Here is a 462,130-nt window from a genome sequence, read left to right on the forward strand (position 1 = left end):
TACCTTACCTTAAAAACCTGAAAAGATTGTAATGAACTTGACTGGGTAGGAAGATCAGACGTAAGTGGGCGACAACGACCTAGAAGGCGACCTGTGCGACTGAAGAATTAGATGGTAGTTAGCTTAAAAAACCTAAAACTTGACTGGGTAGGAAGATCAGACGATCAACCTAGAGGGCAGAGCTATTCCACAAACCTAAAAAAAATTGGCGAAATTGACCGTGTTGGTCCGCCCGCAAGGATTGAAGCTCCATCAAAGTGCTCAGTCGACACATTCTTGCACGCCTCTGTGCCAGCCAGGCTCGGGAATTTGGGGGGAGGGTCCTTTGAGCGCTTTGATCCCTCACGCTTCATTACTACAAAATTAACGTGTCTATTCCGATGCGTGGGTACAAGGAATTCGCGACGGCCTAACGAATAACAACCAGAACGCGTGCTAAAATTGAAAAATAAAAAAAACCTCTCGACCGCGCGCGTGGAGCCGTAAGTCTCCGGACCCGAGTGCCGCGATCAAGGGGGGGGGGGCTGAGGGATCACAATCCCGATTATTGCCGCTTCTACCTCATATCGTGAATGAGGCGCGGCTCCTGAGGTTCCCGCCCTTCCTTGACATCCTCAGGTCACTTTGTTTTTTAGAGGATGTCCCTTAAGGTTTTGCGGGATAAAGGAGGAAGAGAGAGGGAGGAAGTCCTTAAATCAATCAAAAATTATTCAAAATTCATGATATATTACTTACTCTACCAGAAAAAAAAACAAAGATTTAAAAAAAAAGAAAAATTGTAAATAATAATATAAAATAATGGAAAGAAAAAAATTAATTAAAATCAAAGAAAGTAGAAAAATAAAAAAATAATAGAAGAAAAATGAACTCCAAGCAAAAGAAAAATTAAAAACTTACACATGCAATCACTCCGAGCTCGGCGTGATGTGTAGCTATGTTAATGATGATTCTGCGCTAAAAAGAAAATATTCAGAATATTACAATGTAAATTTTAAAACAAAATTTACAATTTACTATTTCATTTGCTCTTTTTCTATCAAATAAAAAAACCTTTTCGAGTTCGGTTGCTTCTACATATGCTACGCGCGGGGATTTTCAAGATCGGGCTGCGAAAATGACACTTTTGATTTGCATTGTGATATCACCGGAACAATTGTAATTCCAGAATGTCAACGGTATTCATGCGAATGATACCAGTATTTGTATTGAACCAATCACTTGAGTCGTTCCAGGTTTACGTGGCCCGACCGGTGGGATAACACTCCATCGGCGCCTTTAACACCATCCGCAACTTCCTCTGCTCCAACCTGCTCTCCTGCCTCTGCCGCTGTCGCAAAAAGATCCCCTTCAGAGTCCTCTGCCTCAATCCCAAACTTCTCCTCTAAATCCAACACTCCTATCCACACAACGCGCGTCTTCCGACCCAGAATCGCTTCCCTCGCCGCTACGTTACCTTCAACACTGTTCAGTTCATGTTGCAGCAAGATGCGCATGCGCCTGCAGATGCGGCAAATCATTCGCCTCTGTCAAGATTAATTCGCCCGAATGCATTCAATAATGTGCAATCTGCGGCGGACCTTAGAGTAATTGCACATTATGAAATGCATTATTTGAGCAAATTAATTCAAAAAGGGGCGAATGAGATTCCGCTCCCGTCGCGAAGCCGCGGTCACTACAAGATTGAGAAACAATGCAGCTGCACTGAAGTGGCCCGTCGACACGCACTTGAACATCTCTGTGGTAGCCATGTTTGGGAATGGGTGGAGGGGCTGCAGGTGTGTGTGGACATTTCAGAATTTCTCATGTCATTACCAAAGATTTCACATGTAATTTAACGGATACGTGGGAGCGCCAAGGAATATAAAATAGGATATCACGTAAAAATTAGAGCGTAATGGAAGCAAAACTAAAAAGGAAAAATCAAAACAACTTGGAAAACCGGAACCTAGGCGCTTCAAGTATGAAAGGCTTTGTGTATTTCTTTTATTAAAACATTTGAGTGGGCATTTGTCCATTGATACTTAGCAAATAATGTACATGCATATATTAGGTGAAGATATCCCCTTTCAAGTGATACTGACATTCAAAGCCTTGAATTTGCACAGAAGCGACAACTTTAACCTGTTAGAACTTTGTTAGTAATAGTGCGATATTCACCCAATTGGTGAGCGTGGTGAGCTCATGCTCTATGTTATAGCCTATACTGCTGCAAACTTTCATGATTCTAAGATGAACTTAAGGCGAGTTCTGTAGTCAATTACTAAAAGTTATAGTAAAAAACTATTATTAACTTTACTTGAACAAATATCGCTATGCAGGGTATTTCGGAGCCTAGGCGGCATATAGTGGAAGCTTCTTGGCTTCATATTTTGGGTAGTTTCTGAGAATGGCTCCTTCAAAGAAATGCTCATTTTCGGCGCCCCGCTCTAAGACCGACTTTGGGGAGGACTAATCGAGACCTTTTATTTGATGCTGTAACTGTTTCCGAGCAAAATGCGTGCGACAGAAAGACAGTAAACCAATTTTAATAAGGTTTTGTTTTATACAAGATTTTAAAAAGCAAGTCCGAAATCCGGAAGGTGCATGGTTCAGGCATGAAAGGTTTTGCATTTGCTGAACCTCTGCAAACTACTCATAACAACTTCAAACGCTTGGCATACAGAATTTGATATTATTTAGCAAGGGTGCAGAAATTCACTTGAAACATATACGAAAAGGCATATGGAACATAAGTTATTTCTTATATGGGACTTTTGTACTACATGGCAACTATTCCCGTTAGTAGTAGTAGCGTACAGTAAATTTGTACAAATTGTTACTAATGAGAAGATTTTCACGAAACTTTCGAGTATTATGCATATGCGGATTCCATTGCCATTCACGACTTAGTGGAGCACAGTGCGTCAACCACACCTACGCGCTATTATGTACGATTCGCTTAATTACACTTTAACTCTTCCAGAATCTTCAAAGACACCTGAACTTCTCCTGTACCGTGCCAACCGCCTTTGGACCACGGGTGACTGGCCTATGCGCCGACTAAATTCTTTCTTTTCAAGTCCAGAGCGACTTGGCCAAGGTCCCTGACACGGTGAGAGAGTGTGGTAAGCAGGTGTCACCTGCGTATTCGAGTTGTTAGAGAAAAGGTGGCTAGTCCATTGAACTTCGCAACGCCCTCCGGACAAACCGTCCCCGGTAAGAAGAGGAAAGAATATCGGTGCCAAGATACAATCCTGGTAGACTCCGCTTTCGATCTCAAAATCAAGATTTTACCTTGATGCGCCATGTGGCTTTTACGTTACCACATCATATGTCCCTCTAATAGTTCCCCGGAAATTCCCCTTTTGCGTAGATATAGATTCCAGATACGCTCCCTATTGACGCTATCGAAAGATCTCAAATAAAGAACAGGTGAAGTTAAGATCTAAACTCCGGTCACCGTTCTTTAATGATCCATAACGTAGCAATGTGGTCAATGCAGGAGGATTCAGAACGGAAACTAGACTGCTCCTTGTCTGTTATGCATTCGAAATATCCTTTGATGCGTTCCAAGATTATTTTCGTTGTTATCTTATACAGATATCCCTCGAATTGCCACACTCAAGACAAGTGCCCTCCTTTGCAATCTTAACGATTCTCTGGAAAAGGTTTCGGATTCCCAAAATTTCCGTACGGGTGGAGGTGGCCGATCTGCAATAACTGCAGGTACAGCTATAAATAACTCTGCATGGAGACTGGCAAACTTTACTCCGTTTGAGTGCAATAATGGCCTAGATGATTTTTCCGTTTGGGGTAGCAGCTCGTATCCGCATGTTACGGTGACTAGCCACTGTATTTACAAGAGGAGGAACCCCACCGGATGCGATCGGATTGAGAATCGTGACGACGTGTTCCTTTCACCTTTTCAGCTACTCGTCATCGTGGGTGAGAAGTTGACCTTTAACGTTCTTCATAGAATCACTCAAAAGTATGCGACCACATGCAGGTTCTTCCGTGATTCGGTACATATTTCCGAAATAATTGTGATCTACAGAAGCTTTTGCTTTCCTCACCAGCGCAACAACAAATTCCCTTTTGTCATAGCGCACATCCCGGCAGTTTGCACGGTATCGGAGCTCGAATGCAATACGCTGGTCAAAACTTGCAGCGATTGATAGGCGTTCAAGCTTCCTCCTGGACATACCAACGAACTGCCAAATATAGGAGAAAAGAAAATTTTTGATAATGGCCCAATGCTCATCGATATTATCAGGTGAATTACTCAGTGTATCTGCCGTCCGACCAGCAAGATAGCTTTCTCACTCGACAGCTGGGTTAAACAAATAGTCAATGTTGAACTTATGGGGTCGCAGTTTCCCAACCCTGCGAGAAGAAATAGGGATCCCTTTCGATGTCATCTCCTTTGTTACACACATCTAGGAGATAACACCTAAATCTACTGCTGATCGCAAATTGGTCGATTCAATTGCTCTTGCGATGTCGGGCAGTTAAGTCCTCGAGGGTTTAACGTGAGTACCTGTCTTGCGACTTGATCCCACGGTTTTCTTAAGACACGCGTTGATTTTGTAGCCACAATCAGAGCCCCGCTGAGACAAGCAACAACGGTACCAGTCTATACCAAGTGCTTGGCTTAGCATTCATACTGGTGGATGCAAGACATACCTCAATCTCCACCGAAGTAAGGAGTACGGCACCCGTGTTGAAACGCAACACCACGCCTAGGCCCGAAGGTCTCTTCTCGCTTGAGCATAACCACAACCCCCATGAAATTCCCACTAGGGGGCCTACCGCAAATAATCGAGCTGTACTCGCATACAACGGGAGTTCACCCGAAGTATGAGAGTCCAGGAGCTATCCCGGTTCCCCTGGTACCATGGTAAGGTTTCGTGACCAATTTGCCACTTCAGTTGAGTCCCCGTGCAGATTCGGGTCTGATCGCCCTGATTAGGCCTTTGGAGCATTCACCTACTGCATCACGGCCAGCCAAAGTGAGTACAGGTCTACCGGTGCCACCACCGGTCGATGGAGGTTCTCCTCGGCCACTTGGTTTTAGTTAGGCCGACAGGGTTGTCGCCGCCAGGCGAGGAAGCCGCCACCTCGGAGCACCTGCGATGTCGGGCAGTTGAAACCCAATTGACCTTGTGGCAGACTGTGGTGCTCGAACGATGGCAATGCGGTGGATACTGCAAAAATCCACGAACCTCCCGCCATTATCGTTACGATCGAGAAGATCGTGTTTCCCCAGCACATATCCGAGCAAGTTGTTGCCAGAATCCATTGGCATTCAGATCAACCATCACGATCGCAATGTCATCTTCAGGAAGCCTTCCCTGAACTGCGTGCAATTGGTCGTAGAGAGTATCCTTCTCAAATATATCGGAAGTCATTGGACAATTGTGATGCTCCTTAACCTGGAAATTTTGCAGTTAGAAGTCTGTCAGAAGCCGGCTCCCAGGTCAAGCCAACGCGCTTTGCGGTAGCCGTCAGAAGAAAACATATTGCTGCAAAAGAGAGACGAGTACTCTAGAAAGTACCACCATTTTACTTCCCTTAGTCCCATGTGCAGCTTAACATATATCATTGGAATTATCGCTCGAGCTAGAGAAAGTGAGCTTTCTGGGGAGCTTCGCTACCGTTGTCGAGGAGCACGCGCACATTTCAAAAACCAATCATAGTCCGTTTCAGATAGTCAAAGGTCTTCGGCGTCAGCCCTTATCGGAGGCATTGTTGCCGTTTCCGTAGGAATAAAGTTTAATCATTTTCAGGTTGTCAGCCCACAAATTTCTATCCATTCTAATCGCTTTTTAAGACAAGCATGGAGGACTTTGAGTGTAATCACCGGCGGTATTATGTATGATACCATTCTGTAGAGCAACGCAAAATTTGGTTTCTCTAGCAGGTGATGTTTCCGGTTAATTTCAAAAATATAATATATTCAGTTTATGTGACCAGATGTCGAAAAGGAATGTATTTTGAAAAGTACATTTCATATACATAGCTTCATCATAGTTATTTTTTTTCGGAATTTCGTTATGAGTAGTTTCTGAAAATGAGTAGAGTTTCACAAAAAAAATATACTTTTTGATTCCATACTACCTTATTTTTGAGACGAATATCAAAACTGAAATCTGCCCGCGAAAGTACTAATTGAAACCTTTCATAATGCCTCACATGGGTGCCCTGGCGAAAAAGAAATGTACACCCAATTCTCATATGTCTACCAAATTTCGTTTCGAAAAAGTGCATGACAAGAAATAAATGCCGTCCCGATCACGCGTGAAGCCATACAACTCGAGGCCCGACTGTAGCGATCAAGAGGGAAGATTCAAGATGGACACATCCCCTTTGGATGTCTGTCTTGACTTATATTTTCAGGAAGAGCGGGTTTTGAGATACCCACACTTCCTTGGCGTATTCAGGCCACAACAAATCTAAAACCGGAAGGTCTGCGCTTCAAGTATGAAAGGTTTAGTGCACATCTTGTGTAAGAATATTTAAGTGCAGAACTGTTTAATTTTTACGTTGTCGATAATGTATTTTGTTACTCAGTGCTTTAGGTTGCAGTGAATCTACACAAAATAAACAAGTTTGAGCCATTCGATAACACATAGTAGTCATTAAACTCCCTAGTATCACGCTGTATATCACAGCCTATAATACTACAAAATTTTACCATTCTAGGATAAATTTCAGGGAGGTTTCCTGTCAGTTTCCCTCAAATATATTAATCTACTGTTGTTAGCTTTATTTCGCCTGATCTCTATATGGCGGTAATCCGAATATCTCAGCTGTCGTACGGACGTGTATTGTGACTTGACGCGACGAGCGCAATGCTGACTACATTGCCTCCTACAGTGTACTGTTTCCTGCACGACTATAATCGAAGAAAATACAGGAAGCGAAAGAAGTGTGCCCGACAACTAGCAGAAAACAATGGCTGCCATAGGAATACAAGCAACGCCAAGATAATTTTTCACAAAAAGCTACTTGGCAAGACTATCAGTAGAACGTCTTCGTGGAACGTCTTCAAAGCGACAAAGCAACAAAGATCCAATGATCAATCAATCAATCGATACCACAGTGAAAATAGGAGAACCTACCCTAGAACAACATATTAGAAAGCTTGGTAGAAATCCTACTATTGTTAATAAAGCTGTAGAAGGTCAAAGTTGCCTGTTTCTCTTAAATTTACATAGAACTGCAGTACCACAATATCACAATTAAGTGAGTAGTCTGGCTTATGCACTACGAGCTAGGTACAAAATAATACCACTTATTTCATATTCGGAAGATTCGCTGATCACACCCTCTTACTAAATTTCATGATAATCGATTAAGCCGTTTCCTAGAAAACTGGGACTGAAGTACAGTCAGACAAAAATGGAGGGTTTACCAGGTTGGATATCCCGACTGAATACGTAAACCCGAGAAATAATGTGCATCACGTCAGAACAAATCAGGTATGGAACTTAGAGTTCAATATAACAAAGTCGGTGGGGCACTTGATAAGGATTGTTCAACACTGCCAAAAGAAACGATAGAACAATTCAAACAACCCCAACTTCGCTGCTCCACACACAAATCTGGTTGAGACCCGTTCTGGGACGATTCTATCACGGCCAAGACTAAATTCAGAAAAATGTTTCAAGGAATTCCTTGATGACCCAAATCTTTATCAACCGACTTAAAAACAGTGCAATTTAGAGAAGGATTGGCCATTGTTGGGATCAATGAATCCGAGAGCCAAAGAGATCCAAGCCCAAGTTGGACTCTTGTCGAATCTGTTGTAGAAAGGACCAAAGTGATGCAGGGAGGAAAATTCAAAAAGCAGACCGCTAAGAAGCATTGGTAACGTGCTAATATTCCCGGTAGAGTCGGGGTGGATCCTGTGATGAAGAAGCTTAGCGACAATTTTACACAGATGAAAAAGGTAAGTGGCAATATTACGCAAACAGAGCAACACAAAAGGAAAGACTGCTATTCAAACGATCCAGGAATAAGAATCAGCACGTCGATCCGCAAAAGAACACCGAGATATTACTCCATTAGCAAGCCACCGTCCGCGTAAGTCGACTTGTGGCTGCGATAGAATACAAAGATCTTGATGAGTTCACTAGAAGGGGGGAAGTTTGCACAGCTCTCACGAACCATACAACCAGAGGACGTGCGGGATGCTGCTGAGCACAGATAGCGGAAAATCATCTGACGAAAGACCGCGACAGGAATCCGCACTGTCTTTTATGCAGAAGTCAAGGATCGCGATTACAATCATTTAATGGGTAACACCAGTTAGTCAGCCCTCAGGCTTGATACACATTACATAATGGGAGTCATCTAACTGAACTTAAACAACTGTCGGGCTGAATATGGAAAGGGAGTTGACCTCACTATTGTGAACAATACAAGAATCTTCATCAAAGCATTTAGAAAAAGTCGGCCTGCAGAGGTCGAGAAAGGAAATCCGCGCCCGGGGTGAAACTTACATGAAAAAATTGAACCTGAGATGAAAATTATACAAGTCTGAGTTGAAAATTATGTGAGAGATAAAACCCGGGTGAAATCCCCCTATCTTCCCCTCCCTCTAGGCAGGCCTACAGACAGTACAACCTGGCGTACACAACTATATTTTATCCTGTATCCCACGTTCATATTTCGCAAGTCAAGTATCTACATTGGCAGCTCAGCAAAAGGGATAAACAAAGTGACCAGCAAGCGATAAGTGACCAAGAGGAGACTAAAAAGAAATTACTTGATGAGCATACATTTTTCGAAGTCTCGCTATGGAATACTGAGTTGACTGGAATCGCTACAGATAAGGCGTCGCAGCTGGCTACATTAATTATGGAATGCAAAACAATGAAGTCTATGGCGAAAAAAACACCCCAGAGTATGAACAAGGACTCCTCGAATAAAAATCATAATAATCGTTGGCGCACCAATCCAATTGGATCAGGGCCTTGGAGTGTGTTAGAACACTTCATCCAAGACCGTAACGGTACACTACAGTACACTGTATGAGGCAATGTGGTCAGCATTGCGCTCGCCAGAGATTTTTACCCTGATTTGACTCAGGTACTCATTCACAAATCAGTCGGGTGGTATTCAACATCAAATCACGATGCAAGTCCCACTGCAACCAGCGGGATTGGAACCGCGATCTTCCGTACGACAGCCTTGTGCTCTAATCACTCCGGACACCGTTGATGTTGAATGAAGGGTATCCCCGATAATCTCCCACGTCCGACCTGTTTGCCATATGGGTAATTAACTGTATGAAAACCATTGACTTTACGGATGATATTCAGGTAGCAGTCATAGGAAAAAAATTTCGACCAGACCGAGCTTTATCTAAACTTTGCTATAAAGGTAGCTAAATGAAAATGCCGCCCTATCACTTACGGAACATTAAGCAGAAGTATTACTGATCTGAGGAAGAAAAAAAGGAGAAAGCAATAAAAGCAAATTCATTCATTCATTTCAAGGATTACAAAAAAAGAATGCTGCAATAGCCTTTAAATATTTTGGATCAATGATCAATGAAAAGCTTAAACAAGTCGGAAATTGGAAGCTTCAATTATGGAAGGTTTTGTTGATCTTTTATGTAAGAATATTTGGGTACACGATGATTCTATTTATACAGAGCTCTTACTGTATTATTTAAGCAATGAATATACCCGATATTTAATTCGATGTAGTGCTAACATTTTAAATTTTCGTGATTTGACGCGAAAGAGGCAATTTCGGCGTACTACTACTGTTAATAATTCTAGGCCTCCCACCAAACTTTTCAGAATGCTGCTTCATATTAAAACCTTTATCACTGCGGTTCAGTTCGGTTTTAAAAGTATAATAATGTAATATTATTAACTTTATTTTAACATACATCGCCCATGAGACCAGATTTTTCAGTTGAGAAGTTTGGATGAGTAACTGACCCCTTTCAGGATTCTGCACACTTCCCCCTTTGCAATCAATAACAAAACTAACATTTGCTTCGAAAGTCACTAATCGAGACCATTTGATAACCCGTGGTTATATTCAGTGAAAAAAATTTGCACCGCCTCCTTAAGTTTAACGTAGAACAATGTAATTTTCCTACCATTTTTCTTGTCAATAACCGTAAACCGATGTTTATAATATTTTGTCTTCAATAAAATCTTAAAAAAGAGAATTAAATTGGATTTCTACACCGCATCTACCCTAATGAATATTGATAAAGCCTATATCTCTTTATCTTAGGTGTAATTAGCTACGTGATACTCTGTGCCCCAGCGTGGTTACCAATCTTTGGGAGGGAGGATAATTTGACGACCACTAAACTTCGTTTGTGTTTCGTAACTACTGTCGACTTCTGAAGTCCATTGCAGACTGTCATGCAACAGTGGAAAATATTTTTTTGTGCGTAGTTAAAAGTGTCTTTCTCTGTGCCATGGGTGAAGTTGACGGTCATGGCCGAAAAGAACATCAAAAGGCCAGGCTGACTGCGGAGACATGGAATCGGATCAACAAACATAAGGAGAGCTAAAAACTCAGTTGATCGTTAGAGCTGTGATACCGTGACAAAGTATGAGAAGTGGCGTGGAAGAATTTACTGAGCGAGGCGCTTCAAAATTGACACCTTAATAGCCAGACAAATTCTTTCTCCTTTTATAATTAGGATGGGAAGTGAGTTCTTTTCAAAAATGTTAGGAGGAACCATGTTCAAGAAAAATGCGACATCGCCATCGACATCAAGAGTAGAATTTCACCCTCATTAAGTTTCTTGTTTTTCGTGGGAACTATTACCACGCAATCAAACCCTAACAGCCTCACACTGCTGCACTCACTGAGAGATAAATTGTGAAGTTAAGTTGGCAGCAGTTGGTGCAACCCGCATACTCCCCTGAGTTTGTGAGTTTGTGCCCTTAGAGTTTTACTTTTTCCGCTCCTTGGACAATTATTTGAAAAGAAAGGAAGGATCCTAAAAGAGACATTATGTATACAGCAGAACTCGTTGTTTGAACCTATACAACAGGAAACCCCGAAAAATATGCATAATGATGCCGTGAAACATTTCTATTTCATACCGGTTTTATTATGAGTCAAAACTGTAAGTGTGTAATAAGACTAACATCCCGCAATCCAAATTTTTCATGGCTAGGTGGAGATCCTTATAGCAATTCAGGCTGGAAAACTAGAGAATGCAATCAGAAATATTTCTCGATTTATGTTGTAGTTGGATGATATTTGATTTGAATGTTGCGATAGACGTTCTAAGGCTCTAGGAAGTTTAGTAAGGTTATTAGTAGGCTGAGGTCAAAGTGGAGACTAGGAGGCAATGGACCGCGCCTTTAGAGTTTCGGGCCATGTGAAAGTTTTTAAAAAGACTTTATTTAGGGATCCGATATTTCATTTCCCTGTGACCAGGTACCCAGAGTAGTTCCACAGTATTGAATTTAGAAATGGAGTCCAAACGGATTCTCGTATTCTTGAATGATTTTTGTACTAATCAAAAGATTTCTCAGCGTCCTCACTACAGCGTGACTATCGCTGCAAATTACGATGCGGCTGCCCATCGCTCGTTAATCACACAGGTTACCGCCATTAGGATCGCATAAATTTTTAGCCTGAAAAACCGTTGCATATTGTCCCAAAGGAAAAGCCCACTTTTCTACACTATGTTGAGCGTTATCGTCGTAACTTATGAAGAGTTCTAGACCACTTGATTCTTACACTACCAGATCCCTTAGTTTCTCCATCGGTGAAAGCCTCGTAGAGTCAGTAGTCAGAGGCAACCATTATGTTTTTCCTGCCGCCATTGATCTGGAATTGTAAGATGACCGTAACTAGGTCTTGGGAGCAGAACTATCTCAGCATAATTGCCTTTAACCATTTTGACATCAGAAGACAAGCTCTTTCATTGTGAAAGATCCTACCCCTTTATCTAATCCAATGCCACAGATTTTATTCAATATAACAAAGGGCTCTTGCGCCAGGAAAATATAAGAGCAGTCCTGCAGTTTTGTCAGCCTCGCTGCCAGCAAATAGGAGGAGCCATTGGCATGCTGCAAATTAATTTGATCAACCTTTATATTTTTGGACATAAGTTTAGTCTGATATGTAATGTGAAAAAATGTTTTATTTTTTCGTGAATTGATACATTTAGAGGTATAGTAGTGCCCACGTCTTCATCCATAGAAAGTCTCGCCTCTTCACGTGGAGTATTCTTCTGTTTTTCACTTTCTCCGGTTTGCGGTGTTCTGTTTGCGATCACAAGCCAGTCTCGTTCAGATCTTTGGTTTCCTCTCCTTCCGCTTTTTCTGAAAAAGGTGTAGTCTCATCAGCGCATTCCAAGTGAAGGCGAAAACCTTGATTGTTAAATCTTGGCTTGGTTCCATGCTCCAACATTTTTTTCGACAGACTCTTTCGGATGGAGTGTGGATTAGGCAAGTGTCGAATCCAAGCCATCTGCGAAGGTCATCACGGGCCGCGTGCCGGACATAGCATTGGTGGCCTTCACATCCAAGCACATTGAATGTATTCCCTATCTCTGCGCTGGCGTATGCATTCGGAATATTTCCATGGACGAAAACCGATTTGGAAAACATCCAGCGGCGGATACGGACTACTATGTCCAAATTCCGAATGCATCATCCAAACTCTGGAGCGGATGAACCTGCCTCGTGACATCGGAGGTACAGGTGTAGTTGACGTGGCGGCACAACACCATCGCCATGTCGCTTCGTTGCGTGTTTGTTTTTACAGCAAAGAGCAAGAGAGTCATGCGGCTGTTTGTAAGGCAGACTGTGGGCTGACTCCACTTAACTTGATGGAGCGATATTTCAATTCTCCGTGTGAGGGGGTGTGGTGAAGTCAGGTATTGTACCTAAATACCTGACGGCTTCCCTTGATGTCCTTGATGGGTCCGGGTACCAGCGCTGCGATTGTGAAAAAACTTTAAAGATAATACTAAAGATGGTGATCAGTATTTATTTCAAATAAGGAATGAAACTCCTTTCTCCAAAATAATACAAACTAGGTTCTAGTCCCTCACTATAATATAACCAAATATATGATGTGACCGGATAGCTGCGTGGTTAGAGCACCACGGTCACGCTGCTCGCAGGGCAGAGGTGAGGCAGCGTCTGATGAGTTGCCTCTTTCTGGACGAAACCGTTAGTCCCTATTTTTTATTGCTTGGGTGCCATGCCCCAAACGAGAGATCCGTGGACCAAAAAAACGTGAGAGTAAGCTGCTCTCCATTTGGTCCGGTTCAACATCGAGTGGATGTGGACTTAGGATCCCTCACTATCCTAAACAAAAAAACTTCATTGTCATTCTATAGTTAGGTATTTTTGATACCGTCTAGAAAGAATATCAATCTTTCAGTGTGGGCAACTTTCAGATTTCCCCGAACATTCTGGAGATCCGCCGGCATCTTCACGTGACGGTGAGCAGGTGTGAATCCTAGGTAGGCCTACAAGAATGCTTATGACCTCAATGATACATACACAAGCCAGTCTTTGAAAGTTTTATGAGTCCTTGATTTTTATACCGAATTTGGTTCTGACTGCCCAGATTACCACTCCATAGGCAATAATTGGGTTGATTACTGTAGTATATAACCTACAGTGGGTGTCAAATGCTAATTGGGATCTTGGAACGGTGTGTGTTGATCTGATAGACAGTTGGTGCCTCAGGCATGGACTTTCAGTTAGTCCAAATGAAACCATAATGGTATTGCTCACAAAAAGGGGAAAGGTGGATGGACTTTGCCTCCCAAAGATGAAGGGTACAGCCCTTCAACTCTCCAGAGAAGTGAAATATCTGGGAGTCACTCTAGATAAAAAGCTTCTTTAGAACAAACATGTAAACGTGAAGTTGAAACGAGCTTTCACAGCTTATGGGCTGACGTTGTTATCATTAGGCCGATTTTCGCTAATACATCCGTAGTGTGGTGGGTTAAAGTTTGACAAAAAGGTTTTCACCGTAAACTAGCCGCACTGCAAAGAACTGTGTGGGTATTACCTGGTGCCATGAGCACGACATTTGATGCAGCTGTAAATCCATTACTCAATTTGCAGCCCATGGATCTATTTATTCAAAGCACTGCACTGAGAGCAGCTCATAGACTAATTCGATTAGATCTCGGACATCGGAACGGATGTGGGAGGCACAGAGCATTTAATGAGTTGCTGCGAGTACTGAACTCAGTTCTTATAATGCCTTCCGATTCTCGAGTCCATCTGTTTACATCTGTTTGGTAGAAGATATGAATTTATCCTGAAAGGTAGAGAGAACTGGGAAGTCTATACCGATGGCTCAAAAACAGAAGAGGGTTCTGGTGCCGGAGTCTACCCCTTGAATAACAACGAGAAGTGGGCTTTTCCTTTGGGGCAATATACAACAACAATTTTACACTTTATGCGATCCTAAGGGAGGCAACCTGGGTGAATGACGGGTGGCTGAAGGGCAGGCGCATCGTAACTTGTAACGATAGTCACGCTACATTGGGGCAGGCAGCTTGGAAGTCATTTGATTTGTTCAAAAATTGTTCAGGAATGAGAGAAACCGTTTGAACTCTATTTCTAAATTCAATACTGTGGAACTACTCTAGTTACCTGGTCACTGTGGCATAGACAGAAATGAAATATCGGATGCCTTAGCAAAAGAAGGTTCAATTTCCCCCATGACGGAACCGGAACCAACAATTTTAATACCAGCAGCATTGTCTCCTGTAATGAGGAAGCGGAATCCGCGGAGCAATTCTTGTATGAATGCCTGACCTATGGATGCATCAGACATCAGATCTTCGGTACCGATGTTCTTCAGTTGCGATGGGTAGCATCACATCCACTAATGGAAACCCTGCCATATGTTAACGAATCGAGATATTCTGTTAGATGGGGGTGTCGAGTGCAATGCGCCACCATAGCCTGAGTGCTCAGAAGCTATAGCTCCTCCCTCACACAAACCGACACACACACATATAACCTACGTATTATTTGTAGGATGGCCTCTCTGCTATGGACTTTCTGACGTGCATCTTAAAGAGTAGCTTCTGATCTTGCATAATTCTTAAGTAATAATAACACTTGTCGTAGGCTAATGATTCTTAGATAGTCAGGCTTACACTGCCTATGGAATGGTATTCCCGCGGTCTTAGCTGAATTGGTGCTCTGCTCGACCGTCCTGTACCAATTGCTATCAATATTCAGCCCAGCTAGTTTATATCTTATATGGTGTTCTCATATTTATCCGTATCGATTAGTATTATACAGATCATCAGCGAAACACAGGACCCGTATTCCAGTATTAGTTAGCTTCAGAGTTCATCTATTACGATACTTCAACCTGGTTAAGAAGCTTCATTGCCTCCATCGGTGCGGCTTTAGAAAGGTAAATGGTATGCCTCGTGTATATCTTCCTTAGCGCATGTCGATAGCTCTGCCCCTTCCATTGTTCTAAGCAATTCCGCTGTTCCATGTGTCGAACAGTTTCCCAGTATCAGACCTAGTCGAACGCATATACGCATCAATTGCCAAACGAGAAAGTTTTCGATTATTTCCTGCTTCAAACTCCTGAATATTTGTTTCCAAAATAACCTAAGCAGAGTTAACACAGATTATCCTTCCTTCTACCTTTGCGGCAAACTATCCGGGGTTGCCTCTCTTTTAGGTTCGGGCTTGGATTTTTTGGGAACATTCTCATCTTGGGGGCTGATGTGTAGTGCTCTATTTCCGATTTGACTGTTGACGAACTTTAATCGAGAACAACAGAGTTTGCTGCCTGATTTCCCAAGCGATTCTTGGATGTTGTCACGTAAATTTCCCTCCGCGCGATCCATCATCTTGTTTGATTGTTGTTGTTATTACCGTGCACTTGCAGTTTGCAGTACTCATTTGAACCCATCGTGCAATAACCCCCTGTAGCAGGGTAGGGTTAGGCTTGCTCACTGAGATAGTTGGGCACCATCGAATGCAGTGAGTCAACTGCAAACTATCTATTAGGCATGCTCGGGAGGTATTTTTCAACTTGTCAGTCAACATTTGCAGCGTTCTGTTGATAACAAGGCCACCTAGTCCAGGTCTGGCGGCATTGTTTTAATTATAGTTATCTACTTGGTTTTCACTTAATTTTTAAGAGAGAGCTTCTACTACTTCTAATTTGATGCATGGTGACGCCTAAACTGTACAGATTGAAAGAATGACGGACCAACCGTCTAGATTAATAGGTTTTCAGCGCCATCGACACGACTGTAGGACCTTATCTAGGACTCAAAATACAACCTATTTAATATCGTAGCAAAAAACATTACTACAATTAATTTACTGTGTTTCAGAAATCTTCTAAGGGTACTTAAGTTTATTCTAGAAATACGTGAACGAAGCATCCGCAAAGCGACTATCTCAACCACAGGCTGTTCCGAACCAACGTTCTCTCTCTGTGCTAGTATATGGAAGTGGCACATGAAAAGTGACCACCACTGTTATTCACAAGTGCCAAACCTCCGTCAACAAAAGTCTGCTTGGTGGCACGGCCTAGATTATATAAAGAAGTTTCCACGAACATATTGCATCTTTTTGTACAAGTGAATAAGAATTTGTCTCGAAAAAAATTCTATCTACTCAGTGTATGTCATTTACTTCGATAGAATGTGGACCTCGTATGTTATATATAAAGCTCGTTAAAATAAAGCGCCTCTGAATGCTGACGACCCTCCGTAAAAATCAATTGTTGTCCATGTCAAGCTCACAGCGGAACCATATACATTTCCATACCCGCCTGCTGACTTAAGAAATGAATCCAGGAAATATTAGCACATTGGAGTTTTCTTGAAGTGAAGGGGTGTACTGAAGGGAGGTGTAAGTCATTCCCTCATGTTAAAGGGCATTGTAAAGCTGAACTTCATGCTTGCCTTCTATAGCGACTGAGTACCCTTCGTCAGTTCCCTAATTTTCAACTCCTTAAATGTGCCAAAAAATTAAGTAAATCAGTAATCCTATCTCAAAGGACCCCAAAAGTTACCTATTAACAACGTTCCCGCGAAATATTTGTAAATATCAAGGAGCGCCAAACACGAATAAACGAATAGATGCGAATCGTCAAGGACGAACGAATAACTTTTCATCGCAACCCTCTGCCGCGCTAACACGTTATTTTTCATCGTTCAACGAGAAATCCAGTGCCCGAGAATGAAGCAGGATGCATTAAGACTTCATAAATAATTTACAGGTTGTACTTTATCATTTTTCGTCCTTTCACGAGAGAGATAGCTCACTCGTTAGTCGCTGCTTCCATCCATACATCCACCGGCCGTGTTGTACTCGGTGCGCTGCTTATGGGTACCCGTAATAACCAAGCAAAGTCACGATTCAGGACTAGGTAAATAGTCGTTCAGGATGAAAGGATGAACTGAACTGAATGCTGGAGATTAGCTTGGTTTTATGTGAATGATAAACCGATTAAAGGCAAAGAAGAAGCAACAGGCTGGGAGGAAGGAGTTTTAAGTGGAAACTTTTTGCCGGAATTTTTTGTTGGCCGGACAAAGTTTGAACTTTGTATATTTACTTCGATTTCCAAGTTAAATTAATGCCTACTTAAGAAGTTTAGTTAATGTTCCGAGTGAGAATTACAGAGCTGGGGAACTGCCTCGAAGTGCAAATTTAATACAGCTCAACTGGAAGTATACATATACTTTATGTAATGCTTCCCTACCGATTTATATTCATATACATACAGATATGGAATTATGAGATATAGGCATAGCAAAGTAAATAATGTCTAATCAAATCATCCTGCGTTATCCATTGCGTGCAAAAGTGAGCCCCCTATCCCTCCTTAATTTCATCAAAATATATATTTCAGATCGGAGGTAATCCACCCTTTCTCTCTACCCTATGTCGAGTCTGTCTGTATGACAAAGACAACAAAAAAAAAAACAACTCAACTTCCAACAAAGAAATAACTTCCATTATTGCCAACATCAAACGGTTTACCTCGATAGAAGGCTGCGAAGATCTAGATGTCATGCAAACCTGGAGACTAGTTTTCGCCGATCCTACCCGCAGCTCGTTTCCTGTTACTGGAGTACTATGCACTCGTTGAGCTGGACCGCCTATTGCTTTCCGCTGTTATCGCAATCAAGAAACAAAGGAGCAACAATCTCTTGAGACAATCTTTGCAACCTTTCCATTTATGCCCTATAGGCTCCACTCCAAGGGTTGATATTAGCATGATTGCACAACTGTTTGAAGCAGTTCTTTTTATTTTTCCGAATGGCCTGTTTTAAGCGGCCATGATGTTATCTGTCACCTCTCAATAGTCGCTACTGAGCTTTTTCCTAAGGTTCCAGTAAAACCTCCTTGTGGGGAAATGTGTTGTTCGCCAGCTTGCGATTTCGTTGTTCCTTCAGTAGTTGAGTTGCCTACTGGACAGCAGTCGCCTCTGGGTATAGCCGCACCAGGATATGTCGTGTTTGAGCACCACGGAGAACACGTCGGTTCGCGGTCCACCCGGCATTCTGCTAGTGCTCTTTTCTGAACTCGGTTCGCCTTTCATTGCCATACGGATTGCCCGATGTTCACTGTGAATGTAGTGCTTCCTGACTTGGCAAGCAATTCTATTTGCTAAAGCGGCGCTCACGTATATCCGGTCCGCAATAGACCCAAGTCGCAGGATGATCCATTACTTACTGGAAGGTTTATTCTCCGCCTACCCATAATGCCGTCTCACCCTTCTGGTCTTTAATCTAAAGGCCATCACCGTGATTTCGATATTGTTCATTAATTATAGTCACATTGATATTTTTCTCGCAGATACTATACTATAGTCCTTATTACTGCAAATTTATATGACTCTAGGAGAAATCTAAGGGAGATTCTATTTCAGAAAATCATAGTAACATACTATTATTAATTTATTTGAGTAGTTACCAGTATGGAGTGTATTTTGGGGCCTGGGCACTGTTTAGGACAGCTTCATGACTATTTTTCAGATTTTTCGGTTAGGGGATTTCTGTCAAATAGTAGAACGTTTCTGACAGACATACGGAAAGGCAGAAACTTAGAAAGATGCCAAGTTAATTAGAAAAAGCTTTGGAAGGACAGACCTTGATAGGGGGTAGGAGAGCAACCTAATAAAGCAAGCACCTTTACGGAAGGGGCTTTCCATGGGGCCAAATGCATCACTAGAGCATATGACGCGTCCATACCTTGGAGATGCATATTCCCCAGTAAGGCACAAATACTGGTGGAATTGTGAACTGGCGAGCTTTCAAGCAGCCTGCCACCGAACCGGAAGAGCGGTAGGTAGAATCGATTAGGACAAAAAGAGCGCGCATATAAGGAACTGACCATCCAACGGAGCAAGAGGGAATACCTTAATAAGCTCTGTTCGGAAGCGGGCGAAAATTTGTGGCAGCACGTCTATAGAATTGTTATGGGGCGATTCAAGGCTGTTAATCCCGGCCAACATCTGCCTTACTATCTTTCTAAAAATAACCCAAGGGCTATTATTATATACCCCAATAAGAGGAGGGTACCGATACTTCCAGCGACCTCTGAATATGGCGGCAATACCGCTAGTTACCAGAGGCGGGCTACTTGAGATCTGCAGTAGAATATGAGATAATAAGCATAAACTGGCTATGAAATCGAAACCGGGCAAGTTCGCTGAGGTATTCGAGAAATGCATTTAAATTAGTATTCCGGCTTATCTCGCCACTATTGTTAACTTCTATTTACAAGAACAGAGGCTCTAGTATGATACTAATGGTGCACCCCAGGAATACGTAGTTTCCGCAGGTGTCTTACAGGACTGTACTGGACCTACTGGTGAGAAATATAATGTACAACGATGTTCTTAATCTTCCGAAGGAACCTACTCTGGGTTACGCCGACGATATAGCGCTGGTTGTGGTCACAAAGTATATCATGGATACTAGGTTATACTTACGCAAAGTAATCAGTGTCGTTGAAGGTTGGCTAGTGAGTAACCGTGTTACGCTCCCAAAAGAAAAAACGAAACCGGCCCTCTTCACAAAGCGCGGTCAAAGAAATTATCGTTGGCGCTACAATCCATATTGGATCAGGACCTTGAAGTACATTAGAGCACTTCATTCAAGACCATAACGGTCTACTACATTACCAGATAGAAGGCAATGTGGTTAGAATTGCACTCTGCCCGAGATTATTACCCTGATTTGACTCAGGTACTCATTCACACCTGGGTCGACTGGTATCCGATATCCAGTCATGATAACAAATCCCTCTTCCTCCAGTGAAATTTGAACCGCGACCTTCAACTACGACAGTCCAGTGTTCTAACTACTTAAGATATCCGGACACTAAAAAAGGTCCTAAAATAAATTATGTTCATATTCAAATTCGGAATCACAAAGCATCCACCGCAAGTATGATGATGCTGAACATAGGAACACCTCTGCATGCTTCTAGGAAACTTATAGCTAGAGTGATCAGCTCGAATTTGCTCTACACAGCTCAAGTTTCGGTAAAGGCAATGCTGATCTCAACAAACGATCATAAACTGAGTCTAATCTACCGAGGGACAACCCCAAGGGTGGGCTCTGCCTTCAGAACTGCTTTAGATGATTCTGCGTTCGTCATCGCTGGAACGTTGCCGATTGATATCATGGCAGATGAGATGATGAACATATATAACGTCAGGACCATCTCTCCTTTACCACAGGCGAAAAACGCCGAAAAAGGGAGATCTGTAAATAGATGGCAAAAGTAAAGTGTTGGGGACGCTTGGAAAAAGGCCGGTCGACACACAGGCTCATCCTTGCCATCAAGGAGTGGTTTGAGAGATGATATCAATTGTGATCTTACCCAGTTTCTCACGGCCCATGGAGGATATCCCCAGCACCTGCACAGGTTTTTTTTTTGGAGTAGGATAGGTGAATGCATTTATGCACACGGTGTTGGACTCCCGATTCGGTACGTCGTCGGACTACCAACTAAACACCTCCCCTTCGTCAGAGAGCTAGCCTGGAACCGTTTGTCACATTACTTTGGGCTAGTCCCCGAACTCTCCCGCCTTGGCGACCCTTCAAATCAGGGAATTCCTTTCACCAACGGGAGGGGAGAGGAGGAAGGGAACTGTCAGTTCAAGGAACCCCCTGCCATCCGGCTCCTCCACCGGTCGAGTTCTACCTTCTTAGCAACGAGAAGGGCCCGAACGTAATGGGCAACACGGTTCCACCTGTCAGCAGTCCTCAGCATCTCTTCGACAATGTTGTCTGGAGAGAGATCCCCTGTGTTTAAATAGAGCTGCTGACGAACCCCATCCCCCCTTCTACAAGAAAAAAAAGTGTGGTGGGCGTCGTCCACAACTCCATTGCAAAACACACAATCCGGAGAACGCGCCTTTCCAATCTTGTGCAGGTAAGACTGAAAACCTCCATCATCATCATCAACGGCGCAACAACCGGTATCCGGTCTAGGCCTGCCTTAATAAGGAACTCCAGACATCCCGGTTTTGCGCCGAGGTCCACCAATTCGATATCCCTAAAAGCTGTCTGGCGTCCTGGCCCACGCCATCGCTCCATCTTAGGCAGGGTCTGCCTCGTCTTCTTTTCCTACCATAGATATCGCCCTTATAGACTTTCCGGGTGGGATCATCTTCATCCATACGGATTAAGTGACCCGCCCACCGTAACCTATTGAGCCGGATTTTATCCACAACCGTACGGTCATGGTATCGCTCATAGATTTCGTCATTGTGTAGGCTACGGAATCGTCCATCCTCATGTAGGGGGCCAAAAATTCTTCGGAGGATTCTTCTCTCGAACGCGGCCAAGAGTTCGCAATTTTTCTTGCTAAGAACCCAAGTTTCCGAGGAATACATGAGGACTGGCAAGATCATAGTCTTGTACAGTAAGAGCTTTGACCCTATGGTGAGACGTTTCGAGCGGAACAGTCTTTGTAAGCTGAAGTAGGCTCTGTTGGCTGACAACAACCGTGCGCGGATTTCATCATCGTAGTTGTTATCGGTTGTGATTTTCGACCCTAGATAGGAGAAATTGTCAACGGTCTCAAAGTTGTATTCCCCTATCCTTATTCTTGTTCGTGTTTGTGTTTGACCAGTGCGGTTTGATGTTGTTGGTTGATTCGTCTTCGGTGCTGACGTTGCCACCATGTATTTTGTCTTGCCTTCATTGATGTGCAGCCCAAGATCTCGCGCCGCCTGCTCGATCTGGATGAAGGCAGTTTGAACGTCTCGGGTGGTTCTTCCCATGATGTCGATATCGTCAGCATAGGCCAGTAGTTGGGTGGACTTGAAGAGGATCGTACCTCTTGCATTCACCTCAGCATCACGGATCACCTTCTCGAGGGCCAGGTTAAAGAGGACGCATGATAGCGCATCCCCTTGTCGTAGACCGTTGTTGATGTCGAATGGTCTTGAGAGTGATCCTGCTGCTTTTATCTGGCCTCGCACATTGGTCAGGGTCAGCCTAGTCAGTCTTATTAATTTCGTCGGGATACCGAATTCTCCCATGCCCACTTAAAAATTGGGTAAGGAAATAGTCAGTCTCACCATGCTTCCGATTCAGCCACGCACCTAAGTTGCCGATGAGCCGCGCAGTCCATCTGCCTCTAGTTTCATTTTGCCAAGAGTGCTGCCACTCGTCTAGAGTGTGTTGCCGTTCTTCGCGAGCAACCACCTCCCTTGGCTCATCTCCCTTGCGCTTGTATATGGCCTGACGCTCCCTAGCAAGAAGGGCAACGGGGATAACTCCCGCGATCATCATCACGGTCGGTTCATGGACAGTGCGGTACGCAGACGCCACCCGCAAAGCCCCCGTCTCTGCACTTGCGCGAGGCGTTTACAACATACCTCCTTATTAAGAGCGCCAGCCCATACCTCTGCGCCGTAGAGCAGGACAGACTGCGTTGAGCTCATCAGGAGACGTCGCCTACCAGACGTAGGACCCCCAATGTTTGCAATTAGCCTACTTAACGCCGAAACTCCAGCCGCAGCCTTGTTCGCTGCTGCTTGGATTTGCTCAGAAAAGCTCATCTTTGAGTCAAGAGTCAACCCGAGGTACTTTCCCGCTGATTTTGACTCGAACATCGACTCGCCGAACGATATGGGACGCAGGGTCGGAATTCTCTTTTTAGTCAGGATGACTACTTCGGTTTTTTCCAGTGCAAGGTTGAAACCATGAGTAGTCATCCATCCGCTTACCCGTCGCATCAATATGCCGAGTTTGCTTTGCGCCTGTTCGACAGTGCGTCCAGCAACAAGCGCTGCGACATCATCTGCGTAGCCGACCAGGCGCGACTCCTCTGGTATGTCGAGTTTAAGCAGACTGTCATAGGTAGCGTTCCAGAGGTCCGGCCCTAGGATGGATCCTTGTGCTACCTCCATCCACCTTTGACCCTCTAGTGATTCATAGAGCAATGAGCGGTTCCTCAGATAGTCCCCCCAAAATCCGTAAGAGATAGTTCGGATAGTGCTCACTGACAATTTGCAGATGTGTGCCCATAATCCAAACATCTGTAACATTTGGTTGGGGCGGCCCGAATTCGTATCCTACACACTACCCAACCAATTCTTATTTTCCCGCTGTTTAGAAGCTTCCTCGCGTATTGCTCGGCAACTTCCACCACAGCTAGTTTTTGGCCTCGGAAGTTCGCGTAGGTGATACCAATCCGGAAATTGGTTACCTCCGGGCATTCGCGTTTGATGGCCTCTTCTACCTCGTTCCTTTCCGTGAGACAGTCAAGGTCTCGGATTTCCAAAGCACACGTGCGTTCCAGGCTGGAAACCAAAGCTTTTTTTCCTAGAAGCCCCTTGACTGCTTCACAGAACGTGACTTTATTTATAGTCTTCGGGCCTAGTTCGACTAATACTCCATCACCCTTCGTTTTACGTATGGAAGACACTTCCGCTCCGTTGTCTTCGGGTTTGATTTTGTAACGGATTTCGCTGAGGACTTCCGCAAAAGTGTTGCCTTCCGCCGGCTTAATAAACAAAGCTGGCGGTCTAGTCCTCCTTCGTCTCCCACCTTTTCTTTTGATACTCCGTCCTTCGTGTCCGCCTTAGTTTTAGGTAGAGGGTTTTCTAATGGCGCGACGTGTTGTTGTCTTTTGATCCTCTTCGCCTTCTTCTTTTCAGCCCTGGAGAGTACCTGAGTGAAGTCCCCTTCATATGTCCCTTCCTCCTTTCGTTTTTTACCAAGTTCGCTCTGCAATGAGCTGTCAGCGATCCCTTTAGTACTCGTGGTGTTCTCCTCGGGAAGCGCGGTTGTTTCTGCTTCCTGCGGATTTTGTCTTACTTTCCATGCTCGTCTATAGTATGAAATCCTGTCCAGGAGCTCTTCCAGTTCCATTAGCCCGTTTTTCACCCCTTTGCCGACGTTTTTCTGGAGGAACGTCGCAGATCGCATGTGCTTCACAACTGCCGTGCATTTCTTAATAAGTCTTTCCTCTTCAGCTTGCGCCAGAGTCATCGACAGTCCTCCCACTCGGCTTATATTCGAAACCATTTCATTAGTTTCGGCAGTTTCCACTGCGCCTCTTTCCCCAATTATAGCACTGTGCGGTATGGTCTGGGTTCCTATCTGTGTTGCAGGTGCCGCATCACTTTCCCAGTCTTTCTCTCCGTCTGCGCGTCCCGATGTCTCATCAGGTATTTCAACCCTTGTTACGTCCTTCACTGGGCGCTGGTGCAAACGGCGCATTTTCGTGCTGCGAATAAACGCAGCCAGCTCACTCTCCATTTCCACTATCTCCTCGTTTCGCTCGTTTTTATTCTCCCCTTGAGTCGTTTACTAGCGCATCGTGTGGAAAGGAGCGGGCCGCAATAGTCAGGAACGGGTATACCCTCGGGGACACAGCCCCTACCCCAGTTCCCTGAGGCCTGACCTACGGTTATCTGATCCCGGAATTCACGGACGGATCAGCGCTCGCTCGGGGCAACGCGGTCTACTAAAACCGGTTCAATGCACACTACCCGACCAGGGTCCCGGAGGGGGCTGGCTCCTGATACACGCCACAACTACCACCTTGGCAGAACTAGGCTCACATCACCCCATCGACGTCGACTGGGAGTTGTCGACGGCTCCGGGGGCTCCCAGTGTGTCCTGGCGTGTATCGGTCATTAGCAGTTCGCTCTTCAGCGAGAAACTTTCTCGAGGCTACTACCTAGGACGCAAGTATTATGCCAGCTAGGGGGTCAGAACTACTTGCTCGGGCACCTCGGGGACGCCACTCCCCGTATCGTAAACGACCCGTGAAGGATCGTTGACGATCCCTGAAGGGATTTAAACTAGACACCATTGTCCAAGCTGCGATGAGATCCCAGAGGATCCGGAGCACGTATTCTTCTGCTGTCAGGAGGAACCTAGAAGAAAAGAGAATTCCTTGTACCAGAAAATCTGGTGCGGAGAATACTAGCATGTCAGAAGGATTCATGATGCAATCAAATTCATAATTGGATCCATCCGGGGGAAACTGAGAAGTAACATGGAGGCGAAAAAACGCAGTAAGGTACGCCGCGAATGGAAGAAAGGAAACTAAGCTAGAATGAGCTAACTACGCTCCGTGATCTAATACCTTGTTTTGGTTCCACGGGGCAGGAGGGGCAGTCGGAGTAGTTTTAGTGGGTAAAATCCGCTGATGTGTGTCTTTTGAAGATTTTCAACTACTCAAAGAAAAAGTAGACAGGCAGATATGAAGTGTGCCTTCAATACTGCAAAATGGAGCATAATAATTGCGGCTTTAATCAAATTAGACGCTCCCAAATACCTGGTGCTGTGGTCCGGATGATGAACCTAAGAAGTATAGATCCATCTGCGAAATGCCAAAAGGATTGGGCCTCGGTATTCTCCTGTGGGTTATAATGTATGACGGAGCTGCCTAAAGGAGTGACAACTCCTGATGTCGTTTGCGAACATCGGAGTGAGAAGAAACAGATTTTTTAAATCAGATCTTGTCTAGAAGACACTGGCCTGGCGATCGCAAAGCAAGCAAACGTGTAGGCAAAGTGTTTTGGATGGGATGTGTCCATTCACTAGCTCTTGCCGCCGATCGGATGGAGTGTCAGTTTTTTGGCAAAGATCAAAGGATGTGTGCATGTGTGTATGAGATGAATGAGCGGTGTGAAATGTAGTGTATGAACGAACCTTGCCAACTTGGAGCGAATTTCACCGACGTGGAATGCTCATTGAGTTACAGCTCACATTGGCCGTTTCTGGGAGTTTGGAGTTTCCCAACAGAAAAAAATATCTTTACTTCCCGGCGTTAAAAACAATACTGTTACTTTACTTATTTTACGTAGACACATATCACTGGATTGCCCAGCACTAGACAAAAACCCCGCAAATAGCTTAGATCAATCAACTGGTACAATTCGAGGCATATTTACAACGGACGATCTGTTCTGTTCTGTTCAAAATCTGTTTCACACAAAACTTTAAAAATGTATATGCGCGTGTATTTCCACTAAACTTCCTATAGAGGAATTTGTCAGATTCCATTAAGATAAATTACCATTACTCCTAGATGAATCTTTAAGGAAGTTTCGATTCTCGCTGGGCTGCGACAAATGACAAACGTGTTGAGCTGGCTTAATACTAGTCACATACTTGCAAGCAAGTTGTCAGGTAGGTTGTTGGCTACAGGAAGATTGCACGTTCGTTGGTAAGTTGCGGTTGCAGCTTGACTACATGTCCGTGGATAAGTTGTGATTGGCCGAACAGGTTAAGTAATCGCAACTTGCCTATACACGTGCAATCTCGCGTCAACCAACAACTTGCTTAACAATTTGGTTGCACGGCTGTCGCTAGTATAACGCACTTGCACACGATGACAATGTTGATAAGCAAAATCAAGGTAAATGTTTATTGAAGGTTTTGAGTTCGCGGCAAATAGCAAGCGTAAAAGTAACGTCCACCCGTGCATGTCCCAACATATTCTTCCAATGTCTTTCTGCTTTTTAACGGACTTTTATATGAATTGCGAATGATGTCGCGTTGTTTTCGAACCACCAGCTTCCGCAGTGAGTCATCCCACTTTATGCCAAACACTTTAAGCGTTATAGATCTTTCATGATGTGGTGGACTGCGTTCACCGAGAATGCTACTTTGATTTCTCGATTTCCGGAAATTTTGGCTTATTTTACGAAATAACAGCAGGCAGCGTAACGTTATCAGTTCAACATTTCGTTTATTTCGTCATTCAGCAAAATATCAAAACTGGGAACGGCTGCGGAAATTACTAAAGTACTAACCAAGACCTTTCATTTGATACCCCACATGACTATATTTGGCAAAAAAAAAATGACACCCCGCTTTTGTATGTATGGAGACTCCCGTTAAATATGACGTAGAAGGATGTAACTTACTGTATTACAACCAAATTTGACGTTAGTCGCTATAGCCGTCCCCGAGATAAATGCGTGTAACGGACAGACAGACAAGCGGACAGACGGACAGTAAACCAATTTTAATAAGGTTTTGTTTTACACAACATCTTAAAAAGGAATTGTGGTACTGATGAACTTCAAAAACGACTAAAACTACTAAAGGTACTAAACCTTGGGTACTAAAAAGACAACAGTGGCGGTGTAAAAGCAAATGAAATCTAGGATGCTTGGGCAAAAGGGGGTTAGTTTCCCTTAAGCCGGGATCGGAACCGGCAATTAGAGTGCGAGGAGCATTGGCTAAGTTTGCTTTCAAAACCTGGGAACTGAGTTCCGATCATCGCAAGTGACAGAGCATTAATGTTGCTACACATACTATCCTTTTCTGTCAGAATCTAACAAAGATACTAGAAAGTTTATCCTGTCGAAAAGCAGGAAGACATTCAGAAGTATTATGGGCACTCTGACTGACCATAATTCACTGCCTGCGGATATGTTCAGAATTAGAATTGCACAAGCTCATTCGTATCCATCCTATGTGGAAGCGGAATCCACTGAGCATTTTCGATGTCAATGCCGACATTCAATGATGGGCTCCAGTTTCAGCGGGTAACATTACATTCACTAGCTGAAATTCAGCGACACATAAACGTGCGTGGGATATTCCGTTAGGTGGGGAACACGTGTACACTAGGGTCAGAGTACTCAGAACCTAGCCTCTCCTCCAAAATTATATACGGAGAGAAAATACCATCCTAATCAGGATTTCCCAAACAAAAAAAAGAGTCTTTGAACTCATCTTGGAAGGGCTAGCCAACGTGCTGTACCTGCCGTTCAATATTGAGGAATCAACGTAGCACACAGGATCCAGGTAAAAAAAACTAGCCCGCCTGCCTCCTATTGTAGTCAGTGAATGAATCACTTCAGCAATAACATCACCCTCAAGGATGAAATATGCTAGTAATTAATACCACCACACTACGATTGTAAAAGCGAACATCAGCTGAAGTCAGCACTCATTTCCTTGGTAGCTGATAGGTTCCTCCCAATCACCTTTCAAAGTGCTACATAAACACTTAAAAAATGAAGTGAATGAGAAAGTTTCTCATGAGAACTTCTGGTCTATTTTTAACGAATTGTCCACTAAACATGAATTAATTTTCATTTAGGCAAACACTAACTAACTTGATTAAAAAGAGGAAATGTAATTAGGACAAAGAGTAATATAGGTTTAAAGGCAAAACGAAGATTGGTACCCACGAGGGCGCATAAAACCTAGGAAACGCCTGCTGAATCAACACCAACAGCTCTACTATCAAACTCTATCTCTACCTCCATATGGTGGTCACTGGGAGTTCTTTTTAATGAAAAATTAGGGACAGAGAAGGATGAAGGCGAGTCTCACGCGCCCAAAAATGGGACAAATTGTATCAACTCAAGGTTGGGTGTTAGGTAGGGCTGACAAGTGTATACGGAAAACCGAAGTTACGAAGCCATTAAAAGTTGCTCGAACTGATTTTATAACGATGGACCCGGCACGCACTAACGATTTGCGCATTTTTTCATGGAACTTATTATCCTCGTACTGAATAGCTGTACTGAACAGGGATCGGTTCCCTGAAGAAGAACCGATACACCATACATCCAGTAAATCATATGCTCGGAGCAAGTTTTTTATACAGCCAAAAATGAAATCTGCTGTTATTGGCTTTGCAAATAAAGGCGGAAGGCTATACACCCTGCGTTTACGAGGCAAATTTCCAAATATAAGCCTCATTAACATTCGTGCAAACAAGGCTGCAGGATTCCTTCTGCGGGGCAGGAGAGTGGACCCTCGAAGCCTGTCCCAAGTCAAGTACGGACGGAACCCTTATTAAGGGCTATGATAACCCCAGTCCGTTATCAATCGATCTTCACAACCACCTCTTGTTTTTCTTCAGCCTTCGTCCCGTTCACAAGCGTGAACGTTATTATTGATACGACCACAAATATACTTGGCCCCAGTCGCAAAACAAGTCGGTACGACTGATTCGGAGATGAATGGTTAGTTGGCAACGGAATGGAAGAATGCTGCATAGCGGGCAATGCTGCACTCTCAGAGAATACAGAAAAACAGACGGGAAAGAAGCCCGGGAGCATCAAGTGCGGATAAAGCCATATACACGAAGATAGAAATCTGATTGTCGACGGTGTGGGCATTATGGAGCGATGGACCAGAATATCTACGAATTGGCGGTCCCGCCAAATGCTTGATCCAGGTCGAGCAGGCGGCCATCGGCGGGATATCTTAGATTTCACATTAATGAAGGCAAGACGGAGTACACGGTGGCAACGTCAGTACCAAAAACGAAAAAACGAGCCACATCCAATGGCACTGACAAAATAAGAACAATCAAAATAGAAGACTACAACTTTGAGAGCATTGGTTATTTTCCTCTCTAGGATCAAAAATTACAACCGAAAACAGTTGACATGAAATCCGCGTACGGCTTTTTCGGCAGTGAACAGAGCCTATTTCAGCCAACAAAAGCTGTTCCTTTCGAAGCGTCTCACTATAGGGTCAAATCTCTTACTGTACGAGACCGTCTGGCCAGTCCTCATGTATTCCTCGGACACTTGGGTTCTTAGGAAGCAAAATTGCGAATTCTTGGCCGTGTTCAAGAAAAGAATCCTCCGAGTAATCCTCCCTGGACGATGGACGATCGCATAGCTTCTATAACGACGAAATTCAAGAACGGTGCCACGAGCGTCTCGTTGTAGATGAAATTCAACTCAATGATGATGATCTAGCCCGGAGAGTCTATAAGGGTAAAATCGAGATGTCCGGAGTTCCTTACGCAGTAGGCCTATACAGTGTACCGGTTGTTGGGCCGCTGATGGTGATGAATTAGGATAAATGGTTTGGCAATATGTAGTATACAGAAAGCCTCTGAAATAGATATACTGCAGATGCGAATAAGTGTCTCCCGCAATGCATGCATCTACGTAATAATAAGCCTTGTAGCAAGAAACCTACTGGTTTTTTCAACAAAAACCGAACTACAACAGATTGGATAAACTGAGACAATTGACAACTAACTGACTACATTATTTCTTATCGCTTCGTTAGGTTGAATAAAGCCAATTTCACTGAAACACTGAAAAGGGGGGCCTTTATATACATTGGAATAGACAATGGCCTCGTTTTCCGAGATAACCACTACTTTACTAATGCTCTTTAGTGCGTTTTTTTTAGTTTTAGTTTTTAAAATCATTTTTATTTTTAAGAAATAGGTAACAATAGTATATAGATTGGAAAAATGAACAATAAAAAAACAATCTTTTAAAATAACAAAAATAACTTAAATCTAATGGCCACTGTGGGCTCTCAAAGTTTTCGAATAACAATTTACAGGCAGAGAAGAGAAACAGTAAGAAATAAAAATCTAATTTTACAATAAGTTGTCCGGAAATGGTCAAAAACCCGACAGAATTCACTTGGCCTTAGTGACAAATAAAGAAATATAAAAGTAATAATAGTAATAAATGTTTTATTGCTTCAAAAGATACTTTTAACTTAAATTATTGTGCTTAAAACTATCATAATTATATATTTTATATAATATATTTTTTTTTTATTTTTTTTACAATAACACTCATAGTTAGAAAAGGTAATAATAACAGTTGTAATATTCACAAAGAAACAAAGAATAATAACGTATGTATAAGTTACAACTGGAGGCAAAATCAGCACCCGTTCAGTATGTACTTATTTAAAAAGCCCCACCAAGAAACAAATGGCAGAACTGAGGACGACCACCGCTAACCGGCATCCCGCAGCCACCAGTACCAGGATTTCTCTTTTTCATCCCGCTTAATATCAATTGCTCTCCAGTATCTCCAGTCGAATCCCGGAGCCCCCACTGTCAAATTCGGGGGGTATTCTAGATAGCACACCCGTAAGTGAGCACCGGTCTAACCAAAGTAAGATAGCAAATAATCTTAACCTTCCGGCTAAGATGTGGAGCATAAAAGAGTCTTCGAAGAGACATGAATGCCTTGCGAGCGCTTTCTAGCGCGACTTTAACGTGCTCGTTAAATTGGAGACGCTCGTCAAGACGCACACCCAGGTATCTAACGCACTTCTTATGAGGAATGCGCTCAGAACTATCCTCGATTGCGACAATGTAGAAATCTCTCCAATTCCTTTTCAAGTGCCTACTGGCATACGCCAAGGAATTTCAAAACAGAATCGTTTCACACTTTTGCGCATTGATTTTCATCCGCGAACTGTTCGTGAAGAACTTAATATCATTGAACATCTTCTGAAGTTCAACTTGCACCTCAGTTACCTTCTTGTGCGCCGTGTAGACTATCAGATCGTCAGCAAAGACAACCAACGACCTTTTAGGAGATTTATTAAAATCGAAAGAATTGTGCAATTCGCCGGCAAATACCGCAAAAAGTGTAGGCGCAGTCACTGTCCCTTGCTGTAATCCATTCAGAACATGAAATTCTCTGCTAGTAGTGAGATTTCCGTCCGTAAGGACAAAGCACTTGTCATATAGCATACTACACATCATCGCTACGTGGTGGCTGGGAAACTCACTCTTCAGGAGTCTGAAAATCAGTCCATCCTACCAGACGGTATCAAAGGCTTTCTCCATGTATATAAGGCAAGCGCCTACGCACTCACCATTGTTAATCCGCCAGCAAATATCAGACGTTACCTTCGTTATTGCATGTATTGTCGAATGTCCAGATCGAAATCCGAATTGCGCGTTCGGCAATAATTCCTTCTTCTTGATATGCCCGTTCAAGGCTTTCAATACCAAAACCTCAAACACCTTGCTGATGTTAAGCAACAAACTGATTGGGCGGTAGCTTTGAAGGCTGAATGAATCCTTCCCTCTCTTTAAAATCGGGAATACTCGGGCTTTCTTCCATTGTCCTGGAAAGAAGGAATTGTTCAATAAATTATTGAATAAAATGCAATAATTACGAATGGCAATGTCTGGTAAATGCCTGAGGACCACGTTGGGAATGCCATCCATACCGGATGATCTCTTATTGTTTACTCTTCTGAATATGGAAGTTAACTCTACACATGAGACAAGGTAATCAAGCAGATTATCACTCGGTATGAGATTAGCCTGCAACCTGCAACGCAGAGCTAAACTGGAGAATTGTGGTGCCGTTCAGGCTATATTTGAAATTGTGGACATTTTGTTCTACAATTTCCGAAAGTCGCGTTGGTTCTAAGTCCGTTCTGGGCCGATGCACCGATTCAAAGTGCTCCCCTATAAGTTCGAGTTTCAGAGAATCATCCATCACGATGTAATTGGAAGTTCACTTCATTCACGTAATGTTGACGGATAAGATCCTGCGCGATCTTTAGAAGTGATTTGAACTCAACCAATATGGGATGATGTCCCCATATCTCCGATAGAGTTTATTGACGCGAGTGAGCAGAAGGCTTTTCACTTTTTTCAGCCGTTTTATGGCTGCAGTTTCATATCCTTCCATATTATTGCGAGGTTTAATCTTAAGGACGACTTGTTTAATTGTTTCCAGCGTCAAGTTCTCCAGCTTAAGAAGATACTGAAGTATTTCCTCGTTGTTTAAGTTCCTGTCACCTGGTGCAATTGTACTATTTTTTTCCCCATCAAGCGGTGGGCATTCCTCTCGATGTCCCCGAATAAACCTCTCTTGGAATCTCTTCCAATTTGTTTGTTTAAAGTTCAGCCTGTGGACGCCACTGTCCATCGGCAGAAGGCGAACTCTTCGTCCATCAAACAGAACTTCAATAAGAATAGCGTTATGGTCGCTATCGTAAGGAAGAGTCTGTAGTTTCCGTTGAGGATTCCTAAAATTAAAGTTCAAGCGCGCGTCAGCAATGCACAAATTCAGATAGGAATTTGCCCTGGGCCAGATTGGACTCTCTGACCCATATAATTCGCATTTATACTCTATCTGGTATTACTCTATCCAAGATTTGAGGAATACCCCTCTGGGATTGTTTGTGGTGTTTAGCCACGAGGTATGCTCAGCATTCAAGTCGCCAGCTATAATATAGTAATTATGCAGCCTATTCAGTTTTTCCAAAACGGATCTCCTCGTACTAAACCCTAACACTGAGAGGAACTTGACCTCAGTTCCCGTCTCGCAAAGCATTTTGAGCACCTCATCGGGCTCTTCCTCCGTATCCAAGCCTTTCAGAATGAAGGTTTGCACCTTCTCTTCCTTTGAAGTGTAGGTGAAGTGAGGAGCCTTCACTCGCTCTAGGACCTCCGTGCTTTTTTGTAATCTGCAATTTTGTTACATTTGACTTGGACTCTCCCAGCACTCGCCTTTTTAATAACAAAATTCGAGATCCCCGCGCTCCCATTAAGTAGAGTGGCTAAATCTCTACCACCTAATTCATAAACATTTCGGGTGCTAATTGTATCCCCAGTTGGACCATTTTTTAAATTTTCACTCGTACTTATATTATTTTTTACATTATTTAACATTTTTTCTTGAATTTCCTTTTCCTTCTTTAATTTTTTGGAAACATAGAGCAAAAACTCACCCAATTTTCCATCTTCACTACTACAACTTGCCTGGTTAGCACCCTCTTATGGGCCATTTCCATCGCCACCGTTGTCGCTGACTCTCGTATCGTCAGCTTTACTGTTCTTTATGTGCTCCATATGGAGAGATTCGCTGCCGACAACTTGTTCGCCCTCAAGGCAGCCCGGTTCCTCCATGACTGCAAAAGTAGTCGAAGAAAGCTTCACTTTTTTTCTGGCTACCTTTGGAGACGGCGGGCCCGCCTCCCCAGCCATTAGCTGCTCCGTAAGCTTTCCATTTTTTTGATCAATATTGTCATTTGATTTTTCAAATCTTCGAATGTCTTTGCCAGTTCGCCATTTCTTCTTTCAAGATTGGCTATCCTCACTTTGGCTATTTTCAAGCCTGGATCCTCCTCGTTGCGGACTCCACGACCGATCCGAGTGCCTTATAGTGGGGGACCGGTCTGGTCCGCCACCCGCCGACGGCTCGCCGCTCATTCCCGCCAAGCCGAAAAAACGATTTTTTTCTCAAAACTTTTTAAGGAAAAAGTAACTTAGATAACAAATCAAAAGTAAATTAGTTTCAATTAAGTTTTAAATTATATATTATTAATGAAGTAATATAAATATCTTTTTATATTCTTGATAAAAGTTAATTTAATTTCAATTTTAAATTATTTTTATTAATAATATCAATTTGTAGACACGTCCGTTCTCTACAAATGTCCCTCTTTAATGCATCTTCCCTTCCCTATTTCCACAAAACATATGACTTTATTCCCCAAACTTAGATATTATCTTATATATTATATTTTCTTTATACGGGCTGCCATGGTTTCTCGGAATTAATTTGCAGAATTTTGGATTTATGGTTGGTCGCTCATCCTTGATAATGGCGAATTCGCAACTGCAAGTAGTACAGTAGTTCATATGATTTACTGCCTGACAACAGTTTTATTGGCCATATCTTAATCAAATTTAGAACTTTTTCATATTATTCAATCAGTAGTAGTAGATATCAATCGATATCTATGACAATCACCAGGTAAGAGAATTTAGTTTTTTGTCGATTATGTATCCTTCTCACCGTGGTGTCCTTGGATATCGAGACTAGTTTTATGGGGCCCGAATGGGATAGTCTTCCTTATGAGTATTTGCATGCTGAGCGAAATACAGTCCCAACAGTCAAATCAGTGAAACTGCAAATCATAAATTTTGCCGAACCAATGTACACACTATTACTGTCGTACACACAAAAAAGATTATCTATAATATCACATTCTAAATTTGTCCCTTCAAAGTTTCTCAAGTGTACATTATTCCTCGTATAAATAAGTGCACACATGCATGTTTTGGAAAGTTTAAAACTCTGCTCTATGTATGTGTATACGCGTCTTTTGATACTTTTGCAAACTATCATAGTTGGATGATTGTATCTTGTACATTTCTTAACCTCCTTTGAAAAAGAAAACTTACCGAACACTTGGCCAAATTGACATCAACATTTTTATGGTCGAAGAAAGTTTCGGTTTGTTCTTGTTTTCCTCTTTTCCTGCCGAAAAACAAACAAGCAGGAGCTCCAAAATTCGTAAAAACATTTGTGAAAGTTTTATGAGAAAAGTGGTTGAACTGTCGTCCAAGTTAAGGAAAATGGAAGTAACAATTTCGATACTTTCTTGTTTCGCTTTACTCCTTTTTCCATAGCGTCAAACAATTTTCTGTGTAGGAGTGAAAGAAATAAGCAATCTGATATCATTGTTGGTGAATATATTCAGGAATAAAATAATCCTTATCAGCGTTAGTGACGATATAATAAAAGCGTTCCTCGAGAGGGGGAGTGGTTTGATGCAAGCAAGTTGTAGAATCCATTATGCGATGAAGAAAAGACAAATCATTTGCTTGAAGTACACTTCCCAGGCAGCATCCAAAATCTAATCTCGTGGTCAACAGGTGCATACAGCCCTCAACCGAGAGACTGGAATCTGGCATGCAAAGTAGTATCACTGGAGCGAGTGAAATGGGCATTTAACTCGTTCAATAGATACAAGTCTGCAGGTCCGGATGGCATCATCCCTGCGCTAGTAATAGAAGGAATGGATGCCCTGGGTCTACACATTCGGAATATATATCGTGCATGCCTTGCGCACGCTTATATTCCAATTAAATGGTGGGATGTTAAGGTGTGGTTCATTCCCAAACCAGGAAAACCCACTTACACAGACGGACGCAAAAAGCTTTCGACCGATCAGCCTAACGTCCTTTCTGCTAAAAGGACTAGAAAGACTAGTAGATCGGTTCATAAGGGCCACTTCACAATAGACAACACGCCTACCAGAAATGCAAATCCACGGAGACAACACTCCATGAACTTACGGCAAAAATTGAAAAGTCGATGTCTGAAAAAGAATACGCCTTAGGCGCATTCATGGACATCGAAGGTGCCTTCAATTATGCCTCATTCGCGGCAATTTGTGATACGGCGAGACAGCATGGAATCGAACCGCTGCTAATCAGTTGGATCCTTCACATGCTAGAGTGGAGAAAAATCCACATAGCGGTCGGCCGGAAGTCTATTGAAGCGGGATGTCTCAGGCGCCTTCCACAGGGAGGGTTTCTCTCTCCGCTATTATGGCTCTTGGTAATGGATACCCTGTTGTGGCTCCTGGAGGAAGAAAGTCTTCGCGCATGCATTTGTGGACGACCTAGCCGTAATAATTACCGGCAAGTTTGCGGACACAGTATGTGACCGCTTGAATGCAACTCTGCATGTAATCCGCAGCTGGTGCCTCCGCAATGGACTCACGGTGAACGCTAGGAAGACTGGACTAGTTATGTTCACTAGGAACGTCAGGTGGGGCAGATATACGCTACCCACCTTAGCAGGGGCGGAAATCCAGCTGGCACAAACAGTCAAGTACTTAGGAGTACATTTCGACTCCAAGTTAACGTGGAAGCATCATATCCAGGAACAATATCAGAAATCCTGCAGATTGCTCTGGTACTGTAGGAATGTGATAGGTAAGACCTGGGAACTTTCACCTAAACGGATATACTGGATGTATACATCCATAATTAAACCCATTTTGATGTATGCATGCATCGTCTGGTGGCCAAGACTGAACTCTGCTAATAGCAGGAAGCTGCTAACGCAGATTCAGAGACTAGGTTGCCTAAGTATTACTGGAGCAATGAGTACTACGCAGACTGCGGCACTTGAAGCTATCCTAAACTTACCCCCAATTCACTTGGAGGTGAAACAGAAAGCAACCAACGACGCATGTAAGCTCGATATCATTGGGACGTGGAAAGGCGGCCAACCAAACGGTCATGCGTCTATCTGGAAGTTCCTTGAAAAATATCCGGTAGCCCTGATGCCGACCGATCATATGGTTTCCAGATTCGTCTTTGAAAAGACATACACTGTCGTAATCACCGAAAGAGAAGAATGATCGACAAGTGGCCATGAGTCTTTTCAGATTACAGACCTAATAATTTTCACCGACGGGTCGGTCATGGAGGATGGATCGGGCGCAGGGGTGTTTTCGGAGAATCCGATTATAGAACTGGCCCGACTCTCTCGGAAAAATGGCGTTGGCAGCAGAAGAATGTCTGCGACAGAAATGGAGGGGTCGCACCATTCGAATCTGTTCCGACAGTCGGGCGGCATTATCAGCACTAAATAGCAACAACATATCAAGCCAGTTGGTGTGGAGTTGTCATCAGGTGCTGCTGAAACTTGGCCGACTGAACGAAACATTCCGGATGTGGGTGCCGGGGCACTCTAACATCGCCGGAAATGAGGAGGCTGACAGACTGGCTCGCCGAAGGTATGGATCCACAATGGTGGGGCCAGAACCAGCTCTTGGAATCTGACCATCTACTGTCAAGTCTACTCTGAAGGGTGAAATTGCAAAGATTCACGCAACTGAGTGGAGAAATTTGGACTCTTGCCAGTAAGCGAAAATTGTGATGAAGCCTAGGGCCACTAGAGCGGCATTTTTGTTGTCCCTTAAGAAGTGGGACATGAAAACCCTAGTAGGGCTTTTGACGGGACACTGTCCGTTAAACTACCATATGGAAATGATTGGGGTAGTGGTTTCGGCTATGTGCAGCCAATGTGAGGAGGAGGAGGAGGCGGCCCTGCACTTTTTATGCAGCTGCCCGGCATCCTCAGATCTCAGACGAAGACACCTTGGCAAGGTTTTCTTCAATGAAGAATCTGCACACTCTCTAACTCTGGAGAATGTTCTAAGATTCGCTAAAGCATGCGAACACCATAGGCGGGAAGCCATTGAATAGGCAACTTACAGGGATAGTACAATGGGCCTAACAATGGCCTGAGTACTCGGAGCTGCGGCTCCCCCCAGTTAACTAAACTAAACTAAACTAAGAATCCATTATAAACTATTCCGCGTAAAGCTCTATTCATACTTGAAGTTTTATTCATACTGTGGAGCACCTAACGTGTCCAGCACATCACAGACGACAGTATTCATACTATCCAACAGCATTGTGCCAGACACAAAAGAATTATTCCATACATTTTCTATGAGTGCATTTATACTATCCAGCAGCAGACGTTCTGTATCCACCAGTCTGACACGCGTCTGATCCATCAGACAAGGCATCGGTAGAAGCCAAGAAGACTCTCGGCCCGTTTCGCACATCACAGTGTGACTTTCTGGATGAATGAAAGCATACTTTTGTGCCTGACACACTTTATGGTGGTAAGTATGAACAGAGCTTAAGACAAAACTACCGTAATGATGAAGATTTGATAAAAATGAGACTCGACGAAAAGTGGAAAATTGTCAAAAGTTATGCTGAGAAATACGGAATTTCCAACGTAATACCTGTATCTGCAACTAAAATGTTGATAATAATATTTCCCACATATCGTGTACATGACCGGAAGACAATCCGCTCAAAATAAAAGTAGTTTAAAAACGCTTGACAACAAAACAAGCCAAGCAAAATTTTTTTTTTTTTTGTTTAAAGAGTTGGACATTTTCAAAAAACTATACCTAGACTTGACGTTAGAGTGTGGGATTCTGCAGCATTCTTTCCATATTGGAGTTTCGCTTTTATTAGGAAAATATCGTGCGGTCAACCCTATAATAGCGGCTGGCTTCGCAAAGGAACTGGCTGTTTCTCTGTAGCTTATATCATTAGGCAGGTTATCCTTTATGTTAGTAAGGTATTTGGCTTGACTCGCCTCAGTCGTCTCATTCTATTAGAGATATCAGTGATATCAGTGAATTTTCCGACTTCGTTATTTTCTTGTGAGCGTGATCGGTGTCCATGCTTAACTACTTCCTCTTTCACTACTGACTTCACTAACCAACTGTATTTTCAAATCCCCATATATATCCTCATTACGAATAAACCAGGGAGCGTCCACTATGCTTCTAAGCATTTTATTTGGGACGCTTGTACAACCCTCAACTTTGATTGTTTGGCATATGGGCCTTAGGATCTGCTTGTAAATTGGCAACTTGTTCCTACCCAACAGCCAGTACATCTGTCTGTATTTAGCATTTAACTCATCCTTTCTTCTTAGAACGTACTTTCCCAGCTGAGTTTAGCATTGAGTCCCATACCAAGATATTTTACTTCACTCGAATGTGGCACGTCTTGTCTGTTTATGAGGAGTTTAACTGAATTCTCTTTCAATTCTCGTTCATAACCAGGAGGCACATCAGTTTTACACGGCGTATTGTGTGCTATGTATTTAGAGACTGGAAGGCAATTTTTAGATGCAGCACTCCCTTATCGTGTACAGAACTAACCCATTTCCCATTTTTCTGTTTAATAGGCGGGATTTGTTGCCTTTCTAGCTCTTTCGCAGCCTTCCATAGTGAGTACTGTCAGATTTGAGACATATTTGTCGAAGTGCTCGTTTTGAAGGTTTGAAAAACAAAACCTTATTAAAATCGGTTTACTGTCTGTCTGAATGGTACATTTTTTTCACCAAATATAGTCATGTGAGGTATCAAATGAAAGGTCACTTAGGTGAGAAGTGCGGGTGGTGATCTTCTACGGACCCATTCTTAGGAACTACAGACTAGACCACTTTAGAATGTTCTAAGCGACACAAAGGAATATGGTTTAATTTCATCTGGAATATAGTTTCATTTCATCTTCAACTTACTGGCAGATCGACCGCCGCAAAATTGATTTCGGAAATATTGAGGTGAACCATGTTACTAACATCCGATCCCTCTCCTGTTATCATGCACATGTTCGAAGGAAACCAACCGCAAGCTCTAACGAACAAATCTACAAGCTGGCTGAAATATCGGAAATATTTAATTTCTCACTTAGCCAATGGAACCCCTTTGAATACGAAGTGCGACATTAATACAAAAACAAACCAAAGGGCAGCCAACCGAAACAAGGCTTATGCGCGTATTCTAGAATTGAATTGAACGTTCTCAAAGGTTAAGAGCCGAATTAGCAACGAGGCAGCAAAAGGTCTGAACGAAAAAAAAAATATCTCAGAGGTTTAACTTCGACAGCGGATACCGATTATTCTCTTTGAAAACCTTGTAGAAATCCAAAGACCGAAAAAGCATACACCACCCTTGCGCTTAGGAAAAGCTGACTGTGAAGTGTTCCTAAAAAACTTGTTGCACTTACGACTCAATTAGAATATCAGTGAGGAGATCCTAACAAAGGGATGCTTTTCTGAAATGTTCCGCTGAGGATCGGAGGACAGTTCTTGGAGTTAGTCCAGTTTTTGATGTACAAGAGACCGCGTCAGTTATAAATACGCCTCGAATTGCCTCAGTTATTCTATAGTTAATTGTCCATAATGTGCATAATTAAGTGTCAAGTAAACGTTTCCGTTGAAGTTATAGAACTTTTTTTGGTGCTACGCTGCAATGATACAGATCCTCGAAAATAGCGTGCGTAATTCGAAAGGATATTGTAAATTACGTGCGCGGATTCTGATTATGGGGCTTTAGAAGTCCCGCCTCTCAGTCTAAGAGATGAAGTTTTAGTATCCAAGCAGACATCTACGTAAGTCAATTACATAACATCATGATTATCATCAACGGCGCAACAACCGGTTTCCGGTCTAGGCCTCCCTTAAGATGGAACTCCAGACATCCCGGTTTTGCGCTGAAGTCCACCAATTCGATATCCCTAAAAGCGGTCTGGTGTTCTGACCTACGCCATCGCTCCATCTCAGGCAAGGTCTGCCTCGTCTTCTTTTTCTACCATAGATATTGCCCTTATAGACTTTGCGGGCTGGATCATCCTCATCTATACGGATTAAGTGACCCACCCACCGTAACCTATTGATCCGGATTTTATCCGCAACTTGACGGTCATGGTATCACTCGTAGATTTCGTCGTTATGTAGGCTACAGAATCGTCCATCCTTATGTAGGGGACCAAAAATTCTTCAGAGGATTCTTCTCTCGAACGCGGCAAGAGTTTGCAATTTTTCTTGGTAAGAACCCAAGTCTCCGAGGAATACATGAGCACTGGCAAGATCATTGTCTTACACAGTAAGAGCTTTGACCCTATGGTGAAACGTTTCGAGCGGAACAGTTTTTGTAAGCTGAAATGGGGTCTGTTGGCTGCCAACAACCGTGCGCGGATTTCATCATCGTAGCTGTTATCGGTTGTGATTCTCGACCCTACATAACATTATTAATTTAAATAGATGGGGGGGGGGATGGTTGAGGGTAGTAGATTTAGGAATGATGGGTCCATGAAAACAAAAAGTTGTTTTCCAACCCTCGCACTCCCCTCTTTTGCACCATTTCATTCATATATTCAGTAACAAAAATTGTACACCCCTCTTTTGCAGAATGGGGACCCCCTTCAACTCAATGTAGAACGATGTCAGTCATTGCATGCAAGGAGATATACAGTTTCTACCTTCCTACCAAATTTCGTATCAATAGGGGTAATCATTTTTGAATAAAAAGAGTGTATGACAGACAGACTGTCTGTTTGTTCAGACAGGAAACCAATTTCAGTAAGAATGTTGTTTTACACAAAACCTTCAAAATCAACTAGCTTGAAATATGACTTTGGAAAGAATTAAGTTTCTGTCGAGCAAATAAGTGTTCTAATTTTATTCTAAATTAACATCGTAGGGAGTGGAAAACAAACGAAGCTGACAACATATTTTGATTTTTCTACACAATCAAAGGGTGAATGATATAGTCAATTGAGATTGAGATATAATACGATCAAGCTGGTAATAATATCTATGCAGCTATGCAATTTCTACCAACACAACGCATTCCGATGTGGATAAATTTCATCGTGTCAGTAACTGAATGCGAGTACTAAGACTTTTTTTAAGAAAAAAAAAAATTGTTTATCTACGGCTGTTTTTCAGGACATTTTTTACGGTTTTGTGTTAAACAAAACCTTATTAGAATCGAGTCGATGTCTGTCAGTTTGTCTTTCTGCCTGTCACACCAGATTTATTTTTCTCAGAATATGGCCATGTGGGACATCAGCTGAAAGGGCTCAATTAGTACTTTTCGAAGCTGGTCCCACATTTGATATTGGGTGAAAGGTAGGGGAGTGAAGGCTCAAAATATGACCCTCAAAAAGTGAAACTATCCAACCGATAAATCTGAAAAAAATCACAGTGGTGTATCTAAATAAAATCTAGACCTCAAAACACATCCTGTTCCGATATCTGTACAAACAAAGGGAATAATAGTATACAAGCATATTGTAGAAATTTAGCGGGAAACCGGTTCATGTTAGAACTACAAAATTTGGCACTTGCATAAAGGATAACATAAGGCATAACTTTTTAATCTTTGTTTGTTTAGGGCTCACACTATCTGTATCTACGTCTGCAATATGTACGTCTTTCTTGTAGTTTAAAAAAATATGAAAGAATATTTTGGGTTTTTAACCATATAATAATCGTTGGCGCAGCAATCCATTTTGTATCAGGGCCTTGAAATGTGTTAGAGTACTTCATTCAAGACCGTAATGACACACTACAGGATTACAGTACCCTGTAGGAGGCAATGTGGTAAGCATTGCGCCCGTCCGAGATTATTACCCTGATTTGACTCAGGTACTCATTCACAGCTGAGTCGACTGGTATCCGACGTCAAATCACGATACAAATCCCACTGCCCCCAGCGAGATTTGAACCGCGACCTTCCGTACGACAGCCTTGTGCTCTAATCACTCAGCTATCCCGACACCGTTGATGTTGAAGGAAAAGTATCCCCGATAACTTCCCGCGTCCGACCTGTTTGACATATGGATAATTAACGGTATAAAAACCATTGACTTTACAGATGATATTCGAGTAGCAGTCATAGGAAAAAAATATCGACCAGACCGAGCTTTGCCTAAACTTTGTTATAAGGGAAGCTCAATCCTAATTGAAAAATGCCGCCCTATCACTTACGGAACATTAAGCAGAAGTATTACTGATCAGGAAGAAAAAAAGGAGGAAGCAAGGCAAATTCATTTCAAAGGGTGACAAAACAATAATACTGCAATAGCCTTTAAATATTTGGATCACTCAGCTATCTGGGCACCACCATACCATATACGAATGGGAAAATGTGCGTAGAAAGTTCCTCACATAAGATGTACACAAAAACTGTATATCCGAAGCAATAGCTTCCGGTATTCAGACTTGTTTTTAAATTGTTTCGAATTTATTTATTCATTTATTTTTTTTTCTTGCTTTCAGTTACTAAAAAAATGTGCATGATTGTTCATTGGATTAAGTTTTCTTGAATATATAAGATATTAGTATGAATAATTCTCCTGTAATTTGAAGACTTCCTTCTTCTCTTTTCCTCCTTGGTTCGTAAAACTCTCAAAAAGGGACATCCCCCATAATAATGAAGAGAGGATGCGAAGGAAGGGTGGGAAACTCAGAGGGCGGTGGGAAACTCACTATACATCTGAGGCAGGGGGATCAATGATCGAGGATTGCGAGTTTAAGGGGGGCCCCCATAAATGTGAATGGAGGGTGCAATTTTTTTTTTCATAAAATGTGACGATATTGGGTATCAATTGAAAGGGCTCAAATAGTACTTTTCGAAACTGCTTCAATATTTGACATTGGATGAAACATAGGAGAGTGAGGGCTCAAAATATGACCTACAAAAAGTGTAACAGGTCTGGTTCTCAGAACCTATCGAACCGAAAAATCTGAAAAAATCACAGTGGTGCATCTCTACGAAATCTAGGCCTCAAAACACATCCGGTTCCGATATCTGCACAAATAAAGTTAATAACAGTATAGTTCCACATTTAAGAAATTTACCCAGCAACGCCTCTTATGTCCATCCCAGAAGTAGGCATGGGTATAATGGATAATATAATGCACAATTTGGTCAAGTTTGAAGAAAATCTAATCATTATTAACAAAGTTGTAGGGGGTGAAACTTTACCATTTTTTTGTGAATTTCACGCACTCTACAACCTGCATTACGCCATCATCACTTGTCAATTTATACCATAATGAAATGTTTTAATTTTTTTGTCATTTGTATATGAATACCAATTACTCCACAAAGCCATGTGTATAAGAAGGTATATATGTTAGAATATGCGTGCTAATGAAGTTTGCGGGTAGGGTCTAATTCAGATGGATGTTTTTGTACATTAGAACAACCGTATTTATTATACTATTACTATTTATTACTATATATGTACATATGTATGCTTTTGTGCAAAAAGTAAATCCGAAATATGGGTACGATCAACTTATATACGTGCATATATATGTACAGTATTCGGAAATGTTTGTTTAGGGTGAGAATAATATCTACGGCTATAATATGTACGTATATTTTGTAGTTTGGAAAAGAGTGAATATGTTGGATTTGTAGCCATATACGGATAGAAAAATATGCGTTGAAGTTTTTTACATAAGATGAACACAAAACCTTGTTTATTTCCAGGTTTAACTCGCGTGTGTTCACTTCGTTAGGATAACCATATTAAGTATTTTTCAGCATCCGGTCCGGACCCACGCAAATGACGCGTGAGGGATCGAAGCGCTCCAAGGACCCCCACCCGCCACATTCTCAAGCCTGGCTAGCACCGAGATGTGCAAGCACATGTCAACGGAGCATTTCGATGGAGCTGCAAAATTTGCGGGCGGACTTGTACGGTCAAGTTCGCCATTTTTTTGGTTCTTGGGATAGCTCTTTCCTTTTTGTCATCTCCGACCACTCAAGGTGGTCTTTTGACCATCACAATTTCATTTTAGTCATTACTATGTCATTAAAAATTAAAGAACACGTTTCGGTCATAATTAATACGTTCTACTGATTACACTTAATACATATTAACCCACTATTTTTTATCTCATTTCTCATTATATAAATAACTTGTAGGATTGGATAAGTTTGTAATTACCATTTTCTAAAAACAAGAAGGAAATTTTCCTAGGTTGATAAAAAAATTGTAATCAAGTATACCTTACAAGAAGACTGGGGACCACATGCACTCTAAAAAAATTCATGTATTACATTAGACACTGGAATACTTCATATTATAATATAATAGTAAAAGTACGCTATGCTGTATTTTGGAAATTTAAACTCTAAATGTAGTAATAAAATACGCTCAAATGGGCGCAAAATCAATCGCTCCACTTGACCACAGTAGTGACGATTTCATTCGCGAGGCCATGTCAGAAACAACGAATGACTTAATGTGAGAAGAATACTTCATAATTACATTTTATTCCGATGTGATTTTACATGGAAAGTTTTGCAAAATAACGCGGCAATACTGTACACACTGAAACTGTAGTAACTTCACAAAACTTGCTGTGTAAAATTACGGCGATTATGATTTATTACTGAATTACACTAAGTTTTCTGTAATATCACTCAAAAAATAATCATTGCACAGTAAAACACTAATTTTGCTTTCGATTGTCACAAAAATTGGTGAGGGTATATGATCTGCTCTCCCTTTACATACAGCAAGTGGCGCCATTTTATGTTAAGTTTATGGGGGGTCTCCCAATACATGTGAATGGAAGGTGCAAATTTTTTTTCACAGAATGTGGTCATGTGGGATATTACGAAAGGGCTTAATTAGTACTTTTCGAAACTGGTTCCATATTTGATATTATGTGAAACGTAGGGGAGTGAGGGCTCAAAGTATGACCGACAAAAAGTGTTACAGGTGTCGTTCTCAGAATCTATTCAACCGGAAAATCTGAAAGAAATCACAGTGGTGCATCTCTACGAAATCTAGACCTCAAAATACATCCGGTGCCAATATCTATACAAATAAAGTTAACAATAGAATATATCCACATTTAAGAAATTTACCCAGCAACCCCCTTATGTCCATCCCAGAAGTACAAAATTCGACATGGGTGTAAGGAACAATATAATGCAGAATTTGCTCAAGCTTGCAGAAAATCCAATTATTATTAACAAAGTTGTAGGGGGTGAAACTGCCATTTTTTTGTGAATTTCGTACATTCTATAACCTGTATGACGTAATCATCACATATCAATTGGTCATACCACAACGAAATAAGTTCGGCCGCTACTTTGTTCTTTTATTTTGAAATGAAGGACTCAATAACTTGTAATGTATGTAAGTGTATGTGGATACAACTCCACCGAGACAGTACGCAGGTCATAGATTTCAGCTGCTTTTCAAAATGAATTCAACACAATTAAATGGTCACCAATACCCAGCCGTGAATTCGTTATAAGAAAAATTAAATTAAACTTCCGAATATCTCCACTGTCATAATTCACGAGGATAATTTCTTCGATGACACTTTAATTCACTAAATGAGCAAAGAACCAACGAGCAGAACTCAATTGAATCGCAGTGGATTCACCCCAATTTTTCTCTCCAGCTAATTATACCACAGAAAAAAAGCGGTTACACCCTTAGCGAGCCTTCGGATAATTATTTAAGGAAAACATAACGAATTGTTTGTTGCACTTGAACCTCATCCTCGCTGGCGTGATTAAAACTTGAAAAAATCTTCTTGACGACTTAATAAGACAAGGGGTGTAAATTATGGGAGTAATTTACGTCACATCAAGACGATTTTACGTTTATTAATCGGACCGTCTGGAAAGTAAAATGAAAAATTGTAACTATAAGATTGGAACACCCGGACAGTGGCCCCACATTTATTCATGGAAAATATGATGGCGAAGCTGAACACTCTCGTAAACGTTGGTGGAAAGTTGATCTAGGAACCGAATAGTATCTAGATTTGTTCGACTGATATGTGGGTACTTGCTTGGATTCTCATATGGAATGCTGTCAAGTAGAAAAATGGCGTGGATTATCCATTCAAATGATATGTATCTGCAATATGGCCACAGTCTCGAGGAAAAAAGTGTATCTGCTTTTATTATAGTATCCCGATTCAAAATTTATTAGGGCCATTAATGTACGCGTCGTTTAAATTATCTTTTTCGTCAATAATGAAGCAATATTTGATAATCTAAATAAATCAAAAGTGCTGCTGCGCTATCATTATCGATTGATTGAGGATTCGTCATTCATCAATAACAATAAATAAAACTACTATAGAATCCAGTGCAGCTGTTTATAGTGTTCGCTTTACGAGCACACTTTCCAAAATTTATTGCTCTAGGACCAATTTTAAGACAATTTTTTCGTAAATTTCTAGAATATCCTTTTTATTCCTCTCCTTCTGTGACATCAGTGTTGGTTCTGTGAACATGAAGCCGGAAAACTAATGGCTACGATGTCGCAATGGAGAAGGAGACGGGAGTATTGACACCTCAACCAATATCTCTTCCGCTTCGAACCTCAATGAAGTGAGCTCTTTACATTACCATCTTCCGGCCATTCTAATTTGTAGTGTCCCTGTCTTTGCGGCAGGTGCAGTATTTCATTCACCTTTTCCAAAGACAATCTAAAAGGGGAATACATCTTCTAATACGTAATAGTCTCCCCTTTTCTCCCATGTGAACGCCCTTTACCTTTCTCAATATACTTCTCTCAATTTCCTTTTTTTCTTTCTCAACATTCATTTAGATTTACCATTTAAAATTTTAAAAAGCAATAATTTCACTTTATTTATGAAAACCTACCACCTGCTACATGCATGAAAATTAGCGAAATCGGGACCGGCTAATCAATTGACAGTAGAACAGCTGCAGCGGGGAGTTGATTAGAGGCCGCTGTAGAGGTGAATGATGTTGAACTTGTTCGCATAAGATTCTCGAACTTGGGCAAAAATTGAGTTCGCCGCATGTATAAAATAAAATATTCGAACCTGGTTTTCCTCATCTAATTTTGACCAACTGGGGACGAAATTAAATGCGTAAGTCTCAAAAGTTCAATTAAACTCTTGCAGTCTTCTGATTATAAGGTTGAAATCGTGCCCACTTCCGTTTCCTGTACTGAGTTGGAATTTGATTTGCTTCAAATGTCTGGATGAACACTTAGTGAAAGTGGTTCGATTTTGTTGCTGGCTCCAGGACAACCTGCGATTTTAGAGTGCTGCTATTCTTCTTCGCCGTGTGAGGCTGGGAGGAAAATCTGCTGAGCACACTCCTTTCTAGGGGAATACAAATATGCAGGAAATTGGTCAGCGTGGGAGTTTCAGACGGGTAAGAAGCTAGAGTGCACACCAATAAGTGAAGACATAGCCAATAATCGAAATTTTAACAGATATCCTCAATTTGACGTTTTCCTTTGAGACTTTCTTGGATGCGTGCCTTTTGATGTTTACAGCGCTCGCGAGCCTCGCGGAGTGTTCTGTTTGAGGTTTGCGTATAACCGAGATATGGCAGTTTTTGATTGCCTTGTGCGTTGTGACTTCAAAACATTTAGACAAAATGCCAAATCGCAAACATCGTTCGGCGATCGTGCACGTTTAACGCTGATAATCCTTCGTCCTTCCTATAGCCGAATATGCCTATTAAACTGCAATGGCCAACTTTTTGAATGGGTCATCTACAATAGAATTTTACTACACCAAGAAGGGAAGGGTGGCCTCTCAGATAAGCAATTCGAATTTCGAAAGACAATATCTACTGTCAATGCGATCAGTACGGTGACAAAAATTGCCGAGGCAGAACCAGAGGCCAATAAATCTTGCGCGATACTTACTCTCGGCGTGAAGAATGCCTTCTACTGCAAAATGGAGCGGGGGGCGCTGTCAAATACCTGCTACGCATAGTCATCAAATTCCTCCGAGAGAGGCTATTATGTTACAATTCGGACGACGGACCTAAGACATATATCCCCGGTGGATAATAGCATATGATGGAATTTTAAAGTTGCAACTGCCAAAAAGGGCGACAATCATTGGCTTCGCAGACGAAATCGGAGTGACTATCGTAGCACAAGATATTGAGATGATCGATATCCTTACACACGAGGCAATTTTTGAAATAAGGTCTTGACTAGAAGACACTGGGCTGACACTCGCAAGAGCATAAAACCGAAGTAGTTTTGATCACTAAGCAAAGAGAACAAACGTCGATAAAAGTCAGAATTGGCGAACACATCTTTTATTCGTAACCAACGATTAGATACCTGGAAGTCATGGTTGGTCAAAGATTAGAATGCAAGCCCCTTTTTGGAAATTTAGCAACAAAGGCTTCCGGGGTTGCTACATTGTTGGCAAGAATGTTGCCAAACATAGATGGTCCTAGACACAGCCGTCGACACTTTATCTTGAGAAATGTCAGCTCCGTCTTGCTTTATGCAACTCCGGTCTGGGCATCGGCATCGCCAAAAGCAAATAGAAGAAAAATTGCATTACCATATCCATTGATTGCATTGCGAAAATCGTACACTTAGCGTACAATGTCAGACGAAGCAGCATATGCGATAGTAAGAATGATCCCGATCGACACCTTGGCGAACGAGGGTCAACACCTCTATGACATATCATATGCAATCGGCGAGTCCTATACCTATGGTCGGCAATTAGCACGAAGTGAAAAGGGTTCGGAATGGCAAAAGATATGAGATGATTCAACTAAAGAACGCTAGACTCATGGTATTACTCCAGATGTCCCAAAATGGATTAAACGAAGGCACGGTGAAGTTAGCTACGGCCTGACTCAATTCTTAAGCGGGCACGTAGAGTTCCGTGCATACCTTTATCGCTTCGGGGGTTACGACTCCCCATATTGCCCATCAAGCGAGATGAGTCCGGAAGATGCGGAGCATGTTGTTTTTAACTGCACGAGGTTCGTTGCACTCAGGGCGGAGGCGGAAATTGGCGCAGGGGCGCGACTGAGACCCGAGAATATCGTAAATTAGTTGTTATCCTCTGAAAAACCTTGGAGAGAGATGGAAAAATTAATAAAGGCAATCCACAATCTGCTAAAGAACGCGGAGCTTCGGAGAAAAGTAGTGAATAACGGCACACCACGTAATACCGAAATAGCTGTCCCGCGGGGTAAGCGAAAGAGAAGGAGATGGTTTTGTTGAGCAAAAGTCTCACATACCCGTATGGCAGAAGCCAGCAATAGGTTTTGAACCTTTCCACGTTCCAACGCCAAAAAAGACAGACATACAGACGGACAGAGAGACATTGAATCGATTTTAATAAGATTTAGTTTCACACAAAAGTTTAAACATGTCAGGAAACCGGAAGATGGAAGCTTCAAGCATGAAAGGTTTTGTGCATTTCTTTTATAAAAATATTTGAATGTGCATTCGTCCTAAGAGTACGTAGCACGTAAAATATGCATATCCTAACCACACAGCCTCGGACAGGATGGCCTTTAAAACGACGATTTGCGCATTTTCTCATTGAACGTACGCTCTCTGTACAGAACGAATGCTGTTCAATAGCTAGCCGATACAATGTCATAATATAAGGCTGATGTAACAACGTTGCAAGTGATGCGCTGGACAGGGATCGGTTTCCTGGAGAAGAACCACTACACAATATACATTAGAGCGGCCATCCAGTAAACCATGTGCTCGGAGTAGGTTTCTTAATCAGCCAAAAAATGAAACCTGCTTTTATTGGCTTTGAAAGTAGATATAAGCGAAAGGCACTCTGCGCTTCCGAGACAAATTTAGAAATATAAGCCTCATAAACGTTCACGCCCCCTACAGAGGAGACTGCAGAGTCGGAGAAGGATACCTTCTATGAGGCAGTAGAACGAACCCTCGAAGCCTGTCCCAAGTATGATATCAAAATCATACTTGGAGATTTCAACAGTCAAGTAGGGACGGAGCCCGTATTCAGGCGATACGTCGGCTCCCATAGCTTACATAGGAATACCAATGAAAACGGACTGCGAATTATTCAGTTAGTAGTATCGCACGAAATAATTGTTAGAAGTATCTGGTTTGCACGGAAAGCAGCCCACAAACTTACGTGGGCCTCTCCAGACGGGACTGCTTTCAACCGAATTGACCACGTGCTGATCAAACGCCGCAACTCACATCCCTGTTGAATGTAAGAGCATATAAGGGGGCCAATATAGACTCGGATCACTATCTCGTTGGCATAGTGCTCCCAGCTCGAATTACTCGAATTAAACACCACATAAAATCCTCTCCGACAATCAGGTGAGAATAAATACTGAAGCCATTGATGAACTGTTCAACAACCAAAGTATCGGCGAGCTGGAGGTCCCACAAACTGAATACGACGGACAAATACTGCCACCACGAAGCATAGAGAAATAGGCCATGCATTCCCCGGCTACAAAACCATAAGGAGCCGATGGAATTACAAACAAACTGGTTAATACAGAAGCGACCAACTATGCCAAGTGGTTCATCAAGGCCTAGATTTCATCTAAGCGCACTTTCCTGATTTTTTCGGATTCTTGGGTTGGGTAGTATCCGAAAATGAGTCCTGTTTCACAATTCACGTGAAAACTAATATCAGAAGTACTAATCGAGACCTTTCATTTGATACGCGACATGACTATATTCGATGAAAAAAATGTTTACATTCCCCTTTTGCATGTATAGGGAGCCCCTCTTTAAACTGGACGTACATTTATGTTACTCATCGTATGCGTGGGATTTTATGGTTCCCATATGTCTACCAAATTTCGTTCGGATCACTTTAGCCGCTTTAGAGAAAACTGCGTGTGACAGACAGACAGACAGTGAATCAATTTTGTTTTATACAAAACCTTAAAAAAGAAGATTCGCAAAATGATTGGACACCCGCAACGGGACGGCAGCGCCAGTAGCATGCGGTACTGTTCCGGAAAGTGGTACAGAGGAAACCGCTGAAACTAAACAGATGGTTTCGAATATTAGCCGAGTGGGAGCGTAATCGCCAGTCGTTGCGAAGGACGAAGAGGAGGATTTGTCAGAAAATGTATGGCAGTTGTGAAGCGCATGCGGTCAGCAACATTTCTGTAAAAAAACGTCAGTAGCGGAAGGAAATAGACTAATGGAACTGGAGGATCTTGCGTTCATCCTTCCACTGGTGGACAATGGAAGCGACAAAAGAAAAACAGAATCAACCGCGCTCCACACTGAGAACACCGTAAGCGCAGAAAGGTTCGCAGATGGCCCGTTGTAGAACAAACCCGGGAAAAAGCGACGGAAGGAAAGCGAATCTGAACGAGATTTCACCCAGGTGGTGTACAGGGTTTAAAAAAAGAAGAGAGACACAAAAGGCAACAACACCCACCACTTTCGGAAAATCCTGTGCCTAAAGTTAAAACGGTCAGGAGCACCCAAAAAAAACATGGAGGGAGGAAGGAGCACTAGACCGTTAGGTCTGCTTATTAAGCCAGCGGAAGGCAAGACCTTTGCGAAATCCATTAAACGATCAAACAAGATAGCGGGCAGAAGTTTCTTCGATTTGGAAAACAAAGAGTGGTGAGGTCCCCGCTGAAAAAGGTCTGAAGACAAGAAACAAACGTACATTCTGTGAAACGGTCTAGCGAAGAACCCATTTGCTCCCGACAAATAAGAAAATTTGACTGCCTCACAGAAACGAACGAAGTGGAAGAGGCCATTAAGCGCGAATGTCCGGAAGTAACTAATGGCCAGAGCGATATCACTGCGAATTCTCGAAGTTAAAAATTTGCTGTGATGGAACTTACCGAGCAATACGCTAGAAAACTTCTTAACAGGAGGTGGGTTAGAAGTATACAGGATACGAATGCTGACTGTCCTTCACCAATCCTTCGAATGCTTATATTATGGGCAACACGTCTGGAACTTACCGGGGACCTGACAGCGGGGGAGTTGAATCCTGTTTAGGAATCCTGGCGCGTTTGATGAGAACGTCGCATATACTGTGCGCTCGGGGCGATGACCAATCAGAGGAGAATTAAAAAGATCTCGGTCCGGGACGAAACCTCCTTAGGGTTCTTTCGCAAAGCCGAGGAGATGGATTCGGTGTTTAAGGGTAATAGTTTCCAGCGCTTATCTAGCACCGAATGGGATGATGCCGAACTTTCGACGCTGTCTTAGACACGGATCCTGGTTGAAAGAGACTTCAATGCCAGGGCGCATGAATTGGCCGTGCCTAACTCAAACGTAGGAGTAAAACCAATTCTCGAAATAGCGGCAAGGACAGGAGTCATAGTTTTAAACACTGGATTCACGCCAACGTTCCGGCTTTTAGACTGTGTAGGATTCATTCCTGAGGTCGGAATCATGGGTGTCATTGATGGAACGGTGGCGAGTTCTGGAATACTTTTTGGCAATCGGCTGTCAATACATTACGTTCGAAGTGTTTGACGATACCTCCCGGTGTGCACCACCCGAGTGCTCCTCCTGTACTTTAAAGGTCGCCAAGGATGGATGGATGGACACCGATGGATTTGTCGAAGCTTTCCGAACAGGTGAAGCCGCGCTACATGGTAATATTGGGGGTGGTGGCACTGCAGCTGACACTATCGTAAACTCAGTTCTGAACCTGATAAACTCGCGGAGTTTCCATGTTCGGTGGGGCATCGATACATGGCAAACCTTCTATGTATTGCTGAACGCCTAAACGACCGGAAAAAGTAATGTAGCATAATGACATATCCAAAAGGCGAATCCACAATACGATAAAGAGAAACAAGACTCACTGCTGGCAGGGCGCAGTTGACTATGTGAAAGGGTACCCATGGTGACTCGCTTATAAACTTTTAACCCGAAACCCTTTCTTCACTTAAGGAAAATCAACCGAATTGTACAGGCACGGAAGACGCGAAGACTGGCCGTTTTTTTCTAAAAACGAGTTGAAAGAAACAGTCCTCTCTTTAAAAAGCAAAAAGGACCCGATGGTATTCAAACTGGTGTTCCAACATCGGCCAAACCTACTACTGCTTAAAGGAAGACATTTTCACTTCCCACTGGAAAATACCGAGGCTTGTGCTAATCAGCAAAGGGAAATGCGACCCTGAATAGTCATCTGCATACCGCCCACTTTGCATGCTTAACACGGCCGAAAAAGTACTCAAAAACTCATTAGGAGTATGCTCGGTGAAGCGATACGTGCTGCCGGAAAGTTATCCGCAAGATAGTTGAAGCCCAGAAGAAACGACAGTATAATGCGAGCCGTGCGGGTTCAGGCAGAGGCACACAGCCGCCGAGCGCGACGCTCCTCTGTCGAACAGACACAAAGCACGATGTAACGGGTAAGTGGATTGATAACTGTCCCGGTTTCAGCCTTTTGCTGGAAAAAATCGAAGTAGTCATCCTGAATAAAAAGAGAATCCTGACCCTGGGTTCTATGTTGGTCAGCGAATCGATAATCGAGTCAAAACCAATGGATAAATACCTATGACTGGCGCTCCACTCAAGAATACGCTTTTTCGAGCAAATCAAAATAGCAGCGGACAAGGCTGCAACTGAAGTTTCGATCTAAAGTCGGCTAATAACAAACATTGGGAGTTCTATATCTGTCAAGCGACGTATGTTCTGTTCCACGGAGCCAAGATATGAGCTGATGCTCTTGGCAAGGAAGCATACCGTAAGCTCCTTGCAAAAGTACAGAGATGGGTTGGCTTTGCGAGTGGCGTCTGACTATGGCACTGTCTCTGATCCAGCTGTGATGGTAATTGCGTGAGTGATCCCCGTTGCTTTTCTTGCTAAAGAGCGTAAAGTCATATACAAGCGCAAGGGAGAAAAGCCAAAGGAAGTGGTTGCTCATGAAGACCGACATCGTGCACTAAATGAGTAGTAATTCTCTTTGCAAAATGAGATAGGAGGCAAGTGGACTGCCCAGCTCATTGGCAACTTAGGTCCGTGGCTGAATCGAAAGGATAATGAGACTGATTATTTCCTTACCCAGCACGGGTACGGAAGTTTTCAATCTTATGGTACCTGCACAAGATTAGGAAGATTATGACTAAGTGTTTTGCAATGGGGTTGTGGATGATGCCAATCACATCTTCTTTTCTTGTGGAAAGTAGAATGGGATTCGCTAACAACTTCATTTTAATGCGGGGGAGCTCTCTCCAGATATGGATTCGTTGAACTAATAGTTACCTTCTTCCTCTCACCTCCGGTTGGTGAAAGCAATTTCCAGCCTTCAAGGTGGCAGAACGGGAGGGTTTGCCCGAAGTAATGTGACCGTTGCAGGCTAGTTCGTGATGTTTTGTTACTAATTCGTGGCGTACCGTTGAAGGAGTCCAACTCCTTGTGCGTAGAGGCATTCATCTACCCTACCCCCCTCTCCTGCAGTGGACAGCAGGTGTAGAACCAATGGACGAAAGAAAGAAATTATTAGGCGCCTATTTAAAAACAATGAAAAGAAAAACGGCCATCGCGAATTTCCTATATGAAATGCTCGTATATGTATTATAGTTCTGTCCTCATGGTTAACAAAAGGTAACTGATGGATAGTATTTTGACCGCATGGCATGGATGATTGCAATGGAACGGGATGGTTTCTCGAAATTGTAGCACACAATTATCTACCAGCAGCTATGATGCCTAACTATCGTTAATACACTCTGCCCCGCAAGAGGTCTTTACGATCCAAATGACAAAGTTTCGTGAGCTCAAATTTCACCAAAATGCTACAGCACTAGTTAGAAGGACGCATTTTTCTAAACAGGAGTGTACAAGTTGCGGTCTTTGCTATTCTTAAGTTCGTTGTCCAGTTCAAAGTATTCCTGAGATGGAGAACGAGGCAAATTCTAGTAAGCCACAGCACATATTTCAAACTGCCCGGCGACGACCGTGAAAGCTAACCCTTCTGTTAAAACACTGTACTGACCGAGCCAATGCCGGACGAAGGCTCCATGAAATTACAGAAAGTGGTCTTGTTGAGGTTAACCACCAGCAGTTACTTATTCTTGTGATATTGTCGACGATTTATTACTGGCGATGATGAACACACGAAGGATACATTGCGAGGATACAAGGTTGTTTGGCCGGTATACACCTTCATGCAAGCAGTAACAACACATGCTCGAAACATACACGCTAGCGATGGCCACTCTCCTCTGGCTATCCGGTCCACGATTATTTATTCAACAGTTTCCTGTGTATAATAAAATCACCTCCACCAGAGGTTTCAGCCGAACTTTCATCATAGCTCTGAGAATATTCTATATAGCTAGCCATCCAGCCAGCAGTTTCAGAGGAAGTCCTGCGTCCCTCCCCGCGCTTCATTCTTTCACGCTTTTCCTATCCTGTCTCAATTTGTACTTCACCCATGTGAATGAGATTCAATATCGGATTCCTCCAAAAAAATATTTAGGCTGCGAAATGAATTCTTCGTGTGGCCACCATGGACCATATCACCGCACCGGAAAGCAAGAACGAGAATTCGTCGCGAATGCAACGAGGGGATGAATTTAATTTCGCTCGTTTTTTTCCTTCGCCAACGGAGCACGGCAAATGGTATGCTTCGCTCCTTTAAGTGTAAATTATGCCCTGTTAGGTGCAATAAAAATAAACCGTCGAGAATTGCAAGATTACAATTGGAACAAGTAAAATGGAAAAAATGGCTCGTCTCGAATAATTTCATTGAAATTATCCTACCCATTCTGTCGGTTGAGTTAACTGCCGTCTAAACGACTTCATTTTTCCGATGGGGGTTGAGTTAGGGGTGGTAGCTGAACAAGTTTATGGTGTGATTCTCGGTCCATATGCCTTTGTTACAATGTAGCGAAGCGAATTTCGTTGATAATATCATCTTCTTTATTGAATCGCGGATCCTAGCTACTCTTTTGTGTTGTGTAAAAGCGCGATTTCTTTAAGTTGAAAGTGAGGCACAAAGTTATAAACTGATATGCAAGCTAGGCTATCTAGACCAAACACAAAAGAAACACATTTTGATTGCAACAGAGTCCCCACCATTCCTATGCCGGTCAAATAAAAGGTTACTCGTAACCTGGCACCCACTATAGTTACACCTACATGTTGGCATATACAACTGAAATCCAGCGTTAAACTTAAACTTATTACTCAGGAAAAAACTACGGGCACCCTCCAAAGTCTTACTGGATTGATTTTTGTTACCTTCTTCATTTCGTTCCGAATGTTCTTCATTTTGTATCTTTCGCATCCTCATTGCCGTCAAAAAACGGCGAAATCGAAATCTTTTGAATCCCTTCGGGTGAGGATAATAAAACGAAGGAGAGGAAGCATATACATAAGAGCTAAATCGTAATAAAGCACGAAACAACTTTTCCACAACTCGAAAGTTGTAAATGCCAAATTTGCGTTTACTGTTTCCTTGAGTTTAATCAATTATTGATCAGCGAAAGAATCCGGAGTGAGTTTTTGTGTTGCTTAAATTCTCTTTTCTACCGTGGTGGCTTTACATTACGCCAACACGAACTTCCAATAAAATTCAAATCCACGGTATCGCCTTTCATTTAGATATTCTCAGCTGGATTTTCTCTTTGAAGGGGGCAGAGGTCTTATGAAAGATGAATCACGTTTATTTCAATACAAATAAAAGTTGTCTAGCTGGCGTCTGATCTCCTGAAAATTAAAATATAAATGCACCCTCATTCTAGGGAGCCACGAGGGGCTTTCCTCATTATAAAATTTCGAAAGTGCTTATGGTACCCGACCCAATTATTGGACAACTGCTGTGTGACCGCGAAAGGCTTTCCCACTCAAATAAGGACTTTCCGCCCCGTCGAAGAAGTATCGGGAATGTACCAACTACGATACCCTTTTCAACTCTGTAACGATTCCTTCTTATTCCGATCGTTCTAGTCAGACGCATTTGGCGTTAATTAGCGTTAATTATGTTGCCAGAAGTAATTTTAAGTCAACTTTATTTGTATTTCAATTTTTCCAATTTAGCTTATACACATTTGACAGATTCTACCTTGCTTCAAGTGGCTGAGGTATGGTTGTCATTCATATATGGATTCAATGCCAGTCATATTTAGTTCTCAGAGTCTAAAAATCATCATCAGATGGGATATCCGGTTACTTTCCCATACCATGAAGATTTTTGAAAGCATTCTTGACAACTGTATTGACGAAATCGTTGAAATAATGTGAATCAAGCCGGATTTGTCAAGAACTGTGGAACTACTGACGCAATACACGTTGCACGGTTACTTATGGAGAAACACCGTGAGAAGCATCGCCTTCTTTACATTGCATTTTTGAATCTGAAGGAAGCATTTGATCGTGTACCACATGAACTCATCTGGTATGGTCTACGACAACACTTAGTGAAAGAAGAACTCGCGCGGTGGGTTCAATTGCTCTACACGATTCGAAACGTAAAGTTTGAAGTTTGTGACGGGTGTATCGAAATCCTGTCGTGTTTCCGTTGGTGTTTATTTATTTATTTATTTATTTAACGGACAACAAACAGAGTAAACTCCAATTACTTATTTTCCTCAGGAGGAGGAGAAGGAAAGAAGCGTCTTCTCACCACTCCTCTTTCTTCTTGTTATGGACACTGTCACGGGATATCCAACTTCCAGCTTTATGCAGATGATGTTTTCCTGGCGTCCAATAGCAAAAATTATCTCGAACAACTTGTCCAAAAATGGAATGATCGTCTCATGCAACATGGTTTCCGATTCAATCTGAATAAAACTGAATTTTTGACGACCGATCCCCATGAAACAGGCACAATCTCTGTCATCGGCATTGACCTGCCCAGAACTGAGTGATTTAAATATCTCGGGTCAATGCTATCAGCAGAGAACTGCGTTATGAAATTGCTTCACGCATTTACGCAATCTGGTCGAATCGGCATTCCAAAACTGGTCGACGAACGTCTCAAATCTAAAATTTACCGCAATGTCGTCCCTCCTGTCGCTCTCTCTAGTTCTGAGTGTTGGTTGACTATAAAAGACAGCGAACGGCACCTTGCGGGAATGGAGACGAAGATGTTGCGTTAAACTAGTGGCGTGACACATTTTGATTACATCCGAAATGAAGATATCCGCGATCGATATGGGGTTTTACCGATCGTGGAAAAACTGCGAGAGGGACATCTTCGATGGTATGGTCACGTAATTCACGCCAACGAAAATTCACTTGTCAATTTTCGTGTAAACATTTTCTTTTTTTTTTGCAACTAGGCTAGGTGAATGCGTTTACGCACAGAGTGTTGGACTCCCGCAACAGCACGCTGTCGGACTACTAACTAAACACCTTCCTGTCATCAGAGAACTAGCCTGGAACCGTTTGACACATTTCTTCGGGCTAGCCTTGCCGCTCTCCCGGCTTTGGGAGCCTCCAAGTCAAGGAAGGAAGGATTAGGAGGGGAGGAAGGGAGGTGTTAGTTCAAAGAAACCCTTACCGTCCGATCCCGCCGCCGGTCCAGTTCAATCTTCTCCGCAATAAGAAGAGCCCGAACATAATGCGGAATACGATTCCAGCTGCCAGCGCATTTCAGCATCTCTCTGACAATGTTGTCTGGAGAGAGCTCCCCTATGTCTGCTGCTGACAAAAGCCGTCCCCCTTCTCGCAAAGGGAAAAATTATGTTCAGCGTCGCCCGCAACTCCACTGCAGAACACACAATCAGGAGATCGCGCCTTCCCGATCCTGTGCAGGTAAGACTGAAAACCTCCATACCCACTTAGAAGTTGGGTAAGGAAGAATTCAGTCTCACCGTGCGTTCTATACAACCACGGGTCTAATTTGTCGATGAGCCGCGCTGTTCATCTACCCCTTGGCTCATTTTATCAAGAAAGTTACTACTCTGTAAGGGTGCGTTGACGTTCTTCACGGGCAACCACCTCTCTTAAGTTTTCGCCCTTACGGTGGTAGATAGCTTTGCGCTCCTTGGCAAGGAGGGCAAGGGGAACCACTTCCGCGATCACCATCGCCGCTGGTTCGGAGACGGTGCGTTAAGCAGACGCCAATTGCAAAGCTCCTCACCTCTTCACTTGAGCAAGGCGTTTGTGATGTACCTCCTTGTCAAGGGCATCAGCCCATACCTCCGCACCATAGAGCAGAACCGACTGCGTTGCTCCTATAAGGAGACGTCTCCTAGTTAATATAGAGCCCCCGATATTCGCCATTAGCCGACTCAAGGCCGCGACTCCACCTGCAGCCCTGTCCGCTGCTGCTTTGGTTTGCTCGAAGAAGTTCATCAAAGCTGATTTTAACTTTACAGTCAACTCGCCGATCGATATGAGACGCAGGGTGGGGTTCTCCTTCTGGTCAAGATGACTACTTCGGTTTTTCCATCGCAAGGCTGAAACCGTGAGCAGTCATCCATCCGCATACCCGTCGCATCAATATGCCAAATCTGTTTTTCGCCTATTCAACAGGCGCAGACAACAAAGTCGTCTTCATAAACTGCCTTCCGGATAAGTCCCCGGCAGCGCGGATGGCTTCAGCGAGTCTACTCCTGAGGAGCTCCTCGAGCACTTTTCCGGCCGTGTCAAGCATAGACAGCGGTCGGTATGCAGACGGGAGCTCCGGGTCTCCTTTACCCTTACTGATCAACGCGAGTCTGGCCACTTTCCAGCGACAAGAAAAAATGCCCTCCTTCAAGCAAGCGTTGAACACTTCAAGTAGCAATTCTGGCCGTTGGTGGAACACCAGTTTGTAAACTTCTGCGTCTTCTTGTTTTTCATAGGGAGAACCGCTTTATCGAACTCTCTCATTGTGAAAAGGGGGCAATCCTCGACACTTTCCACGCTATTTACATACATTACAGGGTGTCTGGGGAACAATGCGTCACAATCCTCGACGCTTTCCGCGCCGGTGGTTGTACCACCCGTATTGAGTGTCTGTCTGGGAACAATGCCCGCACAATGCAGTCCATCTGGTCGGTACTTAGTATGCAGGGCCTCCGCAGAGCCTTAATTTTCCGGGTGACAAGCTTATAGCCAAGTCCCCACGGGTTCTCATTCACCTCGTTAACAAGGTTCTACCAGTCGCAGGCTTTGCTTTTATTTATTGCGCTGTGAGTCTCCTTTTTGCTGATATATACTGTGCCTTTATGGACGAACTTCCCGATGTTCACCCTAACGAAATTTCACAGGCAGGGGGAGCGTCGCGTTGGTGCTCGCCGACAAGTAGCGTCAACCAATTCGAACGCGATGTACTGGTGATCACTTGCCGAGAAGTCTTTTAGGACTCGCCACCCGTCTACCGATAATGCCAGAGATTCCGACGCAAAAGTGGTTTGAAGAATGCTTCCTTCACAGCCTGGGCGTCGAAACTTTGGCGTGGATCCGGTGTTTAAAACTACGAGCCCGGTTCTCGCCGCCACTTCCATAATCCGTTTCCCTTTGGAGTCTGACTTAGGCATGCCCCATTCAAGAACCTTGGCATTAAAATCACCGACTACCAGGATTCGTCACTCCATGCTCGAAACGGCGTCCTCCAAAATATCAAGCTGGGGCCGAAAGCCCGGCATCGTCTCGTTCGGCGTCAGGTAAACACTGAAAAACGTTATTCCTAAACACCGGATCCAGACGTTCCCCCGGCCTTCCTCAAGAACACGAAGTCGAACGTCGTCTCGAACCCAGAAGGCGGCGGTGCCCGATAAGTTGAGATGCCATGAGGACGGGTCCTTGTTTCGGTATTGCTCGCTAATCAGCACTAGATCAGCATTTACTTCCGCAGCGAACTGTGCTAGCAACTGGTGGGTGGTTACACTCCGGTGCATGTTAATTGGGTCTGAACATTGAAGTCGATGGTAAACGACGAAAAGACCGACTGAAACCACGGTGGCTTGATACGCTTGATGGGGATTTAAAAGCCTCGCGATTGCATCCAGATCAGGCATTTGATAGAGCCAAATGGCGAAGTCGATCAGGACGAGCCAACCCCGCTTGTAAACGGGACAAAGCCGGAAAAAAGAAGAAGAGATGGGATATCAGGTAAATCATGGTCATTAGATTCAAGCGTAGAAATAGTTTCTCTCACCAAAGGTTCCGACGTTTCCCTTCTATTTGGTCTCATACCTGCCATTATTGGATCAGATTTGAAGAGTAACATGTAAATAAGATAAGATGGTAGACTTTTTAGCCCTTAACTGGAGTCGTGTGGTCCAAATGGACCTCACGGTACCCATTTCTGCTCCAATTTCATCCAAGTAATCTTATTACGTTGTTAATCGAAATTAACAATTTATGATTTTTAGTTGTTTAAAATGAATATGTTTACCTTTTAGTTTTAATAACAATATTTTTATTTGTGGTTATTACTTTTTAACTTTTTTTTTATTTATTGGAAGTACATCTTCACTCTGTGAATGGCAAGCCGAATCTCTATTCGATTATTTATACAATTTTTTAAAATGTCAAATCAGCTGAGAAGGTCTACTTCACAACTATTACTCCATGTTAAGTAGTCATACTCTTTCGAATCGGCCTTGTGGCAGTTTGCGCATTCCCTCAGTGCGCCCGGCATCGCTCCACCACAACGTCACGTGCTGCGATGGTTGCCGAACGAATGGCCAAATGGGCCCACACCAGTTATATATTTAGTTGTCATTTGAATTTATGAATATTACTTTTGTTTTTTCTCATTAATTTCAAACAAAAATTTCACGAAATCTAAATGCCCATACCTATGAAATGCAATCAATATGACAATATTAATATATATTTAGATTTGCTGTCACCAAAATTGATAGACCAGTAGCTTATTCCAAACTACAATTTTATTTTATTATGTATATATATATTTCGGGAGCAACTTACTGCCTTCATCAGTACAAAGCACCATTTGTTCACGAAAAACACGGTGATTTTTTCTGATTTTAAAGAAAGAATAAAAAACTCTTTAGAGCACATAAAATATTTCCAAACCTTTATCTTCTTGTTCTTCAGTCTTTGTCCCGTTCACAAGCGGGGTCGGTTCGTCATGATCGGCTCCGCCATTTGGCTCTATCGAATCCCTGATCTGGGTGCAATCTCGAGGGTTTCAAATCCCCATCAAGCGTATCAAGCCACCGTTGTTTAGGTCTGCCTTTTGGTCGTTTACCATCGACTTCGATGTTTAGACCAATCTTGGCAAGTGCATTCTCGTTGGCACGCATTGCGTGACCATACCAACGAAGACGCCTCTCTCGCAACTTTTCCACTATCTGTGTAACCCCATAACGATCGCAGATATCCTCATTTCGGATGTGATCTAAACGTGTGACGCCACTAATTTCGAAACATTTATAGCAGTAAAAATCTAAGTGTGGGCGTTATGGAAAGACCTGACCGCGAAAGGGGGCATTAATATTTATCTAATCTACCAAAAACAATATCAACAATGTCCAAAATGTTGTAAATATATTTGAAAACTCATTTACTAAAGACAGTAATGTGTTCTAAATGTCGAATATAAGTAGTTGTAGGAATATTCGAAGGAACTAGCTTTGTTTTCGCTAATATTTTGAAGTTACGTTTAGTTTGTTATTTTTAAGATTTTGTGTAATATGGCCATGCGGGGTATCAAATAAATGATTAGTACTTTCCGAAAATGATCTTATTTCTGATATTGGATGAGAGATACAGGGCTCCAAATGTGTGTCCCAAAAAGTGGGGCAAGTCTCGTTCTCAGAATTCATCCAAACAAAAAATGTGAAAAAATCACAGTGGTGCATCTCTACGAAATCTAGGTCTCGAAATACATCCGGTTCCGATATCTGGACAAATAAAGTTAAGAATAATATATTTCCATATTACCCGGCAACCCCCCGTAAGTTCATCCTCGAAGTGCAAAGTCTGCCATTTGTGTAAAGCATACCATATAAGGTATAATTTGGTCAAGTTTGAAGAAAATGCAACCAATATTAATAAAGTTATAGAGGATGAAACTTTGTCATTTGTTGTGAATTTGGTGCATTCTATACCATATCAATTCGTCATAGTCACATGAATGGGGGTCGCAAAGAAAAATGTTGTTTTAGTTTTTTAGTCATTTATATATCAATATTAATTACTCCAGCCATACATATGTGTGTATGTGGGTATAGGTACATACGTGCTAATGAAGTTTGCGGGTAGTGTCTAATTCAGATAGATATAGTTGTACATTAGACCAGCGGTGTTCAATAAACGTACTATATATGTACATATACTATATGCTTTTGTGCACGAAGTTTATCTGAAATATGGGTACCATCAATTTATATGCGTACATTTGTATGTACAGTATTCAGTAATAGGCAGTTTATTTGTAAGGGTGAGGATAATATCTATAGCTGTAATATGTAGGTATGACTTGTAGTTTGGAAAAATATGAAGGAGTATGTTGGATTTGTAGCTATATGCGGATGGAAAAATGTGCGTAGAAGTTTCTCATATAAGATCAACAGAAAACCTTTATAGCCGAAGCGTGAGCTTCCTGTATTCTAACTTGTTTTTATTGTTCATTGATCTCAGAAAAGATTGCTTAAGTTCAGAGCATGGTTTATTTTTCATATTTTTTCAACTATCTGAAGCATACACTTAAAAAAGATCCAAAATTGAAGATTGTAAGTAATAAGTAAATGTGTGATGAAAAATCTATGATAAAGTTAACAAGAATTTGATTTATATTTAGAAAAGGGTTTTTTTCAAATTATGCATATTTTTCCCATAATTTTTCTATATGTATATGTCAATACTATTTATTATATTTGATTTTTCCCAACTGGGGTCATTTTGGATTCGACACCAGTTAAGGCTAGTCACCGTAACATGCGGATACGGACAGGTCATCCAAGCAAAAGAGAAATAATTTCAGCCATCAAATGGAGTAAAGTCGCTGGGTTTGGCGGTCTCCTCGCATAGTTATTTATCGCTGCGCTTGAAGTTACTATAAATCTGTTGCTTCCGCTTGCACGGAAATCTTGGGAATCCGAGATCTTTCTCAGAGAATATGGCAATTAGAGGGATATTTGCGTGCTCCCTACCGTCGCAAAGATAATAGCTTAAAAAAATTCTAGAACGGATCAAAGAGTATCTCGAAAGCTTCATCGACAGGGAGCAGGCCGGTTTTCTCTCCGGATTTTCCTCTCCCAAATTACCAGTCCGATCAGTGAACAAGTGGCCAAAATAGCGTGAATAGGGAGTGTATCTGGAGTGCTCTACATAGGAGAGGTATTTCGGAGAATTTAATAGCGGTTATCGGTACAATGATGGTGCAAAGTGTCACGTGTTGCACCGAGGTAAACTCTCACAAATTTTTGAGGTTCAATGCGGAGTCCGCCAGGGTTGCATACTGTCATCGATATTATTTCTTCTTGTTATTGACGACATGCTTCATGCTGCCTTGTCCGGGGGACGTGGCGAAATTCAATGGACTATGACATTTTTCTTCAAACACCTCGACTAAGCAAATGCCATCTATTGGCTCTCTCATCGGGCCATAGACCTTGGCCAAATGGCTCTGGATTTGAAATGAGAAGCAAGTAGAGGGGTACTGAAGATAAACACCAGCAAAATCAAGTTTCTGAGTCTGACGGGTCGTCGCGCTCTTCCTATCTGCATTTATGGGTAGAGCATCGAAGGCGTAAATCAATTTGTATATCTAGGAAGTCTGTCTAGTGTTTTCTTCCAACCAACGGTGGCACCGAACTAGATATTGCACGACGCATTGCCAGCGCTAGATCCGCTTTCACCGTCCTGTTTAAAATCTAGAAATGCAGTTATTTCAACAATAAGTTCTAATTGAGCCTGTTCTGTGCTAGTTTTCTTCCTAGGTTCCCATATGAGAGTAGCGCATGGAAAGTGAACTCCACTGTTACCCAAAATCTCCAAGGTTTAGTCAGTACCTGTCTGCGTCGCATCATCCGAGTACACTGGCTTGACACAATCTCACGTATGCGATGTGGTAGGAAGGCGAAAGTGGCAGTGCATAGGTTACACATTAAGGAGGGGCGACAATTTCATTGCTGGCTACGCCATGCAATAGAATTCACTCCGCCAAGGTGGCTGGCGAGTGGGACCCTCCAGAGGCACTTGGTGTAGAACGAATTGTAATTGTTCCATTTTTCTTCTCCCGCTTGGATCGGGAAACATTATCTGCGCTTGTCCTCCAGACGGGCTTGTAAGTTTTGGTACACCAGACGTTCCGTCTGAACATAGTTCGTACTTTTTTTTCAGATATTTCTTCTTAAATTTGTGAATTTAACCATCTTTTCTTGATTTCCGATTTATATCGACATATATCTCTCTTTATTTTGACTGTATCCTCGTTTGAAAACGGTCCGGGGTTTAGGAGGTATTCCTCTAATTAGCTCAGTTTCTCATTAATGTTTGAAGCTTCTGATTCTTTCATTTAATTTAGTAATTGTTTACGATTCATTACTCGACAGTCGGATGGGCCTTGTACAAGTACAAGATATCGGATTTAATAGTTATTTTCTGCATTGGTTAAAATTAATTATTTTCAAAAAGCCAGACAAAGCGGAGTCTACCCTTCTTGTGTCTGTAAAAGCAGAACATATGCTATTAAAAAAAATAGAATGAATACCACTATAGAAGAAACACATTTGAAAAAAATATTTAGGGAAAATTTTATCTGAAAAATCACTCTTTAAAAATCGAATAAGGAAAAATGCCGGCAGTGCATGGCAAATGGAAATTTTAGAAATATAATATAAATATTTTTTAAAAAAATGTCCCTACGCAGAGATCGTTTAAAGTTGTGATATGCACGTTAGCAATAGTCAAGTTACACTGCCCGTAAAACCTAAATATTTGAAGGATGAAAAGAAATAATGCCTGGAAATAATCCATCTGGGGAGTTGGCTCCCTGAAAATAACAGTTATTTCAATTATGGGCAGTTTTTAAGAAATAGGGTTTTCGCCGGCTAGATCGATGAAATACCCCTATATATATGCGACGGTTCAAATGCGGAGAGAAAGCTATAACTTCACATAGATTCGGTGCAGTGTTAATAAATTTGATGATGATATTCAAGCAAGCTCTTACTCCTCAATATATGTAGATATAAATACTACGCCCTGTAAAGAAATTTTATGGCACGAAAAAACCATATCCAACACTGCAAATTGGAACAGAAATGAGTCGAGATATATATGGATCTTTAGAACTGAGTACTCCTCCAGCCGTGCGATGTTCCCCCTATATACTGGGACCTTAATATCTCTGATGACACATGTATAGAATATATTCTATATATGGCGAGCACAATGGTCGACATAGTTGAACATCAACTTATCAATCTAGTTACCCCTAGTTGGTTTCAAGTTGTCTTGGCTGTTTGTGTTTGTATTTACGCTACCCCACTGATGTAGGCTTATCGCTTCATAGCACTGAAGCCTGAAACTGTGTGGATCCCCTATTCACCACAAAGGAGTGGACAGGAAAAATACAAAAAAGAACCATCATCATCATCATCAACGGCGCAAGAACCAGTATCCAGTCTAGGCCTGCCTTAATAAGGAACTCCAGACATCCCGGTTTCGCGCCGAGGTCCACCAATTCGATATCCCTAAAAGCTGTCTCGTCTTCCTTTCCCCATAAATATAGCCCTTATAGACTCTCCGGGTGAGATCATCCTCATCCATACGGATTAAGTGACCCGCCCACCGTAACCTATTGAGCCGGATTTGATCCACAACTTGACAGTCATGGTATCGCTCATAGATTTCGTCGTTATATAGGCTACGGAATCGTCCATCCTCATGTAGGGGGCCAAAAATTCTTCGGGGGATTCTTCTCTCGAACGCCACGAAGAGTTCGCAATTCTTCTTGCTAAGAACCCAAGTCTCCGAGTAATACATGAGGACTGGCAAGATCATTGTCTTGTACAGTACGAGCTTTGACCTTATGGTAAGACGTTTCGAGCGAAACAGTTTTTGTAAGGTGAAATAGGCTCTGTTGGCTGACAACAACCGTGCGCGGATTTCATCATCGTAGCTGTTATCGGTTGTGATTTTCGACTCTAGATAGGAGAAATTATCAATGGTCTCAAAGTTGTATTCTCCTATCCTTATTCTTCCCGTTTGACCAGTGCGTTTCGATGTTGCTGATTGGTTGGTTTTCGGTGCTAACGTTGCCACCATATACTTTGTCTTGCCTTCATTGATGTGCAGCCCAAGATCTCGCGCCGATTGCCGCCTGCTCGATCTGGATTAAGGCAGTTTGTACGTCTCGGGTAGTTCTTCACACGATATCGATATCGTCAGCATAGGACAGTAGTTGGGTGAATTTAAAGAGGATCGTACCTCTTGCATTTACCTCAGCATCACGGATCACTTTCTCCGGGGCAAGTTAAAGAGGGCGCATGATAGGGCATCCCCTTGTCGTAGACCGTTGTTGATGTCGAATGGTCTTGAGAGTGATCCTGCTGCTTTTATCTGGCCTCGCACATTGTTCAAGGTCAGCCTAGTCAGTCTTATCAGTTTCGTTGGGTTACCGAATTCTCTCCTGGCCGTGTACAGTTTTACCCTGGCCATGGTATCAGAGGCGGCTTTAAAGTTGATGGATAGATGGTGCAGCTGTTGTCCATATTCCAATAGTTTTTCTATCATTTGCCGCAGAGAGAAAATCTGATCTTTTGCTCATTTGCCTGGAGTGAAGCCTCTTTGGTATTGGCCAATGATGTTCTGAGCGTATGGGGCTATCCGGCTTAGCAAGATAGGGGAGAATATCTTATAGATGGTATTCTGCAAAGCGATAACTCTATAATTGCTGCACTGTGTGATATCTCCCTTTTTATGTATGAGACAGATAATGCCTCATTTCCAATCGTCAGGCATTGATTCGCTGTCCCATACGTTGGACATCAGTTGATGAACCACTTGGTGTAACTGCCGATGAATTGCACGGACTGTTTCTCCTATACTTGGTGGTGGCAGTATTTGTCCGTCGTCTTCAATTGGCGGGACCTATAAGGCTTCATCCTGCTGACTTGTTGGCTTGTTGGGTCTGAATAGAATAGAAAATATTGACCTTCCAAAAATTTATTTATTTATGTGTTAGAATTTCCCTCAATGTTATCTACTATATTATCGTTTACACTCATATCAAATTTGGATTTGAATTTGGATTGGAATAAATTTCTAATAACATAATATACAATTCTAATTATATAGTTATAGTGATTATTTGAACAGATATCGGAATAGGAATTTGAAGTCCAGATAAAAGCAGATCACTGCAATTTTTTAGACTGGAGATCAGAAAGGTTCTGAGAACGAGGCCTGTTACACTATATTACACTACTGTGTGGTGCATAGCGCCTCAACCACCCCCACACTGCATCGTTATTGGCTGTTAGTAATGCCTCCATGCTTAAACTTTTCCTTCACTCTCTTATGACACGCAGTTCTAGAGCAACCCACTCGTCGGTCATTCTGCCATTTTTGACCTCTGATAAACGCGTCCATAGGTATCAAACAAGTGTGCCAACCTAGTTCTTCGTTGTTTATTCTCTCAAACCACAATGCGTGGCATTTTCAGATTAGAACAAAACAGCGGAAGCAGATTGAGCGTTCTTTATGCGTTGAGCCGCATCAATTTCAGTGCTGCTATCGCTATCGAACCTATGCTTTCTAAATATTGTATAAACATTGATCGTTCTCGTTCTTCTCCCCATTAATGTAAATTTGTATTGACAAAATGAAATTTGACGATATTCGAGGAAGACCAAGAGGGTAAACCTATCCTGAAACCCAAAAAGAACCCAACCCAGGGATAGTTACCGAAATTGACCGGGCAGGTCCGTCCACTTTATCGAGGTGTGCCATCGACAAGCGCTTGCTTGCATCTTTGCTAGTTAGGCTCAATAATAAGTTCGGTCTCTCAGGTGTCATTTAACAAAACTTCTCGTACCTTTAACTGATAACTCCATCTATAGATGTTACGGAGGACTCTGTTAAAGATGGCTTTATTGTTCACTCTCACCTGATTGACAGAGCGGTTCGAGGTGGTATTGTTCTTCGAGTTCGGTGCACCGTACCAAGATAGTGGTCCTAGTCTATATTGGCCCACCTATATGTTCAGACATTCATGTAGGCTTAGAGGTAGCGGCGTTCGATTAGCACGTAGTAAATTTTATTGCAAGTAGTCCCACGTATGGCGCTCGCATGCTTATTGACCACCTTCTGCGCAAACTAGGTGCTTCCGACAAATATTTCATGCAACACTGCTAGTTGGATAGTCCACAGTCCGTTGTCATTGGTAGTTTTGTGTAAGCTATGGAAGCCAGCGTATAGCATGTATCCGGGCTTCGTCCCTACTTGGCTGTTAAAACCTCCAAGTATGATTTTAATATCACACCTGGGACAGGCTTCGAGGATTCAATCCACTGCCTCGTAGAAGGTATCCTTTTCCGACTCTTCAGTCTGTTATGCAGGAGCATGGACGTTCATGAGGATCATATTTCGAAATTTGCCTCGCAAACGCAGAGTACATAGCCGTTCACTTAAATTTTCAAATTGACTGGGAAACCTACTCCAACCACATAGTTCGCTGGATAATATATGGTGTACTGGCTCTCCTCCAGGAGACCGGTCCCTGTCCCATGCATCTCTTGCACCGCTGTTACATCAGCCCTATATTTGGACAGGGTACCGGCTAGCTTGGAAGTTCTTTCCTGTACAGCAAGCACTCGTTCCATGACAAAGTGTGAACATCGTTAGTCCAAATAGTTAAGTTGCCCCGTTGTGTTGTCAGTTTGGTGTTCCGTGTTTGGTTGTCAGTCTTACCCAGCCCCCAAACAGGAAGAACAGTTCGTACAAATTGTACCGGTTTCAGGCGTCCTTTTCCGTCTGCAATTTGTCATAGGATAAGGTACAATCTACATACATTTACATATGTATGTGTATCTGCCTAGATAAATTCATGCTGGTATAAAAATGACTTATTATAAGAAGCTTAAAAGCTTAAAAAATGCTCCCTGTTGTCCAAATGAGCCGACTTTGTATGGGGATGACGTCATATATGTGAGAGTGATTGCAATCAGTTCATAGAAAATTCAAAACTTTAACCCTCTATAACCTTATTAATAATAGTTGAATTTCCTTCAATTATTATTCTGTTAAGGGAAAGTCGCACCACGTCCTTGAAGAACTATTGTGCCCCTTTTACTGGTTATAGTGTACCTGTTGATCATAGTATCTCAAGCAGGCCTGTAACCGTTAGGAACTTTAGTATGTTCCCCACTTCCAGAAGTTTCAGCTTTGCATCTGATATTAAGTGTTCTCCCAGATGTATCGACCTACTTTGCACAAGTGCCGGACACTGTCCCAGGACGTGCATAGAGGTTTCGTCCTCCTCCTCACAGAACCTGCAGGAGGTGTCCGTAGATAACCCTAGCTTCCCTAGGTCATAGTTCAGCCGAGGTTTAAGCAATCCTTTGTACGCATGGGTTCGTATCCCCAATAAGCACCCTGGACTGCTCCATCCCTGGTAGGCCCGCCCAATATAGTTCCCTCAACCGTTTCTCTTCGTTTCTTAGATGCATAGCCATGAAACCGTTTCCGATTCCACAGAAGGGTTCTGGCCCGTGTAAAGGCATCCCTGCTCCCTTCTTGGCAAGTTCATCCGCTGCCTCGTTGCCTTCCAATCCAGCATGGCCTGGAACCCAAAGTATCCAGACCTTGTTGGACGAGCCGAGTGTATTCAGTCTCTCAAGGCATTCCCATACCAGTTTAGAGTTCACCTGGTTGGACCTAAGTGCCTTGATCGCTGCTTGGCTATCGGTGATAATAGCTATGTTCTGCCCCCTGTAGTTCCTTTGCAGATTAAAGGAGGCACATTTGTCTATGGCGTAAATTTCCGCCTGGAATATGCTAGTGTACCTGCCCATTGGCTCAAAGTACATTTTCCTTGGACCAATGACACCGGCACCCGCTCCCTCTGCTGTGAGGGATCCGTCAGTGTACCAAGTAATCAGTTGCTGGTTTAAGCCGTATGTCGCAGCCATGATCTCCCAGTTTGCCTTGTTACTCCAACGTGTTTCAAACTTCTTATCGAAGTGAAACCTCGTTGTCATGTTATCCCTCGGTATCAGTAATTCGGGATACCGCCTAGAAAGGATATCAATCTTCCTTCGATTTAGGCAGCTCCCCGCCTCACTCATATTCCCGGCCATCCTGAATATTGATCTCCTTGCCTGCATCTGTATGTGCAGACGGAGAGGGGTTAATCCCAGAAGGACCTCCAGGGATGCCGTTGGGCATGTCCTCATTACCCCACTGATACACACGCAAGCCAGCCTTTGGAGCTTATGTAATTCCCTGGCTTGTGTGCTGAGTTGGGTTCTTTCTGCCCAAATTACCGCTCCATAGGTAATCATTGGCCTTACTATTGCAGTATATATCCAAAGTAGTATCTTCGGGCTGCAACCCCATTTTTTTCCTGCTATGGATCTGCAAGTCATCAGAGCCCTCGTGGCTTTTCGACAAGTATTTCCGACATGTGTCTTACAGAGTAATTTTTGGTCTAGCGTGATTCCCAAATATTTGACCTCTGTTTCTCGTTTCACCTCCATATCATGTAATGTTATGGCTTTCAGGTGATCCAGCTTACGCCTCCTAGTGAATGGTACTATGGTGGTTTTGGTTGGGTTGATCCGCAGTCCCACCTTCCTGCACCAGGCACTAGTAACCCTTAATCCAGTTTGGATTCTATCACATAGGGTATGTTCATAATTGCCCCTATAGATTAGAACAATGTCGTCCGCGTAGCCCTGGACTTGTATTCCAGTATTAGTTAACACGTCCAGGAGTTCATCCACTACCATACTCCACATCAGCGGCGATAGTACTCCACCCTGTGGACAGCCTTGAGTGGTGTTCATGATAATAGAATTTGTACCTTTTTGTACCTCTATTTGTCTGCTTTCTAGCATTTTGCCCATCCAGAGTGCCAGGGTGTTTCCCACTCCTTTGCGGCTCAGGGCATCCTGTATCTCTGTGTGCGATGTGTTGTCGAATGCTCCTTCGATATCCAAAAACGCGCACAGTGCAATTTCTTTTGTTTCTATGGCGTCCCGTAGTACCTCTGTCAGCTGATACAGAGCAGTTTCAGTTGACCGTCCTGCCCGGTAAGCGTGTTGACAGTGATGTAGGGGATTACGCTTTAGAACTTTAGTTTTAATATAGTTGTCTATGACCTTCTCCACCGTTTTGAGTATGAACGATGTTAGGCAGATTGGTCTGAAAGATTTAGGGTGAAAAAGATCCTTTTTACCCGCTTTCGGAATAAAGACCACTTTTGCCCGTCTCCATGCCCTTGGTATGTAACCCAGTGCTATGCTCCCCCTTACCACCCTCAGAAGAGACTCTAAGATAATTCTTAGGCCTCTCTGGATAAGTGCTGGGAAAATGCCATCTACTCCGGGAGATTTCATTGGTTTAAAGGTTCCCACTGCCCATCTTAGCCTAGCTTCTGAGCATACCTCTTTTGCTAGTTTCCAGCTCTCTTTCCTTCCCCTTTTATTCGTTGTTGGGGTGTCAGGCAGACTGTTGTCGCCTGCCGCCGAGGGGTAGGACCCCGTGAAATGAGTTCTGGGAAGCAGCTGTACCCTGTCCCTCCTCATTCTCGGTGAATGTCCCATCCTTCTTTTTCAAGCAGACAGAGGATATTCCCCCGTCTTTGGCTACAGCCTTGTACAGCCTGGTTGCTTCTGTGATCTGTTCAATCCCTTCACAGAATTCCCTAAAGCTGTTCCGTTTCGCTTCCCTGATCGCGTTGCTATACGCAGTCAATGCATTTTTATACTCCCGCCAGTCCCGGTTTGTTTTGCCCAGTTAAAGAGTTTTCGTACCTCTGTTCTCATTCTGGCTAGGTTCTTGTTCCACCATGGTACATCCCTTGATGACTTGACTGTCTTGGCCGGACAGCTGACCTCATATGCGTCAATGACGATTGTGTTGAGGTTTTTCACCACCGTTTCTAATTCCAGTTCGCTCCTGATGTCACCGCCCCCTTGAAGGTGGGCAATGTTGTTGCTCAGGTGCGTTGTGTAGGATTCCCAATCCGTTCTCTTGGGATTCCTTATTATTCTTTTTATTTCGGAGTTACCCTCAATGTCGAATCTGATTATCCTGTGATCAGACATTGAGGGTTCATCGGACACCCTCCAATTCTTGACCATTCCGTTGATTAGGGTATTTCCTAGAGTTATATCTAGTACCTCTTGTCTGGTGCTGGTCACAAATGTTGGAGTGTTCCCTACGTTGTACATTTCTAACTTATTACTAAGAATAAATTCGAGAAGGTACTCACCTCTACGATTAGTGTCGCTGCTTCCCCACACTTCGTGGTGGGCGTTGGAATCGCAGCCGAGAAGAAGTGGTAACGCCCTCTCCTCGCAATACTCCGTCAGCTTTGCGACTTGTTCCGGTGGAGCCCGGCTGTCGTCTCCTGGGAAGTATCCCGATGCTACAACTGCCTCTCGAGTGCTCCTCCCGGCTTCCAATGAGACTTGGATAGCCACAAGGTCCCCGGTTAAGAACTCTGAAAGGCATATGTATTTTAAATTACGTTTGAGAATTATGCAAGCTCTTGGTTTTTCACAAGAGGAGTCCCAAATTACCTGCATGTCTCCTCCTTGCAGACCGCGAATCTGCCCCCGGTACACCCAGGGCTCCTGAGCCAGCACTATTCCAATGTTCTCCTTGGAATTTGCCCTTGCAATCACTGCAGATGCAGCTCTCGCATGGTGGAGGTTTATCTGGGCTATCCTAGTGCTGGCCATTGGTTCCGTTATTGTTTGGAGCTCTTCTCCACTGTCGGAGTGTCACCCTCCTCCTCCGACATGGCGCTTTCCTGCGCGTCGCTGTCCACCCCGAGCCCTAGGAGTCCTAGGTCTAGGTCGTCCAGCTTCTGCTCTTCACTGGGCAGCAGGTCTATTTCCCTGGTTGATCCAATTCTTTCCGCCTCTATGGCTTCCGCGACTTCTTCAGGGACCTCGGTATGTTTTCCACTCGGTGTCTCCTCCGAGGTATCTTTCCTCGGCTTTTCCCTGTACACATGCACGGGTATGTTGCCAAATCGGTAGTTGATATGACAACTCCGACGTTTAATTGCCTCCAGGGATCGGTCATCTACCCCGATCGTGAGGAGTTTACCTTTTCCCTCCACCTTGCTTCTAAAGACTCTCCATAGTCGAGTATGGAGATCTTCATTCTGAGCAATTAGGAGTCTCATAAGGTCTTCTGTTTCTATTGCCGCGGCCTTTGGCAGAAAAACTGTCACCATGTGGGCTCCTGGTATATCATCCCCAGCACATGTTGACAGTTCTACCCCTTCCCAGCCTGGCAATCTAGGAATTATGGTTCTAACCCATTCTGCGGCGCCTTCCATCGCGCAGTCCACCAGTATAAGGCCTGATCGAAAGCGTATCCCGGTGAACACCAGTTTCGACGTCCAACCCTTGATCATCTGCTTGACGACAAGTTCCTCAATGATTTTCTGTTCCTCCCGAGTGAGTATTTGCTCGGGAAACCTTTTGGGCAGTATGGTCAGTCGAATGCCCTTGACCGACCTAGCATAGCTAATGCCGGGTTTCCTGGGTCCTGCCTTCACCCCTGACCTGCCCGGGTTTTCTCCTCCGGTGGGTTCAGATCTGGATTTTTTGGGAGCATTCCCTTCATGCGGGCTGATCTTTGCTGCTCCCCGCTTTCTCAGCTCCGGTAGAGATGGCTTAGGTCTGTCCTGAGCCTTCTTAAGGGCCTCTTCTGGTTTCAGGCCTTCCTTCAGATAGAGCAGGTACCATTTCACCCCGGCGCCACTGAGACCTGTCTCCTTCCTGACGTCTGTTCTATTTATCTCAGACGTGCTTTTGCTGGTCCCTGCTCTTTGAGCAGTGGTGTTCGTTGGCTGTAGTCCACGCAGTATACCAATGTTCACCTTGGATCCACTGCTTGACGTCCCAACTTCTCCCTTCTTGGGTGTAGTCACCTGGCTCTCAGTAATTCGGAGACGTGCCTCCGCCTGATTAACCAGTTTTGGTGCGATACGGGGCCCCGCTTTATTGGTTTTTGTTTTCTTTTCTAGTTTTGTACTCATTTGATTCCCACGAGTATGGGGATTAAGAGGTCCGCCGTGCCATAGCCCATAGGGTAAGGTCTAACTTACTCACTCAGGCGACCAGGTATCAGTGAGGCTCCGTTCGAATACAGTCAGTTACCCCCGACTGCAAACTATTCAATGGGCACGGTTCGTATAACACCCTGGATTGGCGGAGGTGTTTTTCGACTCCCCAGTCCAGATCCGTGGCGTTTTGTTAATAGTAGGGTCACCTCGTACAGGGTGTGGCTATTACCACTCACTAACGGTCTTGGTAGACGAGAGGCTTGGCCCCTCAAAAGGCACACACCATCCCAGAGGAGAGACAACTCATCCTTAGAGAGAGATAGGTTCGCCTCAGGGAGCTATGTTCCGCATCAGTCTATCCTGCAGCGCACTGTTTGACTTTCCTTCAAACTTCCCAATTTGCTTTGCTTCATACAAAACCTGACCTCACGAAATCCACCAAGCTAATCCTCGACATGTTTCACATACTTTACATACTTTTTTTTAATTTTTTTAGTACTAAATTGTTCGCAATTCAATCAAATTTGTACGTCATATTAATCACATTTCGAATAACTTTTGAGAAGTTTTGAAAAGTTTAAGCTAAAATTAAAAGAGCTATGTGACCATATTCCGCTGAAGGTCGAAACTGGAGTTCCCCAACTGCGGGAAGTGTAGCGACTTAAATCTTTATTTGAAACCAAAAAACTTTTAATTTTACACCACTGACTCTTTTTCCAAGAATATGAACCTTAACATCATCATCAACGGCGTAACAACCGGTATCCGGTCTAGGCCTGCCTTAATAAGGAACTCTAGACATCCCGGTTTTGCGCCGAGGTCCACCAATTCGATATCCCTAAAAGCTGTCTGGCGTCCTGGCCTACGCCATCGCTCCATCTTAGGCAGGGTCTGCCTCGTCTTCCTTTTCTACCATAGATATTGCCCTTATAGACTTTCCGGGTGGGATCATCCTCATCCATACGGATTAAGTGACCCGCTCACCGTAACCTATTGAGCCGGATTTTATCCACAACCGGACGGTCATGGTATCGCTCATAGATTTCGCCATTGTGTAGGCTACGGAATCGTCCATCCTCATGTAGGGGGCCAAAAATTCTTCGGAGGATTCTTCTCTCGAACGCGGCCAAGAGTTCGACATTCTTCTTGCTAAGAACCCAAGTCTCTGAGGAATACATGAGGACTGGCAAGATCATAGTCTTGTACAGTAAGAGCTTTGACCCTATGGTGAGACGTTTCGAGCGGAACAGTCTTTGTAAGCTGAAATAGGTTCTGTTGGCTGACAACAACCGTGCGCGGATTTCATCATCGTAGTTGTTATCGGTTGTGATTTTCGACCCTAGATAGGAGAAATTGTCAACGGTCTCAAAGTTGTATTCTCCTATCCTTATTCTTCTTCGTGTTTGTGTTTGACCAGTGCGGTTTGATGTTGTTGGTTGATTCGTCTTCGGTGCTGACGTTGCCACCATATATTTTGTCTTGCCATCATTGATATGCAGCCCAAGATCTCGCCCCAATGGCCGCCTGCTCGATCTGGATGAAGGCAGTTTGTACGTCTCGGGTGGTTCTTCCCATGATGTCGATATCGTCAGCATAGGCCAGTAGTTGGGTGGATTTGAAGAGGATCGTACCTCTTGCATTCACCTCAGCATCACGGATCACTTTCTCGAGAGCCAGGTTAAAGAGGACGCATGATAGCGCATCCCCTTGTCGTAGACCATTGTTGATGTCGAATGGTCTTGAGAGTGATCCTGCTGCTTTTATCTGGCGTCGCACATTGTTCAGGGTCAGCCTAGTCAGTCTTATTAATTTCGTCGGGATACCGAATTCTCTCATGGCCGTGTACAGTTTTACCCTGGCTATGCTATCATAGGCGGCTTTAAAGTCGATGAACAGATGGTGCAACTGTTGTCCATATTCCAACAGTTTTTCCATCGCCTGCCGCAGAGAGAAAATCTGATCTGTCGCTGATTTGCCTGGAGTGAAGCCTCTTTGGTATGGGCCAATGATGTTCTGGGCGTATGGGGCTATCCGGCCTAGCAAGATAGTGGAGAATATCTTATAGGTGGTACTCAGCAACGTGATACCTCTATAATTGCTGCACTGTGTGATATCTCCCTTTTTATGTATGAGACAGATAATGCCTCGTTGCCAATCGTCAGGCATTGATTCGCTGTCCCATACCTTGAGCACAAGTTGATGAACCACTTGGTGTAACTGGTCGCCTCCATATTTAACCAATTCGGCTGTAATTCCATCGGCTCCTGGCGACTTATGATTTTTTAGCCGATGAATTGCACGGACTGTTTCTCCTAAACTTGGTGATGGCAGTATTTGTCCGTCGTCTTCAGTTGGCGGGACCTCCAACTCGCCGATGTTCTGGTTGTTCAGTAGCTCATCAAAGTACTCAACCCATCGCTCTAATATGCCCATTCTGTCGGAAATCAGATTTCCCTCTTTGTCTCGGCAGGATGAGCATGGAGGTGTATAAGGCTTCATCCTGTTGACTTGTTGGTAAAACTTCCGCGCCTGGTGCGGTTGCTCCCTGTACTTTTCTAGTTCACAGACTTGTTGGTTCTCCCAGGCTTCCTTTTTCCGTCTGTGAAGTCGCTTCTCCGCTCGACGGATTTCGTGATAAGTCTCTGCGCGTGCCCGCGTTCTTTGAGAATGCAACATTACTCGGTATGCGGCATTCTTCCGTTCCGTTGCTAGCTTACATTCATCGTCAAACCAGCCGTTCCGACTCCTTTTACGGCTGGGGCCAAGTATATTTGTGGCCATATCCATGATAACGTTCTTCAGGTGGTTGTGAAGATCATTTGTTGATGCTTCATCTCCAGGTCCTCTGTTGAGTCCGCAGTCCGTTATCATTTGTGTTTTCGTGTAAGCTATGGGAGCCAACGTATCGCCTGAATACGGGCTCCTTCCCTACTTGGCTGTTAAAATCCCCAAGTATGATTTTGATATCATATCTGGGACAGGCTTCGAGGGTTCGTTCTACTGCCTCGTAGAAGGTATCCTTCTCCGACTCTGTAGGGGCGTGAACGTTTATGAGGCTTATATTTCTACTCCTACTCCGAGCACATGGTTTACTGGATGACCGCTATAATATATGGTGTAGTGGCTCTTCTCCAGGAAACCGGTCCCTGTCCATCGCATCTCTTGCAACGCTGTTATATCAGCCCTATATTGGGACAGGGTATCGGCTAGCTGCTCATCAGCTTCATCTCTGTACAGGGAGCGCACGTTCCATGAGAAAATACGCAAATGGTTTTTCCTTTGTCGTTGCCGGGTCCGTCGTTTTAAAATCTGTCCTGTCCGAGGCTCCTGTTGTGGCTTCGTAACGAGTTGTTTTCCGTGTAGGGTTGCCAGCCCTACCCAACCCCCAACCTGGAGGGCCAGTTGGTACAATTTGTCTCGTTTTTAGGCGCGGGAGACTCGCCTTCATCCTCCTCCGTCTGCAGCTTTTCGTCAAGAAAGAGCTCCCAGCGGTCATCACGTGGAGATGGAGATAGGGTTTGGTAGTAGAGCTGTTGGTGTTGGTTCAGCAGGCATTTCCCAGGTTTTATACTCCATCGTGGGTACCAATCCACGTGGATTCTGAAAACTTCTTAATGTGGTTTCTCCCTTAAGTGGTTTGCGCAGTTGATAATCTTAGGCAGTGTATGAAATTGGTACTTATCTCTTTCTATGGTCTATGGCATATGGTCGTTCTGAGAAAAAAAAAATGCTCCCCCTTTCGCATATATGGGACCGAATGAATATCGGGCCCAGATGCTACCCTCGGTGTCTACTCCCTCTGTAGACCTCTAAACTTCTACTCAAAGAATTTTCTTTTCCTTTCACTTTTGCATCTTATCGTTTTTTTCATTTTGGTAAAAAGTAACAGAAATAATTTGGTGGGTTGTCTGTTTTTCTTATCTTAATACTCCACTGGAAATGATGACACATGAGGTAACCTTTGAAGATTTGCATGTGCTAAATAGATACCACAGAAGGGTTCCCGAACGGCCTGGGGCAAGTCCTCTTTAATTGTTCTAGATGCATGTATTATACAGAAAATCAGGAAGGACATTGGGTAACCAAGAAAATCTTATCAATAGAGGAAATGCTTATATACCATAAAAGTGGAATGCTGTTAATCACATGTGTGCTGAAAGAAACGGAAGAGGGTAGAAAAGCGTGGTTGCAAGCACAATCCATGGTCAAGAGAAGAGGTAGCTAGAGTAGAGTCTACCCTATGACCTTATACTTTATGGTAGTTCCAAGGAATACCAGGCAGGAGCTTGAACGTGGTGTTGTTAGACAAAACATCCACACACTGATAACATACCTATGTACGAGCGCCTTTTGAAGTTTTCCGCCTTTAGAAAAAGAGACGGACAGGCAGCAAACAGATCGTAGTAACGTTGTGTTTCACACAAAATCTGAGAGAGTCTTTATCTTTACCACTAATGAAACTGGTTATAAACTGGCAAACTACACATTTTTAAGATTTTGTTTGCAAAACCAAACCTTATTAAAATCGGTCCAATGTCTGTCTGTCTGTCTGTCACAAGCAGTTTTCTCATAAATGGCTATACCGATTAACATTAGAAATTCGGTCAGAAGGTGGGAACTGTGGACCCCCAGACATTCAGTGAGTGACATCGTTCTGCGTTGAGATTTAGGGGGGGTCCCCATACATGTAAAAGGGGGGTGTAAAATTTTTTTTCACAAAATGTATTCATGTGGGATATCACATGAAAGGTCTCGATTAGTACTTTTCCAAGCCAGCCTTAGTTTTGAGATTTATTAGAAACGCGGGGAGTGGGAGGGGTCGAAAGTGATGATTTCTTGAACGGTCCCATTCCCAGAAAGGAGCCGATGGAATTACAGCCGAGTTGGTTAAATATGGAGGCGACCAGTGACACCAAGTGGTTCATCAACTTGTGCTCAAGGTATGGGACAGCGAATCAATGCCTGACGATTGGCAACAAGGCATTATCTGTCTCATACATAAAAAGGGAGATATCACACAGGGCAGCAATTATGGAGGTATCACGTTGCTGAGTACCATCTATAAGATATTCTCCACTATCTTGCTAGGCCGGATAGCCCCATACGCCCAGAACATCATTGGCCCATTCCAAAAAGGCCGCCTATGATAGCATAGCCAGGGTAAAACTGTACACGGCCATGAGAGAATTCGGTATCCCGACGAAATTAATAAGACTGACTAGGCTGACTCTGAACAATGTGCGAGGCCAGATAAAAGCAGCAGGATCACTCTCAAGACCATTCGACATCAACAACGGTCTACGACAAGGGGATGTCCTATCAAGCGTCCTCTTTAACCTGGCCCTCGAGAAAGTGATCCGTGATGCTGAGGTAAATGCAAGAGGTACGATCCTCTTCAAGTCCACCCAACTACTGGCCCATGCTGACGATAGCGATATCATGTGAAGAACCACCCGAGACGTACAAACTGCCTTCATCCAGATCGAGCAGGCGGCCATTGGGGCGAGATCTTGGGCTGCACATCAATGAAGGCAAAATAAATATATGGTGGCAACGTCAGCACCGAAGACGAATCAACCAACAACATCAAACCGCACTGGTCAAATACGAAGAAGAATAAGGATAGGAGAATACAACTTTGAGACCGTTGACAATGTCTCCTATCTAGGGTCGAAAATCACAACCGATAACAACTACGATGATGAAATCCGCGCCGGTGGTTGTCAGCCAACAGAGCCTATTTCAGCTTACAAGGACTGTTCCGCTCGAAACGTATCACCATAAGGTCAAAGCTCTTACTGTACAAAACTATCATATAAACCGGGATGTCTGGAGTTCCTTATTAAGGCAGGCCTAGACCGGATACGGTTGTTGCGCCGTTGATGATGATGATTCCCAGAAAGTAGCCAACCGAAAAATCTGAAAAAAATAATGCAGCTGCCTCTATATGGTGTCTAGGCCTCAAAATACTCTCCATATCGATATCCGTTAAGTTAATAATAGTATATTACCATATTTTGGGGTGAGTAAAACCGCCCTTAGGTGTACCCCAGAGTTATAAAAGTTGATAATCGTATAAAATATAATATGAAGCATTATCCCTAAGTTTAATCAAAATAATGCTATTAGTAACAAAGTTACAGTAGCTCAAAGTAGACTTTACCGTGTAAATTTACTGCAAATGAATATCAATATCACACTAAAGTGGGTAGTCAGACATGCTAAATGCATATACATAACGGGCTACGCACAAATAGGATAGTTCTACTCTTAAATAGACTCACAGAAGAAGTAAACAAAACCTTTCATAAATGAAGCGCCCAGCTTCCGGTTTCCCGACTTGTTAATTGTTTTGGTATCTGAAAAATAGACATCCAAATCACCAAAGAAATTGAATCAACCAAACATAGTGGAAAGTATATCGACAAAATTGTTGGAGCGTCAACTAAATTAGCTTAAATGCTAGTTCGATATATTAAACCAAAATAAGAATAAAGTTTACGGATGGCTCTTACTCCACACACACGGTAGTGAACAAAGTGCAACCAAACATCCTTAACATACTTATATACAATTACCTTTTCTTTACAAACACAAGGTCACAACTTCTTTTATCATTGAATTCTGATAACGGTTTTATGTAAAATATTTAACCTTCTAAAGATCCCATTCAACGTCTTATCATAACAAGATTGAAGAGAGCCGACGTCCCACGGGGTAATAGAATCAATAGAATCCTAATTCCTGTCCGTTCGTATATCACCGATTTATTGAATTGCATTGTTCCTCTCATGAAAAACGGAAAGCGCAAGGAAACAAACCCTTGGTAAGTCGATGATTGGTGTATTTGGTATTACGTCTGTTTCTTGACCGGATCATATATGACATCGACAACGTTCGACACAGTTGAAACAAGCTCAATGGCTTATCCGGGGACTTCCATTCGGAAACTTCCCCAATACTGTAAACTCCCAATAGCACACTAGTTGTATTAAGGCAATAGATCCTGGCACACAAGTTGTCCACTTGCATAATACACACGTGAACATTTCGAAATCTGCTTAAATGGACTAGAAAAGCGGATTTGCTGTTTGCATCGGCTATTCCTGCCTCCTCCGGACTCATGTCCGGTAGGGGCCAGGGTGCCCCTTTGTAAAACGCGGTAACGTTATTACCTGTTGTTGTCTCACCCGCTCTATGTCCTTCGATGGGCGCTTATAAATTTTAAATGCGGTTTACAAATTGTCTCCATTACATTCGGTTAATGTAAAATTAGTTTGTTCGAGTAACAGTTGGAGTAGTTGTCGTTTTTGGGCGAGAGGTTGCACTGAGATTGGTACCGGGATGCGAACGTGAGGCCTCCTGACAATACGTCTTTTGTTATGTATAGTCTCATACCTGGTATTGGAACAGGCTAATTACGAGGATCCTAAACATAGACTCGCGGGCGTGAATTTTTTCCCATAATCCTTTTTCAATATATTTTTCTTTCTTTAGAAAATAGAAGTAGTCGCTCATCAAATCTTAGCAAACGGGGATGAACAATACTCTAAACAGCAATAATTCTATTCAAATTAGCCAAAACCTTTTTAATAGCTGCCTTTTAAGGTAATGTCACCTTTCTCGCCTTCACTGCCTCCCTTAACTTGCGCTGAGTACGTCCCACCGTTTCGATAACTGCCAGTTCTCCTGGCGTACAAACATATTTCCACTTAGGCTTTCTGATGCTACTGTTCCTCCTAATGTGCCCTCCAGACTCTCCCTTTCCTCTGCGAATACCATCGTAGCTGGGACAGTTGCGTGAGCTGTCCAGTTTAAACCTACAGATATATTTACAGTATCCGCCATGTCCCGTGGGAAACTGCACCTTAATACTGGAAATTAATTTGTGGGTCCATCGAATCTTTTTCACATGGTTCCGTTGTTCCCGCTTCACGATTCCTCACTTTCCGCGTTTTTAACGTGTTGAACAGACAGAAAATCAGCTCCATTATAGATGCACGTCGTCGTCGGCCAAAATGTCAATCGATAACATTCCGCCCACCGCGTAAGCCACTTCGTCTGAGATGGTTCTAAAACTATGGCACACTCTTAAGGCGGTCTTTCTATTATTCTATCTTTTGAGCATTGCATGTGGTAGGTATGCAATGCAGTTGCCCACACTAACACTGTGTAGAACAGTATAGAGCTAACCAGTCTAGCTATAAGCAGCCTTCGGGTGTATCGCGGGCCCCCAACATTGGGTATCATCCTTGCCAGGGCCATGCCAACATTGGGTACCTTAGTACAAACATGTTGTAGGTGCTGCTGGTCATCTATCGCTTCCTCATTCGACTATATCTACCTCTGCGCAAAATTTTTTTAAGCTTCGCTGTATAGCTAACTTCAGGTTTTTTCGAGCTTCATAGTAAGCACGCTGCTTCACCTCCTGGTCAATCCTAAACATTGCTGTCTTAGCCTCTCGTCTGCCCCGATTACACGCCGGAGGAAGCTGGTGAAGGACTAACAAAAGTTAGATCCACAACCGAATCGGACCCGCCTTTCCGGTAAATATTAACCTGACCCAAAAAAGTGAAGCGATGGCGGCTTTACGGTTTCTTACCAGGGCAGAGGCAAATCGTCAGACGCTCCCTCACCTTGAGTGTTGTTGAGTGCTCCTTTATATAATTTGTAGAACCTGACCGTTGTTAACCAGTCTAATATCTAATTGCGCGGAAGTCTCCAAGAGACTGCCCTCTTGCATTTGTCAGTGAACCTCCCCATGCAATAAAATCAGCGGCGAAAACGTTTCGTCTCTGCCCTAATGCGTTTAACACCAATCTGTCTTTGTTTTCGAATTCAGTCAACGTCAGACTTGAAGGAGCATAGTATAAACGTACAGATCGTCTATTTTTGCCCGTACGAACCCACTTGTGGGCTACGGTTAACATTCCTGTATGGCTTGGTCTCCGCATGCCCATAAAGCCCCACCATCTTTAGGATCGGCTACCCACTCATTATTGTTAAGGTTCCTATAGGGTTCCCTTATTATAGCCATTTGGACCTCTGATTCGTGGGTGGTCTACGAGACCAGGTCTTTGGCGACACTACAATGATAGAGATTGATTTGGATCAACCTAATTTTTCCACTGCATTTAAACTCGAGACAGATACTTGTAAAAAAGACACTTGAAGCATCTTTTCAACGAGATTTGCTCTCTAAAGCGACAGACTACGTATCCAATACGGACTTTCCCCACATCTAGCAGCTTGTGTGATGCTTCGGCTGGTAGGTCGCCGCCTGTGTGCTTTCATACGTCTTTCTAAGGCTTAAAATGGATCCTTCCTGCAAATTGTGCAACTTGAGCTGCTCCTTCAAGGCAGTGCAGATTGCCGCCTTAGAAGTGATTTCATCTAGGTCCCTGCACTGTATACCGATCTCATGCTTTTGACCATGCATGGTGGCCCTTTCTCCAAGTAAAAGTTTGACTTGACTGTGGATGTTTTCGGCTTCAGCTCCGACATGAGATCACCCGTTTCGTTCCTTCGGGTCCCTTTTCCATTTCCCCTACGTTTTTGAGATCAGAGTACCCGTGCTTGAAATGGTGATCGTCTCGGAGCGGATCCGCATTCCCTTCTTCTTCTTTTTTACCTTCCCAACCTTAGCGGTCCAACCTTAGTCCGTTAAATTAGACATTGCTTCTCTTCGCGACACTAGTGTTTTAAACATTATTCTCCTGCCAATCGAGGTTTTAGACCTCTTCCTCAAAGCAGGTGATACGATTTTTTTTGGAAACCCGCGCCCAGGAAGGATGTTCGTCTTCCTTTTCTCGAATCTTCTTTTTTTCTCTGCCTATCCACAAGTATACAGTTGGGTGTCACTTGCGTTGACCGCGTTGCCGTCGAAGGAGTAGTGTTAGGGCTCGCCTTCGAGTCTTTCGCTTCCCGCGATTTGTTATAAGGAACCCTGACGACTCTCATCAGATGCTTGATTTCTTGAAACACATTTATCTTCGATGAATTCCGACAATTCAACAATTTTCAGCCCCCACCAAAATAAAGGGTGACTCATCCAGATCGGACTTCTGTCCCAGAACCTCCACTCTTTTCAACACATTTTACGACATTGACGGGGTTCCTTGGGTCCAGAACTTTTCCCGCCTTGGGTATTGGAAATCGTATAATCGCTTCTCCTAGGGAGTGTGACTCTCAATCTTGAGATACCTCTCCCCCTGCCGTTGCTGTCACGACTGTTTTTAACGCCCATCGTTCACCCTTAACACATCCTTCCGCGCTTTTGTTATTGGTGTTCTAGGGAGAGATGTGCTCGGTTTAAAAACCTCCTTGTCTAAGCTGCCTGTAGCATTTGTTGCCACGGTGGCCAAGCTTTTCACCACCGAGGCACTGCAGTCGAGGCATATCGACGACCGGGAGCCTGCTTGCCTACTCCCAAAAGCCGTCGGTACTGGACTTTTGAGCCCCTGCACCGTATGTTTGTACACCTTTTTTCGTTCAAATTGATTCATTATTCTGGGAGGCCTTTCCATAACCATTTTTATCCACAGGTGAGCGTCTTCTTCCCACCTAACCGAAGTAGGCATAAAAATGCCGATGCACGCAGACCTCTAAATACATATAAATGCATATTAATACGCATCGTACGAAGGGACCTGCCAGATGGGAAATCTGGCAACTAGTCACAGGTCCGTCTGTCTGCCCGTTTGTCACACAAGATGTACTTCGAAACGGCTGAAGCTATATTCACGAAATTTGGTGGCAAAGTGTGGTCTGCGACTTGCATCGAGTTACATTATTTTGTGCTGGGTTTAAGGAGAGCGAAAGAAGAGCAACATTTTTTTCACAGAATATGGTGATGTGAGGTATCAAATAAAAGGGCCCAATTAGTGCTTTTCGAAAATGTTCTTATTTTTGACATTCGGTGAAATATAAAGGAAAAAGAACTCGAAATGTGTACCCCAAAAAGTGAAATAAATCTCGTTCATAGAACCTATACTACCGAAAAATCTGAAAAAATAATGCTATATCTGCTCAAATAAAGTAAATTTTAGCATATTATTATATTTTAGAAATTTACCGGAAAACCCCCCTTAATTCCGTTCTAGAAGTAAAAAGAATGGCATCAGAATGTATAAGTGATTTCAGATATAATTCTGAAAAGTTTGAAGCCAATCCAACTATTATTAACAAAGTTATAGAAGATCAAAGTTTTGTATCTCACGTGAATTTATTGCATTCTAAGATATCTATATGATGAACTCATATGAACGGCGGAGTTTGAGTTAGGAGTCATATCACTATTTTGAATTTTTAGCTGTATACAAGTGGAGAAAACGTGCATAGAAAGCTTCTCACACATGACGAAAACAAAACCTTTACAGCCGAAGCGTCCAGCTTCCAATATTCCAACTTATTATTGGATTTTGTCCTTAGGGCCAAGGTCCAGACCGGAGCTACATAGGGCAAAATCGAGCTAACCACTCGCGAGATAACGAGCGTCACCTGGCGAGGAGCCGTCACCTTGGCAACATTTTCGCCAAAAATACACTCGCACTCCAGATGCTTTTGTTGCTAAATTCTTAAGGTGTAGATTGAAGTTTACTCAATCGACAATCATGGCTCCTAGATATTTGGGCGCTGGTGGCGAATGTACGGTTTACTAATCACTAATGATTTTAAGGGGCCATCTAACCTCTTAAATTATCGCTTTTGTAACAACTCCGATCTCTTTCACGTCTTGTCTTGTCTTGTGCTACGACTCCAATGTAATCTGTAAAGCCAGTAAAGCCAGCCGCATGAATCCTTATGAAACCCCACAAGATGATACGTTTAAAGTCCACCGTCGAAAACGTACAAAAAAGCCTCTCCAAAGGAAATTTTATAACAATGCGCGCAAGGGAATACCTAATGTGCCTAAAGCCTTAATTATTTTACTCCATTTCGTAGAATGAAAGGCATTCTTTACGGGAGAGTATCCACCGAAAAAGGTTTATTGATCTGTGCGATTTTCGTTACGGCACCTATCGTACTCACCACTTCACTTTTCTGCAACCGGCATACACCTACTGTAGATGACTCGTTCAAATAGTTTGCCGCTGTAATTTAGTGAGCATATAGGGTCATAGAGAGTTCAGAGGCTAATCTGCTTTGGGGTCAACATTGGCTTCTTCTACTTATGCTTTGCGAGGAAACCTCTTCTTTCAAACATTCCGTAAATGTTTCAATGGACCAATCCTTGGTAGTCTTGACGGCGCCTAACAGAGCTTTATTCGGGGTCTCGTGTAAACCTGGGATTTTATTTTCGCTAATCCTTTTCGCTGGTCCAAGAGCTACTTTCGGTTCAGATTTCGGAATTAATTGGATTTCAATATCCTTCAAGGAAGGATATAACCAACCTTGGACTGGGTGTCAACAATGTAAAATTGCTATACCTACCTGGAGTACTCGAACAATAGCAAATAGTTTGGAGAGCTTTTTTAAGACTTAAAGAAAAAGAGAAGAGAGTGAAATGAGATGATGGAGGAACAAAAGCAATAAATATGCTCTGTACATGTGCTGGTGGTTCGCCAGTAGATGCTTATAACCGTTGTACATAGGACGATTTGCCTGATTTAGATGGTCAAGGTTATTTTAGAGTGTATTTGACTTTAAGGGGGTCATCTCGTGTGAAGGCTTTCTTTAGAAATTGTTTGTGAAAAACTGGAGAAGAATGCAAATACGAATTTTTTACCATATTTTATTAATATCTTGAGCGTGTATAGTAATGTTTCCACCCCGATCACATAGTTCGTTATTGAAATACAGAGCAATTTATACACCCATCTCCAAAAATAGGTGTTTTTCTGCTGCCACGCACAGACGTACTACAAACTAGGATTATTGAAAAATATTAAAAGTTAAATTTTTGGCGCCGTATTAAACTTTTTTACGAATTTTGGAGTTTTCACGGCTTCTTTAAGGAATAAAAAAAGCTGCTGAATGAATCGCAATTATCATAGTTTGCGGACTGTAGAAATATGTTCTGAATAAGTCGTGAAAATTTCAAAGTCGATTTTCAACACGCAGTTTCAAGAAAAACGCATTTAAAAAGTAGAATGCGATTTTTAGCCATAAAACCTTAACTGACCATTAATCTGCTATACCTAGTCCATAAACCTTAGGTTTCTTCTAGCGAAATCATTCGAACGTCGTTCGGTCCGACAGATACGAGCTTTATCACGGCGATCGAAATAAACCTAGTACGTTACCATGTCTATTAGCAAGTTGGGAAACCGGTAGCTAGACGCTTCAAATATAAAAGGTTTTGTGTTTCCCTATCTGAAAAACAATTTGCCTAGGAGAGCACTGTATTGATAAAAGTCAACCTTACAAGCTTTACGACGAAATTATCCTACAACAAATATAAACAAGTCGGAAGCTGGCGCTTCAGGTATAAGGGTTTTGTGTTCATCTTATGTGAGAAACTTTCTACGCACATTTTTCCATTCGTATATGGCTAAAAACCCAAAACATACATATTACAGCCGTAGATATTATGCTCACCCTAAGTAAATAAATACTATTGCCCAGAATACTATACTTATAGATGCATGTATATATTGATCGTACACATAGTTCCTATTTACTTCGTGCATAAAAGTATACATATGCATATTTAAAGTATATATATTGAATACCGCTGGTTTAATGTACAAATATATCTATCTGAATCAGGTACTACCCCAAAGCTTCATTAGCATATACATAAATACATTGATATGCCCGGAGTAATTGATATTGATATATAAATGATAAGAAAACTAAAACGAAATGTTTCCCTGTGACCTCCCATTCATGTAAGCTCACTTTGTTTTGATTTTGACAAATTGATACTTTACAATGACGTCATGCACGTTTTAGAATGCACGAAATTCACACAAAATGTAATAATTTTACCTTCTATAACTTTGTTAATAATAGTTGGATTTTATTCAAACTTCCCAAAATTATATTATCCCTTATGCAAGTGCCATCTTGTAGTTCTAGCATGAACTTAAGGGGGTTTCTAAAATATGCTAATATACTCTTATTAAGTTTATTTATGCAGATATCCGAACGGGATGTATTTTGAAACCTAGATTTCGTTTAGATATACCATTGCGATTTTTTTCAGATTTTTCGGTTCGATAAGTCCTGAGAACGAGACCTGTTTTGTTTCACGCAAAAGCTTAAAAAGGCTGGGGAGAAGTAGATTCTTCATGAATGGAATTTTAATCCTTCACTCAAATGGATAGGATGAAATGCTATAACTAGAATGACCTTAAAGAGGGTTTTTCAGTCAATTTCTAAAAGTTAGTAATGTACGATTATTAAGTTTATTTGTGCAGATATTGGAATGAGACATCTTTTGAGGCTTAGATATCATATAAGTGCTTTACAAAAAAACCTTAAAAAGGCCTGGAGACAAGTAGATTCTTCATACAATCATATCTTACGCGAATGTCAATTTTTCTCGTTAATTCTGATAAACCAAAGAACAAACAGCAAATCGCAATGATCATACGAAAACAATAAAGAAGACTGCACCTTTGTAGACCGTTGAAAATTTCTCCTATCTAGGGTCGAAAATCACAACTGATAACAGCTATGACGAGAGTCTATTTCAGCTTACAAAAACTGTTTCGCTCGAAACGTCTCACCATAGGGTCAAAGATCTTACTGTACAAGACAATGATCTTCCCAATCCTTATATATTCATCGGAGACCTGGGTTCTTAGGAAAAAAATTGCGAACTTTTGGCCGCGTTCGAGAGAAAAATTCTGCGAAGAATTTTCGACTACCGACATGAGGATGCACGATTCCGTAGCCTACATAATGACGAAATTTATGAACGACACTACGACCCTCTGGTTGTGGATAAAATCCAGCTCAACAGGTTGCGGTGGGCGAGTCACCTAATCCGTATGGATGAGGATGACAGACCGTGCCTGACGTAGGTCAGGACGTCACACAGCTAAGTGTATCGACTTGGTGGACCTCGGTGCAAAACCGAGGTGTCTGGAGTTCCTTATTAAAGCAGGCTGTTGGTTGTAAGGCATGCTGTCCGTTGTTGCGCCGTTGATGATGATGAATAAAGTATAAATACATAACATGTACTAGCCATAACTCTAAGAACACTCTGATGAGCGGCTTGCTCAAGAATTGGAGGCGGCCTGATAAGCCTTCTATGTCGTATCACAGATTGGACATTGAGGTAAACTCGAAGATAGATAGAATAGTAAGGAATCCGAGACTGAACCCCTACACAAGACACATGAGTGACAGCATGTCATGAAGGTGAGCTAGAAACAATGATTAAAAACTTCAACAGAGACATTATTGACGCAGATGAGAGCAGCTGTCCAGCTAAAACAGTCAACTCATCAAGTGGCGTACCCCGGTAGAATAGGAACCTAGTCAGAATAATAAATTTGGTGCGAAAACTATTCAACCATGCGAAACATACCGGAGACTGGTATAGGCACAAAAGAGCACTGACGAGGTATAGCAATGCCATCATTGAAGCAAAACGAAATAGCTTCAGGAAATTCTGTGAAGGAATAGAACAAACTAGAGAAGCACCAAAATCAAAGCAGAGCCAAAGACAATGTACTATACATTTACCGAAAACGAGAGGGAAAAGGTAGGCACATCTGCTTCTCAAAATTCAATTCCCGGGGTCCAATGGCGGAGGACAATAGCTTTCTGCCTTTCACCTCAACAATAGACTGAAGGAATAATGAAATGAATTGGAAACTAGGAAAAGTAAGATGGACAATGGGAACCTTTAAACCACTGAAATCACGAGAGTAGAATCTTCATGTATCAAATGACGGATGCATTACGGAATACCGTAGAAACAAAGGAAATAGCGCTGTGTTCGTTTAGTTAAGCCCAATGATTACCTATGGGGCAGACAGAATTACACAAACTTCAAAGACTAGCTTGCGTGTGTATTCGCAAGGCAATGAGAACTTGCCCAAACACATCCCCAGAGGCCCTTCTGGGATTGACTCCTCTCCATCTGCACATACATATGCAGGCAAAGATAGCGGTCTTCAGAATGTTCAGGAGTACTAGTGAGCCGGGGAGCTGTCCAAATCGAAGCAAAATTCATATTCTTTCTAGCGGCATTCCGAATTACTGATAGCAACCGATAACATGACAACACGGTTTCACTTTGATAAAAAATTTGAAACACGTTGGAGCAATAGGGCAAACTGGGAGAGCGTGGAGACCAGCACCTGATTACTTAGTGCACTGGCGGATCCTTGACGGCAGGGACGGCAGGTACCAGGGACTTTGGCCCATGGAAAACGCACTTTGAACCAATGGGCAAGCACACCAGCATATTTCAGACGGAAATATACAACTTAGACAGAGGTTCCTCGTTCAATCTCGGAGAGAAATATAGTGCGCTGAACATTGCTATTCTCACAGACAGCCAAGCGGCTACTAAGAAAATAAGGTCCTAATAGATAAATGCCAAACTGCTATAGAAACGCCTTAAGAAACTGAACACGATCGGCTCGATCAATGAGATCTGGATACTCTGGGAGCCAGCCCACATTGGGCTAGGCAATGATGCAGCGGACGAGCGGGTCAGGAAAAACGTGTGTACAATTTACGGGCCAGAACTACTAGTACATGTCCACGACATTGAAAAAATGAAGAGGAACTTTACTGGGCGAACTTACCAGGAATGGAACGGTCCAGGGTGCTCATTAAGGGTACGAACCGAAGCGCTCGAAAGATTTTTTAAACGTTAACCAGAAGAACATCTTGATCATAGTGGGAATGCTCACTGGTCACTGCAGGCTAAACTATCACCAGGAGAAGCTAGGGATATCTACGGACTAAATACTATAACCTTTTAGGACGCGGTGGGGCTTCCCTTGGGTGTTGTGCTATTTGCAAAACTATTAATTACACTCCTTGATAGGATATGACTATCCATCTTAATTGAGAATCCTGAAAAATCAACTTTCTTTACACAAAACCCTGGACCTTGAAGTTGTGTGAAAACTGAAAAAATGACAAACTTCGCAACTCTTGTTTGCCGCCCCTGCTTGAGTTCACACATGATGAGTGGTGGGCATCATGAGTACATGCATATTATCCTGGAAGCGGGTGGACTACACAATTGAACGGTGTTTAGTGGTGGTGACGAGGTGGGGGCGTGCCAAAGTTCGCCTAAGCCTCGACTTCTATTAAATACTAATTTATATTCACGCACAAATAACTTGTTTTGTAATTACAACATTTCGGGGCTTAACGTGAATTATAGCTGCACTAATGTCTGATTTTAGATTAGCTGAGAGTTACGGCTTAGCAGTGTTGTCATAAGTGATTCGGGCATGTATGTACCCTCCTGTGTGTACCCACATATGTGTGTACGGTGGCCATTCGCTGTGCCATTAAATCGTCTGTTGGCACATTGCGCCACAGCCTCTAGTCCTGCTCCTGCAGAGCATTAGCTAACTTCTAAAGTGCCAAATTTATATTTAATGATGTTTATGGCTATGCTAATTTGTGTTTTCGTCTTTATTAAACTCCTGCCTCTGCTCCGAGATCACGCACTCTCCTATTGTGATACTAATGCGGAAGGACGAAAGTGGGTGGTGGGCGTCTAATATTATTGTCACATCAACAATCGAGAGCTTTGCGATGAGTGGCTGCTGACTACATAAATGTCCTTCCCCGGAACAATAGCAGCAAAGTTTCGAATAGGTCATATTTGAAATTGTTATTTTATTAAATGGCTGTTTGCCTAAGCCCGTATTCTGATTGTATTCGGATGGAATTGCTACTACTATTGGGGATTGTGTTTCGTTTTTGTTCGAGTGAGATTTACATTATCTGCTTGCATAGCAGATGCGACTGTGGACAATAGAAAATAGCATCCTGTTACACAGTTTACTAATCTGTAAGCCTCTATTCTTTTGTATTCTGATGTAGAATAAATTCGAGATACATTCAATCCTATTTAGTTTGAATTTTACAGCATGCACTTGGCACTAAAGTACTTTGCGCTCCGAAAGTATTGCGAGATGGAACCTTACATGCGTTGCATTTTATATTAAATAATAATACGTATATTTGCGTGAATAAATCCCAGCATTCCAGTTTTGTATAGAGTGATTAGGTGTATCTTGGCGGTCGTGCCTAAAATCCATTTTACAACTTCGTTATCTAATGGATAGAAATAGTTCTTCGCTTTGGCCTGCAAAAGGCTCCACTCTAAGTCAATCAAAATTGTGTTGATTTTTAGAGAGTTGGATCTGTTTGCATATAGCTGCGGTGGGCATCAGTTAAGTGTGGGTTGAGTCGATGACCACTACTTTTCTAGATAGAACCGCAAGTTCCTAGCATAAATGTGTCTCTTTTCGTATTTTATTTCCCCATAATTTGTAGTTCACTGGATTTGTAGTTCAATGGATTAAGATGTGGATTACCAGAATCCCACTAGACCTTCACTGAGGCAGGTTGGCGACCTCGTTGGACACTTGGTACTAGTTTTGAAGCCACTTTTTGACGATCGAGCATAAACTCTTCATTTTGCTTATTAAATAACTCCTCTACGGTAAATATTTTTGATCGTCAGAAAAAGGGGATCGTTTGATAGTGGTCTGCGTGCTCTTGCGAGTCATTGAATTTTTCGATATTCCCATTTCCGGGAGCATGACTTTTGTTTACGCTTCGGGTTGCGTCAGATCTGAACATCGACCGCTTTTACAGCCTGCTGTTTCCTTACAGTATGTGGTCTTCCCAATCTTCGATGTTTTTCACATCAACAGTATCCTCAAATGATGGAAGGAGGTAGGAACCGATTTGCAGATTATAAATGTGGGTAATGAACCCACTTTCTTCAACGTGGTCAGGCGAGAGGTCATCGACATCACGGTGGAATCTCCTGACATCGCGGCTCTGATCGGAGAGTGGAGAGTATCAAACGATATCACACTCTCGGATCACAGACGCATTGATTTCGTTATGGGCATGGATCCACCTCCACCCACTCCATTTCGGAATCCGAGGAAGACAGATTGGGTAATGTATCAAACAGAATTGAGCGCCCGATTGACGATCCCTGGGAAGCGCATCAAATCCATTCCTGGAATTGAGAAGACAACCCAGATAATCACAACTAGCATGAGAGAAGCTTTCGAAGAAAGCTGTCCACTCAAGATGCCAAAGAAGGGTAAAACACCATGGTGGAACTCGGATTTGGCAAAACAGAGGAGAACGACAAGGATGCTCCTTAATCATGGTCTGAAGGGTGAATCAAGCACTAGCTGGAATCGCTATAAAGAGGCACAGAAGGCTCTAAAGAAGAGCATAAGATCGGCTAAACGATCATCTTGGAGACGCTTTTGCGAAGAGACTAACTCTCTTGAGGCAATCTCAAAGCTGAAGCGGATTCTGGTCAAAGAACGTAACCAGAAACTGGGTTATTTACGTTTACAGAATGGGAAGTACACAGAAAGCGATGAAGAAAAGGCAAATCATTTGCTTCAAGTACACTTCCCAGGCAGCATCCAAAATCTAATCTCGGGGCCAACAGGTGCATACAGCCCTCAACCGAGAGGCTGGAATCTGGCATGCAAAGTAGTATCACTGGAGCGTGTGAAATGGGCATTTAACTCGTTCCATAGATACAAGTCTCCAGGTCCGGATGGCATCAACCCTGCGCTAGTAATAGAAGGAATGAATGCCCTGGGTCTACACATTCGGAATATATATCGCGCATGCCTAGCACACGCTTATATTCCAATTAAATGGCGGGATGTGAAGGTGTTGTTCATTCCCAAACCAGGAAAACTCACTTACACAGACGCAAAAAGCTTTCGACCGATCAGCCTAACGTCCTTTCTGCTAAAAGGACTAGAAAGATTAGTAGATCGGTTCATAAGGGATACACACATTCCTTAATGGCCACTTCACCATAGGCCTACCAGAAACGCAAATCCACGGAGACAGCACTCCATGAACTTACGGCAAAAATTGAAAAGGCGATGTCCGATAAAGAATACGCCTTAGGCGCATTCATGGACATCGCAGGTGCCTTCAATTATGCCTCATTTGCAGCAATTTGTGATGCGGCAAGACAGCATGGAATCGAACCGCTGCCAATCAGTTGGATATTTCACATGCTAGAGTGGAGAAAAATCCACATATCGGTCGGCCAGAAGTCTATTGAAGCAGGCTGTCTCAGGGGCTGCCCACAGGGAGGGGTTCTCTCTCCACTGTAATGGCTCTTGGTGATGCGACCTGCTGTGGCTCCTCGAGGACAAAAAAGTCTTCGCGCAAGCATTTGCGGACGACCTAGCCGTAATAATTACCGGCAAGTTTGCGGACACAGTATGTGACCGCTTGAATGCAACTCTGCATGTAATCCACAGCTGGTGCCTCTGCAATGGACTCACGGTGAACGCTAGGAAAACTGGACTAGTTATGTTCACTAGGAACGTCAGATGGGGCAGCTATACCTACCCTTAGCAGGAGCGGAAATCGAGCTGGCACAAACAGTCAAGTACTTAGGAGTACATTTCGACTCCAAGTTAATGTGGAAGCATCATATCCAGGAACAATATCAGGAATCCTGCAGATTGCTCTGGTGCTGTAGGAATGCGATAGGAAAGACCTGGGGACTTTCACCTAAACGGATATACTGGATGTATACATCCATAGTAAAACTCATTTTGACGTATGCATGCATCGTCTGGTGGTCAAGACTGAACTTTGCTAACAGCAGGAAGCTGCTAACGCAGATTCAGAGACTTGATTGCCTAAGTATTACTGAAGCAATGAGTACTACGCCGACTGCGGCACTTGAAACTATCCTAAATTTACCCCCCATTCACTTGGAGGTGAAACGGAAAGCGGCCAACCACGCATTTAGGCTCGACATCACTGCGGCGTGGAAAAGCGGCCAATCCAACGGGCATGCGTCTATCTGGAAATTCCTTGAAAAACATCCGATAGCCCTGATGCCGACCGAGATTCGTCTTTACACTTACAGTCTTTACACTGTCGTAATCACCGAAAGAGAAGAATGGTCGACAAGTGGCCATGAGTCTTTTCAGATTACAGACTTAATAATCTTCACCGACGGGTCAGTCATGGAGGATGGATCGGGTGGAGGGGTGTTCTCGGAGAATACGATTATAGAACTGGCCCGACCCCTCGGGAAAATGACGACCATATTCCAGGCGGAGATATATGCTATTTCATTGGCAGCAGAAGAATGTCTGCGACAAAAATGGAGGGGTCGCACCATTCGAATTTGTTTCGACAGTCGGGCGGCATTATCAGCGCTAAATGGCAACAACATATCAAGCCAGTTGGTGTGGAGTTGTCATCAGGTGCTGCTGAAACTTGGCCGACTGGACGAAACATTTCTGATGTGGGTGCCGAGGCACTCTAACATCGCCGGTAATGAGGAGGCTGACAGACTGGCTCGCCGAAGGTCTGGATCCACAATGGTGGGCCAAAACCAGCTCTTGGAATCCGACCATCTACTGTCAAGTCTACTCTGAAGGGTGAAATTGCAAGGATTCACGCAACCGAGTGGAGAAATTTGGACTCTTGCCGGCAAGCGAAAATCCTTGTGAAGGAGCCTAGGGCCACTAGAACGGCATTTTTGTTGTTCCTTAAGAAATGGTATATGAAAACCCTAGTAGAGCTTTTGACGGGACACTGCTCCTTAAACTACCATATGGAAAAGATCGGGGTAGTGGTTTCGGCTATATGCAGCCAATGTGAGGAGGAGGAGGAGACGGCCTTGCACTTTTTATGCAGCTGCCCGGCATCCTCACATCTCAGACGAAGACACCTTGGCAAGGTTTTCTTCAATGAAGAATCTGCACACTCTCTGCCTCTTGAAAGTGTTCTCAGATTCGCTAAAGCCTGCGAACACCGTAGGCGGGAAGCCATTGAATAGGCAACTTACGGGGATAGTACAATGGGCCTAATAATGGCCTGAGTGCTCGGAACTGCGGCTCCCCCCAGTTAACAAAACTAAACTAACTAAAAATCCTCAAATGACTTTATAGTACGATACACCAACATTTGGTTTATACCGAGTTTTCTTTAATGCTTTTAATACGGCACTTTTTCCCATCCCGCGCTTATGTAACGCTATTACCATGATTTTATTTTCTTTATCGGTCCATTCATTGCCAAACAAAAGAAACCGGAAAAACAATGCACTAGCGCAAATATTAGTAGACCAAACTAACGACAGTAACCTAACTGTCAAAATCTGACAGCTATAAAAATTTAAAAAATTCAGAAGTATTTAAAATTCTAACAATATTTATGAGAATACTTGTATATGGTTTCATGCAATTTATAAGGATTGTCGAAATGGTTGTGAGCCATCGCAGCGTCTCCGGAAGTAGGTGAAGAAAATACAAGCATAATCGACACACCTCGCAGTTAGTAATAAAATGCACATCTATCAAATAAAGAGAAAAAAAATAATATTTGATGACCAGTGAGAGTCATCTGACTTGGTGATTCGGGCTCGGTAATGGAGAGTACGGCTTTAAAGCCGCTAATCGTCGGGCGGTTCGACGTCTAGATGCCACGTAGATTTCATCAGAATCTCTGGACACCATTTGAGCAGATTTGCATATGCAGAGGATGAAATGGACCACTATATCTTCCGCTCATACTATAACGGCAGGTACAACAGCATACCACCCCTTGTTACAGCAAAGATTGCTCGAATATTTCCCGCAAAAGGCATACTTGACTTGTGCAAAGGGCTTCAGGCCAGTACTCGCAGCGACATAATCTCAGCTAGGAATTCTATCTCCAATCAATGATGAGATTGCGTCTCAGTTGTGTTAATTTATTGCTACTGAAACTACAATCATTTGTGTATTGTTGTGCAGATACAGCTGTTAGGCTGCGCGGTCAGAAGATTCGTGTTTGTATTATTTTTTAACTGATCGAAGAGATCCATCATCGAAAAATCATCTGGAATGTCGGCGTGAATTACTAAGGCTGGACATTCCTAGACTGACTCAAATCAGCATTGACAATGCCAACAGACGGGTGAAAAAGTCCAGAGGGTTTAACGAAACAATGACACCCCCAATGAAACACCTACAGTTAATATTCTGGACACACTCAACCAGAAATTGTTTATCTTTTACAGTTGGTTGCAACGGTATGGCATGGCATTCATTATAGAATGCAATGTACGCGTTGAACTAGCAGTGCTTTTTCAGATCCCTGAACAAATCCCATCAAGGCATGCAGATCGTGCGATATTTGAGTAATGGAAGCACAGGCATATCGGAATGGGATTTGGGGGGTTAGCGGGCCGACGTGCTGAGTGGGTTACTGCCAAAGACACCCGTCATGCTACTCTCTTAGGTATGAATTTTGTGGATGTTACCGAAGAAAAGGTTCGACGAGCCATAAACAGCTGAAATAATTCGAAGAACCCTGGTCTGGATTGGGTACCGAATTTTTGGTATAAAAAGTTTACCAGTATACAGCACACAGCATAAATCAGGTCATAAGTCGGTCTGAGGAACTTCAACCTTTCCCCACTGCGGAAATTACCTACCTTGCCCTTAAAACGGACGCGGTGCAGGACCCCGAAGACACAAGACCGATTACTTCTTTACTAACCTTTTGCAAGTTCATAACGTCGGTCAATGCACACCTCGAGACCAACCACACTCTGTCCGAGGAGCAGAAGGACCACCGAATTGGATCGGGGACTTTTGACAGCGTCCCGCGTACTTGGTTAATCGATGTCACACGGCCGTATCCCATTGATCTCAAGCTAGTAAAGTTTTGGGTGGCAGACATAGCAAAGTAGTATACCGTTTTGTCGGTGCACTCATTCGAGGGTACTAATATGTCAGAGCCCATCTGTATCTTTCAGGGGGATTCATTGGGTCAATTTTGGTTTTGAATGACACCCAATCGCCTTTCATGATTACTAAATTATGCTAGCGAGCATGGTTACGCAATTGAATATGTCCTACGTACTAACTGCGGGCTGATGCATTTAATATCATTTAGATGTCATCAAGTACTATGTTGTTACCGATTATTATTTTAGAAGCTTCCCGTGCATAGTGGATATGTTCAACCGTGATATTCAACTAAAATTTGATTTAGGCAAACGCCGAATTCGCTTGTAACGCTGTAAGAAACCTACGCTCAAGTTAATTATTTGAAAGATGTCATGCTGTCCGGATAGCTGAGTGGTTAGAGCACAAGGCTGTCGTACGGAAAGTCGCGGTTCAAATCTCACTGGGGGGATTTGTATCGTGATTTGATCGAGTCGACTTAGCAGGCAAATCAGGGTAATAATCTCCGGCGAGCGCAATGTTGACTAGATTGCCTCCTACAGGCTACTCCAATTGTGTAGCGTACCTTTGGGGTCTCGAATGAAGTACTCGACACACTTCAAGCGCCAACGATTATTATTATTTTCCGTGTTGTCACGATCTCGGCAGATGTTGGATTTTACCTAATACTAGCACTTAGTAGTAGCATTTAGGATCAGACAATCCTACCTGTCCAAAAGATAAAAGGGCGGTGGTGTTCGTGGCGGTAATAGGTTTGTGGGGGAATCCGTCGAGAACTCCCCGCAACATCGAACATGTATGCAGAATGGTATATTTCTGCATAGTTTGAACCAGACTGTCTGAGAGTCCCAAGACATCAAGAGAAGCCGTGAAGGATTTAGGTACAATACCTATAGCTATAGACAACAAATTTCTTTGATTTCCCGAGCCAATGGCTCATAGTTCACCTTCTTCTCCACATATTTCCATTCAATGTTGCTATTATGGAGGATAGCAGCATTAATAATATACGCGGAGCGATCCGTTTTGTCAACTAACAGCACGTTAGGCTTCTTGTGTGGTATGTATCGATTAGTTAGAGCTTTCCGGTCCCAATACATGCTGTCAGCACAACACCAAGTACTGCTTGCGGCTCAAATCAGTAAACCGGACATGTTCCCGTGATCAGCCCATGCTTGTATGCAAGGTTTTGATGAATCACCTTACATACAGCATTATGCCTGGTGGTGCCATTACAGTACAGCCAAAAATGAAATGGCCCAACGTCTCTATCGCCCAAACACATATTCTGCATTGGTCGTTCTCTACCCGCTCTTTTATTATGAGCTTTTTATAAGCTCGAGTGCCGACCACGCTATCCTGAATGGCACACATGAATCCTTCCGTCTCAGCAAAGAGCTCCCCAGCACACAACATCTGTTCGACGAATGCAAATCGACAAATAGCTGCCAAAGACAATTCACGTGTTTACCGTGCATTGCCTTCCACTTCCCTTCATCGATCCGTTCTTGATGCGACTTCAAATTTCGAGGTACTTGTAGAAATCTGTCTCGCTTGAATTTGGACGTCATCAATGTTTTGTCCGACATGCAACTCGTGGTGACCTTTACCAATGGTTTGGATTCGACACTTGTCTAGTCCAAATTGCATTCGAACGCCACGGCTAAACATGTCTACTATTCGTAACAGACTTCTAAGGTGGGCACCAGTACGCGCATAGAATTTTATGTCATCTAACCACATCAAGTGCGTCACACTTAGCCCGTAGACTGTACTTTATTGCGGAACCATGTCCTTTAGCATCATTCAGTAGCCATGAAAGTAGGTTCAGTGCCTTACAGAACCAAAGAGGACTCCATGAATCCCCCTGGAAAATGCCCCTTCGTATGCGGATGGACTCTGAGGTGTTGGCACCCACAGATGAATGCACTGTCAAGGTGGTATGCCAGCTTCCATGATTGTTGTCGAAAAGTTTATTAGTTTGGGATCAATGCGATACAGATGTAGGACCAGTCACATGTGCGGGACGCTATCAAAAGCCTTGGCGTAATCAACATTGCAACTTAACAGATTTCTTTCCCACCAAGTATCTCCCGATTGCTTTTTCGGCCATATTGGGGTGGAGGTTTGACGCGAAGCGTATCATCGGTGTGTTGGATAATTTAATGGAACGTCAACCGTGAAAACATTGTATAAGGTAAGTTTGATGTGGATCTTTGCGATACTTCTGGTGTCACCGGCAAAATTAATTTGCCACGTTGACAAAGAACATCTTATCATCGAAGAATCGAAACTGGGAAGTTGTTTTCGATTAGTTCGTGTATACATATATGAGTCCGTTTACCTATATGAACTCAAAGGCCTTTTCTAGATCGAATGCACAGTTGGGTTATTGTACACGTTAAGTCCAGAAACTACAATGTCAGAAAGGTAGCTTACTGTATGTTGCGTTACGTGTTTGTAACGTGCGATTACAATGCTGAACAAGTTCAATTCTACCAAAAAGTTTTCCCAGGCTGGAAAGCAGGAAAACGGACCTGAAATTGTTTGGTTTGGAAGAGATGCCTTTCTTTCGGATCACAACGATTTCTGCTACTTTCCAGGTAGGTGGAAAATACTCGAGTTGATGAAGTTATTCAAAACTGCTAGTAGAAATTTTAGGGAGACTATGGGTAAATTTTTAATGACGGAATTAGCAATCTTTCAGGTCCTGCTGTTTTTTTTCACTATTTAGGTTGTTGGCTTTGAGTTGTTCACGACTCAGAGAAACGTTGCGAATTCATTGATCTATCTGCAGTATTCGCAGCTGAAAAAGTGACTACCCAATGAGAGTGTCTGGAGAGGAAGTTTCTAATTGTCGTTCCAACAATCGTAGTTTACGCCGGATCACTTCCAATTTTCTAACGCCACTGCAGGCAGACTCTCCTCATAGTAAGAACGAAGTTTCGGGACGTGTGGCTACCCGTCAGTCTGTTTATATGCTCAAACATATTAGGCCCGGGTTTTATGTCTGCTAATTTTCATTCCAACGAAACGGAAGAATGCTACATACCGGGAAATGTTGAACTCTCAAAGGAGATGGGCTTGCGTAGAGACCTATCAAGAAATCCGTCGAGTGGAGAAGCAACTTCGCAGACAGAAAAAGGAAACCTGCGAGAGCCAACAAGCCTATGAACTCGCCCCAGACATGGAATTTTTATCAACAAGTCAGCAGCATAATGCCTTATACACCTCAATGTTCATCCTGCCTAGACAAAGAGGGAAGTCTGATTTCCGTCAGAATAAGCATATTGGAGTTACAGGTTAAGTATTTTGATAAACTGCTCAACAAGCAAAACATCGGCAAGTTGGAGGTCCCGCCAACTGAAGACGACGGACAAATGCTGTCACCACCAAACATGGAGGAAACAGTCCGTACAATTCATCGGCTTAAAAACCATAAATCCGCAGGAGCCGATGGAATTACAGCCGAACTAGTTCATCAACTAATGCTACAGGTGTGGGACAGCCAATCAATGCCTGACGACTGGCAACGAGGCATTATTTGTCCCATACATGAAAAGGGGTGTATAACGCAGTGCAGCAATTATAGAGGTGTCACATTGCTGAGTAACATCTATAAGTTATTCTCCGCTATCTTGCTAGGCCGGATAGCCCCATACGCAGGAACATTATTGGCCCATACCAAAGAGGCTTCACTCCAGGCAAATCGGCAACATATCAGATTTTATCTTTGCGGATGGAATATAGCCATCAGTTATACGTATGATAGTATAGCCATGAGAGAATTCGGTATCCCGACAAAATAAAAGATAAAACCAGCACTCTCGTCACTACTCAACATCGACAATGGTCTAAGATACGGGGATGCCCCCTATTATGCATGCTCTTATTCCTGGGAAAAGTGATCCGCGATATTGATGTTAATTCGAGAAGTACCACCATCGTTAAGCCCACCCAACTACTGACCTATACTGACGATATTGACATTGTGTTAAGAACAACCCGAGATGTGCAATCCACCTTGATCCGGCTAGAGCAGGCGGCGATCGGCGCGAAATCTTGGGTTTCACATTTATGAAGGCAAGACGGGACAATGTCAGCAACAAAAACGAAAGAACCAACAACATCAAATCGCATCAAATGGTAAAATGTGTCTATAAGAGCAATATCTATGGTAGAAAAAGAAGGCGAAGCAGACAGCCTCAGATGGAGAAATGGCGTAGAAGAACGCCAGACAGCTTTTAGGGATATCGAATTGGTGGACCTCAGTGCAAAACCAGGATGTCTGGAGTTCCTTACTAAGGCATGCCTAGACCGGGTACCGGTTATTGTGACGTTGACGATGATGAATTTCCATTCCATTTCTATTCCATTTGTGAAATAATTGTAGTCAAGCAAGCAATGTTTTATATTCTGCATTGACTTTATTTCCATAGTTCGTTTGGGATTCTTGCGCCATATTTATCTGATTTTCATGTGTATTATGTGGGGTAGATAATTATATTAGAATTCATCAACTTTTATTGACTTGCGTGTAGCAACGTCGATGACGTCAATAATCACAATTATACTGCTTTACGGTTTCTTACCAGGGCAGAGGCAAATCGTCAGACGCTGCCTCACCTCTGCCCTGGGAGCAGCGTGACCGTAGCGGCTCGCAGATGTTGAGTACTCCTTTATTTAATTCCTAGAACACGACATGGCTACGAATTATATTGAGCGCAAACCCGCTTTATTGACCAGAGCTTGGCCAGAGCTGAAACTCTCTCTCTCTCTCAAAACGAACACAATTATTGCTTTATCTGAAAAGTTGCGGGTTTTGACGGGTTTTTTCAAGCTGAGATTATGCGCTAAGTGTGACTTAACTTTGTCGTAGTCTATATGAGCGCTGGATCTGATAGCCGCATTTACAATTGAGAAGACGAGGATAGTTGGAGTTCAATTGCAAAATGGTCGAACATCTCTGATGATGTTTTAAATGGTTTCACCTGAAAACTTTGTTTGATTTCATCAGATAACAGAAAGTAGTCGAGGCTAGACTCACTGCGCAATCTTGTCAGAATATCTGGCGACGCCATCTCAATATTGCCGATCGAAAAGGCGACATGGGTCCATTTCAGCAGAGTGTTTCCCATTTATATTAACTGCTTTGTCGCCCCTAAAGGGTGCCTCGAGTTGAAATCGCCACCGAGAAGTAGTAAAGTTTACATCACGCCTGCTTTAAAGGTAGGACTCCCAAATATAATAGAAATCTGCCCTCAGAGTGCCGATTAACAATTAGAGAGTGCCACCTTGGGCGCGTGAGATCAGGGAAACGGCGTTAAACCTGGCAACTTAATTCCATTATTTAAGGATGTGTTTATTTGCAGTGAATTGAGGTTGCTCGTTGCTAAGAGCAGAAGCGAGACCTTCAACTAATTCTCGGAAGCCACTGGTTTGCTGCGAGGCGTTCACTTGAATCGCTACTTCTGGGAGAGATTTCCTAGCAGTTTGGGTATATGATACGCTTGGGCTGGTCAAACATCCTGGAAGTTCAGCCATAATATGCTTCACTGAAGATATCTCAGTTGCTTTCCGGGTTTTGGCAGCTTCCCGTCTGGCGCCCATTTCTTTATAAGCTGGACATCCACGATACCTTACCGCAGTTGCAGCAATGCGAAACCTCCGCCCACACGGATGGCTGTTCGTGCATTTAACGCATCTGTGCACTATAAAGACTTTAGTAAGCTCTTAGGAATGCCCAAAATTGCCTATAAAACCCCCAGATTAAGATTTTATATGGAACGAGCGATTCTCCCTAGGGAGGGCCTTATCTTTGCTGGTCACAAAATTCGCAACCAAGCGAGTTTTCAGATATGGATGCTCTGAACTGAATTCGTACACAATTTCTTTAGGATTAATTTCCCTGTGCAGGCGACCTGATGGTGGCGCTAAACCCTTGCTCTTTGATGAGCGACTTGTCTTCCTGTGGGCAAGTGGACTGTGGAGGGGTTTCTATCGCCGTGTTTTTTTTACGATCGCCTTAAGACCGTTGTCCCTTAACGATTTTAGTAGCTCTGGGATATTTATATTACATGTAGTAATTTGAGGAACTGTCGCCTTTTTAAACTTTAAAGCATCGACACTTGGCATTTGGTGAGCACTTATATTTTTGGAACCCACGTGTTGTGTTTTGCTCCTTTTTCCGCAAACAGATGAAATTGCAGGATCTTCTTATTGCTCCTCCTCAACGACCTCAAGGCCTATCTTCTTTGCTTTACGTGCCTGTTTCACTGCGCGGTATGACGAAGTCGCTACTGTTCTGGCTTGCGCAGTGGGAGGAAGTCAGCTGATACTTATGTTGGCTGCAGTGTCCTGTTCTTCGTTCAAAGCGGGAAGTACTGTCCTCAGCACGGATTGCATGGAGTTCACAGTGTCCCTAACTTTGCCGAACGTTTTCATTAGCAGCTCGATTTGAGTCTGCTAATTCTCGTTTCACCGCATCTCGGCGAGCCCGCTGGTCTCCGCAAGCATTTGTTCCTGCGCTTCGAAGTTATTGTTAATTTCGTCAAAAATGGCATTGGTAGGTTCGACCCCATGTGAACCTCAAACGTCGTTAATACCGTGGGCGTCGTTGCTGGTTTTGCGGTGTTTACGGCCGCTTTCCGACGTACTTATTACCTGAATTGCTAATATCTAAACTTAATTTTGAAAGCTTGTCGGGGAGTCCCTAACAGTTGAATATTCTGCTCATCTAAGCTGTTAGTTAATAGCAGCGGAACTTTCCCTTGGTGGAGACAGGTTCGTGACAGTCCACTTTCTTCGAAAAAATCATCTGTTGTCACTAAAACTAATCTAACTCTGTACGAGCTCCTACATTTGATCTAGCGAAGCTATGCAAGAAACTATGCTTGCTTGTCCTGGTGTTGGAAAACTAAGAAGCTCGACCCCAACGCCGGAGAGCAGGTATAAAATCTCTCAATCTGACAGAGAGAGAGAAAGAACAGAGAATCCTCCCATTCTGCAAGTTAACACAACACACATTCTTAAAATCCCCTATCCTTTGCCTGTTCAATACTCCTTGTAAGGTCTATTGCAAATAATAGAATTTAGATAGTTAGAATAAGCTAGAATAAGATAAATTTGCCTGCTCGTACTTTAGGTGGAACTGCAGCTTGAATGTAAACTTTCGTTTCTTTTCTTTTTCAATGCCATACTGCTATCGATTACTGAAAAAGTATCATGAACAGCATTATAATATAGCTGAAAGCTGGATCAGTCATCGTACCCCAATGATTGGGTTTCAGCGTCCTCACTTTATTTTTGAAAAAACTATTCCTTCCTTTCCATTTCCCCAATCATTTATTGCCTACAATATTGATATTTTAATGATAAGTTGCATAAGGGCAGCAATCAGGCAAGAAATACGCTCATAGCATACGTTAATACTTTAATTACCCAATATGCTCTAGATAAAAAGGTTAAATTAATATTGAAATAATTGTTATATCATTAGTACCCCTCGACGAATAATTAACCCTTAAAGTGTTACAGGGAGCGGTAATGCGCTTGAATAATCTATCACTCCTTCCCGCCCCTAGTTGATTTCTCGAATCGTTCAGAAATGCAAATTAGTGAAATCAATCTAAAGGCACAAAATACGCCTAGAAATCAGCAAACATTGTTTCTAAATTAACCTCAATGCCTGCATTATTCACTCTAATGACCCATTTCCAAAAGAATCTCTGCCAAAGATTTGAAACAATAAAATGGCCAAGTCAATGTGTCCAATGAAATGTCAACGTCTATCACTCTATATTATATTATTTTTGCTAATCGTAGAGCTCATACGTATCGGCACATCTTGCCATTAGCAACATAAAGCGGCATACGCCAAGTGAGAGAAACAATGGAGATCCGAGCTGGAAAAAAAGGTAAACCACCCTACAACTGCCAAACGGACATTGCTATCGATTCGCTATTGAATATTTCATGGGCTATAGAGAACTTTTGACCAGTGCCCAAAAACATTTACAGCAAGTGACGCAGCCCCTGTCAGTCTCGACGACGGCAACGACGACGACTAGGACATCGACAAGGACGACATCGACAACAGCACAGCGATAGAAAATTATTGACAGAAATTAGAGACGCAAAAGCTCTTTCGAAAACAGAAAATGCTATCAGCCATCGGCAGGCATCATCTACAACAACAACCAGAGGGACAAGAGTAGCATCCGCTGTAACAAAATTCTATGTCAACGGACAGAGGACAACGACAGTCGTGGAAACGCCAGGACGTTAAACGAAATGGGGTGAGAAGAACTTCAAAGTCCATCCATACTTTCATCATAAGATCCGCACTTGATGACTTGCGATGGTCACATTGGTATATGACAGCCAGTTGAAAATATTCTAAAGTCTTAATTTCCTTGAGGTAGTAGGCGATATACCTCACTCATCCTCACCCTCCATTTCAATCAATTTATGCAATAATAGTAGATTATGTAAGGCACGGCAGCCATCAACAATTCATTTTGATAGGAAATTTTCTACATATTTGCAACGACTTCTTCCCTTTTGAATACTAATTAAGGCGGAATTCGGAAGGGCGGTGCTCCAAAGGTTTACATACATTCATACTTTATATTCGCATTTATTTATATGTCCAGTAATTCACAGCTAGCAAAAGCCTCTCTAGTCTATTGGCGTAGATACCTTCTTCTACACATATATGACGACTTCACTCCATTCATCTAAAAAAATTAATTTTGAAACGTTTATTAAAAACGGTTACCAACATCAATTTAGGCGTTTCATGCATGTACGGTTCAGTTTGTTTTCGGTTGCAACCTAAAACAAACCGAACTGAATGAAACCCATTATCACATAAACGGTTCCACTCGGCAACGCATTTCACCCAAATAAAACCAAACCAAACAACTTTTCACAATTCATTAAAATCCACTCGCTGTGAAGCCAAAACCTAAAGTGAACCGAGAGTATTTTGAGGCCTGGACACCATATAGAGGCAGCTTCATGATTTTTTTTTCAGATTTTTCGGGTACATTAAAGAAATCATCACTTTCCACACCTCCCACTCCCCACCTTTCTAGTAAATCTCAAAACTAAGACTCGCTTCGAAAAGTGCCAATCGAGACCTTTCATTTGATATCCCACATGACAATATTCGGTGAAAAAAGTTTTTACACCGCCCTTTTACATGTATGGGGACCCCCCCTAAATTTCAATGTAGAAGGATATCACTCACTGCATGTCTGAGCGTTCACAGTTCCCACCTTCTCACCAAATTTAATGTCAATCGGTACAGTCGCTTCTGAGAAAAGTGCGTGTGACAGACAGACAGACAAACATCGCGGCAAAAACTCCAAAATATTTATTAAATATAACCTTTGATTACTTCCGACAGCGGAAGCTACTTTTTGATAAGGACGAAGGGTCGAAAATGTATGTAATAACAGTAGGATTTCCGCAGGGGTCTGTTCTGGGCCCTTCGCTATGGAACTTACTGTATAATAGCGTTTTACGGCTTTCAGTGGCTAAACACGCCGTTGTCGTCGGATTTGCAGATGACGTTGGAGAGGTCATAACATCCAATCACCCCGAAGAAGTACAGATATATGCGAACGAGACTATACAGACGATCAAGCCTTGGCTTAAAGGCAACAGGCTGGAGCTTGCCGAACACAAGAAGCATTTGGTGCTCTTTACAAAGTGGCGGAAACAGAAAACTGTTGAAATTTGCATCGGGGCGCATGTTGTTAGCTCTCAGCCATCGCTGAAATACCTGGGAGTAATATTCGACTACAAGCTGAGCTTTAAACCCCACCTTAAACTTACTGGGCAGAAAGCGGCGACGGCAAGGATGCTTCCAAATGTAGGCGGCTCGAAGCACAGCCGACGATTACTCTTACCGCGAATCATCAACTCTGTACTTTTATACGCGGCACCAGTATGGGCGTCGACGATAGAAATCGGAGAAAACCGTAGACAGCTTCAAGGTACATATCAATTAAGCGCTGTAACATGTTGCCCCTACCGAACAAGATCTTATGAGGCAGCATGCGTGATAGCGGGGATGATCCCGGTAGATATTCTAACCAATGAGGAAAGTCGTCTGTACGAAAATCAGGAAGCAAGCCTAAACAAGCAAAGTGAGCGTTTGCGGTCACTGGCTGCACGGCAAGCAGCATGGGACCAGGTGGAAAATGGCCGGTGGACACACAGGCTTATTCCAGACAGAAGCATGTGGACTATGCGGAACCACGGTGAGACGAGTTACAATCTGACTCAGTTCTTAACCGGACACGGTGGATATAGGAGTTATCATTGTAGGTTTAGTCTAGATGAATCGCCCGATTGTCCTACGTGTGAAGGTACAGCCGAAAATGTAAAACACGTTTTCTTCGCTTGCCCCAGATTTAAAAGCTTAAGGAGAAAGCTTGAAACAGAGCTAAATACCCGTTTAACGGTGGAAAATCTGATAAGGTACATGGTGCAATCAAATAAATGATGAAAATGATCATTTTTGTAAGGGGGCCATTCTCAGAAACTACCCAACCGAAAAATCTGAGAAAAATCAGGATGCTGCCACTATATGGTGCCTAGGCTCCGAAATACCTTTCGTACAGATATCTGTTCAAATCTGTTCAAATAATATTATATTCATCATCATCATCATCAACGCAACAACCGGTATCCAGTCTAGGCCTGCCTTAATAAGGAACTCCACACATTCCGGTTTTGCGCCGAGGTCCACCAATTCGATATCCCTAAAAGCTGTCTGGCATCCTGACCTACGCCATCGCTCCATCTTAGGCAGGGTCTGCCTCGTCTTCTTTTTCTACCATAGATATTGCCCTTATAGATTTTCCGGGTGGGATCATCCTCATTCATACGGATTAAGTGACCCGCCCACCGTAACCTATTGAGCCGGATTTTATCCACAACCGGACGGTCATGGTATTTTTTTGTAATTGGCTGGAAACCCACCCCCCTTCCTCATCGTAGCACCATCGTAATGTAGAGCATGATCTTACCAAGTTTGGTGGAAATCGCACTATTACTAACAAAGTTATAATACGTCAAAGTTGTTGCTTCTTTGCAAATTCAAGACTATGAATGTCAATATCACCCGAAAGTGGATACTCTCACATAATATATGCATATATTACGTACTAGGAAATACACAAAACCTTTCGTACCTGAAGCGTCCAGCTTCCGGTTTTCCGAGTTGTTCTTCCAAGTTCTATTAAAAATTGAAAGGCAGAACCATAATTTGAAGAAGTCTAATAAAATTGATCAGAATTTCTTACATTAATCAAATTTGTTTTTATCATTTTGGTACAGAAAAAAGCAAAACTCAATTCATCACATTTAAATCCAGAATATCTTGAAATTTCAATACTTGTTTTGTGGTTTGATGGATTTTCTTGTTTTAAAGGCCGACAGTTACCGCTGTGTCCCAATGACCTTGAAATCGTTCATCAAGCTTTTTTACATCCAGGGGCATCACTCTGTACATCACTGGACGCACCAAGGTTAGTTGGAAAGAAAGAAAAACGGGAATAATGAAAGTGAAGTTTTTCAGTGGTTCCCTAAGAACCGTTTTAGAACTGCTTTCAGCGACAACCGGACGTCAAATTCCCTGTCAATAAGCATTTAGTAAAAATTTAGGTCTATCATCAATGTGCGTACTTGTGGTCCCATTAATATTCCTTCTTTGAGTTTTGGGTCACTTAACTTTTCTTAATGAAAAACTGCATACGGAGAAAGATGAAGGCGAATCTCCCGCGCCTAAAAACGGGACAAGTTGTACTAACTGGTCCTCCAGGTTGGGGGGTAGGGCTGAAAACAGAAAACCGATGTTACGAAGCCAAAGAAGGAGCATTGGACAGGACGGACTTTAAAATGACGAACCCGACAACGAAAACGGAATAACAATTTATGCATTTTCTCATGGAACGTCCGCTCCCTGGACAGACCGAATGCTGCTCAGCAGCTACCCGATTCCCTGTCCGAATATAAGGCTGGTGTAACAGCGCTGCAAGACATGTGCTGGGCAGGCCATCCAGTAAACCATGAGTTCGGAGTGGATTTCTTAGTCAGTCAAAAAATGAAACCTGCTATTATCGGCTTTGCAAATATAAGCGAAAGACTATGTACTTTGCGTTTGCGAGGCAAGTTTAGAAATATAAGCCTAATAAACGTTCAAGCTCCTACAGAGGAGACTGTAAAATCGGAGAAGGATACCGTCTATGAGGCAGTTGAGCAGACCCTCGAAGCTTGTTCCAAGTATGATATCAAAATCATACTCGGAGATCTCAACAGTCAAGTAGGCACGTAGCCCGTATTCCGGCGATACGTTGGCTCCCATAGCTTACATAGGGATACCAATGATAATGGACTGCGGATTGAGCAGTATCGCACAAAATGATTGTTGGAAGCACCTGGTTTGCGCGAAAGCGGTCCACAAACATACCTCAGCCTCTTCAGATGGTACCATACCAAATTGACCAAGCGCTGATTGAGCGCCCCTAAATGAATTTTAGAATGTTAGAACATATCAGGAGGCCAATATAGACTCAGATCACTATCTCGTTTGCTTAGTGCTCCCGGCTCGAATTACGACACCACTTACAATCCCCTCTGACAACCAGTTGAGAATGAATACTGAGCCATTCACAACACAGCCCTTCGTAACATGAGGCATTATCTGTCCCATCCAAAAAAGGGGATATCACGCAATGCAGCAATTATAGAGGTATCACGTTGCTAGGTACCCATTCAGTCACTGGCTCATACCAAAGAGGCTTCACTCCAGGCAAATCAGCAACAGATCAGATTTTCTCTTTGCGGCAAGCGATGGAAAAACTGTTGGGATATGGCTGACCCTGACCAATATACGAAGCCAGATAAAAGCAGCAGGATCACTCTCGAGATCTTTTAGCATCAACGACGATCACGACAATCACGACAATCACAAGGGGATGCCCTATCTTGCATCCTCTTCAACCTGGGCCTGGAGAAAATAATTCGTGCCGCAGAAGTAAATGCGAGAGGTACGATTCTCTTCGAGTACACTCAACTAGTGGCCTACGCTGACGATATTGATATTATGAGAAGAACAACCCGAGATGTACAGTCTACCTTCATCCAGATCGAGCAGGCGGCGCGAAATTTCGGGCTGCACATTAATTAATGCAAGACCACTTATATGGTGGCAACGTCACCATCAAAAAACAACCAATCAAACCGCACTGGTCAAAAGAAAACAATAAAGATAGGAGCCTAAAACTTTTAGACTGTTGAAAATTTCTCCTATCTAGGGTCGAAAAGCACAACCGATAACAGCTGTGACGATGGAACTAGCGCACGGTTGTTGGCAGCCAACAAAACTTATTTCAGCTAACAAAATCTGTTCCGCTCGAAACGAAGGGTCAAAGCTCTTGCTGTACAACAATGTGATCTTGCCAGTCCTTATGTATTCCTCAGAGACCTGGGTTCTTAGTAAGAAAGCGAACTCTTGGCCACGTTCGAGGGAAGAATCCTCCGAAAAATTTTTGGTCCCCTACATGAGGATGGATGATTCCGTAGCCTTCATAACAACGAAATCTATGAGCGATACAATGACCGTCTGGTTGTGAGTAAAATCCGGCTCAATAGGTTACGGTGGGCGGGTCACTTAATCCGTATGGATGAGGATGATCCAGCCCGGAAAGTCTATAAGGGCAATATCTAAGGTAGAAAAAGAAGACGAGGCAGACCCTGCCTGAGATGGGCAATGGCATAGGTTAGGATACCAGACAGCTTTTAGGGATATCGAATTTATGGACTTCGGCGGGGTGTCTGGAGTTTCTTATTAAGGCCGGCCTAGAATCGGTTGTTGCGCCATTGATGATGATGATGAAAATCGTGTAACGCAGTGTAATCGGGCAAACGTTTCTGAAACGGGATTTCAATATTTTGAAGTATTTCCTTGTGCTTTTGTCACTGCTTTTAAGCGTCGGAGTATGGAGTGCATGCGATTTGCACCAAATTTTGGAGAAATGTTATCTCACTAACAGCCCCCTTAAAATTCTCTACATTTTCTTCTAATTCCAATTCTTCCCAAACGTGTTCAATAAGGATCTAATTTGGTGACTGCGAAGGTGTTTTCAGAAATTTCAGACAGCTATAGAAGAAAATTTCCAACCGCTTCGGCACAAACATCATCTTCCAAATCGTTTTGGACCATATCTTTCAATTCATTTGTCATTAACAAATAGTTTTATTAACTTCTTTCAGAACATGCCGCTCATCATGGTGGTCGAGTTTTTTTCCCCTGACAAGTCCTAATCTTATTTTGAATTTGAAATTTTTTTTATAACGTTTTATAACGTCTAAACAGTGAACAAACAATTTTCTGATGGTTCGGACAGTTTTAAACCCCCCCCTCCCCCTCCATATAGCTTTATTATTAGGTGACTTATTTGTTTTGGCACCGACAGCCATTGTTTCCACATTCTTTTCCTTTCGAAGAAAACTTGACTAATGCATCTAATTCCAAGAAGAAAGTAATGTTATATAGCGAAATTCTACACTTGAATATTCTTACATAAGAAACGAATAAAACCTTCCATGCCTGAAGCACCTAGCTTCCGGTTTCCGACTTATTCCGACTTATTACCATATTGATAAAACCTATGACGATGACACGATATGACGTGGGCGCATTCGGTCCTAAACGCCTTCAATTATGTTCAACCTAAACACCGTTTCACACTTGTCGCCAGCGGTCTCCACTGAACCAAGAATGAACTAAACTAAATAGCAATATGTTAGTGAAACAAACCTACATAATATATATTGTGGGGTACTTGTGAAAGTTTTCTTTAAGACGAAACATTTAAAAATAGCGGATGCACCGATGTTCCAAGAGGCTTTTTTTGACACAATAACTCGATAACGGTTAATCAGAAACCAGAAGTTAAAAAAATCATTAGTATATCTGTTATCTAGTCGCTAAGCTTTTAAAACAAGTCGGTGGTGCTCCGGGTATAAAGGTTTTTTATTCATCTTATGTGAGAAACTTTCCACACGCATTTTTCTATTGGTATATGGTTAAAACCCAAAATATTCCTTCATATTTTTTCAAACAGCAAAAAATACGTACTTATTACAGACGTAGATATTATGCTTACCCTAAACAAACAAACATTGCCTATTACCGAATACTGCATTCTATATGCACGTATATAAATTGGTCGTACACCTATTTTCGATTTAATGCAGATTGTTTAATGTACAAATATATCTATCTGAATAAGACACTACCCCAAAGCTTCATTTACATATATGTCCATATAAACACACACATATGTCTGTCTGAAGTAATTAATATTGATGTATAATTGATTAAAAAACAAAACTAAAACGAAATGCTTCCCCGCGGCCTCCCATTTGTGTGCAATGACGGATTGATATGTTATGATGACGTCATACACGTTTTAGAATGCATGGAATTCACACAAAAGTTCCACCTTTTATAACTTTGTTAATAGTAGTTGGATTTCCTTCAAATTTCCCCCTTATGCAAGTTACTGGCTAAATTTTTAAATTATGCTAATATACTGTTCCTAACTTCATTTGTGCAGATATCGGAACGGGATGTATTTCAAGACCCAGATTTTGTTTAGATACACCACTGTGATTTTTTTCAGATTTTTCGGCTGAATAGGTTCTGAGAACGAAACCTGTTACACTTTTTGAGGGTCATATTTTGAGCCCTCACTCCCCTACGTCTCACTCGATATGAGGTCAGTTTCGAAAAGTACTAATTAAGTCCTTTCCTTTGATACCCCAAATGGCCATATTCCGTGAAAAAAAAAATTTGCACCCTCCATTCACATGTATGGGGAGCCTCCCTTAAACTTTACATAAAATAGCACCACTTACTGTATGTAAAGGGAACAGCAGACCACATACTATCACCAAGTTTCGTGACAATCGGTCTAACCGTTTCTGAATAAATCGAGTGTGGCCGACAGACAGACATCGACTCGATTCTAATAAGGTTTTGTTTCACACATAATGTTAAAAATGGCGAAGGTTTTGACAAAATGTTTAATTTTCCCAGGCGTGCAATTTTCGATTTCTTTACTTAACAAAATTGAAAGGAAGTAAAAACCAGTTCAGCGACTAGCTATTGTCATAATAAATAAGTGTAGGTTCAAAAAAACGGGATTCTAAGATAATCGCCTTCAGTTTGTGGCGTTCGTTTTAAAAAATAACTTATTAATTACATCATTATCATTTATTATTATATTATTTTTTTCTGACATTTTGCCGTCAACTCATAGCACTCTGCTCTCCACTCCTATGGCGAGCTCTAAACTGAGTGAAGAGCGCCGGTGGCGTCATCTGACCGCTCGCATTCACAACATTCGAAATAAATTTCGAATGCCGCGAATCCTGCCGCGCCACAGTGCCATGAGTTGGCGGCAGAATGTCAGAAAAAAATAATTGCTGGACTTCTACCATCAAGTTTGGAAGTTTTTCCAATATAATATAAATTAAAACTTCATTTTTTTATTTGTGAATTCCACTGAGAAATTACCACTAGAAGCTGTGAAAATTTTAATTAAGAAAAATGTAACTGATCATAATAAATTATGTTTTAATATAATAATCAAATAACACAGTTGCGACTAGAAGCAATATGTACGGCGATGAATCTACACAGCTGGAACAGCGCACTATAGCTATAAATTCGGATCTAATACTTCGATCGTTATGAAATTTGGTAATATTATTTTTACTTAAGGAAAATAAAACAAAAATTTTTTCAATTTTCCCGGCCGTCATAACTGTCTATTGTAATAATCGAGCACTCACTCAAGCTTTCAACCTCCGAATTCTTTCGGTAAAGATCGATTCACATGAAATTTGAGGTGGAAGTAGAGCGTAACATGTAGTAAGAAACAAAGGTTATATATCGCCGATAACAAGCGCACATTGGTCCAGTATAACTTCTGTTACTGTTGCTGCTATCGCCTACTCCCAAACTAAATTTCATGTGAATCGGTCTTGTCCGAAAAATTTCGAGGTCATATCCGATTATATATATTATATTATAAAGTCTAGATACACATGGTACGATCCAACATATTTTTTTTTTAGATTTTTCGGTTGAGCAGCTTCTGAGAATGGGTCCTTAAAGTAATTGGCCCTTTTCAGGTCCCCTATCTCCTCGACTTTGCAACCAATATAGAGGCTAATACCTGCTTCGGAAAGTACCATTCTAGACATTTGATTTTAAACCTAATATGGTCATATTCGGTTTAGAAAAATTTTACAAGACTCGTTTAGGTGTATGGGACCTCCCAGTGTAACGTGCAACATTGTAATTAACCGCGTGTGCAGGGGTTCACAGTTTCGCCTCTAATCGAATTTCGAGCCGGTAGCCCTAACTGTTTCGGAGACAGACAGTAAATCAATTTTAATCAAGTTTTGTTTTGAACAAAACCTTAAAAATGGGAATGAAAAAAATAAAGGCTCGAATACGCACATGTAGCCGAAAAACTCTGGACCCGCTTTGGTATCCTCAGGGTATTCTATTGGAAAATGCCCGCAATTAACGTTAGCTCTGCAGGGTTAGAGAGGAGCAAGGGGAGAAGGAATCCTCAAACCAAAAAGATTTAGGTTGAATTCACAGTCTATATTCAAATATAATAATATAATAAATATATACAAAAAACAAAAATAATAAAAATTAAAACTCTGTCGTATGTAGTCAGTTGCGATGGTATGGCAAAAATCACTCTTGGCGTATTCGGAATACAACGTACGCGAGGAGTCTGTGGATTTTTTTCAAATCACTCAATGAATCCCAACAAGAGCGTCCAGACAGTTTTCGATGACGGAAATAAAAGAATATCGTGGTGGACTTTGGGGGTTACCCGCCCGGTGGATCACCACTGAAAGCACCCGCCATAAACTACGTCTGGCATGAATTTTGCGAATGTTACCGAAGAGACATAATCGACTCGGTAGTTGTAGAACGGACAACCAGAGGCCAAGGAATTCTCATTAGTTGCTATACAGATTAGGCCTTTAACAGTGCCCCGCACACCTGGCTTATCGATGCCCTACGTCTATATCGCATTGATCCCATACTAACAGAATTCTTAGCGGCAATCATGAAAAGGTGCAATATCACCATATCAGTGCTTTCATCTCTGGGTATCAACACCTCAGAGTCTATTCGTATACGAAAGGGCATCCTCCAGGGGAATTTGTTGAGTCTCCGTTCGTTTTGCATGGCAATGAACCCTCTTTCATGGCTGCTGAATTATTCTGGAGAGCATGGTTTTGCAATCAAATATGCTAAATGCGAACTGACACACTCGATGTACTTAGACGATATCAAGTTGTATGCTGGTACTGATGACCACCTTAGAAGTCTGTTGCGAATAGTAAACATGTTTAGCCGTCATATTCGGATGGAATTCGGATTGGACAAGTATCGAATTTAAGCCATTTGCAAAGGTCATCACGAGCCATATACCGGACATAGCATTAGTGACCTCCAGATTATAAAAACTGCGACCGAGGCAGATTTCTACAAGTACCTAGGAATTGTGCAAAGAACCCATGCTCGAATTGGAAATCTAAAGGATGCTCTGCTGAAATCGCATCTCTTGGAGAAAAATAAAATAAGCACATTGAATGTATTCGCTACCACTTGACTGGCTTATAGATTCGGAATATTGCCCTGGACGAAAACCGATCTGGAAAACGTCCAGCGGCGGATAAGGACTACTATGTCCAAATTCCGAATGCATCATCCAAACTCTGCCGTGGAGCGGATGAAACTGCCTAATGAGATTGGGGGTAGAGGTGTGGTTGACTTGGCGGCACAACATCACCGCCAAGTCGACTCGTTACGCGCTTATTTTTACAGCAAAGGGGAGGCTGTCTATAAGGCAAACTACGGGGTACTCCACTTAACTTGAAGGATCGATCTTTCATTCCACTGAGTGGGGTGAAGTCAGACCAAGAGCGAATAGATGGATGGAAGTCGTAGGCAATGCACAGTAGAAATATCCGGTCCAGCATTAAGTTAATGCGGACTTAGGACCCCATCATTCTCAAAATAAAAAAACATTTTCAGCTCTGGCCAAGCTCTGGTCAATAAGGCGGATTTGCGCTCAATATAATTCGTAGTCATGTGGTGTTCTATACGAATTATATAAAGGAGCACTCAACACTGCGAGCCGCTACGGTCACGCTGCTCCCAGGGCAGCGGTGAAGCAGTGTCCGACGATTTGCCTCTGCCCTGGTAAGAAACCGTAAAGCCGTCATCGCTTGACATTTTTGAAGTTTGTGTGCAAGCCCTAAGCGAGGGGTCCGTGGACCAGGAAAGAGGGAGTAAGTTGCTTCCCATTTGGTCCGGTCCAGCATTAAGTTGATGCGGACTTAGGACCCCATCATTCTCAAAAAAAAAAAAAATGCACGGTAAACTCGTCTTTGCTAGACATTTGTCGATTTGCATTTGTCGAACAGCTGTGTGGCTGTGTGCTGGTGAGCGTTCTGTTGAGAGGGAGGATTTATATGTGTCATTCCTGAAGGCGTGGTGCCACCCGAGCTTCCAGAAAGCTCATCAAAACCTTGCATACAAGCATGGGCTGTTAACGGGAGCACATCCCATTTACTGATATGTGACATAGGCAGTCCTTGATAGTTGTGCTTACACCACGTACTGGGACTTCTACCTGATCAGCACATCCCACACAACAAGCCTGACGTGCTTTCAGTTGACAAAACCGGTGGCTCCCCTTATATTATTGGTGTTGCTATCCCCCATAATAGCAACATTGAACGGAAATACGTGGAGAAGAAGGTGAACTGTGAGCTACTGGCTCGAGAAATCAAAGAAATTTCGCGTCTCGAGAAAGTAGTGGTAGCTACAGGTATTGTACCTAAATCCCTCATGGCTTCTCTTGATGTCCTGGGACTTTCACACAGTCTAGTTCCATGCAGAAATACACCACACTGTATACGTGCTCGATGTTACGGGGAGTTTCCGACGGGCACCTATACCAAAATAAATAATAAACTTACCTTACCTTAAATCCCTTACCCAAAGCTTCAGGATTGATTTACAGATCGTTCGTAACAAAAATTCTTATTTTCTAAATATTCCATAAATGTTACTACATTTCCTTCTTCATAAAATAGGGTAAAAAATAACACACTTCAAGCAGCGCACGCACATAATCAAAATGGGCAATATCACCTCGCAATTTATACTAACTAGACCGTTGTTCTTTTTAAAGTTTTGTGTAAACATAAAACTTTATTAAAATCGATTCAATGTCTGTCTGTAAGTCTACCTGTCTGTCACCCCTCATTTACTCGAAAACACCTAAACCAATTGTCACGAAATTTGGGAAAAGTGTGGTCGGTCTGTGAATCCATTTACATATAGCCTGTGGCGCCATTTTGTGTTGAGTTTGGTGGGAGGGGGAGGGGCCCCCATACATGTGAAAGGAGATATAATTTTTTTTTCACCAAATGCGGTCATGTCAGGAAAGGGCTCGATTAATTCTTTTCGAAAATGATCTTGCTCTGATATTGGGTGAAGCATGGAGGAGTGAGGGTTCAAAATGTGTGGCCGAAAAAGTGAAGCAGGTCTCGTTCTCAGAACCTATCCAACCGAAAAATCTACGGAATCTAGGCCTCAAAATACATCCAGTTCCGATATCTGCACAAATAAAGTTAATAGTAGTATATTTCCATGTTTTAGAAATTTACCCGGCAACCACCCTTATGTTCATCCTTATGTTCATTCAAATACAAAATTTGGCATTGGCGTAAAGGATGACATAAGGTACAATTTGGTCAAGTTTGAATAAAATTCAACTATTATTAACAAAATTAGAGAGGTGGAGCTTTGCCATATTTTGTGAGTTTCGTGCATTCTAGAGCGTGTATGACGTCATCATCAATGGAGTCGCAAAGAAATATTTTGTTTTAGTTTTTTAGTCCTTTGCATAGCAATATCAATTAATTCAGTGAAGTAACGAAGTTTACTGGTAGTGTCTAATTCTATTAGATATATTTGTACGTACATTAAACCAGCGATATCCAATCTACGTACTATATATATAGATATACACGCTTTTGTACCCGAAGTAAATCAGAAATATGGGTACGACCAATATACGTACGTGCATGCATATCTACAGTATTCGGTAATAGGTAGTTTATTTGTTTAGGATGAGGATAATATCTATGTGTGTTTCAAAAAATATGAAGGAATATGTTGAATTTCTAGCTATAGACGGATGGGAAAATGTACATAGAAGATTCTCACGTCACAAGATGAACACAAAACCTTTATACCTGGAGCGCAAGCTTCCGGTATTCCGACTTGTTTAGTATTTAGAGGAAGTAGTTGAAAGCAAATGTCTTCCCGCAATTATACAGAAAGTCTCCTCCTTGAATTCTTGACACTTTATGGATCACAGAGTCATAAGGAACGCACATGTTAATCCGCGATACCCCGAAGCAGTCGCAATTCTTCCGTCGTTCACAATGAACTGAAACTTGATCAAATCTAACGGATGCAAAGTGAGTGCTACCCCGCCAAAAATCCCAGCGACAAGGTATTTCACGTGGGACCATACATGGATCCCGTTGACCCTGGTGTTTGCGGAAGGTGACCTTTGGATCTTTCTTTAATTACCCTCAGGTTCGAAAACAAAACAGCCTCCTCAGATCCAAAATCCATCAGATCGTATAAAAGTTGCTCACGACCGTCACCCCTCTCTTCATCATCGGATGAATTTCCGACCAACACCTCGGATTTCAGCTTGCAATATTAGGAAATGGTTATTAGGTACAGATGATTTTTTTCAAATGAAAATAGATGTTAGAGTTGAGGAGAAAGCTACACTATACTTTTTTAATAAATGAAATTAATCATTTTAAATGTCAAATGTTGAATATAACATAAATGGATATTGGGATGCGGGTTTCGAGATTGAGAGGAGTACATTGGCAAAGCTAAAAGGTGTTAAAATGTGAGAAAACGAAGGAATATTGCATATCATTAAATGCATTCTCCTGTCAGATTGTCCCTGGACAAGGCGCATATGTCGCAAATCCATGGACCACATGTTAAACATTTGTTTCTCAATTTCGGTCATTTCATGGAAAATTTTCTTTAGTTGATTTCTGTGGAAATTTATTCTAACTTGAAAGTGTTTATTTTTCTTTTTTCCTTTAGCCTTTGTCCGTGCACAACCGGGGTCGGCTCGTAACTTGAGAGTATTTATTGAATCATTAAAATGGGAAGTGATTTCAATTTGTTTATTAAAGTTTCTTATTGTATTTTCAGCATTTTTGCTAATTTGTTCTATGTGGGCTGATATATCCTATCTGTCCGCATCGTCTTTCGTTCCGAATAACTACCTTTGTAGGCTACCAACAATATTAAGTAGGAATTAAAACTCAATACCATCTCCACCGCTAGTAGTGTTTTTTTTATTTGGAATATATCGATATTTCGGGAACAACTTGTTCCCTCCTTCAATGTATACACCGGTGTGTAAGTTTTGATAATATGCAGTATTGTTCTCATGTAAGTGTCATGTATTACTTCCATCTGGCCCATACTAATTATGGTTTAACCGTTCTTAGTTTTGATTCGACTCAGGGTAAATAACGCTTGTGTTTGTGGTATTATTGGCAGCAGTAGTATCAGCGTGGGAAACAGGTTGTTTATTTTCTTACATATGTCCTTATAGTTAATGCTGGGAGAGAAATGCTCCTTCAGAAACTATCGAGCTGTTTCCCAGGTTGCAGGTTTGTTCTTCTTTTCTTCTAAGAAGCTCCATCGCTCTGCCCACGAATTTCGCGTTGTATATTACTTGTCACTATTGGGTCTCTTTCTCCGCGTCCACTGCCTTCAAGTGAGTACCAACTAAGGCAATGAATGGGATTAGGCCTTAGGGTTATATTTTCCGTCCCCAAACGAGAATAACTTTTAAAGAAACCCTTTCCTATTGTATTAACCAAAAATTTAAAATTTGTTAACAACTTTCAGGTTTCAACTATGCTTAAAGCTCCCTCCCCGTTGTGTAAGATCATACCGAACTGCGCCAGTAAGATTAACAAGTTTCCTTAAAAAAAGGAAATTTGTTAGAATTTAATCAATGTTGTTCACATCACAACTAACTTATAACTAAACTAATATAAGCTAACAATATGCTGCTTAAAATTGGCTTAGTGTCTGTCTATCTGCCTGTCCTTATTTGGAATTTTTTAACGGAGTTGGGGAGAGAGGACATCTCCCCCCCTCCCAGCTTTGAGAAACCATACTGTTTAAAAGAAAGTTGACCTTTGCAATCCTTTAATGTAATTAGAAAGCGGCTACCATTCTCTTTCTTCTATATATCCTCAGAGTTGAAAATTCTAACTTGCCTATGATGGTGTAAAAAAAATACTTTAAGATGTGTGACCGACACGAGTTTCCGTTGGGTCTGAACCTCCAATTTCCCCCTCCATAAACTTCAGGTAGAAAATTCAACCTTCACTAATATTATAATTTACTCTCCAGCTGAAAAATATTGCGCAGCGAACCACAACGCATTGCGCAAGCGTTTCCGCTGCGCAGAAGATTTCAAATATGTTTGAAACTCGTCGAACATTTGGACAAGGCATCAAACACGCCATTGATAAATTATTGTGAAATAGCATGCGTAATTCGCTTGACAGTGCATGGGCCCTATTAAGATATGTAACCTACTCGTATATAACCCCTGAAGGCGCAAAACCACATTAGAAATTTCGGGAATTGTTTGGAATCATTTGAGCCAAACATGACGAAATTACGCTGAACGTCGTAACTAGAGCTCTCCAACTGCGGGATGTGTAGCGAAACACGTTTAAAAAAGAACCCTTTCAGATATGAAAGCATTTTTCACCTTTAATTACAAACAAAATAGCGTTATAACGAATACAAATGGACTGTTACAAGGGCTGACGCCAAGTTGATATAAATAAGCTATTTCCTTAGTACTGCAAGATTCCTTAAGAACATAAAGCGACTATCTTCTGGCGATTTGAGGCTGAACCTCAACCCGAACCCGATAATCGCTCAGTTCCACCTCATAAAATCTATGGCAGCATGGATTTCGCTTTACAATTTCTGCAGCATGTTCAAGGATAGCTAGGTTAACCATCTATGCAATAAAATCAATTCGGAAAACCTCCTAATGTTTCCCCGGTTTCCCCCATAAGGAAGCTTTTTCATTTAGCTTCCAAAATTTAACAATAATATAGCTCTTTATAAGAAACTACCAAAATGAGGTGTTTTTGAAAGCTACAGTGCATTTCCATTTAATTATATGGACACCAAGAAAAGTTTGATATTTTTTCTTTTGAACTGTAAAATAAAATAAACTTTGAAGCATAAGTATAAAAACGTAATTAATTTATTAAGCTCGGCAATTTTAAATTCTCCATTTGTTTCCATTAGTTGTTTGAATGGCAGAAGACCATCATTTAGGACTTTAAAATATTGTTGTTGGTTCCTGTTGCCTTCCACAAAGTGCAGGGGTCTTTTGTTCGCTACCACTCCCCAAACCGTCATAGTTACTTGAACGCAGGAGGGGTGGTACCATCGTCGTCGAACGGAAACAAACTTTCAAAGTGAATTCATCACTAAACAGGAGCTAAAAAACCAAAATTATGCACAGCAAGTTTTTGTGGTAACAAATACTTTGAAATTACTTTTCATTCAAGTCCTACATTTTCCCAGTCAGCTGCAGTGAATTTTTTGTATAACTTTGCGAAATTCGAATGGATTTTTTTTTTGGAATTTCTTAGAAGTCGCCTTGCGGCTCTCCAATAACTTCCGGACCACAATCAGTTTTGCGTTTGTGCTTACAGTTCGACCATCGACTTGATTGGTCGCTCTTTCCTCCGTAGATATCTTCAGCGTATTTAGAAACAGTACTCCCACTTACCCCGTCTATTCGGGTAATTCCTTGGTAATTATGGCGTCTACTACGAATGAGAACAAGAATGGCTTCTTTTTTCCTGCTGGAATATCTGCTTTCTTGTTCATACTGTCAATTACACGATATTACCACAACTTGTAGAAAAAGCACTTTTTTTACGCCGCTACCTTTAAGGCTATTAAAATCTATTAATTTTATAATTGATCTTAATGATGTCAAACGTTTTACAGTACCAATGTGTGATAATGCTACAAGCCACGGTACGCAACGATGCTGTTGCATTCCTATTCAGCAAAACATTACGGTACTTCTTCTAGTGTCAGAAGAAGTGGATGAATAATAAGAAGCTAATGCGTGTCTGGATAGCTGAGTGGTTAGAGCACAAGGCTGTCGTACGGAAGGTCGCGGTTCAAATCTCACTGATGGCAGTGGGATTTGTATCGTGATTTGACGTTGGATACCAGCCGACTCAGCTGTGAATATGAGTACCTGAGTCAAATCAGGGTAATAATCCCGGGCGAGCGCAATGCTGGCCACATTGCCTCCTACAGTCTACTGTGGTGTACCGTTACGGTCTTGAATGAAGTGCTCTAACACACTTCAAGGCTCTGATCCAATATGGATTGTTGCACCAACGGTTATTATTAATGCGTATTAAAGAAAATATATATCATAAAGCTACACACTAAATTTAATAGTTGCATTGAAATCAGCGGTGTTCATAATTCGCTGGCACTGGACTTTATATGATATAGGGGTGGCATTATGATTTATGACAATTTTTCAATTTTCAGGCTAATCTCTGGAAATGAGTTCAATTACTTGAAATTGTTCTACACAAAACCTTATTAAAACTGGTTTAATGCCACACTATGCCGGTCTATATCTGCAAAATTTTTTGGGACGAATTGAAGGGAAGGCCTCAGAAGTGAGATTACAGTGACTTATAAGGTTTTAGGATGACCAAGAGGCCACTGTAGTTGATCGAAGACGACCACGAGGTGAAACTATCCCAAATACCCAAGAAATAATGAAATTGCCGGAAGGATTCGTCCGCAAATACTGCAGGTACATTGAAGTGTCCTGTCGACACAATTATACGTATAGACGTAAATGTCTATACTTCATCCTTAAAAATAGAAAGAAAAGTCGATTTAAATTATCAACAATTCGGGGAACCAGAAGCTGGACACTTCAAGTATGAAAAATTTTGGGTTTTTATTAAGTAGGGAATTTTCAATGTACGTTTAACCATTCGTACATTCCTAAAAATTTAAAATATTGCTTTATTTATACACTACAGGCAAAGCTGGTGAATGACAACGATCCTTGTTTTTTTCCGGACCAAGTCAACTCAGACCTCCTAGTTAGTAGCCCTGGATAACCAACAGTAAGCCTAGTGGTGAAATAACCTGAGCGTTGATACCTGAATTTATTATATAAAAATCAATAAAAACAAATCCTGGTTTTCTCACATAACTTGGTGGATATAGAGTGCTAAAAGTTTGAAATAAGAAAAATAAAGTGTTTGTTATACACTCTGCCAACGGAGAAGGCTACTAGTAGTGAAAAGGGGGTGACACTGCGGAAGGTAAAAGTGCTGGTGGCCAAAAAGGAGAGACGCCATCGAATTCAAGGTCGGGAAAGGGGCCACAAGCAAAAATGCATGACACCCCTTTGTCGGGAAAAAAATGAAAAGTTCCCAATCCTAAGGAAATGCAAGTCATCTGACCAGAGATAATGGACAGGCTTATGAAGAAGGGGAGGGTAAACCTGCGGAAAATGAAGGTTACTACCATTGTACTATCGTCGTCATCAAAAACAGGACAATAGAGATGGAAAAACTTCTGAAACTTATTACACACAAGCGAAACTCATCAAAACAGCAAAAGTGAAGCTGGGTAAAAAACGCATCGCTGGGACAGCCCCTAGCTACAAAAAACGCCGCGCCCTCAACCCGCCAGATGGGAAACAAATAATTGATGAAATGATACGAGAGGAAACAGGGTGAATTTGCCGGCAAGGATGCAGCAAGAAGAATTTTGCGGGCCGATAACCGAATGAAACAACCAGATTCGAAAAAACGCGAAAATTCAACAACAAGAACGAAGTTAAAGAATGACGGCAGTGACTCCACTGTAGCCAAGTCGATGCCAACTAAGGCGACAATATCAGCGACAAAGAAAAAGAGAAGGGCAAACCACGGCCAGGATCCAATCTCATCAAGCCGAACGAAAGACGATCTATCACGGAAGTTGTTCGAGAAATCTGCAACAACGCCAATCATAAGACACGGAGATAGACGTTAAATCTATCCGGCGGACTCGAACCGGCGATATACTTGTTGCGCTTGAGTCGAAGACTCAAAAAAAGGGTACATTCTACGAGACAGTCCAGAGCATTCTAGGCATGAAAGCAATTGTTTCCAGCCTAGAATCCATGCGAACCCTTCAAATAAAGGATCGATTTTATTTCACGAATATTGGAGAGCTGGAAGAAACGATAAAAAGGGATTACCCAGACGTGAGGAACCTCAAGTTAGAAGTTACATTTGTTACCTCCAGAGGAAACGAAAAAAAGATGAGTTGACTTGTTGCTCCTCAGCAAACAGTACTGAGATAGAAGCTCACCATCGTTGTATGCTGTATAGCTGGCACTGCCACCATTTGGTTGGGAGATAGTTGAACTTGCGAGAGTGGTCCATAGTCGAAAAGATGGCTTCGTTTGGGTTCGCTGTGCGGAAATGACTTTATTAATCTGCATTTACCTCCCATCGAACGAATCTATGTTCACTTTTCGGAATAGGCTCGGTATCTTGGGTTGGTTATCACCGCAGCTTGCAATGCATCGGCGCCCAAGTCTATTAAGGATCTGATCCGATCGCTCAACGTACCAAAGACCAAGATGGGGTGACCCATAGAGCCGCAGAATATAAAAAACTCTTCCTCGAAATCTACAGACAGAAAGCAAGCTGCTGACAGGAGCTAACCAACGATGTTAACATTAAGCCATGTGCTTTGGGTATAAGGTGGTTACAAAAAAAATCGGTGCACATCGATCGCTCTGTTCCATGAAAACAATGAAAATAGAAGAAATCGTACAGACACGTTCCTGCCGACCCCATTGGAGCTGATGCTGTTGACCAGAGATGGAATTCTGAGGAATGATCACTCTTCATTCTCAACTAGAAGAGGCAGTCCTGAAGGAAAAAAAGCACCATGACCGGGTATTATGTCCAGCAAAGTGCTGATACTTGTATCCATGTGTAAACCACACTGGCTTCCCAACGCACTTCAATGCGTGTTTGACAGCAGGTGTTTTTTCCTCTCGCTGGAAGCTTGCGGATAAGCAAGGATAAAGGCGACCCCCAAGGCGCCGTCACAATGCCGTCCTCCCAGCTCATCAAGCCAAGATTGACTAACGTCATGCTGCGGGACACTACTCACCAAAACGATATGCTTTTGAATGGGGCGATCCACAATTGATGCGTTTGAAAAAGTGGATGGTAAAAATAGCTGACGTACAAAGTGGTGCCATGGTCTATGAAACCCAGAAAAGACAACGCAAACAGAAGGCCACATCGGGAGCGGCTCAAGGATTTATCCTTGTTCCAAACCTGTAGGACGCCTAATAAAGCCTCCTACGATTCGATAATAAATAAATCGCATTTGGTCAGATACGCGGATGAGATTGCAGCACTGGTTATCACTCGCAGGGTTGAACAGGCTCAGCATTAATTGGGCGGGTTAATGTGGCGGGTTAGCAGATGAATGGCTGAGCATGAATTCTCCTTATCCCTAAAGAAAACCGAGATGCTCTTACCGAACAAGGAGAGTTTCCTCACACGTTAAATTACTTCGGCATCATGATAGACACAAAAATGAGCTTCTTCGAGCAGATTTGCAAGATCGCAGACAAGGCTGCGGCTAGAATGTTTGCGATTTGCCGGCTTATATCCAATGGTGGACGGCCCTTGTCCAATAAGAGTCGTTTGTTGATGAGTGTGGTTCCCTTCCTTTTTGTAAGATTTCGAAGTATGAACTGATTCTCTCAGTAAGGAGATGTACCACAAGCTGTTGGCGCAAGTACAAAAGCTAGGGACTTTGCGAGTTGCATTCGCCTATCGTACCATCTAATACCCTGCAGTAATAGGAGTACCAGGAGTTATTCTGATCGCGCCCCAAGCGGCTGACAGGAGGTTTATATACCTTAAAAAGTTCGAGGATAATAAAGATGCAGTCGCTTATGCAGAGAATTTTTGTGGCCAAGACAGCTTCATGATTTTTGTTTCAGATTTTTCAGTTGGGTAGCTTCAGAGATTGGGTTCACTATAAAAACATCACATCACATCAAATTTACAAACAAAACCTTAAAAATCGGTTCTGAGAACCTCCTAGTGTGGTTTCCCCCCTTAAATTCATCCTAGGAGCACCAAATTGTAAATTGCAGTAACGCATAGAATTGTACTGGGCATAATACTGGAAAGTTTTATGAAAAACTGGCAATTAGGGTCAAAGTTATAGCAGTCGCAATTTATCAATTTCGCGCACTGCTAATTGATGCTATGTCATTATTAACGAGAAGAATCAAAATATGAATAAAATTCCAAAGTTCCATATATGAAGAAACCACTTTTCCTCATTCCGTTTTAAGGTTATGCTGAAACTGTGAACATGTGGTGAATTATGTTACATTGCACGTTGAACAAGGGTCGGAATTGTCCCCATACATGTATAAGATGGGTACAACACTTTTTTTTCACCGAATTTAGCCACGGAGGTCTCAATTAGTATTTTCTTAAGCAGAAATTTGTTTTGACTTACGAAGGGGAGGAGTACAGTGGTCCGAAAGGGTCAATTACTTCGAGGACTCGTTCTCAGAAACTATGCAACCGAAAAATTTCACTTTTCTCGGACTGTGTGGGAGCTGTGAACCCCCAGGCATGCGGTAAATTACATTCTTCTACGTTGCCAAATACCTAAAAGAGGGAAGCAATTTTTTTCTCCGAAGATAGCCATGAGGCGTGTCAAATGAAAAGCTTCAATTAGTCCCTCTCGAGCCAAATATTAGTTTTTCTTCATTCATTTCAAAGGGGAGTTGTGGAGGTCGGAAAGGGGGCAATTACTTCAATTACCCGTTCTTGGAAATTGCCCAAACAAAAAATCTGAAAAAAATAATGGTGGTCCCTGCACATGGTACCTAGGTCTCAAAATACTCTGCGTTGCGGTATTTGCCCAACTAAAGTTAATAATAATATAGATTTTTATTTCGAAAGTTTACTGCGAACTCCCCTTAAGTCCATCCCTGATCCGTGTAATATAGTTTTTAATATGGGGGATCTTCCTCGAAAGTTTTGTGGAAATCTTACTATTATAAAGGTTATGTAGGTCCAAATTGCCTCCTCTCGTCAAATGCCTACCTCCTGGCAGATAAAATATAAGCAAGACATTGAACACTAAGAGTTATGTATATATAAATGGGACCATCACGCACTCAACTGTTCTAATATAAAAGATCAATGGTCTCTGCCTTATTTTATGTTGCATTTTTGGACATTTATAAGTACTGTGTTAACATTTCATGAAGATCCGAATAGTACTTTTATAATTATAACGATTTTTATAAGTCGCTCCGCGACCGCATACATTAATCGAGAACACATTCGGCGCTCCTCCCCCTGGTGAGCAATTTAACTTCTATAACCACAACAACAATCGTGGGCGTGACAATTGGATTTGATTGATCAGTGCCTTGAAGTATGTTAGAGCACTTCATTTAAGACCATAATTTTACACTGTAGGAGGCAATGTGATCAGCATTGCACTCGCCCGAGATTATTAACATGATTTGACTCAGGTGCTCACTCATAGCTGAGTCGACTGGTATCCGACGTCAAATCACGCTACGATAGCCGAGCGCTTTAACCACTTGAGCCTTTTCGTGTTTATCAAAACAACATTCATCGTTATCATCATCAACGGCGCAACAACCGGTATCCGGTCTAGGCCTACCTTAATAAGGAACTCCAGATATTCCGGTTTTACGCCGAGGTTTACCAATTCGATATCCCTAAAAGCTTTCTGGCGTCCTGACCTACGCCATCGCTCCATCTTAGGCAGGGTCTGCCTCATCTTCTTTTTCTACCATAGATATTGCCCTTATAGACTTTCCGGGTGGGATCATTCTCATCCATACGGATTAAGTGATCCGCCCACCGTAACCTATTGAGCCGGATTTTATCCACAACCGGACGGTCATGGTATCGCTCATAGATTTCGTCATTGTGTAGGCTACGGAATCGTCCATCCTCATGTAGGGGGCCAAAAATTCTTCGGAGGATTCTTCTCTCGAACGCCGCCAAGAGTTCGCAATTTTTCTTGCCAAGTTTCCGATGAATACATGAGGACTGGCAAGATCATAGTCTTGTACAGTAAGAGTTTTGACCTTATGGTGAGACGTTTCGAGCGGAACAGTTTTTGTAAGCTGAAATAGGCTCTGTTGGCTGACAACAACCGTGCGCGGATTTCATCATCGTAGTTGTTATCGGTTGTGATTTTCGACCCTAGATAGGAGAAATTGTCAACGGTCTCAAAGTTGTATTCTCCTATCCTTATTCTTCTTTGTGTTTGACCAGTGCGGTTTGATGTTGTTGGTTGATTCGTCTTCGGTGCTGACTTTGCCAGCACATATTTTGTCTTGCCTTCATTGATGTGCAGCCCAAGATCTCACGCCGCCTGCTCGATCTGGATGAAGGCAGTTTCTACGTCTCGGGTGGTTCTTACCATGATGTCGATATCGTCAGCATAGGCCAGTAGTTGGGTGGACTTGAAGAGGATCGTACCTCTTGCATTTACCTCAGCATCGCGGACCACTTTCTCAAAGGCCAGGTTAAAGATGATGCATGATAGGGGGATGCCCTTGTCGTAGACCGTTGTTGATGTCGAATGGTCTTGAGAGTGATCTTGCTACTTTTATCTAGCCTCGCACATTGGTCAGGGTCAGCCTAGTCAGTCTTATTAATTTCGTCGAATTATACCGAATTCCCTCATGGCCGTGTACAGTTTTACCCTTGCTATGCTATCATAGGCGGCTTTAAAGTCGATGAAGATATGGTGCAACTGATGGCCATATTCCATTCCATTCCATCCAGTGCCATTCAATGTTGTTCGTTCTTTGGTTTTTGGCGCTGACATTGTCACCATTCTCTTCGTCTTGTCTTCATTAATTCTTATTAAATTCGTCGGGCTGCTTAATTCTCTCATGGCTATGTTGTCATTGGGGGTTTTGAAGTCGATGAAAGTTGGTGCAAATGATGTCTATATTCCAACAGTTTTTCGATCGCTTGCCGCAGAGAGAAAATCTGATATGTTGTTGATTTGCCTGGAGTGAAGCCTTTTTGGTATGGGCCAATGATGTTTTGGGCGTATGGGGCTATCCGGCCTAGCAAGATAGCGGTGAATGTCTTATAGATGGTACTCAGCAACGTAATACCTCAATAATTGCTGCACTGTGCGATATCTCCCTTTTTATGTATGAGACAGATAATCCCTCGTTTCCAATCGTCAGGCATTGATTCGCTGTCCCATACCTTGAGCACAAGTTGATGAACAAATAACATTCGTCGCAATAAAATGTGTAAACAACGCGCTTCGGGTAAAACGGTTTTGTGTTCAACTTCAACAACAAACTTCAACGCACATTTTTCTATCCTGAGCTACAAATCTAACATAATCCTTCATATTTTTCCAAACTACAAAACATACGTACATATTTCAGCCATAGATATTATCCTCACCCTAAACAAACAAAGTGCCTATTTCCAAATACTGTACATATATATGCACGTATATAAATTGATCGTACCCATATTTCCGATTTACTTCGTGCACGAAAGCATACATATCTACATATATAGTACGTATATTCAATACGGCTGATGTAAATACAAAATATATATCTAAATTAGACATTAACCACAAGCATCATTAGCACGCATATACAATATACCTACATACACACATGTCTGTTTGGAGTAATTGATATTCATATACAAATGAAAAAAAACTAAAACAAAATAATTCTTTACGACCCTATTCATACGAACTCCCTTCGGTGTAGTATTGACGAATTGATATGTGATGATGACGTCATACACGTTGTAGAATGTTTCACCCCCTATAACTTTGTTAACAATAGTTGGATTTTCTTCAAACTTGATCAAGTTATGCATTATGTTATCCCTTATCCCCATACTGTCCTTCTAGGATGGACATAAGGGGGTTACAGGGTAAATTTCTAAAATGTGGAAATATGCTATTATTAACTTCATTTGTGGAGATATCGGAATGTATTTTGAAGTCAAGATTTCGTAGAGATGCACCACTGTGATCTGTTTTAGATTTTTCGGTTGGATAAGTTCTGAGAAGAGCCTAGACCTGTTACACTTTTAGGAGGTCATATTTTGAGCCCACACTCCCATACGTTTCACCCGATATTGAATATGGAACCAATTTCGAAAAGTACTTAGCCCTTTCATTTGATAACCCACATGGCCACATTTTCTGAAAAAATTCACATGTATGGGGAGCCCAATCCTCAAAATTAACACAAAATGGCACCACTTGCTATCTGCAAAGGGATCACACGCTCTCACCAATTTTCGTGACAATCGGTCTAGCCGTTTCCGAATAAATCGGATGTGACAGACAGACAGGCAAACGGGCAAACAGACATCGACTCGATTCTAATAAGGTTTCGTTTCACACAAAACCTTAAAAAATGATTGTGGTCGCTCCTACCACTTTACTTATTTACTGATCATAAGGTTGTTTTGATTTTTTGATTTCACACCATTTTCTCAGAGATTTCATAAGGCAAGTGGGCTACCTTTGTTTTGAAGCATTTTTGGCCAAATTATAATCAATTATTAACAGCGTAAAATGAATACAGCAAAATCTTTATATTTCAAGAATGCACTAATGTAACCCAAAAGAAATGAAATCATTATTTACAATATCTTTCACTGAAAGAAAATCGCAAAGATAAGCTTGCATTTGGGTCCAAAGAATGGTAAAACCCTTGAACTTAAGTTTGGATTTATTAGAAAGGAAATGATTCAGTGCTATGTTCTTTTAACTTCTAATTTCTCAAAATACCAACTACTGTCTTGTAACATTGCAACTAGCTACTTTATTGGTGAAGACTCTTTTACCTCACAAAGTAATTTCAGAATACGCATTTAGTTAATGATATGAAGCATAATTTAGTAATTAGACTCTATCCAAGGCAATGTGCAACGCTCTATATTTAACTTAACTTCAACATTTGAAAATGTACGGAGAAGTTGTGCTTTGTAATACTCTCTTACACACACACACCCGGTATATACGGATGGCATCAAAGTAATTTCTTTACTTTTACCTTGCCGATTGTAAAATTTCAGCAATTGTTACCTGACAATTTAGGGTATCACCTGTCGTCGATTCGATAAAATGTTCCCTTCTGCAGGAAGATACAGATAGCAGAAAGGTAGGCGGCAGTTGAGGCGAGTTGGAATCGATTCCACCGTATCTTTGCTATCTTTTCACTCTGACTTTTAGTTTGCGCTTCACAATAGCATCTCCTACATCTAACGTTCACCCCAAAGACGCTAGTAATATACAATACATGCCAGACTACGCCAACCATTGAAAGTCCCGGAGTCCTGACAGCGTTTCCTTTTATTTCGACAATTTCTTCTACACTCGCCTCAATACTTATGTACGTGGGATATATAGATAGACTGATAGGTACGAGTAGGTTTAGGTTTGCTCCCGTGCTTTGCTTTGCTCGTTTCTCCATTTCTAAGTCACCCGAAACAAAACAGATAAATTATTCAAGCTCGTCCATTTTTCATGACTTTTTATATTTAGAGTATTCCTCTCCATTGCCATTCATTTCATTGCCTTTTCCGTTGTTGATGCCGCTGCTGTTGTTCTTACTGCTGCTACGGATATTTTTTTCTATTGCCCGAATGCCGGGTAAGCATCGTTTCTCGCTTCAACTGAGAATCCTTAGCTCCTTAGAACAGTTTACGTGGCAAGGACACAATCATACTGCAGACTTATACCAACTAGATATTTACTACTAAGCACACGTACCGGGATCGTGTATACCCCACCAGCATCAGGCATTCTCCGGTCTGCAGTCCTAGAGGAGACAGGATTTGGATTTCGACAGCTTCCTGAAGTCAATTTTCACTGCTACAGCTCAATGAGATTTAGCAATGCAAACTATAGCCTGCTAAGGCATCAACAGATCCTCTCAAACAGAATTGCAGTTTCCAAAGTTGTTCTCCATTATGACCCCGGGATTCGAGTCTTACTAGCTTTCCAGCTACATATATGTAGTAATGAGAAAAAAACTCCGATTTTGAGAGACCATGTCCATCTCAAATATGAACATCACTCTACCCTACATCCGTCAGGAAGCAGCGGGCATAGTTTCTAGGCCTCCAGCATTTGAATTCCAGTCCGTGAAACGGCTACAAAATATATCCCCAATGGGGTGAGTACACTCTTTAGGTTTATCGCTTCGATCTGGATTTTTCGTTTTATTTTTATTTATTTTTTTTACAGCACAGGAAAAACACGAGTTCCAGGCTCAGTTGTCCTTCACTTTTGTACACTTCTCAAATTTGCATACAGAGAGTACTAAATTTGGTTTCTTAATGCTCCGGTGTCGACGTAAATGTGTAGCTCAAAAGCACCAACTCCGCGCCGTGGGTTTGCTCGTGTCCTTTAGATAGATGTAAGTATACACGTAAGGATGGAACCAGAGAATAGTAAGAGAATTTATTCCACATGTTATTCCCTGCAACTGTTATTTCCGTTTTTTTTATGAACACAACAAGCGAGAGACGTGACATTGTTCTCTAAAAGGATGGCTAAACTACGGCACTACAAAACGGAAAGCTCGGGGCGTATGTATCAAAATAATTCGAAACAGCTTCAAACCACTTTTGCTCGACACGTTTATTCGGGACGAGTATAAAATGGAACGTGACGAACAATATAATAATTTACTTTTCCGGGAGGAAAATGAGAGGATTTCAAATCAGACTAGCGAGAAAGCTTCGCTATGAACTATGAGGCAACGAACCGTAACCAATAGCCTAACATTCCCCAATTTCCATAATCATGACCGATATGGCATTTTCTTAATGGTCAAAAAGTAATGTACCCACTGGTGCTCCAAAGGAAAGTTCGCCTGGCAGTTCCACATTCATCGATCATATTCGAAAAAATACTGTCGAAGACGACCAAACTTTGGGTTTAAGGTAATCGCACAGTGTGACAATTTTTAAAAATCCTCTTCTTCGTTTACATATTTCGAAATTCAAAAGTACGACATGTTGCAAATGTACTGTTAAAACCGCAGATTGAAATTCAAAATATTTCTACAGAAGAGCACAAAGAAGCAGTACTTATTGAAATGTAAATCAGCCAACAGCAGCTACTTCAATCGCCCCTTCCACATAAGATCCTCGATCCTATATTGTTATAGTCAGTTGCCTAAGGTCTAGGTATTATGTAAAAATATATACTATTAGAAAATAAGAAATCGACACAGTGTCATCATCATCGCAACAACCGGTATCCGGTCTAGGTCTGCCTTAATAAGGAACTCTGTAATGATATGAGTGGAAATAGGAGATCAAGTCGATCCCTTGAGTGGCCGATAACGACCTAGAGGGCAGAGCTATCCCAAAAAGCTAAACAATTTGGCAAAATTTGACCGTGAAGGTCCGCCCACAAAGATTGCAGCTCTATCAAAGCTCTCGGTCGACACGTTCTTGCACGCCTCTGTGCTAGCCAGGCTCGGGAATGTGGGGGGGTCCTTTGAGCGCTTTGATCCCTCACGCTTCATTACTTAAAACAACGTGTCTTTACCGGTGCATGGGTCCGCACCGGATTTTAAAATCGATTTTACGTAGGAATTCGCGACGGCCTATCGAATAAAACCAGAACGCGAGCTAAATTGGAAAATAAAAAAAAACGGCTCGACCGCGCGCGTGGAGCCGTTTGTCTCCGGACCCGAGTGCCGCGATCAAGTAGGGGAAAATCCACGACGGATCACGAGGATGTCCCTTTTAATAGGAATTCCGCGGGAGTAAGGAGGAACTAAGGGGAGGAAGTCCTCAAACCACTTCAAATTATTCCATCGTTATTTACTTATTCAGCTTCAATACATAGTAAGACAAAAATTGAAATAAAAATAACTAAAATGTAACACTCAAAAGGAAAGAATCAAATAAAATAAAATAAAAATCATAAAATAATAATTATAAAAAGAAATAGAAGAAGAAAAGAAAATAAACGAATAACTTACTTTGATGTCACTCCGAGCTCGGATTGATGCTTCTATAATAGTATCTATATTTTTTTCATAAAATTCAAAATTAATGATAACACATTATATAGTCCTTAGAAAAAAAACTAGCGTTAATTCACTTTTTATGTGTTTTTTTCTTTTTTTTCTTTTTTTTTTTTGTTTATACACGGCGCGGGAATTCCGATACTTTACTTCGGCAGCTAAATATTAACTTACTCATCCGACACTTCAATTATCTGTCTTTTTTAATTGTTTTTCTCCTCCTTGCCCTAATTCACTATGCATTTAACATTTGTCAACGATTGAACTACTTTTAACGATTTGAGCTTATCACGAAATCTTTGTTTACAATGCCCTTGCGTTAGGGCTTAGCACGATACGGTTTTCGATTTCTTTGGATTCAATTATTTTACTTTGCTCGCGAAAAATCTTCCACTACACCTCCAAAACCAATCTCCACTGTTATCAAAATTCCTTTCCTCCTCCTAGATTCTCTCGCCCAAGAAAAACTCGCTGCTTCTTTTTCCTCCGTCTTCCACTCAACCTCCAAAACCAATCTCTCCTTTTTCCAAAATTCAATTCCGTTCTCCCCCTCGATTCTTTAGCCAAAACCGTTCCACCCAGCAACATTCTCGCTGTGCTTTGTTCGTGCACCGCTTCTATTCCCGCTACATAGCCTTTCTCACTCGGCAATGTTGCGGCAACATGCGCATGCGCCTGCAGATGCGGCAAATCATTCCCCTCCTGTCAAGATCAATTCGCTCGAATACATTGAATAATGTGCAATCTGCGGCGAACTTTAAGGCAATTGCACACTATTAAATGCATTGTTTAAGCAAATTAATTAAGAAAGAGCCGAATGAAATTCCGCTCCCGTCGCGCAGCCGCGGTCACTACAACTCTAGACATCCCGGTTTTGTGCCAAGGTCCACCAATTCGGTATCCCTAAAAGCGGTCTGGCGTTCTGACCTACGCCATTGCTCCATCTCAGGCAGGGTCTGCCTCGTCTTCTTTATACTGACGGTCATGATATCGCTCATAGATTTCGTCGTTATGTAGGCTACGGAATCGTCCATCCTCATGTAGGGAGTCAAAAATTCTTCGGAGGATTTTTCTCTCGAATGCGGCCAAGAGTTCACAATTTTTCTTGCTAAGAACCCAAGTTTCCGAGGAATACATGAGGACTAGCAAAATCATTGCCTTGTGCAGTAACAGCTTTCACCCTATGGTAAGACGTTTCGAGTGGAACAGTTTCTGTAAGCTGAAATAAGCTCTGTTGGCTGCCAACAACTGTCCGCGAATTTCATCGTCGTAGCTGTTATCGGTTGTGATTTTCGACCCTTGATAGGATCATTATCAGTTGTAGTCTTCTATATTTATTCTTCCTGTTTGACCAGTGCGGTTTGATGTTGTTGATTAGTTGGTTTTCGGGGCTGAAGTTGCCACCATATATTACCGCCGCCTGCTCGATCTGGATGAAGGTACTTTGTACGTCTCGGGTCGTTCTTCCCATGATGTCGATATCGTCAGCATAGGCCAATAGTTGGGTGGACTTAAAGAGGATCGTGCCTCTCACATTTACATCTGTATCGCGAATCACTTTCTCCAGAGCCAGGTTAAAGATGACGCATGATAAGGCATCCCCTTGTCGTAGACCGTTGTTGATGTCGAATGGCATTGAGAGTGATCCTGCTGCTTTTATCTGGCCTCGCAAATTAGTCAGGGTCAGCCTAGTCAGTCTTATTAATTTCATCGGGATACCGAATTCTCTCATGGCCGTGTACAGTTTTATCCTGGCTATGTTATCATAGGTGGCTATAAAGTCGATGAATAGATGGTGCAACTGTTGTCCATATTCCAACAGTTTTTCCATCGCTTGCCGCACAGAGAAAATCTGATCTGTTGCTGATTTGCCTGGAGTGAAGCCTCTTTGGTATGGGCCAATGATGTTCTGAGCGTATGGGGCTATCCGGCCTAGCAAGATAGCGGAGAAAATCTTATAAATGGTACTCAGCAACGTGGTATCTCCATAATTAAAAATAAAACTAGGTAGCTTGCTCCTACTACAATATATTAGTAGGAGCAAGCTACCTAGTTTTATTTTTATTTAGAAGACTACAAGCATCGGAACGATAACTATCTCTATAATTGCTAAACTGTATGTACGAGACAGATAATTCCTCGTTGCCAGTCGTCAGGCATTGATTCGCTGTCCCATACCTTGAGCACAAGTTGGTCGCCTCCAGATTTAACCAATTCGGCTGTAATTACATCGGCTCCTGGCAACTTATGATTTTTAAGTCGATGAATTGCACGGACTTTCTCTTCAAGACTTGGTGGTGGCAGTATTTGTCCGTCCGTTGTTCAGTAATTCATCAAAGTACTCAACCCATCGCTCCAATATGCCCATTCTGTCGGAAATCAGATTTCCCTCTTTGTCTCGGCAGGATGAGCATCGAGGTGTGTAAGGCTTCATCTTGCTAACTTGTTAGTAAAACTTCCGCGCCTGGTGCGATTGTTCCCTGTACTTTTCTAGTTCACAGACTTGTTGGTTCTCCCAGGCGTCCTTTTTCCATCTGTGAAGTCGCTTCTCCGCTCGACGGAGTTCATGATAAGTCTCTGCGCGTGCCCGCGTTCTTTGAGAATGCAACATTATTCGGTATGCGGCTTTCTTCCGTTCCGTTGCTAGTGTACAGTCATCGTCAAACCAGCCGTTCCGACTTTTTCTGCAGCTGGGGCTAAGTATGTTTGTGGCCGTATCCATGGTAACGTTCTTCAGGTGGTTGTGAAGATCATCTGTTGATGCTTCATCTCCAGGTCCTCTGTTGACTGCGGTTATTGCGGCATCCATTTCCCTCTTATAGGTGTCACGGGAAATTCTGGGTGATGTTATGATTCGAGCTCGGAGCACCATGCCAACGAGATAGTGACTCGAGTCATTATTGGCCCCCTTATATGTTCTGACATTCATCAAGGCTGAGAGGTGGCGGCGTTCGATCAACACGTGGTCAATTTGGTTGAAAGTGGTCCCGTCTGGAGAGGCCCACGTATGTTTGTGGACCGCTTTCCGCGCAAACCAGGTACTTCCAACAACCATTTTGGGTTCTGATTGTGGTCACAAAATCAATCCGTGCCTGAAGAGGGCCGTAGGATTAAATCTCAAGACAGGTACCTACGTTAAACATCGAGGACTTCCACCATATTGTTGGTGCACAGCGTAATAAATAGTGCACTTGTAATGTTCCTTAAACTGAGCCCGGGATCTTGCAGTCAGAAGTCTGTTAGAAACCGGCTCCCAGGTGAAGAGAACGTGCCTTACTGTAGCCGTCAGAAGCAGCCCGACATCAGATTCGTGTCTGTTAACTCTCAGCTTTCCTGAGCACAAAAACATATTGTCATTAGTGTAGCAAGAGGGAGAGGACTACTTTCCAGAGTCTCATCATCTTACTTCGCTTAGACCCACAATGTCCAACTAATATCGTTGGAATTATCGCTCGAGTCGGAGAAAGCCAGCATTCAGCGGGACCCTCGCTGTCGTTATTTAGGAGTGTACGCACATTTCAGCCGATCAATCGTAGTTGGTTTTCGATAGCTAAAGGTTGTGAGGTTGACGTCTCGGTAGCAATAATGTTTAAAAATTTGCACATATCGCCTCATTTGAGGAGCAGAGAAGACTTTGAGTGTATACTTAAGCCCCATCACCGAGGGCTGTGATATTCAAGCCTCAAAACGCATTTCATTCCGTAGACTAGACCACGGAGTAGTACATTATATAGACTACTGTGCGGTCCAAGCATCAGAAAGTTAACTCAGGAATACCATCCATACCGATATCTACTCAAATAATAAAAATCTTTTGGAAATTGAGCGAAATACACAAAACCTTTCGTGCCTGAAGTGCCGAACCTTTTGGTAGGTTAGGGCCCATTGCATCCGTTTCTTCTTGTTTTATGGCTTTAACAGAGGTTTTCAAATATAAATGTGGCAATTGTCTTTTGATTGTAGTCATCTAAACAAATTTCGACCGAGATTTATTACATTCAGCGCGAATTTTTCAAGCTAGTAGGAGCCTAATCCAATCCAACAAAACTAAATTTACCGTCACTAAAAATGGTAAATCTTGGCCTCCAGGAGCGCGGATGATCTTGATTACAACCAGTTTCCTCGAATCGTATAATAAATGTTGCCATGAACACAAGCTTTCGATAGTTGGTACCACCCAAGAAGCCTCTGCTTTTTCGATTTGTTAATTGTTGTTCCCTTCATCAAACATAAGAAACGAAACGCATCCGTCAGGCCAACCAGGATTGGCATTAGTCAGCTCCAAAGGCAAAAGTATATCTCGCTGCTGAATATGACTAACAATCTGTTCAGTTCTTCCCACACGCAAGATCTCCGCATATAAGACCTTATGCTATGCTAGTTATCTCAGAAACATCAACCAAATTTTTCGCCCTTTATCTGGAACCCAAAATTGCTAAAAATCGGGAACCTGCCCTCAGAAGAAAGATAAAACAAGTCGGGAAACCGGAAGCTGGGCGCTTCAGGTATGAAAGGTTTTGTTTGCTTCTTCCGTGAGTATATTTGAGTGTAGAACTATTCCATTTGTACATAGCCCGTTATGTATATGTATTTAGCATGTTTGACTACCCACTTTAGTGTGATATTGCAGTAAATTTACACGGTAAAGTCAACTTTGAGCTACTTACTAATAGTATGATTATGATCAAACTTGGGAATAATATGGCTCATATTATATTTTATACTACTACTAACTTTTATGGGATAAACTTAAGGAGGGTTTTACTCAATTTCCCCAAAAATATGGTAATATACTATTGACAATATACTATTTGAGGCCTGGGCACCATATAGAGGCAGCTGCATGCATTTTTTTAAATTTTTCGGTTGGGTAATTTCTGAGAATGGGACCCGTTAAAGAAATCACCACTTTCCATCCCTCCCATTCCCCGCCTTTCTAACAAATCTCAAAACTAGGCTTCGAAAAGTACTAATCGAGACCTTTCATTTGATACCCCGCATGACTATATTTGGTGAAAAAATTGCCGTTCGTGCATGAAAGAGGGTATCTTTCCTGCACCGTGGAAGCGGCTAAGGCTGGCAAAACGGCAGGGGAATCGTCCTCCTATAGACCCATACGTCTTCTAGATACTATGGGGAAAATGTTGGAGCGGGTTATTTATAATAGACTACTCCCAGTCGTCGAGAGCCAAGGTGGCCTTTCAGATAGGCAGTATGGGTTCCGTAAAGCCAGGTCAACCATTGATGCCATCAAAATGGTTACTGGCTTGGCCGAAAATGCAAATCACGGAAGGGGTTGTACCAGCAAATATTGTGTGGTGGTCACCCTGGATGTGAGGAATACATTCAACTCGGCCAATTGGAACCTTATACGAAAGTCTCTGGCGACGATTGGTGTTGCCACCAACCTCGCCGCTTTATAGATAGCTATTTGCATGAGCGAACACTCTGTTATAATACTGATGATGGACCCAACGAGTACGTTATCTCCGCAGGTGTCCCAAAGGGCTCTGTAAAGGGCCCACTACTGTGGAACATCAGGTATAAGGATGTGCTTAACCTTCCGGTTCCGAAGGAGGCCACGGTGGTGGTCGCAAAGCATCTCGAGGATGCTGAGTTGTACTCAAGCGAAGCAATCAGTGTTGTTTGGGCTTGGTTAGAAAGGGCTGGACTGGCACTCGCTGAGGAAAAGATGGAAGCGGTCCTCATCACTAAGCGCCGAAAGAGAAATTACGCCTGCATTAGAATCGGGAATCGCGTCATCACTTCCAAACCGGCCATCAAATACTTAGGGGCCTTCAGGACCATCTCAGACGACGCAGCGTTCGTCATCTCGGGAATGATGCCGATTGACATTCTGGCAACCGAAATGATGAACATTTATAACACCAGGTCCATCTTTCCTTTATTGCAGGTGAAAAAAGCCGAAAGAGAGAAATCCATAAACAGATGGCAACAGCGATGAGACCAGTCAGAAAAGGGTCGCTGGACTTACAGGTTGATCCCTTCCATCAGGGAGTGGCTGGAGAGAAAGCATGGGGAGATCAATTATAATCTCACTCAGTTTCTCACCGGCCATCGAGGATACCATCAATACCTGTACAGGTTTAAATTGAATACCTCACCCAATTATCCAAACTGCGACAGAGTCCCAGAGGACCAGGCGCACGTATTCTTCCAATGTCCCAGATTCATGGAAGAAAGGAGGAACTTGGAGGCAACTCTAGGTGAAGTGGTATCACCGGAAAATTTTGTTCGGAGAATGATAGCTTGCCAGGAAGACTGGGATGCGATCAATTCCATGATCGCAGTAATCCAGGACAAACTGCGAAAAGAAGAAGAAGTGAGGAAGGAGCAGTTACGAACCCCGCAGGAAAACCGAAGGCTAAAGAAAGCTAGCTCCGCCCCGTGATGTAATACCTAAAGTTGGTTCAACGGGGTAGGGGGGCGAATTGGGGGTTATTTTAGTGGGTAAAAATCCCACACTCTGGTGTGCCCAGGCCAGAGTCCTTTGAAGATTTCCACCTCCTAAAAGACAGACAGACGGACAGACAGACAATGAACCGATTTTAATAAAAACCTTAAAAACAGATTGGAAACTTATCAAAATTTGCGAAGAACCATAATTGGTTTCCACCCTCTCAAATTTAGATGTTATAAAGCGGACCTTAATGGTTCACACTCTACTAAGGAAGTAACAAAATAAAAACCAAATTAATTTATCCAAACTATACCAACTAATCAATTCTTAATAATATATTGCAAAAGGTTCGCGTCAATCAAACCTACACGCCATTTTTTGTCACACCGGCAATATGCTTCGGCTCCCCAAAGACTCTCTCAGAGGCTTGCACCACTCCTCCGCTGTTGTGCGTCAGATGGCCCTTTGGCGGTTTGCCCCTTCCCCATCAAGTACTGGTGGATTCCATTGCTCGGGAGAAAATGCAACATAATTGTTACCCTTCCTGACCTATCATCGCAGATCTTGTGATCCACACGTCAACGGGTATCTATTCCATACGCAGACATAGTTCTTTGTTTAATTAAGGTTTTGTGTAAACACAAAACCTTATTAAAATCGGTTTACTGTCTGTCTGTCTGTCTGTCTGTCTGTCTTTTTTTTTTTTTTTTTTTTTTTTTTGAGGAGGTGGAAATCTTCAAAAGACACTGGTCTGGACACACCAGCGTGTGGGATTTTTACCCACTAAAACCACCCCCGACTCCCTCCCTGCCCCGCGGAACCACCATAAGGTATTACATCACGGGGCGGAGTCAGCTCACTCTAGCTTAATCCCATTTCTTCTATACGCGGCGCACGTGACCGCGTTTTTCTCCTTTCCTCTGCCTTTCGCAATTTATCTTGAATTGATGCGATCATGGAGTTGACTGCATCCCAATTCTCTTGATGTGCTAGCATTTTCGGCACCAGATTTTCTGGTACCAGCACCTCTCCTAGAGTCTCCTCTAGGTTCCTCCTTTCTTCCACAAATCTCGGACAGTGGAAGAATACATGCTCCGGGTCCTCTGGGACTCCATCGCAATTTGGACAGTCGGGTGAGGTCTCCAATTTAAACCTGTGAAGGTATTGGAAATATCCTCCATGTCCCGTGAGAAACTGGGTGAGATTATAATTAACCTCACCGTGTCGTCTCTCCAACCACTCCTTGATGGCAGGAATGACCCTGTGAGTCCACCGACCCTTTCCCGAGCGTTCCCACCGCTCTTGCCATCTATTTATGGATCTCTCCCTCTCAGCCTTTTTCGTCTGCAATAAGGGAGAGATTGGCTTCGCATGGTATATATTCGCCATCTCATCTGCCAAGATGTCAATGGGCATCATTCCAGAGATGACGAATGCTGCATCATCTGAGACAGTCCTGAAGGCAGAGCATACCCTCAGAGCTGTCCTCCTGTAGACTGCATTCAGTTTGCTAGTATTAACTGACATCCGCAACGCCTCGCTCCAAACTGGGATCGTATAGAGCATGATTGAGGTCACCACCCTGGCTATAAGCAACCTAGAGGTATGCCGTGGCCCTCCCACGTTCGGCATCATCCTGGCCAGGGCCATACTGGCAGTGGATGATTTATCACAAACATACTGTACGTGTTGCTTATAGCTGAGCTTCCTGTCTATCACCACCCCCAAGTATTTGATGGCCGGCTTGGAAGTGTCTGTCTGTCTGTCCGTCTGTCTGTCTGTCTGTCTGCCTGTCTGTCCGTCATACGCATTTTTCTCGGAGATGGTTGTAGCGATTGACACTAAATTTGGTAGAGAGGTGGGAACTGTGAACGCTCACGCATACAGTGAGTTACATCCTTTTACGACGAATTTTAGAGGGGTTCCCCATACATGCAAAAGGGGAGTGTAAATTTTTTTTTCATCAAATATAATCATGTGGGGTATCAAATTAAAGGTCTCGGTTAGTACTTTTCGAAGCTGGCCTTAGTTTTGACATTTGTCGGAAAGGTGGGGAGTGCGGGAGGTTGAAAGTGATCATTCCTTTAAGGGGGCCATCCTCAGAAACTATCAAACCGAAAAATCTGAAAAAAATCAGTAGGCTGCCACTATATGGTGCCTGGGCTCCGAAATACCTTCCATAGTAATATCTGTACAAATAAAGTTAATAATGGTATATTACTATAATTTTTAGTAATTGACTGCAAAACCCCCCTTAAGTTCATGCTAGCACAACGAAATTTCACAACAGTATAGAGTATAATATAGATCATGATCCTACCAAGTTTGGTGGAAATCGTACTTTTACTAACAAAGTTATAACACGTCAAAGTTGTGGCTTCTTCGCAAATTCAAGGCTATGAATGTCAATATCATCCGAAAGTGGATATTCTCACATAATATATGCATATATCACCTGCTACGTACTAAGAAATACACAAAACCTTTCGTACCTGAAGCGTCCAGCTTCCGGTTTTCCGACTTGTTTTTTGATACAGAATAGAAACCAGCACTCAAATGGTGTTTGTGAAAGATCATACCGTTTTTTAACCCCTACAGGTCCTCCAGCTTTCCTCTGTTACTTCGCTCTACTGCTCCCTCTGATAATAGCTATTTTCTGGAATGCCCTTTTACGTGAAGCATTTCAAATAGGGTCCCTATTCCCGTTGTCAAAAGCATTCTCGAAAAAGATACAACGATCTTAACGTTAGTGCCGTCGTGTTGATGAGGTGGATCAGGTACTCTTTGATGTGGAATATTTCGGTTTTTACCACGTGAATACCTCAGCAATTGTCGCACTCAAAGCAATCACCCTTCGTTAGAATTTTTCGAAAATAGCGCATTATCACCTGTGTAGGCAATTGTAAATTTTAACACTGCGTAATAAATGAACTTCATGTAAAGGGGTTCTGGGGAGACTACCCAAAATGGAATGATCTACAGCATCTTATTTGCCAAGCCTGAAGAAAAAGTTTCAAGCACAAACGTGTGGACAGGGTGTTTAGCGTGGTTGCTACTGCTTGTTGGCGATCTGGCGCGTCTACATACTTGCCAAGCATCAACAAACAACCGTAACGTAAACGTGGGGACAGGATGTTGCTTGGTATGTCTCCGTTGGCTAGCACTAGCCGCCGTACCAATGGAGTGTCGGTTTTTTGGCAAAAATCAAAGGGTACGTGCGTGTGGCTGGGAGATGAATGAGCGGTGTGAAATTCAATATGTGAACGAACGTTGTCGACTTGTAACAAACTTCGCCGGCGTGGAATGTTCATTCTACACTGCAGTTGCAGCCCACATAGCACGTTTCTGGGAGTTTGGAGTTTCCCTGCAGAAAAAATTTTTACTGCGCAGAATTAAAAAAAATACTTTGCTTACTTGCTTTAAAAATGAAACTTATGTTTATGTTGTAATATACTTGTAAAATATAATATTTCCATTTACCCGATGAAGTCTATATTTATTACACCGCACTCTTATACTTAAACCTTTTATTCGTTTCACTGCCCTTGAGTAAGAGTCTTAGATCAATTAAAAATTTTCCAATTTTCCATGCGTAAAAACGGAAATAAAAGAATAAAAATGTATATGCGCGTGCACTTCCATCAAGCTTCCTATAGGGGAATTTAGAAGCATGATTCGCTTAAAAACTCCATTAAGTTCAGCTCTGCTTTTGGTTCCCGTTGGGTTGCGACAAGTGACAAACATGTTGAGCCGGCTTAATAGAAGCCGCAGACGTGCAGCAAATTGTCAAGTAGGTTGTTGGTTGCTTATCTGTGGATTGCACATGATGACGATGTTGATACGCAAAATTAAGGTAAATATTTGTTGAAGTTTTGGAGTTTGCGGCAAATAGTAAGTGTCTGGACGCGGCATTAATATTAGGTTTGGAAATCAATGCGTCATTGTCCAAAAATTTGCGAGTTTGTGTGTGCGACTGTTTTGTCCAATGCTACTAGCTACTTATTAATTAAATAAGCACGTGCATCAGGGTACACTGGTTTATTATATTTTTCACCGAACGAACATTCAGTTCATGGATACGGCTCAATTCAAAGGACCCATCCCCCTCAACCCTGTTAAGTATTTCCAACTAATTCGTTCAAATTTTCCACCCCATCCCTCTCAACCCTGTTAAGTATTTCCAACTAATTCGTGCAAATTTTCCGATCCCGGAGTTAATTTTCTTTATTTTGCACCCCCGATAATTGGTAATTCCGATATTTCATATCAAAATGTCAGTCCCTTGACCACCGGGATTCTGGAGTACATGGCTAAAACGAAAATACCCAGCTTTCAGCGAAACCCCAACCTAGACATGTGCCGTAAGAATACAGAGTGCCGCCACTGAAATCTGGCTGAAATTAACGTTCATCCCTCGTCAAAGATTTATTCACCAAGAAGGAGAAAAATGCAAGCAAGGAAATTAATACGGAAAAAACTGACTGCAAGTCCGCCATGGACAGCCCCAAGTCAGTTTGAAAGAAGGAGAATAACTGATCACTACAGTCTAAATGGCTGTGTAACCCCCTGATGTCTTAGGAAGTAGGCCGTGGTCACTAATGATACTTTTTATTACGATGAAAAGTCGGTGCGCCCCTAACGTCGACTGAAAAGGATAGAGATTTGCGGCTTTCTACAGGTTTCACCGTTACCCTATCATCAAAACTAGCACGTTATTTGAACACAGAGCCCGTCGTAAGGTCAGCTGGGTCTGAATTAACCGGCAACGTACATCTTATCAGATCGATAACATCGCGATCAATAGCAAATTTAGGAGTTGTTAAGTGTATGTGCAAAATAAGAAAAGCGCTGAAGTCGGCCTCGAGGGAGACCATGATTGACGGTTGTCTGCCTTTGCCTGCGTATCTTCGCAAAGGGATGGGGAGCTTCAATCTCTGAAACTCAATACAGTTCACACGGAAATCAGCTGTGGTTTGACAGTGGAGAGATTATCTTGCTGTTCAGATAGCAGACATCTTAAATAGCTTGCCGAAGAATATTGATGTGCACTTAGCGTCCATTAAAAGTGCTCTTCCTTCTGATGCAAATGTGATTATTTTCCACATTCTGAAGGAGATCTGATGTCTGCCGGAACATGGAAGCTAATTGTGGAGTGTAGTGAACTACGCTTGAGCTCGTATGACACGGAAAATCTTGGGAAGTAAAGAGTAGTGCGCTCCTTGTCAAAAGGGAATTTATTATTGCGATAGCCAGAGAAGTGGGAGGTGCCGCAAATAATTATGGTTTCGCTATCGTATACCACAGTACGAAAGAACTTAGAGATGGTCACAAGTCTCTCGATTAGCTTGACGGTCTCACCGTAGAACTGTTCCTCGCAGCTCAGGGTGTATCTGAACAGCAGCTTCGTCCACTTATGTGTAGATCCTGGGAATCTGAGAACTTTCGCAAAGCTGCAAAAGCTCCAATCCTTCGTTAACACTTGTCTTCGCCGTGTCATCAGTGTTCCCTAGCCTGGGTCGACTTATAGGCCAGTTACTGGTAAGTGGGTTAATTAAAGGGCATTAGTAGTAGAAGATACCTGACACTTTAAGAAAAGGTGCATTGCTAACCACGCCATGCAATGGCACCGAGTTTCCCAGAACGTCGGCCACACAATTGGGCTCCCTAAAATGACATGTTGCAGAACAGCAGAGAAAGAGTGTACGCTTCCCGGCACCGGCTCGACACCGCCCTCCCGTTAGTGAATACCCTGCACATGTTGAATAGTTTTAAAAACTATATTAAATGAGCAAACTTCTCAAGTCACTAGCCAATTTAGCTAGTAATTTTTTTACGGTCTGAGAGTTTGAACTTCAGGGAAGAACACAGATTTGCTATTAAAGGTTTCGAATTTTTAATTAAATGTTGCTATTTGTTTAATGAAGTGGCTAACTGGTATAGAAAAACTGGAATCAGAATCTAAGAATATAAATTTCGTTGGTGACCTTCGAAAATCCGAATCAAGAGGATGATTTTAACGAATTCCATTGGATTGCCAATATCTCGAAAACCATCCACTTTTTGCAAAAGTCATTTAATGTTTTTCTGGATGCTTCTGAGTTGCTCTAGCAGCCCTACAAGTATTACCGTTGACTTTTTGGAGACCCTTTATATACCCACAGTGTTCGCCGTGACACGGACCGAAACGACGAGATTGTGGTGGTCGTTGGAATGGTTCTCATACTGATCGACAATGCGTCACTTCGACAGACAATTATATTTTTTCTTGATAACGTGTTTCTAATTGATTTGTATATAACATGATGATCAAATTATAGAAATACATCAATATTTATCTTCCATATGACCACAGAAATATCTCATCGTCATTGGTCCACATTAGGCGTATACGCAAACAAAATAACATAAATACAAAAAAGTTACCGCGTCGTATCAGGCTGTGTAGATAATAATATTATTCAATGTTCATACTCATTTTGCAGTTAGTTTATCACCGTTTTCTTATATACATATATAAATCACAACTAATCAGGGTTTTGTATTTTCATATTTTCCTAAAAATAGATGCCTCAAGAGAAAATCGCGCTCTTCCTATTCCCTTTGAACTGATTCACCTAAATGCATATGTCTCTAATGACACACCATTACTTTCCATGCTCGAAAAATTTTGATATATAGTCAGATCAAACTACTATCATAAAAGAGATAAGGAGGAATCTGTACACTTTGCAGGAGCTCCTGCATTTGCTTTTTGCTCCCGCGTTGTCCCTTGGCATCAAGTTCAGGAATCTTTTGTTCCGCCAGAATAGGAAAAGCACACAAAGAATGCTTTTCGTTAGATAAGATGATTGGATGCACCTGGACTCAATGTCATTTGAGTTAATAAACATTTCAATGGCGATGAAGAATTAATATAATAATAGTAATTTGAATTCATTGTTGGTTCTTCAAATTGCATTCTTTTAAGAGAATGGTAAGGTAATAAAGGTCCTTAAAACAAACCAACTAATTTTTGAATATAAACGCAATTAACACTACTATGCGGTATTCAGAAGGTCTCCGGACAAAGTCAAGCAAATTTGATATGAAATACATAAATTCGTACTTCCAAAAATTTACTTAAAGTTATTTTTTGACATGGGATGGAAAATGTAAAATTGGGCAACAAAATATATTAAAAAAACGCATTACCTTCCCCCTCCATGGATAAAATAACTACTTTCAAAATAGGTTTGTGAGCTTTTTTAACATTTTCTACTTTCAATTGAGGGCGTGTGGACCCTAAAAAAACCGGGTAGTCCCGGCCTTATTCTCTATCTTCCAAAGCAAGTTGGAAAATCCGAAGCTGGACGTTTCGGGTATGAAAGGCATTGTGTTTTCTTATGTGAGGAATTTTCATGTATGTAACATAGTATGTACATTATTGAAGACATATTCATTATTAAAGATCTTTAAGCTCGTCTTAAATAAACACAAGAAAGTGCTAGTTGTATCCTTTCATTTGAATCCCACATTAATACATTCTGATAAAAAAAATAAACACTTTTTGCATTTATGAAAAACCTCATTAAAGTTTACCTAATTTCATGCCACTCAGTGCATGTAAAGAGATTTACAGAACGCATTCTAACCAAATTTTGTGACAATAGATTCACCTGTTTGCGAGTAAATTTCATGTATGTAACATAGTATGTACATTATTGAAGACATATTCATTATTAAAGATCTTTAAGCTCGTCTTAAATAAACACAAGAAAGTGCTAGTTGTATCCTTTCATTTGAATCCCACATTAATACATTCTGATAAAAAAAATAAACACTTTTTGCATTTATGAAAAACCTCATTAAAGTTTACCTAATTTCATGCCACTCAGTGCATGTAAAGAGATTTACAGAACGCATTCTAACCAAATTTTGTGACAATAGATTCACCTGTTTGCGAGTAAATTAGACAGGCAGACAAACGGGCAGATTGGAATTGAATTAATGTTGATAAAACCTTAGAACCTTCTAAACATAAGAATTCTAATTAAAATTTTATTTATGAATTAAAGGAGTCCTGAATCCGCATCCACTTAATGGCCGACTGCACCAGTTGGAAAAAAACTTTTTCCAACTGTTTGTGGTCCAGGGACCCCGCAGTCATGGGTTAGTTTACAATTTTCACAAGTAGATGACTGGCGGTTTCCGATTTAAATCTCGGATTTACGTAAGGAAGCAAATACCAGCTTGTAGCCACTTGGACAACGCTGCTCCCATCGTAGAGGAAAGGCAGCGTCTGATGAGTTGCCTCTACGCTGGACGACACCACAAGCAATCTATTCTAGTCAAGGTTTGATATCTTGCCTTCTTTCGATGACACCGAATTAAAAATTTAATAGTTATACAAATCACTTTTGAAGCGTTATTACCAAAAGATTATCTGCTAGATGCAACCAATTGTCAACGAATAATGATAATTTTGCCCTGAAATATCATCCGTAATACAAATCTCCTCTTGATTTCCTTGTTAAGCACATTTCTAATCAAGCAAACACCTCGTGCCACTGCCGCAACCAAGCCTGATAGAAAATAATTTTCCGGACCACAAGAACCATCACCGGGAGTACCTCGGAGGAAAAAGCAATTGTTGTAATAAAAACAGGGTAAAACTATATTTTCAATTTTGTTACCAATGAGTTTCTAATTAAGAAATGACGGAATTTTAACCACCGAATTTTCCTTAGCTAGTTAGTTTAGTTAACTGAGGGGAGCCGCAGCTCCGAGCACTCAGGCCATTGTTAGGCTCATTGTACTATCCCCGTAAATTGCCTATTCAATGGATTCCCGCCTACGGTGTTCGCAGGCTTTAGCGAATCTTAGAACATTCTCCAGAGTCAGAGAATGTACAGATTCTTCATTGAAGAAAACCTTGCCAAGCTGCATAAAAAGTGCGGGGCCGTCTCCTCCTCCTCCTCACATTGGCTGCACACAGCCGAAACCACTACCCCAATCTTTTCCATATGGTAGTTTAAGGGGCAGTGCCCCGCCAAAAGCCCTACTAGGGTTTTCATGTCCCATTTCTTAAGGGACAACAAAAATGCCGCTCTAGTGGCCCTAGGCTTCTTCACAAGGATTTTCGCTTGCCGGCAAGAGTCCAATTTTTTTCATTCGGTTGCGTGAATCCTTGCAATTTCGCTCTTCAGAGTAGACTTGACACTAGATGGTCGGATTCCAAGAGCTGGTTCTGGCCCCACCATTGTGGATCCAGACCCTCGGGGAGCCAGTCTGTCAGCCCCCTCATTACCGGCGATGTTAGAGTGCCCCGGCACCCACATCAGGAATGTTTCTTTCAGTCAGTCAAGTTTCAGCAGCACCTGATGACAACTCCATACCAACTGGCTTGATATGTTGTTGCCATTTAGTGCTGATAATACCCCCCGACTGTCGGAACAGATTCGAATGGTGAGACCCCTCCATTTTTGTCGCCAATGAAATGGCATATATCTCCGCCTGGAATCTGGTCATCATTTTTCCGAGGGGTCGGGCCAGTTCTATAATCGGATTCTCCGAGAACACCCCTGCGCCCAATCCGTCCTCCATGACTGACCCATCAGTGAAGATTATTAGGTCTGTAATCTGAAAAGACTCATGGCCACTTGTCGACCATTCTTCTCTTTCGGTGATTACGACAGTGCATGTCTTTTCAAAGACGAATCTGGAAACCATATGATCGATCGGCATTAGGGCTACCGGATGTTTTTCAAGGAAATTCCAGATAGACGCATGACCGTTTGGTTGGCCGCCTTTCCACGCCGCAGTGATATCGAGCCTATATGCGTCGTTGGCCGCTTTCCGTTTCACCTCCAAGTGAATGGGGGGTAAATTTATATCCATATATCCGTTTAGGTGAAAGTCCCCAGGTCTTGCCTATCTCATTCCTACAGCACCAGAGCAATCTGCAGGATTTCTGATATTGTTCCTGGATATGATGCTTCCACGTTAACTTGGATTTGAAATGTACTCCTAAGTACTTGACTGTTTGTGCCAGCTGGATTTCCGCTCGCGGTGGGTAGCTATAGCTGTCCCACCTGACGTTCCTAGTGAACATAACTAGTCCAGTCTTCCTAGCGTTCCCCGTGAGCTCATTGCGGGGGCACCAGCTGTGGATTACATGCAGAGTTGCATTCAAGTGGTCACATACTGTGTCCGCAAACTTGCTGGTAATTATTACGGCTAGGTCGTCCGCAAATTCCCTTTACCAACAAAGACTTTTCCCTGAAGAACCAGAACCAAAGGACCAAGGCCTCGGTCGTACAACGAGCTTATAGCTAGCCGTTTTCTAAATTTTCAGATTTTGCATTGGAAAGTCTCTCAGGATGCCGGACGAAGCTGCGGACCAATTCCGCCAACTATCCCAATTACACTAATTTCATTAAAGTTATGACGAGAGTTATAGCCAAAGTCAACGCATCTGCCTGCCACCTCGCATAAATCCATAGCATCGTATTCTCTAATAAGCAATCGCAGCAACTAACTTTATCAAGCCCAAAGCGGCCAGACTTAACAAAAACAAACCTTTACCTTCAACAAATGCTCTGCTCTGCCTCCATCCTTTCCGTCCTCTCTAATTAATCATCGCCTGCTGAACATCCTCATCCCCCACAAATTAGAAGTGGGCTCACAATTCTATTCTTAAAAAAATGAAAATCCTCATTTTTTTGTAAATTTAACATTCAATGGAATCTCAAGTAGACTTACATTAAATATAGTAACTATTAATATACGGATGGTGGGATACAGCGCATCAACCACGGCTGCTCATCATCACCATAGTCCGCTGAAATGCACTGCAAAATATGGGTGACGAAATTCCTCGATGGAGCACGTGATATTTTTCACTATCATATATCGCTCTGATAATAGCTCCTGCATAGAGCACTCCATATGAATTCCCTGTTCCAACTATCGAAAGCGACCTCTAAATCTATGAAGTACAGCTCAAGCGAAAATCTAAACTCCGCGCACTGTTCCAAAATGATCCGTATTGTTTTGATATGGTAAAATTCAGAGCGCAAAACAGCCTGCTCTCTGTCGATCAAGCAGGTCTTCAACCTTGCGAGAAACCTGGATACAACACAAACAAACAAACGACGGCCTTATCTGAGCGCAGCCGCGAGTCTTTCAAATCACTATCCAGCCTATCACGCCACCGTTGATTTGGCTGGCCTTTTGGTCGTTTACCATCGACTTCGATATTCAGACGAATCTTGACGAGTGAATTAGCGTGAGTCACGTGGCTATACCATCGAAGACGCCTCTCTCGAAATTTTTCCACAATCGGCGCAACCCCATATCGGTCGCGAGTATCCTCGTTTTGGATGTGATCAGCGGAACATCTTCGCCTCCATTACTGTAAGACGCCATTCATTGTCTTTTATAGTCGGCTAGCACTCAAGACCGACGACGACATTGCAGTAAATTTTAGATTTGAGGCGTTCGTTGATATATCGATCACAAAGAACACCAGTTGTGAAATGCCACTTCATCCAAATTGAGCTAATGCTAAAACAATTACATAACACAGTTCTCAATCGGCTGATAACATTGACCCAAGATATTTAAATAGCTCTGTTCTAGGCAGGTCACTGCCACTGTGATAGCGCTTGTTTCATTAGGATCGGTCGTCAAAAATTCAGTTTCATTCAGATTTAATCCGAGGCGATGATGTGACAACTGGCTTGAGATTATTTTTGCTATTAAACGCGCAGCCCTTTTCCCCAATGGCACCTGTTGCCGCTGCCTTTTCACAGTGAAGAAGTGATTATTGCGATCAAAATGGTAAGCTTCTGGTGAACAATTTAATGTTCAACTACTTTAATAGCATTACGGAAATCCAAGTTGGCGATGCCAATACCATATTCAGTGTGTGGGCTACCAAAATAGAGAAGTTTATAACCAATTTTACTAGATTCGCGTTCCATGTCGCAATTTTTGGCACGACATCATCGGGCTTCTTGTAAAGTGCGGACGCAGATACCAATGCGCCCTAGCATTTCTCCGCGGCTTCGGACTCAACATGATCATTTTGTTTCTAACGCCATTGGAGCCAGTAGAGGAAAAGTATGATTTAACATAGTGGAGTTACTACAACTATACTTTATTTACCTCTTTCCCTGATCTCAGCATTTTATTTTTGTTTTACTGAAGATAGTACAAAGTAGGTTGTCTTAAACCCTGCCCCTTTACCTTCCTACCTTAATAATATGGCATGGATAACGTTTCCATCATCATCATCATCAACGGCGCAACAACCGGTATCCGGTCTAGGCCTACCTTAATAAGGAACTCCAGACATCCCGGTTTTGCGCCGAGGTCCACCAATTCGATATCCCTGAAAGCTGTCTGGCGTCCTGACCTACGCCATCGCTCCATCTTAGGCAGGGTCTGACTCGTCTTCTTTTTCTACCATAGATATTGCCCTTATAGTATTTCCGGGTGGGATCATCTTCATCCATACGGATTAAGTGACCCGCCCACCGTAACCTATTGAGCCGGATTTTATCCACAACCGGACAGTCATGGTATCGCTCATAGATTTCGTCATTGTGTAAGCTACGGAATCGTCCATCCTCATGTCGGGGGCCAAAAATTCTTCTGAGGATTCTTCTCTCGACCGCGGCCAAGAGTTCGCATTTTTTCTTGCTAAGAACCTAAGTTTCTGAGGAATACATGAGGACTGGCAAGATCATAGTCTTGTACAGTAAGAGTTTTGACCATGTGGTGAGACGTTTCGAGCGGAACAGTCTTTGCAAGTTGAAATAGGCTCTATTGGCTGATTTCCTCCTCGTAACTGTTATCGGTTGTGATTTTCGACCCTAGATAGGAGAAATTGTCAACGGTCTCAAAGTTGTATTCTCCTATCCTTATTCTTCCTGTCTGACCAGTGCGGTTTAATGTTGTTGGTTGATTCGTCTTCGGTGCAGATGTTGCCACCATATATTTTGTCTTGCCCTCATTCATGTGCCGCCCAAGATCTCGCACCGATTGCCGCCTGCTCGATCTGGATGAAGGCAGTTTTTACGTCTCGGGTGGTTCTTCACATGATGTCGATATCGTCAGCATAGGCCAGTAGTTGGGTGGATTTGAAGAGGATCGTACCTCTTGCATTTACCTCAGCATCACGGATCACTTTCTCGAGGGCCAGGTTAAAGAGGACGCATGATAGGGCATCCCCTTGTCGTAGACCGTTGCTGATGTTGAATGGTCTTGAGAGTGATCCTGCTGCCTTTATCTGGCCTCGCACATTGGTCAGTGTGAGCCTAGTCAGTCTTATTAATTTCGTCGGGATACCGAATTTTCTCATGGCCGTGTACAGTTTTACTCTGGCTATGCTGTCATAGGCGGCTTTAAAGTCGATGAAAAGATGGTGCAACTGTTGTCCATATTCCAACAGTTTTTCCATCGCTTGCCGCAGAGAGAAAATCTGATCTGTTGCTAATTTGCCTGGAGTGAAGCCTCTTTGGTATGGGCCAATGATGCTCTGAGCATATGGGGCTATCCGGCCTAGCAAGATAGTGGAGAATATCTTATAGATGGTACTCAGCAATGTGATACCTCTATAATTGCTACACTGTGTGATATCTCCCTTTTTATGTATGAGACAGATAATGCCTCGTTGCCAATCGTCAGGCGTTAATTCGCTGTCCCATACCTTGAGCACAAGTTGATGAACCACTTGGTGTAACTGGTAGCCTCCATATTTAACCAATTCGGCTGTAATTCCATCGGCTCCTGGCGACTTATGATTTTTTAGCCGATGAATTGCCCGGATTGTTTCTCCTAAACTGGATGGTGGCAGTATTTGTCCGTCGTCTTCAGTTGGCGGGACCTCCAACTCGCCAATGTTCTGGTTGTTCAATAGCTCATCAAAGTACTGAACCCATCGCACCAATATGCCCATTCTGTCGGAAATCAGATTTCCCTCTTTGTCTCGGCAGGATGAGCATCGAGGTGTAAAACTTCCGCGCCTGGTACGGTTACTCCCTATACTTTTCTAGTTCACAGACTTATTGGTTCTCCCTGGCTTCCTTTTGCCGTTCCGTTGCTAGCTTACATTCATCGTTAAAGCAGCCGTTCCGACTCTTTTTGCGGCTGGGGTCAAGTATGCTTGTGGCCGTACCCATGATAACGTTCTTCAGGTGATTGTGAAGATCATTTGTTGATGCTTCATCTCCAGGTCCTCTGTTGATTGCGGCATCCATTTCCCTTTTATAGGTGGCGCGGAGGACTGTGTTGTGGATGGCTTCAATGTTCACTCTCACCTGATTGACAGAGGGGATTCTAGGTGGTATTGTTATTCGAGCTCGGAGCACCATGCCAACGAGATAGTGATCCGAGTCTATATTGACCCCCCTATATGTTCTGACATTCATCAAGGCTGAGGCGGCGTTCGATCAACACGTGGTCAATTTGGTTGAAAGTCGTCCCGTCTGAAGAGGCCCACGTATGTTTGTGGACCACTTTCCGCGCAAACCAGGTACTTCCAACAACCATTTCGTGTGACCCCGCTAATTGAAAGGTTCGCAGTCCGTTATCATTGGTATTCTGGTGTAAGCTATAGGAGCCAGAGTATCCCCAGAATACGGGCTCCTTCCCTACTTAAACTTAACTTAAAATCCCCAAGTATGATTTTAATATAATATCTGGGACAGGCTTCGAGTGTTCATTCTACTGACTCGTAGAAGGTATCCTTCTCCGACTCTGCAGTCTCCTCTGTAGGGGCGTGAACGTTAATGAGGCTTATATTCTATAACTTGCCTCGCAAGCGCAGAGTGCATAGCCGTTCGCTTATGTTTTCAAAGCCGATAAAAGCAGGTTTCATTTTTTGGCTGACTAAGAAACCTACTCCGAGCACATGGTTTACTGGATGGCCACTATAATATATGTTGTAGCGGCTCTTCACCAGGAAACTGGTCCCTGTCCATCGCATCTCTTGTAACGCTGTTATATAAGCCCTATATTGGGACAGGGTATCGGCTAGCTGCTCATCAGCTTTATCTCTGTACAGGGAGCGCACGTTCCATGAGAAAATGCGCAAATCGTTAATCCGTTGTCGTTGCCGGGTTCGTCGTTGTAAAGTCCATCCTGTCCCAGGCTCCTTTCGTGGCTTCGTAACATCGGTTTTCCGTGTAGGGTTGTCAGCCCTACCCAACCCCCAACCTACAGGACCAGTTGGTACAGTTTGTCCCGTTTTTAGGCGCGGGAGACTCGCCTTCATCCTTCTCCGTCTGCAGCTTTTCGTTACGAAAGAGCTCCCAGCGATCACCACGTGGAGATGGAGATAAGGTTTGGTAGTAGAGCTGTTGGTGTTGGTTCAGCAGGTATTTCCCAGGTTTTATGCTCCATCGTCGGTACCAATCCACGTTTCGCCCTGGGACCTATACTACCCTTTGACCACCACAACGTTTCCGTAGCAATTGAAAATCCAAAATTTGCGTCCCCACTTCACAACGGAGTTACTATCTCAATAGGGGAAAGATGCAATAAATTAATAACGGCGCTTGTCGCTCCTTCTTTCCCAAACGGGCTGGGACGGTCTTTAGCGCAGTTATCCATATCCACATGTATAACAGCTATAGTGGATCAGATTAAAATCTCGATGATGATCTTTGCAAATTCATTACGTTTCCCTGACTGACTTAAGGTAGTATCAATCCGAGTAATATAATACACTTCCCGGTAAAATCAGCATTAATTACGACCACTGCGAGTTCCGCTGTCGGTAACGCGAGGAACAATTAAAATACCCTTATTTTTGTCTGTAGAAAGATGCTCCCCCATTTGCTTATTACTTTTTTGAACGGATAGATGCGTGATTTATATAAGGTTGAATTATATTTCCCCATATTGCAGCCCGTTGGCTTATAGCGTATCTTAGCGTCTATGTGAAAAGGCCCGGCTAGGAAGATAACCTACTAGATACACCTGATTGAACCCTTTTCAACCCGTCTTGTAGTATTAATTTGTTATCGACGGTATGTTGAAAAGTAGAAGGTTACCCGAATACTTTGCTAAAAACTTCTCTCTAGTTGGAATTCCTCACTGACTTTTGAGCCATTTGTGTTCAGAATATTCACGGTGCAGGCTTTATATATAAATTACATATAAATTGTAAGCAATTATTACCCCCAAAACGTTTTGTTTTTATTACCACCTGATGCAATTGTAATTCCTTCTCTCATATCGTATCACGTTGTCAAAGATATTTTCGGGTAGCATGAGTTTAATAATAATAATTGTTGGCGCAACAATCCATATTGGATCAGGGCCTTGAAGTGTGTTAGAGCACTTCATTCAAAACCGTAACGGTATACGGATTGCAGTACCCTGTAGGAGGTAATGTGGTCAACATTGCGCTCTCCCGAGCTTATTACCCTAATTTGACTCAGGTACTCATTCACAGCTGAGTCGACTGGTATCCGACATCAAATCACGATACAAATCCCACTGCGACCTTACATACGACAGCCTTGTGCTCAAACACATGAGTTTAGCTGCTACCTAACAAATACGTGAAAACTGAGAAAATTTCAAATAAAGGCTGTTTGTCGAATAAGTAAGAGGAAACAAATAAATAAGTTTTTAATCAGTAAAATGACTCCAGGGGTAACCGTAACTCCATTACCTCTTTCAAAACTGCCAAAGTTCAAGCAATTCAACCCTTATGACCCTCCCTACATATTAGGGTTACACTATCTCCAACTCTATTCATCAGCTAATTATCATAATTGTTCAGAAATCCTTTTTCAATTCCCCGCAGTCAGAGGCAGAAACGCGCAAACACATCGACACTGAATTAAAACAAGAAAATTAGGATGATTTCCGCGAAACTCCGAATTAACAAAGTACTGTTCAGGACTAGACGAAGCAGTGGGAAAGCAAGAGTGGCAAATAATCATAGACAAAGATGGAATAGAGGAGAGTGCTCTGCAAAAGCGTAACTACACTGGAAACTTTTATTCAACTTTGCAATTAAAAATTCTCACAAAATCCCTTGTTTTCGAGATTTCGATTATTTGAATAATTAATTAGCCATCATTGTTGTGTTCCTCCTCGGCAAAAACTTGCTGCTCTCTGTCTCGCTGACGTACTTCTGGTGTTCCACTTTTCTCATACTTGCACTTAAGACCACGTTTGCCATTGCCCTGAATTTCATTGCTGCTGCTCGTTGTTGCTCTTGTCCTTTTGAAGATGGTACTTACTACCACCATCGTCACTCATTCCACGTGGAAATATGGAAAGTTTCATCTAACTACCCTTAAAGGGTTCGCCACACAACACTGGAAGAGAGCGGTGAGAGAAATTTTGTGCGAACCAAAGTAAAGCGGGTAACGAAATACGATGAGCAATATAACAGCATGTACTTTATGATAAGCATTTTCAAAAATATAAAGCAGGTGGGATACAAGTAATAGCGAATAATACAGATGGCGGGAATGAGATTTGGTGGAAATGAAACGACATTGGCAGCACAAGCCAAGTCGAGTTGATAGGTTTGAGGGGTTGAACAAACTTGATGATGACACAGGTACGATAATTTCACCTTATTACAATACGATACGATGCCATACAATGCGATATTGTAAAATGATTCTAATCTTATTATTTAATATGTACCTTGTATCTTAAGAAGTCACAGACTTCTTATCCACCGATTTCAGAAATCAAGCCACGGCTGAGACATTGATTTTGGAGGCCTCACCAGATTCATGTTCCGCCGCGGAGAAATCTCTTCACTTCACTGGAAAGTCTGCGCTTGCAAGGAGAGGACAGCAACTCCCATAATGCGAGAAATGGAGACGCGGCAACGGCGTGGCATTATTGGCTAAATGTGACAGAAAGCGGAAGATGAACTCCGCCATGCTATGTAAATATCATGCTGTCCCCAAACCCAAGTAAACACGGAGGGATGAGGCAACGTATTTGATACAATTTTCATTAAAAGAATCGGTGATTGCAGAAAGTCAGAAAAACAGTAAAGATGGTTGCCCAGCTTTGTTGGAGGGGTCGAAGGAGCCTAATACAATCCGCCTGATTTTCCAAGTTGGATATTCGAGGCGACGGACCTATAACCCATCACCGTGTACAGAAACGGGATGAACACTCACGGGCAGAATTGACACCACGGAAACGACCGCGCATGCGCATTAATGGCTACTTGAATTCTGGAATGTTAGGTCATTAAACGAATCTGGTGTTGTCAGAAACCTACTTCAACAGGCTAGCGGGTACGAGGTCAGAGTTCTAACAGTCCCGGAAACGAATTGGAATGACTACGAGATAACCGATATGCGGTCACACACAATCTTCAAAACTGTCACTTTCATCCTGGATAAGAACTTTAATGTTTGACAATGAATGACAGGAACCGCTTGACAAGAAAAACGAAGCATACAGGCAACAGTTAGAACAAAACAAAAAGACGAAGAAAGAAAATTATGAAAATCTCCGACGAGCAGCTAATAAAATAGCAAGAGCAAAAGAATTGAAAATATCTTGACGAAAAATTGAAGAAAATTGACGATAAAATCACAAGCAACACGACAAGGATACAAAGTAGTGAAGAGACTCAGGCGTGGGTATTAATTCAAAACCATCCTTTGCAGAAACAAAAACGGAGCAATTAGGGGGACGAAAGTGAGTCAAGTGAGAGATGGACATCTTATTTCAAAGAACTCCTCAACCCCCAATTCAACCCCAATCACCAGAACTCAAAGGAATTATGATCGAACATACTGGAAATATTCAACCGCCAACATTAGAAGAAAGAGAGTCATCAACCAAATGCCAAAAAATGAACAAGGTGCCAAGCGTAGAAGACAACCTCGCTTAACTCATTAAATTAAGCGGTCTATGGGCCAGGAAAGCTATTTACAATTTAGCTCTCCCTATCCGGAACCAAAAACAGATCCCGCCCATTCAAAAAGTGAGAAATTGACAAGTGACAATTACAGAGGCATCTCACAATTTTGCACGTCCTATAAAAGTTTGGTCTTGTACGACCTGATTGTACGTCGATAAGATAATTTATGTTTATCAAACAAATTTTCGGACTGGAAGATCAATCATTAACGGACTATTTATGGTCCAACAGAGCTACAAAAATGCTGAGATTTAGATATCGATGTTCCTCATATATTTTTGGACTTCAATGGGGCATATGACTCTATTGACCGAAATGCTTGACTTGAAAATTCCAGCAAAACTGTTAAATCTCACCAGAATGACAATGTTCCACATAACAGCGCAGGTCAAAACAAGTAGATGGGCTGGCACCCCCACTCTTCAATCTGGCATTGGAACAGCTTTTATGGAAGTTGAAGCAATCTTTTACATTAGCAATGGTCATTTTTATAAACCGCTATAAAGCAACAAACGAATTTGGTCTTCAAATTAACGAAAACAGGTCGAAAATTATGAAGCAATCGAGAAAATGAGGCCCACTAGACAACATATAACAACCTAGAAAATGTAGACTTTATATATTATACTTACGTGTACAACTGACAAAAGATGGAAATGAAGTTGACGAAATAAAACACGGAATTCAGCTCGCAAAAAGAGCCTTCTACACTGCCCTGCCGATTTTAAAAGCCAACTGCATTCACAGGAAAGCTTCGATTATACAAAACGATAATACGACCTGTAGTATGTTATGGACGTGAAATATGGACCCTAACAAAAATTTCCGAAAAACTGATTAATACCTTCGAGGGGAGGGAGGGGAGAATAATAAGAGCTAAATACGAAGGCGACCAATGGTGAATCAGATACAACCACGAGTTGTACGAAATAATTGACGGTCCTACAATCTCCAAATTAATAAAACTTCAGAAGTTGCAATAGACTGGTCACGTTTAATGAATGGATGACACTCGGATTCCTAAAATGATATTCCAAAGGAGAGCAGAAGGACGAACATCGATGGGCAAGCCCCGGAAGCGATAGGCAAATTCTTTTACCGAAGACAGCGGACCACTCCTCGGCGGTTTATTCAGCACATTTAAGACTATACTTATGTCTACAAGCATAAAGTTTAGTGAAATTGCAAAATGGAGCACGCCAAATTCTTGCAGCATCGCCCTTACATATTTCTGGTACAAGAGCCATGGGTTGGATTTAACAGAACATGTGGTATTAGATCAGAAGAGGGGGCTAGGGCTCATACAATAAAATATCAGTATGCCTGAAATCCTATGTACTAACATCACATTTGTTACAAGCAATCATACGAATCAACCCTGTTCGCAGGACCTTGCAGTGGTCATTTTATAATACCAGGTTAGTCGTAAGAAAAAAAAACATCATAGTTGCCTAAACTATAATTCTCTGTATCTTATACCGGCCCAAGAACTAAGTAACAGCGTATTCGGAGTCCAGTGAACTCTTAATAGGGTGTGATGTGAAAGCTCCACATATTTGTTGGGAAAATAACATAATGAAATCCTCGGGGAGCGCACCTATTTGATTTCATCGCTTGAACTGGTATCATGACTGCGAACGTGGTGCATGCCCCTACGGCCTCCAGGCAACTGAAGACTGTGGAAATTGACTTAATTCTACTTCAAAAATGTTCGAGTTAATTTGAGAATGGCGGGTGCTAAAAGAGGTCTCATAATCAGACTACCGTTGCTTAGAGTTTAGTTTGACTAATACAGGCGAACAGACTCTAATACAAGAAAAGAAAACCGGACTGGGCAAAGTTTAGATAAAAATTTGGGAATAAAGTGGAACTCCCAATGCAACTAAAGACTTCTTTGACATACAAGCTCGAGCTTCGATCACAAAGTAGAGGCGATCTCATCAGACACTGCCTCAGCGCTTCTACCCCGCGAAGCAGCGTAACCGAAAACGGCAACAGGTGACATTTAGCTCTTTTTTTAAGGTTTTCTGTAAACACAAAACCTTATTAAAATCGGTTTACTGTCTGTCTGTCTGTCTGTCTTTTTTTTTTTGAGGAGGTGGAAATCTTCAAAAGACACTGGCCTGGACACGCCAGCGTGTGGGGTTTTTACCCACTAAAACCACCCCCGACTCCCTCCAAGCCCGGTGGAACCACCGTACGGTATTACATCACATGGCGGAGTCAGCTCATTTTAGCTTGGTCCCCTTTCGTCTCTACGCGGCGTACGTAACCGCGCTTTTCTGATCTCCTCTACCTTTCGCAGTTTGCTCTGGATAGATACGACCATGGAGTTGATCACATCCCAGTCTTCCTAACATGTTAGTATTCTTCGCACCAGATTCTCTGGTACAAGCACCTCTCCTAGATTCTCCTCTAGGTTCTTCCTTTCCTCCACAAACCTTGGACAGTGGAAGAATACATGCTCTGGTCCTCTGGCACTCCATCGCAGTTTGGACAGTCGGGTGAGGTATCCAGTTTAAACCTGAACAAGTACTGGCGATATCCTCCATGCCCCGTGAGAAACTGAGTAAGATAATAATTAATCTCACCGTGCCGTCTCTCCAACCACTCCTTGATGGCAGGGATGAGCCTGTGTGTCCACCGACCCTTTCCCGAGCGTTCCCAACGCTCTTGCCATCTATTTAACGACCTCTCCCTTTCGGCGTTCTTCGTCTGCGATAAAGGAGAAATAGACTTCGCATTATATATATCCGTCATCTCATCTGGCAAGATGTCAATGGGCATCATTCCAGAAATGACGAATGCTGCATCATCTGAGACAGTCCTGAATGCGAGCACACTCTTAGGGCTGTTCTTCTGTAGACTGAACTCAGTTTGTTACCGTTACATGTAACCTGCAGTGCCTTTCCCCAAACTGGAGCTGCATAGAGCAGGATCGAACTCACTATCCTAGCTATAAGCAACCTGGAAGCATGCCGTGGCCCTCCCACGTTCGGCATCATTCTTGCCAGGGCCACACTGGCTGTGGATGCTTTGTCATAGACATACTGCACGTGTGCCTTATAGCTAAGCTTCCCATCTTTCATCACTCCCAAGTATTTGATCGCAGGCTTAGAAGTGATGATATGATTCCTAATTTGAATACGGGCAAAATTTCTTTTACGGCGCTTGGTGATAAGGACCGCTTCCGTTTTTTCCTCCACAAGTGTCAGACCAGAATACTCAAGCCAACCCTTAACAGCACTGATCGCTTCGCATGAGTATAACTCAGCATCTTCGAGATGCTTTGCGACAACAACCAGTGCTATATCATCGGCGTAGCCCACCACTGTGGTTTCCTCCGGAAGGGGAAGATTAAGAACATCGTTGTACATGATGTTCCACAGCAGTGGGCCCAGTACGGAGCCCTGTGGGACACCCGCGGAGACAACGTACTCTTGGGGTCCGTCATCAGTGTCATACCAAAGCCTCCGTTCTTGTAAATAGCTGTTGATAATAGCTGCAAGATAAGCGGGAACACCAATCTTCGCCAGAGATTCCCGTATTAGGTTCCAATTGGCCGAATTGAATGCATTTCTCACATCCAGGGTCACCACTATGCAATATTTGCTAGTACTGCCCCTTCCGTGGATTGCATCTTCGGCCAAGCCAGTAACCATTTTGATGGCATCAATGGTTGATCTGGTTTTACGGAACCCATACTGCCGATCTGAAAGGCCGCCTTGGCTCTCAACAACCGGGAGTAATCTATTATAGAGTCTGTCTGTCTGTTTGTCTGTCTGTCTGTCCGTCACACGCATTTTTCTCGGAGACAATATGTAATTGGTTAGAAACCCCCCTTAAGTTCATCCTAGTACCATGAAATTTTGCAGTGATATAGGCTATAATATAGAGCATGATCTTACCAAATTTGGTGGAAATCGCACTATTACTAACAAAGTTATAATACCTCAAATTTGTTGCTTCTTTGAAAATTGAAGACTATGAATGTCAATATCACCCGAAAGTGGATACTCTCACATAATATATGGATATATTACGTGCTACGTACTAAGAAATACACAAAACCTTTCGTACCTGAAGCGTCCAGCTTCCGGTTTCCCGACTTATTATCTAATTCAAAACCCGAGAAACGTATGAATTATATCTCTCATTCGACTGGTTTGCACCTAGATTGATGATTGATTTCAGCTAATATAATAAAATTTTGTTTGGAAATGCGTTGTCCTGAGCCTGCCATCTACTTAATCGTGAGCCGCACTAGTTTGAAGAGTAACTTGCTTCTTCTATTTTGTACGGGGACTTTTTCTTGTGCCCAACACTTTCAAAAATAATGTATTTAACTTGGTCGGTTTCGATCGCAGAGTAGGGGCAAGGAGACAGCGTGTGTGGAGATCATCCGACTCTTCACTTTCTTGTAAATCTTACATTTTATAGGTGAGGGTGCAGACAACTTTGACCTATTATAATTTTGTTGATAATGATACGATTTCCAGCATCCTTAAAAAAAACGCGTAGCTTTTTCTTCCAATAAACAATTTTATATTGCTGCTGACTCTAAAACTACCTATTTCCAAACATAATCATCATTAACGTTCACGCCCCTACAGAGAAGACTGCAGAGTCGGAGAAAGATAACTTATGCGAGGCAGTGCATGAAACTCTTGAAGCCTGCCCCAAGTATGCTATTAACATCATATTTGGAGATTTTAACAGGTAAATAGGAACGGAATTCGATACACATGGGATACCATAGCACAAAAGTACCAATGACAACGGGCTGCGGAATATTCAACTGTGTCTGTGAAAGTACCAGTTATGTTGAAAAAAGGATCTACAAACAAACGTGGGTATCACTTTTAAACAAATTGACCACATGTCATTTGAACCCCGTCACTTATCAGCCTTGATGAATGTCAGAGGCCAATATATGTAGACTCCGATCACTATCTCATTGGCTGCTTGCTTTGGGAATTTTTACCACTTGTAACCTTCATAACCACATAAAAAAAACTTTATCGTTCGTACGGCCACACATATATCCGGGCTCAGTTACGAAAAAAATCGGAACGATGATAATTGAATGCTAGCTACGGAACGGAATAAGGACCGAGCAATGCAGCAATCTCAAAGAATGCGGGCACGCACAGAGACTCAACACCACCTCCGTGAAAGAGAAAAACTTTTTCATAGACAAAAAAAGTAGTCTGCCAACAGGTTTGTAAACTCGAAAATCACAAAGTGATGGAAGCATCGGATTTTACCAATAAATCAGAGGATGAAGCCAAGTGAACCTCGATACTCATCCCGCCGAGCTGAAGATCTGATCTCCGATCGTATGACATATTGTACAATTTATCGGCTTAAGAATCATCAAATCACCAGGTGCCGATGAAATTACAGCCGAGTAGCTTAAATATGGAGGCGACCAAATACACCAAGCAGCTCAGCAACTTGTGCTTGTTGAGTTTTGCGATAGTGAATCAATGCCTGATGATTGATAATGAGGCATCATCTGCCCCATACACCAAAAAGAAGATATCAAGTAATGCAGCCACTATATAAGTATTGTGTTGCTAAGTACCATATGTAAGATATTCTCCACTATCTTGCTAGGCCAGATAGCTCCATACGCCCAAAACATGATTAGCCCGTACAAAAGAGGCTTCACTCCAGTCAAATCAGGAGCAGATAACATTTTCTCGTTATGGCATTCGATTGAAAAGCTGTTGCAATATGGCCAGTAGTTGCACAATCTTTTCATTGAGTTCAAGGTCGTCAAGGTCGCATAATTAGAGTCAAACTTTACAAGGCCATGAGAGAATACCGTATTGCAACTAAATAAGTACGACTGATCAGGCTGACCCTGATCAATATTCGACGCCAGATAAAATCAGCAGGATCACTATCGAGACCATTCCCCATCAACAACGGTCTAAGACAAGGGGCTGATTTATCATGCATCCTCTTTAACATGATCTCCAAGGTCCAAGGTGATCCACTTCGTTAATGAAAATATCAAAGCCATTATCTCTTACAAGCCCAGTCAAGAGCCAGCCTAGTCTGACGATATTGCCGCAACGAGAGGAACAATTCAGAATGTATTAGGTGGGTAAAAATGATTGTTTGCATAGGCGAGAGGCGGCAACATCTTTATAACCGGTTTCACATATGTAGTGCATCCGAAAGGCTTATGCTATCTAACGCAGTTGACATTATTTCTTTATCGTGTCTAGAAGTGTTTTTGTACCGTGTTGAAAATGTTGTGCCTGTAAGACGTCATTTGCGGGAGTGTTGCTTTTTCTTGAAGATAAAGGCATCAGACTCACATCGACTGCTTGTAAAAGCATACGACGATCATGCTTCAGTTCGCATGTGCCAAAAGTGGTTTCAGCGGTTCAAAAATGACGATTTCAATGTAGAAGACAAAGACCAGCCACCAACATCCCAGCCAAAGAGAAACATCTACGCTAAGAGGACTTTACTGTGCATCTGGTGGGACCAGAAAGGGGTGATCCCCCACGAGGTCTTCAAACCTGATCAAATAGTGACGGCAGATCTTTACCGGTAGCAACTACTGAGTTCAAGAAACATGGCCAGAATGGAAGAACAGACACGACAAGGTAATTTTCCAACACGATAATGCAAGGCGGCATGTGGCAAAACTGATCTAGGAAACACTGCGAATACTCGGTTGGGAGGGGTTACCCCACTATATTCGCCAGACATCGCCCCATCAGATTACCATTGGCTTCGATCGATGGCTCACGGATTAACTAACCAGCGTTTCGAGTCTGCAGTAAGTATCGAAAAATGGGTATCTCACTGGATCGCCAGCGAAGATGGGGAGTTCTTCCGACACGGAATTCGAATGTTGCCAAAAAGATGGGCCAAGGTTATAGCAAAAGATGGAAAATATTATCAATAATAAATATTTTGTAGAATAAAAAAACAAATGCGTTTACTTCGAACAGAAGAAAACCAAGAATCAACACGCAGCACAAACTGCCTTCATGCAGATCTAGCAGGCGGCGCAAGATCTAGGGCTACATTAATGAAGGCAAATAGCATATGGTGACAAACGGTACCACGATCGTTTGGTTCTGGATTAAATCTGAATCAATATGCTGCAGTCGAATCACTTAATTCATATGGGTGAGAAGGTCCAGCCAGAAAAGTCTATAGAAGCAATATCTAAGTTAGAGAAGGAGGACGTGGCAGACCCTGCCTTGGAAAGAGCGATGGCATAAGCCAGAATGCCAGACAGCTTCTAGGGATATCAAACTGGGGGACCCCGAAGCAAAACCGGGATATTAAAGCCCCTTATTATGTCAGACCTAAGGCAGAAACCGGATGTTGTGCTGTTTATGATGATAACGCATGGCAGACAATCAACAGGTAAACAGACAGACAGAGAACCGATTTAAATAAAGTATCAGTTTCCACAAAACCTTGATGAAAAGCACAGACTTTTAATAGGCAAACAATTTTAAATAATATGTATTTACTACACATTCCATGCAATTTCCTTGAGAATGGATACAAACTAACTAAAATGCAATCATTGATGTAGCACCAAATTTTCCAAGATATTGGCCACGTTTATCTAGTAAATCTTATCATTTACAATGTTATCAGTAGTAAAAGATGCTAATCCAACAACATCAGCCTCGATACTTTCCTTCATTTGCCACCACCAAATAAATCAACCCTTGATGTAACGCAACCTATTGCTATTATGAGTAAAGTAGTTAACGAAAAAGGGTAATCAGAAATGGGGGAGTAGTCTCCCACCTAAAATGGGTCGCCCGCCTAGAATTTCTCTTCAACTTGGTGGCGATAAAGGGGTGAATGGCTTTAGCTCAATAGTACACGTACTCTAGGCGGTATGGCGAAGTCCTGGTGGGTAGTGACCGCCTTCTCTATGGAAGAGTAAGGGACTGTCGAGAACGATGTCGACAACGACGACGACAAAGCAATGGCGTTCGAATGGAGACAATGTAAGGCAACACATAATAGAAGAGTTTTGTTAAGCGATGGTGGAGTAATCATACGTTAATTCTCTTTATAATTAAGTATTAAATATGTATGCGCGCAATCATTATAAAGACAACACGTCTTCCGTTGCCTGTGCTCCGAGAACTGCTACTGCTGCTGCTTTACAACAACTCCTCATGCTTCCCAAAGCTCTTTGCAACTTATGTATAATATTAAACATGCACAACGAAAAATTTTAATTTAATACCCTTTGAAAGGACCTGAGTTATGGATCATATTATGGAGATGGAGATGGGAAACCCAAAATAAGGAGACTGAGAACCAGAAAGACCTTTGTGGCCGTTATTTCACCAGCAAAGTTTGACGTGACTGTCAGGATGATTTTGTTTAATTAGATCGACCGAATTAGCGGAATATAATGATTGTGTGGAGCAATTAATATGGTTTTCGTTTGTGATTAGACGCAACTTGGAGTTTTTGGTATAATGGAATTAACCCGGCACGTTCATCTTGAATCAAGCTAAGAGAGAGAAGCGAAATACAAACGGAAAGATAGTTGTGAAACCTGACAACAGGAGCAACGAAAGGGTGCTCCCTAGGAGGTATACTACTGCCGCTATGCGAACTGGGTCATTGGCGAGCGTTTAAAGGAGTTGATTACGCTGGGCAGTCCTTGGATCACCTTGAAAATCGTTTAAATATGTAGATTCAATATGGTAGAACTACACTGAGTACCTGGTCATTGTAGTATAGAGGAAAACGAAACGAAACGCACTGATGAAGGGAAGAAGTGGTTCCCGACATATCGGTAAGACCAATAAATAACACTATCGAATAGAAAAAGTAAGTTTTAATTATATCAAATAGTAATCGGAGTGTCAGTACCAATAGCAAAGGCTACTCCTCAAAACTGGGAATAAGCCTTAGATACTGCTAGATTACACCAGATTCCTGTCCGAGCCAAACAAACATGCTCCAAATTTTACGTGTCGAAAAACAAGAAAAATTGCAATATGGTGGCCATTCTGACTAACCACAATTGACTCGCTGAGCGTATATATAATATATTATGTTCAGAATAGAAATTCAACAAGATGATACGTCCCTATCCTGTAATGAGGAAGTGGAATCCACGGGGCATATTTATGTGAATACTCTGACTATGGACGCTGCAATGCAGAGTAGCATCACGTCCACTAGCGAAAGTTCTTCGTTAGATAAAGGTGCCTGAGATATTCTGTTTGAGGACAAAACGAGTACAATGAACCCCTATGGTCTGAGCGTTCGAAACATACGCCTCTTCCCCGCCTCACACTTAGTTCAGCAAGTTACATAAATAAAAAATCCACGAAATCCTTTTCTTTCCCATTTAACATTTTTATCGTCAATATAAAGTTTGGTATCGACCCATGGCATCATTTTGGTCGATTTTCTACTACAGTATCTTTCAAATTAATTACGACCTCGAATTTATAGTACTCACAAATGGGATCAATTTCCAGATTAAAGTGAACATCAAAACCCAAAAGTGAATTTTTACTAGTCGTAGTGTACACCTTAATTTCAGGTAAACCTTAGACTTGAGTACAGTAACAAATGAGGATGATCACTAAACCAACTAAATAAACAATCTTAACTTGCTTTTGGTCTTGAGATAACTGCACTTCTATATTTTAGGCAAGCAAGGCAATTCTGGCACTGTTAATGCGTCGGGCGACATCCAGTTCGGTGCCATAATCGGCTAAAGTAAGTAAGTAAACCTAGATATACAAACTGATCGACGCCTTCGATGCTCTACCCGTTAATGACCCATCAGACTGAAAATATTGGTTTTGTTAGTATCCATCCTCAGTCCAACTCTATTTGCCTCTCTTTTCGAATGGACCTTGACCAAAATCCGGTAAGAGGGCAAACTGACGTCATAACCATAGTCGAGGTGTTTGAGGGAAGATGTCATCGTCCATTGAACTCCTTCACGTCCTCCCCACACAGCAGCATGTGGAACTTCATCGATAACAGGAAGAAATAATATGGGTGACAAATGCAACTTTGACAAACTACCATTTAAATCTCAAAATTCTCGAAGATTTTACCTCATGCCATCAAATATCTCTCTGATAACAGCTATTAGTTTTTCCGGAATACCCCTCCTCCCTCTTCACGCTATCGAAAGCTTTCTCTTCTCCCTGTCCTATCTGCTAAAAAAAAGTTAAAAATAGTATATTACGATTTTTTCCGATAATTGCACGGAAGCTCCCTTCAATTAATTTTAAAATAATAAAACGTTGTACCAATATCGAACACACAATTCTGGTTCAAGTAAAAAAAATCCACAAGACTTTTCATACCAGCAGTGTCCGGCTTCCACTTTTAAGGTTTTGTGAAAAACAAAGCCTTATTAAAAGTGATTCAATGTCTTTCTGTCTGCTAGCCTGTCACAACCGCCTCCATTTTCCACTGAGTTCAAAAGCCCATGCCTCCTCATACATGAGAAAGGGGGGTGTAACATTGGGGTTTCACATCGATAAGTACATTGAAACTTAAAGGAGTAAGGGCTCAAAATGTAAACCGCCAAAAGTAAAAATGATCTCATCCTCAGAACCTATCTAACCGAAAAATCTCAAAAGAATCATAGTGGTTTATCTACACGAAATCTAAGCTTCAAATTACATACAATTCCGAAATCTGCTCAAATAAGTTTGTAATATCATGTTATCATATTTTACCTGGATACCCTCCTTAATTTCATTCTAGAAATACTAAATTTCACATTAATATAAACGAGAATAAAAGACATAATTCTGAACGAAGCAATTCCAACTATTGCTAGCAAAGTTATAAAAGGTCAAAATTTTGTATTATCCGTCTGTCTGTTACACGCACTTTTCTCAGAAGTAGTTACACCTATTGACACGAAATTCGGTAGGAAGCTTGGAACTGTCAACCGTAAATTAAATTCCTACACGTTGAACTAAAGGAGGCAGTGCACCAAATATTAATTATTTGGGGTATCAAATGGTAGGCCTCGATTAGTGCTTTGCGATGTGGGTATTAGCTTTGACATTGATTGCAAATAGGAGCAGTGCGGAGGTCACAAAAGGGTCAATTACTTCAAGGAGCCGTTCCCAGAAATTACCGAAAAATCCGACAAAACCGATATCTGCTCAAATAACGTTAATAGTATATTAATATATTTTGAAAATTTACTGCGAACCCACCTTAAGTTCAGCCTATATCTGTAAAATGTTCCAATTATAAAGGTTTTAATATGAAGCAACCTACTGGAGTTTCCTTGAAATATTACCGTTAAAGTTATAGTATGTAAAATTCGCCTCTTTAGCATCAAATTACTAATCCCTAAGAGATAAAATGCCAGTACCGCATCGAATTCAATACCGGGTATATATTTAACGTATGACATATGCACTACGAGCTATATATAAAGACAACCATCACCATCAACGGCGCAACAACCGGTCTTGGTTGGCCTTAATAAGGTACTCCTGACATCCCGGTTTGCGCCGAGGTCCACCAATTGGATATCCCTAAAAGCTGTCTGGCGTCCTGATCTACGTCATCGCTCCATCTTAGGCAGGGTCTGCCTCGTCTTCTTTTTCTACATTGATATTGCCCTTATAGACTTTCTGGGGTAACTAAACTGCCAGTTGTTTTAGTCTAAGCTAGACTAAAGCGGGGTAGTTGTTTAGGATATGCGGGATCCTAAGTCCACATCCACATGATGGTGGACCGGACCAAATGGGGAGCAACTTACTCCCATGTTTTTTGCAACCATTCAAAAATTACAAAAATCAAAAATGACTAACGATTTCGTCCAGGGCAGAGGCAACTCTTCTGAGGCTGACGACGAGCTCAATATAATTCGCAACCTTGTCATATTTTTGCGAAGGAGCCATTTTCGGGCACGCTGCTCCCAGGGCAGAGGTGAGGCAGCGTCTGAAAAGTTGCCTCTGCTCTGGACGAAACCGTTAGTCATTTTTCGTTTTTTAATTTTTAGTCATAAAGTAGTCACTCTCATTATTGCCATTTTTGTTCATTTTTTGAGTAGTAAAAAAATGTACCCACAGTAATTTTTTCAATTTATGCTTCATTTATCAAAAAAAGTGATCAAAATGATTAGTTAGTTCCATTGTGTTGTTAGAAAACAATTGCCCGAAAAGCTGCAGCTCCTTATCGTTACAAAAAATGTATGTTCTTTCCAACAGAAAGGATTGATTATGTTGGGGTACCTTTCGGAAAATTAGGGACGTCAATTATCAAGTGCCGGAAGTCAGGCGTGATAAATTTGATCCAAAGCCGAGGGTGTAACAACTGCAGTCAAGTACTGAAATTTATTATCGGAATCTACCTCATTCTCGCTAAAAATTGCCTGTTGATTTTTTTTTTGCAATAATCTGAAACTTTCGGCTCGGATGACGAAAAGTCGGCTGGCGGTCCTTCAATGACCTGCACAAACCGCTGACTTGAATTTCATCGAACATCTCTGGAAAATCGTTGACAAAAAGATTGGAAAACGTAATTTCGCAAAAACAACTGACCTATACACCGCCAATGAGTAAAAGTGGGCAAGACTTCAAATGACAGTTATTACTGCTAACAATATACGACAAATTACTGAATTTTTCATCCGCATACTTATAAATTTTTTTCACCGTTTTTAAAATTGTGTAAAACAAAACCTTACTAAAATCGGTTCAATGTCTATCTGTCCGAGATTTACTCCGAAACGGCTAGACCTATCGTCACGAACTTTGCTGAGAATAATAAGAATAAGGGGACTCCCCATACATGCGAAAGGGAGGAACAAAATTTTTTTCACAGAATTTTGATGGTAGCCATGTGGGATTTTTATTTGTATTTTTTTTTCTTTTACTCAATTTACAATTTAATTCATAAGAAAACATACAATGCCACCAAGTTTGAATCCTACTACTTCGTTTGAATTTACTGCATTCTAAAAACATCAGGAAATATCAGCACCACATTGAAGCCAGTAGTCTGAAACACACTATACCAGAGTCCTAAATGTATACAAGGCGAATGTATTCTTTCTGCCTGTAAACTATTGGAAAGTTTCTTTAAAACGCTTTCAGATGAAAACCACTTACTAAATTTATTAATTACCAATTAGGAGCTAATCCTGAACTGGACAACACCCCCTAAAATTATTAAATATCCAAACCACTGAAAATTAGCGGATTTCGTGAGATCACAATGGTTAAACGTTAAACGGGCAAGGTGAAAATTCCGAGATAAGAGATGTCTGCCTTTTTTACTTTTTTGGTTTTTCGGGTTTTGTGTAAAAAACAATTAAAATCGTCTGTCTATTCGTCCGTCTGTCTGTCACAGGCATTTTTCTCGAAAACAGTGACACCTATTGATATCAAATTTTGTGAGAAGGGGGGAATTGTAAACGCTCATGGATATGTTGTAGCTGCATCGTTCTATGTGGGTTTTAAAGGGGAAGAGGTCCCCATACACGCAAGAGGAAGGCAGACACTTTTGTTTCACTGAATATAGTCATGTTTGTATCATATGAAAGGTAATCGAGACTACTCAAAAGTATTCTTTGTTTGAACATTTAATTCACAAGTGGTCTCCTCTCAACAGTAGGAACTTTTTAACTTTTTAAGGTTTTGTTTATAATTATTACAATTATTATTAAATTATTAATTCATTCAATGTCTCTCTCTTTATCGGTCCGTCGGTCTGTCACACGCACCTTTCTCAGAAACAGCTATACCGATTGACACGAAATTTGATAGGGAGATGGAAACTATGAACGCCCAGACATGCAGTGAATAACATCGTTTTTCGTTGAAATTGCAAAAGAAGGGTGTAACATTTTTTTTCACCGGGTATAGTCATGTTGGGTATCAAATAAGAGGTCTTGATTAATACTTTTTATGTCGGTCTTAGTTTTTACATTTGTTAGAAAGGCAGGGAGTGGGAGAAGTCGAAAGTGATGATTCCTTCAACCAACTCATTTTCAGAAACTACTCACCCAAAAAATCTCAAAAAAATCATAAAGACGCCTCTATATGGTGTCCAGGCCTCAAAATACTCTTCATATCTATATTTGCTGAAACTAAGTTAATAATAATATCTATCTAGTCCATCCTCATGTAGGGGGCCAAAAATTCTTCGGAGGATTCTTCTCTCGAACGCGGCCAAGAGTTCGCAATTTTTCTTGCTAAAAACCCAAGTTTCCGAGGAACACATGAGGACAGGCAAGATCATAGTCTTGTACAGTAAGAGCTTTGACCCTATGGTGAGACATTTCGAGCGGAACAGTTTTTGTAAGCTGAAATAGGCTCTATTGGCTGACAGCAACCGTGCGCGGATTTCATCATCATAGCTGTTATCGCTTATGATTTTCGGTCCTAGATAGGAGAAATTATCAAAGGTCTCAAAGTTGTATTCTCCTATCTTTATTCTTCCCGTTTGACCAGTGCGGTTTGATGTTGTTGGCTGATTGGTTTTCGGTGCCACCATATATTTTGTTTTGCCTTCATTGATGTTCAACCCAAGATCTCGATTCTATACAAAATATGAACATAAGTATGAAGAATGAACAAAAAACATCTTAAAAATCTTTGAACATTTTTTACCGGCGTTGTGTGCATCACAAAGTAAAGTAAAAATATTCAGGCGAGCGATCAATTTAGATGCGTATGTATATATATATATATGTATGCATTAGTAATAGGAAATGTTTATTTGTTTAGGAAGTATACTACTACTATCATCAAAAGTAGACCAATTCATGTTTTCTTGCTTAGGCTTCAGGCGGTCAGTGCGTTCATGAATTCATCTGGTGTTCTAGATTTTTTTCGTGCATGTAACTTGCGTGCTTTTTTGAACATAACATGATTAAGTCAATGATATGTCCTTCTTTTTCCGTAACGGATTCTCAAGGAATATCGCCTTGTCACAGCATTCCGTTCAATACTCCTTCTTGAAATTTCTGGTCTACCCAACCTCTACTGACCTAACTCACTGGCCAGTTCAAAGTATTTCCAAAAATTAAGCCCATCATTTTTACATGTCATTCGAAAGCTAACATCATGGTACAACTTTTGTCAACTTTGCAGGTTTGTAGATTTTGAGTACCGTTATAATATTGTGAGAGAGGAAAACTGTGATTTTGTTGGGCACGACAAGCTTTTTGACACAATTTACGGAAAATGCTATAACTTTGTAATAGTAAAAGATAGATAGATAGAAACCAATGAAGCTATACATCATCAACATTTCTACCATCATCACTACTTGATGCTTTTCTTACTGCGGCTGATGGTTCTGATAAACATTATGGTTAGTCCGTACTAAAACTCAGAAGAACCCCCCTATTCATCGCTGCAACCACCATGTGAGACAATGATTTCATTAGGATGCGACCGCACAGATGCGAAATTCAGTTGCCTTACTCCGCATACCAGATGATAAGATTTAGGATTTGTTCAAAGTATTCCCTGCTTAAGATGACTTTAATAAGCTAGTAAAGTGCAAATCTTGAATTATTTTATGGTGCAAAAACGGCAACCGCCCTTCAAAGCTGGACTACTGTAACGGCTACGTCCTTTTGTCATCGAAAACAGACACGAATTGCATTCTGGAATATGGGTACGTTCCACGATCACGCTATCGAGTCCCCAGGGGTAGGTAAAGGAGTAAATATGGTAGGACCTTGAGAAGCGTTCTTGGTTACCCAAGCCCCTTAAAGTTAATAATAATAATAATCGTCGGCGCAACAATCCATGTTGGATCAGGGCCTTGAAGTGTGTTAGAGCACTTCATTCAAGACCGTAACGGTACACTAGGAGGCAATGTGGTCAGCATTGCGCTCGCCCGAGATTATTACCCTGATTTGACTCAGGTACTCATTCACAGCTGAGTCGACTGGTGTCTGACGTCAAATCACGATACAAATTCCACTGCCACCAGTGAGATTTCCACCGCGACCTTCCGTACGACAGCCTTGCGCTCTAACCACTCAGCTATCCGGACACACCTTAAAGTTACTTTCTTGAAATCGCGCTGCTGACAGCACTTAGATTTTTTTTTCGATTCTTAAGCGTGCGTACTGACGGTTTCCACAAATGCTATTTCCACGAGCCGGAGATACGGTTAATCTTTTGTCTAAGTCACTTCTTTCTTATTCTTTTGACTTCAAATGTTCGTTTACTTCTTCCGCTCATCATAGAACATGTTTCGAACAAAGATTCAAAGACAAGCAATTGGTACATATTTCGCTCTTGCATATTCAGACAGCTGTATTTGCACAAACAATGTTTTCAAAGAAAAAATCTAGGCACATATATTTAATCAATGCAAATTCTATCGGCTCCACATGTTCGCCGCTTGTCGCAAACTACGAACCTCCACAAATGTGCTGAACTGCAACTCGTCGGAACTGCAGCATGGCACGATGGCGAAGTTCGTTCTAAGTTGGCGAGGTTCCTCCACAAACTGCATACTGCTCCTTCATCTCGCGCACACACACGCAAACAGGAAGTTCGATACATACTTACTCACTGATCACACATTTCACTAAAAAGCACCCACGTGCGATCGCCGCCAGTGCACAAAAAGGTCAGATTACTCACAAACATGTGAATACATCGCAAGCGCTGGCGCAAATTTCCTTTAATTTGTGCCAAGAAAACCGACTTTTGATCGGATCGGCAACAAATGCATTCAACGCCAAACATCCTAGTTTATTGAGATTTGACAAGTGTGTAGACGTGTCAGATCGACTACAAGCGCTAACAAAGCCACAGAAACCAAGTCAAACAACGTTTGCGTTTCCGACTGTTTCTTAAGGTTTGGCAAGCATAAAATTAATAAGACTGACTAGGCGTATCCTGACCAATGTGCGAGGTCAGATAAAAGCAGCAGGATCACTCTCAAGATCATTCGACATCAACAACGGTCTACGACAAGGGGATGCCCTATCATGCGTCCTCTTTAACCTGGCCCCCGAGAAAGTGATCCGTGATGCTGAGGTAAATGCAAGAGGTACGATCCTCTTCAAATCCACCCAACTACTGTCCTATGCTGACAATATCGACATCATGGGAAGAACCACCCGGGACGTACAAACTGCCTTCATCCAGATCGAGAAGGCGCCAGAGATCTTGGGCTGCACATCAATGAAAGCAAGACAAAGTATATGGTGGCAACGTCAGCACCGAAGACGAATCAACCAACAACATCAAACCGCACTGGTCAAACAGGAAGAATAAAGATAGGAGAATACAACTGTTAGACCGTTGACAATTTCTCCTATCTAGGGTCGAGAATCACAACCGATAACAGCTATGATGATGAAATCCGCGCACGGTTGTTGTCAGCCACAGAGCCTATTTCAGCTTACAAAGACTGTTCCGCTCGAAACGTCTCACCATAGGGTCAAAGCTCTTACTATACAAGACTATGATCTTTCCTGCCCTCATGTATTCCTCGGAAACTTGGGTTCTTAGCAAGAAAAATTGCGAACTCTTGGCCGCGGTCGAGAGAAGAATCCTCCGAAGAATTGTTGGCCCCCTACATGAGGATGGACGATTCCGTAGCCTACACAATGACGAAATCTATGAGCGATACCATGACCGCCCGGTTGTGGATAAAATCCAGCTCAATAGGTTACGGTGGGCGGGTCATTTAATCCGTATGGATGAAGATGATCCCACCCGGAAAGTCTATACGGGCAATATCTATGGTAGAAAAAGAAGACGAGGCAGACCCTGCCTAAGATGGAGCGATGGTGTAGGCCAGGACGCCAGACAGCTTTTAGGGATATCGAATTGGTTGACCTCGGCACAAAACCGGGATGTCTGGAGTTCCTTATTAAAGCAGGCCTAGACCGGATACCGGTTATTGCGCCGTTGATGATAATGAAACATATCGATGAGCCTTTACAATTCCAATAATTTAACTCACAAAAAATGTTCCCAACACTAATTTTCAAATTTTTATTTGCTAGTTCCTTGGGTATGCAAAGCGAATTGTCCTAAACCACTTAAAATCGGTTATCATATGCGTCCTGTATTATGAATATAACTGTTCTCCGACATTCAATCGCCGCCACGGCGACATCAGCAGAAATTATTAGGCGATGCGCTGACCCATCACACGACCGAAGCTAAGTGCTTTTGTGATTTTTGATAACATCCTTTCTTAAGGTTTTCTTGAAAACAAAACATTATTAAAATGGGTTTGCTGTCTGTCCGTCTGTTTCTCAAAAACAGTTTTATCGATTGGCACCAAACTTGGTGGGAAGGCAGGAACTATTGACGCCCACGCATGCAGTAAGTTACATCATTCTGTATGAAATTAACGGGGGAGGTTCCTATATCTGGAAAAGAGAGGTGTAAAATGTTTTTCACCGAATATAGTCACGTGTGATATCAAATGAAAGGTCTCGATTAATAATTTCTAAATCAGGTCTGAATTTTGAAGCCAATTGCGAAAAGGGGGGGGCATAAAAGAGTGCCTTAAATTAAGGGGCCATTCTCAGAAATTACCCACCAGAAAAATCGGAAAACAGGCCGGGAAACCGGAAGCTTGATATAAAAGGTTTTGTGTTTCCCTATGTGAGGAGCATAACGTAGTTCCCCATCGGCTGACCGCATTGACCCGAGATATTTAAATCGCTCAGTTCTGGGCAGGTTACTGCCATTGCCAGAACTGAGCGATTTAAAATCTCGAGGGGCTGGTTACTGCCATTGCCAGAACTCAGCGATTTAAATATCTCGAGTCAATGCTATCAGCCAATGGAGAACTGCGTAATGAAATTTCTTCACGCATTAACGCAACCTGGATGAAATGGCATTCCACAACTGGTGTTTTTTATAATCGACGTATCAATGTACGTCTCAAGTCTAAAATTTACTGCAATGTCGTCCGTCTGCCGCTCTCTATAGTTCTGAGTGTTGGCAGACTATAAAAGGCAATGAACGGCGTCTTGCGGTAATGGAGACGAAGATGTTGCATTGCACTGGGGGCGGGACACGTTTTGATCACGTCTGAAATAAGAATATCCCCGATCGATATGGGTTTTGTACCGATCGTGGAAAAACTGCGAGAGACACGTTTTCGATGATGTGGTCACGTAATTCACGCTAACGAGAATGCACTTACCAATATTAGTCTGAACATCGAAGCCAATGGTAAGCCGGCCGAAACAACGGCGACTGTATCAACACTAGATGGGAATTTAAACGCCTCGCGATTACATACTAATCAGGCATTTGATAAAATACAATTGCGAAACCGATCGCGACGAGCCGACCCCGCTTGTGAACGGGACAAAGACTGAAGAAAAAGAAAAAGATGTGAGGAGCGACGAGTGCATGACAGCTCGTGTCACATAGCTAAAAATTCCATTGCCCTCTATTTTTTAGAAAGTAATTTAAATAAATCATTTGATGGAAACCTCTGTATTGATAATAGTTAACCTCATACGCTTCACACTCTGAATTTAATATTATTAGCAAATGCCAAGAATGTAACCTACATACATCAAATATAAATAAACAAGTCGGGAAACCGGAAGCTGGACGCTTCAGGTACGAAAGGTTTTGTGTATTTCTTAGTACGTGGCATGTAATATATGCATATATTACGTGAGAATATCCACTTTCGGATGATATTGACATTCACAGTCTTGAATTTGCAAAGAAGCGACAACTTTGACGTATTATAACTTTGTTAGTAATAGTGCGATTTCCACCAAACTTGGTAAGGTCATGCTCTATGTTATACTCTATATTGCTGCGAAATTTCGTGGTGCTAGCATGAACTTAAGGGGGGTTTTGAAGCGAATTACTGAAAATTATAGTAATATACTATTATTAACTTTATTTGTGCAGATATCAGTGTGGAAGGTATTTCGGAGCCCAGGTACCATATAGTGGCAGCCTCTTGATTTTTTTCAGATTTTTCGGTTGGGTGATTTCTGAGAATGGCCCCCGTAAAGGAATGGTCACTTTCAACCCCCCGCACTCCCCACCTTTCCAACAAATGTTAAAACTAGGACCAGCTTCGAAAAGTACTAACCGAGACCTTTAATTTGATACCCCACATGACTATATTTGATGAAAAAAAAATTTACACCCCCCTTTTGCATGTATGGGGACCCCCCCCTTAAATTCGTTGTAAAAGGATGTAATTCACAGTATGCGTGAGCGTTCACAGTTCCCACCTTTCCACCAAATTTGGTGCCAATCGCTGCAACCGTCTCCGAGAAAAATACGTGTGACGGACAGACAGACAGACAGACAGACAGACAGACAGACAGACAGACGGACAGACAGACAGACAGACAGACAGACAGACAGACAGACAGACAGTAAACCGATTTTAATAAGGTTTTGTGTTTACACAAAACCTTAAAAAGGCTGGGGAGAACTAGATTCTTCTTGAATGGAATTTTAATATTTCACTCGGATATCAATTATTCTCGTTAATTATGACGTCAGCATCTTATTTGTATGGATTAGGATACTATTAATTCGCACGAAATTGATAAGTTTGAACTGCGATAACTTTGACACTAATAGTTGGATTTTCATGAAATTTGGCATGTGTATCCACGAGGCTGCACTCTATGTCGCAAAATTTAGTACAGCTAGGATAAACTTAAGGGGAGTTTTTCAGTCAATTTCTAAAAGTTGATAATATATTATTAGTAAATTTATTTGAGCAGATGCCGGAATGGGATATCTCGCGAAGATTACATTTCACATAAGTGTTTTATACAAAATCTTAAAAAGGGCTACAGATAAGTAGATTCTTCATAAATGCGACTTTAAGATTTCATGCAAATGTCAATTATTCCCGTTAATTATGAGGTCTGCATCTTATTTGCATAGCTTTGGAAGCAGTTAATTCGCGCGAAATTGTTTAAGTTTGAACTGCTGCTATAACTTTGACGCTCATGGCCAGATTTATATGAAATTTGCTACGTATATACGAAATATGATATTACCCTATATGCTAGTGCAAAATTCAGAAGTTTATTTGAGCAGATATCGGAATAGGACATATTTTGAGGCCTAGATTTCATCTAAGCGCACCACCCTGATTTTTTTCGGATTTTTAGGTTGGGTGGTTTCTGAAAATGAGTCCTGTCTCACTTTAAGTGCGGACATTTTGACTCCTTACTCACGCACTTTGCAATTCATTCTTTCATTTGATACCCTACACGACTATATCCGGTGAAAAAAATGTTGAATCCCCCTTTGCATTTATGGAGAGCCCCCCTTTAAACTCCACCTAAATTTATGTCACTCGTTCCATTTATATCAGAACGTTCCATAGGATAGCATGGTGGAGGACTTGACTATGCCATTCGAGAAAACGAACAACGAAACTTAGACCGAAAAACAAACAGATTAAGACCACCAGTAAAAAGAAAGCGCGATGCTAACGGAAACCGTCAAAATGCTAAAAATAAAGTTGAGAGTAGCGCTGCCATCATTAAGTATCCAAGCGGCTGCAGTGCAACTGGTGACGGCAAGATCAACGGTGTCAACAACATCCCACCACTGATCAATACTGTCGTTACATGGGATCCATCCCCTTTTTATTTCTTTGCAGGGACTTTCTCGATTTGTGCGTCGCTAAGAATAGCGACGCCTAGGAGGGCGTACAGCCAACGAGTTGTTGGAGGAGATGAGGATCAACGATCCGATGGGGACTGACGAACCTTCCACGCAGGCAGATCATGCTGAGGGTAATGCAGATAAATGTGCAGTACTCGAAATGCGCCTCGACTAATCAGCTTGCCTTTCTCCTAGAGGAAGACATCGACATCGCACTAATACAGGAGCTTTAGGTCGGAGGCAACCGAATCATCAAAGCGCTCCAAAGCAAATATTTTAATTTATTCGACAGCATAGGAGACACTGATCAGGAAAGACCTAAAGAAGAGTCTGCACGCTTTTCTGTGTATATTTCCTCAGCTTACATGACTCATGACCGATCAGCTCCGCTAAAAGAACTACGACATTTGACGAGCAACATAGCAACAAAGAAGGCCAACCATGTTGTCAGGCTGCGACACAAATGCAAGGCATACGCTTTGGGGCCACTTGGAAATCAACGAGAGAAGTAAGCCATTCTTTGATTTTATTATTACTTCAAACCTATCGGTGTGTAACAAAGGCAGTACACCAACCTTCCATTTCTCCAGCTCGGAGAACGGTTACGATTGGGAGGAGGTATTTGATATCATCCTAATAACCGACAAAGGGACCCTTAAGGAGAGTGTCTGACCAGAGATCCTTCCCAGATCACAGTTGGATACTTTTCAGTCTAGATCTCGCCGCAGAGGTCTCAAAACCCTTCAGAGACCCGAGGAGGATCGACTGGAGAAAGTTTGGTCAAGTACAATAATTAAGAACAAACTCTATGGTGCGCAAATTGACAAAATTGATACGACAGACGAACTGCAAGCAGAGCAAGAAGACACAGCCACCGTGGTGAATGCAGATCTCTCCAGCCTCAGCAAGCTGACCAGGTAATCTTCAACATGTGCTACAGACATAGATATTGGCAGCCATACAAGGCAGTCTTGGTTGAACTATTGTCAGAACATCGAAAGCACTAGCGACCGCCACCAGATTCTACCCAAAGAACATAAAAGCCCATCCTTACTTAAAAAGTCGGACGGAATCATCTGATGAAACCTTGGAGCTGCTGGTTCAGGTGCACTTTCCCGCCAGCGAAGAAGACTTTGAGAGAGAGCCTTGCGTGGAGGGTTTGAGGCCACCCCTGCTGCGCGAGACTATCAAATGTGTAATTACCGAGGATAAAATCAGCTGTAAACAGCTTCTTCGCATATAAATCTCCGGGGCCAGATGGCATATTGCCGGTCATGCAACAGAAGCAGCATATAAAAATCAACACTAGCGAATAGGAAAAATAAGTTTTTATTATTTCAAATACCGGTTAACTTGTCAATTGTGATTCAACAGTTAAATCCTTCATCCCAAGAGCTAAACACCTAAACGAACAATGAAGTACTTAGAAATTAAATTTCATGAGTTGATGAGATTTAATCTTCATCTTAAGTCCACTATTAGCAAAGCTCGAAGTGCCGTTAGTAGTATATATTCTATTCTTCGCAAAAGATTAGGTCTATACACCGGAACGGATTTGCAAAGCCCTCCTAAGGCCCATTATTTGTTACGGAGCCCCTACGTGGATCAGTTGCCCAATGAAGCCATGGGAAAATGTGAGGCATTCCAAAGCCCAATCCTATGTCATTTTACGGGTCTGTCCTACAATTGGAGAACAAAAAAGTGCAGGTGTAGCACGGAAGAGAGCAGAAATAAACCCTTTTCGATAATTCGCCCTCAGTCTAGTAGAGAGAATGAAGAATCCCAAACATCCAAACCCACTTATAAGGCATCTATACCAACAGTGTAACACAAATCCAAAGGCGACATTTTGAAGGTCCTCCAAATTGTGAGCACCAACATCAAACCCGCCATTCTCTCCATACTCCCTGGTAGGAGTACACAGAGAATAAGCACTGTAAATTGTAACGTGCTATTGTAAATAGTAACATTAAGTTAGGTTAACTTGTAACTTATTTTTAGGTTGTTTTAATTGAGTAATGCAAAAGCAGTGCTTGTAACGCCAGCACAATTTTCTAAAACAATATTTGCCTTAAAAATAAAATTGTTGTGATCGATGTATAGCGTAAAATCATCATCATCAACCGCGCAACAACCGGTATCCGGTCTAGGTCTGCCTTAATAAGGAACTCCACACATCCCGGTTTTGCGCCGAGGTCCATCAATTCAATATCCCTAAAAGCTGTCTGGCGTCCTGACCTACGCCATCGCTCTATCTTAGGCAGGGTCTGCCTCGTCTTCTTTTTCTACCATAGATATTGCCCTTATAGATTTTCCGGGTGGGATCATCCTCATCCATACGGATTAAGTGACCCGCCCACCGTAACCTATTGAGCCGGATTTTATCCACAACCGGACGGTCATGGTATCGCTCATAGATTTCGTCATTGTGTAGGCTACGGAATAGTCCATCCTCATGTAGGGGGCCAAAAATTCTTCGGAGGATTCTTCTCTCGAACGCGGCCAAGAGTTCGCAATTTTTCTTGCTAAGAACCCAAGTTTCCGAGGAATACATGAGGACTGACAAGATCATAGTCTTGTACAGTAAGAGCTTTGACCCTATGGTGAGACGTTTCGAGCGGAACAGTCTTTGTAAGCTAACGTGAAATATAGACTTAAAATGTAAATTAAGGAAGAGGTCGAGGAGGTCACACAGTTGTAATAGCCGTTCCAATAAAGTTAAGCTTAATTCAGCTCAACATAAGTAACTATGTTAGAAGCAAAACACTATTAAAAATAAAATCAAATCCAAATCAAAGGTTGTATCGTTTAATATTGCAATTTTACTACACAGATGCAGTCTAAACAAAGTATAATAATAAAATGAAATGTGTGTGTACAAAGCTAACAGAGGACGAGGAACAATTTAAACTATATTGAAAGTCATGAAAATTATGTTCGCTATTTCCAGCGACTTGTAGTTCGTTGTGGAAAAATGGGCGTTCGCTATTTGGAACTGCTCGTTATTTGGGGGTTTGCCATTTCAAGAGTCTACTGAAGACTGACCGGAGGACAGTATTGCATTATTAGGGAGTGTCATTGTTAAGCTTGCAAGGAATCCCATACCAAATTGTGTAACGATTAATGATCATAATGACAGGACTATTCTCCTACTTCCAATAGGTATGAACAGAAAAAACGACAAAAACTTATGCACGTAGAAACAAACTAGTTTTTCCTTGTTTGTCATTTAAGCCGAACACCACCTACTAATCCACAATGTCAAGGCAATCAATTGTTGTAATTACTTTTGCATTCTTAATGTCACATCTACCGAACATGGGTATGCACTGCGGACCTAGAGGCGAACGTTCAAAACAATGACTCCTGAAATAGGCGAAATATAGATTCACCCACTACACCCCCAGAAAACTGCTGAAGTTTATTCATACCCATAAAATTATGATTATTATATTTGTTTTGTATTACAATAATGAGTGAAGCCCATTCCCTTCTTTTAAAAGAGTTCCAGCTTTCCTTAAGCTTGGATGCTTTCCACCATATTCCCTTTCCCATTCAACCCATTACAATGAACTTTCAATTCTCTCTGCGTTTCAGACGCTCTCTGTAGTTTAAGCATGTACTATATGAGAAACACTCAAGAAGCAATTCACCATTCAGCCTATAGCGTCTTGAACCACCCTCTTTTGTGCCAAAGACGCTTCCACATATGTGGGAATACCTTTCTTCCTCGCAACAATAATCGTATTACACATAGATATAAAAACAAATTGCCTTCTCTTCTCGAGCGCACACGGAATGAATTTCATGTGAGTTGGCCATTTTCCTTACTACTTTCTTGCTTTGCATCATTGCCTGGGTACACCTCAACCCCATCTTGCACTAGTTCAAACCCCCAGCGAACTGTTAAACCACCAAATGGGGTGTTATTGCTTTTTTCCTGGCGTCCGGAATCATATCCATGCATATGACCGTGGTGCCAGTGGTGATAATATTCCTGAAAATAGACTCTCCATGTGCTACTGAACGATACGATAGAAGATGAAAGTTAATTTATTTCAACCCTTTCGCCGGCCTTTTCCATTTTAATTTTGTTTAAATGGCACACAGTGTGACCCCTGCGTACTTGTCACGGTCATGTTACAGCCGCTTTACTTCAGAATCTCATTACGGGAATAATTACCTCCCATGTAATCTGCGGCCGAGAAATTTCGTTTTAAATGTGATTAGTTTGGGTTAAAGAAGCACAGATGGTACGGATTAAGGAGCAGAGTACCCGGGCTTGATTGGGAGCAATAAATCAAAATGCTTTCCCGTAACACTTAAGTGAGCCTTCTAACGGTAAAGGTCGCTGTATCTATTTTGTAGTCAGATTTATAGAGCTTAAACCACTTTTGGTACTCTGTAGTATCTACAAGCCTAGCGAACACAAAATACTGAAAACTCAATAAATTGGCTTTTAGAAATAAGACGGGCCATTAGGAAATTTCACTCTGCTCCACTGTCGCTGGTAGTAATATTGGACGAAAATATGGAACACAATTAACTGAAATGGATTTCACGTTCAGTATCAAATGCTCACGACGTTTCAAGGACGTTTATTATAATCAAGTAAATCAAACTATAATAAGCACAAATCGAAATCGGATATACAGGTAAGCCTGAAAAGAACAAGCAAAATGAAAGCTAACTAGCAACAACAGGATATGTGGTAAGCGCTTAAGGAACGATACCTACAATTGTGAAAAAACTGGGGAACCGGAAGTTCGGCGCTGCAAGTATGAAAGACTTTGTGGATACTTTATGTAAGAATATTTGGGTACTCGCTAGAGTCATTTCTACAGAGCTCGACAGACTATTCACCTATTTTATATATCGCGTCATTAAAGCTTTCAACCTTCGAATTCTTTCAGTCAACATCGATTGACATGACTTTTGAGGTGGGGTGGAGGGTGGCATAAGAAACAAAAGTTATATACCGCCGATGTGTGCCTCAAATAACACAAAATCCGAAATGGAAATGGAAATTGATCTAAAGCTCTTAAAGTACTTGAAAAGGCATTTAGAATGAGGTATGATAGAAGGCAGTGTGATAAATAACAACGGAGCCGTTATAGTACAGAAGAAGCTTCCAATTATAACGCACTTTAAACGATCGACGATCTCGTTCGGTGAGATAAAATCCACTCGCTTTGTTTCACCATTTACCTCTTGGTGGGACGTAGCGCGTCAACCATACCTACGCATCATCGTTAGCGATTACCTGAAATACCTTTCAGCTCCCCCACCATTTCGTGAAATCCCTGCACTCCTTCTCCACTGTTCTGGATCACGTGCCCTTGCGGCGACCCACTCGCCAGCCATCTTTGGAGAGTGGATTCCAATGTATTGAGTAGCTAGCAACGCAATGACCTATCCAATGCCACTTTCGCCTTCCGATCATAGTGCGTAAGAATACCAGGCCTGTGCGCCAAACAAGTTGTTCGTCTGTGGTAGTATGAGGCCAGCGTACTCCGATGCTACGACGGAGAGCTTTTGAATAACAGTGGAGTTCACTTTTCATATACTACTCCCATAGAGCAACACAGAAATAATATTAGCACAGAACAGTCTCAGCTTGGTGTTGAAATAACTGCATTTGCAAATTTAAGACAAGACAGCAAAGGCGGATGGAGCGCACACAAGAGCTGGGGATCTGGTGGCGTATGCATCAAGTGATCTCGAGCTCTTAATAGGTTGCGATGCGAATGCTCAACATATTTGTTGGGGCAGTAGAGGGGGGAAGCCATTTGCTTCCATCACTTCAGCTGGTCTTATGACTGCAAACGTAGGGTGCGCCCATACGTTCGTGGGACCGAGTAGAAGCGAAGTAATTGACCTAACAATCTGTACCTCAAAGTTGTTAGAGTTGATTACACACTGGCGAGTGCTAAACGAGGTCTCACTGTCAGATCACCGATATCTACAATTCAATCTGACTATTGCGGGCGTACAAAGATGCAACCCTAAGAAAACGGATTAGACAAAGTTCAATGAACTTCTTGGCAATAGCAATAGCGCTGGAAGATGAATTGAAAACTCTGAACTGCACACTTTTAGAGTGCTATGAAGAGGCTTGTCCTATTTCCCGAGGCCAAAGCAATAAAACGGTTCCTTGGTGGAACCGAGAACTGCAAAAACTCAGGAAATCAACCAGGCGACTTCTAAACCGTGCTTGCAAAAGTAACAAGAACGAAGACTGGTTAAATTTCAGGAACTCAGAGCGTGAATATAAGAGGCTCGTTAGGTGTTCGAAACGAAACTCCTTTAGAGCATACTGTGAGGAACTAGAAGGCGAAAGAGAGACTTCAAGGCTGTGTAGAGTCCTCAAAAGGGATGAGGCGGCCAATTTGGATTCTCTTAGAAAACCCGACGGTACTTTCAAGAGTTCCAGACTGGATTCAGTACAGACCCTCCTGGAAGTACACCACCCGGTAGAACGGGTGGGAGAAGTGGCAGGGGGAAAGTTGACGGTCCTTGCAACCCCTTCAACACGCAAGTGCTGCAAGGGGACCTGGAACACTGCAAAAGCGGTTGTTACCCATGAAAACGGGAGAGCTGCCATACTGTCCTTTGAACATTTCAAAGGACCTGGTATGGATGGCATCTACCCGGCGATGCTAAAGGAGGGTATGGAGCATTTAGAGCGACCTCTAAGAGATATTTTTCGAGGATCTCTTGCTCTGAGCTACGTGCCTTGCTCTTGGCAACATGTTAAGGTACTCTTCATACCGAAACCTGGGAAAGATGACTATTCTATTCCAAAGAGCTTCAGACAGATCAGATTTTGGAGTGGCTGGTGAAGCGTCACATTCGTGGAAACGCACTTAGGTCACACCCACTTAGTGAAAACTAACATGCTTACCAACGTGGAAAGTCCTGTGAGTCTGCTCTTCATTCTTTGGTCACAAAGATAGAGGATGCAACTTTGAATGGTGAATACGCAATGGAGGTGTTCGTGGACATTGAAGGGGCTTTTGACTTTGTGATGCCGCCAGAGCGCGTGGTGTTGATGATGCTTTAATTAAGTGGATCCATGCTATGCTAATGCAGAGATTGCTGTGCGCTGAGGTGGGTGTCGATCGCTGCCCGACTGCAGAAGCAACGAAGGGCTGCCCCCATGGAGGTGTGCTTTTGCCACTTCTGTGGAGTATACTTATGGACTCACTACTATGCGAACTGCAAAATTTACCAATACACGCTCAAGCTTATGCTGATGACGTGGCTGTGCTTGCTGTTGATCGGGATCTTGGAACGGTGTGTAGGAATATACAACGTGCCACTGATTTGATAGACAGTTGGTGCCTCAGACATGGTCTTTCAGTTAATCCAAAAAAACCACAATGGTTTTATTCACAAAAAGGAGAAACTGGATGGACTTTGCCTCCCTGAGATGAGGGGTACTACCCTTCAACTCTCCGAAGAAGTGAAATATCTGGGAGCCATTCTAGATGAAAAACCTCTTTGGAACAAACATGTAGAGATAAAGATGAAACGAGTTCTCACAGCTGTGCAGACGGACCCTTGCCTCGACATGGGGACTCAGGCCTCATGTGGTAATGTGGATATACGTTGCCATCATTAGGCCGATGTTCGTATATGCATCCGTATTGTGGTGGGTTAAGGTGAGACAAAAAGGTTTTCACCGTAAACTAGCCACACTGCAAAGAAGTGTGTGTCTGGGTATCACTGGTGCCATAAGCATGACATCCGGCGCAGCTCTGAATGCACTACTCGATTTGCAGCCCCTGGATATATTTATTCAAAGCACTGCAATGAGAGCAGCTCATAGGCTAATTCGACTAGATCTATGGGAAAATAACGGATGTGGGGGGCACAGAGAATTGGAAGAGTTACTGGCAGGACTAAATCCAGTTCTTACAATGCCTTCCGATTCTCGTGTCCTCATACATCTGTTTGGTAGAAGATATGAAGTTACCCTGAAGCGTAGGAAGGACTGGGAAGACCCGGAGGAATGCGAGGCGGGATATACAGAAGCCTTCTACCCCGATGGCTCAAAAACAGAAGAGTGTTCTGGAGCCGAAGTCTACCTCTCGAATAAAAACGAGAAGTGGGATTTTCCTTTGGGAGAATATGCAACGGTTTTTCAAGCCGAAGTTTATACGATCCTAAGGGCGGCAAACTGGGTGATTGACGAGAGGTTGAAGGGCCGGCGCATCGCAATCTGCAGTGACAGCCAAGCTGCATTGAGGGCATTGAGTAGTCCTTTGATCACCTCGAAAATCGTTCAGGAATACAGAAACCGTTTGAACTCTATTTCTAGATTCAATGCGGTGGAACTACTCTGGGTACCTGGTCACTGTGGCGTAGAGGGAAATGAAATCTCGGATGCTTTAGCGAAAGAGGGGTCAATCTCCCCTATGCCGGGACCGAAGCCAGCAATTGGAGTATCAGTAGCATCGGCCAAGTCTGTTTTCAAAAACTGGGAACAAGCTTCCCATAATGACAGGTGGCAGAGCCTAAATGCTGCTCGACACACCAAACTTTTCCTGCCAGAACTGAACATGCGTACCGCAAAGTTTATCCTGTCGAAAACAGGAGGACTTGCAGGTGTATTGTGGGCATTCTGACAGGCCATAATTTACTAGCTGAGCATATGTTCAGAATAGGAATTACTCAAGATGATCCTGTAATGAGGCAACGGAATCATCGGAGCATTTCCTATGTGAATGCCCCGCTTATGGACGCATCAGGCATCAGATCTTTGGGGCCGATGATCTCCAATTGCGACGGAAATCCTACGATACGTTAATGAATCCGGAATATTCCGTTAGACGGGGGTGGCGAGTACAATGGGCGAACACGGCCTGGGTGCTCAGAAGCTGTAGCTTCTCCCCCCCCCCCCCCCATATATACACACACGCCACCGTCAGAAGAAACCAGGCTTCCTAGATATACAAATTGATTGAAACTTGCGATATTGTGCCCATTAGAACAAGAAGAGTACAGAGACCAGTCAGGTCGAAAACCCTGGTTTTTTTGTGTCTATCTTCATTCCAACTCTACTTGACTCTCGTTTCAAATTCAGAATCACTTGGCCAAGGTCGATGACCCGGTGATAGAGGGCAAACACATATCATCAGCATAGTCGAAGTGTTTAAGGAAAGACGTCATCGTCCATTGAACTTCTCCACGTCCCCCGGGCAAGGCAGCGTTAAGAACGTCACCGATAACTAGAAGAAATAATATCGGTGGTAAGATACAACCTTGGCGGACTCCGCTTTATGCTTCAAAATTCTCTGAAATTTTGATTCAGTACAGTACGTTCCATTTTGAACCATCCCTCCGATAATAGCTTTTAGTTACTCCGAAACGCTCCTCCTACATAAAGCCCACCAGCTATACTCCATGTTCGTGCTCTCAAAACTTTTATCAAAATTGATGAAGAGCAGGTGAAGCGAAGATCTAAACTGTGGTGAATGTAGGGCGATCCAATCAATCTTTGAAGATGCTCTTTAATGCGTTCCAGATTATTTTATTATTATCTTTGCAATGCAGGGAGCACGCACATACCCCTCCAATTCTCAGAGTTAAACGGGTAACTTTCTTTATAATCTTAGCAATTATACCCTCTTTCAATTCTCTGGGAAACATCTCAGATTCCCAAGATTTTCGTACGAATGGAAGTAGCAAATCTGCAGTAACTTCAGGTCCAGCGACAAATAACTCTGCGAAGAGACGACTGTCAAGCCCAGCGGCTTTACTGCCGTTAAGTGCATTGATGACCGGAAAGTTTTCGCTTCTGCTTGGAAGAGGAGGAACCTCACCGAATGTGACACGGTAAAAACCGTGGTGAAGTGGTTTTTCCACCTCATCAGTTGCTCGTCAACGTGGATGAGACGTTGCTCGTCGGACCATCGAAACATTTGCGACCACATGCGTTCTGCGGAATCTTCCGCTTCCCTGACCAGCGCAATAGCAAATTCCCTTTTGTCACGGCGCACACTATGCTGGACTTCTCTGGATTTCGCTCAGTATCGAAGTTCCGACGCGTAACACCCACCATCACTCAGAATGGTCAATAGAGCCTTCAACTTCTTCCGTTCATCGACTCGCTTCCACGATTCCGAAATCAGCCACATCTTATGACGCCCTTTCATGAAGTGGAAGACGAGCTGATTAATAATTACAACAATAATCGTTGGGGCAACAATCCAATCCAAATACTGGCATACGGAAAAAACGTTATGAGCTCTGCCTTTTGGCACAACGAGAAGATATACGCCACAAAGGCAAAGTATAGATCAGCAAAATTTAAGCTCCACAGCGCGGTAAATAAAAGCAAAGCTCGCGGCTGGCAAAACCTACTCAACGAAGTAAATGAGGACCCCAACTTGGCTATAAACTTGCCACCCAGAACGCATTGTACGCGCATTATTCCCCAGACATTCTGCACGGGTTGATGTCAACAGCTTGGAAGCCGTTGGAGACAGCTTCCTTTCCACAATGAAAGAGCTCGAAAATGCAGTTCTAACCGTGAAAAATAAAAAGGTCCTTCCCGGTGGAAGTTTACAAACGGATGTTCCCCCAACAGGCAGGCTTGCTGCTGGAGCCATTCAACGCCTACCCGAAGAAGGGAATTTTTTCTCGTCGCTGAAAGGTGGCGAGGCTCACGTTACTCAGCAAAGAAAAAGGGGAATCTGAGCTGTCCTCTGCATACCAGCCACTCTGTATGCTTGACACGGGGAAAGTGCTGAAAAGCTCAACAGGAGAAGACTCGCTGGAGCGATCCGTGCTGCCGGGGACTTCTCTTATCTTCAAAGCAGTTCCGGTCCAGAGTAGGGAGATCCACGGTGAATGCTGTTATGGAGCCGATCTCGAAGGATAATCGTCATAATGCGTGATGTGAGAAATGGCTTGCGAATATTGAGGGATTATCTGAGAGATCGTTTTCTTCTCTATGAGGATGAAGATCAGACGGAAATTGCGCAAAGATCCATTATAGCGGCGGACCTTTGAAACGCTTCCTACGCACCTAGTCGATCATGCATAGGACATTGCGGCACTTGTTGTCGGACGCGCTGTTGAACTGGCACGAACAAAAATTGGCATATCGATGCGACGGGTAAGCAGATGAATGATTGTTCACAATTTCAGCTTTGCCCTGGAAAAAAATTGAAGTAGTCAACTTGACCAGAAAGAGAATCCCAACCGTGTGTCCCATATCAATCGGCGTTCTAACCGAGAACACTTTATTTCGCGCGGTAATTACTTTAACTCGCTTATGAAATTAAGTAGTAAAAATTATTAAAAAGAAAAAAATAGAATATTGTGCTTAGAAATAAAAGGTTTGTTGAAGTGGAGTCGCGAGTGTTTTCTTTAACTTAATCCAAGCCAACCAAGTAAGTATTATTCCTAACCTTTTAGCGTTTTCTGTTTCAGTAGTGTTTGATTACCCCATCGTTCCGAAGTTAAGTTTCGGCAACCCGGAACGAGAGCAACCACGGTCCTCTAATTAAACATCCAGGAGCTAGTGCGCGAGCTTGGCCAACGCCCAAGCAGGGTAGTTCACTGGAAGAGGCCGTTTAGGAGAACGCTGAAACACTTACATAACCGCAACTGATTTTTTTGACGAATTCACGGCGACCGTTTTTTGACACCTTTTTGTGAATTCACAAGATTGTCCCGCACGAGCTCATTATTTCTTCCGAATGTTATTTTAAAATAAAGGAAAACACAAAACGCTGTGAACATATTAACCAGCCCAATAGATGGGAGGAGCGTTGGGAACGCTCAAGAAAGAGTCGCTGATCCCGTCTATCAAGAAGTGGTTGGAAAGACGGCATAGAAAGATTAATTTTGCACGATGCATGAAGGATATCGCCAGTACCTCTACAGATTTAAATTGGATAATTAACTCAATAACCCAAACTACGATGGAGTCTCAAAGGACCTAGAATACGTATTTTTCTACTGCCTGAAAGTCATGGAGAAGGGGAGAAACCTTGAGGAAACTGTAGGTAAAGCGCTAATCTCAGATAATTTCTTTCTTTGACAATTTTCACTTCCTTAACTAACAAACAAGTCGAGAAACTGGAAGCTTGACGCTGCAGGTATAAAAGTTTTTGTGTTTCCCTATGTGAAAAGCATAATGCAATTCTCCGTTGAAATATTTGAATCGCTCAGTTCCGTCAGCGGCAGTAACCTACTCAGAACTGAGCGATTTAAATATCTCAGGTCAACGCTATCAACCAAAGGAGAACTGCGTAATGAAATTGCTTCATGCATTAGCCCAACCTGGATTAGTAGCGTTCCACAACTGGTGTTCTTTGTGATCGACGTATCAATGAACACCTCAAATCTAAAATTTACCGTAATGTCATCCGTCCTGTCGCTCTCTATGGTTCTGGGTGTTGGCCGACTATAAAAGGCAAAGAATGGAACGTTGGACTAGTAGCGTCACACGTTTTGATCACATCCGAAATAAGGATATCCGCGATCGATACGGAGTTGCACCCATCGCGGAAAAATTGCGAGAGAGGCGTCTTCGATGGTATGGTCATGCAATTCGCGCTAACGAGAATTCACTTGCCAAAATTGGTCTGAACATCGAAGTCGATGGTAAGCGACCAAAAGGCTAGCCAAACCAACGGTGGCTTGATGCGCTCGATGGGAATTTAAAAGCCTCGCGATTACATCCAGATCAGGCATTTGATAAAATAAATGTCACTTTAAGTGCGTACATATGAGCTCCTTACACGCGCACTTTCATTTGATACCCTACACTACTATATCCGGTGAAAACAAATTTTAAACCCTCCCTTTGCATGTATGGGGAGCCTTTTAAACTCCACCTAAACTTATGTCACTCGCTGGAAGCATAGAATGTCATAGTTCCTATCTGTCGACCAAATTTCGTTCAGATCGGTTTATACGTTTTGGAGAAAAGTGCGTGTGACAGACAGTGAATCGATTTTAATAAGGTTTAGTTTTACTCAAAACCTTAAAAAGACAAACATAGAGTGAACCGATTTTAAAAAGGTTTTCTTTTGCACAAAACCTGAAAATGGGGTGCATATATCATATTCAGGAATTATTTGTGTACATAGCTATATACCTGTATTCATCATCATCAACGGCGCAATAACCGATATCCGGTCTAGGCCTGCCTTAATAAGGAACTCCAGACATCCCGGTTTTGCCCCGAGGTCCACCAATTCGATATCCCTAAAAGCTGTCTGCCGTCCTGACCTACGCCATCGCACCATCTTAGGCAGGGTCTGCCTCGTCTTCTTTTTCTACCATAAATATTGCCCTTATAGACTTTTCGTAACCTATTGAGCCGGATTTTATCCACAACCGGACGGTCATGGTATCGCTCATTGATTTCGTCATTGTATAGGCTATGGAATCGTCCATCCTCATGTAGGGGGCCAAAAATTCTTCGGAGGATTCTTCTCTCGAACGCGGCCAAGAGTTCGCAATTCTTCTTGCTAAGAACCCAAGTCTCTGAGGAATACATGAAGACTGGCAAGATCATAGTCTTGTACAGTAAGAGCTTTGACCCTATGGTGAGACGTTTCGAGCAGAACAGTTTTTGTAAGCTGAAATAGGCTCTGTTCGCTGACAACCATGCGCGGATTTCATCATCGTAGCTGTTATCCGTTGTGATTTTCGACCCTAGATAGGAGAAATTGTCAAAGGTCTCAAAGTTGTATTCTCCTATCCTTATTCTTCTTCGTGTTTGACCAGTGCGGTTTGATGTTGTTAGTTGATTCGTCTTGGGTGCTGACGTTGCCACCATATATTCTGTCTTGCCCTCATTGATGTGCAGCCCAAGATCTCGCGCCAATCGCCGCCTGCTCGATCTGGATGAAGGCAGTTTGTACGTCTCGGGTGGTTCTTCCCATGATGTCGATATCGTCAGCATAGGCCAGTAGTTGGGTGGATTTGAAGAGGATCGTACCTCTTGCAATTACCTCAGCATCACGAATCACTTTCTCGGGGGCCAGGTTAAAGAGGACGCATGATAGCGCATCCCCTTGTCGTCGACCGTTGTTGATGTCGAATGGTCTTGAGAGTGATTTTGCTGCTTTTATCTGGCCCCGCACATTGGTCAGAGTCAGTCTAGTCAGTCTTATTAATTTCGTCGGGATACCGAATTCTCTCATGGCCGTGTACAGTTTTACCCTGGCTATGCTATTATAGGCGGCTTTAAAGTCAATGAATAGATGGTGCAACTGTTGTCCATATTCCAACAGTTTTTCCATCGCTTGCCGCACAGAGAAAATCTGATCTGTTGCTGATTTGCCTGCAGTGAAGTCTCTTTGGTATGGGCCAATGATGTTCTGGGCATATGGGGCTATCCGGCCTAGCAAGATAGCGGAGAATATCTTATAGATGGTACTCAGCAACGTGATGCCTCTATAATTGCTGCACTGTGTGATATCTCCCTTTTTATGTATAAGACAGATAATGCCTCGTTGCCAATCGTCAGGCATTGATTCGCTGTCCCATACCTTGAGCACAAGTTGATGAACCACTTGGTGTAACTGGTTGCCTCCATATTTAACCAATTTGGCTGTAATTCCATCGGCTCCTGGCGACTTATGATTTTTTAGCCGATGAATTGCACGGATTGTTTCCCCTAAACTTGGTGGTGGCAGTATTTGTCGTCGTCTTCAGTTGGCGGGACCTCCAACTCGTCGATGTTCTGGTTGTTCAGTAGCTCATCAAAGTGCTCAACCCAACGCTCTAATATGCCCATTCTGTCGGAAATCAGATTTCCCTCTTTGTCTCGGCAGGATGAGCATTGAGGTGTATAGCTTCATTCTGCTGACTTGTAGGTAGAACTTCCGCACCTGGTGCGGTTGCTCCCTGTTCTTTTCTAGTTCACAGACTTGTTGGTTTTCCCAGGCTTCCTTTTTCCGTCTGTGAAGTCGCTTCTCCGCTCGACGGAGTTCGTGATAAGTCTCTGCGCGTGCCCGCGTTCTTTGAGCATGCAACATTACTCGGTATGCGGCATTCTTCCGTTCCGTTGCTAGCTTACATTCATCGTCAAACCAGCCGTTCCGACTCCTTTTGCGGCTGGGGCCAAGTATATTTGTGGCCGTATCCATGATAACGTTCTTCAGGTGATTGTGAAGATCATTTGTTGATGCTTCATCTCCAGGTCCTCTGTTGACTGCGGCTATTGCGGCATCCATTTCCCTCTTATAGGTGCCGCGGAGGGTTGTGTTGTGGATGGCTGCAGTGTTCACTCTCACCTGATTGTCAGAGGGGATTCTAGGTGGTATTGTTATTCGAGCTCGGAGCACCATGCCAACGAGATAGTGATCCGAGTGATCTATATTAATAATAATAATAATCGTTGGCGCAACGTTTTAAAGTCCATCCTGTCCGAGGCTCCTTTCGTGGCTTCGTAACATCGGGTTTCCGTGTAGGGTTGTCAGCCCTACCCAACCCCCAACCTGGAGGACCAATTTGTACAGTTTGTCCCCCCTGTATTACTGGCCGAATATATGGTTGGCATTGATCCTCCATGTTTATTTTCAGTCCAACTCTGCTTGCCGTCTTCTGCAAATCCAAGGTCCATAACTAGGTAAAACAGCAAGCAGATATCATCCGTATAGGTAATGTTTTTGCTGAAAGGTGGTATAGTCGGTTGAAGCCGTCCAGATCCTCCATGCAGAGCGTATTCAATAAGGAGAAGTAAAAATGTCGGAAACAGAAGGCAAATCTAATAGATTTCGTTTTGGACCTCAAATTCCTCTGAGATTTTATCTCGACGCAACAGGTGACATTTTACATTGACATGTGTCGCTCTGATAATACTTATCAGTTTCACAGGTTGCTAAGCCACACATTTCTATCCCTTTTAGTCTTTAGCCTTTTACGATAAGCAAGGAATACTTTGAGTGTATTCTTGCACCCCGTGGTTTAATACAGATCAGATTTCTAAAGCCCCACATGGTTCGCATTATTTATTAACAATGGTTTGTTTCCCGTTCCCTCCTTTGTGGAGTATACACAGTCTACCATATTCGTTGTTATTGTTATTTCTTCCCAAATTTTTAATTTTCAATGAGGCTGTGCTTCAATTTCACTATTATCACACATAATGCTATGAAAGTAATGATGACGAACACAACATATCCATGACGACAAGAATTCGAAACCTAACCATCGGATTGAGTGGCTAACGCAGAATTCCCTCAATTCCATTAACAGTGGAAAATGGAAAACAACCGTAGGCAATTAAAAGGCATCGTTATTAAAATATTCCTATATTTACTGTTTATGCTTCACCGGCAGAACATCATCTTATAATATGTGGACAAATTAATCTTATATATAATAGTTTCCATAAATCGGCGGTCTATTGCCTTTTAAATCGAGTGACTAAGAAAGTGTTAACATACATATACAAAAGAATGTAGCATAGTGGGCTCATTTGAACAAAATTAAGCAAACAAACAGAAAATAAAACCTGAAAAAAGGGGGATTGAACCGATCTAATGCACTTAAATAGTCATTGGCGGTATCGCCACTTCACAATTATTGTACAAATTCATGCATGCATATTTCCTTTACTCTATGAAAGCAAAATATTCATTATTTCCTTCTTAGCTTGTTTCTTTTTTGCGTCCGGAATTCCCTTAAGCATAACAGTAACAAGCTCGCCGAAGATGGTATCCTCACAACGATCACTGCTTTTTTCTACAGAATTGGGGGCTAACATTTCTATTGGCTTCGAATCTTCTTTAAAATCTTCACAATCTTTAGCACTTGTCGTAATAGCTTCTGCTTCGTTTTCTTCCTTGATTTTAATAGTAGCTGACGATTCTAGTTTGGACATTTTCACTGGGGGTTGCTCCACGTCAACAGTTTCCTCCTCAATGTCTCCCTGATAAAGTTGTGATGACGGGCGCTTTTGTGTATGCTGCGGGTTATTCTCATTTTCGGGTTCTGTTGAATCGCATTCATCACCAAAGATCTCCGTGATAACAGTGTGCGTGGTTTGATCCACCGTTTGAGGTTCTTCGGACTCAGTTATTATTTCTTCAAACACATTTTCACTGTCTCCATCATCACTATAATCCTCCAACTCTTTCTTAGTGATTATAAATTCAGGTTCATTTGAAATTAGTTTTTTTCTATTTTGATGAGTTCTCACTTCTGGTGCTAAGAATAGCATTTCGTTGAAATATTTGAATTTCGGTTGTTTTGTGCCACTTAGCTTAAGGGCAGCATGGAAGCGTTCTTGAAGACTGCGCCATCGCGCCTCAATCCAATCACCTATCGAAAAAAATATATTTTTAATATTTGTCAACAGTTATATGATATTAATCGGTACTGTAAACACTACCAAGACTAAGTGATATTTTAATTAAATATTGAAAAAGAAAATTCTACAAACTTGGGTCTGCAGTTAGCGATCGTCCACCCGCTCCAACTCCACAACTGTAAAGGAAATAACGACTGCTTACAACTGGTTATATGCTACCAGTTAACCTACAATTATTTCTCTGATCTGTCATGGACAACCATACGAGCTATCTCTTGAAAATGCTGGGATATTACACACTGTGTTATTCAAACTGAAGGTAGATGCCACTTTCGATCAACAACTTACTTCGGGAGTAAGTATTTTTACGATGAAACCTAAGGAATGGTCGGAGGGAAATATCACTAACTCTCTCCCGTTTGTTTTTATAACTAATTGCGAACCTTAAACATCAAGTCTCTAACCAACCACCGATCGGAATATCCCCCCGTTTACATCTGCGGGGCATTACTATTATTATCACCACTTAGCCATTATCATCACTAATACCGTTAGGTAGTCGTGATAATCTTAACATATCACTGCTGGCGTTTTTGTTTTTCAAACCACTTAACACGATCACGCCAATAAGGTCAACCGCGGGTAACAGGGACACTGAAGAAGGCGTCCGATTGTACCAGCAATAACAATCCAGGATCAACAAGCCGGTGCCCTAGCATGTTAAAATTTCTCTCAACATCTTGATGAACCACCTTTCCATTTTTAGCACCATTGGAATAATTATCTTAAACTTTTGAACGCAAAAGACTGAAGCTGTCAAGCGTCGAAAGTTTCAAACCAATAGAAAGCCGATATAGCAGCTTGACTCTATTTAAAGACGGAAAAAATCAAACGTTGTGTCCCATGTGGTTATCATACCATCATCCAGGCACCAAGCTAATTCTCGCCGACTTGCACAAAAAGCACCTTCATGTTGCAACTTCCTCACTTCTGTCTGGACAAAGTTTCCGTTAGACTTGTTCTGTAGTAAAAAAATTTCTCCAGTAACCGTAAATGCATATTTTGAAACAATTTGACGCATCTAAAGAAAAGACGTCCGTAAAAATACTATGGTGCTGTATTTTGTATTGCTACCAAGGTGATTCAAATGGAACTCATAAGCGATCCTTCTTAGGGACAATCAAGCAGTCCACAATATGACAATTTTCATAAGGACCTTGAATCACTCATAAGAATTGGAATAAACTATTCAGGCTAGCGAGACCGAACACAAAATCATTTCAGATTGGAGTAAAAAGCCCATGGCGATCTCCACATTTTAGGGGAATTATGTTAAGCTGAAGTCAAAATGGCCAAACCCCTCATCATCATCAGCAGCGCAACAACCGATATCCGCTCTCGGCTTGCCTTGATAAAGAACTCCAGACATCCCGGTTTTGCGCCGAGATCTACCAATTCGATGTCCCTAAAAGCTGTCTGGCGTCCTGGCCTACGCCATCGCTCCATCTCATGCAGGGTCTGCCTCGTCTTCTTTGCCCTTATAGACTTTCCCCGCCGAATCAACCTCATCCATACGGATTAGGTGCCCGCCCACCGCAACCTGTTGAAACGGATTTTATCCACAACCTGACGGGTCATCGTATCGCTCACAGATTTCGTCGTTATGTAAGCTCTCGATCACGACCAAGAATTCGTTTCCTTGCTAAGAACCCAAGTCTCTGAGGAATATATGAGGACTGACAAGAAGATTGTCTTGTACAGTAAGAGCTTTGACCCTATAGTGAGACGTTTCGAGCTGAACAGCTATTGGAAGCTGAACTAGGCCCTGTTGACTGCCAACAACCGTGCGCAGATTTCATCACCGTAGCTGCTCTCAGTTGTAGTTTTCGAGATAGGAGAAATTATCAACGGTCTCAAAGTTGTAGTCTCCTATCTTTTTTCTTCTCGTTTGGCCAGTGCTAATTGATGTTGTTGGTTGGTTGGTTTTTGGTGCTGATATTTCATCTTACCTTTCATTGATATGCAGCCCAAGATCTCGCGCCGCCTGCTTGATCTGAATGAAAGCAGTTTGTACGTCTGTGGTTCTTGTCTTGTTGATGTCGATATCGTCAGCATAGGCCAGTAGTTGGGTGGACTTAAAGAGGATCGTGCCTCTCGCATTTACCTCAGCATCCAGTTGTTGATGACAAATGGTCTTGAGAGTGATTTTGCTGCTTTTATCTGGCCTCGCACATTGGTCACGGTCAGCCTAATCCGTCTTATCATTTTCGTCGGGATACCGAATTCTTTCATGGCCGTGTACAGTTTTACCCTGGCTATGCTATCATAGCGACGAAAAAATGATGCAACTGATGTCCATATTCCAAAAGTTTTTCCATCGCTTGCCGCAAAGACAAAATCTGATCTGTTGCTGATTTGCCTGGAGTGAAGGCTCTTTGGTATGATCCGATGATGTTCAGGGCGTACGGAGCTATCCGACCTAGCAAAATAGTGGAGAATATCTTATAGATGGGACTCAGCAACGTGATACCTCTATAATTACGGCACTGTGTGATATTTGTGATATGGGGCAGATAATGCCTCGTTGCCAGTCATTAGGCATTGATTCGCTGTCCCAGGCCTTGATGAACCGTTTGATGTAGTTGGTCGCCTCCATATTTAACCAATTCGGCTGTGATTTCATCGGCTCCCGGCAACTTATGATTGTTAAGACGATGAATTGCTCGGACTGTTTCTTTTATACCTGGTGGTGGCAGTATTTGTCCGTCGTCTTCAGTTGGCGGGACCTCCAACTCGCCGATGTTCTGGTTGTTCAGTAGCTCATCAAAGTACTCAACCTATCGCTCCAATATGCCCATTCTGTCGGAAATCAGATTTCCCTCTTTGTCTCGGCAGGATGAACATCGAGGTGTGTGAGGCTTCATCGTGCTGACTTGTTTTTAAAACTTCCGCACCTGGTGCGGTTGCTCCCTGTGCTTTTCGAGTTCACATGGTTGTTGTTTCTCCCAGGTTTCCTTTTTCCGTCTGTAAAGTCGCTTCTCCCCTCGACGGAGTTCGTGATAAGTCTGATATATGTTAGCTGCGGTTATTGCGGCATCCTTTCCCCCCTTATAGATTTCCCGAAAGACTGTGCTGTGGATGACTTCAGTGTTAACCCCCACATCAATGTGAAAGGAGATCCTAGGTGGTATTGTTATTCGAGCTGGGAGCCTCAGGGCAACAAAGTAGTGATGCGAGTCTATATTGGTCCCCCTATATGTTCTGACATTCATCAAGGCTGAGAGGTATTTCCCACTGCCATTCGAGGTATTTCCCACAGCCATTTCATGTGACACTACTAACTAAATAATCCGCACTCCGTTATCATTGGTATCCTTATGTAAGCCATGGGAGCCGACGTATCGTCTGAATACGGGCTCCGTCTCTACTTTGCTGTTAAAACCTCAAAGTATAATTTTGATACCATACCTGGGACATGCTTCGAGGGTTTGTTCTATTGCCTCATAGAAGGTATCCTTCTTCTACTCTGCAGTCTCCTCTGCAAGGGCGTGAACGTTGATGAGGCTTATATTTCTAAATTTGTTCGCAAGCGCAGAGTGCAAAGCCGTTCATTTACTAAGAAACCTACTTCGAGCACATGATTTACTGGATGGCCACTATAATATATGGTGAAGTGGCTCTTCCCCAGGAAACCGGTCCCTGTCCAACGCATCTCCTGCAAGGCTCTTATATCAGCCCTATGTTGGCACAAGGTAGCGGCTAGCTGCTTGGCATCTCCTTCTCTGTACAATTTACATTGCGCAAATCCATATTCCGTTTTCGTTATCGGGTTCGTTGTCGTGTTGTCAGTTCAGTCCGAGGCTCATTTTGTAACTTCACAACAAGTTGTTTTCCGTGTAGGGTTGTCAGCCCTACTCGACCCCCAACCTGGAGGATCAGTTGGTTCAATTTGTCCCATTTTTGGGCACTGGAGACTCGCCTTCATCCTTCTCCGTTTGTAGCTTTCCGTTAAGAAACAAGTGCCAGCAGTCAACACGTGGAGGTGGAGGTAGGGTTTGATAATAGAGTTGTTGGTGTTGGTTCAGCAAAGACCAAACACTGGCTACAAACAAAACGAAGGGATTAGGAGCTCAACGCTAGTCACAGCGATGTCAGCTCCTCCACCAGCTCATTGCTAAACCATTAACATCATTAACAAATTCCCACGCACGCGCAAACAAGATGGATTAGTTAGTGGTTCAGAAGACGTTTAAATTGAGCAGAAAATGACGCTACTTGCTGTATGTGGGGGTATTCATAGAGCACTCCTCACCAAATTTCATAGCAGTTGCCAGATATCCCATCAACCGCATAGCTTCACGCGGATGAGGGACTGCCCAGCGGATGCGTATTGATATACACTTGTACTTAGTATATTTGAAAGTGTTGGTGCATGAACATATTTACGAGCAGGTCGGGTAGGTGGAGGGAAGGCACTCACTCGTGAACAAAAATTACTATGGGAACGAGACCCAGAACAATCAACTATCATCGGAGATAAGAGAAGTTGGAAATTTATGATACAGGGGCTCAGAACCCCAGTACTGGGGGCTTTTGGGAGTGAGCAAACTGGTCGCCGGTCGTCGGTATCCCTTGACTGCAGTGCCTCGGCAGTGGACAGCAGCATCTAATGCTTCAAGCAGCTTAGGCAAAAAGGTGTTTAAGTACGTCGCTCAGTAGAACACTCATAACAGAAGTATGCGCTCAAGGGAGACCAGTGGGCGTCACAAGATAGAGTGACACCAATCACATCCTAGCGCAAAGAGTTACAGGAGGCTCCTCAGGATCGAGAGTCGGATCTATTTAGAAAAAGCCAAGAGCGCACATAAAGATGGAGCAAATCGAGTTTGGTGTGGTCAAAGGGTAGTATAGGTCCCAGGGCGAAACGTGGATTGGTACCCACGATGGAACATAAAACCTGGGAAACGCCTGCCGAACCAACACCAACAGCTCTACTACCAAACCCTATCTCCACCTCCACGTGGTGACCGCTGGGAGCTTTTTCTTAACGAAAAGCTGCAGACGAAGAAAGATGAAGGCGAGTCTTCCGCGCTTAAAAACGGGACAAATTGTACCAACTGGTCCTCCAGGTTTGGGGTTGGGTAGGGCTGACAACCCTACACGGAAAACAACGTGTTACGAAGCCACAACAGGAGCCTCGGACTGGCCGGATTACACAACGACGAACCCGGCAACGACAACGGAATAACGATTTACGCATTTTCTCATGGAACGTGCGCTCCCTGTACAGAGATGAAGCTGCTGAGCAGCTAACCGATACTCTGTTCCAATATAGGGCTGATGTAACAGCGTTACAGGAGATGCGTTGGACAGGGACCGGTTTCCTGGAGAAGAGCCGCTACAACATATATTATAGTGGCCATCCAGTAAACCATGTGCTCGGAGTAGGTTTCTTAGTCAGCCAAAAAATGAAACCTGCTTTTATCGGCTTTGAAAACATAAGCGAACGGCTATGCACTCTGCGCTTGCGAGGCAAGTTTAGAAACATAAGCCTCTAACGTTCACGCCCCTACAGAGGAGACTGCAGGGTCGGAGAGGGATACCTTCTACGAGGCAGTAGAACGAACCCTCGAAGCATGTCCCAGATATGATATCAAAATCATACTTGGGGATTTTAACAGCCAAGTAGGGAAGGAGCCCGTATTCAGGCGATACGCTGGCTCCCATAGCTTACACCAAAATGCAAATTATAACGGATTGCGGATTATTCACAAACATACGTGGGCCTCTCCAGACGGAACCACTTTCAACCAAATTGACCACGTGTTGATCACGTGTTGATGTCAGAACATATAGGGAGGCTAATATAGACTCGGACCACTATCTCATTAGCATGGTACGCCGAGCTCGAATAACCACACCACCCAGAATCCCCTCTGACAATCAGGTGAGAGTTAAGACTAAAGCCATCCACAACACAGCACTCCGCGACACCTATAAGAGGGAAATGGATGCCGCAATAACCGCAGTCAACAGAGGACCTGGAGATGAAGCATCAAGAAACGATCTTCACAACCACCTGAAGAACGTTATCATTGATACGGTCACAAACATACTTGGCCCCAGCCGCAAAAGGAGTCGGAACGGCTGGTTTGACGATGAATGTAAGCTAGCAACGGAACGCAAGAATGGCGCATACCGAGTAATGTTGCATTCTCAAAGAAGGCGGGCACGCGCAGAGACTTATCACGAACTCCGTCGAGCGGAGAAGCGACTTCACAGACGGAAAAAGGAAGCCTGGGAGAACCAACAAGCATGTGAACTCGAAAAGTACAGGGGGCAACCGCACCAGGTGCGGAAGTTTTACCAACAAGTCAGCACGATGAAGCCTTATACACCTCGATGCTCATCCTGGGCATATTGGAGCGATGGGTTGAGTACTTTGATGAACTACTGAACAACCAGAACATCGGCGATTTGGAGGTCACACCAACTGAAGACGACGGACAAATACTGCCACCACCAAGTATAGGGGAAACAGTCCGTGCAACTCATCGGCTTAAAAATCATAAGTCGCCAGGAGCTATTGGAATTACACCCGAACTGGTTAAATATGGAGGCGACCAATTGCATCAAATGGTTCACCAACTTATGCTCAAGGTGCGGGACAGCGAATGAGTGCCTGACGAGTGGCAAAGAGGCATTATCTGTCCCGTACATAAAAAGGGAGATATCACACAGTGCAGCAATTATAGAGGTATCACGTTGCTGAGTACCACCTATAAGATATTCTCCGCTATTTTGCTAGGCCGGATAGCCCGATACGCCCAGAACATCATTGGCCCATACTAAAGAGGCTTCACTCCAGACAAATCAGCAACAGATCAGATTTTCTCTCTGTGGCAAGCGATGGAAAACCTGTTGGAATATGGACAACATCTATTCATCAACGATAAAGCCGTCTATAATAGCATAGCCAAGGTAAAACTGTACACGGCCATGAGAGAATTCGGTATCCCGACGAAATTAATAAGACTGACTAGGCTGACCCTGACCAATGTGCGAGGTCAGATAAAAACAGCAAGATCACTCTCAAGACCATTCGGCATCAACAACGGTCTACGATAAGGGGATGCCCGATCATGCGTCCTCTTTAACCTGGCCCTCGAGAAAGTGATCCGTGAAGCTGAGGTAAATGCAAGAGGTACGATCCTTTTTAAGTCCACCCAACTACTGGCTTATGCTGACGATATCGACATCATGGTAAGAGCCACCCGAGACGTACAAACTGCCTACATTCAAATCGAGCAGGCGGCGCAAGATCTTCGGCTGCACATCAATGAAGGCAAGACAAAATATATCGTAGCAACGCTAGCACCGAAAACCAACCAACCAACAACATCAAACCGCACTGGTCAAACACGAAGAAGAATAAGGATAGGAGAATACAGCTTTGAGACCGTTGATAATTTCTCCTACCTAGGGTCGAAAATCCTAACCGATAACAGCTACGATGATGAAATCCGCGCACGGTTGTTGTCATCCAACAGAGCCTATTTCAGTTTACAAAAACTGTTCCGCTCGAAACGTCTCACCATAGGGTCAAAGCTCTTACTGTACAAGACAATGATCTTGCCAGTCCTTATGTATTCCTCGGAGACTTGGGTTCTTAGCAAGAAGAATTGCGAACTCTTGGCCGCGTTCGAGAGAAGAATCCTCCGAAGAATTTTTGGCCCCCGACATGAGGATGGACAATTCCGTAGCCTACACAATGACGAAATCTATGAGCATACCATGATCGTCCGGTTGTGGATAAAATCCGGCTCAATAGGTTACGGTGGGCGGGTCACTTAATCCGTATGGATGAGGATGATCCAGTCCGGAAAGTCTATATCTATGGTAGAAAAAGAAGACGAGGCAGACCCTGCCTAAGATGGGGGGATGGCGTAGGTCAGGACGCCAGACAGCTTTTAGGGATATCGAATTGGTGGACCTCGGCGCAAAACCGGGATGCACATGGTGCTTGCGATTTATATATTGGTGTGTCGGTATGTAAATGGCGTCTAGATGGTATTTTGCGCATGTTTCCCGATTCCATGCATCACATAAATGACACCAACACGATCAGAACGATGCATACAACTCTTCACGCACATGCGATTGAAGGACGTCGAGGGTGTGCAATGCTTTTCTTCCACCATAAGAATTCAAGCAATGCGCTGCGAGACGAATCTCCTGTAGGTAGTCTTCTTGGGAGAAGCACCAAGCAATCAAACATAGCTTGTTAGCCTTCAGAGTTCTGAACAACAAATCGCGGGAAGATGCAACATAATCGCAGGTAAGCCCTAAAATTACTCCTTCGACGTTAACGCAGGTGACACCTAACCGTATACTCCTAAATGGACGGGGAACAAGAGATCTCGGGAAAAGGAGAAGTTCCCCCTCCAAGAAACCAGCAGATGCAAAACAAAAAGGGGTGCCGCCACCTTGAAGAAACCTACGCCAAGGGCCATGTCCAACCCAAAGAGAAGATGAAGATCCGCCCCGATGGGATCAGCATCTCAAGCACTGGTACTTTATTGTAAGCATGAATGCTAAGAAAGTTAAAAGCAGAATCCGGAAGAACTAAAAGGGGCAGACGGCGACCACCCACCTACGAGAGCCTTAGAGAGCACATTTCTTTGAAGAGGTGCTTCAAGTGTCTCTTGTATGGACATCTGGCGAGGATATGCACTATCGGTCTGACCGACACAGACAGTGTCGTTACACCCGTACCAGATGACAATCATGGAGACGAAAAGAATTTTGTTATTCTGACCAGTTATTAAGTGAAAAAAAAACGGAGAAAGGTTAAAGTAAATTGAGCGAAATAAAACGTTAAGTTTGAAACGCATAAAAATATTCTAATTTCGCCACTGTACTACGCAAAAAGCTGCTGTCCGCACTATTAAGTGTATTTTTTTTAAATGAAAAGTTAATAATTGCTGTTTGATAATATTTAGTCTATTTAAAACAGGAAAGTTTCCTAAAATTAAACTTAAATACAGCTCCAACAGGCTACTTACTCCCCGTTCCAATCTTCTGAGAAATTTCCCTCCAAGCATGTTCTCTATCTTCATCGCTATTGCTTTTGGTAGTTGAATTTTTGCTCCATAATACGGGACGATTCCTCACGAGTGTTATCAGGTACAAATCACCATCCATTTCTCTGAAGCCGAGATCCTGTTTGTAAACAAAACTGATTTCTACGTCTGACACTATCAACTGACAACCTTTCTTCTATCCGCATCTGGAAGTAGAGATGCCTCAGCAACTTTCTGTTCAAATAGCGGAAGGAAATTCTAAGAAAATTTACGAGAAATTCCACATTTTCTGGAAAAGTATAATGGTAACGAGTATTTTATATTAAAAAGCGTCAGTGCATCAATTTATTCAGGAAAATAATCGAGAAAATCCAGGTAAGTGTTATTTATTTTTTATGGGAACCGCAGTAACCACACAACAATCCTGTTATTGCTCTGCAATCGCTCTGCGACAATTGTTTTGACGTTTTCTGACTTTACAGCACGTCAGTTTATATTGACGGTAGACGGGGTTTGGACGTTGGTGTGTTCGTTGCTCGCGCTTCAAATGTGTTTTTAGTGTGTTCGTCAATCTGATTTGCAAATAATCACGGCTAGAAAATGCTCACTAGACTGTTTTTAATTGTGTCCTTGTTCAGTTTGTGTTTCTACCTCTACGGTATATTGTACACGATCTTAAATGTCGAGCCGAACTCCTGCACCATGACGTACATGTTCAAATATCCGCAGTTTGTGGTAAATATTTCGAGAATTTGTCATTCCCGATAGAAAATAGATTCAGTTTCTATGCTTGTGCATCCCATTATCTCATAGAAATAATTTTATTCTGAACGGAAATCGAATTTGTGCCAGCAAAGCCGTCGCCATTTGCCGGTTCCCACAATTAAAATTTCAAAATCTCGATCTAATAAGGCAAGCATGGACATTATTAGTTCGAAGGACACGAGCAAGGATGTAAACGTTGGGGAGGCAATGAATAATTCACTGAAATGAGGCGATTGATTTAAGGTAGTAAGTCGCTCCTTCGGATTGAGTGGGAGGCGGCCGGAAGCAGACATTCGATCAATATCAACTTCTGCCCTCAAATTCTTCATAACTTCCAACTATTTTTTGAATATGTCATTATGAATTTATGACTGGAAAAATCAGCTTCCAACCTATCAGAAAAACTTAGTTATAAATACCTTGAATAACTACGCAACACGACAAGGTGGGTGATAACTTCTTATCTCAATGCAGTGGCGAATGAGCTCACTTGCCTATCTTGATTCAGTGCACATCCAAAGCGCGCGAAAATTTGGGCTAAGCTCGGTTTTTAAGATATAATATATCTTAGTGATCCTCCTAATTTCACAACATAGCCCACGAGAGCGCCAACCAGCTGGAATGACAGAGAAGGTAGCGGCGCAGCCTATTCCGCTTTTTTTCAACGACCAAGATTTATATGTGCGATTATTTGAAGCGTTTATGAATTATTAATGTTATTGGATCCTCCGAGTATATTCTCTATCGAGGATATAAGGCCTTTTGAGGCAGCAGGTTTCAGGGGTCTTTTTGAGTGTTAGGATGAGGGGACAGTTTCCACGTCTATTTGCTAGTATAGGTTACAAACTCACATAAGATTGTGGGTATTTTGTTTTATGTTTTTCAAGAGCTATGGTGCGCAGAATTAGATTGGACTGTAATTTTTGCAAAAGCTCCATGTTGGGTATTCCCGTCGATCCTTATAGCTCAGATATGCTCATGGCATTATCACTGCTTTGTATTCTATTTAAAGCATTTGGTGCTTGCTTAGTAACCTCGCTCGACCATGCCATTAGCTGCCGGATGATATGCTGTAGTTCTTTCCGGTCAGGTGCTGAGTTCTTGAAACCACCTCAATTCAAACTATTTTCCTTGATCTTTGATGAGCCGAAGTTGTGTGCCGAACCTGGAGATCCATGTGTCAAGAAATGCTCTGGAAACTGTGATGGCTTCTTGATCGGGGATTCGTGCTACTTCTGGCCAACGTGAGAAACGGTCTACCATGGTCAGGAAGTAGCGTTGCTCCATAATGCGTAATAAAGCATAACGATAAGATCCAGATGAACCCGCTAAAATCTAGATGATGGTGGCGCAAAAGTCCCGACTGGTGCAGTCACATGTTGAGTCACTTTTCATCGCTCTCAAATATTGCAACCACCCGACCAAATCCTACAATCGGGACAGATGGTCAAACATACCTCTGTGTTACATGTTTAACAGTGGCGTTTGTTTCTGCCACAGCCTATTTTAGCTTACAAAAATTGTTCCGCTCAAAACGTCTCACCATAGGGTCAAAGCTCTTACTGTACAAGACAATGATCTTGCCAGTCTTCATGTATTCCTCGGAGACTTGGGTTCTTAGCAAGAAGAATTGCGAACTCTTGGCCGCGTTCGAGAGAAGAATCCTCCGAAGAATTTTTGGCCCCCTACATGAGGATGGACGATTCCGTAGCCTACATAACGACGAAATCTATGAGCGATACTATGACCGTCCGGTTGCGGATAAAGTCCGGCTCAACCGGCTGCGGTGGGCGGGTCACTTAATCCGTATGAATGAGGATGATCCAGCCCGGGAAATCTATAAGGGCAATATCTCTGGTAGAAAAAGAAGACGAGGCAGACCTTGACTGAGATGGAGTGGTGGCGTAGGTCAAGACGCCAGGTAGCTTTTAGGGATATCGAATTGGTAGACCTCGACGCAATACCGAGGTGCCTGGAGTTGCGCCGTTGATGATGATGCTTATTCCTGGGTGGGATAAGTAGTATAAGCTGTTGAGCCAGGGTCTGATAGGTTACCTCTGCCCTGGACGAAACCGCAAATCATACATTTTGCAACATGAGTGCTTGTTCAAGGTGAAGGTTGTGAAGGTTCCGTGGGCCACAACCGAGAAAGCATGTTGCTTTCCAGCTGGTCCGGTCCGCCATTAAGTGGATGATACAGAAAATGGCCAAAGATGCGCCAGATTTCGGATGTGCAAGCTGCATAGGTTTTGGAAGCTTCAAAAGCTGTGGTAGATTCCCTGGTCCAGTTGATTGGTGAATTTCCTTTAATTTTGCCGTGAAGAATCTGCAAAAATTTAACTTACTCAAGAATGCTCTAACCTACTTCACGCTGGTTGGTTTCGAGTATGATCATTGGCAAGGGATGTATCCCCTCCTTTGAGACAAGGGTATACTAAGAAACTGACGTGCTGATTCAGAACTGCTCCATATTGTTTCAACCTTTGGAACAGTTCTTAATTGGCTGACATGCAAGGCATTATAAAGAACATTACTATACTCTTACATGCATTCATCACCTATTGTACATTTTACGATATGATATGATTGTGATAAACGCAACACAAATATTACGCTAGTGATAATAATATTTGGTAATATCGGCTGAAAATTGCAATATGTGATGTTGATGATATAGTATCAGATGTACAGCTTTGCACAATTTCTTAGTGTTTACTTGATGACTTAAAAATCGGCTAACTGCTTAATATCTCTAGCTCCTCCAGAAAATGTTAAGATTTCATTGGTGCTGTTCCTTACTTGTCAGGAACATATAAATTAACCTTATTCCTTCATGAACTTAAGAAGCCTACTTTCCATTTCAACCTTGGGACTTTATCATACATAATTTTTCCTTATCCACTAATTGTTCGACCATACAATCGTCTTCTCCTTTCTACTTCCTGCGGTTTTAATTAGATTACTTGCTCGGAAATTTCATGGAGTACATAAGATGCGTTCAAGTGCAATTTTATCCTTTGGTTGTGTGGACTGTTTAATAACGATTAGTCCTTGTTCATTATTTTATGTGTACATATATAAATAATAAATGACAAGCGAATTACGTTGTCAATTGACTATAATGAGTTGAAGACATGTACTTCATTCTTAGGCGAAAAATAAGTGATAACAATAATTTGTAAAAACACAAAATTGCTAATTCGTTCTATCGTAGTTGCTAATTATTTATCAGAAAAAAGTGGTATATATCAGGTGTACAAAATGGAACTAGAATTAGAAAAACAATTCCAAATTTAAATTTTTCATTATGTAGAAATAACTACATTGGCATAAGTTTACTCATCGTTCATTATCATTTTTGAAGCAGCATATGGGACATCTCCTTAGTAAGATAGCGAAGAATATCTTTGTACACGGGGGTGGAAAATCTTAGAAAGACACGTCCGTTGCTGGAATTGGCACCCACTAAAACTACCCCTAATCTGGAGTCAACGTTTAGATGTTAGTTCGCAGGTTGGGTTTGTCTGTTGGCACTCATACTTCTGCTCCTTTCTCTCTTACTTCAGTAACTCTTGCTGTCTTTTTACGATTGCAGGGTAAACCGTAAGCCAGTTCACCTTAGACCTCATCATCTGGTCAACTATATTGTCCGGGCTCACGTTCGTTCCCAGCACTTAGTTCAGATTCCCCCCTCCATTGTGGACCTTGAAACAGTGAAACATCACTGGATAATGTGGTAGTTGGTCTTCCCATGTTTCCGCTCAAACCACACCCTAATATTGGGAATGAGCCTGTGTATCAAGCGACCTTTCGTAGACTTGTAACATCTGTGTTGCCATTCGACTTTGACCGCATTCCTGCAAATCATCAAAGTCAACAGCCGGTAAACCGAATTCAACTGCTTCCGTCTCTGATAGTATTCCAGCGTCTCTACCCACACAGGTGACGTATCTGCTGAAGTAATACCTTTTGAAATGCATACTCCACGTATTCCCTAACACTCAGGTTGGTATCAATCATCAGTCAGGTATTTGATAGCCTGGTTTAAGACGACCGTATATCCACCGACTTTCACCTTCACAGTGTTCTTTTTTCTACGGTTCGTTATTAAGAACGTTTTCGTTTTCTCGTCCATCAAAATCAACCCGATTCTTTTTAGCTAGGACTTTATCGCTCTTACTGTTTCCTCCACATCCTCTGCGTGTTTTGATTTAACAACTGCAACAAGATCATTCGCAAAGCTTCTTCTGGGGCGAAAAGAAGAAGCACCACATTATACATGACATTCCACAAGAGACCCAGTATCGACCCCTGTGTTACCCCCACTGCGACGATACACTCTTTGGGGCCGTCATTCGTACCGTACCAGAGAATTACCGAGAGGTAATTTTCAACCCAACTCCTCAAATATCCGGGATTACCTATGTCAACTAACACCCCTTCAATTCGGTTCCAGTTGGTGGAGTTGCATGTGTTTTTGACATCCAAGCCAAAAACCAGTGAATCTTTTGCCAGATTCATCTTCACGTTTACTGCATTCACCGTAGAGTGGACACGCCCAAAACTATACTGGTGCTCCGACAAGCCATTGCTGCTTTCGACGATTGGTAGCAGTCTGTTGTAGATAATTCTATCCATCATCAGACAGGGCGGGTGATATCTCCTGGGGGCTTATTGGGTTTAGAAAGCGATACCTACCTTTACTTTTTTCACTGAGCAAGGAATTTTCCTTCTTTTATGCACACCTCGAAGGTGTTAGCGAAAAGGCCAGGCTAGTCTTCACTGCTAGCTTCCAAGCCCTGTTAGGGATGCCATCCACACCCGGGCCTTGTTGTCGCTGATCCTACATATTTCCCATAGCTTCTCCGCAATTACTGGAGGTATTATGCACTCATTGAAGTGGACCACCAGACAGATGGTACATCTATAATTGCTGCACTCAGCGATGTCTACTTTTTCACGTATGGACGAATTTAAATGCTGAACTTTTCTTCAAATGCTTGATCTTCGAAATATACGCAATGACACGTTGAAGCCTTCGGAGGAAATCACCGTGCTTAATACCTTAGACCCTAGAATAGTAGGCTATCTTGTGGTTGTGGTAATAGCCAATGCGATTCGTTTTCACATAATCTCACATCTTTCATTAGACAGAGTCATTTTTGGCCACTGTGATTCGTTGTGGTTGGCGTTGTGGTTAATTGAGAAAAAAATTGCCATATACTTCTGTAAAATGTACCGTAGCTATGGGATATTGGTTGGGATATTTCTTCTCCACATAAGACGCCATTTCAGTTGCAATGGAACAGCGTCGTTTTATTGTATATGGCAGTTTCATTAAAACTGGTGAGTCTGTTACAGCTCCGCAACGATTGTTTTATTTACAATTCAACGTCACCCAGCATGGAGTTGTTCCCAGTTGTAATACCACCCTCAGATGGGTGAAACACTTCAGATCAACAGGTGACATAATAATAAGTATACAGGGTCGAGACGCAGTGTAAAAAGACCAGAAAATGTTGCAAGAGTAAGAGAAACATTATTTAAAAAACCCAAGACGGTCAGCTAGACGTCCTGCTAGTGAGCTAACAATTAGTCGCGAGTCGGTTCAACTAATTTTACATATAGATAAAGTACTAAAATTCCATCCGTACAAAATGCTTATTGTGCAACAACTGGAAGCAACTAATTTTACTGTACGCGAAGAATTCGCTTACAAAATGCAAGTAATTCCTTCGACGCATGTTTCGTGGAAGGATTATCTCACAATCTGTTCCTTGGCCTCCCAGATCACCTGCCTTATCAGTATATGACTTTTCTCTGCGGGGGTAGCTCAAAAGCTGTGTCTATAGCCACAAACCGCAAGATTTAGATTAGTTAAAAATGCAATCGTTCAAGAAATTGCTGCCATCCCTGCAGAGACGCTGGTTTGTGTGATGGAGGATTTCGAGAAGAGACTTGAGTGGTGCCTCGTACATGACGAACATCACCTGGAGGATGTTATTTTTCATAAATAAGTCTCAAGTACATGGCAAGTAATGAGCTTTGATTTAATGTCAATAAACGTAAATCAATTTGGAAAAATTGGCTGAGTATTCTTTATTTAAAAACTCCATCTCCCGTGTGCCACCCTGTATAAAACAATAATGTAATCTATGGTATAAAAAGAAATAAACAATAAAATTACAAATAATTCTTATTCAATTTTGTTCACAGCGAATTCACTTCAAGGAAAATGACGACTTTCCAAAATACGGACTGTATGCTTACTCGGAAGGTGGTTTAACTGAGAAAGCGCGCGCTAAGGAATTCACTGGTGCTCCAGTTATATTCGTTCCTGGTAATAGCGGATCACACAAACAGGTTTGCCTTACACCGCTTTGTATGTGTAGAGAAATCGCTAATAAAAATTGTCCTTGCAGGCTCGATCTCTAGCATCTATTGCTCTGCAAAAGGGCTTGGACAATGGGTGGCGACAACATTTGGACTATTTCACAAGTATAATTATATTTGAAACATTATCAGCACAATTTCTATTTCACTCTGTATAATTCTCAGTTGACTACAATGAGGAATACTCAGCATTGTTTGGAGGCTACTTAGAAAACCAAAAAACTTTTTTAAAACATAGTATTAAAACGGTATTGAATCTGTACAAAAAGCTTGAACATCGACCAACACAAGTGGTTCTGGTTGGCCACTCTATGGGCGGTAAAATCTCGGAAACTCTGTTAGCTGATCCTGAATATACACCTTACATCAACACGATTATAAGCATAGCAGGGCCAGTAGATCAACCTGTCATAAATATTGATCCTTATATTGAAGCGTTTTATAGAAATACAGAGAATGCACTATCCAATTCAATGCGGATTAATGAAATAACCAATACCACAAATTACTGTGGCAAACAAATTTCTACATATGTTAACAGCAATAAAGAGAAGACAAAATTACCCCTGGATGACATTCTGTTTATTACAATCGGAGGAGGCAGTAGAGATTTCTTAGTGCAATCCGGGTTAACTTCTTCAAAATATAGCGACATTCATGCACTGGTATGCATTTTAGAAGTGAAAACAAATAGCGAAGCAGCAATAAATGAAAGTTTTCCACAGACTACTTCCATCCCGTTGGTGTGGCTTCCAGTGGATCATTTGTGTGCAGTTTGGTGTAAGGAGTTGATGCTCGTTATAAATCGTTTCCTTTACGATATTATATCGTACCAAAGGCATAAAAATGCCTACCGATCGGGCCAGAGTTTTGTGAAGGAGAAAGACATAAAACTGTCGAAAGCATCCTATCATTTCGTGGTAAGATTCTTCTCAAATGATCCTCAGAGTCTATCGAATGTTATACTGTGATTATTCCTAATTGTGCAGAAACCAACTCGCAATCAACAAAGAAATGAAATCAATATGATATCTAACGAACATAGCCTAGGCGACTGGGTCGAAGATTCGCGGCGAGTGTTTAATGTTGCTTTTAAAGATGGCTTGAAAGAGACGCGATATCAAATGATTCGATTACTGGACATACCACAACATCAGGTAAGCGATTATTGTCTTTTAAATGTGTATAAAATGTGTATAAATCTACAGCACAAGTAATAAGTGGCCGTTTAAGACGGTAAAACATCTACATCAAAACAGATAGTTCCCTGTTTACCATAATTTTGAAATCCAAAATTTGTAACCCTTTTTCTATTGATGCTCCCATAAGCTCCAAAACTTTTTTTTGTCGGGCCGGACCAAATGGAGAGCAACTTATCCCCTTTTCTTGATCCACGGACCCTTCTTGTCTAAAAATAAATGGGTGTTCTCATGTGAGAGCCAGTTTTCGAAGCGGTTTTTGGAATTTTACTGTATGTATTCAATATTGTTCGGGTTGTACAAAAAATAGTAATATTTCGTAAAAAAAAAAGTTTCTCAGTTTCGGCATTGCACTCTTACGAAGAGAGGCCTTCCGGGTGCATCGATGGTTCGCATGAAATGGTAAATACGTTTGATCTGAAACACAAGTAGACATTTTTTTTCAAGCTATGCTTTTGTGATTATCGTCCGACCATTTAAATAATGCTTATCAGAACAATTTTTAAAATGGTGGCCTTAAGGAAAAAAAATGTTTATTTAGCGGTTTTTATGATTTAAAAACAACATATTTAAAAAAAGTGGACTCAAATCTGCCTGCCGGTTCCTTAGAAATGGTCCGAACCAATTTGAAAAATGTGGTTTTGAGAAAAACTGGTTCAAAGTTTTAAGTTTCGTGGAAGGCCAGTAGAGAGCGCCATTAAACTTGGCTTAAAACTCGTTTTTCATTTCGGATCCGGCAAAATCCTCTTGGTATCTTATTTGTAAATACCCGATCTTCAAAAAAATGCAAAAAAATGTTTTTTTTTTAAATGTCACAGGCCTTAAGAGGTTTTATATATGGGCCTATACGTTTAATATAATTCGCACTCACATCGTGTCTTGCGATTTATATAAAGTAGCAGTTAATATACGCGAACCGTTTCGTTCACATTGTCCCCACGGCGGAGGTGAGACAGCGTCTGAGGAGTCGCCTCTCTCCTTGTACAAAACCGTAAACCATCTTCACCTCTCAATTTCCAAAACTATTGCTCAAAAATTGAAAATTTACACCATAAGGGGGTAAGTTTCTAAAACATGGTATCTTCTTTTTCTTCAGCATTTGTTCCGTTCACAAGCGGGGTCGGTTATTATTAACTTCGTTTAAGCAGGCATCGAAATGGCATGTATTTTGAGATCTTAGTTGCATGGCTCGAGCGAAATTGATAAGTTTAAACTACAGTAACCTTGATATTAATACTTGGATGTGCATTGTCACAAAACTTTCCAGTGTTATGCGCATTATTATCCGCTACACTGTTGCACTACGTAGAATGAACTTAAGAGTAGTTTTTCAGTACTATTATTAAGGCCTAAATTTCATATCCATTCCAGTTGTTTGGGTTGGAAGAGTTGGGTTGCGTCCTGTCTCACTTTACTCACTGACGTCAAAAGTAAAATCACATGAGTACATTAGGTAAAAAAAAAATTCTACATCCCCCTTTGCGTGTGTGAGAAGACCTCTTTTAAAATTCACGTAGTTCCCATGTGTCTATCAAGTTTCGTTTGAACAGGTGTCGCCGTCTTGGAAAAAGTGCGTGTGAAAGACAATGTATCGATATTAATAAGAGGTGTCTCCCTCTTCTCAGCAGCCTCGGCAATGCGAATTGTAAGGTATGCTGAGTTGTCTTGTATGCAATTAGGAAGCTTCTGGCACAAAAGCTTTCGCGATCGAGTTTGTTGAAGCCAAATCCTTCTTGACTTAGTATAGATAGTGATTTTTCGCCACATGAGGTCCGCGGCTGCTAAATAATGCGAGTAAATTGCATCCGAGACTGTATCCGCCGAAAGACTTCCAAAAGCAGAGCCCCGCCTGGTTAGTTTGTCAGCCCGCTCGTTCCCCTCTTTGTTCCTATCACCGGGCGCAGGAATTGGACCAGCATGTCCTTATCCATGCGGACTCCCTCTCTCCCCCTCAGATCAACTTGCCCTATCACATGTGACACACCAGCAGGCAAACAGATCCTCGTCAGTTGGATGAACCTACTCCTAGTCCGGCCCTACACACTGTTGGCCCGTCCGGAGACGGTTTCTGCGGCCACCGCGAGGAGGCTGTGTGAAAACTTGCCGAATCATATAACTTTAACCTGAAGTATAATCAGGTCAAGCCGCCTGCTTCGTGTGTTACGCTCGCTGATTCCTGCAGGATCAGAAAGCTTTGATTTTCCACGTTCCATATTGACTTCTTACATACAGTGGAAGGATTATCTGGTTGATCGCGGATTACTTAGATTTATAAGTATAAATCTTATAATCTTATATTCATATATACCTCAACCCGAAACCCCGCGAATCTTTCGATTGTACGGTCAAGGCCGGCTCCTCATTGGTAGATGGAAGGAGCACATTACTACAATAACATCCGGTGAAGTACCATCTCTCTTGGATGAAATTTTTAATCACCGCAACAAGCGAAGACTGTTCCTTTGTGGCATAAGGACGAATTTGCGGGGGACGTGTTGGCTAAAAGTCATGGCAGTGGATAAACGATACGTTAAGAAGGACGTCAGGTCCATTGCGACTTATTTCAAGATGGCCAATGGCTGGTCGTGCCAGAAACACATGACGCAGGTCTAAAGAAGAAGAGTGCTAACTTTTTGGAAAGTGCTGGAGGAAACTAAAATACTTTCCAGGAAAGTAGGCGTGGTTAATGCGCTCTGACCCAATGAGGGGCCATTCTGTATATAGGATAAAGTTGGAGGATAACAAATCGATTTGTGATTTTTTCAATTTATGTTCCTGTTCGGGAGAATATCTTCAACTGGACATGAACGAAATATGTGGATAATACTATAACTGCTCTTGAATTACATTGAAACTTTATCCTAAATCATTTGTTAATACTTTTCAGATACTAACAGTGGAAGCAGTTAACATTGAATCACATGATTGGGTTTATGGATGTGCTGCAATCGAAGTGGTGGGGAGTATGAGAGTCTGGTAAATTTTCTAAGCGTTAACGACACCTTTACTACCTATAACAATACTTTTATTTCTCTAGTTCAAAAGCAACATCCCTCACTCATTTAGCAAATCACTTACCATCTGCCAAGCATGAAAGATACTTCCTTTCCGTCGACCTACATAAGTTGAAGAGAGCTAATCCTAATTGGACACATGTGCTGTTGCGTATTGCACCCACTAGAAAACCAGTTAGTCATCATAAGATAATCTAAGTTCTATTGAAAATGATATGCCTTTTACAGATTTGGTTGAATGTTGACATCCACAGTCCTGGTGATCGGTTGTTGCAAATACAGATGCCCAAATGGTATTCGTATTCAAAAGTTTTATTAAAGAATGACACAATGCTAGGATCTTCATTTTTCCGTTTGGCCCTCACAGGTACAGCAAATAGCCAATTCACCTTTTAGAGCATATCCTGAGATATGAAAAACTAACTAAAGTATATCATTGTAGGCCTTGAAGAGGCACACCAAGCATTAGAGATAGAATTGAAACCTCGACGATGCACTTCAGACGAAGATCATGCTGTGGCGGAAGTATGTGTTCCGTGGACACGTGGTTGTGAAAGATTTCAATATATAACGTAATTGCCAGTCTTGAAAAATACAACTACCATTTTTATTCATCTTGTTTCTTCTGTTCAGATATAAGCAACATAAGTCAATAATGGTCAGTAGCACAATACCTAAACCATTAAAGTACAACACATCGGAGAACCCCATTTACATAAATCTTCATTTGGATCCATCGTGCCGATATTCTGTGAGGTATAAATAATGTTAATGGACACTCGTTTTACCAGGGCTCGATTAACTTTCCATAGCATATTGGACTATCAACATTTTTACTTTGTTCTAACGTTTCAGCTTAACTCGTGCTATAGAAAATGTGAACACGCTATGATAAAATAAAAGTCCCGAATCGTTCAACTGAAAGTACTTAGAAAATATGTAAATGCTCCTCATATATGTTTTTTCTTCTTTTCCAGCATGAAAAACTCGTTTGGAGGAACATTATCGCGGATTTTCCTACAATTCTCGCATTGGCTGCCTGCTCATTTAACCGCTATTCTATTTCTTGCTTTGCGATATCAAATATCGATTTCACCTCAAGGTTCAGCTTTTAAATGTGGCAAACTGCATTCTGCTCTTCTAAGTTGTTCTCCGTTTTTCATTATAACCGGTGAGTATATATTATTTACCTCTGTGCTTCTCCAGTTCATAAGACGTGGAGTTGCCTGATGTCATATGTTTTACTAATGCTATTGAAATGCATTTCCGGGACCAAGAAGTCAACAAAAATACACTCCTATAGGTCACAGTACCTACAGATATAGAAACTACCTAAAATTGGCATAAACTTGAAGGTTGTCAGCTTAAACACACCCAATTGTAAAAAAGTGTTATCCACATCACAGAGACTGAGCTCTGGGGTGAGACTATAGTTTAAAATTAAATTCTTCTTACGACCTTGCCGATAACCTCCAGTGCAACAAAAACGATCACGAAACTCAACATAGCCTTGGTGACTGCATCAATAATGACGAGAGATTTATCGATTTATTTTACCAATCGCCGTGCTAATTGCCCTAGGCTCGCAGATTGGCACAAGATAAACTTCAACAAAAACAATGGTTCCAACAAATAACGTTGAACTTTTTTTTTGGGAGTAGGGTAGGTGAATGCGTTTACGCACAAAGTGTTGGACTCCCCCAACAGAACGCTGGCGGACTACCAACTAAACACCTCCCTGTGATCAGAGAACTAGCCTGGAACCGTTTGACACATTACTTCGGGCTAGCCCTCCCACTTTCCCGGCTTTGGGAGCCTTCAAGTCAGGGAATTCCTTTCACCAACGGGAGGGGAGGGGAGGAAGGGAGTTGTTATTAGTTCAGGGAACCCCTTACCGTCCGATCCCACTGCCGGTCTAGTTCAATCTTCTTCGTAGTAAGAAGATCCCGAACATAATGCGCAATACGATTCCAGCTGCCAACGCTCTTCAGCATCTCTCTGACAATGTTGTCTGGAGAGAGCTCCCCTGTGTCTGCATAAAGCTGCTGGCGGAGGCCGTCCCACCTCTCGCAAGAGAAAAAGGTGTGTTCAGCGTCATTCGCCACTCTATTGCAGAACACACAATCAGGATATCGCGCCTTCCCAATCCTGTACAGGTAAGACTGAAAACATCCATGCCCACTTAAAAGTTGGGTAAGGAAGTAATCAATCTCACCGTGCTTTCTATTCAACCATGGGTCTAATTTGCCGATGAGCCGCGCAGTCCACTTGCCCCTTGGCTCATTTTGCCAAGAAAATTGCCACTCGGTAAGGGTGCGTTGACGTTCTTCACGGGCAACCACTTCTCTTAAGTTTTCGCCCCTACGGCAATAGATAGCTTTGCACTCCTTGGCGACGAGGATCACTCCCGCAATCACCATCATATCCGGTTCGGAGACGGTGCGATAAGCAGACGCCACTCGCAAAGTTCCCCGCCTCTGCACTTGAGCGAGGCGTTTACGATGCACCTCCTTGTCAAGGGCATCAGCCCATACCTCCGCACCATAGAGAAGGACGGACTGCGTTGCTCCCATGAGGAGACGTCTCCTAGTTGATATAAGGCCCCCGACATTCGCCATTAGCCGACTCAAGGCTGCGACTCCAGCTGCAGCCCTGTCCGCTGCTGCTTTGATTTGCTCGAAGAAGCTCATCTTCGAGTCGAGCATTGAACCAAGATATTTAATCTCTGGTTTTGACTCTATAGTCAACTCCCCGATCGATATGGGACGCAAGGTCGGGATTCTCCTTCTGGCCAGGATGACTACTTCGGTTTTTGAACTTTGAATTACAAAAAAGTGTTATCTTATATCGGAAAAACTTCCTTCTCTCTCTGCGCCCATGAAATTAGTTTGAATGGATTTCTAGTATTGCAGCATATGTAGATGGGAATCTGATCCGTTTGTCACTCCTCTTTATATTAATTTACATGCTTGAAATTGAAGTAAAACCGAAATATATTTGTATCATCATCAACTGCACAACAACCGGTATCCGGTCTAGGCCTGCCTTAATAAGGAACTCCAGACATCCCGATTTTGCGCGAGATCCACCAATTCGATATCGCTAAAAGCTGTCTGGCGTCCTGGCCTACGCCATCGCTCCATCTTCTTCTTTTTCTACCATAGATATTGCCCTTATAGACTTTCCGGGTGGGATCATCCTCCTCCATACGGATTAAGTGACCCGCCCACCGTAACCTATTGAGCCGGATTTGATCCACAACCGGACGGTCATGGTATCGCTCATAGATTTCGTCATTGTGTAGGCTACGAAATCGTCCATTCTCATGTAGGGGGCCAAAAATTCTTCGGAGGATTCTTCTCTCGAACGCGGCCAATAGTTCGCAATTCTTTTTGCTAAGAATCTAAGTCTCCGAAGAATACATGAGGACTGGCAAAATCATTGTCTTGTACAGTAGGAGCTTTAACCCTATGGTGAGACGTTTCGAGCGGAACAGTTTTTGTAAGCTGAAATTGGCTCTGTTGGCTGACAACAACCGTGCGCGGACTTCATCATCGTAGCTGTTATCGATTGTGATTTTCGATCCTCGATAGGAGAAATTGTCAACGGTCTCAAAGTTGTATTCTCCTATCCTTATTCCTCGTGTTTGACTAGTGCGGTTTGATGTCGTTGGTTGGTTGGTCTTCGTTGCTGACGTTGGCACCATATATTTTGTCTTGCCTTCAATGATGTGCAGCCCAAGATCTCGCGTACGTACGTCTCGGGTGGTTCTTCCCATGATGTCGATATCGTCAGCATAAGCCAGTAGTTTGGTGGACTTAAAGAGGATCGTACTTCTTGCATTTACATCAGCATCACGGATCACTTTCTCCAGGGCCAGGCTAAAGAGGACGCATGATAGGGCATCCCCTTGTCATAGACCGTTGTTGATGTCGAATGGTCTTGAGATTGATCCTGCTGCTTTTATCTGGCCTCGCCCATTGGTCAGGGTCAGCCTAGTCAGTCTTATTAATTTCGTCGGGATATCGAATTCTCTCATGGCCGTGTACAGTTTTACCCTGGCTATGCTATCATAGGCGGTTTTAAGGTCGATGAATATATGGTGGTACTGTTGCCCATATTCCAACAATTTTTCCATCGCTTGACGAAGAGAGAAAATCTGATCTAATTAAAGTAATAAAAACTGGACCCACACCAACGAAAAAGAAACAACAAGTTGCTATTACTTCAATTAATTAATCGTTGGAAACACCGCGTAATTTCACTCTAAAATCTGATCTGTTGCTGATTTGCCTGGAGTGAAGCCTCTTTGGTATGGGCCAGTGACTGAATGGGTACTCAGCAACGTGATACCTCTATAATTGCTGCACTGTGTGATATCTCCCTTTTTTTATAAATAAATATATGTGTATATTCCATTTTAAAGTTACATTAATTTTTCTCATTCCAGCTACGCGTATTTTTGCAAAATTTATACAAAGTGCCCGTGTTCTGCCGGAACCAGATGATTTTCATCAATCGATGTTAGTCTCGATAATTATACATGGCACAGCCTTGGCGCTTCTCACACTGTTAACAGGGGGAGTTTGGTTAGGCATTACAATTTGCGGAAGCGTTCTTCATAAGTTAATATTCAAGTAAGTATTGCTATTGTTTTTATGCACAAAGAAATGATATTACACAACAATTAAAAGTCCCCACTATGTAGTGTTCGGAGTTACCAGAAGTTATTATGCGAGGTGTCAGTACAGTGTTCCTTTCTGTTTTTAACAATTGTATCGGATACGGTTACGGATTCTTTTTGATTTCATCTTATATGGTTTGAATTAGGAGGTGGCTAGTTTGCCAAAGTTTTAAGTAAAAGGTTTGATTTGGATGATTCCTTTCCTTTATTGGCTAATAATTATTTAAAATATGTGTCCTTCCTAGATGTGTTATCTTCTGAAAATTTGTTCATTATGATTTGGGGTCTTAAACCTATTCTGTAATTATACTTTTTTCTAGTTTTTCCTGAAAGTTCAAAGTAAAGAAGTTGTTGCTCCTGTTTAGCCTTTTTTCCAGGGGAATTTTCGAAATGTGGCTTCCGTATGGGTCTAGTTTCCTAGCCTCATTAATTTCCTTCAATATATCGGCGTTATCCAATGACACATGCTGTCCTTGCTCTATTGCATCTTTGCCAACCGCGGATTTCATGTGTGCTACTCTTTCTTGCGGATTCGGCCTCTTTTATATTCTTCAACACCCGGGTGGTCTGCCCTATACAAATCATGTCGCAATCTAGGCAGGAAATCTTGTATAGGCCGCCTTTTTCGGTACACTCTTTTTTATCCTTAACAGATTATATCCGAGTGCTCAGTAAGTATCGCCTATTGGTTGAGGTAACCCGAAATCCACGTTTGTATAGTTGCCTTTCGATGTTCTGCGTCAGATCCGAATAGGTTAATGTTACCCATTGGCTCCTGAAGGAATGTCGAAAGTTACTGCTTTGAGGCCTGGCGTAGTTTCTTCTGGATCCGATTTACGACGGTGTTCCTGTTGTGCCGGTGTTTCTTGGCTGTGTCCAGGGTGTCTTTTTCTTCTCTCTTCTTTGAACGATGTTGTGGCCCTCCTGTAGATCAGCTTGTGGTGGAAATCGTGGTTTGAGGTGTATGTGATGGTTCGTTGTGTTTGAGTCGGTTTCACAGTGCTCCCGTTCCCGGTATATTTGTAAAGCCAGGAAGGGCATCTCCCTTTCCTTTTCGATCTCCATAGTGAATTCGATGTTTTTGTGCGCCCAGCTAAGTTTCTCGAGGATAGTTCCTCTTTCTTTTTGATGATTGCTGTCGATCTGATTCAGAATCTTAAGAGTGTGGCGACCTCCTCGAGCTCATTCTCTAGATTCTCCATAAATACCTCGCACAGCAGCGGTGAAAGGGGTTTGCCCATTGCTGATCCAGAGGTTGTTTTATGAAGCTCATTTCTGAATGTGAAATAGGACGCACTCATGCATGTAAAAGCCAGTTGTCTAGACAGTTTGACCTTCACTCTCCTTTCGGTTGAGCTTTAGCGTGTCATGATTAATTTTTCGAACAAATATAAGACTTCCTTCACCGGCTTGGAAACAGCGCTTTTACTTCGAAGGATACCGGTATCCCCTCGGTTTCTTTGAGTATGACTTCCCTGCTGTTTCCTACTGCCCGTTCTCCTATTTTTAGGCCTAACCTTTTGACTCCTTCCAGGAGCCACTTGGCAATATTTTAGGTCAGTGAATTCGTCGTTGCTATTATCTCTCTGAACCCGTTATCTTCTTAGTGTATTTCCGAGAAACTGAGTTCGGAGGCTTTCTTGATGATGGGTTTACATTCTGCCAGAGCCTTTTCCAATCTTTTAATGGAGCCTGGCAGAGAGTTCTTCCTGATGACATGAAACTTACCTTCTTCTGATTTTTTTTGTAGTAAGTTGTCATGTTTCTTTGTCCATGATGACCGCTATGTTTCCTTTGTCTGTAGAAAACGGGCTTCTCTTTCAATTCCTTAATGATTTTGTATTGATTAAACGACACTCTTTTCCTTGTCGCCATTTGTTTGATGGGGCCTAGTAGTCGCCGAATTTCTTCTCGAACGTCGGCCTTTTCCTATTATGTTGTATATTTAATTTCCCCTTCGATGTCCATTACAATGCCTTCATTGGGGAAGGTAGGTTCTCTTATGGCGAAGTTCAAGCCTTTAAGGAGTGGTGAAAGCTATTTCTGCGTGAAGGGCTCGTTGAATTGGTTGATCACGTATTTGGGTATAAAGTCTTCCTTCGGTTTCTCTATTGCCTGCCCTCCTAGCCCGTTTGTTTTGTGGTGAGCGCCTTTAGTTTCTTTTCTAATATGATCCTCTTTCTGGCCTTTTCGCAGATGTGGGCCCTGTTGATTTTTTCCCTTATATCGGTTTTATCGGCCTTTCTTCCATGGATGTTCTTGTTAATTTTCAAGTGGGCGTAATAAACGTGGAGTGTATTACATCCCAGTCTCGTGTAAAATGAATTAATAACTGAGTGAAATTATGCGGTGTTTCCAACGATTAATTATCTCGAATAATAAAAACTTGTTGTTTCTTTTTCGTTAATTTAATTTAATTTATCTATCCTGAAACGAGAAGAGGTTCATTTAGTTTTCTGTAAGAGGTTTTTAAACAATGGGGAATAGCAATTACCCAGATCTGAATTCAATCGGTTGTTTGCTAATGAACCAGCTTTTATAGGCATCCAGCTGGTTAATTCTCCTTACCTGTTTTAGAACCTTCAAATCCTCAACGCTTATTTTATGGCCGCAAGAAAATTGTCCGTTTTGACGTTTGATTAGTAAATCTATGAAAGCCAATTGATTATTAACTTCAATCTCATGAGTGAAGGTCCTTCCTGAAAATTTTTGTTTTTAACTGAATGCCTGCCTTAATATTCGTTCGGCAGATGTGGTTGCTGCAAAGTTTAATAGTAATAATAATATTTCTTCTTTTATGTATGTCGTCTTTTCGGCTTGCTTTATAGTGGGAAAAAAGACTAAATTTTGTTTTCTGCAACGGTATTTCGAGGACCAGTTGTCCTTCTGGTATATGAACAATAAAAAATTTTAGTTCACAGTCACACTGCATATTCTGCCTCTTTACCGGTTATATTATATCTATAAACTATAGTATGTCGTTTAAGCCTATAACCGACAGGAATTTTATTACGTCCCCTACTCCCAAGTGTTTGAACCTGGCATTAAGTATTCTCCCAGGTGCTTTTAACCTACAAGTGGTGGACACTGTCGCAGACCATGGGATTCTGTCACATAGGGTATCCTCATATTTGCCCCTACAAATTAAAATAATGTCATCATCGTAACCTTGGAGCTGTATTAAAATGTTTGTTAGCTCTTCTGGGGGTGTATCAACTACCATACTCCACATTAATAAACAACCTGGAGTAGTATTCATGAGGCTTCTATTTGCTTACTCTCTAACATTCTGCCTACCCAGAAAGCCAGGGTATTTCCCACTTCCTTGCAGATTATGGCATTTCGTATCTCTGCGTACGATGTGTTATCGAAAGCTCTGCGATGTCCAAAAACGCACATAGTGTTATTTTTTGTCCTATGGCATACCGTAATACACCCGTCAGCTGATACAGGGCAGTTTCGGTCGACCGTCCTGGTCGGTCAGCGGATTGACGTGGATGTAGGATATTGCGCATCAGAACGTTACTTCTAATATAGTTTTCTATAACCTTCTCCACCGTTTTGAGTACGAACAATGTCAGACAAATTGGTCTGAAAGATTTAGGATGCGAATGAATCTTTTTACCCGCTTTCGGAATGACCAATCTTGCCGGCGCAATTCTAACCGGATTGCCTCCTACAGGGTACTGTAATCCTGTAATTTACTGTTACGGTTTTGAATGAAGTGCTCTAACACACTTCAATGCCCTCATCCAATTGGATTATTGTGCCAACGATTATTATTATTAATCTAGCCCGCCTCAACGCTCTTGTTGTATATCCCAAGGCTATGCTGTCGTTTACCTCTCTTAGAAGAGACACTAAGATGATTTCTAGGCATTTCTGGAGCAGTGGTGGGAAAATGCCATCTACTCTGGGGGATTTCAGTGGTTTAAAAGTTTCCACTACCCATCTTACTCTAGCTTCCGAGCATACCTATCCATCGCTAGTTTTCAATTCAACTTTTTTAACTTTTGCCCACTACTGGAGTGTGAGGCAGAATCTATTGCCTTCCGCCGTGAAATAGGACCCCAGGAAATAAGCTCTGAGAATATCCTGTTCTCCCCATTCTCGGTAAATGTGCCAAATTCCTTCTTCAGAAAAACAGAGCAAATTGCTTTGTCTTTGACTATAGCTTTATAGAGCTTAAATGCTTCTGCATTTTGTTCTATTGCTTCACAGAATTTCCTAAAGCTGTTGTGCCGGAACGAAGAACTTGCGTTCATGACATTAAAAACCATTTTTGACAGCGTAAATTGTTTTTCGGTGTCAGTTGCAGTTCGAGCAGCGAAACAAGAAGAAGAAAGACTCCTCTCAATTTTATTGATGATTGACCCCAAGTGTAATTTAAAAGAAAGAAGGATGGCCGATGAATTTTGTGATAGGAATTTTCCGAGGAAAATTCGCCCGTAAATTTTTCCATCGTTTTTGAAGACGTTGCAGACGCACGTATTCGCGTGTGCGCGCAAACTGCCGTATTTTCTGGACCTTGGACTTGGTTAAGGCATACCATCAGATCCCTGTAGCTCCCGAGATCATTCGGAAGACGGTAATATGCACACGTTTGGGACTCTTCGAGTTCACTAGGATGATTCTTAGACTGTGCAACGCGGCGCAAACCTTTCAGAAATTCATCCACTCCGCGTTGCGAAACCTCAACTTCTGTTTAGTATATTTAGATGGTGTTCTGGTCGTGTTTTCCTCTGAGTCCGAGCATTTAGAACACCTCGAGTGCATTTTTGAACATATAGAACATATAGAAAAGTGCAAATTTCTACAATCGCAGGAGAGATTCCTCGGCTACTTTATTACCCCTGAAGGCATCCAATCGGACCCAGTCAAGGTACAAGCGATTTCAAGCTTCCCTCTTCCGAAAATTGTTAAGGATCTGAAAAGGTACTTGGTCATGTAAAGCTATTATCGTAGTTTCTTGCTTAAGGCCTCCAATCACCAATCGACCCTTAATACCTTCTTGTCTGGGCCAAAAAAAGACTCCTTTCTGATTGTATGGTTCCCAGAAGTTCTCCAGGCGTTTGAGACCACGAGGCAACAGCTGATGGATGCTACACTTCTGGCATTTCCTCGGCAGGATGTACCCCTATCCGTCTTCGTCAATGTCTCAGACATTCTCGTAGGTGCTGTTCTTCAATAAAAAGTGAATCTTCTTCGCCAAACTCGCTCAACGGAACTGCAGCACCTATGATCGTGAGTTACTCACCGCATACCTCACAATTAAATACTTCCGGTATTCTCTTGAAGGCAGACCGTTCACATTATTTACGGACCGTAAGTCATTCACTTTTGCTTTGAAACTAAAGCCCGACAACCAGACCCGTTCACTTTCGACATTCAAAACGTGTCTGGAAAAGATAACGTGGTTACTGACGTTTTGACTTGTAGTACAGAGGTCAAGATCTCCACCAGCGTCGATTTTCCAGCAATCGCCGAGGCAGAGAAGGACGGCGCAATTCTTCAAAGCTTGAGGACCAATTCCAAAACAAATTTAGGGAGTTTCCTGTTTCGGGTCAATATTCAATATATACTGCGAGACCTCAGACAGGGCGCCAGACATCACCGCACAACCTTGTACCGGGGCCCTCCGTCGCGAATGGATTCCACGCTTTGGTGTGCAGGCAATTATAATCACCGACCAGTTGGACAAACTCGTCGGTTTCAAACGCCATCGGACGACCGCGTTCCACTCACAGTCCAATGGGATGCTCGAAAGGTGGCACAGGACGCTGAAGGCGAGTCTTTTTGGTCGCTGGTCTTGCCACTGGTTCTACTTGCCCACCTGACAACCAATCGAGAAAAAATTGCTGCAGGTTCCGCGAAGCTGAGACTCCCCAGCGACCCTGTTCTCGACAATAGGTTAGAACACAACGCTATCGCTCTTTTGCGTCTGCTCAAGCACGCAATGCCAAAGCTGAAGCCACCACCCGCGAACCACGCGAAAATCGAATCCTGTACGCTCTATTTCGCTCCTGATGTCACCTGTAGATGAGCCACGAAGGAGGGAAGGATTTCCGGTCTATTAGGAGTAACTATCTCGCCCGAAGTCCTTACCCGGTTCCGTGGCTTTTCGCATTGAAAGGGCTTCTGAATTTTGTCCACAGTGTCAGTTATAAATCTGATGTCAAAAAATGAACAGAATGCCTACTACATTACGAAATTGTTCTACACATCAGCGCAACGTGGGTAAAGCAGTATTTCACAATTGGTGTTTTTAAGGTTTTGTGTAAACATGTAAATCGGTTTACTGTCTGTCTGTCTGTCCGTCACACGCATTTTTCTCGGAGACGGTTATAGCAATTGACACTAAATTTGGTAGAAAGTTGGGAACTGTGAACGCTCACGCATACAGTGAATTACATCCTTTTACGTCGAATTTAAGGGGGGGGTCCCCATACATGCAAAAGGGGGGTGTAACATTTTTTATCATCAAATATAGTCATATGGGGTATCAAATTAAAGGTCTCGATTAGTACTTTTCAAAGCCGATCTTAGTTTTGACATTCGTTGGAAGGGTGGGGAGCACGGGGGGTTGTAAGTGATCACTTCTTTAAGGGGGCCATTCTCAGAAACTACCAAACCGAAAAATCTGAAAAAAATCAGAAGGTTGCCACTATATGGTGCCTGGGCTCCGAAATACCTTCCATGCCGATATCTGTTTAAATAAAGTTAATAATAGTATATTACTACAATTTTTTGTAATTGGTTGGAAACCCCCCTTAAATTCATCCTAGTACCATGAAATTTTGCAGTGATATAGGCTATAATATGGAGCATGATCTTACCAAGTTTGGTGGAAATCCCACTATTACTAACAAAGTTATAATACCTCAAATTTGTTGCTTCTTTGAAAATTGAAGACTATGAATGTCAATATCACCCGAAAGTGGATACTCTCACATAATATATGGATATATTACGTGCTACGTACTAAGAAATACACAAAACCTTTCGTACCTGAAACATCCAGCTTCCGGTTTCCCGACTTGTTTTCTGATCGATACATCAACGAACATTTCAAATACAAAAACTACAGTATCGTTCGCCTTGTCATCTTCTATGGTTCTGAATTCTTGCTGATTATCAAAAACAGTCAACGCAGCTTTGTGGTACTGGAGACGAAGATTTTACGTTAATCAACAACGTAACACGCTATGATCACATCGGAAATGAGAACATTCGCAACCGATATGGGGTTGCACCACGTGTATTTCAGACAAGAATTCATAAGCTCATTCGTCCGAAACGACGATGCCTTGATACGCTAGATGGTGATTGTTGCCACGCTTATGATCGAGCAAAATGATGAGTTCGATTCAGGCTATTGGACGGTACAAAGGCTAAAGAAGAAGCAAAACAGGGAATATATGGAACAAAAAAAGTATTCAATAAGTCTCGTTAGATAAGTTATTGTCAGCTAAGTCATATCGAACATATTTATAAATACAGTTCAAAACCCGACACAGTACTGTAGGAGACAATATTGTCAGCATTGCGCTCGCCCATGATTATAACTGTGATTTGATTCGAGTACTCATTCAAGGCTGAGTCGTATCCGACATCCAATCACTATGTAAATCTGGCTAGCGCTTTAACCACTAAAACATGCCGACATATTCAAATTATAAGTCATCTTATATCTGTTATTCAATGAAATTAGTAGTTGTATGTTATCACACTTTGGAAAGTGAAAAGTCTAGGAAAATGGCCCTCCTGTACAGTAACAAAGAACTCAAAATATTTCAAATTACATCCAAGTTACACAACCTATTTTAATAAATTTTCCTGTATTGTTTTCCTCTTCTAGGACTGTTCAACTACCAATACCGCCAATATCCTCCGCCGTTGTTCCCATCATACAGAAAATACCCGTATCAGCAGTTGTCGTTTTAATTTCAATGATGTTCGCCGCTTGTGGTGGCTTAGGATTGATTTGCGCTTGTGTTGTTCATTTTATCCTGGTAAGTTATACAATTTTCTATTGCATCGTTGATTATCAACTCATTGCTTTCATCAGATGACAAAGAGGTACGAGGACTATTTAGAAGAGTTTGTGTTCAAAACTGCAAGAATGATCGCCGAAAAACTTTTCGGGAAGAAAAGTCATAACAACCCAGCAAGTGACGCAAATAATGAAACCCAACCATCTGATGAAAAAGTCGTAAGTGAACAAACTGAGAAGAACCAAGTAAAGTCGAAAGAAGATTCTGAAAATGATGAAAAAGAGAGGGACGATATTGGATTGGAAGCCGAATCTAATACTGATCAAAATTCCAAACAGGAACTAGAAGAATCGGAAAGTCAGCCACAGCAAGAAAACCAGAGTCAGCTTGCCGAGCAGAATACTTTATCGAGCGCCGATATCCAAAAGTTAGGATTGAGCAAGACCGATGAAGACATGTTAAACCGGATCGATCAGCTGAACGACGAGGAATTGGATAAACTTCTAAAGGAAACCATTGATAAACAGCGGGAAATGAATCGACAACGGCTTGAAGCAGATGCTGCCAAACGGAAGGAATATGACTCTATACATGAAGGTTTAAGTGGAATCAATTTCCATATGACATTATTTTTGTTGCTGATTTTATTAGCAATAATGAACTTCCCGGCGACTCTGTCATGGGCGAAGAATTATCAGTAAGTTTGTCATGTAATACTCACAATGAAATTTTGTTAACTGGGAATCGCTTCTTTGCTTTTGCAGTTATTCGCGCAAATTAGTACCTGACCCAAGTCTCATTCCTGGAACCATAGTTCTCGCTGCATTGGCTATTATATGGCAATTTAACACACCAAGGAATATGTAAGTTTTCCCGTAACGATCACCTCATATTTCCGTTTCTCAATTTTCTTAAAAAGAGCAAAGAATTTATAATGTTCTCTATTTCGTTGGCAGCTGTGCATATCGTTTCGTATCTGTTATACTGTACATCTTAGCCGCCATCTGCATAATTTATTGCCAAGACTCTGTTTATCGCTTGAATGCTGTTATAAGCACCGCATTTGTATTTATTGCCTTACATCAAATTTTCGCTCCAAAAATCAAAGAGGCCAACAGCGAAGATGATGGAGATGATGAGCTCAGAGTTAGGATTGAGAAGATGAAAGCTACTTTGACAGACTCCATAATCGCAGAAGAGGGGTAAACTAATTGTAATCAGAATTTATAATTTTAGAAAATTACACAAAAATTCTAGTCGTGTTAAATAAATGTCCCTAGAGTAAAGTTTATATATGTACTCGTATGTAAATTCATGTTAACTTAGTCAGGAATTAAGAAAAAAATAATTTAATAAGGTTAATTGTAAGTTTCGGAGAGCACTCAAAAATGTATGAAGAAATTTGTATTCCAAAATACAATTCAGTTTATGAGAAAACTCAATCTAGGTATATTATTTGTGTGACCAAATCCATATCGCGGCTCAGATCTCATTGTTGGCAGAGAGACTTGTCTCGTGACTGGAAGTCGGAAGCCAAACCCAATTCACAGCCGATCGCAATGGTGCTCACATTATCTCCTAGTGTACCGTTACAATCTTGAAACAAGTGTTCTAACACGCTTCGAGCTCAGATTCAATTGATTCAAATGTTGGGCGGAATAACTTCCACTTGATGTTCATGTTGAGAGAGCTGCAGACCTTGAACAAAACAGCGAATATTAGTAACGGAGGCAGACTTATTGTCATTAATACCTCCAATGACATTAAGTTCGCTACAGTTGTTCGACGCCCTGATACGTTCCCATTAATGCAATTGGGAACAGTATGATGATCGTTCAGAGTGAAATTGGTTTGGTTGATATTTATCTCAATCCGACTCTACCCTACTGAAAGATCAAGCAGATGTTATCAGCGTAGTACAAATCTTTAAGGAAATATAACATGGTCCATTTAATCCCTGCAAATCCTGCAACTGAGGCAACATGAAGGTTGTCACCAAAAACGGGAAGAAAAAGAATCAATTATAGAATACAACGCTTAGCGGGCCCCCGCTGTGGACTTCAAATTCCTCTGGAATTTTACCTCAATACAGCACGTGCGTTGTTATATACCGCTCTCATAATAGCTATTAATTTCTCAGGGAATGCCTACCCCCTTCCCGCTTAGAATACTTCAGGTACATGTTCCTCTAAATCGGTGAGGATCAGCGGAATACCTCTCAGCTCTCGGCTTCAGCTAAGAAAGCAAAATATTCCGTCATAAATTGCCAAACAAAATTTGCGTATGTGCATACAAATTAAAGGCATAAATATTGTGGGCAAAATCGATCTAACGCATATTTACCCATTTACACTTTACTCTGCATACGAAAGCATATACATATTCGTCCTCTTATTGAACAGTACCCGCAAATTTCATTAGCATCTGTCTATCTATGGTATGGGAGTTCTGCCTTCCTAACTGCCGTTTCGGTTACGGTACTACCTTTTCGGCGGTGAAACCCGGAGGCGTGGTTTCTCCAATTAGAGGCGGGCGTCACGACGAACGCCGCTTAATTCAACCATGCGTTAGTCAGCATGGACGAGAAATCCATCTTATTCGCCGTCGACGTGCTAAATGGGTACTCGTACGTCAGCTGAGGAGCAGCTTACCAGGCACCTGTCGGTAAGTGAGACAGCCAGGCTGAATCGCTTGTTTTAATGCTCGGCGTGCGCACACCCAACCACCTGTTTCAGGAAATGAAGCAGCTGGGTGGGAACAAGATCGATACGAAGCTCCCTAAAGTTTTTGTGGCTTCAGCGAATGCCGAAGGGCATGTGGCGCGGCAGGATTCGCAGCATTCGAAATTTATTTCGAATGTTGCGAGTGCGAGCAAATAGATGGCGCGGATCTATCCACTTTGCGTGGCACGCCAAGGGAGTGGAAGATCTCAAAAAAGTGTGCGATGAATGATTTTGTTTTAGGAGACCTGTCACAAATTATAGATATCAAGTTGGGAATTGAACAGAGAAGTCTTTTTGGAGTTCGTTGAATTAAAAAGTAATGTTAAGTGTACATTAATGAAAATAACATATGAATTGTTAATTTAAAATATCTTAAATATTTATAAGGATTGTTGAAATGAGAAGTGGTGTTAATTACTTAACGGTAAATAAATTATTAAAATAAAAAGTAATTGGATTACTTAATTGGTGACCCCGGAACTTCCTAACGCACAACCACCAGTTCAACTACCTCAAGTTCATCTAGCACTTCGACCACCTCAACTTCAACAACGCCAATTCCAAGAACCCCAACGACGCCTCCTAGTCCCAGCACAACAACCACGGTCAAGCCTCCTCCGAATTGCCGCCACTTCGATGGACCCTCGTTCATCGGAGGAATCGTCCTTACCATTGGCCTGCTAGCCATCTCCTTCGTGGCCTACAAATTCTACAAGACTCCAAAGACTACTTCAAACGGAAAGTGGATTACGTCCAAGAACAAATCGAGAAGATCGATATGCTCCAAATGCAGAAGTCTCAATTCCTCAATGCTGTGCACGAGGTGTCATATAATTGAAAAACTCAAGCACATCATCATCCCCATCAACAAACCTTCTCTACACAGTGTACTGCGCGACACACGTCGGACCATCACCAGAAGTGGATTTTCACGCGACTTCCCGTACGCACGCCCTCCTGCACAACACCTTTCACGCACCGGACTAGTCATCATTGCCACAACAATCAACAACAGCAACAAACGGACGTCCCCAGCACCGCCAACGCTGCAGCTACAGCCGACAAACAACGAGGAGTTATTCTTAAGAGAAGTTATTATTCATTTATATTTAAGTGAAATTATTGATTCAGTTTAAAAAAAAAAATAATAGTAATAAAAAAAAATTGAAATCGCTGCAAGAGACGGCGTGCAGGTGTTTAACATCGCGAGTCCTCCATTCTCATTGGCGGTGTTTTTGGTCTGCGCTGGATAGCGTCCGCTTCGTTTTTTTTTTCGTTTCGTGCGTGCATTTGTGGGTGCGGCCTGCCGTGTCGGTGTAAAGTTCACCGCGTTTCAGAATAAACTCACCGCGTTTGCATTTCAATCTCGTACTTTTCGTGAAACAAGATGTCTTTTGACAATAGGGACGCGGCGGGCCCATCGAACCCGCAAGTGACCGCCCTCGCCGTACGCGTTCCTCCGTTTTGGCGGCGGAACCCCGAACTGTGGTTCGTGCATTTGGAAGCACAATTCCAAATGTCCGGCATCACATCGGACGCGACCCGCTTCAACTACGCGGTGGTCGGCCTGGACGAAGAGTCCATACTTCTGGTGTCCGACGTGGTGAAGTCGACATCGTATGTGCAGCTCAAGAGCGAGTTGATCAGGCGCCTGTCGGCAAGCGAGTCGGCAAAATTAGACCACTTGCTGGCAGGTTTAACCTTAGGTGATCGAACTCCCAGCCAATTGCTTCGTGAAATGAGGCAATTGGGTGGGAGTAAGATCGGCGAAGACCTGATCAAGTCGCTCTGGCTGCGTCGGCTCCCGGAGGGCACCCAGGCGATCCTCGCTTGCGTCTCCGGTTCCTTGGAGGAACTGGCAGCGACGGCCGACCAGGTTCAGGAGGTGTACGTACGCCCAACCTTGGCGGCCGTTCAACCACCGTCGGATGAGGTGGGTGAATTGAGGCGCGAGATTGCTGCATTAACAGCCAGTATGGCCGAGATGAGGGCGACGTTGGACGCTCAGCGTTCGGGCGCCAGATCGCGAGCACGCTCGCGGTCTGCCATCCGAAAAGGGCGATCAGGTAGCAGGTCGTCAGGACAGTCCACGGACCCAGGGATTTGCTGGTACCACCGCAGATTCGGGGATAAAGCGACAAGATGTACGCTACCGTGTAGATTCTCTTCTACCGCAAAAAACTAGGTCCGCGGGGGGTTTTGGCGGCGGCCACCCAGAACGCAGCACCACGTCGCCTAACTATTTTTGACCCCCTCAGCAGGCGCAACTACCTCGTCGACACGGGTGCGGAGGTTTCGGTTCTTCCCGTACCCCAGCATCATCAACTTTTCCCTCAACCGCTCAAACTTGCGGCAGCAAATTCCTCCCGCATAAACACGTACGGGTATAGGCAAGTGGACGTGAGTCTTGGCTTGCGTAGGACGTTTTCGTGGCGTTTCATCCTAGCGGATGTCAGCTTCCCCATACTAGGCGCAGACTTCCTGTGTCACTATGGATTGCTGGTGGACTTGCAAAACAAGTCTCTTATAGATTCCACGACCAACCTTAATACGTCGGGACATATGGTATCTCACCCAGGCAATAATCTTTCCGTTCTTTTAGAAGACATTACCGACTCTCGTGTTCGGGCACTTCTCCAAAAGTTCAGCCAGATTACTACCAACTGTAGTCTCTCCAAACCAGTGAAGCACAATGTGCAGCACCACATTATCACTACTGGTTCCCCGATCTTCTCGAAGGTGCGTCCTCTACCATCTCAGAAACTGGCAATTGCACGGAAAGAGTTTGAACAACTCGTTCAACAGGGTATCTGCAGGCCCTCAAACAGCTGTTGGTCTTCCCCACTGCATATGGTCCCTAAGCCAAACGGCGAATGGCGCCCATGTGGGGATTACAGAAGACTAAATGCACAGACTGTTCCTGACCGATATCCAATTCCACTCATCCATGACTTTGCGCATCACCTCGCGAATTGCCGCATCTTTTCGACCTTGGACTTAACCAAGGCTTATCACCAAATTCCAGTAGCTCCTGAAGACATTCCAAAGACGGCAATATGCACACCCTTTGGACTCTTCGAGTTCACCCGAATGACTTTCGGATTGTGCAATGCGGCGCAAACCTTTCAAAGGTTCATTCACTCAGTCCTGCGAAACCTCGAATTCTGTTTCGTATATTTGGATGATGTTTTGGTCGCTTCTTCCACTGAGTCTGAGCACTTAGCCCATCTCGAGTGCATTTTTCAACGTCTCCTTGAGGCCGGTTTAGTCCTAAACGTTGAGAAATGCAAATTCCTTCAACAACAGGTGAGATTCCTCGGCCATTTCATTTCCCCTGAAGGAATACAGCCCGACCCAGACAAGGTGCAAGCAATCACAAGCTTCCCGCGTCCAAAGACAGTGAGGGAGTTGAGGAGGTTCTTGGGCATGCTGAACTTCTACCGTCGTTTCCTGCCCAAGGCCGCCCATCTCCAGTCCATTTTGAACGCGTACTTGTCTGGCCCCAAAACTAAGGACACACGAGAGATCGTGTGGTCTGAAGAGGCTATCTGCGCGTTTGACAAATCTCGTCAACAACTGGCTGACGCTACGCTCTTGGCATTCCCTCTGCAAGATGCACCCCTAGCCGTTTTTGTTGATGCCTCTGACAACGCAGTAGGTGCTGCCCTTCACCAAAAGGTGGACCAAGTTTGGCAGCCGTTGAGCTTCTTCTCGAAGCAGTTGAATCCCGCTCAACGGAACTACAGCACCTACGATCGCGAACTGCTCGCCGCATACCTGTCCATCAAATACTTCCGTTTCTCCCTAGAAGGCAGGCCGTTCACAGTGTTCACGGACCATAAGCCTCTCACGTTCGCTTTGAAACAGAAGCCCGACAAAGCGTCCCCTCGTCAGCTTCGACACCTGAGCTTCATAAGCCAGTTTACGTCGGACATCCAGCACGTGTCCGGGAAGGACAACATTGTTGCTGACGCTTTGTCTCGTGTCTCCGAAGTTAACATCCCCGCCTCACTCGATTTCTCGGCTATTGCCAAGGCGCAAGTGGATGACGCAGCATTTCAGAGCCTCAAGTCCAACCCCAAATACAAATTTCGGGAGTTGCCCATCTTCGGCTCAAACCTCTCGCTCTGCTGCGAAGACTCGGAAAAGGGACCTCGGCCATACATTCCGGCCACATTTCGCAAGGAAGTGTTCCACGCAGTTCACGACTTGGCGCACCCCGGCATCAGGACAACAAACCGGTTAGTCACCGGAAAATACTTCTGGCCCTCCATGAACAAGGATATTAATTCCTGGGCCAGAGAGTGCATCGCATGCCAAAAATGTAAGGTCTCCAGGCATGTTAGGAAAGAAGTGGGCTCATTCCCCCGCACTACCAAGCGTTTCCACACCATACACCTCGACATTATAGGGCCTTTGCGAGACTCGCACGGTTATAAGTATTGCCTCACAATCATCGACAGGTTCACGCGGTGGCCTGAGGCAATACCTCTGAAAGACATCACGGCGCAATCATGTGCTGAAGCCCTCTGTCGAGAGTGGATACCTCGCTTTGGCGTCCCTGCAGTGGTCATCACTGACCAGGGAATGCAATTTGAGTCCACCCTTTTCTCCGAGTTAGGCAAACTCCTTGGTTTTAAACGCCAGCGGACTACGGCATACCACCCACAATCCAATGGGATGTTGGAACGTTGGCACCGGACGCTGAAAGCCGCCATTATGGCACGCGACGACCCGTCCTGGACGCAAGTCTTGCCTCTCGTCCTACTCGGCCTTCGAACAACCCGCCGAGAGGAGTTTGCTGCCAGCCCCGCGGAGCTGGTTTACGGGGAGAACCCGAGACTCCCAAGCGATCCGGTCTTCGACAAGAGATCGGGTCTCACGGAGTCGGGGTTGGTGCGTCTGCTGAGAGACAATCTCCGACGCATCAAAGCGCCACCACCCACTCGACACTCATCCATACCTGCCTGTTCGCCCAAGGAGCTGGACACTTGCACGCACGTGCTGATCAGGACGGATGCCGTCCGGAAGCCGCTGCAGCCTCCATATGAGGGCCCGTACCGCGTTCTCGAGCGGGGAGAACATTTCTTCCAGCTCGAGATCAGTGGTCACAAAAAGGCGGTCTCTTTGTCCAGACTGAAACCCGCGTGCGCCCCGAAGCAACGTCGTGTCCGCTTTGTGGATTAACGGCGAACGAAGTTCGGGGATCAGTCGCTGAAACCCCTAGGTTTCATCTGGGGGCGGAGTGATGTGGCGCGGCAGGATTCGCAGCATTCGAAATTTATTTCGAATGTTGCGAGTGCGAGCAAATAGATGGCGCGGATCTATCCACTTTGCGTGGCACGCCAAGGGAGTGGAAGATCTCAAAAAAGTGTGCGATGAATGATTTTGTTTTAGGAGACCTGTCACAAATTATAGATATCAAGTTGGGAATTGAACAGAGAAGTCTTTTTGGAGTTCGTTGAATTAAAAAGTAATGTTAAGTGTACATTAATGAAAATAACATATGAATTGTTAATTTAAAATATCTTAAATATTTATAAGGATTGTTGAAATGAGAAGTGGTGTTAATTACTTAACGGTAAATAAATTATTAAAATAAAAAGTAATTGGATTACTTAAGGCACACCGGCTTTCCTAGAGTGCGAAGAGTTGGCCGCGACTGCGGATAAGATACACGATGTGCACGCGCTTCCCGTGGTCGCGAAGGTGTCTCGCTAATCTGTCGACGTGACAGAATTTCGGAGAAAATTGGCGGAGCTTATGAACAACGACGGTGGATGCTTTACGTTCGAGAGAACTTATTCAACGGCACACGCACACAATAATTTTTTCTACCCGATGTCATCGCTCACGGTATGGCAATTTAACGACCCATCTCCAAAAAAGGTGTTTTCTGGTATCATAGTACAGGACGCTCTGCTCATCTTAAAGAAAATAATAAACGGCGCTTTAATGTGTGGAGTATGTCACAGTTCGCGAAATAGAATTAAATTAAATAAAAATCTTTAAAAGGTAAATTTTTGGCAGCTTCTCAAACTTTTTTTTTGTAAATTTTGGGGCTTTTTTCACGGCTTTTTTAATGTATAAAAAATGACCCGGTAAATCGCAATTATCCTAGTTAATGAACCTTTGAAATATGTTTTGGATAAGTTGTGAAAATTTCTAAGAATTTCGTTGGATAGATTTTGGGCTATGATGGCACCTGATTTTCAACACCTAGTTTCGAGAAAAACGCATTTGAAAATTAAAATGTGATTATCAACAATAAAATTTTACCTTGACGGCTAAAAAATCGATTTCCCGGGCCCATCACACCGGATCTCTTACGATCAATTATTCTGTCGATATATTTTAATAGTCTTAAAGGTAAACGGCTTATAAAATTCTTCAAGTTGTAGCAAAATCGTGTAATTGACAGTATGTACAGAAAAGCCGATACAGTGCACGAAATTTGCTTAGCCCCAAAAAAGTAACGGTAAAACAAAATTTTCATTTATGTTACAATGTGTACTGCAGCATACATTTCTTAAGGTCAGTACAATAATAAAATTAAGAATATAAGGGTATCTCAACTTCAATGTGTGGATTCGATGCCACTTTTTTAGCGCGAAATTTGCTTAGCCGCAGTGCCGTCTTGGTGAGTTCCCTTAAATTATCAATATTTTGTAAATATTTTGGAAGAACTAATTCCTCAGGTTTATTTCAGGCTAATAATTTCAATTGAAAAAAAAACAGATTATTAAAATGGCAAGGGGAAACTTCTTAGAGGTAGTGAAAAAAGGAGGAAATGATGTTTTAAAAGTAACTGAACTTTCAAATTGTGAAATTTGTCGCCGAATTAATAGATCGGAAAAATTAATATGAAATTCTTTAAAATTAGAAAACAAATACAGCATTTCTACTTCAAATTTGCAGTAAACATGAAGATACGCGGCCGACAAATTAACATTTTCAAGGAAAGCTCCTAGAAATAGGCTAATGGCGTCACGAATTTTGTCAAAATACGAACTTTCAAATAGAAAGTACATTTTCTCACAAATCTGTCAGATTAGATTATGTAAACAAGTCGGGAAACCGGAAGCTGGGCGCTTCAGGTATGAAAGGTTTTGTTTGCTCACTCACTCACACAAGATGTGAGTATATTTGAGTGTAGAACTATCCCATTTTCACGTAGCTCGTTAAGAATATGCATTTAGCATATCAGATTTAGTATTTCGGGTTGTAAATTTACAGGTGAAAGATAACTTTGAACTACTATGACTTTGTTACTAATAGTATGATTTTAATCAAACTTGGAGATGATATGCTTCATATTATAGTTTATACTACTACCAACTTTTATAATTCTGAGATAAACTTAAGGGGGGTTTTACACAACTTTCCCAAAAATATGGTAATATACTATTATTAACTTAATTTGAACAGATATCGATATGGAGAGGATTTTACGGCCTGGGCACCATATAGAGGCAGCTTCATGATTTTTTTCAGATTTTTCGGTTGAGTAGTTCCTGAGAATGGGTCCGTTGAAGAAATCATCACTTTGCACCCCTGCCACTCCCCGCCTTTTTATCAAATCTCAAAACTAAGACCGGCTTCAAAAAGTACTAATCAAGACCTTTCATTTGATACTCCACATGACTCTATTTGATGAAAAAAAATTGTACACCCCCCTTACATGTATGGGGACCCCTCTAAATTTCAACGTAGGAGGATATCACTCACTACATGTCTGGGGGTCCACAGGTCCCACCTTCTTCGTGTCAATTGGTGTAGCCGTTTCTGAGAAAAGTGCCTGTGACAGACAGACAGACATCACATCCGAACATTTCAAGCGGATGTGTACTGAAGCTGATTCTGATCCATGGGTGGCGCCTACAGGTCCGTAATGTCATCACTGAAAGGCAAGCGCTCCCCACCGATTACCTGTCCGAAATTACTACAAAACATAGTGGACACTCTCTTCCCAGAGGATGTGAACTAGACAGATCTGCCTAGAGTCCATGTAAACGCCGATGAAATTGCTGTAGTGGTAGAAGAGGAAATTTTTGATGCAGCAAGGAAATTCGCTGAAAATAAGACCCCAGGGCTAGATGGAATCCCGAATATGAGCCTGAAAGTGGCAGCCAGATCAGCACCAGATATGTTTGCTAAAATTTTTACGGCATGCCTTAGAGAAGGAGAATTCCCCGAGCAATAGAAGCTGCAAAAGTTAATACTTATTCCGAAGCCAGGTAAACCAGTGGGAGAACCGGCTGCTCGCTGTTGCGGAAAAGGAACGAGGCCTATCCGACAAGCAATTCGGGTTTCGTAAAGGGAGATCAACCGTCGATGCAATCAACACGGTGACTGGCCTGCCTCGCGCTGCAATACAAGATGACAAATGCTGCGCAGTGGTGAACTCGATGTAAAAAATGCATTCAACACTGCAAAGTGGACGAAAATCGTAGAGGCTCTAACCAAACTACAGGCTCCGACGTACATTGTACGCACCATTGTTGCATTTTTTCTTGGAAGAAGACTATATTCCGACTCGGAGAATGAACAGAAATTATTCCCAATGACGTGCGGCGTACCACAGGGGTCTGTCTTAGGTCCCTTACTGTGGTTAATTATGTACAATGGAGTGCTGACACTACGCCTTCCTAACGGCGTGACAACTATTGGCTTTGCAGATGCTATCGGAGTAACAATAGTGACAAAACGCTTAGACGAGATCGAAATCTATGCAAATGAAGCGATATGGGAGATCAATTCCTGGTTGAAAAAGTCCGGTCTATCACTTGCTGAACACAAAACGGAACTAGTGCTAATCAGCAAAAGAAGGAAAGACACAACCGTGAAAATTAAAGTTGGTGAAAAAACAATTTACTCCCAAGAGTCGCTTAAATATTTGGGAGTAATGATTGGCAAAAGACTCAACTTTAAAAAACACATTGAGTGCGCTGCAACTAAAGCATCTTCCATCGCTGTAACGATCTCGAGAATACTACCAAATATTGGTGGGCCAAGACAAAGTCGACGTTGTCTTATTTCAAGGGTAGTTAGTTCCGTGCTACTCTACGCAGCTCCAGTTTGGGCAACCGTTCTGGAAAACAAATCAAACTGCGGAAAACTAGAAAAGGCGTATCGACTATCGACAGTGCTTATCGAACGACATCAGGAGAAGCAGCATATGTACTGGCAGGGACAATCCCCATAGACATCTTGGCGGATGAAGGTCGGCGTCTCTACGACAAAATGTATGCAATCGGAGAGTCTATTGTACTTCGACGGCAAATAGCACGGCGGGAATCCATCGTAAAATGGTAAAAGAGATGGAACGAGGCACAAACTGACCGTTGGACCTAACGTATCATTCCACACATTCGAAGATGGATTAAAAGGAGCCACGGGGAACTAAGCTACGAGCTAACACAGTTTTTAAGTGGAGGTTATCGGGCTTACCTATATCGATTTGGCACGACGAGTCACCATGCTGCCCAAAATGTGGTAACGTGGCTGAGAATGCGGAACATGTTGTAATTGAGTGCCCAAGGTTTACAGCACACCGAACTAGGCTGGAGGCGATCGCAGACAGGCGCTTAACACCTGGAAATATAGTGGACTTTATGTTGTAATCAACAGAGGCTTGGAATCAAGTGGTAATTGAGCTGAAAATGATTCATCAACGGCTAAGGCACGAAGAACTGCGAAGAAAACAAGAAAGGGAGCAAACAGTAATGCGCCGCAGTTAAGAAGTGATCCAGCCCCGCGATGCAATGCTTATAGCAGTCCCGTGGGGAGAGTGGAAGAAGAAGAAGGTGGTTTTAGTGAGCAGGAGCCTCACATAACTGCATGGCAGGAGCCAGCAGTAGGTTTTGAACCTTTCCAACTTCCAACGATAAAAAAAAGGCAGACAGACATTGAACCGATTTTAATAAGGTTTTGTTTTACAAACAAAACCTGAAAAATCATGTGGCTTGGATCATGTGACGAAAACAGCTCCTAGTGACGGGATCTTCGTGGAAATAGCTCTGCAAAATTGAACCGCAACTTCGTAGGTGCGTCTCGTTCAATACTGTTTTTTTTTCTACTGGAAAGCCGGAAGTTCAAGTTTTAATCCAATCCAAACCGAAAGTGACAATCGATGGAAAATGCTTCACTTATATATAATCGCAACTCAAAAAAAGAGGAGTCCGCGAGCTACAAAAGAGGGAGTAAGTTGCCCCCAAGTGGTTCGGTCCGTCACTAAGTGGGTGCGGACGTAGGACTCCCAGCATCCTCAACAAAAAATATTATTTATTAATGTATTTTTTTTAACTAAATTAAAAACTTGTATATTTACTTTATCAATGCATTTCTGTTTTACTTCACACTGATAAAAAACCGTGTGCGGTTAAGCACTGTATTCCAGCAGCAAAAAAGGAACCATTCTGGCTCTCGTTCCTAGTAAACGGAATAGTTCGAAATAGGCCCATTAGAAGGGGCAAGTGTGGTCATAGTTTCTACATATGCTAAAAATATCCATGAAGGAAGGAGTCATCAACCAGATCTACGGTCGAACTGTCAGGACAAATGCAAAACCGCACAGAGAATGGAAGCAAAGAAAAAAAAAAGAAAACTAATGGGTGTTTTTCGTCAATTAGAACATTGAAGCGTTGATGTGCTGAAACTGGTCCAAAATCATATCGTCCCACAAAACGCCAAAATTCATCATAAGTTTTAGATAAAAATAAGTATATTTTATTTGAAACCGCCCATTTTAATAAATTCGTTACCTTTGTATTGGTTTTAAAGCATAATTTATTTTATTTTAGTGTCAAAAGGTAATATATCAATATTTTCTTAGCGTTCATAATTCGACGGCATTGCACTGTAGTTATGGCTCGAACTAGAATTAACAAGATCGGTTAAAAAATAAAATGTTGGCAGTTTCTAAAAAAAATTACATAATTGCCTTCATTTTTTTGAAACCAGAACATCGAAAAAAGGAACTTAATCTCAACAATCCTCGAAAATCCTAGTTCGGGCATAATGATAAGAATTACGATGATTTTGAAGAAGTCTTGAAAAACGTGGCTTCGATATAAACGCGTTTAAAGTTTTAGAAAATGTTGCGACCATTCGGAATGTGAAACCTTGTTAAATTTGAATGCAGTTTTTTTTTTAAAGATAAGTCCAGAAAATAAGAGATTAAGGGAATAATAAGGAATAAGGGATTAAGCGAATCGAATAATAAACGGCCGGACAGTCTAAAACAGTATCCAAAAAAACGTGATGTCACAAAAATATGCGAATCTCGGCTTTTGAAATTGAAGAATGATTCTTGATCCTATATACAATCCTATCCTATATACAATTGATTGATCCTATATTCTATCAAATTAAAGTAAAAAAAATGTAAAAAATGCTGAGTGTGAAAAGTCCCCTTGCAATACGCAACCCAACCACTCGACTGTCTGCTTAACTCCGTTCACACAAAATCGCAAAAACAACAAGAAAATCTTATCCCAACATATGAGCCAGTTCACAGATCTGGAGTCAACATCAACATGCTGAAGCAACAACACTAATATCAATAAGTTACAATTTATTTGATTAGTTTACTTTATTGTTACAATGCATTCTTTACTTTAATCCAGTCAAAACAATTTATTAAATCTAGGTTCAATTGTTCGCTACTTTTCTTTCTTTACTAATATGTCCACTACACTTACGTAGGTGAATAGCAATATTTTAGTCTCTCACTTTTCCGTTATCTTCAAAATGAATTCATGCCAAAAATATTCCCTCTAACGCACCTTGTTCAACATAAAATCTGGGGTCACAATCTTTTAATTTCCATGTTTTGCTATGTTTGCACTTAATTACAAATACTTATTAAAATATTCTTTATTTTTCCTTATACTGTGTTTACACATTTAGAAACTCTTTGAAATTACCAAAAAAAAGTTTTGTTTTTAGGCATCTCACATTTCATAATTAATATATACATAGCTAACGATTAAAGTATATAGTTACGTTAAAGAATGTTGTTCAATATGTCCATTTATCCAGCACCACAACATCTCGTTGATGTAGCATTTTCTTCAGCAGGAGTATCTTCAGCGTCATCAACCATCAGTGCATTGGAACGGCGTATTGAATTACTTCGGTTCAGTGAGTTACTACGCGATTCCTTAACATCGTGGTTTGTTATCATCTGAAATTAATTAAAGCAATGACTATCAACGCCTGAATAAACACACGGCATATATTACCATCGTAGAAAGTTCTAAAAATAGCTCTTCAATTCCTTCATTCATCTTAGCTGACGTTTCGAAATGTTTCGCTCCTACACTCTGTGAATAACTAGAAAATAAAATATTCTTTTCTAAGCATAATTTTATTTTAGATTGTTTAATTGTGAATTATGTATAATCTGTTATATAAAAAATGGAAGTGGTTGATATATACATATATTAGTTTGTGGTCGATAGATTCTGAAACTTTTCAACCGATCACTATGAAAATTGGTACACGGGCATTTTTTAAAGGGGAAGGTTTATAGGCTATATACGTTGCTGTATATAGTCCCACCGTTCACCCGATCGCTATGAAAATTAGTGAATATGTGTATTTTTCCACGTAGTTGTAGCTCGCCACTAGATGGCGCTACGACAGATCAACCTCTACACCCTTTACACGATCGCCGTGAAAATCGGCAATCATGTGGTTTTCGTTGCTTGTTGGACTCGCCTCTTGATTGCGCTGCGACGGATCAACTTTCAACCAATCTTCATGGCAAATAATGACTGATTTGTTAGACGTGAAATTCTGAAAATATTGCAAAATACCACCCAAAATTTCGAATATTTGAAGATCAAGCAGGCATGCACAGCAATTAGCAGCCAGTAGAACTGCTGAAATATCTGAAGAACTTTCAGATCTGCGGCAATGCTTGAATAGCAAGACACACGACGTGTAGCTGAACGCTGACAATAGGTTCGACGAAGATTAAAAATCAATCCCAACAAAACAGCATTCAATTAAAATGAAGACTACGATTGCAAAATGCATCGAAATGTCCTCATTATTCTAAGACTATATTGGGTCAGTAAGAAATGCCTGGGCTGTGTTATTTCACTGCAAAGTCAATTTGCCACCAATGGCTGAGTTACAGAACTACTTCTAGCTAATATTGCTACTCAATAATCCAAACACATTTTACGGCTTATCCGGAAAGGCATTGTATGCTTTAAAATGGTATCGTTTGAAGCGACAAATATAGTAAAATTTGGTAATTTCATTCCCACACCATCATTACCATTATATTGGCTCACTTCTGTCAGAACCTGCAGAAAATCAGCAGTTTTTGCAAATATACAAGCAGAACAAGGTCTGCACGGTTCAGTTAGTAATTTAGAAGTATGATAACACGACGTAGATAAGTATTCACGAGAGCTTGGAAACTCCCAACCTGATATTGATGTTCAGATAGTTGCATTCCCAGATTTGGACAAAGTTGCAAAAATCTACAAACCGTTCATGGTTGTTGTTGCGGTTACCCAAACCATGCCTCCCCGTCACATACCAGGTGCTTTGCATTCAGATCATGATCTCAATTTCACTTTTAGAAGCCTTTCTTAAACTGCGTATAGTTGCAGGGATTGTCATCTGATATCATTTTGCTTTAATTGCGTGCCGCTTCTGCATCTGCTGCAGGGGAACAGAGTGTCCGCCCTCAAATTCAATTTGGGCTGCCTCCGCCATCCGAAAATTTTCCTAACACGCAAACGTGAAGAATATATATGGACACTGGCCGCCCTCGAAAGTACCTTTGCCTCTGTTGTAGACTGCAGGCGGCGTGAGCTCTATATCGAAAATCTCCGTTGATACAAACCGGAATCTCGAGGTCAATATCCTCCTATCGAGGAGGTTCGAATTAGGTGCCTTATTTTAAGGACCCATTGTCATTATGCCTCAATATACCAGCAAGTATATCACTATATTTCGTAAATTAACTGCAAACTCCCCTTAAGCCTATCCTAGAACCAAAAAAAATATTTATATGCAATGATATAATCCATAATACAGAAGACAATACTGAAAGAGTTGGTGGAAGTCCTATTGTAATTAACAAAGTTATAATATGTCAAAGTTGCTTCGTTTGTCGTCCAGAAACGCTATTCGTTGGTCCTAGCAATAATAAGAAACAACAATAAACTCGACTTTGACATATACAGAAAGAAAACTCACACACAGCGAACCATACCAAGAACATCGAAACACATATATGGGCAGAAAATGGCGGCTTACCACAGTATGATACATCAGTTGCTAGTGGCACCATTGACAGAAGAGCGCTTTAGAATGGAGATAACTTACATAAAAGACACAGCGGTGAAAAATGGATATAGTAGGGAGGAAATAGAATATTACGTAAAAAAACCACAAAATAGAATAAATAGGGACCAACTCACAACACTCTACAAACAACAAAAAAGAGATAACGCTCCTATCAGAGCGAGGATTACATTTTCATCGTTAACAAGCAAAATAAGGAATACGCTTTTAAAACACAACATCGAAATAGTAAGCACAAGCGCTAACAGACAACTGAGGACTAAGCTAGGTTGAACCAAAGACAAATTGAAAAAAGAAGAGATGAGTGGAATCTATAAGGTCAACTGTCCAGAATATGAAAAAGTATACATTGGTCAGACTAAAAGGCTAGTGACCACAAGATTCGAGGAACACATAAGAGAGTACAACAAACGAAAAAGCGACGACCCTCGAAACATTAAGTCAATGGTTGCAAGGCATATGGTGGAAGATGGACATACCCTAACGATGGACAATATGGATGTTATAAAGCGGGTGCGGAAACCCCACCTTTTAGATGCAGGAAAAAGCATATACATCATTAAAGAAGAGAGGCAGGTAATCTTAAATCACGACGAAGGAAACTGTGCAACGACCCTGGTAAAAAAGCTATGCAGCAGGCAATAAATAATAACAAGTCGGGAAACCGGAAGCTTGACGCTTCAGGTATATAAGGTTTTGTGTTTCCCTATGTGAGGAGCATAGCGTAGTTCTCCATTGGCTTATAACATTGACCCGAGTTATTGAAATCGTTCAGTTCTGGGCAGGTTACTGCCATTGGAAGAACTGAGCGATTTAATTATCTCGAAGGGCAGGTTACTGCCATTGCTAGAACTCAGCGATTTAAATATCTCGAGTCAACACTATCAGCCAATGGAGAACTGCGTAATGAAATTGTTTCACGCATTAATGCAACCTGGATGAAGTGGCATTCCCCAACTGGTGTTCTTTGTGGTCGACGTATCAGCGCACGTCCCAAATCTAAAATTTACTGCAATGTCGTCCGTCTGCCACTCTCTATAGTTCTGAGTGTTGGCCGACTATAAAGAACAATGAACGGCGTCTTGCGGTAATGGAGACGAAGATGTTGCATTGCACTGGTGGCGTGACACGTTTTGATTAAGTCTGAAATGAGAATATCCGCGATCGATATGGGTTTGCATCGATCGTGGAAAAACTACAAGAGAGGCGTTTTCGATGGTGTGGTCACGTAATTCACGCTAACGAGAATTCAACAACCAGTATTGATCAGAACATCGAAAGCAATGGTAAGCAACCAAAAAGCCGGCCAAAACAATGGTGGCTCGATACGCTGGATGGGAATTTAAAGGTCTCGCGATTACATCCTGATCAGGCATTTGATAAAATAAAATGACGAAACCGATCACCACGAGCCGACCCCGCTTGTGAAGGGAAAGCTGAAGAAAAAGAAAAAGATTTGAGGAGCGGTGAGTGCACGATAGCTCGGTGTCACATAGCTAAAAATTCCATTCCCCTCTATTTTCTAGAAAACGATTTAAATAAATCATTTGATGGAAAGCCCTGTGTTGATAATGGTCAACCTCATACGCTTCACGCCCTCAGGTTAATATTATTAGCGAATGAAAACAATTTAACCAACATCAAATATAAAAAAGGGCTAGGGAGAATTAGATTCTTCTTGAATGAAATTTTAATATTTCACTCGAATTTCAATTATTCTCGTTAATTATGACGTCAGCATCTTATTTGTATGGCTTAGAATGCTGTTAATTAGCACGAAATTGATAAGTTTGAACTGCTATAACTTTCCCACTAATAGTTGGATTTTCATGAAACCTGGCATGTGTATGCACAAGGCTGTCCTCTATGTCGGTGCAAAATTTAGTACACTTAGGATGAACTTAAGGGGAGTTTTTTAGTCAATTTCTAAAAGTTGATAATATACTATTAGTAAATTTTTTGAGCAGATACCGGAATGGGACATCTCTCGAAGATTAGATTTCACATAAGTGTTTTACAAAAAACCTTAAAAAGGGCTGCAGATAAATAGATTCTTCATAAATGCGACTTTAATATTCCACGCGAATGTCAATTATTCCGGGTAATTATGACGTCAGCATCTGATTTGCATGGCTTTGGAAGCAGTAAACTCGTGCGAAATTGCTAGGTTTGAACTGCTATAACTTTGGTGTTAATTGCCTGATTTCCATGAAATTTAACGCATATATACGAAAAATTGTCCCCTATGCTGGTACAATTCGGAAGTCCTAGGATGAATTTAAGGGGGTTTTTTCAGTCAATTTCTAAAAAGTAGTAATATACTACTAAGTTTATTTGAGCAGATATCGGAATGGGACATATTTTGAGGCCTAGATTTCATCTAGGCGCACCACCCTGATTTTTTTCGGATTTTTAGGTTGGGTAGTTTCCGAAAATGAGTCCTGTCTCACTTCAAGTGCGTACATTTTGACTCCTTACTCACGCACTTTGCAATTTATGCCAAAACTAATGTCAGTTTCGGAAAGTACAAATCGAGATCTTTCATTTGATACCCTACACAACTATATCCGGTGAAAAAATTTTTTGAATCCCCCCTTTGCATGCATGAGGAGCCCGCCTTTAAACTCCACCTAAATTTATGCCACTCGCTGTATGCGTGGGATTTCATAGTTCCCATCTGTCCATCAAATTTCGTTCGGATCGGTTTAGCCGTTTTGGAGAAAAATGCGTGTGACAGACAGACAGACAGACATTGAATCGATTTTAATAAGGTTTTGTTTTACACAAAACCTTAAAAAGTAGGAGAAAATATGGGTAGGATCAGAAAATTAATCATAACGTAATTAGTAGAACTAAAAAGTTACGATATAAATAGGGGTAATTTAAGATAGGTTAACTAATTATGTACTAGCACTGAGGAAGGAGGCATGTGGTCTCCGAAACAATTGTGTGTGGGGAAAAAATAAAAATATTTACAGGATAAGGAAAAACACCTAGTTCTTTTCTTAACTTATATACCAACTGTAAAAAAAAACATGGACATTAATTTCAACTTAGTGATGGCTTGATTGAATCAATGAACGGTGCAGGTATTCATTTTTGTGTGATTGATGATCTGTTATCGAAATATTCTGGATCGCTTAGGTATTCAGAATGAATTGATGATAAATGCCGGTATTAAATACGGTTAAAGGGTAGTATAGGTCACAGGGCGAAACGTGGATTGGTACCCACGATGGAGCATAAAAGCTGGGAAACGCCTGCTGAACCAACACCAAAAGCTCTACTACCAAACCCTATCTCCACCTCTACGTGGTGATCGCTGAGAGTTCTTTCTTTATGAAAAACTGCAGACGGAGAAGGATGACGGCGAGTCTCCCGCGCCTAAGAACGGGACAAAGTGTATCAACTGATCCTCCGGGTTGGGGGTTGGGTAGGGCTGACAACCCTACTCGGAAAACCGATGTTACGAAGCCACGAAAGGAGCCTCGGACAGGATGGATTTTACAACGACGGACGCGGCAACGACAACGAATTAACGATTTGCGCATTTTCTCGTGGAACGTGCGCTCCCTGTACAGACCGAATGCTGCTGAGCAGCTGGCCGATACCCTGTCCCAATATAAGGCTGATCTAACAGCGTCCCAAGAGATGCGATGGACAGGGACCGGTTTCCTGGAGAAGGGCCGCTACACCATATATTATAGCGGCCATCCAGTAAACCATATGCTCGGAGTAGGTTTCTTAGTCAGCCAAAAAATGAAACCTGCTGTTATCGGCTTTGAAAATATAAGCGAAAGGCTATGCACTCTGCGTTTACGAGGCAAATTTAGAAATATAAGCCTCATAAAAGTCCATCCCCCTACAGAGGAGACTGCAGAGTTGAAGAAGGATACCTTCTACGAGGCAGTTGAGCGGACGCTCAAAGGCTCTCCCAAGTATGAGATGAAAATCATACTTGGAGATTTCAACAGTCAAGTAGGGACGGAGCCCGTATTCAGGCGATACGTCGGCTCCCATAGCTTACATAGGGATATCAATGATAACGGACTGCGGATTATTCAGTTAGCAGTATTGCACGAAATGGTTGTTGGAAGTACCTGGTTTGCGCGAAAAGCGGTCCACAAACATACATAGGCCTCTCCAGACGGGACCACTTTTAACCAAATTAACAACGTGATGATTGAACGCCGCCACCTCTCAGCTTTGATGAATGTCAGAACATATATGGTGGCCAATATAGACTCGGATCACTATCTCGTTGGCATGGTGCGCCGAGCTCGAATTACGACACCACCTACAATCCCCTCTGACGATCAGGTGAGAGTGAATACTGAAGCCATCCACAACACAGCCTCCGCGACACCTATGAGAGGGGACCGGATGCCGCAATAACCGCAGTCAACAGAGATCCTGGAGATGAAGCATCAACAAATGATCTTCACAACCACCTGAAGAACGTTATCATTGATACGGCCACAAACATACTTGCTGGTTTAACGATGAACGTAAGCTAGCGACGGAACGGAAGAATGCCGCATACCGAGTAATGTTGCATTCTCAAAGAACGCGGGCACGCGCAGAGACTTATCACGAGCTCCGTCGAGCGGAGAAGTGACTTCACAGACGGAAAAAGGAAGCCTGGGAGAACCAACAAGTCTGTGAACTAGAAAAATACAGGGAACAATCGCACCAGGCGCGGAAGTTGTACCAACAATTCAGTAGGATGAAGCCTTATACACCTCGATGCTCATCCTGCCGAGACAAAGAGGGAAATCAGATTTCCGACCGAATGGGCTTATTGGAGCGATGAGTTGAGTACTTTGATGAGCTGCTGAACAACCAGAACATCGGCGAGTTGGGGGTCCTGCCCGAGACGACCAGTTACACCAAGTGGTTCATCAACTTGTACTCAAGATATGGAAAAGCGAATCAATGCCTGGCAACTGGCAAATAGGCATTATCTGCCTTATACATAAAAAGGGAGATATCACACAGTGCAGCAATTATAGAGGTATCACATTGCGGAGTACCATCTATAAGCTATCTTGCTAGGCCGGATAGCCCCATACGCCCAACCAACCAACCAACCAACAACATCAAACCGCACTGATCAAATGGGAAGAATAAAGATAAGAGAATACAACTTTGAGTTCGTTGATAATTTCTCCTATCTAGGGTCGAAAATCACAACCGATAACAGCTACGCTGATGAAATCCGCGCACGGTTGTTGGCCGCCAACAGAGCCTATTTCAGCTTACAAAAAATGTTCCGCTCGAAACGTCTCACCATAGGGCTCTCAAAGCTCTAACTGTACAAGACAATGATTTTGACAGTCCTCATGTATTCCTCGGAGACTTGGGTTCTTAGCAAGAAAAATTCTGAACTCTTGGCCGCATTCGAAAGAAGAACCCTCCGAAGAATTTTTGGCCCCCTACATGAAGATGGGCGATTCCGTAGCCTACTTAACGACGAAATCTGTGAGCGATACCATGACCGTCAAGTTGTGGATAAAATCCGGCTCAATAGGTTACGGTGGGTGGGTCACTTGTGTGTGTGTGTGTGTGTGTGTGTATGGTGGGGGAGAAGCTACAGCTTCTGAGCACTCAGGCCGTGTTGGCCCATTGTACTCGCCTCCCCCGTCTAATGGAATATTCCGGATTCGTTAACGTATCGCAGGATTTCCGTTAGTGGATGTGATGCTACCCGTCGCAATTGGAGGACATCGACACCAAAGATCTGATGCCTGATGCGTCCATAGGCGGGGCATTCACATAGTAAATGCTCCGTGGATTCCGCTTCCTCATTACAGGAGGAACACGTATCATCTTCGGTAATTCCTATTCTGAACATATGCCCAGCTAGTGAATTATGGCCTGTCAGAATGCCCACAATACACCTGCAAGTCCTCCTGCTTTTCGACAGGATAAACTTTACGGTACGTATGTTGGCTTCTGGCAGGAAAAGTTTGGTGTGTCGAGCAGCATTTAAGCTCTCCCACCTGTCGTTATGGGAAACTTGTTCCCAGTTTTTGAAAACAGATTTAGCCAATGCTACTGATACCCCAATTGCTGGCTCCGGTCCCGGCATAGGGGAGATTGACCCCTCTTTCGCTAAAGCGTCCGAGATTTCATTTCCCTCTATGCCACAGTGACCAGGTACCCAGAGTAGTTCCACCGTATTGAATCTAGACATAGAGTTCAAACGGTTTCTGCATTCCTGGACGATTTTCGAGGTGATCAAAGGACTGCTCAATACCCTCAGTGCAGCTTGACTGTCACTGCAGATTGCGATGCGCCTGCCCTTCAACCGCTCGTCAATCACCCAGTTTGCCACCCTTAGGATCGCATAAACTTCGGCTTGAAAAACCGTTGCATATTGTCCCAAAGGAAAAGCCCACTTCTCGTTTTTATTCGAGAGGTAGACTCCGGCGCAAAACCGGGATGTCTGGAGTTCCTTATTAAGGCAGGCCTAGACCGGATACCGGTTGTTGCGCCGTTGCGCCTCCGATACTGAACGAAATCCCGAGAAGTTCAGCATAGTGTACGACGTGACAAAAGCGAATTTGCAATTGTGCTGGTCAGGAAAGGGGCAGCGCACTGATTTCAGAAGTGTATACTGCATCCCGAAAGAGCTTGCATGTGGTCGCAAATCTTGCAATGGTCCTGTGAAGGACGTCAACGGTCGACCAGCAACTGAAGAGGTGGAAAGAACACTTCAGCACGGTTCTTAACCGAGGTGCTCTCTCTTGTGGACTAACCATTTAGTCATCGAAGCATGCCGATAACTGTTGCTACAAGCAGAAGAGAAATCATTTCGGCCACTCGAATGGAGTAAAGCCGTTGGTGGCCGCTTGACGGTCTCCCCGCGGACTTATTTATCGCTGTACTTGCAATTACTGCATATTTGCTCCTTTCACTCATATGGAAATCTTGGGAATCTGAGACCACTCCCAGAGAGTAGATGAAAGGGATTATCGTTAAGATTCCAAAGAAGGGGACCCGTTTTGAGTGTGGCAATTGGGAAAGTATCTGCGTGCTCCCTGCAGTCGCAAAGATAATGAAAACATCCGCGACCAATATTGAATTGCACCGATCGTAGAAAAATTGCGAGAAAGGCGTCTTCGATGATATGGTCACGTAGTTCGCGCTATCGAAAATTCACTCGATAAGATTGGTCTAAACGTAAAATCGACCAAAAGGCCGGCCGAAACAACAGTGGCTTGATACGCTGGATGGGAATTTAAAAGACTCACGATTGCATTCAAATCAGGCATTTGATAGAACCAAATGGCGAAACCGATCACTATCAAAGAACATCTCGAAAGCTTGACCAACAGAGAGCAGGCTGGTTTCCACTTTGGATCTCCCTGCATTGGCCACATCAAACCATCAAATTCGCTGCAAATGATCTTCATCGATTTCAAGAAAGCTTGCGATAGCGTGAACGAGGAGTGTATTTTGAGTGCTATATGCAGGAGAGGCATTCTGGAGAAACTAACTACATCGTCATATGATGAAACAAAATGTCACATATTGCGGCGAGGTAAAATCTCGGAGGATTTTGAGATCCTAAGTTGCTGCGGATGACGTGGAGGAATGTAATGGACGATGACATCTTTCCTCAAACAGCTCGTCGCCGCTGATTACATCTGTTTGCTCTCTCACGGGGTCATGGACCTTAGCCAAAAAGCTCCGGATTTGGAAAGAGAGGCAAGTACAGTTGGACTGAAGATAAACACTAACAAAACCAGTCTGACGGGTTATCGAGCTCTTCATATCTGCATTAATGGGCAGAGCATCGAAAGCGTCGATCAATTTGTATATCTAGGAAACGTGGTTTCTGCCGACGGTGGCACCGAACTAAATGTTCCCCGACCCACGCGCTAGATCCGCTTTCGCTGCTTTGTCTAAAATCTGAAAATGCAGTGATCTCAACATCAAGATCAAGTTTAGACTGTTCTGTGTTTTGTGTGTTGCTATATAGGAGTAGCACATAGAAAGTAACTCCCACTGTCACTTGAAGGCTCTAAGCTTTCGTCAACACCTGTCGTATCATCAGAGTACGTTGGCGTGACACTATTTCAAATGAAGAACTCGGTCGACTTACTCATACGCACTGTATTCGGAAGGCGGAAGGGTTGTGAATAGGTCGTCCATTAAGGAAGGGCGAAAATTCCATTACCAGAATCCACCCTCCCAAGATGGCCGACGAGTGGGCTGTCCTAAGAACACTTAGCACAAAACAGTGGGGAAGGACTTCGAGATGCTCGGGAAGTCGTAGTGGGAACTGAAGGGCATTTCAGATAACCGCGAACGATGGCGCGTAGGTGTGGTTAATGTGTAAATCCCACCAAGGGGTGAATAGCACTTGTAATGAAATAGGTGGAAATTTCTGAGTAATGAGGAAAACATCAGTTGTCCTAATTCAATGAACAGAGGTTGTAGATTTCCAACCTATCTGTCCGTCTACCTGGAGGACTTTTCTCAGAAACGGTTCCTCCTCCATTTGAAAATTAGTGGGAAGGTGGTAACTATCAACCCCCGCACATGCAGTTAGTAACATCATCGTTCTGCATTTCGTTTAAGGGACGTACAATTTTTTTCCACCGAATATAATCATGTGGGGTATCATATAAAAGCTTTCGATTATTGCTTTCCAAAGCAGGCCTGAATTCTGACATTTGTTGCAAAGGGGGAGTGCCGGGATTACAAAGCTGTCATTATACGGTGTCTAGACTCCAAACCACCTTCCACACCGACATTTGCTCAAATAAAGTTAATAACAGCATCCTAGAATTTGTTGGAAATCGCGACCATCAAAAAGATAAAAAGGCAAGCTTATCGCTGTTGAACAAATTTACTTCAATCTAAGGGTTTGGATGAATAGTATGACATAATATATGCATATAAATTAACAGCTAGGAGCAATTGGGACCAATGACCACTAAAAAAAATCTTTTACATATAAGAAACACACAAAACCTGAAGTGTCCAGTTTCTAGCTTCCTGGCTTGTTTTAATCTATTTTAATTGTAAACTATGTTATGTTATGTTTGTAAAAAAATGCTCAACTCTCATCTAAACTCTACAAAACAAATCATCGTGTAAATAGTAATATTTTTGTTAAGTGACATATGTGGAACAGAAGTATCAAAAATCCTGTCCGCCTTCTCAAACTAGCTGGAGCACGTTGGCACAATAACTTAATTAGTGTCGCGCCAAAAATGAAGAGGAACGATTGAGGGAACTATACTGGGCGGGCCTAGAAGGAGAATGGAGCAGTCTAGGGTGCTACAAACCCATGCGCACAAAGGACTGCTTAAACCTCACCAAAAACAACCTCCGAATCATAGTGGGAAATCTCACTGGTCACTGTCGGCTAAACTATCACCTAAGGAAGCTAGAGATGAAAAATGTAATTCTAAACACTTTGCGAATTTCAGTGTGTTTTTAAGAATGATTATAGCCGACGACCATCAGCGTCGACATTAACATCGGAGATTTATCAACATGACTCATTCCTAAGTAAGTCCTACTGCCCAAAATGAACGCATCGAAATATCCATGATTCACTTCTTCACACTATTGTAATTCTGACCAAAAAATAGAAGCTTTGTTTACTCTTCCTACCATAGAAAACTCACGCAGGTTGTTTTCGTTTACTTAATTTAGTTTTATCTTGACAATGAAAGCAATTATCTCCGCGACAGTGTTGATTCCCCACTGGGCCATTAAGGCAGAATCTTGGGCAATCTTATCTCAAGAACTGAATTTGCAAATGCTCACCTCTCCGCCTCATCGGCGGGTACGTGCCGATCTTTCTCCAAATCCGTCTTGTTTCCAACGATTGCGATTACAATATCGGAGCCGAGCATCTTTTTCAACTCCTTCACCCAATTCTTCACCTTCTGGAAGGAGTCCTCGTCGGTAATATCATAAACCAGAATAGCCCCATCTGACCCCCTGTAGTAAATCGGTCCCAATGCATGGAATCTGTGGAAGTGAACAAACAATGAACCAAATGTCTTATCAGAGAAACGCTTGAACTTCACCTTTCCTGGCCGGCGGTGTCCCAGATATTCAAGTGAACTCTTTGTCCGTTGAACGTGAGCTTTTTCGTCACAAACGACGCCTGCAAGCAAACAGAAAGGAACCGTAAGTACGCTGAGGTTAACACTCCATAATAGGCAGGAAGCCGGACAAGTTGCGAGGTATGCAGCACGCAGAAACCACACAACCGCAAGCTATGACATTGGCTCCATTCGAGCGAATCGATTGTCCGTAATGAACCCGAACCGCGCAACTGCCTTCCGGCTAAATTTCTTCACTGAACCCGCCGACCCATTCCTCCAGAGAAGCAGTTTTGTGAAAAATATCAATCGCTAACACACCTGAAGTGTCGTGAAATGTTTGGGGTTGAATTTATCTTCGACGTAACGCAGAACAATCGATGTTTTTCCAACGCAGCCTTCGCCCAGAAGCACCACTTTGAAATTAAACCCGTTCGCAGACACCAGCGACATTTTCTCGATTTTCACTAAATTCTCGTCTCGTCACTGACACTTTGTTACACGGAGAAGCATTGCAGGCAGCGGACTCAAATTAGATGAATGCCTTGCCGAGTCAGATCGCAGATATGTTTCCTCTATCTTTTCTTTTCGCTCCACAGACGTCAGGTGGACGTCGATGACAGTTTGTGGCATTTCGGAGTAAAATTCGGAGTTATTCCCATCAGCTGTATTTGTTGATGACGATTTGTTGCGCAATAATATAATGAGAGGGGAAATTTATGGCTCATTGGTGTATGGGAAAAAATAATTGCAACAAGTTGCAAGAATATTTTAACCGTCGAAGGCTAGTCGTAATATTACTTCAATGAAATAGAAAATGCTATTTGAGAAAAAAACTGTAAACATTGAAACAAAATTCCATATTCAGCGTGCGGTAAAAAAGGTAGTACGCTTGCAACTTTAAGATAATTTGGTAACCTAATGCGTGCATACCTGGCAAGATATCCTGCAATTAACACAATCACTTATATTTCCGGATAGCTGAATGGTTAGAGCACAAGGCTGTCGTACGGAAGGTCGCGATTCAAATCTCACTGGTGGCAGTAGGATTTGTATCGTGATTTGACATCGGATACCAGTCGACCAGCTGTGAATGAGTACCTGAGTCAAATCAGGGTAATAATCTCGGGCGAGCGTAATGCTGACTACATTGCCTCCTACAGTGTTCTGTAGTGTACCCTTACGGTCTTGAATGAAGTGCTCTAACACACTTCAAGGCCCTGATCCAATATGGATTGTTGCACCAACGATTATTATTATTATTTATTTTTTACATAAAAATAATTGGATAGTTTTATCTTTTGTAAAAAACACTTATTAAAATCGAATCAGCCTCTCTATTCATTTGTCTGACGGCTTGTCTCACGAAGGGCTAGAACTTCCACGCATGCATTGAGTGAAATTACTGCATATTGAATTTATGGGGAGGTAGGGTCTCCATATATGTATGTAAAATGAGGTCTAAAATTGTTTTTCACTTAACCTAGACATGTGGGATATAACAGAAGTTGTAAAAAGGAGTGCGTAAGTTAAAGTGGGTCACTTACTTTACATGGCATGTTGGCCTCAAAATCCTCTCCATCCTGACAGCTTCTTAAAGTTAATAACAGTATAATACTACATTTGGTAAACTAATTGCGATTGTTAATCTAAACTACAGAGACATAGATTTTAAATAGAAGACAGTACGAATCAAGCCCACTAGGCTAGACTGTTACCGGACAGGACTCTGCGATTTATAGCATAGGTTACCGAATTTTGCACCTCCATGCCGGACCGTAAGATCGAGAATTTTTAGCGCTTTATGTACATTTTGCGGGGCTAATCCCGCCGCAACTGGAACTACTTCGATCTCTTGTAGTTTCCAAGTCTGCTTCATATCGTCCGCCTAAGGGCCCGTAGTTCCGGATTTTTTCTTGGTGTTTTCCAACAGTGTTTTAGTTCAACGGTACGGCTACGTTGATAATAAAGCACGCTCGTTCTTCCTTGAGAAGCAGAACTAGATTATAATGTGATGCCACAGTAGTTTGGCCGGATCATTTTCCAAGATTCTCTGCGGAATATACTTATAATGAGTGAGTGATCACGAATTAAGCTCCTTTTCTCGCAATTCTCAATATTAACGGAGATATAAGCGTTTAAAGTTTTTCCCAAGATTTCTCCAAATTTCAGCAATTTTCCTGACACCCAGACCCCTCAACCTATATACCATTTTGAAACTCAAACCCTCCCCCAATAGTAATGATTATGAATTAAGCTCCTTTTCTCGAAATTCTCAATATTAACGGAAATATAAGCCTTTAAAGTTTCCCCAAGGTTCCTTCAAATTTCAGCAATTTTTCTGGCATCCAGACCCTCCAACCTATATACTATTTTGAAGCTCAGACCCTCCCCAGTGTGAGGATACCGATAGCTTCGTGCTCCAATTCTTCATCACTGTTATCAGGAGAAGAACCACATTCTGGGGTTGAATTTGTATAGTACAAGCATATTACTACAAGTGTAACCGCGAATGTGATATGGAGTCAAAGGCTCATTTATAATCGATGTAGGCTGTCGAGATATTTCGTTTTCCGGGGACAGCCTGCTTTACAGCTTCCGTATTTATTATAAGCTGTGTCTTGTGCCTCAGGAGCCTTTTGCACATCCTTTTTGCTCCTCAGCTATCAATTTATGAACGTCAAGATGTTTACTTGGCCCCAGCCGCAAAAGGAGTCGGAATGGCTGGTTTGACGATGAATGTAAGCTAGCAACGGAACGGAAGAATGCTGCATACCGCATCAATGCCTGACGACATTATCTGTCTCATATATAAATAGGGAGATATCATACAGTGCAGCAATTATAGAAGTATCACGTTGCTGAGTACCATCTATAAAATATTCTCCGCTACCGCTGCTAGGTCGGATAGCCCCATACGCCCAGAACATCATTGGCCCATACCAAAGAGGCACAAGAAAGAATGCGCAAAACCGTTAGTAAATAAAATTAACTCCAATTTTGGCTTCGTAAAAATTCATATAATTTCACAATCAATAAAGAAACCTTTTAAATATCAGTTGCACTGGAAATATAAAATGAAGGAGTTAGAGACACTTATCCGACATGTTAGAGTATCAACTAGGGCTAAAGACTGTTCGCATTATATCAAATTCCTTTCCAAATGAACAAATGAACCTTAGATTGATACTTTCAAATATGGCATTTTGAATTTTCGTAGTCGATACAATATCAAGAGTATTAAGAGTTGTAAATAATTAATCTGTACAGTTGAATATAAATTTGACAATTGTTTTAAATTATTATATAGTTTTTAAATAATAGCCTTCCTACACCTATCCGTTAAACAACATCCATAAAAACATTGAAAATCAGGATACAAAAATAATACTTTGTATATCTTTTCAGCTGGCAATTCAACATAACTCTTTTCATAAAACTAAAACCTGGAATGTTAGTTTGTTGTAGTTTTAAGCTTACGAGACAAGAAATTTCCACTAAGTGTGTGCTTTTGTGTTAGTACTTTTTTACATTCAAACAATGAAAAAAAATCGTTTTTGTTCATGATAAGGCACATTTAGACATTAAGTTCATATACATATACATATATATTAAAATTTGCAAAATAAATATATTTAGAAGTTGGTATTGTCTATGGTTCCGTCGTAAGGTCCCATTTCATCGCCATAGTCCAAATCATCGATGGGAATATCGTCTAGAATATCATCTTCTTCAGGGCAAGCAGAACATCGGCTTTCATTTATGCCGTAATTGATACATTTCGACCCGACACATTCGCAGCAGCCATCGTGGAACCACCTAGGATGCATTGAAAAAGTCAAACAGTTTAAGTTAAATATTCATATTTTAGCTTCTCATTCAAAACATTAAATTAAAATTTTACAGTAACTTAAAAAGAAGTGGGCTGGAGGCTTCCACAATCAAATCAAATTTCTCTGGGCAATTGAGGATATATTGCACGAGTCAAGATGAATTTGAGAAGCTTTGAAGCTACAATCGTTAAAGACTTTCTTGCAAACAAGGCACATGAAAATATAAAAACGACAATGATCTAATGTTTAGTTTAGTAATCGAAAAACTTGATAATAATATATACATAGATCCCAGATTCGACTAGTGAACCGGTATTAATGATGTATCTATTTCCTACCTTATTGGACGTAGGGAAATCTTCATTTTGCGTTTCATTTGATGAAATTCAAGGAAAGAGGACGCAAATTAATCGAACGATTTCGAATGAATTAGTTTGACCAGCGTAGTATCCCAACAAAAACTTCAAAAAGATTTCAAATGAAAGAGAATTCTGTGATGCCATTTTTCTGCGTAGATCATATGTATAAATTTCATCGCGTAAATTATCCATTTACCCTCCAGTTAGAAATAAGCTGTTATTATATATGGTTGCCATTTACCTATTGGTGGGGTATACCGTGTCAACCACAGCTACGCCACAACGTTCGCGGTTACCTGAAATACCCTTCAGCTGTCCCACGACTTCCCGAGACGCTCGCACTCTTCTTCTACTGCTCTGCGCTAAGTGCCTTCGGGGCCACCCAATCGTCGGTCACCTTGGGAGAGTGGATTCCACTGCGAGGCGTATGTTGCAATGCAATTGTCGCCCCTCAAAAATGTGCGATCGATCCACTGCTACTTCCGGTTACAGTGCGTATAAGTACCAGGCCTGGTATTGACGAAAGCTTGGAGCTTTTGGGTAACAGTGGCGTTTACTTTCCATATGCTACTTCCATATAGCAACACAGAGAGAACACTAGCACAAAACAGTCTCAACTTGATATTGGTGTTGAGTTAACTGCATTTCCAGATTTTAGACAGGGCGGTGGAAGCCGATGTAGTGTTGCTAATGCGTCGAGTAACATCCAGTTCCAGGTTGGAACTGGAGGCACAATCCGTATCCGTATGTTACGGTGACTAGCCATTTCATCTTCAACAGGAGGAACTTCATCTGATATGATACGATTACGAACTGTTATTCAGAAATTCAGAAATCGACCGTTGACGTCCTTCACAGGATCATCGAAAGATTTGCGAATACATGCACTCCTTCGTGATACTATACCGCATCACATTCCTGAAATCATTGCCGTCTGCGGCATCTTCTGCTTCGTTGAGCAGCGCGATAGCAAATTCTCTCTAGTCACAGCGTACACTACGTTGAACTTCTCGAAATTTTGTTCGGTATTGGAGTTTGAGCGCGTCACGCCCACTATCACTCGCAGCGATCAGTAGAGCCTTCAATCCCCCACCCTCCCCTCGAGACGTGCCCGATGAACTATGTAGCACCCGAGAAAAGAGCATTATGGCGGCCTGATGCTCATCGATATTCTCAGGCGGGTTACTCAGTATAGCCGCCGTCCGATCAACAAGATAATTCTTCCACTGGTCGCTAATTGGTCGACTTGACTGCTCGTACGGCGTCGGTCAGTTGAAACCCAACTGACCTTAGGACAGGCTCTGTGCTCGAGCAATGTGCCCCCAATGACAAGGCGATGGAGTTGTCCTCGAACCTCCCGCCATTACCGTTGCGGTCGCCAGGGCCATGTTTCTCCATTACATGTCCGAGCAAGAAATTGTCAGTTCCCACCATTCAGATCAAATATCACGAAAAAATGTCATATTTAGAAAGCCTCCCTTGAACTGCGTTTAATTGCTCATAGAAGGCATCCTTCTCCACTACATCGGAAGTCTCCGTTGGTGCGTAGTATTGTACAATTGCGGGAATCTTGCAGTTAGAAGCCTGTCATAAACCGGCTTCCAGGTCAGGAGACCACGCCTTGGGGTAACCGTCAGAAGCACCGACACCAGATTCACATCTGCTATCATTTAGCTTTCCAGAGTATAAAAGCACATTGCCGCAAGAGGGATAGGAGTATTCTCCAAAATCCCACTAACTTACTTCGCTTAGGCCCCGAACGTCCAGTTGCAATTCCGACTCAAGTTAGAGCAAGCGAGCATTGTGAAAACCATCGTCAAGAAGCGTGTAGATATTCCAGAAACTAATAATAGTCTGTTTTCGATAGCCAAAGGACGTTTGACGATTGCAGCATACACTCACTTAAACTTATTGATAAATACCTAGCGAAGGTGCCTGGAATTGTCTTTTTTCATATTCTATACATCTAACTGATAAGGAGAGAGTCAACACCCTAGAAGCGAACTAGGTTTATTGTTCTAACAGCGTGGTTATTATATTTATGTAACGAAACTGACAGATGAACTTAAAAATTCGTGCGAAATATTCCAATCTACTATCAAAGGGATTTCTTTGTGCGGATAAGGGACCGCTTGGCGAATGTTTAAAACACGTTTATTCGTAGGACCAGTAAATGAGAGGACGAAAAAAGTGGAACCATTTCAAAATCAGATAACTGTTGACATTCGTAATAGGAGTAATTTGCATACCATATAGGCATTATGGTAGCGTTACTTGGGCAGAAGATACGCAACGACGCGATGTGGCCAATTGGGAAAAAGGTATTTAAAGAAACAATGGCCCTTCCGGGAACCAGGTTTGTAAGAGTGGAAATCAACGGCAAACATATCTATAAATGTTCCTCCTACTAAAACAATAACGCAATGGAAGAGATATTGAGATTGCTAGACAACACAACCCTAGAAGAATTACCAGCAATTTCAACACGTGGTTTGTGGAGTGGGGAGCCATTTAACGAACACCATGTGGCGGAGCCTTTGCGCAGCTAAATATGATACTTGCCAGCGATGGAACGCATCCCCTAACGTGAATTAATGCCTCCCTTATGAAGGAAATGGTGGCACGTGAGAGGACACTACACACATACTGATCATCAGGCCATTAGTCTTTGACATTAGAAAAAAAGGAATTGGCAACAAAAGAGTTCCTAGTAGACAGTTGCGGCTTTTGAGAACGATACATTTTTGGTCGTTTTAGAGGAAGGTAAAGTGAACGGCGATGGAGAAGGTGAAACAGTTGTCCCAACTCGTAACTGAGTCGACGTTTCCTCTCGAAGAGGAAACCTGAAATTGAGACTTTAAAGCCTTCCTGCCTCCTAGCGCGGAGTCATAGGACAAAGATCACCAGGAGCTGAACGAATAATACCGAGATTTCGAAAGTAGTCTTCGAAGTTGCAAGCGAGAAAGTTACATGTGTAGGAAGTTCTACATTGAAACTCATTGCCTTTTTTCTACAACATTAATCAGCGCCGAAAATAATAAACTCCACTCTTACGCCCTTCTTCGCGGGATCCTGCTCGATTAGGCCGAGTCCCGCTTTTCACCCGCACTTTTTCCGATTGTTGGCGCGTCCGACGGGCACGCCGCACATTTGCTTAGTTGCTAGCGTATCCTGCTGACGCATGCATCGCTTGTCCTAAACAGGACTGTGAAGCGAGTATTGGTCGGCAACACATGATTTTTTTCGAAGCCAGCACGAACCCGTGGTATACGGGCTACAAAGCTGTTATGAAAAAAGTATATAAGCGAAAGTCACTCTAAATACCTAGTTACCGAGGAGGGAATTTCCTGGAGTCCCAACATATTGGTGACAACCAGGTTTAGGGATTGGATGCTACTCTGAATCAAACTTTCAGACTGGATGCTTAAGCTAAGTTGAATTATGGTTTTAAAAAATGTGACAAAAAGGTACTAAATAGTAATTTTATATGAACGTACTTAGTTTCAAGCAAAAAGAAAAAATGTTCAGCCCTGGTGTTGTTTTTTGTGTCATGTCCACTTTTGTGTCCACGGAATATTGTAAAATTGTTTTAGGAAAGAGTAAGTTAAAGAGCGCGCACCTAGGCACATATACTAGACGCAGACGATCCAATGAAAAGACCAAAACATTTATTTCCACGTAATGCAGATAACACGAGAAAGGAAATGAGCTTAACCGACCGTAACAAAATTATTCGCCTAGCAATCAAAATGAACCGATTCTAATTAAAAACCAACCAAATTGAACTTCAATTTTAATGCATCAAATTGGGAGGGTACTGAAACACATATGGAGAAATTTCGTCCCAGCTTCCTATGATGCCTTGTGGAAACAATTTTTTAGGAGATGTACCACATATGGACCTGGAGTTCAAGCAGATGCTGCACATGTTCAACCAGATTATGATTTACCGATTGGGGAGGCATATAGAGTCGACATTGGATATTATACCAGTCCCAATTTTAATGTTGGAAACGGAACTATGTATTTTATAATAATCGAAAACTGTACTACGTGTTAAAGTTGAGGGTTGAACACACACCACTGCCAGCTGAATTCATAAACTTCTTAGAAAGATAATGGATTTCTGACGATGATGTCTGGCAAATCCGTTTTTTCTTCGAAAAAGCAATAATAGAATAATATTCACCATAACATGCATCGATTTCCAGAGGAATTTCAACAGGGTCAACAGGAAATGTGTCTCGAATGCTTTCTTTGAATATACTAACAACAATTACCGGTGCAACATACAATGGCGAACAATGCCACGTGTTGCATCGAGGTAAAATCTCTGAGGAATTGGATGTCCAAAGCGGAGTCCGCTCCATCTTCTCGTTATCGGTGACGTCCTTTATGCTGCTTCTATCTTTTCTCAAGCACCTCCAATACCCTGATGGCACCTACAACAACGCTAAATTCGCGCCAAATTTCAGAAAAAGAAATAAACAAGTAGCTAGAGTATTTTTTTTAAAAGACGTCGGTTTTGTGACTAGCTACGCTATTTGACAGAGCCACTTTTTTGTACAACAAACTTTTTTTCATATAACAACAATGGGTGAATGCGCTGTCTCATAACTTTCTGAATATCAAAAAATCTGCCTGAGCGATATAAATGAAATGGTGCATAGGCAAATAATGGCAAGATTCTCAATGAAACCAAATTTGTATTCCTGCGCTATGAGAACCTATTTCCCAAACGCAATGTTTATAAACAAAATTGTTTGCTGTTGGTATGAAGAAGATAGGCGCCACAATGAAGAACAATTATCCTAATGAATAACGATCAATTTGCTTCAACGCCGCTTTAATTATTCATTGCAGATAGGCACAATGGGCTAATACCTCTTCCAAAAAAACTTAAAACGATACAGGGAACTAATAAAAATAATAGATTGGCATGAATAGTTTTCCCTTCATTGGTAAATAGAATTAATTACCTGCAACTACTAGCACCCATGCTTTGGCAATTTTGTCGGCATTTGTTCCAAGATAAGCACTGATTAATATAAACCACTGTACAATTGTAAGTCACGATGTCCTCTCGTTCTTTAAGTGCAACGTCCACATTTTGCTCATTTGAATCTGCATAGATGATTTAACGTTATGATTTATAATTATAGCAAAATCTTCGTACTTACGCAAATAATATTTAATATCTTTTTCTACTTTTGATCCCGTCAATAATGAATCAAAGTCCACTGGAAAAGTAAATGTAGTCCATTTGTCCTCATCAGCCTCACCTGCCAAAGCGTCAAATAAACCAGGAATGCCCTCGAATTCATCCAAATGTGATTTTTTCGGGGTTTTTGTGTCATTCGGTTTTGGGCACAAATCTTAAAAAAGTAAAAATATAATTGAAAAATACTAACATTGCTACAATATTTGCGGATTACCTAGACAGCTGCAACATTCGCTATAAAGATTACTCAAGCAACTGAAACAATCTTTGCAGCAAGTGCAGTTTTTCAAATCGCATTTACAGCTTTGAGTTAGGAGGCATTTCGAAACAATGGAGGCACAAACGTACTCGTTGCATGAATCGGCATATGAAGCAATCAGCAACACTCCGAAGGCCGACAGTGCCAGCACACATAAAAACTTCATACCGCCCATACCTGAAAAGGTAAAACGTAGTTTGTATTGTCTAGCTTAAGTGGCTCTTTGGCCATCTTAATTTCCAATGATTCATTTCTAAGGATAAGTTAATATATCTGTATGTATGCACTAATTGTAAATGGCCACTATGGGTGGATGTCCCTTTTCACAATATGCATGCAATTATCAAAGGATCAAATCAGATAACAATGACAATTAACGTCTACCCACTTTCGTTTTATCTTGTCAGGACCTAAACAGACGACATCCCACTGTGCTCACTTCCTCGTTTTCTATTTGGTTATTTCTTAACACCGACCCTTTGCTACAGATGAACACTTTTATGATACCGCAGATAGTAACATTTTTTTTCAATTAATTTTTTGTTTCTTGATGGTGGTCAAAGTCGGAGAGAATGAACTATGTCAACTTAAATATAACGCAATTAAGTACGTAAATTATAATACAAATTTCTACGCCGTTACTGTTTTTAATAATTTCAAGAAAGAGAATATGTAATGCATTCTAATTTCTATTCTAGACACAACGCGGACATGGGAAAATATTAAATTCTATCGTGTGGGTAGACATATAGAATTATAACTTTTATCTTTAATAAGTGATAATTCTAAGTAAGAATTGTGTTTCCCGGACCAGAAGTGGATGGGTTATATGGAGAAGGAAAAGAAAACCTCATTAAGATCAATAAATGTTTTTCGATAAACTGCAAATGTTGACTCGAGAAGTGCTTGAGAAAGCAGGAGGAACGAATCACTATAGTCTGAATGGCCAAGTACACAGGCGTCTTAGTGGGTAGTTGGAGCCTTGTTAATACATGTAGCACTGACGGAGGGAACAATTGGTTCCGGAAATGTCGGTATATGCAAATAAAATAAATAAATAAATTTGCTTAATTAGAACAGTTAATTACTAGCGAAAAACAAACACTACCTTATTATTTCAAATATCTTGCTAATGTTTCGCTATTAATCGATTGCATCTCTACCACACTGAGATAGTGACTTAAAGTATTCTCAGTTTGTCGCAAAAGAAGACAAATAATAATAATCGTAGGCGCAACAATCCAATTGGATCAGGGCCTTGAAGTGTGTTAGAGCACTTCATTCAAGATCGTAACAGTAAACTACAGGATTACAGTACCTTATAGGAGACAATGCGGTCAGTATTGCGCTCGACCGAGATTATTACCCTGATTTAACTCAGGCATTCATTCGCAGCTGAGTCGACTGGTATCCGATGTCAAATCATGATACAAATCCGATTGTACGGCAGCCTTGTGCTCTAACCACTCAGCTATCCAGAAAAGAAGACAAAAAGAGATAACAATAACAACTTTTCGTGTCAATAAAACGTTACTCATACCTCGGGCAACGGTATCGAGGGACCCCAGAATGATCGCTTTCCTTACAAGCTGAACATTCTGGTGTTAAGTGAGGTTAGATGGTGGGACTCATCGCTCTACCTCTTCTGGCGTTGTGCTATTGTACTCCGATCTGCCTGACAGAAGCAAACGTGAATGCGGTGCATGGTGCTCTCTCATTATTTGGTAGCGGGTTTCGGACATTCCGATCCATAATGAGGAACATTTCAATAGTAGTATTACGCACCCATGGAAACCTCCGTTAGAGAAGAGAAGGAGATTTCTTATGAGCAATTGAATACAGTCCAAGAGAAAGAATTGTGACGAATGAGTCGAACGCCAAGATAGGTTTTGACTCTGGTCCGGACATGCGATAAGGAAAAGCTTTTGCAACCGTAATTGTAACGGTGAGATGTTTATGGATTTCGATAGCTTTCATTGCCTTGTCATTAGTTGCACATTGTTCAAATGTAGGGTTTGTCAAAAGGCCGGTTGGATTTAAGCTGGCCGACACCGTAGGGGCAATCAGAGTTAGTACACTGCAATTAGCAGTTCTAGGAGTTGCTTCTAAAGAGGGGCGCTGGCATCAGCCTCAAAGCAATCATCATGAAACGGCCGTTTATCTTCGCAAACGACTTGTTGCTGCGCTGCTGCTCCAAACAGCCACGTGACGTCAATCCAATTGAAAGTACATATTTGGATTAGTGTTTCGGATATGGGGGATCCTAAGTCTACATCCACATGTTGGATCGGAACAAATGGATACGAAACCGATAGTCCTTGTTTTTGAATGCTTGGGTGCTATGTGCTAAACAAGGCGTCCAAACGAGGAGGGACCAAAAACGTGGGAGTAAGCGGCCCTCCATTTGGTCCGGTCCAACATCATGTGGATATGGACTTAGGATCCCTCATATCCCAAACAATAATCTAACTTTAACCTAGCTTAAGCTCAAGCTATTATCTTGGGTATAATTCGCACCCTTGTCGTGTTTTAGCGATTATATTAAGCAGCGTTTTCCACCTGTTGCCACTTTCAGTCACACTGCTCCCAGGAACGAGGTGAGGCAGCATCTGATGAGTTGCCTCTGGCCTGGGTGAAACCGTTAGTCCTTGTTTTTTTAGATATTTTTAATTATTTGAAGTACCACGTACGCGGAGTGCAGCTAAAGACCATTGAGAAATACTTCACATTTGAAACAAAATGCCCCAATAATTAGCTCCATGCCAACAGATGCAGAACACATACATAATAAGTATGGAAAAAGGGGCTAACAATTCATAAATGGGAAATAATTTCCTTTGTGCGTTTTTTTTGCCGCTGTTCCTGATACATAAATGACTAAAAAAAGGCAAAAAAGGGAAACTAAAATATTGCTATACATTCATATAGGTTCACTTTATATGATGATGATGTCACATTCACCTTAAGATATAATGAAATACAAAACTATGACTTTCTATAACTTCATTAATAAACAAAATTTCTAGAATTGTGCCTTACATTATCACTTAACATATGCTGATATCATGCTGTACTTCTAAGGATTACCTCCTTTCTTTCTAAGATACGGTAATATGCTCTTATTAATTTTGTTTGAGCATATATCTGAATGGAATGTATTTTGAGGTCTAGATCATTTCATGTAGATGCACCATTGTGAGTTTTTCCAATTTTTTTGGCTGGATAGGCTCTGAGAACGAGACTTCACTTTTTAGAGTACACATTCCGAGTCGTCACCCAGTATTAGAAATATCATATAATCATTCTCAAGAATTACTAATTGAGCCCTTTCATTTGATACCTCACATAGTCATGTTCTAGAGAAAAATAATTTTACACACGCTTTCGCAAGTACGGGGAGCTTCCTTAAACCAACGCAAAATGACGTCACTCGTTGCATGTAAAATATTTTGTAGACCACAGTATCTCATCAAATTTCGTGACCTTAAGTTTAGCCGTGTCCGAGTAAATCGGGTATGACAGACGGGCAGACAGACATTGAATAGATTTCAATAAGGTGTTGTTTCAGACAATGGTACTCAATTAAGTTTTCGGCCTTTTTCGGAGACTATTACATCTCTCCTTTAATTGTAAGATTTGAAAACTTTTTATGAGTTCATATTCACAGAAAGATACAATAATAAAATAAATTCGCGAAATCATCAACATCCGTTTTGTATATGCCTATAATGCTATAATCACTTGTTGAACTGTTTACTTTCCGACTTTTTTTACTTCCTAATTTTCTATTTACAAAAGCGTTTATGACTTCAGTTTCTTTGAAATTTAAAACCTCTTTATATAAAAATATGTAAAAAAATGCTTGGGGGCAATATCATTAAAATTGGTGTGGAGTTGAATCGGGCAAGTAATGGGAATACTTGAGCAGATTTCAAAGAAAAATTTGCTTAGCTATCATAATAAATATATTGGTAACATCGTTAAAATTACTGCCAACTAACCTGAATTTACACAAAACTATGAAATTACACTCACTACATTGCTCATAGAGGAATTTCAAACTCTCTACATTGTCCTCTTTGATCTAGAGAAGGCGTTTGACCGTGTTCTACGGGAAATCATCCGGCATGCATTGCGAAAATACATGGTGCCAAATTGAAATATTTGGCAGGATTAAATCACTCTATCATAATTCAAAGTGTAGAGTTCGTAGCGTGGCAGATACATCAAAGCCGCCCCACATATCTATCGGTGTTCATCAAGGAATGGCACTCTCTGCACTCCTCTTCGTCCTTATCATGAATACTATCACGTGAACATCCAACGTCTAGAGCCTTATAGTCATCTATATATGCAAATAGTGCTTTCCTAGCGGTTCATAACAAAGTTGGGCTATAGCAACTCATGTAAACATAGAATAATCACACTATGCAAACATTTTTGACGATCGTTTCATTATCCTTATATAATGGTTCAGAATGAACAGGCACTATTTGCTACTTGTTAACATCATGAACTGGTTGCATTTTTTTCCAATTTGTAAGGGTCTTACATGTTTGTGTTACTCTGTGAGTTGGCGATCAATAAAACACTTAATGGCTCTCATGCTTGTCATAAAAGGCGACTAAAAGGAATAAAAATTTGTGGGAAATTTCGAAACTGTACTGCTACTGAAACGACAACACCTCGGATAGAGACTCATGTGGAAGATCTTTGGCAGTTGAAAACGGACTGTGAGTGGTCCTCAGAGAGAATTCCAACGATATAAGCTTGATATTTTGGGCATAACTGAAATAAGATGGTGGGACTCTAGAGGGTATTTGCTTCTCTTTGCGGCAATGTACTTTTATATTCTGAAAAAACCGATAGGTAACACACGTGAATCCGATGTTGGATTGTCTATAATGGTCAGCGCAAGGCGTGTTCTCTCCACCTGGGAGCTCCTTTCTGGCAGACCTCGGACTCCAAGACTCCGATCCAGGTTAAGCAGCATCACAATTGTATACTGCTATGCGCCACGCTTCCTAAGGGTCACATTGTAATCGTAACGGGTGATCTGAATGCAGAGGGATACTATGACAACACCTCGCTCGGACATGTGGTGGAGAAGCACTGTCTTGGCGACCGTAACGATAATGGTGGGAGGTTTGCGGATTTTTGCCGGTTCCTCCGCCTCATCATTGGTGGTACATTGTTCGAACTCAAAGCTGGCCACAAAGTCAGCTGGGTTTCCACTGACTGACACCGTACCAGCCATTAGATTGACCACTTTGCGATTAGCAGTAAACTTAGGAGTTGTCGTCTGGATGTGCGTAACAAGAAAGGCGCTGACATCGGCCTGGAAGCGGATCGAGTGCTGCGAATGATGGGGGGCATGACGCACGACATCAACGGCGCAACAACCGGTATCCGATCTAGGCCTGCCTTAATAAGGAACTCCAGACATCCCGGTATTGCGCCGAGGTCCAGCAATTCGATATCACGAAAGACTTGCATGTAGTCACAAATATTTCGATAGTCTTGTGAACGAAGTTAAAATTAGTTGAAAAGGTGGAAGAAACACTTCAGAGGACAAATCGACTTGTTCATCAATGCCCTCAAACAAATTAAACCCGAGGAACAGAGTTATTTATCATTGCACCTGCAGTTTGTGCAGATCTGGTATTTCCACTCGTATCCGGAACCTTTCCCAAAGAGTGGAAAAAGGAGATAATCGTTGAGATTCACGAATAACGGCACCCATTTTGAATGTAACAATTGGAGAAGTATCTGTGTACTCTCTGCCGAAAGCTTGATCAACGGAGAGCAGATTGGTTTCTGCTTTGGATCCTCCTGCAATGACCACATCAACACCCTACGTATCATTTTGGAACAGTGCGCGGAGTTTAGATCTTCGCTTCGCCTGCTCTTTATTGATTTCGAAAAGCCTTTTGACAGCATCAATAGGGAGTGTATCTGGGGTGCTCTTCACCTATTCCTTGCAATACATGGAGAAGATTAGTGGACGATGACATGTTTCCTCAACCACATCGACTACACTGATGACATCTGTTTATTCTCTCACCGGGTCATGGACCTTAGCCAAATGGCTCTAAATTTGGAAAAAGAGGCAAGTAGAATTGGGTTGAAGGTAAACACCAACAAAACCAAACTTCTTAGCCTGATGGATCATCGCTCTCTCCTTGTCTGCATTAAAGGGCAGAGCACTGAAGGCATCGTTCAATCTCCACTGTTACTTCAAAGTCCAAAGCATTCGTCAACACTTATCTGCGTCATGACATCGGAGTTCTCTGGCTTAATATTATTTCAAACAAAGAATTGGTCGACGCACAGGCCTGTCACCCGTGGGCAATGTGATCGGAAGGCGGAAGTGGCTGTGGATAGGCCTCACATTAAGGAGGGGCGACAAATTTTATTTCTGGCTACAACATACAGTGGAACCCGCTCTCCCAAGATGACCGGCGAGTGCTCGCCACAAGAGATTCAAACACAATTTCGTGAACACATGGGAACTATGAAATCCCACGCATACAGTGAGTGACACAAATTTACGTGGAGTTTAAAAGGGGGCTCCACCTAAATACAAAGCGGGAAAGTAAATATTTTTTTCACCTAACGTACACGTGTAGAGTATCAATTAGTACTTTCAAGGTAGATTTTAGTTTGGACGTAATATACAAAATGTGTGAGTGAGGGTAAAAATCTGAAAACTTAGGATGGAGCACGACTTTTTTCGGAAACAACCCAATCCAAAAATCTAAAAATGTATAGAGCAGTGCACTTATATGAAATCTAGGCCTCAAAATATATACCATTCTGATATCTGCTCAAATAAACTTAATGATAGTTTACTACCAAATTGACCGGCAAGCCTCCTTAAGTACATACAGCAGCATGAAAATTAGTGTCGCGCATAACACTGGAAAGTTTTGTGGAAGTCCTGATATTAGTGTCAAATTTATAGCAGTTAAAACTTATTAATTTCGCGCGTAAAACAAACACGCATTTTTCTCTCAACATCAAACCACACTGGTCAAACGTGAAGAATAAAGATAGGAGACTACAAGCTTCAGACCGTTGGTAATTTCTCCTATCTAGAGTCGAAAATCACAACCGACAACAGCTATGAGGATGAAATCCGCGTACTGTTGTTGGCAGCCAACAGAGCCTATTTCAGCTTACAAAAACTGTTCCGCTCGAAACGTCTCAGCTAGGGTCAAAGTTCTCACCGTATAAGACAATGATCTTGTCAGTCCTTGTATTCCTCGGAGACTTGGGTCTTAGCAAGAAAATTATGAACTCTTGGCCACGTTCGAGAGAAGAATGCTCCGAAGAATTTTTGGCCCCCTACATGAGGATGGACGATTCCCTAGCCTACACAATGACGAAATCTATGAGCGATACCATGACTGCCAGATTGTGGATAAAATCCGGCTCAATAGTTTGCGATGGGCGGGTCACTTAATCCGTATGGATGGGGATGGTCCAGCCCGAAAAGTCTAAGAGGGCAATAACTATGGTAGAAAGCGAAGACGAGGCAGACCCTGCCTAAGATGGTGTAAGTCAGGACGCGAGACAGCTTTTAGGGATATCGAATTGGTGGACCGCGGCGCAAAACCGGGATGTGTGGAGTTCCTTATTAAGGCAGGCCTAGACCAGATACCGGTTGTTGCGCCGTTGAGGATGCTAATGATTTTTCTCAGAAGTGATTATACCAACATCGAATTCGGTGGGAAGGTGGGAACTGTGGATGACTACCCATACAGTAAGCTACATCGTTCTAATAGAATTTAAGAGGAGTCTCCACACCAAATATAGCCATGTAGCTCGTCTCAGTTCAGACATTTAATGCACAAGGGGATAGAGGGCGGGACTGAAAAGTGGTCATTTATTTCACGGACCCATTCTCAAAACCTCTCGACGTCTCGACCGAAAAATCTGAAAAAATCACGAAGCTGCCACCATACAGTGCCTAGACTCCGTAATAACCTTCATACCTATATCTGCTCAAATTCAAGTCCATCCTAGAATTATGAAATTTTGCGGCGATATAGACTATAATACAAGGCACGATCGTACAATGGATGGAATTCGCACTACTACTTACGAAGTAATAGTAGGTCAAAATTATCAATTCAATGCAAATTCTAAGACTTTGAATGTCAGTATCACGCTAAAGTAAACATTCTGACATAATATATGCATATACATTACATGCTCAGTAGAAATGGAACAAATGTTCACTCAAATATTTTTATAGAAGAAATACACAAAACTTTTCATACCTGAAGCGTGCAGCTTCCAGCTTCACGATTTGTTTTATTTGTTGTAGGTGAACTTCTTCACATTTGCTAATAATGGTGAACTCCTAGTGTGAAGCGTATGAGGTTGACTATTATCAATACAGGGCTTTCCAGACAAGTAATTTGTGTAAATGGCACATTAAAACTAGAGGGTTTTTGAATTTTTAACTGTGTACACGGAACTGCCAGGCACTCAACGTTCCTTACATAGGGAGGTAAACTTGTTCAAATATCGAAAAACAAACACTAGAAAAGCCAATAGAAAAATATCCGAAATCGATTCTTGTTGGAGTTAGGTAAGAAACTGATAAAACTAAACATTCTGCTAAGAGCAAATTATCCAATTTGTCTCAACCTTCTTGTAATCAGAACATTTGTAGCTGCTGAAGTATTTGGTGCGAGCAATAGAGCGGGCCAAAGCACCCCATTAACGCCAAGCACGAGATCCCGAAGAGGGGAAGATGCCTATATTTTCCCAGAAAAAAATATAGGGAAGTCAACATAGTCTGCTCTGAATGCAAACGTTTCATTTGTGAAACACAGGAAGACAAGCACAACCGTGACGTGTGCAAAGGATTGTGGCAGTAGTAACAAATGAATGTTGACTGTTCACTCCCTTGTTGATGATGGACATCCACACAGCATTACTGGTAAGGGGATACATAGCCCGACGTTCAACCACAGAACCCGGAAAACGTCAAAATGTATTGCTCCCTAAGGTAGAATTGTAAAAAAAACCAAACCAAACCAAAATACAAATATATGAATCTAATAACACTGTTGAATTAAATAAAAGATGTTTGTCATATTACTAAAAATATATATCTCCAGACACTTGCTTTCTTCTTCAGTGTCATACGTCTAGCAGTAGCAAGTTGTCCCCGAAATATTGGAATATAGTTACCAAAAAAAATACTCGCGAAAAAGAAAAAAAGTCGGTATAAAAGGTTTTGTGTTTCTCTGTGTTCTCCATTGGCTGATAGCATTGATTCGAGATATTTAAATCGCTCAGTTCTGTCAATGGCCGTGACTTGCCTAGAACCGAGCGATTTAAATATCCCGGGTCAATGCTATCAACCAATGGAGAACTGCATAATGAAATTGCTTCACGCATTAACGCAACCTGGATGAACTGGCATTCCACAACTGGTGTTCTCTGTGATCGACGTATCAGCGAACGTCTCAAATCTAAAATTTACCGCAATGTCGTCCGCCTGTCGCTCTCTACAGTTCTGCGCGTTGGCCAACTATAAAAGACAATGGATATCCGCGATCGATATGGGGTTGCACCGATTGTGGAAAAACTGGGAAAGAGGCGTTTTCGATGGAATGGTTACGTCATTCGCGCTAACGAGAATTCATTTGCCAATATTAGTTTGAACATCGAAAAAGTCAATGATAAGCCACCAAAATGCCGTCCGAAACGATGGTGGCTTGATACGCTGGATGGGGATTTAAAAGCCTCGCGAGTACATCCAATTCAGGCATTTGATAAAATAAAATGGAGAAACCAATCACGACGAACCGACCTCGCTTGTGAACGGGACAAAGGCTGAAGAAAAAAAAGATGTAAGGAGGGACGAATGCACAACAGCTCCGTGTCACATAACTAAAAATTTCATTGCCCTCTATTTTTTAGAAAGCGATTTAAATAAATCATTTGATGGAAAGCCCGGTATTGATAATAGTCAACCTCATACGCCTCACACTATGAGTTTAATATTATTAGCAAATGGGAAGAATTTAACCTACAACAGATGCAAACAAGTCGGGAAACCGGAAGCTCGGCGCTTCAGGCATAAAAGGTTTTTTTTGCTTCTTCTGTAAGCATATTTGAATGCAGAACTATCCCATTTGTATGTAGCCCGTTCTGTATATGCATTTAGCGTGTCAGGCCACTCACTTTAGTGTGATATTGATATTTAGTTGCAGTAAATTTACACGGTAAAGTCAACTTTGAGCTACTGTAACTTTGTTAGTAATAGTATGATTTTGATCAAACTTGGAGATAATATGCTTCATATTATATTTTATACTGCTACCGACTTTTATAACTCTCGAATAAAATATGGAAATATACTATTATTAACTTAATTTGACAAGATATCGATATGGAGAGTATTTTGAGGCCTGGACACCGTATAGAGGCAGCTTCGTGATTTTTTTCGGATTTTTCGGTTGTATAGTTTATGAGAATGGGCCCGTTAAAGAAATTATCACTTTCCACCCCTCCCACTCACCGGCTTTGCTAACAAATCTCAAAACTAATACGGATTCGAAAAGTACTAATCAAGACCAACATGACTATATTCGGTAAAAAAAAATTTTACACTTCCTTTACCTCAACGTAGAAAGATATCACTCACTGCATGTCTGGGCGTTCATAGTTCCCACCTTTTTACCAAATTTCGTTTCAACCAGTATAGCCGTTTCTGAGAAAAGTGCGTGTAACATACACACAGCCAGATAGACATTGAACCGATTTTAATAAGGTTTTGTTTTGCAGTGTCCGGATGGCTCAAGTGGTTAGAGCGCTGGGCTGTCGTAGCGGAAGGTAGCGGCTCAAACCTCACTGGTGGCGGTGGAATTTGTTATCATGACTGGATGTCGGATGCCAGTCGACTCAGTTGTGAATGAGTACCTGAGTCAAATCGTGAATGAGTACCTGAGTCAAATCGCTGACCACATTGCCTCCTACAGCGGATTGTAGTGTACCGTTACGATCTTGAATGAAGTGCTCCAACACACTTCAAGGCCCTGATCCAATATGGACTGTTGCGCCAACGATTATTATTATTATTATTTGTTTTGCAAACAAAACCTTAAAAAGGGGCTGGGAAGAAGTAGATTTTTCAGAAATGGAATTTTAATATTTCATTCGAATGTCAATTATTCTCGTTAATTATCACGTCAACATCTTATTTGTATGGCTTAGGATGTGGTAAATTCGCACGAAATGGATAAGTTTGAACTGCTATAACTTTGATACTAATAGTCGGATTTCCATTGGCATGTCTATGCATGAGACTGTCCTCTATGCAAAATTTAGTACTCCTAGGATGAACTTAAGGGGAGGTTTTTCAGTCAATTTCTAAAAGTTGGTAATATACTATTAGTAAGTTTATTTGAGCAGATACCGGAATGGGACATCTCTCGAGGCTTAGATTTCATATAAGTGTTTTACACAAAACCTTAAAAAGGGCTAGGTAAAAGTAGATTCTTCATAAATCCGACTTTAATATTTCACGCGAATGTCAATTATTCTCGCTAATTATGACGTCAGCATCTTATGGCTTATGGCTTTGGAAGTAGTAAATTCGCGCGAAATTGCTAAATTTGAACTGCTATAACTTTGGCGTTAATGGCCAGATTTCCATGAAATTTGGCACGTGTATACGAAATATTGTCCTCTATGCTGGATGGACATTCTAGGATGAATTTAAGGAGGACATATTTTGGGGCCTAAATTTCATCTAAGCGCACCACCCTGATTTTTTCGGATTGTTAGGTTGGGTAGTTTCCGAAAATGAGTCCTGTCTCACCTTAAGTGCGTACATTTTGACTCCTCACTCGCGCAGTTTGCAATTCACGACAAAACTAATACCAGTTACGGAAAGTACTAATCGAGACCTTTCATTTGATACCCTACACAACTATATCCGGTGAAAAAAATTTTGAATCCCTCCTTTGCATGTATGAGGAACCCCCCTTTAAACTCCGCCTAAATTTATACCACTCGTTGTATGCGTGGGATTTCATAGTTCCCATCTGTCCACCAAATTTTGTTTGGATCGGTTTAGTCGTTTTGGAGAAAAGTTCGTGTGACAGACAGACAGACAGACAATGTTAAAAACGCTTGCAGGGCAAATGTGAGTTGAATAGAGAACCTGCACTGAAGGATAACACGACTGGTATCTGCAAGTATCTCTTTGTTTTACACAAAACCTTAAAAACGTCTAATTATTTACATTAATTTAATCCCTAGAAGTATCGCGAGGATACACTTAGTTGGTCTCGATATGATCCCAGCTGGTAAATAACATTGTCGACAAGAGGCTGTTAACTGAAGGACTAACATCATCTCACCGGTGAATTCCTTGGTAAAGACTCTTCGAACTAAATTCATAACAATTTCAGGCCGGCAATTTGAATCGCGAATCGACCCTGCTTAGTTACTGTTTATATCCTCAATAAATATCGCTCTTCTGTGTTACTTTTAAGAGCCAGAGAATTCGAACTTACAGGGTTAATAAATCTCAGTAATTAGGACCACCCAAGCAGCACTTTTTGAGAATTTAAACATATAAAAGTGCGATTTCATCCTATAGATGTTCGCCAAATCTCCTGGAAGGTTACACGCTTTCTGCTTTTGTTCTTTTAATATTTTCTGTTGAAATTCGATATCACTAATTCTTTGACATTTCCAATATCCATTATTATGCAAAAGCTGCACGGTTGATAGATACAAAGAGAATAGCGCGATTAGCCGTCGGATGAGACGCTTCACCTGGACTTGCTTTGAACGAATGTGTCGTGTTTCTGGGCCGATTTACACAAAATCTAAGAATTTGAGAAACTTCCAGCTACGATTGGTTTCGAGTTCATTGAAATTAGGCACATTTCCCCGAGAGCACCGGCAACACAATAAAAAGATCGCAGCGGAAACCATCCCAGATCCTTTCCCTGGCGCCAGCCGTGCGTGTGGTCTGGCATTCCTCAACCTGCGTCTAGACACGACCGCAATGGCACTTAGCGTTAGAAGCGCACTTCCGGGACGTTCCTGGCGCTGGCGCTGGCGCACCGTCCAGCGCAAAAGCAAATATTCAAGGTGTTAACGCATGCGCACCGCGGAGCGCCCTTTTTATACGCTTCGCTCGGTTCAGATGCTATGCACTGCGCGTTTTGCAGATACTTAACAATTCTTTTCGCGCTTACCTACGACGCGAGTTCTCGCACTTCACTCTTCGATGGTTATTTTCCTGGCGGAAATTCCTCACTACGGCCCGACCGGATTATTTTCGCTCAGGCAATCGAAATTGGATCGGGAAGACGGAAAACTTGCTCGCACTCAGCCCAGAAAAATCTTCGGAGCAAACTAAGTATCTACGACTCGCATCAAACTGTCAGCGGACTGGAGACTTGTTTCTTGAAGAAGTCGAAGATACTCCAGTCGGAACAAACAAGATCCAAGAAAAGATAGAAACATCTTAGGTCGGATTATCTCACTCTTTCACGGAGGGAGGAAGTGTTGCCGGCGTGGACGTAGATGAGACTTTTAGAAACGAAATAAAATTTCGGCTAAGTTTTGAAAATTACCGAGTAAAATCGCCGCAAACGTTCTTTTAAATATTCCAGTTAATAGCAATGTACTGGGATTATAAACAAAATAGCAGAACGTAAATGCTTCGCAGTTTATTATTATTTCCAATTGGGTTTGGGTACGATTTTGGTCTAGTTTGTTACGTTTCGAATATATAGTGGAGGAAAAGATACTAGAGACGAGTTATATTACTCGCTGTAATATATTACAATAAAACAAGTCGGGAAACCGGAAGCTGGGCGCTTCAGGTATGAAAGGTTTTGTTTGCTTCTTGTGTGAGTATATTTCAGTGTAGAATTATCCCATTTGTATTTAGCCCGTTCTGTATATGCATTTAACATGACAGATTTAGTACTTCGGGTTGTAAATTTACACGGTAAAGACAACTTCGGGCTACTGTAACTTTGTTACTAATAGTATGATTTTGATCAAGCTTGGGGATAATATGGTTGATATTATATTTTATACTACTACCAACTTTTATAACTCTGGGATACACCTAAAGGGGGTTTTACTCAATTTTCCCAAAAATATGGTAATATACTATTATTAACTTAATTTGAACAGATATCGATATGGAGAGTATTTTGAGGCCTGGTCACCGTATAGAGGCAGCTTCATGATTTTTTTAAGATTTGTCGATTGGATAGTTTCTAAGAATGGGTCCGTTAAAGAAATCATCACTTTGCACCCTTCCCACTTCCCGCCATCTTAACAAATCTCAAAACTAAGACCGGCTTCGGAAAGTACTAATCGAGACCTTTCATTTGATACCCCATATGACTATACTTGGTGGAAAAAAATTTTACACCCCCCTTTTACATGTTTACTAACAAAACCTTAAAAATGGTTTTAAGTCTCTTTCGCAAGACTGGTCTATGAAACGCTCCAGTTCTTTTCGGTTACAAACACTTTATTTATACTATTACACTTGTTGTATAAATTCACTTAATCACTCTTAACTATTACTCTATATTTATAGTTTTTAAGACAAAAGATGCAAAATGCTGATAATGCATTTGGCAGATTTGATAATTATCTATATCTATATTAAATTCTGCTGGTTAGACAGCTTTGTTTATTGTTCTGATTGATTCGGATTGATGACTCATATTAAGTTTGAGATAAGGTGGTGAGCCATTCTATGATCTTAGTTTTTCAGTTGGAGGATGGTTACATTGGTATTATGCTTCAATGTCATTTTAAAGTTTTATGATTTTTAATGAATTATGACTATTCAATCTCTTTGTTGTATGCGCTTATATCGTTATAAGGAATGTTAATGGGTTTGATCTTGAGTTTGGGGTCAGTATTGATATTGGGTGTAACTGATGAAGAGATTTTACTTATTATTTACCATTTATTTATTTTATAATAGTATATTTGAAAGTAAAATTATTTAGCATGCCTCATAAGAGGGGGTTAGAAACAGGGGGGAATTCCTCTGAAGTTTTCTCGGGGTCCGGTATAGAAATTTCAATAACAAAGAATTCTAATTTTCACTGTGCACCCAGTTTCTCGCATAATTTTCAACCCGGGCTCGAATTTTCTCTCTATGGCACTTAGTTTACTAAATACATCAAAATAATATATAAAAATATGCAACTTAAATGTACAAGATGCGCGGTGGAAAAAAGGGGAAGTTACTTCCCGTGCATATTTACAAGTTTTTTTATTAGAATTTAGTCGCAATTCTTCCCCTGAAATCATGTCAGATTCGCCTCTATAGTATTTTATTTGCAGTTCTTCCAGCTAACCATTTCTTGAGGGTGGTACGGACCAGTACGACTTTTAACTACAGCACCGAGTTCTGTTTTCAAATGAGATGATGATTTAAATGGACTTCTTTTGGATACATACCCCAATGACAAGTCGAACCTTCTAGGCTGTTATAAAGAACAATCAAACAACATGTCCAAAAATGGAACGATCGCCTCGTGCAACACGATCTCAGATTAAATCTGAATAATACTAAATTTTTGTCAACCGATCCCCATGAAATAGGCACTATCACTATCAATGGCAGTCGCCCTCTATGGTTCTGAGTGTTGGCCAACTATAAAAAATAATGAATGGTGTCGCGCAACAACGACATCCGGCCATAGTTCTCGCTACAGAGTTTGTCATCGTTATTATATATTTTTCGCCAGACCAAATAGTGTTCATGAGCTCGTCAAGCTTGGTCGCAATCCCCACACTTCTTGTTTTTAGTAACTGCGCATGTAAATGCAAGTCGATGGTAAGCAACCAAAAGGCCGGCCGAAACAACAGTGACTTGATACGCTGGATGGGGATTTGAAGATCAGGCCCTTGATAAAATAAAATGGAGTTACCGATCACAACGAGCCGACCCGGATATGAACGGAACAAACACCAAAGAAAATGAAGAAAGAACATTTTTGATAATAGACTCCCCGCCTTATTTTAACGAATGACGGAAATCACTTCTATGGTGTTGTGCAAATTTCAACCAAATTGAAACAGACTGAAAAGTCCGCGCCATGTTGTGTGACGTCGCAACTCACACAACTTCAGTAGCCCGGCAGTTGGCAGTTACTCATAAAAATATAAAAATGTCAAATTAATTTCCCACGTGAAATGCCAAAGAGGACGATGAAATATTGTTTCGTGCCTTACTGCACAAATAACTCTGCGAAAATCTCGCAGGAAACTTTTTTGGCTGTTCCGAAAGGAGATTTTCGGAAGAAGTGGATTGCCATCGTCTGACGGAATCCAGTTTCTTTGGAGTCAGGTTTAAATTCTTTAACTCCAATCTTACGATTGCATTAGAATTTTGTGTCACTATTATTCAAATTCAAATCAAGTCACAAGAGAAGAGATACTGCAGAATTTTCAACGTGCCCAAGGTTCGAATCTCGCTCAGTGCAAATCCATTTTTTTGCGACCTGTGAGTCTTTCAGAAACGTATCTTTTATTGCTGTTCAGGTAGAAACGTCAGAATTGGCTATATAGCTTGTTACCGCTACGGTCAAAAAGTAACTTCACGGATTGTTCATTCACGCATCGATTCCCCACTTTCTTGTAAAAGTAAAACAACAAGCAAGCCGGGAAAGCTAAACACTTCAGGTATAAAAAGTTTTGTGTATTGCTTATATAAGCATGTTTAAGTGGGCATTTGTCCCATTTGTATCTAGCACGTAATGATTGTGCATTAAGTTTATCAGACTATTCACTTTAGTATGATACTGACATTCAAAGTTTTAGAATACTATAAATTTGCGCAAAAGTGACAGCTTTGTCCTATTATAACTCCATTTCGATCAAACTTGTCAGTATCGTGGTAGATAATATGCCCTTCATTGCTAAGTAATTCTAGGATAAACTAAAGGGGGGTTTCCAGTCAATTTCTAAAAAATATTCCTACAATAGGTATGGTAATATACTATTATTAACTTTATTTAGCAAGTACCATCACGGAGAGTATTTTGAGGCCCAGATACATGCGCATGGCCCACTATATTCACCATATTTTTCAGATAGCTGGGCTGGGTAGTTTCTGAGAACGGGTCATTGAAATAACTGACCCTACTCGACCCCTGCATTCCTCACCTCTGCAACCAATGTCAAAACTATATCGACTTCTTAAAGTATTCAACGGCCATTTCATTTGATTTCCATTCGACTATACTTAATACCCCCTTTTGTATGTATGAGGATTCCACTTTCGCCACTTTGCGTTTCCCTTTCACTTTGCTTTCGAGCAGCCTAGAATTTTTCTGACGTTCATACGCTCTTCTTGACCTGGCAATTGGCCTTTCTGGTCAACCGTATAATAAGTACAACTCGCTGTTGTATTTTATTCGCCATCCGTCGTGCACCCTTACTGGGCCTAAAATCCTCCTGAGAACTTGATGTTCGACATCAATGACTTTTTGCTTTCCATCCTACTTCATCGTTCACGTCTCGCTGCAGTAACAAATCAAATCGGCCGAATTAAATTTTTATATATTGTGAACTTTGTTTTCATGAATACATTTTTATTTTTTAAAATTAGTACTAACAGTTTTTTTTGGAAAGCGTGATACGCCTGCTGATTTTGTATATTTCGCTGTTGTCCTTTGTAAGGCCTGCAGTACAAAAAACTGCAATTACGTTTGATTGGCGTCTTTCTTTCGCTACTTCGTCGAGCTTCATTAAAGTCTCCTTGGTCTTTCCTTTCAATCGTGCCAAGATATATATATCATCCGAATATTTAACTATCTAGGTTGATTTGCACAGTAACGTAACATTTAGATCAACTGAAATCTTTCAGATTATATACTCCGTAGCAATGTTTGCTTTAATATAGACTTTGTCTCGAAGCATTTTGTTAGCTGGTTTTGTACCTTTATTTGGGCGCTAGAATTACTCATTGTCGTTGTAATGAGTTTAATCAGTTGTGGTGAAATTTGAAATTTGGACAATATTTTATACATTACCTAGCAATCGATACTGTCTTCTTCTTCACTGGGAAAATCTGATCAATTGTTGATTTTTCATGTTGAAATCCTGTTTTTCCTGTTCCATATTTTTGAGAAGAGTTCGAGCCCTCTTTTGATTCTTTATTTTTAACAGCATTTCATTGTATGTAAACAACAAATATATTCCTCTATAAGGAGAGGAGACTTTCACCTTTTTTTAAATAGAGCAAATTACACTTTTGCGCCAATTTTCCCGCATAGTTTCGTCACATCAAACAGCGTTTGCGAGCTCAATACTTTTTTAATTGTTCTTTGCTTCCAACAAAACTTTACCGTACGGTCCTGCAAAATTCACCAAATTACAATAATAATATAATAATCGCTAGCACAAATATTCAATTGGATCAGGACCTTGAAGCGTTTTACAGCATTTCAGGACTAGCCAATTGGCTAGCGTTTTTACGGTGGTAGAGGCGTTTCTTCGCACAGACTTTTATTTGAATATCGTCATTTCAAAGCCAAGTATCTCGGTTGATGAACCGCTTACCTGGCTAGGTGATCCTGAGAGTAGCATAAGACGCTTTATGGATCGTGTCTTTAACTTGGTTTCACGATTCTTCCACATTCGTAATGGTTGGTAATCACGTAAGTGAAATCATTTCTCTTTTCTTCTCACGAAATCATCACCATTTAATTCACGGCGAGCTAGTACGTTCCTCATACTGTTTTATCAGCTTGATTCGCAGGACAGCGATCAACGGCCGATGTTGGGGTCCCATGATAACTGTTGCCGTCTGGCCTTTTCACCCACATGACTATTAAGATCGCCTGCAATGTTGATATAGCCATCAGCAGGCACGTTCCAAGTCTTTGCATCGAGAAATTGCCAGAAGACATGTTTCTCTGCATCAGTGCATCAGGTCAACCTGTATGTGGTGCATATGTGGTGAAGACGTAAATAGTGCGATCAGTTGATATAATGGTGAGCTTCATCAACCGATAATTAAATCATTTGACTTATTTAATAGCATCACAGAAATCGTCAGAGATGGCAATGTTAAAGCTATATTGAGTGTATTGGCCACCAAAATAGAGAAGATACTTTTACCTCGTTCGTGAAATTTTTGTCTCCAGACCATCGGGTTTCTTGTAGGGTGCAGATATTAACGCCCCTTTTCCGAAGGGCTTTCCAGTGGGGGGTGCTAATATTTAGCGTGTCCTGACGCCGTCCATGCGACCAGGATTCGTCTTGCCGCGGCGACTGAGGTGAACGTCTAGTATTTTTCCTAAGCTGGACTGAGCACGAGCATTTGGTTTTTAACGATATTGGATGCATTTTCTTGGTCGGTCTGCCGCGGGAGCCGTTATTAAGAGAAATCAGGTAATATTTAGCATAGAGGAACAACTCAAACTATATTTTACTTATCTCTGTCCCTGATCTCATTTTTGTTTCACTGAGGATTGTACAAATACGTTGCCTCAAACCCTCGTCCTTTACCTTGGCTTGGGACCAGCATACAGCATGAATTCCGTAAATCAACTTTACTAAACCAAAAATAGTCACAACGCCTATCAAACAGAGAAAGAATAAAAAGTTAACTAGGCTTGTCAGAATCCATTGTTCCCTTCTGTTAACATTATTCAAAGATTCTTTGCTGAACGCCCACTTCTTCAGGCTGCTCAGATCACACCGATTTCTAAGAAGAATGGGAAGCTTCTCATTCAACAAGGCCACAAGCCTATCTCCATCCTTTCAAATTCGGCCAACATTTTCGAGTGGATCATCCAATCAATGATAGATGAGCACTTTGATAGAAACAATACTATCCTTACTGCTTACAGTTCGCTAACCGATCAGGTTGCCCGGCTGAGCATTCCCTACCTGGTTCTGAAAACCGACGTTCTGCCCGTCATCTCCACCCTCACCTACGCAAGCTAATTCTTAGCTTTCTAGAAGCGTAACAATGCAGAGCTCCAATTCAGCTGGGATTCCATAAAACTCCGCTACTACTTTTGCTCCCTTTTTACGGCGGGTATCCGGAGACCCGCCAACACAGCTAATCTAACCAACATCCTGGAATATGCCGGTCACCTCGTCGTTTACACCACTGCAAGGGATATACTACCTACAATAAGGTTGTCCCTAATTAAAAACAATCTTTTCGTTGGATTGAAAGAGATTGAACTTTTTTATTTTTACTGTTTTTAAACGTTGACATTCCATGCCGTTTCAATTGCCCCATGGAGTCAATCGAGTCAAATTTTCTATTTAAATTTCTTTTTCATATTTTAACTAATCCATTTTCTTCAATAGATATCAACTCATATCTACCTTTGAAATCTCATATTGAAAATTCAATAAAATATTAATAAATTAAACTTTTTCTTTCAATTGATTCCGATTACGTGAGTAAATTACAATTACATATATGGAAGAACCTAACGTAGATAGGCTCCTCATCTGATGGAGAGGCTGCTTCTCAAGGAAACGAAGATCCTATATGGGCATTTTCAAAAACGACCATGGTAAGAAGTAAATATCCGCATTGTGGGACTGAATGAATTGAAGACTATTGTCTGGGGATTGAGCTGAACGAGAAATTCCTGATTTCCGCAAATTTTCATTTCTTCATTCCCTATAGACATGATAACCGTCTTTTAAACAGAGAAGATGGGTTAGGCTCCTATGCCCAATAAGTCCTTCCACCCAAGCACAAGCGCCAACCGCATCCCTAACCCACCTTCCTATCCGCAATCCTCTCGACTGTTCACATAAATCAACAAGAACAAATAGAAGCTTTTAGCCTTGTTTCCTTTTGAGGAAATGTTTATTAATAAACATTTTGTTTTCGAAAAGCAAATATGGCTTCGTTTAATAATTGTAAATCTGTTTGCTTCTTTTTAATTAAGAATAACTTTACTGCTAATACTAATTTTCCGACAAATTCGATCCCATCTGTTTAATTTGCGATTCCATGGTTGGTGGCAATGAGACTGTGTAAATATATGAAGTTCAGCAGAGCCACCTGATACCTGTTACGGAAGAGATAACTGTATACTCTTTCTAAGATCCACCTAGATCCAAAATATGCATTCCAATAAGTTTATAAATTCCAATAGGTGACTTTCGGGGACACGCTACTATTGTGAATTCACATTAGGTTGCTTCAAAACCAGATTGACAATTGGAGTTGTCAACTGGCTAAGTAGAGCCGGCCGTCACGAGCAGCTGTTTTATGTCAAATGCCAACGTTCACGGAGTGACTATCCTGGCCTGCAGTTTGCATAATTTTCCCATAACATTAGTCAATTTATTTATAATTGGTGTTGTTTAATTCGTAGTAAATTTATTGCAAGTATTTCACTTTAAATGAGAGGAAAAAATAGAAAAGTACAATAATAGATACGAAGATGTTTCGAGCCCAGAAATATGGTGCGACTATGCGAAAATTCTTTCGGACATTTGTGCAGAATTCAGAAAAATTGCAACCAGCGACAGTGCTTGCGAGCTTCCCAAAGGCAGCAGCTTTGCATCTGAACAGAAGACAGGTATTGACAATTTCAAATGTTTATGGTTTGTTGCGTGATCGAATCTGCGAGGTTAGCGCTTCTGATAAGGAAACATCTAATGTTCATCGTAGACCTCTTCTACCAGAGATGTATCCTGGAATAAATATAGTATGCCTTGACTTGTATTATTTAACGTAACATCACTATCGTAAGTGGCTCCTTCAATTTGAGTTCCTACCTGGGCGTCGGTCGATGCTAACGTTCAAGCTTCGCGGTCACTTTGCTATTTAGTAAATTAAATTGGTAATTCCTTAACTAATTCTTAAACTCTAAACAGAATCAGCAAATCCTGATTCTCAAATCTCTGCAATGTCCTCAACTTCCCCATCGGAGTAGTCTGTGTTGAAAGATATTTGCCAGAATAAATGTCGCAGTTTCCTATTACTAAGTTTCCAAAATTACGGGCAGTGGAATCTAGAATTGAGTCATTTGGCAAACTTAGCATGTTCTTAATGAGAATACATCATCTTGTTTACCTCAATTGTATTCGTGTACGAAATGAAATTTCCCGAGTTGACTGGCAGTTAACTCTGTTTAGTTACCGCAGTTTGATTAAAATTGACTCGTCAAACAGGTCAATTCGAATGGTACACATGGTCTCATATTTCATCAACATCAAGGGCAAAACAGCTGTTGGTCGGTCTAGGCATACCTTAGTGAGGAATTTCAGACATTCCGATATCTCTAAAAGCTGTCTGGTGTCTTGGCCTATGCCATCGCTCCATCTCAGGGAGAGTCTGCTTCGTCTTCTTTTTCTACTATTGATATTGTCCTTATAGACTTTTCGGGCTGGATCATCTTCATCCATATGGATTAAGTGACCCGCCCACCGCAACCTATTGGGCCGGATTTTATCCACAACCTGACGGTCATGGTATCGCTCATAGATTTCGCCGTTGTGTAGGCTATGGAATCGTCCATCCTTATGCAGATGGCTCTTCGGAGGGCTCTTCTCCCGAACGCGATCAACATTTCGCAATTGTTCTTGCTAAGAACCCAAGTCTCCGAGGAATAGATGAGGGCTGGCAAGATCATTGTTTTGTACAGTAAGATTTGACCCTATAGTGAGACGTTTCGAGCGGAACAGTTTTTGTAAGCTGAAATAGGCTCTGTTAACAGCCAACAATCGTGCGCAGATTTCCTCGTCGTAGCGGTTATCAGTTGTGATTTTCGATCCTAGATAGGAGAAGTTATCAACGGTCTCAAAGCTGAAGTCTCCTATATTTATTATGCTCATTTGACTAATGCGATTTGATGTTGTTGGTTGGTTGGTTTTTGGTGCTGACGTTGCCACCGTGTATTTCGTCTTGCCTTCCTTGATGTGCAGCACAAGCCTTGCGCAGCCTGCTCGATCTGGATGAAGGCACTTTGTACGTCTCGGGTCGTACTTCCCATGATGTCGGTATCGTTAGCATAGGTCAGTAGTTGGGTGGACTTAAACAGGATGGTGCCTCTCGCATCTACCTTGCATCACGACCTAGCAGGATAGCGGAGAATATCTTATAGATGGTACTCAGCAACGTGATACCTCTATAATTGCTGCACTGCGTGATATCTGCATTTTTATGTATGGGGCAGATAATCCCGCGTTGCCAGTCATCAGGCATTGATTCGCCGTCCCACACCTTGAGCACAAGTTGATGGACCACTTGGTGTAATTGGTCGCCTCCATACTTGACCAATTCGGCTGTAATTTCATCGGCTTTTGGGGACTTATAATTTTCAAGCCGATAAATTGCACGGACTGTTTCTTCTATACTTGGTGGTGGCAGTATTTGTTTACCGCCTTCAGTTGACGGGACCCTCAATTCAACGATGTTCTGGTTACTGAGCAGTTCATCAAAATACTCAATCCATCTCTTCAATATACCCACTCTTTTAGTAATCAGATTTCCCTCTTTGTCTGGGCAGGATTAGCGTCGAGGTGCATAAAGCTTCATCCTGCTGGTCTTTTGATAAAACTTCCGCGGCTGGTTGGCGGTGGTTGTTCCCTGTACTTTTCGAGTTCACAGACCTGTTCATTTTCCCAGACTTCCTTTTTTCGTCTGTGAAGTTACTTCTCTGCTCGACGAAGTTCGTGATAAGCCTCCGCGCGTGTCCGCGTTCTTTGAGAATGCAACATTACTCGGTTTGCAGCATTTTTCCGTTCCGTTGCTAGCTAACATTCATCGTCAAACCAGAATGTTGTTTTGATTTTTTTGCGACTGGGGCCAAGTATGTTTGTAGCCGTATCAATGATAACGTTCTTCAAGTGGTTGTGAAGATCATTCGTTGATGGTTCATCTTCAGGACCTCTATTGATGGGGGTTATTGCGGCATCCATTTTCCCCTTATTTGTGTCACGGAGGGCTCTGCTGTGGGTGGCTTTAGTGTTAACTCTCACCTGATTATCAAAGAGGATTCTAAGTGGTGTTGTTATTCGAACCCAGACCACCATGCAAACGACAGTGATCCGAATCTATATTGGCCCCCATATATGTTTTGATATTTATCAAGGCTGAAAGGTGGTTGCGATCGATCAACACGTGGTCAATTTGATTGAAAGTGGCCCCGTTTGGAGAGGTCTACGTTTGTTTGTGGACCACTTTCCGCGCAAACTAGATACTTCCAACAACCATTTCGTGTGACACTGCTAATTGAATAATCCGCAGTCCGTTACCATTGAAAACGGCCAAATTAGCTTTTAAAATCCCCAAGTATGATTTTGGTTATTATACTTGGGACAGGCTTTGAGGGTCCACTCAACTGCCTCGTAGAAGGAATCCTTCTCCGACTCTGCAGTTTCCTCTGTAGGGGCGTGAACGGTAATCAGGCTTATATTTCTATATTTGCCTCGCAAGCGCCGAGTGCAGAGCCTTTCGTTTATGTTTTCAAAGCCAATAACAGCAGGTTTCATTTCTTGGCTAACTAATAAACCTACTCCGAGCACGTGGTTTACCGAAAGGTCATTCTAATATATGGTGAAGTGGCTCTTCTTCAGGAAATCGCAATTGTCTCCCCTCCTTAATGTGTAACCTATTCACTCCTACTTCCGCCTTTCGATCACATCGCGTACGGGTCTGTATGGCCTGTGCGCCGATTAAGTTTTTCGTTTGATATAGCATCAGACCCAAGACCCATCCCAACTTGAACTTTGTATTGAAATAACTGCAGTTCCAGATTTTTAACAAAGAAGCGAAAGCGAATCTAGCGTTTTTAACGCGTCGGGCAACATCCAGTTAGGTGCCAGGAGAGACCACGCCTCCTAGATATACAAAGTGATCAAGCCTTCAATACGGTGCCCATTAATGCAGATAGGGAGGGTACAATGACCTGTCAGACTGAGAACCTTTTTAAGTTTTTGTGTGAAACAAAACCTTATTAGAATCGAGTCGGTGTTTGTCCGTCCGTCTGTCTGTCACACCCGATTTATTCGGAAACGACTAGACCGATTGTCACGAAAATTGGTGAGAGTATGTAGTCTGCTGTTCCCTTTACATGCAGCAAGTCGCGCCATTTTGTGTTAAGTTTAAGGGGATACATACATATTTGATATCGGGTGAAACATAGGGGAGCGAGGGCTCAAAATATGACTATCAAAAAGTGTAACAGGTCTCGTTCTCAGAACCTACCTAATCGAAAAATCTGAAAAAAATCACAGCGTGCATCCTATGAAATCTAGGCCTCAAATACATCCGGTTCCGATATCTACACAAATAAAGTTGATAATAGTATATTTCCACACCCAACACACACATACAACCCCCATTATGTCCATCTCTGAAGTACAAAATTTGGTATGGGTGTAAAGGATAACATAATTGGTCAAGTTTGAAGAAAATCCAACTATTATTAACAAAGTTATAGGGGGTAAAACTTTGCCATTTTTTGTGAATTTCTTGCACTCTATGAGTTCATATGAATGGGGTCCCAAAGAATTATTTTGTTTTAGTTATTTAGTCATTTGTATGTGAATATCAATTACTCCAAACTGACATGTGTGTATGTAGGTATATAGTATATGTGCGCTAATGAAGTTTGCGAGTAGTATCTAATTTGTACATTAAACTAGCCGTATTTAATATAGGTACTATATATGTACGTATGTATGCTTTTGGGCATGAAGTAAATCGGAAATATGGGTACGAACAATTTATATACGTGCATATATATGTACAGCATTCCTGGCGGTAGTTGCAATTGCAAAGCATCCCGAGGACGTGGAGCTTTATGCAAATGAAGCCATTCATTCGGAGGCGGTCCTCATTACCAACCGTAGGAAGAACAACACGGTTACCATCCGGGTTGGTAATCGTAAGGTCGTTTCAAAATCGGTTTTCAAATACCTGGGGGTGATGATCGGTGCCAAGCTGAGTTTCAAGGGACACTTGGATTATGCCCGAGAGAAGGCAGCAAATGCCTAACGTGGGAGGGTCGAAGTATAGTCGCAGGCTACTCATCGCCGGAGTGGTGAGGTCGATCCTGCTATACGCGGACCCTGTCTGGGCGGGAGCGTTGAACCACGCTGTCAACCGGAGGAAAATAAGTTCGGCATACCGGCCAATTGCGCTAAGGGTGTACAGCGCATTTAGGACGGCGTCGACGGAGGCAGTGACGCAGGAATGATCCCTATAGATCTTCTAGCGAGCGAGGTACACTGGCTCTACGAAAAACGGAAGGCAAATCCAGCCGAGGTGAATGCGGATTTCCGAAAAGCCATCAGGAGAGAATTGTGTGGCAAGTGGCAACAACGGTGGGATAACTTCGACAAGGGCCGGTGGACCCATACATCGACCCCGTGTATCGAGAAATGGGTCAACCGAAAGCACGGAGAATTGAATTACCACCTGACACAGTTCCTTACGGGACACGGTGGCTATAGGAAGTACTTGCATCGCTTCGAGTTGGACGAGCCTCCCAACTGTCCTGAATGCGGTGCTACACCCGAGGACCCGGAGCACGTTATGTTCCATTGTCCCAGATTTCTGCAGCAGAGAAGGAGGTTGAACAGCATCTTAGGGGCGGACATCGAGCCCTCGAACCTGGTGGAAGAGATACTGAAGTCGGAGGAAAACTGGATGGCGGTAAATGAGGCAGTAGCCGTGGTGCAGACAAAACTCCTGGAGTTGGATCGAGCTCGGAAGCCGGCACGACGGAGACGCGACATAGACGAGCTGGTATAGCGAACCAGAGCCTCCCCCGCGAAGTAATACTTCACGGTGGTCCCGCGGGGAGGGGCGGAAGAGTGGAGGTGGTTTTAATGGGTGCGAATCCCACACACTGCTGCAACCTGGCGCAGAAGCGTCTTTCTAAGATTTCCACCTCCATCCAAAAAAAAAAAATGTGTACAGTATTCGGAAATAGGCAGTTTGTTTGTTCAGGGTGAGGATAATATCTATGGCTCTAATATGTACGTATGGCTTGTAGTTTGTAAAAATATGAAGAATTATGTTGGATTTGTAGCTATATATGGATAGAAAAATGTGCATTGAAGGTTCTTACATAAGATGGACACAAAACCTTTATACCTGAAGCGCGAGCTTCCGGTATTCCGACTTGTTTAAAGTTTCGTGAAGAATCAAACCTTATTCAAATCGGTTTACTGTCCATCCGACCGTCTGTCTGTCTGATTGTCACACCTTATATCTCAAAAACGGTAATGGTTGATACGAAATATGGTAGGACCTGTGAATCCCATTGTATGCAGTGAGTAACAGAGTTTCACTTTTTTCACCGAGTATAGACGGGGGGTATAGGGTATCAAATGAAAGGTCTCGATTAGTACTTTAGGCCGATATTAGCTTTGAGTGGTACTTCCGGTGTCCAGATAGCTCAAGTGGTTAGAGCGCTGGGCTGTCGTAGCGGAAGTTCGCGGTTCGAATCACTGGTAGCAGAGGGATTTATTATTGTGACTGGATGTCGGACACCAGTCGACTCAGCTGTGAATGAGTACCTGAGTCAAATCAGGGTAATAACCTCGGGCGAGCGCACTGAGGACTACATTGCCTCCTACAGTGTACTGTAGTGTACCGTTACGGTTTTGAATGAAGTGCTCTAACACACTTCAAGGCCCTGATCCAATTGGATTTTTGCGCCAACAATTATTATTATTATTAGTTTTGACACTAGTTGCAAAGGGAGGGAATGCGGGGGTCCGAAAATGACGCATTCTCGGAAACTAGCTAACCCAACTATCTGAAAAATATAGTGGTCCATGCACATTATATCTAGGCCTCGAAATACTCTCCATACCGATAAAGTTAATAATAGTATTGGGTTGGGGAAAAAGTAATGTCGTATTTTGTCAATAGATGGCGACACTTAAACATATCTTGTGTTGTACTTATCGCATCGGGGCATACTATACGGCGATTTGAAGACGACAATCTGTGCTACAAGTGTCTTTTTGATACTGTTGTGATCATACGTTTCAGTCTCAAGTTATAGCGCGTCAAAGGTGGAGTCCACCAAGCAAAAAAATCGTCATATTTTACTTTTTTACTACCTGAGAGGTGAAAATGCAACGAAGGCGGCCGAAAAAAATTGTGAAGTTTATGGGCCCGATACTGTAAAGATTTGCATAGCACATCGTTGGTTCGGTCGATTTCGTTCTGGTGTAGTGGATGTCGAAGATACATCCCGTACTGGTAGGCCAATCGTCGTATAAAACGATAAAATCGTCGAAATCATCCAAGTAGACCGGCATATGCGCATTCGCTCGATTGCCCAGGAACTGGGTATAGACCATAAAACTGTTTGGAACCATTTGCAGAAGATTGGATTCCAAAAAAAGCTGGATGTTTGAGTGCCACACGAGTTGACCCGAAAAAATCTCTTGGACCGAATCAACGCCTGCGATGCACTGCTGAAACGGAACGAATTCGACCCATTTTTGAAGCGGATGGTGACCGGTGATGAAAAATGGATCACGTACGACAACCTCAAGCGATCGTGGTCGAAGCGCGGTGAGCCGGCCCAAACCATCGCCAAACTCGGATTGATGGCCAGGAAGGTTTTGCTGTGTGTTTGGTGGGATTGGAAGAGAAGCATCCACTATGAGCTGCTTAACTATGGCCAGACCCTCAATTCTGTATTATACTGTGAGCAACTCGAACATTTGAAGCAGACGATTGGCCACAAGCGGCCAGAAATGGTCAATAGGAATGGTGTTGTGTTCCACTAGGTCAACGCTCGGCCTCACACATCTTTGATGACAGGCCAGAAGCTACGGGAGTTCGGATGGGATGTCCTATCGCAGCCACCGTATAGTCCGGACCTGGCAGCAAGTGATTACCATTTAGTTGATGCAAAACGCTCATGCTACTAAGTTGGCCTTAAAAAAAACTTGCGAAAACTGGCTGTCTGAGTTTTCTGCTAATAAGCAGGGGGGGTTTTATAAGGGAAGCATGATGAAGTTGCCTTCTAAATGGCAACAAGTTTGCGAACAAAACGGCGGGACTTAAATCGGATAATTCTAAGTACGTTAATTTCGATCACAAATATGACATTTCTTGTTCCCCAGCCCTATATATTACTAAATTTATTATAAGTATATTCTTTAGAAAATGCCTAGGGACTCGCCTTAAGTTTATCCTAGAATCATCAATTTTTGAAGAAGTACTATACTATAGAGTATGGTACTACCAAGTTTGGGAGAAATCGTACTATTATTAACAAGGTTATAATAGGTCAAAGTTGTCGCTTTCCGCAAATTTCTTGCATTCTAAGACTTTGGATATCAGTATCATACTAAAATGAATAGTCTAATAAACTAAATCCATAAACAACAAACAAACGAACTAAGTACAAATGGAGCAATTGACCTTTCAAATATGTTTATGTAAGCAATACACAAAACCTTTCATACCTGAAGCGTTCAGGCTCCGGTTTCCCGGCCTGCTTGTGGGTGTTTATCTTCAGTTCAACTCTACCTGCCTGTCTCTCTAAACCCAGAGCCATTTGGCCAAGGTGAAAGAGCCAGTAGCTGTGATCAGCGTAGTCAAGGCGTTTGGGAGAAGATGTCATAGTTCATTGTCCTTCTTATCCTCCGGACAAGGCAGGATGACGAGCATCACCGATAACAAGAAGAAGTAATATCGATGACAAGATGCAACCCTGGCGGACTCCGCTTTGAGCTTCAAAATTCTCGGTGCAGCACTTGACATTTTGCACCATCATATGTCACTCTGATAATAGCTATTAGTTTTTCCCGATTGCTTTTCCTGCGTAGAACACGCCAGATGCACTCTCTGCTCAGGTTGTCGCAAGTTTTCTGGGATTCGATGAAGAGCAGGTGAAGCGAAGATCTAAACTGCGTGCACTGTACCAAAATCATCTGTAGAGCGTTGATGTGGTCATTGCAGGCTGAGCGGAAAGCGGCCTGTTATCTGTCAATCCAGCTATAGAGGTCTTCTTTGATGCATTCGAAGGTGGACAGTTATTATCACTATTTTTAACTGAGTTCTTTAATAGTTTTACTTTATTTTTTTAAACTGCAGCAAATATCGTTACCTAAAATCGACTTCTATTTTTCGCTTATATAGAAAAAATTGCTGCGTGCGGAATACAATGCTGTCCTCCTACTTTTGGACAGATCTTTTGGAGTAAACGGAGCAACTCTAAGACAATTCCATTCGGCTACAGTACTTAATGGGAAATATGAAAAAAATAAAGACTCGCAACAAAACAGCAATAATAAATCGAAATCATCGTCAGCGCCTTCATCAAGTAGTCCACCAAATAATAAAAACAATAGCAATGATAAGAAAAACGATAACAACAACGATGAGAAAGTTATGTCGCTACTAACAAAAGCTGTTCTTTGGATGATAACTGTGTACCTATTCATCATGTTCGCCTCGCTTTTGTTTCCAAGTAAAACGAATCCTGAAGTAAGCATCAAATTTTGACTGCACACAATGCCCTACGTGGCCATTTTTTAAACATTCTTCGCCTTCATAGACGACAACCAGATACGTGTCTTGGAATGAATTCGTTCACCACATGCTGGGTGCAGGTGAAGTGAAGGAGCTTATTATAAGACCAGATATGGAGATGGTGACCATTATTCTTCATGACGGGGCTGTTGTGAAAGGTCGTCGAGTATGTAATTATTTGATTAATACGTCAATATGATGGGGTTGTAACTAACTGTTCCAAGTAGGTTGAGTCCAATGTTTTTCACATGGCTGTCGCTGATCCAGAAAAATTCGAAGAGAAGCTACGAGATGCGGAAAAAAGGTTGGGCGTTTCAGAAGGTAATAATATTAATCATTGTAGAACGGGAGGTAGCTGATGATAACTTTGTATATTGTATCTTTCTAGGCGTTTCAATTACATATGATAGGAATGGTGACATAACAGGACGACTGCTAGTTTTGCTGATTCTGTTTGCGTTATTTATGACCCTCATGTCACGTGTGCGAGGAATCAAAAGTCCAATCAGCATGGACACATTTGTAAGTAAAACTAATTCTATGGTTTATTATGTGAACATTGAATCTTTATAATGCGACGTTATTTCTTGTTACAATAAAGACCCAAATGGGCCGCGCCAAATTCACACTTGTTGACCCATTTGAAGGGGGTCGTGGAGTGCTTTTTAAAGACGTTGCCGGTTTGAAGGAAGCTAAGCAAGAGGTCATGGAATTTGTTGATTATTTGAAAAGTCCAGGGAAATATCAAAGACTAGGCGCTAAGGTTCCCAAGGGAGCTCTTCTATTAGGTCCACCAGGATGTGGTAAAACACTTCTGGCTAAAGCGGTAGCAACTGAAGCTCAAGTACCCTTTTTAAGTATGAACGGATCAGAATTTATCGAAATGATTGGTGGTCTTGGAGCCGCTCGTGTTCGAGACTTATTTAAGGAAGGTCGAAAGAGATCACCTTGCATCATATACATCGATGAAATCGACGCTATCGGACGTCAGCGCTCTGGTATCGGAAAAGTAGATCAGACGAGTTCAGGTGAATCCGAACAGACTCTGAATCAGCTTCTTGTAGAACTTGATGGTATGGCGTCTAAAGAAGGAGTACTGATGCTTGCTAGTACGAATAGAGCGGATATTTTGGATAAGGTGAGGTAGAGTAGAGAGATGTAGAGTTTTTTGATATAGTACTTGTTGTTTACTATAATTGTAAATCTTTGACAATTTGTAGGCGTTACTGCGTCCAGGTCGGTTTGATCGGCATATTCTCATTGATCTTCCAAATTTGCAAGAAAGACGTGAAATTTTCGAAAAGCATTTATCAACAATTTCGCTAGAGAAGGAACCGAAAGAGTATTCTAACAGGCTTGCACGATTGACACCTGGGTTTTCTGGTGCTGATATTGCAAACGTATGTAATGAAGCAGCTTTGCATGCTGCAAGAAACTTACAAAAGCATGTGACTACGAAAAATCTTGAATATGCTGTCGAGCGGTTAGTGGGTAAGTGAATAATCAATATCCCATTGAGGTAAAATAAGTTTAAGTGCGTTTTCGGTATTATAAACCTTGTATTTTAGGTGGCACGGAAAAACGATCCCATGCCCTCTCGCCAACCGAACGACGAGTCATTGCCTTTCACGAATCTGGTCATGCTCTTGTTGGATGGCTTCTGCCGAATTCCGACGTTTTGCTCAAAGTGACGATTGTCCCAAGGACAAGTTTGGCATTAGGCTTTGCCCAATATACACCGAGCGAGCAAAAACTATTCTCTAAGGAAGAACTGTTTGATAAAATGTGCATGGCGCTTGGTGGGCGAGCGGCAGAAAATCTCATATTTAACCGCATAACTACTGGCGCCCAGAATGATTTAGAAAAAGTAACGAAAATAGCATATGCTCAGGTTAGCTATCTAAACCATCCCTTATAAAATAAAAAAAACTATAAACTATGAGACCTACATATTTTAGATTAAGAAGTTCGGAATGAGTTCAAAGCTTGGGCCAGTGTACGTACCGGATGAAAGTGAAACAGAAATGGCTTTTGACAAGCCATTTTCTAAAGCCTTAGGAGATATTATAGATAAAGAAGCCCGCCAACTAGTCACGGAAGCTTATGAACGAACGGAAAGAGTACTTCGTGAAAATAAAGAGAAACTGACTAAGGTAATACATTTTTATGCATAATTTAGCGATATAATATATGTTTAACCATCCGAAATTTATTCACAGCTAGCGGAAGCCTTACTGGAACGTGAAACCTTAAATTACAATGAAGTTGTTGAGTTGATTGGAAAACCGACACATGAAGCAGCTCGGCGTAAAATTGAGCCTGAGGACTTTGAACACTCGCTCAAAGATCTCTCGACAACAAAAGAAGGATAGAGATACTAGTCTTTTTTATTTTTAACGTTATTAATAAAAGTAGTATACTTTATTTACTGTAAAAAGACGTATATCATTACAGTTTGATGTTAAAGAACGAAAGAATTATAAGGTAGAGAAGCTTGGTTATATTCGACTACAGTCACAGAGGTTAACTAATGCGGTGGCAGTGCCTTGTTTCTTCGAAAAGTAAGTAAATATGACAACTTGACTGACCTGTGTTTGCTATCAATAGGTAATCCTACTCGCAAAAGGTTTTCGTAATGTTTCATGGGTTCCTAGAGGTTGTCAATGACTTTAAAAAGCGAATGGTATCTCTAGACTAATAATATGACTTCCCGTTAAAGGAAGATATATTCAAAGGAAATTCCAGGCAATTGATGCAGACTTTTTCCTGATGGAAGTGTCATTCAACTACATCGACTTAAAATTGAAATCAAGCCGGAATACCGGAGGCTGGAAGCTTCGGGTATTAAGGTTTTGTATTTGAGAAACTTTCTATGCACATTTTTCCATTCGTATACAGCCAAAAATTCAAAAGTTCCTTCATTAATTTCCAAACTTCAAAATATAATATATATATATATAGTTAAGTTTGGGCTTAACGAAAAATAACTACAAATTAATGTATTAAAAAAAAACTTTAATACATTTTTTACTCCCTTGAATTTTTTTATGGCGCTTTTTCTTCTGGGAACACTTTCTGTTTGGGAGTAGTTTACTTGACTTGGTTTCCACTGTTCTGTTTGTACTCTTTCCCAGAGAATGGCTAAACAAGACAGGGGTGAACTGTATTCTTTGTAAAGAGCTGTTTGGAGGTAGACCCAAAGATTTTCTATTGGGTTAAGGTCTGCGTTTTGAGCAGACCATTCCAGGATTGAATGGTTGCGTCTGAAGCCGCTCTTGCACTTTCTTGGCCATGTATTTTGGGTCTCTATCGTGTTGGAACGTAACCCTCGCAATAGAAATTGGAATACACTTCAATTTTGCCTTCTATAAGACTTAATTCCCTGTGCCGAAGGCATTAAAACATCTGCATAACATTATTTGTGCTTCATAGTTTGTTTGACGTGACTTGCCTTCAAGCACTCACCTTCCCGTTTCCTAGCTCAGGGCCTTCTATCGGTAAAGTAGCGGTTGATTTTAGTTTCGTTACAAAATCGATTTTCTTCAGAACAGTACTGACTAGTGTAGCGCAACCTCGCTGTTATGTTTTTCTGCATAAAGGCCGATTTTTTTAAGGTTTGTATGAAATAAAACCTTATTAGAATCGTGTTAATATCTGTCTGTCTGTCTGTTACATCCGATTTATTCGGAAACGGTTGGACCGATTGTCACGAAATTTGGTGAGAGCGTGCGGTCTGTGAATCCCTTTAGCAAGTGTTGAGATTAAGAGGGGGTTTCCAATACATGCGAAAGTGGGGTGTAATGCAAAATCACAGTGGTGGATCTAAGTGAAATCTGCACAAATAAAGTTAATAATAGTAGATTAGTATACTTAAGAAATTTATCCGGAAACCCTCCTTAAGTTCATGGTAGGCATAACTTTGGGAAGTTTGAAGGAAATCCAACTATTATTAACAAAGTGTTAGGGTTAGTTTTTTAGTCATTTATATTGGTATATAATTTTCTTGAGGCAGACATATGTATGTATTTATATGTATATGCTAATGATGCGTCGGGGTAGTGCCCAATTCAGATAGGTATATTTGAAGATTAAACCAGCGGTATTCAATATATGGACTGTATATGTTCATATCTATGCTTTTGTGCACGAAGTAAATCGGAAATAGGCGGACGATGAGTTTTTGTACGTGCATGTATAAGTAAAGTATTCGGTAATACACAATGTTTGTTTAGGGTGAGCATAATATCTACGTCTGTTATATGTACGTATATCTTGCAGTTAAAAAAAGAAAGGAATATTTTGAGTTTTTACCCATATACGAATGGAAAACTGTTCGTAGAAAGTTTTTCACACAATATGAACACAAAACCTTTACACCCAGCGCACCTGCTTCCGGTATTTCGACTTGTTTTCTATGGCTTCCATACCCATGCGCTTTAAGGAGCGGCGAGTTGTCCACTTGCTTATTGTTTTGCCTGTAATTTTGCAAATCTCCTTGGCATCTTCTGAAACAGATAATATACTGCTAGACAGGATGTACTTGCCCGAATTTAGCTCATCGTTGTCTGAGAGTTTCTTGGGTCTACCACCTAGATTGTTTCTAAAAGTTTTGCACTTTTTTAAGCTAGGTTGTTGTTTAGAATCTGCGGGATCCTAAGTCCACATCCATGTGATGGTGGACCGGACTAAATGAGGAGCAACTTACTCCCACGTTTTTTTAGTCCATGGATCCCTAGTTTGGAGCGTAGCACCCCAAGCATTAAAAATCGAAAAAATCAAAATTTGACTGACGGTTTCGTCCAGGGCAGAGGCAACTCATCAGACGCTGCCTCACCTCTGCCCTGGGAGCAACGTGACCGGAAGTAACGACAGATGGTAATCGCTCCATTTATATATAATCGCAAACATGTAATGGATACGAATTCCGTCATAAGTTCAGATCTAAACCAGGCCGAAGTGAATTTTTTGTTGAGGATGCTGCGAGTGCTGAGTCCGCTGCTCCCAGGACAGAGGTGAGACAGCGTCTAAGGCGTTGCTTCTGCTCTGGACAAAACCGTCTGTCAACTTTTTCTTTTTTTTATGATGATGATGCCATAAACGTCTTAGAGTGCAATCAATTCACATAGAATAGAATACTTTCACCGTCTATAATTTTGTTAATAATAGTTGGACTTCCTTCGAACTTTCTGCTCCTAATATGAACTTAAGTGGGGTTTTGGGGTAAATTTTTAAAATATGGTCATATACCACTATTAACTTTATTGGAGCAGATATTGGAAATGGCGCCACTTGCTATATGCAGAGGGATTCACAGATCAAATTTCGTAATAAATTCAGCCAAAAGGCAAAAAACTGATTAAAATTTTTCAAAACTCTACGAATAAAATGTAATGTAGAAACAATTTATAACTCTTTTCTTTAGTGAAATTTACCTTTAAATTTTCCTTAGCAGCTATTTGGAAATTTTTAACAACGTCTATTGACAATACTACTTATTCGGACTGGTTCTCGTTCTCTGCAAGAACTCAAAATTCAAAAGCCCCTTTTATACCAAGCTTGAAACTTCCGCAATCGCAATCCTTATACGTAATTCTCAATACTCCACGAATTATACACACGCGGATCCGTATCACTGGATTGCGTACCGTACTAACAAAAACCCATCCCATATCTTTTATACAAACGCAAATTCGACATGTATTGTTCTAATTCTGCAACTGGATTGACTTGAGGCGGACTTTAGGCCTTTGGAAAGGTTCGCCAATACTTTGCTAGAAAACTACTTTACTACTCTAATGTCGGAGGCCAAAGTTGGTTCTGAAGTCGAATCTCGTTTTTCTGCTATCTTTCCCTGGTGCTCTTTGAAGACTACTTAGCATCAATTATCATTTCTACGTATCTCATGCCTTTGTGTCTTCGTTCCTGTTATGGGTAAATATTCATCATCATCAATGACGCAACAACCGGTATCCGATCTAGGCCTGCCTTAATAAGGAACTCCAGACATCCTGGTTTTGCACCGAGGTCCACCAATTCGATATCCCTAAAAACTGTCTGGCGTCGTGGCCTAAGCCATCGCTCCATCTTAGGCAGGGTCTGCCTCGTCTTTTTTCCACCGTAGATATTGCCCTTATAGATTTCCCGTGTTGCATCATCCTCTTCCTCATCTACTTCCAGCTATGGGTTGGCTACGGTCGGGGTTTTAGATTTTTATTTTTTCGATCCCATGTTACATGTTCAGATGATCCTAAATCAGACGCGACACAAAAAATTGTTAGCAAAGTTATTACTTCTTTTCCAAATCATATAAAAAGCGAAGTAATTATTACAATTATACAAGCTCTAAAATTATTGTCAGTTCCTTAGGAAAGTGGGGGAACTTTAGGAACTATTCATCACCAAGTGTGGAGAAATATTGCAAGATTTAGGAAAATATTTTTGATCTCAGCATAAATTAGCTTACAATGTTATTAACAATGGTAACAATGAACATGTTCAACTTTTCTATGGAATTCGAAACTAATATCAATAATCGTAAAACTGAAAAGTTGCATATGCAATTATGAAGAGAGATGAATTATCTTGAACACAGTTGTTCTCTATTGACCATCGACACTCAAAATGAATACAGTGGAACAGAAGCTGGAGGAGGCATCGTTTGGCAATAAAACAATCCCGGAGCAGCCATGGTTCCTTTGTAAGAGCTCCTTGCTGATTGTTGTAAATGGTACGCTTTGTGAGGTAGGATTCGTTTTGATTGCAAGAAATTTGAAGTACGTGAAGTAGTAATCTTCATATTGTTATATGTATCTTGCCTCTAGGAACTACATTGACTTAGGCTGCTTTTATTGTGATAGTAACAATTATCATTTTAGAGTAGCATAAAGAGCAGTTTGGAACGTATAATTTTAGGAAGAAAGTTCTCAGTGGGAGTCTAGAAACGGTTCACTGATGGAGAAATATGGGAAAACCATGTTGAGGATTGGGTTATAAGTATGTATATAATAATAGTTGGGGCGACAATCCAATTGGATCAGGACCTTGAAGTGTGTTAGAACACTTCATTCAAGACCGTAACGGTACACTGCAGGATTACAGTACCCTGTGTGAGGTAATGTGGCCAGCATTACCCTCGCCCGTGATTTGACTCAGGTATTCATACACAGTTGAGTTGGCTGGTATCCGACGCTAAGTCACGATATACATCCCACTGCCACCAGTTAGATTTGAACCGCGACGTTCCGTACGACAGCGTAGTGCTCAACCGATAACGAGTAGCAGCTTCAAATTCATGCAGCTATTGGGGTAGGTGTATGGTTAGAGTTTATGCAAAGGAGCCAGAACCAGTCTAGCTGATGCAATTATCAATGCCATCGATGTGCTGCCTATTAATGCAGATAAGAAAAGTGCGATGATCCGTCAGACTGGGAACCTTGTTTTTGTGAGTGTTTATCTTCAATTCGACTATACTTACCTCCTTCTGATTCCGTAAGAAAGCAAAAAGATATCATCGGTCTAGCTGATGTGTTTGGGGCAAGATGATGGTGTTATTAAACCTCTCTACGTCTTTCCGCTAGGGTAACTTAGAGAACGTCATCGATAACGAGAAGGAATAGTATCCGTGACAGGAAGTAACCTTTTGCCGGACTCTGGATTTAAAATTCCTTAAGAATTTTATTTCGATATAACACCTGGCTTTCATTGCCAATATATGTTACTCTAATAATAGCTATTAATTTCCCTGAAAAAGCTTGCTGCGTAGAGAACACCAAATATACTAACTACCCATGCTATCGAAAGCCTTCTCGAAATCAATGATGAGGCGACAAAGCGGAGATCTTAATTTCACACGCTATTCCGAAATGATCCGAAGGGTGTTAATGTCGTCAGTAGAGGAGGAGCCAGAGCGTACTTTTTGTGCTTTCTATCGATCGCGATAATTCTGGGATAACTTTAGTTAATTGGCAGATATTGCAGGCCCGCGAGAAGGTTGTTATGCTTATTGACGTTGCCCCGTTTGAATGTGTAGATGGTCAAATTATTACAAATTATTCCGATATCGGAACGAGTGTTAACATAGGACCAAAATGTTACAGTGACTAGCCGTTTCATCCACAAAAGTTGAATGTTCACTGTATGAAATATTCCTTCCTTGTCTTCAGATGCTTGTCATCGTTGTTGAGGCGTTGACCATTAACGTTCCTCACTAGAACATTGAAGGATTAACGACCACCAGTAAAGTCTTTCCTGATGCGGTATACGGATTTGTTGTTATCATTTGTGGCAATTCACTTGCCAAGATTGGTCTGAACATCGAAGTCGATGGTAAACGACCAAAAGGCAGACCTAAGCAACGGTGGCTTGATACGCTGGACGGGGATTTGAAAGCCTCGAGATTGCACCCAGATCAGGCATTCGATAGAGCCAAATGGCGAAGCCGATCACGACGAGCCGACCCCGCTTGTGAACGGGACAAAGGCTGAAGAAAAAGAAGATTTGTGGCAACTTATACCTCCCCGTCCGGCCCAATAATAAATTTCCATTTATTGTAGGATATCTTATGCCGTACTTTCCGAAATTTGCCAGCATATCGGTTAAAGCGCAAGCGCACTCACAGTGGCAATTAGAGTCTAAGTTCCCTACGCTCCGCGACTTACTTCCCAGCTCCAGCAGACATGCAGATCCTATGGCGAGCTTTTGGTACTTGGCCAACAGCCTGAGAAAAAAACACTTGAAAATGATCTAATACTAATGGATATTCTCCGCAAGCTGCTCGAGATAACTGCAGCCCGGTCGGCAAGATAGTTTTCACACCGTTCAACGATAGACGGAACTTTTAGATTTTTGAGGTCAATGTCAGCGCCTCTCTTGTTTCGCATATTCAAAAGGCTACTTTTGATTACGATGTGGTTAATCGGATAAAATGTGCATGGCTTGTCAGTTGAAACTCAATTTATACTCGAACAGTGTGCCACCAATGGCGGTTGAAGCTATAGAAAGCCTCAAATCTCTTACCATGTTTATATGGTCGCCAAGACCGTTTCCTCATTACATATACGAGTCAGGTATCATCATCATCCACCTGGTATTCGACTCACCCATCATAATTCGAAGTCTCTCCTGGACAGCATTCCCGGAGGTGTAATGCTGTACCATTCCTCATACTGGAATTTTGCAGATAACATTCTAGCCAATACCATTTTTCCGGGGCGCGCGGTTGCAGTAAACATTAATCTAAGATCGGATTCGAGCCTCTTTCCGGCAGACTTTCCAAAGTACAAAAGTACCGTGCCGGAAGGTTGGTTATATATAATAACGACTTTTCCCGCGTTTTGAACGCGTCATTTGTAATAGAGCGTGAAAATGCGCGCGCTCATAATTATGTACTAGATCCGCTCGGATACTGCTTGTAAAAGCTGATCTACTACAATGGTTTCACTTGTCAATTTTATTACGAGTTTACGTTCGCGCCTAATTTCAATGTAATGGCGAACAATTTATCATAGGTCGTATTTTATTATCTCTTTCGCAAAGTGAGTTTGTTAAAAAACTGTTTGCCAGTTATCGCAATTGATACTGACTTGATTGCGCGTTAAGTTTGTGTACAGTCTCGATTTGTGATCGTGCGACGACTCACAATCTGGAATAATGACAAATATGTCGACGACGACGAAGCAGCAGAATGAACCGAAGATCGAAGAGATTGAAGCCAGCTATCAGGAAATATGTCGTCAATTGAATATGGATAAAGAAACCGAGAGGACAGCCTGGCAGAACTACTTTGATGCTTCGCAGAATTGCACTTTACAGGTGTGTGAGTAGCTTTTTAGAAGGTAAACGGAGTCTACAATTTGTACGAGGGCTGCACTTGCCCCACGGTTGGATCTGGGCAATGGCCTTGCAGCCCCGAATTAGAGTTCGAGTTTGAAGCAAGTAATGGTTTTCAGAGATATCAGAAAGGTTTGTGGTTCTTGACTTGATTCTTTAGAGATGTGTTGATTGAAAATTGATCCGGGCCTCCACCAATTGCATTGTTCATGGTAAATGCAAACAAAGTAGATGGTGGTGGTGGAACGGTCGTCAACCGTTTTACGCTACCATTCTAAATAATGAATGAAAGCTAAACAATAATTCTATTCATCTTTAGTGTATACGTAATGAATGGTTCCCAATCTGCGCCGAGTTCGCTACCAGCGGTTATGCCCTGAACAGGTGTTGCAGCCGTCCTTTGCCGTTGGTGTGCTTCTTTGTTTCAAGGAGGCACCACCGATGATGCCGCTGGGAATTATTTTTTATCTAACTCGAAAACTGCGAAGCATGAACAAATAGTTTTTCTTATACGAATCGTAAACCGAGTAGGGGCGCTCGTTGGTTTACCTTATTTCTATCTTGAGTCAGTAGATTCTGATAGAGATTCGTTGACGCTGATGAGAACAGATGCATGCTTATTGGAACAGATAAAATGAAATCTGTATATCTGAAGTGGTTTGATTACAGACAATCTTGCCCTCATAGTACCAGGATCCAACCAGAGTTGGATTCAAGAAGTTTTCCCCTTATGCCATTGCAACCAACCCTTTCCCTAACTGGCCAAAGGAAGGTAGAATCCTTCTTTTGATTTGATTTATTCGTATAGAGTGCGTGTTCTGATTTTAATTGTGTAACTAAAGAGTTCGGATTAATTCAAAGAAATTTATTTTTGGAATAATGACATTGCAGAATAGTAAATATTTGGTTTACAGTTGCTGGCCACATTAATAAAGCCGACCTTGAAAAAATACATAATTTCAGTTTTTATGCAAAGAAAGTTAACAAACATGTTACCAGTTTTTACAAATTATTTATGTTGTTAAGCAGTATTGAGTAGACATTTGAAATATACTTTAAACGATTCCATAACTTTAAAAATAAAATAAAAATTTAATATTTAGTCAAGCCGCCGTTTGCTAGAATCAAATCTTACTCTTCATTGCATACTTTCAATACATTTAATTTAGTTTAAATGTGCTTCCCGGTTGGCATTCTTATAAATTTGCCAATTACCAAGCGTCTTATCGTTGAGAAATTTATGGTATAGGCGTTTCTTTACACGGACCTTCATTTCAACATCATCATTCCAAGCCAAGGCTTGATGACCCCGAGGGTTGCAGAAACCGCTTGTGGATTGTGTTTTTCATTTGGTTCCACGATTCTTCCACAATGGTCGGTAATTTTGTGAGTGAGATCATTTCTTCTTTCTTCTCACGCAATCGGTGGCTTAATTCGCAGGACAGCAATCAACGGTCGATGTTGAGGTGCGATGATCTCGTAGGGAACGGTTTTGCAATCAGTGACAGTGGTAAAATGTTGGCGTCTTATGAGAATATAGTCGATTTGCGTTTTACTGTTCCCACTGTAAAATATAGAAAGATGGGACAATCGTTTAATGAACCATGTATTCATAAGTACAAGGTCATGGGTGTCCGGAAAATCGATTATACGCTCGCCACCCTCATTGCGCGCTCCGAACCCCTTTCCCCCATGGCATCTGTTACCGTCTGCCTTCTCACCCACATGACCATTAAGGTCGCCGGCAATGATTATGTAATCGTCAGCAGGCACTTGACAAGTCTTTTTATCGAGAAGTTGGCAGAAGGCATCTTTCTCGGCATCAGGTCGACCTGTCTGTGGTGCATACGCGGTGAAGAAGTGAAAAATTCGATCAGCTGATATAATGGTGAGCTTCATCAGCCGATCATCAAATCGTTCGACTTATTTAATGCCAACACCATATTGAGTGTGTGGGCTACCAAAATACAGAAATTTATAGCCATTTTGCTGCATTCGCGTTTAATGTCGCAGCTCTTAGCACCAAGCCATCGGGTTTCTTGTAGAGCGTATATATCAATGCGCCTTTTCCGAAGGGCTCCTGGGAGTTCCTCGATCTTTCCAGTTAGGGTGGAGACACGTATTTGTTTTGTTCGGACTAACTTGCTTACGTTCTGACGCCGTCCATGCATCAAGAACCCTTGCCCATTGCGTCAACTGAGGTGGACGCCTTAGCATTTCTCCTCATCTATCGGAGACAGTAGTAATAGCAACTAGATAATACATGCTTAAGGGGGTCATCCCGTGTGTCGGATTCACGGAATCGAATTTTTTTTTGGCATCAGTTATATCTAGATATAGTGTAGAATATATGGGCAAAGTGATTTTTTGATATTCGGAGTCGTTTGGAAATTATAGTGTTAAACATGTGATAAGTAACATGCCGGATTCATATCGATCGCCGTAATAAAGCTCATATTTATCGATCCGAATGACTTTCGAATGACTTCGTTAAAAGGACAAAAATTGAAGCCAAGGCTTTATGGATTAGGTATAGCAGTAATGGTCGGTTAAGGTTTTATGGCTAAAAATCACATCCTAGTTTTTAAACTGCATGTTGAAAATCGGCTGCCACCATAGCCCAAAATCTGTCCAACGAAATTCTTTGAAATTTTCACGACTTATTCAGAACATATTTCTACCGTCTTCAAACTAGGATAATTGCGAATCGTTCAGGAGTTTTTTTTTATTCATTGAAAAAGCCGTGAAAAAATACCAAAATTACGAAAAAGTTTAACACGGCACCAAAAATGTAGCTTTTAATATTTTTTAATAATCCTAGTTTGCGGACAAGGACTGTAGTTAAGTCTGTACGTTAAAATGCCGTTTACTTTTTTCTTTAAGACGATCACAGCGCCCTCTAGCGTGGCAGCAGAACAACACCTTTTTTTGGAGATGGGTGTATAAATTGCTCTGTATTTCAATAACCAGCTTTGCGATCGGAGTGGAAAAATTACTATACACGCTCAAGATATTAGTAAATCTATGGTGAAAAATTCGAATTTGTATTTTTATCCAGTTCTTCACCAAAAATTTCTAAAAAAGCCGAAAAAAACGGCCTTCAATCGCCACTGTACGAAACAATGCTAAAAAATCTGATACGGCAGCTATGGCATTGTTCGATTTTATTGAATGTAGAACATACAATCGTGGGAAAAAATAATAGTAACGAGGGAGCAATTTTTCTATGAATGTGAATGAATTGAAATGAATGAAATTGCTGAAAATATATAATTACTGTTGAAAACACAAAAATATTCTTAATAGAATGAAAGCTTGAAATAACAGCGATTCAGGAAAAAAGTCTTTTTTTTTCACTTTTAATGGAGTGGTCATTATTAATTTCTCGAGTTGTTACTTGACTACTAGCGCTAAGTGGCTAGGCTACGATCCCACCTACTTAAAATATACAAGGGCTCTAGTAGTGGTGGGCGGTGCTAGGTTAGAGGTAGAACCCGTCGAGAACTCCCCGCAACATTGAGTACGTATGCAGAATGGTGTATTTCTGCATGGTTTGAACCAAAGTGTGTGAGAGTCCCAGGACATCAAGGGAATAGACGAATGTAGGTACAAGACCTGTAGTTGTCAGTATTATGTAAACGATAACCACCCTCTCGAGACACCAAATTTCTTCTTTCTCTCCATTGTTCAACTTCTCCACGTATTTCCGTTGCAGCTATAGCATTGTTACTATTATAGGGGTTAGCAAATTAATAATATACGCGGAGCGACCTGACTTGTCAACTAACAGCACGTTATGGTTGTGTGGCAAATGGCGATCAGTTAGAACTATCGAGTTCGCCGCGGTAAACCGGATATGTTTCCGTGATCAGCAATTTTTTGTATGCAAAATTTTGATGAATGGTCTTACATACAACATTATGCCTGTTCGTCTGTTCCATCGGTGCCAGAAATAAGATGGTCCAACGTCTTTAACGCCGAACCACCCAGTCTGCACTGTTCGTTCCCCATCCGCTAATTCATTATGAGCTTTTTATAAACTCAGGTAGTGACCACGTCATCCTGAATAATAATAATAATCGTTGGCGCAACAATCCATATTGGATCAGGGCCTTGAAGTGTGTTAGAGCACTTCATTCAAGACCGTAACGGTATACTAGGAGGCAATGTGGTCAGCATTGCGCTCGCCCGAGATTATTACCCTGGTTTGACTCAGGTACTCATTCACAGTTGAGTCGACTGGTATCCGACGTCAAATCACGATGCAAATTCCACTGCCACCAGTGAGATTTGAACCGCGACCTGAATGGTACACATAAATCCCCCCGTCTCAGCAAAGGGCTCCCCAACACATAGCCTGTTTGGCAAATGGCTGCTAGAAGTAAATCACGTGCTTACCATAAATCGCCTTCGATTTGCGATGACCTTTGCGGATGGCTAGGATTCAACACTTGTCTAAACCACCTTCCATTCAAGTATCACGGCTGCACTGACAAGGTGGTATGCTTCCTGTTTATGGCTTGCTGAATCTCCTTTTCGGTAACATTCGCACGTAATCATACCCGGCATTGTGGCATAATGGGTGCATTCAGTGATAATCTACTCAATATGCTCAGCATACTGGAGAAGTGTCCCCAAATTCTACCTCAATATTCTTTTGCTTCTGTTGTCGAAAATTGTACTGCCTGGATGCTCATTTGGCTTTCCTTGCATGATCGGATAAAACTTCGCTTGTTCCTTGCGCATTTTGCATTTTGAACACATCTGAAGTGACTTTCACCATACTGTCGCAACGGTCTGAGTATGACAGAAAGTTTCTGCTTTAGTGTGTCCAGAATTTCAACTATCGGTGTCTCACTGGGGATGGTAGATCTGGTAAACTCTGCATTTTATTTTTCACTCATCTGCTGTGATTGCCAGTGCCGATTTCAGTCAGCCTAGCAATGTCCTGTCGCAATGAGTCACGCTGACGTTCCAATGAATTTTTCACGCTGGATCTCTTCGATCACTCAAATCAATAACACGAAAACGAATCTTCTGACCGTGTAATCTGATAACCGCAACTGCACCAAAATACACAGATTGGAGACGGAATCTCATCATTGATTTAAGGTAGATGGAAATGCATAGAGCCGGGACTATCAGGTCCAAAGGATCCATTTCCGAGAATCCTGTATACGCTCTTTGGGGTCCGTTCCGAACCTGAACGGCGACTTCAGCTGGATGGTGAAGAAAATTGCTTCGGGGAGCACTGAAACAGTTGCCAGCGGCGTGACTTGGTGTTGTTAATGCCGCCGTCTCTGTCCTCATCGCCTCTTGGTCACCAGTTTCCGCGATAACCTGAATTTGAACACGTTCGATGATGACGCTCGAGATTGTGTCGTTGTGAGGAATAAAGCGATATTTCGTGCAACAAGGGGCAGTAAGATGTTGTACTTGCTCTCGTTGTTGTTATTTCATAGTGGGAGCAGATGATAAAAAGGTTAATTTCTTCAGTCGGCTATCTACGTGAGCCTGCTGAAGTAAATCGGCTTCGTGGCAGACTGCGCCTTCTACCAGTGCGTTCGGTATCACTCCGCCACAATCATATACTATTATTAATCTTATTTAAACAGGTATCGGTGTGGCTCCCTATACATGTGCATGGAGGGTGCAACATTTTTTTTCCCAGAATATGGCCATGTGGTGTACCAAATGAAAAGGCTCAATTGGTACTTGAAAGTGGTTCTATATTTGATATCGGGTGAAACAGAGGGCAGTGAGAAATATGATGGGAGTGAGAAATATGACTTTCAAAAAGTGTAACAGGTCTCGTTCGAGAAATCTGAAAAAAATCACAGTGGTGCATCTACGAAATCTAGGCCTCAAAATACATCCGCTTCCGATATCTGCAGAAATAAAGTTAATAATAGTATATTTCCACATTTTAAAAATTTACCCTGCAGCCCCCCTTACGTTCATCCCAGAAGTATAAAGTTTGGCATGGGTGTAAGGGATAACATAATGCACAACTTGGTCAAGTTGGAAGAAAATCCAACTATTATTAACAAAGTTATAGGGGGTGAAACTTTGCCATTTTTGTGAATTTCTTGCATTCTACAACCTGTATGACGTCATCATCACATATCAATTCATCAATAACGAAATGAATTCTTATGAATATGGGGTCGCAAAAAATTATTTTGTTTTAGTTTTTTAGTCATTTGTTTACGAATATCAATTACTCCAACCAGACATGTGTGTATATAGGTATATAATATATGCGTGCTAATGAAGCTTGCGGGTAGTGTCTAATTCAGATAGATATATTAGTACATTAAACCAGCCGTATTTAATACACGTACTATTATATATATGTACATATGTAAGTTTTTATGCACAAAGTAAATCGGAAATACGGGTACGAGTTTATATACGTGCATATCAATGTACAGTATTTGGAAATAGGCAGTTTGTTTGCTTAGGGTGAATATAACTATGCCTGTAATATGTACGTATGTTTTATAGTTTGGAAAAATATGAAGGAATAGGTTGGATTTGTAGCTATATACGGATAGAAAAATGTGCGTTGAAATTTCTTATATAAGATGAACACAAAACCTTTATACCCGAAGCATGAGCTTCTGGTATTCCGACTTGTTTTCTATTTGATGTAGGTTACATGCTTGGCATTTGCTAATAATATTAAACTCATATGTAAAGCGTATGAGGTTGACTATTATCAATACAGGGGTTTCCATCAAATGATTTATTTAAAAAGCTTTCTAAAAAATAGAGGGCAATGGAATTTTTAGCTATGGGACAAGGAGCTGTCATGTACTCGTCGCTCCTCACATCTTTTTCTTTTTCTTCAGCCTTTGTCCCGTTCACAAGCGGGGTCGGTCGTCGTGATCAGGATGTAATCGCGAGGCCTTTAAATTTTCATCCAGCGCATCAAGCCAACGTTGTTTCGACCGGCTTTTTTGGTTACCTACCATTGACTTCGATGTTCCAATAAGTGCAAGCAGCAGTCCTGTAAAATCTGATGCAAGAAAACGAAATCGTTGCTATTTGCGGCATCTGATTCCCTTACCAGCTAGAATTTCGTTTGACACGGTGTACACTACGTTGCACTTCTTGTACTTCTTCTCGTGCGTCACCTTAAATTCGTTGAACTATCATCACTAGAAACTTCGAACAAATCGATTAAAACTTTTTAAAATTTGTTAAATTGAGCATATTCAAGTGGTGTATAAATATCAAAGCTTGCGGGAGTACATTTTAAGGTTTTGTGTGATTTAAACCCTACTAAAATCGGTTCAATTTCTTCTGTCCGTCTCTTAGATGACATTTAACCCGAAACCGCTGGAGCCATCGTCACGAAATTTGGTGAAAATATGTGGTCTGTGAATCGCTACACCCCACTGCCCTCAATGTTATACGATAGAGAATTTTGCTGAAGTGCTTCTTTTACTTTTCTCTTTCTCTCTCTCTCTTCCCTCACGGGACTATCGAAAATCTTGCTGAAACAGTCAGGTACAGTGGAGCTCAATTTTGTAATCCTTTTTCCAAGTAAAATCTTTCTTTTTAGTTCTTGTCCCGTTCGTCCCTTTTTCGGCTATAGGCTTTTTGCAGGTGGAGTTGAGACGCTTTTAAATTATCTAGTGGCGGGTCGTTTCCCGTTGACTTGAATATTCGGACCAATCTAAGTTAGTGAATTCTCGTCAGGGCATATTACATGACCATAACGTCACCTCCCTCGTGATTACACTACGGTAATTTCAACGCGATATTCCTTGCGGATGTATTTATTTCGGACGTGATCATATGCGTTAGGTGTTATGCTAGTGATTTAATGCAGCATCTTCATTTCTGTTACTATGAGAACTATAGTTTTAATTTGATATCCCTTTTGTATGTATAGAGACCCCCTTCCCTTTTAGATCCCACGTAGAGCGATGCAATTGCATACGTAGAGGTTCACAGTTCCCACCTTGCCATCAAATTGGGTGTTAATCGATGCAAATGCGTGTGACAGACAGATGGACAGACAGTGATTCGACATTAATAATGTTTTGTTTTACACAAATATTTTGGAAAAAATCTAAATTTTTAAACGTGAGTCTCAAGGCCTTTTTCTAAAATACGGGAGGGTTTCTTTTATATGGCTCAGGGATAGCATATTAATCAACTGTAGTGATAAAACCTCCAAGATATTCAACAAATAAAACGTTAAGAAGCAAACCTTTCATTATTTTTCATCATTTGTTTTTTTTTTTAAGTGGGAATCACAATAAATAGAGCCCATTATTGCCCTATGATTTGCTTCTATTATCATTGAAACTAGCATAGCCTGCGAATGGTTCTTAAAATTTCGCTGAAATAACTTCGGTGACGATCAGAAACTCTCAGGCCGACTTGAAACATTCTATCTAGATGACGTCGTGAATGCAATTAAACGTGTCTAGACACAACTATATGTTCTTTCGCCAAGTAATTGCATTGTGATTCAATGGAATTTGGTCAGCTGATAACTGCAGAATTTTATGATGCTTTGGGGCTATGGGCAATCGACAAATTTTGTAATTTTTTTCCTAGACTGCATGACTTGCAATTCCTTGCTAGAGTGTTTGGAAGACACTGCGAACAGTGTCCACATTGTGAAAAAATTGAGTACTATATGCAGAAAGATGCAAATTTTGTGATGCAACGCATCAGATGGCTCTTGGCAATTTTTTGATGCCAGACATGTGGCTGCAAAAATAGGTCAGGCGATAATCGCGTAATTTTATGAGCAACTAGAACCGGTTGGGAGAATTTTTTTGGGATTCTTCACAAAACAACAAATTTTTTTACTATTTTGGCATAGTAATTAGCAAAATGTTATCAAGTCCCTTAGAATGACGTAATTTCACATTGAAAATACATATTTGTGAATAATAGCAGAAATAACGTTAAATTTTCGCGGTTTGGTGGTTATAATCTATGTACGCTGCCAAAACCAGAATACTTAAAATATAATTAAAAAATCTCTCTTGGTCGGTTTTCAGCATGTAGTCTTATAGCTTTATTGAAACGTAGTCGGAAGGGGATGGCAGGGTAGGCCGTTCCGAAGAGCCCATTTAACGCTGTGATGTCACACACTCTTAAGACTTGACTGTTGTTGGAAGGGCCAGAGGAAGAGGATAGGTGCGTACTTCGTGTCAACTGCTGTAATCATCAGTCTCAAAAGTTGTCGCGATTGAGTCTTGCTATAGGTGAAATAAATCCTCCTCGCCATGGGGCAAGTGGTGAACCTTGAGTAGATTTCACATTTCACAGTCGCTAAAGGGTCGTCGCCTGTCCCACCAAGGGACTACCAAGAGCAGAGCTTCGCCGGGCTGGACTGTTGCCCCGCTCATTCTGCTCTCTGTTGCTATGAAACGCAGAAGAGAGCGACTTTCAGGGTGGTACCTAATCTGTTCAACACTATCCTGCATTACCCCATCAGTCTGAAGGATATCGCCACTGGCTCATGCTCAGCATGGGATACACTGATGAATTCCGGAAGACCGTACGATTCGGCTACGCGTGCGTATCCGAGAAAAATCCATTATCAACTCTATAGACCATGTTTGACCTGTCAGTGATGAATATTTTATCATAACATACAACACGTCACCGCTTTTCCACTCTGCCCTAGTTGAGAAGTTCACAGCAACATTTTTTTGAGGTTCGGTTTGCGTGTGGTGTAATCCCTTGGAAATGCCCAGATTTTCTAAGGTACTTGATTTAGGATGTTACTATGGCTGTAGGGCTTCGCTTTCCAATATTCACACTCACGTATTCTGACAGCACTGCACGCGAAACGGTATTTAATATGGAGGTTCAGGTGGAGGAACGTAAATAGGACCTGCACACGCGGTTCTTTGAATCCTATTAAGCTTGGTTCTAATCGTAACCGTACGGTAGGATGGGACGAACCACATCCAGAGAACGATTCTTGGCCGAAAGGGCATCTTGAAGGCGAAGAACTTGGAATTACTGATTCGATAACTTCACACGACTGGGATTGTATAACCTCGAAGCAAGGAATTTTAGTCCTTCTTGATGGCGGGGAAATTCACATGGGCAAGTTCTAAGGTCTAACCGGATGAGTCTTCTGATTTTTTAAGAAAGGGTGGACTCCTATGTTTGCCCAGAATTTGACTGAGTCTCGCAATTTTCTGATAGTAGTCCAGGGAAGACCGCTTCCTGATCGTCTTAATTGTGGGCTTATCTCTTCAGGCACTTGCCAGTATTTGCGTCTGTAGCAAATATCAAAAACTTCCCTCGTCAGCTTGCTGAAGTTGGACCGATTTTCATTCCACCACGGAAGCAATGCCTTTTTGCTATATTTAGCAGGACATGAGACTTTAACCCTTGTGTTACCACCTGGGTACCCTTACGTACAATTTGTTAAATTATATTGCTTGGTGTCGGAAGGGATCAATATCTTTAGATGTGTTGAATTTCTCGGTGGTAGAAACTGCATTCCGTTCACTTAACCACTTTTCCCACAAAAATGCCGTTTTCCAGGGAGATACGTGGATCCTTACAGCTGGAAATATGTATTTTAAGGCGCACTAACTTTCGACTTACTGTTCTGAGGGCACACAGCTGGGGGTTATTAAAATCGAGTTCAGAAAAATGGCGACATAACTTGTCAGCCACATCTACGGCGCCGATGACTTTCCGAGAAGCATACACTCCTCCACCACTGGTCTGCCCTAGGGATGGGTAGGTGATTTATGTAATATTACAAAAGTGATATTACCTTAAAGTATGATATTACATTACCATCACCGAACGCGATCCAAACATTACAACACCACTTAACATTACCGCATCACGAAGAATCAGCGCATTACCAAGCATCATCCCATTACGTAGCTTCATCGCATTACAAAAGTGATGTTACAATATAGCATCACCTAATATTGGAGCTCTTCGTAGTACGCCGAGTATCGGGTTGGATTTGGGCTTGTTTCAGGTTGGCTGCGGGCTGCCATCGGTGTGACTTTTGGACTGTTTTCGGGTTGACTTGGGGTTTACTTCAGGCTGGCTAGTTTTGGGCTGGCTTTTGGACTGTTTTCGGGCTGGCTTTGGGCTGGAAATTGATTTCGAGAGCATGTTATAATGGTAATGTTACGGATTAGAAAAAATCTTGACTGCTGTATGCGTTGGTTTACGTAATATTTCCTAGTACAAGTGGCCGAGGCGACTATCGTGTGCTGATATCGACTATCAATTGCAAATCTGTCTCCTCGGCCAGCTTTGATGTCAAAACTTAATTTTGATTTTGAGTGTGGTAGCCAAACTTTAATTATGTCAAGCAAAGTAAAGTAATGATCGTTCGCAAAAATCACGATTTCTTTGTTTTTTTGCATGTGAAAATATTGTACTATCTGTTATCTTATATGCTTATGCGATCTTATGTTTTTTTTCTCCTCTCATTTGTTGTTGTCGTATACGTTACGATTTGAATGTAATAAATATATGCCAAATTATCCCAGTAATAAGTTATATTTGGTACTATGAACTGCCGAACGTTAATATTTAATGTAAATGATATAACATCATATGTATGGTTAAGGTAATGAAAGGTAATGTTTGTGATATTACTTTGTTATATCACCTTTTCCAAAAAGTGATATGATATCACATTAACTATTAATGCACCTTAGATTTAGATTTAGGGCGCCATTTGCATTTTTCGATCAACATGTTTACGGGTATCTGGGCCGATATTCTGGCCATTATTGCAAATAGGTAGAAGACGACGACCGGCCAGACTTAAGACTTTCATTTTGTTGGGATATATTTTCACTTTGACTCTGAAGAAAGCAATCTTCTGCAAATTAGGCTGGTCTGCGATGTGGTGAGGGAGCAAGCAAATGCCATCAGCTTAGTCGAGGTGTTTGACGAAAAATGATATAGTTCATTGAAGGTATCCACGTTCTCCAACCAAGGCAACATAAAGGATGTTATTTATAATGTGATTGGTGAGCAAAATGCAATCCTGGCGGAGTCTGGTAGAGCAGGCATCTAAAATTCATAAGCAGTTCCATAATGATCGGGAGGCGGCTAATGTGGCCGATCCTCTGCTTCTTCTCCATCATCAACTCGACATAAGAAAATATGGCGAGGAATTCTGCCGAACCTTGCACAGCAGTCTCGAATGATATTTTTCTGACTTGTCCTGATATCAAATTCTAAATTTACCTTCTCGTCTGGCTTGAGAAGACTTCAAATCAAATATTACATCCGTGGGATTTGGATTGAGGTGGTTATGGAGAAGGTGGAGAAGTTCTGGTGTATTTTTATGTGATATTAATTATGTTATATTTCTATATTTGAGATAGGTCATGTGGTCACTGAATTGAAATTATTCTCCGTTCACTGTATTCATGAATGCAAACTTCTAAAATTCAATTGAATTTTCAAATAATATATTAAACGTTTCCGAAAAAGTGGGATCTGAGAAAAGAAAGAGGACAAACGATTTGCACATTTTCTCATGTAACATGTGCTTTTTGTACAAATTAGAAGCTGCTAATCAGTTAACCCCGACTCTACCTCAATATAAGGTTGATATCGCATTGTAAAACTTGATGTGGTTTGCGCGCAAAAATTGAGAAACGTGGGTTCTCCAGATGGGATCACTTTTAATCAAATTGACCACGTGTTGATTGAACGCCACCGCCTCTCAGCCTGGATGAATGTCAAAACATATGGGTGACCAATACAGTTCGATCTCTATGTCCTTTGTGCTCATGGGGCAAGCGCAATGCTGACCATATTGCCTCCTACAGTGTACCGCTACGGTTTTGAATGAAGTGGTCTATACACTTCAAGGCCCTGATAAGTAATATAGGTTTCAATATGAAGCATTACACTGGAAAGTTTGGTACTTCTATTACTATTTTTTCACGTAAAATTGGAGATAAAATGTACCGCATTGAGTTGAATTTCAACGTCAACGTATATACGCTACGAACTATTATAAATGGAACCATCGTGTAGTCAAATATTCTCCCATAAAAAATCAACAAAATCTAACATGTCTAAAGTGCCGAGCTTCGTTTTCTGACTTGTTTCCTATATAGTATTTTGGTCGGTGGAAATGTGTATACTCAATGATTATATATTGGTAATCAGAATCAGGCTATGCACCTTTAGGAGACAAGACAACGTTCCACCCCGCAACCCGTATGCTGATGTGCCCTCTGGGATCCGCGGGAAATCATGGTTCTTGCTCATAGTTCTTACATTTTCTTCCATTAAAGTAGTCTCAATGCAAACATCGTTTATACTCGTATTTAATACAAGATCCTAGAATATGGTATTTTTTTCCTGAAAAATATGTTGAATTATTTTGTTTCTTTTTTATTCTGAAGGGTGATCCTTTTCATTGGCTATGTTGTGCGATATATGCCGCATGCCGGGAATCATACACACCTACCGTTGGAAATGCTGATGCTGTGGTTGCAGGCAACTGTGTGTCGCTTACCAAATTACTACGAAGCTGTAACATCAGGTATCCCTATATAATGACGTAAACCGAGCCTTGAATGGAATTACATTTGTGTTTATCTGTTTCATGATTTTAGTATTAATGAATTTTGCAACAAAATCAGACTTTGGGCAAACGTTAGGAATGTTTCTAAAGGATTGCGTGCACAAATTGAACGTCTCGAGCAAAGTTTTAATGTTTCGCTATGCGTTTATAAAAAATACGAAGAAATCTTCCCAAAGCTTTTTGTGATCTCATCTGCTGAACGGAAAAAAAAGAAGGCTAAGTAAGTACATCATATCTGTATGAATTGTTTGTCGCGGACAATTTCGTGGATGTGTCGATATTCATCGAAAATATGATATTGCACATAGTGTGCATACATGAAAACGTATGTCCACTTGCGTTTGTAAGTGGACGGTGTCATTAGCCACATAAGGTAATGGGAATCCAAGATCAGGCCTCCACGGAACATGCATGATCTCTTTAGTTGGTAGTTACGGCGTGTAAAGTTCATCATTGATCCGCCGTTTGATCCGCCGTAGTGCAAATTATATTATTAATGGGGAAATATCCGTTAACATTTTTACAGACCGGGACCTTGTTCAGCTAGTAAGCTCTATGATTTTTGTTGGTGTTTATTTATTGCGGCCAAAGGAGAAGAACCAAATCGTAGAACTGATCTCGTCTCATCTTTACACTTACTGCTGTGTAGTATAGATCTAATTTTCGTAAATGCCGTATTTGACGATCGAAGAGATATAATCAAAGCAGACTTTGCCGGTTTACCGAAAAATTGGAATAGTGACAATTTTGATTCTACAACCCTTAAAGATTTTTGTATAATACGTCAGCTTTGTGAGATAGTTTCGGCAGATTTTTTAGAAGTGGCTAATTTGAAACGGACAATTTGGAAATCTGTGCTGACGAAATTGACTACTCATAAGGTAATTAAAATTGCAGGAATATAAGTTGTGATATTTGCTGAATTTATTATTTCGTTTAGACATTGCTGTGCAATTCACCATCGGATATTATCTCTAATACATACTTCGAACCAAATTTGAAGTCATTGAACAACTCCTACGAACAATATTGTCTTAGCGTTGGTGAATTCGACGAGAGGATATTTTTGAGTAAGTAAACATAATATGTTATACCTATAAACATAAGTACTGACACTAATCTTGATGGCTCTATGCGCTCCGAAATAAATGTGCATAAGCTGCACTTTCTACTATAAATAATAAATAAATTGCACTTTCTACTATACCCTTTACCAAAATTATACATCGACTTTTGGTTTATATCGTACACCGTAAATGAGGGTTCAGATCTAATAACACGAAAGTATAATAGCAAACAAAAATTTTAACAAAGCAACAAAGCTCAATTTCATGCACCCAGTATTCTGCATCAAAGTCTAGAATAAAAATAGACAAATAAGAATCATGTCTAGACAAATGTCGGGGGGTATATTATAATATGTACATAATGCCATGAGGGCCAAGTTGTGGATGGCCTGGTTGACCGTATATCAGATAGATTCTAAGGGGTAATGCTGTAACGTGAAAATCGAAAACTGATTTTATCTTTTAGCGATTAAAAGGCGAAATAAATTGATAAGTTGAAAGTATAGGGTTTGTGGCAAGTGTACGTAAAAGATCATCTGACATCATCGTTACAGACAGTGTGAGTGTTTTGAGTTATGCTAATTTCGGTGACTGCAAAACAATATCAGAAGCAGGAGAATTAACACACACTCGTGTTTGATTTTATCGTTTTGGATCATCCGCTCCAGTTGCCAAGAATTGCCGTTTTGAACTTGGTAGGAATTTCACATTGGATTCGCAGTTAATTTTATTTTTGTTGCCTTTGATCATTGGCTCGTCTTATATACGCAAATGTCATGCTTCGATGTTTCATTACTACCAAAAAGTGGTGCATTGGATTTGGATTGGCTTGCTGTTGTTCGTTCCTAACAAACATTTTGTCTGAAATTTGACTGCATATGTTTTGAAACCCTTTCGATGTGATAAAATAATACGCCACGCGTATCAAACAAATGTAAAAAGGGTAACAATTTGAAATAGGGCAAGGTATAAGTCTAAAAGTATGGTAGACTTTATGTGCGAAAATTGACGAAAAGTTAATGATATGACTTTTGTACAAAGTTTAGTAGTCGGAATGTTATTCTTGCAAGAAACTTTGAAGTTTTATCGTTTTTAAAGTTTTGTGTACAACAAAACCTTATTAAAGTCGGTTTACTGTCTGTTTGTCCGACACACGCATTTTTCTCGGAGACGGTTGTACGGATGGTTGAGAGGTGGGAACTGTGGGGGGGGGGGCCTCCATTCAAAAGCATTTATTTAACGAACCCATTCTCAGAAACTACCCAACCAAAATAACTGGAAAAGGAAGAGGATGCCACTATATGGTGCCCAGGCTCCGAAATACCCTCTACTATGCTAAAATGAAGTTAATAATAGTATATAACTATAATTTTTAGTAATTGGCTGCAAAAGTAGTAATTGGCTGCCGTCATGAAAGGGTTCTTTTTGTTGCAGAGATTAACTTTCTTAGTGATAACAGTGACATTGCCTTCGAGTTTACAGCTTGGACTGAAACCTAAACGCATTCGTGAAATACTTCGAAAGATATGGATTTTTTATTTTATTCGATAATTTTTTGTATTACTTCCCTTTTCTGCGGGGTGCAGTGCTACTCCTAGCTCACTATTGTAAAAATAATATTTGTTAGCTCAAAATCAATCGAATTACATTAATTATTCTTACTTTTTTAATAAAAATGAATTTCGTACACAAAATATAAATTTAAAGCCGATGTTTACGAGAAGCTCACAATATTTCTATACTGTTTTGCAATTACGTAATTATCGCTTTTCCTTAATGTGTAATTGGGCTATGTGCTCCGACGAAGCTGTTTTTTGTTGGAAATTGTATCAAGCCAGACAACTCCAATGGCACGACGCCGATAGGTGTACACCAATGGTTTGAGCTTTCGAGTAACAATGAAGGCCACTTTCTTAACCTTAACCTTGTTGAAATCGGTTTACTGTCTATCTGTCCGTTTGTCTGTCCGTCTGTCCGTCACACGCATTTTTCTCGGAGACGGTTATAGCGATTGACACCAAATTTGGTAGAAAGGTGGGAACTGTGAACGTTCACGCATATAGTGAGTTACATCCTTTTACGTCAAATTTAAGGGGGTCCCCATACATCAAATATCGTCATGTGGAAAATCAAATTAAAGGTCCCGGTTAGTACTTTTCGAAGCCGGTCTCAGTTTTGACATTTGTTGAAAAGGTGGGGAGTGCGGGGGGTTGAAAGTGATCATTTCTTAACGAACCCATTCTCAGAAACTACCCAACCGAAAAATCTGAAAAAAAATCAGGGGGCTGCCACTGCATGGTGCCTAGGCTCCGAAATACCCTGCATATCGATAACTGTACAAATAAAGTTAATAATAGTACATTACTATAATTTTTAGTAATTGACAGGAAAACTCCCCTTAAGTTCACCCTAGAATCACGCAGCAATGTAGGCTACAGCATAGAGCATGATGCTGCCAAATTTGGTGAAAATCTCACTATTACTAAAAATATACTAGGTCAAACTGTCGCTCATCTGCAAATATCACTTGAAAGTGGATATTTTCACATCATATATGCATGTTTTACGTGCTACATGCCAATGGGATCAATATACGCTCAAATCTCTTTATAAAAGAAATACACAAAACTTTTCATACCTGAAGCGTCTAGCCTCCGGTTTCCCGACTTGTATGGAATTCTCCTATATAACAAAGCAGAAAGAACATTAACCAGGAACAGTCTCAACTTTGTTTTCATGTTGAGATTTTGGACAAGGTAGTAAAAGCGGATCTGCTATGCGTGGGGCGATATCCTACTCAGGTAGGGAGAATGTATTGACCCTTCACTCTACTTGCCTTTTTTACAAGGCCACTTGGATATGGCCCATGATCCGGTGAGAGCAAACAGATATCCAAGCAGTCTAAGTGTTTAAGGAAAGATGTCATGGCCCATTGAAGCCCTCCAGACAAGACAGCATGAAGACCGCTACTGATAGCAAACAAAAATAATATCGGTGACAAGATGCAACCCTGTTGATCTGAATTTCATGCACTGCTCCGAAATGATCGAAAGAGTGTTGATGAGGCTAGTCCAGGAATATCCAGAGTGAAAACTAGCTTGCTTTCAGTTGATGATCTGTGCAAAAGTAGGGAGTACGTACAAATGTAAGACTTCTTCCACTCTCTGTGAAGTTCCGGGATCGGTATTCCCAGCGGCTTTGCTTTGTTTGAGTGTATTAATGGCTAAGATGATTTCACTTCTCTTTGAAGGAGCACTCAATATTCGGATAGACTATCTAAGTAGCGCCCGAGAAAAGAGTAATTTTGTTCATTTATATTTTCACTCGGATTATTCAGCATACTTGCCGCTCAATCAGCAAAATTGTTCTTTAACTGTCGAACGGATCATATAAGTAGTCTGCGTTGAACTTGGAAGTTAGCAGCTCTTCAACCCTGTGAGAAATGGCGGATGCGACAGGAATCGACAATTAGATTAGGGTCCCTTTCGAAGTTAGTGCCGCTCTTGTTATGCACATTCAGAAGACAACTCCTAAATTTGCTGATAGAAATGTTGTCCATCTGACAGTTCGTATGTTGCCGGTTAGTTGAAACCAACTAACCTTCTGACAAGCTTTCTCCAACATTGTCAGACCCCATCTTGATATTCAGATTATAGATCACAATCACAATGTGACCGTTGTTTCGGTTTGCCTTTTTGGTGTTTACCGTCGACTTCGATGTTTAGACCAATTTTGGCAAGTGAATTCCCGTTAGCATGAATTATGACCCTACCATCGAAGACGTATCTCTCGTCATTTTTCCACGATCGGTGCAACCCCATAACGATCGCGGATATCCTCATTTCGGATGTGATTAAAACGTGTCACGGCACTAGTCCAACGCAACATTTTCGTCTGCATTATCGCACTGGACTGATCAAACCTTGTTTCTCTGTGAATAGGAAGTTACCACTTTTGTGTGATACTCTTCCGTATATCTCATTCCGTCCTGGAATCTCGCAGTCAGTATCCTGTCTGAAGCCGGCTCCCGCGTAAAGAAAGTGAAACTTGCGGTTGCCTTAAACATCAATTCAACATTGGATTCACATTTCCTTCCATTTGGCTTGGGAGAGTACAAGAGTACAGTGTCGTAAAAGAGGGAGGAAGGCGAGCGCTGTCCACAGTCTCAAGATTGAACCCCATTTAATGCCAGAATGTCCAGCATGTAGCCCTGGAAATTTAACTCGATACCGTTGTCAAGGAGCGCCCGCATACAATCCAAAAAACAACTCATGGCCTGGTACAATAGCCAATAACGTTATAGGTAAGTCCGTCCTCATCGAAGCATGGTTAACATTTTTGTAGCAAGCAAGTTTGTTTATCCACAAATGTTTATCCTTTTCAGCCGCCTTCTATGACATGGTTACTGCTTCAGTGGGGGGGGGGGGGGGGGGTTGGTTGCTCCAAGGGCACTTGGACAATAGAGAATTACGGGCGCCTCGGAAAGTTGTGGAAGGTGGTGAACCCCATTTAATAACTAAACAAGTCGGGATACCGGAAGCTGGGCGCTTCGGGTAAAAGGTTTTAGGCTCATTATTTGCGGAACTCCCGATACATGGTTTTCTATTCATACATAGCTAAAAATGCAAATGTTCCTTCGTTAGTTGCTAAACTCCAGATGTACATACATATCAAAGGCATGAATATTGCGCTAATCTTAAACAAAACAAAACAACATCTAAATTGACCTAATGCATCTTCACGCACTTCCTCATTATCCCGTGCACAAAAGTATACAAATATCGTCTTAAAGTAAATACACATCTCTATCCTATCTACCTACCCTACTCTACTAGTCTTAGCTGCCAATGGTCCCACATCAGGCGGGATCCTGTTCGCTAACGATACCATCCTATATGCGAATGGGCCCAGGCCTTCACTAGCCCCTCTCCCAAATTCCTAACTAATAGGTAATAGGGTTATTGTGTATTTCAACCGGTCTCTTAAGTCTGAAGTTATTTGCTTCAGAAACCACAGCGAAAAGTGCCACTGGCCCACAGTGCCAGAAAGTAAAAACCTTCGTTTACGCATTGCCAACCACACTCTTAAGCCAAAAACAAACACTTATATATTGGCAATCTCGCTCAACACAAACTTAAATCCAACCCTCACATCAGATCATCTATTGCCAAACTTCCCCTCATCTCGGGCCCTGTTCCCCGCCATCAAAACTCTTTTATACAAAACCCTAATTCGACCAATCCTGACTTAAGGTTTTCTATCATGGACTACCATGTCACCCAACGTAGCAGAAGTCCTCCAACGATTCGAAAGAACGATACTCAAGAAATGCACGGCCAAATACTAATACTAAAATTCCACAAAAATTCTCTCTCTCGCCCTCTCCGCGTCAGACTGAAGAAGTGGCTACCCCACCCTAATCCACTGATAATAAATCTTGCTACGCGCAACATCTCGTTGGGCGAACAGAGGTACTATGTGTCAGAGCTGGCTTCCCTGCTCCTGACCATCACACCTCCCCTCTCTCTTTTATACCCTCCTTTTATCAAGGCCTTCCCCCGATTTTGACAGAGGCTAACCGCGCCGGGCCAATGTTGTAGATCACCTTTTCATTATATTTGACCTAGTCTAGATTAAGCCAGTTAACAACAAATTAGCCTGTGCAATATGAGATCTCTGTAAACAGTTACTTTCTCCTGAGATAAGGTCCCTCCCTCTACAAATTGGGCTCCACAATCTATGTTCCCTCAATCCCACAATATTCTTCATCCCTCCCGCCTTTGGTCACTGTCCTTGCACAGGCGTGTGTACTCAAAGTCCCTCACAGCTTTCAAAATCCTAACATATTTTCTTTACATGCCTTTTCATGTCGTTCTGACTATTCCATCTTTGTACCTCACGCATTTTACTATCATTTTTGTACCGAAATCACTGATAGATATAATAGTATAATTTTTGGTTTGCCTTGCATTGTCGATTGTAAACGGAAAACACTCCTAATGTTGGCGCATGAGTATGCTGAAATTTCTATTCTTTTGATTCATAATTTATCATAACTGCATTGAGCAGTAGAAAATTGACAGTGAGAAAATGTGGTTTTGTATGCTACACAATTCCAAGGGAACACATTTTCAAGATTCGTATATTCGGTGTTTTCGGCTCAAATGATGACTGTAAGGATTGCCACACATAATCCGAAGAGGTTCATGGAACATCACGATCATGGGTAATGTTTTGACAATCCTATTTCAAATCCTTTCGCAATTTTAATTTTCAATATTGGTTGCCTCATTATTAATTTATTCTACTATCCTAAAATATGAATGATAAGTGATAAAATGATTACCATTAAATTATTTTCAGGTTCCGAAAAAGATAGAACGATGCCGCATTCAGTATGTATTTGTTTATTATAAAATATGCCGTTGTTACTGATGATGATTCTATTAAATTTATTCATAGGTTACACGAAGTTTGCCAAGCACACCAGTATCAAGCGCGGCAACCAAACAATGGGTTCAAAGTTTGGCTGATAAGGGTCCTCCAATCGATTTCGCTAAGTAAGGAGATATATTTTTAGGTCAGATCAGCGATTTCTAATATTTTTGTTTTTGTTTAGAACCATGGAAGAAGATGATTACCAAATTATAGAAAGTCGAATGGATAATTTGGAAAAGGAATTTATAGAGAAATTCAATTCAGTTCAAAAATGTGCTGGCCAAGAGAATTTGAGATCTCCAGAAATGTTATTCAAAAACTCAAAAGCCTTGTATTACTATTTTCTTGAAAAAATCATCGCTAACGAGAAAAAAATCAAGCCGCAATTAGACTGTAAGGTATGTGACTAAATGACGATTGATGAATATGTTTTTCTCTATTGGTGCATTACTAATCTTTTTATTTGCCATGTTTAGATAATTTTTGGGAACAATACCCTCCATAAAACCTTACTCGCGTGCTGTGTCGAAATAATAATATATCTTCATGGACTGAAATTAGAATTTCCATGGGTGTTGGAATGCTTTGAGTTAGATCCGTATTATTTCTATCGAATAATTGAAATAGTGGTACAAAATAATGAGACTATTCTGGATCGATCAACCATTAGCCATTTGAATACAATTGAGAGTTCATGTATAGATAATTTAGCGTGGCAAAGAAATTCTTTACTTTGGGGAGCTATAGAAAAAATGAAAGAAGATAAAGGCACAATACCATCATATGATGATGTTGATCCCAGAAATAAAGGTACAAATGGATCGAGCTGCAGAAAGGAAGAGTCCAGGTTACAGGGAAGTTGTAAGTAGAAACGATATCTACGAAAAAGAAAATTGGTAATAGCTGATCATAAAATATTCGAAATTTCAGTTTTTCAATCGCCTAGTACGGGAGCTCAGTATATGAAACCAACTGAAGCATCAGAATCAGCAAGACGTGATCTCTTCAATGCCGGGCCAAGTAATAAATTTATTTTACTTTCTTTTCTGTTCTCAATCCTGGGAATTTACTCTGATTTTCTAAACTAACTCACCCTTTTATTTAAAATATTTTTTTCATAGGTGGAAAATCAAACCGTGAATCATTGACTGAAACAACCCCACCCAAACCTAGAGCTGGATCTCTAAATCTTTTCTTTAGAAAAGTAAGTAGTTCAAAAGCTTGTCAAATTGTCAAAATTCAAAATGTATGGTCAAGTTTAGGTGCGCGCTTTGGTTACAGGGCGATTGGTTCTCTGCATTCCTACACTGTAATATCTAAATACTGAGACCGCCATTTGTAAAAAAAAATCTTATTAACACTTTACTTTACCAACACTTACCGACTGGCAACCTATTAATAAACTTTCTTTCACTGGCGCTACCACACCTTCCTATTAATCGGATGGCATAACGATAAGCAATTTATTATTATATGAGGAACAATTTGTTATTTAGTATTGACATCTATTGTTCAATCACGTTACCTGTGTTGCTTTGTAAACTCCCACATTTTCATACGTGTGTGTGGGTGTGTGTATGATGGGGGAGAAGTTACAGCTTCTGAGCACTCAGGCCGTGTTGGCTATTGTACTCGCCTCCCCCGTCTAACGGAATATTCCGGATTCGTTAACGTATTGCAGGATTTCCGTTAGTGGATGTGATGCTACCCGTTGCAATTGGAGAACATCGGTACCAAAGATCTGATGCGTCCATAGGCGGGGCATTCACATAGGAAATGCTCCGTGGATTCCGCTTCCTCATTACAGGAGGGACACGTATCATCTTCGGTAATTCCTATTCTGAACATGTGCCCAGCTAGTGAATTATGGCCTGTCAGAATGCCCACAATACACCTGCAAGTCCTGCTTTTCGACAGGATAAACTTTGCGGTGCGTATGTTCAGTTCTGGCAGGAAAAGTTTGGTGTGTCGAGCAGCATTTAGGCTCTGCCACCTGTGTCACTATGGGAAACTTGTTCCCAGTTTTTGAAAACAGATTTAGCCAATGCTACTGATACTCCAATTGCTGACTCCGGTCCCGGCATAGGGGAGATTGACCCCTCTTTCGCTAAAGCTACCGAGATTTAATTTCCCTCTATGCCACAGTGACCAGGTACCCAGAGTAGTTCCACCGTATTGAATCCTAGACATAGAGTTCAAACGATTTCTGCATTCCTGAACGATTTTCGAGGTGATCAAAGGACTGCTCAATGCCCTCAATGCAGCTTGACTGTCACTGCACATTGCGATGCGCCGGGCCTTCAACCGCTCGTCAATGACCCAGTTTGCCACCCTTAGGATCGCATAAACTTCGGCTTGAAAAACCGTTGCATATTGTCCCAAAGGAAAAGCCCACTTCTCGTTTTTATTCGAGAAGTAGACTCCGGCTCCAGAACCCTCTTCCGTTTTTGAGCCATCGGTGTAGAAGACTTCCGTATATCCCGCCACGCATTCCTCTGGGTCTTCACAGTTCTCTCTACGCTTCAAGGTAACTTCATATCTTCTACCAAACAGATGTATGGGGACACGAGAATCGGAAGGTATTGTAAGAATTGGATTCAGTCCTCCCAGTAACTCTTCCAATGCTCTGTGCCCCCCACATCCGTTGTTTTCCCATAGATCTAATCGAATTAGTCTATGGGCTGCTCTCATTGCAGTGCTTTGAATAAATATATCCAGGGACTGCGAATTGGGTAGTGCATTCAGAGCTGCGCCAGATGCCGTGCTCATGGCACCAGTGATACCCAGACACACAGTTCTTTGCAGTGCGGCTAGTTTACGGTGAAAACCTTTTTGTCTCACCTTAACCCACCACACTACGGATGCATATACGAACATCGGCCTAATGATGGCAACGTATATCCACATTACCACACGAGGCCTGAGTCCCCAACGAGGCAAAGGTCCGTCTGCACAGCCCATAAGCTGTGTGAGCTCATTTCATCTTTACCTCTACATGTTTGTTCCAAAGAAGTTTTTTATTTAGAGTGACTCCCAGATATTTCACTTCTTCGGAGAGTTGAAGGGTAGTACCCCTCATCTCAGGGAGGCAAAGTCCATCCAGTTTTCTCCTTTTTGTGAATAAAACCATTGTGGTTTTATTTGGATTAACTGACAGACCATGTCTGAGGCACCAGCTGTCTATCAACTCAACGGCACGTTGTATATTCCTACACACCGTTCTAAGATCCCGATCAACAGCAAGTACAGCCACGTCATCAGCATTAGCTTGAGCGTGTATTGGCAAATTTTGCAGTTCGCATAGTAATGAGTCGATCAACATACTCCACAGAAGTGGTGAAAGCACACCTCCTTGGGGGCAGCCCTTCGTTGCTTCTGTAGTCAGGTAGTGATCGACCTCTACCTCAGTGCAAAGCAGTCTTTCCATTAGCATAGCATGGATCCACTTAATTAAAGCATCATCGACACCATGCGCTCTGGCGGCATGACAAAGTCAAAAGCCCCTTCAATGTCCACGAACAGCCCCATCGCGTACTCACCATTCAAAGTTGCGTCCTCTATCTTTGTGACCAAAGAATGAAGAGCAGACTCACAGGACTTTCCACGTTGGTAAGCATGTTGGTTTTCACTAAGTGGGTGCGACTTAAGTGCGTTTCCCCGAATGTGACGCTCCACCAGTCTCTCCAAATCTTTCAGCAAGAATGAAGTCAAGCTGATCTGTCTGAAGTTCTTTGGATTAGAATAGTCATCTTTCCCAGGTTTCGGTATAAAAACTACCTTAACCTGTTGCCAAGAAGAAGGCACGTAGCCTACAGTAAGACATCCTCGAAAAATATTTCTTAGAGGTCGCTCTAAATGCTCCATACCCTATTTTTGCATTGCCGGATAGATGCCATCCATGCCAGGTGCTTTGAAATGTTCAAAGGACAGTATGGCAGCTCTCACCTTTTCATGGGTAACAACCGCTTTCGCAGTGATCCAGTTCCCCTTGCAACACTTGCGTGTTGAAGGGGTTGCAAGAACCGTCAACCCTCCCCCTACCACTTCTCTCACCCGTTCCCCCGGGTGGTGTACTTCCAGGAGGGTCTGTACTGGATCCAGTCTGGAGCTCGTGAAAGTACCGTCGGGTTTTCTAAGAGAATCCAACTTGGCTGACTCATCCCTTTTGAGGATTCTGCACAGCCTTGAAGTCTCTCTTTCGCCTTCCAGTCCCTCACAGTACGCTCTAAAGGAGTCTCGTTTCGAACACCTAACGAGTCTCTTATATTCACGTTGTGAGTTCCTGAAATTTAACCAGTCTTCGTTCTTGTTACTTTTGCAAGCACGGTTTAGAAGTCGCCTGGCTGATTTCCTGAGTTTTCATACAGTTTCAAAAAATTTACTTTTCGCAAAAAACGAACAAAATAATATTGGAGTGTTTTATTAAAACTATTTATCAGCAAAAAAAAACAAGTCGGGAAACCGGAAGCTAGACGCTTCAGGTATGAAAGGCCTTGTGTATTTCTTTTACAAAAACATTTCAGTGAATATTTGGCACAAATGTTAGTACTTAGCACGTACACATGTATTATGTGAGAATATCCACTTTCAGGTGATGCTGCCATTCAAAGTCTTGAATTTGCACACAAGCCATAACTTTATAATAATTGCATAATTGGATCAGGGCCTTGAAGTGTGTTAGAGCACTTCATTCAAGACCGTAACGGTATACTACAGGATTACAGTACCCTGTAGGAGTCAATGTGGTGAGCATTGCGCTCGCCCGAAATTATTACCCTGATTTGACTCAGGTACTCATTCACAACTGAATCGACTGGTATTCGACGTCAAATCACGATATAAATTCAGCTGCCAAGTTCGAGATTTGAACCGCGACCTTCCGTACGACAGCTTAGTGCTCTAGCCACTCAGCTATCCGGACACAAGCGACAACTTTGACCTATTATAAGTTTGTTAATAGTACTGCGATTTCCACCAAACTTGGTAGGATCATGCTCTGTGCTAAAGCGTACATCTAGGGTAAGCTTAGGGTGGGTCTTACAGTCAATTACTAAAAATTATGGTCATTTATAATTGAATTATTTATTAATAACTTTTTTTTAAACAAATATCGGTATGAAGGGTATTTCGGAGCCTAGGCACCATATAATGGCACCTTCCTGATTTTTTTTAGATTTGGGTAGAGAGAGATGTTTCATTTGATACCCTACATGACTATATTTGGTGAAAAAATGTAATTCCCCCTTGTACATGTATGGGGACCCCCTCCCCTTTAAATTCGATGTAGAACGATGTAACTTACTCTATGCGTGAGCGTTCATAGTTCCCACCTTTCCACCATTAGAGGTATCACGTTGCTGAATATCATTTATAAGATATTCTCTGCTATCTTGCTGCCGGATAGCCTAATACGGCCAGAACATGATTGGCCCATACCAAAGAGGCTTCACCCCAGGCCAATCAGCCACAGATCAGATGTTCTCTTTGCGGCAAGCGATGGAAAAACTGTTGGAATATGGCCATCAGTTGCATCATCTTTTCATCGAGTTTAAAGCCGCCTATGACAGCATAGCCACGGTAAAACTGTACACGGCCATGGCAGAATTCGGCATCCCGAAGAAATTGATAAGACTGACTAGTCTGACCCTTACCAATGTACGAGGCCAGATAAAAGCAGCAGAATCACTCCCGAGAACATACAACATCAAAAACGGTCTAAGACAAGGGAGTGCCCTATCAGGCGTCCTTTTCCTCGGAGAAAGTGATTCGAGACGTAGACGTAAATGCGAGAGGCATCATCCTCTTTAAAGGGGTCATCCCGTGCGGAGGCTGTTTTTTCCGCTTTTTTTAAAAAATTTTTGTGAAGAACTAAATAAAGATACAAATACGAATTTTTGATCATATCTTTGTAGTTTCATGACTTAGTTCCGATTCAAGATGTTCCTAGAAACTATCACGTTGCTTATACTTTGAAAGGAAACTGTAAGACATCCACAATCACACAACCAAACCGAGTACTAAGCTAAAAGGGCCTCGAAAAGTGCCCCTGTAATCGTCCTCTTGAATAGCTGTCACACAGAATAAACGCCTCAAAATTTAGCATATAACTTGTTCATTTGACTTGCTTCTTTTCAAACTTTTGTAAATACGTTTTATAACTTAAACGTAAGTTTCAACAACTCGCAATTCAAATTGGAATACACTCGTTTTTCAAAGAAATTTTATATTACAACCTTCTATTATAACGAGGAAAAACACACGTCTGACCGCGGTAAAAGCTGGAGGCAGAAGAAGGCAATTGTTTTTTCTTCCGTCACTCTGCCGCCAACTCGCGGCATAATTCGAATGCCGCGAATCCTCCTGCGCCACATATTTACTATCATAATATCGTAATATGCATGCGTAATAATTTTTCCAGCCCGATAGACCATTGATCTGTTATACCTAGTCTATAAACCTTGGGTTTTGCCAAGAAACATATGTACAGCCTTGGCTTCAATTCTTATCCTTTTAGCGAAGTCATTCGAAGGTCATTCTTACCGATAAATACGCGCTTTATTACGGCGATCGACATAAATCTAGCAAGTGACTTATTACGTGTTTAACACTAATTTCCGACCGACTCCGAATATCCAAAAATCCATATATTCTACACTATATCTAGATACAATTGATGCCAAAAAAAATTCGATTCCGCGGATTCGATACACGGGATGATCGCCTTAAGTCCACTCAACTACTGCCCTACGTTGATGATATCGACATTATGGGAAGAACAACTCGAGATGTACAGTCTACCTTCAGCCAGATCGAGCAGACAGCGCGATATTCCGGGCTGCACATTAATGAAGGCAAGACGAAGTATATGGTTGCAGCGTCAGCGCCAAAAACCATAGAACGAACAACATCAAACGAAAACAATAAAGATAGGAAACTACAACTTTGAAACCGTTGAAACCTTCTCCTATCTAGAGTCGAAAATCACAACCGATAACAGCTATGACGATGAAATCCGCGCACGGTTGTTGGCAGCTAACAGATCCTATTTTAACTTACAAAAACTGTTTGGCTCGAAACGTCTCATGGTCAAAGCTCTTACTCTACAAGGCTATGATCTTGCCAGTCCTTATGTATTCCTCGGAGACCTGGGTTTTTAGCAAGAAAAGTTGCCCTCTTAGCCGCGTTCGAGAGAAGAATTCTCCGAAGAATTTGTGCCCCCTAAATGTGGATGGCTGTAGCCTACAAAACGACGAAATCTATGAGCGATACTACGACTGTCTGGTTATGCAAAAAATGCGGCTCAATAGGTTACGGTGGGGGCTAGAAGGGCACTATCTAATAATAATAATCGTTGGCGCAACAATCCATGTTGGATCAGGGCCTTGAAGTGTGTTAGAGCACTTCATTCAAGACCGTAACGGTACACTAGGAGGCAATGTGGTGAGCATTGCGCTCGGCCGAGATTATTACCCTGATTTGACTCAGGTACTCATTCACAGCTGAGTCGACTGGTATCCGACGTCAAATCACGATACAAACTCCGCTGCCACCAGTCAGATTTGAACCGCGACCTTCCGTACGACAGCCTTGCGCTCTAACCACTCAGCTATCCGGGGACTATCTATGGTAGAAAAAGAAGACGAGACAAACCCTGCCTGAGATGGAGCAATGTCGTAGTTCAGGACGTTAGACAACTTTTAGGGATATGGTGGATCTCGGCGGAAAACGGGGGAGTCTGGAGTTCCTTACTAAGGCAGGCCTAGACCGAATACCGGTTGTTGCGCCGTTGATGTTGATGATTTATCTTATCGTCGTCACAGTGGTGATGAAAATGAAGGCAGCGATATGATAATTCGGGATCCAGCTTCTGTATTCCCCTTAAGAGATAGTGATTCAGAAAATGGCGAAACAAGTGACATCGACCTTATTTCGATTAGGCCAATAGAAACTAAAAACCCTTATAATGGACAAAATAAATGTAATTTAGCGTTAACATCATAAAAATGAATATTCTGTTAACTGTAGATATTATATAACAGAAAGCGGATATCTTTGTCTGAGCATCCAAAACGCAGAGATACTCCCGAGCGACAGTCTAAACCGAAACAGGGCCGGCGCACAGTGGGGTATTTGGTCAATTTAGCTGGCCAAAATTATTCAACATATTTTACTTGACAAAAACGTTTTTATGTATATCATATTACAAACATATTACATAAGAATATTTCACAAACATTGAAATATATATTAAAATTTTACATATTAATAATATTAGGTCGTTAGTTATAATTAATAACTAAGAGTTGTTACAAATAGTCATCCTGAATAATCTTTGTCTGATAAATCATTAAGATCATTATCATCATCGTTATACTCAGTATCATCATATTCAGCATCATCATATTCAGCATCATCACTATAACTAGAAAAGGGTTCGCAGAAAGCAGCATCGCTTAAGTTTCTCTCGACAAAGGCGTTGATTTCTTCCTGGGAAATCCTCATTCCCATCAAAAGAGGATCCGATATAAGAAGTAATCTATTTATCACTTCTAAGTTGCAGGAAGTTATTGAGTGTTTTCTTGCAAAAATTAGCGCGATGCAAACGGAAATGTTTATTTTTTGCTTTTGCTGCTTCTTCGGAAAATTGACTAATTGGTAGTAAAGCCTTTTGAATCACAATCGCATCATAAACAAGAATTTTGTCCACTATTGGCGTCATCGGATACCAGGGATACAAGTGAACACATAGTTTAGCAGTGTCCATGGTGTACTCAGAGAACTTTGCAGTCAATTTTCTGGCCAGAAGATACAGTTATAATTTTAAAATGATATATGACATGTTGACCAATACTTAATATCTCGGACGCAATTATTGGGTCATAGAAAAACCTTCGACTGGTGCTTCCTTCATTGGTATTGCCAAATCTGGGCTTCAGAATATCAACCAAGCAACATAGATTTTTTCTAAAGTCGATTTGGATTTGTTGTTTCCTTTCTTTGATAAGTTCTACCAGTAGAAGATGTTACCCGCCATTTTTTAACAAGCAATTTATAAGACAAATGTAATAAAGAGTTTAAACATGCGAATCCTTGCATGAAAATTGATAAACCAAATTTAAACGTGTCTAATTTCTTTGTTGTAAGTCGTCACAGTACCATTTGCAATCAACCTTAATATATTGCACTCCTCATGTTTCAAACGTTCAGATGTTGAACAAATCTTTTAAATAAAGTAAAAAACGCTTTACTGTGAGATTCATTAAATATTATAATTTAATTTCTGCAAACGTTTCAATCACCAAATAAGATGAGTCGTCTGAGTATACATCTTTTCTTTAAGGTTTTGTGTTAAACAAAACCTTATTAAAATCTACTCCCTGTCAGACAGACATGTACTTTTCTCCAAAACGGCTGAACCGATCCGAACGAAATTTGGTGGAAATTCCACGCATAAAGCGAGTCACTTAAATTTTCGTGGATTAAAATTTTTGATGAGTATTGATTTATCAAAATAACAGTCTCTGCTGGATCCGTACAATTTTTAGGTTTTTCTGACTTGAATTTGTTGAGTCGGTTAGAATACCAATGTGTTGCCCCCTATAGTTTCTTTCGAGGTTGAAGGAGACACTTTTTTCTATGGCGTAGGTATGCTTACCCATTGGTTCAAAGTGCGTTTTCCTTGGACCAATGACCTTGAAGCCTACTCCCTGTGTAAATATGAGGGAAGGAAATGCCTTAAACTTCATCAAGGAGTAAACAGGAAACAAAGATCCTTCAAGTTAAGTAAAGTCACTGCACTGCAGAATTAGGACTGAACTTGTCAGACTGCCAAGATCAGTACCAGTATGCAACTTGATAACGGCTAAATACGTCAAGTGTGTCAGTTGGTACTTATCATGTACTCGTACATCATATTTGATTGCAAAAGCATTCCCTCTATGATCATTCAGTAGTCATGAAAAGGGCTTCAGTGCCATAGAAATCAGAGAGGACTTAATGAATCTCCTTGGAAGATGCTCCTCCGTAATCGGTATAACAACTAAACAGATTGTTTTGCTCTAGATGAGTTGCTCTTTGAAACCATTTGATCTAACTTGACAGCAGCCCTTACGTTCCTTTGGAAAAACGTGTGTCTCGCATTAATCTTATTGCTAATAATGGAAGTTATGGATTTGTAGAGGGTTGGCAAATAAGCTATCGAGGGTTGGCAAATAAGAACGGTAATTAAAATTTCTGATTCCAGACAAGTATCTGGATGTAATTGGCACCGCCACATCAGGTTGGTGTGCCATCAAACCATATATCCTGGTGATCTTTTTATACTAGGAACTTTCCATCCGATCCAATCCCTCCAGCCTTTTTGTGACTCGTCGAATCTTCTCTTCCGTAATATGACATGACGGGTGCCTTTACCGATAATGCACTCATCATGCTCGGTAGGTGATCCGGAACGTCTACCCTAATATTGTTTTGCTTCCGCTCTGAAAGCTTTTGGGATTCGTTGAGTGATCTGGAAAAGCTTCGATGAACACATTTGGAGTCACTCAAACCAATAAAACGAAAGCGGATCTTTTGGTTTGTAGTCTGAAAGCTGAAACTGCACCATAATACACAAGAAATTGCAGGGGCGGCATATCAGCATACAGTCGAAACCAACATTCTCCTTGCAGCTATTTTTCCACTTTTCTTCGATTTTGACCTGTATTGATATTCAATCAATATCAACGAGTTGTGGCACGTTCTCATGATTTAAACTTTTTTGTATCCCCTCTTTCTTTCAGTTCTATGAATTAGCTTATAAACGAATGTCAAAACTATACCAAGGACTAGATATGAAAGACAGCGATCTCCTAGATTCAATTTGGACCATATTTGAATATTGCATTATGACAAAAACTGAAATAATGCGCGACCGCCATTTGGATCAAATCATCATGTGTACAATATATGTTCTAATTAAGGTATAGACACGCTTGTATTATAGTAATTCAAATCGAATTAGATTTTCCTTTCGGAATATATCTGTAGGTAAAGGATATACCCGGCACAAATTTCACGGGCATTATGCAAACCTGCAGGCAGCAACTCAAAACGACAAGTTCGATGTATCGACAAGTTCTCTTAGATGTCGTGGATGGAAGGCCCCGTTATGGTGATATAATTCAGTTCTATAACACAGTCTACGTAAAAAGCGTATCGCCATTTGCTTTAAGTTATGCTGACAAATCTAAAAAAGTAAGTTCTTTCTACCAATAATAGCAGTTAGTTCACAGGTTTCATATTCTTTGATATTTTGTATTTATAAATAGGAGAATCACTTGTTGTCGCCACATCCACCAGATCGGCTGCAGTCACCTAAACAAATTCCAAATTGTCAGTTCTACGTTCAAACTCTAGATAAGAAGGATATTCCACATTCACCAGGTGGCATTACATATGAGATCAACAAAAGTCCTGGAAAAGTAAGAGAAAAATTATTTTTGTAATTTATAGATGAGTTGTATAAACCTTCTTTTCAGGATCTGCAAAAGATAAATGCCTTAGTGAATGGCAAGCGACATCTTTTGGACGAATCCGCACCCCATCAGCAGAAAAAACACTGCGAGAAAAAACTATTCGAAATAATAAGAGATCGTCAAATGAATAATCCTAATCCTTAAGTTATAATGCAACATGAGCAAATGGTTTTAGATAAGAAAAAGCTATAGAGACGGATCTATAATTTTGGGTATTTTATTGCTTTTGCTCCGTTTTTATTCGCGCTGCCCTAGTGGTGTCATCAATAATAAGTGATAAAAAATTATAAAGATCATGGTATGAATTTTTTGCAAATTCATTAGTTCTTCTACAGCAACTAAATTCTGTAACATTAAATGATAAAGACCGATTATGATATATTTTAAAGGTTTTAAATTATGTTCAACTTTATAAATAAAATCCATATATGTATTTATTTTAGTGTTTTGATTAATAAAAGATGTAATACAGCTTTTAGTGGACGTTCCAATATAGAATCTCCATAACTACCATATTTAAGAATTTTACAAAGCCTACTTGCAAGGCTTTGTTTCAATGCACTGTTTGGAACTTCGATAGGCGTTGATGCGTCTGTCAGTAGTAGTGTATGGGTCTAGAATACAAGAAAGTCATTGAAAATCGATGAATCTTTCAGAAAATTCGAAACGTTGAAAATGCAGCGCATACTTCCACTAAAACAAAGATTTTTCAGAAAATGAGTTATCAAGTTGCAAGAAACCGCACTAAACTGTCGCTGTTGGAAGCTAGGGGAGCTTCAGATACTTAGGTGGTCTTCTACCGTCATGGTTTGAGCAAATCGATTTTTTTCACATATTTTGAAAGTAGATGATGTTAAGAATACGCCATAGAAAGGATTTCGTGAAAAGCACGTTCCTTCATGGGTATTTTGGAGGGAGGATATGAACACCTGCGGTCGTTTCGAGCGCTTAGTGGCACGCAACCGCTCCGCTCATCAAGTGGCGCCAGGTCGAGACCCAAGGGACCCCAAGCTGTATTTGGATTTTGGATCCAAAACCTTGCAATCGGGTAAACAGGTGGTTGAAATTACTACCCACTTAGCAGTAATGATCTTCAACGAATGATTTTTGTCCATTTTGCAAGTCATGGACGTGTTGGGATTACTTCGGGAAACGAGAAACGCATAGAATGTTCCGAGTGTAAGATCAGTGACGCTACAAAAAGGGCCCGGATTCAATAGAGAGATGAAAATTCCCCAGAACAGAGTCTTAATGAGGAAGAGGAACTCTCTTTCTATTAAATCGTAAGTTTCCGTAGTCATGCTTTATATCCAACTTTATCCTTAAAACCGTTTTCCCGAAAGTTGACTTTTTAAATATTGTGGTATTACTTCTACCAGAAACATTCATCGCAATCAATCAACTTTTTTTTTCAATTATTCAGTGAACATCTCCCTATGTGTTCCCGAGCCAGTTTTTGAAAAGTTTGATTTGTCTGCGAAAAACAATCTTTTTATAAAATGATGTATATTTTCGTTAAAATTTCGAAATTCTAAAATCCTATTCGGGAAAATAGCTCACAAAACACTTAGTAATAAGAAATATATTTTTTTTTTATTTCGGATAGATAAAATGGTGCCACAAAGTTGCCCATTATATTTCGACAAGGACATAAGAAAAACGATGGGTATTTCTCAAAAACATTTTGTAAAAGTCAAAACATGTACAAATTGAACAAATAAGATTATCTTCAATGGTTGCTTTGCAATTAATTCCCAAAAATAGGCCTGAAATTTACGCTTTTATCTTCTTCTTTTTCTTTAGCCTTTGCCGCGTTCGCAAGCGAGGTTGGCTCATCGTTCTCCCTTTTGCCTGAACTGGATACAGTCGCAAGGTTTCCAAACTACCATTCAGCGTATCAATCCACCGCTGTTGTGACATGCCTTTTGGTCGTTCCCCACCGTTTTCGATGTTCACAAAAATCTTGGCAAGTGAATTTTCGTTATGGCATCGAAGACTCTACCCTGGGAATCCTATATCGATCGCGGATATTCTCATTTCGGGTGTGATCAAGGTGTGCTACACCATGACAAGGAAATTTCTCACATAAGGTGAACACAAAATCTTTCATATTTGATGCGTCCTGCTTTCGGTTTCCCGACTTTCTCTATATTGGAACTGTGGTGCTTTCCTGCCAGTCAGATGGTGCTCTACCTTCCTGAATAACTTGATTGAAGAACTCACTGAGTCATGGTGTTGGGTCCCAGCTCTTCGCTTTTCAGAGCTCACATGCAATGTCGATAGATTCTGTTGCTGTTTTCGCTTTTATTCATTTAATTGCTTCCTCAACTTTAGTCGCACTGACAGGAGGAATTGCTCCAAATGTCGGCAGTGCCTTCCCAGTTGGCATCTTGTAAATTTGCCAATTGGCCAGCGTTTTATTGTCTAGAAACTATTGGTAGAGGCGTTTCTTTTCATGCAAGCCAAGTATTCCGGTTGATGAACCGTTTACCAGGCTTCGTGACTCTGAGGGTCGAATTGGCTGCTTTGTGAATCGTATTTTTAACTTGGTTCCACGATTCTTCTACATTCGTAATGGTTGGTAATCGCAGAAGGACGGCTATTTCTTCTTCTTTTCTCACGTCTTCTTTCAATACGCGGCGGGTGAGTACGGAACGGTTTTGCCATCAGTGACGGTAGCAAAATGTCGGTGTTTTATGAGAATATAGTCGATTTGCATTTGATTGTTCCCACACACTGCTTTATGCAGATGATGTTTTCCTAGCATCTGATAGCAAAAATGATCTCGAGCAACACGGTCTCAGATTGAATTTAAACAAAACTGAATTTTTGACGACCGATCCCCATGAAACAGGCACAATCACTGTCAGCGACAGTGATCTGCCCAGAACTGAGCGATTTAAATACCTCGGGTCAATGCTATCAGCCAATGGAGAATTGCGTTATGAAATTGCTTCACGCATTAACGCAACCTGGATGAAGTGGCGTTCCACAACTGGTGTCCTTTGTGATCGATGTATCAACGAACGTCCCAAATCTAAAATTTACCGGAATGTCGTCCGTCAGTCGCTCTCTATGGTCCTGAGTGTTGGCCGACTATAACAGACAATGAACGGCGTCTTGCGGTAATGGAGACGAAGATGCTACGTTGGAATAGTGACGTCACACGTTTAGATCTCATCCGAAATGAGAATATCCGCGATCGTTATAGGGTTGCACCGATCGTGGAAAAGTTGCGAGCGAGGCGTCTTCGATGGTATGGTCACGCAATTCGTGCAAACGAGAATTCACTTGCCAAGATTGATCTGAACATCGAAATCGATGGTAAACGACCAAAAGGCAGACCTAGATAACGGTGGCTTGATACGCTAGATGGGGATTTAAAAGCCTCGAGATTGCACCCAGATCAGGCAAATGGCGAAACCGATCACGACGAGCCGACCCCGCTTTTGAACGGGGCAAAGACTGAAGAAAAAGAAGAAGACTATAAAATGTAGAAAAATGAGAAAAGCGTTTGATAAATCATGTATTCACAGACACAAGGACATGAGTGTCAATCAACTATAAACTCACTACCCCCATTACGTGCTTCAAACACTAGTCCATCATGGCAACTCTTTCCGTCTACCTTTTCACTCACATCACCATTAATGTCGCCCGCAATAATGATATAGGGTATATAATAGTGAGCTTCATCAGCCGGTCATCAAATCGTTGGACTTCTTCAATGCACCACAGAAACCCGTTAATAGCCATTTGTACCTCGATCGCGTTCTTTGTCACAGTTTTCGCACCAATGAGTTTCTTGTAGATCGCAAATATGAATGCACCTTTTCAGAAAGGCCTTTGCAAGCTACTCGGTTTTTCAAGTGACAGTGCAGACACGTATTTGTTGTGGTCGGACTAATTTACTTACGTCGCGACGCCGTCCATGCGTCAAGAACCCATGCCCATTTCTCGACAAGAGCGGGACCTGTTCTGTCTCGTCGGCTGATATGAACGTCCTAGGGGCTTAGGATGTCTACACGATCATTTTGTTTTTAACGACATTGAATGCATTTTCCTGGTCGGCCTGTCGCGGGACCTGTCACCAAGAGAAATAAGGTAGGATTTAGCATAGTGGACTCTCCAAATGTACTTTATTTATCTTTTGACCTGATCTCAGCATTTTATTTTTGCTTTATTGAGGATAGTACAAAGTACGACGCTCCAAACTCTCCTCCTTTATTGGAACTTGGGATCAGCCAAACGGAGTTAAGTGCGATAAGTAGAAAGGAGAAAGAAATGGATAAGGTCAAAGGGCAGTTGTACGGGAAAGAAGGACTAAAACATACAATTCCCAGCAATGTAGTAGTTTTATTCACCGAAACATTATGGAAAACTACTAGTAAATTCCAAATTTTCAAAAAAATACTGAAGATATTCAGAAAGAGTTCAAAAAGGTGTGAAAGCGCGTAAGCGTTGGCATGGCGCTTAGCAGGCGTTTATTTTAATGATCCACCTGACGTTAGATATTTGAATATTAATCCAATACATAAAATGAATATATATTAATAAAATAAAGTTAATCTATATACAGCGGAGTTATTTCAGATCTCTCAACGAATCCCAACAAAGCGCCTAGACAATACAGTTCTCGGTGACGGAAGCGAAAGAGTATTGGGGTGGACTTTGGGGGTTACCTGCCCAGCATGCTGAGTGCATCACCGCCGAAGGCACCCGACATGTCAATACACCGGGCATGAATTTCGCGGATGTTACCGAAGAGGAAGTTCGACGAGCCATAAACAGCTCGAAAAACTGGAGGGGCCCAGGTCTGGATCGGGTGCAGAATTTCTGGTATAAGAAATTTAACAGCGTACACAGTCGGTTGGTACGCAATATAAATGAGGTCATGAGTCGCCGGAGGAATTTCCACCTTTCCTCACTGCGGGGATTACCTACCTTATCCCTAAGAAGGACACGGTGCAGGGCCCCGCAGACACAAGCCCGATCACTTGCTTACCAACCCTCTACAAATTCATCACGTCCATTATTAGTGGAAGGATCAATGCGCACCTCGAGACCAACACCATTCTGTCCGAGGAGCAGAAGGGCTCCCGAGTTGGGTCAAGGGGTTGCAATGAGCAACTCATTATCGACTCGGTAGTTGTAGGATAAGCAACTAGAGGCCAAAGAAACCTCTTCAGTTGCTATATCGATTATTCCAAAGCTTTTGATAGCGTTCCGCATACCTGGCTAATCGACATCCTACATCTGTATCGCATTGATCCAAAACTAATAAAGTGTTTGGCGACAGTCATGGAAGGGTAGCATACCACCTTATCGGTGTGTACATCTGAGGGTACTAATACCTCAGAGCCCATCCGTATACGGAGGGGCATCTTCCAGGGGGATTCGTTGAGTCCCCTTTGGTTTTGTATGACACTGAACCCCCTTTCATGGCTACTGAATGATGCTAGAAGGCATGGTTTTGCAATAAAGTATGGCCTACGTGCTAAGTACGAACTGACACACTTGATGTACCTAGATGACATCAAGCTGTATGCTGGTACTGACAACCATCTTAGAAGTCTGTTGCGAATAATAGACATGTTCGGCGTGATATTCGGATGGAGTTTGGATTAGACAAGTGTCGAATCCAAGCCATCCGCAAAGACCATCACGAACCGCATGCCGGACATAGCATTGGTGACCTCCACATCGAAGCTATGACCGAGACAGACTTCTACAAGTGCCTAGGAATTCTGCAAGGAACCCATGCTCGAGTTGGTGATCTGAAGGAAGCTCTGCTGTCCGAATTCCTGCGACGTGTAAAACTGGTGCTGAAATCGCATCTCTCGGGGAAGAATAAAATAAGCGCGTTGAACGTATTCGCTATCCCTTCACTGGTTTATGCATTCGGAATATTGCCCTGGACGAAGGCCGACCTGGAAAACGTCCAGCGGTGGATACGGACAACTATGTCCAAATTCCGAATGCATCACCCAAAGTCTGCCGTGGAGCGGATGAATCTGCCTCGTGACATCGGAGGTAGGGGCGTGGTTGACGTGGCGGCACAACATCATCGCCAAGTCGACTCGCTGCGCGCTTATTTTTACAGCAAAGAGCAGGTGAGTCCCTTGCATGCGGCTGTCTGTAAGCCAGACTGTGGGCTGACTCCACTTAGCTGGAAGGATCGATCTTTCAATCCTCTGAGTGGGGTGAAGTCGGACCAAGAGCGGATCGATGAATGGAAGTCGAAGGCAATGCCCGGTAAACACGTGAATTGTCTTTGGCAGCCATTTGTCGACTTGCATTTGTCGAACAGATGGCTGTGTGCTGGGGAGCTCTTTGCTGAGACGGAGGGGTTCATGTGTGCCATTCAGGATGGCGTGGTCGCCACCCGAGCTTATGAAAAGCTCATCATGAAAGAACGGGTGGAGAACGACCAGTGCAGAATGTGTGGTTTGGCGTTAGAAACGTTGGACCATCTCATTTCTGGCTGTACTGTTATGGCACCGGTGCAATACATCACCAGGCATAATGCTGTATGTAAGGTTATCCATCAAAACCTTGCATACAAGCATGGGCTGATCACGGGAAGATGCCCGGTTTACCGATATGAGCCGCAAGCAGTACTTGATAGTTCTGCTTATAGCATGTATTGGGACCGGCGAGTTCTGACTGATCGCCACATTCTACACAACAAGCCTGTCGTACTGTTAGTTGAGAAAACGGGTCGCCCCGCGTATATTATTGATGTTGCTATCACCCATAATAGCAATATTGAAAGGAAATACGTGGAGAAGAAGGTGAACTATGAGCCATTGGCTCGGGAAATCAAAGAAATTTGGCGTCTCGAGCGGGTGGTTGTAGTTCCTATAATATTGTCAGCTACAGGTATTGTACCTAAATGCAATATAAAGGCTAAAAGGTTTTCCCAAGATTCCTCCAAAAATTAGCAAGCACCCAGACCCCCCCACATCATATACCATTTTGAAGCTCAGACCCTCCCCCGTAGGCAGTGATCACGAATTAAGCTCTTTTTTGTGATATTCCCAATATCAACGGAGATATAAGCGTTTGAAAGTTTTTCCCAAGATTCCTCCAAAAATCAGCAATTTTCCTGCAACTCGGACCCCTCAAACTGTTTACCATTTTGAAGCCCAGACCCTCCCCCATAGGCTGTGATCACGAATTAAGCTCCTTTTTGCGAAATTCTCAATATTAACGAAGATATATGCATTTAAAGTTTTTCCTAAGATTCCTCCAAAAATCAGCAATTTTCCTGGCACTCAGACCTCCCATATACCATTTTGAAGCTCACACCCTCCCCCATAGGCAGTGATCACGAATTAAGCCCCTTTTTGCGAAACTCTCAATATTAACGGAGATATAAGCTTTTAAAATTTTTCCCAAGATTCCTCCAAAAATCAGCAATTTTCCTGGCACTCAGACCCCCCAACCTATATACCATGTTCAAGCTCACACCCTCGCCCGATACCAGTGATCACGAATGAAGCTCCTTTTTGCGAAATTCTTAATATTAACGGAGATATAAGCATTTAAAGTTTTTCCCAAGAATCCTCCAAAAATCAGTAATTTTCCAGGCACCCAGACCCCCCAAATCATATACCATTTTGAAGATCGAGTTAAGCTCCTTTTTGTGAAATTCTCAATATTATCGGAGATATAAGCGTTCAAAATTTTTCCAAAGATTCCTCCAAAAATCAGTAATTTTCCTGGCACTCATACCCCTAACCTATATACTATTTTGAAGTCCAGACCCTCCCCCGTAGGCAGTGATAACGAATGAAGCTCTCTTTTGCGAAATTCTCAATATTAATGGAGATATACGCTTTTAAAGTTTTTCCAAGATTCCTTCAAAAATCAGCAACTTTCCTGGCACCCAGACCCCCCAACTTATATTCTATTTTGAAGCTCAGAACCTCCCCCGATGGCAGTGATCACGATTAACCTCCTTTTTTCGAAATTCTCAATATTAACGGAGATATAAGCTTTTAAAGTTTTTCCCAAGATTCCTCCAAAAATGATCAATTTTCCTGGCACCCAGACCCTCCAACTTATATACCATTTTGAAGCTCAGACCCTCTCCCATAGACAGTGATCACGAATTTAGCTCCTTTTTGCGAAATTTTCAATATTAAAGGAGATATAAGCATTTAAAATTTTTCCCAAGGTTCCTCCAAAAATCAAGAATTTTCCTGGCACTCAGACCCCTAACCTATATACTATTTTGAAGCTCAGACCCTCCCCCGTAGGCAGTGATCACGAATGAAGCTGGTTTTTGCGAAATTCTCAATATTAACGGAGATAAAAGCGTTTAAAGTTTCTCGCAAGTTTCCTCCAAAAATCAGCAATTTTGCTGGCACTCAGACCCCCAACTTATATACCATTTTGAAGCTCAAACGCTCCCCCGTAGACAGTGGTCACGAATGAAGCTCCTTTTTGCCAAATTCTTTTAAAGTTTTTCCCAAGATTCCTCCAAAAATCAGCAATTTTCCTGGTACCCAGACCTCCAACCTATATACCATTTTGAAGATCAGACCTTCCCTCGTAGGCACTGACCACGAGTTAAGCCCCTTTTTGCGAAATTCTCAATATTATCGGAGATATAAGCGTGTAAAGTTTTTGCCTAAATTCCTCTAAAAATCAGCAATTTCCTGGCACCCAGACCCCCCCCCCCCCCCCTCCCCTCATATACCTTTTTGAAGATCGAGTTAAGCCCCTTTTTGCGAAATTCTCAATATTATGGGAGATATAAGCGTTTAAAATTTTTCCAAAGATTCCTCCAAAAATCGGTAATTTTCCTGGCACTCATACCCTAACCTATATACTATTTTGAAGCTCAGACCCTCCCCCGTAGGCAGTGATCACGAATGAAGCTCTTTTTTGCGATATTCTCAATATTAACGGGCATAAAAGCGTTTAAAGTTTCTCGCAAGTTTCCTCCAAAAATCAGCAATTTTGCTGGCACTCAGACCCTCAACTTATATACCACTTTGAAGCTCAAGCGCTCCCCCGTAGACAGTGGTCACGAATGAAGCTCCTTTTTGGGAAAGTTTTTTCCAAGATTCCTCCAAAAATCAACTTTCCTGGCACCCAGACCCCCCAACTTATATACCATTTTGAAGCACAGACCCTCCCCCGACAGCAGTGATCATGAATTAAGCTCCATTTTGTGAAATCCTCACTATTAACGAAAATATAAGCATTTAAAGTTTTTCTCGAGATTCCTCCAAAAATCAGCAATTTTCCTGGCACTCAGATCCCCCAATTTATGGACCATTTTGAAGTTCAGACCCTCCCCCGACAGCAGTGATCATGAATTAAGCTCCATTTTGCGAAATCCTCACTATTAACGGAAATATAAGCATTTAAAGTTTTTCCCAAGGTTTCACCAAAAATCAATAATTTTCCTGGCACTCAGACCCCCCAACCTATATACCAATTAATTGTCTCCTGAACTTGAGAAGCAGTCGTATGTTACTTCAGTGCAACAGAAGGTCGACATGTGGAAAGAGAAACCCATTCACGGAGGTCATATAAAAAATTTGTTCTTGTCAGCCATTGATATCGAAGCCTCCAACAAATGGTTGACAAATGGTGTACCTTTCTGTCAGACCGAAGCACTTCAATTCAGGATGCTTCGGTCCCAGCAAAAAATTGTAAACAGTACATTCTTCATGACTCCTCAATCACCAACTCCAGTTGTGGGTTATGCAACTGTGGAGAGGAGACCATCTAGGATATGACATCTGCATGTAGGATGTTGAGCAGTACCGAGTACACCAATCGTCATAACTCCGTCTCCATCAAAACCTTGCGGTGAAATGTAACTTAGTGGCCACCTACCATCCTTATTATAAGCATACTTCGCAGAGAATCTTGGAAAATTATCGAACCAAACTTCTGTGGGATCACACTACTGCCACCGACTGCAATGTTACTCACAATAGACCCGATCTAGTTCTGTTTCTCAAGGAAGAACCAGCGGGCTTGATAATCGATATAACCGTAACGTTGGATCGGAACATTATTGAATGCTCGATTTTATGGTTGGACTTTGCATGGAGGTGCGAAAAACGGTTATCCTTGCAACTTATGCTATATCCCGAAGAGTCCTGTCCGGTAACAGTCTGACCTAATGGGTTTTAGTCTTGATTCATACTGTCTTCCATTCAAGATCTATGTCTCTATGGTTTATAACCACCGCGTCACTGCTTGAAGTATTTGCGACAAACGGGAATGTAAAAATACATTTTCGCATAGTCGCACACACTTTGCGTTGAAACACATCATCGCTGTGATGCGGGCCTACAGCCCGTCCTTAGGTTGGCCACCCCTCGGTCCGGTTGGGCGGGAGGAGGGTTCGTGGGCCTTTTTTAAGAATATATAAATATTTTTTTATGGGTGGAGGTGGAAATCTTAAAAGGACGCTACCGCGCCAGATTGCAGCAGTAGGATTCTCACCCACTAAAACCACCCCCACTTCTCCACCCATATCCTGGCGGAACCACATGGAAATATTACTTCGCAAGGACGACTTTGGTTTACACCAACACAACTAAATCACGTGTCCATTGCGCTTTCCCGGCTCGTTCCACTTCCTTCAGTTTTTCCGGTATCGCAGTTACTATTCCATTTATCGCACTTCAGTTTGCTGCGGACCTCAGCATCTCCTTCATGAAATTATGGAGTCCGATAGCTGCGTTGAGGGCACCGTTTAACCTCCTTCTTTCATTCTCGGATACATAACATGCGGAGCATGTTGTCCTCGGTTGTAGCGGCGCATTCGGGACAGTCTGGAGAATCATTCAATCCACAGCGGTTCAAGTACTTCCTGTATCCACCATGTCCCGTAAGGAACTGCGTTAGGTGGTAATCTCCACGCTTGCGCTCGACTCATCTCTCAATACACGGGATCGGTGTATGGGTCCAGCGGTCTTTTTCAGAATTATCCCACCGGGGTCAGCGAAGTCCTACGGCCACAGCAACATTCTAGATGAAATACCTAGAGAAATCTGGGCATCCCCCACGGACTATGTCACACGCAAGCTGAACTTCACGAGAAACTTTGCTGTGGACCTTCCAACCAGGGCAAAGTGGAAGACCGGCGGCGTGTTGCAAGACTATGACACGGTATTCTTTACGGACGGATCACAGATGGCCTATGGAGTCGGCGCGGGGGTTTTCTCGAATACACACGGTGTATCCAAGTCGTATGGTCTCCCAGGTTTCACCAGTGTATTCCAGGCAGAAGTACTGGCGATATTGGAAGTCTGTCGATGGCTGGAGCGTGATTCGAGCCCCAAGCGTAACATAGCCATTCTGACCGACAGCCAAGCGGCCATCAAGGCCTTGTACTCAACGACGACATCTTTCCGGTTGGTGGGGCAGTGCAGAGACACGCTCAATCATCTGGGCGGCACGCTCAAGATCACTCTCCTCTGGGTTCCCGGGCATAGGAACATAGAAGGGAATGAGCGGGCTGACGCATTGGCCAGGCAAGGCTCTGCTCTTGGCAGTCCCTCGGGGAATACAGTCGGTGTTCCGCTGGCGGCTGTCGGGGGCCGAGTCTACTCGCACTACCTAGCAGCCGCGGGCCTGAGATGGCGAAGGCTTACAAGCTGCGCCAAATCAAGGAGAATTTGGCCCGCTTATAATATCATCAGGAGAGTTCTTGCGCCAGACGCGTGCAAATGCATTCAAGATTACGGCGGTCTGCACGGGGCACTGGCCCATAGGGGACCATGCCGCTAGGCTCGGCTTACCCTACAACTCGCATTGCCGAAGCTGCGGAGAAAGAAGGGAAACCCTCATGCACTTTCTCTCCGATTGCCCAGCTCTGGCTCGAGTCAGGCTGCGGACACTGGGTAAACCATTCTTTGGGGACCTCAGTGAAATTTCTAGCTGCAGGGTCGGAGAGCTGCTTTCCTTCGTGAATGCTACGGGCTGGCTCTGAAGATCCGAGCCAGCTGGACTCTGCTTCCCTGTTCCTATAACAACAGTCATGGTCTTAGGAGTTTGTGGCATCAAAACGGCGCACCAAGGCGCTAAATGGGCTCCTCGGAGCGGCCAGTGATACCTACCTACCTACCTACCATCCCACCGTTGCTTCCATCTCCTGTAACGCTCCTTTTTAGTGGCTTTTAGGAAGCCCGCAATCACTTCGGCCGAATTCACCCTCCTTCTCCGGCAGAGACAGTGTGTCTTATTCACTTAAAAATCCAAAGGAATCATCCCCGTGATGACACACACTGTCTCACCCTGAGTCACTCTGTTATCCAGTGCGCACGCCCAGACAAGAGCCACATATAGCAGGATGTAATTCACCATGCGATAAGCAACCGGCGACTAGATTTTTGCCCTCCAATATTTGGCATCAACTTTGCTAGAGAGAGCTTTTGCTACCTTTTCGCGCTCGTAGTCCAGGTGCCCCTTGAAGCTCAACTTCGTATTGATCATTACCCCCAGATATCTAATGTCGATTTTCAAACGACCTTGTGATTATCAACCCGAATTTTGTGTTATTGTTTTTCAAGCGATTGGTAATAAGGCCCGCCTCTGTTTTATCTTCCGCGGGGTCCAATTTCACCTTTTGAAGCCATATTTTGATACTGCCACTGCCAGACTTCCTGTTGCCTCCTTTGGCACGCAAAGACCGAACACTCCGCCATACATTATGTTCCACAGCAACGGCCCCAGTACTGAGCCTTGGGGAACACCTGCTGTCACAACATATTCCTTTAGTCCGTCGTCCGTCTCGTACCAAAGAAGTCTCCCCGAGATGTAGCTCTCGATCATCCGAGCTAGGTAATCGGGGGCACCCAGCTTAGCCAGGGGACCCTTAATCCAACCCCCGTTGGCCAAGTTAAAGGTATTCCTGACATCTAGCGTTACCACCGCACAACACTTACCAGCGGCCAATGCCTCCCGGGCCAAGTTCACGACCATTGCAACGGCATCAACCGTGGGCCGCGCTCTACGAAACCCATACTGCCGCTCCGATAGACCACCAGCTACCTCGACGAACGAAAGGAGCCTGTTGCATATCTCCCTCTCCAACATCTTCCCCATAGTGTCTAAATGACAGATAGAGCGATATGAAGAGGGTGCGTCAGGTGGTTTTTGGGGCTTCAGGAGCAGAACCACTGATCGGGAAATACTCCTTCAACCATGCATGATTAAAATGTACTTATGAACCATGCGGGCCTGATTTTAGCAGCTAAATTCAAGTCTTTGTTCGGAATGCCGTCTAATCCCGGAGCCTTATTGTCCCCAATTCCCCCACAGAGCTCCCGTAGTTCCTCTTCGATCACCCCGGGAATTGTAAAGACATCCTGTTGAACCATTGAACGAGGACCCCTTTCTTCTTGTTGTGGGAAATGGATTGCGATTATTTTGAACAAGAATCGCGGGCACTTCACTTGGCGTGATATTTGTCCACGAATCTTGTTCATTACAACCTTGAAAGCAGCACCCCATGTGTTTGTATTCACTTCAAGGCACAACTGCTTGCAGCAATTCCGTTTACTTTCCCGTATAGCATTCTTAAGGCTACTTCGAAAATCGCGGTATTCTTTCTCCGACTGCTGATGTTCTGGCTTCCCTCTAGTTCCTTTGCAAAGCGTCCTCGCTCGCAGACACGATGCTCTCAACAGCGCAATTTCTTGGCTCCACCAGTAGTTTGGTTCCCTACTGTGATGGAGCTTGCGTGGCGGCATCGTAGAGTCACATTCCTCACATAACTGGCTCATTTTTTTCAGCACCTGTTCCTTTGGGTCGTAACCGCCTTCTAAAGCCGTCAGGAATATTCCTTTCTCGAAAACTTCAGTGGACCACCCTGCTATCCTGGTTTTTCCACTTTTAATGCTTACTCGACGTCCAGATCCGCGAAGGTATCCAGCAGCACTTGGCCCATGGTGCTCGTTAGTCCACTTCCCCAGTCTAAAGCTCACGCGTTGAATTTGCTAGCAATCATTTTGGGGCTGTGGTATCTAGCATTCAACACCAAGCCGTTTAGCATCTCCTCATATTGCGCTTATGTTGGATTAGGAGTAGCATAGCAACTGTTGATATGGACGTCGTTGACTTTCACGCGTATAAAGCCGACTCCCGGGAATGCCATTGTTGGTTGAATGGCTTGTCGTCTACATGCCCCATCGCCACTTTTACCGACAAGTCTTGCACACAAGTAGCACTGATTCCATTGTAGGCCTGGATGAGGACACCATCCTCCTGGTGGCAGAGATTGTCAAAACGGCCTCCTACAATGTACTCAAAACGGAGCTAATTAAGCGCATGTCGGTAAGTGAGTCAGTTAAAGTGGATCACTTGCTGGCAGGTTTGACTTTGGACGATCGAACTCCCAACCAACTGCTTCGCGAAATGAGGCAATTGTCTGGGAGCAAGATCGATAACGATTTCATTAAGTCGCTCTGGCTGCGACTCACTTACTCACTCTGGCTGTCACGGTTCCTGGTGACGGCCACCCAGAACGCAGCGACACGTTGCCTAACAATTTATGACCCTCTCAGCAGGCGCAGTTATCTTGTTGACACTGGCGCGGAGTGTTCGGTTCTTCCCGTACTTCGGCACCACCGGCTATTCCCACAACCTTTAAAACTTACAGCGGCAAATTCCTCGCGAATTAACACTCACGGTTACAGGCAAGTGGATGTGAGTCTTGGCATGCGTAGTACTTTCCCGTGGCGATTCATCCTGGCTGATGTCAGCTTCTCCATTTAAGGCGCAGAGTTCTTGTGTCACTATGGGTTGCTAGTGGACTTGCAAAACAGGTCCCTGCTAGACTCCACAACCAATCTTAACTCGTCGGGCAGACTCTAATCACACCCCAACAACAATCTTTCCGTACTTTTGGAGGACATTACTGACTCTCGTGTTCGGACACTCCTCCTAAAGTTCAGCCAGATTATTACCGAATGTACCCTCTCTAAACCAGTGAAGTATAATGTGCAACACCACATTAACACCACTAGTTCCCCTATCTTCCCCCCCTATATCCAATTCCACTCATCCACGACTTTGCGCATCATCTCGCAAACTGCCACATCTTTTCGACCTTGGATTTAACCAAGGCCTATCACCAAATCCCTGTAGCTCCAGAAGACATTCCAAGGACGGCAATATGCACACCCTTTGGACTCTTCGAGTTCACGCGAATGACTTTCGGGTTGTGCAATGCGGCGCAAATCTTTCAAAGATTCATCCGCTCGGTCCTGCGCAACCTCGACTTCTGTTTCGTGTATTTGGATGATGTTTTGGTCACTTCCTCCTCAGAGTCTGAGCATTTAGCCCATCGCGAGTGCATTTTTCAACGTCTCCTTGCTTGATAAATGCAAGTTTCTCCAGACACAGACGAGATTCCTCGGCGACTCCATTTCCCCTGACGGCATACAGCACGACCCAGACAAGGTGCAAGCGATCACAAGCTTCTCGCGTCCGAAAACTGTGAAGGAGTTGCGGAGGTTCTTGGGCATGTTAAACTTCTATTGTCGTTTCCCGCCAAAGGCTCTGACCTCAAAACAAAAGACACACGAGATATTATGTAGTCTGAAGAGGCTGTCCACGCGTTTACAAATCCCGACAACAATTAGCTGATGCTACACTCTTGGCATTTCCTCAACCATGCACCCCTAGTCTTTTCACCCAAAGGTGAGTCAAGTCTGGCAGCCGTTGAGCTTCTTCTCTAAACAGTTGAACCCTGCTCAACGGAACTACAGCACCTGCCATCGAGAACTGCTCGCTACGTACTTAAGCATTAAATACTTCCATTTCTTCCTAGAAGGTAGGCCGTTCACAGTGTTCACGGACCATAAGCCTCTCAGGTATGCTTTAAAACAAAAGCCCGACAAAGCATCCAATCGTCAGCTTCGACATTTGAATTTTATAAGCCAGTTCACGTCCTACACACAGCACATGTCCGGCAAGGACAACATAGTTGCTGACACTCTGTCACGTGTCTCCGAGGTAAACATCCCCGCTTCACTTGACTTCTCGACTGTCGTCAAGGCGCAGGAGGATGACGCAGTGCTTCAGAGCCTCAAATCCAACCCCAAATACACATTTCGGGAGTTGCCCATCATCGGCTCGAACCTCTCTCTCCGCTGCGAGTACTCGGAAAAGGGACCCCGGCCATACATTCCGGCCACCTTTCGCAAGGAAGTGTTCTACGCGGTTCACGACTTATCGCATCTGAGCGCCAAATCGGCTAGTCACCGAAAAATACTTCTGGCCCTCCATGAATAAGGACGTCAACTCCTGGCCAGAGAGTGCTTCGCATGCCAGAAGAGTAAGGTCACCAGGCATGTAAGAAAAGAAGTGAGCTCATTCCCACGCACTCTCAAGCGATTCCACACAATACACCTCGATATCGTAGGCCCTTTGCGAGGCTCGCACGGTTTCAAATATTGCCTCACAATCATCGGCACGTTTACGCGGTGGCTTGAAGCAATACCTCTGAAGGACATTACGGCGCAATTTTGTGCTGACTCTGTCGATAGTGGATACCTCGCTTTGGTGTCCCTGCAGTCATTATCACTGACCAGAGAATGCAAATTGTGTCCACCCTTTTTTCGGAATTAGGCAAACTCCTGGGATTCAAACGCCAGCGGACTACTGCATACCACCCGCAGTCCAATGGGATGCTAGAGTGTTGGCACCGGACGCTGAAATCCACCATTATGACTGGCGGCGATCCGTCCTGGACTCAATTCTTGCCTCTCGCCCTACTTGGCCTTCGAACAACCCGCCGAGAGCAATTTGCTGCCAGCCCCGTGGAGCTGGTATACGGGTAGAACCCAAGGCTCCCAAGTGACCCGGTCTTCGACAGAAGATCAAGTCTCACAGACTCTGGATTGCTGCGTCTGCTAAAAGACAATCTCCACCGCCTTAAACCCACACCTCCCACCCGACACAAATCCGCATCTGCCTGCGCTCCAAAGGAACTGGAAACGTGTACGCACGTCCTGGGCAGGACGGATGCTGTCCAGAAGCCGCTGCAGTCTCCATACAAAGGCCCGTACTGTGTTCTCGAGCGGGGAGAACATTTCTTCCAACTCGAGATCGGAGGACAGAAAAAGGTTGTCTCCTTATCCAGACTGAAGCCCGCTTGCGCCCCAAAGCAACGTCGCGCTCGCTTCGCCGAATGATGGGGAACGCAGTTCCAGGTTCGGTCGCTGAAACCCCTAGGTTTCATCTGGGGGCGGAGTGACGTGGCGCAGCATTGTTAGCAACACTCGAAATAAATTTAGTGTTGTTAATGCGACAAATAGATGCCACCACCGGTGCTCTAGAGTAGGACTACCTCACACGGAGTAATAGTTGGCGTGTGAAGTAGGCCTTGCGAACTGATTTGAAAATTGTATAAAATGGATGAACATCTCCTGATGCGTGAATCTACATGCCCATAAGGCATCCACCGAACGTTCCCTTATCCGCAGGAAGGGTCGCACCTGATGGGAGATTTGGCAACTCCACACAGGAGTGGTAGTTGTCAGTTTTTTTTATCGTTTGAGTTATATGATCCCTAAAACTTAAAGAATGATCAAAAATAAAGTCTAGATATTTAGGTTGTTTGCTCCACTTCACCTGGCAACCATTTAAGGTACGACCGCATTTACGCTGCACGACGCGACACTACATTCAGCAAAACTTCCCCGACATGGCATGCCTATATTGCACTAGTGCTACAAAAAACTACATATTTTAACATTTTAACAGGTGGATACAAACCAAAACTGATATCGGAGCAGTCAACTGAGTTCATTATACTGAAATGACACGAGGCACTGCAAAATATTCTTTGCCAGGCAACTCAGTCGCGTCGCTTGGCTGAATGTCGCGTCGCGCAATGTTTTCCTCTTTTTCAAATATTTTGAAAACATCTGCATTGTTTTCACTAGGGATGTCTCAATTTCGAATATATGGTAAGCATTAAAACTTTTACATATTTGAACTCCGAAAGAGTATTATTAATGAATGACAATGTCAATGAGGTAAGACGGGAAATTAATAAGTTTGTAAAGCAAACCCTTGTGCCAAAGATACCACAGTCATAGATCGTTTCGCTCAGAACGATGATTTAATTTCATCCTTAACCCGCAATAACTGATGGGTTATTGAGTGCTTTTGCCTGAAATCAAATTGTTCACTTGGAATTAAGTTTTTACTATCAAGATACTCTGATAGACGCTGATAAATCACCTTCTCGAATATTTTTGCAATGTTACAGAGGAGACTTATGGGCCTATAACTATTAGTAAGATGAAATGGTTTTTGAGGCTCTAGGATTGGTATGATCTTTGCAGACTTCCGCAGTTGGGTAATAGCCTAACCTGATGCATACATTGAAAGTGTGCATTAAATAAACAACTGGTTTTTTGGGAGTTTTTTTCAGGCATATATTGGAGATATTTTCGGAACAACAAATTCATGAAGCTGCCTCTATATGGTGCCCAGGCCTCAAATTACTCTCCATTTCGATATCTGTTCAAATTAAGTTAATAATAGTATATTATCATATTTTTGGGAAAATTGAGTAAAAGCCCTCCTTAAGTTTATCCCAGAGTTGTAAAAGTTGGTAATAGTATAAAATATAATTGTTAAGAAAAGTGAGGTGGTAAAGAAAGACGGCAAGACTTTGACGTACTACACATCTTTTATTACTGTTACTGAGTAGAGTGCTGGGTCAAGCTTATATATAAGTACATATGTTACAATATTCAGTAGTAGAAAGAAGTGAGACATCTAGTGTATGTATGTAGAACTACTATACATATAAATGTACTTCATATACTTAACAATAATATGAAGCATATTATCTCCAAGTTTGATCAAAATCATACTATTAGTAACAAAGTTACAGTAGCTCAAAATTGTCTCTGCCGTGTAAATTTACAACCCGAAGTACTAAATCTGACATGCTAAATGCATATATCTAACGATCTACGTACAAATGGGATAGTTCTACACGCTCAAATGTACTCATAGAAGAAGCAAACAAAACGTTTCATGCTTGAAGCGCCCAGCTTCCCGTTTCCCGACTTGTTCCTTCCTTGGTAACATTTTGCTGTTATCCTTTAAAAGAGGAATATTTTTACGCTTGTTTTTTGAAACCTTTGCAGTGTTCTAGTGGTTTTCGGGTCACTCAACATTGCATTCCATCTTTTATTCCTATAGATAGTGAGCCTATCTTGGATTCTTAGATAAGTGAATTTATTGCCTCTTGCTGCTTTCTTCAGGGGATAAAACCCTGAAAAATGACTAGGCCTTAATTATATCTTAATTATCATTTCCCCTTTGTCGTGTCAGTGAATACAGATATTAGTGTAGGTTACCCATATCTGTATTCAACCGCTGCTCCTGCGGTTCTTTTCCACTCGGGTCAAGAAATATTAAAAGCTGAACTAATGAAACGGAGCAGAAAAACACATATGAATTCTACAGTCGTTCGGCATATTGTAGGACATGACCATAGAATGGAGAGGGTAACAGTGCTGAAAGAAGTCAAGCGGGACAAATTGGACTTACGAGCTGTGCTTTATCTTTTCTCATATCAATTGAAGGAAGTATTACGTTATTTCACTTAAAATAGTTAGCTAGTAGCTTAAGTACTGAGGAAGAAAGTAAGTAGCTTTCGAAATACGTATTTACTAACTATTAAAATATATTGTAGTAGGAGCAAGCTACCTAGTTTTATTTTTTGTTATTTCACTTATTATTCAAGTATATAAAAATTAAATTCGATTTCTGGCATATTCTCTTCAACGTCAATAGATTGTAAATTAGGAACTAGTATTGAACAATATATATACATTATGAACTAGCATCTATAAACTATAACTATATAGCTAGTATCGTACAGCATATAAAAATGAGAATCCTTAATTCTTAAGTGCTCTAGATTCACTGCGTTCTCGGTACAAAAGAGTACAATGTGGGCTACTTTAATTGATATTCCACATTAGTACAAACTCTCCAAACTACTGACGGGTCAAAAATTATGTGCAACACAAACGATTCGTTAAATGGGATAGCGCGAAGTTTTGAGCGGGCATGGATGGTCTTGCTCCAGACCCTGCGCAAGGAGTCAGATTTGAAAAATGTTAAATCTCGTTTGGAACAACATCCGCCAGTGGGAACGCTCCAGTTAATTGTGGCGTACCTTAAATGCGCGGCTGCTTGATAGAAGTAATACGAATTCAAAGATTGATTATTACCGTGTCCATGGGATGAATGAAGATCGAGCATCTCATCAAACAAAATGATTTGAAAATAAGGCTCCATCAAATAAGTGTGCAACCTAAGCGAAGAGCAAATGTCGTAGATTCCAAGGAAAAGGTGTGAGTGCACAGGTCTTATTCGAGTGCCACGATGATAGGGGTTTGAAATGCGGCATTGAGAACTACATTTTTCATCACCTTTTATTTTTTTCACTCCACCATCTACTTTTTCCATCCACTCGTGCAAACGTGTCTCTTGTCACACCTGTTCCTTTTCTTCTTTTTAAAGTTTTGTGTAAACACATAACTTTATTAAAATCGGTTTACGGTCTGTCTATTTGTCTGCCCGTCACACGCATTTTTCTCGGAGACGGTTATAGCGATTGACACCAAATTTGGTAGAAAGGTGGGAACTGTGAACGCTCACGCATATAGGGAGTCAAATCCGTATAGGTCGTATTTAAGCTACTTAACCGAAAAATCTGAAAAAAGTCAAGAGACTGCCACTGTATGTTGCCTAGGCGCCAAAATACCCTCCATACCGATACCTGTTCAAACAAAGTTAGTAATAGTACATTACTATAATTTTTAGTAATTGGCATGAAAACCCTCCTTAAGTTTTTCCTAGAAGCACGATATTTTGCAATGTAAGATATAACATAAACTCCATATCTTTTAGCCTTCTGATGAGGTCCTCTTTATTCCAGATGTGCAGATGTCCAGCAATGTAGGTTACAGCATAGAGCATGATTCTAACAAATTTGGTGAAATTCGCACTATTACTAACAAAGTTATAATAGGTCAATGCTGTCGCTTCTGTGCAAATTGAATGTCAATATCACTTGAAAGTGGACATTTTCACATAATATATGCATATATTACGTGCTACATACTAATTGGGCAAATGCACGCTCAAATCTCTTTATACCTTCATACCTGAAGCGTCTAGCTTCCGGTTTCCCGACTTGTTTTTCCCCCTTTGGAAAACCAATTCCCCAGCCATGTCGCGCGGCAAAGCAGAGCAGGGCACGGCAAAGCAGCGGTGGTCGAAGTCCCAAGTTTCAAATTTGAACTTTCGAAGTTTAATTTCAAATTGGAATCTAAGAACCTCAAAATCAGCCAGGAAATGTATATTTCCTAGCGATTATTGACACTTTTACTAATTTTTCTGATTAATCTATCAATAATATGAATAAATTATCCTTGAAATTAAAATTTGAATTAAGAACAAGGAAAATCGTAAATATCAATCCTGGTGTAAACGCACTCACTACCAGCCATCGAATGACACCCAATTGTTGACTCGCCTAAAAAAGCATTAAAACGAGCAGTGGAAAATTTTCCTATGGATATAGTGTTTATCGCAATATTTGCCTGGGCAATCGCCTCAAGGCATGTACCAAGGTGGACACGGCAAGCAATATTTATTTTTCTATTCCTCAGTATATTAACAATAAATACCATCATTATCATTTTAAAATATTGTGTCATTTTGTTTCTGTACCATTTCATCTCTGCAAAAGTGTTTATGGGAGTACTGTGTAATGTATGCACTTAATTGAAGAAAGAAAGCAGAAATAATAGGAGTAATGCGCTTACGCTTTATTCTAGACAATTTTACTGTCGACGAAAGTAATAATCAAGAATAACATTGGGTGTCAGTGGTTGTTTCAAATAAACAACTCTTAAAATCTACTTTCAAATAATGACTTGAAATAGTTGCAAAGCAAAATTAAATTTATTTAAATAAAGCAATAGACAACCGTCACTATTGAACGGGGAAATCCCCATATTTCAGCGAAAAATCTGGCAACGTAGACCGGAACCATGCTGCCACGCTGCATCTGACGAAACGTCACAGCCGGTTTCTCTCTCGTGCACTCTCGTGCGCATGACGTTCACCCAGTCCATTCCCCTTTGAGAATCATTTAAAGAGCCATTTGACGTTTCGCTGGACCAGTTCGTTGTTTGACATTTTTCTTCGAGGAAGTCGGCGGCGCACTGGTGGTTTGTTGTCTTGAATGTAGCTACGCGGTTCCGTGTTATTCTGTGGAGTGTGGCTCAAACCAGAGCTATTTTAGCAGTACTCGAGTATCTTCCGTCTGTTGTCGTTATGCAACAGATGTAACGGCGTTTTGTGTGATTAGGCGAACAGAAGCGGAAATGCGGACGTGTAAGCAAGGTCTCCCGGAAAGGATCTTTCCCACTTCATCTCGAAGATGAACCCGTGACGAGCCGCAAGGTAAGTGCACAGTCTTTGTTAAATTCAAGTGGGTTCCTCTTGAACGACTGCAAGCGGTTCTTCATTATCGACACAATGCTCGCTTGCGTGACCTCTGGCACAAGATGAATATCCGCATCAAAGATAAGCTCGGCAGAAGGCGGCCAAATTGGACTTTGGTCCTTGTGCCGTCAACCAGGCCATCTCATAACAACGAGAGCCACAAGATGCTCGACACCAGCGCCTATTAGATGTAATCTATGGTGCATTGGAAGTCGCCCTGCGGCGCCCCCAGTCATCCGACTGCATCTCGAGTTGGTGCAGACGCTAACCTTGTGCGAACTATGCATGCCGATGTCGGGCTGCCACTAGTTTTTATTAATTGTTTTCTTTGTGGTTCGCCACTAATTGACCTCTCCTAATCTGGCAGCTCCAATTGGAGTTACATTGGCGCTGTTTAGTGGGGGATAAACATGCCCGCGTGGATTCCTTAGTTTTTGCTTTGTTGCAAAATAAATTCTATGGCACGTTCGATTTTATGGTCGAATTGCATAGTGACCTGCAACGTAATCACTTTTTACTCCGTGGCATTGGTCGAGTGAATTCATACGCGGCTCAACTATTACGTCTGTAATTTGTAATTTTAAGAACAGCCGTCATCCCACAGTTCATATTACACTTCAAGGCGATGTAGATGTGAATTTATCTATTCACGTGTTCTGTAATTATAATACTTTGGTTTCCGTGAGTAGTTACGACGTTAACATAGTAGCAATCGCAATGATTAACAGCATTCAAAGCATAGCAGTTCAATTATGATCTAGAAACGGGTGCCAGTCGGCGTCTTAGATTGTCTTGAATAGTCACGAGATGAAATTGGGTCAATATGGCCCGCATCAATTCAAGAACAGTACGTACCTGCAAACATGCTGCAGTATTTTATATTTCTTTGACTCTAGTTAGCCTACAAATATTCGATTGAAGTCTCCACTGAACCCTAAAATAACCAGTTCTCCTATAAACACATCTCACCGTAATGCAATTGAGACAACATGACAGAGATTCGGGTTGCAAATGACCCGTAACGACGATATTAGATCGATTGCTGTTGACTGATGGTAATTTAAGAACTTTTACTTCCATTTGGTTGCCGGAAACTCCAGGTGACGCATAGTGCAGACCACGCAAGCTGCCTAGATCGAGAAGATTATCCCATGATGATTATGAAAGTCGTCAGAATGAACAGTGCAAATGTAATCGTGTTATGCTTTACAACCTAGGGTTAGTTCCACTGGATTGGATTATATTCCAATAGTAGATAGTTAATTGTATTGTGTAGCCAGTACCCGCTGCATTTTTTAGGAACTGAAACTCGTTTTAAATTATGGTCAATGCCGGACAATTTTTTGAATTTATATAACGGCCAAAACAACAGAATTTTCAAGATATGTATATCGCAGACCGAATTATTATTTTCATTGTACAAAAATACATCGTCCTGTGAGTTGGGGCTTAAGAAGTAATCCAAAGTCTTCCCCGCTTTTTGTAAAAAACGACTGAAAGGGATAGAGATATTTCGAATATATACTGCTATCGAAACAAGTACACCTGGGATACGGACTCCCCTCACGACTACGACCTTTAGCGAAAACGAACTATAGTTTGTTTCTGGTGTGAAGGAACCCCAAAATTCTCCTTTTTTCCAATTTGAGCGAGAATTCCAATTATATAAGCTGGACATTCTGGGCCTAAGCAAAGTAACATGATGGAACTGCGTACATAGCGTGCTCCTCGTTATCTGGCAGCAATGTGCTTTCGTATTCTGGAAAGTCAAGTGGTAGAAGACGCGGATCTAGTGTAGGATTGTGATTTAGTGAATAAGAATGCTTTGTACGAGCAATTACACACTGTTCAGGATTGGCTTCCTAAAGGTGGCATTCATCATCATCATCAACGGCGCAAAAACCGGTATCCGGTGTAGACCTGCCTTAATAAGGAACTTCAGACACCCCGGTTTTGTGCCGAGGGGCACCAATTCAATATCCCTAAAAGCTGTCTGACGTCCTGACCAAAGCCATCGCTTCATCTCAGGCAGGCCTTCTTCTTTTTCTACCCTTCCTCATCCATACGGATTAAGTGACCCGCTTACCGCAGCCTGTTGAGCCGTTTATGTTTATCCACAATCAGACGGTCGTATCGCTAATAGATGTCGTCGTTATCTAGACTACGGAATCGTTCGTTCTCATATAGGCGCCAAAAATTCTTCGGAGGATTCTTCTCTGGAACGTAGCCAAGAGTTCGCAATTTTTCTTGCTAAGAACCCAAGTCTTCAAGGAATACATAAGGTCTGGTAAGATTATTGTCTTGTACAGTAAGAGCGTTGACTCTATGGTGGGACGTTTCGGGCGAAACAGTTTTTGTAAGCTAAAAGAGGCTCTTTTGGTTATGAACAACCGTACGCCGATTTCATCGTCATAGCTGTTATCGGTTGTGATTTTCGACCCTAGATAGGAGAAATTTTCAACGGTCTCCAAGTTGTAGTCTCTTATCTTCATTGCTTTCGTTTGAACAGTGCGATTCGATGTTGTTCGCTCTTTCGGTTTTGGTTTTGGCGCTGACGTTGCCACCATGTAATTCGTCTTGTCTTCATTAATGTGGATGGATGAAGGTAGACTGTACATCTCGGATTGTTTTCCCCATGATGTTAATGTCGTCAGCGTACGCCAGTAGTTGGGTGGACGTGAAGAGGATGGTACCTTTCGCATTTATATCGGCATCGCGATTCACTTTCTCCAGGGCCAGGTTAAAAAGAACGCATGACAGGGCATCCCCTTGTCTTAGATCGTTGTTGATGTTGAATGGTCTCGAGAGTGATCCTGCTGCTTTTGTTTGGCGTTGCACATTGGTCAGTGTCAGCTTAGTCAGTCTTATTAATTTCGTCGGGATACTCAACTCTCTCATGCCGTGTACAGTTTTACCTTGGCTATGCTATCATAGCCGGCTTTAAAGTCGATGAAAAGATGGTGCAACTGATGTCCATATTCCAACAGTTTTTCCATCGCTCCAATATGCCCATTCTGTCGAAAATCAGATTTTCCTCTTTGTCTCGCAGAATGAGCATCGAGGTGTATAGGGCTTCATCCTGCTGACTTATTGGTAAAACTTCCACGCCTGGTGCGGTTTCTCCCTGTACTTTTCTAGTTCACAGACTTGTTGGTTCTCCCAGGCTCCCCTTTTCCGTCTGTGAAGTCGCTCCTCCGTTCGACGGAGTTCGTGATAAGTCTCTGCGCGTGCCCGCGTTCTTTGAGAATGCAACATTACTCGGTATGCGGTATTCCATAGCTAGCTTAGATTCATCGTCAAACCAGCCGTTCCGACTTTTTGGCGGCTGGGGCCAAGTATCTTTGTGGCCGTATCAATGATAACGTTCTTCAGGTGGTTGTGAAGATCATTTGTTGATGCTTCATCTCCAGGACACCTTTAGCTGCGGTTATTGCGGCATCCATTTCCCCCTTATAGGTGTTATGGAGGGTTGTGCTCTGAATAGCTTCAGTATTAACTCTTACCTGACGGTCAGAGGGGGTTGTAGGTGGTGTTGTAATTTGAGCTCGGAGCACTATGCCAACGAGATAGTGATCCGAGTCTATATTGGCCCCCCTATACGTTCTTACATTCATCAAGGCTGAGAGGTGGCGGCGTTCGATCAACACGTGGTCAATTTGGATGAAAGTAGTTCCATCTGGAGAGGCCCACATATGTTCGTGGACCGCTTTCCGCGCAAACCAGGTACTTCCAACAATCATTTCGTGCGATACTGCTAAGTGAATAATCCGCAGTCTGTTATCATTATTATGTCTATGTAAACTATGGGAGCCAATGTATCGCCTGAATACGGGCTTCGTCCCTACTTGATTGTTGAAATCTCCAAGTATGGTTTTGATATCCCACTTGGGACAGGCTACGAGGGTCCGCTCAACTGCCTTGTAAAAGGCATCCTTCTCAAACTCTGCAGTCTCCCCTGTAGGGGCGTGAACGTTTATGACGCTTATATTTCTAAATTTGCCTTGCAAACGCAAAGTGCATAGCCTTTCGCTTATATTTCCAAAGCCGATAACAGCAGGTTTCAGTTTTACGTTGACTAAGAAACCTATTCCGAGCACATGGATTACTGGATGGCCACTACAGTATGTGGTGTAGCGGCTCTTCTCCAGGAAACCGGTCCCTATCCAGCGCATCTGTTGCAACGCTGTGACATCAGCCTTATGTTGGGACAGGGTATCGCCCTCGGACCTATATTACCCTTTGACCGCCATCCAGTAACGGATTGTTACCGACGACTACCACAAGGCGTGCTCTTTTGAATTGGAGCCGGTTTCTGTCAGGATACTGATTGCAAAATTGCAGTCCAGGTTAAGGAACATCACGATTGCACAGCGTATGCACCAACGTAGACTTCCGATTTAGTGAATAAGGGTGCTTTCTACGAGCAACACGTTCAGGATTGGCTGTGCTGGGTGGCATTGTGTTCGTGATCTGAATGCTAAGGTGGACTCTGAGAACATCTTGCTCGAACATGGATGGAGAAACACGGTCCTGGCGACCGTAACAATAATCGTTGGAGATTTGCGGATTTCTGCAGCTTCCACCGTCGCACAGAGCCTGCCATATCTTCTGTTGGGTTTCGCTGATCGTCACCATACGATCACATTGAAATTAGCAGTAGCTTTAGGAGTTGTCTTGTATCTAATAAGAGAGGCGTTGACATCGACCTCTAAAGGGGTTACCGTCTGATGATTGCTTACATTCGCTGACGCAATACAATCCTCCAAGTTCCCCATCGACTACTTGTTTTATCCTGCTCGTCAGTGGGAGAGCTATCTTACCGTCATAAAAAATGCTTTTTTATCGTGTACTTCGCAAGTCGTCAGTTCCGCTGCGAGAGGACGTCACAAGATATGGCTAACTGCGGAATCGTGGAAACGGATCCATGAATGGAAGGGATTAGAGGCTCTATTGGCAGCAGCGAGTGATGGCGACCGTGAGCCGTTCGGACTTCACTACCATGCGAAACCCTGGGAAATTCAACGTAGTATGCGCCGTGACAAAAGAGAATTCATTATTGTGCTGGTCAGGGAAGTGCCGGAGAAGGTAATGATTCCTGAACTGTATAAAGCAGCAAAAGAGCTTGCGTGAGGTCGTAAACTTCATCCACGATGATGAACAACCAAGGAAAAAGAAGGACACTTGTAGAAGAAATGACTAGTCATCGTAAAGTGCGGATACAGATTGTTCCTCCAAATAAAAGAGAAATTATCTCGGCCATCAATGTACTGAAACGGAGTAAATCCGCTGGGCTGGTGCTCCCCGCAGAGTTATTTGTCGTTACACCTGCAGTTACTGCTGATCTGCTTCTTCCACTCATACGGAAATCCTGAGAATTCGAGACCTTTCCCAAAGAAGGTGAAGAGAATGATCGTTAAAATTCCAAAGAAGTATACCTGACTTGGGTGCGACAATTCGAGGGGTATCTTGGTGCTCCTATACCGTCACTGTCTTCGTCAACAGAATCTGCGCTTTCGTGGTTTTCCTATCGGTGTTCGTCCTTCTGCCCTCCCTACGAATACCCTTTTTGGTATCCGAATGTCGTCCATATTCTGAACGTGGACAAGCCATAGAAACTTTCGAAGTTTTATTAATTTGGAGACTTCAGGGTCATGGAATATTTGGTACAACTCATGGTTGCATCTGATTGGTCATTCTCTCATTCAGCTCCTATTATGCTTAGCTTAGCTTTTCGAAAGTTTGTGTTATTGTCCATGTTTCATTCATAGCATAGCCCTGGTCTTATTATAGTTATGTATACTTGGAGTTTCGCTTTCCTGTGTACGCAATTGACTTTTAAAATCGGCAGAACCGGGTAGAAGGCTCTATTTCCGAGCTAGATTCGTCATTCTATTTAATCAAATTCATTTCCATTTTGCATCAGTTGTACGCCCAAGTGTATAAAGTTGTCTACATTTTCTAAGTTGTACTCGTCAATCGTTATGTTTTGTCTTTTGGGCATCATTTCATTTTTCTTGTTTGTGTCAAAATTTTCGTCTTATTTTCACTAATTATCGAGGCTTATAAAAATCTCCTTTGCTGCGATTTGACAGGACTTATAGAGCGTGTGCCTTTTGTATCCACGAGCAACGTTCATATAACCTGCTCTAGTGCCTTCTTGGTATTCACCGATTAATCGCTGTACAGTCGAATTCTCCTATATTATATTTGTGAAGATTTTATAGGACGTACCAAGTAGTATGATACCTCTGTAATTACCACAAATTAACTTGCCTCCTTTTTTGTGGATAAGGCATATCACATTTCTGTTCGTGGTTTCAGATGAAAGTCTTGGGGGTTTAACGTGAGTACCTGCCGTGTAGGCATAATCCCACGGTCCTCTTCGGACACGGATTGAATTTGTGACCACAATCAGAGCCCCGCCATGCAAGCACAGCGGTCCTGGTTTATACTAAGTGCAGGCTAAGCATTCATACCAGTGGATGCGAGGCCTATCTAACACCTCTACCGCAACTAAGGGGTACGGCACCCGAGTTGTACAGCGCAACTCCACGCTTGAGCTCCGAGGAGCTCTGCCCGCGATGTAGGCATAACCACAACCACCATGAAACTCCCACTAGGGGGCCAACCGCAAATAACCGGGCCGAGAACACATCCTCCAGGAATTCTCCTGGAGCAAATGTTCTCAAAGGGCCGTCGTGGTTTCAGATGGAGAGAACCAGATTATGAATAGCTTTCATGGTGCATCGACTGCCTGATTTGATGAGCTCAGCGGGGGCTTCATCCATATCCGCAGCCTTGTTCATTTTTAAGATTTAGTGTGAAACAAAACTTTATTAAAATCGATTCAATGTCTGTCTGTCCGTATATCAGTTTGTCATCGATTTACTCGAAATTTTGGTGAGAACATGTGGTCTGTGTATCCCTTTACATGCAGCGAGTGGCGCCATTTTTGTTAGGCTTCAATAGTAATAGTAATAGTGTTTTCAATATGTTTGTTTACCTTGCAAATACACTAGGCAATATTTTGTCGTGTTGTATGGTTTCCAGTGGGCATTAGCAAAACTGTCGTGTCGTATCGGTTTCAATGGGTGCGCTCCTTAAATCTGGTATGACGGGTTTTGTTACCCACAAAACCTTAAAAATTTTGCTTTGATGCGAAGCGCACACAATCTTTCGTGTATAGGTTCGAAGTCACATTTGCTAACATTTGCTTTGAAGTCCCTACCCACGATGAAAGCGGCTCAAAATTCCGTTTCCCTGATGTCTTTCCTATTTTGAAGATTGTATGGGACCGTATTTCACGTATCTCTTAATCATTCCAATTAGTTTCCTGGACTGCTGGAACCCTGACCTTGTAGTTGCTGGCCTATTGAAGTACGTCCTTGACAGCACCAGATTTGTTTAGTGATCACGAGGCAGGTTCATCCGTTCTACGGCAGCGTTTGGATGATGCACTCGGAATTTGGACATAGTTGTCCGTAACCGCCCTGAATGTTTTCCAAATTGGTTTTCGTTCACGGCAATATTCCGAATGCATAAACCAATAAAGGAATAGCGAATATATTTAATAATAATAATAATCGTTGGCGCAACAATCCATATTGGATCAGGGCCTAGAAGTGTGTTAGAGCACTTCATTCAAGACCTTAACGGTACACTACAGTATACTGTAGGAGGCAATGTGGTCAGTATTGCGCTCGCCCGAGATTATTACCCTGATTTTACTCAGGTACTCATTTACAGCTGAGTCGACTGGTATTCGACATCCAGTCACGATAACAAATCCCTCTGCCACCAATGAGATTTGACTCGCGACCTTCCGCTACGACATCACAGCGCTCTAACCACTTGAGCCATCCGGACACATACATTTAATGCGCTTATTTTATTCTTCTCCGAGACATGCGATTTCAGTACCGGCTTTACACGTCGCAGGAATTCGGACAGCAGAGCATCCTTCAGATTACCAACTCGAGCATAGGTGGCATAGCGAGTGCCTTCAGCGGTGATCCACTCAGCATACTGGGCGGGTAGTTCCCAAAGTCCATTCCAATACTCTTGCGCTTCCGCCACCGAAAATTGCACTGCCAGGACAGTCTGTTGGGATTCGTTGAGTGATCTGAAAAAACTCCGTTTGTTCCTCGCGTAAGTTGCATTCTGGACACGTCTGGAGTGACTTTCGCCATACCTTCGTAACCGACTGCATATGACAGAAAGTTTCTGCTTTAGTGTGTCCAGAATTTCAACTATGAGTGTTTCACTGTGGATGGCATAGCTCTTGTCAACCCTCTGCACTTTATTTCTCACCGGTCTGCTGCCATTGCCAGTGCTGATCTTAATCAGTCTAGCAATGTCCTGCCTTAGTAAGTCCCGCCTAAGAATTTTCTGAGCGTGCAATCTGACAGTCGTAACTGCACCACAATACACAAGTGATCGTAGTTGCAGCAGAGACATATCAGCACACAGCCGAGGTGCCGTCTCATCATTGATTTCAGATAGAATTCTCGGAGTTGCTGGAGATTCATAGGGCTTGGGATTACCAGTTCTATGCAAAGGATCCATTTCCGAGAATTCTATACACGCTCTTTGGAATTCGTCTCGAACCTCAGCGGAGACCTCAGCTGGACGAGTACTGAAGCTGTTGCCTGCAGTGCGGCGTGGTGTTGTTGGTGACGCCGCCTCCCTGCCCCCATCGGCTTATTATTAATATTTCCTTCTAAATGCAGGATTTTACAATTATACAAATATGCATATAAAAATACATTCCAGTCCTTTTAAAAGACAATATCAAAATCCATTTTGTCATCAAGCCTCAACCCCACTGTATACCATCAAAATTGACCGGAGTTGGCTTTGAGAGCCGAGCTATCCCAAAAACCTAAAAACCCCTTCACATTCCCAACTCTGGCATACAAGTACGTGTGGATAGGAATCATTGGGACTTCAGCTTTCATGGGCGGTATTTCACGGTCCATTTCGCCATCTTTTTAAGCTTTTGGGATGATTCCGTGCTCTTAATTGACTCCGACTAACTCCGATGGTCTTTTTGATATTGTTCAATCCACTAAGTCATTACAGTTTCCTAGGATTTTAAACTCAGTACTATATAGATCTGTAGACACTGGAGGAGCTTCACAAAGTACCTTGGCAGGAAAAGATCTATGTGTATGTTCGGTAGCTCGCTCTATTCGTTTCATATAGGATAAATATACCTTCTACTAAGTTATCTATCACTATGGAAGAAAGTGTATTGAAGCCGGAACACGGAACGATTTGAATGTTTTTTCGTGATATGATTTAGGGAACTAATACAGTAGCTGAGAATGAGGTAATATTGCAAATAGCAAAGTGGTATTTATTGATATCAATGCATGACACAGAAACAAGAGGGAAATTGTTGAATGGACGTTGTCAATGGTCACGTCGTATACCCAATTCATCGTACTATATTACACATGACGACTGTATCTATGTATAGAATTGCGTCTTCAATGTTTTATGTGAATTCCGCTCACATTTCCTTATTACCTGCGATTTATGGAAACGAGGAGGCTATTTGCTTGGCCTTGAGAACTTGTGGAAAGGTCTGCGGCTTTCCAATAATGATATAGTAGGATGCGAGCACAGGACTAGGCCAAGCAAATCTTTTCTTCATTCAGGTGGATCCCTCTGCATAACAGAGACATCTTCTACACTCGGGGCAGAAACATGCTTTTTGATACTATCTTACGTTTCGAGGTTTTTTCATGCATTCACAGAATGTATGCCCAAACGAACACGTTTCTTCAAAGCTTTTTTATTAAAAAAATTCCACGGCTCAGGCCCACCCAGGCAGCTTTGCAAATAACTTTATTCACTCTTCTTACAACTCGGCCTGACTGAATACTTTAAGTACTGTAAAGTGTGTTACAAGGGAAAGGTAGCGTAACGTACATATGTCCTTGTTCCTTCTGGCGCTAACCAGATGGCTATTTTCAATTCCATGGTTAATTGGAAGTAGATGTCATTGACGGGGGAAAAGTGTATACTATGGAGATAGAATAGTAATAATGTGGGCAAAGCAATGAGAAGCATGTGCCATGGTAGAGTCATTAAAAATGACAAAGAAGTACAACTTAACGAATGCGGCCTTTGAAGGACTCTTCCTAGTATATAATGTCACAAAGTTTTAGCGTTTCTTTACAAACATTTGTTCAGAGAAGAATGATCAAAAGGTGTGTGGGAGGTGAGATAGTTAGGGAATATTTATGAAGATTTGTAAGTTATGGTTTGAGGATTGAATGTATATTTAGTAGCATCTTGCAAGTGGTTAATAGTTCTTGTGTCCATTTATGGTATGTTGCTCCCCAATGCAGTTTAAAGTTTATTTATGTTTTTCCCGAAAATAGTCTCATCTGATGGGTTATTATTATCAAAAGTTTCATTGGCACTGGAACTGAAAGAAAAAAAAAATTCTTTTCTTCTCAGCAAAGAAATATGGCGATAAGGGCCACGTTCCCATGTATTTCTTAGGAATACAGTCCACTGTCAAATTTCCGCTAAAATAATATTAATAAAATCAACGTTCGAAAATGTAACACTCGATAATTCGATAAATTGAAAAATATCAACATTGTTTTTAACTGCAATAATTGGCAGTGATATTGAATCGGGTATCGAACTACTTTTTTAAATTTGGCTGCCTTCTATTTCCAGAATCTCTAAGCTCTGAAAAGCGTATTTTCAGAAGCCAATCATGAACGGTTTTCGTTAGGCCGAAGGACCTAGATATGAGATCAGTTCCTATCCGAGGTGTTTGTAGGTTGTTAGCCCACAAATTCCCACCCTTTTTAGTCGCCTTTTACAATAAACGTAGAATAATTTGAGTACATCCTTAAACCACAACACACGAACCGATATGACAAACCACCGTAACATGCAGATACGGATGACTCCTCAATACTGAAGCTAAAATTTCTTTGAACGTTGGTGCACTCAAACGGAATAAAGCCTCCGGACTTGGTGACCTTCCTGCGAAACTTGCACTTGTAAATCCTGAGAATCTAAAGTTTTTCGCTGTGAATGAGAGAAAGGAATTCGAACGATTCAAAGAAAAGAGAGTGTTTGGAATGCTCTGCATAAAAGCAACAATTCAAAGAATCTAACAGCTATTGGCGCGGCAACATATAATGAGACATACTGTATAGATATAAAATCTCGGAGGAATTCGAAATAGGAGTCAGCCAACGTTACATTTTGTGCCTGAAATTTTTTCTCCAAAAATATCTATGGTATTGCATCGCAATCGGATCGGACGGAAATTTGACCGCTCTTCTGGATTGCTTTCTCTTCCATATTGGATCGGACGAGCCTTCTCAATAACCCGATTCACTGAGCCACAGTGTTGGCTCTTAGCTCTTCACTTCCTCAGATGTTCTCAGGTACTGTCACTTTCTCTGATTTAATTCGTTTGATTGATTCCTCGATTTCAATGGCACTGACAGGTAGAATTGCTCTTAATGTCGACGTGCTTTTCGAAGTGGAAAATGAAAATATACTTTCGTTAAAATCTATTCGAAATATTTCCGCCATCAGCCTCGCGGCTCGTGAATCGGTAAGCAAAGTGCTGTTCTTATCATTAAGGCAAGAGAAGTGTGTGATATCTTGTGTGCGTTGGTGTCTGCTTTTGACAAATCGAGAAAGGTATCTCTCGTAGTTTCTTTAAAAAAGAAAAACAATTAATTTTTTAAGGTTTTATGTCGAATGAGACCTTATTATTATAAAATATGTCTTTCTGACCACCTGTCACCCCCATTTTAATAGGAAAAGGCTAAATCTATTGTCACAGAATTGGGAAAGAATGTATGATCTGTGACTCTTACCATGCTTACCATGCAGCGCATGGCATGATATAACTTTCCGTTTTCAAAATATAGCCACGTAGAATATCGAACGATTCGATTAGTATTTTTTTAAAACTAACGCATCTTCTAATATCGGTTGCAAAATAAGGGCGTTACGATTTAAAATGTAGCCACCATAGTGTGTAGCAGAGATCCTTCAGAGATCAAAAAAACCAAAAATCACGATGATACATCTTTTGAAATTTAGGCCTTCAAATGCATCTCATTAATATCTCCCCTTACATAAAGTTGATAATTGAAATATTAATAATATTTTAGAAATGGGTCAGACGACTCCTTAAAGCGAGATATACAATTAGACGAGAAAAGAACTGATTTTTCAGATAATTTTTAGAATCTTATTAACCACTCTAATCGATCTCACCATGTTCTTAACGGTTTGGTGCTCCACTATTTAACTCCAAATTGCATCATAGGCAGTTCTTCCGCATCACAGCCCTGTCCTCAGTGAGTCATTGTTGGAGTACTCTTTAACAAAATCTTTCTTACCCGAAACGCCGAAGTTCTGGTTTCTAATTTGTTTTTAACTGGAAACCGGCATTTTATTGATTTCGAGAATACTTCAATTTACTTTGTGCCGAGGTTGTGGAGATTTTCAATGAATAGTGGTCTCTCAATTGAGCATTTTGATTGCGTGAATGGCATCTAATTACTTCCCTGTCGAGTGATTGTACATCATCGGCACAACTCTAAACTAACGAACCCCCACGTTCTTGGTCCAGACGAAGTTTTTTAATTTATAACCTCAGCAAATTCGAGGTACATGACAATGAACTCTTAGGTAAAACACTCTTTGTTCAGGTATTTAAACTTTTCCGCAGAACTTCCCCAGAGACATAGAGCTTGCTTGTTTGTGTCATCAATCAGAAAAGATAAAAAGATAAATAACATAGTACAACATTGATGGACCTTACCTCAGACTTATAAAATTCCTTTCGGCTTTACGCGACCCGCTTGCTAGAGAGCAGATATATTCTCCCCAGCAGTTAAGCATACCTTTTACAAAGGGTCTTCTTTTTCTTCAGCCTTTGGCGAGTGAATTCTCGTTAGTTCGAATTATGTGATTATACTATCGAAGATGCCTCTCTCGTAGTTTTTCCACGATCGGTGCAACCCCATATCGATCGCAAATATTCTCATTTGGGTTTTGATCAAAACGTGTCACGTCACTAGTTCAACGCAACATCTTCGTCTCCATTACCGCAAGACACCGTTCATTATCTTTTATAGTCGGCCAACACCCAGAACCATAAAGCGCGACAGGACGGACGACATTGCGGTAAATTTTAGACTTGCAATGTTCGGTGATACGTCGATCACAAAAGACACCAGTTGTGGAACGCCATTTCATCCAGGTTGCGTTAATGCATGAAGCAATTTCATAACGCAGTTCTCCATTGGCTGATAGCAAATTTAAATCGCTCAGTTCTGGACAGGTCGCTGCCACTGACAGTGATTGAATCTGTTTCATGGGGATCGGTCGTCAAAAATTCAGTTTTATTCAGATGCAATCTGAGACCATGTTGCATGAAGCGATCATTCCATTTTTGGACAAGTTGCTCGAGATCATTTCTGCTATTAGACGCCATCTGCATAAAGCAGTGTATAGCGCGACTTCAGTTGCGCTGACAGTGAAGCCCATAGTGTTTTACGTAGGCACCTGTCGTGAGACTTAATCCTACGGTCCTCTTCAGACACGGATGCTGAGACAAACAACAACGGTACCAGTCTATACCAAGTGTATGGCTTAGCATTCATACTGGTGATGCAAGAATTACCTAAATCTCTACCGAACTATGGAGTACGGCACCCGTGTTGATACGCAACACCACGTCGAGGCCCGAAGGACTCTTCTCGTTTAAGCACAACCACCATGAAACTCCCACTAGGGGGCCAACCGCAAATAACCGAGCTGTCCTCACATACAACGGGAGTTCACCCGAAGTATGTGAGTCCAGGGGCTTTCCCGGTTCCCATGGTACCAGTATACCCCTGGTAAGGTTTCGTGACCAATTTGCCACTTCAGATGAGTCCCCGTGCAGATTCGGGTCTGATCGCCCTGATTAAGTCTTTGGAGCGTTCGCCTACTGAATCACGGCCGGCAAACCAAAGTAATTACAGCGTCTCCCGGTGCCACCACTATGGAGGTTCTCCTCGACCACTTGGTTTTGGTTTGGCCGATAGGGTTGATTATGGAAATGGAGGATGCGCAAATTCTTAGTTGAAATCTGCTCGAAATATTCTCGCCATCTATCCGTCGCGGCTCGACGGTTGGTAAACAAAATACCATTCTTCTCATAAACGCAACAGGAGTCTTCGATATCCTATATGCGTTCGTTCGTTTTGGCAAGTCAATACAGATCTCTCTCGCCATCCCGAGTGTCTAGTTTATCGTAAAGATTTTTGTAATGGATCGCTCGAGTGACAGCGATCGCTTTCTTTGCTTCCCAGTTGGCATTCTTATAAATTTGCTATTGGCGAACGTTTTATGTCATTTCAACATCGTCATTCCAATGCCAAGTATTCTGGTTGATGGGCCGCTTACCTGGCTTGGTGACTCCGAGGGTTGCAGAGGCCATTTTATGGATCGTGTCTTCCATTTGGTTCCACGAACCTTCCACATTCGCAATGGTTGGTAATGGCATAAGTGAGATCATTTCTTCTTTCTTCTCACGTAATGCGCGGCGGTGCGTTCCTCCTTATCAGTGACATAAATCAACGACCAATGTTGAGGTGCGATGGTGTCATAGGGAACGGCTTTACAATCAGTCATTGTGGTCAAATATTGGCGTCGTAATGGTGAGCTTCACCCGTCGGTCATCAACTCGTTCGACTTCTTTAATGGCATCACGGAAAGTCTCTGAGTTGGCAATGCCAGCACCGTATTGAGTGTGTGGGCTTCTTTATCCATCTTTACCGCACTCGCGTTTTATGTCCCAGCTTTTGGCACCAGACCATCGGATTTCTTGCAGAGCGCAAATATCAATGCGCCTTTTCCGAAGGGCTTTTATGGGTTCCTCGATCTTTCCGGTTAGAGTGCCAACATTTAGCGTGCAGACCCGTATTTGTTTCATTCGTTTTGTTCGGACTTACTTATTTACCTGACACCGTCCATGCGTCAAGTACCCTTGCCAATTTCTCGACAGGACTGCCGCGCCGACTGAGGAGGACACCCTAGCATTTCTTCAAGGCTTGTTACTCGATCCGATCATGTTGTTTCTAATGACATTGGATGCATTTTCTGGTCGGCCTATCGCGAAACCTGCCACCAAGAGAGCAGATAGGATTTAGCATAGTGGGATAACTCCAACTATATTATATATCTCTTTCCTTGATCTCAGCGTTTTATTTTTGTTTTACTGACGATAGTACAAAGTATTATACGTTGCCTCAAACCCTTCTCCTTTACCTGGGTTTCGAACCAGCATATTATGTTAATAGCATGACGGAGTTCCTTTCACAAAGGGCATACGCAAAGTCAAAATCAATGTGCTTATCGTGAAAAGTATTGTGACTCTGTTTTTCATTCGCCGGTTCTTAACATTGAGAGCGTAACTCGGAAAGCCCAAGACATTAGGGAGGTATAATATTTTTGTATGTGGAAGGGGTTTTTGGCTACGAGTGTTCCCGAAATTTTTTTTATGTTGTATGGTGCCAATGAGATCTATGTTTGCTGAACTTGGTGTTTATCACTACTTGACCGCGAAAGCAACGGAACGCTGTCTCCAAAAAGGTATGATATCGCCTTCTCTGTAAAGACGGTTGTGTGTGTGAACTACAAGAGCTACTAATATATGCCTGAACATATATGAAAGACATAATTGGCTTGTTGTAGATGGAAGCCTGGAAACCTTGTCCTCTAAAAACGTGAGGGATAAATGTTCAACTTGCCAAAAAAGCGGAATATCTGCTGAAACAAACATTCAGGTCTTATATTAGGCACATTTTATTATTCCCTATTTAACTGCCCCTGACCACAGTAGATCTACTATAGGCAGTACCCACACTAAAATAGCCCGACTTATCTGTACCCATCAGAGACGCTAAACAAGGAAAAGGCATAATTTTCGTTAAATCGTATTGGTAAGAGAGTGAGCTTTTGCTATTCTGGTACTACTGCCGAACTCACCAATACATTGGCAAGTCCGGGCGGTATGTCAAACACAGCTGATCGGATTTTCGTTACATCTCGCTCATTCTCAAGGGTAAAACAATTTGAAATCGTGCGTACTCGCACTGATTTCCCCCCTTGAGGGGCAAGGGGGAGTGTGGTAGCTGTCTAGTATCTAACTGTGCCCCTGACCTACGAAGTCCGGAGGTTTTTGCATATCCATGAACGTCTCTACACAAACAGTGCGCAGATTCTTTGATGAAGAAAACCATTCCATGATATGTTCGTCTAAGGAGGGCGGGCAGTTGTTTATAAAATGTGGGACCGTTTCCTGCCTTTCTTCAAATTTATCGCATGTACATACGAGAACACCATCCCAATTTTTTTCTTGTGATTGTATAAGAAGCCGCAACCCACTAGAAGCCGTGTTAGAGTTTCTATGTCCCTTCTTTCAAAGGGCAAATGTCGCTCTAGAGGCTTCGGATTCTTTCAGAACCTTGAACTTCAGCCTTCAGGGGATGTCTAACGCCAAATTCTGGCTTTAGCGCCATCATTGCATAGATAGACCTTTGGCAAGCCAGTCTGTCAGTTTCCTCATTCCCAGCGATGATTAAGTGCCCTGGCACCCATATCAGGAATGTTTCATTCAGTCGATCAAGTTGGCCAGCAACTTGCGAACTATGCCCTGCAGTGGCATCTGCTCTCAGATCCATCATAGTCGATGCTACTGGCGTCATAAAACTTTTTACGAAGAAATGGAGGATCCCTGACTAATTCTACGAAGTAATGAAACATTTTGCTAGAAATCTACCACGAAGTTGCTGATGCTTTTATGATAGATCACGCTTATTGTATTACGCAGCCACATAAATATATAGTTAAAAAAGCCCACGGACCCTCTTCCCGCCCAACCGGACCGAGGGGCGACCAACCTAAGGATGGGCTGCATGCAACATCCAAAGGCCCGCATCACAGCGATGATGCGTTTTAACGCAAAGTGTGTGCGACCATGCGAAAATGTATTACTACATCCCGATTGTCGCAAACACTTCAGCCAATGACGCGGAGGTTCTACACTACAGAGACATGGATCTTATATCGAAGACAGTGCGGATCAAGACTGAAACCCATTAGGTCAGATTGTTATGGGACAGGACTCTTCGGACTATAGCACAGGTTGCAAGGATAACCGCTTTTTGCATTTCCATGTATAGTCCAGCCCTAAGATCGGGTGTTTTCAGCGCTTTATGTAAGTTCTGTGGGACTAATCCTGTCGCTGAAATTACTACTGGGACTACTTCGATCTTTTGTAGTCTCCAAGTCTGCTTCATATCGTCTGCCAAGGGGCCGTAGTTCCGGATTTTTTCGTGCTGTTTTTCAACAGTGTTCCGGTCCAACGGTACGGCTACATCGATTATAAAGCACGCTCGTTCTTCCTTCAGAAGCAGAACCAGATCGGGTCTGTTATGATTAACACTGTGGTCAGTGGCAATAGTGTGATCCCACAGTAGTTTGACTCGATCATTTTCCAAGATTCTCTGCGGAGTATACTTATAGTAAGGATGGTAGGTTGCCACTAAGTTATACTTCAACGCAAGGTTTTGATGGAGAATCTTGCAGACGGAGTTATGACGATTGGTGTACTCGGTACCGCTCAACATCCTGCACGCAGATGTTATGTGCTGGATGGTCTCCTCTTCACAGTTGCATAACCTACAACTGGAGTTGGTGATTGAGGAGTCGTGAAGAATGTACCGTTTATAATTTTTTGTTGGGAGCGAAGCATCCTGAATTGAAGTTAGGAATGCTTCGGTCTCATAGAAAAGTACACCATTAGTCAACCATTTGTTGGAGGCTTCGATGTCAATGCCTGACAACAACAAATTTTTTATATGACCTCCGTGAATGGGTTTCTCTTTTCACATGTCGATCTTCTGTTGGACTGAAGTTACATTCGACATGGGATCCCATTCTCTGCTTCTCAAGTTCAAAGGAGATAATTTATTATCTGCCATGACGGTAGCCTGATGTATTTGGCTAGAGGATTGTTTCACATAGAAAAACTCACGAAGAGAATGCACTTGATTGTAGTGCAACGTTTTTAAATCAAGCACCCCCCTTCCTCCCTGCTGACGTGGGATAGTGATCCTCAATTTTTCGGCAGCTCTATTGTGCATGTTGTTGTTTGCAAGAACTACCCTTACCCGTCTATTGACAGATTCTAAATCAGTATTACTCCACTGTATCACACCGAAAGTGTATAGAAGGACGGGAATGGCAAAGGTGTTGATTGCCATGATTTTATTTTTCCCGTACAGCTCAGTTTTAAGGACAAGATCCAGACGCCGTTCGAATTCCCCCAGCAGTTTAGATTTAATTATTGCCACAGCAGATGCTGTTGCCTGCAATATGCCGAGGTATTTGTAGACGTCGTCCGAATCCATACCCTCAATTCGGATGTTATTTTGGCTGTATCCTTCGTTGTCGGTGTGTTTCCCCGAACAATTGTTTTTATGCGACATTTTTCCAAACCTAACTGCATGCCGATATCCCTGCTGAACTGTATGGTGATGTCCAGCAAGGAGCGAATTTGGTTCTCGTCTTTGGCATACAATTTGATGTCGTCAACGTACATCAAATGGCTTAATGTACATTTCGACAATATGCCATGCTTGACTTGGAACCCGTATTTGCTTTCATGCAAAAGATGGAATAGCGGATTCAAAGCCAAACAAAACCACAGTGGGCTTAGAGAGTCGCCTTTGAAAATGCCACGCCTGATTGGTATCTCTCCTGACGTTTGCGAAGATACCGATAGCTTCGTGCTCCAATTCTTTATTACTGTTCTCAGTAGAAGAACGACATTCGGGTTGATTTTATACAAGCGTAACACTTGTAGTAACCACGAATGTGATATGGAGTCAAAGGCTGATTTATAATCGATGTAGGCTGTCGAGATGTTTCGCTTTTGGTGGACGGGCTGCTTTACAGCTACCGTATCGATTATAAGCTGTTCTTTGCAGCCTCGGGAGCCTTTTGCGCATCCTTTTTGCTCCTCAGCTATCAATTTATGAACATCAAGATGTTTTGAGATGTTCGCGCACAGACTGAAGTGAAGACCTTGTAGATGGTAGGAAGACAAGTAATTGGTCGACATTTTGAAGAGCAAGAGACACCCAATTCCTTGGGGATGAGGAAAGTTATCCCCTTGGTGAAAAATGGTGGAACTAAATCAGGATCGGCAATCATCTGATTAAATTGATTCGCCAATATCCTGTGAGTGCTCTTGAACCGCTTCAGCCAGAAGTTGTAAATCTTGTCAACTCCTGGCGCCTTCCAGTTACCTGCCTTGTCAAGGGCTGCTTCAACGTCGACTTCAGTTACGTTACGTTAGGCATGGTCATTTCGGGGAGGGCCTCGCATGAACGCATAAAGTGTGGGAGCCACGCTGCTTCTAAATTGCAACGGCTGGATTCGCCCCAAACACTTCTCCAGAAGTCTTCTGCCTGATCCAGATCGAGGTTACTTTCCCTATCTAAGCTGGTGAGACTTTTGTAGAATCCCCGTTGGTTCTGGAAGAACAAGGTGTTGTCTGTCCTTCGCTGAAAGCTTTTCTGATACCTACGGATGCGATTGGAGCATACCGCAAGTTTCTGCTTCAGCACCTCGAGGATTTCTTCGATTGGCATATCATTGGACAGATGGTAGTTTCCAATGATGTTCGCAACGCATCTGTGCACTCTTGGTGATGGATTTCCAAGGAGTGCTTGCGTGACACGACCAATCTCCTTTCTCAACTTTTCGACTCTTTTGTTGAGTCGAAACACCCAGAACGGTAAAGTCCTTCTGCGCATACCTCTGTTATTCGCTCTAATATGTTGGTTATGGAGACGAATAACCGTGGCAGCTGCAACGTAGATCAGGCTGTGAACCTCTGTAGCAGTAATCTCGCTAGCCAAACGGCCAGCCAAAATTCTGTCAACGGCAGCAATGATGTTAGTAGTTGCCGAAGTAAACTTCAGTTTTGGGATCTTTGGCCTAGCGTCTGGGAGAATCTCAGCATACTCTGTGAATGCGACCTGGAATGCGGTCAAAGCCTCATTATAAATTGGATCGACATCTCCAGTTATTAAGCTTCTCCTGACTACTGGATTCATGGAGTGCCTTACAGGTGGAGTATTTCTGTTACTCCTTTGACTAGTCCGGTAATTTGATGACTCCAGCCTGAGCTCAAGTGAAACCTCTTGGAAGATTTGTTGCCTAGTTGGTAAGGCAACTCGGTTGCTATTCACCATCACCCGGTACTGGTTGACGACGTTCTGTTCCGGAACATGACTTAGCTCCGGAAATCGGGTTATGAACGCGTCATGTAGTCGATGTCTGTACCCTGATGGATTCCGTTCCAAATCCGTGACACGGTAATAGGCGCGGACGATAAATTCGTTGAGTTGGTTCGTCCAAACCATACGACGCCTAGGTCTCCCGCCCGCATATATATATACAGTATGCAAAATTCGTATTCGTACACCCTATATTTTGCGGGTTTTTGGGTTATTTCTGAGAAATGATAGAAAATTCGTTCAATCTTATATAACAATTTTTTACATAAATATGTATGTAGTTGTTATAGAACATTAATCTTAAATTTTATTTACATCCGTTTGTTCAAGAGAACAATTTCCAAATTCAATCGAAGCAAAATTCGTATTCGTACACCCCGACTAGCGGCTTGAACTCAATCCCTGTACGATATTAATCATTTTGCACTGTAAAATTCTAACGGTAAATTCTTGAAAAAGTGTGGTTGACAGTTCGAGCTAAAGTGTTTTGGGAATTACAAATAAAGAGTTAATTCTTTAACAAATTTTCCAAATGAGTCGAAAAGGTAGTGATTTTCGAACAGTGATCGTAAGATAGTGATACAGCTATACAAGGATGGTAAATCCTTGAGACAAATTGCAAAAATTATGCATAGGAGTCACTCGACAATTCAATCTGTAGTAAGATTTACAATTCGTCTGGTAGAATCGAGAAGAAAAAAGAAATGGAAACAGATTAATTTTGTCAAGGAGACACCAATCTTTTGTTCGGCGTGTTGTTCGAGAGGATAACACGATAAGTGCAGTGAAATTAGCAGGACTTTTGCAAAACCAGTTCCAAATTCGGTATACAGAGCCGGACTCCCGCTTCTAAGCCAATTTTCAATAATGTCAATAGAAGAAAACGGTTAAACTTTGCAAAAAGATATCTAAACAAGGATTTTCGTTATTGGAAACGAGTAATTTTTTCAGACGAGTGCAAAATTAATCTAAAGTTGTCGGACGGACGGGTTCGTATATGGCGAGAAAAAAATACGAGGCTATATCCAAAAAACATGCTTCCTACATTTAAGCATGGAGGTGGTTCGTTGATGATTTGGGGATGTTTTGCAGCTTCTGGTGTTGGAAACTTGCATTTTATTGATGGAATAATGAACGCGAAGCAATATGTGCAAATTCTTAAAACTAATTTACATCAGAGTGCACAAAATTTAGGAATTCGTAGGAAGTATATATTTCAACAGGACAATGATCCGAAGCATACGGCACTTCACACGCGGCTTTGGCTACTCTACAATTGTCGAAAGTGTTTAAACACGCCTCCACAGAGTCCTGACGTTAACCCAATAGAAAATTTATGGTCTATTTTCAAGAAGAATCTAAAAAATTACAGTATTAGGAATAAAGAAGACCTGAAAACTGCCTTGCAGACCGAATGGCAAAATATTTCACCGAACTTAACCCAAAAATTAGTTCAATCAATGCCAAATAGGCTTAGAGCAATAATAAAACAAAATGGATTTCCCACGAAGTACTAAAACTATATTTCTAGCACATTTTTTGATGTCTGTAGGTGTACGAATACGAATTTTGTTTTGAGTTTTATATGAATTACCGTTTTTATTATTAAGTTTAAAATATATTTTATACTTGTTATTATGTACATGAATTAACCTCTTCATTTGCTATAATAATATACAATTTATTTATCTCTTAATGTTATATTTGACTTAAAAATAACAAATAATAGGTAAAAAAATGGGTGTACGAATACGAATTTTGCATACTGTATATATATATATATGCGTCGTCATGGGTGTCTGTGTTCGTCTTGTGTTCACCTCGCTGCTGTGAGCTTATCACTTGCACGACGTTAAGTTCGATGATAGTGAAACCGAAGCACAATCTGACACACTAAAAAATTTGATTGCATCGCAAACAATCACGCAACAACCCAAATTTTTCGGGAATTTTCAATGAAAATTTCATCTTATTGATTTCAGGCCACTGGGTTAGTTCTTAGATCTCCACCTACTTTTCTGAAACGATGCTACTCAAGCTTAGTCTTTTAACTGTTTATGTGTCTTTCTTGTACAGTTTTTCTACTAGTAAAAGATGATCATTCTGACAACATAAACAGAGCGCAAAGTAACTATGAAGAAATTAAAAAGCGAAATATGTAAGTGCAAAGAGCATCTCAAAAAGATTCAAAACTAATAAAATTTAGTACGAAGAATTAAGAACGTTTGCCTAATATTTTTTCTAAATTTGCCGAGTTAGAAGCTCACAAACAATCAATTGGAATATAGATGCTTCAATTACTGATCAGAATTGCGTGCAGCTGTTGGCACGCAACCATGGAGACAATGCTTCACACGAACATCACCAAATTGATTTTAAAAGATCAGCATACAATATGTGTGTGTATATGCTGAGAAAGATACTAACACGAAGATTCGGAAAATTAATATCTGTAATGTAGAAAGCAAAGTACATCTTAGAAGATTATGTTTAAGATAGTATCTAATTTATATTGCTGCTATGAATCTACTTCTACTGGTATTTATTCGAACAATATGTGTGTAGGTAATATTACGAAGATGACTTCCATTGTATTTTTCCCACTGGAAATTGTAAAGAATGAAGAATAGTTCTTTCAAGCTAGCAAGAAAATAAGATTTCAAGAACTAACGTACAGGTCGTTAAAGCATCTACGCAATATAGTTATAGGAAAATTTAAATTTATGGAATAATCTGAGCTCTACAAACGGCACCTTTAATATGTATGCATACAAATATGACTGCGATAAGTTCACTGTAAATAAATGGGTTATAAAGTTTAATACTGACTACGAAAGAAACGCTTATCAAATTCTTATGAGTTGAATTTAAGTAGGGTACGGGTGCATCCGGGCAGCGATAGTTGTAGCGCGATAGGTTTCTTTTTAAAGAAAAGGAACCTAGTGAATGTAAACTTTACAGATCTACTCTCTACATCAGAACTGAATACAATGATTGAAGGTTAATGAGAGAGAACTGAAAATAAAAGTATAGACATAACTCTAAAGCCTACGAGTCGTAAACTGGCAGGGCAGTGCTTCAGGTGCAGGAGGTTTTGTGAATTTTTTTGTAACAATATTTAGTTTTTCGATAATTCCTTTCATTTATATTTTGCTCGCTATGGTTGGGTCTTTTTTTTTGTTTTGCTTGAAAAACATATTTATTTGAAATATAACATGAATTAATATAAAGTGCGTTTCATAATTATAACCTCACTATAAAATTAATCATTTTATAATGAAACTTACATGATACTCCAAAAGTGGATAATACTACTGCATTCAAAAAACGGCTTGCTAACAAGAAAAGTTGATAATTTTAACCAAATGTGTCCTAAACAAAATAGAATCAAGTCGAGAACCTGCTTCAGACTTTATTTTTTATGTAAGAGCATTTGGCTACATGATGGTTGTACTTATATATAACTCGTGAATACATTGAACATACCCCATTTTCCATTAGATATGGTGCTGACATTTTATCTCATGAGGAGTAGCAATTTGACACGAAAGGGACAACTTTAACCTGTTATAACTTTGTTAATAGTAGTAGAATTTGCGGCAAACTTTCCAGTGTGATGCTAGAATTTTTTGAAATCGTTTGAATTTTCATAAACTGGCGTCAATTTGAAGTAAGAATTTTCTTCTTTTTACGAATAAAATGGTATAAAATCGATCGTAAAATTATTAAACTTTAGTTTAGAAAATGCTACTATAAAGCTACAGCTCAAATTTGAATTTGATTGATTGAAAATTGGTGGTTCGTGGGCTAAAATTTTAAGGAAATTCATATTCTACCTCTAATCTACGATGCCTGTACATACTGGGCTATACGCGTGGCGACGACCGAGCTCTTCATTTGACGAGGCACGGACCGCTGTTGACAAAGGCTTGGAGCTTCTGAGTAACAGTGGAGCTCACTTTCCATGTGCTATTTCCAGTTGGTGCCCCCGTCCGCAGAAAACACGCTTACTAGATATACGAATTGATCCACGTCTTCGATGCTCTGCTCATTAATGTAAATAGGGAGACTGGGATGACCTCCAATCAGACTGAGGATCTTAGCTTTGTTGGTGCTTATCTTCAATCCGACTCTACTTGCCTCTCTTTCCAAATCCAGAGCCATTCGGACAGCCCGATGAGAAAGAAAACGGATGTCATCAGCGTAGCCGAGGTGTTTGAGGAAAGACTTCATAGTCCATTGAATTGCTCCACGTCCTGCGAACAAGCCAGCATCCAGAACGTCATCGATAATAAGAAGAAATAATATCGTAGGCAGGATATTACTTCGGTGCAGCACGTGACATTTTGTGTCATCATAGGTCGCTCTAATAATGGCTATTAGTTTCTTCGAAATGCTCCTCCTGCATAGAGCACTCCTATCGAAAGCTTTCTCTAAATCGGCGAAGAACACGTGCGGCGAAGATCTAAACTCCGTGCATTATTCCAAAATGAGCCGAAGAGTGTTGTTGTGATTAATGCAGAAAGATTCCAAGCGGAAACCAGCCTGCTCTCTGTCGATTATTTTAACCATTATCTTTGCAAGGGCAGAGAGCACGCAGATACCCCTCCAATCACATTCAACGGGTGTCCTCCTTTGAAATCTTAACGCCCTTCCACTCTCTGGGAAAGGTCGCGGATTCCCAAGATTTCCATACGAATGGAGGAAGTAGATCTGCAAGTGCAGCTATAAATAACTCCGTTTGAGTGCATTGATAGCCGAAATGTGATGGAAGGTGAAGTGTTCTTGCCACTATTTCACCTGCTCATCATCGTGGATAAGAAGTCGATCGTTAACGTCCTTCAGAGGACTATCGAAAGGTTTCCGACCACATGCAAGCCCTTTCGTAATGTGGTATACGCTTCTAGCATTATCCGACATCTTCCGCTTATCTCACAAGTGCAATAGAAAATTCTCTCTTGTCACGCCGTATACTACGCTAAATTTTTCCGGATTTCGTTCAGCATCGGAGTTCGAGCACGTCAAGCTCGCCATCGAGTACCCAAGAAAAAAATAGCTCACTGTCAAGCGACAGTTGGACCATACAATTTTGAATTTTCGAAGTCGCAGTTCCCCAACCATGCAAGCAGTAGCGGACGCAGCATGCAAACGAACATAAGCTAACATCAGAAGATGATCCCTTTCGAGGCTGATGTCAGCGCTTCTCTTGTTATACACATCCGGAAGACAACTCCTAAATCGGCTCTTGATCGCAAAATGGTCCATCTGATTGCTCATACAAAGTCGGCCATTTGAAATTCAGTTGACCTTATGGCAGGCTCTGCGCTCGAACAATGTGCTACCAATGGATGAGGCGGTGGAAATTGCAGAAATTCACAAACCTTCCACTATTGTTGTTACGTTCGCCAAAACCGTGCGTCCCCATCACGTATCCAAGCAAGATGTTGTCAAAGCCCACCTTAGCATTTAGATCATTCATCACGATCACAATGTCACCTTTATGAAGCCGCCCCTAAACTGCTTGTAAATGCTCGTAAAAAGCATCCACGACATCCACTAGTCTCTTTTGGTGGTAGCATTGTACGATTTTGATGACAGAAACCGGCTCCTAGGTCAAGAGAGCGCACCTTGCAGTAACCGTCAGAAGCAACCTGACACCTTCCAGAGTATAAAAGCACATTGCCGCAAGATGCCAAGAATGTCCAGCTTCTCTCGTTGGAATCCCCACTCAAATTAGAGAAAGCGAGCATTCTGAGAACGAAGAGGGAAATCTGCTTTCCGACACAATGGGCATATTGGAGCGATGGATTGAGTATTTTGATGAACTTCTCAAGAAAGGAAACATCGACGAGTTGGAGATCCCGCCAACTGAAGACGAAGTATAGAAAAAACAGTTCTTGCAATTCATCCGCTTAAAAATCATAAGTCCCCAGGAGCCGCTGGAATTACAGCCGAATCGAGGCGACAACCACACAAAGCGGTTCATCAACTTATGCTGATTGGCAATTATCTGTCCCATACATAAAAAGAAGGATATCAAACTGTGCAGCAATTATAGAAATATCACGTTGCTGAGTACCGTCTTTAAGATATCCTCGGCTATCTTGCTAGATTGGATAGCCACATACGCTCAGAACATCATTGGCTCATATCAAGGAGGCTTCACTGCAGGCAAATCAGCAGCAGATCATAGGGTCAAAGCTCGTACTATACAACATAATGATCTTGCCATGTATTCCTCGAAGGCTTGGATTCCTAACAAAAAAATTACGAACTCTTGCACGCATTCGAGAGAAGAATCCTCCTACCATGACCTTCAGGTTGTGAATAAAATACGGCTGAATAGGTTACGGTGGGCGAGTCACTTAATGAGATGGTGCGATGGCGTATGCCAGGATGCCAAACAGCTTTTTGGGAACTGAATTGGTGGACCTCGGCGCAAAACCGGGATATCTGGAGTTGCTTATTAAATAGTGTTTCTAGGAAAATAAACATGTACTTTCAAAATCATTCGCTTGCCCGAAAGGTCATAGTATTGAAAACACCTTAGATGCGCCAACATTTTGGCTGCCATTCTAAACTAGAGTCTTGCAAGTTGACTTTTGAAAAATGGCCCTCGTTGGTCCTCGATCAACGCAATCTGAGGAGCAGATCATTGCAATAAAATGTCTTCATATATGTATATTATATATTTCCAAATGACAGGTCAAAGCAATGCAGGAGATGCGGAGTGGAAATGCCATATCAGCAAGGACTGCGGAGCTGATCCAAATTGTCTACTGTGCAAAGGAAAGGAGGGTGTGGACCATTGGCACATTGCGGGCAGCAGCAGGTGCCCGGAATACAGGAGAGCCCTTAGCACGAATCGCAGATGAGGTTGATACAAATCAACCTCAACCACTGCGAGGCGGCGCAGGATCTACTCGCGCAAACCATCCGCGAGAAAAACATCGATGTGGCCATACTAAGTGAACCATATCGAAATCGCGGTGGTAGCGTTTGGGTCAAAGACCAAACGGGCCAAGCAGCGCTGTGGACTTGTGGAGAACAAGTCTTCCAGGAAATAATGGAGCACTCGGAGGAGGGCTTCATCAGAGCGAAGGTGAAGGGCATCCACATCTACAGCTGCTATGCTCCACCCAGCGCTACACTCGTCGAGTATGAGCGGATGCTTGCTGCTCTTGTTTTGGATGCAAGAGGACGTTAGCCGATCATAATAGGATGATTTCAATGCGTGGGCTCTTGAATGGGGCAGCCGGATAACTAATGTCAGGGGACGTGTTCTCCTCGAAGCATTCGCGGAGCTGGACATGGTACTGGCGAATGTTAGGTCTTCGCACACTTTCCGGGGAAGGGGCCTGGGGTCTATAGTGGACCTGACATACGTGAATGCCACTTTAGCCAGTAGAATCGCTTGGCATGTCAGTGACGACTATACTCACAGCGACCACCAGGCAATCTGCATAGAGATCAAGGGCGGATCGAGCTCGAAAAAGAGTTTTCGCAGATGGCCGGGTGGTATGCTTGGCTGGACAGTGAAAGCTTTCGAGGGGGACACGTTTTCCGCGGTGCTCAAATCCGACATATCCCTGAATGGTACGGCTGGAGAGAAAGCCACCCAGATCACTCGATGGGTGACGGAAGCATGCAATGCTACTATGCCCAGAAGGCGATTGCTCCCCAGTAGGTAACCCAACTACTGGTGGAACAACGAAATCGCCAGTTTGCGAGCCGCATGTTTTCGGGCAAGGAGGCTTTGCCAGAGGCTCAGGGGAAAACCCGGTGGCGACGGTCGAGAGGAGGCACACAAGCAATTGCGTGGCCGCCTAAAGGAAGCCATTCGAAGGAGCAAAAAGAACTGCTTCAAACAGCTGTGCGACCATGCTGACATAAACCCTTGGGGCGAGGCTTACAGAGTGGTGATGAAAAGGCTGCGGAAATCACCCCAGGTGACCTGTCCGCGCCTCCTGAAACAGATTGTTACCACTCTGTTCCCTCACCACGAAAATAGGGGAAGGCAAATTTTTGTCCAGCTAAATGACGGCATAATACCGCCTGTAACTGTGGAGGAGCTGCGGGAAATATGTGGTAGGTTCGGTGACCCCAGGTTTGGATGGCATCCCCAACCGAGCTTTGAAACTGGCAGTGAAGACTAGGCCCGAACTTTTCGCCAACACCTTCGAGGCGTGCCTAGAAGAAGGAATATTCCCTGCCCAGTGGAAAAAGCAAAAGTTGGTGTTGCTTCCGAAGCCTGGCAAGCCACCTGGAAACCCATCGTCTTATCGTCCTATCTGCCTGTTGGATACAATGGGGAAGATGATGGAGAGAGTCATCTACAACAGACTCCTGCCCATCGTCGAAGCCAGCAATGGTTTGTCGGAACGCCAGTTTAGTTTCCGACGCGCCCGCTCTACAATGGATGCAATTAACATGGTGGAAACCTGGCAAAAGGTGTACTGATTTCTGGCGGCTGCTGTGCCGTGGTGGCGTTGGATGTCAAAAGCGCATTCAACTCGGCCAACTGGAATAGAATTAAACGGGCGTTGGCTGACATAGGTGTCCCCGGATACTTAGCGAATTTGGTGGAAAACTACCTCTCAGAGAGGACTCTCTGGTACGGGACGGATGAGGGCCCCAAAGAGTACATTGTCACAGCCGGGGTACCACAGGGATCGGTACTTGGTCCCCTGTTGTGGAATATCATGTATAATGGGGTGCTTGCTCTTCCCGTCCCAGAGGGGACTACGATTGTCGGCTTTGCTGATGACCTAGCTGTGGTTGTTGCAGCAAAACACCCAGAAGATGTGGAGGTTTACGCAACAGAAACAGTGAGAGCGGTAAAGTCCTGGCTAGAAAAGGCCGGGCTGACCTTGGCGACGCGAAAACGGAAGCAGTCTTAATAACGAAATGCAGGAAAAATAACACTGTAAAAGTGGAGGTCGGTGGACATACGGTCGTATCAAAGCCGGCTATCAAATACCTGAGGGTAATAATTGACACCAAATTGAGTTTTAGGGAACACCTAGAGTATGCATGCCAAAAGGCAGCCAGTGCCACCACGGCACTTGCAAAAATGTTGTCAAATATTGGTGGGCCGAAACATTGCCGGAGTGGTGCGCTCCATCCTGCTCTACTCGTCGCCTGTGTGGGCAGAGGCGCTTGCCAACTCTTAGAGAGGGAAGCAGGTGAACTCGGTTTACCGGCGAATGGCTTTGAGGGTTTGCAGTGCTTTTAGAACCACATCAGAGTAGGCAGTATTGGTGGTGGCAGGCATGATCCCGGTTGACATTCTGAACAAAGAAATGGGTGTCCTGTACAGTGCAAGACATATGGAGGGGCATGCACAGCGTAGAAATGCGGCAAGGTCAGAGTCGCTTGATCTCTGGCAACGCAGATGGGACGAGTCTGCGAAAGGTCGGTGTATGCACAGGCTCATTCCCAGCATTAGGGTGTGGCTTGAGCGAAAACATGGGGAGACCAACTACCACATTACCCAGTTCCTCACGGGGCACGGTGGTTGCTACAGGCAGTATCTGCACCGCTTTGGGTTGGATGATTCTCCGAACTGTCCCAGATGCGATGGCATACCGGAGGATTCAGAGCATGTGATGTTTCACTGCTCACGATTTGCGATGGAGAGAAGGAGCTTAAACCAGGTGCTGGGCAGGAGCGGGACCCCGGAGAGCTTGGTTACTGAGATGCTGGAGTCCGAGGAGAAGTGGCTTGCGGTTGGCTCCGCAATCATACAAATGCAGGAGGAGTTGCTGAAGGAATAAAGAAGGAGGAAAGCTGCAAATAGGAGAAGGATGAGTGCCTAAGAGCAAACCTACCCCGCGAAATAATACCTCAATGGTGGTCCCGCGGGGCTGGGGCTGGAGAGACCGGGGGTGGTTTTTAGTGGGTGTGAATCCCACACGTGCCCGCTGTAGTTCCGCCGTTCAGGCGGCGCAGCTGCGGCGGACGTGTCTTTCTAAAATTTTCCACCTCCGTGTACGCACAAAAAAAAAAAAAAAAATATGTATATATTTCCAAGCACAATAAATGATAATATTTAAATACATCCCGTCTAGGATATCAATCACGGTATCCTAATTATGTTATTAAGTCCAATATTGATTAAAATTAAGACTTCCCAGTTTATGGCTACATACACAAGGGTGTTTTGATATTAATTTAATTGTTTAACAAAAGCTTCACTTATCTACCTACTACTACTCTACTTTAAATAAATCCATCATGACAAGGAAATCCATTTTTTCAAGGCCAGTGCGATAGCTTTGTGTAATGAATTTAATCGACGTTCTATAGACGATAAGTGAACATGAATTATTTATCATAATTATTGCTGACAGTTATTACTGTTTAAGCACTTGCACTCGTAATTCATAATATATAGTTTCGTAACAATTACCATTGTGGCGTTGTTTATTTAGTTAAATGAGTTTGGTTACTGTAGGTGAAAGTGACATTAAAAAGAGTTGGTTTTGCTCGATTTGATTGATCTTTAGATAATTATCTTAAGCAAAAGTTCCTTTATTAAATTAATCTAAATTTTTTTTATATTCGTTCATGTGCATGTTAAGATAAAATCCTTGAAAACCAAAACAAAATTCATTCATTCTATATAATTTTTATGAAATTAAAGTTCAAAAAATGAGAAAAACTGATCTCAAATGGAAATGTAAACAGTTGGCAATGTCGTTATTGTTTTATCAGAAAAAGGAGGGAGTCCGTAAAATTAGCAGTCTATTTGCCGGTCCTAGATGAACTGACTAGGAGAAGCTCCCACTGGCTTCTTGGATGGGTGGAACCCACTCACACTGCCTAACAGATGGTAACTTCAAATGGCAAATGGTCTGTTGCAACAATTCTGATTATATTATATTATTGCACATGAAATGGCCGATTTGGTACTAAAATTTGAAACGACTGTAAAGCTTACAAAATTTTTTTTAATTAATCAAAATAGGTGCCAGGCGATTCAAAACACTTCTCCCAGCGGGATTCAAGAGATAGATCATAGAATTGAAGTAATAAAAACTTGTTGTTTCTTTTTCGTTGGTGTGGGTATTTATTGTTTTGTTTGCGCTGATGAATTGAACAAGTGGTTCCCGAAATATCGGTATTTGCAAGAATGTTGTTTGCACTGATGAAGGGAACAAGTGGTTCCCGAAATATCGGTATTTGCAAGAATAAATACCCACACCAACGAAAAAGAAACAACAAGTTTTTATTACTTCAATTAATTAATCGTTGGAAACACCGCATAATTTCACTCAGATCATAGAAGTCCAACTGTCGGGTGTTGATAAATTCGTTCCAAAATTGTTTTTCCGCCAAAAAATGATCCAAACGCTTAAAAAAGTGGTAGTCGATTGGCGAAAGGTCCGATGAATATGGTGGATGCGGGAGAGTCTGATACTGCAATTCGTTCAACTTTTGAACCGTTGTTCTGGATACATGAGGTCGTGAAGGAGTATCACACCATCTCTTTTGACCAATCTTGGCCGTTGAATACTCAATTTTTGGTGCATTTCCTCGAGTTTGGCACAGTATTTATGTGCATTTATCATTTCTTCAGGTGCCAAAAAAGAAAAGTGGATATCTCCAGCTGTAGACCACCAAATAGTCACCATTATCTTCTTCGGATGGAGGCTCGGTTTTGGCATATGCTTCATTGGCTCATCAGCATCTAGCCATTGTGCTGATCGGCGACGATTGTCGTATAATATCCAATTTGCATCACATGTCACTATTCTGTGCGAAAAGGGATCGCTTCTGTTGCGGGTGAGTAAAGATCTGCTAATTTCCATTCGAAGCGCCATGTTTTGCTCCGAAACCCATTTGTCGAGCTTTTTCACCTTTCCAAGTTGTTGCAAGTGCCGGGAAATTGTCGAATAGTGTACGCCCAGTTTGTCTGCAATGCTTCCACAGAGTTACGTGTGTCGGATTTGATTAGCAAACGCAGCTCGTCGTTGTCAATCACTCACTTTGAAGGTTTACGTCGCCTGACCGGCAGGCGGCAAACGACAGAAGACAGGCGGAAGGCAGCAGCCGACAGGCGGTAGGCGGCAGACGACGTTTACCGTATCAACTCCAAATGCGCTGTTAATGTTCCTGGTCGCCTCCGCTGGTTTATGACCGAGTTTGAACTCATACAGAACAGGTATACGTTGCTCTTTTCCATCCTTTTTTCCTTTTTATTCACTGTTATCACAACGATGGTCAAAACTGAAATAACTCCTTGATTAAATGTAGTATTTATACTTCATTTTCAGTAAAAACCCTTTTTTCACTATGCTTCTACCACTCAAAGTTTTCATTTTTTTTTCTTAGATCATGGAAACAACTGAAATCGTGGCGCCTGTTGAGATTGAATTTCTTTTCGTACATAAAAATTGCATAACGATTTTTTCTTTCAACGCAACCAGCTTCCAGCAAAGATTATTCTATCATTTTGTAATAAGTGGTCCTCTTTGCAAATTATGGCGTTTGTGATGCTTTGCTCGTACGACGGTGTTTCGAATATTTCTAATTTAAGTATCAACACGCGCCTAGTCGCGACATGTTGCGCTATTAGTGTACATTTAGATATTAGCGTAATAATGATCCGTTCGGACCGAGGACTTCGATATTTTAAGCGTTCTAAAAAAAAAGTTCAGGCTGCAGATCTGCTTTCCCCCACAATCCGAACGATTTTCATCGTGAACTTTTTTTCGTCACGCAATTGTTATATAACGTTCAATTGCTCAGAAGTCAACACAAAATTAGTTAAAAATTACTTCCTAAAAAATTGTATAAATACTTTTCTTGATAGTATTAATGGAATGTGGCAACATAATCGAGAATCCAGCCAAACTAAAAACACCTAACCCCGACCTGCCAAGAATAAAGAGTCTACCTAAGATCTACCAACATGGCAAAGAGTTCTGGGAAATAATAACAGCTAAAAAATTGCCCACATAAAACATCACTAAATGGCTGCTGGGTAGGCTTAAGAAACTATGGAAACTACCCGCTGTAAAAACCATCTGGAGTAAAGAAAACCTCATCAGGTGGCTAAAAATTGTGGAGTTTACGTTACCGCATGAACAGCTGGTGTCATTCTTAGTGGAGGCCTTGTTTCCAAGCATCCTGATAAAGGAGGCACTTCTATAATCTGGCCTCGCGATAAAAAGGTGGTACGACTGATGGCTATATTCCAACAATTTTTCCATCGCTTGGAATTGAATTGGAATTGGATACTACCTGCAGACGTTGTAAGCATGTTTATGTCTTGAGTAACTGAGATTGACTTTAGTTTTTGACCAGCGCTTACGTTGGCAATTACTTATAATAGATGAAAAATCAACTAAGTGATTTCCAAGGAAGTTGAAAGAAAAATTCACTCCTAGTTCCATGATCGACTGGGGACAGCACCATTTGAAATTATATTATTTTTAGTTAATCTTAGAATCGAATCCTTCTTACAAAAGGAAACCATAAAACATACATAACTAAGGTTTCCTATTTGTATGTAAGTTGAGCAATGTGTAATTATAATAAACTTCATGAATCATCACATGATATGTTAAGGGCTGACCATTTCGTTTATTATCAATCTTCAATATTAACTATACTTTTCCTTATTACATAAATATTGTTTTTATAATAGAAATACCGATGAGAAAAATTCTACTGAAAAATATTTAAATTATGATTCTATAAATTTTTTAATTTCCGAGTTGTCACAATCTCGGCGGATGCCAGATTTTACCTAATACTAGCACTAAGTGCCAAGCATTTAGGCTCAGACAATCCTACCTATTTAAAAGGCAAGTCGGGAAACCGAAAGCATGACGCTTCACCCATTTGAGTGTACATTTGCCCTATTAGTACGTAGCATCTAATATATGCATATATTATGTGAAAATATCCACATTTAGCCTTGAATTTGCAAAGGAGCGACAACTTTGACCTATTATAATTTTGTTAGTAATAGGGCAATTTCCAGCAAACTTGGTAGCATCATGACCTATGTTGTACCCTACATTTCAAAATTTCGTGGTGCCAGAATGAAGTTAAAGGCGCCAATTACTAGAAATTATAGTAATATATTATTATTATTATTAAGTTCATTTAAGCAGATATCGGTAGCGGAGCCTAGACACCTAGACGCCTCTTGATTTTTTCAGGTTTTTCGGGTGGGTAGTTTCTGAGAATGGGTCCATTAAAGAAAAGATCACTTTCGACCCCCTCACTCCCCACCTTTCCAACAAATGTCACAAATAAGACGCTTCGGAAAGTAATAACCGAGACCTTTCATTTAGTACCCCACATGACTATCTTTGCAATCCCCTTTTACATGTATGGGGACTCCCCCTTAAATTCGATGTAGAATTATGTAACCCACTGTATACGTGAGCATTCACGATTCCCACCTTTCCATCAAATTTGCTGTGAATCGCTGCAAATGTTTCCGAGAAAAATGCAGGTACCGGGACCGGCAGACTCACAAACAGACAGACACAACGCAGGTATTCGGACAGCAGAGCATCCCTCAGATCACCAACTCGAGCATGGGTTCCTTGCAGAAGTTCTAGGTACTTGTGGAAGTCTATCTCGGTCATAGTTTTGATGTTCACTTGTCTAATCGAAACTCCATCCGAATATCACGGCTGAACATGTCTATTCCAGCTTAAAAATTGTTGTCATCTAAATACATCAAGTCTTTCAATTCGCACTTAGCACGTAGGCCATATTTTATTGCAAAACCCCTTTAGGATCATTCAGTAGCCTTAAAAGGAGGTTCAGTGCCATGCAAAACCACAGGGGACTCAACGAATCCCCCTGTAAGATGCCTCTCCATATATGGATAGGCTCTGAGGTATTAACACCCTCAGATGTATCCACTAATAAGGTGATGTGCCACCCTTCTATGACTGTCGCCAAAAACTTCTTTAGTTTGGGATCAATGCGATACAGACGTAGGACATCGATTAGCCAGGTATGCGGTACGCTGTTGAAAACCTTGCCATAACCGATAAAGCAACTAAAGAGGTTTCTTTCGTCTCTAGTTGTTGCTCTTTGCAACCCGTTGACCCAATTCGGCAACCCTTCTGCTCCCCGGACAGAATGTTGTTGATCTCGAGGTGCGCATTGACCCCTACCCTAATAATGGGTATGAATTTGTAGAGGATTAGTAAGCAAGTAATCGATCTTCTCTGCGCGGCCCTGCATTGGAACAAGGAACAAGGTAGATAATTCCCGCATTGAGGAAGGGTGGAAATTCCTCCGGCCGACTAATGACCCGATTTATGCTATGTGTCAACCGTCTGTGTATACTAGTAAATTTCTTATACCTGAAATTCTGTACCCGATTCAGACCAGGATCCCTCCAGTTCTGCGAGCTGTTTCTGGCTCATCGAACTTCCTCTTCAGTAACATCCTCAAAATTCATGCCAGGCGTAGTGGCATGACGGGTACCTACGGTGGTGATCCATTCAGCATGCTGGACGGGTAACCCCAAAGCCCACCCCAATATTCCCTCGCCTCCGTCACCGAAAACTGTACTGTCTGGACGCTCCTGTTGAGATACGTTGAGAGATCTGAAAGAACTGCTCCGATTCCTCACGTACGTTGCATTCTAAACACGTCCGGAGTGAGTTTCGCCATACCGTCGTAACCGACTGCATCTGACAGAAAGAAAGTTTGTGTTTTAGTGTATTCAGTATTTCGCCATAGCACAGATTATGGCGAAACAGTTGCAGCAGGCGGAGCAATTCTCCTGTTCGGCATGGCGCCTACACGTCGAACCGCCCCACAACTAACGGTGATGAAGCCGTGCTGTTCATTAGGGAAGCCTAACCCAGATACCAAATCAGATGACTCCCGCCGGTTATCCGTATCGGACCTCAAACTTCTCCTTCTTCTCATTTTTGACTTTGCCAGGTGTGGTGATAGTTTCCTCAGTGAGTAATCTGCAAGACTGCAAAGTTCCTGCACTTCCCTCACCTACCCCCTGAGACGCGGCGGTGGCATACAGCCATTCAGACTGAAGCTATCCATCCCTGCTCCTTTCACGACCGGGCTTGGGACCGGCTACGACGGAGTTCAGAGTTATTTTTATTATTGAGAAATTTATTATATATTACATTATATACATGCATATATAAGATATGATGTTATTCACCAGTGAAATTGTAAACAAAACTACCAAATACTATTGTATGTAAATGGTCATTGCTGCCAAGGCTAATCATTAATAACGCATTACATGGTCAAATGTTCAATTTCACCTGTTTCCCGACGTCAAAGCATAACTCTAATGGTTTTCCATGATATTAAATTATGCAAGAAGTTGAACCTTATTTATTCCAGCACGAATGTCGACAGGTTTTATAACACTATTGAAGTGTTTGTGTTGGGGTATTATCGTATGAGTGGCATCTACCTCGAATGTAGTCAATCTGGACACATTTTATCAAATAAGGCTAGTTGCAGACAATCAAGTATTGGAAGCATTTTCAATCAGGTCAGTTCGGCCCCTTGATGTATTTCATTGCATGTTAACAATAGCGAGACGAATACATTTTAATTAAACAGAATAACAGAAGAATTCTAAAACATGCCAGAGTGTCTACAAATTGTATCGTATGGTACTCTGCATACTTTTAGATATCTTTTCTCTAAAGTCCTCGCGATTTTCTGAAGAATAATAATTCACCGTGTGCAGATAGCTTAAGTGTGTTGTGCCAGAGCATTCAAGTTGGGTGTTGACTTGCCCCCTTGCATTACTACATAATTCGATAGTCATTAAATGGGAGGAACCAATTACCTCTTGTCGAATCGAATGTCCGTTGATCAATATTGAGTGACGCACGTGGCTAACAACACAGGCGGTGAAGTTCGATTAATATTTATACTTGCTTATATACACACTAGTGCAATCCTTTCCAAAGAAAAACTAAATTCAGGATATTTTTTTAGGAAGTAATCATACTTTTATATTTTAGAAAGTACTCAAGCAGGCGATTCGAAACAATTCAGTTGTTATATTTAGGTCAGCGGTTATGCACAGAAAACAATATTTTTTATTTATACTATATTTGATAGCACGGTAAATACCAGTGCATTGTTCGCTATTCTTGCTAAGAAGATTTTCTAGGTTAAAGAGGAAAGAGTGCACTGTCTACACTGAGTATCCCCCTAGGAATATAGTACAGGCATATCAAGCAACTTGAATGAATCTTGTAAAAACAGAGTGGATATGAAGCATGCACAAGTGTGACATAACAGTTGTATTCTTCATTTTGCCGGTGAATATAGATAGCAACCAACTTTTCCTGTAACGAAACTTGCATGCATGCCAGCCGTCATCAAGTTAAAATGATTATATAAAAGTATTCAACGTTCGTGGTAACGTAAAGCATTATCCATTAATCAATATTCTAATTTTAACACTACGTTTTGGTATGCAAGAGCAGCATTTAATGAACGAATTTGAACGGAGTATTCCCATGATGGAGGCTCAGGTGTAAGAGAGTGGTATCTATCAAATAGATTTTCGGTGCTAATGAGATTATAACCCCGTATGATAAGCTATAATTATACTATTAGAGTAGTAAGAGAAAATTGGCTTCGAGTCGGTGAAAGTATTGATTGCCACGAGTTGCAGGCCTAAAATGATCATCAATTAGTATTGTAATGCTTTGACATTACAGGCGTCCATGAATATTTGAGCGATTTTTTTTTTGGAAAATGTTGATTTGCATTCGGTAATTTCGTTCATAAACTCTAAAATCTTAGATTGTTGTGGGTGATTATGAACAAACTTCAGTAGTTTCAATTACTAACCAATTTAAGGGGGTCATCCCGTGAGAAGGCCGTTTTTTTCGCTTTGTTTAGAATTTTTTTTGGGAAAAACTGGATAAAGATACAAATACGAATTTTTTACCATATATTTATTAATATCTTGAGTATGCGTAGTAATTTTTCCAGCTCGATAGCATAGTTCGTTATTAAAATATAAAGCAATTTACACACCCATCTCTAAAAAAAGGTGTTTTTCTGCAGCCACGCTGGAGGGCGCTGCGACTACTTTAACGAAAAAAAGTAAACGGCATTTTAACGTACAGACTTAATTACAGTCTGCAAACTAGGATTATTAAAAAATATGAAAAGCTAAATTTTTGGCGGCGTTTTAACTGTTTTTGTGTGAATTTTGGTGTTTTTTTAAGGCTGAGTAAAAAAAAACTACCGAATGAATTGCAATTATCCTAGTTTGCGGACCGTAGAAATATGTTTCGAATAAGTCGTGAAAATTTCGAAGAATTTCGTTTGATAGATTTTGAGCTATGGTGGCAGCCGATTTTCAAGATGTAGTTTCAAGATGAAAGCATTTAAAAAGTAGAATGCCATTTTTAGTCATAAAATCTTAACTGATCATTAATTTGCTAGACTTGGTCCATAAACCTTAGGTTTCTTCAAAAAACGCATATACAGCCTTGGCTTCAATGCTTGTCCTTTTAGTGAAGTCATTCGAACGTCATTCAATTTGTTAAACTAAAACAAGGCCTCATCAAAATCAGCTTACTCTATTTCAGTCTATAACAAGTGCTGTTAAGGTTCAGGTGCGGTTACACGCATTAATTCGAAATATGGTGGGAAGATAGGAACTGTAAACTCCCACACATGCAATGCGCAGTATCGTTGTATGTTGAATTTAGAGGGGTTAATCTCCATACATGCAACAGGGGGTGTCCATTTTTTTACACGGAGTCATGTGGATTATCAAATCAGTACTTCCGAAAGCTGTTGGAGAATCATTTCTAACATTTCGCGTAAAAACATTTCGGATAACAACACGATAAATTTTGATTCGTCAACTTGACTCTGCCCTCGGAGCAAGCGGGAATAGAAAAGAAATGTAGGAGAAAGGAGAAAGTCTCGACTTATTGGTAGGACAAGACACCTCTTTCGTCAACACACCAATAAGCTTACTAATTTTATCAAAATTGGAGCACCATATCTACATATCCTTCTTACTCAGGGGGTGGGGGCGCCAAAAGTTTCCATCGGGGCTCCCTTCTAAGTCCATAGCCAATAAAATTCCTGGTCCATAGAGAGCACCCTCCGTTTCTTCAAAAAAGTCTTCTAAGGCCGATTGTTGCTCTCTGGGCTCAATGCTGGCTCTTTTAGCGAGGTCAGTCGATCGTCGTTCGGACCGCCAAATTCGCGCTTCATTACAGCGGTCGACATAAACCTGACATATGTCACCAACTTGACATCCCATTGTCACTAGGATTTTGAGAATGCCATTGAATCCTTCATTGAAAATAATTACAGCCAGAAAAGTGGCTATTTCTACGACCTCGTCCCCAGAATGAAGGTGTTTAGGAGCGAAAGTCCAGATCAATGCATTTAACGACTCATTGTTATTCTGGGTCTCTGCTCCTAAACATCTGTTCAAGAGATCATCTCATGACAAATCTTCGTAGATTGGTTTGATGACTGTTTGAACTTCTTCAGTCAAAGGTGCCTTCTCGTGGTGGAAACTATCCAGTTCTCTTTTAGTTTCCGCTTTGCGCCATTTGCACCAACTGTCCTCGCCTGCTGGACAATTTTGATGCTGAGGATTTTCGTCTGTAGAACATTTATGGAAGAAAGTTGCCCAAATTTCTTGCTTCATTCCTTCTATCGAATTTGCGTGTCGATGAATAGCTATCCCAAAAAATGTAGCGAGGCGTTAATAACCTTATCAGTAAGTTTTGCAGCCCCTTTTCCACCAATGCCTTTGTGATTCTTCTTTGCATTTCTAAGCCGCGTTCCCATTCTTTTCTCGACATGTCCTACGCATTCCTTTTTTACTACTACGTATATTCTATTATTTGCAGAAATTTGCAGAAATACCGGAGAAAACTCCAGCAAAATCCAATATACAATATACAAAACTTGTCGCAATTGGAACATCCATGTTCATGCTTGCTAAAAGTTTCTTTGCTGATGTTGATGCGAAGTCCTTTTTCTTCTCTGACAAGTATCGATTCCCATGAAATACTCGTTTTCTTGTGCGAGCATGACGTTGAACGTTAAAGCGATCTCCCTTCGTACGATCCATTTAAAAAAATCACTGAACACACAAACAGCACAATACTTACAACAAAATATAACTGAGTATAGCTTGAAAGCCTTTCAGTGCTCACTCTAGACTGGATTATCCTTTTTATTCCAAACTGCTCTTTTTCATCGAGTACTCTAACCGCGTAAAGGGGAGGAGTGCGGGGGTCCGAAAAGGGTCAGTTACTTCAACGACCCGTTCTCAGAAACTACCCAGTGCAATTAGCTGAAAAAAATATGGTGGTCCATGCACGTGGAATTTAGGCCTCAATCTTCTTTTTCTTCTTTTTCTTCAGCCTTTGTCCCGTTCACAAGCGGGGTCGGCTCGTCGTGATCGGCTTCGCCATTTGGCTCTATCGAATGTCTGATCTGGGTGCAATCTCGAGGCTTTCAAATCCCCATCCAGCGTATCAAGCCACCGTTGCTTAGGTCTGCCTTTTGGTCGTTTACCATAGACTTCGATGTTCAGACCAATCTTTGCAAGTGAATTCTCGTTTGCACGAATTGCGTGACCATACCATCGAAGACGCCTCTCTCGCAACTTTTCCACGATCGGTGCAACCCCATAACGATCGCGGATATCCTCATTTCGGCTATGATCTAAACGTGTGACGCCACTAGTCCAACGTAGCATCTTCGTCTCCATTACCGCAAGACGCCGTTCATTGTCTTTTATGGTCGGCCAACACTCAGAACCATAGAGAGCGACTGGACGGACGACATTGCCTCAATATACTCTACATAGCAATGCCGTTTTAAATAAAGTGTATAATGGCAGATAAACATTTATTATATCTCCCACAGTTCAGCTTTATTACGGGCACATCTCAACATCATTGTGGTCTCAGGCGTGGATTCGTGCTATGCAACTCACTTGGTCGCCGCACCCTTTAGTTACGGCAGAGATTTTAGATAGACCTCGCATCGACGGGTATGAATGCTAAGCCTATACTCAGTAGAAACTAGTATTGCTATGCCAGTTACGACGGAACCCTAATTTTGGTATCTATAAATCAATCTGTGCCCAAAATGGAATCAGTTTTTCTGGGTCGTCCAGTTTTTGTGGTATTTTTCACCCTACCCGTTAACATTTTCAATGTTTTTGAAATTGCTTTTCTGCGAGATTTCTAACCTGCTTACAATAACACATTGTATAACACCTCTTTTTCAAAACTCCATGATTTTATTGCACGAATCAACCGAAAAATATTTATTTAAGCCCGTGTCGGAACAGTTATTCCTCTTTCAATACGTTAATTAAATCTAAAATGTTCCATACTTTTGTTCGGTGAAGAATCGGAACGGCTGGTTTGACGATGAACATAAGCTAGCAACGGAACGGAAGAATGCTGCATACCGAGTAATGTTGCATTCACAAAGGACGCGGGCATGCGCGAACTCCGGCGAGCAGAGAAGCGACTTCACAGACGGAAAAGGAAACCTGGGAGAACCAATAGGTCTGTGAACTCGAAAAGTACAGGGCACAACCGCACCAGGCACGCAAGTTTTACCAACAAGTCAGCAGGATGAAACCTTATACACCTTGATGTTCATCCTGCCGAGACAAAGAGGGAAATCTGATTTCCGACAGAATGAGCATATTAGAGCGATGGGTTGAGTACTTTGAACTACTGAACAACCAGAACATCGGCGAGTTGGCGGTCCCGCCAACTGAAGATGACCGACAAATACTGCCGCCGCCAAGTATAGAAGAAAGAGTCCGTGCAAAAATCATAAGTCGCCAGGAGCCGATGGAATTACACCCGAATTGGTTAAATATAGAGGCGACCAATTACACCCAGTGGTTCATCAACTTGTGCTCAAGGTGTGGAATAGCGAATCAATGCCTGACGACTGGCAAAGAGCCATTATCTATCTCATACAAAAGGGAGTGCAGCAATTATAGAGGTATCACGTTGCTGAGTACCATCTATAAGACATTCTCCGCTATCTTGTTAGGCCGGATAGCCCCATCATCTTTAAAGGCGCCTATGATAGCATGTGCCCGGATAGCTGAGTCTCACTGGTGGCAGTGGGATTTGTATCGTGATTTGACGTCGGATACCAGTCGACTCAGCTGTGAATGAGTACCTGAGTCAAAATCAGGGTAATAATCTTGGGCGAGCGCAATACTGACCACATTCCCTCCTACAGTATACTGTAGTGTACCGTTTCGGTCTTGAATGAAGTGCTCTAACACACTTCAAGGCCCTGATCCAATATGGATTGTTGCGCCAACGATTATTCTTATTATATTATTATTATGATAGCATAGCCAGGGGAAAACTTTACACAACCATGAGAGAATTTGGTATCCCGACGAAATTTATAAGACTGACTAGGCTGACCCTGACCAATGTGCGAGGGCAGATAAAAGCAGCAGGATCACTTTCAAGACCATTCGACATCAACAACGGCCTACGACAAGGGGATGCCCTATCATGCGTCCTCTTTAACCTGGCCCTAGAGAAAGTGATCCACCATGCTGAGGTAAATGCGAGGGGTACGATCCTCTTTAAGTTCACCCAACTACTGCCCTATGCGCAAACTGCAAACTGTACAAACTGCCTTCATCCAGATCAAGCAGGCGGCGCGAGATCTTGGGCTGCACATCAATGAAGACAACTCAAAATATATGTTGGAAACTTGGGTTCTTAGCAAGAAAAAGTGCGAATTATTGGCCGTCATCAAAATCAGGCTGCCTGGAAAAAGGCTTGGGAAACGCCTGGTCTCTATGTTGGCAAACAATACAATCTGCTTTTGCTCTAACTGCTACCAGCAGTTTAATTGCTGCTTCTACCGGTAAACTAATGACTGCGCCTTCCTGATTTCCTCAATTGCTGAGTTTTACAATGCGAGCTATCCACTGCTTCCGCATCGCTTCGACCTTTTTTTCAAGTGGGAGGTCTCTAATAACCCTACAAAGACCCTGGAGACGGCAAACGCCTCTATCTCCTCCCATTTTACTTTATTTACTTTTAATTCGTAGCATATTAGAGAATAATATAGTATAATGTAAGTCTTTCTTCGCCAACATAACAACAATTCTTTTCCTTTGACATCCTGGGTTTGAACCCCGGTCGACTATTTGTGTTGTATTCGTGCTGTCCTGCTGTTCTATGCTTATCACTTGCACAGCATTAAGGGTGATGATAGTGAAACTGAAGCACAATCTCATTGATACCTGAGACTGTGTGCGACTCCACAAGATTATATGAATATAGCCAGCATTTGTTAGTGATCAAATTCCACTTATAGGTTATTTGAGAATATGAAACTATCTCGGCATCAGTGCGAAATAGCCTTTTATCATATAAATGTGGTTGAAGTTTTCGCTACCCTTAAATTTGATTAGAATGATTATTTCCTTAATTTATTTATTTGATCGATTTGATCGATAAACACTAGAAATAATAGAAATTCATTTACACTTGAATATCAGTTCTTGGCGAACCACCCAAGCACTATTTGTAGTACTCGAAAATAACTGAAGATAAAAATAATCTAAATTTCAATTTGACTTCACAGATCAAAGAACTAATCTTTGCAAGATTCCACAAGTTCGACACACTATCAACCTTCCTAATTATTTTCAGTTTTTATTGGTTATTGCACTAGAAAATGATTCCTAAACATAGAGTATAATTCAAGTGCTAGTGGTTCGCTCGGATGTAAATTTACAGCCGTTTACGACTATTAAAATTTCTAATTTATTTACACTCCACTTACCCACATAATTTCCGTTAATTTCAGCTCAGATGCATTAGCAGATTATGTGTTCAAAATATAAATACGATGGCGAATCTTTTGAACCAAGAATACACTCGGTATGGAGAAAATCTCGATTATATCTGGTCTAATACTGTGAGATTCATTCGGAAGTATACAGAAATGTTTCAGCTAGGATTTCACGATATTAAGTGGAAGAATAAAAGAGCCACTCCAGGCACTGCTTATATACCGACAGAGGTAAGTGCGTACATAGTTCTATGTGATAAATATGCGAAAATAAATCAAGGCGCTATGTGAACCTATGACTTTTATGTATTTTTGTTTTGTTTTGTAGGTTGAACACATAGCCAACGTAGCTACACACGGAATATGGATAATTCCGGCAATTTTCGCAGGAATACATCTAATATCACGTGCGAAAACGTCGACACAAATTCTGGTGGCGTGGGTTTATGGTGTTGCTTTAATATTCTTATTTTTAATCTCAACAATTTTTCATGGAGTTTTCTATTGGAAAGGACACAGGCAAGTTTAAATTTTTCCAAATCCTATTCACTGTCCGTGCTTGCATTTTAAAGGATTCACACAGTTTCCTTGTGTTCCGCACTGAACATAGCTCGATATTCATTTCGTCCTTTCTTCTCTTAGGAAGTTGAAGGATTACTTACATCGAATCGATCGAGCGATGATATATATATTTATTGCTGGCTCATATTTCCCATGGTTAAATTTGGGTCACCCAGCACATCCCACCATAATAACTTCACTGCAGTGGTTAGTTTGGTTGATAGCAGCCATGGGCATAACATATCAACAGGTACGTTTAATTATTCTGAAAATTTTTCGAAATAATGACCTTGCTTAAAAAACCATTTAAAAATATGAAATTTCAGATGTTCCATGAACGTTATAAATGTTTGGAGACATTTTTCTATATTATAATGGGCATCGTACCGTCAGTAATAATCATTATGTTCGGCCATGACTTCGAAGGCATGACCGAACTAAAACTAGGTGGAATACTCTACATTGTAGGAATAGGCTTCTTTAAGGCTGATGGGTTAATACCCTGTGCTCATGCGATTTGGCATCTTTTTGTAGTGTTTGCGGCTTCCGTTCATTATTTCGCAGTGCTGAAGCATTTATTCCCGAACAAACTAGGTTATTAATTACTTAATTCATCCAGGTATAAACTGCGTAGATAAGAAACTATTAGTAGCGACGCTTCGAAATAGTAAAAAAATTGCAGTGATATGGAAGATATTCGAATGAATACCTTGAAAGTAGCAAAACCACGATACATACTAAGGTAGTGCATAGATCATGACAAATAATACTCATATTATAAGATGTAAATAATTAAAGGCAAACGTTGTCATAAGCCGGGATCAACTAAATATTTCGGACAAGTATGTCTCCATGACTATAAAAGTTAGTAGTTTATGGGAATACAACTTAGAAATTTAGTTTTAGTAGATGCTGCCTGTCAAATCGACCATTAGTTAATATTCCAAATTAAATAAAGTTTATATCAATGTGTGAAATTAGCGCAACACGGCAGTTACCAGATTATTCCATAGTTTAAAAGTCCTAGCGTCACATTCTGCACTTGAGAAGTTACTAATCTTCTAAAAATTTCACTGCAATCTCACAATTCTTCTCTCGGAAACAGTTAAGAATGGGTTCATATGCGTTCATACAAACGTAACCCAGGATTTAAGATAGGAAAACAGCTATACCTATAAAGAAAAAAGAGTTTCATGGCAACAAACTTCAAGTTGAATTATTGATAATAAAAGCAACATTGAATTCGGAGCCCAGTATTGATCAAACCTGCCCAAGAACAAATTAATGACTTTCATTTCCAGAAACACGCGATGTAATGTACACATAGAGCTAACAGAGTCATTGCTATTTAATTCATAGCTAATTGCAATGGCTCGCCGAATTATGTAGACTGGATCAATAGTCCAAGATATGTACCAATGGTTTCAATGGAGGCAGAAAGGCATTAGGTGCGTCACTTTTATCTATTCTGATGTGGGTCTCGTAACCTCGTCTGTTATGAAATTCATGATATCCTCTTTATGTGAAACTTTCAGTTTTGAGTAAGTGTCTCGCTTTCGAATCATAAACTGAACGCCTCTAGTAGTGTACGTAACGCTCGCCACCGAGAGAATCAAACCAGAACTATACTATAATATTTTGCGTAAATGGGCATTCATTTAATAATATTCAGAGATGATTGTTGAAACGAAAATCATATTTTAATATTCTAAAAGGAACTCCGCTCTTCCGTTTCACTGGCATATGATAAGGCTAGTTCTTGTAACCCATATGTTAAATGATTCCACGGTGAATACAATATGTTTTCCTTACTTTTGCCAATGGGTGCCTTTGCGGATTTCACTGAAAAAATCGAAGTATCTTTTTCCGATTTGTTTTATTTTATCGTTAAATCTTATTTGTAGCTCATTCTTGCTCTTCCATTCCATAGGAGGCATATTACTTGAGACACATTCACGAGTATTATTTAATATAAGCGCTATTAGGCGACTACGAATCAAATGTTCTTTCTGGAATACTGAAGAGTTTTTTCCAATGAATTATTTGCTTATATGTATACATAACATAAGAGATTTTTTAAAGGGAAAGTTTAATTTTATGTTGTAATCGATATGCTCTGTCCTGTGGTAATACTTTTGAATGTTAAAATTGCTGAATTGAATGGCTCGTAAAGTAGATTTCCGGTCTTTCATGTATTTCCATGAATAGTGACCCTTAATTCCAACAGCCAGATAAACCGCATTAAAGTCGATGCCTCCGCGAAAGAGTCCTTATAGGAGCAGCCCTCTCCGGTAAATTTATGGCGTACTTTACAAATTTGTTTAAGTGGCACCAAGTGCCACGGGCACCAATGGTGATTGGAAGAACTCTAATTGTCGAGTTCTTGTGGTGTTGACAGAGAGTAGCAGGAAGGAGTAGGAGTTGTCGAATACTTGCTCAATTTTTCGGTGTAGCCGACGTTCAACGGAGTAGGGCTTTCCCAGTGGATGCTCACGTCTGATATTATAATTTCGTCGCCTTCTTAAGAATTTGTTAAAATCAGTTTACTCTCTACCCGTCTGCCACACGCATTTTTCTCGAAAGCAGTTGTAGCGATTAACACCGAATTTGGTGGAAAGATGGGAATTGCGAACGCTCACGGATACAGTAAGTTGCATCATTCTACGTCGAATTTGCCAAAGGGGGCTGTAAATTTTTTCCCACCAAATATAATCATGTGGAGTATCAAATGAAAGGTCTCCGCTAGTACTCTCTGAAGCCGGTGTTAGTTTTGATATTTGCTGAAAAGGTGTAGAGTGTAGGGGTCGAAATTGATCATTTCTGTCACGGACTCATTCTCAGAGAGTACCCAACCCAAAAATCTGAAGAAAATCAAGAGGCTTCCACTATGTGGTGCATAAACTCCGAAATACCCTCCACATCGATATCTGTCCAAATAAAGCTAATAATAGTATATTACTATAATTTTTACTAATAGGCTGCAACAATCCCCTAAAGTTCATCCTAGAATCATCAACTTTTTTAGCAACGTAGGCTATAAGATAGAGCATGATCTTCCCAAGTTATTAATAAAGTTACAGTATGTCAAAATTGTCGCTTCTGTGCGAATTCAAGACTTTGATAATCAGTAGAAAGTGTATATTCTTAGATAAAATATGCATATATTACGTGTTAGGCAATGGGACAAATCTTCACTGAAATGTTTTTATAAAAGAAATACACAAAATCGTTCATAACTGAAGCGTTCAGCTTCCGGTTTCCCGACTAGTTTCATTATCAAGTCGGGCTTGAAGAGCATCTCGTCTGATGTTCTTACATGTGTATAAGTTAATATAGTCATGGAAGCATACTTGTTTATTTACTTTAATAGCCTTGACAAGAGTTTAGAAGACTTCCTTAGCATTTAATCTGACATTAAAATGCACCTATTCTAATATGTATGCTTTGCATAAGACAGAAACTTTCTTATTGTTAAGAAAAACATAGTATTATACATAAAATGTTCTGATTGCTAGGCAGAAAAACGCATAAACTAAACGACAGTTATGTATATTAGACCGTTTAAGATTCACGATTGTATATAAAAATCTCTCTGAGATGACCCACGGTTGGGTCGTTAAGCTTAGCTGCTAAGGCGTTTGATCTATGATTTCGGTTTCTTTGCTGCTGGTATTGGCGGAATTGTTTGCTTATTGCGTTTCCGTGGAAAACTAAATTGATTAAAATTATGCACAAAAGTATTTTAGAACCTTCAGCAGATATATGTGAAAAATACATATGTATATATAATTATAAAAATTATAATAATTACACAATAATATGACCTTAAAAAGATCCAAAAACGCATTCAGAATGTTGGGCATGCGCTTGAAGTAACGTTGATTCGGTGCATACATATTCATATATCTTTACACAGAAATAGACAATCACTTTTCAAAGATATAATTTTTGCGTAGAGAAATTGCCAAAGATATCTGAGTCATAATATTTTCCTATTGTTACCCATCGACTAAATTGTAGGAAAAAAATTATATCTCAAGAATAGTGTTCCCACCATATCTATCAATAAGTTTTACGCATTTTAACAATTTTCCGATGATCTCTTTTTTCTCTGGTTCGCTGACACATTTTCCGAACATTGATAAGCCACGTAGTCAACATCGCTCATTCCGGCTCAACGAATCAACGGAAATCAACATGCTCATATTGATATTGAAAAAATAACGAAAATTGTGATGTTTTATTCGAATCAAAATATATGAACATCTTCATTCTAGAATTTAGACTGAAATACTTTTTCTGAAGCCTTCAAAATTTCACGTAAATGACCGTTATTATTATTTGTTCATTTACCTCTTCAAGAAATATTATATGTAGGTATGAAAATCCAATGATTATTCGCTCAATTTTATTATAATTTTAAAATAATGAACACTAGAACTTCCAAGAAGACTTCAACCAATGTAGAAAGATAAAAATTTTGAATCTTTTAGCCCAAAAGCATAAATCGCATAAAGTATTTAAATATTTAAAAAAAAGATGATATTCACTATGTTTACAATAGTGCCAAATAAAAAAGCAAATGTAGTTCGTTTTAAATTGCGGGAATCTGTTTACTATTATAAAACAAAGGTGTAAGGGAGAGAAGGTAGTGGTGAATAAAACTATTCAAAGAGGGAAAATTGCATTTTTGAAACTAAAATACATTTCTTACCTTTCAATAGCAAATCAGTCCTTGATTTCCAGGACTACCACTGGGTATGTATTCATCTTACACATATTAATTCGATCCCGCTTTTGATCAGGGCAGAGCCTTCCGGAGAAGATGTTCTTTATTCGACTTTCGAGGATAGTTATAAGCGATTCAGTATGGAGGGGGCGACAATCCAATTTGTCTCAAACGTATTAGAGCACTTTATTTCAAGACCGTAGCGGTACACAAGAAGAGGATGTGGTAAGCATAGCGCCCGTTCGGTATCATTACCGTAATTGGCTCAGGTAATCATTCAAAGGTGAATTGACTGATATAAATCCACCAGCGAGATGTGAGCTGCAACCTTCTTGCAACACTTTAGTGCTGTAATCACTAAGTGACCTGGGTAGGAAGTGACCTGGACTCTCCCGACATCAGTCACTTTGTAGTAGGTGGTTGTAATTGAAAATGTATCATCATCAACGGCGCAACAATCGATATCCGGTCTAGGCTTACCTTAGTAAGGAATTCCAGGTATCCCATACCTGTGTATTCCACACAGTCCATCAATTCGATATTCCAAAACGGTCTCTGACCTCTTCTTTTTTTTCCATATGGTAGATATTGCCTACATTCGTCGTTCCATAGGGTACGGAATCGTGAATCCTCTCGTGAGGGCCCAAAACTTCAAAGGATTCTTCTCTTCGTCTAAGAGTTCGTAATTTTTTTGCTAAGAACCCAGGACTGTCAAGATTATTGTCATGTACAGTAAGAGCTTTGACCCTATCGTGAGACATTTCGAGCGGAACTGTTTTTGCAAGTTGAAATAGGCTCTACTGACTGCCAACAACGGTACGCGAATTTCGTTATCGTAACTGTTATCGGTTGTGATTTTCGGCCCTAGATAGCGGAAATCATCAATGGTCTTAAAGTTGTGGTCTCTTATCTTTATTGTCCTCCTGTGACCAGTACCATTTGATGCCGTTGCTTCTTTGGTGGTTGATGCTGACCTTGCCACCATGTACTCGGGCCGATCGTCCCTTGCTCGATCTGGATGAAGGTAGCCGGTATATGTTGGGTTGTTCCTGAACTTGAAGAGGATGATCCCTCTTGCATTAACATCTGCATCGCGAATTACTTCTTCCAGAGCGAGGTTGAAGAAGACGCATGATAGTGCATCTCCTTGTCTTAGACGGAGAGCGGAGAATATCTTATAGATGGTGCTCAGCTAAGAGATTCCTCTATAATAGCCGCACTGCGTGATATGCCCTTTTTAGTATATGGGACAGATAATGCCTTGTTGTCAGCTGTCTGGCATTGATTCGCTGTCGCAAACCTTGAGCACCAGTTGATGAACTGTTTGGTGTAGTTGATTCGGCTGCAATTCCATCCACTCCTGGTGATTTATAATTTTTAAGCAAATGAATTACACGGACTTTTTCTTCCATGCTCGTTGGGGGCGACGTTTATCCGTCATCTTCAATCAGCGAAACCTCCAACTCCCCAATATTTTGACTTTTAGCCATTCATTAAAGTATTCAACCCATCGCTCCAATACACCCATAAAATCGAAAAACAGATATCCCTCATTGTCTCTGCAGGATTTTCATCGAGGTGTATAAGGCCTCATCCTACTGACTTGGTAAAACTTCCGCGCCTGGTAGGGTTGCTCCCTATACTTCTTGAGTTCACAAACTTGGTGCTCCCACGGTTACTTATTCTGTCTGTGAAGTCACTTTTCCACTCAACCGAGTTCATAATAATTCTCTGTCCGTGGCTGCGTTTCTAACCTATCTTTCCGACTTTTTAACGATTGCGGCTACTGTATGTGGCCGTACCAATGATAACGTTCTTTATATGGCTGTGGACTTCATTTGACGATGCTGCACCTCCAGGACCTGTGTTAACTGTTGTTATTCCAGCATCAATTTCCCTCTTATAGGTGTTACGGAGGACTGTAATGAATGGTTTCAGTATTTTTACCTGAACCGAAGTGATGTGATTATTGTAACTCGGAGCACCATGCCAATGTCAAAAGTCCGAATTGGATCTGAAGCGCATTAGAGCACTTCATTCAAGACCGTAACCGTACACTACAGGAGGTGCACTACACGAGGCAATGTTGTCAGCATTGCACCCGCCTATTATTATTGCCCTGATTTGATTCATTCACAACTAAGATGACTGGTATTCGAGATTCAGTCACCACGACAAATTTCTCTGTCACCAATTAGATTTGAACCGCGACCTTCCGCCTCAATAGCCTAGTGGTCTAACTACTGAGCCTTTAGGCCATTCCCAGTCTATTTGGCCCACCTATACCTCCTGATATTCATCAAAGCTGAATGTGGGAACGTTCGATTGGCATATGGTCAATTTGGTTGAAAGTAATCTCCCCTGGAGAGGCCGATGTTTGTTTGCGGACTACTTCCCGCGAAAACCAGTTGCTTCCAACAACCAATTCGTGTGACATTGCTAGTTGGATAATGTGCAGTCCGTTCTTCTTGATAGTTTTATGGACCGGATGTTTTCTAAGCCGCTAACAGAAGATTTGAATTTCGGCTGGCTAGGAAATCCACTTCGAGCTCTAGGTTTACCGAGCGGCCACTGTGTGTATATCGGTGTAGTGGCTCTTTTCCAAGAAACTAATCCCTGGTCAGCGAGAAAATGCGCAAATCGTTAGTCCGTTTTCAGGGGAGGCTGGCTAAAGATGATATTTGTGATCGTGATGGGTAATGTGAATGCCAAGGTGAGCTCTGACAACTCTACGCTCAGACATGGGGAGCACTGTCTTGACGGCCGTAACGATAATGGTGGTAGGTTTGAAGATTTCTACAACTTCCACAGCCTCTTCATTGGTGGTACATTGTTTGTTTGCCATGAAATCAATTGGATTTCAACTGACTGTCACTGTACGGGCAATCAGATTGACCACTTTGCGATCGGCGGTAGATTTAGGATTTTCCCCGGGATGTGTGTAACAAAAGGGAAACTGACAACAATCTCAGAAGGGATCTTCATTGGATGGTCACTTACGTTCGCCTGCGTGTTACGTCGGTCATTACTCGCGAGATAGGAGAGCCAAGTTCTACATCGACCGCTTTTATGAACCAGCTGTTACTCAACAGTGGGAGAGCTATCTTACTGATCGGACCTGAGAATATTTATGAGCATTGGGCCGCCATTTGTTATTGCGCTGGCCAGAAAAGTCGAAAATGCCGCAGAATGAAATGATTTCAGAAGTGTATACCGCATCATGAAAGAGCTTGCAGATGATCTTTCTATGATCCTGTGAAAGACGTTAACGGTCGACTTCTCATCCACGATGATAACCAAGTGAAGAAGTGGAGAAAACACTTCATCATGATTCCTACCGCATCACATACGATGAAGTTCCCCCTCTTGTGGATGAAATGGCGAGTTATTCCAAAGCAAATAATAGTTATTATCAGATCGGCATATGATGCGCAAAATATCACGTGCTTCGCCCAGACAAAACCTCGGAGGATTTTGAAGTTCAAAGCGAAGTCCGTCTGGGTTGCATCTTGTCGCCAACAATATTTCTTCTTGTTATCTCTGAGATTGTTTTATGCAGCCTTGTTCAGAAGACGTGGAGGAGTTCAGTGGACCAGAACATCTGTCCTCAAACACCTTGACTAAGGTGGTGACATCTGTTTGCTCCCTCACCCGATCATGGATCTTGTCCAAATAATAGCAAGACCAAATTGAAATTGTTCTATCTGTCTTGCTATATGGGAGTAGGAAAGTAACCACACTGTCACTCAAGAGCTCCAACCCTTCCTCAATACCTGTCTGCGCAAATTATATGAATTAAATTAAATAAACATGAAGATGAATAACTACACTTAATTTCTGCTCAAGATTTAGGACAGCGAATCAATACCTAATGATTAGTAGCAAAGAATTATCTGTCCCTTACATGATAAAAGGAGACATAACTCACAAATTATAGTGGTATTTGTATCGTGACTTGACGTCGGATACCAGTCGACTCAGCTGCGAATAAGTACCTGAGTCAAATTAGAGTAATACTCACAGGCGAGCGCAACATGCTCTAACACACTTCAAGCCCCTGATCCAGTTGGATTGTCGCCCCAACGATTATTATTAATTATAGAGATGTCATTTTTTTGAGTCCCATCTATAAGATATTCTCCAACATTTTGCTAGATCGGATAGGTCCACAGACCCAGCACTTCATTAGCCCATACCGAAGTGGTTTCTCTCCAGCAAAATCAACAGCACATCTGATTTTTACTATGATGGAAGGTTTTTCATCTGTCTTAACAAGGAAAATGCGAACTCTTGGCAACACTCGTCCTCCGGAAAGCTGTAGGCTCCCAAGAATAAAACAATTTCTTAGATTAGAATTTCTTAGAAATGAAGAAGCTTAGGAGTGATGTCGCGACTGCAACCTATGAACTGTCTTAGGAATACCAACTAATCAGCATGAGTAAAGATAATTCAGCCGGGAAAGTCGGTAGTGGCAATTTCAATGGTAAAAAGAGGAAACCTGGTAGGCGGATGCCATGATTGACGGCCAGCCTCTTCATCTTTGGCCCAGATCGTCGTCTTGAATATTGCTGTTCATATTCATGCTATCCCGCTGCTGTAGGCTTATCGTTTGCAACGCAATAAGTGTGGTGGTAATGAAACTAAACCAGAGTCTCACTGAAACCTGAGACTGCATGGATGTCCTGCACTCGACAAAAAAATGAACAGAAGATATACAAATACATGGCAGACCCTGCCTCAGATGGAGGGACGTCGTAAACAGGAGTCAGACAGCTACTAGGGATATTGAATTAGTGGTCCTCGGCGCAAAAGCAGGATGTTTCGAATTCCTTATTAGAGCCAAGACTAGACATAGGTTGTTAAAACAGCCCTTCAGCGCTTAAACAAATTTTTCCTATGCTGGTCTGGCTACTTTACCAAAACACTAACGCACACTTTCCAGAGTTCGTAGTCTACAAGCAGCAAATATATAATGCGCCTGTAAGGACTATATAAAACACTTTCCTTATAAAAAAAGTCAAGCGACGACGGCTTTACGGTTTCTTACCAGGGCAGAGGCAAATCGTCAGACGCTGCCTCACCTCTACCCTGGGAGCAGCGTGACCGTAGCGGCTCGCAGATGTTGAATGCTCCTTTATATAATTTGTAGAACACGACATGCCTACGAATTATATTAAGCGCAAATCCGCCTTATTGACCAGACCTCTGGTACGCTACGGTGACGCCCACCAGAGGTCTGGTCAATAAGGCGGATTTGCGCTTAATATAATTCGTAGGCATGTCGTGTTCTACGAATTATATAAAGGAGCATTCAACATCTGCGAGCCGCTACGGTCACGCTACTCCCAGGGTAGAGGTGAGGCAGCGTCTGACGATTTGCCTCTGCCCTGGTAAGAAACCGTAAAGACGTCGTCGCTTGACTTTTTTTAAAAGTTTGGGTGCAAGCCCTAAACGAGGGGCCCGTGGACCAGGAAAGAGGGAGTAAGTTGCTCCCCATTTGGTCCGGTCCTGCATTAAGTTGATGCGGACTTAGGACCCCCCATCATTCTCAAAACGAACTTTCCTTATAGTTTTTTAATAAAAATATGTACATTAATTAAATAAAACAATTGTTTTTCATATATTTTCTCATGGAAAATTTTAATATAAAATCATCACAGTGAACACACGATTCATAATGTAATACATTAATTTTGCAGGAAAACGGTTGTTAAAAAACTGGAAGGTAGAATTTATCGGGGGACTGAGGAGATCCTGGGAAAGGGCTACAAAATGGAATATTTTGAAATTAATTGAAATAAGACCAGGTGTAGTTCCCAAGTTACCTTCTATTTATTGGCCGGTCGTAGTTATATCCGTTGATACGTGTATTGTATAAGTCATTGGCTGGTTTAGCTACTGGTGGCCTTAAGATTCCCGTGCTTTTCGTTTGCAAGTCAAACAAATTCGGTCTGCTCAGCCTTGGTGCCTGCGGTTGAATTCTGTGAATAAGAGAACAAATAATCACTATATTTCTATAGATATATTTATTCGGATTATTGTTCTTATTTTTGGTTGTTCCCTAATGATCCGATTGACAATGATGCTTTACTCACTCTGGAATTTCGACATCCAATTCGGTAATAGGATGATATCCAAGTTCATCAGCAGTGTACCTGTGGGAATGTGGAATGGGATGCGCAAATTAGATAAAGGGACTTTTCCGTTGTCAGTGCCTCTTACCTAACCCTGTAGCGCTTGCCATCAGCACCGGTGTAGGAATATGAACCGCTAACCACAAATGTGTGCTCGTCCTTCAGCTTTCCAACTTGAGTTAACTCAATTCCATTTTGCGTTTGCAAACTAAAAGTGAGAAATATTCGCTGTATTTTAGATCTAACTATATTGTGAGTCTGATAACGATTAATCAGCATAGTTGGGAGACTTTTTAGTATCGTTACCTGTATTTGAATTTTCCTTGCCCGTGGTTCTTATTTTCTTGGGCTAAGATTTTCGCTTGTTTAACGTCGCCCTGGAAGCTAACTGGCGCTTTGTTGTTATCATTTTCAAAATCTTTCGGTAGGGTGTATTCGTCGTTTGGTGAATAATCGAACAAATCGTTGTTATAATATCTTGAAGGAGTTTTACGGGCTAGCCTTAGGGCACACGCCACGGACAGCACACTGACTAGAATAATCTGAAATGCATAAAGATTGTAAATGAATAAAACGGTTTCAACGATGTTTATAATATTTTAAAGAATAGTAGTGTTGTAGTTTGCCCAGATTCTGGTCTCATAGGAAGGAAAGGTCTAAAGTGTCGGACGAACATTTGGACTATTAAGATCTTTCCCAATTACTGGAAATGAAATACAATAATGTCTTCAACAGACTGCACCCGTTTGGTAAAAGTCATCATGATAAAAACAAACAGTGCGATGATGACATACATTTACGTTGTACAATGCCAATTACGATTGGGCTGCATGGAAGTGAACTTTTTTTGGTGTCTTTAATGCATACAGGTGGTGGCTAATTAAAAATTACAAAAGAAACCAGTCTTCCCCTGAAATAGATTCAATTATCCCTTTTATGCTGTAATGAAATTACTGTAACAAATCACAAAGTAGGTTTCTCAACAACCAAACAACAGTCAGTAAAAGGATGGTGGTAGTTGGGGCGAGGAAAGAAGGATCCCATTCACCCCTTCAGAGGTTAGCATCTACCTCAGTGATGTGCTGATAAATATCGTTTTAGCCGCAGGTTCAGATTAATATTCAACAACCATCGATAGACTCAAAAGTGTAGGTATGATTAATTTTCATCAAACTAAGAAGAAAGACAAAAGGACACTCGCTGTTCGGGTTCAAGTTTTTTCAAATAAAGTTCAGTGAAATACAGGGACTTGCAGGCCAATATATTTGATTGACGGAAAATTAGAGATTTCAACCAAAGCGCAGGAAATTATACAATTTCACAGAAATCATCCATGAATAACATTGCAACAGGCACCTTCTCTCGGGTGGAGAATTTTGGCAAACCAAACTCGTTTACAAACTACGACATCATTATAGTACGACTCAAGGAAGGAAGGAATTCAGACGACAAATTCAGTTCGCAACTTGAGCGAATTCTGCATGCTCATAGAAGTGGCAGAAGATTGCCATATGTCGAGTTTACATTCTACATACTAACGTTATTGAAAAGGCCTTAACCTAACACATAAACTGCCACAACTTACAACCCAACCGGCGCAGCACTCGGAGAAAAATCCAAACGAAGTTAGGGGTGGGCTTGCTGTTGCATTCTTCATCAAAGGAGCAAAACTACTGTCCATCTCTTATAGGATCTTATATATTGTACTAATCAAGGACACGATTGGCGGTTGCAGAAGTTTTTTACTCCACCTGCATCTCCAAATTCGGGTTTTCAACGACGATCACATCGGAAGGGATATTGTAGTATTGTCCAAAAAATTCAAAAAAGTGACCGACGGTTTCCTCCAGCGCTGAGGCAACTCATCAGACGGCTGTCCTGGGAGCAGCGTAACCGAAAGTGGCTACAGGTGGTCCTTTATGTATAACCGCAAACATAACATGAGTGAGAATTATATCTCAAATACGCCTTATATAATATATACAGATCCCAACTGGGGCGACTGAAATTATTTTTGCTTGAGAATTGAAGGAGTCTTAAGTCCACATCCAGTTTATGTCGAACCGGACCAATTGGGAAGAAACTTTCTTCCATGTTTGTGGTCCACGGACCCCGCCTTTTTTAACTAAAGGCCCAAGAAATCAAAAAAGTAACTGACGGTTTCGTGTGGAAGAAAGTTGTTTCTCAGTTGGTCCAGGCTGATATCAACTGGATGTGGACTTAGGACTGCGTCAAATCTCAAACAAAAATGTAGTACTGCTTTCTAAACCATTCTCTATCGCTTTGTGAACTTTCAAAAAACCAAGACAACAGGTTGCCATCTCGCAGCCTACAGTTTGGTAGAACACCGACATCGCTCTCTGGAAGTAACCACCATGTGTCATCGCTACGTGGACTGAGTGCTACATGCTTCTGGCAGTTCTACTTGGTATATGCGGCTGCCTCCAGAGAGCCTGTGAACATCTACGAATGAATTGGTTATGATGCTGTCCTGAAAAGATGCTCCCAGATGTCCGGACTTTCATACAGAAATTCAGGGAGCAGAAGTAGGAGAAAAACAATTTGACCGCAGCATATACTATACATCAAGGCAAACCAACCAATCTTCGACACAATCGAGAACATTGAATCATCCTTCGACAGTGACTCAAGAACCGTTGGTCCAAGTCCCGGCTAAACTTCAACAAAGAAACACACCTGAGCTGGGATACATATAGAATCTAAATGATCCAAGTAATGAGCCATTGAAAATATAATGCTGGACCTTTTGAGTAAAATTTGAATGAGAACCTTAACGGATACGGTTGCGTTACTCACAACGCTTTCGAATCCTAGACAGCATTTGAAAGAAGAACTGATTACTTTTGCGCTTTAAGTGATATAGAGTCCACAAGAGTGTTCAATAAACTGCGGGACTAAATATTTCATTTTGATCAGTAATTGGCCATATCCCAATTGTTCTCACTCAAACCTAGTTGAACTCAAAATAAGGCGTCTAACTTTTCACAAGCTTTGAGTCGCCGGCAGCAACTTTATATCAACAATTTGTAAAACGGCTACCTCGTGAAGGTCGCTATTACGTTGAATTTCGAAAATTTCCGTTATACATTGAAAGAGAAACTTTTTTGAAACAACTAGTTTTGCGGGAGAAAGATGATACGTTTTTGCGGCTCTATTTTTCGTTTTTATTCAACAAAACCAGTTTTGCCTACAGATTGTGAGGAATTGTAGCAATGGTTACAACTGCTTTTCTGATAAAGCACATTTATTAATAAGCAACTCGGGAAACCGGAAGCTTGACGCTTCAGGCATAAAAGGTTTTTTGTTTCCCTATATGAGGAGCATAATGCAGTTCTCCATTGGCTGATAGCATTGACTCGAGATATTTAAATCGCTCAGTTCCGCTAGCGGCAGTAACCTGCCCAGTAGCAATATAGGCTTCAGCATAAAGCATGTTCCTACCAAATTCGGTAAAAATCGCATTATTACTAACAAAGTTATAATAGGTCAAAGCTGTCGCTTCTTTGAAAATTCAAGACTTTGAATGTCAATATCACTTCAAAGTGGATGTTTTCACATAACATATGCATATATTACGTACTAGGTACTAATGGGACAAATGCACACTTAAAAATCTTTACAAAAAAATACACATAACCTCTCATACTTTTCTAGCTTCCGGTTTAGCTTTTTTATACCAGCATGAATGACTGGTGTCCGGATAGCTGAGTAGTTAGAGCACAAGGCTGTCGTACGGCGGGTCGCGGTTCAAATCTCACTGGTGACAGTGGGATTTGTATCGTGATTTGACATCGGATACCAGTCGACTCAGCTGTGAATGAGTACCTGAGTCAAATCAGGGTAATAATCTTGGGCGAGCGCAATGCTAACCACATTGCCTCCTACAGTATACTGTAGTGTTCCGTTACGGTCTTGAATGAAGTGCTCTAACACACTTCAAGGCCCTGATCCAATATGGATTGTTGCGCCAACGATTATTATTATTATCATTGACTGGAGACAGACATATGTATGTATATGTGTGCGCCAATGAAGTTTGCGGGTAGTCTACAATAAGATGGACAAGTGTGTACGGTACCTTAGTACCAGCGGTATTTAATTTACGTACCTGTGCATTCTTCTGAGCACGAATTAAAGTAGAAATATGTGGAGATGCGTTAATTTATATGCACATGTTTATATCTTGAAGTTTGGCAACATTTGAAGAAATATTTTGCATTCTTAGCTATAGAGCAATGGACGAATGTAGATAGAGAGTTTCTCATATAAGATAAACAAAAAACCTTTATACCCGAAGCGCCGAACTTCTAGTATTCCGACAGCATTATCATTACATGTGAACCTATGTATAGCCTCCTACTTTGGCTATCTTCAGACCAAATCGGGAAACCGGAAGCTTGACGTTTCAGGTATAAAAGGTTTTGTGTTTCCCTATGTGAGGAGCATGACGTAGTTCTCCATTGGTTTATAGCATTAACCCGAGATATTGAAATCGCTCAGTTCTGGGCACGTTGCTGCCATTGCCAGAACTGAGCGATTTAAATATTTCGAGTCAATGCTATCAGCCAATGGAGAACTGAGTAATGAAATTTTTTTCACGCATTAACGCAACCTGGATAAAGTGGCATTCCCCAATTGGTGTTCTTTGTGATCTACGTATCAGCGCACGCTCCAAGTCTAAAATTTACTGCAATGTCGTCCGTCTGTCGCTCTTTATAGTTCTGAGTGTTGGCCGATTATAAAGGACAATGAACGGCATCTTGCGGTAATGGGGACGAAGATGTTGCATTGCACTGGTGGCATGACACGTTTTGATTACGTCTGAAGTGAGAATATCCGCAATCGATATGGATTTGCACCGATCGTGGAACAACTGCGATAGAGGTGTTTTCGATGGTGTGATCACGTAATTAACGCTAACGAGAATTTAATAACCAGTATTGGTCAGAACATCGAAGTAAATGGTAAGCAACCAAAAAGCCGGCCAAAACAATGGTGGCTTGATACACTGGATGGGAATTTAAAGGTCTCGCGATTACATCCTGATCAGGCATTTGATAAAATAAAATGACGCAACCGATCACGACGAGCCGACCCTGCTTGTGAACACCACAAAGGCTGAAGAAAAACAGAAAGATATGAGGAGCGACGAGTGCATGACAGCTCCGTATCACATAGCTAAAAATTCCATTGCCCTCTATTTTTTAGAAAGCTTTTTAAATAAATCATTTGATGGAAACCCCTGTATTGATAATAGCCGACCTCATACGCTTTACAGATGAGTTTAATATTATTAGCAAATGCCAAGAATTTAACCAACATCAAATAAAAACAAGTCGGAATACCGGAAGCTCGCGCTTCGGGTATAAAGGTTTTGTGTTCATCTTATGTAAGAAATTTCAGCCCACATTTTTCTATCCGTATATAGCTACAAATCCAACATAATCCTTCATATTTTTCCAAACTACGAGACACGTACATATTACAGCCATAGATGTTACGCTCACCCTAAACAAACAAACTGCCTATTTCCGAACACTGTACACATATACGCAAGTATATAAATTTATCGTGCCCATATTTCCGATTTACTTCATATATCTATATAAATTAGGCACTACCCCCAAAGTTCATTAGCACGCATATATTATATACCTACATACACACATGTCTGGTTGACAAATAACTAAAAAACTAAAACAAAATAATTCTCTACCACCCAATTCATAAGAACTCATTTCGTAGTGGTATTGACGAATTGATACGTGATGATGACGTCATGCAGGTTGTAGAGTGCACAAAATTCACAAAAAAATGTGAAGTTTCACCCCCTATAACTTTGTTAATAATAGTTGGATTTTTTTCAAACTTGACTAACTTGTGCCGTATGTTCTTCCTTATACGCGTGCCAAATTTTGTAATTCTGGTATGAATATAAGGGGGGTGACGGGTGAATTTCTAAAATGAGGAAATATACTATTATTAACTTTATTTGTGCAGATATCGGAACCGGATATATTTTGGGGCCTAGATTTCGTAGGGATGCATCACTGTGATTTTTTTCAGATTTTTCGGTTGGATAAGTTCTGAGAACGAAACCTGTTACACTTTTTGGGGGTCATATTTTGAGCCCTCACTCCCCTACGTTTCACCCAACATCAAATATTGAACCAGTTTCGAAAAGTACTAATTGATACCTTTCATTTGATACCCCACATGGCTACATTGTGTAAAAAAAAAATGTACGCCCTCCATTCACATGTATGGGGAGCCCCCCCTTAAACTTAACACAAGATGGCGCCACTTACTGCATGTAAAGGGAACACCAGATTACATACTCTCACCAATTTTCGTGACAATCGCTCTAGCCGTTTCCGAATAAATCGGGTGTGACAGACAGACAGACAGACAGACAGACGGACAGACGGACAGACTGACAGACAGACACCGTCTCGATTCTAATAAGGTTTTGTTTCACACAAAACCTTAAAAAGGGCTAGGGATAATTAGATTCTTCTTGAATGGAATTTTAATATTTCACCTGAAATTCAATTATTCTCGTTAATTATGACGTCAGCATCTTATTTGTATGGCTTAGGATGCTGTTAATTAGCACGAAATTGATAAGTTTGAACTTCTATAACTTTGACACTAATAGTTGGAATTTCATGGAACTTGGCATGTGTATGCACGAGACTGTCCTCTATGCCGGTGCATATATATTTAGTACATCTAGGAGGAACTTAAGGGGAGTTTTTTAGTCAATTTCTAAAAGTTGATAATATACTATTGGTAAATTTATTTGAGCAGATACCGGAATGGGACATCTCTCGAAGATTAGATTTCACATAAGTGTTTTACACAAAACCTTAAAAAGGGCTGCAGATAAATAGATTCTTCATAAATACGACTTTAATATTTCACGCGAATATCAATTATTCCGGGTAATTATGACGTCAGCATCTGATTTGCATGGCTTTGGAAGCGGTAAATTCGCGCGAAATTGCTAAGTTTGAACTGCTATAACTTTGGCGTTAATTACCAGATTTTCACGAAATTTAGCACGAATATACGAAATATTGTCCTCTATGCTGGTACAAAATTCAGAAGTTCTAGGATGAATTTAAGGGGGGTTTTTCAGTAAATTTCTAAAAAGCAGTAATATACTATTAATAAGTTTATTTGAGCCGATATCGGAATGGGACATATTTTGAGGCCTAGATTTCATCTAGGCGCACCACCCTGATTTTTTTCGAATTTTAAGGTTGGATAGTTTCCGAAAATGAGTCCTGTCTCACTTCAAGTGCGTACATTTTGAGTTCTTACTCACGCACTTTGCAATTCATGCCAAAACTATTGTCACTTTCGGAAAGTACAAATCAAGACCTTTCATTTGATATCCTACACAACTATATCCGGTGAAAAAAATGTTTGAATCCCCCCTTTGCATGTATGGGGAGCCCCCCTTTAAACTTCACCTAAATTTATGCCACTCGCTGTATGCGTGGGATTTCATAGTTCCCATCTGTCCACCAAATTTCGTTCGGATCGGTTTAGCCGTTTTGGAGAAAAATGCGTGCGACAGACAGACAGACAGACAGACATTGAATCGATTTTAATAAGGTTTTGTTTTACACAAAACCTTAAAAAAGAAATTGGCAAGGCGGCAAATTTAAAAAGTCCAACAGGAGTTAACGGACCTTCCCTTGTAAACACTTTCATGATACCCAGCCACATATATCCTGCCAACAAACAAACATGGATCCCAAAGTGTCATTATAAATAAATGATCCAACACCAAGATATACCAAAACAGTACAAGGGAGCCAATTCTTCAATGGGTAACGATAAGGCTTTCGCAGGTGACGCAATATGCACGTGTCGACTAGGGTTTTTCAACTATGTCATCACAGAATATATATTATAAATCAAGTCGACCAATTCTGTCGAACCAAACAAAGCAATCATCTTTTCATATTTTTCTTGATTATGCGTCTTACTAATGAATAATTTGACTATGTCATCTCCAATTACAAAGCTCATTCTGTTCAATATATAATAACAAACCAATTTTAAAACGTTCGAATTGGAAATCTGAGTAATTTTTATTTTTACTACAAACATTTGCCTAATCTAACCGTTCAAGCATTCCCTTTTTGCAAAAGTTATTTAATTTATTCGCTACATTTACTGCCTAAATTATATACATACATAAATTGCTTCGAATTAATTTCATTCTTTTTATCGAACTTTCCGACTAGAAGCACCTACAATCCACTTAACAGATCATCAAAGTCTTTACGGAACTTGACCTTTTTCCCAAAACTCACCGGAACTTGTTGTTGAATAAATACTAAGCCTGCCCAAATTGAAATTAAGATAAATCACTCTTACAAAAGATTCGAATTTCAGTTCAGACTTCTACTGTTCTTATAAGAATAGAATTGCGGCGCCTTTTTCTACCGGTTTTCTAGCCCCAAGAGAATGAGAGGAGAACCTGCTTGCACATTATATTTTTGATGGAATATAAATAAAGCTATTTATGTTAATTTGAATTGAGCAGATGATCAGCGGATGAATAATCTATTTGATGAATTGAATAGAAATTTTGGTCAATTTGAATACAAATAAACAGGATTGCGAGCAGACGGCTATGAGGAGAGCCATTAGTACGTGTGAAGAAATCATCAATAATGCTCACACAAGTTTTCTTGTCCGTTAAATTCTAGTTTAGATAACTGTGCGATGTACCAGGGTCTGCATTCGCCTGTTTTTATCTTTTAAAGACTTAAGCGATTAAAATTAATTACAGATAAATTCAAAAACTGGTCTTGGATGGTCTTTAATGCTAAAGAAATGCTTGAATTGGGAACTTCATGATTGTAGGTGTTAACTTTGCTGAAGTTTACTATTCAGAAGAATCGCTTCGTTTTTTCCTCTTCTTCAAATGCTTGTGTTGGTCGATGAGTTCTCCCAATTATTTCGGAATCTCCGGTCGTATATGACTTTATTCAGGCAACTGGAAATTCTTCTATTACTAACCTGATTTCATTGTCCTACCTAAAATCCCTTCCAAAATTTACGTTTCAGGGGTTTCCGCTAAGATGAGCATGTTGAACATCGACTTCCTTGGTCAACACTTGCCTTTTACCTAATGCATTACGTTATTAATACGCGCGTCCAAGAATACTTAAAGGGGTTAGATCCAGGTGATCGATATTTTCCTTTTTTTGGATCTAGATATAGTGTAGAATATTTGGGCAAAGTGATTTTTCGATATTCCGAGTCGTTCAGAAATTCCAGTAAAGCCTCATATGTCAGGTTTATGTCAATTGCCTTAATGAAGCGCAATTGTATCGGTTCGAACGATGTTCGAATAACTTCGTTAAAAGAGCGAGAATTAAAGGCCCTACATGTGTTTTTTCAAAGAAACCGAAGATTTATCGACCAGGTATAGCAGATTAATGGTCAGTTAAGATTTTATGGTTAGTAGTCACATTCTAATTATTAAATGCACTTTACGCGAAACTGCATGTTGAGAATTGAGTGCCACCATAGCTCAAAGTCGTTTAAACCAAATTCTTTGAAATTGTCACGACATATTCAAAATACATTTCCATGATTCGCAAACTAGGATTAAAGGAGCCGTGAGAAAACACCAACATTTACAAAAAAAAAGTTGAACAAAGCACCAAAAATTTACCTTTTAATATTAAAAAAATCAAAAAATGACTGACGGTTTCGTCCAGGGCAGAGGCAACCTTTCAGACGCAGCCTCATATCTGCCCTGGGGGCTGCGTGACAGAAAATGCCAACAGGTGGAAAAGCGCTTCCTTATATCATCGCAAAAATACGACAAGGTTGCGGATTATATTTGACTAAACTGCCAGTTGTTTTAGTTTAAGCTAGACCAAAGCTGGACAGTTGTTTAGGATATGCGGGATCCGAAGTCTACATCCACATGATGGTGGACCGTCAGTCAGTTTTTAGTTTTCTTAATTTTGAATGCTTGGGTGCTATGCCTCAAACTAGGAATCCATGGACTATAAAACGTGGGAGTAAGTTGCTCCTCATTGGTCCGGTCTACCATCATGTGGATGTGGACTTAGGATCCCGCATATCCTAAACAATTACCTTTCAATATTTTTTAATAATCCTAGTTTGCGAACCGTGCAATATTCCAGACGTTAAAGAGCCGTTTATTCTTTTCTTTAAGATCGATTGCGGACCCTATAGCGGTGATATCGATATCCGATCGCCTTCACGCGAGATGACCCCCTCAAGGAGGAAACCGTATTAGAAGACCTACTTTCATGTATGTTTTTGAGATTTCTTTTAGTAGAAAAAATTAATTGGAATTCAATCAAAGTTATATTCCGAAAAACTTTCCCGAATTTCTTTGAAAAATTTAAGCTATTATTCCGATGAAGGCCGTAACTAGAGTTGCTCAAGTGCAGGAGGTGTAACGACTCCAATTTTTATCTAGAGCCAAAAAGCCTTTAATTCTACATTACCAACTTATTTTCTAAGAACATAAACCACAATGGTCAATTTTCACTACTTTTTGTAAAAATAATGCAAAAAGCATCCATAAAAATATGAGATTGTCCCAAATGTTGGTTCATATTCTTGATAATTTTAAAGGGAATCATACCTCCAAATTTCATAATGATCAATTTGTTACTTTTTGAGTTAGAATTCCCGCAAATTGAGGAAAACGTGTTTGGAAAAAATTCTTTGAAAAATCGCCTCTCAACTCTCAAACAAAATGCATTTACAAAAAACCCAAGTGCACTCGTAGAAGGGACTGGCCCAAATTTGCCTAAATACGCTATTTATATAATGCTACAAGATTATGTAAGGACAAAAAACGGCCAGGGCGCTGGAACATGAGCCAAATAATAGTCCGGGTCTATGCCCATTACATCTAAAGAAACACGAATTTCGCTTTGAAATTTTGGTAGCGTATTTTGGGGTAGCTAAGCTAACGATCTAAGCAATAAAAAAAAATCACCTCAGCAGGTAATGTGAGATCTCATCACTTTTCGAGAAAAGTGATATTACAAAGTAATTACAAATTAATATCACAAATACCACCATTCATTACTCAAACTGTGCATGTATGCCAAGGTATGAATGAAGAACGAACCTTTCGTGCAAAAGAAGAAACGGTTCTACGGATTCTAAGATTTTTTAACATCTAAAGAACAGGGAATCATGATTCTTACGAACAAGCATTGGTTGACTTAGAAGAGTATGCATTTTCTATTACTTTGTTCGGCTTTCACTGTAAACAAAGAATCGTCATAGTTATTAGTTATGACACAACCCCGAAATGATTTCTCCAGTTGAAAGCCAGCTAAAAGAACAAGGAACAGGAAACACTAATGGATTCGGACTCAACAACCGCTATTCACTTACACTACAAAGGGTGGCGAGATTTTGTAATGTGCTATCACATTTGCACGGAGATTACTTATCACAAGTGTAATATCAACATCATTTTGGTGATGCGCTGAAGTTAAGTACTATAATGCGAAGTGTTTTTGCGATGGTAATGAGATATTACTTTTCAAGGTTATATCACCTTCACTCACATGCATCACCTACTCATCTCTCACACTACTCGCAGGGTAGAGTTGAGACAGCATCTGTTGAGATGCCTCTGCCTTGGACGAAGCCACAAGTCCTTTATATGTATACTATGTATATTTCAATAAATTCGACTAATTTGTGTACTACAACCAAATCGAATAGCAATTTAGGTAATCATCTTCTATCGAATAGGTAAATTCTTATGACGCTTCTACATTAAATATTATATTTTCAGGATTTTGGACGGGTCAAATTTATAGTTTTTGCTTTAGATACTCTCTCGTGTCAGTTGTCGTGATGTCAATCTCCATTCTCATAAATACGGCAGATTACGCAACAGCTTCCCCAGTCGCAGTATCGCCAAAGTAGTTCCATCAACTTTCGAAAACTAACAAGTATTCTCTTGTAACTTGATACCCTATTATTTGATCGTATCTAAAAACATTTTGAATATCTGAGACACGTTCCTTATTTAAGTTATTCCACATCTCATTAATATCAGTACCCGTCTTTCTTCTTCTTTAATAGCTCCACGAACCAAATTGACCCGTGACCCCAGTCTTTTAAGCTCAACCGGGACGGTTGATATAGTTGGTTTATTTTATGATATAGATGGTTTATCTTATAAATCTTATATTCTGTCCTCCCTCTCGAAAATATTGATCGAATTATTATATTTATGTCAAAAGAGCACGCGTCTATTTGACGAATTTGAATAGTAGCGTATGTACATTTAGTGTCGATCGGTATGTTCATAATGAAATATCTAAATTTCGGACTGAATAAAAAAAGCCAAACCATATCTAGGCATTGACACTGATTTTATTTCGAAGCTTTCTATAAGTTCGTTTGTAATTCCACTTAGGGTTCCATGCTTTTTGTTGCGTTATTAGTCAAATCTTTATGGTATAACAAAATTATGAACAATCTCTATCAATTCTGGAATTTGATTTGCATCATAAATCCCATTCTCGCAATATTTTTTAGTATATGTTTCTTACCTTTGGGCACCCCTCCGGCACCTCTCCGATTCCCTTGATATTAAACGAAAATAACATGTGCATACCCTGTCAGTCGCTGTTTTTACTATTACAGTTGCTGTATGCAGATCGCCTTTTCTTAGCGTTTCATAACAAAACTAATCAGGATGAAGACTAAAACAAGTCCGAAACAAGAAGCTCGGCGCTTCAAGTATAAAAGATTTTGTTTTTTTTTGTAAAAATATTTGGTTACATGGGTCCTTGAAGTAATTGACCTTTTCGGATTCCACTCCTTTACAACGAATGTCAAAACTAATACCTACTTCATAAAGTCCTCCTCGAGACCTTTTACTTGATACCCCACATAACTATATTTGGTGAACAAAAATGGGCACCCCCCTTTTAGGTATATGCTGCTCTATCGCTCGCAGGAAGTAGTAGTTACTGCCAAGCGGAGAAAGTGCACTTCTATGAAGATAAAACTTGGAACAAAAACAATATATTTCAAACCTGCGCTCAATGCACCAGAATTTTCAAATAACAACCAAGGCATAAAACACCGGACTGCTTGTTTTGAGAGTGGTCAGTTCGATTCTTCTATATGTAGCCTCAATGTGGGTAAATGCACAATGAAACAAACAATAGAAAGATTAGAGTTGCATAACTGAACTCCGAACAGGTTGCGCTTACAGTACAATATCTGATGAAGCAGCCTGCATGATAACAGGAATAATCCTGATTGATATTCCCACGAGGACAGGACAACGTCTTTACAGCCGTGAGTATCTCACCGAAGAATCTCTTGCCCGTCGGCGGCAGTTCGCATGATGTGAAACTATCGCGGAATGGCAAGAAAAGTGAGACGAGTCAGAAAAAGGCCGGCAAACCCACAGAATCATATGGAATATTCGTAAATGGTTCAAACGATCACACGGCGGAGTAGGTTTCGACCTAGCACAGCTTTTGAACGGATACGGAAGTTATCAAGCATATCTCTATCGAATTGGGCATGACAACTATTAGATATATCTTGCCCAAAGTTTCAGAATATTGCAGAGGACGTGGAACACATTTTATTTCAGCGCAGAGGGCTCCATTGGAAGCTACAACCGAGAAACACTTAAAAGCCGAAAACATCATGCATTATATGTTGAAATCGAAGGCGATATGGACTAAAGTTGAAAAAGTGATAGCAGTTATCCATAAGCAGTTTAGACAGAAAGAAGTCAGCGGAAGAATTAACGAGAGAGGAACACGAATGTTAACAGGAGTGCAAGATAAATTCTGATCCAGTCTCCCGACGTAAAGCCATATGGAAGTTCCACAGTGAGAATGGAAGGAGAAGAAGGTGGTTTTTGTGGATAAGAGTACCAATAATCCTCTGGCAGGAGGCAACGGTAGAATACCGAAAGCTACACGTTTTTCAATTCGTACATAGTTATTAATTACGCAATTGAATTCCTCAACTTCATTGACATATAAAAATATATGCATATGTCTGTCTCAAATTATTGACACCGATATGCAAATAACTAAAAAAAGCTAAAGAAGGAAAACTAAGATGTTCTCAAGAAAATTATCCACAGGAAGGGCAACTTCAGCCTTAAAGTGGTGCGGAATCTTATAGTGTACCTTTCGGGTAGGGATAATGTAACTAACTGTTATTGGCGTGTCGATATCGCCTAGATGGTTTTCTTGTATGTGTTTCTTCACCTTATCCCAGCAGGAACCGGATGCATTCAAAATATAGATCTTGGATGCATCTACTTATTCCCTCGTCACTTCCAAGGAGAGCAAACACGGATCTATTGCCAAAAATGTTGCGCGTGTTTGCTTCCACCAAGCTTCCCATAGAGGAATTCTGAAGCGGCATTCGCTCACTGAATCCATTGAGATCCATTACTATTAATCCAAAATGAGTCTTGAAGGTAGCTCTACCTTTGGTTCCCGTTGGAATATACGAAGCCATAAATAGCTGTGCAATGTCTGTTGTTATGACAGATGCTGCCACTTGCTCGCTCACAACTCGCAATCATGTGTTCGCAACCACGTGGGCGCACGCCAATGCCCTGCATCACATGCACGCGCTAATCCCAGCCCTTATGCGTAGAATTAGGCTAGCGCAGCTCCCGTCGCGGTAAAAAATGTGTAAGAATTTTCCGTCTGCACAAAATTTCAAAGAATGTACTGAGAGTTGAATCTCCTGTGTATAGATTTCTTTCTTTCTCCCTTGTGACCCTCCGCTGATACAAGTTCACTTTATATGGTTATGGCGCCATACACGTCACGGAAATTCATGTTAATTAGCAAAATTTAACCATTTATATGTTACTAATGGTTGGACTTATTTCAAACTTTTCGGACAAACTATCCTATTTTATCACTTACACTGGTGCCAAATTGTGTACTTCTAGAATAAACTTAAAGGGGGCTTCCGGGTAAATTTCTAAAATATGATAATATTCTGTTATTAACTTTATTTGTGCAGATATCGGAATGGGATATATTTTGAGGTCAAGATTTCATATAGATAAATTATTGTGATTTTTTTAGATTTTTCGGTAGGATAGATTCTGAGAACGAGACCTGTTTCACTTTTTGGACATTTTGAACCCTCACTTCCCTATGTTCCGCCCAATGTCAAAAATAGAATCGGTACTAATTGAGTCCTTCCATTTGCTACCCACACGGCCATATTCAGTGAAAAAATATTTTGCACTCCCATTTCGCATGTGTGGGGAGCTCAGCTCAAGCTCAACAGAAGATGCCGCCACTTGTATGATTATTCAATTCAATATCCCACACTCAACTTTTTTCTGTCAAAATAAACGATCAAATACGGCCTTCTTCACCTGATCCTTGAAGTAGGCCGGGCCGATGACACACCGCACTTTAGCATGTACTTGGTATCACTCCTCCTCAAACGCAATAAACGAAAAAAGGAAGCCAGCCATTTTTAAGCCGGCACGAAACCCTTTGTTTGAAAATTTTGTTTTTTCAGATGAACAGAACAAATTCGTAATATTCAAAATTACAGAATACTCGTCCGAAGCTCTTTAGATGCAGATTACCAGAAAAACTTGATTCAAGAACACAACAACTTATCCGCGCCATGGGGGCTTCCGGGCTTCGTTTCGCAGAAAAGTTTAAAAGCTTGAAATAATTAAAACTTGCTTTTTCTTTTCGCTAGTGTTATTTATTGGTCTTACAAAAACCAATATTTCGGGAACCACTTGTTCCCTTCATCAGTGCAGTGCAGTGGCAAGTGGTTCCGAAAATATCGGTATTTGCAAGACCAATAAATAATAGTAGCGAAAAGAAAAAGCAAGTTTTATTATTTCAAATAATTGAATTAAGAGCTTGGATAAGGGCATGCAGTAATTTTCCTTTTAATATTATCCCTGTATATTGTGAAAACACGATGGAACGCAGCTTGTCATTTAAGATACCGGTCTAAGCTCAAATAATAGGAGTAGACTACCAAAAAGCAGGAGACGGAAATTTGATACGATTTGGGTGGGTAACATATCGAGTGACATACGCTTGTGTTTAATATCACTTTCTTCACAGAACGTCAGCCAGGATGAAGCTGGAGCAAACAGTTTAAGAAAGAAAAGAGAGGATGTCATTGATAAAGTATAAAAATAATAGAGGACTTAGAATGGAGCCTTAAAGAACTCTAGGGCAATAAAGGAGAAGAAGCAGTGACAGTGACAATTGGGTGTGGGCAAAAGTATCTTAAGATAGTTTAGAAAAATCGACCTTAAAGCGTATTCCTCGTCTTAATATTCAGCAATAAAGTTTGTGCCGAGTAGGTTAGAGAAGTAAAGCAATATTTTACAAAGTGATCTTTTTGCGCGACCAATCCGTGGTTCAGATATCATTCGATGATTTCGAAAGAAGAAGTGAAGAGCTGGATAAGACAGTAGGTGTCACAGCACGATTAAGGTTTCCTCACAATACGTAAACGGATTCGCTACGGTGTGAATGCTCAGAGCCTGTGCCCTTCGCCCACCTCCGCATACACACAGTGTCTTGTAAATAAGAACAATAAAGCCTTCTTTCCAAAGAACGCGCAAGTCAAAATTATAAGTCGAAACTTAGAGGGAGGCAGATGTACTGTTTAATGTTTTATAGGAAGCAGTTAGGAAACTCAATTAGGTCGGAGGGAAATACCGGACAACACAAACGCGATGAAATATAAAAACCAAGTAAATTACAGTATAACGAACCTCGTATTCGTTGGTATGGTAAATTTCCACTCATTGTAAACTGATGCCTCTGTAGCACGGGGTCTCATTGTGGTCACCATACTGAGCGATGTTTGAAAGGGACTCTGAGTTTATGATTATCTGTTGTGGACAATATCAAAATTTCGACGATGGAAGCAAATGAGAGAAAGGTAGCCGCTTCTGTGTATTTCTGGCAGCTGTAGGTGCAGTTTCTGATGTTCCTCATTTAGCAATGCGCAAGTTTTTTCGAAATGCTACCGGATGGATACTAACTTATCCCAGTGCAGATACAATAGGTGTATCCCATCAACAAGTCATATATAAGGGCAGCGTGTATTACCTCCTTTTTCGTGGCAACGTGTGTTTTAACACGGATCAAACATATTCTTTAATTAACATTAACACGTTTTTTATATAAATGCTAAACTTTGATCTTCTTGGCATTTTCCGCTTTTATAAACTGTGGGCGACATTGAGTTAAATATTTGCACGCTAATCAGTTTGGTTCCCAAAAGCATTGGAATATCAACTCTGCACTTCCCAACCTGCTCAAACGGTATTTTAATCGCCCCTGCTTCGAACAGGGTGCCTAATATTCTAAATACTTCAGGCAAATATCGTTGGCGGGTCGATAACTCTTTTATATTTTATAATACAAATTTCCTCAAAAAGTTATGTCAACACTCAAACCAGATTTCTCTAATAAAAGCCACATCGAACCCTCCATGTTGCCGCAAATAATTATCTGACAGTTTCCAAACTTCCTCGCCTTTTGGATATTAGTAACAATATCTTTTAGATTTCCGTTCAGGTTGTTTAAATCCTGATAGAACCTGTAACATCTAAATTTTCATTGTCTACTCTAATTTCCATATCTTGAAGAACGAATTCAAATTTAGACCTTAGGAGCAACTGTCAATTTATGAAATTATGAAATATGATTTTGTAGGGAGCATAAAAGTACTATTAGCATAGTAAAATTAATTTCTTGAATAAATATGTACCTATATGGGTTCTTCAACAAATTGATTAGCTGCCCCACGAAGCAATGTATGTATAATTAATGTACGTCAATTTACATAAACACCCAACCGGTTCGTAGCCGAGAGATAAGCTGATAATGTACACTTTGATATGCTAATTTTTCTTAGTTTTCACGCTTTAGACAAAAGCCCTGATATCAAGCTACTGATTAGCTAATTATCTTGTTTATTTTAACAATCAATCGTAGTTTAGTTTTATCGACATTGTTGAAACTACATCTTTTAATTCATGGGTGATAAATCTATGTAAGAAATTGATTCTAAACGCTATAAAAAGAACTAATAGCTCATAAAACTGAGTGTCTGGAAAAAAATCTCTAAAGTTAAATTATGTATAAAGCAGAAATAATATCTGAGAAGGAAAACTTCTATCTTTCCAGGGCGGATGTCATTGATGCCAATTAACGGACCGAGGTCGATGAAAAGGTGTGTTGCTCACCAGAATCATGACATTGTATGCAGCCTGATAAGCGCAGCTCAAATAGATCGCCTGCTGCTTCCACATGGCTTTAACCAGGATCCGCTTTAAATTGCTGTGAACGAGTTCATAAAAGCGTTTCCAGAATAATCGTTTAGCCGATGTCCTTTGCACCAATTCTAACTTGTGCTTTATGACTCGTTTAAGGAGTGCGCTTCTCATACCCTGAGCGCTTTGCCATTTTGAAGTATACTGGTAACACAGCTTCCCTCGAAGGTTTCTCTTTTCTTATTGCTTATGCTATTTATAATAATAAAATCATCGTAAATCTGAGTTGCTTCCTCAATTCTAGCGATTAACGGAAATAGGGTCTTTCTACAAGTTAAGAATCTACAGTTCCGTTCCTGCCAAGTATTCTTGATATTTCGGGTATATTAGGTATTTCTAATGTAATGAATGTAATGTAATGTAATGAATGTTCCTCCAGAAGCTCTGTCTTCTTCGTAGAAACTCTTTGTCCCCCTTTTGAATTTGTATGATTGGTTTCCCTTTTGATGCCCTTTCGGAACCGCCATGTAAAAACAGAATTCGACACTTTCACCAAAGTTCTTGCATAAGGTAATGAATGTTCCACCAGAAATAAATGCCGTGCAGCAATTGATTTGACGACTGACAAGGACAGTAGCGGCCCATCAGCGGCATATGAAAGTAAAGATGGGGTGTACCATTTTGCATGCTCAAATATAGCCATAAACGATATCAAATTAAATTATTTGATGGATTCCGAATTTATTAGGTTTTCAAAGCAGGTTTTAGTTGTGACGTTAGCTTTAAAAGACATAGCTGTATGTGTGGGGAGAAGGGGGGGATTGATAGGTGAGAGAATATTAAAAGGTGTTCATTCGAACGAAGAGTGCTTCGCAAAAATTACTCAACCAAAAAAACCGAAAAAATGGAAACTATGACCCTATACGACATTAAGGCTTTAAAATACTCGCATTTCGACATCTACCCAAAAAAGTGAATAGTAACACGGTACCATATTTTAGAGGCTTAATTTAAACCCCTCATCCTAGAAGAACACAACTTTCCAAAATAAAATCTCAAAACACAACACTTGAAAGTTTGGTGAAAATCGTACGTTTGTTAACAAAATTATAGTAAGTCATAAGTGAGTCTCTCGCGTAAATTTACTGCGCCATAAGTCCTTACGAAATATCAGCATGAATATTCTGACATAAGAAAGCCATAAAATTATTCATACCTAAAACATGAAGCTCTCGAATTCGGACGTATTTATTTCTTTTTAAGGATTTGTCAGAAATGAGACCTTATTAAAATCAGTTTACTGTCACACACTTTCCTCAGAAACGGCTATACCGGTTGAAAACGAGAAGGTAGTCTTCGTGAAACTTAAGGGAGGTCTCCAGACATGCAAAAGGCGGGTGTACATTCACCAAATGTAATCATGTGGGCTATCAAATGAAAGGTTTTGGTAATATTTTTCAATGTACTCCTCAATTTTGACATTTAATGCAAAAGTGGGAAGGGGGGAGCTTGAAAGTGATCAATTATTTCACGGATTCATCCAAAGCGAAAAATCTGAAAAAAAATCACAAAGCTACCGAAATAGCCTCCACACCGATGTTTGTTGAAATAAAGTTAATAATAATAAATTACTATAATTTTTAGTAACTGACTGAAAATCCCTTTAAATTCATCCCAGAATCATGAAATGCAGCCTATAATATAAAGCATGATCTTACCAAGTTTGGTGAAAATCACACTATTACTAACGAAGATATAACAGAATTTCAGTGCAAATCCTAAGAATTTAAATATGAAATACACGCTAAAGTCTTAATTCTCAAATAATATATGCATATACGTTACGTGCTAGATACAAAGGTTCCATTTCCCAACTCGTTCAAAATTACGGAGGGAAAGGCCCATCAAAAGTAGTCTTTTAATTTTGAGAAAATAATATGTTTTTAAATGAATAGAGAAACCTGATACGTAGTTGAGTAACCTTTTGATGTTTTTGCAACTGCACACGTAACGGCGTTGAATCTACTAACGTGGTCAATCGCCTTACCGGTGTTTCTAGTCATTCGCCACGAACGTCATAGCCAGCACATCTGAATTTTTATCATTTTTACGACATACCTTGTTCCTCCCAAGCCAGGTGAAGTCGTTGTCGTTGTGTTGAAAGTGCAAATGCCACTTCGCTTTAACCAGTATGTAACAAATGTTGCCGCGTGTTCGAAGGTCATTCTCCTTTAGAAACGCTCAACTTTCGGGTATTTGACAACTAGCGCATGAAGACAATACGAGCATTTTTGCAAGCAAATTGTGAAAAACGGTTGCAACCATGGTGCCATTTGCTCGTGCCAACCAACGGTTCAACCAACCCTATCATGACAAATATATCACAAAGTCCTTGTTATTCGGACAAAAAATGTCCCCCAAGAAGGCTTTGGTGTGCCTCATCTCAATTAGAGCTTTTCTTGGCTCATGCACCAGCAGTTAAGGATCGATAATTATCACTCCCGGTGTCCCTTCAACGGAATTCACATTCAGTTTTATTTGTGGCTTGGAAGTAATGATTGCTGTAATACTTCAGTAATAAATTGTTTTGTCAGTATCAAACAACAGTATCAAACCAAGTCAGAAACCAAACCGGCATGGAAGGTTTTTGTATAGTTTATATAAAAATGCATGGGTGCATACGTCTCCGCACGCTTGGCGCTTGCCGTAAACCCCAAGCCTCCACAAACGTTTGCAAGTGCGTTAGTGTGCTCTGAGCAGGCAAGAAAATTCCCTTTAGTTTGTGCCAAAAAACCACACCCAATCGGATGGACTACACTACTGAATTTGTAACGACTTGTTGAGGATGTAGATTCTGCGTCATATATCAAGCTATTCCGTTTGAAGCGATACTGCCATTCCATTCCTGTACTAAATTTACGCCAATTAGGCAATTATTCAAACTTTCCAGTATTATGAACTAGGTACTGCAATTTTGTATTTGTAGATCGAATTTAGGGATTTTCTTATTAAATTTCTTAATAGTACATTACCATGTACTATTAATAATAGTATTTGCACAATTATCGGGTAGGCCTAGATCTTTTATAACAGTATAAACATCATTTTTTCAGGTTTTTCGGTTGGGTAGTCTCTAGTAGATTTAATACTGACAATCTCCAGTTCGTTCACTTCACAACTAATGCTAAAACTGAGAATTTCTTCGAAAAATACTAATGGAGACCTTTATTTTGGTTGCTTTACACAAAACCAGGAAAAACTAAATTCCCAATGATTATGAATTTATTAGACAGAATTTTCAGAGCGTTATGGACGTCTGCGTTATGCAGTTTTACGGAGGTAATTGAAGACAAACCTTTGCGACTTGTTTACTGCTCAATTCATGCTATTTAAATGAAAATTATCCACTCCAGTTTGGTAGAAATATCTTATTGAGTGCAAGATTAAGTGAATCTTTATTTGTGTCCGATTTATTTCATTTAAGTAACATGTCTATCAGGTCACGAATATCCTTTAAGAAAGGAGAAAGCCGTTCAAAAAAATCTGTTGCCTTAAACAGTATTTTTCAAGTTGGTGTTGCGGCCTGTATATGTATATATATTTTATTAAGCTTCTGTCGATTTTTTTATAAAACAAAAACAACATTTTTTTTAAAATCCGGGTTTGAGAGAAACTTTCAATCTACACGTACACACACACATACTACACATTGAGTTTTATGTTTTCTTTATTATACGGGTTCTGTCCTCCCTCAACTTTATCCCTAATCACAAGGAAAAACTGGGCGACTTTCAAAATTCGACGATGAGCGGCCGACAAAAAAATTCGCCCATTCTCATTTTTGGTTAATTTGTTTCACTCAGAAACTTGGAGTTTACCAAAATCAAAAAAGGAAATGACCTTCGAAAGGCTATTAAAAAACTCGTTTAACAATGAATGAAATTGTTACTTGACTGCAAGTAACAATTTCTGCACCGATTTGGCACTAGGAATGAGACGTGCTGTCATTACACTATAATGCGAAAGAAGAAGTGGATAGCAAGAGCAGACATCGAAAACCATCAATAAAGCAAGATCTTTACCCCAAGAAGACATTTGGTGGGACTGGTAAAGTGTAATACACTGGGAAATGTTCAAAAATAATAGGTCGGACAATGAGTCTCTCTATTTAGTCCAGTTATAGCATGTAGATTAGGCTATTTGATTAAAAAATGCAATCGGCACATCATCCTGCATCGGGATATTACTATACACCCGGTTGTACAAAGCGTTCAAGCCGCCCTCTAGCAGCTCGAATCAGAGGTTGTTTGGCATTCGCCGCGCTCTCCGAACCTTTCATAGGTGGATGATTTCCTCTCCGCTCGCTATTTAAAACAAACGCGAAGCATTATATTTACCAACGACGATGACTTTAAAAACTGTCTGAACAACTTCTTCGGAAGTTTTTTGGACGAGATACACAGGTGGACTTATTGCAGATGATATATTATTGATTAATCAGTTATTATAACTAATTTTCAAGGTTTTGTGTAAAACGAAATCTTGTTAAAATTAGACACTAAGTCTGTCTGTCTGTCACACCGCATTTTTCCCGGAAACAGCTGTAGCCATTGACACCAAATTTGGTAGAAAAGTGGAAACAAACCCTCACGCATACAGTGAGCTACATCAGTCTACGTCGGATTTAAGAGAGGTCTCCATACATGCAAAAGGGACGGGAGTGGAGGAGGGGTTGTTTTTTTCACCAGATATGGTCATGAGTAACATCAAATGAAAAGTCTTGGTTAGTACTTTCCGAAGCCGAAGTTTTATGTTTTGTTAGAAAGGTGGGGAGTGCGGGGGGTCAAAATTGGTCATTTCTCTCACGGATCCATTTCCAGAAACCACCCAACCCAAAAATCTAAAAAAAATCAACAGGTGTCTACTATATAGTGCGTAGGCTCCGAAATACCCTCATAGTATATTACTATATTCTATATATATATACTATATGACTACAATTCATCCTAGAATCACGATTTTGCAACAATGTAGGCTATAAGATAGAGCATGATCCTACCAAGTTTGTTATTATAGGTTAAAGCTGTCGCGAAAATGGGTATTCTCACATAATGTATGCATATATTAGGTGCTAGGTATTAATGGAAGAATTGTCCAGTCAAATGTATTTATAAAAGAAATATACGAAACCTTTCATAGCTGACGCGTTCAGCTTCCGGTTTCCCGACTTGTTCTATTTAATAAGCCTCTCAAGGCTATTCAATAAAAAAGATTCTTCCAAATGTTGATAAAACCCAATATATAAATTTCTTTCGTGAATACATGGCTACAGGTAGAAAGCACTCAATGCAGAAAAGTCTCACTATTAGATCACCCCCCACCCACGGAAGGATTTCCAATCACAGGATTTTATTCTGAGTAGTATGTAGTTGCACTACAACCCAATACACGAGCCATGTCCAGCAGCAGCATACGTGATTACAGGTTATTTTTCAACATAATCAACATCCATCCGACGCAGATGGAAGGACGGGAGATAAACTTTTTGATATTTCTTTCACTATTTCGTTCGTTGGAAACCTTTTTTCCTCCATGTGCTTCTTCAGGGAAGTGAACAGAAAAGAAGTAGCCAAATCAGGAAAATACAGCAATGATTGAAAGCGTTCCACCCAAACGAGAGTTGCCTCGTGGTGTTGGCCGTATAAGGTCTAGAATTGTCGTGCACCGGGCAAACTCCCTTTCTCAGTTTGGTCTTGTTTTGTGTGACAAAGTGTAACGCTACTGTTGAGACTGTCTTTCTGTTTCAAGCATGTAGTGGGCAACCCTCATACACAGTTTTAACGTCATTAAAAATCTCAATAAGATTGTTTACTTTCACTAAGGATTTCGCACTTGACTTGAGATATGATCCTAGGGCAAAAGTTTTCGATATACCACTACCAAATTAGTCTCATGAAGGAGCGAAGTTAGTGTTGCCAACATTGGGAAAAACCATTCTCTTCGGACATGAGAACTCCAGTACAATTACTTTCTGGACGTGCCTCTAATCATGACAAAATTCTCATTCTTGAAAATTTCACATAGTGTAAATGAAATGCCTAGAACATAGGAAGTGATCAGTGGCTGGCTACTAGACATTACAAAACAGGCCGAAAACTAGATCCAGTAATAGAAGAAATAAGAAACAAGTCAAAAACCGGAAGGTGAACGCTTCATATATGAAAGGCTTATATGTTTTTGGATGTAAACACATAGCTTCTGCTAAGTACTGAAGAAGGGAGTAAGAAACTTTCGAAATAAGTACTTAAATCTACTTGTAAACAAGTCGGGAAACTGGAGGCTGTATTTCTTATATAAAGACATTTGAGTGTGCATCATTAGTACATAGCATGTAATATACGCTTATATTATGTGTGAGTATCCACTTTCGGATGATATTGGTATTCATAGTCTTGAATTTATGAGGGAAGTGACAACGTTGATCTATTATACTTTTGTTAGTAATGGTGCGATTTCCACCAAACTTGGTAGGATCATGCTCTATATTATAGCCAATTCGTTATATTAGGATGAACTTAAGTACCAGCCAATTACTAAAAATTACAGTAATATGCTATTATTAACATTATTTGAAAGGATATCGGAGGAGGGTATTTCGGAGCCTAGGCACCATATAGTGGCAGGTCCCTGATTTTCAAATTTTTCGGTTTGGTAGTTTCTGAGAATGGATCCGTTAAAGAGATGATAACTTTCAACATCCAACTTTCCAATGTCAAAACTAAGATCGGCTTGAAAAAGTACTAATCAAGACCTTTCATGTGATAGCCGACATAACTATATTTGATGAAAAAAAAATTACACCCCCTTTTGCATGTATGGGGACCCCCCTCCTCCCTTAAACTCCACCTAAAAGGATGTAACTCACTGTCTGTGTGAGCGTTCACCTTTCAACCAAGTTTCGCGTCAATGGCTGTAACCAGCTCCGAGAAATGCGTGTGACGGACAGACAGACATATAGACAGACGGACAGACAGATAGTAAACCGATTTTAATAAGGTTTTGTTTTACACAAAAACTTAAAAAGGGAAGCTATGTGTTTGAGTTCTACAATGACTTAACAAGCACCGGAAATAATAACTAACCTAGTATGTTTTACCCAAAAAGATAAAGCCACATTCTCATTTTTCATAAAATTTCTCCGGCCAATCTATTCGTAGCTAGAATTCTTACGAAAAATTGTAAAAAAAAATATAATAATGTTAAGGTTATTTGTATAATAGATACTGTTATAGTTAAGAAACAAAAACTTGCAATATACATAGTGACAGATTCTTCATTTTTTTAGTTTCATTAAAGTGCCTGTTCAATTTTGTCAAAATGAATCGTGGAAAAGTCCCTTTAGCTATCGTAGGATCACGATATGTCTCAATTGGGGACACAACACAGTTAACATTCTTAGAATTGCTGGCTACAAGTGCACTTCCATAGACGTGCACACTTGTCTCCTATGACCACTGCCAAGAACATAAACAAGATCAGATGTTATCCAAATTCGTGAGTTTCCATGCCCGAAACCGCCTCGTCTACAATATCCAGATAAAGTTCAGACGGAATTACAAAGTCTGTTGTGAACACTTTCTCACCTATGCGGCTAAGACGAAACGATTAGAGAAGTACCTACGAATGCTTCCACTGATCGCTAATGATCCCTTTCATAATGGAAGAAAACGCAACATCTTATTTGAATGAATAATGAGTTTTTATTACTCCTATACCGGTATTTCGAGGATCAGTTCTTCCTCGGTGAGTTTTTGTCAAAAAGAGGATAACTGGTCCTTGAAATACAGGTATATGAGCAATTAGAACTCATTAATCGGCATTTAAATAATAAAATTCTGTAAAAGCAAAATTGAGATCAGCGTCACTAAAAAACGTACACTGCTATTTATTCAGCGGAACGTCACAATCAACTTTCCTTATTAGCGACAATACGTCCTAAGAGACTGTCTGGGTTATCGGAAACCTCGGTCGAAATGGCCATATCCTCCATCAAGGTACCGCCTCCTTTTTTCAAAATGATTGCCTTTCATTTTTCAGAGAAAAAGGCTTCTAAATTCGGTTGATAGGAACGAACAATACCGAGATCCCGGTGAACGCAGTGACGCCTAATTTGGTAATTGCCTGGTCAAAAATTACTATTTATTTAATTATCACTGTTAGCAGTTTTTGAAACGTGTATGCATTGAAATTAGTATTTACAATTTCAAACGTATACAGTATTTTTTTTTTTGAAAATTTGTTGCAAAAAAAAATTATATAGTTTTCGATTTATTATTTTTAACTTAGTTTGATCTTAAAGAAACTGATAAAAAAAATCAAATGCTCTCCAATCAACCAGAATTGTTTTCTGTTCACTCCTTTTTGGAGAATAACGAACCCTATAACAGAAGAACAGTATAGTGGAAGACACAAGCAAGTGGGACGCCACCAGGATTCGAATTCAGGGTACGATATCAAGAGGTTGTTGCTCAAAAAATTCAGCATTCATACCGTCGGGAAAGCAGTCAGAGTGCAATTAAAAAATATAATGTATAATAGCAAAAAATTCTGGATCGAGGAATTGAATAATCCTAATGGAATGAAATTTCAGTGCACAACTATCATTTTCAAGTTGTGTTTCTAAGTATAATTAATTAGTAATCGAAATGAAATTCTTAAATCAGGAACATTCAGTTGGTTACAGTCTAACTCATAACTTATTTAAAAAATTAATCATTAATTAGCTGTGGCTATCAATTCAGTAATTTTTCCTTGGCGATCAATACAAAAAATAAGTTGAGAATTTCAGTGAATATAATTATAGTCTCCCATCGTAGGAAATAGACAAATCCTTTTTCAATACTTGATGTCTTCAGGAAATTCTATGCAGAAAGTGTGTATTTTCCACAACTTTATTCCAAAATTGACACGAGTTTCCTCAATTTTTATGGATAAATAAATATCACTCGGTGATTAATTTGTTCGACAAAAATAAAATAAAATAAATATATAAATGTGAATTTTAAAAATCATTAGAATGACGATATTTATCATATCATGGTTTCACAAATAAGTGTTATTGGCAAAAACAATCCTTTATTTGTTGTATTTTTGGTAACGTAGCTTTCTATAGTTCCACATGCTTGATTATATGGCGAAACAGTGCAAGCTGTCTGCATAATAACCTGAGGTTCACTGTTGCCTCGTAGTTATTTCATGCTCCTGAAAATTTAAAACAAACAATCCATTTTCACCACTTCTGGTCTTCAGGTTCTCAAGTATCCGCATAGAATCGGTATCTATTCAAATTTGAAAATACAATTCAACCAGTTCTTCTAATCAATCATAGAGAACCATATACGGCAACGTACTGTTAAAGGTGAGAGAGAATTCTATGCCACATTTGCTGTTAGCGCAATTAATGGGCAAATATTGATCACAATATGAAGATGATATCAACAAATTCTCCAGCCATTGAACGACATCGACTTCACTCTTTAATTATGGGAATCTTATTAACTATTCATTTTTTTCAATCAATCACTTTGCACACATCCGTGTTATTTCCACTCTATGCAATCATTCTTATGTCCAAAGTGGTATTCCACGATTATTATTATTAATCCATTTGAGCTAAACTCGTTGGTAGATAATATCACTTAAAATATTATTATTGGGTTATCCGTAGATCGTCTCTTCTATTCTAAGTCAACACTTACTATTTTCATCTCGGAAAACTTGACACTATCGTTCAGTCTAAAACACCAAAAAATTGAAGAATTCTCACAGTACGACTGTGCTTTCACACTCCAAGATTCCACTTATGTAAGCGATTTAAAAATGACTATTTCCCAATTCTCACCTGCCATCATATTTATGTACCATCATCCATTGATCATATTTGCCCCACCATCTTTGTTCTTTTAATAAATTCACAAAAACATAGAAGAATATTTTAATAACCTTTGAAGACAATTTTTTAATGTGATGTCCACAAGGGGCTGGTTGGGGTTTTCTCCGCAGTATCCAGTTTTTCAAAAATAAATTGATTTGTATACACCCAAGAGTGTTATTATTCGGCACGTTTACAAACAAAGCTGCATATGCGTGAAGTAGTCAAACCATTTACAACTTAAAAGATTTGTAGTAGATATTACTATTCTTCATGTAACACACCCAATTGACGGTTATATTAGTCAATTTGAGTTCATTAAAATTCAAATCTGCCATTTATGAACACTTAGTATTTGTCATTTCACCTGGAGTTATAAACCGTTTGTAATAAAGCAGCAACATTACTAATCTCCTTCCAAGTTATGTATGAGGAGCAATGAAGATGGCCCTTCTCGATTGGAGTTCCATTCAAAATTTTAAATGTTTTAACGACTTTGAAGGCGACGCAACATGAAAGAGTGCTCGTAAAATCTTCATATAATAAGATGGGATGGAACCAATGCAAAGTAAATACAAATACTCAGTGCCAAGTGACTTGTAGATTTTATGTCTTATTCAGATATAACTCTTATAGTAATATTGAGACTGAAAATTAATCCTAGATCCTCTGTACGCACCTGCGTTCAAGTGATTGCAGATAATAATCTAATATTGGTTTATGATTGAAAGTAATATGGTACATATATATAGCAGAATTTAGTAAATTATAATTAGATGTATATCTAACCAATTTTTCAGAGTGGATTATCTACAAAAATAATTATAATTATACAATGTATATGCATTTGTGGCCTGGGCAATAAATATCTTTACTTAATGTCTAATACCCGCATTTATATATATAGATACTTTCATCATTGAATCATTGAATTTTAGATTTATAAATAGACTCTTGGTCATGAAGTGTAGCCATTTTCTAGTAACGGTTGCAATTGTGACACCCTTGTTAATATATGCAATAACGGCAAAAAACCGCACAATAGAAATTATTTCCCATTTTAGTCACTTTTTTCTTATTGGTTATTTGCTTACTGGATCTGAAATTTTGCTACGAGATTTCCCACACTCTTCACAACCTGAAAATGGGATAGAGGTTTTGCTCAATATACATATACTAGCAAAAGGCAAATAAGTGGAAAACCGATGAAGAAGCGATACTACACTATTCTCTAAGAAAGATGTTTTCTTATTCAAATTTCTTTTAGGTGCGTTTTTATGACTTTTTGTTGTTATAACATTTTCAAAGGAACTAACACAAAGCAATTTGTATTTAAACGGTCCCCCACTCATGAATATAAGTGCGTTGCGTCATGTTGGCATGGAGCTAATCAATGTTTTCAGGTAGTCATCCAGCATTTTGTTTCATCGCGTTTCAAAGTTCCTGAATGGTCTTCAGGATTGGATTAGTCAGGACTTTGTGGAGGCCAATTCAAAATGTAAGTCCCTTTGTTGTAAGAACGTTGATGCATAAAACTTCTTGATTTCCTATATTCTCTACGCACTAGATAAAGGCAACTTATTTTTTCGAATCTTTTAATTGGTGGTAATAATTGCCAATATAAGTTACCATTCCTTCCAAATCCGGTCACACACACAACACACCTGCCTAAAGCAACCCTACACCATTTAGTCCGGTTTGTTTCACGGATTTTAATTATTTGCGGATTTTAATTATTACGTGAAGTCGTCCGTTTGGTCCGTGCAAGTTAAAATCACACTCGTTGCAAAAGATGACTGAAATCCGATATATCCCTCTCTCGACACTCTATTCATTACTCAACCGTTTTTCTAAACTAACTGCAAATTATTTATGCAAAAAACACCAAGCAGGTAGGCATCCTGTAACTGCCATGGGTATACAAGTTCTTTTTACAGCCCGCCTTCGAAGTTATAGAGTAATTCCTTTTCAGCTATAAAAAAGTATAATAAAAAGAGGGAAGAGGGGAGTCAACAAGGTGCCTGCGAGCAACGGCGTGAGGCTCCAGCTAATTTTTGGGTAAGACGTGAAAGTTCAATGAGGAAGAGTCTTTGGAAGACAAAGGAAAAGTAGCACGGGGCGTAACGCGGACATTTAGGAGGTAAGAGCGCCGTCTCTAGTGGACGAGCTGGCGAAGGCAGTAACTCGTTATCGGAAGTGAAATGCAGGTGACCTTTTCACGTTGGGTTTCCTTGTAGAGTCGCTCGGGTTACGCGAATCTCCTTTGTTTGTTTGAACATTTGCAAGATCCGGTACGGACCCACGCGTCGGTATAGACACGTGACTTTTTGTAAAATAACACGTGAGGGATGGTAGCGCTCCAAAAACCACCCAGCCAGGGAATAGTGGCTCGACGAATGCATAACAAGCTACATGCACAAGAGTAACTACTGGTGAAGAGTGATTTTCCATCTTTGCTGAGAAAGGAATAGTTTTCGCACGGAGTTGTTTGTCAGTAAATTGTCAGTTCCCAAGTCTGTGTTGTATGATGAATATGCATTTTCAATGAAAAAAAAAATGTCGAGAATAAGTTCAAATCGTAGGCAAAGGTAATAGTTATTTACAGAAGTTTCAGTGTAAATGAGAAAGACACTTGAAAAAATTGAGAATTAAATTCATAAAACGTGATGTACAAGGCTGCAAAGTGAAATCACGTTAGTTTTTTTAGATTACATATTTTTCTTCTATTATCCATAATATTGAATTGTAAAAGGGAAATAAGCAGCAATTTGAAATTTTTTTATAATAGTTCCACTTGATTAGAGCTTCGGAATATGTCTCCTAAGTAACGATTTGCAGATACATTCGGTGTTCATGCAGTCAAAAGTTTTCTGGAAATCGATATTGAACAGGTAAAACGGTGGAACGGCTTCAAAATTATCCGACAGGTGTCGATGGGATGAGCACAGACGAATCCGAAGCAAAAAAAGCGTGCGTTCTATAAATCAAGCTTCTGAAGTGGGACTCAATGAATTCCAGGGTGACTTTAGGTAATATCTTCGCGACAGCATACCAAATAGACCTACAGTTGTCATACTCGAGACGGATGTCCTTCTTCGGAATCTTAACGGTTATCAGCATCTTCCACACACTTACAACTCTACAGAAACTGCAGGATCTGCGCAGAAGAGTTCCGCAAAGGATCCATTAACCCCGGCAGTTTTACTCCATTTGAGTGCGTACTTATCCATATACTGGGGTGGCTTGCCATGTCATCCGAAAGAACGGCTTATAATAAGCTCGGTTGTGATACAATATAGGACACAAAATCGTTGCTATTCGCGTCAGTGATTATATTCCCCTCACTAGCGCAACGGTGGAATTCCTTCCTTTCTTTCCTTTTATCATACTGAACTTCTCCTAGTTTTTCATGGTAATAGAACTCTAGCGCATATAGCACTTATACCCGTTCGCAGCTAACAATAGAGTTCTCAACTTTATTGCAAATTAATTTCAGAATTTTTCATTTTAAATTCAGATTTTTCCATTTCCAGTTCAGATTTTTTTAATATTTTGCTATATAATATTTTATACCAATTTTTACCAGCATAGAATAGAAAATTTGCATTATTTTGGATTTTCAGTAATTAATGAAAATAAATAAGTCCGGAAACAGGGAGCTGCACGCTTCAGGTATGAAAGGTTTTGTGAATTTCTTTTGAGTGTACATTTGTCCCACTAGTGCGTAGCACGTAATGTAAACATATATTATGTGAGAATATTCACTTTCAGGTGATATTGGCATTCGAACTCTCAAATTTGCAAAGAAGCGACAACTTTGACCTATTATAGCTTTGTTAGTAATAGTTCGATTTCCACCAAACTTGGTAGGATCATCCTCAAATTTGGTGTCAATCACTACAACCATCTCCGCGGAAATGCGTGTGACAGACAGATAGACAGTAAACCGGTTTTAAAAAGGTTTTGTTTTACACAAAACTTTACGTGTTTATGTTTCTTTGTGGAAGTTTCACTCTCATACGTTCGATTTCGAGGGAAAGATGTTATCTCATGCCACGAAAATTACTATTATTTGTATATAACATAACCTGCAAGCTTTAATTAAAAAAATAACCATAAAATGCAATATCTAGACATTCGTCACGAAACCAATATTAGATTCGAAAGGGCATAATAGTTCTTTTAGGATGCAGTGCGACATCCCTTCAAACTCCTCTCCGCATCACGTGTGTCCAGATTTATCAAGTACGAGTTGCCAAGATAGTCAACGTTTGTTTATGGAGGATAAAAAGGATGATAAGTCTAATCAAAGATAACGAAATTTAACTAGCTGAAATGAATTCAACGACCTTGTCTATAACAGTGGATATTACTACCTCCAAATACAAAAAAAAATATTTTCCGAAAAAGGTCAAATGTTTTGGGGGGAAACTTTGTCCCACTTTGTTGTACCTAATTCAAAAAGAGAACAGACGACCTGGATTTCGTACAGTGCGAAGACTACTCACCAGATGCTGCCTCATCTTTGTCCTGGGAGCAGCGTAACCGAAGTGGACTCCCAAGTGTAATTCGTCTCTTCGATAGATCCACATATCATTACTAGTTTGTTTGTTCAAAGGTAATAATATTCGCCATGGCGTCTCGATAAAGTTATGCGCTCGTGGTCCATGAAAGTCAACTAAAAATGGCCTCTTGGCCATCGCATTTTCTAATGATTTACTACAAATGGCATCCAACGGTTTTGATTACTGCAGCAGCATTTGTCGTCCTTTCTTAAAGGGTGACCTACCCTGCGCTACTTCCGCTCAATAACACCTCTATCGGTACCTATCTCAACACCTCTCTCGGTACCTATCTCAAAAACTCTATCGGTATCTATCTAATACGGGGACATAGTTCTTCGGTCAAGAGCACACCGTTGACACGACGCAAGTTGGATCTGTCGAGTAACAGTGGTGATATTTTCTTGTCCTGCTCCCGTATAACAGCACGGAGAGAACACTGGCATGAAACAGTCCCAATGGCGGAAATAATGCGTCCATATACAAATAAATCAACACCTTCAATGCATTGTCCATTGATATCAAACTTTATTAATCCAGTATTTCATCTTGGTTTTGTTGGTATTTATATTCCTGACATTTTTTTCCACATTCACAAGTATTTGGCCAAGATCTGTAGCTTTGGCTGACTGGCCAAGTTAACTTTCTCGCACATAAACTCTGACTTTTTCTTCTCCAATGGCATCACAGTCTGATGTCGGTCTTTGGCCTTTCGGAGTCTTCGTCTCCACCCTTCTCGGTAGAGTAGTGTGTAACTTGCGTTGTCCGCTGAGTCCACCCATCTGTTTCGGGATTCCAGCTGACCGTTTAGAATGTTTCAAATGCTATACATGCTATTCCACGGAATCTTTCGAATTTTATATCGCGACTTTTGATTCACCATTATACTCACCGTTTTACCTCATCGGTCCTTTCACTGAACGTAGGATCTCATGAGGGCTCGACTTTCGAAATCATTGAATTTTTTTACTTTCTGAACTCGTCCATCATCCATGTTTCGTTACTGCGACACAGGATAGACTGAAATAAAATTATATGTAATATATTATGCGCTTCATTTACATTTTTCATCTACATTTTTAGTTTTAAGAATTGAAAGTACGAGGTAAAATGTTTTGTTGGGAAGTATGATTCACCTGCTCATTTTGTTTCGTTTAGTCTATTTCGTTGTTAACCTTACAGAATATACTCAACTACGAAAAACTGTCAGCTTGGTCGAAATTGTAAGCATTTAATGTCGTATTTTGTCTAATGGACGTCTTTTTAAGGTTTTGTGTAAACATAAAACCTTATCAAAATTGGTTCAATGTCCGTCTGCCCTTTATATGTCTGTCATTTGGTGAAAAGATTTGGTCTGTGTGCCCCTTTACATGCAGGGAGGGCGCCACTTTATATTGAAGTTAAGGGTGGCTCTCCATGCATGCAAAAGGGGAGTGTACATTTTTTTTCACTGAATATGCTCATGTTAGTACCTTCCGAAACTGATCTTACTTGTGATATTGGGGGAAACATAGGGGAGATTGGGCCCCAAAAAATAAAGCAGGTCCCGTTCTCAGAACTTACCCAACCGAAAAATATGAATAAAATCACAGTGATGCAACTATATTAAATCTAGGCTTCAGAATACATCCCGTTCCGATATCTGCACAAATAAAGTTAATAATAGTGTTTTACTATGAAAAGAGGGACTGAGGCGGCTACGATTTCTCACCAGGGCAGAAGTAACTCCTCAGACGCTACTTCATTTCTGCCCTGGGAGCAGCTTGGCCGAAGCGGCTCGCAGGTGCTGTACGCTCCCTTTCATAAGAGTACGAATTATATTTTGCGTAAATCCGCCCATAGTTCGGATCAAAACGTACCTTTTTTTAATAGGACAAATTACATATTTACGACAATTTTCTGGCGTGGTTTCGTCATACAAAATTGTATTTATAAGCTCATGATGCATAGTCGTTAGCTCAATACTCCTTGTCTTCAGTAATTTCGCAGGTATTCGATCCACACCCAACGTTTTTTTGTTTTTTAGTGTTTTTAGTGCCTGTTTGACCTCTTCGAATATAGGTGGTGGGACAGTTGTCTTCTGCTCTTTCTATGCTAAGATTGGGCTGTGGCATTAAGTAACTTCGCGAAATATGAAACCCATCAAATATCTGCTAAATTCTCCGCAGAACCCCTGCAAAATATGCTTCTGGACTGGAATCCTGTTGTCATTCTTCTCGTTAATTTGTTGTCTCTGTAGATCTTAACTCTACATGTTTGTCTCCTTTTGCTCTTGTGAGTCGTCCCTAATATAGCGCATATGCAGCGTTTTTATTATCGATAGCCTGCACGGTAGTTTTTAGGTTATAAAATACTTATTTTATCGGAAAACAAGTCGTAATATTGGAAGCTCGCGCTTAGGGTATAAAGGCTTTATGTTCATCTCATGTGAGAAACTTCGCACATTTTACTATCCGTATATAGCTAAAAATCAACATATTCCTTCATATTTTTTTAAACTAGAAAACATACGTACATATTACAGCCATAGACATTATACTCATACCAAACAAACAAATTGCCTATTTCCGAATACTGTATATATATATGCACGTATATAAATTGATCGTACATGTATTACCAATTTACTTCGTGCATAAAAGCATACATATGTACATATATAGTACGTATATTAAATACGGCTGGTTTAATGTACAAATATATCTATCTGAATTAGACACTACCCGCAAACTTCATTAGCATGCATATACTATATACCTGCATCCACACATGTCTGTTCGGAGTAATTGATATTCAAATACAAATGACTAAAAAACTAAAACAAAATAATTCTTTGGGATGCCATTCATATGAACTCATACGAAATTCACAAAAAATGGCAATTTCACCCCCTACAACTTTGTTAATAATAGTTGGATTTTCTTCAAACTAGACCAAATTGTGCTTTATATTATCTCTTAGACCCATGCCATAAGGGGGTTGCCGGGTAAATTTATAAAATATGGAAATATAGTATTATTAACTTTATTTGTGAAGATATCGGAACTGGATGTATTTTGAGGCCTAGATTTCATAGAGATGCACTACTGTGATTTTTTTCAGATTTTTCCGTCTGATAGGTTCTGAGAACGAGACCTGCTACACTTTTTGATGGTCATATTTTGAGCCTTCACTTGTTCCTTTGTTTCACCCGATATCAAATATGGAACCAGTTTCGAAAAGTACTAATTGAGCCCTTTGGCCCATGGCAACATATTGCGAAAAAAAATGTTGCCCCTTCATTCCGCCTTTAAACTCAACGCAAAATGGATCGATTCTAATAAGATTTTGTTTCACACAAAACCTTACAAAACAAGTCGGGAAACCGGAAGCTGGGCGCTTCAGGTATGAAAGGTTTTGTTTGCTTCTTCTGTGAGTATATTTAAGTGTAGAACTATTCAATTTGTACGTAGCCCGTTATGTATATGCATTTAGCATGTCTGACTACCCACTTTAGTGTGATATTGATATTCAGTTGCAGTAAATATACACGGTAAAGTCAACTTTGAGCTACTGTAACTTTGTTACTAATAGTGTGATTTGATCAAACTTGGGGCCAATATGTTTCATATTATATTTTATTCTACTACCAACTCTGGGATACACCTAAAGGGGGTTTCACTTAATTTCCCGAAAAATATGGTAATATACTATTATTAACTTAATTTGAACAGATATCGATATGGAGAGTATTTTGAGGCCTGGGCACCGTATAGCGGCAGCTTCATGATTTTTTTTCAGATTTTTCGGTTGAGTAGTTCCTGAGAATGGGTCCGTTAAAGAAATTATCACTTTCGACCCCTCCCACTCCCCGCCTTTCTAATAAATCTCAAAACTAAGATCGGCTTCGAAAAGTACTGATCGAGACCTTTCATTTGATACCCTACATGACTATACTCGGTGAAAAAAAATTTTACACCCCCCTAAATCTCAACATAGAAGGATATCACTCACCGCATGACTGGGGGTCCACAGTTCCCACCTTCTCACCAAATTTCGTGCTAATCGGTATAGCTGTTTCTGAGAAAAGAGCGTGTAACAGACAGACACACAGACGGACAGACCATGTTCGCTGAGTTGTTCGACGCGTGCATGTCCGAGGGAATACTCGTATTTCCAGCGGCATGGAAGCGACAGAAGTTGGTACTTCTGCCTAAGCCTGGTAAACCTCCAGGTGAACCATCCTCATACCGACCCATATGTCTTTTGGACACGGTGGGGAAAATGTTAGAGCGGGTAATTTATAATAGATTACTCCCGGTTGTTGAGAGCCAAGGCCTTTCAGATCGACAGTATGAGTTCCGTAAAGCCAGATCAACCATTGCATCAATCCATCAAATTGGTTACTGGCTTGGCCGAAGATGCAATCCACGGAAAGGGTAGTACCAGCAAATATTGCGTGGTAGTAACCCTGGACGTGAAAAATGCATTCAATTCGGCCAATTGGAATCTAATACGCAAATCCCTAGCGAAGGTTGGTATTCCCGCCTATCTCGCTGCTATCGTCGATAGTTACTTAACTGAAAGGAGGCTCTGGTGTGACACCGACGACGGACCCCAGGAGTACGTTGTTTCCGCGGGTGTCCCACAGGACTCCGTATTGGGCCCACTACTGTGGAACATCATGTACAACGATGTGCTTAATCTTCCCCTTCCGGAGGAAGCCACAGTGGTGGGTTACGCTGACGACATAGCGCTGGTTGTTGTCGCAAAACATCTCAAAGATGCTGAGTTATACTCAAGCGAGGCAATCAGTACTGTCAAATGCTGGTTAGAGAGCTCTGGTCTAACGCTTGCGGAGGAAAAAAATGGAGTGCAGACGAAGAACGCTGAGAGGGAGAGATCCATAAATAGATGGCAAGAGCAGTGGGAACGCTCGGGAAAGGGTCGGTGGACTCACAGGTTCACTCCTGCCATCAAGGAGTGGTTGGAGAGACGACACGGTGAGATTAATTATAATCTCACCCAGTTTCTCACGGGACATGGAGGATATCTCCAATGCCTTCACAGGTTTAAATTGGAGACCTCACCCGACTGTCCAAATTGTGATGGGGTCCCAGAGGACCCAGAGCATGTATTCTTCCACTGTCCGAGATTTGTGGAAGAAAGTAGGAATCTAGAGGAGATTCTAGGAGAGGTGCTGGTACCAGAAAATCTGGTGCCAAAAATGGTAGCACATCAAGAGAATTGGGATGCGGTCAACTCCATGATCGCATCTATTCAAGATAAATTGCAAAAGGGGATTAAGCTAGAGTGAGCTGACTCCGCCCCGTGATGTAATACTTTATGGTGGTTCCGCGGGGCAGAGAGGGAGTCGGGGGTGGTTTTAGTGGGTAAAAATCCTACACGCTGGTGTCCAGACCAGTGTCTTTTGAAGATTTCCACCTCCTCACTAAAAAAAAAAAACAGACAGACATTGATCCGATTTTAATAAGGTTTGGTTTTGCAAACAAAACCTTAAAAACGAACTCTGAAACACTACATTTTTATTTTTTGAATAAGCCTGCCAAGTTTCAAAAAGATCAGTTTACCAGGTTCCCAGTAATTCTGGTCACCGATTTCAAACATCTCATTAGTAGAAAAACATAAAGTTCCAACTTCAGGTGGCTTACGGTACGGATTCTACTCTTTCGACGATCATATCTCAGGCAATTTCATTCGCATCGACTTGAAATTTTAGGAGACGTATTTTAAAATAGTTATACTCAAAAAAAGTAATTGATTTTTCTCAAAGTCGCAATTGGGGTTAACACCTTAAGGCCTTAATTGTGGGCCGCACAACACAACATCTTCATGAGGAACTGTGAAGGTCATAATTACTGTAGCAGAGAGGAGGGACTTTTTTGAAGCTCCGAAGGTTGCCGAAAATTTGTTGGTGGTTGAATATTTTCTTTACAAATTTTACCATGTACACCATATTTATCCAAAATTATAATCTCAAAATTTCAAACACTCTATCTATTGCCTGTTTTTTTGTAAATTCCCAAAACTACCTTTTTGAGGCAAATATACTAGTTGAGCCTTTAGGACTTTTCTAATTTCATATATTTATCGTAATTTTAGGGTAAAGGGTTTTTCAAATTTACTATAAACTAAATTACAAGCAAATAATATTTTATTTCAATTCAAACTAAATCAGTGATAGGTTATTATATTTGAAAATGGAAAAAGAGAGTACAACTCAAGAATGATTCTTCTATTTTTAATTGGAAGGTTTTGTACGCAGAGCGGAATCAACTAATTCTACCTAACTATGCAGTCTAAGAATAATGACAGGTTGCTTACCCATCTAATGATATAATCAGATTCCCATTGTTATTAATTGAGTAGACTTTTGAATTAAAAAATTGAAAACTTATAGAAAACTGATGGATTAATGTTTGGACGCATAAAATAAATATACTAGAGTCAACTCAATATATCATAGCAATATTCGGAATTCCATTAATAAGTCAAAATTTGCGGTAACGGGAAACAGCATTT

The 462,130-nt window shown here is 41.5% G+C and overlaps 8 protein-coding genes across 13 annotated transcripts; 4 read left to right on the forward strand and 4 right to left on the reverse strand.

The window, feature by feature from the left end:
- Window positions 1-200,724: 200,724 nt before the first annotated feature.
- LOC119647003 (transcription factor Adf-1-like) lies at window positions 200,725-211,027 on the reverse strand. The gene is made up of 2 exons (XM_038047729.1): window positions 210,807-211,027; window positions 200,725-201,752 (listed from the first exon to the last, which is right to left on the reverse strand). The coding sequence occupies exons 1-2, from the start codon at window positions 210,943-210,945 to the stop codon at window positions 201,049-201,051; spliced, it is 843 nt and encodes a 280-aa protein (XP_037903657.1). The 5' UTR covers window positions 210,946-211,027; the 3' UTR covers window positions 200,725-201,048.
- Window positions 211,028-211,319: 292 nt separating this feature from the next.
- LOC119659212 (GPI inositol-deacylase) lies at window positions 211,320-236,311 on the forward strand. Of its 2 annotated transcripts, XM_038067193.1 has the most exons (18): window positions 211,320-211,559; window positions 217,806-217,952; window positions 218,012-218,087; window positions 218,148-218,647; window positions 218,708-218,902; window positions 218,972-219,139; window positions 222,069-222,157; window positions 222,219-222,369; window positions 222,424-222,562; window positions 222,638-222,767; window positions 222,829-222,951; window positions 223,173-223,366; window positions 226,646-226,832; window positions 234,738-234,891; window positions 234,948-235,091; window positions 235,212-235,570; window positions 235,638-235,736; window positions 235,830-236,311. In XM_038067193.1, the coding sequence occupies exons 1-18, from the start codon at window positions 211,425-211,427 to the stop codon at window positions 236,077-236,079; spliced, it is 3,240 nt and encodes a 1,079-aa protein (XP_037923121.1). In that variant the 5' UTR covers window positions 211,320-211,424; the 3' UTR covers window positions 236,080-236,311. The 2 variants fall into 2 exon arrangements, with proteins under 2 accessions (XP_037923121.1, XP_037923112.1); XM_038067184.1 differs by having other exon boundaries at window positions 234,948-235,570.
- A 12,845-nt stretch (window positions 236,312-249,156) lies between these two features.
- Window positions 249,157-262,621, reverse strand: LOC119654355 (ras-related protein Rab-21). Its single transcript, XM_038059701.1, has 5 exons — window positions 262,322-262,621; window positions 261,983-262,062; window positions 261,717-261,923; window positions 249,842-249,932; window positions 249,157-249,783 (listed from the first exon to the last, which is right to left on the reverse strand). Exons 1-5 carry the CDS (start codon window positions 262,451-262,453, stop codon window positions 249,631-249,633), a joined length of 663 nt encoding a protein of 220 aa, XP_037915629.1. The 5' UTR covers window positions 262,454-262,621; the 3' UTR covers window positions 249,157-249,630.
- A 2,377-nt stretch (window positions 262,622-264,998) lies between these two features.
- On the reverse strand, window positions 264,999-285,123 carry LOC119654348 (protein twisted gastrulation). The gene is made up of 5 exons (XM_038059690.1): window positions 284,911-285,123; window positions 271,628-271,849; window positions 271,373-271,567; window positions 271,172-271,316; window positions 264,999-265,819 (listed from the first exon to the last, which is right to left on the reverse strand). The coding sequence occupies exons 2-5, from the start codon at window positions 271,845-271,847 to the stop codon at window positions 265,636-265,638; spliced, it is 744 nt and encodes a 247-aa protein (XP_037915618.1). The 5' UTR covers window positions 271,848-271,849; window positions 284,911-285,123; the 3' UTR covers window positions 264,999-265,635.
- Window positions 285,124-292,937: 7,814 nt separating this feature from the next.
- Window positions 292,938-304,625, forward strand: LOC119661693 (paraplegin). The gene is made up of 10 exons (XM_038071139.1): window positions 292,938-293,265; window positions 301,809-302,156; window positions 302,227-302,367; window positions 302,429-302,522; window positions 302,590-302,723; window positions 302,803-303,339; window positions 303,422-303,692; window positions 303,770-304,092; window positions 304,160-304,354; window positions 304,421-304,625. The coding sequence occupies exons 1-10, from the start codon at window positions 293,128-293,130 to the stop codon at window positions 304,571-304,573; spliced, it is 2,334 nt and encodes a 777-aa protein (XP_037927067.1). The 5' UTR covers window positions 292,938-293,127; the 3' UTR covers window positions 304,574-304,625.
- A 7,018-nt stretch (window positions 304,626-311,643) lies between these two features.
- Window positions 311,644-345,066, forward strand: LOC119646538 (retinoblastoma family protein-like). Its single transcript, XM_038047009.1, has 15 exons — window positions 311,644-312,011; window positions 325,427-325,566; window positions 325,640-325,828; window positions 326,135-326,489; window positions 326,549-326,678; window positions 333,039-333,070; window positions 333,138-333,235; window positions 333,295-333,511; window positions 333,590-333,974; window positions 334,044-334,133; window positions 334,235-334,317; window positions 343,895-344,074; window positions 344,142-344,348; window positions 344,423-344,575; window positions 344,633-345,066. Exons 1-15 carry the CDS (start codon window positions 311,850-311,852, stop codon window positions 344,771-344,773), a joined length of 2,562 nt encoding a protein of 853 aa, XP_037902937.1. The 5' UTR covers window positions 311,644-311,849; the 3' UTR covers window positions 344,774-345,066.
- Window positions 345,067-366,825: 21,759 nt separating this feature from the next.
- LOC119653453 (monocyte to macrophage differentiation factor 2) lies at window positions 366,826-413,405 on the forward strand. 5 transcript variants are annotated; one of them, XM_038058091.1, is made up of 5 exons: window positions 366,826-367,120; window positions 411,370-411,585; window positions 411,683-411,873; window positions 411,997-412,165; window positions 412,242-413,405. In XM_038058091.1, exons 2-5 carry the CDS (start codon window positions 411,412-411,414, stop codon window positions 412,515-412,517), a joined length of 810 nt encoding a protein of 269 aa, XP_037914019.1. In that variant the 5' UTR covers window positions 366,826-367,120; window positions 411,370-411,411; the 3' UTR covers window positions 412,518-413,405. The 5 variants fall into 5 exon arrangements, with proteins under 5 accessions (XP_037914019.1, XP_037914026.1, XP_037914011.1 ...); XM_038058098.1 differs by having other exon boundaries at window positions 411,375-411,585; XM_038058083.1 differs by lacking the exon at window positions 366,826-367,120 and adding an exon at window positions 367,809-368,009.
- Window positions 413,406-422,263: 8,858 nt separating this feature from the next.
- Window positions 422,264-451,018, reverse strand: LOC119653480. Its single transcript, XM_038058111.1, has 6 exons — window positions 450,874-451,018; window positions 423,085-423,320; window positions 422,867-422,986; window positions 422,740-422,799; window positions 422,470-422,625; window positions 422,264-422,409 (listed from the first exon to the last, which is right to left on the reverse strand). Exons 1-6 carry the CDS (start codon window positions 450,880-450,882, stop codon window positions 422,355-422,357), a joined length of 636 nt encoding a protein of 211 aa, XP_037914039.1. The 5' UTR covers window positions 450,883-451,018; the 3' UTR covers window positions 422,264-422,354.
- Window positions 451,019-462,130: the final 11,112 nt, after the last annotated feature.

This window comes from Hermetia illucens, chromosome 1 (genome assembly GCF_905115235.1).
Source record: "Hermetia illucens chromosome 1, iHerIll2.2.curated.20191125, whole genome shotgun sequence".
In the NCBI taxonomy this organism is placed as follows: Eukaryota; Metazoa; Arthropoda; class Insecta; order Diptera; family Stratiomyidae; genus Hermetia; species Hermetia illucens.

Coding starts and splice junctions, on each gene's coding strand:
- LOC119647003 (XM_038047729.1), bottom strand. CDS start 210,945: ATGGATGGTGATTTGTACCTGATAACACTCGTGAGGAATCGTCCCGTA. Junction 201,753..210,806: donor TCAGAAGATTGGAACGGGGA/GTAAGTAGCCTG, acceptor TTTTTTCGATAG/GTGATTGGATTGAGGCGCGA.
- LOC119659212 (XM_038067184.1), top strand. CDS start 211,425: ATGCTCACTAGACTGTTTTTAATTGTGTCCTTGTTCAGTTTGTGTTTC. Junction 211,560..217,805: donor TCAAATATCCGCAGTTTGTG/GTAAATATTTCG, acceptor TTTTGTTCACAG/CGAATTCACTTCAAGGAAAA. Junction 222,768..222,828: donor GAAAGATTTCAATATATAAC/GTAATTGCCAGT, acceptor TCTTCTGTTCAG/ATATAAGCAACATAAGTCAA.
- LOC119654355 (XM_038059701.1), bottom strand. CDS start 262,453: ATGTCGCTGGTGTCTGCGAACGGGTTTAATTTCAAAGTGGTGCTTCTG. Junction 262,063..262,321: donor AACATTTCACGACACTTCAG/GTGTGTTAGCGA, acceptor GTTTGCTTGCAG/GCGTCGTTTGTGACGAAAAA. Junction 249,784..249,841: donor TTTTAGAACTTTCTACGATG/GTAATATATGCC, acceptor AATTAATTTCAG/ATGATAACAAACCACGATGT.
- LOC119654348 (XM_038059690.1), bottom strand. CDS start 271,847: ATGGGCGGTATGAAGTTTTTATGTGTGCTGGCACTGTCGGCCTTCGGA. Junction 271,568..271,627: donor CGAATGTTGCAGCTGTCTAG/GTAATCCGCAAA, acceptor TACTTTTTTAAG/ATTTGTGCCCAAAACCGAAT. Junction 271,317..271,372: donor AGATATTAAATATTATTTGC/GTAAGTACGAAG, acceptor TCATCTATGCAG/ATTCAAATGAGCAAAATGTG.
- LOC119661693 (XM_038071139.1), top strand. CDS start 293,128: ATGTTTCGAGCCCAGAAATATGGTGCGACTATGCGAAAATTCTTTCGG. Junction 304,093..304,159: donor CGAAAATAGCATATGCTCAG/GTTAGCTATCTA, acceptor TACATATTTTAG/ATTAAGAAGTTCGGAATGAG. Junction 304,355..304,420: donor ATAAAGAGAAACTGACTAAG/GTAATACATTTT, acceptor ATTTATTCACAG/CTAGCGGAAGCCTTACTGGA.
- LOC119646538 (XM_038047009.1), top strand. CDS start 311,850: ATGACAAATATGTCGACGACGACGAAGCAGCAGAATGAACCGAAGATC. Junction 312,012..325,426: donor CGCAGAATTGCACTTTACAG/GTGTGTGAGTAG, acceptor TTTATTCTGAAG/GGTGATCCTTTTCATTGGCT. Junction 344,075..344,141: donor CAATATATGTTCTAATTAAG/GTATAGACACGC, acceptor ATATATCTGTAG/GTAAAGGATATACCCGGCAC.
- LOC119653453 (XM_038058066.1), top strand. CDS start 400,710: ATGGCTATATTCCAACAATTTTTCCATCGCTTGGAATTGAATTGGAAT. Junction 411,586..411,682: donor CTGCTTATATACCGACAGAG/GTAAGTGCGTAC, acceptor TTTGTTTTGTAG/GTTGAACACATAGCCAACGT. Junction 412,166..412,241: donor TGGGCATAACATATCAACAG/GTACGTTTAATT, acceptor ATGAAATTTCAG/ATGTTCCATGAACGTTATAA.
- LOC119653480 (XM_038058111.1), bottom strand. Junction 422,987..423,084: donor CAAGGAAAATTCAAATACAG/GTAACGATACTA, acceptor TCTCACTTTTAG/TTTGCAAACGCAAAATGGAA. Junction 422,800..422,866: donor GGCAAGCGCTACAGGGTTAG/GTAAGAGGCACT, acceptor ACATTCCCACAG/GTACACTGCTGATGAACTTG.